General features: G+C 38.8%; 1 protein-coding gene across 7 annotated transcripts; it reads right to left on the bottom strand.

Moving 5' to 3' along the window:
* Positions 1 to 97796: 97796 nt before the first annotated feature.
* Positions 97797 to 543026, bottom strand: PARD3 (par-3 family cell polarity regulator). 7 transcript variants are annotated; one of them, XM_066551580.1, is made up of 25 exons: positions 542869 to 543026; positions 494366 to 494467; positions 393828 to 394008; positions 363578 to 363756; positions 348626 to 348757; positions 316555 to 316646; positions 313516 to 313599; positions 304616 to 304741; positions 302872 to 303251; positions 291856 to 291995; positions 290222 to 290350; positions 286337 to 286375; positions 273570 to 273758; positions 272920 to 273090; positions 262775 to 262925; positions 255995 to 256184; positions 251022 to 251173; positions 249945 to 249989; positions 243511 to 243738; positions 236513 to 236729; positions 214474 to 214584; positions 196263 to 196517; positions 113265 to 113385; positions 103930 to 104057; positions 97797 to 100533 (listed from the first exon to the last, which is right to left on the bottom strand). In XM_066551580.1, the coding sequence occupies exons 1-25, from the start codon at positions 542986 to 542988 to the stop codon at positions 100140 to 100142; spliced, it is 4056 nt and encodes a 1351-aa protein (XP_066407677.1). In that variant the 5' UTR covers positions 542989 to 543026; the 3' UTR covers positions 97797 to 100139. The 7 variants fall into 7 exon arrangements, with proteins under 7 accessions (XP_066407677.1, XP_066407685.1, XP_066407694.1 ...); XM_066551588.1 differs by having other exon boundaries at positions 251025 to 251173; XM_066551597.1 differs by lacking the exon at positions 286337 to 286375.
* Between the last annotated feature and the right edge of the window lie 33690 nt (positions 543027 to 576716).

The following is a 576716-nucleotide window of genomic DNA, read 5'->3' as shown; positions in this document are numbered from 1 at the left end:
TTCAGTCTAAAAACTGATGACCTGATACAATATGTGAACTGTGCTACTCCAAGATGTGCTGCATGCTTTGCTTTAAGTTCATACAAATGTCAGTGGATATTTAACAGATTTAACTTCTTTTTTTTCTCTTTAAACTGAATGAAGGGAACACTTTTCTTCCTTCTCATTTTAAATATGAACATTGAGTGGCATTTCCTCTAATTTGGAAATAAAATATGGCAGTAACATTAGTCAATCTGTGCATGAGAAAATGGATGCCTTGCTCCTGTTACAGAGATAAATGTGGCTGTTGGGCCATCTCAGTAATAAATTATAGAGAATACAACCCTCCTGAAGTAATCTGCTTACCTCTTTCTGGTTTTTCTCCCGTGACCACTGCTACAAGACTGGAAAGTAATGAAACTGGTAGAAATCACTGTTTGTGATTTCTGAACTTGTCTTTAACTTTTGTTATTAGATTGTACAAATCTTAGGGGTTTTTATAACATCAGAAGCATCTTGTTTATAAATGTGTTATAGCCCATGTGAGGTGATTATGCTTTGGACTTCAGAATCTAGGAAGTGCTGCACTAGATCCTACAGTCCTTTCACAGCAGTAGTTTGCCAACAAGTACCCCATCCCAGTACCCACTAAAGGCTAGACCTGTTTTACAAGAGACACTTCAATATTTTACAGTCCAACTGCCTTATTGAAAATGTATGTTGACTCAACTTTTTTTTTTATTAAAAATCTATGTATTTTTCTTCCTCCTAGAAGGGATTATTTGCAGATGTTAACATATTTCTTTTTCCTCAAATCTTCAAAGAGCTAGCTTTGGGGTTTGTATTCATTGTTTTGGACCTGAAGTTCCACGGCTAATTCCACGAATATGATTGCCACAACATGTACTCCAGTTTTAGATGCTTGTTTTCTTTTAACATTTTCATCAATAGAGCATTTCCATCTTATAGAAGTGAAGTGTCCTCCTTAGACCTTTTGTAACCTGAAATGTATCCCATCAGAGAGCACTTCTCCACCCTTTTATGCCTCCTGAAACATGCTGTCCATGTTATAAATATCAATAAAGCTGGAAGGACGTAACATCAAAATCTCCAAGACAACACACAAAGATACAACAAATCAAAGGCAAAATAGTGATGGTTCGATTAGACTTTTAAATAGGATATTAAAATGAGGTTTGTAGTTAAATACAATGTCTCTCTGAATTTGGCAGGAAAATCATTAACTGAATGATGTTAAATTTGCACAGATTGTTGAATAAATGAGTAAGACTTGGTTTAGATGGCAGCAGACCAGCCAAGAAACATACATATAAAGACTTGCTGCCAGTCCACATGAACAAATAAATGTCTTACACGAGGATAAGGGTATTTTTTAAAGGATCAGTAACTGAATAGGTACTATTATCATTAGGTTACTCCATATGGAATAATCCTCTTAGAGTCTGTCAGGGGGAGGAGTTAGTGGGATATGGACACAAGTTCCTGTGTAACAAGATGAGGTTTCTTGCTTGTTTGCAGAAGGGGTGCTGCTAGCTGTGTTGGTATTAATCAAAGTTTGTAGTAATATGTTCAAAATATCTAAAAGTTCTGTAACTTTAAATACTCACCTTGTTATTTTGGTGTATCTTTTGTGTGTGCTTCCTAGGATACATGCAGAGAAATCCAGGTAGCTGGAAGAACAGAGATAAACATTGCAAGGATTTTTCTGAAAAACTGTTTCATTTAACAGAACATTTACAGCTCAATTTATGATTTAGCTTTAGCTACTGCTAGCAATACATTTCCAGAATATATTTATAAACTGTGCTATGATTTCTTCCTCCTAATGAAAAATTTGTTTTCTGAAATCGACCAACTCCTGGATAGTCATCACCTGGAGTAATAGTTTAATGCACAGTAAGTGTGCGTGAAAAAGCCAGAATAAACAACATCAAGGTATAACCTTTCTCCCAAAGGTGAAATGCAATTTTAATTAAGACTTAAAAGTAGGATTATTTGTTACCATGTTTTTATTGGTACTCATTTGATTAACATTTTACTAAAGGCAGGGAAAAAAGGCAGTTCTTCATCAGCAGGTGCAGTCTACAACTGAAATGAGATCCTGGTTCTTATCTCAGCACATCTGGTTGTAACTTACAGGCACATGACAGTTTGTGTAGACAAGGCAGAATTCCTTCCTCCTTGAAGTTGTGGGACCCTTCTGCCTACTGGGAGCCATTACTGTCCCACGCTGTTATCCCAAAGCTCCACTTGCAAGAATGGGGGCTGGTGTGGCAAAAGCAACCTCACAATTAAACAATATCAGCAACTATGGATGCACAATTCCCTGGTATAGGCATGGCTGAAATAGGCAGGAGTGGGAGATGGTGATGACAGATAAGCATCAGTTCAAGTTCAGACCTGAAATAAAGGGCCTTGGTGGATGGACTGATGAACATGTAAACAGTGATCCACGGGGCAACAGTTTTCGTTTGGGAACTAGAAATTCAAAAAAGAAGTGTCAGCTAAAGCTAAAGTTGGCTGAGTGGAGGGAAAGGAGGACAGTCCAAGAGGCTGTAGGCCAGACTTAGCAGTGGGTGGGATATGCAGCACAGAACCACATTTAAAATAACAAGGTAATTCTCAGAAGTTATTTCCCCCAAGTATTTTGAGCAATGAAATAACCACACTGGTCAATGCCTATGATGTGATCTCATCCCCAGAAGTACAGTTCCAGTTTCAAATACCCTTATAAAGTGATTACATCATAGAGATGCTTCCAATTTTACAATTGAAAAAGACTCAAAGTACAACCTCTCTACCAACATAGGCTAATGAAGCATATTGGAGAAAAGACCCTCCCCACTCATTAATAAAACTAACATTATGCCTCTTGAGGAATTAAGGGACTTTGGAGCTATAGTTAGATTTGTGCAATATTGAAAGGCATTGATATTTCCACTCCAAGGACTGCAGCACATCCACTTACAATACATAGGTTCACAAGGCAATTCAATAAACTCCAGTGAGTTCAGTGGAGTTGTGCCAGCTGTGGATTCAGCCTCCTGATTGTAAAATACAGTCTGTGATGGTGTGAATTATATGAAGTTTCAGATCCAAGTAAATATCAGACAACAGCAACTAAACTCCATTTATTTCAGAGTTCACCTGGGGACTTTGCAAGAAGACTTCTTTCTATTTGAACAATACTGGGATAATTGCAATATCTTAATATTAGAAAGAAAGGAGCCAAACAAATTGCTAAATGGTGTGAGAGAGAAAGACAAACCATGCTAGAAAAATTATACAATGGGCCAAATTTATTGAACAATGCATAATAATATGGGAATCTGACATTTATTTTCAGTGTTGAATATGCAGGATACATTTAATATGCTCAAGATGTACTATTCAATCTGCAGCAGCTGTCTTTGTACAGAATATTTCAGAAGAATGAAAAGGAGGAACATACAGTGAAACAACCACACCGAGAACCTTGCTCTGCCCCTGCTAGCTGTCACAACATTCCTTCCTTCTATTCAAATAAAGCATAGTGCTGAGATTTTCCCAAAGAACTGTGTTAAGTGTTTCACAGGAAAGAAAAGACAAACAAAGGAGAGTAACGCATTTGTGTGAAATGATCTGTACCCACCAATATTTCCACATGGAGAAACAACTATTTGTTGTTAAATTACCAGCTCAAAACTATGAAATATCAATGATTCAAACCTAAGTTAGGTAACTTCCCCAAGAAGCTGGATCCTTTTCAGAACTAGATCTGCACTGACACCCTGCTTCTGGAAAGCTTCATTATTCATTTATGTTTTGCCTTCCTGGAACAGGAACGGATGTAAGCCTGAGCTGCTGTGACTTAGAAGAATAAACTATTATCACACAGGCCACAACACGTAGAAAAACGGGAAAAGATGCTATTGCTTTTGGTCATTTGTCACTAAATCTGTTCTTGATTGCAATTGCTGCATCTGAGGACAAACAACATCCTTTCCAGTCCTTTGTTTCTTTTAGTGCTCTCACAATGCTCTATCCATGTGATCCATGTGTATCCATCTATACCATTTGTTCCATTTCTAACTTAATTTTATTCGTTTGACTTTGTCTCCTCTAGTCCCATTGGATGCATATGCCTGTCCATGTTCCTGCCTGTCCCTTTTTAAAGTCAGGAAACACGAACCAATGGTCAGACTACATCTCAGATTTTCCAGGTAGCTTTTTCCTGCTCCTGCCACCCTGCTGTTCTGTTTCACTCTGCTATATTTTATGCTCATCACTGCTAAGGCTGTTGTTAAACTGAAATGCAATGCTTGTTTACAGGGAGACATACAGGAAAATTATGTACAGATTAATCAAAGCAATGCTTGTTTACAGGGAGACATGGGGGAAAATTAGACACAGATTGGCCAAAGCCAAGAGATAAACTTCTGGAGGCAGCCGTGCAGATGCAGCAGCTCCCAATGGCTCCCAGCTGGTGGTCAGAAATAATCATCCTGCCCAAGGAAAATGGGATGTGAAGTCTGTTTAACACATTTAAATGCAGATCAGATGGGTTGTCTCACCTTCAGGAAAATGCCGTCTTTCCCAGAGCATCTGATTTAGTTTGCACAAACCCAAGAGTTTCCAAACCTACTCTGAACTGGAAGATGAAAGATGGGGGCCACGTGTGGGGAGGGGCTGGAGCCTCCCCAAAGACCTGGGTGTGCAGATAGCAGTTGGACCCCTGAAAGGCAATAGATGTTAAGCACCAGGTAACTGATGCTTGTAGCTGAATCAGGCTAACACTGGACCATAGCTGCTGGGATGAACTTATTAACCCCTCCCTTGATGACATGAACTTACCGTGAAGACTTCTCTTGTTCTCCATGGGAACCATGTGTTAATGCATGTCAGGTTTGGGTTTGGTTTTTTTTTCAGAGGGGAGTAAACAGAAGCCTCCTTGCTTCTTTTTGCTCTAAATTGGAAGGAACTTTGCAGAAGAGTAAGGCCCTGCCCTCTGAGGAAACAATAGAGCATAGTGAGGTACAGGAAAAGGGATTTTTCTGTATGCAAGGTGAGCATGAGGGACTCAGCAGAGGCCAAGAGAGCCTGGAGCACTGAGATAAACCTCTGAACAGTGTGAGGAACACAGGGTCAACAGAGATCACAGAAAGAAGGAATTTTGGTGGAGTAACCAAAACAAACTGTAAATTTTGTCACAACCCAGAACAGCCCTGAGTTACTGGTATTCAGAGCAACCCTGTCAGAACGTCCCTGTCTTGCCAGGACAGAGTGCAGGAAAAAGTTCATTTGTAAACTTTCATTTTACTGTATTTCCTTCTAGACTTCCTCCATAATAACTTTATTCCTTTAGCTATTACTCAAATACAACCCAGTTTCCAAGTTTCAAAAGTGTCTTTAGTACTTTGGGCTGCTTGCTGCAAGGGTGTGTTGGCTGCAAAGCTCTGATGAACCTGTGATAGTTTCAACCCTGAGTGACTTTAGATTGAATTTAGAGGTGCACTCAAACATTTTGTCTGGCAGATGAAGAGCAGCAAAGAGCTGAGGGAATGTTCATCTTTTTCTGTCAGACCTGCCTGCGATGTCACTGTGACCTAAATTGCTTTCAACTTCAGTGGGGCCTTCCTCATTCAGCTTGCTGGCTTCCCACTATCCACATGCTCCCAGGAAATTACATTAGTAATGTCACATCTGGTCTAATGTTGAATTTGTGTACCCATGCAATAATTTAGTGTCTAGAATGTTTACTAATCCTCTGGATGTTTTTTTTGTTTTTGTTTTTGTTATGCTGTGGGTTTTTTGTTTTGGTTTGGTTAGTTTTGTTTAATTACTTTGTAGTTTCATTTATTGTGGGCAAAAGCAAAAAACAAGCAAAAGTTTGATTTCTTTTTGTGTATCAATAGACATATTTTAGAAGCAGCAATTTTGTTTTCAGCTCTTTCAGAACCAATATGAATAAAATAATTATTCTGCAGCATTTTCACTGATTTCTAATGAATTTCATCTCGTGCATTTTTATACAGAGCTACAGAAAATGCAGCATCTCATCCTTCATTGGGAGGAAAAAATTGCCAAGCTAATTTAGATTTGCTGAAGCTCTAGCCTTTATGACACATAAATGACTGACACAGTAAAAGGAGACAGCACAAAATTTCACTGAGTTTCGACAGAAAAGCAGATTTGTCCATGGGCATAACTCAAGGAAAGTTAAGAGAAGAGTCTGGCTTGGAGAGTCCCAAGTGGATTTCTACAATTTATGGTTTACAAATCCACTCTAATCCTTGTCCTTCCTATCTGTTATAGGCTACTCGCAGGCAATAAGTATCTGTCACATTGCCAAAGAACAGTTGTTTATCTAGTTTTAAGTGAGTATGGGAGCCCATTTGTTTGTTTTCACAGGAGGTATGATGGATGCAATTACAGGGGCGATAATATGCATGGTTACAGTGTAGCTGCTCTGTGGATCAGACAACAAAAACCATCCATCTTCTGTGCATGCAACCATCACAGCTCCTGCCTTCAGCTGAATGAGAGCTCTCCAAAATGTGCAGAAACTTTTCTTTTCCAAAGTTCAGGGTAAAACCAAATAAAATCATTCCCCCTAGTGCCTGTGGTGTTATCATGGCAGGAAGGGAGACTCAATTTCTACATAACTAGGGCGTGATTTGTGTCTGGGGAACTCTCTGAGCTTCCCCCTTGTCTCTGCTTGGACACAAATGTTATCAATACTGGCTCCCTGACTGGGTGGAAGCTGCTGCTCTCCTCCATCATGATGAGATTCAATATTTGAGCAATCAGAGCTGGTCCTTCTGAATCAAGAAACAAACTGATTTTGCTCTCATTTCTGCACACTCACTGTACACACAGAAGATGAATTTCCCCCGTGCATCTCACTCCCCTCTAAGATGCACTGTACTGGGCCCTCTTTCACTACTAGTGTGCAAATCCTAATTTGTCTTGTCTTCACTGATATATTCTCTCTCCCAGCACTTTTAGGGCTTGCAACCTTTTTTTCTGTCTAGACTCTATAGTTTGATTTATTCGCCAATTTGATTTCATCTCTGATTTAATAGCTCTCTTGCTTGCACCTGCCCTTTTCTTTTGTTGTGGGGGTTTTTTTCTCACTTCTTTACTATATGGTCTTTCCTAGACCTTATTTAAAAGATGTATATTGCCCTTTCTATTGCTATATTTTTCTTTTTGGCCTTTTTCCCCAGCCCCTCTTTGACCTCTTAATTCACTCAGAAGGGGAAGGGATGAATGGAAAGTAAGGGTAAGACAAAGCTGACACTGATTTGGCTCACTAGAGTCTTGAAAAATAGCTGAAATTTGCTTGGACAAAATTTGGGAAGCTATGAGGGACCACAAAATCCTAGGATCTTAGCCTAGGAATATTGCAGTATGCACATTTATAATCACCTTTGCATTCTTCTTATCAACTTCTAAGGGTTTTCTGAGTCACACTATACTACATAATACCATTTATTAAAGACTGGAAACATAAGACTATATGCAGGAAATAGGGCTAGATGTCAGGATTTGACCCACTGTTGAAAAAGAAAGGATTTTTAAAATCAAAAAATAAGCTTCACCCTGAAGACTTCCCACCCCATTTAGGAAATTCCTGTTCCAGTGTCAGCCCTGCTAAGGCAGCAGAGCAGCATGAATGGAGCAGCCTGTCACAGACAAGAACAGCATTGTACACACTCAGAACTGGGAAAAAGTTCTGTTACTGTGATAGATTTGTGCAGTAACAACCAAGGATGATAAATTTTAGAAGTTGGTCAGGGTTAAACTGGTAAATCATGCAATCAGTTATGGGTTAAATATTAACAGAAAATATTCTCCAAAAAAAAGAGACAAAGTTGATTACATTCTTTCAAATGACTCCCAGATGTTAAAAAGTGCCTTCCAATGAAAATAGTTATATAATATACAAACCTGAACACCATGGTAAAGGAATGGTAGTGAAAATTACTGAGTTAACAATTTAGGCCCATGGCCATTTTGTCTCTCTAAAGACACAGAAGAAAACTTCGTATGTACTGAGAGCTGTTGAAGTGAAAAATTCTGAATTTAACGGATTTCATACTTAGTGCATTAACAAGAATCTTTTCACTTCAGGCTAAAATGCAGTCATTTTAGCACTTTTTGTGACACTGATTTATTTGTAAGAAGTATTTCCTTTTTCTATGGCTTGCAGCGGAACTGTGGAGCAGGGTCTCAAAGCCATTTAACTCTGTGACTGTAAATGCCAGTGACAATGAGGAAATACCCTTACCTGCACAGTGCTGTAGAGGAGCTTGTCCCTGTTTAACATTCCCTTCTGGTTCATTACTTTCTGTTTTTCTTCGAAGAGCCCCAAACCATTCAGTTTACCAGTTACTCCTTCATAGTCTAAATATAGCATGTAAACTTTTAGACTAAAAAATAACTGTAGGGCTCCTTTTACTTAGATTCTGTAAGTTAGAATTCTTGAGATGCTACTCCTGGTTTCAGTCTTTTCCTCTTTGCTCTTCTGATTTTTCCAAATTAAAGATGAAATCTAATGTCAAGCTAGGATTTTCAAAAACATATCAAATGAATGGAGCTTTTGAGGGCTGTTATTATCACACCACCCTCAAAATGGAATTAAAATAAACACGCTGTCATTCGATAGCTTCCATATTAAAACTGTGAGAATTGCTGTTTAACTAATTAATAGACACATAGGTAAATGTTTGTTGAACAGTTGTCCCTGATTACTTTTCTTTTTTCTTTTTTTTTTTTCTTCTTGTAACAGTTATATGAACCTCTGAGTTACTTCTCAATAATGAATCTTGCTGGCAAATCTTCTTTTTAATTATTTGTTTGGGGTACACATAAAGATCACGTTTTAGATGAGGGCCCCACTCTGTGGCTGAGCATATGCAAAGCTGTGGTGGGTGCTCAAAAGTGTTATGGGAACAATGAAGGGATTTAGATTCCAAAACCAATTATACATTATTTGCAGAAATTAATGGTCCCATCAGTAGTGGAGACCAGATTTCAAACATCCCTGAGGCAAGAACACCACCAATGATTTTCACCTCTAAAAATATTTCCTAGTGTGTTTTTTGTCTTTGTAGTCATTTTGCCCTTGATGACATTGTTGTAACAGTTTCTAATGCCAAGAATAAGCCAAGAAAAGATAGAGAAATATAAACTGTGATTTTAAAAGGTTAGGTTGCTCTTCTCAGGAATGTAGTTTGCTAAGGGAGCATGAATTGTTTGAATACTTCATACTCACCATGGGGTAGATCATCTAACTTCAAATATCCAAAAGTTAACCATCAAAATCAGTGCCATTGACCTCGTGACATATTTACAGTACAGGACTAAAACAGCCACCATCAGACAACCATGCACTGGACTTGCTTTGGTGTCTGGGATGCCTCAGATCTTTGGGGATTCACAAATTATAGGAGCCTCCCTCTTGAGGTCCTTTGAAAGGCACCTATGATTAATATGGGCAATTTTTATGCTTACATTAGGGAAAAAGACCCAAAATCCCAGCTGTAGCTACAGGGAAGATCTCCATGCATGCCTGGAGTTTCAAAGGCTGTGGGGTTGCCCCGAAGGCTGGGAGTCCCTGCTGCCACTGGAAGGTTACTGGAGAGCTGGTTTCTGAGCAGGGCCTGAGAGCCCCATGGAGAAATTCTTGCTAGCTAAAAATCCCACCAACTTCTCCTTGCAGTGAGGAACAACTCGTGCTCTAACTGGTGCATTCAAATGAACAGATAAATTACTGGCGGTGCTTTTGAAGTAGTATCATCCTCACCCATCTTAAAAATTCTGATAGCTACCTGACAGAACAGCTTATATTTTTCATTAAATGCTGACAAATATATTTTCTAACTGAGATCAAAATGGCATTATTTTCCCTTGAGTGCACTAATGTTTTATTTATATATATTTATTTTTTAAAAATCTCTCTGATATTTACGGAGTTTATGAGTTTTGCTTTGGGTTTGTTTTTTTCTTAGTAAAGGTTTCTTTTAATCAAATGTGAGTATTAACTATTTATTAGCTATGGTCAAAAATAAACTTTCAGATCTGGAGGGCAAACACATTGTAAGGCTCTCACAGTTTAATCCTGGATTATGCAAACACTCAAATACTGGGAAGCTCATTTAAGCGAGAGGAGCAGTCAGCCTGGGAGGGCTTGGGGCAGCGTTCTCTCAGCTCTGTTCCCAGGCACCTGCAAAGCTGGATCTGTGCTTAGGCAATCAGTGCCCAACCTTTTGCAGCTCAAGAGCCAAGAAATAAAACACAAAAAGAGCCTTGGTTCCATCACTGGCACAAGTGCTGGGTCTTTGTGCCAGAGTGAGAAAGCTCTGCCCCAAGTGTTTGCAGTGTTGTCCGTCTTTGTCTTCCATTAAATGCATTCTCTCCCCCAGCTCGGATCCCTCCTCCTTCCTCAGCACCCCACTGCCTCCTGACTCACTCCATACTCTGGATTTTCCAGCTCCAATGGCAAGTTTTGACACTGTGCTCTTACCAAGCAGCCACAAAGATGTCTGGGGACCCAAATTTCTTCACTTCCAGATATAAGTGGTAGATGCCTGTGTTGAGAAACTTGTTGTGCTTCAGAAAAGGAGGCTTCATTAACCAGTCATGCCTTCAGTCTTCACACCTTTGAAAATATCTGAAAAAAGGTACAATTATTTATGGCTCCCAGGATTTTCTATCAAATTAGATGTTTCACCAGCTTATTTTTAAACCAAGTTAGATTTTTTTCTTGCCATAACTTTTAAAGGATCTTAGAGGAGCTGGTGATAAAATTTTTACTTTCAAATGGACACAGCTATTGAAGAATATATTGAAGAATATATATTGTTCATAGTTGCCAAAAGTAATAAAGAAAAACAAAGCAGACTGACATTCTCCTTAAATGCATGCTGAAGTGAAAAATAAACTTTCAGTGATCCAGACTGTAGAAATGCAAGACAAGAAAGTGCCATTGAAAAAAGTGTTTTATTAAATTAAGATGCTACTAGATGTCATTGTGACTCTGTGGGTAGCATGTCTGTCTCACAGCCAACTACTTGTGGGTTCAAGTCCCATACTGGGACTTTGGCTCCCATCCAGTGTGCTGCAGTAATAAGCAGCGTGTGGCACTTTTAGAGGTGTCATCCTTCAGAGGAAATGTTAAACCTACTGTCCTTCTGCCAGCTCTCCAGTTGGAAATTAAAGATCCCAAGTACCCTTTGAATACAGTGAGTAATAACCTTGGGGCCCTGGCCAAGATTCCCTCTCTCAATAAAAGAATTTGTAATTCACAGGGCATATTTCACAAAATAGCAGAAGTCATAGAAACCAATTGAAAAGCCTTATTAAAATTGTCATGGTTCCTTTATGTATTTTTCAACATAGCAAGTCACCTAATTGATGAAGCTTCAATGGCATTTTTAAGGAGCTGCCATAAATTGCCCATACAGGGACGTTCAAAAGAACAAAGAACAACTTCCACTACACATCTTTGAGAAACAGCTAACTCCCAGAGACACCTTTGGAAAACTCAGCCCAGGTTCAGGAAAGGTCCTTGAAAAATGTTTGACAAGACTCCATTTCAGAACAAACCTTTAGTGCAGTGCACTACAGCAACATTCATGGCCTGGTGAGTCTCCCAGCAGCCTCATGTGCTGTTCCACTCTCTATGTGCCAAGAGCTGATACACTCATGTTTCCAAAGGTATTCTTGCACTGGAGACTTAACCTGGCCAGCTGGTGTTTACATGCCATTAATTATGATTTTGAGACATTTTCCACATGGCAGGAATCATAGCAAAGTTATTTAATGGCAGTGGGCAAATATCCTGCTGGTGGCATATATACATATGTGCATAATCGTGGAAGAGATTTCTAGCTTCCTTTGTGTGGGCTGGGTGAAGCAGGACACACATGCTCTGAGCTAAATCCTCTCTCTCCCACTGGCCCTGGGCAGGTAATCTGAAATACTGTTGTTTGCATCTCAGGAAACTTTAAACTATTTTAGAAGAGCTGGAATTGCATTTCATAACCTGCCCACACCTTTTGTCTCCAACCTGGGTGCCCCTTGGCAGCTCCAAGCGTGAAGAAGGGGATTTCTTCAGCTAAGGGATGGAGGACCCCAGTAACACGATTTCCTGTCATGAACCCTTAGGGTAGCCATGAGCTGATCATACAGAAGGGAAGAGCTTTCACCTGCTTCCCCCTCCCATTTACTAAATGCAAAAGGCTCCAGGTCCACACAGCAGCTTGGTGATGCCACTTCTGGTGAGTCATGTGCCCTGGGACGCTAAAATGTAGCAGTCTGTTTTTCAGCCACCTTAAGCTCACTGGCAGCAAACAGGGAGAATGTACATCTAGATAACATTTCACCTCCTGGAGATCTCTCACATAAGAGAGATCAGAGGAATTTTTTTCTCCTGACAGCTGAGGAAATGGGAGTGCCTTGTGCAGATGTGGACCTCAGACAAAGGAATTCAACACTTCCATACCTAAATCCTTCTTATTTCAGGCAAGGGTATCCTGCCTATGCAGTGGGAGGAAGGCTGAGGCTGCCAGAAAACAGCAGCTTGCAATGTGGCAGAGAATGTTCTTTGTGGACTTTAACAATAATATTTTTTTACTACTTTATAAACACAGAATGTACCACAAATTTCCAAAACCTTAGGCATGTTATAGAGAAACCTCTGTAGTGTCAGAATCTTCTGATTTTGTTTTAGTTTTTGTGGCACATATCCCTCATGCAGACAACAGAATGAGCTCCCCTGACAGTGCCCAGGTGCAGTAGCAATCCCACGAGTACCGCTTAGATGTGTGCCAAAGATTTCCCATCACTGCCCACTCCTTTCCATGACTACATTTTTAATGCAGTTTTATAGGATGGGTTGTTGTGGTTTCTTGCTCCTGAATAAGTTTCCCCTCTCTCTGCTCACAAGCCTCTGAAGAAAATAAATGGTAGGAAAAGAAAATGGCTTCTCTCTCTCTTATACCTTTCTCATTTCAGTTCTGTTGTTCGCTTCTCATAGTTCCAATCTCAAGTGCTCTTCTGAACTCCTCACTCCAGTGACCGCCTTTCTTAATTTAATCTGGACAAAGCACTGAGTTCATTTCAAGTCATAAAGCTTGATTTGCTGTGTGCTCTTGGCAAATGTGAATAAGCTCCCTGGCTCCTTTTAATCAGCTATCATAATCATTTCTTTTTTTTTTTTTAAAGCTGCAGCAATTAGGTCACCAAAGCAAGTAGTCTCTTGTGTTCTGTTGAGAATAAATCCGTCCTTCTCTGACTTGCTGCATAATTTAATTATTAAAGCTTGATATCATTTTGGTTTCCATGTAAGGCAACCCCATAAGAGCAATTATATCCTTTCGAAGGCAAGGTTACTGCTCCTAGAGCCAGTGCTCAGAGGGGCTGGGGCTGTGCTCTATATGGTAACATTACTACTTCCTACCACTCACATTGCAACATTTGTCCACCTACCCGGCCAACAGCACTCTGCTGGCTTCCTCCTCATGAATCTGCACTGAGCTAGCATGTGCAGGATCTGGTATCAATTAGTTAATAATTTAGCAATGGTTTGAAGATGTAAAGCAGCTGCTAAAAGCTAAGCCTTATTATTATGCTAACTAAAATTTTTTCTTTCACCTTTTTGTTTTTTTCCTTCAGAAAATATTATTGAATTGTTAACTGTGTTTAGCACTTCCTAGTTCTGACATTTAAATATCTAAAATGTTTTGGTGTAATTACTTTGTTTTGTATCACAATACCTAAGATGTTCACTTCTGTATGAAAATTTGCATAGCTAGATTTTGGTTTAAGAACAGTAACTGTTTCTGTTCACTGCTTTGTAAAAGACAAGAAAATTGCGTGGTATAATATTTTACCTATCTGACTAGAGAAGCCTACCAGATTAAATTATTTATGAAATTTGTAAAAACGTTTTGGCCACTGGGTTGATTTTAATTTTCGAACTCTTTGTTTCCTGGTTCCCTCTCAGTTCCTTTCACCATCCCAGGAGTATCAGACACTTCTGGTGCATTTGGGAGAAATCTCCCCTCAGTCACGTGTTGAGGATCTGATTGGCACTCTAAGGAGGCTGCTGGGCATGAGTAGAAATCCTGTATTTCGAGAAAGACTCGTAGTACCCACATGTAGCTGGAAATCGAAGAGACACAACAGCAGAGTTCAGTAAATGGTGCCAAACATTGTTGGTCAGAAGAACAAAGTCTCTTCACACTCACCTTAACACACTGTGCAAATTGCTCAAACACAAACACATTTTGTGTGACTCATGCAGACAGAACAAGATCCAAATGCAGCATGCTGAGAATAATGGGGCCTTGCCACTGAGTAAGCTTGTGTGGGTGTTGCACTGCACATGATAATCAATAGCAATTATTCTAAAACATGAATTAGAACAACTGTACCGTCTTATTAAAATGATGATTTCCACTTTTTTTGCTGGACTGAATGTTGCAACCAAAACTTTGAACTTGGAGATATTGTCCTACTCCAACTATGGGAAGTTGCTTAAAGGCTAAGATGACATGCAACATGGTTTTCTCTTGAATTTAGTTTAAATTCCAATAAACCTCACTAAAGAAACTTAAAATGATCTGTCTCATAAACTTCACAGCCTTTCTAGGCCGAATATATCAAAATTCTTCTAGTGTTATAAATCATTAAATACCTTCAAGCCTGTCAGAAACACACTATTTATGTAACAACACTTCAGTTCCTTATGGAACAACTAATTAAATGTCCCTTTTACATACTTGCCTTGTCCTGCCTGTAGCTATTAGGACACATCATGCATTTTCAGTCAGTGTGAGGGCACTGGAGTTAGCTTCCTGGAATTCCATCAGGATAAAAATAAAGTTGTTCTTAATATGTGACACATCATTCAGTATGGCTTGTTCCAGACACTCTGGGAGGGGAAAATAATGCATGCTTTGTCACTCGGGGCTATGTTTTGCCATGTGGAACTATTTTAGTGCTCCATGCTTTTGATGGGGACAGCAGCTAATCCCCTTCTCAGGTACCAACACTGGAGGAGCATGACTAAAGTGCAATTCCTACACAAAACCTGTGGGCTAGCTTGTGCAGAAAGTGAAGATCTTCACAAGCCTTGCTGCCACTGTGTGAAAATAGGTGAAGCTGTTCTGCTCTGCCATACCTGGGGGCAGCTGAGCAGGCAAGGCACAGCAGAGCTCTGTGCCTTTGTTCGCAATCCAGGAGGTCCAAGCTGTTCCATCAGGAAGCACCGACTCAGCCTTGAGCTCAAATCCTGGCAAAGGCTGCACTTTCTGCCATGCCTGTCAGTGTGGCAGAGCTGGGCATGCTCTGCAGAAACACCTGGGAGACTTTCTGGGGAGCAAATCTTCTCCTGAGCAATTGGCAGCAATGTCAGAGATGTGCTTTAGCTGGTGGCCAGAAAGAAGTCAGTGGGGAAATGGGCCTTTAGCACAACCCCCAACAAGACAGCATAAGCCAGCATTGTGGTCTTGCAGCAAAGAAAGTCAATGTTATCATGGCTGCATTGGGCAAAGTATGGTCAGCAGGTTGGGAAGGTCATCCTTTTTATTTTTTGAAAACAGCTGAGGTCGCAGCTGGAGTACTGTGTCCAGTTCTGGGCTCCCCAGTGCAAGAGACATGGAGAAAAAGCAGAGGGACTCAGGAAGGAAAAAGAAGGTGAGCTGCCCAGGTTCCTTAAATTGCTAATATGAAACTGAGTAAAATCAGCTAAATTTGTGCACACCAGGGATGTTAATGACCAGATAGATAAAGCTGAATCACAGCAAGACTTATCTCAGTACAATACTATATATAAGCATATATATAGGACAGTATATAATATCCTGTATCCTTTATTGTCTTGTTTGTGTCTGTCTTGGTATTCCCTTTTGGACTTATTCCTTTCCCCAAGGCTTCTTCCAGCTGCCAGGGGCTCTGTACAGTCTCCTCAGGTTCTTTGCAGTCAGTGCCACCACATCCTGCCACAAACCTGCCACTCTCCTTCAGCATCAGCAGCAGGAGCTGCAGCCAGCAGGATTCGAGGGTATTTGACCTCTCATCCAGTCCGTGTATCAATTCTGCTTCAAGCTCATTCTCCAGCCTGTGCTGGGACTTCAAAGCCACAGTCTGATGCACTGCATTGATTTTGCCTCCAGAGACTATGAGAATATTTGCTTTCTCTGGGAATACTTTTTTTTTTTTTTTGCTGTGGCAGAAAATCAGACTTAGACATATATAAACAAAGAGCTTTGAAAGAACATCTGGGACAGCAAGTGTCCAACAGAGACATATCCTGGCCTGTTTCCACTCTTTTGCCACTTGAAACTCATCCCTAGAGCCATAAACAAAGTAAAGAACAAGAGCATCAACGTTTTTCAAGGAACTCTCATCCCGCATCTCAAAGTAATTGCTACGTGCCTTTGCCTGCAACCTTATTTTGTGCAGAACCTTCATTTGCCCTTAGACATCAAACACTCCCCAACTTTGAAGAAGTTTGAATACAGATCTGGTCTTTGCAGTCGAAGCACACCTCTAGCATAATGATGAAAAAAGAAGGAATGTATTGAAGCAGAACACAGACAAACTTCTTCCAGAAGTCACTCTAATCAAGCAGCTGCTTCCAGCATGAGGTCATGTCAAAATGTTCCTCGACATGGTGAATTCAGTTCTGACGTGATTTTTTGAAAAGACTAACTATATTAAGCTCACAACACTACTAGATCCCTACACTGGCCTCTTAAGGCAAGCCTGAGTGTGTTAAGGCACTGGTTTATTCCATAGACACAGTCAGAGGATAATACTGTTATTCAGTTCTGCCTCACCATGGGAAAGCAAATTGTAATGAGTTATATATAGAAGAGGCAGATATAATTTTTTTCCTAGTACAGTAAATCAACTATACACTTTGCATTCCAGTAGTTTCCTAAACCAGTTTTAATATACTGGTTGGTAGATTTTAAAGGAATATATCTGGCACTTGAACCTCAAACATGTAGTAAAAATGTTATTCTCATGGTGTTGTTATCCAGACTTCTTAATCACAGATTAGAAATCCAGTGGTTTAGGCAATGCTACAAATATATAACAAAGATGGGATGACATAAACAGTAATAGAATTCTACAGGAAAATACATGATACAGAGGTGTATGATACACCAGTATTCTTCTCCACTGTGATCTATCAATACTAACCTAGCTTAGTTGTTAAGGCTGAAACATTTGGCTGTAAAAGGTCAGGAGTGTCCTTGAGGTATGGATCTGAAATATATATTGGGGTAAAGCTCAGTGGAAAGAGAAAGGGGACCCTTCTGAGATTGATTTGCACGAGTTCCTTACAACAGGAATTCTTAAGGAGCATCAGATTTTTACCATGTCTGGGGCACAAGGGCAGAAGCAATGGGACTAATTATAATAGCAACTATGATAACAATAAGACGAGAACAATGCAACAAAAAGATAAGCAATTTTTGTTCAGCAAATGGGTTCATTTTGGCAGAAGCTTGTTTAAACTCTTGGGCAATGAGAGAAAGCAATTATTAGAGTACTTGAAATGTTTTCTGTCATGGTATTTTTTCAACAATGCAAAGTTTCTAGCATTATAGGTGAAGAATTATTTAGGGGAAAAAAATTCTGTTATCTAATCCAAGCCTTTACACTTGTCAGGTCTTCTAAAAAGTTCCTCCTTCAGCTGGAGAACTAGATATGGGTTCAAAGTTCAGAGTATTCTCCTCCATGTGCCTGGTGTTTCTCAGATGTAATTTAACTAGTGGTCATTCAGAATTAGTCATGTATCTGTCTGAACAGAGTATACAATTTTGTCCTTCCACCAGTCCCAAAGATATCCTTGTCTATAGCCAGGCGAGGCAGGTAGGTGCTGTAATTATGCTTTCAGAGGACAACACTATCATTTTTACTCTCATCTTTTACTCATCCTTTGATAGCTTTTTATGATTGCTCTCTGGCTTTTGGCTTGCAGCCATTTCCCATCCCATAGGCAATGACAATCACAAATAGAAAGAAAAAAGGAAAAGATGACAGGAAGAAAACAGTAAAGTAAAACAGAAAGAAATTCTGGAAGGTAAGAGTGAAGGTTTAAAAGAAAAATTTAACACATCAGAACAAAATAAAATGCCTAAGACACATTGGTTTGAAGATAAATGCAAAACCTTTCCTTTAGACATTTAACAAGTACAGTGACACAGTAGCAGAGAAAGAAGAAAGGGGAAGGACAGCAATGGAGAAATTGTGTTACAATTGTGTCACAAGCTTTTCTCACAGCACATTCTGAATCCACACTTTAAGGGTGGCTGGTTGTGATTCATAAAATAAATATCAGAAAATATACCCATTTCTGAGTGGAGAGAGTAAGAAAATCTCTCAGCCCAAAGTCTCTTGAGAGACATATCTCAGCCACAGCATGTTTGCTGAAAATATAAACGGGTGCTTGACAGAAATTTTGAAACACATTTTTTTTAATCAATGAAAAAAAGTTAATTTAATTTATTTTTTTTCGTAAAATGCTTATAACCATTAAAAAGTGTGGAGTTTCTGGTGAAGACCAGAAAGTACCATGTTCTCTAAGACAAGCATCTCATAATCTGAAGGAGAATTTGGCCTTTTGTTTATGCCAGGTTGGGATGGGTGAGGAGCTTCTTTCATACCACATTTTAGTAGCCTCTAGGGCCACCTGATCTCAAACAGGAACAGCTTTGAAATCAAGAAAGCTTTTACAAGACATGAAAAATGTTTCCTGTCCAGCTCTACCATGAAGATTCTTATATCACCAACTAAAATGATCTATAATGGCTAAAATAGCTTTGTTAGTTCAGTTTATTGTTGTGTAAATTGCAGAGAAGGCATGGAACTCAAATATGCAAAGGTGGCAATTCCATTACCTACTTTCCAGCACAACATATGTTTTCAATTTAAGCAAATTTTACTCTTTCCCAACTGCAAATTGGATGACATACAACAAAACTGTGTTTTAACAGCTTTAGCATTTTATAGACATTACAGCCAAGCACCAATCCTTTACCTTAGGAAAAATTAAGAATTACAAAGAGTTTGCTATAAAAACACCCAATCACCAGCAACCAGCTGGAAGCTGTATGGCCTACTGCATAGTAAGCTCTACTAAGGCACAGAACACACGAGCTCCTGCCTTGAAAAAGATGCTTTTTCCCTCTTTGTTTCCATGTCTATAAAATGGGGCAATAATACTTATCTGCTATGTAATTGAGTGCTTTAGAGACAAGAGCTTGGTGTTATTTGCAAAAAGGAGGTCACTTGGTATTGCTAATAGCATGCTTAATAATAATGCAACATGGCAAATACAGTAGAAAATATTTAAGCAAGCTTCAATGAATCAACTCAAAACTTCTAGTTTTGGGGATCTATTTCCATTAGATTTTTTTGTTCAAATAAAGCACCACAATAGTCTTCATTAACAGCAAAAATGTTCCAGTAGATTGAGACTTTAGTTACAAAACCAGCTACATCCTCCTTAGCCAGAGTGTTTTCCAAGCTCTGTTAACATAAGGCCTGATGTTTTTATGCACTTTTGGAGCTCATCTCTAGTAAACTGGCAGAATACTAAGTATAATCACAGAACAGATGACGTTGGAAGGAACCACAGTTGGTCTTCTGGTCCAACCTCCCTGGTCAAGCAGGGCCATCCCAGGGAACAGGACTGCGTCCAGATGGTTCTTGAACAAATCCAGTTAGGGAGACTCCACAACTTCCTGGTCACTCACACAGGGAAGGAGTTCTTCCTCACATTCAGGGGTCTCATATCACATTGCCTCCTGTCCTCTTGCTTGGCACTACCAAGCAGAGGCTGGCTCCATCCTCTGACACCCTCCCTGCAGATAGTGATAGACGTGAGGAGGTGCCCTCTCAGTCACCTCTTCTTGAGGCTGAACAGACCCAGCTCTCTGTCTGTCCTTGTAAGAGAGATGCTTCATCCCTTAATAATTTTCATTGCCCTTCACTAGACATTGGCAAAATGCTGCCAATAAAAGAGTGCCAAGATCTTTAACTTTTTTTGTAGCAGTACATAAATAAGCTGCATATTAAAATACTTATTGTGAAAGCCTGAAAAATCACTCCTTTATTCCAGATCGTCTATAAAATCTGGGCTCCACTTCAGTCTGTTGGAGTTTTGCCATTGATTCGGCAGGGTACAGATTTCAGAATGGACTTTGAAACAATTAGATTAGAAACAGCTACTTTCCTGATTTCCCATATTTCACAGTGGAAGCTGAGAAAAGACATTTTGAATATTGAAGTAATTTAAGCCAGCCAAGAAGGATGCAGTCGGTAAACTTGTTACTTTGCTAAAAGATTGACTGTCTGGAAAACGTTACAGAGCTGGACACTTATTATTTTTGCATTAGTTCTCAGAGATCTGAGGCACAATCTATGAAATTAATCAAACATGTGCATGTGCACACTATAGCCAGTGTGGTACCAGTTTTCTGTTTATCACATGCTCATGAACTCTTGTAGCCACATGCTCATACACACTTTGATACAGCAGAGTTCCATATAGCTTAAACTGATTGTATGCTGACAACTGCACAGAAAACATAGAAACTCAAAAAATATATGAGAGTGCTTTCTATACTTACTATCTGGACAATATTCTTCAACACTTTCATTCTTACCTCTATCATATACTCTTCTTAGTACTTTAGACCTCGGGGGTATTTTTGTTTTGGTAGCACTGATGAAACAAATCACTGTTTTTCACTTTTGAATATAAAAGTACAATATAAAAGTATATTCTACTTTTCTGCTTTCATTTTTCCCATGACCAATATAAATACTCTCTTGCCCAAAAGTTCAAATTGGAGTATGGCCAGTTATGTGCCCAAAGGACCTTGTTTCTCTTTTTGCTTTCTCTCCAGACCACAGGGTCAGTATCTTCCTGTTTTTGTTAGGCCACTTTCTGTTCATCTTCTACTTCTGTACTCATATAACTGAAGCAATGTTTATTTCCCATTCAGGAAATCTCCCCTTCTTCTCCTTTAGTCAAGGCCTGCCCCAAGGACAGTGATTTGGACAGTAGCATCTATTGTTTCAGCTGTCTTCTTCCAGGGAGGATCTTAATTGCTTCTCCCACCTGCATGACAGAGTTTGCATGCTCATCACCATGGCCCATGACTGTCCAGGGACCAAAAGTACTTCTGCTGCACTTCAACATATTTTGCTACCCTCCACCATATTACTATTTGACCCTGTGGACTGAGGTCAGCCTCTATGCACACATTCTTTTCTGACAATAGTCAGAAGCTATACTGTCCTACCAAGAGATTATTTCTGAAAGGCCAGCAACTGATACAGAGAATTGCTACTACTTGTATAAGCTCTATCCAGTAAATTGGAAAGACCTCAAAAGACCTACAAAATTTTATTTCATACACAGGCACATGTATACACACTTGTATTTAAGAAAAAAAGATAATGAAAAATATTATAACGATCTTTGCAATCGAATTCTCTCACACAGCTGAGTTTCTCTACAATATCAGCCTCTACTGTGTAAGTACCCTGTTGCATTAAACTTTTTTTTCAAGTGCCCAAAACTGTTTAGAATAATGGTCCACCTGTTCACCCAGTTGTCTTCTTCAGAAAGGCTGATTGGGATAATTGGTTGTGGGGGCTGATGAAGGGGGTGGGAAGATGAGGTCAGTTAATTGCTGCCTGGGGAAGAGGATGTAGGAGGTCTCTTTTGTTCCAGGCCCAGGGCCCACTTGTAATAAATGACATGCAACAGAGATGCTCAGAAGACACTCTTTTAAGATCCTCCCCACAAGGGAATAGCAGATGTTCTCTGTGATTTATGGGTCTGGGTTTTGGGGTCTAATACTGTAAAATGTCTGTGCAATCTGGACTAGGCATCACAAACAAGCACAAACAAATATATCATGACATTATATCTTCCTGTGCATTAACAGAATAAAATGACAAGCACCAGAACTGGGTAAAATACCTTCCAGTTCTCCTTTTACATAACTGAAATGTGTGCAGACCTCACACACTTTGAGAATTTCCACAGCCAATGCCTTCTGGAAGGAAACAGCCCTCGTCCTGAGCGCTGCTGTCCCATGGGTTCCCTGCCTTTAGATTATGGGAGATCTCACATCTGTTCTCAGACTTGCCAACTCTAATAAAATGTATTTATTTCAAGCTTCGTTGATGGTTAGGGAAAAAAACCTTAATAACTATTGAAATGGAAATCAACAACTGTTCCAGGTCACAGTAAATGGATTTGAGGACTTAGTAACCTGGCACCCCTGAAAATGTCTTCTACATAATGCCAGACAAAATGAGCATATTTGTGAACATTTGGTCAGCTCTCATGGATGCATACTCCATTGCTGAACAAATACAATGTATCTTTCTTATTTCTTCCCTTTTCTTAGCCTCTCCAGAGTAATAAAAATACAGGAGCCCTAATACAATATTTTCTATCTTTTCCTCTCCCTCCATCAAGTGTCTTTGATGCAGCTGTGATTTACAGTGTTGAGGATGACAAATCATCCATACTCCACACAGTGTTGCTTCAAGTGAGGACAAGGAGTTTTGGAAAAGCACAGTCCTAAAGCAAATAATGTTGCTCGACAAAGACATGAGCAAAATAACCTGCTATACCTTTGGTATTGAAACATATGCATTTTCTTCTCCAGCCCTTAATGACTGTTTGAAGAAAAAAAAAAAAAATCAAGATTAATTGGCTTTGAAATTTGGCTGGGAGAGTATTTAACACATTTTCACTTATGTTCAGATGCCATGGCTAGAAAATGGTATTTCTGTTGGTATTCATAAGCCATACCTCTCACTTCCCTGCCAAATGTCTTTTATTGTAAAGGGGTTTATGTGGGAAAAATCTCAGTTTATCTAAAACACCAAGAAAGAAATATTTTTAGATCTATTTTCCTCCCTCCCCCACTGCCATTCTCACATGCATAATTAACCAGCAATCAGGTATAATAGCTAGACATGTAAATGCCTTTAGTTTCATGCAGGTGCAAAAACCCAAGGTTATACACAAAATCAAGGCTTACTCTTTCAGTATAGGACACAAAGGCTTTCTTCCCCCTCTCCTCTCAACTGATTCCTCAAATGCAGATACTTCTTTCATGTATAAAATTTAATAATGTAATCACATCCTGACCCCTATAATGTATAATGCAAAAACAATGTTGAGTGAGCATCTATTATGAGTCAGTTTTGGCATCAGTTTTGGCAATCTGAAGATAGCAATACAGTGAAGAGAAAATTAACTCTGTAAGATGAAGCAATTACCAGGAGATCAGCTGAAAAAAATGGAGATATACTTCAAGAAAAACTTGGAAAACAGATTCTTTTCTGACTTAGAGGCACTAAGCTGTTTTTTCAGTTACAAGAAAAGAAAAAGAGAGGGCCTTGGGAATAATGTCTGTGTGTATGAGAAAATACGCAAAATGTGAAATGGGGAGCAATCTGTAGGGATTTCTTGTTTTCCCATAGTTAGTGTACAGGATACTTCCCTTTATCTTCCACTAAAGCTGGATTAGCATTTTGAACTTTAGAGATGAAAATCTTCTCCTAGGCATAGAGGGTTTTCTAAAGGTGGCAAATAATAATTCAGAAACATCTTCCCTCCTAGATCATTTGTCAATATTCAAAACTAAAATCTTGAGTGAGACAAATGGTTCAAGGTACACAATCAGACCTTCCCCAAGGGGTAGTAATATGGCATTTGTTAAAACCCACCTAACTCTGCAGCTGACAGTGTGTAGGGCTGTGGTTTATGAAGAAGAAAAGAGGTTTTTGAGGAGGCTGAATAGCTGGGTTAAAAGGTTTGTCAGCACAAAAAACCAACCCAAAATCATCCTTATCATGGCCATAAAATAAATACAAAATGCAGGCACTGTGAGTAGGTCTGGGTATATGGTCAGAGAGGTCACTATATTTTTCTTCATAGTCACAGGTCATTAATTAGAACTAAGTTTCCTGAGGAGCTGTGGAGTGTCCTCATAATCAAGGAGAGGATCAGTTTTACAGAGGCAAGAAACAAATTAGAGTCGCACAACAAATAATCTTTTCTGCCAGTTTTCAGATTTAAACAGCTGAAATTCTCCCCCTTGTGCAGATGCATTTTTGTGGAGTGGAAGCAAGCTCTAACTTGCTCATCACTAAGCCAAACAAGTGCAGGAAGGCCAGATGCCTGTAAGATCTGGCATGCCTGTATTTAATGATGTGTTTGGACAGCAGCGACTGCAGCCTGTCCTGCTGCTCTCTACTCCAGCCACAGAGCCAGAGCAGTTCCAGAAGCAAAAGGGAGCACTGACTGCCCAACAAGAAAGCAAACATTGAAAACATGCCTTTGCCTGCAGTCTAACCTAACCCAGCTGGTGCTGGGACAGATGAGCAGGCTTTACACAGCACGTTCATCTGCCTCTGCTGGGCTCCCCTTCACAGCAGCAGGGCAGAGCCCCACTCCCAGCCCAGGGAGAGCCTCAGCTCTCTGGGCTTTGGAGAGTTTGCACTGCAGGCTTTAACCTCTCAGGCTGACTCTTTTTTGTCTACAAGAAAAGTCAAACTGTCTCAACATATGAGATTTAGCTCAGCATTAAGCCACAAATCCTAAGCCTAGAAGTGCTTTTCTGTGACAACCTGAAGTTTCTGCCCTGCCATCCCTTATTATGTCAGCTTTTCATGTTGCAGCTCTTTCCTCAGCATTCTTCTAACTTAATTTTCATACTGCTTCTGGAGCAAAGTGCCCTAATGTCATGTGCCAGAGATTACATCCCTCTCTGGGAGACCTAGGCACATCCTGAAGGAGCTTGTAAACTAAAAAATTGTGCAAGAAGCCCCAGAAACTGCACCCTTGAAATGACAGCACATACTGTCACAGACATTTGGTGCCTCTCAGATTATTCTGTGCTCTACATTGAAATACAGTGTTTTTCCCCTTAAGACTGGCAGCTTGGAGGCAGTGCCAGGCCCTTTGGAAGAGCTCTCTGCAAACACCTCTGTAAGTCTCCTCTGCTCCCCCAGCGCTCCTTGCCCTGCCTGCATTGTGTACTTTCCTCCCTCTGCCACTGATGAGGCTCTCCCTTCTTGAGAGCCAAAAAGCCACCCACTGTGGCTTTCTCCATTAGGCCATAAATGCTCTTGAGCTGCTGGAATCTGTTTTGTAAATAGACAATTAAAATGAAGAAGAGAAAAAAATCTCTGCTCACTTTGCATAGTCAGAGCCCAAAGACAGCTGTCTTGAGGGGCTCAATCCTGCACATCATGAGGAGGTTCTGAAGAGTGCTGAGAACCTTCATCTCTAAAGAGCTTAATTGGAGACAGGGGTAGCAAAGCACCTTCAGCACCCCACTGGATGAAGCCACATGTTATTGGGACTCCCACTGATTTCTGTCATCAGAGCAATTGGTTTTGAGGATAAGCAAGGAAAAAATCTCCCACTGACATCAGTGGGAATCCTTGGCACATACGGGGAACAAAACGTTATGGTTGAGATCTCTGGATATGGGAGCAGTCTTTTATTCTGCTTATGCAAATTATTTATACAAATTATGCAAATAATTACCAAGTCATTCTGGTGACTGTATAATAATAACAATAATAATTATTGTAATTACTAATGTTGATGTTTGTCACAATTGTTGTTATTCACATTTATTGTGATCATGCCTTGGGGCCAGCCAAGAGCAATGTCCATTAGGGCTGTACTTAAATGAGCAGTCACTGCCCCAGAGAATTTACAAACTGAAGAAGCCCCATGGATGCAGAAGGGGAGGGAAAAACAGTGGGAGGGGATGATGCAGTCAGTGGATTTAGGATTGGAGATGGGGAAGGAGCAGGGCAGGGAGTCATTGCAGGACCAGTATGAGCAGGCTGTGAGGAAGGGAGACATTTGTGGATTCCCTTTGTGTTTTTTTCCTAGGACCATACAGGTGTTAGCATTATGTCAGTGTGTGAGACAGATACACCCACTCCTCAGATCTGAGTGTGTAAGAGGTCTGTGGGAAGTGTGGGTTCCATGAATTTACATTTTACCTACTCTTGATCAGTACAGAAATCCCTCAGCTGCTGTCCTCCTTCTTGGATATCCTGGGATTCTGAGGTGCTGTTGCTCTGCCCTGAGGTACACAATGTCTGTTTTAGCCTTCCAACCCAGCCCCAAGGAAGCTGAACTGATGATGGGTTTTCTCTTAGTGTGTGTTCACACCCAGAAAGGTGGAGGAAAAAAACCCCAAACCAAGAATTAATGGAAGTGGGACCTGGCCTAACCTAACCTTCTTCATTCCTCATCAGATGTTTTCCAGGTTCTTACTGATATGGAGAAAGAGTTCTTGCCAACCACTGCTCCCTTCCCAAAGTGTCTGCACTTCATTTCCTTCCCATGACCTTGAGTAACTTCACCAACCACTTCTATATAAAACAAGCTGGGGCTGGTTCTCCAAGCTTTGTGCCAGGTGGCAGGAACCACCTAAACCCTCCCAGCTAAACCCTTGTGAAGAAGGGTGACCTTCACCCAGCTGTGTGCCAGGAGCTGGACCCAGCCCACGCTGTACCTGGCAGAGCAGTGGGAAAGGGGCAGGGCTGTCTCCAGCCAGTGCCTGTGCCTAAGCTCTGGCCTTGATCAGTTTATTAATAGAGCAACTTAATGTGTTGTTTTTGCCAGATCCCTGCTGCTGTTTCTCCTTCCTGGCTTCCTTCAGAGTGTTTGTTCATTGTTACATGAGATAAATGAAAGAAAACTCCTACAAATTACTTCTTTCCTGAAAAATGCTAGGAATAGTCTCATTATTCGTGCTGTAGAGATAACCCATCAGCCCTCTTGCATTTTGGAACTAGTATATGTAACATCTCATGGCTCTTCACCAACAAGACTTTCAATTACAAGAACATAAATCCAGTCAAATTTCACTGAAGTCAAGTCTTTTATTCTTGATTTACTCCCTTATAATTTAAAGCACTGTAGCTGTATTGTGCTCGAAAAAATAGAGGAACTTTTTGAATCTCAGAAGTCTGAATTTCTCAAAATGACATATGTGGCTATGATTTCCTGTGTGAAGTACAAATTATCAGGAATGTTTCTGCAGAGCTGAGAGATGCCAGAAACCGCTTTTTTGGTCTACATTTCAACAGTTATTCTTATCCTGTTTTAACTTTTGTGTAAGTAATAAGGATGGATGAACATTCTTCCCTTCATTTTTCAGTCTCTGTATTTTCACTCTTCATTAGGTTTTGTCTCCTCTGTTCTCTCCCCCTTTCCCACAATCTCTTATTAGTGGAATATGAGGTCATTTATTATCAGCCTGTACCAAACTTTCAAAACTACAATGTTCAAGTGGGTCCTACATTAGGCATGAGCTAGGCCTATTCAAAATGTGTAACTTGTCATCATTTTGGTGCCTAATATTATCTTGCATGACAGAAATGTGTAACAGCATTTTTTCTGACAAGGCTTCTTATAATCAGAGGACATCTAATCTATTTATTTCTATTGGGTACGATGTGGGGAGTTCAAAGTTGCACATAGTAACCTGTCATTCACAAAAGTCTGAGACTTTTTTTGGAGGACTGTCTGTCGTGGGAGGGATAAGACAGATGAATGTGAGGAAATAGTTGAAAGGTTCAGCTTCCACTAGAATAAATATGAATAGCCTTGAGATGACAGATGTAAAAGGACAATTGTTTAACAACTTCCTTTCTACCAGGAGACAATATTCCAAGCCCCTGTAAAATACAATGCTCTATACAATATAAACACAATGCAAGTGTGCTTAGCAAATTAAATAGTTGGGGTAAGAATATTTGGATAGCTGGACTTATTTTCTTGATTTCTAATTTTCCAAAAATGTTGGCTAGATCTCGGTTTACAATGTCTTAGTTAATTTAAATTTCCGGTCCTATTATCCCTTTCTGAACCTTCTGGTAAGCTGAGTAGGTTTCATAGCTCCACAGAATAGTTTTGCTTAGTGGAATGGTATTTATCTTGGCCATTTTAAAGTTCTCTGTTCAGCAGAATTTCTCAGATTAAAAAAATTCAAAATGTAAAAGAAAGACTGCAGAAAACAGTCCCTTGAATAAAATCAGCAGAGTTGTTTGCAGATTTTTAGATCCCCACAAAACAGGGAAATACCCACATTTTGTAAATGGGCACACATTTCGGAAATACCCACATTTTGTAAAAGGAAATGCCCTCATTCTGTAAATTTCTGTGGATAAAAGGTACGTTTTACCCATTGTCCTAGGTTTCCTCAATACCTGTTTGTACTCAGTGATAAGGAAAAGAGGCAGAGAAGGTCAATAGTGCTCAATAGCTGCATGATCAAGCTGATCCATCTCCAGCTCTCTCTGTGGTCAGGGAGTGTCTTGGCTGCGTGGCTTGGTGCCATTTTCATCTCCTCTACTACTCCCAGTAGTATTGTTGGGTTGAAACAGAATTATTTTAGGGACAGGATAGGAAGGAGCATCAGCACAGGAAATCCATCGTGATGTTACTTCTATTCTAGTCACACATGCAGAAGGCCAGAGGCAGAGGCACAGCCCTTCCCTTTAGCCCTTGCCTTCAGACCCAGGTTGTTGGGTTTCTGCTGAGGATTGTGTTACAGCAGAAACATGGGCATGAACAACTGCCCTGGGTAAGTTAGAGCAGTCAGTCTGCTGCCACTCCCCAAACATTCACACCCAGTGCTGGCTGCCTCAGGTACTGGCTCTGTTAACACCCCACTGCCTAAGGCAACAAGTTTCTCTGTCCTTGGCCCTTTCTGCACCTCACCAGACCCTGATGAGCTGGTGAAAGAGTCACGTTTACTTCTGCCCCCCTGTTATCAAATAGGACATACAACAGAAATCAAAGAAGTCTCATTTTCCCCCTCAAATGGCTCTATTTCTATAAACCATAAAAAGGAACTGTTTCTATTTATTAAGGCATTGTTCTACTCTTAGGTAAGGAATGTCACAAGCTCATTGTAATTATTAGCTTGGAATACAGCTAATTCTGAAACAGAAAGGAAAAAATTCTCAAAGTACTGATGACTAAATCATTTGTGAAACTTTTGTGATGAGATGCTTTATTGTAAAACTGGCAGGAAAACTGAGAGGGGTACTCACAGGAACTGTGGCATGTAGATGGTAAGTTTTAAGGTCAATTACAAATCACAGTCTATAGATTTGCATACTGTATGGTGGCTGAAAATGAATGTGCTATTGTGAGCATCTATTCAAGATCCCCACGCTCCAACTGGCTCTGCCTGCTCCATTTCAGTATAGTGTCTGGTAATAGAATTATCCTGTGAACAATATACATGCTGAAGAATAATAGGTTGAAATTAATTCCCCCAGTGGTGTTTTCACTGCACCTTCACCTTCTTGGCAACTGTGAATATCTGTAGCTTATCTTAGACACTACACTAGGAACAGACATTTAAATTAATTTTAAGCAGCTTGAATTTAAAAAAAAGTTCTCTATTCTTTTTAAAGTTGCTTTTATTCTACTACTCTCAGCTGTTCTACTTTTTTCAAAAGTACTCACATATACTTGAAACAATATTTTTTTACCCTAAAGCATTTTCTCAAGATTAATAGCATAACCAAACATCATACTATTTTTCTTGGCAACAATCAGGACCTCATTTCATCCCTGAAGTTTATCAGTTCAGTTCAATTCAGCAGGAATTTATTTTTTACAATAAAAAATATACAAAGATTCTCAACTTGTAAAGAGACAGACACCCTCAGGTACCTGTCATAGGTAATCAGAAATCATACTCAGAATGTGTATTTCCCTTGTACATCCATTTGTCAGGAAGTCCAGTCTTGGACGCAGATCACTGCTTTGTAAATGGATCATCTGTTGTCTAAAATGCTGAAGTGGAAATAAATCTTATGACATATCCTGAGCCTTTCTTCTGTTGATTTTTTTTCCTAGACTGGAATAAATTGAGGGATTATACCTTGTATTTCATAGCTAGAGAGCTTAAAGAAAAGGACTTAGATTTGTAATGAATAAAGATACCTCCTGGGAAAGAAACAAAGAAAATAAAGAGTCAATGAATGAAATATTTGCATAGATAAACAGAAAGATCTTCCTGAACCTACAAAGCATGACAAAGAAATGAAACAAAACTCACCAATGGAAATAGTAGCAAAAAATTACTGCATTTTGCTAAATCAAATGCACCACTGTTCAAACTGGATCTGTTCTAAAATAACTAACAGTGAGGAATAGCCATGATCCATTGATTTTTCGCTCCAAACAAACATTCTCTCAGCAGGCAACATGTTTTATCATAGCAGAGGTAAGCTTCGGTAGCCACTCTTATTATCTTCAGGAGTCTTCCATAGCTGATACACCTCAAATGCACATTTGAGTTCAGGTTTATGTCCTGACTTTAGCAACACTTTCAGTTTTAAGTGTCTTCTAGTCTTGGTTTGTTTTTTCTGAGGGAGAAGAAATACTTTGTGTGGTCATACTGGTCACATTATACAGAAAAAAAAAAAAAAGTGACATCAAGAGGAAACACTAGAAAAGCCTGAATTTTAAGCATCACATAAACACCAGCTTAGTTCTTATCTTTCAGGACAGAGAACATCTTTCCAGACAGGTACATTTGACAGTTCTTACTCACTAGCCTTCCCACCCCACTACCAGGAGGTTCAGTTTATGGTCCTGATAAATGCATGGGTGCAATGCCAGCAGCTTTATCAACATGTGAGTGTCTGTGATGAGGATACAACTGACCTTAATTCCACTTTCAGACTCTTACAGTGACTTGCTGTATGACCTTCAGCAAGGAACTTCTCTGCACACTGTTATTCCCAACAGGATAAAGAGATAATGATGTCTATCCACCTGGTAATGAGATTTGAGGGCTGCTGATAAAGTGCAGACCAAATTCTTGGTATTATCAGCACTTATGTGACTTCAGCAGCATCAGTCAGTTAGCCTTTGCAGGGAGCAGGAGCTGGGTTGGGAAGCAGTAATTGGAAGTAAAAGCAATTGATACAGAGGTCTGCTTAATGTGGCATTCTGGACATTGACTGGTGTCATGGTGGGGTTTATATGCACCTTGTGTACCTTGTGTCTCAGAAAAAAAGAGAAGGCTAGCAGCTTACTGCAGAAAAAATGCCTTTTCTTCAAATTTTTGCTTTGCAAGTGAACTTCTGTCCCTGCTTTGATTGGGATGGTGGACCAGACAACTTCCAGAGCTCACTTTTCAACCCAAAATCCTCTTCCATCCCAATTGGCTGCTGTTGCCTGAATTTCCTTCACCCTGCATAGCTGTTTTTCATATGATGCACTATTTTCCTTCAAAATCTTTCATTCTCTCTCTGATCTAGTTCCTGGATATTTTTTAGTTGACCCAACTAGGGGCCAAGAGAAAGTTATAAACATATTTACTTTCGATACTAGGTTAGCCTTGTCAGCAAAATGTACCCCATGCACAGCAGCTAGGCAAAGGTACTGGACGTGCCAGTTAAAGGTCAAAGTCGTTCTGACAGTGCAAATGCCAAGAAAGGAAAGTTCTCTTTCAAGTTTCATTTCTATTTATCCACTGCATATTGTCAGTGGAAACTGAAGAGTATCCCACCTGCTTCCTCATTATTGTCCATAATCACACCAACTGTTTTCTCTTCAAGCACAGATTCCTATCCAAGTTCATAAATTACTTTTTACAAGCTTTGACTTGTTCAGTATAAAAATGCAGAAACACTTTCATGCCAGAAAGGGGGAAGCTCCACCCCACTGCATCTGACCCCAGCATTCAGCTGTCTTAGTAAAGATTTTGAATGCTGGAACTAGATCTGAGGGGGAAAATATTGCTTTGCTTTAAAAGGGTGTAAACGAGTGATTGTAACAGGTGCAATCCTTACTTTTTCATAAATATTGTGATCATTCCAGCAGGAGAGGAGGCCTTTCTTTAGAAGTTGCAAAAATGTTGAACTGGTACAATTTTTTTTACATTATCAGAGAGTTTGCTTATATGGAAAAGAATTCTAAGGAAAATTAATAGGAAATTGCTACAGCAGTCTGCATGGCAGAACTTTTACAACTCTAAGGAAGTCTTTGAAATTTTGCTTTTTTTGTCATTTTTTGATATTTGGAGGGTCTCATGAATACAGATGTTCTCCTTTTGGATAGGAAAATGCGCGCATTGAAATGGATAACAAAACCCAAAATGTTTTTATGTACTTTTTCTATCATTTTTATTGCATGTGACACAATTATTAAAACGTGAAACAGAAGCAGAAAGGAGGATGTTTCACACTAAAGAAATTAGACATTTATTCAGAGAACGTACTGAATTTTTTTCCCCCACCCCTTTTTTTCTAGCACACTTTTAATCCTGCCTAGCCAGAAAGAAGGAAAAGTTGAAAAATGCTGACAGAAGTTTATACAAAGACAAGTTTTCCTGTCAGTATTCCTCATGTCCATGGGAGTATGGAGGATTTTGTGCACTGTTTTACAATTGTCACCATGGCAGTGTGGAGGGACAGGCTGCAGAGCTCATCATAACACTGGCCAAGCAGCTCCAACCAACAGGGATTCCATAAATGCACTGGCATTTGAAAAGCAAACACATCCAATAATTGGAAAGGACATTTGTCATCTTTTTAGAAGTTTAATTAGACTTGAGTCAAATAAAGTCAAATACACCTAGAGATTGGGAATCACAACCAACCATACCTCTTGTAACTGTTTTAATTAAAAGACTCAAAACTCTTCAGTGGGAGGGCAGTGGCCCGTCAGACCGTGGACAGCATACACATTTTATCAACTATAACTGGTAGCAACCAGGTCATTCCCAGGATATTTTGGCAACAGATACAAAAGTTAATGGCTTTACACTCTGTCTCAGTTTTAACATTAGGACACGACTCATTAGGCTTTTTGTTAAATATTGTCCAAATTGAATGTTAACATGGGAAAGCACCAATGTAAAGTGTTAAGCACATACTTCCTGTCAGAATCAGTGACAGCTTTGTGAGTATTTTATCTGAAGAAGGATTTGGCCAAGCTGGGAAGGAAAACTACATTGAAGTTTTGCTAAATTTTATTTTCTGTTTGAATTCTCAGATAGCCTAACACACAGAACAAGTTTTCTTTCCTGCAATATTGCCTGAGTGCATGAGGCCCCACTCAACATATAAAAAGGAAAGCCATGAAGCATAGAGGTGATCAGTGTCAGAGCAGTGATGAGGGAAGCACTAGGGGCTAGCCATGCAGTGCAGAGTGCAGGGATACATGGGGAAGAGAGACAGACCAGTAGAAATCAGCTGGAGTTCTCATCCCTCTGTTCTGTTAGATGCACTGACAGGAGCAGACATGATGATTTATCTGGGAGAAAATAGCCTGGTAGTAGATACAGAACTCAACTTCATTAAGATAGAGATGCATACGATATCCTTGAGGCAGACAATGCAGAATATAAAATGGATCTGGAAGAAGTGCTGTCAAGTCATGTTTAAAGGCATTAAAAAAAAAAAAGATGCAATTGAAAATACTTTGATAGAGCAGAGATTTGATAATGTGACCCTTCAGGCTTAAGGGTATTAAAATATGGTCTAAGATGTATTAGTTCTTTGTGTTAGCAAACCCAAAAGGATTACACTTATTCATTAGATATTCCAGCAGATGTAGTGAATGCAAACTTACTGGGCCCTTTGAAGAAGGATCTGATAGGATGGGTTTTCTTGCTTCCCAAGAAAATCACTCAGAGACAGAAAAACCAAGACTGATGTCTCATCACCCATTGGATAACAGTGCCATTGACCCCAAAGTGGTATCACAAAGGCAAAGCCAGGTAGGGAAGAAAGTAAGAGGAATGAAGTTGAATAAAAATTAACCCATTCTGGAATGTATAATAAGAGTCACAAGGTATTTTAGACTATTGTCTATGCACACCAAGGGTTAACTTCTTTCTGCAGCTACTGGTTGAAAGGAGGAGAATAAAGTTGCTTCTGAAAAGATTGTGACTGATGAGCATTGACCTTTGATGTTTGACTGATTCGATTGTTTCCTGATATTTATTATTTAGCATTTATTGACCAGAAGAGGAAAGGAAAAAATGCCTCATTGCTATCTCAAATTAGTGAACACTGCAAACTTCAGAAGATATAAAATTCTGTAGAAAATTATCAGGCTTCGGGCAATATTAGTAGATTTTCATGTCAAATTTTTTTTTCTTTTTTTTTTTTTTTTTGAAAAGAAGCAGATTAATATGCAGCAGGCATTATGCAGTTTAAAAATAAATTTCCTGTTATTAGAGTAGGTCACTATTACAGGATGTTTGCTATGTAGAATAAACCTTTGGGGATAGCAATCATATTGGACAGAGAGCAGATTGTGACAGCAATAATAAAGTGAACAGCACAACAGTGTGGGAAAGGCAGAAGAAAGAAAAAACTACTGCACTATTCTAAACAGAGATTCACATTGAGATCTAGGCTTAAATAATTATAAGAACTGAAAATGTTTTCTCTTCTTTTACATTTATTTCCCTAGTCTGCTAGAATACAAAAAAGAAAACACACTTTTAGGGATTCATTTCCTTGTACTTTTTTTTCCTGATCCATACAAGGCTCAGAATCCATGTGCAGCAGTGACAAACACTACATGTCATGCTATTGATCAGTGCTAGCATATAAACTCACCAAGTCAACAAACTAAATGCCAAGCCCCTTCTGAGAAAGTCTGAGAGGAAAGCTGAATTGTATGCCAGACCCTGAGAACATCTTGCTTGCTCTTGTTGAACAGAGAAGACAAGACCATGAGCACTCCACACAGCCTGGCTGCCTCCAGCAGCAAAATATGAGCACTTATCTCAACTGGATTTTAATATCACTGCAAAATTTCTAGGCTGAGGCAGTCACAGCAGAGCCGGACTCCATCCATGCAGGACTTTAGAGAGCTATCTCAGCAGCTTGACTTGAGGCCAGATGCAAACAGGAAACCAGTACAGCTGTTTGTGTCTGCGGGTGTACTTATTTTCTTTATCTGGGGTTTTATTTTACGTTCATCACCCCGGTATCAGGGCACTTCTATTCACAGCATTTAAAACAATCATGTGCACCAACTCAGGTTTCCAAAGGGCTCTCAGAGGTATCTTAGGAAAAGCACCATGCAGTAGTCAGGTCTGAGATCTTGCAGAATTGAGACAAAGATTTCCCAGTGTCACAGTTTTTATGTGATAGCTGTAAATGAAAGGGTCCAGCTGCAGTGCCAAAGCCAGCTTCAATACACAACCTTTGGACCTGCTGTGGAACATCCAACATTCCTCCATCATTCAGTGACACACTTGTGAAGTTTAATCACCAACCACCTTCCAGTACAGTGTTGATACCATAACACTTTGGGAAAGTGAATTTGGCCTTTATTCATGAAGACAGGGGTTAGTGTAGTGCAGGACACTGTCTGGATGAAAGTTTTGGGGTGCAGCAATAAAACTTAATCAGGAGGGACTGTGTTTGTCTTCTGTGGTGTGAGTTTCTGTCATGTCAGGCAATGTCTTAAGCAAACAGAGAAGGAAGGCATTGGTCATTACAGAGGTTCAATAAAAAATTATGCAACTCTGTATTTCCTGACTGAGAAGCACTTAATAATTTCATTATCTCCCTTGACATCTTAATTTTGGAGTAGCACTGTTTGGGGAAATGGAGCTCTATATTTGTAAGACTGGATGAAGACTGGTCTATGGACAGGTGTTTAGAGTGAATGACCTTCTAGACCAAACCTGAGCTCCTTGGCTGTGGCCAGATTCAGCTGCATGGATACTACTCATTCCAAGGAGGAGATGGAGGAGCCATGTTCTTCTGATGCTCCAGTGTTGTTATTTCAGAGACCCTGAGCTGAACAAGACAGCCTTAATGACACAACACATCTATTCCAAACCAAGAAAGAGCCTCTGCACACACACTCTGTCATCCCAGGGTTGTCTCCTGTTATTGCCAAACACTTCATTTTGTTTTCCTGACACAGAGTTTAGTGCTTGCACTAATGAAACATAATCCCCCCTTTTCCTGGAAACGTTCTCAGAGCAGCAGGGTGAAACCAGTGCCATTGATCTTGTACTAGGCCAGTAATACCATTTTAAGGGATGAATCCCTTGATGACTGTGACACATCAAAGTGCTGATGCAAGGGCAGGGGTTAGTGGGTTGGATTCTCCAGTCCATCCATGATACTCAGTTATTTTCTAGTACTGCATGAAAGCTGTAAATTGTTTCTTGGCTTCAGTTTCCTCTGTAGGGTCCAGATGCCAACTCCCAGGCTGTCCCTGGGGCATTACCAGAAGGGGGAGGAGTGGTCATGAGCTCCATGCCTTCCTTCTTCCCAGTTGCCTAAGCCAGCTGTGCTAGTAATTTCTCATCACTATAAAAGAGTTTGAAGCATCTTTTGCTTTATGCCAAGGACTGGCATAGGCAGTGCCCAGCGCAGACAGAATAAAACACTGACCTTTGCCATTCTGTTCTCATAACTTGCAAATGAGCATAGCTTAGCTGGTCCAGGACCCTGGCCAGCATGTGACAAAAGAGAATGAGGAGTTAAGTGTTCCCTTCCTCTCCCAACTATCTGAAATTCATTTGGCCACTCCATGGCTGGAAGCCACTGCACCTGTGAGTATATCCCAGGGGGTCACTGCGGCCTGTCTGTCTTAAATGTCAAAAAATTCGGCAGATCCTACAGTGGGAAAATGAAGAATAACAAAGTCTGCACCACTGGATTTTCATTTTGGATAGTAAAACACTATTTATTTTCCTTTAATTATAGAGCAATCATGCTTCTCTGAAATAAGGCTTTCAGATTTCACTATAACTTCTTTCTTAATTGGATGTTTGTGAATGTAAAGGTTTCTACCATGACTTGTGAAATGAAACAAAAACATCATTTCTACATTAATTTAATTCTTATATTTCCAACCATTCTCTCACAATCAGGTTTCCTTGATATGCTTAATCTTTTGCAATGGTTTCCATGGCAACTCCTCTTCATTGTGGTGACACCAAGGACTCCAGTAATCATGAAGCCAAACTTTGCCAAGGGATTGGCTTTTGCTTTTTTCCCGCTGGCTCTGCCATGGCAGCCCTTGCCTGCTTCCTCCTGTGTGCCCCACCTTCCCAACAGGCACACTGACAGGCAGGGGTAGGAAACACACAATGGGATGTTACTAAGGTTTTATGATTAGTTGCTTTATACAGGCAAGGCTCCCTTTTCAATTCCCGTTATACGTTGCTGTTTACTGCTGCATTCCCAGTAAATCCCCGACAGAAAGGTGAGGTTCTCATAGCTGTTCATCCTCAGAAATACAAAATGTTATCCTGGCTGTGGAGTCCAGCCCTACAAAGCAGCACAGCCCTTCTCCAGAGCACAGCATCACAGTGCCTGGTGTTCAGTTACACAAAGCAGCCTCCTCTGTTCAGCACAGTGCCTCAGCTGTGGGGCACAGTGTGAGTTACCCTGCACTGCACTGCCCACATCCACCCCAGCATCACACACACACAGAGGCTAACAACTCCTGCCATACAGCACACACACACTGCCTAACTACTGCCATACAGCACACACAGAGGCTAACAACTCCTGCCATATAGCACACACACACTGCCTAACTCCTGCCATATAGCACACACAGAGGCTAACAACTCCTGCCATACAGCACACACACACTGCCTAACTCCTGCCATATAGCACACACAGAGGCTAACAACTCCTGCCATACAGCACACACACACTGCCTAACTCCTGCCATGCATCACAAACCCACGGCTGCTGTTTGCAGCTGTATGAAAATTGCTGACACCAGACTGAGGTGGTTCCAGCAGTGTTTGGTTATACACTGCAAGAGCTGTACTTTGTTGCTCCAATTTCCTTCCTACAGTTTACCTCCCCCTCCTCCAGACCAACCAGCTCTGAGGAATGGACTATGTGACTGGCAAAACAAACATTATTATTAATCGCTGTAATTACTTTTCTTGGCCCAATTGCAGAGCCTGGGAAGCTAACCACAGTCTCTAGAGTGCAACCTTAACTACAACATGTTTCTGAGCCACCATTACCTCATTGTTAGTCATGTTTAACCAGAGAGAATTATGAAACATTTTTTTTCCCCTGAACCCTCTCAAACCACGTATGCTGCACAGATCAGTGTGAGAATCTCTACATTTATCTCTCTGTGCTTCCATCTAATCACTGACTTTGCCAAAACCCCAAGTGTCTGCTTCAGGCTGAGGGATGGGCAAGTATTCTTTCTTCTCCCAGTCACAAGTGGTGTGAATGGTTCAAAAACAGCAATGATATGATTTTCTGTCTTTGAATGCCCGCAGAAGGAAAAATATCCTCTTCTGAAAGGCATTGGTTATTAATTGATAGGGTAATTAATTGATGACTGTGAGGTCACCAAACAGAAAATGTATTGATAAACACTGTTCCTCTCAGTGCACTCCCTGCTTCTCGTGTCCATCACCAGCTCCTCATGTTCAGTGTGAGAGGCCAGGGCATGGTCCCAGCACTTGGTACTTGTCCCAGGTATTCCTGCCTGACCTGTGCATCATTCTGCACAAGCATGTAACTATCCCAATTTTTTTTCCTAATTTTTTTGAAGGTTTACCTGTCTCTTGACTCAGTAAGTTGATCTCACCTTGCCACTATGCAGGTGCTAGTATCAGCAAGAGGCAAGGAGCAGGAGTAAGTTCAGGTGAGAGTGAGGTGGAGCAGACCTTTTGTTTCAGACCTCATTTTATGCATTGCTTTTCTTACATATTTACTATACTGTGTATTAAAAGTAAATGTACAGCAAAAAGGAAAACTTTTGTGGCTACACCTTCTACCCCTAGGACATCAGAATCTTTTCTTAGATCAGTCTCATTTCCTTTCTGAAGAGACTCACAAAACTATTTTACAGCTAGGAATGCACCTATGTTTTTCTACTGCACAATATGACCTGAGACAGATTAAACACTCAAACCTGCCTTTGGCTTAAGCTAAAATTGTACCTGAGGTTGTCCACATTAAAACAGAAAAATTACAGACATGTGGTAACATCACAGCCCTTCTCAGCCACCCAATCAATGTGGTTGCCATATGGTTATGAAAGTGACTGGCATTTTTCAACCTCTGCTCTTCTGCTAAGAGCTACTTTGCAGCCTGAGTGAAAAGGGTGGATGATTATAGAGCCAGCTGGATGAGGGAGAGGGAGGGAACAGCTTAGACACATTTTAGCCAGAGTTTCTTAGCTATCATCATCATCAAGCAGAAGGAATTCTGGTTCTCATTGTCTTGGTACAAGCAGGGGTAGGCAGGTTAGTGCTAATTGCCAGCTACCTGTGAACACTCAAACCCAGCAGCCACTCTGGGGTTTTTCAGACTTGAGTGAAATGGCAGGAGAATGCTGCAGAGGCAGAGGACTGCTCGCTGTCCATGCGTAAAATCAACTGACAGGAGGGCAGAGAAACACCCTGGCCAAAGCAGCAAGGCAAGAACAGCTTAGTCCTTCCTGTGGCTCTGCCTTGCACCCATGGCCAGCCACCCTGAGGGAAAAGCCTGAGGCTTTACAATTGTTTGAATGGCAGGAGAGCTGCACCTTCAGCTTTAGGGCTAACCTGAAGGAGGAATGCAGCCACCATCACCAAAGAGTTATGAGCAGAAAAGGCACAGGGTTCTGTGCTCAGTACAGGGAACTCATTCATGCACTTGCTAAAGGTGCCTCTGTCGGGGACTCTCAACTCAGTGCAAAAGGTTGTTTCTGTTTCCCCTGTTACAGAGAGCTCTACTGAGCAATCAGATATTCAAAACAACTCCTTCTGCCATGCTTGTGTACTCTGCCAGGCACAAGTGATGCCGTGGTGGCAGGGGATGTATGTAAAAGTGGTGGACAATCACCCCTGCATAAGAAAGATGTATCCAAGCAGAGACAGAGCAGCAGTTGTTCCTGTGCTCATAGGGGACATTGAAAAGATTTGGATTAATCATTGCCAAAGAGCAGGTAAGTGACAATAGTGAGAATTTTCATGACTGCTTAAATGGGACAAGAAAATGTGCTAGTTTGACCTTTTGTAAAAAACAATGTAGACCTGAAAGTCTAGTAAAGGTCCTTCAGGCCCTGACCTTTTGTTCAGAGGTGTAAATATTACTCTTTAGTTTCTAAAACTTGAATTAAAACTTATTGCTATAGGAAAAATGTGTTTGTAATTATTTGCAGGCAGGAAATTTTATATGCAAGAAGAGAACTTAATGATGAAAATCTGGCCCTAGAAAAATTAGTAAGGAATGCTCCAGTCAATATTTCCCAAACATTTCTCTGCTGCAATGTTGGCCAAGCTTTTCTGTTTAAACAGTTGCATTTTGGTCAGGCACACGTAAAAGTACATTTTGCACTAAAATGGAACTTTTGCTAAAGTGCACCAGAAGAAACCAGCTCTGACACTTTTATGACCCCCAAACACAGACAGCCGTTCAGACTACAGATACAGGAGTCATCATTCATATAGTCCTAGCTGCTGTTTTGGTTTGGTTTTCTGCCATGAGTGTAAGGGGACCTTGCTTTAAGCAAGCTCCCCATCTAACAAGATTCCCAACCAATACCTGGCTGGGAGATTGTTTTGTGTTCAGGCACCTCTGATTTGAAGAACCCTGTTGTAAATTCATAGCATCTGATTCTTGAATATTTTTTTTCTGCTCTTCCCAAATCCTGACAGACCTCAGGATATCCTCAGTGAGAGGATATGCCCATACACCTGGTGCACACCTTGAGGAAGCTTTCTGTCAATTTCCCTTGAAATTCCTACTAAGGAAAGTCAGTGGGAAGCAGAGCACACCACCAGAAAAGACTCTTCTTTGTTCTTCCCTCCAGTCATGTTGGCTGTCCTCAATGTCTCCAGTGAAGGCACAGGGGAAGCTGCAGGCACCTTATGCTGCAAGTTCTCCTTTCCTCCAAGGACTGTCACTTTCAGCAGCCCTATGCAAGGAAGGAATACAGCCCATTAACTAATTTATCAACATTTACATTGCAAATATTATCTAATTAAATAACACTGCTCCTTTAGCATTTACTGTGTATCTCTAGCAAGAGTTTACTAGCTGAATAAAATATCTCAAAGGAGCTTAGGAGTTTAGCTTTCCAGTCACTCATTCCATTTGGTGTTATCTATGTTTATTTTTTCCTCCTCCACCTACAGATACACGAAGCAATGAAAACAAGCTGCAAATCCACATACTTGCCTTTGGAGTCTCTGATCCTTAAGACAAATGTACAGTTATTAAAACAGTTATCAGACGCTTACAATCTAAGTGTTGCTAATGGGGTTTTTTTCTCCTTCTCCTTTCCACTCTTCATAATTAATGCAACATTTGTTCACAGAAGTGCAGCTCTGGCTGATGCAGCAGCATAAGGAAACCAACTTACCTGAAGCAAAATAATAATGGATCTTTGGGGAAATCCCACCATGAAAGGAGCCAAGAGTAAGAAAAGCAGAAGTTTAGAAAGCTGGACTGAAATGAATCCAAGGAAAACATGCATACACCAGCTACTTCGTTTCAAAGGAGGCAGGTGGCAGGCTTACATCCTCCTGTTCTTCAGCTCCCCATTTCCTTTTGTGGTCATTTTTCATATGAGTCTCTTCCTTTTCTTGCAAGGAAAAATCTGAATATATTCTTCTGTACTGTGCTTGCAGTTTCCAACTCAGCTTACACATAGAATAATTCAACCGCAGCTTCCTACATTCCAAGTTTATCTTGCTTCTGCAATCACTTTCCTCCCCTCTCCTCTGGATACTTCAGCATCAGGAGGATGTGGGCAAATCAAAGGGAACTGAGAGAAAACAAGCTGAAGGAATTAAGAGACTGAATGAAGGCACATTAAAACCTGGGAAATTTATGACATAGTGAAATGCAATGTCTGTCCAACATTCATGTATTTGGCATGAAACAACAATTGAAAGATTCTATCCTAGACTCTCAGTGTCTTAGCATGCTGTTAGTAGTACAACTCAATCTCAGATGTATTGAGCAATCAGTTCAGGAGAGTTCAGTCAGTCAAGCACACAGAAAAACATTCTGCTTTTCCAGTGCTAGGAAATACATGCCTATCTCTTTATTATTTTTAAAATTCTATCAAGCAGTTCTTCTATGTGGCCTGAGGTGACTAAATTCCAGCTATTTGAGACCATAGGAAAATGAAATGTACTGGCATTTAAATATTGCAAGAATTCAGGAGGGAGAACAAATACTGAAAGTAGTAAGTGAATGTAGGGCTGGGGCTGGACTAAAGAAAAAGAATGTCACATAAGGATAACAGAAACTCAAATCTTAATAATGAGATAATAATCTAGAAAATATGTAATTTGTTGTTAAAATATTTTAAACCTGAATATTTTGAACTGGGAAAACTGGAATTATAAATACAATGCAGGATTTGCTATTACTTTACTATTTTTTCTATTGTTTTTAACAGCACAAAGAAAGGGCAGGGTGGACAAATACTTAGAGTGATTATTCAAATGACTGCTTCATATGCAATAAAAAATAAGGTCCATAATTTGCCAAAGGATAAATTCAATGCTTTAAAAGTTGCTCTTAATTCTAGGTCATTGGCTTTACTATGACTGCGTAATAGCAGGGGCAGAATTGATCAGGCTCTTGTCTTCAGACAGAGCACACATATTTTGGATAGATATGTTCATCTCTGAGGACAAGGAAGCTATAATGTTATTGTAATTATGGGTTATGTAAGCCTTGTTCAGCTTCATGATACACAATATGCACTTATGTAGTTGGATAATAAAAAGTTGTATCTTATTTGTGATAAACAGCTTTTGCTTTAGCCTAGAGAGGTATTCACAAGAACATCCTCTCAGTGCTCTTGCAAGTATTCCTGCTGCATCTCAGTGGATAGCTCCTGCTGCATTAGAGCTTAAGGCAGGGCCATTTCAGCACAGAAATCTCAAGGAAGAAATGAGTCATATCTAAAAAAAGCCAACCAAACCCAAGTGTTCCATGTGTTGCACAGCTAGTGAGGCCTTGCTGTGGTTGGATTTGTATCCTATGTTCTCCTGTATCACCAGTAACTCCACATTTCTTCCTAATCTCACACCTTCATTTCCCTAAATCTTCCCCACAAGTGCAAGCCCAAGCCACCAGTGTGTGGTATCTCCCAGTTCTTCTATGCTGTGTTCCTTCATCAGCTGCAGCTGCCTTCAATGTCCCTGCACCCACTGAGCTCTGGTGCTTCCAGAAGCTTTCCTCATCCTCTCTGCTCTCCATGATGCTGCTCTTTTGCCTCATAAAGTGGGGATTGCCCACTACAACAGCCTGAGACATTTGCTTTTATCACTAAGGGGCCTTTTCCAGACCTTGCACGTAGGCAGGAGATGGAGGGATTGATAGTGCAGGGCTTCAGTCTCACTCACTGTTAGCACCTCTGTGGCCAGAAGCCCAAACAAGCAGCGTGGATCTCTCACTGCTAAAGCTGAGCTGTCAGCAGCCTGACCTGGACTGAGCTGTCTCTTCTGCATAGGATCTTTCTGCATTGGGCAACATCAAATTTGAATACCCTTGATATCTCTGAGACATTTAATCCTTTGTCAAATTTGCTAAACTTTCATCACAACTTCTAAAATTCCTGGGTGAAGACATGAGTAGATAGACAGATGGACACCGACAAACAGCTCTGGTTGCACATCTCATCACATTTCATTAGACAACCAGGATAAGAAACTAAGAAGTTGAAAAAGCAGCACTGCCTCTATCTCACCAAAGCAGCTACTGAAACAATATAGGATTTGTCACCCCTCTTTCTCAGAAAAAAGGCTTACTTAAATAATTAGTTCTATGTTTGCTGGACCAAAGCATGAAATCATATTTTTCTGATCCAACTTATCTGGACATCATTGTCTCCTAATTTTCTTTTTCTAATTTTCTCTACTGAGAGAACTCAGATACACACACACATGCACACCCAAAATGTCTATGTCTCACTTGCTTGGTCAGTAATTTAGCATAGTTATTTAAAACTAATTGGAGATTATTTTCTTTCCTCAGGAAAGCAAAACTATTTTCAACATCATAAAAATTTTAAATAATCCAGGTTGGCAATTTAAAGTTACTACTGGATTCATTAGAGCTTCAATATCCCACCCACTGCTGAGCTGCTGACAGGACAAGATTTAGCTGAAATCAGTGGATCCAATTAGAGCCAGGGGTTCACACATTGAGCACTTACAGAGTACAAATTATTGGTGACATTTCTAAACAGTGATTGACACTGAAGCCAGCACAGGTTTCCTATACTGCAATGGAATATTATGAAAAGGACTGAACTTTATAACCTTTCCATGGTACTGGCAAAAAAAAAAAATCAACTTCCACTTATTTGTTCCTTCATTCTTCAGCATAGACTTTTTTTTTCCAGAACAATTGGACAGTCCAAACATAAGTCAGGATTCTAAGTTGTATTACAATTTATCAAGGCTGTGGTTACAAAGGGCCACCTTCAGACATGGGGATTGTTAGATTTACCTCTGTGCAAGAAAAATCAGCCTACTGCACAGATACTAATAGTTGCTCAAGTCTCCCTTATCAACCACTATTGTGAATAAGAATAGGTGAGATGGTCTGTGTATACTCATTTTCATCTCTCATACAATGATTTCTTTGGAATGTTTTTCTAATCTAATTAAAATTCATTTGTGTATGTCATTTATTAGCCCAACTGATTCCCAATTATATCTCCCTGCAAACCTTGTCTATGTTAGAATATTGTTAGTGCATTCCAAATATAAATAATTAATAAGACAAGCGTGCTTTCTTATCATGGCTTGTGTGTTATCAACAGACTCACAATTCACGTTTGGTGCTGCAATCACTTTGCTTCCAGCAGCCACTCAAGTATCAGTCCTTCTGGCTGCTATTGCAAGGGAAGAGATTTAACCATCTTGGATGTTCTACATGGCAAGATAAGGAGGTATGCATGTGTGAGGAGTCAAGGTCAATTATCTCAGTATGGTTTTCCTGTTATTGGTATAAAAAATTGTCAAAAACGAAGGCCCTGATCCTGTAATTATTTTGTGTGCAAAAATCATACGGATATCAAAGTGAATTAGTTCAGCACAGAGAGGGAGTGCAAGACCAGACATCCAGCAAAATGTTTAATATTTCAAGTGTATCATTCTTCACAATACTGCTCTGTCAAAGTAAATGAAGCAGAGTAATGTACATTGGGAAAAAAAATCAACCAATTCCATTTCTGCTTTCCCCATATAAATAAATACTAAAGATTCCAAGACTTGAAAGAAAGCCCTGAGGAATAAAACCTGATTGGTAAAATTTTGCCTAAGGTGTTGTAATAGACAACACAAAATACATGTTCAGTAACTGAGTTTCCACTACATTCCTCATTATAACTGCAACTGGCTGAATTATTCATTAGAGATAACACCCTGTGAATTTATCATAATATTATTTATACAGTAGAAATTATCACCTAAAGCTGATGGCATTTGTTTCTGTTTTCCACTATATGGCCAAAACTTGATATAGCAGGGGCACATTTCTTATTTGCAAACTGGCCAACAACAGCTACAACAACAACATTAATAATAATAGCAATAATAATACTTTCTGCTCTAATCTGCAAATAAAGTCTCATTCTGTCTGAGTTCATGAAAACATCACTCTTCAAGAGTATAAGCAAAGCAGAAAGTGGTTCTAAGTTGTATCAATTGCTAGTGTATTGCAACAGAAACTCAAGGTAAGATGCCACTACCAAAGACATAATTGAAAACTGTACAGAAAGGGTGAATAAACCTGAACATGCAATGCTGCTGTCAGTTGTTTGCCCCATAGGAAGTTGTCTCCTTCATGTACAACAGAGCTGAGGAATATCTGTCAGTCTTGCATAGGAGTCCCCTTCTTCCCTGTCACTCTGTGTACTACACTACTGTCTGCAGTACTACAAAATAGGTTTCAGAAAATTCCATTGGGCTGCTCCTAAAACACCTGTATTAGTCCTAAAGTATTCTCAAAATATCAGCTCAGCTGTTCTGGATCAGCCAGAGCAATGATCCTGTCAGTGGTACAGCAGTATTGATCAGGGCTCTAAGATGAGGTAGTTGGGTTCCTATTTAGCTAAAGCCCAGGTTCACCATTTTCTTCCCCCTTTTTGTAGCTCAGAGGCTTGATCCCACTCTGGCCTAGTGGGTCTCACAAAATTGTGTGCTCTTCAATATCTCCTCCATAATTCTTTCTATCACAACCTTCAAATATACCAGAGAAAAGACCTTTGGTTTTGTCTTCAAGCTTTTTGCAAATTTCCTATTCTCTTCTTCAACATTGATGTATTTCCTTCCTTATTCCCTTAAAGGCTCTTATGTCCACACATTCCTAGCTTACAGATCCTGGCTACAAAGATCTCTGACATGATAGTTGACTGTAATCTTCTATAGACAAATATCCTGAGAGAAAACAGAGGGGGGCCCCCAGGATCCTATTGCTCAATATCCACTATTCCATCTGGGATGCATAAAATCCCTAAACACTGAGTTTTGTTGCCTAACGATGCTTCCAATCTTCCTAGCTGTAGCTGCACTACTGAACAAACAACTTCTTTACTGCCAAAAAGCCCAGCCAAAAGTAACTGTCCCACAGACTCTTGGTTGAACTTGGACCAAACAGTGGCCTGAGAACTCTACCACAGAACTCTGCAACATCTGACCACGGCTGCAACTTTCAGAGGTTGTGTCTGTTAGATTATATGTTTCCCTTTTCAAATCCCTTTCAGATGCACACATTTAAAAGACATCTCCTTGTTATTACAAACTACCCCTATGCCAGGTTCTGTTACCCTACCACCTACTGCTGCTCAACAATTACTAAGCCCAGAAGAAAGACCTGCCAAGCTGCCAATAGGAAAATAATACTTTTCTTTACAGCTCTTTTCTCATTTTTTGTCACATTAGAGTGGCTGCACAACACAGTCTCACTGCAGAGCTCTGCTGGAGGCAATTTAATTCCTGAACTGACCATCAAGATTGGCTTCAGCAAACTCCTGAAGTGTCTGCCCTTTCGTCTTCCAGGAACCACCTGCATTCAGTTGGACAGGCAGAGGTTTCTCAGGTTTGCTCAGGCTTGCATCTAGAAGACAATAAGGAAAGGGAGAAAATAGCCTTTGCTGGCTCACTTCCTTCCCCTAACACTTTCCAGACCCCACCATATTCATTTCAACAGCTCCTCTTTTCTCCTGATCCAGGCAATGGAAATAGCTGCTGGACCTTTCACATCCCTCTGGAGCCCTCTGCACCAAGCCTTCATGCACAGAAAGAAAATTCCACTCCAAGATAGAAGTCAAGTCCACAGGGCCAAAGAGATGTTCTGCTTGTCCAACTTCTCTACATTCTCAAAACACTTGGCCAGTCTTCATCTCCTAGATTCTCTTTCTCCTTCCAGCATGAGAGTTCATCTTCCCAGGTCACATACAGGAAAGTTCTGCTCACACCACAGAGACATTGTTAGTGCTCCCACGGCTGTGCTCTGTAGTCTTCTGAGAACAGATAGGCGCTCACAGTGTACTCCAAGACAGCAGCTGGGTTTTTTATAGCATAATGTATTTGCTGGGCTTTGGCACGGGACTAGCCACATCCTCAAAGCTTACAATCATTTTGGAGCAAAAGCAGAGTTTGTTCCCACAGACCTGCAGTAGATCTACTGGAAATATCCTTCTGATCTACTCATTCTCCCATGATGTGTTTTCCTCAGTCTGTGTTTTTTTTCTGACAGTTTCATAATTCTTTTGTGGGAAACCTCCCAAGTCCTGAGACTTTGATTCCAGCTCCAGCATTTTTCCCAGATATAGTACAAACTAACGCCACAGTTAATAGGTCTGTGAAAGTCCAAAGACTTTCCTGCACTTCCTTGTTCTAGGAAATACATAAAAAATAAAATCCATTTCTCCCTGGAGCTGCATCAGTGCTTAATGTTTCAGTGGATCTCAGTGACCAGAGCTTCAGAGCTGCACTTCTCTCCCTTTAAAGGAAAGCAGACAATTGACCTGAAAAAATTGTAGTCCTTATTTAAAGTCTGTCACAACCATAATACCTACCCATCCCAAGAATCTGATGTTACTGCACCTTTAATTGTGGTCATGGATAGCCCTCTCCTTTACAGATCTGTTTCCCTTAGCTGTTAATCCAATGGCATTGCACACTGATGTGCTCAGTCCCCTCTCATCTTCATTCCCCCAGGCCTCTTTCTGGACCTCTAAAGGACAGCATTTCCATGGCCCAGAGATTAGAAGACCCTTGCTTAGAGTCCTCTGGTTCAGGAAGAAGGAATTAATTAGGAATTAAACTTTTCCTCCTTGTAATCTCATTATGAGTACAGCCACTTTCCCCTATGAATATTATTTCTAATCATACAATCATAGAATACCTTGAATTGGAAGAGACCCATAAGGATCATCAAAGTCCAACTCCTATACTTTCCTTTTAGGAAGGTACCACTTACATGGCAAATCTTTTATTCAGTGATCCTTGCTAGGTGTGTGATGGAAGAGTCTCTCTAGTCATTGCACACACAAATAAATTCACTGTTCAGACCAGTATGTTAACAGAACTTTCATATTCAGGAGCTCTGGTGGTCAACAGACTCTTGTAAACACTGACATAACTCAATAATTAGAATATTGAGTTAGCCAAAGAAAACCAGCAGTTTTGTGGAGGCTTTGTGAGTTAAATAGTCTCAGTGAAGAGTCCAGAAGTGCCAAAGTTGGTGCAAACTGGAGAAGAAGAAGGGAAGGATGTGCAAGGCACGGGAGGCAGAAGCAGGGAGAACGGGAGAAGGCAGGGAAATAACCTGTCCCTCTTGCAGCAGCAGGAGACAAGTCAGGCAGCTCTGTTGTTTCTTATCTTCCCCTAGAGATGCATTTTCAGTGTGATCACCACCAAGCCTCACTGGCTGAGGCACTGCGATGGGGTATTTGAGGGACACTACTGTTGGTTAAGACAAAAGAAGTGTCCTTATAAACTAGCTGTGAGGTGGACATCCAGCTGCCAAGAAATAGCATTTCAGACTTTGTGATTTCACTGTTCATTAAAGCACTTGAAGAAAATGCCTGCTTCTGAAGTTGTGAGTGAAATTTCCTTCAAACAAGGGGTCTGACTTCACTTAGTTTGGACATGTTGAGGTAGGTGACTGGAGAAATGCATTTGCACCCCCGTTCAGGGAGCTGTAGCTAGGCAGTAATTGTGCCATGGGCTGTGGAGGTGACTGGCCCTCCACCACAAACAGCACACAGATTGCACAGCAGGATATTTCATTTTATTGGAAAAGACTCCTGGGTAACAAATACATTAATGGGATCCAGAATCAGACCTTAACTTGCAAACAAGGCAAAAAAGCTACATTTGCTGGGTAGTTTATTTCCAATAAATAATTTAACCTCTTCCAATAAAAAGTTCTGCATTCTGAAACAGAGAATTGGCTTTGCAGAAATTATTCCTGGTGCAGCATTTGTTCAAAGTCATCTCTACTGGATTCTGGAGGGCAGTATATGTTTCAGGAAAATATTTTGGATGTCCTGCAAAATGTTAGTTGCAAAATCTCAGCTGCAAAATTTCCTCTGCTCTTTGAGCTCAAGCTGTACATAAAATAATGAGAGCTTCAGGCATCTCCTTCTCTCAAAGCTGTAATTTATGTCAATAGATAGGAGGGAATTAGTGCAAAGCATAAATTATCCTTTCACTACACCGCTGCTTTCCAAAATTTATATTTCAACAATCCCAGAGCAGACCTCGGCAATATGAAAGTCTTTAAAATTATATTGATCAACAAGTGATAAAAGAATCCTCTAAAAATAACAACATAAACCCAGTGAGTTTAAAATATTCACAGGAAAGTACAAGCTTTCTGAATATATGCTTACTCTTTCCAAGATTTATTTTTCCTTTGTCCTTAAAGAAATTCAAATTAATTATAAAAATGAGGACATTCCTAATGGGATTTTACTGAAATGTTACAAGGCTTAATTTGTGTGAAAGTACCAACAAGTTTATTCATTTTGTAGGAGTGTGGAATTTGCTTCATGTAATACTCAGGACTTAGCTACAGCTTTGATAGAAATGTTATTTGGTAATTATCTGCTCTTCCCTCGGGGACAAAGTAATTAATTCTGTTCTGCAGTTCACAGCATATTCTGTTCTTACACACATATGAAGGATGAATTTTGGAAGATTATGATCAATAGTTACTTTATTGACAACCAATAACTCATCATCCTGACAGCTCCATGACTTTTAAAGAAAATTCAGGAACACAGAAGTCAAACTTCACTTCTTAACCTTTTTATTTGTATATGGGGGGGAGGGGAGAGAATAAATCTAAAGGAAAATAAAAATTTAAAATTAGGTTTTATGAAAGAATTAGATGACCTTTCATAAACAAAGAAAACAGCCACCCAAAATTTATATTTTTAGTAAATCACAGCTAAGGTAAAGCCCATATGCTTTCCCTTATTTGTTGATTCTTTATTCCTTTCCTTTAGAGTAGAGAATAATTTAAAGTTCAGGTTAAATGCAAGTTTGAACAATAAATTTTAGGTATAGGTGAGGAGCTGAACCTCCCCTAAGGTACAGTTAAAGGCATGTGATTTTTTAGTCCATCACAGAGCAGCTCTGTGTGTTTGGAGTTAAGGTGCTCATCACAGCCCACCCTTAATCAGTGTGGTGGGTTCCATGCTTTGAAAGAACATGCAGAGAAGAAGAACATACCAGCTGCTAAAAATCCAAATACAGAGATCCTGGAAATGCTGTCTTTGTGAAGAGGAAGACAAAAATGTTCCTTTTGGTATTTTGTACTCAAATATTACCTTGTGGAAGGCACTGCTATCAAGAAAAAAATCCTTCCAGTAATTGCTTTTGCAGACATTTTTTGCCTGCAACAAGGGAAGTCCCAGTTCAGCAGGGCTATGGGAGAAAGGGATCCCCTCTAGGGATTCTCACATAAGACCTGACTCATTGCCTAGCCCAGATACCACAGCCTGGGCAAGGTATTTTGGCTAGAGAGTTATGATTTCTTCCATGGATTTTTTATGAACAAAATCTTCTGGTACAGATGCAAACATACAGCATGGAATTCCCCTTTTTCAGTCTAGCCTATCCCTTGACAGATCCAATGAAAAGTTCATCACAAAAAAGACATTCCTGTATAAACAACTGTCCCCTCCAGGAAAGGTGACATCTCCTGCTTGTGATGTATTCTGTAATATAAACAGACTATAGGTTCTGTTTTCCCCATTGAAAATTATTTATAATGATTAGGATAATAGCATTTTCTACCCAATAGGAAAGTTGTGTCAACAAATATATTAAAATTGTCAAAAAACTGAGCTATGGGAACACAAATACTGATACCATAGCAAGGAACTAGGAATTTACTGTTCTTAAGTTTTCACTGTCCAAAACCAGTCAGCTCTGAAACAACTGAAATTCTCATTTATTCCATCAGCAACTAAGGGACTTGGCACCAGCCACTTAATTAGTGCTGGCCTTAGTCAGTTTTAAAAAAACTTGTGCATGTAATCTGCCAATAAGCCAACAATTACATGTTTTACAGGAAACTATTCCATTGACAAAAATTAAGTTTAGGAAGAAGGAGTTGGAGGACTGGAACTGGCTACATTTCACAACAGTGCTGGTAATAAATCTTGACAATAAAAGGGAATGAAATACTTAAGCCAGAAAAGTGAAATCACTAAAAATAAAACTAGAGACAAATTGCATTCATCTCCCAGATCTCATTCAAATATCTGAGTGGAAAAATTTCCTACCATAACAGCTGCAGCATCACAAGAGATCTGCCTCTGCCTTCACCCATGCAACTCTGCCAATCCACAAAACAAATAATGAGTGGTGTTCCTTTCCTCATTATGTGTCCTTCAGCTTGTGGCCAAGATAGAACACTCAATGTGGACAAGAAAGCAGTAGTTATGTCTAGCAAAGGTGCCCCTTGAGGATGCTTTCCAAACTCAGAGTAACATTAGTGAAAGAAAACCAACAAACCAACAAACAAACCAGAAATACCAGACCATCAAAGGTCTGAAAAAACGCTTCCAAGCCCAGACCACAGAACGCCTCCGTTTTTCCGCACACGGCACAGCCTGGCTCTGGCAGTGTGAACACCCACTCTTGTTTCAGACAGCCAGGGACTCAGGATGTGGGTAGTCCTTGTGCTCATGAGCATTAACACCTTTGGGTAAAACAAGCCTGGTTCTTTCATCACAACCAGGAAATAAACATTGTGCCAATCAACAGGAGAAACAGAGCATCAGCCAGCCTCTCTTTCTTTCCCCTGTCTTCTGCCTATCATATCAATACCTCACCCAAGGTCAAAGCACATAACTTGCATTAAGATTGCAGCATGAAAGTGGCCACAGTCTTCCTCTTCCTGCTCTATCACTCCTTCTCCTGAACATGAGGTACCATCAAGTTTCTTCAAGCACAGGCTCTCCTGCAGCATCCTGGCACATGCATTGCCTGGGATACGTACATCCTGCTGTGTGCTGGATCTCACTGTGCTGAGCTCACCCAGTTTCCACCACAGGATCTGATCCCCACAGAGCAGCCCAGCACAAAGTCTTGTCTCACTTGGTTCACACAGGAGCTTCCTCAGGATTAGTTATCCTTGCACTCAGCCTCGTTAACATTCCCTTCCTTGCCACTAAGAAGCAGGCCTAATTACTGAGGATGCAACGCTGGCTGATAAAGCCAAAGTGTCTTGCTGTTCTGGTACTATTTTAGTTGATACCAGTCTGAGATATTATCCACAGCACCCTGAACTGAGTACAGTGAGTGAAATGAGGAATAATGAGGTGGAAAAAAACTCCCTTTTGCCTTTTTTCATACTTCAGCAAAGGTTTGGGTCATACTTGATTTCAATACAGGTTGAAGGTTGGGGTCAAGTTTCACTGGGGACAGCTCAGCTCTTCCTATCCTAATTGCTCAAGCCTACTTTTCATGATTAATTCTCTCATCAGTGCTCCAAGGTCTTCAGGGATTTTGGCAAAGATGACAGTGTTATCAGCTGATCTAATGTGGCTTAGGTGTTCCCATTTATCATGATGCCCTTTCCCTCTCCATTCAAGGTTTTTATAAACTTTTCCAAGCATGAGGTGACTTGTTCCAGTGTGACAATATCTTTTTGTCCATTCTATTCTTTCATTTGATCTCTTCACTTTTCTTGTCAATGCTTAAATGTCACTGCAACACACTGTTCATGTGCTCTGGGATTCTGAGAAATCCTTCTTCTTATTCAGTCTTTCTCATGCTGCCTGTGTCCAGGTTTTTGTGTGTACACCGTTTCCATTACACACCTCATTAGGGGCGTGCACCTGCTCCCATCAAAGCCAATGGCAAAATTCCCACTTACTTCAGTAGAAGCAGGTTTGGACCCAGTGGTATGCCAACTGATAAATTAACTTTCATACAAAACCCAAAGACGGTAGGAAATTTTCCAGGATTATGTTTTGCCATTTGAACAAAGGGAGATTTTTGTAATTGAAGTTGTCAATAACTTTTCTGTATATAAAAGTAGCTCTTTAGACATTACTGAAGACCTGAATGAAAACAGACTCTCTAACAATGTTAATGCATAAAATAAAATAGAGTCCAGTAGCTTTTTCATAAAATGAACTGCATTAATGCAGACACCATTAACACTGTAGACTACAATTGCTTAAGATGGAAAGTGATGCCTGCTTTTTGAAATTAATTGAAGCCCTTTGCCAAACAACCAATACAGGATATTCTCCAAGTAACATCACTGCAGTAAATGGCAACTAAATACAATAAAAGAACATAAGGAGAAAGATAAAATATGATTTTGGTCTATGTGGCAATCATCAAAGAAAGCATGTATTTTTTTTTGAGAGGTTAGGGACATGGAATGAAAAATCAGGGTTGATGTGCTTTTAATATTATTCTACCATGATTACTATTTTTGACATTGTGGAGATGCTTCTTCTATGAGAGATAGAGTGAGATTGTAGCATGCAGCAGTTTAAAATAGAAGATAAGCTTCATCTTCCTTTATAGTCAACATCAGTCTCTCATTTCTGTGACCTAGGGTATCTTTCCCCAAGCATTCAAACAAACCAGGGCATGTTTAAAGTTGGTTTATTAAATAAAATACTTGATTTTCTGCATTCTTTCTAAATTGGAGCTATTGTATTAAATCAAAATTTTCAGTTAATCAGTATCTGATTAGAATTTTCTGAGAGTCAAAAAAATTTTGTACTAGTTCTTGTTTGACCCACAACTGGCTATATTGTCCGGTTTTGATCCCAAACACAAATTTCTACTTTCACTGGCTGCAGAACTGTAATATAGATTAATGTCCAGTAAGCTGTAGTTTGAGATGAAATTAATCTCTCTCATGATGTAAACGAAATTTAAGTCCTAGCCTCCAGAAATTTTTCTGTTAATGAATTTCTTCACTAGTCCTTCATCAGAAATAACAAACCCAGTCTGAAAATCTTTAATCCAATTCCCATGGAACTCATTAAAAAACTGGAAGTTTCTCTAAGTGAACTATAGAATCAAATATATTCTTTGTATCACTGCTACTGCAGTGAGTTTGATCCATCAGCTTGTAGCTCCTTTGTGTTAATGATACCTGTGTGTTGCCCAGAACATTCCATGCACACGCAAAAAAGGCAGCAGAGGCAGAACTGAAGGTTCTGCTTGGTGTTCAGCAGTATCAGATAAAGCAGCGCAATCTCACTCCCTGTCAGCACTGTACAACCCCCAGGCTGCCCTCCACCAGGGAACCTTTCCCTCCAGACTGGGAGGTCAGTTGCCATGACTGCACATCACATACCTTTTCTACTCCATATCATGCTTCATAGTGTTTATCATGGAGTGACTCACATATCAACTGCACCAGGTAAAAAGTCTGAATCCTTGTCTTGATGATTTGAGAGGTAATAGCCATGGAAAGTATGAAACAGACCTTCACCCCCTGCTAGTTATACTTTTCATTAATGACTTGATCAGTGCTCCGGGAGAGTAAAGGCTTTCAGAAGACTACAGCCCAGCTTCCTTAATTTGGTTTTCATAGCAAAAATCACGGAAGCCTCATTGTCTTTTCTAACAGATACTTGTGGGACATTAAAAACATGAAAGCCCCATGGATCCCCTCTGTAATGCTCTCCACTGTAAGGTTATGTTCCATATGAGGTTATTCACTTTGGCTATCAGCTGCACTGACCTTCCTGAACAATGCAGTCAATTTTACCCTGCACTTGACACACAATACACTGATTCCTTGGCTCCTGAGAACAGGCTAATTGAGAGGGTGTGCTGTATTACAGAACATGATTTGCTTAAAAAGATTACCATCTAGCTCATTAATTTTACATTACCATACCATGCTTCTATTGACGTTATCACAATGCTTTCTACAAGTACTTACAGTGATCAGAAAAATGCGCAGAGATCACATAGCCATTAAGGTGATGAAAAGATTTTTAGAGCTACTATTATTTATTTATGTTAGCAATCCCTCCTGGTCTTAGTCCATACTGGGGCTCACTGTGCCAAGCCAGAAAATGTGTTCCCCTTCCTGAAAAACTTGGAGTTGAATTACTCCTGGAAGTAACAAAGATGACACAAACAAATAGGAACAGAGAAAAAAAGTAGTACTTATGACTTGCCTTTAAACAAACCAAATGTTTTCACAACTGGAGCCCTTATGTTCATTTTATAAATATACATTATAGAACAGGAGTGAGCAACAACAGAATGGAAGTGGTTAGCAAGGGGACAACTAAAAGAAGACTGAACTGGTGAGAATTTTCATCCTGAAAGGACAGCCTGGGATGGCATTTGAAGGAAAATAATTCAAATTGATCAGATAGAATCTGATCTCATCAGTGAAGCCAATGCTGCAGTGTTAGCATAATTAGATATAATATTTCTGACCAGTAATGGTAATATTACAATAATTTGTGAAGTGTCTTAGACAAGGAACTAGATTAAATGAGTATGAAACAGTGCATGTGAGCATCAGTATTCTCAGGGTTTTCCTGGGAGAAGCCAAGGAGATTCTATAAGCAGAGAGTTGAAGGAGCCAGAAGAGATCCAGGTCTCTTCAAATGCCAATGTTGACCTGGTCTAAATTAACTGTTTCTATTTTATATAGAATTCTGAAATTCCAAGTAACACAGCCTTTCATTTCAGAATGAAATGTTAAGTAGAAAATGCTGGTGAAAATTAATTGTAATAAGATTCTGCTTGAAAGAATTAAAACATTCCATTGAAAGAAAATTATGGGAAATGCTGCAGCACAACCATATGTACCCAGTACCATCTGAGACACCCACAACAACATTTGGAAGAAGCACAAGCTGTGAGGTACCTGGCATGGCTCTTTTGACTGCAGGAAGTTATAGGAGTGCTGCAATTTACAGCTGAATTCGGAAAACTGCTGCCTGCTCTTCCACAGCAACGGGTATGAAGCCATGAGATGGCTGGCTCAGAGAGGAACCTACAAGGCTGCCAAACACAGTGTTGCAGGAGTGAAAAACAGAGCTGAAGTCCTCAGGGTTTCCAGGCTGAGTGCTGCACAGGCAGGACACTACAGCACCAAGGTTTGCCTTTCCCCAGCTCATCACAGTAATCCTTCACAATGTGCTGGGATCTCCCTGTTATTCCCAGTTTCATCTTTTCCCACTGGTTGTAACAGTATCAAAAGGTCAATGGGCAACACGATAGCTTTGAGCTTGGTTGTTGACTGTCAGGTTAGCATGGGAGAGCAGCACTGATGCAGAGGTGGTGATGCTGTGACTCCTGGGATCCCCAGTTCATGCTGGGAAGCACTGCATGCTGAAGAATCTCAGCTGAAAAGGAAGATGAGTCTAGACTGCAGATCTCACCTGAAAAGCTGATCCAAAGCCCCGTGGTTCATGTGTGCATGGGGGGGGACTCTGCAGACTCACAGGAAATCCAGCCCCAGGGCACCAGCAGGACAGAGTTTGTCAAAATGGCAGATTCTGCACAACACGGTTGCTTTGAAGCCTCTGGAAGCCCATAGAATGAACTGGCAAGAACTCAAGCATGTTGCTATCAGAAATCCACCTGTGTTTCTCTTGTAGTTCATCAGAAACTACATATTTCCAGAACACAATCTGGATTTCATAATACAACTCAGTTGGAAATACCCAATATGCTCAAACAGGAAGGTCAAGCAATGAAGATAGGAGATAAGGAAAAACTAGACCACTTAATCAGCTTTCCCCTGTGGCTAGATATAAGCAATAAAAATACAGTGAAATAACCTGTAAAGGACCAACAGAAAGGAAATACATATATTTAAAACTACTATTCATCCTTAAAGCTTTTTATACTTAAAAAAACCCAACAGCTTTATAGTTCTACCATAAATTCTTCCTGTAGTACAATCTGGGGCATTACACAGCACTAGCTTACCCACAGTACCTTATATTGGGTTTTATTTTCCCCTTGCTAATATGGTTTCTGCTCAGAACTGATGCAGCTGTAGTGATGCTCCTAAAGACATTTGTCCCTCTGTCTCACAGATATAGTTTCAATTAAGTTTAATTACAGCCACTGCAGTCTCAGACCAAAGTCTACTTCACACCATGGGTAGCTTCTGTTGCAGGACAGCTCAAATCAGAAAGCTCTACAAGAACAGAAAATCTGCTGCCACTCCAATAGTATTATTTGCAGTCACAATGGGTGAGTTTCCAAGTCTTTTTTTTTTTTTTAGTACTGTTTGAGGCTTATTCGGGGCTTCACTGCTGCAACCTGTAAGCAAGGAAAAAGATGGAAAGAGTAAAAGATGAAAGCAGGTCTCCTGAGGCAGACTTTTATCATGAATCTCACCATCTCTGATGCTTTTTTGGAAACCCCAGTTCCTGCTGTCAGTTGATTATAAAGACCAGATTCCTTTTTTCTTAAAAAAAAAAAGTTATTATCTCTGACAATTACAGAGAAAAGTCACAAAAAACCATGTCTGAAGTGTTCCTGCAGGGCTCCAAGGAGGATGCAAAGGAAAAGAGTTAAGAAATTATTTCTCTGACAACCATATTCTAAGCAAAACTCAAGGTTTTGGAAGGACTTTGGACTGTAAACAGGCAGCTACCAATAATGAAGCAAAGTGTAACTCTCATGCTTAAAATTTTAAGAGTAGGGAGAGACAATCCTTTAGAGCTGAAAACAGAGGGTGTGACAAAGATGCTGGTACAGTCATGGTTGATTTGTGCATCTCTTAGTGTGCTCCAAGCTTTACTTCTGCACAGTAACCAGCTTGAGGCAAGGCTTGGTACTCTGGGTACTACCAGGTTTTATTCTCACCCCAGAACTTTTTGTTCAGAACCCAGAACCTGCTGAGATGGATTATGTGGATGTTGTGCTCTAACTCTGTGCTCAAACACAGAAAATGGCATGCAAAAATCTGTGAAGGGAATGCAAATCTACCTCCTGAATAGGCCAGACACATGGCACCCTATTAGGAGCTCTATTTCTCAGGCATCAGACAAGTCATTTTTTTAATTTGTTGATGCCATGCACAGGATCCATATAAAGCCAGGCACAGAATCCAAGAACAAACTGAAAAGGAAAAACAAGTAGCATTTGCTCCCAGCAGCGATTGCAGCCACATGGTAATCTTGGCTGCTCTGCAGAAAACATTCATTAGCCTATTTAACCAAAATTAACTATGAAAATGTACTCTGCATTTTCTTCCCTCATGTTGGTAAGGTGTCTTTTAACATAAGTGTTTTCTAACCAATTTAAAGCAATTTTTTTCCTGTAAATGGTATCATTATTATCATTATGTTGGGAAAGGTTAGGTCATGATTTTTCTCAGAGTTCTCAGAATCACATTTTACTTGCTAAAATGCCAGAAAAAACCTCATACTTCAGATTCACTGAGATGCAGTAAATTAACATCAAGAATAATAAAACAGAGAGCATCCTAATGGACAAAAAACCAGAAGCAATAAACTGTAGTTACAGATAAATACTCCCACAAATGCCTTTCTTCTCAGTGAAATCAAATCGATATCCCTGATTCAACAGCAAATATTTCCAATGGCCTGACCTGACCGTGTCTCACAGCATGGCCCTGGCTCCCCCAAAAATAGAAACAAAGGTGTTGTGAGTTGCAATCCTGAGTTTAGGTCACTGAATCAAAGTACCTCTATGCCAGTGTTTGCACACTTCCTCTCCATCTCTAAAATGTGATCAATCAATTCATCTCTCCTTGGGAGAGTCAAAATCTATATGTAAAACTGTATTTACCACCCTGTGTACACTTCAGCTGCAAATATGTATATACTTGAATGATGCTGCTCTGTAAAAAGAGTCCGTGAATGGCATTTGTTTCACAATCCTGAGGAAGAATGTTGAGGTTTTTTGTTCCAACAGAGTTGGGGCTTCATCCTTTCCACCTGGAAACCCTCCTGTGTCATAATAGAATGTAAAACCACTTGTGCAGAACCAGACTGATGGTTCATCTACTCAGCATCTTTTATCTACCAGTGTAACAACAAGGCAAGCACAAAGTGACACTTGCCCAGCAATTTGGAACACACATCTTCCTTAGCAGATGATGTCTTTGAACTTACTAGCCCTCTCACTATATATTTTTGTAGTTGCTTTTTGAACTCAATAAACTTTTATCATCTGCAATATCCTGTGGCAAGAAATTCCACAGCTTATGTACATGCCATGGGGACCTTCTCTTCTTTTATGTTGAACTTTTCAACTACTAACTTGTAGGTATAGGTGCTCTCCTAGTGCTTGTGCTTCAAGAGATCCATGCCCACCTTTTCTATGCCTCTCATAATTTTATACACGTTTGTCAGAGTCAATCTGAAGTGGCTTATTGCCATTCAAAGTCTTACAGGGATTGGATACTTAGTTTAAACCTAAATGGGGGAGCTGAGATTGTACATATTATTCAAGGAGCAGATAAATGAATTTAAACAATAAAGCAATATTTTCAGGGTGTTTTTTACCTTTTTCCTAGGATTTTTTAACACTAGATTTGGTTTTACTACTAATGAACACTGAGCTCATACCCCACAATTTAATTCTTAAATTCCTCAGAGTTTATCATGAAGTTGGATTTTTTTTTTGTCCATCACTTTATATTAACTATATTGAATTCTTGTGCCATTTTTATTATCATTCAGTATCATGAGGTCCTTCTGTGACACTTTGTCCATGTGGGCTGTCATTTCTACTACCCTGAGTAACAGCCCCATCAACAAGCTTTATCACCCCACTCTCCTTCCTCAGTAACTGCTTATTGTTTAATCTCTACTGCTTGCAGTTTCAAGTGGTAAGTGGCATGAGTTGTGCATGATTACAACGCAGCACATCAGAAAGGAAAGATTTAGAAGAATTATTGCACAATATTTCTATTCCTTTTACCACCTTTTCCTCTTTCCCATCTGTCCTACATTCTCCCTGTTTGCAACACTCTGCAGAAAAAAAAATACGTGTTGTTCAAGGAAATTGCATTGGTAACTGTTCTCTGAAAAGAACATTTTGATAATTAAAAGGAAAATTTTTTTTTTCTTCAGCCTTTTCTAACTGAGCTAGATCCAGGGGTATCTCTGAAAAAGAAGTTTGAATGTACATGCAGGGAGAATTATCACTTTCTTCATTTAGTGTGATGTTCTGACGGAATCAACTGCAGTTTTCTTCTTACTGTCTGGGCTGACAAGAAATCTCTCCAAGGCCAGAACAAAGAATGCTCCAGGGATCTGACAGCACACAGGATTTATGTAGCAGCAGACCATCATCCTATTCAGAAGCATTTAGCCAGAGAAGTTTGCCTTACCTCTACATCCAATTTCCATCAGTCAGAAATGTCTAGGGACCAGAAGGATTTAAGAGCAGAGGGTAACCTTTGTTTGTGGGTTGTTTTATTCATTCACGACACACAGGAAGTATGAGTGTGTACTTAAGAAGGCAGAGGAAAACATAAAAAGTTGTTTTCAAATCTGACTTTCAAATCTGAAAACAGATGGTTGAAAGAAGCCTCTTAATTAGAATCTTAAAAATATGATCTTCAGGATTCCCGTTTTCTCTAGGACCAATGACAAAATGTTCCTCTTACATTCTGTCCTCCAAAGTCCTCTTTCTAAGTATGGGATTTTGACTAAATTTTAACCAGATAGAAAATCTGTGGATGCCACAACTAAGACAATTCATGGGACTCATTTTAGCACTCATTAGAGTTTGAAGAAAATGGTGTCTGTCCTTATATAACATGCAAAGATTTAGTTTCTTCTGGATTTTTTGGGTTTGTTTGCAAAGTCTTTGCTATCACTTTAAGCTATTTTTCTTCCAGTGACTCACATGTATTGAATGACTCCAAAGTTTTCTAACAAAGAAACAATCATCTAATTATCCTACATGAATCAAGCCAGGATAAGGTAATTCCTTTCTTATATAAGGGTTGTGTAAGCTTCATGTAAATAAGGCTGTATATGTACATATTATCAAACCAGTTTATATTCTGAATAGTTTGATGTTTTATGTGACCAAAGTCTTTCTATAATTTATGATCTACTGACTAAATTACTCACATTTTCTAAGAACAAGCACTTTCACCTCAGTCACACTCCACCTAACTGGATAATGAATGTTTATGTTATCAAAATTGAGAGAGACAACCCAGGAATTTCATTTGGTTGTGCAGTTTCATCAGCAATTATTCACAGATATTGAGAACCACATGCTTTCCTTGAACATCCATATGAGTACTTACTGTAGCCTACAGATCTCCACTGGAAACAAAGGCTGTGGGTATCAGAGTTGAAAGCCTGAATTTTTTATTCATAAGAAGTTTTTGCAGTCAATGTTGAGCCTGAAAATGATGCTATTTTCCTTGAGAGCAGAAAATAGGAATTTAAGCAAAATCACTGACTGTCATGCACAAAAAAAACAAGTTAGAAATAAATTTGCATGAATAGTCAATGAACTGAAATGAAGATTTCTCTTTTCATGCATTAGACCTTCATGCCTAATGAAGATTATATTGATTCCTTTTTTAAAATTAGGAATAGATGTGCTTCAAAAAATAGTTTTGTTTTATTTCTTTGTCAATAATATTTCTTGACCACAGGATTCAGCAGCTACATTTTTACCATTTCAGCAGTCATCTCATTTAAAAATTATTTTCCATCCAAAAAACGTCACTTGAGGAGTAATTGTCAAAAATATTATTAGATTCACAAAAAGACATCTTGAAGTATGTTTATGGGACTATGTAGAATAAACCCTGAAACTCACCTTTATTTTATGAAATCTCACTGGTTTTTGGAGGTGGACAGACTAGACTTTTTCTTCTCTCCTTTGAGGACAACAAGAAAAAAAATGGCATCTGTACCTAGCACAAGGCATTGCCATCTGTATGCATTAGGGTAAGCCAATTTAATTCTTAGGATAATGGGACTTTCAAGTTTCCAAAGCTACCGGCAAAAAAGAACATATTCCACTTTGTTTTCTCAGATCCTGAACATGATTTTCCCCCAAACTGAAAAGATTGCCTTAATGGTAAGTATTAATAGTTACATATTGATTTTGTGAGCACAAGTTTAGAAACATTATTTGAATAAAAAATTCTGTAAAGGAAATAATGAAAGACAAGTAAGGTCATATGTCACTTTTGAGCTGTAGAAAAACCTATAGTTCTCAGAAAGTCAGCTTCTGTATTAAAAATGTGCACAAGAAAATTAATGACAGAGGGAGAGAGAAAAATCAGGGGGACAGCTACTTTGTGTTTCATTTTGATAGGGAAAAACTGTGTCAACCAAATAAGGTTTTTTGCTGTAACATAATTCAGATGAGTCATAATGTTGATTTTTAAACCAAATGCATCAGAGTCTGTGAGATAGCAAGCTCAAACCCATAATTGAAAGAATTATTTATCAGTCTGAGTTGAATAAGACATCATTCATTTAACAGAAATTAGAAGTAGCTGCCTTGGCAGAGTTTGCCTGTGGAATTTCAAGAGGATGGGCAAGAATTCTTATAAAGCTGAAGAAGTCTGTTTACTGACTTGAGCAGACTTTGAAGGGAGTCTCTTTGCATTCTGCGTGCAGTGCTCTGTGCAGAGTTATCCTTATCTTTAAATGAACAAATGCTGAAAATCTTCTACCCTACCAGTCTGTCTCAGCAGAGCAGGATAAACGTGCTCAGCTGAATGCACAGTTAACTCTCTGCACCAGGGCTTTACATGTGGACCATTATTTTTTGTCTTTATTTTCAATGATTTGTTTTAGTTTGAAATTCTGGTTGCCTTTAGAGGGATCTTAAGTTTTTGTACTCTCCCTTTAGCTTTTTTAATCCAGATTAAAGAATACATCCTTATTAAAAACCTAACCATGCTTTATTCTGTCCAGTGTAAAATTCCCATTTTAAATGGCTGCAATCATAAGTCACTTTTAAAAAATGTAAGACTGAATTTGCATTGTGACTGTTGCTACTTTTATTCCCCATGAAAATGTTATTCAGAAAAGAGCCATATATTCTGGGCAGATAAGCATATAGTTTCATTTTATGGTGTTCATGGCGGCAGAAATTATATTGAAAATTTCAGCCAAGCCTCTAATACAATTCATTGTTTTCCCTCATTCATATTTTTTTGGAAAAAGACCCTGAGGACTTGATAATCTTAATGCCTCCATTAAAACTTTTCCTAAGAAGCATCCTTTCTTCCATTTTGAATGATGCATTTGTTGTTTTAGCTTAAGCTCCTATTAGATAAGCATAGCTTAAGCTACTATTGGATAAGCAATAAAATTATAGCCACTGTACAAAACACTTCTAAATTTGGCATATTATCATTCATAAGTAAAGTAGCTCCTTAAGTCCAAATTGCAGAAAAATGGTTGAAAATAACAAGATGAATTAACAAAAAAACCAAAGCAGATCATGAATGAAGAGTATTAGATAAGGATCAGCATGTCAGTCTTATCAATAACATTAGTTCTAGCACTTATAACACCATAACACCTATTTGTTCTACAAACATGCTTTGGACTCAGGTCAGGAGACAAGATCTTAATGAGGATGCTCCACATCCATTAGGAGTTGGAGTCCATCTGTTTCTGCTGCTATGGCTGTTAATCACTATCTTTATTAATTTCTTCTGCATTTCAAGCCATTGATGTGCCAAAAATGGCAAAACCAATCTTGTAGCCTGTAACTTCATTGTTCCTCACTTGCCTTCTTCCTCCGGTGGCTCACTGTGCGAGTGAAAGAGATGTAACTTACCCAGAGAGAGAGACGAGCCCAGCTACAGGTCAAACATCCCTCCTCTTCCTCTTGGCCCCTTCATCCCCCTGGCATGAGAGCTGGCAGCGATGCCAGCAATGCCCACAGCCGTGGGACAGAAAGGGGACAGCAGGGGCAGAAAATGACTACGAGGAGGAAGTCAGCAAAGAGGGGACAGGAAGGAATAGAGTAGAAAAGTGAGAAAGTGAGAACAAAATGGGCTGTGGTAATTACTCAGGACATAGAAAAAGCTCTCCTGCTAAAATAAAAGGAGAAAAAAAGGAGATGCTGGGTTAACAGGAATGGACATGAGAGTTTCATCTTAATACATACCGAGAGCAGTAGGTTTGTCAAAGCTCTTTATACACTGCAAGGAAATAATGTAGCCTCTCTTTAAGGGTGCTGAAACACAGCTCAAGGCTCAGATTTTGTTTTAAAAAGTAATGTTGTTGGGAGAGAATTACAAGAGGACTAAAAGCAAAAGGAAATACCCATAATGTGTCAACCCCAGCCATAATATTCCACTATTCTCCTTTAATAGGGCTTGAGCTCAGGCTGCAATCTGCTACCACTTATTCAAACAAGGCAGCTATTTCATCAGTGAAGTCAGTAAATGTAAGAAAGAAGCAGCAAGCCAAAACCCAAAATGTCAGACTAAAAATCCTCTTCTCTCTCAGTCACCCAACATTCACTTCCCTGGTCCTTGCAAGGTCAATATATCCCTAGGGTAGCTCCTGGGCAGGCAAGCCAACAAAAAGATCAGATTTTAGGCATTAAATGCAGTTGTGGGGGAAAAAAACCTCAGTGAAAGCAGAACAGGGTCCTTGGGTTTATTTTAACATCAGACATAATTTCTTTATATCTACCAGCCACCTCTTCACTTGTTAAAGAGATCTGATCTTAAGAATTTTTCCCAGTCTTATGTCTCTGTAATTACTGTTCATTTATTCTGACCAAATTATGGATAACTACGAATTATGTTTTGTATGCAGTAACTTTCTCACCTCGGTAATTTTGCTAAAATTATAGGAACTAATGGAACACATGATTCTGAAATAATAAAATTACATTCATATCCTTAAACCAGCTGAATTCTTCACTTCTAGCAAGGGGTCAGTCATCATGTGTGATTTAAACTAAATATGACATTTTTTTTCTATTTAATTTTTTTTTTTTTTATCCAGCACAAAAGACAAATGTTACTTGGCTATAAGCATCTTTCAGAGCAGCCTAAGAAGACAACTTAGATCTTTGCTTCTCATATTTGAATTTTGGTGCAAAAATTGCATATGTTACCAAATTTTTCCAATGTCAGATTGCTGATATTCAGACTGTTCAGCATAATATGGAGAGATTTTAAACAAGTGAATGAACTTTCCTATCAAAAGCAACTTCATTTTTGCAGGCTAATCAAAAGGACATTGTCAAGGTTGTTAAGTATTAAAATTTCCATAAATTGGCAGTTGTTCCATTTGAAAGTACTTACCTTAAAGAGACACTATCAGCCTAAAAAGAGACACATTTAAACTTGATCTGAATGCAGTGTGCTTTTAATCAGCGAGTTTAAAGAGCTGAGGGATAATGTTTTATTTTCCTTTAATTTTTGGGAGGAACTGGAAGGCTTGTTTGCTTTCCTGGCTTTTGTGATATATCATCTTGTAAAGTTTTCAAATGTCTAACTGGCAAGAGTGTAATCCTTTCTAAAGCAACTTCAGACATGTTTTCAAAGGTAATTTTTCACTTGAAGATGCAGATTTCAGTGGCAGTGGAATGGGTGCTTTTTTGAAATGGCAGGAGGTGCTTATCTAAATTTTAGATTTCTAAATACTTCTGCAAATTGGGTCATTGAGTTTATAAGAAACTGTGCCACTGACAGACAGTGGGATTCGTATTCCTGAATTCTTTCTGTGTTTGTAAAGTTTTGTTCTCCTGAAAAATTCTTTTCCCCATCACACTGTTGCAGTAGTGACTAAGACTTGTCTGCTTCTGTGAGCAGTTACATGCTATCTCTATTTCACTTACACTGGAGGTTTTATAAGATCTAAACCTTAGATATTCAATTTTAAAAAAGGGCACACACTAGGCACTGCTACAAACTGGCTCTATCATACACCAGCATACATCAAAATAAAATTTTCCCAACTAAAATATGCCAAAAATATACCAAACTAAAATATGAGCCACATTCCCGAATCCTTTTCCCATGAAAAGTTTAACAAACTGGATACTGGCTTAAAAGTAAAAAGTACATGCTACTCTAAGATAAATGGTCTCTTCAAATTACCTGTGTCTCTATTACACCCCACTGTGTAGGTGCTCACAGAGGAATTTTAGTTTGTGTTGACATTATTTCAAAGGAAGCTGATGCACACTGATGGCCATTGATGACAGGCTTTTATGTGGCCAACAGCACCTGTGAGAATTTTTGACATCTATTAACAATCATGAGATTACAGTAGGTAATTTAGGAGCTGAACGAATGCATCAGTTATTCTTTGCTGCAAGGAGTGGCTGACAATTGTCTACATCTGCCCTTTACCAAGTGATGTTGTAGCTCTGGGAGACATTCTGTAAAAGCCTGAAATTACTTAGGAGGGAGATGAAATTCATACACTATGAACTCCAGCTATATGCTCCTTTTTGATGCCAGCTCTCCCAACAACCCTTCGCAGTTTCTCTTTTAGTCCCCTTTGGTATATTCTGTCCCTTTGTGCAGCTTTGCATTGTTATCAGAGTCATTCCATTGCCTTTAGTGCCTGTGAGCTGCTGTTGGTCAGCAATGTCACCAAGCCCATCCAGAGAAGGCTGCCAGGCAAGCAGTTCTATTTTGCAATAACACAAGTATCCTGTTCGACATGAATACTAGACTCAGGCTACCCAGTATCAATTTTCTGCATATCTCTAGCATACTTTGGAAAGAATCTGTGATTTAGAGGGCTGCCAGCTCAGGACCTCCTATGCATCCTAGTAGTAATGCTGAATTTAACCAGTTGATTGGGTTGTTTATTATGCCATAGTTGGCAACCCCAAGCAAGGCTTAGCATGACAACAAACAGCACTGAGGAAACAGAACTAAAAATTGCTGACTGTCAGCTCATTGTGCTTCATAAAATTGCTGCTGTTTCTGACATGGGTTTTGATGTTTTACTGGGCAGAGTCACACATCTGGTGTTTATCTACCCACTGCAGGAGAAATGTGGGCATATTGAAAGGCTATCTCATTTTCAGGGTAAATCTTTCTCAAAGGACTGTCTAGTAACAATACATCAGGGTTTTAAGCTAGGCAGTTTTTCTGTCTCACACTCATGCTTTAAAATATGTTTTTCACATCAAAAGTGTTACCACACTGTCCTTATTCCTGGTGATATATTATCTCCACTTCTCTCAGAATGAGGGACCTTATAAATGATCAGCATCATCTCATATCTTCTAATAATAATGTATGTTTCATTTGCTACATTGGAACAGAATTACCTCAACCCACTTCATCAAATCTCTTTGGAGAATCTGATTTTTACCTGACATGTTGGGTCCATTAGAGACTGTAATTATTTAGGGTTAATTGTACAGGTGTGGAAGTAGGAAGGATATTTTGAGTTGTGACAGACGGTATCAGGGTCAGACTTGAGGTTAAGAGAAGGAGGGTGTGCGGCATTTCTTCTCCCCTTTATTAGAACAATTAACACTTAGCCCAATCAATCTTCCATTTTTGAATGTTCTGCTGATAGGTCATGCACCATTACATCAGCATGTGAGAGATGGCCAATGCAAATAGGTCACTGGGTACCATCTCAATGGCAGCTTGCTGTAAATCTAATATGGTTTAAAAGCAACAGAAGAGCACCAAGATGAACAATAGAGGAAGACTCACAGATTCAGAAAACTTTATAGCTGAAGAGAATGTTTTCTTAAGCAGGATAAGCAGAACAACATTGACCCCACCACTGATTCTGGGTACTGATATAGCTGGAGGTCTCTAAATCTAATAATAATGGTAGAAATATCTTTAGACACCAAATCTCATTTTGCAGTTCGCTATCCATGGGTTAACAGAGGTTTTTCCCCGTTATTAAAGACCAAAGAGACAGCAAGGCCAGGTTTATTTTTTCAAACATTACTGGGTGGTGAATTTAAAATATGATCCTTTTGCATAGACACAGGCTCTTCACTTCTCCATTCTTTCTGATGGAACAACATGAGAAAAGTCCACCCTTGTGGTTAAGGTGTGACTGTAAAGAACAAGATCTGTTCCCAGTCAGGGCACAGGTATCCTGGCACATGGCTGTACCACTGCTGTGTGAGGAAGGCTGTGGGTCTGCAGTGTACTCAGCACCCAAGAGAAACCCCCTGAGTGCACAATCTTATTTCACAGTGACCTGCTGTGAATGCAAAATGATTTCTCATGTCCTTATCCCACTGTGACTCCCTCAAGGGTGACACTGGTTTCAGTGTTGAGCCTCAACAAGTGTGCGCCTCCAGTCCCCAGTACCTGCAAGATTTTCTGTCATGTGGGTTTTAACATGTTCACCATATGCTTCTTCGATGATTAAACAGCAATGGTTAAATTTCACTGCAAAGTGGGGTTTCTCCACTGTTTCACTCTACCTCAGGGCACACTGTTCTACAGTGGTCCCTCCTGTCTCCATCCATACAGTGCCCACCACGGCCCCACTTCTCATGTGCCACCTCATGTGCCTGAGCAACTCAAGTGCTCTCAGCTGAAAGGCAGCAAGATCACACCTTACCCACTCTGCTCTTAGGTCCTCAATTAAGATGTATGCCCTTAAAATGGGTTTAGGAAAATAAGAAATTCCCAGAAGCTCATAAACAGCCTAACCAACTTAATTTGAAGAGTGCATTATTCGCAGCTCTAAAGTTCAGTTTCAGAACAAGAACACTCAGAACTGCATCTTCTGCTGTAAATTTAGTTTCCTTCATTGCCATCACATGGAGGGACACGTTTGTCAGCTGCATCATTCACAGGAGTATTGCGAAATCTTTTATAGCTGAAATGTTCAAAGCCTAAAATTCCCGTTCTGTATGATTTTTAATTTTTTTTTTTTTTTAGCTAAAACCAAATCCCTACATTTCATCCAGAATGAAATAACAATCTTTAAAATTTTCCAGGGAAATGAAAACCTTGTCTCCTGCCTCCCACATCTTCTCACCATGTTGAAGAAATCATGCTGGAGCATCAAACACTCAGCCTGCCTGGCTCTGAGGTTGCTTGGAGGCTCCCAGCTCAGATTGTCTGTTCAGACAGGTCACTTTAATCTTGAGACTTTCACCTCTCCTCTGCTGTGGGAACATCAGGGTGTCTGGTGCAAGAGCAGGCTGCAATATAGGACCCAGCCTCTGAATTGGGTTTGGGAAGTCAGGGGTTCAAACAACCTCCCAGGGGTCTGACAGACTTCCATGTCATTCTCTTGTTGGGATTTTTCACAAAGTTTTTGGTATTTCAAGTTATCCCTGTTCTTAAGAATTGGGAAGTTTTTAGGGAAATATACTTTTCCCATTTGTCTCTGGAAAAAAAAAGGATGAGCTGCATGTGCAGCTTCCCTTCCTTCGATGTGTCAATCTTGAACTCCACTCAGAGGTTGAATTGGTTCCTCTCTTTTCATTTATTATCATCTTCTGAAGAACACTTTTAATAACAACAGGCTATCTGCAGTGTCTCTGATTTAAGTAGCAACTATTGATTGACTAGTTAGGACTTCCGTGCTTTATGAATTGTTCTCTAGAGGTGACGAAATGGGGAAATCAATGCATCAATTTGCTTTTATATTCCAACCCCTAGTGCAAGTTAAACCTTTTCTAAGCAAACTTCAGAAGGTGAAGGAATATTTTAAAGCACAAGCAGATTTTGTGGGTGCAGAAGGGGAAAGCATATCATCAGACATTCAGTTCATTAAACATGGTAATTGCAACAAAAAAAAAATAGCTTAGGCCAGTGATATAATTTACTCCAACTAGAGTTCTTGAAGAAATAGACCATTTTATTGGATCTAAAGTAATTTTAATTTTTTAAAGGTTCAAAACTGAATAGTTTGAATGGGTGGAGAAATACTCTTATTCCTGTGACTGACCAAAAGTAGCAATGCAAAATTTTCAGTCCCTGATTACTATTATTACCATGGCCATAGTGGTTTACTCTATCAGCCTAAATTTATGCAGGGGGACAAAAGTATGGGTTTAAATAGATTTTCAGTAAAAATACAACGGGAAATCATGATGCAAAGGCATAGAAGCTGCAATTATTTGAGTCACTATAACCTTTTCTGGGAGCCAGAATGGTACCACCTGATAATTCACCTACCTTATCACAGCAGAAAAGCTCTTTACACTGAGAATCAAGTACAGGACAGGTTAATCTTAATGGCTTATATTGATAGATTAAATGCATATGTTTTGCCCATGCATCAGTTCTGAATTCAAAGGAACAGCTACAGGCTATTAATTTTGTACATTTTGTTATAGAGTAGGTTCTACATATGTTCAATACATTAACAAAAATATGCCATACATTGTTTTCTATCAGAAATGAAAACAATGCACTTTGAGGTTTCTACATATTGCCAAGAATGTTTGGAATAAATGGACCTTCAACTTCATGAAATACAGCTTTAGCTAAAATAAGAGATATGTATGAATAATGGCCATATCAGGTAGAAAAAACTTATTATTCTGGTTTTAGAATAGCTATAAAGTAACAATAATTTCCATATTTTTGAAAACAAAATGTCAGAGAGACTGGTAATATGCACACAGGCATTATTTCATCAGATGGGGCATATTATATTCATGGGTCAGATCTTACACTAATGAAAAAAGTGTCTCCATCAGCTTTAAACACCTAGTTCCATGGCTTTTTAAGGCACTGTTTATCCTGAAAGATCAATAATTTAATCAGCTGCTCATTATTTTAATGATTAATATGAAAAACATTTCCAGGTCTTGCTTAAATGAACACACCTTCTATTTAGATCTGTGCTTATTCCAAGGAGTGTAAATGTTGGATATACTAATGAAGGAGCAGGACTCTAAAAATCTTCACCATAAATCAAAAACTTAATAAGCTACCAAAGCAAGAATTAAAATTATAAAATTTAAATGGTACAAGCAAAGAGGGCATTTTAAAAAGCAAAATGAAAAAAAATGCTCACCATGAATTACCTGAGAAGCAATATTGGACAATAAATACTGTGGGTAATAAAAAACCTCAGCATTTCCTCTGCCTATTTTAGCTCAGAACTAATAATTACAATTTCAGCTGCTATCATAAAAAAGTGTCCTTGCTGAAAAACCCAGGATGTTGTATTCATAGCCAAAATTAAATAGCAAATCTGTGGGTTGCTGGATCCATAGGCCAGGACCAAAACTCACCAGATGTAGCTTCAGTTCCTGCCATGTACTTCTGATATAACCTTGAGAGGCTTAGACCCATATGCATAACTCCCTCTCCAAGCACGAATCCCAGGACAGGTAGGGTAGTGAGATGATCTTGTTTCAGAAGGAATATAAAAATAGTGAGATAAATTTCACAAGTTACAATAAGCCTAATTTTCTCATGTGACCTCTCCAGAAATCAGATGTATATTCAAAGAACCATCTGTCCCCACAAGCAACCAGGGAGACTTGTCCTGGCTGTAGGGGGGTGTCAAGTAAGAAACCTAAAGCCAAGAAGAGTTCCCAGCCATATCCATATCCTTAAGAGATTAAAAACACTGTGCTTGTATTGTGCTTAGATTTTTTTTAAGTTGCAGGAAGGCAAGGTGTCAGCTTCTCTTCTATGTGCCAAGAATGTCTAGCCTATGGTTGTTCATGGCTTGATTTTATTTTGCACCTTGGACATTGTGGAAACAAACTGTCATGCTTGGGAGAGCAAACCACTCAAACTGTTCTGAGAAACCACATAATTATTCAAAAGAGTGCAATACAAACCCAGCATGACTGGTTTTTAAGGTCATTCTTATCACATTGCATGGTTGCTTAGGCACAGTGCCTCGCCTCTCCTGCCAGGGTTTCTGACCAGGTGCAGAAGCCTCTGCCTTGGTGCCTGAGGAATCTTTTCTGGCTCCAAAGTATGTAGCTTTAGTGGGCCAGGCACTTTCAGGCTTTATGTAGAATGTTAGAGAGCAGTTTGAATTTTCCCTTAGTATTTCAGCTAAACTGCTCTCACAGATCTGTCTAGCACCTTTGGTGGGTGCCCGCTCTCGGATGCTGCTCTGAAAGGTTATCAGATCTCTCACAGGTGCCACATCTATAGCACTGTCTGATAACATACTGGATGCCTTTGCTTAGCACTGAGCCAATGAAGTGTGATTAAATCTCGATTTAATTGGAATTTAGACATGTGAATGAGAATAATAATTCTCAAACTGTAAGGAGGATTTGAGAATAAGCTCACTAGTTCATCCTCCAAAACTAGAGTGAGACAGTCACAGAAAACAGTTCTCTATTACTTTCACACATTATCTAATGAATCTTCATAGGATCCTGGTTAAACCAGAATTATGATTAATCTATTTTTATCCTCTTATGGTTACTAAGGCAGAAGAGATTAGCCCAACATATATAAATTGGTTGTTAAAAATGTCATCCATTTATTTGTCCTTGCAAACAATATTTTTCGTGTGTCTAATGCTAACATTTTAGATATCTTTGTTAGAAATGTTCAGAGTAAGAAACCTGTTCACAACCACATGGCTGACTGAAATACTGGGTTCTCATGGAATATGCTGACAATCCATGAGGCTGGGCTAGTCACCAGCCTGTGCACTTCTACACTGGTCATCATGATGGTATATGGAGTAAATGCATAAGCAGCTCCTGAAGCTAAGACAGTAAAAAGATGAAAAGACAACACACAAATAGGGGGGGCAAAAGATGCTGAAGTTACACAAACTTCTTCTATGATGTAGGAACATGTCCTTTCTCCAAGGAGCTTATTACCTACGTTTTGATCCCAGTGCTGTTATTACTGAGCCTGGGGAAAAAGGGGATTTGAGAGACTCAGCTAACTACCTCCATTAGAGCTAAACATGTTTTAGGGTGCTTGTTCCTATTACAGAAACAAAAAGAGGGATTGTTTTGTCACATGGGAGGTGTTGAAAGGCAGGTCTGGTCGAACATGCCAAGTTGTATTTATGCCTACATCTGGTCTGATGCTCTGCTGAGGAAGGCAAAGGGAGCTGCAGCAGAGGCAGTGGAGCTGAGCTGTCTGTACAGCTGAGGAAGGCTCCTGAGCAGGTCTCCTGTTTTATTATGATTCAAGCACACAGGTAAGTTTTTTACCTCTCATAGAAGTACTGGGTTTAAGATCATGTGGCAATCAAAGTGTGGTTGTTTCTAGTCAGTGGGGCACTTTTTTTTTTGTTCCACGGGAAAAGAAAAGTATTAATGGAACAAGATTAATTTTCAGGCTCAAGTGTTGCAGAGGCATGAGGCTAGGCACCCCTTTCATATGGTCCTACAGTAGTGACCCCCTGTCAAGCCCAGATGTGCCACTCTCAGGGTACATCTCAGGGCTGGGGGACCCACAGGTTTCACTTTTTGAGGATGGTAGGTGCAGAATCCAACATCTCACAGTAAAATCAGCTGCAGAGGGGTTTATGGCTGACTTTTAGTGCTCCCTTCTTTTTCTATGACCTCCATTACCAGCAGTAGTTTAGTGGTTATGTTCTGTGCTGCTCTCTAACAGCAAGAGATTAATTGCCCACTAAGACACCTGAACAAGGAGCCACAGCCTTCAGTACAAGAAAAACACCTGCAGTGAAAAGCAGATCCTCCCCCATCTCTGTTCTTCCCAGTCTCTTCCCTCCTTCCCACTCTCTGCTACTGTAAGATTTTTCACAGCCAGTAATCTGCACAGCTGCCTCTGCTTTAAAGTACTGAGGGTGGTAGAGCAGAAGGAGGGCAGGCTATCTTTTAGCACATGACTATAGTCCAGCAGTGATAATCATTTCAAACTACCTAGGAAAAATAAGCAATATAATAATGTTAGTCAGGTAGCTTTTTCTACCTTATCAACACCTGCAGACACAAACCTGCACTGACAAATGCTACACCAGGGGGTAGGATAAGTGGAATTAGAAAATATTACCTTCAGGAGCTATTGGGCTCCCAAATGCGATATGCAACAGTAATGTAGATAGCATGGAAAAACAGACAATAAGTACGGCTTTGAATTCAAACATGACCTTCAAAGAGCTTTTTCTTAGAACACAGAGTAAAAGCTCTAAACCTTTGAAAGAGCATTGACCAAACAATAAGCCCCCAACTTTATGAACACCTCTGAGAATTCATTCTCAATAATGGACTCTCAGAAGTACTTTATCAGTATTTTAAAGACTTTATTTATCAAATTTGAAAGATATCTTCTCTTTGCCCCATTTTTATCACAGTCTCAAGGTATCTTATCAATATTCACTCAGCAAGCACAAGCATATTTCTAAGTGACAGTACAGAACAGTATGTGACAAACTGGAACATTTTTGCAGCTCAGACCAATGTGCAAGATAAAAGCATATAGGCTCCTGCAAGAGCAGCAGGGCTTTGGCTGAAATGTCAGAAGCAACTATTTTGTGGGGAATGATTCATTAAGCTGGCACTTCAAAAAGTGGAGGAGCTGTTCTAGTGCTACAAGTTAGGTTTGAAAAACCTAGACTGCCTTGAACTATAGGTTCAAAACTGGCAAAAGACTACTAACCCTATTCTTATGCTTCCAAGTAAGAAAAACTGTGCTTTAGGAAGCCTAGTACATGATGTTTCAGAGGCAAGATCTTCTTCAAAATGGAATTGTGCTTGCAATTCACAGACAACAAAGGCCATTACACTTTCTATTGGGGAAACATATGTTTCCAGACTTTCTTGGTCAAAGCTGAAAAATTATTATTCTCTCTCAACACTGAATTTTGAGAGTGGATGAAGAAAATTCCTGTCTAAATGTAATTTGAGAATTTCCTTAGCATGAAGTCTGCTTAGGAGAGAAAAACAATCATTAAATACATCCTTTATTAAGCAGATAATTCAAGTAAACATATGAAGCTTTTAAAATGAAATAAACTACCCAAAAGATTTTGCAGATATAACTTCAACATAGGAATTGTATAGTTGGTTCAGAAATCTTTACATTTGTTACATTTGTAGTGAAACTTCATTGCCTTGGGCACCTACTGTGTGAATGCATATGAGCCATATAAAACATTTGTAGCCTGCATATGAGACAAATGAAAAAGCTTGGAAGATGACCAAAATAAAAAAAAAAACCAAACCAAAAAACCCCAACCTGTGAATAAGCAATCAAAAAACCATGTTGAAAAGGTGAATTAAACTATGTATGGCCTTGTTAGTGACCAAATATTAAAATCAGCCTGATAATTAATCCCACAGCGAATAAAGTATAGAGGAATAATTCTCTGTTCCCTCTAACTTACTTTACAATAATATTCTACAATGGCTAGACAAACAGCCAATCCAAGAAATGCAATACCAATTGTGAATTCTTCAAAGTGGATGAAGTTTTACCTTGTATTAAAGCAACAGACAGTTCTTTGACTTAAATATTCCTTTTGTTTATCTGTTACATAATAAAGGCAGACTATTAAAAAATTTTCTCTGAGGCACATCATAATTTAGTAAAATGATTATTGCGAATGCTTTTTTTATTACTCTTGCTAAATTACTGTGTGCTTCAAATGATAGAAATCATGTGTATTGACCAAAGAAAACAAGAATTATCCAAAGGCATATTATAGAACCAAAACTTGACTCTGAAATGTATTTAATCCTTTACAATCAAGTGTTAGACAGCGTGTTTAAGCATTTTGTCTATCGTTAATGTGCTGGAAATAGCAGTGGTGTAACTCCTCTTGGCCTCATCAAAGTTAAGGATTAGTCCTAGATCCAATTACATAGTGCTAAACAGCTCCAAGACCCCTGCTGAGATGATATACAATATTTTTCCCTGGTAGTGTGTCTTTTCTAAAGATAATACAAACCATACAGCATTGATGGATCCCAGAATTTGTGGGGCTTTCTTATTCTGAGAGAAACTCCAGCTATCACCTGTGAGCAGAAAAACATGTTTACTGCAAGCCTGTTAAATGCAGGGGTTAACTCCCATTCTTGGGAAACCTGGGGGTGGGAGGAGGTAGCTCACTGGCAGTGGCAGGACTGACCAATCTCTTAAAATCAATTCATGTCATCAGCTTTAGAAAGGTAATCAAGTGTTACATCTACATTCCCCTAACCAGTCCTAATCTACTGGAGGTTTAACTACAGTTGATTTAATGAGGCTGCTCTGAGAACTGGAAGGAAGTTTGGGGATTTTACTTAAGAAACAGTAGATGCAGGGGCAGACACTGGGGATTTGATAAGTGAGGAGGAGAATCCCTTGTTAATCATGTCTTGCTAGAAGTCAATAATTAAAATCTCATTTTTTCCTAAAGGAATTCTTACTTCACTGTGTCTACAAACACAGTCCCTGGCAATTGTCATATGACTTTTGAGTTAAATGTTTTAGTCTCTAGGACAATTATTTAATAGGTCTTTTATTCTTTTGAAGTCTGCCAAATTAATTAATAGAGCTACATGAAGAGGGACATTTACTGCAGAATAAACCTCCTATAAACAGCTAGGACTTTTTCTGTTGGATTTAACACTCTCAGAGTGAAAAAAAAACCCAGAGCTCTGTTCTTGCACACCAACATTTTAGAAAGGGGCAGGAAGAACATCAGAATAGTCCAGGAAGTTTTAGTTTGGGCACTACCTTGGCTCATGGGTTTTGGTGACTTTGTGCAAACTCCTCTTTCAGAGAGCAAAACCCAAAGCACACAAGAAAGAGTGGTATGATGTATAACTTGAGTTTAGTGAGAACATTTCCTGTAGAAATGTTTCCCATGTGAATTTCATCATTCTTAACCTGTTAAATATGTAAACAATATTTTCTGGTGTGAGAGAAAGGAATAAAGGTGACTGAACCATTCAAGCACTGCACATACATGACAATGGTTCACACTGCTTACCAGGACACAACAAATAGTTTAAAGACATTTTTTCTTCTTGCTCTTATCTTAAAATACGTCAGTTGTGGGAAGAAACAACAGGGAATTGTTGAATTATCAGTTTACCCAGCACTCTCTTGAAACTGTCCTGGGTTCTCACTGAAATACAGCTCACCCCTGAGATGATGTCCAGGAACCAATATAATTACAACGTGAAGATTAAAACAAATAAAATAATAAAACAAATAACAAATCAGTTCCCCATGGGGAGCAATACGCAAATGTCTTTGTGCTATTTGAGATTCACTCATCATATCAGTCTGTGATACTGAAGTCTACTTTTGAAAAGTTGCTGGTAATAAAGACAAGTCAAGCCAAATTCCTTTTCTCATAAAGTCTGCTCTAAGCTTTTTTTGGTTATCTGTGCAGGAAATAAAAATGCAATTAAAAATAAAAAAAAAAAACCCAGGAAGGCCAGCCAAAGCAAACACACACATTTTATTTTCCATTTCTTTTCTCACTTGTCATTTATTTCCCTTTATGGAGGCCACCAAGGTTTTTAATGTATTTCAATCTCATACTTAGAGTCCTCCAAGGTCATTAGCCATTGAGGATTCATCTACTTCTTTTCTCATATTGAATATGATAATGCACATGTAGATTTCTGGTACTGTCATTTCAGGCAATTTCCCTTTCAAACACACACCTGAAAACTAAAACATAGAACACCCATCACCCCCATTAGGACAAATATACTAATCCAATAAGTTTACTTCCCACCTGGAGAAAATCTGGGGCACACTGCATTAGATTCTTACACCTTTCACTTCCCAGATGCTTTCTTTTTTCCTTTATATATTTTTTAAATTATTTTTTAATAGTACCTCTGACTTGTATTTAGCTGGGATAGAGTTAACTTCCTAGTACAATGCTGCATTTTTTAGATTTAAAATGAGAACAATGTTGACAAGCACTGATGGTTTAGTTACTGTCAAGCAGTGCTTGCACTACGTCAAGGACTTTTTAGTGTTTCATGCTCTGTCAGCAAAGAGGTGCTCAAGAAGCTGGAAGTCCATAGCCAGGAAAGCTGACCCAAACTATCCAAAAGGACATTCCATACCACAGAAGGTCATACTTTGTATATAAACTATGGGAAGTTGGCAAGGAGATGCCAATTGCTGCTCAAGAACCTGGGCATCAATCAGCAGGCAGTGAAAAACTGTGCCTCGCTTGTCTTCCTTGGGTTTTATCTCCCTTCCCCTCTCTCTCTTTCTTTTCCCCCACCTCCTCTTCACTGAATCCCTTTTCATTACATTATGATTTTATCATCATTAATATAACATTTCAATTATTAAACTGTTCTTATCTCAACCCATGGCTTTTACCTTTTTTCTAATTCTCCTCCCCATCCCTTGGGGGCAAGGGAACAGGGTACTTAGTTGCTAGCTGTGATTAAACCATGACAACTTCCATCAAGAAAATAGCTTATATTGTAAGGATTAATGTCTCCCAATAATAAGAATAGTTAATTTCCCAAAAGAATATTTAATGTATTCACATCAGCACATACTAGTGGGAAGTGTGTGACCAATAAACACATGGGGATAATGCACACTAGTTTTGACGATCTCAAAGCCAGGTATTCAGCTGGTGTTCATTGGAATCCCCTTCCTACTATGAAGCAATAACAAGGTATATCAGTTGAAAAATTGGCCTTTCAGATTCTTTCTTTTACAAAGTCAGGGCAGAAATATCTAGAATCAATTCCTGGTAAACTTTTAATCTCAGTGCTATTAAATTTGATTCCTTATAACCAGATGCTTTATGAATTACAGATACTTAATCTTTGCTAAATAGTTTTTCATCAGTAAATTCAAATGGCTTTGTGAAGCGAGTAAGAAGATGAAAAAAGATGTTCTTGCAAGGAGAAAGATGGGCCTGAAACATCAAATAAATGAATCTCTTATAGTGATTCCTAACTTTTGAATTTTAACAATTAAAATAGGTACATGCCTTCTGTCTGGTCTGAAGGGAGAGAACTACCTTCTACTACACCTCAGAGCTATTCAAAGTGATAGGCCAAAAAGTGGTTTTTCAGTTAAGGCATACTTTGCACAGAATGGCATTTTGGGCACTCACAGCACACTTCAGCTTACTTCTAGAATATTTAGAAGTTTTTTTTTCTTCTAGCTTAGAGAAATTTGATGTGTGTAAGGCAGAGTGAAAATTAATCTTGACTATGAGGTCCTACTTCTATGGAACCTCAAGAAGCAGCTGTTGCAGGCTCCAGTGCTTCACAACATTGAAATACTTGCAGTCAGGAGAAATGGAAACAGTGGCATACAGAAATGCAAAAGACAAAGTAAATGTGTTATTGAGCTATTTTTTTAAAACCCTGGTGGTTTTGAAGAGGATCTCGTAGGTGCTGCTACAACTCTGAAAAAAAAAAAGTCATGGGAAATGATGAAAGAAATGAAAAGTGAGCAGTAACTGCTGGTCCATGTTAGATACCACCTAAGCACAGATGATGTGTCAAAAGCCATTGGAGCCAATAAGAAAGTGGAAAAACGAATTAACAGTGCCATAAAGCTCTGGAATGACCAATTGAAAATAAATCTCAGAGCAGAACCTCATATCACCCTAAAATGTTGAGAAAAAAGGTGATTATGACCTTAGTCTGAATTCTCACAAAGAAAATATTCCCCTATCAATTCTGTATTAACCTGAATTCATGGAAACAACTTAAATTCAACCAAGGTCTGACTTAGAAACCATTAGTTTGCTCCTGAGTTGTCAGCTTGAAAGTAAAATACTTGCTTTTAATGTGTTGCAGTTGGAGAGAGGCTACAAACATAATGAGGGAAAGTGAAGAGAGAAGTTCAAGATTTTCAAGAGAGATCTTATTCAGATTAAAAGGTTTCAGGAATACAAGCAGATTCTGTGTGAATAAGCACAAAAACTACAGAGTGTTTGCAGCCACATCATAGAGGAGCTGGGTACTGTACACAAAATTGCAGTCTTCAAACCAAAATATTTCTTCACATCTGAAGTGTTCACTGACTATTTACAAAGACTTACTCATGAACAAGGGTATGTCATTTACTCTTGCAGATAAATTGACTCATCAGCCACAAAACTGCCCTTTGGCTGTGCTTAGTCATCATTATTGAAGGTACAGACATGGCAGGTGTCACGCATTTCAAGCAAGTACATTTAAGCAACAAGAAAGTGAACTAGTTCTGAATATTGCTACTGAGTTATGCTACAAAACAAAAAAAATTGATTCAAAGGATAAAAGAAATTAGAGAAGATAGTTGGGTGGGTGGATGGGTATAGTACACCAATAATCCATCCTGCTAAAGTAAAAAGATGGGTTTGTCTAAATAGAAGATCTAGATAGAAATTCAATTTCACCTTGAAGAGGACAAAGGCTTTGGAAACCTTATATTTAGCCCCTTCACAGTATAAATATGTCAAAGATAATTTTCTTTAAACACTCTGAATGTTTAACATGTTCCATAAACATGTTGAAAAGATAATGCTTCTTCCCTTTCTCTGAAGTTTTAACTCTTGAGGTCAATGTTCTTCTTCTTGACTTGGAGAGAGAGAATGAGGTACCAGATATTATTCTTCTAAAGACAAAGAGATGGAAATGAGAGAACATAAAACTATTTATTACTAATGCCTGATCAGTTTGTTCAAGTATTATTTAGCTTTTGAATATCTGTTTAATGGGGCAGTTTTTCTGATTATTTGCATGACTAATGATGTTAGCATGACAGTCTCCAACATCCAGAGATGGCACTGACCACACAGACACACTGTTTTGAGCCAGGTTGCTTTTCAAAAGGTTATTTCCTTGGTAAAAAAAATATATTTTCTTTTTTGAAGTGCTCAAATGACTGCAAAATTCATTTAAAATAAAGTTACAAAGGTTCAGGAGAATTTGCAAGATTAAACGTGCCTTTTGTTAAGTACTGAAAGCAGAGCAAACCATGTAAAGATGGGAGAAGCTTATCCAGATCCGCCTTAAGGTATCTTAATAAAGCTTGAACTGCTGCAAATCATTAAGCTAAATTCATGCCAACATTCTAATGGTTCTGCATATTAGCAATGTTACCCACTCACAAGTTTGAGGAGGGATTATTACCTGACATTTTCATGTCCTTCCTGAACTCCAGAGTATGACAGTTTGACTTAAAAGAAAGTTATCTCTGTCAGGAGAGGATGAAATAGAAGTGACAAATACTTAATCAAGCCAGAAGCTGGGATGCTGAATTGGGGCTGAAGGTGATTATAGTCACTGGTGATGGAATGTTATCCACCTATGTGTTACATCAGTGAAAAATAACAAGTTATTAGTTTGAAATTTGTGAAGTGATTCTTTAAGGAATCTCGCATTATGATGACAGAGGAGAGATTTACTGTATTTCTGTTATAAAAAGGCTGAACATCTCTGCTGGGACTTGGGAAAGCATCTTAACAAGAGATAGGAAGAGATAATGAGTTGAGAGGACATTCAAAAGCAGACCCTGGAGTTCAGGTTCAAACTGAATCAGGACCAACATACATATTGCAAAATTTTTGCAAGCCCTTTAAACTCCCTTGGCAAAAATTCTATCAGATGAACTGATCATATGCTTTCTACATCTCTTAATTAGCAGCAATCATATGAAATCAAGGAGTTCTGTAAGGTTTCCTGCATTTAATAAAAAACATCTCAAGAGAATGGCTACTCCACGACATCTGAGCTAGAAAGTAGGTAACTCCTGTTCCTGGATCCAGTTATGAACACAAAAAAGATCTGTAGTTTTTACTGAAGTGCTGGGTATTAGAAAGAAACAAATAAATGCCTTTGTGGATGTCTCCCCCCCCCCCCCCCATTTATTAGTAATTTCTTATAAATCTGCAGAATCTGCAGAATAAGAAATATCTGAGGCATTCTTCCCATGTATTAAAATTCTGTGTTTGGGTGATAAAGATCAAAAATGTTCCTATGTCTGACTAGCTAATGGACACTGAGGCTGGCACAAACAGCATTTGTTTCATGTCTTTTTTTCCCCTCAAATGTGCCCATCAGGATTTTCTAACCTGACTTTTTTCTGTAATCCTGCCAAAAAATGCAACTCCTGTGGCTCACAGGAAATCCTGAGTGGTATATTCTGACACAAAACTCCAGCTGTAGGAAGTGGGAGACCTCTCCCATGTAGCTGGAGTGCTGCTGACCAGATGACTCAAGGAAGAAACACAATGTTGACACAGACATGCAATGCTGTTGAAAAGATTTTGTTTAGCAATTGTTTATTTACTCAGAAACTTGGTACCACATTAGCACCTTTGTTCTGACTTGGGATTCACTGATTATTTCCAGAAACCCTGACTGCTACCAGAGTAACACCCTTAGAAATGCTTAAAAACAAATATGCATTACAGAATCCCATATACAGAATATCCACATACAGCAGGGTTGGCTGCTGGATAATTCTGCCATGCTGTGTTCTTAAAGAGAAAGTGAAGCTGGGAAAAAGTCCAGGAGTTCAAAACATTTGAGCCACGAGGTTTTTATTGTCTTATCCACCAGTAAACACCTTCATCTAAACTTATCTACCGTGTCACTTTGTTGGCTGGAATTTGGCACAAGAGTGTAGGTGCAATAAAGTCCCTGTTCACCAAGTGATAATTTGTGAGTCAGTCACTGAAAGGCTGTGTGTTTTAAGCCATTCAGTTTGTCTTTCTAGTGAGGTGTAGGTGTTCCATGTGTTCTCACAGCATTTGGTAATAAACCATGAGACACAGATGAAGGAAGCTAAAGAGGGAGCCTAGTAGGATATTGTAAATAGAGTGCCTCCCACTCGAGGATGGTTGTATGTGTCACTATGGGAAGAAATATTTCATTGGTATTCTGCAGGCATTGCAGGAGAATGCTACTATGACAAAAGCCTGGATCATAAATATGGAGGGGGAGGGAGAGAAGGGCTTAGTTCTCACTCTAAGTCTAAAGGATGTTTCTAAACAAAACTAGGCAATAAGGAAATACTGGTCTGATTAAAGCCTATTGATGTGAACTGAAAGATTTCCATTTGTGTCAAATGATGTTGCCCCTATTCTTTTGTGATTCTGTGCTGCTGTTTGCAATTTTTTTTTTCTGGAACGCAGCAGCAAAATCATCTTTCCATTTGAAAAGCATTCCTCTCTATAATATTTTAGAAAACATGGGGTTCAAGCCACAGAGGCACAGTATTTCACCTTACCTAGAAGGTGTCCAGGGGAAAATAAAGGCAGAGTGGGCAAGACAAGTAGTAGTAGTAGTTTCTTATCATTGAGTTTTGACTGTCCAGCAAAGCATGAACATTCAATTTATTTATTAATGTGAAATATTGACAAGGAACAAAAACCAGACTGAGTCTTTCTCAGGGGTATGAAATTAACCTATGGAATGATCACATGGCCATTTATGTGCTTGTACAACAAAAATTAATGTGGCACAACATACTTTTTTTCTCTCATGCTTGGCCGAACTTTATTTTCATAGCAAACATCAATTAAATACGAAAGATCAAGCCAATAAACTGTATCTAGCACACTCTGTGATTATTTGTAGAATTCAGTATTTTCCCTATAGCAAACTGTCATAAAAGACACAGCAGAACTCATGGTTTCTCAAAATAAGAAAGTTGCCCACAGAAAATTCTATAGCACTATTACTTCTTTTTGTACATGTAACTTATCTAAGGGAAAGACTTCATATTTCATGCTACATGGGCAAGACTTAAAGCAGTGATACTTATATTTTCTCATACAGTCTAAGTAAAGAAGGTAACACTCCCTGCATTTTTTCCTCCTATCATTTTTTCCATGGCTACATTCTCTTGAGGCTGGCAATGCTATCCTCAACTGGGGCTCTCTTTTTCTACAGAGGCTGCAAGTTAGAGCAAAACTACCCTGTGCCAGGGGCATACTCCAAAGTAAATAACTTGGAAGAGTCAGGCTGATAGCTTTTAAACATGTTATGTTAATTATACCACTGAAAAGGGATAGCATCGGGCAAAGTTAAAGAAGTTTTGTGCACTAAACTCATTGCCATCAATGTGTGCAGTCAAATAATGGAATGAGTGATCAGTGAAATAGAATAAAATGTGGATGGAACAGGTAGGAAATGTACATAGACCTTCTGGTTTTCTTAAGCATTTCTGTTGAGATAAGATTAAACACCAGTTCCCCAAGCATCTTGATGAAAACCCCTCTTCAATTTGTCTACTGAAATCTAGAGATCTAGGTTAAAAGACTGCTAAATATCATAATTACCACTTAAAACTTTAGACACTATGATAAATATCTTCAAATGAGACTTGATGCTATTATGCTGAATTGGATCTGTGTGTGCCAGAAGAAGCCACAGCATGGGCCATCTACTTATGTCAGTTTAAGATGTGCCTGTAAAGCCACAAGCTCATGATAAATTGATTTGCTGAATGTTAAATATAAGCCCATCTACAACCTGCCCCCCTCTAACTGAACTGAATTAAGACAAATTAGTCTGACTTGTGTCTAGTCACAGGCTCTGAACACAAAGGCAACTGTGTATGCAGTGGAGCAACAGCCACCAGTGACCTGGCAGCTTTCTTGGTCTGCTCTGAAGGAGCAGCCACCCTGTTGATTAACCTAGGTACCAAAGTTTTATTAGTGAGGGCTGGGGGAAGAGTCTAATGACAACCAGTGATTTTAACTGATCTACAGTTATTTATTGGAACTTTGAGCTGGATCTTCCTTGAATAATTGTAATGGTTGAATGTCATGTGAAGACTGGGAATGTCTGCAGGACACACTGCCAGCTTCCTTAATAGCCCATTGAATACTTTTTTTAACGATACACCTAAAATTATACAGACAAGAAAAATAGATGGATTTTTGTTTGCTTGCTTTTAAAGGCAAGAATGAGCCTACACAATGCAGAATTAAAATGTTTCCCCGTCTTTAGTGATTACCATAGTCCAATCTATAATTGCAGAGAGAATCAATCCAGGCTCCCTCCAGCAGTACTCCTGAAGGAAGATATCCCTTTCCAAAGCATCTGGATCTACTATATAGCTATAAAGAATTACACAACTTGCCAATAGATATGAGATTTCTATTGGCATGCCTTGTTCTATTAGATGCAAATAGGTTTTCCATTTACAGGGCACAATGAGATGAGATAAGGAGAGATTTGCAGACATTAAATCTCCTCACTGTTGGGAGGTTAAAGCAGATGGTGGGCATTTCAATATAACTTTTTGGAATAAAAGACTTTATTTGATCTTTCTTTTTTAACATGGTTTCCTGCTGGAATTGTGCAATTTCTCTGACTGGGGCTTTATGGTTTGTCAGGCTGGTAGTTATTTATGTTGGTTTTCTATCTCCTCCATAATACATCAGTAGCAAATATGATTAGGAGTAAGCTTTCAATATTCACTTTTTAACCGCTTGTAATTAACAAGCAGGGAGATTTTCATATCTTCCACCTAGGAAGCATTTAACAAACATTAATTACATTTCCAAAGTACCAGAGTTGTGAGTAGATAAAGATCAGGAATTTACAAAAAAAAGCAAAGAGACTTGTATTTTTCTCCCACTGAGCACTAACCAGTGTAGCCCTTGCTAGTGTAACATGAGACATGAGAAAGGTATTCATCTGGATCGGGGCTCTCAGGGACTTTAGTGAGAAAGATATTCTCTTAAAGAGGCATGTAAAGGACACACCCTCCATATTCCCACTGAAATATGAAGTAATCTTGGTTTAAATTTAGGTAGGACAGGATTTTGAGATTAAAAAAGTGGAATTCATCACACCTATCTTCGATACTCTAAAACTGTCAATCATACAGGCTTTCCTTGAGGCTAGGCCAATCTTAGCATCATTTTGAACCCTTTTTTAGGGAAGGCAGAAGTTCTTTGTGTAGGTGGTTCTCCCTCAGCTGACTCAGAAATACATTTATATGAGTAACTTACCTTACACACTTTTGACTAACTCAAGTTGGAAAATGTAAATCCCAGCCTGAGTGGAGTGCCCATGACAGACACACCTCCTAGCAAGCAGCAGGGCTGGGATAGGAATTTATTACTTCCTTTTTCTCAGTCCTACATTCCGTAAAATGTGTTAGGAGGCACTAAATTCTTACACTAAAGATAATAGAGAAACTGAATTATTTTATTCCTTTCCACTCTCTATGAAAAAAAAAAAATCATACTGAACCACCAGAAATGTAAAAGAAAAAAAAAAAAGTCAATGTAATACAAGACCACAGTTTCAATGTTATTTCAGTCAGTGGTTCTTGGTAGCAGCTACAGCTCCGGAGACCCCCAGGCCTCTCTGCTTTGTTTACCCTGCTGAGGCCGGCGGAGCTCCCGGCAGAGCCAGCGCTGAGGGGCGGCAGCCTTGGGAAGGGGCAGCAGCCTTGGGAAGGGGCAGCAGCCTTGGGAAAGGGGCAACAGCTTTGGGAAGGGGCAGCAGCCTTGGGAAGGGGCAGCAGCCTTGGGAAGGGGCAGCAGCCTTGGGAAGGGGGCAACAGCTTTGGGAAGGGGCAGCAGCCTTGGGAAGGGGCAGCAGCCTTGGGAAGGGGCAACAGCTTTGGGAAGGGGCAGCAGCCTTGGGAAGGGGCGGCACCCTTGGGAAAGGGGCAACAGCCTTGGGAAAGGGGCAACAGCTTTGGGAAGGGGCAGCAGCCTTGGGAAGGGGCGGCACCCTTGGGAAAGGGGCAACAGCCTTGGGAAAGGGGCAACAGCTTTGGGAAGGGGCAGCAGCCTTGGGAAGGGGCAGCAGCCTTGGGAAGGGGCAGCAGGGAGGGAGGGGGGCAGGAAGGAGCGGACTCCACCGGCTCTTTGCTGCAAAGCTCCTGTGTCGTGAAGCCACATCCAAGTGCCGCTGGTATTTCCTCAGCCACCAGCTGCTTTTACCTCATAAAGGGCCTTGATTGCTTTGTTCCCGTAGCCCAGCCGATTGCTTGGCACGCCCATTATTTTTAACGAGGATCGTTATTTTCTTTGGAGCCTGAACATCCTTGTTGGCAGCCACTAACACCTTTCAGCCTAACTGTATCGTGCTAACACGTAGCTTTAAGCACACTGGAGGTGTAAGAGGCGAGCGCAATCCTTTCCTCGAAATGTCTGCACCCTCACCGATAAAGGGTACGAAAATCTGCGTGCGGCTCACACCCCGGCTCAGGACGGCGGGAATGAGCACAGAAAGTGCGAGCACATACCCAGCTCCTCCAGTCTCAGGGGTGCCACGGAAAGGCAGGAATTCATGTGTGCTCTGGGCCTCTCGGAAAATGAACATTCAAAGAGACTTGCAGAGGTCAAGCTCCAGGGCAGGCGAGTTCACAGAGATCGCAGAGCGTACATGTGCTGTGTTAGAGAGTGCTTTCTTAACATTTCAAACCTCTCTCACCCCGTGCCAGGGCCAAACCAAAACCAGCCAGAGAGGCTGAGGGACTGAATGTGCAGCCCAGGAGCTGGGTGTTTGTTGCAATACAGTTTAAATGGGGGCCAGAGGAGACAGTGCCCAGCCCAGTCTTGGCCAGACAGTGGTTCCAAGGTTCGGGCACTGCTCCAGCTGAGAGTGGGGACTTGCACTACCACGCTCTTGGAAATGCTGTACGTCCTGGGCTATTGATTATTCTGCAGGCTTTATCCTCACTGTAAAGTTTTCCTTTTGACAGATGGTTTTCTTTATGATGAAAACCTCTCTGTCAAAAAACTCCCCATCAGTTCTTTCAAAGACAATCAGCGACTCAAGTCAAAAGAACTGCGATAACCCCAAACCTTAGGACTGAATTGCCTTAATTATATATTACACTTGATAGAGCAATCAGAGTTGCTTTGATTTCGGTTATGAATAGATAAGATCTGTGTGAAAGATTTAAAAAGTCACTCTATGCCTCTTTTTTCCCCCTTTCTCTCTTTTTTTTTAATTGACATTACCTTGACATCCTCATGTAAAGTATCATATTCTCTCCCTGGCGTGACTGAACTCTGCTGCTCACAGTTTTATCACTGCAATGGCAAATATTCTTCTTAGTTTAGAAAAAAAAACTTGGCAGCCAAGAAAAGGAAAAAATGGATTTGGAGTAGTGGCTCTGGTTTAGGCATTTATCTTGACTTTAATCTTCAAGCTGAAGTTCCTGTTTTCCTTTTTGTCCTCAGTACAAAAAAAATAATTATTAGAATACAAAATATTTATATTTGTTTTCAAATCAAATTTAGGTTTTCAGTTACCAGATACATTGCTTTCTTTGAAAACAGCTTTAGTCAGATCCGCTGATTTGACTACAAAAGGATGAGAATGCCTCTGTTCAACAGGGAAAATAAGATTAAAGCCCTTTATGAGAGGATGGGAGGTTCAAGGTGACAATGCATCATGATTTTATACCAAATAGAAAAAACATTATCTCTAGGTCACAGTACTGACTAGCAGCCTGCAAACCATCTCTTTGATACACAAGCCTGGTTTTAGTTACAGAAACATCAAAAAAAGCCAAAAAAACCCACTAAAAAGAGATGATATTGAAGCATCAAGAAAATGTTCACCTGACAGCAGCCAGTATCTTGAAAGTGTATTTCTTAGTTGTGATATTTACAGGCCAGATTTTCAAAATTGGTTTCTATTTTTGACTGTGTCCAGTTTGCAGCTGGAAATTCAGCAGGCAACATCATCTGGGGTTTGCCTTTCCTCTTTCTCTCCCTCACCTGGGTGCTCATTCCTCCATGATCAGAATTTCTGAGACTCAAGGCTGATGTTTCTCATTTGGAACCCAGGTCTTATTGAGTCATGTTCAGTGTGTAAAATTATGTCTATGCAATTTTGCCTTTAACAGAGCAAACAAAAATCCACAGCAAGATCATTAAAGATGAAGTTAGCAGACTTCAGACTAACAATAACATAAATTTTTATCAGTACAAGCAATTAAAAACTAAGGATATTGCCAAAGGATGTGGTAAATTCTCTGCCCCTTATCATCTTAAATATAAACTGGATGTCTTTCTGAAAGATTTTCTTGATTTCAGCCACAAACTGGGTGTGATGCAGGAAGTATTGAACGACATTCTACAGTTGGTGTTAAAAAGGAAGTTAGGTAATAAACTAGATTATTATAGCAGTCTCTTCTGACCTCAGAATCTCTCCAGAATCTATCTCTACCTTCAGGACTAATTTATTAAAAGCCTGCCTGGCTGTTGCAGGCAATGAAGTATTGCAATACTTCAGGGGTTCTGTGAAAAAGGACTGTTGCCAACATTGCTGACTGCAGTCAGCATTTTCTGAAGATCATAGGAAGTGAAAATACAAAATAAGCATCCTTCTGATTCATGTATATTTTCCCCCAAATGCTTGCTTCCAAGTATTTTTCATTATCCAGCAACTGCACACCTTAAAATTTGAAATAAAATATTAAAAATTAATAACTTTCACTAGCTTATGATGCTTTTTCTCTGTCACATAAACTAGATGTCTAAGAAATATTACTTCTGCACACTAAGTAGGGATGCAACTCTGGCTGTGAAGAACTTGTCTATAAAAGTCTACTTGCAAAGAAACACAGCCTAATCTGAAAATACTAAAAGAATCAGCCAATTAGAAAGCTATCAGTACTAAATTTGAATTTTCATTCAGTTCAAAAATGAAAAAAAGTAACTGAAGTCTCCAGGGCCTGATGCCAAGACACAGTTGGTTAAGTTATTAGACAGCTCTAGGTCTAGTGCCAACACCATACATGGGACAGCCTGCTACTTGCTGCTGGGTTTGGTACCTTGCTCATAGGCTGACTTCTGAAATTTTCACATTTTGCTAATAAATGGGACAAATAACATTTCTCATTTTTGGAGCCTCAGAATGTCTGCTGCAAAAGGTATCACTTTTTATCCTCCTCAGGTAAAATGGTTGGGTAGGTAACCAACTTCACACGTCTGTGAAAGAAAAGGACAAAAATATAAAAGGAATCCCAGATATTTTTTTCTTGAGATGTCCTCTCTAAAAGAGCAGAATATCTATTGTTAAAATAAGTCAGCTCAGTACTTAATCCTTATTAAAACACCTAGAAATCTGGGACAACTATGGAGAAGTTCTTTACTGTAACCTTCTGAAAAAACCTTGAGAGGACTCCTCATAGAAATTTTCCTGCTTTCTAAGCCCAGAGACAAATCAACCATAGAGATATGTGGGGCCTGCCAGGGCACCTGCTCTGGGACCCCTTTTGGTAGCACAGTTATCCTGGAGGTGTGAAATCAGCCCTTCTGTTTTCCCTTACCAACCCACAAAAAGCATATTATGTCTGTGTTGAGTTGTGCTGCTTTTTTGACTCAGTTAAGAGGGAAAAAGGGAAACATACTGTATGGAAAAGCATTTAAAAATAATCTCTCCCTCATTCTTTACAAATACCAGAGTTGGCTCTAAGAAACAGAGTTTAGGTTTAGACTTTGCAACAGGAGAATGTGCCCTTTTGGCACCTCGTATGACTTTTCTGAACTTTGCTGAGCTTTAATCCACTAAGCACATAGTAATGTATTTGGAGGGAAAATAAAAAAAAATTAAAGTATTTTTCAATGGTGACTGCGTGGGACTATATTTAAAGAAAAGTCAGTGGTTCTTTCCATATGTTGAATGACATTCAAGATCCAAATGAGCAGTCATTTTTACCTTAGACATTCATCAGGAATGTGCTGGCAAATATCACAGGCAGAAAAATTGCTGGAAAAACTGGGCAGAGATTTCTATTATTCAATATGCTTTCACTCTGCTGTGCTCTTTAAATTAAATGCTATTTCTTTGGCATCAGGGTGCTCCAATTTTACTAGAAATCATGACACTAAATATGCCATATATACTATAAGGGCACAATCTAAAACGTATTAGCTCAGCGGTTGTATCCTTAAATGTCTACAAGTTACAATGTGTCAGGAAATCTGGGTTAAAAGGGTGCCAGAACTGAAGCCTAGTCAAAAGGAAACAGCAAGAGAGTGCCTGCTCTGACAGGTCACTGGATTTTGATTACGCAGTCAGATATGGTATTCATCCCCTTGATAATGAAAGTTGGGTGGCTGGCTGGAAAGAAAAGGCACGGAAGATGGCTTTTGGTCATTGTCTGAGCTATTTCTGGTAATCCTCCTTACTGTCTAACTCGTGTGTTCAGGGAGGATTTGGGCCCGTGGGGTAAATGGAATTGAAATCTCTCAAGAGGAAAGAACGATAAGGAAACAATGTGTACTTGCCAGCATTTTGAGGAGGAGATGTTTAACAAAAGAAGCAGCCTGTGTTCTGCATTAGGTTACTGCATTGCCAGCTCTACTGCTTTCATTGCTGCCTCAAAATGCCAGCTCAAGACAATAGAAGGGCTCTTGCTGCTCTCTCAGCTCTTTGCTGAAACTGGATCAGCTGGATCTGAATATCACATATCAAATGTCATAATATTGCAAATTACTCACCGTTTAATAAATATACATAGTATTTAGAGGGAGATTAATCCTTAATCACATTTCAATTATAATTTACCGTGGACTGGGACAACACTCATGGTGACACTAGGAGATAAATCAGCTGCTCTGTAACTTTTTTTTTTTTAAATATCTTCAGAGCTACAAGTCAGGTTTCCAGATGCTCCTTCCCAGCCTGAGTCCTGCATCTAAAACTTTGTGCAGCAGAAAACACTACTGTGAAATTCACAACACACCAGTTAATTAAAGAGAAATGTAACAGCTAAGTAAACACTACTGCCAAGGTTTCTTCTGTGGTAATGTCTCCCTAACACACAGAGAGGGCAAGGTAGCTCCCTGCCCTGCTTTCCTCCATCCTGTTTGAAAGAAACGTTGTCAGCTTTTCAGTCAAAGCTTCTAAGAAGGAATTGTGATGGTGCTGTTGGCACAGAGTGGTGGGGCAGAATTTTGTATCCACTCTCAGCAAATTAAGAAAAAAACACAACCCAATTGCCCACCTATGGACAAACACAGCTGAGTTGGGAAATAAAATGGGCCAGCCAAGGTACAAATGGCTCCCTTGTACTCAGAAGGGGCAAATGCGCTTCAGGCTCGTGCTCACCTTGGTTCTGCACCCTCCTCTTTCTCTCACCTCCTTTCCAAAGGGGTGGCACCAGGTTCACAAGGTTGCACTTGTTCTGTGCAGCCAGAGGCATAACTCCAGAATGTACTTCCACCATGGCAGAGTGTGGAGTGCTGTTTGCCATTTGTATTTATCTGCACAAACCTTCCCAACCACTTTTACAGTTTAGCTCCAATCACTGTAGACTGTGACATTTAATATCAAATACTCTTCCAACGTTCCCACATTAATAAACACAAACAGTGAATCCTCTCTCTGTTGTAATCATGATTTCTGGCAGCATTTAGAAGTGCATATTATTATGACAGTATTAAGAATTGGTACAGCTTCATGCAATGCTGGAATATATATCCAAAAACTAATTTACTTGAGTTGTAATGTTAGGATTATCCTTCTGTCTTTCATGACTGATGCTTCATCTGGAGAATGCTTAATGTTTTCTTGTCAATGAGTGTTAACTCAAATGAATTATTCCAATCTGTTTACTTTGTCCCTTTCTAACAAATGCAAATTATAATTAAAAAGGAAAAAGAAAAGGAAAATGCAAACAGCAATGAAAACGTGGCATGACAACACTGTGTAGATTTTTCTACTCTTAAGTCCACATCAATAAGCAATTTAACAATAGAACTCTTAATGGGAGACCAGCAGATGAAATTGTTGTAAAGCAGATCCTTGGATGGAATTTTTTCTTTGCCCACGTAATTGCATGCAGCCATCCTTGTGTGAAATCCCCCATCAGATTACAGAGTTTGTTGTATGTAAATTGAAGACTAAATGCTTGGTAGCACCTTTCAGCTCTGCAATGCTGGAAATGAGTTTTTTAATAGGAAATTAGATTAGTAATATTTTAGTCAACAAAAACGCGGAAAATTTCTGCATAAAGATGAGAAAATTATTCATGTAAACTGACTTAAAAAAAAAGAATGAACAATTGTTAAATTCTGTATGCTACTATTCATAAAAAATGCTGTGCCTTATTTTGTAAAAAAAGAATGAAATATGCAAAGACAAATTATTTCTACTTTACTGGCTATAGTATTGACTGAGCTTTTGACTAGCAACAGGTTGCATAATTTAGTGGTTTCAATTTTTAATATTATTTTATTCAGTTCTCAAAGTGAGGAACAATATGTGGAAAATTGCAATTAACTCAGTCCAGATTATAAACCAGACTTCTGCAAATCATCAACCAGGCACTAAAGCAAGACATTGCCATTTCCAGTCCCTGTTGTGCTGCAGTGGATAGTAGCCTTCAATGAGTTTCAGAAGCCAAAGTGAGAAAAGACTTCTCAGCCTTAAACTTCCTTTGCAAATGCAAAAGTGGTTCCTCACGTGTAAATCTCCCTTCCTTTGTAGCTGATAGTGCAGAAAACAACTGATCATGTAGTAATAAATTGTCATTAATATTATTTATAAACACTTACTAAAATGGTTCATGCAGGTTAGGCTGGACCACAGGGCAGAGCCTGAATGTACCACACACTGAGAAAGCTGAGGGAGATGTGTGTCACCAGCAGGAAACAACAGATGTTTGGTAGAATGAGCAAAACACACATCACCACCATTAGATGCAAAGCTTTAGGCAAAGACATTCCTGTTCCTAAGAACTTACTGGCTTTTAATAGCCTGGCTACATTTGGACTATCACAAGGCTTTGCCTTTGCTCCTAAGGAAGATATAAAATATGAAAAAAAAAAAAAATGACCCCAGAAAGGGGTCTCAGACTTCAGCATATTCTAAGTGGGAATAAGAATTACGTCGGTGGAACAGTGAAAACTAATGTCTTCTCCAGCTTTCTGAAAACAGGTGATAATGGTTCTGGGCTACTGGCTGAAGGCTGCAGCTCCTGAAAATCTCTTAAAATACCTCTTGATAGTTTGCAGTCTTCAAACAGTGACTTCAGGAATGTGTCTCCTGTTTCCACAAGAAATTTCTTTCAATCTCTAAAAACTTTAAAGAAGTGGTGCCTTAGATCAAAAAAGAGACCTGAGAAACTCATTTTAACTGTAGCAAAGAGCCCTGCAATATGTACTTATAAATGAGAATATAATTACAACTAGGAATACATCATGCACTCGCTGCAGAAGTCCATGTATATCAACTTTAAAAAACTCTTTTCACATCAACTCGCCCTCTGCCACCAAATAGTCACCAGCTTTTATTGCCAACAATACTATTCTGTCCTACAGATAAAAAACAAACGCAGCTCCTTGTCCAAAGGACTGACAATCTAAACACACTCCAGGGAAACCCACAGAGGAAATAACAGAGGGACAGAAACGTTGTTCTCCTTGTCGCCCTGTTAATTCACACCTTATGCACTACACAATAGAGTGACTTTCTAGGACAGTGGTGAGTTTTGTGCTGAGCTCACTGCTATCTAGTTTATTCCTTTTTATGCCTTTGGGGCAAAAAGGAGAAGAAAAGGCAACCACATCCCAGCGGCTGCAACAGTGACAAGGGTGTAAGGGAAGTGGAGAACCTTTTTACTCACATTTACAACTCCTCCTCCCTTTTAATTTTTTTCCTTAATTTTCTAAGACAAGGATTACCCCTACAAACAAGCAGATTAAAATCTAATACCTGAAGCTATTATCACCTGTGGCTCTCATCTCTCCCTCCCTGACAGATGTCACTGCACTGAGAGCTCAATTTGTGAATGTAAGCTCATTCCAGACTTCCAGGATGCTGTAAGATGTGCATCTGAAAACAGAATTTTGGGAGCCTATTTGCAAGGGAAGCAGGTCCTGGCATCCTCTGGAATGGTGCAAGTGGCTTCCTCTTCCATCCATCTGCCTTTAAACCACAGTCATGTCAGTTTGAGCTCTGAAACCATCAGTCAGGCAGAGTGACACATACAAGGAATTTTGCTTTTTTTCACAGTAGACAGAACACAGTGGGCATAAATATCTTCCAAACTTCCCCTATTTTTTTTTTCTTCCAAAGATCCCAGGCTCAATGTTTTTCTTCATCTCATTCAGAGAGTATTCTGTCCAGTCCCTCTAAGTGCCTAGGAAGTGTGCACTGCATGCAGAATAGAAATCAAAGCCATATTATTTAGTCTGCTTTTGTGTAATCCCAACTCAAGCTTCCAGTCTCAATTTTTAAAATTGATTAAAGTGTAAATTACAAAAGATAATACTACTCCTAAGGAGAGAAAAATATTACAATAGGTTTACAAATCTAAGAGAGAAAAATCAATCACTGGCAAGAAGTAGCCTAGGATATGAATGAATTGCATGTCATTTTGAGAAACAAATAAATGCAAGAGAATTAATCAGCAGATGTAAAAGAGTGTGATGCTGATACAAATTAGAAGAGATTACAAGGAGGCATGAAACAATGACCATGTGCATCAAATCATAGCTGTTTTCTGCACAGATAGGAAAAACAGTGAAGAAATGCTACAAATTATTTTTTGAAGAGGGACATGAATTAAAGGCAAATTAACCCAGTCTGTGCCTTTCCCATGTACACACATGCACACACACAAACCCTACTTTCACAAAATCAGCCTCCATTGTGGATTTCTGACCCTCACCCTTCCTCTGCCATGCTAAAGTCAAATTTTAAATTGAGTCTGGAAGGCTAGGATCGAATGGCAAAACAGCAGCACAAGAAATAGATGAGGTCTTTTTCTGCATTTGCATTCCTGACAGATTCCTTACAATGCTTATTTTTAACTAGACTGAGGACTTGGGAGAGAAAGATGTAGAAACAGTCAGGCACAGCAAATAGAATTAGGAAATATTTTGAAAACAGTCTTGCAAGCCAGGACATGCAATAGCCAAATTCACTTTAAATCTCAATAACACAAGTTCAAAGGTTTGAATTACTCAAGAATATCCTATGTTTAGCCAACACTGCTAATCTGGCACATCTCTTCCTTGTCTGGCCAAACCCTCCCCTTCTCAAAATACCCAGAAGAGATAAATGCAGTGTTACAGATACTCATTAACAGAGAGAACATGACCGAAACATCAGCACAGCTTTGAAAGGCAGGCCTTATATCTACAGTCATGGTCACATATCTACAGTCATGATGGGCTTAAATTTTGTTTTGTTGTTCTTCCAGCTGTTTGCCAGCAGTAAATGGCAATTGTACTTTCCAGCCATGTTCGGCTGGGCTCTACGCCATTTTTCACTGTTTTTGATGGCAGAGTTCTCAAAGCATGCATTAAACTATCTGGCCTATGCAATAACTCACTAGGGTTGCACTCATGCTTCCAAGGAGGCCCATAAGAAGAGGGGAAATAGGTTTTTTGAGAAAGGCAGCAGTATTCTGCATTAGTAATATTAAACTTTCCCAAGGAATTTCAATAGCATTAACAAATTATTTTGATAAAATGCAGGAGGCTTTGCAGATGGTTTTCTCAGGGTTTCAACAGAGCAAAATGTGCAAGCTGCACACCCACTCCTCGATGTTGTGAGCTCCCTTACAGTCTGTCCTGTGACCATTCTCAAATATACTAATGTTACAGACTTAATCTCATAATGGTAATGCATCCACAAACAGATTACTGCAGTAATGTGGTTAGCTCAATTAACTTTTGAATCTATTCACTAGGCAGAACTAAAGGTCATTTTCTATTAAAATATCTCCCTCCCACTTCCTTATCACCCTTTGCAACTTATGGGAGTTAATATTAGAAATCCTGTCTACACTATGTCAGGAAGAAGACAGGGTGACAAAGCCAGAAAAAGACCTTATTCTTTACTAACATAACACAGACACAGCCCAAAGAGAACATCTGCCTTCTTTCATGAACACATCTAATTATGGTAAATTGTTAACACCTTGAAGAGGAGTTTCATAGAAGAGTAAACTTTAACATATGCCATCCTCACACATAAAACATCCTGTACTTCATACTTTTCCAAACACATGCCCTTTTTCCTACAACAGTTTATCAAAGGTCTTGTTTTGAAAAGGACTTCAACCTGTTTTCTATTCCTGTTGGTGCATTTTTTTAGCGCTTGCAATTATTTGCCAGTGCAAATAAATCTGCAGAAATGACAAACTATGTAATCTGGGAGTGCAGTCAGGAGATGAGACAGCAAGGCCTGCAAAACTGCAAATGCAATTATTTCCCCACGCCCAAATGCATGAGACTACAATTTAAGTCTTTTGGAAAATCCTGCCTTTACTTTATTTGGGCACTGAAAGCTGCCTGTCCACCCTACAGATCCTGTTGTTCTTCCCCTTGAGATCCCACTCTAAAGTCACAGTGAATAATTTGACACTGTTATTGCCATGGCAACACCTTGATGTCATGCATACACAGAATCATGATTGACATTCCTGCAGTAACCAACAAAATGAGAAATGAGGGGAAGAAGGAGAAAACCAGACTCAGCTCTAATACTAATGGGGGAAACAGAGGATTATTGGCACTGTAAATATTGCTTTATTCATAAATCTGCCTTCTGCCATTTTCCACCATGCCAACATTCCTGTGAAGGGCTCCCATCAGACCCCAAAACACAGAAAAAATGCAGAGGGGGTTCCAAACACATGCCTGGATTGGGCCAGATTGCAGTGGGTGTCCTTCTGACAGTGCTGTCCTTGGGCAAAGGACTCCATGCTACAGAAAAGAAGATTTTTGCCACAGAGGTCAGTCTTACAAAAGTGCCTCTTAAATGTCATAGGTATGGCCTAAAATAACACAACACATTAAACAATGTGGGTTTTGCCTCTGAGGACAGCCTTCAGGTGCTCAGATGGGCTGTAAATTTCTTTTCTTTTCTTTTCTTTTCTTTTCTTTTCTTTTCTTTTCTTTTCTTTTCTTTTCTTTTCTTTTCTTTTCTTTTCTTTTCTTTTCTTTTCTTTTCTTTTCTTTTTTTTCTTTCTCTTTTCTTCTCTTCTCTTTTCTTTTCTTCTCTTCATGTTCAGAGGATGACACACACACACAAACCATTAGGAATAGTATAAAACAACATCTGTTGGGAATTTTTTGAACTCAACATCTTCAGCAGCTTTCACAGGGGTCTACAGGCAATAACAAGACAAGGATGGAAACAGCCTTTTATTCTAAATTTCATATGTACAAGGAAAGCCATTTTACACAGTTTTGTAAATTCTGTGTAAAAAAGCTACTGTCATCCAACGTCACTGTGCTTACACTAAGAACTTTTAAACATGGAGTACATTATTAACAACAAAAACTGTTAACAAACAGGCATAAAAGACAGATATGTGTGCTGATATTTCACATACATTCTAGAAATGAGTTGGCGCAAAAATAAAATGTGCCAGTAAAAAAAAATAGGCTTCTTTTTTTTAAACCACGCAATACATGATTTTTTTTCTTGCTTTCTCTCCTTTTTTTACACAATATGCTGAGATCCATTCTCAAGCCTTTTCACATCAGGATTTGCAGGCACTTCAGCAACCCAGCTATATTTTTTTACAATACATGAAGTTCAGACCAACAAACAGAAAAACAGCTGCTGCAAAAGAAATTCTCATATCCCATATGCACATTCAAATATTACTCTCTGCTAGAGCAATCATTTTCTTAGTAATTTTTGGATACTGACATGTTTTCAGGATGATGTGTAACAGCTTGTCTCCATTTATCTCTCATTCATGTACTTAAAGGTTTCTTTTTAATGTAGCATCACGATGTAACAATATGGTATATGGAAGCACAAAGGAAATTGTCCACAAAGATTCACAATGCCTAAAAAGAGGGAATTGTTCTCTTTACAGGTATTTGATCCAAAGAAAAACTTTGATTTCCTCTGCTCTTACTTGGAGCTATCTCCAAAATTTGTCCAAAGACTACTGTGTACCAGATGAGCTGACATGACACCCTCCCTAGTTCTTTTCCTAGATACAAATGTCATATGACCAAATTAATTTAGAAGCAAAGCAAAGCAGAACTCAATTGCATGTGTGTTCATAATTTCCCATCTTTAATAAAATAGTGAAATATACTTATCAAAGGCTTCCCTGTGTCTGTATAAATAATCTCTCTCCAGTTATTTCATTTGTAATGGACTGTGCATTAAGATTATAAGGCAATTGGAACAGGATTCTCAGGATAACTGAAAGCTTAATATTGTTTTCCTCATGAGTCAGGATAAAGGCTTTTTTAATAAGCTCAGAGTGGGGAGAGAGAGAGAAAAAAAAGAGTGCGTATGTGCATAATAGAAGAAGGATAGTTTTTCAGCATATAGACACTTAAATATTGATCAACAAAGACTGGTAATGACTCCACCATAAAACATATCAGAACTCCAACTGCAATTCAGAGTAGAGCTCAGCCTTATCCACTCAAGAGCGATATGTACACCTCCTTCTGACCCAAGAGAAATAATACAGGACATGTCAATGCTTCCTTCAACCTCAAATTCATTAATTTTATGCCACAAAGCTGCATGTTGGTGTAATAAGTCACTGCAAAGTAAAACACATTACAACAAATCCTAGCAAAAAGCCATTGACAGCTACAGGACTGGGCTAGAGAACTGGGAAGGCAGGGACAGTGCTGCTCACTTCCACTATGATTGTCAAATGGTGGAATGCCCTTCCATGGATTCAACACTTGGGACAGAACGGCAAAGACGTAAGGCCCACCATTGCTTTGCCCAGATTTCCAAAGGCACTGAAATAGAAAACGGATATATTCCTTAGTACCATCAGCGTAAAAAGTTTTCAAAATAGAAGTCTTTATATGAAAATGTTCCTTATTGCATGGAAAGTTGATCCTCCTTTTCTTCACCTCAAGAATAGAACGGTCTTCCCTTTTCTGGTGTTTGCAATCTGTTCAGCCTCGCTACCTGAGATGGTGAAGGCGGTACATCTTGTCTGAAAGGACCTTTAGGAGGGGCATAATTAGGGTCCTGAATTTTCTTATATGAGTCATAGTTGCTAGGCCCTTCAGAAGAAGTTTTTTTTTTCAGTTGTTGTTCTTTCCGCCTCTGCTCTTGACGGAGCAGTTCTTGTGTTTCTAGCATCACCCTGGCATTAAAGCCATGTCCCCCCATATAGCCATTCCTTGATCCCTGGTAGCTGGAATATCTGGGATTTTCCTTCGCAGTCTGGAACCCTTCTCCAGGGGAATAACTCTGCTCCCAGGAGTCTTGAGATACAGAACTGGCATTTTTCCTGCTTTGCCTGAAAGAAAAAGGAAAAAGGTTTTTAAGACAAATGTTCTGGTTCACCTTTGACTGTTATTGACAACAATCACTGGAAAGAAAGCAGCTTCTGCCATGCCCAGAGATGGCATTCTCCAGAAGTCACTTTCTAGAGTCACAGTTCTCTTCTGCCCCAAAATGATTTCTTGTCTCTCTTGTTGGGAGAACAATTCCTAGAGAGCTGAACTATATTTCTAGGCCTCTGCAGGAGGAATACACCATGAAAACCCATCCAGCTATAATTCCTCTCATGTTCTCAAGAAAAGTGTTATAATTCAGTTGCAGACTAGGAAAGACCATAGGTGTTTCTGTGCTTCCTAAGAATGCAGGTGACAGCCAACAATTGTAAAGTCACTCATGAAAGATTTGAATCTAGACTGACACTTGATTATTTAATCAAGTGCAACAGGCAGGTCCTTAAAACACCTGTGCCCTAACACTGCACAAGTCAGAAGGTAAAGCCCATTACTGAGAGGTAGTTCCAGTTTCTTCCTCTCATGTCCAGAACTAAGGAATTTTGTGCTATAAGGAGTGTTTCCCAGTCTGCTATAGCTTTCGTAAAAGAAGAGGGAGAGAGAACATTTTTTACTCATTTTTTGGCTCCAGAGAGTAGATAAATAGGCCAAATACACACAGGAATTACAAATTCTTATCTCTTTTCACAATAAATCACCACATTATTTTGAAGACAGATTATGGTTTTGAAATAACTTTAATTTACTATCAAACTGCTAGATGCTTGTATGAATTTAAAATAAGATTGGTGGTGATAAAGTAAAACAATTTTGTGCTGCAGCAAAAGAGATACCCACTTTGAGATTAAAATTAGAGTATGAGAATCAAGCAATAAAATAAAATATATTGCGACATAAATCAATAAGAAAATAATTTAGTTGTTTATATATGGCTTGGTTTTTCATGTCATCACATATGACAGTGTGCCTCATCCAATGAATATGCAGCAGAGGGACAGGAGAACTGGAAAATTTTTCTACCATTACTAAAAGTAAAAAGTCACCTAATGCTTTTGCAATCTTCCTTCTACATGTATAATTTGAAAATTACCATATCTACCTTATTTCATAACTGATTCTGAGGCCTCTGGATGAAAAATATTATGCAAGATGAATGTGAATTATTGCAGAAAAAGTTACAACATAATGTAAATTCTTACAAAATTTTTATAGCTGTTATTTGTAATCTCATATCCAACTTTGCCAAAGCAACAATGCTTCTGAGTCATGTTTTATCACTCCCTGGAACAAGAGCAAATTGAACGAACCTCTGTAGGCTACGAAACTGTCAGGTTCCTGATCTAGAGCAAGATAAATTTTAAGTAATACAAAATTAACATGGAGTCAAACCTTGCTCTTACAGTTTCACATGGGACAAGAGGATGACTAGCTGAACCAATTTAATTTACTGACTGTTTTCTGGTACTTGTTCAAAATTAGTTGGCACACTTTCCCTGTCTTTCTGGGAAGTTCCTTTAAAATTGACTCAAGAGTTTATTTGCCTTCAGTACTAAAGATCTGAATGTGCAAAGGGGAAAAAATAGGAGGCTCTTAGAGAATTCACAGCATGAAAGGCAACAAAGCTCAAGAATGAAGCCAGTGTACAAACTTCAATCCTTACAAAATCATGCTTGCAACACTTAGCTTGGGACCTAGATTTTTCAGAGTAACAGTAGGATTTCTTTAAAGATCAGTCACAGTGTAGGAACAGTTTGTAAAGCTGGAGAACTCAGTGCCCCAGGTTGTTACAGGAGTATTGTGGTATTTACAGTGCTGAACATTAGCCCTGCAGTTCTGTCTGCTCTCAGCACAGCTGAAACACCCAGAGAGCTCAAACTAATCCATTAAATTATCATTAATTACACAGTAACGTGCATTGCTAGATTGCTAGCCATTTCTCATGTTGAAAACCACCTTGAGTAAAGTTCTCAGTAACTCTTTTCAAAACAAGCATTTCTATGAGCTGTTCTATGATCTATTTTTCATATTTCTTGTTGATTAATTTTCTTGTAGATTAAATTTCACCTTAGAGTTTTTAATTTCTGCCACTGAACAGCACTGCAACTGATTCCAACTTTTAAATGCTACCAGCCATTGTGAACAGGGGAAGCAAGTTTTAAGCATCATAGTTTTAAAACGATGAATGAACATGGTTGAGTGGGGCGAGCATAACTGAAAGAGAATTACTTAGGAGAAACACTATGGCATTAATAGGTGTGGTCAGTTCCAAAGGAAGGCAGAGATAAAACAAAGAGGGGATATAAAGATTTTCAAGATGAGAAACTAATGATCTCAGAAAATACAAGAACTTTACATTTCCCTTTCCCACCTTCCAAACTTAACAGAAAAAAATTTACACTGAAAGGTGTTAAAGCATTTGAAAATCTGAAACTGTTTTATTTTCAAAGATACTGCTAAGATAAGAGTTCATGGCTAGATAACTTTGCGATAAGGCTTATATTTGTTTCCAAAAAAAGAGTTATACGTGGTAAAACATATCTTGTCACAACAAATTTTTTTTCCACACCATTTCCACACAAGTCATGAAAAATAATACAGCCTTATTGGAAAGCAATTTGACACCAAGCTCTGGTGTAAATTATTCTCCATTCAACCATTGCTGATATTTCAAAATGCAAAGACTATTTGCATAATGCTTAACTATGAGAGTTAATTTGTAATACAAGCTGGCTAAACTTCTATTAATTCTTAAAATAAATATCAAGTAAAAGCCATTTTGCCCAAACAACTAGTCCTTTAAAACATCTACTATTTTAAAAAAATGTAGTTTTGTTTACACAAAAAATCAATTAATTTTCAGCATTCTATATCTATTAAAAATATATATATATGCAAACTTGAAGACCTTTGGTTTCCTGGTTAATTTTCTCAGTTCCGTGTTTTTTTGTTGAGGTCTTGAAATTTTTTTCCCCTTTTAATTTTTTTTCCATAGTAACATCTCAAAGATAGAATTTCTACCCAGTAAGGAATTAGGCAAGAGAAAAAAAATCATCTGACATATCAAAATGGGACACCTCATGTCATGCTCAGGAGACTTTTGTAATTGCAGAAAATTAAACTGGATGATGTCCCACAAAGAATAGGTTTGTTTTAATATTTCAATTCTATTGGGTGCTGAATGTCATCAAATTCCCCTGAAATCAGCTCTGAAGAAATTCTCTGAAGCAATTCTCAGCTACCACGTGCTCTCACTTAAGAAATTCTATGCTTCTTCCACAGTGAATACATTCCACCTGATATCAATGCTGAACAAAAGTGTCTGCACAAAGTCTGACATTTTCCACCACAAATGAAATTAGCTGCAGGCTCCTAGGCACAAAGAGCTTTGGAAGTTCCCATACCTGGGCAAGGAGCTGTACTGGCGCTGGGCTTGCTGGAAACTCTCCCGTTCCTCCTGCCGCTGCCGCTGCATTTGGACCTCCACTGACACGGAGTGCCTTCCACTCTGTGAGTATGTCTTGGTGTTTGGCTACAAAACAAAATGAAAGTGTCTTAAACAAAGCAGAAAAACACCCACAAAAGAGCTGTCATTTAAGTTGCTATTGTACAAATACAGCCATACTTGTTTTAACACGCAGTTCGAGCAGCTCTTGCACAATAATTAGGCTAAATTCTGACCCGTAACAGTGGCCTGTGCTACAAATTCTGTTTCTGAGATGTATGAGCAAGGAATCATCCAGAATGGGTTATGCTTTTACAACACTGTAATTTAAATTAAGTCAGTGGAACAGATTTTCAGACTGTAAGTTAGCCTAGCCATGCTAATGCTAAGTTCTACACCTCCCTAAGGATTCGAGGGGGGAAGGAACACAGCAGCTCCTTTGAACCCCACCAAAACACTCAAGTGATGCTCTGCCTTACTGGAACCATCCTATTTTTCAGTTGGCCCAAAGACTGGGAAAACATTTTCTGGTTCAATACGATCAAAGAGATAAATTCAGCAAGTCTCTTGTGGACAATGAGGACTCCTGTATCTCTGAGTAGGATCTTGATGAGGTGACAATTTGAAACGCTTAAGCCAATACTAAAAGCAAGTGAAAATGGATGGTCTTTCTGGGAATAGAGAGTATTACAGGTCAAGATCTGACAGAATGGCTGGATTCAAACTTTGGACCATGGAAAAGGTTACTTTTGTAGAGATACCTATCACTTTCTTCAGATTTTGTGATTTCATTTTGCAAAATAAAAATCAAAGAATGCTATGGGCTTTTCTTGTTGTTTTACTAATAAAGTTTTGCCTACAAAGAAACAGAGCATTATTTTTTTTCTCCTTAAAATTACCAGTACTATTCAAAATATGTAAGTTTAAATATGGGGAGGTTAGGGAGCATAAGCACTTGTCTGAGCCTGGGACTGAAACAGCTTGTCTCAGACTTACTTTTAAAAGCACGTTTTGCCTTTTTATCTCTGCTTTTCCTCAAAACAAACATCTCTTGTTTTTTTTCCCATTATAATTTCTGCAGCAGAAAGAGATGGCTCACAAATATATGCAAGAGAAAAAAGATTTCCAAAAGCTTTGCACATAGAAGACAAGTTTTAGAAACTAGAGTTGTCATTTGAGACATGTGTCTCACTATAGTCATGCACCTGCAGGTAGCCAGAAACAACAAGTTTTAAACAGGTGTACAACTTTTAGAAATTTGTTGTCAATGAGAATGCACTTCAGACAGAGCATCAGTCTCAGCTCAGAATTTAACAGATACAATTTTCCCATTATAAGAAGATTCCTGGCTGAAGTAATCAGAATGTGAAAGCACAGACTAGGAATAACAGTGAACTCATTTAAGAGAATCCTGAATGTAACAGTAATGTCTATTTCAGAACAGGTTACTTTTTACTCTGTAAAAACCTCTGTAAAACAGCATTTCTAATGAAAAAATGCTTTAGCAATGGTGAGATGAAGCAACAAATTGAGAAAACAGAATCATGTGTCAGCCTTGTGGGAAATTTTCTTAGAGATGAATAAGCTGTACATATGTATGTCCAAACCAACAACCCCCACAGAGATTTCCTACTATATTAAATAAGGGCTACACATACAGAGCAGCGTTTTAGTTATTGCATATGTCAACATTTCTAACTTTCTTGACTTTATTGAAAGTCTTCTGACATTTGGTACTTTATTGAAGGGCTCAGCTTATGGAAGGGAGTGATTACCTGAAAATCATAGGGTTTATTTGTGAATTCTCTCCTGTGTGGTTATAAGCAGCTTACAGCAAACCAGAGGGAAACTCAGAAGTTCCCATATCAAGTTCCCCATAAAGAATAAAAACATTTAAACTAAGATTTTACAGCCAATCTCCTAATTTCATGGGTTTCACTTCAACAACATTGGAAAGCTTGCAGCTACATTATGTCATATGTGAGAAAGTAGTTATCATAGATAAGACATGAAATCAAAATTGCTTCTCTTTATTTGAAAACAGTTTCAATTTTTTCAGTTGGCTGTAAATATAATGGATTAAAGAACTTGACAGTACAGACTATGGTTAAATCACCAAAAAGGTGGAGATAAGATTGAGCTGCTGCTCAGTTTAGGTTTATACAGGACCATAATATGCATCACCTAGAAAGCAAACACACATGTGTGGAGAGATGAAGTTACCACAAAAGCCCGCAGTAAAGTGACAGAGGCTCTGAAAGTCCTATTGCAGTATGAATGGACTAAGATCAAAATGTAACTTCAGAGATATTTCTTTTCAATGCACAGAGGAACCAATGGCTCAATAGAGGCAGGAGCTGTCACTCCTGTCTGCCTGCTGTAGTGCATGGCCAGAATGACAGGATCTGAGGAGTCAGGTCTGGATTCTCTGCAGTTCAGAAAGAATTTCATCTAATGGACAACATTTATAATTTGATGGGTCTAAAGGCAAATATCTCAAATCCATTATCTGATTTACTGAAGGTATGCCCTGTTAAACTAAGAGGATTTGCAATACTTAGCTAATCTGGAAAGGACATATATTTAGTCTGAATGTTGTTCACATCTAGAATAAGCTGTTCATATAATTGAATCTATTATCTCATTTCCAAAAATATGTCAATGAGACACAAAAATCTTCCCTTTGTATGCGATCATAAATTCCATATCATAACATATATACACACAGACAGGTACATTCAACCATTTTATTAATGAAAAGGCAATTCTTTCAAAACTTTTCATTCAAAACCTCATTGTGAATGCCCTCGATATATGGTTATGATGATATAAAGACTTAATATATTCCATTTTGGACCTTTAACTTGCTCAGTAAAACACAAATCTCCATACAGTGATATAACTTTTCAATGTGCTGTTGATTAAAGTAACTAAACAAAAAATATTTATATAATAAAAAACTGCTCTTCAAAAACGAATTGGTAATTTTGTCTCAGTTCTCATAGTATGCTTTTATACACATATATTTTAATAAAATCCATTCCTAAACACACATCTATATAAATACCCAGTCCATTTATGATAGCATAAAATGGAGAAAATTAAGAATGTTGCGCTATTTTCAGATCTTTCAGATCTGAACAGAGCAAAAAAACGTGTACAGGAACACATGTAACACAGTAATTATAACACTGATATCAACACAAGGCTAAGTACAATTATAACAACCTGAAACCATCCAACAAAGCTGGCAACAGCTCTGTCCTCACAGAATAGATTGATAAGAACTCTGGCTTTGCTTGCAATGAGATGTATGACAAGCACTGACCTTTTAAATTAGGATGTGGTCAAGGCCACAATAACAATCAAGGCTGAGTTATACAAATAAATGTATGTTCATGTCTTCCACAATACATTTAAGTGGCAATGATAGTGCATTCAGCATTGTTAAACAATATTCAGCATATAAAACTGTGCTTTAAGATAGATGAAATTACACAGCTCTCTTCCCAAAGATGCGTTAATTTAAAACCAGGGCTGCAAAGTTTAAAGTTTCTACCTTCTCACTCTATGCAAACAACATTTTTTGTTACATTTTTTGTTACAGAGTAGCTCTGTAACAGAACATGTAACCCTCAGGCCTCAAGTTGCAGTGACCATTATCAGCAGGCTAGAGCAAGATATTTTAGGGACAAATGTCCCTCCTCTCTTTTCCTACCTATCCCAGGGGCTGCCTACACAGCTCCTGTCCCTGTAGTGAAATGCACAGTGGCATTTCTACCCACACAGGGTAGTCCTGTGTGGTGGCAGCAGGGATCCCTCAGGAAGGGCACAGGTCAAAGCTGCCACTGAATTACAGAGAGGAGATCATGGGGCCATCCAGGGCTTTCCAGGGAGACCCAGCCAGTTCAGGGGACAGGAGATCTACCAATGGCAGTGGCATTCCTATCTGACAGCCTAGAGCCACGGGGACAAGCTGGGAGAAGTGCTTACTCAGACTCACAGAACGCTTTGGGTTGATAAAGAAATAGTTAACAAGGAGATTACTAAAGGAGCAAGTCCCTTAGTACTTTCCCAGCTATTAAAAAACCCCACTATTTTATTAAAATAAATGTGCTATTTTTTTTTTTTTCTAGATTAAGCTCTGTGTTTAACCAAGAAGTTTCAAGTTCACCTGGGAACTTGGCAGGTACAAGGCCCCCCAAAAATCTGTGGTTCTCATAGTGCAGCATTAATTAGAAATAGATAAGATTAAATGACCTTGCCTGCTTTATGTGTAAATGTACTTGGCACAAATGACAGACAATCCAGTAACTGTGTATATCAAAATTCAGAATGATAAAAGACATTCAGTGTCTCAGGGAGATGTCCTTGAAAACTATTTTTATTTCCATCTTTGTGTTTATGTTGCTATGGTGAACAGAACATATAGCAGCATGTCTTTTAAAAATTGCCAACAGGTGCATGTATTAACTCAAGCAACATGTAATAAGAAAATCCCATCCCTTTCTGTACCTTTCTGTGGTGTATATGTAGGAAGCTGAGCAGAATGGAACAATGATTTCTGTTCTCTATTAGGAGCAGCAGAAGGAAAATCTTCAGTACGGCAAAAACAAACCACTAAGCCCTGAAATTCTGCTTGAGGTATTTATGCTCACTGTGAGCTATAAATATGTTTTTTTACTAACTAAAATGATTTAATTTCATTTTAAAATCTTATATCTTAGTTTTTAAATTTCAAATGTAACAGTAGATTAAAGCTAGTGGATAAAAAAGTTAAAAATAAAAAAAATGTTAAAGTTAGAGCCTAAACCTTAGCAAAAATTGTTGGTATTTTATTAAATCCTTTGCAGATTTGATATATAAAATGGATATTAACTACACAGGTAAAGAGAAATTACCTGTGGATACACTTTCCTAAAAGTTATTATAATAATAATTTTGGGTTCCTCTCTGAAAGAGATTGTGAGATAGGAGAAACTGCAATTTAGCTTCTAAGGTTTTTGTCTACTGCAATACTCCATTTGATATTGCCTAATATCTTGCATAAAATGTCCGAAAATAGATGCTTGAAATGGACTAATAATAGAAAGAATTATTACAATACTTATCTTTCTCACTAATATGTTGAGTAATTCTACATAATTTACAGACTGATATAAACTTTACAATGTTTGTTTTGAATAAAGTCTGTTATTCATTTTTTCATGTAATATTAATATGCTATGGTCAAAGTTATAGCAATAAAAATGTTTCCTAAAGAATCTTAGACTATTTAAAATTTAGTATGGGTTTGAGAAGGTCAAGGACTTAACTACAGGGATAAGAAATAAGTATATTAAAGAGAAAAAAAAAAAATTTTTTCTATAGAGACAAGACCTACACACCAACAAACAGCAGAAAACAGCCAAGCAGAAAAAAACCCCAGCTCTTCTGAGCCTTTAGTTATCAAGCCATGTATAAATATATTATTAGGACTCCTGGAGTCTTTCCTCTATGAAAATCATGTAATTATTTACTTTTCACAAATTTGTGCATGTAATTAAAGCTATACTCAGCCAAGTCAGGTAGTGTATATATTATGACCTAGTTAGCTGTTATCTTTAGAAAATCAAGCACATTTTTATTTGACTCCTAAATATTTTAAGTACATTTTGCTGAGCTGCTCTCTCAAAACCAGATTTTTCCTGTCATTCAAATAGATCCAGCATGACTGAGATGAATGTATTTGTGAATGGAATTTGCCACCTCCCATTTTCAGCACCAATTATTGTATTGAATATGATGAAATAAAGCACCAACTTTTATCCCTCAAGCATCTTTGTGGGCTTTTTTGGATCACTGGTGTGCTTCCACAAGCAGGACTGGCAAGCAGCTGTAGTGTTTTCCATGGATTTAAAATGCTTTTTTTAAATTGGATTGTTCACTCCCATGGCATTTAGGGCTACAGAGCTGTGGTTTTGTTATTGAAGGGGTGGGTGTGTCTGTTAATCAAGATGTGACTAGGCAAAAATACAAGATGTGGAACAAATTACAACCAAGTCCCCCGAAGTCTGGAACTGGTACAAAGTAAGCCTCAGCAGACCTATCCAGAAAAGCACAGAAAACACAGGCTCAGCTTTGGTACAAAACAGAAAAATCAGCCCCAAAAGAATCCTCATTGGTATAAAAGTGTCATAGCAACATCAAGGGCTTAAATATTAGCAGACACACTGTAATTCCATGCAATTCTGCATGTCCAGATACACATTTCTGCACTTTGACTGGAATTAACACCAGCAGGATTAAAATGGATTAATTAAATTTTATGTTATTTTTATCTTTTTTTCCCATGCAACATCAGGCCTATAGTATTGCCCTTAAAAGCCTCTTGTACCTCACTTTTTGAAATACAAACACATAAAAAGCACCACATAAAAGAAAAAAAAGAAAAGCTATGATGCCTGAGAAAGTCATCCTAAAATAAACAAATGCAAAAATCCCTTCCATAAAGCTCTGGCTCAGGTTACAGAACCAGTGAATTTTAGACACAGCTTGATATTGCAACATTTAGGCAGTTATTTAAACCCTAACAGTGTGTCATTCAAATGGCCTTGGGCAGAAATGTTATGCTGCTTAATAGACAGTGTCATCTCATTCCAGCACTATCACTTTTTGTGTCTGTTCAGCTGCCTGATGCTGTTGAACACTCACAGGCAGTCAAGTACTTTGTTTACTGGCAGGACAAACACAGTGGGGCAAAAAGTCCAGTGCAGTTGCATTGCTCAAGTACAGAGAAATGACCTTCACCTGATGGGCCTCAGCAGGAAGGGATGGGCCAGGCACCCACAGGTACCACTCAGAGCCACTTGTGCTCCATGGAATGAGATCTGCCTCCCACCCAGGGAGGAGACTGAAGGTATCTGCCACAGGTAACTGGACTCCTGTGTCACAGGTCATTAATAATCTGGGAGAAATTGGAGTTGGTGAGGTTTACGGGACTATTTTTATAATATATTAGTGGGTTTCTGAGGCATTGAGCTCCTCTGAATATCCTCAGAGCTGCCAGATTTCCATCAGCATCCATTACTTCCACTGCAAACTCCATGTTCCTTTATACTTCCTTAAAGTAACCAACAGTCCCCCATCACATCAGCACTTCATTCCCTGTCCTCAACCATCCCATCAGCTTGGTAATGAGAAATGCAAACTACTTATCACCTCATAGCACACACTTCTCCAAGGATGGGTTTTTCCTCTCTTTCTATCCTAACCAGGTCAGAGTTGACTGCTGCCTTGTGGCTCAGAGGCTTCTCTGTATGCAAAGCCTTTTGTTTATGTAGGCTGCACAACCCATCTCCCTCAGGTGAAAACTCTCTTTTCAACAATGGCCCACGTACAGTTGCACTTTGCACTGCTGTGGTTTGGAACCAACAGCTCCCAGATGGAGAAGACTGAAAACACACTGATGAATGTATCTAAGTATTTTCCTACACATGTATTTTAAACCAACTCTGCATTTTTTTGGTGTCATCGGTATTTAATAACACATCTGGATCTGTTTTGAGAAGTTGTCTCAAGAAAGTCTATAATTTTAGACTAACATGTTAAAGTAGTACAACACACTCCTTAAAAAAGAAGGTAATGGCTCTTTAAAACTGTGAAGTGCTGAAATGGATGAGATCATTGCTTTATCCTTTCCAAGCATTGTGATCTTGAAAGGCTGGAGTACACGATGGAAAAATAAAATTATAAGTCAAATAGACTCTGGGCAACTTTTTTTTAAAGTACTTATCTAAAATAAAACATTTGGTCACCTTTGTATTTAACAGCAGAGCAGCTCCTACAAAAGCAACAATAAGCTTCAGAACTAATATTAATACATTAAGTTGAATTAGTCACTTTGAGCTCATTTGCATGATCTGTAGAAGGGGAGTAAACAGAGAGATAACATTTGTTTGAATAAGAGAAAATAGAAAGGTCAATGTTCTGACCCAGAATTTAGGAAATTATTCCATTCCTAAGGTAATCAGTCTGTCATCCAAATAATTCCCTTCTCATTCATTACAAGAAAGTATGATAAAAGCCAAGTTGACTGTCTAAAGTTGCTATGGCATTTAGATATACAACAATTTGGCCCATGACCTCCAGTAGTTAAGTTCTCAAGTCTTCAAGAGTGCAAGCTTTTCTCATACACAGTTTTCCCAAGAGTGTTGCTGAAATCTCTCATTTGGAAACCAAACAGTAGCTGATATGGGTAACAGAAGGTATCAACTACACCCACCCCCAACCTACCCCAAATGGCTGAACTCCCTGTGATGAGCTAGCACATTGTCTTCCCCACCTCAAACTGAAAGCATCTGCTCATAAAAATTATTCCATTTCAGAGGAAGTTAGAGATGTTTTCTAATACAAGAAAAGAGAAGCCTATATGCTGATATTGTTGTTCCCAGTGACTTCATACACAGACATGGTGGCTCTTTGGCTATTCTCACCTCAGTCCCGTGTGCATGGCAATGCTGAGCATAACTCGCCACCCTCACTTGCTTCAGAGGAAGCTGTGAGAGTTTCTACTGCTGTCATCACACAGTTCCCACTTTTTTGGGAACACAAACAAGTTGTTCACTGTCTTTATCATGGAATTTTCAACAAAATTACAGGTTTTGCCTCATATTTAAAGGATCCTAATTTAGGATATGCAATTGATTAAAAAGCAGCACTAATTCATTCAATTATGTTAATCAAGATAAGCACGAGTATTTAAATAATTGTATCACATTACTGGATCAGTTTGAACAGGATTTAAAAGATCAATTAGGACATATATCTCAGTATAGAACTGTCTCAGCTAATGTAAGTGTCAGAGTGGTACTACTGTAAAGGAGGCTCCTCTCTCTTTTACTGCGAAAAGACATAGTTCTGCCTTTATGAAAATAACTCAAAACAGTGATATTGCTTCAGAGAAAATAGCATTTACAAGGTTACATCTTCCATTATTTATTGCTAGTATGTATTTTATTCTGGTTTTCCTTGAAAATTTCAGATCAATAGGTACTGCCTTTGATACTAATCCAAGTAGTAACTCCCAGAGTCAAGGGTCTAACCATGGAGCAAATAATGCTGTCTGCACCCATGACAGATGGCTGAAGAAGTTTAGAACTGTAGTAAACATCAATGAGCCTAAAATGAGGATCACAGCAAGGGCAGAAGCGTGGAGGCAGAGCACCCTGCCTCCCTTTTGGTCTGCTCCCAACCCACCCAGGAAGAGCAGGAGTCAGGCAGGTGTCCCAGCTTTGGCAGGCCCTGCACACTCACCCACGGCTGCTCGAAGCTGTACGTGCGTCTCCTGTCCTCCACGTCCTCGTCCTGCTTCGCCTGCTGGAACTCCTGGCGCAGGCGCTGTATCCGGTCGTGGTTGTTGGGGGTGGATCTGTTGCTGAAAGAGAAGGATGGAAATGATCAATATACTTGGGAACTGCCACCTGTGACTGGGACTGCTGCTGCAGTGCAGGACTGCAGACATGAAAATAATTTACAAGCATTTAATCCAAAGATCTTTAGGTTTTTAAAGATTATTAATGCTGTTTGTCTAATAAAGAAGTTTCAGATGTTGCAAGGACAAGACAAATAAGAATATTCCTAAAAATTATCATAAGCTGTTGGCACCTTTTCAGTATATGTCACTCCTAGAGAATGAAGAAGAATAGATATAGTAGTGTCAGACTTAACATAAAGGGAAATTAAAAGTCCTAATGATCTCTGCTACTGAATAAACAAGAAAGATACTTTTCCCCGATCAATAAACTGTAGTACTATCCGATCTTTATTCACATCAAATTAATTACAATGTCTGGAGGCTCTACCTATATAAAATTTGGTTATTTTCCCCAATCAATAAGAGCCTGTCATCCCTTAGTTCTGTTTTTAACAAGTCTTTTAAATTGATCAGTCTGAAAGCATTAAAAGGCTTGGGGGCCAGTAAAAAGCCATCCATTTGACAGGGCCATAGGCAGGAATGGATCTGGGCAGCAGATGAGAGCTGGCTTCACTTGGCCCCACAGACACTGGTGGCTGGGGAGGACTCAGTCCCAGAGGCACTGATACAAACCAGCACACCCAGGACCTTCAATCCTTCAAAACCATCAATTTTTCCACAATACCCCGTAATCCATGCTCCACGGTGCAGGTGTACATGAAACCATGTGCATGTAATGAAATACGCACAGGAATGGCTTATTTCATGGAGAAGGGGGAAAGTGGGTATTTATTAATCTTGTTGACATTTTTCCAGCTGTGCAGCTCCCACCTGACCCTACAACCTCCCTCTTTCAAACATGTTAATGTGGGAGCCACAGAAAGCCTGACAAACAAATATGCTATATCAAGACTAACCAGAAGCATTTTCATCTATTCTTGTGGGCTTCTTGTGCCCTGCATTTCATTGTTTATTTCAAAAGAGCTGATGAGGAATGGACTTCTATTACTTTGTTTCAAAAGAGAAATATGCAGAGAGACAATGGAAAGCAATTCCGTAGATTTCCTTTCTTAGACACAGGGTACAATAAAACACAGTGAATTTATATCCTGTATCTCATTTTGTATGAAAAGAGACAATTCTAGAGCCCATTTGTGACTGTTTTCCATGTCTTTTGGGACTGGTAGGTGCAGGGGATTGGAGGTTGTAGATGTTTGAGACATTACCTCCCACTCTTTTCAGTGCCAATAAATAGAGTTTATCAGTGCTTGGTTGGCCAGACAGAAAAATTAGTATGGTTCTGGCAAAGGCTAATTTTTGAAGTGGTTTGGGTTGATTTATTTTTAAAATTTATTTGAAACCAAAGGAAAAGAAAAGGAAGGAATTTAGAGATGTGTTTTCTTTCGTGCTTTTTTAAAACCCAAATGGGAGCTTTAGGAAATGCTTTATTTGTAGGGTAAGTCAATTTCTATGTGCAAATTACCATTTTGAAAAGTACATTTAAAAGAAAGCTTAATTTAGAACACGTGGAAATGAAATACTGGTATTTTCAAGATTTCCACTTCAATGTAGGTGTGTTGCTAATTTTATTTCCTTAATTCAACTTCATTTTGTGAAACAGCTTATCTCCATTTACAGTTTTATTTTATGTAAATTTATTCCTTATTGTCAAATTCTGCCCAGCTTTACTATACAACCACTTGTTTTTTTCCCATGCATTGCTATACGCTTCACATTTTAAAGGGATTCATCACAATCCAATACAAGACACTTTTAAAAGGTCTGTTGATTTTTAAAACTGTTATTGTTAATCCAACAAACAAGTAGTCCACTGCTTTCGACACAGACAGGTGTTTCCTATATGATAAATTGCACTTAGAAAAGCAAAAAAATAATTTTTGCTTTTTTATATAATATAATAATCATTTATATATTCTAATAATACAATAAGCAAAAAAAAGAGTGAAGTAAATATTGAAATTTTAGGTATAAGAATATGTTTAAAAGAGATAAGTCATTGAATTTCTGTGCAAAAATTACTAGAAAAAATGGCATCCATAGACACCTTGTAGTACTCAAGATGGAACCCATCAGGGTTCCGTAATCAAGATTGTTTCAGATTTTAGAATTGTTTTCAGATTTTTAAATTCTCACAGTGCAGAAGTGACACTGAAGCAGTTTATCCAATGGCAAACAGAAGGTGAGCTCCAGAGTACTGCACTAAACCTTGTGCACTATCCAGGATACACTGCACCAGCCCCAAAATGGGCTACTGGAAGGGTTATTACAGACCTGAGGGCTTCTGCACATTTTGTGATAGTTATTCATTAAAACAACTACCTTATCAGAGGAATAGCAAGAAAATAAATGCTTAGTGTCCATGCCATGAAGCCAAAATGTGTCCTTTCCCAAACAGCAAATGCATGAACTTGACACCCTGCAGACAGTGCAGAGAGGAGTAACAAAGGACAAGGAGGATCCTGGGATTTATGATCAACTTGTCTCCAGACCTAAGGACTTATTTTAATGCCAAAGAAACCCTTACAAAAAATGAAAAGAAAAAAGAAGTCATGCTGATTTAAGAAAAGTTATTCAAACTTATTAAAGGTTTGATAATGGCAGAGAAGATAAATCTTTTAACAACATTTCTATTTTATCTGAAAAGCAAGGGACGTGACTCAGATTTAGAAAACTGCAAAAGAAGTGAATTATAAAAAGAACTATTTCACAGAAGAAAAAAGAGAAAAATTAGAAAAAAGGCATTTCTGTATCTCCTCAAATTTCTTTGAGCTCAAAAAGTCTCTAAGAAACAGAAAGTGAGATCAAGTCAGTGGGTTAATAATAATCAAAAAATTAAATATTTTTATTTAGAAGAGGAAAAGGCAGACAGCTAAGGAGGCACTAAGATATATTTCTTAAAATATTATTTGAGGGCTTAGACTATATCTTCGATTCACCTCCTTTGGTTTCCATTTTCATTTCAACCTTGTTCTAATTCTCTAGGTTAAATTACAGCTGCCTTAATCTTCTCACCACTGAGGGCTTGCATATCTCTGTCCTAGCCTGCCATGCTGTCACCTCTGTTTTTTTGTGATTTTCTTCATCCAGTTACTCTTATCATCAGTGCTTTTTTTGCTGCTTTTTATGTCTCCTACTGCACTCCCTCTGCACTCAGGGAACACTTGGTACACCCACTTGGTATCTCATTTAACTCCCAATTAATACTTCTAGAAGGAGGAAAATGTAAAAATCATAATCATTAGGGAAAACTGTCACCAATAAAATTTGGGAGTCAACAGTGTGAACCTAACTTTATTCCTTTTCAGATCCCAAGATGTTCTGCTTTATTTAAAAATCTTTATGTAAGTCACATCATTATCCCTTGGGGCAGAGCTAAACAAATTATATCCCATGTGAAGTGTCCTTAGCCAGTCTAAAGCAAAATAATTTTTGACTTATTGGATGAATTGACCCAAGAAAGATAGGGTCATATCAATAGACTACTAGGATGCAGGCTGCAGGTGTTCTTGCTGCCTAAATTCCCATTGTGGGTGTATGGGGAAAGTCCTCAAAAGTTCAATTAAATGTACCATGTTTTGTTTGAGTCCTTCATTCAAATGCACTGAAAAATCTGAAGGCAGATCCACCTTAAAGAATTCAGGACTACTAGCAGGAAAGAAGGAGTTTACCTTGAAATACATCCAATGTTTATTGAAGATTTAACCTATACAAGCTTTAAAATTTTTAGCAAAACTGAAATTACAACTCTCTACAGAAACCACAGCTTGCCCAGACAGCCTTCCCTTATGCCTACTTAATAACAGGATGGCTGTGAATTTACAGAAGTCAATTAGCACCTCCTAGCATCAGATACCAGTGATGTTCTTCTATCAAAGTGCTCTCAATGTTAAATGTTCTTAAAATAAATAAAATTCAAGGAAATGCTTTTAGGACCAAAGTTTACTCGGGTTGCAAAGCATCTGTGCTTTCTTGTATCACAGCTCTACTTGGCACTCCATTGCCTTCCATCTGCAGATGGCACATTTCACAATCAGTTGTTTTTTGAGTGCTGCTTCAAAACACACCACCAGCAGCACAGACTAAAAATGCAATGGTAAGCAAGACTCAGATAGGCCAGGGCTGTCATATATTTCCAGGAACAAGCAGTTGCAGCAATGGCCATCAGAGTCTCAGATCATTAAGCAATGTCTCAGTGTGATGTCATGCACTGATGTGCAGAGCTGTATTCCTTTCAAAACAGACAGATTTTCAGTGTGATAAAGTAGATAGAAACATGCCACTGAACAGGGACAACTGAAGCTTTGGAAAAAAATTTATTGGCCTGAAAAAGCATGGAAAAGGGTCCTAACAACACCACCAGGCAGTTGCAACTTGACTAGAATAACCAAAAGGTTAGTAAACAAACAGTGTTCTTTACACCTTGAAATCTTCTATTGAGCTGCCGGGGCCTCGCCAGCCTGAGCGGCTGCTTAGATCTCTGGATAGCAGTAATAAAACACAGATGGGTTCTTATTTGCTTCAAGCTGGCAAATAACTATCCTCCATTTGTATGATATAAATTTCTTTTCATTTGAACAGATTACCTGTGTCATATTAAAAATTAAGGTCTGAATTTGTATCTACTTCTGTTTACACACAGAGAGGAGCAGGGAACAAATTTATTTCCATTATTGAGGATTGGCAACGTGGCCACACCATGGCTGGTGGCACACATCCTCACCAAAGTACAGGACTAACTGAATGCCTACAAAATTGGCCCCTTTCTTCATCACTTGAGCAGGATGAAACAGCCCAACAGAAAGTAGAGTGGTGATAATCTAATATAAAAACTTCTGCTACATTTACTGGAACTCGAGCACCCTCTCTCCACAGTGCTTAACCCCAAGCAGATGGATTTGTCTGTTTCAGATGGCCCTTGAGGGTGAATAAGCAGAAACTGTCAGGTTATTTCAAAAAGTCATGGACATAAAATAAAATGAAAGTGTGCCCTTTACCAGCCTTGAAGTTACCACCACGTCCCAATGCACAGCCTGCTGGTTTGCTCACTTTAAGCAGATTTGTTAATCATCAGTGACACAGATGACTGTGCCCACAGAGCACAGGCAATGAGAGCTGAGCAGCAGCACAGTTTGTACTCTCTCCTTCCTGCCACCAACTTGCCAGAGCAGGTTGGTCTTTTCCTGTTTTGTTCTGTGGTTTATTTTTTGACATCTAAATGCCACTCCTCAGGCTTAAGTTAGTGTAAACAATTTGGCCGGTCCTCTCCTTCCATTGTGCCCTACATATGGTCCTTTCCTGAGACATCAGATTTTCATGAACACATGGATATTAACACACCCAGACATGGTACACAAACAGGAGCAACCATGGACAGTGCCATATAAAAGAGCTGTTACATGATTACAGAATTGCTACAGTCATCTGAGAAAAAAAAATATTAGCTGAGTAAGAGATCAAATTTGTTAGACTACAAATGTGCTGTGCTTGTAACCTGGAAAGAGGCATAAAAAGCCCTATTCCACACTACTTTTTTTTCTTAACTGTCAAAGAATTTACTGGGAATAAGGCATAAAAAGGTAGAGGAGAGGTGTTAAAAACCAAAAAATGTAAGAATTACTAAACTGCAAATAAAAATAGTTTCTCTGCACAAGCTTCATTAAGTTTTATCAGCTAGTATCTTGGGTTTTTACACTCAAACCACAGGTCATAAATTCACAGTAAATCCCCCATATGTTCACCAAACACCTGAATTAAATTTCTCCTCTAGTTGTAAGAAACGAAATGTGCAGCTCAAATTAATTATGCATGCAAAGTTAGTTTCTAACAAGGGCAGCTTCTTGCATGCTGAAGGGTATACATTCTACCAGAAATTTTTTCCCCCAGATCTCTTTCAATTTTGGCTTATTTCTACTGTTCACCCAGTTATAAAACTCATCTTCTTTTGCCATCTTGTATTTGCTAAATGAACACTGAGCATTATATATCCTTTAAAGTCAGGAGGTTTTAAAGACAGCTAAATTCAGGGATTGGCTTAATATGACAGGCAAGATATAGCATGTTACCTTTACACATACCTACACACTTCAGCATAGTAATTCCATCAAAACAGGATTTAAACTTCAGGATTTATGTCAATATGTATGCATGTGAAATCAGTTTATTGGGAATTTTAGTGTCATTCCAGTTTACCTTCACAGTGGAAGTTCATCAACTACAATACCATGAAGTACATAAGTCTCCAATGCACTCACTTTCTTCTTCAGTGAATAAAATTAATTTCCAAATTTTGACATTGTGTTTAGGTGAGCATTTTACACAATTTCAACAGAGAAAATAATTAAAAATTAAAAAGATACACCTCTCTTCTCTAGGTTAAAATGGTAACCTCAAATGCTCGAAATTCGGCACTTGCTTCTGATGTGATGGCCATAAACAACGTGGACAGGTGGGGCTGATGGGGAGGTCACTTCACCATGACAGTCTCTTCAAACTTTCCAGACTAGATTTCACTTTGAGTTCCTCTGTGGCCCTTCTGTAGCAGGGCCATCATTTTACAACCAGTGAAATACGAAGAATGCACCCAAGACCCTTTTTATTGCCACCATCACTCTTCCTTATTAGCCTGTCAGAGCCTGCACACCGGAGACTGAAATCCAGTCTTACTTTTCAGTGGAATTCTTCTACTAAAAGGAAAAGCAGAGATTTTAGGAGCTTGCTATAAACATCTGAAAACAGACACTCAGCTACTGGGTTATCACACAGTCTAAGCCTTTCTTTAGAGCTGTTAGATTTTGCAGATATAAGCCAAGCCAATTTTCAGCCACACACAACTTGTTACAGCTGTTCTCATAGGGTATTGCACTTTCTGAGTTAGGGGAAAAAAAAAAAAGGAAAAGAAAAAAGAGAATGCCAGAAAACCTAAAAGAAAATACAAGACATCTCATTGTGAATTTCTTATGAGAATGAGAAAGAAATAGCAGAAATACACAGGGAAAGATTTAATAAATCATGAAAAAAAGAAAACTAAAAAAATACTAGTGATCAAGCAAGGGAGAAATTTGCAGTTTTGATTCCAAATGAAATACAAAATTACTTCAAAGTCAGGTGGCCAGAAATGGGCTCTGACCTAAGAATCTTCCTGTCCTAATTGGAACAGACAGTGATGGCTCCAGTGCTGCTAGGTCTGATGAACACCCACAATTAGACAGCACAGGCTATTCTGTGCCAATGTGAGAGCTGCCTGGCACAGCAATACAAAGACATTTAACAAAGACCACAGAGAAGAAATCCCCTCCTGGACCTAGCTGCCATTCCTGTGCCAGCAGAAGGGATCATCCAGAAGATCCCTAGCAGGCTCCAGGCTGTGGCAGCCTTTGTTCCCATTTAAGCTAATCCAGCTGCTTTGCTAGGAGCTGTTTAGGGAGAGCTCCCTGTGATCTCTCAGGATGAGGCAGGGGCAGAAGCCTTCAGCAGAGGGGCAGCAGAAGCAGCTAGGGAGCAGCCACTCGTTAAAGCAGGGCAGGATTTGCAAAAAGGAACATCTGTCCATGGCCAGCACCACCTGTGAGGTGTGAATGCAGTGACGCAGGGAGAGCCCAGCCCCCTCCACTCATCTCACCCCACTCAGCTCCTGCTCTGTGCTGACACCGGGCTCTGAAATCTGCTTCAGAGCCCAGCTCTAGCCCACAATGCTGGGTCTAGCAACACCGAAAAATAGAAAAAAAAAAAAAAATCCTGATTGCACCATCTGAAGGACAAACCAAGAGTGATATTCAAATTATTCAAATTATTCAAAATGTTCAAATTTGAAAACAGATTTGGAATAAAAGGTTTATTTAAATAATGCACCATTAAAAATATCATGTAAATGGTGAAATTTAGCTCTGTTTCAATGCAAAACCTCACTTTAAAAGTATTTAGATCTTGCTTAATGCATTGACATAAGTTATACTGGAAACCCAAAAAATAAATTATGTTGTTTATTTCTCTTTAATTAGAGAAAACACTTGTAAATAGGTACCAGGATGTTGCAACTAACAAAACAAAATAGAATGTTTTTGACTCTTGTGAACACTTGCCCTTAATAAAAATTACATCTTGTTTTAAAGTATTCCTTAAACTACAGTATTAAGCCATACATTGCTAGACAAACACTGACCTATGGACTAAGACATCTCTTTAAAAAGCCTGAACATTAAAAAAGATAATGCATTACACCAAGTTCACATGTCTTGCCCTGTCCTTACCAGCCTTTTACATAATTATAGTGTAATTTTTTCTGTACTTTGATAGAGGGGCTATTGCATTATAAATCTTCAAATAATATTTTGATTGATTTTACATTATATCTTACTTTAACTATAGGCTAATTTCAAACTGCAGAATGAGAAATTTTCCATTAAAAACAAACAAACACAAATGACTTGGCCTAAGGATACCAAATGTATGTGAAAGTTGAGGAGACTCCCTTTGATAGGAGTAGATCAGAAACTATACAAAACAGAAAATTGTGGGATCATTGTTTTATTTTTCAAAGTATATAAGTTGCAATCTGTAAATTAAACTTTAAATCAGAAGTTACAGTTAAGCATTTCATCATTCAGTGCCTGTGCACACAATATGAATCAACCAAGAAAAAATAAAATCAAAGCTAAGATTGATTACTTGAATTGATGCCTAAATTCACCCGCCTGTTGCCTTCTTATGAAGTTTATCACTAAGATTTACACTGATTACCATAAAAACTAATTAAGGTTTTTAAATTAATTATATGCATATGGAGAGTAGAAACAAATCTCAGAATTATACCTTGCAAAACAAATGATTTCTGGATAAATCCTTTCAGCATTTTACTTTAAAAATGAAGATTTTAGTAAATAGATGTTTTAATCATGGTTTATCACCACACTGTCTTGATTGACTTTAAAACTATAAATTGCTGTGAAATTACAGTTGTATTAAAAAAAATAATCAACTCCAGATAAGGACAGAAAAAACAGCAATTACCTTTTATTCAAAAACTCACTGGGTTATTTAGTGAGTTAGGTGGAACTCAACTTTTACTACTTGAGATATTTTCAAGTTATTTCACTTATTTTTCCTCTTGGAAATGCTAAATATGCCTTTTCCTCGGGAATTCATTTTCCTATGTATTTTGCAGGATGCCCAGTAATTGATGAGGGTCTTGCTATGCTTTGAAACATTGGATTAGAAATCCTGAATTCTATATTTCCTGCCATTGGGCTGTTTAGCCTTAACCCAAGTGCAGATTTCAGAAACCCAAAAGCGTGTATCTCTCATACTGCAGACAAAATACAACATTTACTTGTAACCTCAATATTTTGCCAAGACAATTAGCCTGATAAAGGTTATGGTAAAGCTAATTTATTTACCAGGAGAAGGTAAGATGCAATTTTTTGCAACCAACTGCAATCATTTAAAAGGCAAGAATGTAATTCAAACTAGTCACCTTGACCCTTTCTCTGGGAAATACAGAGAAATAAGTTATTCCAGAGGGCAATCACAGCACTTGTCTTTGGATGCAATTATTACTCTCAAGAGCTCATTACTTTTTTCATTGACAAAGAAGAGTAGAGGGACAAGCTCAGGATAGTTTTAGACAATTATATTGGGGCAGATGAATCCACTCTAGATGGCTTAATTGTGTCTAAAGTAGGTGGAAAATGAATCATCCTAAGAAATCTGGAACTAGGAATGCCTGGTAGGAGGTGACGGTCAACTGGCACAGCAGTGTAACACTTTAATACTTTGGCAGAAAAACTCATTAGAACAAAATCAAGTTGCTCAGCCTCTCTGTGTTTGCATTCACATAACCACACATGGGTAAAACCCTTTTTTAAAGCCCTGTATATAGTTCATACAATAAATAGATCTCATTTACTTCAGTATAATTTTAAGGATTCTTTACAGAGTACACTATGCTACCATTTGTAATTCTCTTTTATGAAAAAAAAAAAAAGCCTTAAATTTCTTAGTTTCTGCAGCATATAGAAGTGTATAGGCATGCCTGAGATAAGCCAAGGACTGCAACACAACAGTTTGTGGTCAAAGTCTCATCAGTATGACTAATTTTGTATCTCAACTTTTACATTACTTCAGTAAATGCTATGCAAATGTTATAAGATTTCCTTGGGTAACATAATTGCCACATGCTTTTTAGTAAACAGGAAGAAATGAAACATACATACTAAGTAATTCCACTTAGCACATCAAATTTATTTTGCATGATATTGGCAGTACATTACAAAGTTACAATAGTATTATTTCTCGTTGTTATTCTTGTAGTCTTAGGTTGATAACGTTTCATTTTGACATCATAATGGTGTCTCTGGGGATTTTGATGACAATGTGTTTTGACATCCTGTTAAAAATATATCCAAACTGATATCACTTTATTTTGTCATCATTACCTAGCTGGATTTCTAAGATACTGCTTTTTTCTGACATCTTTAATCAGAAAGATTTCAGTCCAAGTGGCAAGTGCCAAAAAAAAAAGTTTTGTAGATATCAAACATGACTGTGTAGCACACACTAATGCTGCTCAAACTTGCCCTGGCCAGACATCCCAAAATGTAACAGACCAGTCACACAGCGCAGGGCCTCAGATCATAAAGCATGAAAATGCCTTTTCTTCTACAGCAGGATAATAAATATAATAAATTGTACTGTAATTCTATTTCAGACACTGGAGGCAGGAGGCCCAGCAGCACAAACGCTGCTGTAAACCAGAACCTTCTGCTGCCGTTGGAGTGTCTGACGTGCACTCGCTTCATGGTCCCGCTATAGAAACCAGAAATATTTCCTGAACGCTATTAAAAAAGTGAGATTTCTAATTCGTGAGCTTTGCTGAAATGGAAATTGCTACATATGTGATTCTAACTAAAGAACAGCAAAGCCAGTTCCTGTACAGAGCTCTAAAATGCATCTCTGGGCTTGAGCTTTAGCTAGTGCAAAACCCATCTAGACCCACTGAATCCAACAGAGCTTTCAGAATTTATGGACATGTGAAGATCTGACCAAGGTTTTGGGGGGAGAAATAAAGAATAATTTTCAGCTCTAAGCTTCTTGTTACCAGTATGAAATTCAGGGATTAATTCTGAAACAATTTGCTATAGAAATTATCTGGTAAGCTATCCCTTGCTGCCAGAAAGATGCACATCATACCAATTGGAACATGTCCACTGATAGCTATATCACTCAGTTTCTTCTTTTTATTATTTACTATTTCTTCATTCTTTCTCTACAATGAATTACAGAGCAACTCCAGGGAAATCAACACATTACATGTACTGAGAAGTATATTTATTCAGCACAGCAGCTCAAGTTCTACTTACTAAAATGATTGCTGATAAAATCTCGAATTTTAAGCATTAATGCATAAGATTTTACTGCCATTCAAATCTGATCAAAGAGATTAAAGAACTTTTTCTTTTCCCTGCACTCTCCTAAACCATAATACTTAACAGAAATTGCTTGTATTATCTTATTTCAGAGAGCAGGCTAGAGCTGAGACAATCCCTTGATCCCAGTTCATGAATAAAGCATTTAATGGACTGCACTTGTCAAAGGACACACTAAGCATTTGATCTATACAGTAAACAAATATCTATGAAAAGCAACCCCCCAAAACAAGACAAAAAAAATTTGCCATTGCAACTCATTATTTAAGATATTTTCCTTCCTTCCTCTCTTATTTCAGGATTAAGACTCTGAAGGCAGTGATGGGATGACACACTTGCAGTGAGATAAAAACAGAGTATTTCAAACAACTGTTGGCAACAATTTATATTCCATGGAAATAGCTAATCAGGCCACCTATAGTTCATATACAACCACTCTCCAATAGAAAGAATTAATTGTTACAACACCAGAAAATGTATAATTAAAGAAGTGACAGAAGGCTACGTTGTACCCTGACATTCCAACACTCTCCACATCTTTTTTAGAGTTTCCTTTGGGTATTTCCAGCAAAGGAGAACTTCTGCCAGCAGAAGAAAATTAGACTACAGAACTGTGAGCCTACATGACTGTGAACTTAACTGACCTGAAGAATTTGACACATACCTACAAAATGCTCTTTTGTGCTCTCAGAAGACAAGATAAAATATTATAAGCAAGTAACTGTAGCTATTACCATAAGGAATACTGCACAGCCAGTTCCATTTAATGCAAATTATAGACTTATTTCCACTGGCTTTGACCATTCTTCACTAGTCAAAATCCTAGTAGGCTGAAATGTCCAAGAGGCACATATACAAGACTATGTCAATTTTAACAAATACATTTATTTTAAAAAGGTATTAAAACTATTTTTTCTACCACATTTTTTTCTACCTCAATTTTAAAACTCAGTGCAGCTTCTTCAATTATCTTAAATAATAAGAATTGCAATTAATTTCTTAAAAATCTTTTTCAATACAATGAGGGTTATTAATGAGCTGTTAAATGACAGACTAACGAAACAACAGCACAAAAATGCACTGGTATTTAAGATTAATCCTGGAAATAAGCTCATAATGTAGTACTGACTTCGTAATTCAAGGGTTATATTGTAACAGGTCACACTTTTTTTTTTACATGTGTGACCGCCACGATCCTGTAAAGAGAGAAGCAGTACCAGACATTGTACATCACTTGTGTAAGCTCCAGCCTTCTTTCCAAATTACTTCTCCCATAAAAATGGTAAAAGAAGCTCCATGAGTATCTATTGGAATTTTCAAAAAGAATTAATGCAAGACACAGCTTCCAGAGAGCAGGTTTTTTTGCTATGCTGCTAGCTCAGATTAAGTTCAGTTCCCACGAATTTTCCTATTTGAGCCACACAGTAATTTGCTTTCCAGGGAAACCAAAACCAGGAATTAGAGTCGATGTAAGGAAAAAATGATAAATATCCTTAGTAAGCAGCACCCACAAAGATCTGACTTTGCTGCACTTTTGCTATTTACTTTTTTTTTTTCCAGATTTCTGCATCATTAAGCATTACTCAAATAGCAGCCCCCCTATCTGCAGCAGACACTGCACAGACTGCCTACAACCAGACCTTAGCCAAAGATTTCACAGTTTAAGAACGGTTTTGCTCTTGCACAATGGAGGCACACACATATTTATGAAATGTTCCTTTTCCCCAGAACAAATGCATGCAGTGAGGGCTCAGCTCAGTGACTGACTGACTGCAAAAGGAGCCAAACTATACAGGACTACCCTGGAGACACCTAAAACCAGATGAATTAGATATTAGAGCAGGCTGCTGAAGTCAGAGTATCTGAATGAGAACTTAGTAATGAGACTTGAAGAAATTCTGTGGGATTTAGGTGTCATCCAAACTAATGGAGAGGGTCACGTCAAAGTTGCTCACTAGGTCAGGAGCTGACTAGCACACAAGATGGTGATGGCATCTACCCTGACTATGAAAAGAGCTGGCAGAAAAAACTGTGAGTGAGCTAACTACAAACTCATTTTTCCTATGTTGAAGTTGTATAGATACTTTTTATTATCCATCATGATTGATAAAAATGAGAATCCTTCACGAGACAGTTCAATCCCTCCCTGTCTTCACAGTAGGCAATACTTACTTCAATAGCAAGGCAATACCTACACCCCTACACAATGGGAAGGGAGGCCAAGGAAGTCACAGCACCTGGGGAATTGACTTCATTTGCATCATTTTTAATGCCACTCTGATTAAGAGACAATGTAGAAGTATAAGCAACTCCCAGAAACATTTTTTGAATCAATTGATACTTCCCTTTGTTGTGTACAGCTAAATGCTTCTTTTCCAGCTGTAAAAGTGGGCACTGAGAGAACAATACAACTCTTCAGCTCATGGTACTTAAAACAAACCAAATGGCATGTCATATTGTAGCTATGGCTCTATTACTAGTGACCAATTCCTGTTGCACTTTTCCAGTTACATCACTCCTAGTAAATTACTTGCACTTGATATAGACCAGGCATAAAATGAGCAGAAAACAAAACTTTGGCCATTTTAATTTAAATTCTCATAATGGCAGGTCAAATTTATGTGAACTCCTTGGTGAATTGGTTCCTTTATTAGTACCCAGTTTAATTCAAATCAGAGTCTTCTACAGAAGATTAATTAAATATTAATCAAAAGTCCAGGGCAGTCTAAGCTTCTGTTCCATTAACCTAAATGTGACTCGACACAGAACCACAATGCCTTTTCTTCCCCATGCTCTATTTTAAAGAAGGCTTTTAGTTTTTCCCCTGCTATGGTGCAATTCCTTGTAAATGCAGACATGCTATTTGCAATGCATATTTAAAGGTCGTGATTCTTTTTCCCTTTTCCAATTAAAGCTGCTCTTAATCACAATTATGCTTTCAAGAAACAATTAACAGAAGTCAAAACTTTTTTCCATCAATATTTTTAAGAGATGTACAGTGTATACCCTCTACTACCACTGGTGTCACTGAGCTAATTATGTGAGGTTAAGGTTCATCTTCTTGGGTGTAAATTTTGGGTTGAGTTGACACTAAAAAGAAACATCAATTTATTAAGAGATAAAACTTGTTCCACAGTAATGGAACAGCTGTGTATATAAATTTATTGCAGCTTAATGTTCTCACACATAAAGCAATTAGAGCTTTCTGACAGACAGACTTGCTAAGTATAGTGTGGAGCATATAGTAATATGCAGTTACAGGCACAACATACTTAAGAGTGATCATGTATATTCTGTAGAGTAATATCAATTTCTCAAGCCTTCCAACCTTAGATGTGTCCTTAATTAACATAAACATATGCTTATAACCATGTGAAATTTTCCTTTTCTGAGGAGGAACCTTTTCATGTCCTATAATTTTACTCATAGACACCTCTTGTGCTTAATTTGGCTTTTCCTTCTGCAGGAATAGATACAGCCTAGGCCTGGTTCCTTTAGGTGGGCTTAATTGTTTCAAGGCAATAATGCTGTCATGAGATTGCTTAAAAAAAGATTCAAAAGTAAAACCATATACATGGTGTTTGGGATAAGTACTTTTATTTCTGGAACCATAAAGGATGAACTCATGGAACAAGCTGTGTTCATCTAGCATCATTTCCTCTCATCATCTGCTCCCAGCTAGCTGTAGTTGCCTTCAAATAGATCCCAGGATATTTTTCCTTCCTATCTTTCCTATAGGACAATTATATTTAACTTAAGCTAAGGATTGTGGTTTTAAGGATATTGATCAGCAAGGGTAGCAATGGAAACTGAGCATTATGGAGCAGTTGTGTTCCCAATGAATGGTATTTGATACATTTTTGTAGCATATTGGAAGGTTGAGAAATATTAGATCTTGGACAAGGATACATAGGTAATTGAGATGATAATCTTCCAGTTGATGGACTAAGTGGTTAGACTAAATGGAGCTTTTCAAAAGACACTCCTAAAAAAAAATCAGAATTTCACTATGTGTAGGAGTACAGACATGTTGGTTTCTACAGGATCAAATTGAGTGACAGGGAGATTATTACTATAAAATAATCACATGATTTTTTTAGGCTAAGATTCTCAAAACTGCCTAAGACAACAGCAGTGTGTCTCACTCTTTCTTTGAACTGATGTTGAAGTTCTGTTCTCTGAGCAGAATGTTCCTGTCCCAACCTTTGAGCCACAAAGCACTCATGAAATTATCCAAATCAAAGAGCTGAATGAAAAATCATGTGGTTTTTTTGTTTTTGTTTTGTTTTGGTTTGGTTTGGTTTTTTTTTTTTTTTTCTTTTCTATTATCTCTTCAAATGGGCTTGCTTTCAGGAAGATCAGTGCCCTGATCCCTCTGTGAGCTCTATCACAGTCAGGGACACATGACATGGGGCAGAGGACAAGGCAGGAGTATGGCTTTTTCAATGGAAATTTGTCCCTAGGGTGTCCTGCACTCACTGTGTAGCAACACAAGAGGCATTTAGATCCTCAGACAGCCTTAAGGAAACCAGGGTAAGGTAGAAGAGGAACCTAAGAAAGTATCTCTGCAATGAGAGTCTGGAAATCCATTTGGTCACATGAGGAAGACAAATCAGTGGTGAGATGCTCAGAGTCCTTCTCAAATTGAGACATTAAGAGCTAAAGCAAAAATTTATGAACAAAGAAGATAGGCAGGCATGTACTTTGCACCCATTTTATAGCTCAAAGGGATGTGGTTATCCTCTGCCAAAACAGCAGCACGAAACCCCCTCTAAAAAGAGGGAAACTGCACAACAATACAGGTGACAACTTGAGCTTCGATGGTGCTGCTATCATTAGGCCATCAGAAATGCGTAAGTGGTGCCAAGACACCCAGCATTTTCATCTCACTGTCTTTTCTGCTTTTGTCTTTGAGATATGACATGGGTCAGTGAATCTGAGCACAGTGCATAAGCCAAGAATTCTTAACTCTTACCACTTTGAAAAAGCTATTCTTAACCTGTATCTGCTGCAGGTGCAGGAAACACTATCTGAAAAATTCAACAATATTTAACTGGAGGACTGATCTAAAGACTAGTGCTACTGGAAGAATCCTGAAGATAAAAAATGCCAACAACCTAACAAACTACTCTCCATTTTGGTATCTTTGCAGCATACTAATTGAAGGTAACCGGCAAGTAAAAAAATGTTATTTTTAGTATTGTTGTTACAAACAAAATTTGAGCTACTACTGAAATTTAAAGAGTCTTATAAAAAGACTCTTCCCAGTAATTAAACATTTCTGCAGTTCCAGACTGTTTTGTTCAGGGAATAATTTATTCTTAACAAACTTTAAAAGAACACCCTATCTCCTATTTCTTTCATGATACACTAAAAAACCTAAATTATGGAGTGGTGGTGGGGTTTTTTGCTGTTTCTGGTTTTTTTGGAAAACCATCACCTATCCACCACACTAAATAGATTCCTTTCCACTGTGCTGACAGCTGTTTCCCAGGTAACCAACCTAGCTAGAAGTTGACTTCAAGCCGTGCAGAGGAAGCAGTACTCACATCCCTTCATTTACATGTTTCGAGGAGCCCTTTTTAACAGCTGCACTGTCCCCAGTGCCCCAGCAGTCAACAGGAGCCGGGAGTATCCAGGAAGTAATTGAATAAAGCTCATCAGCAGTCAAAAAATACCAGCTAAGGGCAATTTTATATACAGAACAGTAAATGCCATTGGCAGTTGGAAATTAAAACTATCCTCAGTGGTAAACCAGCAGGATTAGACTTCACATGAGCTGTCACTTTTCACGGGTTCTGCCTGATTCTTGCCTTCCCCATAAGGGAACGGGGAGAAAAGCGGCAGGCGTTCTGCTGCTTCTTTCTATAATCAGGAGTCATTGTCCCCCCAAACTTCTGAAAGCAACTGTTTAATACACCTTATTTCAGAAATCAGATTTCATCTGCGGTCAGCCAGCATTCTTCTGGATTTTATGGTGATTGAAGTGCATGCAATTCCGGTAATTTTTTGTTCAACTGGACTTTGCTGCTGTGTATTAATTGAAAACTGAATTACTCTGCAAAGCACTGGCTGTATTTGAAAGTATCTGTTACACTTCTCTGTTCTGGTTCAGGCACTTACTTTTTAGATCCATAGCATCCAATGCTGCAGTGTAGAGAGCTGACAGAAAACATTATATATTGAACAATTGAACAATGCACTAAAGGAGCAGGATTTACCCTATAAGCATACAGCTTTGTGGTTTTGGTTTTTTTTTTTCCCCTAAGATAATGAAAAAGCTGTATCTTTGAGAAATTCAGTGCCAGATGTAGGTGGGTAGTATTGCTGATCAGCCAGTTCCTAATAATGCTTGTTAAGGAAGCCCTACTGAGCTCAGGTAAGTTTATTTTTATGAAGAGAGGAATACACTTCTTTCAGTTCCCCCACCCCCCCAGAGACTCCCGTTTTATCATGCTGGAACATGGAGTTACAGATCCTACAAATTGCATGATCTCAACAATTATGTAGGAAATGCACAACGCCATACATGAATGAGCATATGCACACCTGGCCTGTCACATGAAGACAGCTGAAAGTCTTGAACAATTACTGCTCTCTGTTTTAAAATAAAATCAGGCTTTGGTGTGTGGAACACAAAGTTATTTGCTCACATTGTGCTCAACTGTTCAGATATTCAGTCATCCAAGAATTTCCTATTCACAATTTCATTTCAGACACTGCTTTTTTTTCAATATTAACACAATGGTCCCTTACAGTTAGCTGCAATTTTATTTTCTTGTTCTCCTAGTAGTTTGGATTTGACTGCTGTTCAAACAGACCTGCTTTGAAAATTGACATTGTCTTCTCCCTTTAATATTCCATGAAAGACTGACCACTTTGCACAGTAAAACAAATGTCATCACAGCTATTCTAGTTTCATCTAGAAAGACTCAATGGTGCCTCTTATCTAAATAAGCATATCTAGCAAATAATCTGCCATGCTCTCAAATTCCTGCTTTGCCACAAGCTCTGAGGTCAGACCTCCTCAGCCTGGGTCCAAGAAGGAAACAGTGATGAATGGAACCAGCCTGCTTTGTGGTTTCTTAGCGCCTGTGGTGGAAGACACACGAGGACACCCTGAATCTGGTCCATTTCCCTGTGGAACACAGTGAGGCTCTGTGAGAGAGCCACTGCCACCCTGGAGCAGTACAAATAGGAGCAACAAGTGGAAGAGAGTCAGAGAAATTCTTTCTTCTTTATGTCCTCACATGTGCATGGAAGAGGGCAGAATACTATGTATTTCAGTACTGTCCCACAGTTTCTTCATCCAACATCTATTATGTTGGTTTAATAATTTCAGGGAACTTCTTTTGCATAATCTAATCAAGTTTCTTAAAATGACATTGTGTTAACAACAGATCATATTGGGGGTTGCACATACTAATTTCCTAAAGACACTGCTTTTAATGTATTTCCTGCCTCAGAAAAATGCACTGGATTTGTTACTGATTTCCACTGGAAATGTTACTGATTTCTATGACCAGTTAAGAATTGGAATTTCTATGAAGTACAAAATTCAGACGCAGGTGAAAAGCCAAATACTAAATTCTTCCATGAAAGAAGCAGCTTTGGAAAAAGCTAGGATGCAGAAATGGTGGAAAACCTGCTAAAATCATCTACCAAAATGAAATACTTCATTATTCCTTAAATCATAACATTCATTTTAATTCACCTGAACTGTACACGTTCCATTTGGGATCACATGAAGAAACTCCTGTGCTGCTCCCAAATTGCTACAAGCTCTCATGGACTGCAATTGAAGCAGTTTATCCAGTTATTCTCCAATACTGGATTTTTCAGCAAAATTAGGTATTTCATGATGTACACCATGAAAGTTCAAGCAGAAATAAGAATATACTGCCTTATGAGAGATAACATTCAGTAATGAGTTGCCACAGAAGACCATATCCATGTTTCATGGTGGTATCAACATGAAAAAAATTGTGAAACACATTTAAATATTTTATCATAGATTGAATTGCCTGATCTGTAATTATAATATGTTACAATTACACCTTCATAATGAAATATGTTTAATACAGAAAAATTAAAACCTATATTTTAGGAGATTCTAAGCATTTACTAATCTTTGCTCATTAACAAATTTTATTATAAAATAATTAAGTTTTAAATTAAAGAAAAAAATGTGAGAAATAAAAAGAAATCATGTATTTCTTGTTTGTATAACTCTGTGGAAGCCATATAAAAATCAATAGGAAAAGAATCCATTTTCAGTACCACTGGTGAAAAAACCCCAATCCTCTTCAGAAAAAATGGGCAATTTGTGCTTTCTGAAATTAGCTACAACAGCATAATTGCTGGGTGAGGCATACAGCATTTTACAGGCTGAGTTTTTCCTCAGAACAAGATCCTGAGGCTGGTTATAAAGGTGTCATCTTCTGTAATCACTCCTGGTGCTCAAAGCAATTACTTTTCAATGGAAAAGCAAGTAAGAGAACAATGGAATACAAGAATAGAGTTCAGTGGTTTGTAAACCTTGACACCTCATATCATTCATTTATTGACCAAATTGATAAAAGAAGTGTGTTATGATTAAAGGATTACAACCCTCATCTCAGATGGCACGTGGAGCACCATGAAGCTGGTGGCTGCTAAGAGGAATTTAGAGAAGAAGCTTGTTTAAGATCTGATCCCTTCACAAGGACCTTTCCCTCCTCTGTTCAAACAATCAGAGTTTTGTACAAGCATAATGCATGTAAGGGAGATGAGAAACAAGAAAGAAGCACTTCACCTCCTGCTTCATTCTCCACTAGCAAGCAAAGGTTGTCTGAGATGGAGGGGGAATGAGGCAGAGATGATTCGGAGTATTCATGGGAAGTCTGGGACAGGCAGGTGCTGCTGCTGCAACCACAGCGTTTAAAGCCAGGAAAAGAAGCTGCTGAGTAAAAACATATGGCAGTAGACCAAATTTGCTGAATGGAAAGTAAATTTTTCCCCTCCCTACTCTGTCCCAAAGACTTTGGTTTTATGTGTCAGAAGCTTTAAACAATAATAGGCCACTGCAGGAAGCAAATGTTAATGATCATAGTGTGAAAGAGCTGTTTCTGAGTAAAGGGAAAGGATTTCTAGAGGTTTTAGGCTATTACTGCAGGTCAGTACACACATCTGCTCTTCAAGAGTTTAGCTCCATGTTTTTCCTTTCAGGGCATCCAACCACCTGCCTTCTGCAGGAAGAAAGTCAACAGAACTGGGTTGTGAGGATGCTGGGGAGGGGGAAAAGCGAGGAGAGCACAGCAGTGAAAACTGTCTGAGTACTCCTTATTCCAGTTTTAGCTGGCACAAAAGCCAGAAAGAAGACATTATCCCAGACACCTCTGCCTCTCAGCTCTTATTTTCTTCTGCAGATCACCTATTACAGAAATAAAGTGAAAAAGGTTGTGGAGAACTCATATGGGAGAAACCAATTTTTTGAGAAGCAAATTTAAAATAGAGGAGACTTAAGGGAACTTCAGGGAGGGAAGAAGGGGAACAAACATATGTTTATGGAGATACCAGGAGATTTAAAGGTTGATGAAGTACTTATGCATAAATCTGAAGGGGAGATAGAGAATAGCATAATAAAATGTGACAATATTACTGGAGAAGGTACTGGGAAAATATGGAAAAAAGAACGGGGTTCAGGGATTCTATAAAGAAGCTATAAATAATAATGTGAGAATCATCTCACTTAAATTTCAGACATCTAAAGATAAATTTCTGAATGAAAGCTTGTCAGTTTTTACTCTAGGGTGAAAAATCAGTACACAGAGTCTATGAATGATGGGTGCAAATTTTACCTTAGATACCTAAGGGATCCAGAGGACATGATCCCTAGAGAGGTTTCTTTCTACTTGATATAAGAGACTTTGGTAGAAGCCAAACTTCAGAAAAGATTCACAAGTCTGTGAGAATGAGACTAAGAAGGTGAAGACAAATGTTTTAACTGAGTGAGAACCGGACCAAGGTAAGGGAAGGCAGAAGTAGAGAGGGGACAAACCACTGGACAAATCACATAAGTGTGCAGAGGTGGAAAGTTAATGGAGGAAAGAAACACTTGAGGAGAAGAGATCTAATAGAAAGTTGGTTTCATTCAATTTCTGAATGTGCAGTGAAATAAAGTTTCACCTCCGAGATCATATCCTTTATACTTGGAAATACAGTGTTCCTTTGGTTTTAGTGTGAAAACTGTATGTGCAAAAAAGCAGGTTTTCCTTTTCAGAAGATGAACATCTAACAGCATAGGACTGGAAGCTCAGGAAAATCCACCAACCCCTGCACCCTGTAGCCTCAGGCTTAGCAAGACTGTACTCCAGAAAAATCCTCCTTTTCCACCTCCTAGCCAGGAACAGTGTAAAGCCACAAAATACTCTCAGAAAAAAATTAAAACTCTCCATACAAAAGACAGTAAAAGTATATTAAACTCATTGTGCCACAGACAGAGACTACAGGCATCAGCAAGACAGCTACATAAAATGTCTACATGGGTGCTTTGAGAACCACACTTCGCATTACAATGAAAACAAACCTTTCCCTTTCACATAGAGGTCTCCAACAAGAAGACATTAGGAAAATGTGTCTTGACTTCAAACGGGGTGTCCAGGCCATCCTTGATTTTAGTGGGAAGTACCCAAGCAGTGCTTGTCAGTGCAATCATGAGCATCAGCATTTCCCAAGATGTGATTAAACTCTGAAACTTCAGACAAAAGCCCTGTCCCCAAACCACCTGCCTTGAAAAGTCAAAGTAATTCTGGCCTTTTCAGGTGACTAATGGATGACATGAAGCATGGGATTAATTAAATACACCATAAATTCAGAACAACAGATACAAACAACAAACTGTGATCTCGTCTGCTTTCAACTTCCTCTTGGCAATACCAACAAATCAAATACCCAAAGGTTAATATCACATACTTTATTTTCAAGACAACAGCATGGAAAATGGGCAGTCACAGAAAAAGTAAACTAGATATGATTAAAGAAATGTTACGACCTTTGTGAGACTTTGAGGACTGCTGAGCAGCCTGCGAGTTAATGTGACAGATGAGAGAGATTGGTGTTTGTTTACAGCATGTCTAAATGCAATAAAAGAACCTACAGAGGAAGAAAGTAACAAAGAACAATTCTCCCCAGCTGAGTGCCTCTTCCCTGACTCTGCTTCCCTGTTTTCGAGAGAGAAAACGCAATGCATCCATGCTCTGAGCCCCTGAGTCATGTATTTATAATTTATTAAGAGGTCAAAAATGGCATTTGCTGGGTCTCAGTGTTCAAAACTCCTTGAATTGCTCTAAGAACTGAGACTCTGTTTAAATTCAATAACTAGAGCTTATTGAACACATCCATTATGACAGGAAGTTCACCTGCAGCAAAACTACAAATTCCTACCCAGTCTGTGCTGCACATTGTTCAAGACCCAAGATAAGATTCTCCACAAGAAGCTTCAGCATTAGGTATTTCAGTTCAGTCATACCAGGAGACATGGGCTCAGAGAATGCACTTAAATGCTCTTTGATCCAGTTTTCTCTTTTTCTCTCTTTCCTTTTATCCATGTACAGTATTCTAAACAGGCTTTGCCAAAATATGAAGTACTTTGCATATCTTTTGTGTTTGACTGGTCGTCTTAGATTAAAATAAAAGCTTAATGGAAGTTGACAAAGAACAGCCTGTAACATTTTAAAAGATATGTTCAAACATTAAGTGATTCATCCTCACTGGCTCATTAAGAAGAGGAAATTGTGGCAGAATTCAGTGTTAAAACCACTCAAAGAGTAGATGACAGATCCAGGATCAGTTCTTATAAATCACTGTCTCTCACCCTCACTCTCAGCCCCAGCCCTGCAATAAACCTCTCTGGGAAAGTTTCCTGGGCCGGCTCGGAGCCATCACGTCCTCAGAATCGGCTGTCACAAGCTGAGAAATGTGCTCGTCCTTCCTTCTTAGCATTTCACCACAGTCTCAGCCCTTTCAAACACCAGGCTTATGATTTCAATAATCCACCACAGTAAAAGTCATTTGTGGAATTAGATATATTGCTAGCTATTGAAGTATTTTCTATTACCTATTAGTGCACTGTGGAGCACATCAATACAGAGCCCAGATATTACAGCAAGGGACACCCTGGAAATGCCTAAGCAGACTGATCAATTTAATCTCTGTTGCAATACAGTGCATTAGTGGGATGGATAATTTTTTTTTTTTTTCTTTTTCTTGGCACAGCTTAGGGAGCTCAGAATTAGGACAAATATTCTCTTTTCTCCTCAACAAATGCTTAAAAAATGACAAAAGTGACAGCTTTGAAAGATTGATTTTTTAAAAATGAGGTTCTGTATGGTAGCTTATGAAAGCACTTCAATTTAGAATGATTATTAATCAACCATCCGTTCAGATAATTTTCTAATTTAGGGAAAAAAATCTATATTCTGTCTCTTACATCCCCATCAGGTACTAAAGTACGAATGTCTGCACTTATTAACAAATACAAATAAGAGAGCATTATTTGATGCAGAGAGACAGAGTTAATGCTGAGATGTAATACTTCTACCTGACAGAAGATGTTCTGAATTTTAGTACAGAAGAGTCATAATCTGGACTTTAAATATTTTATTATATTGCAGTCATAAATACCATACATGTATGAAATGGCAAACCCATTCTGACAAACTGGGAAATAACTGCATGCTCTGGATGCTCTCTCTGGTTAATTCTACATAGAACAGAGACTTAATTTCCTATTAAAAAAACATGAGATAATAAAATAGCAAGTGCAACTAAGGACAAAAAGATAAGAGTACAATACAAACAGCAGAACCGGAAAATAAAATTTTAAACCTGAAGAATTAAAAGATATTTTGACTGACACATTTATAAGCCTGTCCTTACACTGTTTTATTGTTGTGTGGTCTATCTACTTTGTTTGCCCAGCATGAATACTGTGAAAATTGGAAATATAATGTGAATATTTATCACCACAACATTATTCTGAAACAACCCAAAGCACTCAAGTAGTATGCAAATATCATAAATTAGTTTTCTAAACAAAGTGAATTTAAAACTCAATCCAGAGGAGTTATGTGGCTAAATCGGATGAGGACAGAAAAGTATCAACAAAGTAGGTCCTCAGTTTCCTGGCCAATTTTTCCAACTGCCTGACTGCCAAGGCAAAGAGGAATGTTACCCTTGCTGCAGCCATGCTTAACAGAATAAAACCTGACTTAAAAACAATAGTTGCATTTCTGGGGGACCGTTCTCCCTTGAATTGCATAAGAAGTTCCAGAAGGAAAACCAAAATAAATGTAAATCTCCAACAAAATATTCTTGGAGGTAGACACTTTTAACTTGGAGGCTACATAATTTTTAGGAGTGACTCCTAATCCTTTCTAAATGGACCTTGGAATCATGTCTGGTTCAAAAATCCAAGTTTATTGTGACATACATATGCATGGGCATAATTTATGAAGGAAGACATGCAAACACAATTGTAACACAAAATACGTGGCGAGGGAGTCATTTACTAGTCTTTCATGCAAAATACAAATTTATTACTAAATGTCTAAGCCTAAAACTCAGTATGTAGTACATCATATTTTAAATTATTAACATCTCTGCTGAAGAAGCTTCCTTCATAAAATATTTACACAGCACGTCTCAGGACTCTGTATTTTGCCAGCAGTTACTCAAAGTGTAAGATAAATATAGTTAGCAGGTCATTCTTTCCCTTGATAAGCTTTCCTTTTCAATAAAAAACCCACCCAAATGTTTAAGCTATGCCTCTGCTATGGCCTTTGTTATGAAATACTGCACTCCAATATAATGATATATTTTGACCTCTGAGAGCCATCAGGGTCAGAGGGCATCACTTTTGCTAATGATAGGGCATGGCTGTAAAACACAAGAGGCAGGCATGTTCCAATTACTTTCCCAATTAGCAGCAACGATCAATGCAGCTGCAAAAAGCCTTTAGGAAGCTGGCAAAATGTTGCAAAGTATGGATATGATCCTCCTTTCAGGAACAAGCTCAAGAACAATAAAAGTATTAGTAGTCCCTTGATTATTTTTTCAATACTACAAGAGCACTATTACCCTTTATTTCAAACCAGGCAATCTGGAAGTGTTGCCTTTTCAAAATCCAGAGAGCTCTCCAAAGTAAACAAGAATCACATAACATTCTTTTTTAACCTAGGCAAGAAGAAAGCTTCGTGGTCATTTTGCTAGAGAATGGAAAGAGAATTTATGATGCAAAATGCTGGATTTTTATTTAAAACTAAAAAAATAATTATGCTCTAATATTTCAGAGTGTGAAAATGTCCTGGTCAATGGAAAAAAAAAATTCCAGCATTTCAAACTCTTGGCAAACAGTTGCCTGGGCTACTAAAAATCTTCTGAACACAGTGTGAGAATTTTCTTGGCATTTGTACGTTCAGTTTGTCAATGTCAAAACAAAATTTTAAAGAAGATGTAAGAAACCAGAAGAGCAGAACTTAAGACTCAAATGGATTTTAAAACAAAATAGACCCAACCCAAGACACATGCACTTTGAAATACATAAGATGCTATTGTTACCAAATGTTGGGCAACATAATTTCAAAATGCATTTCAACCACTTCTTTCGTGTTCATAGTTTTCTTTAGGATTTGAATTTACAACTTTTGGACCAGTTTTGTATTAAGGTTAATTGAAATACAGGAAAATCATGATGAAGTAGGATTAATTTTAAACTTCACAATATACAAACATCACTTTTTACTGTGGGCTAAGTATTCCACAATAATATCCTTCACATCCCAAGCTCATGGAAGCACAGAAAAGAGAATTCTGTCATCATTCCATTTCATTTTTGTATTTAATTATGTAAAAGGGACATTTTTTAATGAAAGAAAATTACAGACCATAGAAGAAATGAGAATTATCTTCATGTCCCTTACTACACAGAAATTATTAGCAATAATGAAAAGGAAATTTTTTTTTTATATTCAGGGAGAAAGAATGCTGTCAATTGAATAGCAAATAAGAAGATTATTGAAGAGCAAACGTCTACATGATTTTTTTTCAAATTTGCAGGAGATTACTTGTGGTTTACAATTTCTAAGGGATGGTCTGAGGGTTTTCTCTGGATAAGTACTTTGAAGTGTAATATCTACTGTAATACAGCAGAAAGTCTAAAATCTATAAAAAACACAATGTGTCAACATTTCAAGGAAATAAATGGGATCATCTCAACATGACTTCATTGTAAGGAAAAATGGTGAAAATAGTGTTAAAAGAGGCAATCAGTCGGATTGAGTGGTAGCATGATTAATACCAATCAACACTGTTTAATAGAAAACAGGTCTTCTTGGAAATTTCACACCATTTTGTGATGATATTACAAATTCAGTAGATAAAGATAACTTTTGAAAATACTTGCTCTAATTTCTGTATAAATATCTCTCCCTATTATCTCTCTGATGAAAAAGTAGCACGGCACAAAATCAACATGGCTCATCTATTAAACATGTTAAAGAACACTGAGAATCTAAAAAACAATTTGTAGGTAGGGAATCAACAGCTAATGGGAACATCTTTGGTGACATTGTAAAGACATGCATAATGAAGAACCAACAGGACTGAACAGCAAACTCAAGATATGTATGGAAACCTTCAGAACAAAATTCTGGGCAAAAGTGTAACTAAAAAGATCTTAGCAGTCCTAATAAACAACCAATAGAAAATGGATTCTTACACAGCAACTCTGAGCTTGTGTATTCGGTGGATTCTTGCACCTGGATGTGCAATGTAGGAGCAGAAAAGTCACATATATCTGCATGTGACATTGATAACATTAAAAGAAAGTAATTTGCAATTTCTGTCACCACACTTTGAACTGTCTATTAGAAGAACAGAATATACCATAAGAGTGACAAACCTTTGAAATAATTTACAGTATACGCAGTTGTTTTTTCTCTCATCTGAAACCCTAAATTGGATGGATTAGAAGTACCACACTGAACAAGGAAAAGAGGAACAGATTAAGAAAATTCAGACCAGCAAACCTTTTTTGGCACCGGGAATATATTTGCACAGAGAAAAATATCCTTTCAGTGTTGATAATGCCTTTGTAGTTCACGGGAGATGTGGGGCTAAAATAAATTTTAATGTTCTTGGTAAAATTATTTCAATGCAAAATGTAAGAGAATAAACACATGTTCCTCCTTGTTTACTGATTCTGTCTCCTGCATTTCAATATTATTCATTAGCTCTCTTGTGTTCTAAATGAGACTATTTCAAACTATGGTTCAAACCACCACTGACATTACCAGGGACCAAAGCAGCCTGCAGGCTCAATGAGAGACTGAAACCCAAATTGTAAACAAGATTGTAACAATAGGTACAAGCCTGGATCAGCTCTGTGTAACAGTGAGCAAAGCAATATGTACCTTACACTTTCACCTTCAAAAAATCACCTGGTGCAGACCAGTACCAGAGTTCCCAGCTACAACAGATAAACCCTAATATAAAATTTCTGGAGCCAAAGAGACACTTGACTATGCAAGTACTCACTTTATTTACTTCACAACCACAAGCAGTAGTAAGGTAAGAGTTAATTCATCTTGCTGAAAGATTTGCTAATAGTTATGGAATTTGCATGATAATATCCCCTCATTGCAAAAAGTAATATATGTATTATTTTAGAAGAACAAATGAACTCCAGAAAGGAAGACTTAAAAAAAAAAAGCAATTTTTTGCTTGCTATGTCTTGTAGTTGCTTTCCTCAGTGTGTTTGGCTGTGTATTTGAACACACACAATTAGGTCTGTGCAACTGCAGCAGCACTGCAGAGTTCCCTTTAGAATCAGAACTCTCTAGCTGACATGAGGCAGATCTCTAGCTCTATTCCATTTTCTACTGGACAGCAGTAAACTGAAATTATGTCTAGTGTGGCAGATTCCTCAGCAAGCCAAACTGCTTAGGCTGTCACTCGCCTTGAACTTCCCTCTTCAGGTGAGAATGCTGGGGAGAGGAGAGGAGAGGAGAGGAGGGAGGAAAGCATCCCTAGGTCTTGGCTGACTCAGGGACACAGGATTACAGCTGGTCCCAAGAAAGTCTTATCTGTTTTCTACCAACTGCTATCTTAGAAAAATAAAAAGATGACCCACAGATAGATAGGAACAACTTCAACTTAACCACAGAACTTTCTCAATGACTTTGCTAAAAATCGTGTCTTGCACATGAAGGTGGCATCGTAATTGAGGAACACAAAGAATTAGAGAAGGGTAAAGAATTAGAGAAAGGTCCCTCAGATGCTAAGCAAAAGCTACTTCAGCAAATAAAGCAGAGAGCAGAGTATCCTTCCTTAAAATGATGCACTGTACATTTCCATCTCTTGTGATATCAGTGATATGGTAAGTATATTATCTCCCCCTTTCCACCCACCTCTTTCTGCTCTCATTTCTCATACACAGACCATGCCAGCACAAGCAGAAAGGATGAAAGGTAGATTGAAATATGCTTCCATATGGCAATGCACTGACCTCTGAGACACTGCTCCGGATTCACACTTGCAAATAGGTCTAAAGAATTTCCCCTTTGAAGAGCAGACTGAGCAGCCCCTCTCTGCAAATTACTGAGCTGGGGAAGTGGAGCATTCAAGCACTGCAGTATTTCATGCTTCATGATAGAGGAATTGCTCAAATTTTAAGACCATACTAACAACTATCAGTTTCAAAATAGCAGAAAATGAAAGTTGAAATATTGCAAAAAAACCCCCAAAATCCTAAACATTTTTAAAAAATCGCTTTTATGTGATGACTGAGAATCTTAAAGAGAAATTATGTTCGTCACACATGCCCTAGGTCTGCATTGTGCTTGTGCTTTCCAAAGCTCTTAAATTACCAAACAGAAAACAGGTGTTTAAGTTCTTATGGTACATCTGTCAAATTCATGCCACATTGTTTTTTCCCATTGAATTTAAGCACTAATGTAAATATGATCTCTGTTAGTTCAGTGATAAAGAACACCATAAGATAGTGGTACAGGTGCTTGCAATGGGCTAAGTAATCAATGTTTCTGGCCAACACCCAGTGTATTATAAATAATTTTTTACTGTAACAGTTCACTCTTTTTGTACCTTCTTTTAATAACTTCTCCTTACCAAAAATTAAACCTTCCATGATGTAAACTAAACATTATGATAAATAAGGAGACCTACCCTGTCATTTCACCTACTGCAGGAACAGCAAGTAATGAATGATTCTGTCTCATGGCTCTTGGATTGAGTGAGAAAAGCTGCAGTAGAGTCTGCTTTTAAAGTTTTTCATGGTTTTATACACTGATCTAACTTTATTTTATTTTTAAGGTCAAGGGGTGCTATTAAATCACTTGACAAATGGCATAACATATGTTCAGAGGACAGAAGCAGAAAACCTAGGAAGACATTACAAAGTTGCACATTACTGTAGAAAATACACCAAACAGTAGAAATACCACAAAGTTACCACACAATAGACTTCAGAAAACCTATTAATTAGAACACTGTGGACATGATGATGAAGGGATAAAAAGATAAATTATGCTCTTGTTAGAAAAGCCCCCATGTTTATCCACTACCATGTACAATTAGCATTTAAAATTGCTGATGCAGAAAGTGGTACAATTTTTCATTGCTGCCACTTCTGGGAAAGGTGCAGTTACGTATTTTCAGGCAAAATAACAGGCACAAAGGTGATGTGCTTTCTCAGAGGGGCAAAGCTTGCCACCTGCACAGCTGTTTAGCACCCTAGGCTTGCCAATCAGCACCAACAGTGAGCTCAGAGGAGACTTTCACTTTGAACTCATCAAGAGGATAAAGGTGCTCGCATGGCCAAGTGGGAAGGAAATAAATTTTCTTTAAACCACCTGTAAAGGCTAACTTGGAGCAAAGATTTATTTCCTGACTGACTGGTGCCCCTGAGCATGAATTTTAGATGTTGGTAAAAAAAATAAAAGCTAACTTCCAGCAATTAAATTCACAGAGCTTTCTGTGGTTATAAAATCACCAATATGAAGTGAATAGCAATGCTGGGAGAGAGTAGAGGCTGCTACTCTCCTAATGAAAGTCCCCTGTCTGGGGTTTCCACCTCAGCTTCCATTTAGATGCTGCAGCTTTATCATGCCTATGTAATAGGCAGTTTTGCTTCTTCCTGCCAATAGTCTGCCATGGTAAATAGGAAAAATGTTCTCAAAACTGCACAGCCCGATCACACATTTTATATCTGAGAAATTAGATCAGTTTATGAGCAGAACAGTTCTGTTATCCAAGTCTCACAATTTAATCCTTACTCTTATGACATTTATGTATTTTCCCAAAGTGCCAAGTGATGGAAGTTACACATCCCTTGCATTTTTAATCTAGTTGCCTAAGAAAAGGAAGTGTTTATGATCATGCTGGTCTGTATTTCCAACTATGAATATCTTTCCAACTACAGCCTGATTTAAGATACAATTAGGGATAAAAGTATCAAAAATAATTAAGTTCCTTAAAGTTTTATACAAATCACTGTCTGGGTCAAGGACAGAAACTGAAATTGCTGGCCCCTCTGTTGGGACTGTGGTCATAACTCAGCCCTCCGACAGTGCTGTGGAGCTGCCAGCTGGTTGACCAACATTCTTATCCTGGCTACTCAGCACATGTGTAGCTTTAGACTTGCTGAACTTTGTACAGCTGGTGCCTATTTTTCAGGTGGGAGTGCAATAGGAAGGGAGCTGGTATCTTTCTAGAAAAAAAGAGTTTAGAAAATCTGTAGGACATAAGACTTTCAGTTCTGCTACTGAAAAAAAAAATATTTTCTCCTTTAAAGTAAGACCTGCACATGACTGGTGCAGAAAAGCCTGCAAACACAAGCCACTAAATCTCTAAAGGCTCAAAAATCAATAACATGCATCTAAAGAACAGAAAAATTTTAATCTTAAGACTTCTTTAAGCACCCTCATGATCTTGGAATGGCATGCATTGATAACATGATGTAAGAAGTAACATCAAAAACATGACAGTGCCAAATCCTTGTTTAAAAGTGGAACACATCTGAGATGCAATGCTCAGAGAAATACAGAAGAGGAATTTCTCCATAGAGAATATAAACAAGGAATTGAGAATGGGGTCTGAGTTGCCCCCATTTACTATGCCTTGATTCAGAACAGATGGGACACCGTAAGCATTGCTTACACACAACATTTTGACAGAATTATTTTGTAATTTTCATGAATCTGTGGCTAAGAAGCTTATAGGGCATCTACAGGAAGAATCTACAGGAAGAATCTCCATAGACTGTTCTTTAGAAAAATTCACATCTGCACAGAAGAGCTGAAGCTATTGATAGGTTAACAGAAAGAGGTTAACAGAAAGAAGAGATTAAAACATTACTTCAAAATATTTCATTCCACCTCATTTTAAAGTTTGCATGCTGATATAAAACTGCCATTAACATATTAAATCTGAGCCCTCCACAGCTACTGATACATCATTATAAATAATTGAATATTGGTTGCTGAAGCAGAAAAATAAATCCATGATAGAAACCGACTCTTTTTTTGTCTTATGTATTCTAAAAAAATTAAAAATACCAGATGGTTTTTAATTAAGGCAAAATTATTAAAAGCTCCCAAAGTCACTTCTTCTCCACTAATTCTGATCTTTCCTCTTCTGTTCATCTATTTTCTGCAAGCTTTAATCCAATGGAAAAATAACCTGCCCCCTACATTAACCTGCAATTTAGCTATTACCTACTTAGTAGCATGTCATGAACAACAAGATCCCTCTAAAATGGCAAGAAGTCACTCTGCTCAATGTGCTGAAGTACCAGAGGTGTTTTGGCAGCCCCTCTCTGCCCTCACAGCGACACATTCAGATTATTTACACTCCTGTCCTGAGCCACATGAACCCTTTTTTACTGCCTCGGAATAAGGAGGCCATGATGCAGAAGCACGAACACATTCCTGTTCCTTAGCAGGCTGGTCTCAATGGAGGAGGAAACAGGCTTTTAGGGAAGCAAAATTCTTTCTTTACTGAGTAAACAGCTGAGGAAGACTAACCTCTGTGTAGTATTCAACACTGCAAGTTAAGGATGAAGAATTGCCCCACGTGCTACAGTGAAGCTCTGGTTACCTTTCTAATCAGCATGGGAAGCACACACTTCTATGCACAGCTCACATTTCTGCTGCATAAAAGCTCTCATTTCCAGAATGTAAAATGTCCTGTTTTGTAGCCTGGTTTGACTCTGTCAGAAATACAAGGTGTAAAAATATAAATATGAGGGGCTGCAACCTTTAAGCTTGAATAAAGTAACATGCAAAGCTCTAGTGAAGAGATTTGGGTTTGGTTACTTCCTCTAAAAACCGAGATATAACTGAGGGACACCCCTGCACTAAAATTAGCAACTCTGCTCCTTTCAAAATATCACTTAAACAGTCACAGGAAAACATTACTCAGTAATTTCAGCTATGGACCAGGAAGATCTTCATACAGACACATCAAGTGAACAAAAGACAGGTATGGGAGGAGAACAAATATAAATAACTCAAAATGCAAATATCTGGGGCTCTAAGGTAGCTGATGAACAAACTTCAAAACAATAACATGCACTGGGTTTTCTTGGAAATCCATTACTAAGAGCTTAAAATTAAGAACATGGCTGGGAAATGGTGATGCTCTTTTCTGATACTGATGGTTATGACAAAACATCCTAAAACATCCTTTGCTCAACAGAGATAGTTCCTAAACAGAACTTCGTTTTTAGCATGGCTTGAACTTGGACAAACTCCAGACTATACAGAGTTTCTGTTTTAATTGAAAAGAGTAAATATAATTAATTTCCCAAATCAGCTGTCAATTGTCAAGTGTCAACAAAACACTTGTCTAGCTCATCATTTCCAGAACAGGAGCCATTAAATGTAAAGAAATGGACAGTTAAAGATACCATAAATCTTCTCCTATTCCTACAGCTATCACATGATTTTGGCACAGTTTTGTATTCAGTTACTCTGGTTTTACAACAGTGTAAAAGTGTCAACAGTACACAGAGTACATCAATCTTTCTCTGTGCAGAAAGATCAGACCTATAAAGTCAACTGGCATCTGCAAAAGCAGAGTTGTGCCCAAATTTATCAACAACAAAATTGTTAATAACTCTGCTTAATTACAACCTGTACTATCCAACATAGAATTCCCATGAGTTTTCAAGGAGATTTAATTATTTAGAAAGTTGAAAGATGTGATAAGCTATTTTTGAGACAAAAAAAAAAAAGAGAGAGAGACAAAAGTCAACATTTCAAACTGGTAATTTTTTAATGATCTGTACTCAAAAGCTGTCAGAAAATATTCTCTCTGATACAATGAAGCAAATCCATTCTTCAAGTCAAGGTAATAGTGGGAAAAATAGGCTTGGTAACAAAAGGAACTGTTTTACTGACTGCAGAAGAGCTACTAGTCCATGGAACCATGGCCTGAGCAATAAGAACAAATAAATAATACTTTAGACACTGACCAGTACAGAGGAAGAAGGTCTTAAATCAGAAACAAAAGTTAACTTTGAAAACAGGCCCTACAAAAAATAGGTGGTTTGCACATGACTACAAACATGAAGCACTTATTAAATTTCTCAAATAAATTATTAGTGCAAAGAAGTTCATGGTTTTCTTGCAAAAGGGACTTAATATCCTGGCAGAATTATATATTTAGAAATGCATTCATAATTTCTCCTGTGATTTTCACACCCATATCAGTATTATATGGGAACATACACATACATCATATAGAGTTGCAGACATGCCACAGTGCACATTTCTACCCCTCCATCTTTGTGCCTAGTCAAATGTCTTGAGGGACCATCAAAACCTTCAGCTAAAGTTTCATTTATTTTATCAGTTAGGAAGAGATTTTCTCAGCTTTTCCAAGGCTCACTGGATTCCTTTCCTTCCAAACAGTGTTTCATGTTCTCAGTCCCAGAATACAGCAGAAATATGCCAGCTGGCTTAAATACCAGATTTACAGGGGTTATGCTCAGCAAAGCTGACTAATGTCTGTATGCTGTACAACTCTGGGAGAGATAAGCAAACTTTGGTTAACCAAGAATTTTGGTTAAGTGATGTTCTGTAAAACAGGGGTAGAATGTGCATTGCATGTTTTCCTCAAACAGATGTTGTCCAAGCTGCTTGGATGCTGACATTTCAGCTGAATATTGCTTATTATTAACCTATGCTAATTGCACATTATTTATGAACAGCATACCACGCTCATCTGTTATGAGATTGGTTCATCCTACATCCAGTTAATGAAGGCTTCTGAAACAAGCCATGAGCCTCTGGTCCTGCCCTCCCAAAACACAGTATGAAGGAGCCATCTCTGGCTGTCCTTATACTGCATGATCACCACACAAAGTGGGTTCCTTCCTCCTTTTAAACACCAGCAGACATCAGAGATGTTAACAAAGATCTCAGCATGATCTACTTCAAGATTTCACTGCTCACTGCAAGGGGAGTGGGTTAGATAGCCTTTAAAATGTCCCTCCCAACACAAACAATTCTATGATTTTATGGTTACAAAAGTGGCTGTAAACAATGGAACCCTCCAAACTGTAGCACAACAACACACTGTGAGTAAGCAGAAAACAAAAATAAAAAGTAAAATCCTCAAATGCTAAGTAAGGTGCAAAAGGAAAAAAATGTTCCTGAGAATATATGCAACAATAGAGGATAATAACCATGCCTACAACTAAAGCTGTCAAATAAAACTGCTCTGTTTCTCACAAAAAACCTATACTTCCTATATAAATTATATTCAACATCACCAACTCAGACAGATTTGTATTAAGTACAGATTTATCCTCTAGCTAGTTATCCAACACTAACACGACATAGCTCTTAAATTAAGACAGTTTTATGTGAGCTCAAACCTGAAAGCTTAAGCCTGTGGTGAGCACCTATAAAGACATTATAATTATATTTGCATCATATAACCTGAAAACATAAACTTAATCATTTTTCTCAAGACCTAGCTTTAATGCCCACTTCTGCATATGGTGTTAAATGTATTTGCATTTTTAGTTCAGACTTATTTGTACCCAATGAGCCAAATTAATCAAATTCATTGCAATATGAAAATTCCAGTGTTTTATATGAGTGCATTATCCATGATTTAAAATTAATAAAAAGTACCTATTTTCAAATATGTTTTAAAACAACACTATGGACTCTTGGCTTATAACAACACCTAGTCTGACATTGTTTTCATGCATCTCTAAACCAGCATTCAGATACATAAGAAAACACTCAGTTGGGCAATACAAAATAATTTAGGCTCCTAATCCAGACTTAAATAGATATGAATTCTGTAATAATTCCTAAAAATACTCTTTTTAAAAAATAACAATAGGGTCATGATATAAAAAACACTATAGAATATAGCTGCCTAGCCTCTAGCCTCAAGAAGGATAAAAATTCCTAAAAGCAAAGGCACCCTAACATTCAGCTAAATTTTTTAGGATTAAATTGAGAGTTATCCTTCTGTAGTACACTGGAGATGGAAAGACAGATGTTTTAAATCTGCAGAGCCTCAATATCACTGTGCTCTGAAGACAGCAGGCAACAGAATGGAAGGAAGAAAGCATCTTGATAGAAAAAAATCCCAGGAGTTAACCTGCTTGATCTTTCACACACAGCAACTTGATTTTACAGTGCTTCAACAGTTCCTCTGCAGTCAGAGGTGCTCACTATTGTACTTCTGTGTGTGGCAGCCCTAGCAGCACACCACCATGATCTCCTGTCCTTTGTTCTAGCCTTAGAACTCTTGAAAAATAGACTTTTCTAAATACACTTCCTGAATAGTTCACTTCTGCTGGAAATTGAACTAAATAACCTAAAAGAGATCACCTTTACTATACCCAGTAGACAGACTATCTGGTGTTGCAGATAATCACCTTCAAAAAAAAATTTAGTTAAAACAGCCAGGATAAAAAACTATTGATTTGGCTACATGAACACATCTTCTTCATCTGTTTTCTCATAAGGCAGACGATATAGCACTGCTTCCAATCCCAGGTTTTTAAAAGCTGTTCTTCCAACAGGCTATTGAGCAAAAAATAGAAAAGCCATTAACTGAACTGAAAGGAAAAAAATCTGGTTGATTTGAACCAGGTCAGAATTCTCATTAATAACTTTAGCTACATAGACCAATGCAAAAGTTCAGATTACAGGCATCGTTACAGAGGAAAACAAAAGAGCTGCTATTTCTGCAGAAGGGGAGATAGCACACAGACTCTCACACACCAAACAAGAGCAGCAAGTATGTCTAAAGTCTGACCCTTCTCTTACTCCTATAGAAATGTTGATCTCAGATCAAGCCACTGACAATATTAATTATCCAACTGAAATTAACAAAGGTTTATTCTAATATTCACATTGTTATTGCTTCTGTCTGTCTCATCTGAAACATAATTTAAAGTATGATCATCTGTCACAGGCTCTTAGCAGGAAAATATACACTACCATAGCATTCCTTCTAGGACTTCCTCTGGGAGGTCATTCAGAGCCAGTCATGCTGTCAGATGCAGGAATTTACATCAAGTAAAATATATTTTTACACCCTAAAGCAAACTCACTCCTTCCTTTCTGATTGCCTGGATAACAAATTTACCTGCTACAAGCTATCGAGCAGGCAGATCTCCCAGTAGATCAGACAGTAAATAAGGTACTCAGCATCTAACAGGATAAAATTCAAAAACCCTGCTTCTACAACACTTACATTTGAAGATCAAGGCTCAGAAATGAAGGACATGATGTTTTCCATATGCACAGTACTTAATGACTTAAAAGTAAACATATGTACAAGTGTTTCAGTAATTGGGTCCTCAGACTGTAGTGCAGTCTCTTTATTATTGGCTTCTTTAAAAATCTTACAAGTGCATTACTAACATCCTCCAAGGAATCTTCTTAAGGAATGTTTCCAGCAAAATACAACCCTAAAATCTAAACTTTCCTACTTTGAAGATATATAGCTTTTCTGGTATCCCAAGCAAAAAAAAAAATAAAAAAAAATTCTGTACTATTCCAAAGGGGCAAACGATTCATCTCTTGCAGCTTTATAGAAAGCCATGAGAACTGAGTGAGAACTGAGAAACAATTGTTATAATCTCATTGAATAGCAAACTGGATGTTTATGATTATATGTTCATTGTCCAGTTTGGGAGAAATGCAAGAAATGCAATAAAGAACGGATATATAATCAAACATTAACTTCAGGCCATTTCAAGAACATCAACTCCTGTTATTGTTAGAGGCAGAAACTCTTCCCCTGGAACTTGCAGGGCAACCCACTCAGATCCCAAAGAGCCACCACAAGACTGTCTGCAGGCTGAAGTCTTAGCTCTGTGAATCCACTGGCATGTGATCCATTTGTTCACAAGACTCTTTTCAAGTTTCCCTGTTAGGCCCATGAAGGACATTTGAGAGAAATGTTTGTACTGGTGGTGTTGAAATGCAACATATCATGAACATGAGTGGAATTGTACCTCACTCTTTATTCTAATGATTTTTCATGGCGACAGATGGCTCCATAACCTTACGCCTCAGCCCAAGTGCAAATTACTTTGAAAGGCTGTATTGACATGCTCATGGACACGGCACAAATGCTCCTTCAGACTCACAATAATATTTACAGGCATATTAAAGCACATAAATATAAATATAATGAGAGAGTAATGCATATTTCAGGAATTTAATATTCGCTGCAAATGAATTAATGATTTCACCTTTTGTCCTATAATGTTTCAAACCTCTGTCTAAGTTCTGGCATCACGTTATCATTTCAAATTAACTGTAATTTTCCACTGCTATGCTTGCTATGAATGAGAAAACATCTAAAGAAATTACAAATGTGCTGACACATTCACAAAAAAACCCAACCTAACCAACAAACCCAACCAACTGTTTTCTCATCTGGAAAAAGCTACATTTTAATTTCATTTTGCATATTATTTAATTTCCAATGTTAGAGTTTAATCGTAGTGTTTTCACTATTGAACTGAAAATTTCTAAGACTAAATAACCTGAAACAGAGAATTAGTGTATTTCTGAGGATAGCAAAATACAGTCCAGCAGAAGGATTATATCACAATGGGACAATGTATTAAAAAAAAACCAACTAAAAAAACCCCTCTAAAATGGAATACAGCTCTTCAGATAATTAAAGTGCTTTAGACCACTAGCCAATTGATTTTGTCCTTGTAAAGGTAGTTCAATTGAAATGTTCAGAATAAATCATGTGTTAAAATTATCTTCTAAAGTAAGAGCTGAGTGCACATTGATTAATAATTATTTGCACTAACGGACTGAACTAAAAAAATACCATCAATTACTTCAAAAAACTCTAAGATCAATCATGATGGAATCAATCATTCAAAGATTCCCTACACTTTGCCCAATATTTCGGAAGTGTTCATTGAATTCCTTTCTAGAGATACCTTGGTTTCCTGTTTCTAGAGCTACGGAAACTTCTTTAAAATGCCAATTATCACTAGGTGTTTCAAATGCATAATTCAGCTCTCACCCTTCAGTTGCAGGGGAGTTCTGCAAGAAGAGCAAACATTTTCCACATCAAGTATGAGGCATGAGGGGGCACTTTCACCAGGGAAGTTTAGTTAATATTTCATACTTATGCTCCCAAAGCAAAAGGAAATGCAAACAGCCTAAATTAATGACCAGAAAAGATGATTTACATAGAGCTCCCATCCGAAGATGGGGGATATTCAGTATAAATTAACTCTGTTTTACACACTAATGAGTCCTACTCACTGAATTTGGCCGGGCAGCACAATAAAACTCCAATAATTCTCTAAAAATTGCATTTTAGTTTGCCTCGTTATAAATAGCACAGAGATCGTTAATCCCATACAGCACCACAGGCATTACTCAAGCCTGGTATCTTATTGAAAATCAAGCAGAATTTTCCTTTCTCATGCTGCACAGCCCCATTAGAGTTGGGTGGGGAGTCTGCTGGCTGTAGCACCAGGTTTAATTTAAGCAGGTTTGAATAAAAAAGAAAATTTTCTGTGGTTCTGATTTTCAAGGTTTCTTTTCCACTAGGTTTCAGGTTTATCCACTGCAGAAGCGTTAATTAGAAAGGCAGACAAAAACAGGTCATGAAACCTAGTGGAACTTAGTCCACACTTGGGTGGAAAACATTCACAATTGCAGTGCTGACCTCTTAGTTATTTCCTAGGTTCTTGTTTGTTTGTTTGTTTGTTTTCTTAGGTTGGCTGACACAGGACTAACTCCCATATATAGTAATAGGTCTTCAGAAGGTAACAAAATTTCCATGCACTTCCTCTGTAATGCACAAAAAAGCATTTTATTACCAGAAACAATAACACTTTAAGCTGAAATATTTAAGTTTAAACATTCTTTACATAAATGAGATGCACAGCTCTGTCTGAACAACTTAATTTTATGCATTTTTATACTTCTAAGCAACTTAGTAGTGAGGACTCCTTATTTGCATTCATTTACATACAATTTGCACAAAAAGCTGAAAAAGGGTAGTAAGGAAATCTATCATTTTGACTTTAAATGAAAATATTATTTCTGTAAAAAACACGTTGAGTGCTTATTTTATTTTACTTATAACATCGCTTTTATTATCTTCATAAATATCAAATGGAACCGCTCAGAAATGGTGACTTTTTTTACCTAGTAGGTTTAAGAAAATAATCCAGAACATTTTTGATGTAAAGAGATAAAAAAATGCAACCTTTTTTTCCCCCTTAAGAGAATTTAATTTCTTAGCAAGGTGAATCACCATTCTGATATATTCTGGGTGTTCTCTGAATTTTTATTCTCCTAATTTTCTAAGCCTCAGTCTTTGCCAGGTTCAGGAGGGGAAAAGTACAGATTCCCTAATGAAAAAATGGTGTAACATGCATGTACAAATTTAAGTGATTTTAAGTCCTATACTGTCTGTGGATTATGTCTTAGATGATGTTAAAATGTGTTCAAATAAATTCTCGGTAATTTCACACTTACATTCAGCATATTTTCTTAGCCTTGTAAAGATACCATTTTGATATGCAGCCACAGCCCTTCTGGCTGCCAGCTGTACTCCTAATCAGCTGGTACTAAACTATATCTGTTCTCAGCATTAAGATGGCCAATGGCTTCTCATTCCTTAGAGATTGCACACAGTTTAACTCTTTTAGTTTATTTCTCCATCACATTCAACCTGTGTCCTATTATACCACCATGCCTCTGCAGCACACAAGTAAAGTCAGAAACTGCAGAAAAGGCAAAGAAAGATAAAACCATGGAGCAGATGCTGTCCTACAGCTGAGCTTTCCAAGACAGCACATTAGGAAATTCTGCAGTGCAAAAGTGGTCTCTGGAAATAATCATGGGTCGGATTTGCTAAACATCCCACTGTCAGCCACAGTGACACTTTTATCAGCTTTCACCATGTCCCTGGTGTCAGTAACTCACAGCTCAGTATCAGGGATAACTCAGCCCTCAAGGGCTTCAGCTCAGCTCAAGTGAAGGCAGCAGAAGTGTGTGCTGGGCACACCCTGCAGTGACTCCATTCCAGGGGTGGCCAGGTGAGGGTGACACCCCTGAGGCAGAGCTCAAACCTCTGCAGGGGCCCTTGGGGCACTCCAGCTCTGCAGGGCATGGGCACTGGAGGCAAAACCCAGGGTCACTGCGGACACAATGCCCTAGAAGCAGGGCTGCCTCAAGCTGACAGTAGAAGGGAATATACTTTATACATTCTGCTTCAACTAAACCCAAACACACAAGTGCTAGGAAACAAAATGTGTGTTTTCAGGCTCTCATGATCATTGCTCAGGATTCCTCCCACTATTTTTTCTTATATGTGAGCTTTTCCATATTTCATCCAAGTTCCTGGCTGATTCAAGATATGCATTTCTTAAGTTCAACTTACATGATTTCAACTCCTAAATATTTTTTAAAATAATTTTGTGCCCATTTCCATCAGGTCAGCAACATACTGCTTTTTATTATATTGCCTTAATAACACATTGCACTGGAAGATTTTAAGACTTTGAAACTCACAAGTCTCTACTATATACTTCTAATCTGGTTGAAATGTGAAAAAAAGCAGATTTTACTCATGCAAATTAAAAGATGGTACAAGTATATTAATTTTCAGATTAAAGTGTTGTAATAAAACTTTCAGTGACTCAAGGGAAAGATTGCTTGAGACAGCAAAGTGTAATTAAGCAAAACTAGGGTATCTGTATCATTAAAGAAAATGTTAAAGGTAATTTGAGTCTAGGGATCAGCACTTCATACCTTCCCTAGCCCTATCTTTAACCCACAACCTAACTTGGTGGTGTAAGCACTTTTTGTCAACAGCAGCCCAGAGGCCTCATGAAATTAATTAAGTATCCTATCTCTTTACAATGGAAACAAACCCATCCACATGCTGTTTGCATTTCTGGCATGATCGGCATTCACTCCTGAAGTCACTGGCATCAGCAGCTGGCTAGCACAAGACTGAGCTCTCTTTCACTTCTTTTGTCTTCTCTTATCACTTTTAGATTCACACATTAATTATGGCAGTCCACAGGTGTTGGTCTTACAAAGAAGGTATATCCCCTACTACAAAATTTGTTATTCTGATGGTTCTTAGCACAACAAAAAAAAAAAGCCCCCCAAAATGCTGAAAGAAATCCTTTGTCCTTAAAGTCTTTATACTCTCCCTTAAAAAAAACCCATGTGAGTCACAAGTGGGAGGACTGCAAGGAGGCAAGGATGCATTTGCTTTGCCATCATGTAGCAGCTGTCAACACTTCCATGCCAATGACAGACGTGAAACTGCATGAGAATTTGGAAATCCGATATGGCATCAAAAAAAAGAGATGCCAGGAAAAGGTTAGTCTGTGCTTCCATGCTGATGCAGCCTCCACAAGCAACTGAGGGGACCCATGTGCTCTGTCACTCCATGGAAACAATGGCAAGATGGCAAATAGGTCTGTGGCATCGCCAGGGCCCGTTCTCAGCTTCAGGGCAGATGCTCCAGGCAACCTCCCAGAGATCTGTGGCAGTTGTGCCAATTATCCCATGGATCCTCCAGCTCTACACATTTATCAAACTGCATCAGCAGCCCAACACAAAGACAAGACACCAAAAACCCCACAGAAGCCTTATTATTCACCCAGCGGTCATATGAGCACTGGCCCTTTGATGGCCATCTATATAATCATTATTCTCACTCTAGAGAATGGGGTCCCGAAGTCATAATTTTGTTTGTTTCATAAACAGAAGATTAATTTCCCCCTGCTTGACCATGAGATGCAGGTTTTAAAAGCAGCAGAAGACTCTAAAAGCCCCAGAAGAAAGTTATTGAGAATAGCTCAACCGTTCGCTGTCACGTTTATTCTCTTGTAAATAAACTACATGTGTGTTTGCATTCCCTAAGTTAATATTAAATATATTACCAAAAAGTTGCAATGGTTTCTGATTTTTCAAGGTTCACTTTTGCCTTAAGAGAAGTTGGTTGGCAGTTTTAAAGTGAGACTTTAAAATGGAATAACCAATGGCATTTCGTGGATGGATAAATGATTTTTGACAACTTGTTTACACTCCTGCAGAATCACAACAGAATCCCAGATCTCTGTAATCACCAATATGTTATTTATGTAGGATAATCATGTGATTGACAGTGCACACATCAGTGAGAATAGCTGCAATGCCAAAACACACACATGTAAGATTATTTGCTCTTACCAGACATCACATTGGTAAAAACAAGCTGGCAGGAAGCCATTAACCTACACCTCTGAAATGCTGCTCTTGGACCTTCTCTTCAATTTGAATACACTCTAGCCAAAACAGGAGGAGTTTCAGTTTAATATTTTACATCCACTGATGAAGCAAATACTTCAAATGTCATGCCAGCAATTAAAACGTGTCTAGATTTTTTGGCTACTGTGGTAGTTGAACTTAGGACCTTCACAGTGAGTCACCACAGTCACACCATTACTGAGATATTATATTCTGCGAGTACAAAGATGGGAAATTTTCCAGATTGTCTGCCAAGATTCACTGCACCTAGGATACAGCAAGTGTCATAAATAGAATTTGCCACAGCAAGCCTTGCAATAACTGCCAGAGAAACGCAACAGACCTCCTGTGGTCTGATTTAACATAAACAAGCCAAGACATGGAAAAAGTAAAAACACTGCCCTGCAGTCACTGCTTAATAGCTTTTTCAATTGAGCACGGAGAAGTCTGACGTGTTGAGAATGTCTGTCTATCCAGTGTACGACTGTTCCTTATGCACTGCAGCTTCTGCCACCTCACAGGGAACCTTCCATTCCTCCTTGGAAGACAGCAAATTTATGTTCAGAAAGAGCTGAATTTAGAGTCTGCTGCGCGTGTAGATGTGAATATTTGCTTTTACTGCTTCTCCGCCCTGAAACAGCACAACAAGCCCCATGCATGTTAAAACATATGGCTTGGGAGCAGAACCAGTAAATGCAAAGTGCCTTTATTTCCTCATTGAGTCTCACTTTATAGCTGCTTGTGCAATCCAGATCACACATCCTCCTGAGAACATTTTACAAAAATAAGTTTTCCTCATCAAAACGCAAGAACCCCGAAGTTTTCTTACAGCCTATTACATTTTTATTCATAGAATATTATTTAACTTTTATTCCTAAAATGAATTACCAACAAATAAAAGATTTTTACACTCTTTCATAATACATAGCTCGAAAAACTACTCCTCCTCCCATAGGACATCCTTTAAAGATCAGAATGTTAAAACACAATTAAGAGAATAAATTAGTAAACAATTACTTCAATTGTTATCACCATATTGTAACAAACATTACCAAGGGTATTACTTGCAAGCATTGCAACTGAATAATAGACTGAATAGAACTCTACTTGTAATTTCTACATAATAAGCTTCAGACTGCAGTTATGGTATGTTCCAGAGTACTGGAGGAGTCAACAGAACAAAGGAATAAAGAAATTATATCTTTAACAACTGCATTAAAAAGGTAACACTACCTTTAAAGCAAAACATTGGTCAATTAGTTGGAAAGGGCAAACTCTTATTTTCCTTCCTCTTCATCTTGCCACAAAGAAACACCATCCTGGGAAAGGTCACGGTGCATTATGGAGAAATTAGGGAAATAGATTGCTGTGAACTTAGTCCTACTCTTCTGTGGCAAAGTGCAAAACCCTGCAGTTATAAAAACAGTCTAGAGATAATGGCTTATCAATGAAGAAGTAAGATTGTAAATGACTCCATCATGACAGCTTCAGGCAAAAAGCTAGCATGAACAGCACTGTCATATGTGCAATTCTTCCATGTCTTTAGAACAGCACAAACTTTCCTCTTAAGAAACAATCCAGCTTCAAATGAAAGAAAAATCACTAAAAATTATTTTGATAGAACTTAAAAGTTGTAGGATTTCCTAAATGGAGGTTGAAAATCAAATTGATTGAATAAAATAACTTTTTTTGTACTGTGAAAATGGCACTGGATTTCAAGTCTTACATATAATGAAACGGAGATCTAAGGAGAAATAAAAGGATTTTATTTCAGTTTAAAGCTCTGGTCACATGAAATCAATGAGAAGAAAATGTAAATAATCTCAGGAGTGTTTATTGTAATTATTTAACAAATTATAAATTCATCTTCAAATTAATTTCATAAAATCCAGTGCTTTACTAAAACACTACTTAACTCTTTACAATACATTCCTTTGTGATGCTGAGAGCCCTGATACCATTTGGCAGTTTGTCATCTGGAAAACCTCAAAAAGATTTAATTCCTTTCATACTTATCTAGGAAAACAATGTTAAATATTGGAAAATAATAATTTTATGTGTTTTTTTTTCTTATTACTATATTGGAATGATACCAATGTATCACTTGTAACATGAAAAGAGAAAGTGCATCCACCCTGTGGCACATGTGAGCTATTTATCACACTACTACAGGTACCTCCCATGTAGCTGAAGACACTGTGGCTTCTGGATCTTACCCCAACACAGGAGAACTTAGAAACTATGAAAAATCTGTCACATAAAAACGTGGTCTGTAAGGCTGAACTGGAAATATTCTGCTACTGGATGACAGCTCATCTGACAGCATCTGCAGAGCCATTTCTATCCTTTTCTAATTTGCCTGGGTTTTACACTGCTTTCTGCTGGCTTTTAGTGGCTTGGTATGTCTTTACTCTGTAAGAGTTCATTTTGTAATATCAATACCATCAAAGAGACACAACTCCAGAGCTATAGCAAGGTCTGTTGTCATCTAGGTATTGCAAGTCAACAATCAAAAGATTGATTTTGTCCAAATCTCCTTATTCTTAGCTTGCTTTTCAATCAAAGCAAGAAACAAATGCAACTGTTCTTCACGTAACAGGAGCTCCCTTTCAGTGGGAATCCAACACTTGTTTTTCTAATTTTTTTTGGTGTAAAATGAGCTAAACTACAATCAGTGGCAGTCTGTGATAAAGCTGTGTTGGACCTTAAAAAAAACATGGTTTTTTGATGTCTCCAGACACTGATTTGTGTCACTGCACATCATTTTCCCATAGTTCCTTGTTACTATATGACTATGCTAGACAATGTACAGATGTGCTAGAGAGGGCTCATAGTTAAATACATGTGTGCTACAACTAATTCACTTCCAATACAGTTTTAGCAGCCAAAAAGAGTAGCTACGATGGGTATTATTCATTTGTTCTTTGTTTTAATTCCCAGGGTATGAGCTTATCTACTTTTAAGCTACTACTTTCATGTTTTTCTAGGCTAAAAATATTAGAATTCTTTCTTTACAACTAGAAGCAACTCTGGGGCAAGTCATCATGTTGTACACAGTACTGCAAGCTGAGCCTCTCAAGCAATCAGCAGCACTGGCCCCCTGCACCAGGTGCTGATTTCCCCTATAACAATAGGCACAATTAAGTCAAAGCCAACCCGATTAACTCTGCTCCAGGCTAACCCCTGCATGCTCACTGGTTCCCTTGATTAACTGCACAGGACTGACGGACAGGAAAGTGTCAGGAAAACCCCTGAAGAATTAGCAAGCCTGCAAGGAAACTCTGCAGGAGGGAGAAGGTGCAAGAAAGAAAGAGCAGAAAGGTGGTAGTTTAAAACACTTATTAAAGGAGTTAACAAAATAAAAGGATGTAATTTAAATCATTAAATGACAGAAACCTATTGTGATGAGGCAGTGCAGTGTCTGAAAGTGGATACTCCCCATAAAGATCACACATGTACCTGCACAATAGCATTAGATGAGGATGGAATTATAAACCTCAGTGACATTGGACTTTGTGGGTTCAGCCTCCTTGCAATAATTGGAGTAGTTTTGTATTGATAGTTATAATCTTCAGCAATATAAAGTATTTAGTAGTGCCCACCTGCTGGTAGTACTTTAGTGCCCCATATGCATTGCCAACAAGAACATCAATCAGCAACTCATTAAAATAAAACTCAAAAATATGCCAGTGAAATGCTAAAACATACTTGAAATATGTTCTGTTAGCTTTCCCATATTCCTATATTCATTTATAGCATCAAGGTATGAGCCAATATACAGAAGCTCAGATGTTGTTGTAATTTTAGCATAGGGCAATGTTAATTATAGTGTGTCAAGATATTTAAAAATTAATAAAAGGAGACAATTCCATTTTTTTTGTCACATACCAGTTAGAGCTATTCAGTTCATCACAGCTGACTGCTGTATCTTTTTGGACTTTTATAGCATTGTGCTCTGTGTGGAAGGAGTGCCCTCCCCCACTTAAATGGCAGTAGACTGCTGGGAGATTGTTCAAAGATAAAAATATGTACCACCAAGTCCCTAAAATGTCATGATAAATGAACTCAAATGTCACTATTAAAATATTTCCTTTCATCAGTTTCACAGCACAGATCTCCCATCACAATGCCAGAACTGACACAACTTTGCTCATACTTCTATGGGAATGCTGAATTTCTTTTTGAAGGTTGATTTTAAGACAATGGAAATGTGTGTGGCATAAAACTTAAATAGCCACCTGTAAAGTGACTTAAAAGGTGCCCCCTGGAGAAAACCTCTTCTGCATGACCCTCTTCCAGAGGAAAAAAAATCCAGGTTGAGTTAATCACAAGCAGACCCCTGAAACAATTCTCTACAGGCTTCTTCAAATGTGAAAAGCATCATTTTGCTTCTAACTGATTCTGTTAACAGTCTCTGAGAAAGAAAAAAAGTCACAGAGCATAAGAGAGAACTGCTTATGAAGAAAACAAAACACAAAATGAGAAATTCAAGGGTACCAGCTTTTTTTTCCTTTTTGCTGATGTTATTCAATGCTGTGCTCCTAAACAGCAAGAAAAAAAAAAAGAAAGAATACCTTTAATGTAATACCAGAATCAATATGACCATGAAAGTTTTGTTAGTTTATTATGGGTATTTTCTATAACATTTTCATGCCTTTCTCCCTCACGTCTAAGTATTTTCTATTCAAATATCCAGGTGATGCTTTGGAACTTTTAACAAAGGGCTGATAGGAAATGAAGGCTAACGAACAATGCGTGTTTATAATGAGAACCAAACTGCTACCTGCAGAGAACAATACGGGATGATCTCTCTTTGGAGGGGGGAAAAAACCAACAACATAAACGGAACGCTGTCAAATTTATAAGCAGCAATTTAGACAGCAAATATGTTGCTTGGGTTTCAGCAGTCTTAAACACTGTGAGCGGCTTAACCTTATCTCCCAGTGCCACTGCCTTCCTGGAGTAATTGATGCTCGGAGTCCCCCAATTTCACATAAACCAGGCCACTGTGTTATTGTACACAGCAATCTAACTGCTAGCAGAGACAGGAAACGGCGCTGAACCCAGATCAATAGACATGTCAACAGTAAGCTGCTTAATCTAATTCTGCCTATCTCATCTTGGAGCACAGAGTTTGCAATTTTACTGCTAGGTCCCTCTGGCAGGAAATGGTTTGGAAAGTTTAGTCTTAAGAAGTTTAAGCGATATGCTTATCCTTCAGGCTCTTGAATGTTTATTCAGCAGAATAGCTGCTTTAAATGTTTTATAAATGGTAGCAATGTAAACAAGGCACTCCTGAACTCCTTCCCATATGAAAGCCATAACGGTGATTTCCTCACAGTGGACAGGGAGCTCAACACAACAGCCAATTACACTTAAAGGTAAAATGCACTTGTACAGATGTACCAAACTCAAATAAACTTTGGTGATCAGAATAATTTTCCTAACAGCCCCTCCTTCACTCTGATGATGCTCCCACATGCAAACACTTCTCTTTTAGCAATTATGTTGCTCCCTCCTCCTTCACAGCATTTTCAATGATTTCCCTGCAAAAATACAGACATACATATAGATAGAATTCACAGTTCACTGGTGCCTGTTCCATGTCCCAAAACACTCAGAGTTTTCAATTTCAGCTGAACTATGACAAAGTCATGGTGCGGCCCTGGGGGTCTTGTGGTGCCCGCAATTGAAGAGGCCATGGCCACTGCCAGCAGAGGGGAAATTTAAGCTCCTAGTTAACTTTGGAATCACAGCTGATGTTTTCCAACCATGACAGACCTTTAAACCACTCTGACTGTCTTATTGTCATTGGAAAACAAGTGCAAACTTGTTTAGAGAGGAAAGATGGTGTTTTCCTCAAGGTGCTGGAGAGGGAATTAGACAATACAGGTTCTTTCCTCAACTCTGCTACAAAGTGCCAGTGTGATTGTGCCAGCCAGTTTTTAAGTGCTTCAACTCTCCATCCATAAAATAAAAGTTCCCCAACTGAACTGGAGTGCTGAGATACTCAAAGCATTAGTGTCTGTGAGGTGTACAGACACCACAGTGCTGAGCATTACAGAAAAGTCAATAAATGAACTCCATAAATAAAATGTTACAAAAGCCTGCTCGAGTCTTTCAGCTTGAAATCATGGGACTGCTCCCATGAGTTAGAGCCTTGAAAATAAATTTAGCAAAGGTTCCAGGAACAATACAGCTGAGGCTAAGATTAGGAAATAGCAACGAAACAATTATTATTTAGATATTTGTACATTACTTAACAAATAAGTTTACAGCTAGAAGTCTTACAACACACTGCATATCTCAGATGAGGAAATGAAGTTTTTTTGAGTAAAATTTTAAAAAAATCAACTCAATATCTGTAGGCTTATTTGTGAACAAAACTCTCTTGAACAAAGACTTAAATGGAAAGAGTTTGCATACATGGCCTAAAATCTCTTCAAACCTGCCTTCTTTCAGTTTATAAAAGTTTTGCTCTTGTGCTCTAAAAGCCTAAACTATAGAATATTATTCTGAAGATCAACAGCATACCATGAAATATCAAAGGCAAAGTTGAAGAAATTTTTTTGTCAACAATTCATGGACTCAACAGCCATTTCTAATAAGGAGCAATTTAGTAAAAATAATAAAAATGAGGAGACAGACTATACATTAATGTAAAACCCAGTAATTTAGTTCAATTAGTTCACTTCAAATAGAAACTTATGGTGTGCTGGTCTATTTTGGTTTCAGACTTATCCCACCTCCAGTCCACATTTTCAAAGCTATAGTATATTCCAAATGCTAATTAACTACCATTCCTTTTAAACTCATGAATATCCCTACAAATCTGACAGTGTGGAGGTTTTACATGGAGGTAAGACTAAGAAATTACATTCTCATTAAAATGCAAACAATTCAGAAAAGACCTTACTTTAATCCCTAATACACCATTACCTGTCTCAGCAGAGACCATCATACCCAAGAGCAGCTAAGAACAGGAACATGTTTCTTATCCTAGTGACCCACTCACGGAGAAACCCATCTGTGGATTCCTCAATGTTTGTAAGTTCAGCTTTGTTCTCATGACATCTTCTCCTTCTCTAGATTAAACTGTGGATTTTCATCCCTCACTGTTCACTCAACTTCCCATAAAAAGAATGCCACTGTAGTAGTAAACAGTAATTAGCCAATTAACAATGCCACAAGATGGAAATAAACCATTTTACCAGCTCATATATTTTTAAAAAAGTAACCTGATTCTTTTCAATCATCAGCTTCGGCAACAGTGAAAATTCATCTCCGTGGAGAGGGGACTCTGTTTTCACATGCATTTCTTTCATACCTACAAGTGAAGGCACTGATCATTTCTGCAATGCAAATAAATGACTATTCTCTCTGATCTGTAAGAAAAAAGTGTACAGGGAGTGTACAAAATCTTTCCAACTCTAAGATAAAATTGCAAAACAAAGGCATGCACAGAATCTTGCTGTCAAATGGCAACAAATGTCTACTTGCCAAAAAAGGAGATTACATCTCGCAGTTTTGAGTGGAATAATTAATGTTAAAGGGTTTTAAAGGTTTGGCTTTATGAGAGGAAAGCACACAGAAAATAGATAAATGGGTATTTAAGGCCTTCTGTATAAAAAATTATGGAGAACCTTATAAATAAATAATAATTAAAATATTATAATTGTGGTGCCATATTTATAAGTGTATGCAAAAACTACTCTATAATTCATGATACAGCCCAGGTATCTGGACATTTAAGTGTTGGACCATTTTTATTAAAATTATACTAGATCATAGTAGGTCCCAAAGTTTGGGTTCGCCACCCTGAATCTCAGGAATTCAGTTTTTTACTTAGAAACATTTTCAAGAGTGTGGTGCAAACTGCCTACTACCATGAAGACAGAGAGTTACAAAAACTGGTTTTAAAGTATTGTGCCAAAAATTGAAATACATGAGGCACATTTGCGGCAAAATTTGAAATGTACATGTTCAGGAGATGGAGGCACAACTGTTCAGCTGAGAAGTTATGTATACAAACGCCATATGAATTTTTATGATGTCCTGATCCTTTGTAACAAAAACCAAAACTACACTCATTTTTTAAAACTCCCACATAAGCAACATGAAGATGTCACTTTTTATGTTACCCTGGCTTACATGAGACCAGATAGAGATTCAGACCCTGCAGATCAGTAGGCAAGAAACCCAAACATGGGTGCTTACCTGTTTTTTGAAAGTATGTGAAGCTTTGAATTGGTATCTAATTCCCTCTGAGATCAATAACTTTTAGGTACTTAACCTGCTTAAGCACTTCTGAAAACACTACTGCCTGCTTAGAATCTTGCTTTGGCTAGTCTGAGATACTGATAAGACTGCTCCATTTCCACAGCCACAATCACCATCAGTTCACGACTTTACTGGCTCTGGTGAAATGGCAGGCAGTCCTTCCAAAAGGACTAAGTCAAATTGATGCGTGGGTGTCTTTCTGGCCCTTGAGTTTAACAAATGTATTGGTTGTTTTCTATCCAGACTTAGATAAATGAGTAACAAATTAAAAGAAACGTTGTTATGATTCACTGCAGTAGCTTGCTTTCTGTGCTCTTCTCTTTTCTGATACAAGGTTAAAAGTGACTGGTAAACCTTTTAAGGTTATTGAAACTAAATTATTAACACTGTGTTTCACCTTCCTTTTGTCCTCTTCATGGCATTTTCCCTGATTGCTTACTGCTACTCCACTCCTACAAGTTGTAAATCAAATGAAAAGCCTTTAAAGTACAAAACCATCTGATTAAAATTTTCATCCACAAGGGAACCACAGATATGACAAGATGCCACATTATGCAGTTTTTACATTTAAAACATCTGACAGTCTTTTTTTTTTCATGTGTGTGAAAATTGAGCGCTTTCATCTTTTTAAGCAACAAAAAGGATGATTCTCACTCATAAAACCCATTTGCAACCTTCAAAACATCTTTGATATTCTTCGCCATTGCATAACTGCATTTGGTGCAGTATAGGCAGGCATAAAGTGCCATGACACATGGCCAGTCTGGTCACATCTGAACTTCTCCCAGCTCTAACCTGTACAGTCCACAGGACTGCTGAGATTACCCATCAAACTCAGCACCAGATCCTTCACAGAGAGCCCACACTCTGTGGGCAGCTAGAAATATAAAGGCAGACGTGGTAAACTATGATCAAGGGTCTAATAAAAACCTACAGTGAATACTTCTGAAGGAAAAGACATACCTTCAAGGAATGAACTCTGTCTAGAAGGAATTAAAATCTAATTTACATTTTAGTGCGGTTTCTAATGCAATTCCTATCTTAGATAAGATACGGGTTTATTTGACAGCACACTTCTGAAAAGTTGGCAAACAACAACTTTCTTAATGCTGCTTTTCAGCAGCAGAATATAGGATGATGCATCACCAAGTTTTCAAGATCTGAGCTCCTGATACTCCAAAAGAGAATAAACCAAGCAAATTACTTCATTTCAGTTTTCATTGGATTTCATAGCTGCTACACATTTATGGTCTGCTAGGCTGGCAGGCAGTTACTGCACATATGCCACAGCAGTAAGAGGTTTGTTTGTCCAGCAGTGGAATCCCTGCACTGGAGTTAAAACATCAGCCTGAACCATAAACAGGCTTTGAAGAAAGCCTGTGGTGCTAACAATACACTATTTAACATCTGATATGAATAATATCTGATATCAATGTCTGATAACACATTAATTTTGTAGATATGAAGTTTCAGGGCAGCACTGAGCTCTCAATAAATAGCAGCACTGTCTGCTGGGCCAGCTCTGCATTTATTTCATGGACTCACTATTTAAATGCTACTGCATGAACAAGGTATCCTCTAAGCCAACTGTTCCAAGTCCAAACTGAGTATTTGGTACACTATATTAAAAGTCAAAACCACAGAAATGCACCTGTCTAATCCCAAGGCACGTGATATGTGCATTGCTTTTCTAGGGCACAAGGTCAGTGACAGGACATTGAGAGCTCTGTCAGGAAAGGATGCTGAGCAGGAAAACCTTAATGTGTGGCAAGCTTCAGGAAAGTTTCCCAAGAGCTCCAGGAGAATCATTGAAATAACTACCTGAGATAGCATATTTGGGTGAATAATGCTAATCAACAGAGATTTCTTCATGAGGAGAGATCTCAAAGATGTTTGTTTTCCTTTGTTTAGGATGGAAGGTACCAGCTCCATTTACTGTTTCATACAGAAAATACCATTATTTCAGCAGGAGTGGAAAGCACTGATGGCAAACTTTGCATGGGAAAACCTAGGGTGCTGAGAGGGGCAGACAGGACTAACCTGGGAGCAGTGGCTGGAGACAGTGCCTGGGTCTCTGAGCCAGAAGACAGCAACATGTGGGCATTTGTGCCATATTTGATCTGGCACTCTCGCTTTTCCCTACAGATTAAAATCTGTATTGCCATTTCCTACTGGCAAGATTTTCTCAGGGAAACCTGAGCAAGCTGCATACAGAATGAAGGAGCTCTTAGGGCTTGTATTTATCGAACAACTTGTTTTCTCAGATGTCAGTTTTTCTTCCTTTCCCCCCACCTTTTTCTTCCTGCCTTTGTTTTGGTGTTCAGACACCTAGACTCTCACAATCAATCACAGCAAACTAGCTCCCATAAACCTGCTTAGAGGAAAACAATTTCTTCCTCAGGCCTCCAACCATTCCCTAGAAACCAGCTGTTTCTCTAAACATACAAGGCAACAGCACCTGAAAAACTGAGTATGACATTATGTGACAAGAGAAATCATTTCAGCTCTGCCATCCCCTGGCTTTGTAGAACTGGGATTCATGTAATAAAAGATATAGTTCAAACAATTTGGAGATCCATTTATACGAAATACATTCAAAGAGTCACCAGCCAGAATAAAAAAAAAGGCAAGGGCATAAACAGCTGGGAATCCTCCGCAAGACCTCATACACTTCAGGGAAAGCAGAGCCTTCTGTCCCAGGGAATTTTTTCTGTTCTACAATGGCACAGTTGTGCCAAAGGAAGAAACGAGGCACAAAAAGGTGAAAAACAATTTCCCATCTTTCATTTGCTAAATGCTGCTGTACCCACTCTGGTGTCAGATGATGAGCTTGGCCCCCCTTTGTTTCAGCAGGCACCGCCACACGTTGTGCAAGGCCTCCAGCTGAGTCAGTGCTCGCCCGCTGTGCTCCGCACACAGATGGGAGTGGGCAGGGAAATGTCAGCCTGCCTGGATTAGCTCGGCTGTGGTCACGCACAGAAACAGAGCTCAGGGCACCGAACAATCCCAAATTAAACATGAAGCCTCCTCCCCAGTCCAGGCACCTCATTTTTCACGCATTAGTCATTAAGGAACTTCCAAGCTGGTAGGTCTTGCTGTGGCTTTAAGTGCTTGCTTTCATAGCTCTACATCCTGGCAGTAATGGGACCCTGCCCTGGCAATGAGATAAAGCCATCACATAAGAAATGTGCTATGACGTTTTAAGTTTTTAAATCACTTGGAATGCATGAGTGTAGTTAACTTTTACTGTTATTGTTGCCAATCCCCTTGAGGGAAAAGCAATCTTCCTATTCCCCTCATTCTATGTATGGCATCTTTTTTGTCTGACATATTTCAGTAATTGGGCATGTTTATTCCTCAGCTAGTTCTAACTCAACCAGTAGAGGCTGCATTTTGAATCTATGAGAGCAAGCTGGCAAGTGCCATGGAAAAAAATTAACATTTCCAAAGTACGCAACACATGGATGAATGTTACTCAGCCTGATGGGATGCACAATTTTTAAATCTCATAGAGATATCTGTGTATTATTCCACCACTTCTCTCTGTGAACACTCTGGTTTTGGTTGAAGGCTATTTCCAGTTCAGACTCTTTTTCTTCAGCATTTTCTCCTGTCTTTCCTACCTGCTAAAACACCCATTACTGGCTCTCACTCTCTACAGGGATTTGTTTCACTGCTTTCCTTTCCATTTTCTTTGTACTAATTCTGTCCCCTGGTCTTCTCTCTGACTTCAGGCAAAAAGCAGGTCCAGTTCTTCCTCTGTACACAATAGGAATATGTAGTAAATGAGTGAGATTTTGCCAATTTCACCTTTTGAACAGAGATGAAGCCTTTTGCACTATACTTCTGTTTGTCAATGCTAACCCACAGACCAACTACAAAAGCAGAACTTCTCAACCAGGTATTAAGAGAGTTCCACCACAAATTCTCCTTTTGCAAATTTCCAATTGATTATGAGGGTTGCATCATAGATTAAAGGTGCCACCATGTTTGGAGTGCTCAAACATGAAAAACAGCAGAAAGGGCAGTACTATCACGGCACCATATTTTTTCTTCTTACCACTTTTAGCCCAAACCTTCAGGATCCTCCTTGCTCCTCACCCAGCTGTCACAGGCAAAGGAACATAGGAAACACTCGAACATGGAACAAAATAACTTTAGAGAGCTGCTACCATATTGCTGAACAGCAGTTCATTGTTCCCTTGCCTTGGATAGTTTTAGGCCTTTATTTTACTCAAAGATCTCTTACTTACCAATGCCCTGACCTTGGCATCTGTGCTACTCTCTTAAAGCTAATGTGATCTGCTCACACAAAGCAGACTATTGCCAAGGAGCATAAGCAGCACCAGTGATGTCACGGAACTCATTAAAGATATAGTTGACTTCTTGCCCCTAGAAAACCTAATTATTAAATGTAACCTTAGCTGAAAACAGTAGTGGTTGTTGATAAGCAAAGTAAAACAAAAGGTGTTTTGTTCAAACATAAATATAGTACTTGACCAATAAATAAGAGTTCCTGCTTTATAACTGTGGCAAACTGTAGTTAACCATGAAATTCCTGAGATAATTGATATAAAAAAAGAACAGAGTATTCTGAAATACAATCACGTGCATAGTTTGAAAATCTAATTCCTAATGCAATTCATAACATTAACACCAGGTCTAGAAAACTTAGTGGTTCATTTTAATAAACAACAAATGCTGCACATTCTCACTCTGAGGACCCATTAGGAAGCTAACCCTGATATAAAACTGCTATAATCTATCTTCTGAGAATTATTTTAAAACATACCTTTTATAGCAAATGTAAAACATAATAACTGTGTTGTAAATGTGAGTGCTATATTTATTTGTTGCTATAGCTATGGATTGCAAATTTAGAAGGGAAAAATACATTTCAAATACTATCATAGACAATAAGAGCCTTATGCTTCTGCACAATATTAAACATGCCACCTCCCACTGGTGATACATAAATCACAGCACTGTTAAATCAGCTTCTTTCTTTGAGCAAACTTACTTCCTGAAATTTTTTACATTTTTTGTAAGATAGAATGTTCTTATTTTATCTGGTTTTATCTACCAAAGGGCCAAAAACTACTGAAAATTTACATGTCACTGCAGTCTATCCATAAAATTTACAAAAAACAGCTAAATCAGAGAAACCAATATCCTTGAAATACAAGCAACTAAAGGAACAGTTAAAAAAATGAGATTTAAGTGAATATTCTCAAGGGTCAAGACACTGTCTTAAAACTGGAATATGCCTAGAATATTTACAGACATCTTTCCCTCTCCTCTGTCTTTATAAAATGACTGCAAAACAATTCTCTCTAAACAGGCTACACCGAACAGAATGTACAGGTCTATCCACTGAAGTCACAATAATTTCAGTGGGATTGGTTCAGCACTGCAGGTATTGTGCTGTCTTATAAAATAAGCCAGAAACGTTCATCCTCAAAAAATCAGGTGGTTCACATGCATTTTATTATGCAAAAAAATTCTTAGGATAAGAATGGATATTCCATTATTTGAGGCATTAAATGTTAAGTTGGTTAAAGTTACCCCGGTAATATTGGTATGGAAAACAATGCTGCAGAGACAACATTCATCTGTCACAGAAACTAATACACCCCCTTAATTTCCTTATGGGTACTGCAGTATTGTTTTGTACAATTTTCTCTCCCCCTTGTTGCATGTTTCAGGATTTCATGACAAATTTTTGTGTGAGGTCTGTTCAACCTCCATGTAAAAGCTTCCAGTTAAAGCATCACTCTAGGTTTGAAGACTATCTGCTGAAGGCATTGAGGAATCAGTGTGAAAATATGACTTCTCAGACCAAAATTATTCAAAAAGAAAAGAATATTCATATACATCAGATGTAAAATTTTAGCACACAGGAAAATAACACTAAAATATATGTGGATGGCTTTAAAAAACAGCAGTTAAAATACAAAGTAACCAGGGGAAGTAGTTTTAAGGGAAGTAAAATCACATACACATATGTGAGCTCCAAAATGCCCCTCTCCCCGCTTTTTTGGGGTTTTTTGTTGTTTCTTTTTGGTGGGGACGTGAGAGAGGATATCTGACAGATGTCAAGGTCAAATCACAGAGTCTTCAGAGCTAATACAAACTATTACAGCACTCCACATGTATGTGTCACAAAAAATGCATGTGATTTTAAACTCTTAACCACAGATTACAGGCTGGCTTCCTGTGACTTTTTAAACATATGGCCAGAAGTGAGGATGGAAGAAAGCATTTTTGTGTGATCTGTCATTGATCTGAGAATGTAATCTTTGTTTTATTTAAGTGTCACAGCTTGCTATAGTAATGAGCTGAATAGAATATTTTAAAGGGTTAAGCTTGGAAATGAGCAGATTCAGGAAAGGGCACAGTAACATCTTAACCCCTAACAAGTCAGTAAACACTGCACATACCTGAAGGCCTCACTGTTTAAGGTCTTTCTTAAAAAAAAAAGGTATAAATCTCAAAGCACTAATTTTAATGTCAGATTTGGCATCATTGCTGTATAATTATCTAATGCCTAATACGTCCTTGAACGAACAAAATGTATCACATAATCACACCCCATAATTACAAAATACATATAATCCCTATTTATATACTCATATTTTTCAGTATAAAATATGCTATTATAATCTTCCACTAACTGAACTCTCCTAAAAATTATAACTATCTGATATTTTTCCTTCTCTCTCATTCTGACTTTACTCTTGCTTTTGTCTCACCCTAACTATAAGCAGCAAGGGCTCAAAATTAGTTATTTGCTATACAGTTACACCCAACACAGTGGAGCTTGAAGTACATGGAGCTTCTCCAATATCCATGTTAAATTAAACAGTAGCAAGGTCTAGGCAAAGGCATTCCCAAAAAGGCTCATTCAGGTCTCCTTGAGGATCCCTTGAACACAGGGAAGTCTGTGCCAGGATGTGAAGACCCAGTGTGGCAAATTTACTGCTCAATGTCTCAGCATCTTTTCTTCTGCAGAAGCTCTTCTTACCTGGAGTCAGGTACCCTCACACCTGATACACTATGTCTGACCTTTAAAATGCACTGACATTACATTCATTGCTGCGTTGCAGCACCCCACACAACACCCTGTTCACTACCATACAAGAAATACATTTTATGTTTGCTTTTGCTAATGATACTGCAAGGCAGAGTGCAAATTAACTGAAATAGAAGTACAATTTTATAAGAAATTATTATAATTTTTGAAAAAATGTGTTTTTATAAAGTGGATCATAACCTACTGACTTCAAAATTTAAGGATGCCATGAAAGAGACTAAGAGTTACTTACACTTCTATAGGCAGTGGTTTTTATGTTAATGCAAGGAATGTGCTTATTTTTTCAATGACTAAAGATGAAAAAGAAATCTGTCTAATCCTGTAAAATAAAGGGTTTTAAATGTCAAGACTCTGACCACTGAATTCTTGCCAGGTAACTTAATCCCATTGCTTTCAAATTAAAAATGGAATTTGAACTACTGCTGCTCTGCTCTAAACAATGTTGTTTCAAACAGAGGAGTAAAGGAAACAAAGCAATTACAATAAAAGAATAAAAACATGTCAGCTACTTTCACATTAGTTTTGTGCATTTACACCATAGACATATACATTGCTGAGCAGAAGCCAGGTGTGAAACTAAAAACATCTGCTCTGCCTGAGCAACCCAGGCTCAGGTGTCCAAAATCTTCCTTTTGTATCTCCTGCCATCGGGGTCACTGACATTGCTCGGGCTGCCCTTCTTCATCTGGAGTATCAATAACCTCTTCACCCTTCTCAGAGCTTTCTGCTAGTCATTCTGTCAAAGCTGATCCTCATATTTTCATTTTACTGCGATTGTGCTGTATCAGTAACTTCAAATTTCAGAAGATTTGTGATTAGTTACTACACTATTTCTTACCATGTAATTTCATTTTTTTTTATTTTCATATCATCCACTTTCAGAAATGCTAAGAACACCTTTTGCTCCCCTTGGATAAACATATGTCTGTATGTATTAATCTTGGTCTAGCAATACTTGCACACTATGCAGTCAACATTTTCCATGGATGAGATCTCCTCTTAGGCACCAAATTTAAAATGCAGAAAACTTCAGGTACCTGTTTCAAAATCATAGATAATGATTGAAAATAAGACATAGTGGATTATAGAAAATGTATGTCAGTCCTAATTTAAGTAACTAAACTGAAAAATGTTGTTCTAAAGATGGAGTTCTTAAATTGAAATGGTGAAACAAGCCTTATAAGATGGCTATTTTGTCAATTACAGTAATGACAGAGAGTGAATCACAGACTCACTGAATATTCTCAATTGCAAAGGACCCACAAGGATCACTGAGTCCAACTCTCAAGTGAATGGCCTGCACAAGGATCAAACCCACAAGCCTGGTGTTAGTGGCATCCTGCTCTAACCAACTGAGCTAATCACCCCTACCAAAATCCTACCACAAACCTGCAAAACTCTACAGGATTCAAACAGTATTACTTTGTACTTTAGGGTCAGCTGTGAACATAACAAAGTAAGTACAAATACCATGGAACCATGACAGAAAGAAGCCAGGTCTGACTCCTGACTGTGAAGCTCTTGATATCATTCTAGGTTTGAAGGGGGAAAGGCACAGCACGACACACATCCACCAATGTGCCAATTGACTCAAAATGCCCATTGACAGAAAGGTGATGCCATCCAAGCACACAGAATTATCTGTTTGTGCCCCTTCCATGAGCTTTTCTTCCCTCTCCCACACCCATGCTCATAAACTAACACCATTTTCACCTAAGTCCAGCCCTCGTGATCACCAGGCACTTTGTGACAAGACAAGTGATGACTCAGGCTCAGCAGAAAATTATCCTGGGTGGAAAAGAGAGTTTTCAGTGCAGCCAGTGAGCAGATCTGGCTCAGCAAATGGTTCTGTGATTCCTGACCTGCCACTGGGAGGAGGTCAGACCATCCAAAATGGAGGAAATTGGAAAGGCAACAAAACATTCCTCTTTTTGGTGAGACACCTCAGCAGCCCAGTTGTTTACAGTAGCAAAGCACCAGAGTTCTGGGAAAGGGAAGTGGCTCAGTATGGAAATATTAACATCAGTGGTGACACTCTCATGTTCACTTTGTCAACAACACAATATTTCTGTATACAAAATCATTTAGCAACTTGGAAAAACTGCAAAATCAAGAAAACCTCCAAAACTGCAGCAGTCAAGAAGCTTCATAGGTTAACAAGCCTTGCCAGCAAAGTATCTAAGATTCTGAACTAAAAATTTATTGTTGAAATTTTGTTTTGAGAAGAGAAAATCGCCAGATAAATGGAACGACATGAACAAAACCACTCAGAAATGTAGCTTCTAACCATGTATCTCTAAACCAGAAAAAATTCCCCCTTTCATCTGTTTGGAAGACTTTAAACTGGTAAACTTGTGATCACTCAGCTAAAGCCAAATGAATTCACGGGCACATTTTGCAAAATCAGATACACTACAAGTCTGCACATATGGATGCAACACAAATAATTAAAACTGAAGAAAAAAGCACCCTCGGGTCATAAAAGAGTCTTGAGAGAGAGAAACAGAGTGACACTAAAAACAACAACAATAACAACCACTGCAAGCTAGAATATCTACATCCATAGCCATCTACATATTAAAAGGAATGCATATTCATATTCTCTAAGCAATGTCCCTCTGCTCTTCCAAAGTTAAAGGAACTCTTCTCTAAGCGGATAAAATCTTTCTCACTATGGTTTTCAGCAGCTGTCTTTGCTGGTTTCTAATCAAAGCTCATGATAACTGACTTTGGCAACAGACTGTAGTTTCCCAGATGAGTAAGCAAACAAAGAGTTTATTTTTCCCCCTCTTCCACAGAATTTGAGATGCATTTTTTGTCTTAAGAGGGAATTGATGACTTCCATAATCTGGTCAACACCTCAAATATTTTTAATGAAGGAACATCAGGGGTCTGTGGTATTTGTATACTTCAAAATGTGGACAGCTACAAGACAGAGATAAATGCCAGCCTGGAAAACAAAAATCTGGAATGTAGCAATTTAAAAGAGTAGAAAATGAGGAACCTTTAGACAATAATTTATTTAGATTTGACTGAGAAACAGACATAAGAAGAGAAGGTAAATTGACACATCATAAAAAATCTTCACTTAGGTTATCCTTAAGTATTCTTTAAATTGGAGAGGGGGGGGAGCTCATCACAACAACATTCTCTGAAAGATATTGATTTAGAAGTCACAGCCTGAGGGATGTCAAACCAGAAAATCACTATAATCAACTACAAAGGAAATTCATCATGACAAAAAAGGAAGTGGGTGGATAAGCAAAGCCCATGGAAGAAAAATAACATTGCCTGCTGTTAGATACATGATTAAAAAAAGTGAATGTTAAAATGATTCCTACTCATTTAATATGAGAAATCTAATGGGTAGATACAATACATTAGGGTAGAGGATGTATTGTCTTGAAGAGACATTGCAGAGTTCCATACACAAATGTGTCTTGCCACTGTTGAAAGACAAATTGTAGGTTGAAGATTAAAAATCTGAATGTTTAAAAACATAAAACCTCTATTTATTAGAAAGACTGCATAAAACAGAGAAAATGTATGCTAAACCCACAATTCTAATTTACTTTTCTATAATGAAACAGAAGAGTATTGAATATAGTCCAGCAGAAGCCAACATGTTGATAATTGACGAAGCAGACAACTTCAAACATCTTAGGACAAGAAAGATTAAGTTTAATATGTCTCAAATGTGTGGGTTTAAAATAATTTCATTCAACATTTGTTCTCAGTCTTGAATAGGAGAGAAGGAAGAGGGGAGATTAAGTGGCAGGTGAATTGAATGTTTCTTTTGATGATAATAAAATCTAGAGCACTGATGGAATGTAATTTAATCTAAAGCAGCACAAACCACTTCTGTGTGTGATACAGCCCTGACCCCACAGTGCAATCTGGAAGCAGGAACAGCAACACACCCAGCTCAAAGCTACACTTTGCACATGGGATGTGCTCAGCACTGGGATTCCAAGGCAGCCTTCACACAACAATCTGACAGCAAATTCAGGGAAAAAGATTCAGACGTGGTTGATGGTTTTGAATGCCCTGCTTTTCTCAGGTTTGATTTGAGAACATTTCTCTTGACACAGACAAGTGGTGCAAGCAGTTGAAAATGAGGCTAGAGAAGTTTAATATGAAGCAGTCAGAAAACTGAAGTGAACAATATTTGGCCACAAAAATTTAGTATACAAGCTGCATAATTCATATTTCCCTCCACAGCTCTAAACAGTGCTACACAAAGCAGTAAGTGAGGTAAAAAATAGGAGACATCTTGCAAGTGGTGGTAATTTTTACCACAGCTGCTGAAATTGGTAGCCCCCATAGCCAACGCCAAAGTCCATCTTCATCTTCTACCCCTCATCTTAATTTGTGATTTAATAAAAAGACTCCACTCAAAATCCCCAAGAATAAAACTTGTGTACTTGCATAGTGGCTACATGCAATTCTAGGGCATGAAGTTACCATGAAGTACCATCTGTTTTCTCACCACTGTCAGTCAAGAGCAAATTGTCTCAGACTTAAATGGCAACTTCATAAGTATCTGGAGTCAGACAGAGTGGGATTCACCTAATAAAATGGAGATACCTATATCTGTGTCACTAAGTCAATTAAGATACATAAGACTTTTAGGTTAACAGCTAGACTTGATGATTCCTATCTGCTTCACGAAGTGCCTGCATGTGAATTCCAGAAGTCAGTGAGTCAGTGAACTGTGTATGCAAATGAGTTCACAAAACCATAGACTTCTTATTTATGCCCCTTTTTTGGATTTTTTTTTGGTTGATTGTTTTTTGTTTTTTTACCGAATTATTTTCCACCTTAAAGAAACAAAACCAGTTGGACTAGATCACAGAAAAGGTCCATCTGCTCCATGTCTTGTAACAGCAGATATCCAGAGAGGATATACCAATGTATAAAACAACCTCTCTGATAACACCTCCCATCAATGCAATGTGCATTACTGACTTTAATCCAGCTTTAGCTGCGTTGTTTTGGGTTTTTTTGAGGCAGTGGTAACAACACACAGGGCTCCAATTGTCTGTGCAATGCTCCAGAGCAGCAAAGCACGTTACAAGTGCTAAGTATGACTGTTCAATGTGTTCACTTTTATTAGAGATTTGATGATGAAATGCTCAGATTTAATATGCCTATTACTTGTATGAGCACAAAATAATTCATCCAAAGCCTGAAGACTATTAGCTGCCAACTAGTATACCAATTTACATGATTTTCTGATTAAAAGCACCCTGAAGATCACTGCAGTAGTAATGAGGTGTTTCTTAAAGAAGCCAAAGCAAAATACTTATTTAAAAATATTTATTATAACAGCAGTTTAAACATAGTAGTTGTAGTTTTCTTTTCCAGACACACAAAAAGTAAACATTTGCCTCTGTGGCAAAGATACTTTGGTCCAAATTTTCAAAGCAGTAGCTTTGAACTTCCAAATTCCTATAACATATTGAGCTTATGTTAAGGCAAGGTAATTTTTTCTATTTTGAACTATTTAGCACAAAGGATCATGCTATCACCTCTAACAGTTCTCCTTTTCTTTTCTGCTCCTCTTAGTCCTAGCAAGACATTCTCTCAAACTTCTATGTATATACTACTAGTAAATAACAATCATATTAATAACATTATTATTAATAAAACCTAACAGCATGCCACAAAAATTATTTTACCAGGACAAATATTCCTAAAAAAATCACAAAATCTTACATGACTAACAGAAAAATAATAATGTCCTTACCCCAAAAAGAAGTCAAATCAATAAGTTTACATTGGGGCCTCTATAAAATACCATATAATATACAACAAAAAAAAAATGCTCAGTGAATTCAAATGGTTTTCCCTGGGTGAAAGGGATCTGAAAGTCCTGCTCTCATAAAAATGAGCTTTACCTGGTTATGCCAATCTCACATAACCATAAAGAGTTTTCATGTTGGAGAAATCCACAGTCTTGACAAGTAATCTACTTCCTGTGCTTCATCCTCTTTCTCACCAGACAAAAATATCTTTTTTACTTCCCCTGTAAATCCAGTATTTTTGTCCTAGCCACTGCAAACAGGGAGAATATACCATTTCCTTTTTTTGAGAAACCTATTACATCATATGAGGGGGGCTCTCAGAGTTGGACAGCAGTAAAGTACAGAAAAGATGTGCATCCTTCTGAAAATCATTTATGAAATATCTTTCCATTAATAATTATTGTCCATGAAGTTAAACTGCATCTGTTTGCACACTCTCATGTCAAGTAAGTCCTTTGTTATGCTGGCACTGCCAACATAAAATTTTTAAAATGTTTTACTTATTGAGCCAATTATAATAATCAAGTGAGAAAAATTCCATTACATATATTAAAATAATCTATTATTGCATTTAAGGGATTGACTACATAATGCCATGACTTCTTAAGCAATATTGCAGTTGCTCAGATATCAAAATTCTTATATGCTTTTTCAAATTATTCTTTGAACAATGTCTCCCCCAATCTATCATATACTATATTATCTACATAAAGCAAAAAGTTTTATAGTCTGACAGATTCTCAAAATATGTTACAAAACTGGTTCTTGTCTTGCTTGAGTAAATGGCATTAATGGAACATGTAAAAGTAGATGACTGTATACAATTGCCTTTTTGTCCCTAAAAGGCAAATTCTTCTCTAGCAGCCAAATTAGAGCTATCACATGCAACTGAAATTGCTGAGGAAATGTCTGTAAACAACATTTAGTTTTTAAATTCAACTTCACGTATGTAGAGATTGCACAGGAGAGTTTACTCAAAAGCTACAAATAGACATTATCCAACAATTCAGGCATTAATTTCACTGAAGCATATAAAATTTTATAGTACTAATGGAAACAATACCTTTCTTGAAAACAAAACCCCAGTTATTTATCAATTTGGTTATATCTATGGCTCTGTGATATTTAAATACCCATCAAAAAGAGACAGCTAGTTAGAGATAACAAACATGCATGCATTTAAGTCACGTTACAAGAAGAAAAGCTTTGAAATAGGAAACAGGCAGTGTTTAGTTAACAATATTTGAGTCTCCAAAAGAATACAAGCCCAGAAACATTCTAAAACTGGCCAGATTCAGCAAGCTAAATCTTCACTGCTTTTTGTCTTGCATATAGTCTTGCCCCAGAAAACACTTGATGATCAAAGGAAAGAGATGAAAGTACTTGATTATTATAATATAATAGATTAATTCCTTTACATACAAATATTTAGAATTTACATTTATTTAAATCTTGTAACATTTAAGCACATTAGAGTATTTGAAAGTACACAATAGCTGTCCAGACACTGTCAAGATCAGACATAATACTTTGCCTTTTCATGCTCAGGAATGAGGACAGACACTGATCTAACCAACAGGAAAGGGCAGAAAGGTGGAGAGGCTTTAAGCTTGATCTTGCATGTATATGAATCAGGTTTAAGTTTCCCCCGACTACTGTAATTGTAGCTAAAAGTCATTTGGTGAGTATCATCAACTCAGATGCATAAACATGGAAATCTAAGTGTCATATTAGTGACCCAAAGACTTATTTCCATTGAAATATGAAACAGACCTACAGCAGCTGCAGATCCTTCATGAGTGGCTATAGATCGGATTTATGACCTTTAGAACCTCCAAAGTTGCTCCAAATATTTATATTTAGGCATTGCATCTGCCTTTCATGGGATATTCACACATCTAATTTTCAGTACATGTGTCATGAAAATTGGACGTCCCAGGCATTAGAGAAAGGCATGTTTCTAGAGTGCTTTGATTTTCCCTGTGGAGGTATCTCTATCTATGCACTACATGGATTTCTCTCTCTTAACACCCATACTGAGTGTGAATATCCTCCTCAGTGCCTCCATTTAATGAGAATGTCAAGATTGTAAAGGCAGATGCAAAAGTGATGCTGATTCACCACAACATCAGGATCATAAAACATCATCAGAGCAAACCAGACAATGCCCTGGAGAGCTATGGATGGCCAAGCCTGCACTGAATGGACTTTCATTTGAACCATGCCCAGAGAGGAAGCTTGGTTGGCTCTGGACTTTAGGAGTTCATTTCAACTTGGTAACTAAATGACCTCAGGGCAGGATTAATATGTATGGGTAGGGAGCATTTGCAACTCTGCCTAAAGCTGTCTCACTTGGATGCTCTGAACTGCCCTCCTGAGGATACTAGCTCTCTCCTTTGGCTATATAGATAGCTTGGCTTTCTAATTTAGGCATGAACAAGCTCCTTTTCAAAACTTTGAATTCTTCTTTTGTGGAGCCTATGTAGCTTTGGCTAGGACACATCCCAACAGATTCAGGCCTGATGGAACCACATTAAATCAGAGTATTTCAGAGATATCCATTCATCCTCCAGGAGCTAAGACTAGAATTTAGAAGGAAAAATTTGGGATCTAAACATACCAGTGGCACTTCTTGAAGTTCTCTATATTTTACAAACATTTTCTCTTTAACTCTGTGAATTTTTTTTTAATTTGACAGCTAGATCCATAAACCATCATGACTATCTTAATTCTATCAACACTCTTAAGTGCAGTAGGAAAGCTCAGTTCATTGAACCATCAAAAATTATGACATAAGACCTAGTCCTGTTAATCATCATATATATACACAGAGAGAGAGATCTAGAGAGAGAAGCATATGTAATCCATTGTACATTCAGGCTGTCAAAATGTTTTAATTATTCAGTCAGAACAGTATGACTGCATGAATCATTTCAGTGTTCACCTCAGAGCAAGTTGGAGAAAGGTCCTGATGAAATAACTGCATAGGAATTTTTAAAACTCTTACTTTTAAATAAAATTTGAGGTTTAAGTAAGGAAGGTATAAGCAGGTATAAGTCTAGGACTGCTCAGAAAACATAATTTTTTCTGCCCCCTCTGCTAAGCCCTTTCCAGCTCAGATAATGTTTCCATTCTGCTGCAGGCTTCTCTCAGGAAATTAATTTCTTAGCTTGATGTCACCTGAGGACATCCAAATGAACCACCTACCATCTCTGTAGCCTCCTTTCTTTCTAATGCTGTGCTACCTCTTCACATTTCACATAACAACTGTAAAACAGACAACCTGATCTTAATATAAACCCTACAAAATACTGCACCACGCTCTATGGAATTGAACAAATAAAAGTAGGATAACATCACCCTTGAGGATTTTTCTGTGCTCTAAATGTACTCTTTCACAGGGCAATGTACTGGGCAAAACTGAAGGTTTAGCCAACAGGAAACAAGGCTGGAAGAAGACTGATTTCCTCTCTTTTTCATTCTTTTACAGGATATTCTTTATTTCCTTCCCTTAATAATATTTCCACCTCTAAGGTTGCAGGAGAAAAGGGGATGGGTGTTGTCTAGAGGGGATAACTGCAGGAGATATTTTGCAGAATAGGGTGAGCCACTAAGCTGTTAGACAGGACTCTTTCTTATCTGGTGTGTTTGCAGAGGAATGTATTAAACAGAAGTTCTTTAAGGTACATGAAGCTTGACAGTTGTCTTTCCTCCATTGTGAGTTTGGCACGTGTGACTGCTGTGAGACAAGGATCCAGGCTGCCACTGACTCTCGTTTTAATGCCAGCTCAACCCTGACATTCTCCAGTGCCTAGTGGATTTGTAGTGAGATATTCTGAAGAAGTTTTCCTTTTCCTTCAGTTTTTCAAATTAACTTAATATAGTGTAAAGTGAGAGCTTATGATCCCAGAGAGAGATATACCATACAGACTAGCACAGCATAAAAAGTATCAGGATAGGCTTTGCAGCATCCCCCAGTGTCTCAACTCCGAGCCAAAGGGACTATTTACTAATCAAAAGCCCTCATATTTTTCATTCTCTGTTCCTCTTTGATAACAGAAGGCCCAGACAAACAGAAGCAAATAGAAACTCTATTCTGCTGTTCATGCAAGCCTGTTCACCAAATGCCTCCCATAGGCTGCTTTCCACCAGCCCTGCTATTCATTTAATCCATTCAGTCCTGAAGAAAGATCAACTTAGGCAATTAGACAAGGGATGCGGGCTCTGAGGGATAATTGGATGACTTGCATGCAATAAACTCCTTGCACGGTTTCTTCACTTTTTTCTTTTGGTCTCTTTGCTCAATCCTTTGTTTCTCATCATTAATTTTTTTAATCAAGTTTGCAACACCCTTGCAGTTACAGCACGATAGTAATGTGGCCGAGCAGCAAGAACCTGAACACCTACATTGCAGCTCCTGCTGTTTTATGCCTCTTTAAATTGTTCTGATGTGGTATCAAATGGGATGCAGCAGTCAAGGCTTCATTTTTGTGTCTGCAGCACTGCTGAAGTTGCAGGGTGGGAATAAACGAGCTCAGGTAATTTTTCCTAATCTCAGGTGAATCGTGGAAGAGAGCTCATATGGGGGGAAGAAGTATAACAACAGAATTTAATTGCATTCTGGTGAATTGTGTGTGAATTATATCATGGCCAAGGACCTTACTGACATACATTAAAGATTGCTGGAATGTAATTATTACCTTTCTTTACCCCCTATAGCCATCTTCATCCCACCTTCTTGTCATCTCCAAGTCCAAAGCCTGGGAGTTCTTTTTGCCTTGGGCACACAACCTCATTCTCATCCTTAGTCCTCAGCATGGTGCTTCTAACTTTCATTTCCTCCTGATCTGACATGTTGCTCTCACATCAACACTTCTCTCATGTCATTCTTCCTAATATTGTATTCATTTACTGTATAAAATTGCCTTCCTCTGCTCACATGAGTTTAAACTTCTCTTAATTCCTTTTATTTCCTATACACTAGCACAATTTGTCAGACTGGATACACAGCAATTTAAAATCACATAAAAGTTTCAATATTTCCCTCTAACATTACAATATATAATCTTTTATAATAAATGCCAGTGAAATATTAATGATCATTATACTATCAACCATAAAAACCAATAACAACAAAAAATAAAACTCTGACCTTACACTGCCTAACTTGAATGCTAGATTGTGTACCCAGCTGCTGAATGTGCAGAAGTCCTTTTCAGTGCTCATCTGTAAGGAATAAAATATTGCAGCCACAGCTACCAAGACTTGGCTCAATCTACAGGAATGACAGTTTTCCTTCTGGATGTCCACATTCAGCCTCACATGACAAATAGATACAATGTCCTGCAGACCTCCTCTGAAAATATGCTCAGGTAACACTGACAGGCATAATATGAAATCAGGACAGACTGTGCAGAACCTCTGAAATGCTGTAGGCATCTTACAAATGAAAAACACCCATCAAGAACAAGGTCAAGAGCAGAACAAAATTTATTTCTCCTTCTACTAGAGAGATATGTATTCAAGAGATAGCTACCTTCAGATGAAAATATGGAGGACTTTAAGACAGGATTAATACCAGACTGAGAAAGAAATCCAAAACCACTTTTCAGAGTTCTTGAATGACTAGAGGCAGCTCTGCTCTCAGTATTGCCTCGGTGAAGAGAAGGTTTGAGTAGCTCAGGCAGAATGAGGAAGGATGTGACTGTTGAGTTGCTTGAAATGGCACTCCTGTGTTCCACCCAGAGAATAAAAATTGACTGAAGATGAAATAATGAAATAAGAGGGTAAAATATGAAAAATATGATTAAACTAAGCACACAAAATGAGTGATGTTGCATTTGTCTACGAACAATGAAGGAAAGGAAGATGGTAACACTTTGTGTCTTTCCTGGTGAGATGTGGTGATAGCTGAGCTTGCTTTGTTCAGTTCTCAGCAGCAGTTAACTTGCTGTTTTGTGACTGAGGAACCCAAATATTTATAAAAACATTTTCTTCCTCCTTTCTTAGTATCTCAAGAGACATGGTCAGGTACCATGAATCTCAGGTGGTTTTTGTCTTTCTGTTGTAGACCTTAGTACATTCAAGAGAACATGGAGGCAATAAAATAAAAAAAAAATAGATTAAATATCAGGCAATTGTCTTCTCAAACAAGTGCTATAAGAGAAAGAGCCCACATAATGCTGTTGAACACAGCCCATTTCAATGTGCACTACACAAGTGACAATACACAACAGTAAGAACAAATTTTGTGTACAGAGGAGATCAGACCAAGTGACTAACAAGGTCTTTTCTGTAACTCTGTAGAAAAAGGTTTCTGGAAGAATATCAACAGGCAGTTCTCACCAGCATACAGGTGTTAACCTTGGTGCCCTGGCCATGTTCCAGCCCAGGTAATTACGTTTTACACTTAAATTCTCCTTCCATACTGTCCTGGCTTGTCTCCACTCTCTGGCCCTGATTTATGTGCAATTAAAGAGCAGCAGTGTGTCACTGCACAGGTGTCAGTGCAGGGACTGGGGAGGGGATCAGCTGAGGCCTGAAGGTGTACTTATATTAACTACAAGTCCCATTAAAAGTTATGGAGTTCCTCAGGATCCTTGCAAATATACTCTCTAGATGAAAGATAACCCCACACAGACCATCCTATTCCTCACCTGTGCTTACAAGGAGGGCAGCTGATTTTTCTATTATTTTTTTCCCTGCAGGTGAGGGGATAGCTGGCTCCCCTTTGTCCCAGAGAGCTCAGCAGGCAGCTTCCTCTCCCTGATCTCCATCCTGCAGTGCTCCTGATCTCCACAGGAGAGTTGCTTCATTTCCCCCTCTGTCCTCTGGTGTGGCCCTTCAGCTCCACAGGAGACCCAGTGTCTCCTGAGCCTCCATTCCTGCAATGCACTCACCATCTGCAAATTCTAGCCCAGAATGAACATTGCAAGCAGGACTTTAAGAAATGCTCAGAAGCCTCTGTTTCACTGCCAACACAGTATCATTTCTTTGGGAGTTATGATCTCTTTTTGTCCAGGAAATTGTGCAGATGAGCTGCAGAACCTCAGTGTTAAAAGAGAAACACAGAAAATCCTTTAGCAAAAGAAAGGCTGTCAGAGGCACACGTCCCACACAGCAGCAATCCTGCCCTAGCAGAACTAAGTGTGTATAAGGAGCAATCCAACAACACACACAGCTCTGAGTCATTTTTAAGGGTGCTTTAAGATGCATCATTTTTAGTGGAGCTGAATGCTGTAAGCATAATACAAAACCTGTGAATTAAGGGACAAAAGGCAACTTCCTATGCAGCTTCCTTTATTTAAAGATGAATCAAGAGTTATACTGTGTTCTAAGACTTATTATTCAAGTTTTGAGAGTGCAGTAGAGAAAAAAAATACATGTTTTCAAAATAATTGGGAGAAACAAGACGTAGGTAAGTGCATTCTAAAATATGAAAATACAATAGGTAAAAAAGTCAACATTGACAATCATTCAAGGAGAAGTTCAATGATAACAATTATTTTGTAAGGTAATCCGTATTATTTTAAAATTTCTTTTGATGCCTAAAAAATTTGAATCTCATTTCATATTCAAAGTATTACATTAAGTGACTCATTAATTTTGGTTGGGTTTTTTAGTTTATTTTTTACAGACACACACCAGACTCCTCTCTGAGTTGCACAGCATTAGAATAAAAGAAAATGGACACAAACAGTAGGACAGGAAATTCTGATATAAAAAGCTTTTTCTCTTTGCCTTTGTTTTTCTAGCTAGCATGAAGCTGATCAAATACTAGAACAGGCACCCAGGGAGCTAAATGAAATCTCCATCCTCAGAGATATTCAGGACACAACTGCAGACCTCAGCAACTTGACCTGAGCAAACCCACTCTGAGCAGGGGGTTGGACTAGATGACTTCTGGAGGTCACTTCCTCTGGAGCAGAGGAATTTTTGGAGATTTTCTAAATACAAAAACATACAGACAGACATAAGCACATGCACATAAAAATTCTGTCACAGCTAAACACATCCTTGTATCTGCATTTCATTCTGCCCATGGGCATGAGCTCTACTGAATATGGACACACACATCTGAGCCATAAGAAGGAATAATAAAAAATGTAAGTGTGAGCTCCAATAAAGTAGGATTATTTCTCACACTGAATGGTATGTTGGCTTTGCCTATTTTCCTGCTAAATTCTGACATCCTGAGCTGCAGCAATTTTAACTACAGCAGAATAGTGCAACTAATGAAAGCTAATGAAATTCAGTCTGCATGAACTGTTCAGTGTGGTTTCACAGGACAAACAACTCAGCTCTGGCCATCTAAGCAAGACGTAGAGGACGTTCCTGAAATTCTAATTAGACTGAGTTGAGGAAAATGGTCTCATGGAAGAAAAGAAAAAGATGGCCCTTCTCTAATTCACTCCACAGAATCAGGTGCACCCACCCAGTGTGACACATTTCACAACTGAGATGAGCAAAGGGAAATGAGGACTGTGATGGTTTTCCAGCCACTCACAGAACAGGATGAGGGTACAGCCCACGGCACCTGGACTGCTCCAACCCACTGTGCTGAGCAACCAGCCCTTCTTGTTCTAACAAGGCACCCAAATGGAAAGTTTTCCAGATACTTCTCTGCAGGGAAATCTTCCAAGAAGAAGCAGGTTATGAAGCCCAACTTAAAATAGTAACAGAAGTGCATCTGGGGACTAGAAATTACCAGAGTATGATAATGTAGACAAAACTTAGATGAAGAGCCCTACTAAAGTGAAAGGAGCAATTTCTTTTAATTGTACATCCTTTCATAAAATGCCTTTGCATAAATTCCCATAATTGCTCTTCTCCATGATCCCCCAAAGATTTAGACAAAAAGAAACATTACTTACAGCACTGTTTTAATACCAAGTTAGTTCTAGATGAACTACAAAGGCCTAATGTAGTAACTGCATAATCTTAATAACTCTACCAACTCTTTTAAATTCCCTCTATCATGTCCCTAATATTTTTGCCTCACTTGCCATATATAAAACCATACAAGTCCTACATTTTCAATGTCTGTTTGAGAACTTTTATCAGATGTAGAGACTGAAAAGTACACTAATAAAAGCAAATGCATGGAAACTTGTTTCCACAGAAAAAAAGGCTCTGTCTTAAGTACAGTTTCAAAAAAAGTTGGATCAATTAGCAATCTGTGAATGTTAGAAACATCTTAACAATGTCTCAAACATGAAAGAGCATATCACGAGCATATCATAGAACGAGGAAAGGGGAAAAAATTAAATTATGTCTGCAGTCCTAATGAATCAAAGCCCAGAAGGTGGTCTCCGAATCAGCAGGTTCTGATGAAATATTAAGAAAAATTATTATTGATGAAAAATGAATAAGCTCTTTTTGATTTTAGCAACCTTTAAATCACACTTTGCTAATTAAAATAGCTTCAGCACAAGCCTCAATTTCTTGATGGGCATTTAGAAATCCTAAAAACGGGTGGGTTGACATTTTAGCCAATATGCATAAAGTTTATCTTAAGCTGGCAGACACAGCACAGTTTAAGATGATGTACAAAATAATACACAGTTAAACCTTCTTTTTCTCCTTTTTTCTTTCTTTTTTTTCACACTATATCTACTAACGCAATTACAAAGTAACAACAGGCAACTTCTGCTTGTTTTCTCTGCAGCATAGTAACAGATACTACCACTGTTAATGAGCCATGAACTATGTCTTGGGAAATAAAGACCCATGCTAATATTTTCTGTCTTCTTTGTTTGCCAGGTCACAGCTCTTCCCATCCCAAAGATAAGTGGAAATGAAAAGTCTGAGGGACATTAGTTCTCACATCCTTTGAAGTCTAATTGTTTTTTTTAAATGTTCGGAGTAGAAATTATGTGTTCTCCTTCCATCCCAGTTTGTACTGTGTTTCCTTTTAAATGGAAACCTAGGAATGAGGGGAAGGCTGTATTAAACTATGAATTGTTGCCCACAGAAGACATTTCATTACAGAAAGCAATGTAGCTCAGGCATGCCATGCATTGTTACAAAACTACACACAAAATAAAATGAAGCAAAATCTGCTCCTCTGCTTTTTCTTTCATAAATTAAGTCTTATATGTTATATCACTGTCTAAACTCTGAGTACATGAAATTACCTATCCATTACAAATATGTCATCTATTTACCATAATAACATTTGATATATCCATCATGTAAGAAAGAGTGCTATGAATACATCAAATTGAAAAGCTATTTAAATGCTACTAGTATTTTAAAGAATGAAAAAAAAATTCATGGCAAGTAAGTCTGATTTTAGAAATAAATCTGATGTTTTTCAGAAATACCTAATCATATAAAATAAGTCATGCAAGAAACCTTTCAATGTTTCACATCACAGTGTTTGAGCCTTAAGGAACAAGATTTCAAACACCTTATAAACCAATTCTTTAACAATATATCATGAAGTACAAGGCTGCAGGAATATACACTGTTTTCTGAGTGATGAGTAGAAAAGCACTGTTTTTCAGCTTTCCAACCAAGAACAAACTGAAATGAGATCTTTCAGGAATTTCTCAGTTTCCAGGGCTGCCAGTGTGGTATGTTTCATTCAATGAGTTTACAATATGTTAAAAGGAATTAACCACTTCCCCTTGCCATATGAAGTGATGCTATTTTCCTTCCTGAAGTTCACTGCAGAGGATTCCTCCCCACAATTAGACTCCACCACTTCCTCCAGTGACAAAGTACTTTGACCATAAGCAGGATGATTTGTGGGTCACATAAACAAACAAGGCTGGCCATAAGGATAAACAGTGTAGTTAAATATAGTTTGTCTCATCTGTGAAGGAGGTATCATTCACAAAAATAGCAAAGAAGGAAAACCCTTTCAAATCCTCCAACATTAGAAGAACATTTTACTGTTCATCCATTAAACTACATTAAAGATCTAACTTCAAATTGCATATTTAATTTAAGAAAGTAAAAATCCAAGATTCTGTGAAAATACAGGATTCTCTACAAGCTCTTCCTTTGCACCCCTCTCCCATAGCCAGAAAAATCTAAAATGAAAAATCCCTAGCTCTTCAAATGCTTGGAAAGGAGAAGCCTGAATCCTTCACCAAAGAGGAACAGATGGGTTGACTGGAGGGACATAAAAGACAAAAAGATCATAAATTTGTATTCTATTTAGAAAGGGCCACATTCAACAGCAACAACAAATTAAACTGATTAAATTATGGTGTTCAAGTGAGGCACAACATCAGTTTGCAATCCAAATTTTGGTTAGTAGGACTTGCAAAGAACAGATTTTAGCAGTTTACATCGGTAGGATCAAACCACTTGATTTAATGAATGGAAAGCCTTTGCTTTTTCAGCTTTGAGTACTCAAATATTTCCCATAATTTTCTCAGGATGAAGAAGTTCAAGTTGCATTGATGGCATTAGTGGGAAAAAAAGATGTGCACGTTATGCACACAGCTGGGTTTCTGGACTGCAATCTCAAGCCATACAATAACCATTTGATGCCCGAGACATGGCCTTTTCCAGCTTTTGCATCATGGTTTTTCATACTGGGATATATAATTATAGTTTTCCTTTTTCTTCTTTTTAAAAAAAAATAAGTATTAACTTCTACCATGTGAATAACAAAGTAAATGCTTTTCTCTTTTTTAATCCAAGCAACAAAACACTCAACTGATCTATATCTGTGTGAAAATTGTACTAATATACCAGCAAAAAATACTACGCATAATTCAGTTACAACATATTTAAATTACCAATATATTGTGTTGAAGTGACAGGTTTTGACCCCCCTTTTATAAACAGTCTCTCAACTGCACTTAAAGGAATTGAAAATCCCCCAGCTATGCAGATACTCCCAGCTTCCAGCCCAGGAGCCCATCCGCCGTCTCCCAGAGCAGGGGCACCAAGGGCACGTTTGGGTGGGCCCCTCTTCACCTCCTGGTCCTGTAACCCAGGGAGGGAAGTTCACCTCTCTTATCTCTCTGTGCATTTGCCCACTGCAACCATTTGTAGAGGTACTAACCCCAGCTGCTTTTGTGAAAACAAACAAATAGCTGTCACACTTCAGATTGCATGGCAAGCTGGCCGGAGCAGAGGGGAAGAGAAACCACTGGGGTTTCAGTGAGGCTGTGGTAAATGGAGAGAGATGTGGTTCTCACAACAGTATCAGTGCCTGGGATCTATTCAGAGAGAGACCAGGACTTCCAAGTAATTAAAATGGGAGACCTGAATAGAGTTCACTGTAAGTCGGCCATTTATTCCACCAAAGTGGTAACCCAAACAGGGGAGTGCAGTTGCATACTTTCACAATAGGGAGCCCACATAAATCCTCATGAATTTATATTAAAACTTGTCTTATATTCTATCAAGATGGAAGAACAAAAGAAAACAACCAACCTAAGATAATAAAATGCCAATGCTAATAGTGTCTATTGGGTTCTAAATACACAGGTCTATGAGAGACCAAGCTAATTTTTAGGCAGTCCTGGGGGCAAGGATTACTGGCTTATAGGATGAAGGGTAGAGAAACAAAAAACCCCAATGTGTTAGCGCTAAAGTGAAATTAAACCCCATGAAGAGTCTCACAGAGGCTCTAACTAATCCTTCTCTGGGTTATAACAGACAGAGGAAGAAAAATACCACAATGACTTCCAAGTATTTTTTTCAGTTTTACATGTTAGAGGACTGCAAACAGTTCATTAACCCACTGCTCTCCAGGCAGGTTGCCGTGGAGAGTCTGATTATTGCATAATGGCATATGTGCCACTTCCTAGGCCAGGAAAGTCTTTCCAGAAGTCAGATTCTCACAGGAATGAAGCTTTGTAATGCCACAAAAGAGAGACACTGACTTGAAGGTAAGGATTTAAAACCTGTGACTATTAATTTCTGAAACATTACCAATTACTTATGGTGTTTGCAAAACTAGAAGATCTCTGCAACTTATTCTCAATATTGTCAACACATTCACCTGCATGAATGGTTCCTTCCCCTGTAGCATGGTATCTGCAGGGCTCTGATGGCAGAGGGTGATGAACAGGGAAGAACAAGGGATCCAGGAGATGGAAAAACACTCCCTGATCAGCAAAGAGAAGTAAACAGAGGTAGGAGGGAAGAGCTTACTCAAAATCTTATTCAATATAGGTTGTTAGCCCTCTGCACAGCTCTGAAGGTTTTAAATGTCACTGGATAGATGGTTTTCAGTGTCATGGCCTTTCTCTTCATGAAAGTGCTCTTCAAGTCAACTTCCAGAACCATCAAAAAATCTCTTCTTCTGAGAAACACCCTAGCATTTACAGGATGCATCACCCTAAGTAATAACTCCAATCTCTGTCTCTGGTGGGCCTAGCAGTGAGCTCCAATTCCTAGGCATAAATGATCCCACAGACTTAAGAACACTCCTGTGACTGACACTACTAATAAAGAAGTTTAATATAGCTGCGCAAGAGCCAGCTTTTTTAACAAATATTTATCCAAGCACAGCAATATAGTATTTCATAGCTTTCATGACCCATTCTGCTATTGCTAAGAGTTATTTTATATACACTAGAAAGACAGGGTCTGCTTATTTCACTTTTTACATATTCTTTTATTATATCAGAGTGTTTTTATGCAGTTTCCAGGTTTCATTACTCTCATGCCAATTTACGCACAAAGATATTACTGAGAGAATCAAAGTTAACAACTTAATAAAATGTTCTCCCATTCTTTTTGGAAAAGCAGCAAGGAAAGTATGTGACCCGACCTGAAAAAAACAATCTTGCCTCTTTGCACTGAGCAGATGACAGTTAAAGGAAGTGGGGTTATTTTCAGTTCCCAGATATTCCTTTGACATAACTTGATTCCACTTCTGATAGAAAATAAAGCAGCTCATAAAGGTCTCCCTTCTAAAATGAAGGTTTTTTCTTTTAATGGCAAAATGCGTGCAAAAAGCATATGATTATGGTATTTATGTTTCCATTAAAATGTCCTCAGCAAGCTGGAGGAGTCTAACCTACTATTTTCAAGCTATTTAGATTTACAGCAGCACAGTGCCTATTTTATTTCAGGACAATGCACTCTTGGTGGGAAATGATTAAAGAGTGACAGCCATTAGGAGTTGTCTTTCTGCATCGTGCTCAGCTATGGATGTCAGGTGATTGCCATAAAGCCCCACTGTATGGCATCCTTGTCATCTACATGAAAAGCAGTATTGATCAGTCATTCAGCTTCTCTTCTGTGTAATGCAAAACATACTAGAGACATTTTTCAGCTAAGCTGAAAGCCTTATTCTCAAGAACTATGTTCTTGAGACACCTCTTTCCCAAATGGTAAAATAAACATAGATTATACATTCCACCTCTGCTTCACTCCATCAATGCCTAACATAGAAGTGAAAAACTTCTTAGCAGCCTGTCTCTATTCGCTGTCAGTGCACTGGATGGAGCTGATGTCACAAGGGCAGCCCGTGTATATGGAGTTAGGCTGATCATCAATCTCTCCCAACATATTTATGTATCTGTTTATTTATTTATTGCTAGAGCTTCCTTTCTTCTGAGCAATAAACTCCTCTGTTAAGAAAGACAATCTGCTTTGATTGTCTAGGATAAAGAGCAGAAAATAACTTTTTTAGTGTTATATCCGTAACTGATACAATCACTGAAAAACCAAACCAACCAACCAAGAAACACTTTCCCGTCTAAACCCCACCAAATATCCATAAATGATTGAACTCTGATGCAATACAAATCTGCATTAAAGTAGTTCTAAACCAGTTTCAAATCCTGTAAGAATATATTTGAGTAGCATTTACTATTTACAGGCTGGGTTTTTTTAATAGCCATTGTCAGTAAAATTGGTAAGTCATTGTCACTTACACACATCTAGCTCTGCTTGTCTCCAGTGAGTGAGTTAAAATCTTTTTCTCCTTTGCTGTATTTTGACATTATATGATCTACTTTCTATTTAGAGAAATTGGCAGACAAAGTTTAGGGAATCACCGTGTGCTTCTTAGTGTTTTGTACTATCTGTCTACACTGATGAGCAGTTGACATACTTGTCCTCCACTTTGCTATTCACTATTTGCCATGATACAGTTAAACTTACAATGGTTGGTGGCATGTGTTGATGAAAGTAATAGAGAAGTTGGGGGAATATTAAAGGAAAACAAACCCTGACAAGGCCTCACACACAGCCACAGTAATTCTCTTTCAAGTTACAAAAAAAATTGTCATAAGTATTCAGCAATGGTATGCAAACTATTACGGGGCATTTTGTTATAGACTCCTCGTAACAGACTTTTAAATAACCTTTTGGACATACTTAAATGTCAAATTTTGTTTGGCACTAAGCATCAAACTTCAATAGAAATAACATTTCCCATATAAACAATGCTGCTTTTAATATGAACGTGCTAAAGATTTGAGACAGCCTGGCCATGACCAGCTCCTGGCAGTTCAGCAAAGGGTAACAACTGAGTGATTTCCCTTTCCATCCACAAAGGCTGGAAGCAACTGTCTCTACTTGGGTAACCTCTGAATCATCCAGAAGAAAGGAAAGGATGGGAGGGAGAAGAAGTAAAACACACTGAAAATAACACTCACCATGGGTGAACACTCATGTACACAATATTTTAAGGATGCAGAACTGCAACCAACTATTTGTCATCAAATTTCTTGTAGCTTTCTGAGAATGAATCAGACTGCAGAGAAGAGAGATGGAGAAGAGCCTTGAGCAGAGGCATTTGGATGCTTGATGTCAAAAGGGGCATCAAAGGCAATGCCAAGTGAAAGAGCAAAGTCTCACTGCTGGAAAGGGATAGCAAGAAAGAGATTGCAATGCACAAGGGGTGAGGAAATGGGTATTCTACAGACAAGGAGACAAAAGAATTAAAAGCACCTCAGGTCCACATGGTGATAACTGATTCTTAGAAAAATGCTCAGATGATGCTTTCTTAGTATATCTAAGATAAAGCTGTAAAAGACAGAGCAGCCTTTGGGCAGGTATCTCAGCCATAATCCAGGTTCTCACACTGAACATTACAAAGGTCAAGCTCCCAGACACCCCTCTCACACCTTAAGGACAACTGAAAGCTGCTCCCTCACAGATTTTAAAGGTGGTCTTTAAAATCCTTCCAATCCAAACCATTTGTTACATGATTCTGTGACACACACTCTCAACACTAGGCCCAAAGTGCAGACCCAGCTTCTGGGAGAGGTAACTGTGAGCCTGAGACTGTGCACATCACTGCAACACTCCCAGAAGGTCTCCTGGAACCAGGGGGATTCATCATCTCCACAGCTTGATTGTTGATACAGATGTGAGAGGAGAGAGGAAAGAAAACCCTAATACACCAGACCTTCATGCCTCAAACCCCTGAACAGGCATTTCAGAGTACACTTATAGCAAATAATAGTATTTTTACATCTGAATTAAATATTTCTTTCTGGGTGTTTCTTGTCAAATGTTGTCCCCTTTATCACAGCACTAGGGCTGGTTTTTCATGCCCCATTTCTGGTACCCTACTTGCATTTTATCCCTTTGCTCAGGCCCATTGTGTGTGCTGGGTCTTTCCTTTTGTCACAGCATGATCCAGCAGTGAGAGACAGGACCCTCTGTGCTCCAGGAGCAGCCTGAATGTACAAAACTACTGCACTGCTCTTTAGTCCTACCTACCTGATTAACATCAGATTCCCCTGGTACTCCATTATCTTCCACTTTACTCACTCTCTCCTGGCTCTTTTATCAGCCACCACACAGAGTTAACTGGGTCACACAGGTCTCCTATTTTGCTGTGCCAGGTTTGTATCAAAGAACTTTTTTTTTGTTGATGTGACATTGATGCCATTCAACTCCAGCATGAAACACTGCCTTTGGTCTAACAAAAACAGCCATGAGAGTCACCACGTGGCAGACATATCCAACCAAGCTATCTTGATTTCCAAAGGCACAAAAGTGCTGAAATGTCAGGCACCTGGGCATACCAGTGCCAGCCAATATAAGGCTGAGGAATACAAAATTCCAAGGACACAGATGCTGTCATCTTTTAACATTATTTTGCTTCATTCACTGAAATAACATACATATACCTCAATATATAAATTATTTACTATGAAAAGTAGACCTTTTACACAATGAAAGAGAACAATATGATTGAGAAAATAAAAATTGGCTGTGCAACCAATTTTTAGTAAAAATGAACACATTCCACAATGCAGCTGAGATTTTCTTATTTGTCATATTAGAGGATATATATTTATCAATATTATGTAAAAAAAATTTCCAAAATAGATCAAGTGGAGGGTCAAGTACAATGCTCTCAGTCCTCAAAGAGTTTTAGATATTTAGCTGAAATATAAATTACTCCATTACCACCTAGAACAGAATATGCAAGGTGAATGCCACTGGTCATGTAGAAGCTACACAGATCTCAAACACTGCACCAAAGACATTGCTTTGCTGATTTTACTGAAAATTCAATATTTTTCTGCTGGAAACAATGAGGTAGAAAACAAAATGAATGGCTTGACTATGAACCAAATAAGTAACTTCCAAATGAGTGAACAATACATCCTGCACTAGGATTTTAGTGCTAATTTTTGTAATGCTGAGAAAATGCAGAACTACAAGTTTACAATAGTAAGCCAAGAAAACAGGTGTATTTTCACTGTTAAAGCATTAAAAAACCCCTGTGAATTCTGCCTCTCACTATTTTTACTTTATGTTAGTTTACATTCCTCTTTTAGCTTCAGGTTTTCAAATGAACTCACAACTCCATTAACAGAAACCAGAATTTTGCCCCAGTTTCAGTATAAAAACAAGCAAGACACAGTTCAGATAATGTAACTGCAGGAAGAGTACAAATCATAAGCTACAACCCAACAAGTAACTCAAGAGTGAAGTTTAGAATTTGTTCTCTTGGTCTATACTTAATCAAAAATCTCAGCCTGTTAGACTGAAGTTCAGGACTACAGCAGGACTAGAATCCCCGTAAGCTTTAATCCATTTTTGCTATAACAACAGTAACCTTTTAGAGATTTTGTAATAGCTGTAAATAGATTGGAAATGTTGTATTCCACAAACATATCTGCTAGAGCTTTGACAAATAAACCTGATTACATAAAAAATTTGAATTTAATTCTAACGATACCCAACAGTGATTCCAAGATTCCAAACCATCTGAAGAAAGAGAAGAAATGTAGTTGCTCTGCAGAAAACAACTTTCCTGTTCCACTCTGTAACAGGTTTATTTGAGTGAGTTCAACACTGTGCTACATAAAAGCTTTAAAAAGCCATTAACAACAATGCAGCTCTGCCTTTCCAACTGACGTGGACAACCACCTCCCATGACCACAGCAACACAAGGGCGGGTTTTGAGAGGGTGCATTGATTGATGTGTGGCGCTTACCTGTCCACAGGTGAAGACTTTGAGTTCCGTGGTTTCTTCACCTGGGCGTACAAGGCTTCCACAGTCTGCCCCTCCCTGGGGCTCTGAGGCCGGGCGCTCAGCGTCACTGTGCCGCTGTTTGGGGAGTCGTAGGCAGCGATGCCGGCGTACATCGGATCCGCGTCGCAGCCGAACGCCCGGTTAAAGTCCTGGATCTCCGCGTAGTCACGCTCCCGAGCCTGCCTCTCTCGAAATTCTCGAGTTTTCGCTTGGATTCTGAAAAATTAAGAGAAGGCTGAAACCGATGGGTGTCCCCCCTGAGGCATTTGAAAGCAGCAGTCAGCAGACACTTTAGGTAGCCTATCTCAGTGGAAACCAGTGAAGGTTTACAGTTTCCATTTGCCATGAGGTCTCAAGTTTACCTTGGACATTAAAGCCTAGATTTGAACAATGCTAACAACCAACAATGGTCTTTAAGGAGTACATCTGATTATCCACTGTTTTTTGTTTCATTATTAGCTAAATAATGACTAGCCATAGCTGCTGCTAAACAGAGTTAATCTATTGTTTCATAATTCCTAGGATGCCTGTGCTATTACTTGGCTGGACATCATTCATATTGTATTGTACTCCGTCAAAACTTACCAGATTTAATGGTTCTAATGCATGTACTTAGAGAGGAATTTTAATGCATTTTCTTAGCTTAATACTACAAAGATTTTTTTTTCCAGAATTTAAAAACTGTGTAGGGATAGGATACATGGATATATTTATGTTTGCATGCATGCAGTAAGCAGCAGAAGCAGATTCTTGTATGATTCCTTTGAGATGTGCATGCTTTTTAAAAAATATAAACAGAATCTGGCATCTCTCAAAAGCAGGCTGTATCTTCTCAGAAATGCCTTGTGTTAAAGTTACAAATGAAAGGTGATGCTGGACAGGGTTTATATCTATGTGCACTAATTTAGCTGTATGATAAAAAGTGACAGATAGAAACAGATGACATTTAGGAATCTGACAAGCACAAATCGAGCAGAGGTCATACTTTCAAAAGCACATAAAGCTATTACAAAAATTTGATCTGGGCTTCGAAGTCTCTTTGGTATTTTATGAAATTTGATGTATTGCACACACATATATGCACAGCCAGCTGACCACGCCCCCCTTTACACTGTCGCCCCAGAGCAGTTTAATGCTCTGTCATCATCACAATATGAAGCTGTCTCCTCCCTTCCATTAATAAAATGTGCTCCTTTTTCATCTGATACAGCCATGGCTACAGAGTGACAGCATCCATCCATGCAGACTACAGCTCTGTGCATCTCTGCTGTGTGCCATTTCCAAGGGCATCTTGTTTGCCAACTTTCTACAAGAACAGCCCATTCAAAGCTTCTGTCTCTTTTGAAAGCAAGCCTCGACTCTTCTGAAAATAGAAAAGCCCTAAAGTTAGGTAACTTTGACATTCTTGGGAATTTTAAAATGGCCCCCTCAAGATTAGATTTGCAAAAACAAAAGAGGATACACAAAGGGTGGGATTCAGACTGCAGACAAAGAGATGAAATCCCAGTGCTCACACTAGGTGAGCTCAGAGCAGCCACGTGTGCAGGTTCCCCTTATGGTGGCCAGGAGCTGTTTGCAGCAGACTCCAGTCAGGAACTATCCATGTGTCAGAGAAAGAAAGAAGTCACTCTAGAGACACTCTTGATGCTGCTGCTTAGGTCTTCCTTGGGAGCTTGGATACCCAGCCTTGTTTGAGCTGCTCAAATATAAGCAGCTCTGGCCACCTGACATTCCCAGGTAATCCTAATGGACTTGCAGCTGCTGGGCAAGGACTCCCCCAGGTCATGCTGAAGTCCCAAAGACTGTGACAGCCCAAATGACACAAGTCATCTGTGTTCAAGCATGTGAATCCAGCCCTGAGCTGGTATGTGAAGATGAGAAAGGGCTCTTCGTCAGACGAATCCCAAGGAAACTGTTCCTTTACAAAGATCACCATAAAAAGTAAGGGAATACAGGGATGGATACACAGACATGTTTTCCCCCACAAATTCTGAAAGTATTGATCATAGATAGTGATTTGGGATACAACTGATTAACTGAATTACCTTCAACAAACAGAGCTACCTACATTGGTGGCTCAATGATCCATTTACATGCCCCATGTTCAGTCACAGTGAAAAGAAAAAAAAAATTAAAAGTTCATTTTAAAGTAACATAACTTTTTCATTTTGCAAATATTAAAATTATTTTATTAGTTGCTTTTTATTTTAATAGGGAAAAATGGAAGTGAAAACTATAACACTAGTCAGCTGAGAGAATTTTCCTCTACAGTTCCAGCAACATCAGACTGGAATTGATTTTTGTTTAATTTACAGTGGAGAGGGACTCAAATTCAAATGCAAAACTCATTTCAAACTTAAACAGGGTTTCTGCAGGTCTATTTTAAAATAAAAGCATATATTTTACCTTCCCCAATACCCCAAAACTGTTATTTCAGAAGTGTTACAGCCTTAATCACTTGGAAGGTATCTATGTAGGGGAAATGCCGGTCTGAAAACCACCTGTGCATGTTGATTCCTCTCACTGTAGTTTACCTCCCAATTTGTAGTCCAGTACTATTTACTCTGTGAAGAAATGTATTTATCTACTTATATTTGTCCTCTGAATGGGAGAAGCAAAGGCAATCAGAAATTTCTTAGACATTGGCAGCTTTAATTTTCCTTTAAATGGATAATTTATCATCACATTTGGGAACACTGACACAAATTTGAAGGAAAAAAATCCATGCATTTTAGATAACCAAAATTTCAGTGCATGAAATCAGACAGTGTAACAATAATGTGGCATAGAGTAATTCAATCAGAAGAAAACATTGTTACCTGAAGTGCTTACAAAACAGAATTACCTGGTGGTTACAGGTGATACCTGCCATTGTTACACAAACTACTGTGGGAGAGGGCAGTGACCTTCTGTGCCTTTTGACCATGAAGATCACATCACTCCCCACAGGTGCAGACATGAGTTCCCTGCTTCATGTGAAAAACCTTTTCTCCTGCATCTGCTTATTGGCTTTAATAGTTTGGATGCTGAGCCATTTGCAGCCAGAGCATTCATGTTTTCCCATGCATGGCTCCATGAGGGATACTTATTCCCATTCAAGTGGGAAAGAACTGATTGCTGAAGTATTATGGAAGTAATTATGGCCACATCTACCAGGAAAATTTTTAGAGTATTTTCTACAATTGCTAATAAAATGTATTAATACACATACATAGTATTAAAAATTAGAGTCTAGACACATTCATCTTCCTGTTAATTATAAACAAAGTACCCAGTAACTGTTTGCAATAACATTTAACAAAAGATAACACTAAAATTAAAGGTATAAAGTGTCTGACTATACTGAAACCCAAAATGTTCTGATTTTTTTCTCTTAATTATTCTTTTGTGCTTTACATTTAAGCCAGTGTGAAAATGCTAGCACTTTCACATGACAAAAGTATAGGTATTTCAGTTGCTCAACATATTTTTGAATATTGTTTAAAATATGTTTGGGTTTGCCTTTTCAAGGACATACCACATTTAAACATTATGTCTTTCAGCTTGAAGGAACCAAATGACTAGGGAAAAATATGCAGGCATACTCTTGAAAAGAATAAGAGCTCTCAGCTGAATACTGCACTATCCCTTTTGAATTAGAATAGCTTTTAACTCTGAATATATTTTTTTATAAGGACTTGAACTTAATGTGATGCTGTATTTTATGCTGGCCCCTCTGTGTGCTCATGTGTGTATATGCTTGATGCACCCTAAATCATTTGTTAGCACATAGCATATCAAGTATGGATGTGGGAAATGCCAGTGCAGACTGTTGTGGGGAAGATTATAAATGGTTATGTAAACACACTGTGCAGCACAGATGAGAGCCTAGAACTTGCTCTGTGCTTCAGCCCTAATCAGCAACACCCCCACTAATGAAATCCAGTATCTGGAGAAGTGTTTGACCACAGTGCTTTGGTTTCATAATGTGAATAAGTGTATTAAGCTGTCTTCACTGAATTGTATTCCTTCATGACATGGCACAATAAAAATGCCTATGTCTGAGATTTCAGATCAGCTAATTTTGAGGATTTATGACCGTCCTAAGGATTTTGTGGTGGTTTGATAACAATAATAATAATGCTAATGCTTAATGTTCACATAACTCGTTTCACCGTCAAAGAGTTTTTGCAGAAACTGCTAATCAATTTTTCAGTATTTAAACTGAACTTTTAAAAATACAAAAGCTACCCCAAGAAGTTTCTAAACCCTTCCTGCTGAAGTGTTAACACTGAAAATGTCAACAACACACTGTCATACTTTTGAGACTCAAATTATAATGTTCAGTATAAACTATCCTCATGCATTTGTGTGCCATTCAATTCAAAAGCTAATGATAACTGCCTCAAATGACAATATTGTTAGCTGCAGAACTTCCTATAATTGTTAGAAGAGCTTTTCATTGCAAGCTAATCCAGTAATGATAGACATACCCATTGTACAGCAATTCCTATGCACATGAAATGGTGGTCCCAAAAAGAAGGCAAAAGCTTTTGCAGGGCTGTCCCCAGGAAACAGCAGCTACCTTGTTCCCTTCTTATAAACTGTGAGTGATATTCAGCTTTCAGATGAAGGCATCTACCATTTTAGACACCTAATTTTAGGTATCAAGGTATGTTTTGAACTCCCAGAAGAGCTGGTCAAGATTCAGTCACATCAGGCAGCTGCTGCATGGTCCAGCACACAGTTCAGCTGAACATCTGTAACATGGACATTTTAAGGTGAAGCCAAACTCTTCTCCAGGCTCTATCAACCATGTTGAGTAGCCCTTCCTTGACCATAAAGGGCATTTAGCCATGTAACTCATATGTGGGTACTAAGTAATCTTATTGATTTGGGGTTCAATTCCACCCTGGGCTAAATGTTTACTGCAGTTCTCTGAACTATACTTTAACTTTTTTCAGCAACAGAAAAGTCAAATCCATGGAGCTGGATGAGCTGTTGCTGGTAAAAGTGAATTAGCAAAGCTGTCAAAAGAAATCAGCCTTATTTCATCTAAAGTTGGGAGTAAAATATAAGTATATCCCAAATCCCCCGGGACCTTCAGTCTCCTTTGTTTGGATTTTTTCATATTAGTGATTTAGGTCCTTGCAAAAAAATCACTACTTATCTTAATTGATGAACACAGCATGGGAAGAATATTCATGGCTAGTACATTACATTTGCCACTGCAATGGCAGCAATGTCCTCCCCTAAGAGCAGAAAAAAGTTGGCTGCTGTTTCTGGTGTGCAATTGCTTGGTCAATTCAATTAATCCTCCTGCTGCTGCCAGGATTCAGCTATTGCCCAAGTGATAATCCACACCCTCGTCTTTTCCACCGAGACTCACTCATTTACAAAATCAGTATTGAACGCTTGCAGTCCCACATATGTGAGATGGCTGACAATGTTTATTAAGGATGGAAACAGCATTGTGTAAGGACAGAAGCTTAATGACAAGCCATTCACGGCTGCCAGTTCTCAGTTCTTCTACCATCAGACTGGCATGCACTGGGATGATGGATTGGAAACAGAGAAAAACAACAACACGTTTAGAAAGCCAGGCAGCTTGTTCAAGTTAGTCCAGCGGGATGAACACATTCAGCCCAATTTTTGCCAGATATTGTTTCTAATAAAGAGGTCAGAAAGTGCATTGGCCAGCAGCCAGATCTTGTCAAATCTGTCCCCTCCTTCTTTGCTAGTGAAAAATACCTTGCAGGCACAGCACACCACGTCTCACTGTTCCTCCCCCAACCTTCTCTACTGCCTTCAGGGCTTTAATGGCCCTTTTTCTAATTTTTGGCAATCAAGTCAATATGGGAGTTTGTCCTCTCCTCTATTTTTCTTTGACCTTTGTCTGGAGCCAAGCAGAATTTTTCTGACAACTAGCCTTCTAATGAGGGTACCTTGATTATAGGCATTACTGTGATTTCACTCTGAACCAGCATATGACACTTAGCTTTTCTTGCCATGATTAGAGCTACTCAGTTATCACAGTTATAACCACCCTCAGCAGAGCCATCCAAAGGATCACTGTGCACAATTGATAATCCTGGCCACCAACAGCCACAGCTTCTAAATAAGAAAGACACCTCCTCTTCTTCATTTCCCCCCATTTCATTCAAAATTTAAATGCATTTTTTAAAAAGTCAGAAAATACTGCTATGTAAATATAATTTTTTAATTGAAAGGCTAGAGACCCAACTTTCTCAAGTCATTAAAAAAAATTAGGAGTTCTGCCTTATCTGCTATAGATATACATGTGTGACCGGTTGACTGAAATATGACCATCCTCTGACCTCAGACACATGAGGAAACACATGCAAAATGTAGTCAGTTTGCAGAAGCATACAGGGACAAAATCAGAAAGGCCAAAGCATAATGTGAAATAAAAGTAGCAGGGAGCTTTAAAGATGACAATAAATCATTGAGTAATTGCATTAGCAGTAAAAGGAAGAGCAAAGAAAAGGTTGCTCCCCTGCATGGCAGTGAGGGAAGGATATTGACAGATGATGCTGAGGAGACCTGAGGCTTAATGGTTTTTCCCTTTGCATCTGTCTTCACTGAAATGGTTGACTGCAAGCAGATGACCAGCATAATTGACTACCACCAATAACAAAAATATCTTCAATATACCAGCAAAAAAAGTAGCTAGAAACTGGTTAAGGTAGTTGAAGTTCATCTGACACACACAACAGTCTGAGGCAGCCTCAGGCTTTTTCAGCAACTAGGAGAACTTGTTGAGGACAGCTAAAATACTAAAAAAATAGGAAAAGTCAAACATACCTCAGAGAAGGAGGAGAATTAAAGACTCATGAGTTTAACTTCAATCCCTCCTTAAGTAAACTACTGGTAAGCACAGAGGAGATAATGGGACAAGCAGTAGCCACCATAGAGTTATCAAGAACAGATGTGGTTAAAGTCAGTCAGATTTCCCTTCTAAAACATGGGAAATGGCCTTGTGAACAGAGCAGAAACAGTCCCAGGCTAAGAAAAACAGCTATGGGATGGATACAATAGGTTGAACAAGGCTGCTCCTACAGAGTATCTAGAGAATAGATTCACAGTCACCAGAATGGACAGATTAAGATATTTTCTATGTGGATCACTCTGAATTTACTCAGGGTTTTTCATTATTAATTAGAACACTATTGAATCTGCAGAAAACCCAAATGAAGGAACTTTGGAGGAAAGGATTAAGATTTCAAATGTTCTTGAAATACAGAGTAGGTTACAAAAATAGAATTAACTTAAATAACAGCAACTAGAAGGTAATTAACATAGTTCAAATAAATAAACAATCAATTAAAGGTAGAGAAAAAAACCTGTGAGTTGCTTTTTCAAGAATGGATCTGGAAATTCTACTGGGTAACATATATGAGTCAGCAACATCAAGCTGTTTGGGGAAGAAAAAGACAGAGTGGGGACATAACAGCCATCTGCAAACACCAGAGGAAAAGAATAATGTGTTAGGTATTTAACTGAAGCAAGAATAATTGAGATACTGTGAGCAGGGCAACTTCCAAAAAAAAGGCAGTGGAAAAGACTGCCATAGGAAGCTGCAGAGTTTATTGTAAACTAAGGAAAAGAAAAAAGAAAAACCAAAAAAACCACCAGGATGAAAGAAACATCTTGCAGGAATGGCACACCCTGCAGATACTACCTTGAAAGAGTGATATGGTCTCTCTTAAAGATCTGTAATTCTGCACCTACACAGAAATTTTACATACATGTATTTCCTACGCATTGGTTCTACAACAGCTGAGAAATATAACAAGAACTACATTTTTTTTCATTTAAAAGGCTGCCCATCATCTCTAAATTAAAGAAATGTATCTACATAATCAGACAGTCTTAATTTTCTTTCTCCTTCAACAATCACAGCCTATCTGCCAATTAGAATATGTGATAGTACTTACTGTCTCTCTGAAGATCCCCCCTCCTCAAATCAGAAGAGATGCATGAGAATTTCAAAAACGTTTAATGAGCTACAACCCAGGAGGGCTGCAGTTAAAAAAGAAAAAAAGGTGAAGGATAAAGGTGATAAGGTGATTACTTTAAGTGCCCTAATATATTAAGGAGAGAACATTATGCTCATTTTCATAAGGAGTTATATTAAAGAAGGCTATTAAAGAAGGCAGCAAAATACAAATGAAGACGTAAAGAAATGAAAAAATGCAGGAGAGAAAGTAAATATTATGCATATGAGCAGGTGAAGTGCAAACACCAATTTGAAATCAAGTGACATTGATGAAACTAAAGGAGACATTAAAATTATTTCCTCTAACCTTGTGGAATCTCATATATTTCACCCCCATCCTTCCTTATCACCTGACCTTCTTGATTCACCCTTTGTCTTTACAAAGTGACGACACATCCATGTCAGCAGGTTTGTCAGTATCTCAAACCTGCTTTCTTGGATGTTGCAGTAAACAAGTGAAAATCCTTGCTTACTTTGGGTTAAAAAAATCTGCAAATTATCTTACTTACACTTCAATGGAGCTTTCAGCCTACTTTACAGTTAACAGTCTGCCACATTTTAGGGTGGAGAGTTAGCCTGCTGTGCTTTTTTTAAAGAATACGTATGTTTCAACCAAAGGAGATTGTTGCAGGTACACAGCAGCATAGGTCCTCCTATCTCCAGAACAAACACTACCTTGACTGAAATTTTCTGTCCTTATTTTCATGTCTGATCCAAGGATCAGTGACCCCAGAAGTGAAGGATCACACAAATGAGCAAATGAGACTGGTACCCTGCTGGGTACCATGCTGCATCAAAGAACATCATTGCTGTCTGAAAGTAAAATGGAAATTAGTTTGTCTTTTGCATAACAAAATTGGCCAGAAAGGCTGATATTTACACCTATGACAACAGGTCCTTCATCATTAGATTATCTTAGCTCTAATCTCCTATTTAGCTCTTCTGCTGGACTGAAGTAGAAAGGAAGAGATGATGATATTCAACTATTGCTGAAACACGACATTGCTGAAACACAGGCTCCTGCTTTCCTCCCTCCTCACTTTAAGGGCTCTGCTTTCCTTCATGCAGACTTGCTTGGACCATTTCTTCCTGTACATTTTTTTTCCTCAATTGGAGAATAATTCCAGAGAGCAGCACTGGTGGGTAACATCTGAATTCTGCAGCTAGATGTGTAAGGAGCAGCTGTTCCCATGTGTCCAAGAAGCAAATGGCATAGGCAAACCACATTTCAAATGTATCATACCATGAATCAAATCAGTCATTCCCAGACACTGCAGGCAGCAACTGGAGGTTGAGCTACAATGCTCTTATCAGTCAGTTGAGCTGAGCCTATCCACCAGCCATGCTCCTCTAGCTGAATTCTAGCAACAGAAGTGGGCACAAAATTCACCTATTTCAGGTCCATTGTTCTGTGTTTCTAGAGTACTATGTATAAAATAGCCTAATCTGGAAGATGGAAAATGAAACAGTATGAAGGGACAAAAAATAGCAATGAAAAACCTCACAACAAAGCAAGGATTATGTGAATCTCATACACTGAAGATGAAAGAAAAGGTAAGGAAAAATAAAAAACAAAGCAATAAAGAATATAGCTTATAAGTCAATATCTTAGCTCAGGACCCTCAAATTCACACCTACAACACCTCTGAGGATTCACTTCTAAAACCTCACTGGGTCACAGTAAGGACAGAACAAATCTCTAGCGTGGCCAGAAACAGAGCCAGCTGTCCCATAACTCCTGAAGGGTTTCTTCTAATAACAGGTTACAAAATAAAGTTTGCAGCTGTGCTGTGGAGAGAGGATGGATCTGCCTGTTACAGATGCATCATTAGGTGTCTTTCTGGCTGGTCCAATACTTGCTGCTACATTTAAGAATTATAAAAAGGAGTAGGATTAGTGCCTTGTTTTACTGTCAAACAGAGTCCTGTAGTGTAGTGTGGAAAACCTGACAGGTTTTGAGTTCTGTTCAATTCAGACAGAATAAATTCAGTGAGTTTGTAACTCTGATATAGCTATTTTAATTCTCAAGTAAGTCTTTGCCACAGTAACTCTGCCACTAAAGGAGAATTCATATGACATCAGAGGACATGCTCTTCCTTAGCCTGAAGTTCCTGGCATTCTAAAGTGAAACATTTTAGTGCTCTTACTTTGAACTAGTATGTCTAAGAGAGTACTGAATTTATATGATCCACAAGACACCTTAAACTAATTTATGACACAGAATATTATAAAGACCACTTAAATTATGTTTTTTTCAATATATTGCAATGGACTTAGCTGGGACTTGGCTAGACCTTGCCCAGTGCAATGTGTTGAATCACTATAGAAAAATAATAGAGAAAATATGCTTTTAGCATGATGTCTTAAAATCTCTGTAATTACAATATGTAGCTAGAGAATATGTTTTGTTTGAAAAACTACTCCAAAAAAACTATTGAAAAACTCTTATTCTATAAAGGCTTCAATTTACATAGCTCCCAAAGTCAGTAGTTTTATGAAGTGGAACTGGCCTGAAATATTTTTCCAAAGCTCAAATTCACATGCTTCACTTCTGTGTTCCCTTCCAAAAATTATTGCCATTGATTTTTTTTTCATATCCTGCACCCTTATCCATTATGTAAAAAACCACTGCCAAAAACAATGCTACAAATCTCCATGAAACTGAGACAAGCAGACCCCATCACAAAATAAGTGAGAATGAGAAACATTATGCTCTGATTTTCTGATCACTGAGGAATTTTTCCTCTCCTCTGTTACAGGCTGAAAAGAAGGTGAAAGTTTTAACAGAAAACTTCACTAATTACTTATATTCTGAATGTTTGCAGTAATAATGGTTTTAGAGGTGACAGTTTTTCTGAAAGCTGTTAAGTGGCATCAAAATACAGCAGCAGCGAAAGTAAAGCTGAATCTTTGAGTTATTTCAAAAACACAGATAACTCTTAGACATTGTAAGAAACAAAAATCCTTTCCTTATCACAGTATGTTGTCTTTTTTCCTTAAAGAAAGATGAAACTGCTCGATGAAAATATTTTGCTTAAGGGGGAAAAAGTTCGGGTTTTCCAATAAAAATATTATGGTCTCTCTGGGAAATCTGGAAAGACACCAAGAGTGTCCTGCTGTTCAGCCCCCTACTCCATCTGATACTTTAACAGTTCCAGATGGCCTTTACTACAGGATGACCTTCCCTCTATTCTTTTATTATGACCTTTGGGTCACAAATTATCTATAGGATGCTGCTGTCATTCTGTAAGACACTGCTGTACTCTTTCATCTAAAGAATAAAGATGCTTAACATTAAAACTCATCTTTGTTAGGCTGACCTTCCAATGATGATCAAACCAGACAGTTATTCCAATCAATGTCATTGCTGCAGAAAATATGTTTCATTTTTTGAAACACTGACATTAAGAAACTAAGGCACGGTTTTAAATCAAATCACTTTTGCAATTCTACTTGGCTAGAGAGCATAGCCTGTTATACTCATCTAAAATATCAAAAATATTGCTGCAACAGTTTTGATGAGTTACATTGATTAGAAGGATGTGGTGGGTTTGTTTTTTGTAAATTATTGATGTGGTTTTCATCCCAATGTCATTGATAGGAGGTAATAAAACTCAATGTAGGTTTTATTAATTATTTGTCTTTCTCTATCATCACTAACAGAACACATTGAACTTACACAGGAAAGAATAATAAATAGTCCCAATGTACTAAATAAAGTAATAAGGTTAATTTCTTTCCTGCTGTCAGTAAATTCATGTTAGCAGTCTCTCGTCAGCTTGACATCAATTAATGATTTTAATTCCAGACTCTTGTCACAGTACTCACCACCCTTTCGTCTAATTAAAATGGATGATGCATGATGAAGGGAAAACACAAGACTTCTGTTCTTGTTGTAACATTTCTATTCATTAGTATACTTTTACAACAAAGGCCTTGTGGCTTTAATGGTACTAGAGAAGGATGAAGAGAAGTTTATTACATGTTAGAGATAAAGACCCATATACCCTTAGGAAAATATAATACAGGAAGCATTTTATGGAATAACCAAATCCTTTGGGGAAAAAAAAAAATCAGTCTTATTTTAACTATTAATGAACAGGCAGAATGTTTCCCTCTAAATTTAGGACAAATAACGCGTGAACGACACCCACGCTACTCGCAGCCTTGTTTACATCCGCACAAAAAAGTGCTGTCAGCCTATTGACTGAGCTCCAAAAGTAACAGCAAATCTGCCAGCGCAGGGCACACGCCTGACCCTCCTCCCCGGGCAGCGCCCCGCGGCTCCGCGCTGCTCCCTCCCCGCCGTGCAGAGCCAGCACCGCCTCCTCCGCGGCCGCCCAGAGCATCCCCGGCCGCCCAGAGCATCCCTGGCCGCTCAGAGCATCCCCGGCTGCTCAGAGCATCCCTGACCAGCCAGAGCATCCCCGGCTGCTCAGAGCATCCCCGGCTGCTCAGAGCATCCCTGGCTGCTCAGAGCATCGCGGGCCGTCCAGAGCATCCCCGGCCGTCCAGAGCATCCCTGGCCGTTCAGAGCATCCCTGGCTGTTCAGAGCATCCCTGGCTGCTCAGAGCATCCCTGGCTGCTCAGAGCATCCCTGACCGCCCAGAGCATCCCCGGCTGCTCAGAGCATCCCCGGCCGTCCAGAGCATTCCCGGCTGCTCAGAGCATCGCGGGCCGTCCAGAGCGTCCCCGGCCGCCCAAAGCCATCCCCGGCCGCCCAAAGCCATCCCCGGCCGCCCAGAGCATCCCCGGCTGTCCAAAGCCATCCCCGGGCGCCCAGAGCCATCCCCGCGGCTCAGCACGGCTCTCCCCAGCTGACACCGGCGCCGGGCGGGGCCGCAGGAGCGATCCCGGCGGGGCCGAGCCGGGCCGGGCCGGGCCGGGCCGGCAGCGCCGAGCTCGCAGCTCCCCCTCCCGGCCCCGGCGCTCCCCAGGCACCTCCGGGCCGGGAACTGGCGGCACTTGGGGCACAGCGACGGCAGAATCGTGTACATGTAGCTGCCTTTGTAAGCCAGAGAAACAAAAGGTCATGTTTTCCGGATCAGAAAGGGGGGAAACCAGCACAGCAGGAGGGTTCTGGTGCAGACGGGAGCTATTCCCATGCACGCACCCAGCGCGGCATCGCTCTGCTGTGTTAGCTGTGCTCCAGCACAGCACAGCACAGCACAGGCTGCGATTGTGCAACTGCTGCGACAGAGCAGAGCGAGCCCCCGGCCACACAGGCCCCCATCTGACCGCTCTATCGCCCTGCCAGCGTCTCCGAAGCCTCTGCCATAGCACTTCCACCAGCACAACACTTTAATTCTCTCCCAAAAGGTTTCTCCTTATCTCCTCAAGACTGATCCTCCCAAAATAGGTGTTTAAGCGCTTGATTTTGCATCCGTTTCAGTGGAAGTTGAGGAAGAATACAATACTAAGATTAAAACACTTCTATGGTAACACAGAGATTTACAGCTCTTAAATCAGTGTATTAACCAAACAGAGAAAATATCCTCTAGACTTTGCTTCCAAGAGGAGAAGTGCCTCTAGAGGCAGATTACAGCATAAGCACTGTTTGCCCATAGATGGATCACGAACTCTGAATCATGAGATTACATGAGAATTGCAACTTTCATCTTTTAAGCATTATCCTGCAGTGAAGCATGCTGGACTCAGATGAATTTCTTAAAAACTTCACAAAGAGGTGCACTTAGTTCATTCTTCTGTTATCTACTACTCAGGTACAAAGAGTAAAGTTGTTCAGGTCAGGGAGAACTTTCTTTGCTAAAGGAACTCAGTCCAAGGCTGAAGATCACCGGCACATACGGCCTTGCCATGTGTGCCAAGAACTGCACATGCCTGTGCTAAAGAAGGGAAGACCACAGGCAAAGGTTTTGTATTTGCTGACAATATATTTTGTAATGAACACAAAGTTGAAACGAAAAGAAAAAGAATAAAAAAAAAAAAGAAACTCAAAACATCAAAAAACAAAACTGAAGGAAAAATGCAAGGGTATGGAAGAGGGAGAAATAAAGATATCAGCACCTTCTGTTTGGAGCTATGTCTCTCTCCAGCAAAGACTGTCAATAACAACCAGAAGACAAAAACAGAAGGGTTTTTGAGCAATTCTGTCTTTTTATCTCCTAAGAAAGAGACTACACTAAAGGGCCTTGAAGAATTCAGAAAACATTTCAGGGCAATCAGGTTGCAGGATATCAATGGACACACTGGCTAAATATTGAGCAAACCTACTCTGTGAGGCCCCCAAAGACCAGATGCAGAGGGTTTCTGGATTGGAAAGCTCTGTGGGCTTCCAGAGGTTTAAATGCAGCAGCACAGCACAAGGTGACCATCCATATTAACTGATTCTTCTTGGTCACTGACAAAAGTTTCAAAATCTCCTTTTAAGTCTATCCAACATTGCAATGCCTGTGTAAAACTATAAGCATTTGGAAGCATCTCTAAAAGCTCAAGATATTCCATACATCTCCAGTCTGCAAAATCCAAGAGATCTCAGCAAGATGTGCAAACCATAGGTACCTCAGGAGTCTCTGGAGTTGATAAAAGACCTTCTGTAACAAAACCACAAAGACCCAGGGCTGTTTTCTCAGCCCATCCATGTGAATGTAGCATCTCAGTGGTGCCCAGTTTGAGCAGTCCAGCGATAGGCAGACAAGATGACCACACAGCAAAGAGGGGCTCCAAATTAGCATATGTGTAAAACAGCTGTGATCTGGCACAGGACCAGAGCTAACTGAACTTGGTTCTTATTCAGCTTCCTCAAGACTCTTTCTTAGGACACTCAAGGCCACAGTCAGAAATCCTATTGCCCAGTCTTGCCTCAAAGTTTTTGACTGGTGCCACTGCTGGGGAGAGCCCTTTCTAACAGCACAGCAGAGCCCAGCCAGATTTTAAGATCAGTGCTTGGCAGATACTCAAGGATCATGCAAGCAGACTTGTTTTTGTGCAGTAAACCAGTGTCAAAGCATAGTGACATGGGGCAATGTTCTATGGCCTTGGATGAACTGTTGTTCCAACATTTGGAGGATTTACAAATAGCAAGTATTTTACAGAATTTTTTGTAAGACTAGTGGGTGGTCTCATCAAGTACACCCCTAATTGTTTCAGTATTCCTTGTCATTGAAAGCTGGCTGTATTTTCAACTAGATAACTTCCTTTTTCATTCACAATTACTTTAAGATTCTCAGTTAACACACACCATATACATATATATCCAACACATATAGGATGTAGCTTAAGAGATACACTCCTTAATCAAAGAATCACAAAATCAAGAAATTATTATTAATAATATATTTATGAAAGGCCATTTTATTAATTTGATCATGGTAAACTGAAGAGCATTTTTCTTATTTGTCTCATAATCCATATAAATGCTAGGTTTTAAAGAAAATACTATTGTAAGCAAAATACTATTAAAATTAATAATTCCATAAAATTGTGGGCATGATTGATTTTTTAATGGACTGTTCACTTGTTCTCTGACCCCCCTAAGGATTTTTGCTCCTAGCCTCTCATACATAGTAAATTCATTAAATCCAACCTATTTCCCCAAAGCATTGCATCATTTTAGAGGTACATAGTATCAAATACCAAGTAAAATAGAACAAGTGAATTGCACTGCCAAAAAAATTGAGAAGACAAAAACCCACAGAAAACAAAGTTAAAATAGCAGCCATTATGAGCCAACACTGACAGTAATATTTCACTCTGTCTCCTAGTAAACATTTTGAGGGATTGTTCAGTTAATTTGCAAGAGTACTCTTCATTAACAGCATGTATCTAACATCATTATTTTACAGGATCAAAAGGAAACTCTGCAATCTAACTGCAAAAACATTTAGTCTCTATGGACCAAATCAACATCTGAATTTTTTAGAAACATAAGGAAGCACCTCACACATTGGGTTGCTATTTTATTATCTTTTATTAGTTGTACATGCGACTACCCCAAAGAAGTTGCATTCTCTTATAGACATAACACAAAGGAAAGCAAATACACAGGGAAAGAGAATAATGGGAGGATAAGGACCCATGTTACTGTAACATCAAGCTGTTATGAAGTTCTGGCACATGCATTTTCTGCAGTTTCAGTGAACATATAAAATTGTTTTTATGACACATGAGGAGTGAGATTCCAGGAAAGATTCAAATTGGTTAGCATAACTTGATGGACAGGGATTAGGATTTGCTCCATGCATTGGGGGCTATACAAATAATTTCATAATTCTACCTTGGTACCCAGCGTGACTATTGCAACCTCTCTTACACCATCACATGGACAGTCTATACTCTGACCATTCTTACTGAGAGAGACAGAGAGACACAGAGAGACAGAGAGAGAGAATGAAGAGAGAGAAAACGTTACTAACCCAGGCGTCAAGTCTTTCTTCTTTTTATAAATGTACACGGCTGATTTTCTGGGGACCTCGTGTTCCTAAGAAACCCTAAGGGCCAGCTGGGGCTCAGCAGTGTGTGAAGCCAGGGCACAGAGTGGTGCTTGTCTGGCCAACCATCCCCTGCCCTGAGCTGGGCAGAGCAACCGAGGCAGCTTTCCATGGCTCTGCACCCCTGGCATGAGCTCTGTGGCCGCTCCATCCATGAAAAGGGAAGTTGGCTGCACAAAAACCCTCATCACTTATTTCCTTCAGTTCCAGCCTTCCTCTTTACCATTTAATCTGCAAGCACTTTACTTATAAAAACGGGAACAAATTTAATGACCCTGCCTCACTTTTGTTAAAAAAGAAAAAATAAAAACCAATCAGACTAGAAAAAAACATCCAGGCACTGTAATCCAGCCACCTTCTACAATCAGAATGGATGGACAAAGACAAGAATAAATTTTTACATCAATTTATGATATAAATTTACATCAATTTATATCTACTAAAGAGTAAAAAAATTCCCATTACATAATCTAAACAGATGTTCATAAATGATAACGTTTCTGGAGTTTGACAATAACAAACCAATAAACACACACTCCCACCCCATCTTTACTGCAAATCACTCAACCCTAAAAGAACTGAAAGCAAACCCTTTTAGGGTTTAACTAAGGAGTCTACAGAAGAGCTACAGTGGCTCTCTATTATACAGTGGCTCTAATATTCTCTATTAAGCTGTTAATGATGAAGCCACCATTCATGAACTTCTGTTCTTATTTGCAGAAGACCAAGGTGCATAGAGGTGGTAATTAGAGATCATTATGACTAATGATCTCTAATTAGTGATATCTCCTCTACAAGGACAAGAAAATTTCCCTCCAGAGTTTCTGCATCAATCCTAAATTTATGGTGAGCTATAGCATGATTTTTAGATAAATAATTCTAATGCATAGTTCACTTTCACTGCTAAATGTGTCTGAATCTATTTACCATTCAGCAATCAAACTTTGTAAAGTTTGTCTCCTTTCTGAAGTTATGTCAAAGAGGCTGTCTCTCAACTCATATTTCCCAGTTTAAGTTAACTGGTAACCAACACTTTTCAAGATTTTGATTAAATTGATCTGAGAGACACCAGAGTCTAGGCCCCAAATTGTTCTTGTAGAACTACAAGAGATAGGATGAAAAGTAGACTGGAAATATTGAGAAGAGCATACGACATATATATTATATAGGGTTTTTTTATGTTAAGAGAAGCTGACAAGGAAAAATAGAGGTGCTCACCACTCATTTTTACAATTAGCAGTTTAATATATATATATATATATATATCATTCCATAAACAGATTGCATGGCACATAAATAGACTGAACTCCAGTGACAAATATACTGGTAAGCACATTTTTTATGTTTCTCCTAAATTTATCAATGAAAAATCTAGATATGCAAAACTCTGAAGAAAAATACAAAACATACTTCATTCTATATAAATATTTGTTTTCTGAAAATGTCAATAAAATCAGTTATAGACTATATAGAGAAAGCATTTCATTTTATTACTTCATTCTCCTCAATAAGAAAGGGAGCTCTGCGTCTATAAAAGATGCTTAACACAGCCAAAGGAGCTGTTCATACTAATGTCCAAAATAAGTCCAGCTTTTTCCTGTTATTTAAAGAATATAAACATATCAACATGTGGAAAATTTCATCAGTGGAAATTGAACTTCAGTTATTTAATTTAAAAAACAAACTCTGTCTATCAAGGTTTAAGCAAATACTGAAGTCTACCTCTCCTGTTCTTGCTTCATTCGTATTCTCTCCTCTTCTGAAGTAAGAGCTTCCTGCACTTTTATTTTACCAGTTTTCTCACTCTTGTCATCTTTGCGATGTTTGCCAAACCTGTTAATAACACACAAAAAAAGAATCTAACTTGTGACATGAACAAAACTGTATTTTCCTTCTTCCAAGACAAAGAGAGTTCTCCAAGAAGGACTGCTGGGAAACCAGGAAGGGAAAGTGCAAAGACCTCAGAATCTCATTTTTTAGTATTTTCAGGCTGCTTCCAGGTTGTTGGTTTTTTTACATAAGTTTTTTTAATTTTTATTTTCATTTCACTCCTCTTAAAAGTTTATAGAATTCCTCACTGAAGAACACAACAGACAAAAAAATAATAATTGGACCACATCTCTCCTTTATGCCATGATTTTGGGGCCACTATTCTTAAAGAGACAGTCAAACAATGTTTTAGAACAGCATCTGTGCTCAAGGACACAGCTCAGCTTTGCATTAAGCAAAAGCTTCCCCACTTTGGAGAGGAGAGAGGGAGCTGCAGGTCTGACAGCTCCCAGGGCAGCACCAGCCTCCACATCCCACAAGGGCCATTTCACCCCACAGAGGACACCATCAAAACTGTCAATTTATTCTTTTTCAGCACCAGGGGTTCTTATTTAAACTTCATTACTCATGATTCTTTCCCCAAGGGTGTTCCAGTGTGGGAGGGTGAATGGAGGGATGGAGCTGTCTGGGCTGCCCCAGACAGAGACGGTGGCTGCCAACCCAGGGTTTGCCCGCTTCACATCTCCCCCTCTAAAGGCTACATTTCAAATTTATTAAGTTTCTTCCATATTTGTACATTCCACTGTTTTCTTTAAACTTTCAGGGAGTGAAGAATTTGGCATTTGAGATACTCAGTTGTTATTATTAGGACAAAATAATTCCTATTTCTTAAGATATTTCTGACCTATTCTGGAAGGAATGACTTTCATACAGAGCGAACCAAACAAACACTTTAATATAACCTTTAAATAGATCTAAACTTTAGATGAAAATTTTCTATTTAAGGCAGAAGGGCTAACACGTGTCTGTTAAACAGTATATATACCAATTAAATGTGGCATCATTTATCATACCAAAAGCAGCAGGAATTTTACTTTTTTTATATCAAATGCTGATCTGAGAGCTGACTGACACTGCGGCACTTCACACTCAGGTTCACATCAAAACTGAAATTAAAGCACTGAGACTTGCAACCAAACATGTCTAGCAATAATGCCAACAGGACACCACAAATGCTCATGGACAGTGAAATAAACCACAGAGTTCTTAAAGCTTCCTTCTGACCTGTTAATGTAACATCTTGAAAATATTTTGAGTTCACCGGGGATTTATAATATTTTCCCATTGGTTCCTTTTGATTCTAGGACAAAGCCATTGTGTGTGTTGAAGTCCACCACACAGCAACCCCACAGAATGATTAATTTCTGGCCATTCAATCAAGAGATATTATTTATATTGTGCAATGATGTTTACAGCTCGTAGGGCAGCTCTTTAAAACCAAAACACAAAAATACAGCATAGGAGCATGTAAATAAGCTTTAAACTGTTTGCCCATTCTCCACACAGATTGCTCATTTCCAAAGAAATTCAGGCATCTGAAAACTAAAACTGTTTATTAATAACCACCTGAAAAAGGGATAGGCAGAGGACATGATGGGGTCAAGAAATGCAAAATAGGGTACAGAGTTAAAGTCTCTGACTTCATAACGTTATATGTGAAACTTAAATTCAAAACACCAACATGCATCTTTTAAAACATCCACCTATTTATTAGAGAGTAATCAAAACCATTATACAAAGCATTTACATATCTGACACAAGAGATTCAAATCAAGTTCTGGATGTTGTACACCAGACAGAAGAGATTGTTTAATTTAAAATAGCCCTAAAACCTCTAGACTGGAGAGGAGTTTTGGCAGAAAAGCAGTGGAACTGAGCCACTTTACCCTGACACACAGTGCCTGAGGTGGCAGCAGGGGTCTGACCTACAGAACATGCAGAGCTGTGAGGAGACAAGCAGCATATGTGTCACTCTAGCACAGCATCTCTGGGATGCTCACATTTGCTTCAGTCTACTGTTCTTCCTCAACCCATTTAAAATGTCAGATAAAGCAAAGGAATCAAACTTTGGAGTACCCAGTTTATTCTTGAAAAAAAAAAAAAGTTGTTTAAAAAAAAATGGGGGGAAGAGGGGGGAAGAAAAAAATTGAATTAGTTATTGCCCATTAGGTTTTGGCAGCAAAACAGAATTTCTGCCACCATAAATCAACTCATTGCAAGTGTGAACAGATATATAGTGAAATCAATACCTTATTAAAAAAATAAAGTACACAGGAAATTTCTAATAATCATTGTAAGCAATCTAGTAAATGTCTGGTCAGGCTGCATGATTGTGAGGAGAGCATTTCTAATGCTAACATGTAATGCAAACCCAGCAGAATTCAAAGGTTTGAATTTGCAGATCCAGCCAGGCAGGTCCAGAGCACACAGAGTTCCTGTGCATTCCCACAGAGGCAGAGGTGGCACCACACAGGGAGCACCTGCAGCAGCACCAGGGCTCAGTTTGCTTTCAGTCATGAGCAAGTTGTGGCATCAACCCTTCTTCTCTTTCAGGGTTTTCTTCCAATCATCTGGGAATTAATGTTCCTTCTGCCCCTGAGGACCATCCTGATAAAAGTCTCTGGAAGACAGCTCAGGTTCTTTCCCAGACATTTCAGGGGGTGGCCACACTGTTCCCACTCTGACTGGAGCCTTCCCAGTGCCCATCTCTGGCAAGCTCAGTGGTCATCCCAGCAGTGGACAGCCTGGCAGAGTAGGAACCATGGTGGTCTTGCACAGGTGCCTTCTCTGGATTTGTCACCCGCAGAAGTGATCTATTTGCCACAATCACCACTGCCTGTAACAAGTTCAGCAACGTTAACCACACTGTCCCTACACTGGAGCATGGAAAAACAAACACCATCCTCCCCCCTCCCTGACTGTGGCTTCGTGTTTCTGGCACAAGGCACAGTTGTGTTCATTGTGGTTTAACAGTCACAAAGATTTGAGAAGATGCCAAGCTAGCATCTCAAGAAGATGCTGAGAGAGCCACCAAGCAATTGAGAAAGGTGCTGAAAAGAACTGTGATGGAGAGACATTTGTACTCCCCCACATCCCTCCTTTATTTCTGTAGGGGCAGTCAACACTCCCCACTACAAACATCATTCTACATCTTTGGTAAGATTACTCTTGCTAGCAATAACTGTGTTTGTTATTTACTTCTATTATAAGTGTTTGCTTCATGAGGTATGATTTACAGTCACAACGAAACCCACAGCCCAAATCAGCATCCTCTCCACCAAATTTACAGCAGACATGTATAAATTATTTATTTAACAGTCATAATCAAGCTAAGTTTAACTACAGAAATACAACATCCAGCAATCCTAAGGCACACCATTAAAACTCTCTCAGCTGTACTTGGGTGTGAATACACTGGTGTCAAGCTATTGAAAATCACCTGTCCTAATTTCTTCAGGTAGACATTTCCTACTCATATAAATGATGCTTCATATTCATGAACATTAATCTAAACAGGACACTTAGAAATAAGACTATTCAGACCACTGAAATTCAAGCAACCTATGCAATATCCCTTCAAACCACCAAAAACACATCCCTAAGTTACTGTGCACTGTCTCCACAGCCAGAGGTAAAGCCCTTTCTGTTGCTGTTTGGTGGCCCTTGTTTAGTTTTGTGAGTCAAAAGCCTGGGTCAGGTCCCCAGAATCACTCCTGGTATGTACAACACCCTAAATTGAATGCAGTGGTTCAATGCAAAGATCTGGCTTACCTATGTGACAGTTTCACCTCCTTACAAGGGCAACTCCTCCAGTCCCCGACTTGCCCCATGAACATTTTGTGTTTGACACCTTCCCTGCAAACCACCAAAGCTTTGCACCATTGTGAATCTTCCTCCTTTACTGCTCAGGTACTCAAATGAAGGAGAGATGGAATTAGGATGTATGTACCATACATGACCCAAGGCAAATTTGGAACCTTACTGCTTCCAATACTATTTTTTCCATAATCCATATATTGAAAGACCTGGCACACCCACGTAATAAGCTCTTCCACTGAAGTGACTGGGAACAGCCTAAGACTGAGACTTGCCAAGTGCAATCAAAGATATCTCCCTTGTAAAGCAGAAATCACCACCCATTTGTGCTGTGTCAGACAGACTCCAGACTTGTGCAAGGCCTTGAGGACACCGCCAAGTGCTGTGATCCTGGCCCTCGCTGCTCCCTCCCCAGACACAGGCGCAGGTCTCTGCTGTGTGCAGCTGCTTACAGAGTGCCTCGAGCACTTGTCTGAACCTGAGATGGTCTCATTCTCACTGCTGGGGGCTGGCTGCTGGGATACTTGTTGCAGCTCTTACAAATGTAAATGAAATGACAACTTTCCTTCAGATACAGACATGAGAACTCCATCGCTCAGCATCTGCACAGCAACACTCCTTGCATTACTGAAAAGGAGGACAGTGCTTAAAAACAAAGGTAGAAATTACTGATTTTGTAATTAAAACCCAAAACCATGCAGAAAAGGAGTATCTGTGGCACTGATGTTCAGACAGTGTTGAGAATCTAATCCCAAGCTCTTTTCTTTTGCTGTGTTTGGTGCCAACAATTTGACTACGAGTAATAAAAGCCCAGCCTAAATCACTGCAAAACACACCAATGCACAGACACAAGCCAGTACCTGATGTGCAACCAAATTACACACACAGCTGCCTCACCAAGTCACTAAATTCATGAGGAAAACAGTTCTGTTCTTTGGATATAGCTTGAGCTATACCAGCTACTCCGAAGCATCTGCAGCTACAGAAGCACAACACTGACCTGTGGGCACCACTTGCCTCAATCTCAATTCTTAGAAGCAGAGCACAGATTATTATTACTCAGAGTAGAAAATAAAAGAGAAAAAAAGAAGTGCACATTTTCCTTCAAAACGCAAGTAATAAAAAAATTACCATTCTGTTCAAAAATATCCTTTCACAGATATAGCTTAATACTTCGTTGAGGACACGAATTGCATGGTTATAGAATAATCTCTCCATAATTCTAACAATGTTTACTTCATGTAACAGCTTGTTTATTCAGCAGCTCTCTCATTTAAACCCTGTTAGAAAAAGTATAGCTAAAAAGTAGTTTAATTTTATTTTGTAGCTGCACAAGCAAAGAAAAAACTTCTATGACTAACTGAAATACAGGTTGTAAATTAAAAATACCCTGTCTGTCCAAGAGTGTGAGAAATTGATGAAAGAGAGCAGCTGAAATCTTGTTCACTCTAATTGCCAAGATATTCCAGAGTTCTACTTAATTTATACCTCCTTAATTCTCCTTTTACATTAAGGATTGGAGAAAGTTTCAAGATAAGTGTTAATGCTCAAAGTCCTATTTACAGATCCACAGACTTAATTCTTAAATTCAGCCAACAACGGGAATCACAGTAAGTGAAGAAATTAAAAATTGTAAGAGGACCATCTTCTAAATGTGTGAATTCTAATATGTAACAGCCAGGTCATATTAGAGGAAAGGCCCATCCTCAGACCCCATGATACTGTTTTTTCACATTATTATTAATAAAAAGATGAGAACACAGACCTGTATGCCGTAAGCTTGACCCTCAAATAGGAAATCTCATGAACTTTGGATAATCTAATCAAACTAAAATGAATGTCCAAAGCTCTCTGTCAGCTGGCTCACTTTCAAGCTTACTTACTTGAATGACTGCCACCAACTAGGAGGTGACCTAATCCAAAGTCTATCATGCTGAACAGAGAGGCACTGACTAACAAGTGCCTTCAGTGGCTTTGGGCCAGTGCATCAGAGCAAATGAACAGTATGAGGCTCAACAGAGAAGACAGCTTACCAGAACATTTAAAGAACAGGCTCAAGCTACAATATGATGCAATATATATAAAAAATATGTGAAATGTACATAAAGTACACATGTAGACATAAAGAATATGTAAATGATTTTGCAAAAATAGATAGAAGTACAGATAGGACAAGTGAAGCAAGAAGGATACATGAGTAACCACAGAAATTCCACATTTAGAAGTTATCTCAATTGTAGATTCAGTTTAAAAGAATATATGTCAGCATCCTTGATGCAACAAAAATAATACATGTGTAATCTGCTAAAAGGATTTGACTCTGATGCGTTACTGATGAGATCATTGTCGTCTGCCAAATCATCCACATATTTCATTAGAATAAAGAGCTACAGAAGAAACATGCATTAGTTGATTAATGAAAAAAACACAAAAATTGATTGAGACAACTTCAGCAGCATTATGTTCCTTAATAGAAAAAAGACCATCATTAAAAATTAACAATTGGTGTCTTGAGCTATTTTGTCAGTTTTCTAGCTTCAAGGCATGCTCTTCTTCCCTTAGTAGCAAACAGTATTCACACACACAGACACACACCTAATGTAAACACTGCTTGAATGATTTTGCAATGATTTCTTTTTCACCCTTCTGTATCAGCAAAATCATGAGATTTATATTGCAACACATTATTGGGACACACAAAACTATTCTGTTGCTAAAAAAAAAAACAAAAACAAAAATACAGCACACAAACAAAAGCCACCCTCTTTTGATGATCTAAAGGTTTAGAAGCTTTCCATTCCAAGCAAAATTGCGCAAATGCTATTTTTAAAAACATGTTTTAAAGTGTAAACATTTCTATATTGGCAAATGATTTCTAGAAATAGCCTGTTATCACATGTTAATAATCAAATTAGTAGATGCAATTCTACTTGTTGGGAGCGAGTGGAGTGACTGCTGGAGTGACTCAGCAGCAGCACTGTCCTGAGATGACACAAAAGCACTGATGTGCAGGCACCTTGATGCAGGAGCTTGTGGGCATAATTAAAACAGACATTGATAACTTCATTTTCCATGGATCTGCTTGCAAATGTTAAAACTGATAAAGCAGCAATCCTTCTGGTGCAACATCCAGCAGAGGACCCCTGCCAGGAGGGTTCCTGGAGAACTCTACCGTCACAAATCAAGAAAAGCACATTACTAAAGGTCATAGGTCACTCATGAAAATTAAGAAAACTCTAAAAGGTACACCTGTATCTCTTCAGGCCAGTGATGTTTGCCTTCAAGCAATAAAGAAACTCACATGCTTATCCACAAACACAGAAATTTAAAGCACAAGAACCCAAGAGGCTGTTACTGCAAATTACCAGCCCTTTGAAGTGCCCACCTTGGGCCTGAATACTGTAAAGCATGTGAAGGTCTTCTGTGTTCTATTCACACATTTTCTCCCAGCAGCCTCCATATCACTTTCCAAACATTAAAATACCGTTTTTCAGCCCCATTCAAGGGGGTGTTCTGGTACATCTCACCAAACTAAGTTTACTCAAAAAGAACAGACAGGGTGACCCAGTGCTTCATGTGCAGCAGCACCGGTGATTCCCACACCAACCTCCAGAAAAGAAGTGCAGACAAGAGATGTGATCCATAGCTGCTTCCAGCCAGTGAAATGTAATCTGCCTGGCTTTGGGAACCACTACCCCAACTTCGAAAAAAATGGGTATGAAGCCAAACTAGAGACATGTCATGAGGTTTAATTCAATTATTTTCCTAAACAGTTTTGATAACATTTCCTGAAAGGCATGACATAACAGGCAGAATATTATTCACACCAAGTCGCTCTCTTTTCACAACTTAAACATTTGTAATATTTACTTCCAGCATAAAATGGTGGAACTTTGAAAAACAGATTTCTTTTATGGAAAGACCATCTGTTTGCAAATTTCTAAACAGAAGATAATCTTCTTGCATTGCTACTCGTGATTGCCTGAAGCTAGCTGGAGCCATGGACAGCTCTAATAAATAAATAAATAAAGGAAAAGCAATCAGAAAAAAAGCCCTAACTACTTCAAATCACTGTAGTTGAAAAGCAGGCTGAGAAGTTCAAAGAAACTTTCAAAAATTTGACAATGATACTATTGTAAAGAAGGCAGCAAGAAGCAGAGATGTCCAAATCTACTCAGTAAGCAGCACTACAACATAGTAAAAGTCACCATAAATTATTCATATTCAGACAAAACCTGTAAAACTGGGAATTGTGGTATCCCTGAAGGAGTCAGGAATATAAAAAAATCTTCTGCGTAGGTACAATTGTGTTAACAGTCATCAGTGATGGGAGCAACCACAGAAGTAGTACATGACATTTTAATGGACATTTCATAACAGTCTAAGCATTTTAAAGTTTGTGACCAAAGCTCTTTAATGTAATGTATGCATTCAAAAAAGAGAGTAGTTATTGACCACAGTTACTTGCCCCAAGTTTAAATTTGATACACCGTCTGCTACTTGTCATTGAAGACAGTAGCTCATCCATGTGACCAACTAAGCTAATTCAGTATTTTTGCATAATAGGTATTTTATAAATATATAATCTCAATCAGACACATATCCTTTTATAGTGTGATTTAATGTACTTAGAAATTCTCCTGTCACCCCTCTCAAACAGCATGTGCCCTTCAAGACAGCAGCGCTCCGTTCTAAAATGCAATACTGGGCAGTAAGATACTACACAGTAATTGAAAGACTGTAAATACAAATAGCAAAAAACAAAATAAAGCCTCACATACAGAGCCAAAAGCAGGCTCCTGAAAAAACCTGAGTGAAGGCCTGCAGTATGTTAACTCACAGACTGCATACATAAAAGCATACATACAATATGCAATACATAATAGCATACAGAGGGATAACAAAAAATTCCCAAATGCTCAGCAGCAACCGCTGCTACTATTAACAAGTTCCTGACAATCTAAAGTAAAATGTGCTCATTCTTCTATAACATAAGCAATTTTATTATGAAGTAAAATCCCACATCCCAGTCCTACTGGGGGCCAGGTTCAGCCCCCTATCTCTGGCTCACACTGTGCCAAACAGGTGACACCACCTTACCCCAGCGCTCCCCACCTGCCCACAGCTGCCCTGCAGCCATGCAGCAAGGTAGGCAACATTTGCCACACTCCACAGAGGAGTTTAAAAACTGTGGACCCATTTAGGTGGGAACAATACTACATTGTGTGCCTCTAATTACTGGTGTCCACTCAGGATCCTTAGAGACAGTGTTTCAACCATGGCTACTCAGCAACACGTTCTCTCCACAACTATACTTCTAATTCCTGCTCTGTTCATTTTAATGCATTATTGTTTCCAAATACAATGCTTCAAATTGCAAATTATGTCTGGCTCAAGGGCTGATTATGAGAAACACTAGCACTTCTGCCTCTGTGTGAATAACTCTGATAATAATGAGTGATTGATTGAGCTCCAAGAAGTCCAAATGATGAGAAGGGTCAATTTGAACATTTTTATTAGCTTCTTTTGTTAAATCTAACACTTTTCCAGGCCAGAGACAAATACTGCATCTGGTTACCATGATTTTTTTGCAGCCCTCCCAACAGAAGTACAATTTAGAAAATGGGTACTGGTCTAAAGGCAGACCTTATAAGAAATGCTAATGAAACATAAAAACCCACCCATTTTACTGGCACTCAAGAGATGGCCAAAGAAAAAGAGAATAAAAAGAAAAAGTTGCAAGGGAAATTTGCTTCAAGACTTTCCTGCCAGAAAAGGAAAAAAAAATCCCTCAGTAATACTAAGAGGCATCACAGCTCCACTTTACAATGAAAACGCTTTGCTTAATAGGCCTGCCGTAGGTAAACATGAGCTACAACATGAAAATCACTAAAAATGCTCACTAAGCACATGCAACAGCAGAGAAATTAGGACAAAAATGTAGTAAACAAGCTAGCTAGACCAGGAAATTGCAGTTACATTATTCCGAGAACTTAAGTACTTAAGTCCTGCAGTCATGCAATTAAACTGTATAAAATCAGCAATAGTTAACTTGGACACAAAAAGTTAATCAAACTAGCTGCAGTTCATCCAGAACCTCCCAAAGATTAAATTTTCCCTAGAGATCTCATTACCTAGAAATGTTAATGTGTAAGTCAGCACATCTTCTGTCAGTTACTAGAGATCTTTGTTGATATTTTCCTAGAAAATAACCTCTGCAGTGTAACTTAAGCAATAGGTGATGTCTCTGGATCTTTAGCCTCATTCACATATCTTCACTTACAGAAGGTAGAGAAGCCACAGACAATTTCCAGCAGAAGACCACAGTCAACACTGTAGGACTTGTGGGGTAAGTCTAAACAAAATATTCCTAAAACCAGACAAGTGTGCAGCTGTCACTCTCTTCTCTACAGCACCAAAAATCAATTCCCCTCACTGAGTCATAGCACCCTAGTGCTGATGGCTGTGGGTTACAGTTTAGGGTCTCCTGTCCCATTCTGGGTTTCACAGTGCCACTCAAGTCTCCTTGTGGCTAAAAATAAAGTTTAATTCTATAACCAAATTAATAATGCCAACAGGACACCTTAATAAGGTACCCCAGAACACAATTCATTCAAGTGCTCTTGAAGTCTTCAAGACTAGGATGGATGGGATTTTGAGCAACCTGATCTAGTGGAAGATATTCCCACTCAGTAAGGGTTCTATTGGAACTAGATGGTCCTTAGGTTGCAATTTAAACCATTTTGTGATTCTATGAATCCACATTATCATAGAAAGCAGAGAGCAAAAACTAACAGGCACATTATTTTGAAAGTTTGCTACAAAGATAGGGCTATGGCACAGGGACTTAGCCTGAACCAAGGCTCTGGGTAATAAATATTAATATGTCACTGCTGGCTTCACATACCTCTGTCTCTTCTATCAGCTTATATACCCTGCAGCAGGAAAATTTAGTTTCCACATGCTGTATCTTCTGGGTGGAGAATGAAGAGCAAGGCTTTGCACTGCAGCAGCAGCACTAGAACAAACCATCTCTGGAGCAGATGCAGTAAGACTCAGGTGGATCATTGCTGGGACAGCAGTCTGACAGCAGGTCCCTGCCGCAGCTGCTTCCAGGCCTTGCCCAGAGCTACCTGGAGCCCTGGAGATGCCTGGCATCCTGTAGCTGCCAGCAGTCAGAGCTTGAGCTGTCTTCATGGTAAGAATTTGAAAGCAGTTGAAATAACTATATCAATAGTGATTTACACTGCTGATTATTTTAGGGCCAAGCTGGGACTGAGATTTTTTCAGATTCAAAAGATGTACAAAGCAGGACTTGTTCAGGACTAATTACAGGCAAGAGATGTGGGGTGGTGAGTTGGGGTGGTTTGTTATTTGGTTTGGTTTCATTTCTTTTTCCAACCCATATAAATAAGCCCCTAGCACAGAAAATCTCAGACCTGGACCAGCCCCATACACACTGACATTTTTGTTCTCATTTCTACATGCTCAGGCACTATAAGAAGCAAATGACTAGGCCTGTATTTATTTAGAAACCCAGAGAGATGATGTTTAAAATAAACCCAGACTTGACTTCAAAGATATCTGGCTCTTGAGATGTTCTTGAAATGATAACAGCTCTGCTCAGGCTCAGTGTTGCACACAGTATACAGCAATTATCACTGCCATTTCATTGTTTCTTCTGAATATATAGCCTAAAATAAATCTTGAAAAAAAAACCCAACAATGAAAATGGCACTGATTCTTCACATTTCCTTTAACTTACATCAGCAGCTTTCTTCCTTTGGGATTATAAAAGGCAAATAAAACTAGCAAAGTATTTGGAGCTCTACAGATGATACCAGGAATCCTAATGGTTAGAGATTATAATATTGTAGGTATCATTACCTGCTCAGCAACATCAGAGAAAAGAAATACTTTAATTGTCACACTACATCTAAAACTCCTGCTTGTGCCAGCATATTGTGCTCTGAATTTCAGGATTTTAGCACTATGTGCTAAAGACAATGATAGCATCTATAACAACATTGTGAAATATTTGAGATTTATTTGTGGTGTGCTGCTGTTGAAATGTGTAACAGCAGTTCAGCTTGCATGCTAAACACACCTGGTCTTGAATATGCTAGAGGCACTAGCAATTGGTATAAAAATATACTACTTTTATTACTGTGGTACTGAAAATTGCTGATAAAGATTCTAGATGCATTTTTTGTTTTTTAATCTTCTTTTTCAGATCCTTTAAAACTAATCCATAAACTTTGTCATTGATTAGACATTTTTTACCAAGCACTACTTATAACAGCATAGCATGAAAAAGGAAACTACATTTTCAGTGATTCATCTATCCAACATCCATCCAGCATTCAACCACCCTCAAACTACACTCACCACCAGTATCTGGGAGCTCAAGCATATGTTTTTAGCATACATATATTTCATATTTATACAGTGCAGGAAACATTATATGACATCAAAACCCCTGGAGACACTAGCATGGACAAGGTACTATCCTATTTTTAAAATGAGAAAATAGCTCCTCTTGAAAGTTTAAGCAGCTTGCCAAACTCCTAGAGTTTTTGTACTGCAAGCCCAAAAAACATTAGGACTAACTATGCAGATTTCATTGACAAAGCTAAATTTATGAAGTTAATAATCAGTTAACATTGGCTGAAGTAGTTATTTATAACAGAGAATTTCTCTACCAATATAGCATTTCCAACATACTTTTAACATGAAATACAAACTCTTTAAAAAAACAGCCTATCAGTAGTAGGCTGTTATATTTATTGAAATTAGTCAAGTTGACCAAGCAGTTTCATGAAACTGTATGAATTATGCTTTTATTCCTTTTTGGACTTGGAGCTACAAGACTGATAGCAAAAAAAGTCCTGAAAAAAGTGTTAACATTCATAGAAACTAAGAATTTATCTTCTGCAAAAGCAAACATTTCAAAATTTACTGTTGACCACATCATCAGCAAGACCAAACATACACTGTAAAACTAGTTCTTGAATTCATTCCAGTAGAGTCTATTTTATAAACATCTACAGCCCTTTCTTTCACTTCTGCTTATTGTAAGTTTGCCCAGAAGTGGTAAAATTTAATACATGGTGGAACACTACATTAACTACTGAAATGTTATTGCACATCAAAAAGGTTTACTGCTACTTTGTAAACATGCTTACCTGAGTGCCATAAAATGCTGACATAATGAGCCAGATCTACTGCAGTGCAATGCAATCAGGCCTGGGCACTTGAAATGCAAAAGCAGCTCCTTGATACAAAAGTCATTTACACAATCTCTAAAAGACATTTTTGTATATGGCATACTTCAAATTTTGTAGTATTTTGGAATTAGGTAAATATACCCCAAATGATCAGTAACAGGACAAATTGCCCAGAACAGAATATGTGTACACATTGTATTTTGTACTTGAGCACAAAGGCAGTGTCTCAAGAAACCCCTGAGCTACAGATCCCTGAAGTCTGGAAGACAGCCCTGGGAACACTTGGTCACCCAGTTCTGGTATCCCAGCCTTGGGAGCCACAACTGCTCAGTGACAGAGGCAAAGTACTGGGATACAGGGACTTCCTGGGTATCATTTAACTCTTGTGTGACCAAATTCTTATGCTTTTATACTAAATCCTAAGGAATCAGCCAAACATGAGTGGAATTTCAAAGAGCTCTTTCTACCCCTCCAGAAGTAAAATAAACTTCCTCCTTTTATGACTGGCTGAACTACAAATGCCTGAGGTTTTACTTGATATATGTACTTTGGGATGAAAATGGAAAATATCAGCATTAATGCAACACTAATTTTAGAAATTTAACAAAAAACAGGTGACATTTTCTGGTGTAGCATGGAATAGTAGAAAGAAAGATTCCTGTCAACTGTTTCTTCCTTAGTTCCACAGAAAATAATCACCTTTTCTAGCTCAGTGGATCATATAAGACATTATTACCCCATCAGAGACAATCAGCTCAGTATCTTAATAGTTGCCAGTCCAAGACAATTTGGAATAAGATGCTTGGAAGCACAATGGGAAAAAAAAATCCTCTTATAATAGATAAATTATTCCTTAACATTTAGCATGTAAGGAGTCTCAAATACAGACTCAGGTATGTTACTTCATTTACTCTTGGGGTCCTGTGAGGGCAGCAATCCCTGAGGATAACACTGTATCACAAAGGTCCTTTAAAATGTCAATTTTTTGCATGAAAATCTTATTGTACATCCACATGTTCTTGATTCATGAGAAGCTTAAGTACATGCTGATGGATTCACATTTTTTGTACCAGCAATTATTCAGTGTCTCTCATTCCTATCTTACCAAGGACAAATACTTTTCACCAGGAGAGTGGTTAAGCATTGGAACAGGCTGCTGAAAGAGGCTGCTGACTCTCCATCCTTGGAGATATTTGAAAATAAACTGGCCATGACACTCAGCTGATGAAAAGTTGAAGCTGGGCTGCTGTGAGTAGGAGATGAACCAAGCAGAAAACCTTTCTTGCTCAAATCACTAAAAGTGCAGTACTTTGAATACCTCTTCAGTTCCTTATAATTATTCTTCTTTCCTCTAGAAGTCATCAACAGATTCAAAGTGGCAGAAATAAATACTACTTCTATACCCATTGTCACTGTGTTTCTAGTATTTCTCTCTCTCTTATTCTTTCTACAGAACTTGTGCTCCTCTTAGTTTATCCTGAAGCAACAATTTAAAAGCCTAAATAAGGCCTTTGAAAGCCTTATACCTACTATTTTCCTACTGCATTCAGGGAAACAGGTGCTCACCAACTACTTCTGTGCCAGTGTATTCTATTCCAGAAATTATACACTGCTTTAATCCCATTTTGCCATTTTCACTGAGGGGTTGCATAATTACGTCTTCAATGAATCTTTCTTTGCACAATAGTAGGACAAGTTAACATCTTACCAGGAGGCATCAGCCTGCCAACACAGCACAAATACAAACCATTGCTCCTGGGAACTGAAATGCAGTAGTAAGTTGGAGCTTTGCCTTTTAGAAAAGGATCAACTGTCCTGCAGCTGCCAACTTCAGTACTTTAAGAAAATGTGACTTAACCACCTATGTCATCCCAGATACAAAGCTATATTGAGTTGCATTCATTTTCCTCTAAGTCAACATTCCTATTCCTGTTTTTAAAAGGGATTTTCAAAGATGAGTCTGCTTTAAAAACATAATCTACAGCATCCACAATATATACCAATGTACAGGTGCTATCAATAGTGAATTAAACCTCTAAAGAAGCTTTCCAAGAGATAACAAAACAAATGTTATTAATAGAGCTTTTCACCTAACAAATACTTCATGTCTCAAGACAGTATTTATTCATGATGCTTTGTTATGGACTAGGGCACTGCCTGTTTAGTCTTCAATTATCACATGAGGTGGAAGAAAAAATCCTATTTCTATATGAGCTTAAACTGAAATTGACTTTGAATCTCTTAACTGTCAACAAATTCTTCCCTGAAAAGGCTGGCTTTGCAGAGATTATAAAGAAGGTGTCATCCTTGACACTTGTGTTCTATATTCATCCAGCAGGCCTGGAAGAGAAGTGTGCAGAACGCCGGGCAGGATGGCGGAGGGCTCAGCTGTCACCCTGCCTGCCTCCCTCGCTTGCTTTGCAGGCAAAGACAGTGCTGAAGGTGTCAAAGGTTCTCTATTTAAAGTCGCTGACAAGCAAAGGAAGAACACTGGGAGAATATGTTAGCAGCCACTATGAACTCATCTCTAGTAACAAGTCATCCTGACACTTCTGGATGTTAGAAACAAGAGCCCTGATTCTATTGAAATTTAAAAAAAAAACTACCAAAACAACCAAACCCCCATACACTATATCACCATCAGATTTATAAGTTCAAGATTTACTCTGGGAAAATCCAGAGTAAAGAACACACAGAGCAAAATCCCTGCTTTCTGTCAGAGTGACAAACCAGAAAGCCACATACTATTATGTTAATCTCCCACTTCAAATCTCCCTTGCACTATTGCATACCACTGCTTTCTGTGTTTCGTTTAAAAGTCATAGAGTTTACTAACCACTTAATGAAGCTGCATTCCTTAAATCCCTGACAGATTATGTGAACTTCTTTGGTTCAGAAACATAAATTTGCCATTCCACCACCCCCTGCCCCAATGACATCTTAGTCCAAAGTGGGTGTGCTCGGGACTGCAGGCAATGAAACACACCTCTCCTCAAAGCTGCCTCCATCCAGCAGCAGGCAGAAATGCACAGAGAAAGGAAGGAGCACTGCTTATCTTTGCAAAAAAAGAAAAGTTATTTCCAACCAGGCTTATCTCTTTCAGTCCCTTAGTTAGTTTTAATTGGAAAGAAGTAAGTGAAGAATATGAAAATGCTTTGATAGACCCTTGTAAGAGTCCTGGGTAATCGTCTGCATCAAAGATGACAATTTGCTGCATGGCTGATTTCATTTGAAAGGCTCTTCTAATGCTGTGTGTCCCAATGGCCAGCTGAAACTTTGAAAATGGATTAGGACAAAGTAGCCCAAAGGAGCACAGAAAAGGTGCATCAACAGTATCCAACTTGCAGACAGGATGAGGTTGGTGCTCCTCCTCTAAAGTGAAAGGATATCCTGCTTAGACCCTGCATCCAGGATTACAGTAAGCCATGCATTTTCTAGCTGGTGGCAGAAGGGGGAAGCAGATGTGGCCTTAATGACAGTTGTGCCAGCTGGCTTGTAATAGCAGCAGGCAAAAACCAGAGCACAAATGGCCCCAGATTCCATTTACCTGACCAACGACCCAGCTCAGTGTTTCTGGTGAAAGTCTCAGCACAAGCAGCACAAGCTGTCGGCAGCGTTCTCATATGAGCATTAGCAAACCCAGGCACAACTCAGTGTGCACACAATGAGCTTCCAAGTTTGAAATGATGCAGCTGATGGGTGTTTAAGCACTAACCTCCTCCTCTCTGTTCCAAGGCTCAAGATTTATCGTGTTTTATTCCATGAGCACTCAAGAAAAAAAACACTAACTTTCAGAGCTCATTCCCATGTTTTCTATTAAGTCCATATATCAGTAAGTGTCATTCACCAATACAAAGTCCTATTAGTCAAGCTTCCAAGGAAAATGTCATTATTGCTGCATCTTAAGTTACTGAATGATAGAAATCAGACCACAGATTTTGTTTTATCAAGTTTGAAGTATTTTCCAGTCCTGCTGATTAGGATATAATTCAATAGTATTTTACACAACTCTGACATGTTTTTGTTATTGTGCTCAGTTAAAAGTCTGAAGATTGCTATTAAATGAAAGAGAAAGAAGGTTATTACCAAATCAGTGGTATAACCTTTGTGAGTTGCTTTTCATCTCCTCACAGACATTACAACGAGAAAACTGAAATGAAAACCAGAATAGGCAATACAAGGAAGTCATGTAACAAGCAACAGTAATCCACATAGGTTATTCTCCCAAATGCCTAGTCAGTGGTCTCAGATAGCTCATGTGGTTGAAATGTGTAATTCAGAGCTACAAATAGTATGTTTAGAAATCTGGACATGTCCAGTGCACCTTGGAAACAGCTGTGTGGGGGGAAAAAAACCAGCCAGCAGTATATCTGATTTCAGCTAAACAAGGTTGCAAACTGAATTATCTATTTCCTCTCACAGAACTGGAAGATGCAACACTGCAAGGCTCACAGTAATCATTTTAAATGTAATTAAATCTAATTAGGATTAGATTTTAATGGTAATCTGGGGATATTACATTTGCATTGGTTATTCAGTGCATTGATTTACCCACCTATGTGCTACAACACTTAAAATGGGAATTAAGGATCAGCTACCATATGATATGACTTTACATCTCCATCAATATTATGGGCCAGATCTTAAAATGTGCAACCTCCAAGACAAAAAACATCTATGCATATGATTAATTTTGAGCATACAGTCTTCCTCTGTGAAGCTCAATACACAGTGCTTAGGTTCTCCATTGAAAAGTCAAGTTTATGTGGGACTCAGGTATTAAGTCTTACAGTAAAAAAAATATTTACTTAATATAACATACTTATCCACAGATGCTTCAAATTATATTACATCTATTCCATAAATGACCCCCAAAACTGATGCAGATATTTCTTGCTTAAACCCCAGGTTAAGATACAAGTCATATTCCCCATCTTTTGTTCTCATCATCTGCCCCCCCCCCAAATCTAAATATAGCATATGAATTTTCAAAGCCATTTTTCTCCAATCCTATCAAGGGTTAATTGTTTCAGTAAGTTTGGCATTTTTTATCAGGCAATGACTGTCCCTAGATATTTTCAGCAAGACATGACTAGCTAGCTTGGCCTCCCTACTATTCCCTTTCCTGCCTTTGGAAACCCAGAGCTGCTTCTTTCTCCTCATTATTCTCAATGTCTTGGAGGTTCATTTTCACCTAAAGATGTGATTCCTCAGACACATCCTGTCCTGAGATTGACCACATATTTTACATCATCAGTTCAGTCACCCATATAACAACTGTATCCAAGCTTGCACACTGGGAAGCAAGAATTAAGTAAAGGGACTGTAAGTGATCAGCAGCACCACAGCAGATGTGTCATTTCATCATCATCCAAAACCTTCATATGTAACATCTCAAATCTTCCCCTCTCATATCCTATGGGGATCCATTTTCATAAAAATACTCTGTACACAATCGGAGCAAAAGGAAGAGGAAAAATGCACCATATACCGTTTTTCTCTCTCAGGAGAGGAATGTCAAAGAATTGCACAACACAGAGACCCATTAAATTAATGTAAATTTACCAGCACTAATTACAGGCACACTCTTTGAAACTGTGGAGACTCTTTCTCAAGGCAGCACTATAATAATTTCTTCAACTACTGATTGGCTTTGTCAGGTTAATTTTTATCAACAAATTGTCAGGTTAATTTTATCAACAAATTTGTCTGGTTAATTTTTATCAACAGAATCTCTACTTAAAAATAAAATCAGACTCAAAATGAGTATTTCATATTGCATGTGGAGAAGCATACAGATTTTTATAAACTTCTGATGTCAATACATATATTCACTGAAGGCTTCTCAGCAGTGAGAAAAAAAGCTAGTAGAACTTCATTTCAACTTCCCAAAAGCTATTTGCTCAGCTGGCAGTGGCCATCCAGGCACACTCTAACTGGAGAAGGAGGAACTGCACAGCATTTCACAGGCCACAGGACCTGGCATATGATCCTCCTAAAAGGCTAAGAATGATTCCAATACTCAGATAAAACAAACAGATTCAGGTTTAAGCAAAGCACTGCAGCACCTGCCTCTCCTCCAATAGACCAATGTTTCTGCTCAACACTTTTCTAGGCTAACTTCTGTCCTATTTTCATCTGTAAGAAGACTTCTCAGCCAAATGGCATAATTAAATAATCCATTGTGTCCTGAAGTGTCAGTTTGAAACACACATATGCTCAGGCAGATTTACGTCACAGTAGGAAGGGTGAACTTCCAGCTTGTCCACAGCCCAATGCCAGCAAAGGTCTCTGGAGACACCAGGAGTTGTGTTTGTCAGAGCCACACAGTTTTGCAGTTTGCAGCTCCCCACCAAGGTTCTGTCAATCCTCTTCACTACACTTGACACAAGCAGTAAAACAATGGAGGTGTTTAGAAGATTTATTTATGATTTTAACTTCTTATCTGAATCATCCAGGGATTTCATGGAAATGATGATTAGATGCTGAAGGATAAAGGTAACTTAGGGTTCTCTAGTGAGACTTTCCATCTCACAGTAGAGTTTAATGAAGATTCCAGCAGCAAATGCTAAGATTTTTACTGAACACAAGGAGACTTATTTTTATACATCACACAGACTCTTCTTTATGAGATGCCAGTTTGCATATAGGTAACAAAAATCCCTTTGGCTAAATACAGACATTGGAATAAAGTGTCAGCTAATAGCAACTTCATCACACAAGTGTTTTTGACCATATAACCTAATGAAGAAACAATTTTTTTTAAATTAGAGCACTGAAAAGGAAGAAAAAAGTGAAAAAGGAGAAAAGAAAAAGAATAACAAAGAAATTACAAAGTTGTACAGAACTAAAACACCCAATTATGCTTTGATCCTGGTTTGAATTTTAAATGTTACTGTCATCATTATTTTCTATCACACAACTTCTTTCAGTGATTACTTGATATCTATGATATATGTCAAATGTACAGAAAAACAAAACATGTTATAGGTAGAAGTAGTAGCTTATTTTGCAGACATAACAAAGCCCATCTCTCAAATGTTATTGAGAAGCCTGTCAACAAAGCAAATCAAGCACCAAGTGGAAATGAGACATAATGCTTAATTCTCTCAATCAGCATTTTCTTCCTTGCCAGGAACACCTCTCTTGTGTGGGCTGACAAGGTGGAAGCTAATTTACAGATCCAGGAGGAGTCAGCTATATCCAGATAGCACTGCTCTCACATTAATTAAGAGGAGACTGAAAAGTAAAGTTCACTCAGAAATGGAAGTGAAGGAAAAAAATCTCACGAAAATGTTGACTGTTATGAAGAGCAAACAACAAAGCATTGGATCATCCTATCACTCAAATTAGTGTTGTTTCCAAATTAGAGATTTCAGAAGTGTTGTGTCAAGCACACAGAAAAGGTTACCTTGCCTGGCCCATGGAGCTGCCCAAGCTTTCTAGATGCTGTAAACACTTTCTGACTGAACTCACAAGACAACTCTCAAGGTATCCAAGATGCTACTACTTAGAGCCTATAGGATTTACCATGCATATTGTGCCTCAGGTTTACCTGTCATTTCTGCTGTTTAAAAATGACAGAGTGCAGAAAAGAACCGCTCAGCATTTCACATCTCCTGCCTTCCACACTCTCCCAGAGTGGGGTGCAATGCTCTGCTCCAGGCTTGAACTGAGGCAGGCAAATATCCAGAGGATGAGGGCATCCCCATGGGCTTCACAGGCTGAAGGACTCTTCCTACTTGACATGTGGGACTTACTCCTATAATTCTTCTTCTGTTCTATGGCATACACTGTCTAAGAGCCTGGTATTATTTAGTGTTTTCTAAAGGAGATTTCAAAACCATATTTTCTAATTAACTACTCTTTTTTCCTAATAAACCACTTTTTCAACTTACTACTCTCATGATATCATTGTCAGTCACAGAACAATTCTCAAGAACCTGTGCAGTTACAACACATGTTAAAATAATATTTTACAGGATAAAGAAAGAAATGGGATGAAAGTTAACTGAAACTCCCCTTATATGCTTTCAGAGTAGAATCATTAATAAATAATTAAAATAATACCAGTACCTCACTTTAAAATTAAATAACAAAACAAACACTGCTTTAATATTGTGTTTTCTTTGAAATGTGTTTATTTACTCTAGCTGGCTAAAAGAAGGACTGGTTTTCTTGCTCTCTCACCCCTTTCCACAAGTGATCAAAGATGTTTGTCATGTTACAACATTTACCCACAACAGCAGGGTGTACCTCAGCAGTGTGCTCCTTTCAGATCACTTATGTCTGCTGGAGAGATGACTCCTTTAAAAAGAACTCAGTGTTTGGTAAATCAGGTCTTTCACTGACCCGTTCTCTATGGATTCTCAGAGCACACAACCTTAGATCCTGTCTTCCTTGAGAGAAGCATGCTGTTTCTCAATCTCAAACTGATTAATCTCTTTCACATCCTGCTTCCATGATACCAATAGTCTTAATAGTAAAGCAAGGAAAAACATTCATTTAGCAACACATAAGCTTTGGGTACAGTATTAAAGAAGAAAAATAAAACAAAATCCCCAATGTTTTGAGTTGTCAAAGGATATGTGCATTACTTAGACATCACCAAAGACTCTTTCAAAACCAAGCAGTCTGTGGCTTAAAATTACTTTTTCCTTTGCCTTTCCTTTCCTTTGGCCTGCCAGCCATCTCCTTCTCTTTCATTATGAGCTGCTTCCCTTCTATGATACCATCCATAGATCCAAAAATTGAGAGATCAGCCTATATATATAATGTATGGATTTGCATAGTAAAATATGGCCTCAGCAAGAATTTACAATAATGACTAATTAGAAAAATAAACTTCTTTTTATAATTCATTCTACATTTGATTGCCAAGTACCTACCTGAACATGTCTCCTAAGCCTTTCAGCATTCCTTTCTTCGCCTTAATTTTATCCTTCTCTTTATCTCGATCTTTCTTCTTTTCCTTTCCAGTTTTTTTTCTGTCACTTTTATCTTGGCTTCCATTCATGTGTCTCTCTAATGAGTGGGATGGCTGATCACTTGCTGTGGACACAGATTCTCTCCCAGATCTTGAGCTCTCCTCTGTGTCTTCCTCCACTGAAAGCACATATTAAGAAAGATCAGTGACATAAGAACAAAGAAAAAGGGCAGACTTTTCAGTATATTCCATAACGTATTTTGAAGCAGGATATATGCAAAACCACAATAAACTCTTTTTTTTTAAAATCAGTATCTGCTTACATGGTTTTCCAAGAGTGTTCATTAGAAGTATTAAACTCATAAAAGCAAGGAATTCACCTTTGCAGACCATTCTGCAAAACACAATTTGCACTTTATGGGTACTCTGGATAATGTATGGATTAATAAAGAGAATTAGCAAAGTGATATTAATTGGTCCATTTTGTTTGAGTATCTAAATCAATTGAAGAGAGATTTAGAAACATCTGCAAGAAGCAACAACAGCAGTGCAGCATGCCTTGTCCATAAATTCTTAGTTATATTCTCATAAAAATATGAAAGTCATTAGGGAGTGTTAAACCTCAATGCAAGCCATAATAGACTTTTTTCCTTCTGCAAGTAACATAATAGTTTTGTTATGCTTCTTCATTTCCTGGAGCCATTTAGAACACATCATGCACTGTGATTGTTATTTTTGGTGTTATTCTTGGTTGAGATGGGGCAGCCTGGGAGGTTGAGGTGGGGAGATTTCATCCAGTGGAACAAGTAAAATACTTTAAGGGCAAATAAAATATTCCTTCTCTGTTTCTAACCCAAGACTAGGAGTCCTAAAGCGTACCCAAGGTTAGATTTAACAGCCCACATGTAGTTCAGAAAGTTTGAAAGAAAAATTTCTAAAAGAAGAAAATCCACTGAAAACCTGAAAACTGCTTCAGTAGTTTAGTAAGAAAGAAATAAAACACTTCAAGCTGGTGGGTCAGAACACTGCACTGCATGCCCTGTGGAGCTGGGACTTTCCATGAGCTCTAAAATTTTATATCATCACATTTAAGTAGGGCTCCAACCATCTCCTAGCTTTCCAACAGACTGCACAAAGCAGCAATTAGGATCACAGATGCATACTTAGTATTGCCTCCTGTAGCTCCAATGAATACAAAGGCTCCAAACAACTTTTGACAGTAGAATTTGAAAAAAAACACAGTCTTGCCTTATATATACACAGTCTATGGAAAATAAAAAAAAAATTTGTACTCAATAAGATTTCGAAATGGTCATGGCTTATAGAAAGAAAAAAAAAGTTTTTTAGTTACCTATGTTTACTACTTCTTAATATTATTCTGCTAATATTGCTCAAGATCTCAGCACCTCTTCTATAGCCAACAGAAGAGTGTAATTCTTCAGAAATTTCTCATCTGTAGACTACTGTAGAATATAAACTTGCTTTTCTTAGTCATCATTCATCTTCACCTTGCAAGTAAATCACTGAACCTGAAAAGTCTACAAATCACTGACTGAAAGCCATTCAATATAATGTCTTCTCTCAGAACCTTGCTTGCAAAATACTCTTTATTCCTTAATATTACAATCCATAGATGTGTCCAATAGACTTTGCACTTATTCACCAAATATCAAGTTTTCTATAAATATTCTCCAGCCCTGGATGATCACACAGACATATTTCAAGAAAAAAATACTGTGTCAGGTACATCTCAACATTAGTAACTATTTTTGAATCTTAACTAGCGCTCTGAAGTACAAACCACCAGAGTGGCCAGGCCTTCGCATTTAATTCAGGACTGCTATGAGTAAAGCAGATGATACAGCAGCTTCTCAACTGTAAACACAGTTTTAATATTCATGTTATTGTATTTTAGGAAACTAATAGGTCCTATACATGCCTCTGTACTAGCTGTTCTTTTACTTTTTTTTGTCCCAGCCCTTCTTAATCAGTGTCTGGAATGATATTTAGTTATTATTAAAAGAATTGTGGAAAAACACTTTGGAATAGAAATGTTAATTTTTTACATGTTAATTTATAGCTACAATCTGTTCTAACTAGACATTTAAAAGACTGTACTTGCAAACGAATATAATTAGCAAAAAAAAAAAAACCTGTATGAAATTCCTGACAAATTTTGAGATCAACTGTTTACTTGGAACTTCACAGCTAGAATTTTAAAGATCAATCAGTTTTGACCTATGTTTGTTCATACTCACATAACAATACACTAAATAAATCATAAATATATATATATTGTTTACTGTGCTATGCTGAGTTGCAGAACAACTTGTCATAACAGCGTGTCATGGTTTAGGAAGGGTACTCCCCAGTTTGGTGCTCCTACTCAGACTCTCCAAAACATGTGCCACCCACTCACTCCCCTTCCCTTCCCCTTTGCTCCTGCAGCAGGATGGAGAGGATAGTTGGAGGCACAAAAGGTAAAGATCACAGGTTGAGATAAGCACAATTTACTGGAAACAGCAATGAGATAAGAAAACCAACAGTAACAGCAACACCACAAATGAAAGAGCACACAATGATCGGCACACAAGGAAAGAATGATCGGCACACAAGGAAAGAATGATCGGCACACAACATCATGATCCTGACAACACCTGACTGTTCCATCCACTACTCTGCAGGACCTGGTAGGGACCCCTTCCCCCATCCCTGGGAAATGATGTGAGGTGGTATGGAATAACCTCTGGGTCCTGGCCATGCCCCCTCCTGGCTATGGCAAAAGTCAGTCCTGTCCTGGCTGGAACCAGGACACAAAGCTCCCACTTGCTATTTATTTTGCACGTTCCATGAGAACAATGTCTCCTTTCTGCATTAGTGTTGCAATTAATATTTGTCTATCACACACAGTTTGCTTGCAATTAACTCAATAGCTTAGACTGAGGCCTGTGAACTGGGATGCCTGTTCTCCTGGAGTAAACACTGGTCTCTCTACTGAACTAAATAGATTTCCAGTTTTCTTAAAAGGACCCGACATGAAGAAGCTTGTTTCACTTTTATGCAGTGCAGTCATCCTGCAATTAACATACACATAATTACTAGTGTTTAGAACAAATGCAAATGCTGCTCAATTAAAATTCAAACCCAGGCTACAAATGAAACTTCTAATTTTTGTTATGTTGCAGTAATGACATTAGGTTACTGCAAAACGCAGGATGTATTTGTTTTGGTGCTCTTATTTCCTTTTCTTCCTGCAACCTCCTGCCTCTCCATTCAGGATGCTGAAGCCAAAAAATTAAATTGGAGTATACTTTAAACATCAATTAAACTGAACACTAGTGTCATTTCATGAACCACACTGCAGTATGGAGAACTACACAAACAGGTATTATGAAGCTATTCTCCTAATTAGCCCATAAAATGGAAAAGATGCACATGAGGAATCAAAGCTACTTAATGTGAAACTATTTTGCCACTAAGCTTCTAGGCCTCTTATTGTGATATTTAATACAGCCCTAGATTCCAGCAATTAAGATTCAGCAAAAGATTAGAAAGCTTTGTTGATCTCTCCCAATCAAAATTCCTTGTTCTTCTTCATGACACTAAAGATAAACATTTTGCTTCTAGTCAGCTATTTCAAGTATTAAAGAAAAAAAACAAAACAAAACAAAACAAAAAACCCAACCAAAAAAACTCAAAAAAAAGGAAAAAAACAACAACAAAAAAAAACCAAAATCAGGAAAAATTATCTGTAAAAGCTGAACATCCACACCTTTTTCCACAAATGCTCCTTCTTTACAGCCATCAAAACTCACATATATCTTCTCAAATAATTAAAATGTTACCTCAGAACCAGTCAGTGCCATCTGATTTTAATCCTACATTTAGTAATTTAATAGCACATTGTTGCAAGGACATTTAGAAGAGTGAGCCCCTTTGTCACATATGCTACCTGTGTTCTTTATGGCTTTTGTGTATGGAATGATGAACATGTTAGGAACTCCTCTATACAATACATTGCAGTGCTATTATTTGCTAATCCAAAGTGGGTCACTGTCTGAAAGACAAAGAAACACTTCTAGTACTGAAACACTTGGAGAAAGGCAAAACAATTCAAGCAAGCAAATGGATCCAACCTCAAGGGCATCACCAAACTGACCACCAGCATGTTTGCCTGGGTTTCATAATGAGAGAAAGTCACATTCTAATTTCAAACAATTATGGAATAATTAAATACAATTTCAAAAAAACTTAGGCAACGTTGTTATGGCAGCAGTGAGGCATTAGTTACATTAGATCCAGATTGTTAAACTCCTACATATTCATATGTGCCCAAACTTTGTCCAGCTGAAGACACCATTTGGTAAATTCTCTGGAAGCCTAAGTCCGTATAAAATTTACACAAAGTGAAGCAGACCGCAGTGCTTTTAGGTTTAATGCAGATACAGACATTTTCAGCAAGGCAGGTGACATAGGGCTGGGACAGCTCTTAAGCTTCTTCCATCACCATGAGAAGCAAAAATCCTCAAGGACTGAATTCTGTCCAATCAACTTCTTACATTCTTCTTGCTTTGCTTCTATGAATCTGGCACTTGAAATTTCTGGAATACTTCTTGAATGTTTCATTACCATATGCGGAAGCTATTAGAACACAACAAAATGCATATTTGTACACATACAGCTTGGTCACACTTTGCTCAGGCCTTCTTTACAATGTGGGAGCTGACAAGCCTTGCTCTTGCTCTCTCATGACATGAGATGGCTCTTGGTCCACTGGTGTGAGACAGCTTCATCCAGAGATGAGGGCAAAGACTCACCCCATGACATTTTGATTTCAGCCAGAAGGCTTTGTCTGGTCCCTGCTTTTGCTGGTTTTGGCTAGTAGGGTTATTTTTCTTCACAGTGGCTTTTATGGGGCTGTGTTTTGGATTTGTGCTCAACACAGGGTTGATAATACAGAAATGTTTTTGTTATTGCTGAGCAGGGCTTACACAGAGCCAAGGCCTTTTCTGCTTTTTGTACAGCCACAGTGGTGAGGAAGTTGAGGATGTGTAGGAGGCTGAGAGGACACACAGCCAGGAGAGGTGGCCCCAGCTGACCAAAGAAGGGATATTCCAGACCACATGGCATCATGCTCAGGATATTAAGTTGAGGGTAGAAGGAGGAAGCTGGGGACATTTGGAGTGATGGTGTTTGTCTTCCCAAGTAACAGTAGACATGATGGGGCCCAGTTCTCCTGGGGATGGCTGAGCACTTGTCTGCCCATGGGTAGCAGTGAATTAATTGTTTTGCTTTGCTTGTGTGTGTGGTTTTTGCTTTCCTATGAAGCTGACTATATCTCAATCCACAAGTTTTCCAGCTTTCACTCTTCCAAATCTCTCCCCAGTCCCACTGGTGGGGGAGCGAGCATGCAGCTGCCTGGGGCTTGGCTACTGCAGGAGTTAAGCCACAACACTGCTGCTCCCATGTGAAGGATCCAAAGGGCTCCAAAATACTCCCCTGCTAACTCTCTATGCATTGCATCAACAAGCTTAAAAACCCTTACCAGAATCTCATAAACCTATACTCACCTTGAAAGCGCTTCACAACAACAGTTTCACTATATTTTTGATCAATTGAAGTTAAACCATCTGTAACTTCTGGATAAACCTTGGATACCTGTAGCCTCAAACCAGGATTGCTATCAGTGGGCTCACACAAACAAGGCCGTCTATAAAAACATGGTCTGATGTCCCAAAAGAACACAGGCATGTAGCTTGCAAGAATGAGCAGGATCATTATACATTTTCTCACACCTATTCTTCTACTGGCCAGAAATAGATTGACAGCCAGCAGCACCACACCAATATTTAGCCTCACTACTGTATGAAATTGTTACATGCTGGAAAAGTAAAGCAGAATTAATTCCATCTGTAGCTACCTTTGAGAAAAGTGACTGGCAAAATGATCTCCTTCGTGGCCTCAGAACACTCTTAAAAAGAGGCAGATTAAAAAAAAAAAAAAGCCAAGAGTTTTTTAAATATAAGAGTGGAAGAGTGGTTACAGAAGTAACTTATAAAAGAGTATTAGGGAATGATGCTTATAAAACCAAATTTCTGAAACTAAAAAACTTTTAAAAGAGTGAAAAATTCTTTTTCAAGCCTTCATTAAATTCAGAATAAATACTTTACTACTTCAACCTTCCCACCATCATCTTCATTCATAAACTTCTAACTATCTGCAGGCTGATTAAAAAAAATTCTGCTGGTGTGTGACAAGCTGAAAGTAGTACAACATGAAGGTTAAAAATTCAATGATTTTAATACAACCCCTGATTGAGGTAATTTACCATTCATACTATTTTCATTCAATATGAGTTGTCATTTTACCAGCCCATTCTTACATAGTTCAATAATGATAAGGTTAGCTTTGAAGTGATTCTTTTATGTTAATGACATTTTCCACATGTTGGGTCATACTTCGGGTTAAAGAACTGAAGATGTAAATGAATGCCCATTAGGGTGGGTAATAGCTGATCATTAACTTTATATTTTATTAGATCTGCCAACCTTACTCACTCTAATTAAAGGACAGTGATTTCTTTTTATCCCCTCCCAACACTATAAATGTACTATTTCAAAGTTAGATGCCTATATTTTCGTAACATAAATTTAGTGGGTTTGGCTTTCTACCTATTTTTTTCTAGTTTACATTAGTACATTAATTAGCCATCTTACAGAATATTTTCACAGTAATTTAAGTAAACACATTCCCAATAATCTTATTCTCTTATTTTAGAAAGGAAGAAAGCTGCAGAGTGCAGCGATCTGTTAAAGCAAATCAAGAGAAAAAGCCTAAATATTGATGAAGTTAATTCTAGTCTTTTAAAATTCTAAAATTATGCTCTGCTACTTTAGTCACTTTCTAAAGGAATTAACCTATGCCATTAACACTCATTATGCAAAACAACAGTTTACTTACAAGTTTCCATGCCTTCATCATCATCATCTGCTACAGGTTTATCATATGATTTGTCTATGGCAGCTCGGAAGCTTTCGTTGCAGCCTCGTCCTCGGATAATTCGCGGCCGTGGGCGGTGGAAAGGAATGTCACCGTTCAGTGTCACCTCAGCCACGGCTGTCTGCAGGCTTTCCAATGAGCTGGATTTCTTCAGTCCTAATGAAGGCCCCACATCTCTGGTTGGGGAACCTTAGTGATTTAAAGGGGGAGAAAAAGTAATTAGAATTAGTATTGAGAACGGCATGCTTGATTATGCATATCCATCCTGAAAGTCTTTGGGGACACACTTAACATTATTCACATCATCTCTCAATAATCTGTAGGGAATTCTCCACAGATTTGTTGGTCTCAGAAGCAAATGAGTATGTCAAGTCACAGTCAGTGGAACTGACAATGTTAGCAATGTCTGGCTTTTCAAATCAGTGAAGAGAGACCAACATCCATTACTATTATTTTACACAATTTAAATGATAAAGGGGCTTTAAAAACTTAGCTCATACAAGCAGCACAGATGCATATCTAACAGCATCTAACAAAACAATTAACTATTTTTGGTTTGAGCAGAAAATTTCCTCTGTACTAGCAACTGATGAACAGAGAGCAGATTATGGGCATGACTCCTATCATGTTTAGTGTAAAAAAAAAGTCTTGCAAAGTAGCCTGACCTCTGGCATCAAGGAACATGCTGTTTGTCTGAGTTTAAAGACTTGCATCAAATTGCTAACAACTTCATAATTAAATGCTTCTGAGAAATATCAGATGACTTGCTCCGATTGTGAAATTGCTTAACAATAATCTGTGGAATTATTGACGGGCAATACCAGTTACCCAGCTGGAAAATAAACACACTCCTGGCGGTCACAAGGAGAGACTATTGGGGCAGCACTACTGCAGCTGGGCTGAGGGCAGCTCTTATCACTGATGAGAGGGCAGCATGTCCAGAGATGTGCCAAGGAAGCCTCAGGCAATGTCCTGCAACAGCCTTTCTCCATCCAGATATCAATCCCCAGTTTTGTGGGTTAAATGTACAGCCTTTGTTCTTAGACTACCACCTGCACTGCAAATCACCTCACAACTGCATAATTAAAGTAAAAACTGGGAAGAATCTTTCAGGGGAAAAAAAACAAAAAACACCCCATTTTATTGATTTTATTCAGAAGTGCAAGTACAGTCTTAGCTTATTTTCTATAGGATTTGGGAGTGGAGATCAAGATGAGGTGGGACAACATCATCATGGCTACATTTCCTGAAATTATGAGACCAGAGCCCTCACCTGTAATATGAAATTTGCATTTTTTCTCTACCCAAAGGGAGCACAAAAGAGAACTGTTGTGGCACCACAACAGTCCCAGGTGGCAGGTTGTTACCTAGTTGATATCAGCATCCTTATCTGGCAAAAATAAATTTCACAGCCAGCCACCACTGAGAGACAGAGCCAAGGCAAGAATCTCCAGTATTAACAGTACATTAGTAAGCATAGGTGTGAATAAAGGTGTAAAAAAAGAAAACTACCTCTTTTAAGCATTTATCTCAGAGTAGTACAAAATTCTGAAGATGATCCCTATTCTGGAAGAAATTAGGAGACAGAAGGGAGAGTGCATCTGTCACTGCTCTTCAAGGTATGTGAAGTTACCTTAAATTGGGGAAAACTGCTACTGCTCTACTAAAACTATTCAGTATTCTCTGGGGAGGAAAGGGGCTTGTTTGCCCCCACAGAAGAGATGCTGAACAGCAGCATGGCAAATTTTCTCCACATCATTTGTTACCTTGGTATGAGATGAAGCAAGGCAGTGAATGCTGTCATTTTCTATTCAGCTATTAAAAGTCTGAGCAATTATGTTAAACTGAAATCCCTCAGATCAAATAAATTCAAACAGCAGCTGTCAAAGTATTTCCCTTCAGCTGCCCTGTTAAGACTAACTTGTAAACAGAAACAAACCAAACATCTACCCTCCCAGGTCTACACAACTCTGCAGTTTGGTTCCCCCAGCAGTCTGTGGTCCTGCTGCTTGCACCCTTGGTCAGAAATAAATGCACCCCAACAAATAAGAAATTTTATTTTCATTAATTCCCACCTCCTAGAAGAAGCCACCCTCTCACACACAGCCTGTACTTATTAGAGGGCTGAGGGTTGTGAGGATGGCTGGGGGTAGAGCACAGGGCCAGCTGGGACCAGGGAGGGTTGGTGGCTTCCCAGCTGCGCAAACAAGCTGCAGTCTGGAATTGCCAAACTTCTGAAAATGGCCTGAAGTCTAAGGCGAGGGTTTTACAGAATATTCTCTCTGCCAACTAAAAGCACTCCAATTTAGACAGTGCCCTATAAAACTGTCTAACTTTCTAGTCCATGGTCAAATCTGCTATTCCTCCACTAATGCCTGCAGTACACAAGAAATGAGATTTTATTTTGCTTTTTACTTTTCAAAGTATTTAATTGTATTTTTTTTAATTGTCTATGAGACAGGAAAAAAAAAATGCAACATCTTGGAGGAAAAAAAAAAGAGGAAATGGGACAATCATATAAACCAGCTGTTTGACAGATCCAATTTCATATACAAAAGGAAAGGGTGTCCTCTTACATAGCAACTTACTGTAAACTTCCTTATTCCACAATCTGCTTTGTAACCTTCCAAATGAAATGCTCATATATCTTTTCCTAATTACTGAGTGGCTGTTTTTGTAAACAGTAATTATAACGAAGGCATTTATGTGCCCATTTGTGTTCATAAAGAACACTAAAAGAAGTTCAATTTCCTGACACCCAATACAGACCTTTGTGAGAACTGTATTTATGTAAGCTGTGTTTTCCCAAAGGATATCCCATCTGGGATATGACCTAATGTTGAGTACTGTAAAACTAATAATGAATTACATAAATGATAAGAATATTTATTGAACTTGGGTGGCCATGAACACAAATGTGAACAGGTTGCAGAATCTGAAATGGGGAAATCTCCTCTCACAAGCAATTTTTTCAGTGTGATCATAGAGCTATGTATATTTTAATGTCTTCACTATCTTCTATGGCTACTTCATGGCAAATCAACTATTCTAAAAGTACACAGTTAGGTCCCTGTAAATAGTGTGTTAAGAATTTATTACTAGAATTCACCAGTCAGAAAGTGAGTCGTTTACCCATAATCTGGTAAAACTTTCTTTAAAAAGGATTCTGTTTAAAATTTATGAGTCACATCAAAACACTGTTTTCTAAACACAAATATGTCAGCATTTTCTTCCAGCCTTTACAGCCCTGGTGGTAATCATCAGAAGCGTTATCTGCTCAGAATGAGTCCTACCTCTATTTTGACACCAGAATTTAAAGCAGAAAAAAGGAGAGGAAAAGACACATCTACCTAAAGCATATTTATATGCCTGAGGATGAAAGGGATGCTTTTATCATTTTTAAAATTTGAAGTTTATCAAAATCTCCCTTTCCAACAATTTCCTTAGCAAATATCCTTTGAGGTGGATTCATCCCTCTGTATCCCAGCAGTCCCCCTGCTCTGACTGCCACCATGCATCCTCCTCACAGCTCAGCAGTGCCCACACCCTGTCCATCTCCTGAGGGCTTTGTCACCTGCCAAGCACAGCCCCTGCCCACCACATATGTCCTGCACTCCTCCCTGTGTCCCCAGCTGGCCAGCCCTCGGGGACAGGGGCCAAGCCTTGCCCCCCAGCCCTGCAGCCACCACGCAGGTCACGTGGGACTGTGCAGGTGCCTCTCCATGCACACACACCGAGGGGACACTGAGCACACAGACATCACACCCAGCCTGTGTGCTGCTCCCTACCCCTACCCTTTGTTTCTCCCTTGTGCTGACACTGTTTAACAACTCACTGTGCCTCCCCTCATCTCACCCTAAGGCAATCACTTATACAGTGACACCAATCCGCTCGGGCGATTTGCAAAGGCAAACCCCATGGTGTCAAGGGATAGATGATGTTTTGTCCTGGCTAATTTTAGTCTATAAAGCAAATTTTTCATCAGCACATTCTTTTAAATCATTTTAAATGACTTTTTTTTTTCTTTTTGAAACATTAGTCTTAGGAGCTGTCAAGTCAAATGCTACCTGCAAATGATGCCAAAAACCTCTCTGTATTTCATTAAACCAGTTTTGCAAAGGCATAAAGTCTACTTTCTAAACACCTTCTTGAAGGACATTATCAGTGAGTCTATTTACTTAGTAATATCTGCTCCATTACATTTGATAAATTTTTCCATTTTTAGTTCAACACTTCATCTGGGGAAGGCAGGGGAGGAATAAAGTAAGAAACTGCATCAAAACCAGTTTAATTTTGATTCAGTTTAATAAAAGTTTAATTAAAAAGCATTGTGTAAAAATAAATCCATAAATAATTTAAATAAATGTTATTTGATTTTTTTTCATTTTCATAATATGCACATGGAAAAAGTACCACCTAGAGCTAGTATGTCTGGTACTCTATAAATGAGCCATGCTCAATTGCTACTGAATATACTTCTAACCTCTAGGATGAACTGTAAACACTGCAAGGATTAGGTACTTCAAGTGAACTATAGAAAGAAAAATAATTAAAAAACTATTACAGTAACTGGAGATGGAGAGTTCTGTGCTCTTCTTTTCAGCCAATACTATTAAATCCAACTGTGACAGTAACAGAGTTTGTTTTTATCTTTTCTAAAGTAAATACATGTTGAAGTTTTCTGGCTTTTAGAGTTCATTAAAGCATAGTTCACCACACATTTGAAGCTTTTTTTTTTCTTAGAACCAGACAATTTTTAAGCCAAACCACAGTAAGTGGTTTGTTTAACAGCTACATCCATCTTCAGTAATGGAAGATATCCAGTGTTTATATACAAAACCTGGTTAAAAGCACACAAGATAAATAAAACAAAAGTACAGCAAAAGGTGTTTTCCTTTTTTCCAGCCACTGAAATTTTTTTCCAGCACATTTGCTGTGCACAAAATATGTAACTGCCTAGTCCAGACAGCATGGTCATGCTCTTTCACCCAAGTTGTCCAACTTGTCTCTTTTTATGGAATTTAATCCAGGTGTTACACATAAAGGAAAACTGCACTCAGTTCATACCACCCTCTACTGATACCACCAAGACCACTATGCACTTTTAAAACCTGAGGATTGTATTATACTAAAACACAACAGATTTTACACCATTCTAATCACACCCCAGTCAACTATACAGATTAATAAGAAAATGAAAAATAATTTACAAAAATTTTGAGCTTGGTCTTTAACTTGCTTTTATGTGAATAATGCTCAGAGGTGAAGGCAGTTCCTAAGCATCAATTATTACCACAACCATTAACACAATTCATACATTCACACTCTGATGGCTTTAATCCTCCAAAACATTCATACATTTTGATTTTGTTTACCCATTCTTTTTTTGCAAAGCTGCAAGTCTGTGGCCATATTCTGCAACGTTTTAAAAGCTAGAAGACTTATCTGTTCAAATAAAAATGATAATTTTATTACTTGATTACTTATAGCTTTTCAGTATTCCTACTCATGTTATACAGTCCAGTTAAACAGAGATGCAGTGGTGAATTAGTAAATGTAAATTCTGTATTGAATGCACTACTCGTCAAATCATGATAAAATAAATAATATTTTCAGGTTAAAAAGGTGAATTGTTCCTAATTAGAGCTAAGTAATGTTATGGTGTCCTCTGGATCTAGCCTAATTAAAATAGCATTCTGCAGGTCAAAAGCTAACTTATATTAATAAATCATAAACGTTCATAATTGCAGTTGGTGCATTATTTTAATTAATAATAAAAAAATATGCCTTGAAAGCTATTTCTCATTATCATTTGTGAAACATTACAATGAATGGTATGTGGAAAAGATTCTATTTACATATTCTTTTGTTCTGTTACGATGCTTGGGTTTTAGCTCCAAAAGCAAATCAACTTGCACAAATAATCTTCAACTCAATGCACAACATGTATCTGATGACCACTTAAGGCAAAGGCAGCAGTTTTCTAATTAAAATAATTATTTTCAAGCACTGTGTTAGCACTGTAATAGCCAAACACTCGACTCTTCTAAAAATCATCTCTCTGTGCACTGCAGTTTGCAGCTAGGAGGAGATTTTCCAAGATTCTTTTTTTTTTTTTTGAAAGGACAAAAAGCCCCAAACAACTCTGAATATTGATGAGTTTAAAGTGCAGAAACAGGTGTCTGCCTAAATGACCCGGCTGAATATACTACCCTTGATACTTATCCTACAGAAAAAATTTCTTTTTCTGTACGACTTGATTATTCACAATAGAAAGCAGCCATGCAAGTACTGGAATATTCATGTTTTCATGCAATTTGACTGGCAGTTCTGTAATTGTGGTAAGCTGCTTTGACCAAGGTTTCTATAGCAACAGCCTTACTGTCAATTCTTACCTGTTTTCTGGTCATCCATTGTACTGAGCTTAGTCTCGTCAGCTACTGTTAAAAGGTAAATGCATAACGGTTAGCCCAGTTAGTGTCCATGCCCCACATGCACTCAACATTCCTCCTGCATATTTTCTTTTGAAGTTAGGGGACCTTAGAAATGTCCTACTTCATGCAAATAAACTGCAAGAGTAAGCAAACATTCTGGGGAGAAGTGGGAGCAAACCAGTAACCCTCATGCAGTGTCAGTCGCTCACATCACGGGCAGGTACAATATGTTATTGACACGTTAGCACGCGGCACTCGTCAAGACAAGTCAACACCTCCAACCTGACTGCAGCCTGAGGATGTTTCTGAATTAGGGATTGTAGGCAAGACAACTATTGTTAAGGAGGGAATTGCATTGTATTTTATTATTCTGAGGAGGGAATTCTGTGTGTTTAAGCCATTGAAAGTCACTGTTTGAGGTTACTAGAGTCTGCACTTCAGAATCTAAATGCAATGGCAGAAAAATTGATGGGCTTGTTAGCAATTACTTATTCTCAGTTGGTTTATCAGTTTAAATGATCACTGTGACTGCCTGTCTTAGCCACTGCTACTTTATAGGGCTTCTGATATAAATATTAAAACTTGGGTCTCAAACAGATGTCAGACTAGTCCCATTTTCTAATTCTGAATTCATCTATAAAATGAGAGACCATGAAAGACCTTTAAGGCTAACTGCATTATAATCATGGACTGAGAATAAACCTGGCTACCCAGAACCACAGCATGTACAGTTTTACACAATCATTCTGTATGGATTGGTAAATGCATTTTTCACCTCCATTTTAATAAATACTGTTTACTGTGTTTAGGCATAACCATATATCCAGAGGGCTATGATATTTGAATGTATGGACATTTACAAATAACAAACAACACCCAGGCCACTTGGCCATTCAAGTTAGTACTTTACTACCCACAAGTAGACATTATGTGCAGTACTACTGCACATACACAATCTGTTTGGAATTATAAAATCTATATACTTACAACATGAAAATCAGGTTCAAATAAAAAAAAAATTGAAAAAACATCACTCACTACCTAGATCCATGCTTTTGGATTTTCGTGTTTTAACAAACTCCAACTGACTGGCATCTGAAAATTGCTTTGTACGCTTTTCTGACATGCTCTGGCGTCCAAAACCCTCTCGCTGGAAGGCAAGTACTGGATCAACATCTGGACTAAGAGTGCTGTAGGAAGGGAAAAAAATCATGCGAACATTTATCAAGATCACGCAACCTTTCACTCTTCAGAGAAAATCATTTATTTAGCATGTGACTTCTAGCAACGATTAATCACAGTTTTAAATACACCACTGCAAGTACTCAGTTACACACACAATGGATTTGTTTTACTGCATTAAGCAATTCTAGGTAAAAAGTACCAAGGATTTCACTTACATTTTTAACAAAAGATATACACATCTGGTGCACTATACATAGTCAATCAGAACACAAAGTCCAACACAGGAATAATTTGCAGGAGAATAAAACAGTTCTTTTTTCTCCCTGAGAAACATATTTATTCTATTGATAGAAATTTATCTGGTCTGTCTTTATCAGAAAATATTTTTAGTAAAGCATAAATAGAAACTGTCCTGCCTGAAGCCCACAGAGCTTGAAACTTCTTAATTTAAAAACTTTACATTAAAATTTCTTTCCATATGTGATATTTCTTGTAGATTTTTCATAGCTTCTCCTGCTTTTAGCCTGGCTGTGACAAAAAACCATATATTTACTCATTGCTTCCCCACAGAGCAAGTCCTTGCCACAGTGGATCCACCCCCTAATCAGAAATGGGGGGAACTGTATTTGGTTTTTGTTTCTTCTGCAGGTTTCTAAACTGACCTCAGCTCAGGCAGTCAGGTTTTCAGTGAGCTGCCTCAGAAACATGCTGAAGATAGATTTATTAATGGGTGTTCAAACATTGGCAGAATCATGAGCGCAAGAATGCAGGCAAAATTTGGTGTGCAAGCTAAAAACATTTAAACATTTTTTCAAAAGGCAAGATTGTGTACTGCTAATAAACAACATGAAAGGAAATTCACAAAAAGATCTTCTGGCTCTTAGGAAAGGGCATAGTATATAGATCTCTACTTCAGCTGGCACAAAAAGAAATCAAAAGCATAAAATACTGAAAAAAAAATCATTATTTTGGACCATTGTTATCAATCCTATATATAAATGATCCCTCAAAATCCCCTCTTTGAATATTGTACTTCAAGATTAAAAAAGTTAATATTTTGTCACTGAGATCTCTAAATAGATCTCCACATGCCACTCAAGATATTGTGTTTAGTACCATCTTACTGTTTAATACCATGTTCCTAAAGAATTCTTTTTACTGTAAGGGCTAAGTATAATACACATCTCTTTCCTAGTGAGAAACAGGCAAATAGTGAATTTCTGCAAAAAAAAACTTACACTTTTAAATTCTGTAACATACACTTGTTTATGTATGCCATGTACTCTAATTTACAGAAGTATCTTTAATCAAGAAACACCTGGGTATTAGGCAAAACAAAGAAAAAGAGGTAAGGAAAAGTGTCCAAAGGCATAAAGTACTATAAAGGATGAAAATCACCACCCTCATTACCAGACAGCCAAAAAAAAATTCAGTCTAGTAATGGCAGATTTACAAATAATAAGATATGTGCTTGTGACAGGAATATAATACTTCAATGTGAGCAGGATCAGAGCTTATGTGAATAAAGCCAATGTCAAGTGCCTTTTGACTTTAATGTTTCTGGCTCAGGCTCATAATGTTTTACATTTAATTACTGCAACTATTTCAGAGATGTCTGCACAATTTCGCAATGTTCTCAAGCATATGCTTAAAAGCTCTGATGAATCAGAACCATACTCAAAAATAACTATTTAGTCCTAACACTGACTCCCACAAAACAGGGAAAAAATTATCTCCACATGATAAAAAGATAAAACAGACAAGGCCAATATACACTTCTAGCATTTATAGCAGTGCAATATGTAGCTGAGTAAGAACCACCTAAATCTGAAAACATCCTCCAAAGTGACTCCAACTGAACTTACAGGGTTTCAACACCTTTCATAATCAGGTCATAATTGACTTTACCAAGGCCACACAGAAGTTTCTGGCTCCCTGCTAGTCAGCCCTGTCTCTGAAGGCCAGAAAAATGTGGTTTTACTAAGTGAGAATTTTTTTTCCAGCAACATCTGTTAGCACAGGCTCACGTTTGTTAAAATTACTGGTTTCATCTTGCTGAACAAAATGTATCCTGTGACACTTTCTTCAGGAAAGGTGAACTTATAAAATTATTTGTTTTGGCTCTATGCTTCTTTTCTCATACAAGCTTGCTTTGATCCTCCTACATAAAACTTCTACTAGAGTAAAATATCATTTCCATGTAAACACAGCACACACTTATATACTGAACTTGAAGTCCTAAGAACAGACTAAAACTCCAGTTCAAATATAACTTGAAAAGGACACCACAGGTCCCAGAGAGAGCAGTAGGGTCTGGACATGGCATCAGCAACTGGGAATTTGGGAGGTTGGAATCCAGCATTTCCACTGACACCACTTTTAGAAACTTTCTGCTTCCCTGATCTGGCCTTGTCACACCTCCCTTCCACACATACTTATTAAGGGAATTATTATTACATGTTTCACAGTATCCTGCACCCTAAAGGTGATACTTAGCAGCTTTATTTGAGCCTTACACAGAGGTCTGAATTTTCATGTCCTGTTTTAATTCTATTATTAATGACCCATGAGTGTTTCAGTAATTAAGGAAGGAGTGGATCACAGGAGTCTGAATGCATGTACATTGTCTAAAAGTATTCAAAAGTCCCCAAGAAGAGCAACAACTGCAAAACCAATGAGCGAAGAGGAGGAATTAATGCCCCTAAAAATGTCTCATTTTAATATTTTTCAACTACATCAATAAAAGACAGAGGTGAATTTAGTGCAAGTCATTAAGCAATGCCAAATGCAATTTACGATATTCTAGAATACTTAACAAATAAGATTTCTGGAATGACAGCTGATCCTTAAAAGAATGTAACCGTCTTCTGACCCTCAATGTTATTAAAATTCCATTTATTAATCCTGTCTTATTGGCCCTTTGTTTTCATAACATTTTCATCAAGGATTAGGGAGATATTGTGAGGCTGAAAAAGCTTATATTTTCTTCTGTGATTCAGAACAGCTGCCATTCTTGTTTGGATAACCCTTCATCCATATTCCTAGTTTTACCCTTTGTGCCTTCCAGCAAAATCATACAATGCACCTTCGTTTACAAGTCTTCCTTCATCCATTAGCAACAGGAAATTATAGCAACAATCTAATTCTATTGCCATTTACTTTTTTTTTTACAAATAGAATACATTAGGTACTAAAGCATGACGCTGCTTTAAGTGTCTTAACTCTTTTAAGTGCCATTGTATCTGAAGACCCTTACAGTTTCTCAAACATACACTTAAAACTTTTTAAAGTGTGATCAATTCTACAATACCTAATCCCTGTTTTCTTTACTGCTACTTCATTTACAAAGAAGTGTATAAATAGCAAGAAACACTACAGAAGTCAATGTAAAAGCATCTGCAGTTTTGTTCAAATGTTTTATTTCATAGGATTTTGCTCACATTCAGCTAAAAATACTCCCTCAGAAATAAGCTATTACATGCAGGCTTGAGGACTGTTCTATTTAAATGTCTCAGATTCTCAGCTTTTACAAAAGACAAATGGACTTTTCAGGGACCCAGATTACAGGTATGACTTGTCCATAACAGTAACTGCAACTTCAAAAAAAAGTAAATGAGTATGAAAAAATTAAATTTCCATACAATCATTAAAACAGAACTTAAAATACAGAACTCAATTCCTGGATATAAGATGAAATAAACTAGTTTAAAGCAGAGAAGAAGCTGACAGGTGCATATCAGCCAGCAGGTGCTATTGCTGTTCTATTAAGATATTGCTGACACATTCATAACAGGCTCAAGAGACAAGAAAAATAAGAAAATTCTAGTACTTCACACCATTTGTGGTAATTATCCAGCTTCAAGAAGTAGCAGCGTACAGAGGTGGGCTTTTATTTTGCTATTACTATAGATAATTACTGGACTTGTAAATTAAATCTTAGATCTGTATTAATTGTACTAACTAAGCAATAAACAGTATTTCTTTGCCAGGAACTTAAGCAAGTCAATAATGGAGCTCAATGCATTTCTCATTAAGGCTCTTATGTTAAAATGTGTTAAAGTAATTGGAGAGTCAACCTAAGACTCACAGAAGTTATTTTTACTATGGATTAAACATATAAAGTTACTTTCCATACCTTTAAATGTGGAACTGTTAATTTCTGTATATTTAAATTTAGAGCTATTACAGTACATTGTCTTTGCAAATCATCTAACAATATGAATAGTAGTTCTTCACAAATAATGAAGAAATCTTAACCAGCTCTTTTTGCATGAGCATTAACACAGAGGCAAAACAAAGAGCTTTGACCTCTAAGTAGATTTGAAAGGTTAGTACATTATTAGGAAAAGCAAGGAAGTATACAAAAGTATTGAGATGCTCCTAGATATACAATATCCAATATAAAAATAAAATATCTAATAAAAAATAAAACCTTTGTTTTATAAACTTTGAAATATTCACAGTGATGTTTATAAATTACAATTTCCAATCAGTCTTTCATAAACTCAAGTGTTTAAATTTTGCTAATTTTTTTACAAAAGCTAGGTCAGGTAGTAATTAAATTAAAGTTAGATCATCATCAAAATAACACAGCCATGTACTATCTAAGTAATATTTCCACAAATATGCTTTCACACAGCACAAAACTGAAACCAGAGGTATTTGTATAGACTTCCTCCCTGAAACAAGGGAAATTACCGGTTTGAAAATAGTAAAATCCAAATGTGACCAAAAAAAACATAAAATAGCAGTAGTCAAAATGTAACTAAAGGAAAAGATGCAACTACAGTTCTCTCTTTTTTCCTTCCACTAAACCATGCTCTTACCAGTCTGTTGACTCATTAATTGCAGCTTTAGCCCATCCACCAGTATCAACAGTGCCAAACCCGACATCATCATGGGAACTGGATGATGACTGGTCAGAGAGATGAGGAGGAAGGACTGACAGCCTGTCATCTTCAATAATGACAGTGTCATCCTGGGGCATGTTCACTGTTGGAGACAGCTGATATTTACCTGGACAAAAGGGAGAAAAAAACCCAAAACTAAATTACAGCAGCATGCAGAGAGTGCCTTGAAAAATATTTCATCACAGATGATAAAAGGTTATGTCAAACTACAGTGCCACTGATAAGAGTGACACAATGCAGATAATAAAATTAACTATGTCTCACTTTGTACCCATCTTCCTGTGCAGAGGTCTGAAAATTGATATACACCAGTTGTTTCTGTGGCCTACTGCAAGACCACAAGGTCTTCAAGCTCAACAAAAGGGTTGAGGTTTGGAAGAAACCTCTCTTCTAGTCCAATCCCTTCCACTCAAGCAGAGACACCTACAGCCCTGTAGCCAGGACCCCAAACAAATTGCTTCTGAGTATGGCATATACTTCTGCACCACTTCCCTGAGCACTCTGTGCCAGTGCATGGTCACCCTCACACTGAAAAAGGGTTTCCTGATGTTCAGAAGAACCTCCCATGTTCCTGGCTGTGCCCATAGCCTCAAGGCCTGGCTGAGGAGCTGTCCAAAAGCACCTCTCCCAAAAAAAACATCTCCTCCTGTATCACCTTGTAAGGTAGAAATAAAGAATGTGTTCCACAAGGACTAACAGAGGCCATCACTTTTCCTGATCAATCTGGCCCTCATGAAATGAGAATTTATTCAAGTGGTGCTGGGAAGTGGACACATGCAAAATTTGGAGAAAAAAAATTAACAAATTCTATTATCAACAAATTCAAGTAAGTTTTAACACTTTTGTTAAAACACTTACACAAGAACCATCACATACATGATAGGGACTACATCAAGACTCAGCATGAGTCTGTTCAGTGGCAGACTTCATCAGGTAAATTTGTGAGAGTACAAGTTAAAAGATGGTATGATCTTACTAAAACAATTTGTGAAACTGTCACATCTCATGAGAAGAAACACACTAGCTTAATCAACCATTAATCTGACAACAAACTGAAAATTATACTAAAACTATGATGCACCAGTGTAATGTATCATAAAACTTCTATTTCCATATTTTAAACTGCTTCTATAGACACATCAATTATTTCCACACTTTACTCTCACTGTAGATATGGAAAAAGTGTGAATAATTAGGGGAAAATAAAGTTTTCCTCTTTTCTGTAAAGGTTTCAGTTACTATCACTACCTTTGCACGCAATTGTTAATAAACAAGCAAACAAACAAACAAAACCCTATGTGTAAAGCAGTAGTTAAAATCCTCATTGCACTAGATAATACATATAGTAATCTTTCTAAAGAGGGGAAAACTGGCTTCAAAGGGATCATTAAAGAAGGCTGAAAAAATGGCTGGAAGAAAAAGGTACTGCATGGTGAACACCTCATCACTGTCAAACTGAAATGAATGTATGCAGTTTGCATAACAGCTGATTCTGCCCAGCAATAGCTCCTTTGATGGACAGGTTAATGTTTAGCCTGGTAATGTACTTCTTTCCAAACATAATGCCTACAAGACTGTTAACTCTGTAGTTAATAATGTCTCCAAAGAATTGATTGTGAAAAGGTATAACCTTATGGTACTCGGCAGATTGAACTTCCCATCTGAGAGGCTACAGTAATTCAGTAACACTTTTAACTTTTCACTACCCTTCTTTATATCTGACAAGGGTGAAGACTGACATTTTAATAGTTGCTTTAGAATTAAGGAGAAAACCCATCTGACATGCCTATGCTTTTCATTGCAGATGAAGCTAAAAACAGGTGAAAGGCTTCACCTCCAGCAGATGGTTGGACAAACCTCAGCACCAGACTCAATACATGCTTTGTAGAGAACTCAGCTGAAGTGGATAGAAAATACCCCTGGAGAATTAATTCCACAAGTGTTGTGAGAAACCTTACAAGGAAACATCAAAGAAACTTCAAACCCAGTAATCTTCAGTATATTTGACTGATCTACAAATCTAAGGCATTGCTCAACCTGTCTACAAACCTCTTCAAGAAAATAATTTTCCCTCGGGCTGGAAAAGTGCTATTTAGACTCTGACTACACTTCAAGTCCAGTTTTGCATATATAAATTCAGCTTCAGTGAGGTAATCTGTAATAACATAAAGTATGTTGGACACTGTACTAAGCAAGGTAAAACATTCTCCCTTTCAAATGTTTCTCATCTCAGAACAATGATGCTCAAATTTCTTGGACAAGTTACCAATCTAAAGGAGCACAGCCTGTGGACTACACGAAACTATTGGGTAAGAAGGGTTCCCATCTGTCTGTGCAGAAAAAGAAGGCTCAGAGCTCCAGTACCAAATGGCTGGTCTCCTGGTCTATGAGGATTTTCATCCTACAAAGGAAAAATATGCCAAGCAGCATATTTCAAAAAATATTATACACCTTCAAACCTATTATACACCAGAAAATAATTTGTACCTGAATTAAACCACCAACAGAGATCCCCCTAAAAAAACTCTGATCACACAGAGTACATAGTATGAATAATAGGTTTATTCATGAAGAACTAAACTGCTCCAGGTCCTTTCAAATCTTGAAATTCCCTGAAGTTCAGTTAATATGTTTGCTGGGATAACTTGGCTCCCACACTGACACTGCATTGTCATGGAACTGTTTCTGGCTTGATCCTTTGTGCTTTTGCTATTGCTTTCTCTTTAAAGGATGGTCTACAAAATCTGTTGAACACTCTCACCGTAAGTTCCAAATCCAGCATTACCTTATGAATGACTCATGAGCATGTTGATACTGTGGGACTCAGACCAATAGTACAATGAATGCCTGGAGAATGACTAACAACAAAGATTTCTCTGCTGTATACAGGTCTTGGATTTCAGGAAAGTGCTCAGATCTGTCAACTATTGTAGAAGAGTATCACATTTTGATGAGATTCCTGGCCAAGGAGCTACATTCTGATTGTAAAGGGCTCTTTTCATTTCACACACACTCTACAACTCTAGCTAAATTTTTGTCAGTAGTGCTTCCTCCTGATTCTACCCTTAAGACAGCAATTATTTATGTAGAGAACAGAGTATTTCCTGTTGTGTAGGAACCATCAAACTTCACAAAGTTCTGGGGGATCCCTCAGGATGAAAAGCAGATTCAGTGCAAGTGATTGTTATTCTGTGTACCCCCTGAAAAATATCTTCTGTTTAGTCACCGTTAGCAACAAAACCTGCCACATTCATAAAAAAAAATCAGCAACTAGAAGAAGGAGATGAAAGAGGACTTTGTACTAAGTTGTCTGTTGAATAAGAATAATTTATATAGACAGCAGCCATGTTTTTGTGTACTGTAAAACTCAGGAGCATAATGCATGATATACAAGAATGGCATGTCAGAAGAAGACTTGAATTTTTAATTATAGAGCCAAGCAAACTAGTATAACACAGTTGGTTTACTGAATAACATGCACCCTGGAAATAATAAAACAAATAAATATAAGGGTTTCTTACAGCCATCTAATTCTTAAAAGACCCAATTTATATAAATAAAATATCCCATCTTGTCCAAATCAAAAGTATTCCCTGAATACAGAAAGTTGTATCTCTTCTCCATCAGAAATTTTCAGTGAAATATTATCAAATGAAAAAGCATAAAAAAATCTATAATAGCAATAACCACCTAGAAAAGTAGATCAACATGAGAATCATCAGAAACATGAAAAGATTCACGTAGCCTTATTGCAGTAAGCAAACATTATTTTACATAATTTAAATCACATCCTAAAATTGCTATTTTATTCCCACTCTCACAGCAAGGCTCTGACAGCCAGTTCTTGCTTGTCAGTTATGAAGGAGTAAGGAAATTGTCTTAAATACTTTTCCTGAAATTACATTAATGGTATTTAAAAGAACAAAAACACTCTTGAAACCTTTGTTCCAACTTAAAGCAATGACTAAAACAAGCAGGCATTTTCCAGACTTTAAAATTATTACTTTTGAATACTTTAAATTAGGAAGGAAGAAAACTAAAACCCATCCAAGAGCAAATGCAGCAGGAAGACCTACTCCTTCCATGAAAACAAAATGTCATCTCCTCACTAAGAAGTACTGAGTACTAAAAGTTTACTTAGCTAAATCCATTGAGGGGTAATTCAAAAGACATCAGATGATTCAGAGAGCTCATCAGAGGGGTTCTTGATATGGGGAGAGCACTCAAGGGAAGCAGCACTACATAAAGCACTCCTTTGGGCTTGTTTTCATGGGCAGGACTGGTGTGGGAAGATATAGGACTCCAAAGTTCTTCAGCCAGGTTGTTCTCAGGACTAATCCTCACTTTTAGGCCAATTTTCAAGAGAGGAAGAATCATGTAACACCACATAAACATTCTCAGGAAAATAAAAAAAGCCCTTCTTTTTTTCTCATTACCAACCCTAAAAAGATAGGGATTCCACTGCATAAAAAGTGAATGAGTCTTTAAAATGTTAGCTATTCTGAAACAAGCAACTGTACCTATCTCTCCCAACAGGCAATACCTCTCTGTTGCATGGCACTGAGAGAAAACTTGCATGTGAAAGATTATGAACACTGAAGTTTTAATTTAGTAGAACTGATTAATTCAGTATTAGAAAACTGACCATTCCCCAAAAACTGGGTTTAAACATCACAGGTCTGTGCTTCTGCTATGATTGCAGAAGGGAACAGTCCAGTCCCAGAAAGACCAGTTTTAGTTACACGCCGCTAGATCACATTTACTATGAGGTTCAGGCACAATCTGATTTTCCACTAATGTGCTTCCACTAAAGATTCAGTGAATTAAAGTCACAACCAACCAATTTTTTACATAGTTCCTGGTCCCTGAAAACAATTCAGAAAAAACAATCAAAGGAAATCAAAACATTTACTTCAGTTTATAAGAAACTTAGAAAATGAAGGATAGATTTTATTTTTCTATGTATACAATGCAAAAGTATCTAAGGGTATTAGATGCTAACAGCTTTGGAAACACTTTTTTGTTTTTTGTGGTTAAACATGAATTACTGGCTACTGCTAAAGGGATGATATCAGACTGATGAACAACTAGTTCAATTTGGCATGGCAAGTCTTGTGCTCCTCTGATGTTGAAGCAAACTGCATTGCTGACACAAGTGCACCCAGACTTTCTCAGGGCTCCCTCTCCCAACAAAAATGGACACTGTGTTTAAGTGATAATTTGTTAACACTTACATGAGCTCTGTGTGTAAATCCTCTGCAGCACTGATGGAAAAAGCAGAAGGCAAAGCTTTGCAAATGTTTTATCTAAAGCCTTGACACAACAAGAACTAGCTCTTTCTATGGAAGAATAGTGCTAAAGACTTCAAATTATTTTATCACTCCTTAAATTTGTTGACAAACAAATACAATTTTTTCTAAATTTTTCTCTTTAAGAGCATATGACTTTGGGTGACATGGTTTCACACAGCCTTGATTTTCATGTGCACATTTTTTCTTCCAAGCTGCACAAAATTAAATGCAACAGAACAGAATGGCATGTTTCTAATTACTATTGCCCAAATGAACAAAAAAGGGCAGAAGACTTACTGGAAGAAATACCCTAAATAGCAGACTTGTGGATTTTCAGAGAGTTTAACAGTGGTCCTATTTTGCTACCATAAAGAAAATACAAAATACAAAAATTATTTTTAAAAGAAGACATGGGTGGAAACAAAAACCAAACCCAACCCCAAAAAAAAAAAAATAGGGTGAAAAATATACACAGACTGTTGATTGAAAAAGCCTATGTGGTAGACTAATTTTCTAAGGCTGAAAACTAATCTAAAGTAATTGAAAACTAAGTTATGCCTCACTTCATATGAAGTTTATAGTAGCATCCTCTAACATATTCTGTGTACCTAATATGCTAAAATATAGTCCTAGATTTAATAGCCACGTTTTCACAACTCAAGTGAGCAATCGTCACGTCTTCTGTCAGGTGTTATTTTCATCAAGCTGCTTTTTGTGTTTAAACTTGAAAATCCTTTCAAATTAATCCCATCCTAGTCAGTAAATCTAACCACTCCTGTGGCAAGGCAAGTCTTTATTACCTAGCTCTGTACATCAGAAGTTGAATTGCTGCAAAGCAAGCACTAATAACCTCATTATCCACTGGGACCATGCAGATGGCAAGGCATAGAATCTACACAAGGGATGCTTATAATTACTTATGAGGTTTTAAAATTGGTGTCCTACAAAGCAAACATTCAAATAAATTAATAAGTCCCCTAATAAGCATAAATGGATGCAAGTTTGCCTTATTTATTTTTGTATTTTAGTAGGACTGAAACAGAGGTGAAGGAATATTGAAAAAAAAATTATAAATTCCCATGAGTCACTGATTTTGATGCAACATGGAGCCTAGACTGACCAATAATTTATTATCCCAAACCAGACACTGAAAGACCATGTTAAATGCTACTATTATTCATTCTATGACCTGTCACAGGATGCAAAATTCACTTTAGAATCCCACTTTACCTTCTTCTTCACATTAACTATCCGGAAGGCTTGCATAGAAGAATTTTAAGGCACGTTTTAAGTTGGTCAGTGCAACCTCCATGTTCCCAATTCCCACATAACACATTAACCACCCTTCAATGAATCACAGAGAGAAATAAAACATGCCCTGCATAGCAGAGCTGCTCTGACTCACCCATTATCCTGCCCAGTGCCATGTTCTTTGTGGGTGACTCGCTGAGACCCTCGATCCCGCCGTAGAGGGAGTGGGAAATCCTCCGCTCCCGGTCATCCAGCAGCGTCTCTATGGGCAGCTCTGGCCCAGAGGGGCTCCCAGGTGATTCCAACTGCAAAGAGAGGGGAAAATTAGTGCCTGGGGTCCCCTTAACCACATGGGGGAACTGTAACAAATTGCCTAAGGCCTGGACCTGTCTGAGCACCAAATGAGCTAGAACTTCTCATCCTGGACAGAGATAATTTGCAATGACAGCTCTGCCTAATGACCAACTTTCTAACCCCTTTACACTGCACCCCCCATGGTGCCCTGTCAAATCTCAAATCCTTCAGCAGAAAATTGGTGAAAAAACCCCATTCCATTTTGGTGTCTCTTTGTTGGATAATTTCTTAAACAGACAGTTGGGCTGTTTCCAATACCATCAGCAGACAGCTGGGCCATCTTCTGCACACTGACAGCTGAACACAACAAGCCCCTTGTCAGGAGCATGGAACAGGAACTCTCATATGGAATTGGGCTGCTGCTGCCACAGTGGTGCAACTTACTTTCAAACGAAATCATCACACTCTGAAGTTTTGTAGTTAGGAACAAAAGAAAAAAACACAAAAGTTGTCAGACTTCACTGTAATTTTATTTTCAAATTGAGTTCTTTGCTCTGTCTTTCCTGCTGCAGAGTAAAGAGGTCTTACATGCCTCATTCAGCCTGCAAGCTCCTCTAATCTTTTGCTGCAGCATGCAGGCAGAGACACAAAAGCAGAACTGGCAAGACCTGGGATGCCCTCCACCCCAGCCCTCAAACCCCTGGAACTGACAGGTCCCTGCCCATCACAACTGAGGCCAGACTCTCCAGGGCATCACAAGAGAGATGAAGTATGTGGTGGAAGTGATGGACACAGGCTGTTTGGCCACGTGCACAGGAAAGAGAAAGGCTGCATATACAGCCTCCTGCCCACCCCAGCTGTTCTCCTTCAGAAGATTGCCTGAGTGTCTTCCCAGCCCAGCCTTTGCTTGCAGAAGTGGTCATCCCTTGCTTTCCTACAGTGGCCTCTCAGATTTTTCCAGAGGACAGGAAAAAGTCAAGTTCTCCTTGGTGAGTCCCAGTGAATCAGATTTCAGGGGAACACAGCACCCAAGAGAGGCAAAGAAAATAATTTGTTATCATCTACCTGGATTTAGCAACCCCATCAGTCACAGCTCTGCTGTCAGCACAGCTCCCAGGAAAGAGAAGAATCAGTACCTGTGCTTTCACAGGTCACTGTGGATGCCCAGGGTAGCTCCCTGCAGAGATAAGAGACTCCCCACACCATGGCTCAATCCTCATGCCATCCAGCCTTCCTGCTGCCCCTAAAGCTCTTGGTTCACCTGGGCTCCAGCACCCTGCTGTCCTCTCAGTAATGCTACCAAGGCACTTTGACAAGACCATAAACCAATTCATCTGAACAGCTGAATTCAGCTCTATCAAAAAGTAAACAACTATTAAAAAATAAATGTATTTTGTAGAAAAGTAGTATGAAATCAGATATCAAAGCATTAGTTCTTCTTACCAACACCCCTCTTCATATTGAAGCAAATAGTTAAATCTTAAAAGCAGTGTCCTTACACAAATCCCACAGCATTTATTTTATACATACCCAAATACAGTGGGGACCAGATACTCAAAGATATTGAGCATGCTGCAAACTATTTAAAGCCACTAGAAATGCTTATTCCAAGTACTGACTGATCTCCAAACAAGCACGAGAGGAAGAGTTCATAGTTTCAGGAATTACAAGAACAAAGCAACATGTTGGTTGTTTTTTCTTTTCAAAACAGCTGCCCATTATCAATCACTCCACCCGCACTCCCCAGACGACTAAGAAATGTATGCTATGAAAAAGTTTAAAAAATCTGCTTCAAGGGCTACAAAGCCCTGGGCTTTCTCCCCAGCAGAGGCTTTGAAGTGAGCCCGATGGGCGGATGACTCCTGACACGCGGGTGCTGGCACGACGCCCGGGGCGCGGGGGCGGAGGGCTGCGAAACGCCGCGCTACGGTCAAGGAGACCGCGATCGGGAGGTCTCAGACTCTCTAAAAATTATTATTACTGTTCAAAGCCATCATCTGTTTAATATAAATGAGATATTTAATGAAGTTCCAAACTGTAGACTTATCTCTCCCAGTTTGATAAGCACCGGGGAGATTTACTGCATCGGAGGGTCAACACAATTACAATTGTAGGCACGTCAAGCTGCAGGAGAATAATAAACTTGCAGTGCAAGTGAATTAGACTCAATAAGGTTTAAATTGTGAAATGAGGATTTGTTTTATTAGTTTTTTTAAATTGCAGATTACAACTGACAGCTTTACTGAAAGTAAATTAAACAATATTTGTAGACTCTGTTATAAAGAATCTAAGGCACATTTGAAAAAAATGTTAACTTCTAAACACTTTACAAAAAAAAAGAGCATAACAATATTAGACTGCTTGAGAGCTTAAACTTGCATGATAAAGGTACTAAATTATGAACTACCCTTTATTTCACCGCCTTTAAATAAGGTGTGAAAATATCAAAGTGCTTTGGGATTTATTCTCCCAGTGCTATATTGATGACTTTATGTAACAAGTGTCCAGCTTTTAGTGAGCAATATCACACAGTCCTTCGTGTGACAAGCCATCAACTTTCAGATTCATTTGTAGAAAGATCTCAAGGGATTTTCAGAAAGACACTGACAAGAAGATGGTTCAGAAGCAAAGAAATATATAGAAATTCATTCCTGGTAATACAGTAAAGTCCAGAATAAATAAAAGAAATAGCAGGAGTGTTGCATTTATATGGCCATGTTTTGTAAAGTGAATCATATATTTTATCATTTCCATAAGTAAAACTTGATCAGTTTTTAAATTAGCATCCTAAAAGATGAGTTTAAACAAGGGCATTGTCAGCCGGCTACACAAACATTCTACAGAAGAGAGAATGTCTTTTATAAAACACCAAAAATTAGACAATCAGCCGTCACAAAATCCCCAAAATGCCTTTTCCTTACATTGTTAACAGAAAGTCTGTGCAAGAAAAGAAACATAGAATTTGCAAACTGTTGTTGTGGGCAAGACAAACAGTCCAACAGTCCAAAGCAAGACTGCAGTTCAAACAGACTTGTTCTTCATGATGTGTTTCTAATAAAGAGCTGGAATTACACACTCTAGCTTCTTCTCTTAGCCACTCTCAGTGCTATCTGGTATAATTTGATCTGATGGACTGATAAAGAGTGGGCAACATAAACAAAGCTGTACAAATTCCTAGCTTCATTAAAGGCCTGGCATAAAAAGAATCCATGTGGCAACTGGCCCCCTGTCAACAGCTGCTGGAGCACCCCTTGGTGTGCCAGTTCAGAGTCACAGACCAACTGAGGGTGGATGAAACCACTGGAGATTATCTAATTCAACCTCCTGCCCAAAGCAAGGTCTGCAAGAGCAGGTTGCACAGTGCCCTGCCCAGCTGGGTTTTGAATATCTCCAAGATCAGAGACTCCTTAGCCTCTCAGGGCAAGCTGGGCCAGTGTTGACCTCTAAGAAGGATTTTTTTTTTCTTATGTGTAAAGAAATTTCTTGTATTTTGGTCTGTTGCTTCTTGTCCTGGCACTGGGCAGCCCTGAGAAGAGTCTGGATCAGTATTCTTTATTCTTTATTACTTTCATCAGGTATTTATAGACACTGACTGCTAAAGATCCCCTGATTTTTCTTCTCTCTAGACTGAAAAGAGAGAGTTCCCTCTCGGGATCCTAGCACTGACCTGCACTAAATGATCATATTTGTAAAAATGCAATAAAACCTCCCATGCTACAGATTGCCTGTAGCTCCTTTTCCATCCATTCTCTTAAATTTAAAAAGCCAGATTAAATTTTTTTTTTAATAAAAAAAAAGGCTCTACCCTGACCCTTTATCATTCAGATAAAAAACAGCTGTTTGCTAAAGTACTGTCTGTACCAGCTAGCCCAGCTGCTGCTTAACTAGATGATAAATGGACAAATAATGCAGTCCCTTTTACTTAAACACCACCATCCATCCTATTTGAAGTTATGTACATAAATATGAAAAAGGCTTTTGCATAAGAAGAGTGCCAAAATATTCAAAGCATAAACAAACTTTTTTTTTTAATGAAACAAGAATCAGACTCCATTTTTCCTTCAGAAAATAAATTGTCCAAATATAGGAATGCAAGTGTTATGGGTGTTAAAGAAGTCGGTACACAAATTTACTATATACGACACTGCATCCAGAATGCTGAAGCTCTTCCTGTCACACAGAATTATTCTCCAGGCTTTCTTTTTCCTTCTTATCTGTGTATACTGTGGTTAAGATGTTCAAAATACTACAGCTTCATTTTCCAACATAGATACTTTTAAAATACTATTAACCTATATCAAAGCATCAATATCAAAGGCATTAAAGAAACTAAGTTTTCATAGGACTGGACTAAATTTTCATTTTCTGGGTTGAAAACTGGCTAAAGAATTGGACACAAAGATTGATCTTCAGGATGGAGAAGAGTTGTAGATTCCCCTAGGAATCAGAGCTGGGAATAGCTTAAATTGATAAACAGCTTTATCAATGAGTTGGAGATGGGAATGAACAGGGAAATCACTGTGTTTGGAGGAGATGCTAAAGACTTTTTGACAGTTAAATTCCAAAAGGTCATCACAAGACTAATCTAGTGAGAAAGAAAAAACAAACCTGTCACTTACATTTCAATGTAGCTAACTCGGCAATGCACGCAGGGGAAAATGATGCTGAATATTTTATACTTGCACACATACTGGAAAAGAAAAGATGCTTGCTTGTTTCTCTTATAATGAAACTACTCATTTGCAAACTCTCAGTGATCTATCAGTCAATTTATTTCATGAATGATGAGGTCCTTATACGAACTGGAATCAGGACTCTGCTTCACAGTTTGCTCATTTTCAAAGGGAGAAAAAAATGAACAGACATGCATGAAGAAATCTGGGGATCTGCAAATCATTTGCAAAGCTTCATTTCAGGCAGGTTTGGCAAAATATTCATTCTGTCAAAAAAAAAGGTGGGGGGGAGGTCTAAACAAGAAAAAACCCTTGAAATTTCTCATTTTGAGGAAAATGGTGATGCTCTCTCACTTAATGGCAGACAAGTGCTGCCTGCCTGTGACATGAACAGAGTGCAGACAAGCAATCTGTGTCTCTAAGCTGTCCAGGTTGCAGGACTGAAAAGCACAGGATTCCAAAAGTAACAATTACCTTTATTTTCTTGAATCAGCACATGGAGCACACACCAGCTGCAGGGATGTGCCTGGCAGTTGTGCCCGAGTGCTGAGCACGTTCTGGCGATGCAGCCGCCAGCTGTTTGCCCATAAAGGCTAATCACAACAGCATCACTAATTAACAGAACACAGCACAAGGAACTCCACTGTTTCGCCTTCAATCTGAGCAATTTAAAAAATTTCAAACCTGAGTTAAAGATCTAAAAAGCTGATGGCTGCCTCTTCTGAAAAATGACGTGTTAAAAACTGGCCATATATGAATATCAAGACAATATTATTGTTATTCTCTCCATTTTTCCCCACTGTTTTCACAGCTTTGGAAATGTGTCTTAAAGAATCTCTCCATGCTTATGTAGGAAACTTGATGAGTTCACAAGCAAGGCTGGAAGCTGAAAACACAGAATGTAACAGAATGTTTAACTTTTTTTAAATGGGGGGCAAGGGAACCCTAGATATAGCCAAATCCCAAATTAAATGTTTTTGTTAGACTAATATAACAGTGTCCATCAAATATTCAGTGTGTGTTTTTATCTGGAGTGGGGTAACTGTGTTATTAAACACAGTTTTGCAAGGTTTGTAGTAGTGCAGCTTGCAGAATTCCACATTGCTGTACTCTGTATAGACATAATGCAAACAGGAGAAAAACTCAGATGCACAGCTTTGCCTTAGAGCTCATTCATAACTAACACTCTGTGCTTATATCAATATTTACTACAAGACAATTCACTTGAAAACCTGGATGGATTACACACTATCTTCTGGTGAGTCAATGAAAATTCTTCCTACAGGCAAATCTTCAGCAAAACCACAGCAGCACAAAATCTCTTTTAACCTTCTGGGAAGTTTGTGGTCTCTTTTGACTACAGTTATAGAAGGGCTGATGATATAAATTATCTCTTCCCTGCCTGTCTGAAGTCAAGATAATACTCTTACGGTATTTATGTACATTTACATTGTTGCTACAATTGCTCTGAAGGCTTAGTTTACAACATGAAAACTTGTGAAGCTGTTTGAGAATAATGATGGCATGGGAAAGGAGTATCCGGGGTCACTTCAAGTTTTGAAACAGTTTCATGTTCAAGAAGCCAAAGAAAACTCTCTGACAAAGACAGTGCCTCTGCAGCAGATCAGAAGCAACTGTTCTGCCTCTCTCAACCCAGGACAACAGAGGTTCTGTCACTCGCTTCTAGACAGCGAACAAAACACAAAAAGTACACCAAAATCGTAGTATAAATTGAAATTGAAACATGCAGAAACAACAATCTGCAGAATCATGCCGCAAAATTAATTCTCTCTCCTCAGCAATTGCGAGGGGTGATTATGAAAATTAACATTAAAACCAAAAGAACAGTTTCATACCACTAACTGCCTTAAAAATCCAATTCAAACTCAGTTTTACCAAAGAAAGAAGCAGACTGTGTAGTCTATCTGAAAGGAAGTCAGATTGACTTTGCAAATGCAAAACAATTGCTGGACTTGATGGCAGGGGAAAAAAAGACTTGGGGTTTTTTTGTTCTTTTTGCTGTTATTTTGTTGTGGTATTTTTTTATTATCCAGAGAGCAACTGCTTTTATCATCCAGATGTTCAGCACAATTATTTCTGCATTGGCATTATCACCCCTTGCACAGATTTCCCTTTTGAGACACCTGTGGGTGGCTCCATGGTGTGGCAGAGAATCAGCCAAGACCTGACTTCACAGGACACTGGAACAGAGCAGAGTGAACACTCTTCTTGGTGACACACAAAATGGAATAACACCAAACCAGTTCCACTTAACTGTAGTTCAGACTAACAAGAAACAAAGCTATGTTTTTGTCTACAAAGTGGACACATACGACGCTGAATCAACAAAGGAAACAAATCAGTTGAACAGGATATTTTTTCTGCTGGTTTCTTATGGTGACTCCTTTGAAAAACAAAAAGAGGGAAAAGAGCATAGAAAACACTGGGAAATGCTTTCTCAAAAGTTGAACATTTCTTTTTATATTTAATTAAACCAGTAAACCCCCCTTTCTGAGGAGCTGGGGGCATTTAGCCTGGAGTAAAGAGAAGGCTAAGGAGAGACCTCTTTGCTCTCTACAACTGCCTAAAAGGAGGATTTAGACAGGTGGGGGTTGGTGCTTTCTCCCAGGTAAAAAGTGATAGGACAAGTGGAAACAGTCACCAGTTGTGCCAGGGAAGATTTAGACTGGATATTAAGTAAAATATTTCATGAAAAGCAGAGTCAAGCTTTAGAACAAGATGCCCAGGGAAGTGGCTGCATTCTGCAGGTCTTTAAAACATCTGTAGGTAGATGTGGCACTTGGCATTATGGTTTAGGGGTGGACTTGGCAGTGCTGGGTTAATGGTTGGAGTCAATAGTCTTTAATCTAAATGATTCTGTGCTTCTATGGTGAGAAAAGGTGGGAGCTATTAAGATAAGGGTGTGCCCTTTTTACGCTTTTGCTTCTAATCTGCAAGCTCCTGAATTTGCCACCACTCCAATGTCATTTCTTTTTGTGTTCTAATATTAAAAATCTTTCCTGGTGGTTACTGGAATGTTCCAAGGGGAAAATTTGTATACCAGCATGTCTAAGCAATCTGTGTTGCTAAATTAAGCATAATATAGCCAAGACAAGGCCAGCCACTGCTGTGATGCTGTCTCCAGCCAGTTTTCAGGCCCCACAGCCAGCACTGAGGGACTGAGCTGACTAAAAACTGTACTCATATATGGCATTCCTGCAACATTCAGAAATAACACTATCACAGCTTATCTGTGCCACATCAGCTTAATAATATCTAAAGCTTAAATTGGTCACATTCTTGAAAGAGGATATAGGGTTTAATTGCAAAATACCAAGAAAAAAACCTCTCTTTGCTTTTCATTTCATTGAAGTCTGGGCATTGCAAGACTTCCAGAAAAGTGACTTCTTGCATACTGCTAGCTCAGCAGGTAAACAGCTTTATATCCATGCAAGTCATCCTTTCATCATATTAAAATATGCAAACAGTATTGACATGGTATTTCCTTTGGATAAGTGTGATAAAAGCAATAATTCCTAGGAAAAATTACTTACAAAAATTACTTTGTAGAGATGATTACTACAGCAATAGTGACATATCAATGCTTTCCTAATCGTTATAGCTGATCTTGCCAGCTTCTTAAAGAGTTGGGAAAATGCACAAAAAACCGTAAAGGAGGCCCAGAAAGACAGGGCCTATCCTGCCGTTGTGTAGGTACATTTCAGTGTATCTAAATCTGTTTCCACAATCAGTTCTTTTATCTTGAAGCACATATATTGCAGTCAGCTGTGCTGCTTTTGGCACCTGATTTCTGCAAAATAAATCATACTAAATGTCAAGCAGATATAGGGGACCAAGCTACTCTTGAACGAGTAAAAATTGTGCTGGATTCAAGGAGAAATGTCTTTGTTTCATCACTGCTGGATTACCTCCTTTGTGTTTACAAACACTGTCTGGATTAATTCAATCAAGAAGACTTTCAGTAGGAGAAAAGGAATCATCTTCTACATCCTTTTAGAAAAAAAATCCTAAACACAGAAATAGTGTAAAATATTTCACCCTTTTTATGTAATAATATGTAGTAGCATCTACAAACTGGAAATTGGGTAAAAATAAGGAACAGTCTCCAAAGGACACTCTGAATTAGGCCTAGATAAGGACATCACCACATCCAAAAAGTTCAGAATCCCTTCAACACTAAGCAAGACATGTTTTCAGCAAGATACGTTTGCAGCAATCCAAGCTGGCTTTCTAGCAGTGTGCATATATAAACATGCATGCGTACAAGTAAAACTTTGTATAAGCAGTTAGTCAAGAGGAGCTTAACACTTTTAAAAAGACTGGTGACTTTTTCAGAAATGATTTTATAATAAACTATGGACTGATTTTTTCTGAAGGTTAGATTTATGCATTAAAAAGCAAAGCATTCTTTTTTCCCCTAGGCAGGAGCAGTGATACTAAACCAATTTGTGCACATGATTTTTGAAGCATGATGATCAAGAAATAACATTCCTGATAAGACCTTACTATTTTAGCAAGAATGAAAGAAATGACTTTTAGATTTCTAAAAAAGAGATGCTTTTCTGACACGCCATTCAGCGGTATCCTATTTAACTCAATCCTTTCTTTAATTTGTTCTGAGTCTAATTCAGTTCTCCCCCAACATCAGTCCTTCTCATTATATGTCCATATATTCCTAGTATATAGCATTATTTACATTATTTACATTAAATAGAAGATAAACTATTAGAAATCATGAATATATTTCAAAACATCAACACATTATTATTGCACTAGAGAAGACAAAGTTGCAAATCATCAAAAGAATCACCACTTCACCCTGAATTCAGTAGTTCAACCTCCCCCACAATTAAGGCCAAGACAAAGTTTTGTAGAATCTATACATGAAACTTTTGTTTAGATAAAATATAATAATGAAACATAAGAGCTCTACTCTTATTTAAAAAAAACTGGAAGTGACAAAAAAACAAGTCAGTTAACACAAAGTCTATAAATGAAAGATCTAATAGACCTCCATAAAAAACTCCACTGAACAAAAAATCACGTAAACAGTGAGATCCAATTACAAAATCAATATAGTTTTATTCAGTGTTTCCTGTTTTTCATTGACAAAAATTCTCGAAAGAAAAACTTTATTGATCAGTAATAACGTTAGCATGTCTAACACTGAAATTCAGATAATTCTGTAGTTCTTTCTTTCTTTAGCTTCTCAGATATTATTTTTCAACTCCCAGAGGAAACATGACATCTCCTGTAAACACAAATACCTCAGAAGTGAAAATTGTCAATCCCAATATCAAAAGCTTATTACCTCATTGCATTTACTTATTCGCCTCGCCACAATGAGCTGAATCATTCCTCGTTTGTTCCCCTCAGTGGACATGGACCGCCTTAAGGTTTCCATAGCATCTTGATTTGTTTTGCCCAATAATGATTCTCCATTAACTGCTATTAGTTGATCATTCACTCGAAGCCTGCCATCCTGGAAAAGTAAAAAGTATAGATAGTTACATGAAACACACACAAAGGAAGCTTTGTCTACTGGAGAGAACAAAAAAAAAAAAAAACAAACCACAAATCAAAAGAAAAACATTCAACCAACTATACTTAGTCCGAAGGGTTTATGGGGAAATGAACACTGCAATAATAGCTTCCATTGCAGCCACTATAGGAAATGTCTATTCCAATTACAGATTTGCACTGAAAGCTATTATCATAATCTGTTTGCTCAAACAGCATACTAATGGAACTGTACCAGAGATGGCTCGCTCCTTCCCGAATCTGTTAGGGCTGTTTAAATCCTGGGACGTGCAAACACGTGAGTAGAAATCTAAATGTTACCTCTGATGGTATAATTGGTGAACACTAGAGATCTCACTCCTCTTTGATCTATGGATATTTTCAAAATAACTTATTATGAAAAACCTAGGAAGACCAAAGGACACAGATATTCCCTCTTACCTTGGATGCTGCTCCACCGTTAATGATGGACTTGACGAAGATTCCTAAATCAGCGTGGTTTTCTTTTGACCGGTTACCTTTGACACTCACGCCAAGCCCAGCTGACCCAGAGTCATTCAGTGGAACTTCAAAAGTGAGGAATTCCCTGGTGCCATCAGGTGTGAGGACAAGCTCCTCTTCTTCTGCTTTCTGTTGGGGAGATTAGCATGGGATTATAGAACAGAATTTCTCTGGGAATTCTCTTCCCCCTACAGCTATCAGCATTCAAAACTCTCTGCTTTTTACTACAATGCCACAATATTTTCCACAGTAATTATGTGAAGAAATCTGCAGAAATAGTGTATTTTCAATCACCTCCAGCTGACGCCTAGGTTCAGAAATATCTTAAATATGTGTCTAAGTGCTTCTCTCTCTAGTAAAGTAATTGCATTACATGTCATTACTGAATCTGCCATCAATACTAACTCACATGTAAGCTGCTCTTTCATTAGCCAAAAGAGAGCTTTATCAGAAATATTTTCCTACTTGCAAACCTACAGAATTTTTAAAGGACTATCATCAGCTATGGAGCTTTGCAGTCTTAAGGAGAAACTAAGTGCAAGAAAATTAAATTCAAAAATTACTTGTTCCCCTTGTTTTATTTAAAATTATTTGTGTTAGGAAAAACACAGATAATTTTAAATAAAACGAGCTGAGATCTGCAAAAGCCCATCTCTCTGGTGTTGCCAGGCTAAATCCAGCTCTGAGTGCCAGTTTTCCTGTTTTTCCCAGCTCTGTTCTTCACCTCTGTCCTCTTACCCACCTCTCTGGATCTTTGTTGTCCTCAATACCCAGTTTTAGCCTGGCTGGGAAAATCCCAGGTTTTAAGCACCCTGAATTACAGTCACAGGCCTGCCACAGCTGCCAGCAAGGAGCTGCTCAGTGACACCTTTCCATGCATCCAAAAGCCACACAAGCACAGGTGACTGGCCTCACCCTTCACCTCCTGCCAAATGCAGGGCGGCAACAGACTGGGACCAGAGACCTGGCAGTGTCCCCACAGAGCAGTGACACTCATGGGGGGCAGCAGCATGAGCACAACACCCAGGAATGAAAGTGGCCATGCCCTGAGGAGCAGTGCTCATGTCCAAGAGACTTCTGACAAAGGGAGGAATGGGAGGGACAGGCTGTTCACCAGCCCTATCTCTTACAATAGATGCTGTTCACTTGATTCTGATCCTCTTTCAAATCTAACAAAATGGTTATAACCACTTTTGGTGATAACTTTATCAATGAACAAAAAAAGTCACACCCTTAAAGGCATGATTCTCTGCTTGTGAACCCGACTGTGCCGGGGCTTTTTTCACCCACATGAAGGAGAAAGAACATACAGCAGAAGGTGCACACTAGTGTCCAGCATCAGCAGTTCTTCTCTGGAAGAATTAATCTGGCCAAATTTTCTTAGCAACATGTCACCTCTGTTTCTGACACTGATTTCATACCAACTTTTCCCACATCACTGATCTATTTGCAAAGCTCACTCATATGAGTGAGAACACGTATGAGAAGTTAACGTGCGCCTGCTGAGCTGTCCCTGTTTCTTAAGACTTGAGGAAATGCAAACACAGCCTATGGCAAAGAGAGATGTGAAAGCCATGTGGAGTACAGCAGACTGAGATGATCAATTTGGGCACAAGCATGCTAGTTGTGTCACCATTGACCTAGAAATGCAGTGCAAAAATGTCACATGGGAAGGCAGTCAGACTGCTGAGAGAGCCGTGACAGCTGAGGGAAGAAAAACAGGAGTTTTATCTTTTCCCATTTGTTAAAAGTGTGAACCTTCATGTGTTCACCAGCCCTTCCCTTTGCACTAGATTCCTTTTGCTTCTAACTAAGCACAATGGTTCATCAAAAAACCCAACAACCTCCCCAAAACAATGAAAAAATTAAAATACCCCTATCAACATGCCATTGCTAGGCTGGCTTGCTTGTGAATCCCACTATTCAAACACATCTCTTGGCCACACAAAACAGCATGACCAATGCTAGCTGTGAGGAATGGAAAGGTGAATTGTGACCAGTGAAAAACACTCTACCTACGAGATGTTTCCCAAATTATGGGAAAATTACCACCCTAATTTTCCTGCTTGGCTCACAGAAGCACTAGCTGCAGCATACATTTGAAACCACATTTTGTCAGATGGCTGCAGAATAAAACAATCTGAAACAGATACATGTTATTTTACAGTTTCTGTAACACTGATCACTTTCATATTCCTTAATAAATACTAGTAGGAATAAAGCTTGTAAGCCAAAAGAGAGATAAAGCCAAGGTAGGATGTGTGGCTTATCCAAGAAAGCAGATATGCTTACTGAATTTTTGTTTACTACTGTTAAAATAAATTTAGAATCAATTTCCCTCTTCCTCCAGTATTTTCTAATCTTCAAACAATCCACCAAAACTTCAGGCAGCAAAGCAGTCTCCCAGGCCTGTCAGGTGCATTTCTATATGACAAAGGGTCAATTGGAGTGAGCATCTCACAAGCATCCCCAAAGACTTGGCTAATGGACTCTACCCTACCTCTCTTCAGTGAGACCAAAGAGCTGCATTATCAGTTCAGCACTGCTTTATTGTGAGGCTTATGCTTGCTTGTTTCCTGCAATCTTGAATAAGGAAATAAGGCAATATCAGGCTACAGACACCTGAGTGTGCAGCTGACATGTGAGGCCAAAACCTGTACATGAGTGAGCAGATCATGCTCATGAAAAAATGAGAAACAGCAGCCTCAGCACTGGATCAGAAGTACAGAAAGCATGAGAAAATTGCTCAACTCACGCAATGAAGAAAATTACCACTACAACAGGCTACGGCTAAATTAAATTTCTTTAGGGACCTCGTAGGATATCTACAGTTTTTCCCACCTAAGCACACTTGCTTTTCCACCATATCTGTGTCTGGAATTTTAGGGACATAAGAAGCCTTTTGCCCTCCAGACTCTGTGTGACACCTGTCAGTATGAAACAGCATGCTTGAATGTAAAGTTGAAAAAAAAAAAAAAAGGAGAACATTAAAAATGTGGCTTTCAATAAAAACTGAACTATAAACTTTCAAGAGCTATGGATATGAAAGTAGCAAATTTAACATTTGTGCCACACCACAGTATCAAAGAAGGTTTTACTATGTATGATATATTGAATATAACGTCATAATACAAACCTTGGAGCAGTACCACATAGTGACAAAGAAACTCTAGGCATGCCATAAAGAAGCCAGTCACAGAGAATGGGAAGGAAGATTTTTAGCCTGCTACTACAATATTTTGAATCAAAGTTGTAAAGATGAAAACAAAACAAAAAAGCCCCAGCAAAATCTTGTAATGGCTGAATCCTTTGTTCTCCAAAGCCCTTTAGAGTACAGAAACATTAAATGTACAGCAACTCTCCCCAATCAATATAAAACCAGCTATTATAAAAGAGTAAAATTTGCACTGAAATTGTGTTGAACTTTAAGTATTTAAATCTAACAAATCACAGAAATTCCCTAATACATCCATGAGACAGCATAAAAATGCACAAAAAATCTAAAATGCAGCATTAAACACTTTCTGCTGAGAACACAGTCACTTCTTAATTGCAGTAGCTTCCATTTGATCTTGATACTCTCTAAATTAACAGCTTCACTATGTCAATCAAACACCTCAACACTATTTTCATGATTAGTTGATCTGTAGGAGAAATTTATTCCGTCATATATTTTGACAGGCCAGCAGTAAACATGCAAGCAAAATTATGTACTGTGAACCCTGAACAACAAAATTCAACTCCCTTAAGATTTTTCACACACTATGTCCAAAACAATTAACAGCAGAACAATATTCTGTTCAGACAGAGGCAGCTGAGGAAAAGGTCATCTGAAATGACTTCAGTTGGATGAATGAAGCTGCTCAAGTATGTAATTTATAATAAAAATTTGATTGGTGATAAAATATGTAGGTGACTTTTTTGGCTTCAAAATCATATTTAGCATCAATTTATTCTAAACGACATTTGAGATAAGTTTTTCACTTTTTATATACAACATAAATATATTGTAAATTTAAATATAAACTTCCTGACTAGAGCAAACTTACGGCAGTGTTTTGATGTATACAGAGATTTTAACAAGCCGTAAGATAAACTGGGGGGGGGAAATTGTTTTTCTCTTCCATATAACATTATCCTCTACCTAAGTTCTGATCTGAATCATAAAATCAGATTTAATTTTATAAACAACATTAACATAGACTTCAACAGTTAGAGTGCCATTACTTTTCTCATCATACTAGTAACAGCCTCTAGTCCTCTTGATCCTTTTATCACAGAATTACAGAATATGTTGAGTTGGAAGGGACCCTGAAAGATTGTTGAGTCAAAGTCCTGGGCCTGTACAGGACACCCCAAGAGTCACATCCTGTGCCTGAGAGCATTGTCCAAATGCTTCTGGAACTCTGTCAGGCTGGTGCTGTGCCCACTGCCCTGGGGAGCTGTTCCAGTGCCCAACCACCCTCTGGGTGAAAGACCTTTTCCTAATACCCAGCCTAAACCTCCCCAGACACAACTAAAGGCCATTCCCTAAGGTCCTGTCACAGATCACTAGAGAGAAGAGATCAGTACCTGCCCCTCCTCTTCCCCTCAGGAGGATGTTGAAGATCACAATGAGGTCTCCCCCAGGCTGAACAGACCAAGTGATGTCAGCTGCTCCTCACACAGCTTCCCCTCAAGGCCCTGCACCATCCTCATTGCTCTCCTTTGGACACTCTCTAATAGCTTCAGAACTTTCTTATCCTGTAGTGCCCAAAACTTCACACAATTTCCAAGGTGAGGCCAGACCAGTGAGGAGCAGAGTGGGACAATCGCCTCTCTCAAGCAGCTGGGGGTTCATGTTTTACACACTATTGTTTGGGACTTCCTCCCTCTGCAGGACCTCATCAGGGTTCAGCTGGTGAGTAAGCAGCATGAGATGAGTGAAAACAGAAACTGAACTGCAAAGAAAACCTTCCTCCCACCTAACGGGGGAAGCAATTTTCAGTCAAGCCAGGACAGGTTTCCTAAGTGACTCGCTGCTGCTGCAAGTCTGGCAGCATTCTCTCCAGTGAAGTTCATTCTCTTGCAAGCTTAGACCTGCTGCCTTCTCAGCAGTTATTCAGTCACTGAAACTTGTCTGCACATTACTTTGTGACTATGTGTACAGAAATGTGCTCCTGCTCCCTTTCACAGAGCCATCAGTAAAGCTCTGCATCTGCAGTTATATATATATATAAACACATGTGCATGAAAACTTTCACAAAGCTCTTGAATGCACACATATATGCATGCACACATACCACACACCCTTATAAGTGTATATATATACACCACAACAATGACATTCATATGATTAATTAACTATAGCACAAACACTACCTAACAACTTGAGTGACCCCATTCACTATTCAATTTACCTGTCTCAAGTTCTGTTTGTGCAGCCTTCTAACATTACAGTCCTGTTAGCAACTGTTTAAATACTATTTTGTTCATCTATCAACCTTTTGTCTCACAAACGTGTCTTCTCTCTTTACAATTTACCCAGATGGAAAACCTGAAGTTCTCAAAAGATGAGTTTGGTGGATGTGAGAGCTCTCTAGGAAGTGTAGGTTGTAAAACTACTGGGAATTTCAAAATCCCAAGTTTAGTCATTGGGTTCCAATAACGGGGAATTCTGACCTAACATAACAGCTTTTTCCAAGATATTTTTAGTCTTTAGGAGATTTTAATACAGCATCTATTATTTAATTATTTCTGATAAGATAGCCAAAATACTAAGGAATCATAAGCCCTATAGTTTGGGAAACCAATAAAACTTGTCTCTGTATTATTGTAACAAAATAGAATGCAGCAGGATATATGCAAGAGAGGAGATTTCACTTAGCTGTTGTGCAAAGACATTCTTAACATCAGAGGTGACTCAAACTGTTTTGCCCATCAACTGGGTGACACTACTGTCTTATCAGGCCACCCTCTAAACTGAGGCACACAAAAAATGATGACTCACTCTCATCTTATGCCATCACATACACAAATGCAAAACAGCTTCTTTGGTCAACAACAGTTTTGTGGGGGGGGGACGTTTAGTACTTATAAAAATGTAATGTATTACTGCTGGAGGTACTGAAAACAGAGCAATGCAGGTGGCCTGAAACACACCTCCCCAACAACAGTAGAGGGACCTCCTTGGGAGGAGTAACTGAGAGCTGGTGCATCCCACCATGGGGTGGCATTAAAGAAAAATATAACTAGAGCAATTCCATAAGCAGAGAAAATCCTGCCTAATAATCCAGTAGTGGCATGCACATTCCAACCCAGTTTTCTCCTGAAATATAAGGCCATTTATCTTTTTTTTTGGTTTTTTTTTTTTTTTATCAAACGGTTGTGTTGCATTATAGGTTTTGAGGACCTAAAGTGTCTACTTACCTGGTTAGAAAATTATACAGGGCTTGAGCCAACTAAACAACCAGAATTCTTATGCTTGCTTTCTTTTTCTATATCTTCCTAGACTTAAGAATTTTAATATCTGTCATATGTTAAATAAACACTAATGAATCTTATTTGCTCATATACAGAGACTCATTATTCATATTAGCAAAGTTAATATGTCACATCTGGCAATGATTGCATTCATTCAAATCAAACAGCAGCTGCTAAATATCAAAAACTAGATCTGAATTCTGAGATTTTATGGGAAATGTGCTCTGCTTTAATCTTAATCCCATCAAGGAAGAGTTTTTTGTGTATTAGACGTGGATTAACTTTGGTAAGTATTTATAGGCAAAAAATGCTAGCTCATGAAAGTACTGTAAAACAGCCCCACTGCATTTCCTGTTATGTCCATTTTAAGGATTTAGTTTAATATCAAAAAAGATGTTCCACATGCAAAAATAACTTCAGTTTAAAGGTTTGGATGGATTAAGATATGATTTAGAAAAAAATTAAATGCTTTTCCAAAGCATAAAAATTCAAGCATGTGATTTTCATTTAAAATGGAAATCAAAGCTCTGCAAAAGCCCATGTTTAAGTACATCCACATGTTTGTTACTTCTCCTTATAATAAGTTCATTGCTTGACTTTACTTACATTACTCTCCCTAATGCCAACATCTGATCTGGGCTGTCATAGAAACTGGTTTAATCAAACAAGATTCTACATTTCAAAAATTGATCACACCATTAAAATTAAATTCTGTTGGTTCTTAATCTCAGAACTTCTCACAAGGACCAGTCTGTTGCAGGTACCATAATCACTGTCCTTTATTCAGGCCAACATACTCTGTTCAAAACTGCTGCCCTATTCAAACTTCATGTCCCTGCTGTATGTCCTGAAACAAAAACACGTGATTGTAATGCTAACTCTGTTTCTTTACACTTTGCTTATCCTAGAGAAGTGAAAACCAAGGGATTAGGTACACAGTAGGTGTCTGTTCTGCCAAAGAAGCCTGTAAAGCTACAGCTCTCTGCACTATCCTTTCTTCAAGAAAAACTTCAATGCCCAACACACTAATGACAGAGCTCCCTAAAAATCCTCTCACTGGCCTATAGGATTTAGAAGACCTGAAAGACTAAAGAAAGAGATAAAGTCTGGAAAAGACAGACAGGAAAAACAAGTTGAAAAAGAAATAATGCCTATGTATAAATCCATGGCAGGAAACACATTCCTCATGAAGTAATGCCAGTATGGAGAACCTCAAAGGGATCTGTGTGTCACTCCTATTTCTGCTGCAAACTTTCAGGCAACCATTGCAAACCATTTCACCTCACTATTTTCCCTGCATTTAATATCAAGGGAGAATCAACACCAAGAGTCTAAAGGCAATGATGCAGTAAAACAAGGTTTACTCCAAATAAACAAGTTTGTACACACAGGTGTGGCTTCAGGATGACACTGCAATGGTGGCACTAAGACAACCCTAGCACGGTGCAGGGACATGTATGTTGTCTCCCATGAAACTGGGAATTTTTCAGCAAGTGTCTTCAATGCCAGTGCTCCAAAGGCAGCCACAGCTCCCTATGGTGCTGCACAAAGCCAGTTTCAATGTGCCACACCACATCCCAGGTAAATCACCAGCTGCTAACAGTCAAAACTGAGCCTGAGGGTCAGTTCTAAGTACTGCATTATGCAGAAGTTTATGTTCCTTATCACTGAATGTTCCAGGAAATTCAGACTGGTCAAAAAGCATTCATGATCACAGCCACTTAACTGTTATATTAATTATTCAGTAGGAATTAATGTCTTATCTCGAGTCATAAATGTGCCAGAACATGCATTTAATACTGGAGTATCTCCTATGGTAAAAGATTGAAACCACAACAGTACCCGGCAGAAATCACACATTTACTACCTATTTCTTTCATATGGCCAGTGATCTAAAACTTGATGAAAATTATTAGCTGAAACCACTCAAAATTGCAGTAAAAATGCTTTTAAAACATTGTAATCACCCTTATGCCTCCCACCATTAGAAGATAAAAAGGTACAAAAATATATCTGCAGCATTCCTAAGTACCATGGAGGAAATAACAGCTTAATCATCAGTCAGTCCTTCAATAAAATCATTCTGTACCTATTGATAACAGCACTGCTGGGGGTATAGTCTGACACTAGTCCATCTATGATTTTGGCTCAATGTTCAGACATTTGGATCACCAAGCTGAAGGTCTATATAGGTGCTAAATAGGAAGTGTTGAGAATTTATTACAGCTTTTAAAAAGTATCTCTGGATGCATCCCCAGTGACTAGGTATCTTGAAATAATGCAAACAGCTTCTAAGCAAAAGACAAACACACATGCACTTAGAATACATCCTCTTAAAGCTCAACACTGATTGTGCTATTTTTCCACAATAATTTTCTATCTAATAAACAATACAAATCATGTGTTTCTAGGCATTTACTAATATTGCCTCCCATACAATATGAAAACTTATGAGCAAAAAGCGTACAAAAGTAACTATTCATTAGTTCTTACAAAATGCCTCTGACCAGCATCACCCCTTTCCTACAGGCAATGAATTCTTGCATAAAAAGGGCAGCTAGCTAATTTACTCAGAATCACACACAGAAGAATATGGCAAGAACAGCAATTGGATCTGAAAAAGCAGTGATCAAAATGAAATTTAGGTAATAGCTGGACTATCAAATGTTTGAGTTCAGAAGAAAATAAAAAGCAATCCCATTTGCCATTTCTATCAGTGCTGCTAATCATTTATATATTGTTCCAACACACCAACCACTCTTGTTATGTCACTGTTATGAATCCTGCACTCAAATTCATAACATTCTGCTCACTTACAGCAATTTGACAGAAAAACAAATGAGAACAGAAAACTGAAGCTTTTCCATGCTTCTGAGTGCAACAATCATGAAATGATATTCTGAATTCTAACTCCGAATCTCTTCTTATCAATAAACAACACTCCTTAGAAAATACTTACTCATATGAGAATTATTATTTTTCTAGCATTATGCTTATATGAAAGTTAACTTGCTGGTTCTGAATTCAGAAAACTAACAGTGAATGACAATTGTAAAAGCAAAATATTACTGCAACACTATCAACCTTCAAAGAGTATGAGGAAAAATTAATTGGCAGATGTTTTACATGGCATAATTAACAGTTCATTTCAATGCACTGTAACAGGATTAGGATAATTATGCTTAGAAACAGAAATGTAATAATGATAAATTACTAGTTTTTTCATATTACAGGCCATCTCCTACATTCCAAATAATCACCCTGTTTAGCAATAGGTGCATGTGTTCTATGCTGCCATCAGCTATACAAATGGCACAAACTTGTGGCTGGGTGAAACAACCTTTCAACCAAGATACAGGAGATTCCTCGTTTCACAAAGAAGCAGAGCAATGGCTCTGTTCATAAGCAAAGCAGAAGGTGAAAACATCAGTCCTGTTTTCACCAGGGCACAGTTACTGAATGGAGACTGAAGCTGCATCAACAATTTGCATTTCTTATGTAAAACTGGAGAGCAGAGCTTAAATTGTGTGAGCCTCTCAAATTACAAAATCTTCTTATATGGAAGTTTAAGATTGAGAATCAGTATTCTGTGATGGAGCATAAAAAAACTGAATTCATATGCTTTCTTATATGGGTTGTAAGGAATAACACTGTCAAGGATTTCAGGCCACAAATTAGGAAAAACATTACCTTCAAGATTTTCTTTTATTACCTCTCTGAAGACTAACTACTGCATCCAAGTGCCACAATATTAATGCAAACCATTTCAAAGTAACAGTTACATGAAGGTAACCCCTGAGTAAAAAATGATAAGTTAGGCTTGATATTTTGCTATTTTATTTCAGGCCTTCTACTTTCAAGGGAGTGTTTTTTCATATCTTTTTTTAAAATTTCAAAGCTGCATTTTCCTTCTATTTCTCCACAAAGACATAACAACAACAACAAAAAGAAACCCCACAACCATTTTGCCTTTAAATGAAAAACAGACTTGCGTTCCACCTCTCTCATTTCTGTAGCTTCACTGCCTTCATCATGCTCTTTTGTTGGTTTTGGTTTTTTTGCTTTGCTTTTGACTATCAAGTCCTTGACACTTGGAGACTAAAACCTCACTGCTAATAGCACAAAGATCAGAGCAGGCACAGAAATAGAAATTGCGAGATTAGAAATCTCAAAGACCTGAAAAGTAGACAGAGGAGAAATAAATAGGTATTGAAGCAGAACCAAGGAGAATAAAGGAAAGCAAAGAGAAATACTTTCAAAAATAATTATAAAGAATGTGTGACTGTATTATTAAAGTGCAGCTTAGGAAAACTAGGTCTGTAAAATTGAAGTATCACACTTATCCAAAGCTAAGTAGATTGGAATAAGGGACATAAGTGCAAAAGCACGGTGCATTACAAATACCCACCAAAACCTTGCCCAATTAGTACCTTTTTTTATTCACCTACTGGAGTAGGTAAATATAAAGAGACCTGGTCTTCCTAGTATCAGAATTGTTCTGAGCCTTTAAATAAATAACAAAAAATCCCAATGCATAAAGAATGAAAACCCCAAGACATTAGGCAAATTTTTTCGTATTGATCAGGTTTCTAGCTCATTCCCTCAGTAACCATATGTTACAGTCTTCATATGTTTTCCAATTCACTTCCATATTTTCAAGGCTTGCTAGAGCTTTCTAGCTGTTTTTCTCAGAAATCCCTAGCTACTCATACACTCCCTGTGCCTCCTGTATAATCTCCTGATTAACGAGCATTTTTTACCCCACATCTAAAGAGAACAAATGGAAGATACCTATTTTATTTTGCTCTTTCCTTAGATCTAGTGTTGGTTCCAAGAATGCCAGAGAAGGGGTTTCACCATGGAATTTGCTACAAAACATTAACTTTGCAACAGATGAGCAACTGATTTCTATAAACACCTTGTAGGCAATCTGCTTTATCTTAATGAGCTTTTGAGGTGGAATTTCAACTCCTAAAACCAGGATACTTTTATAAGGCTGCACTCACAAATTATGGTATTCAATTACAGATAGAAATACTATCCTGGGCTTTGATCTTTGCTCTCCTTACGTATCAGCAGTACGTGGTAAGAAACTATCAAGAAAAAAACACATCCTCTAATGAGATGCAGTAAAGAGATACAGCAAGGCATGTCTGAAACAGTGATACACCCACAGTTTTGGAGAGCCCTTAAGCAGATGATTTTCAGAGAGAAGGACATTAAAAGCCAGAAGGATAGAAGTGAATATTGCCAACATTTAACTCAAATTCCCATTTTTACAGTTACATTCCATTGGCCTGAAAAATTAATAGTACCAACCAACATACCCTTGATTACCTCACTGAGTTGGCTCTTACATATCTTTACCTAGTCCTGACTTTCTTTTTATTCCAGACACCATCTTGCCCTTGCTGGTAAGACATTCTGAATTATCTAGACAAGCTCTTTTTGTTTTGCAGCAGCCTAACTCATTTCAAGTCCCAACAGGAATCTTCTCAATTTCTCTAGAACTTAATTTATTATTTAATTTTAAAATAGGTACCTAACTGAATGGAGTTTTTTGAAGCATGTTTTGAACTAAGATCCAGTATATCTTTAAGGTAATATATTATTGTTATATTCTCTGTAGGTATTTCATAAAATACACCATTTATTTCAGACAAATTTGTTAGATGTATTAGTATACTGTATATTGGACTGATCATTTTCCCTTGACTAAAATGGGAAAATTTAAACATTACACAACCTCAATCTAGAGCCTCATTGGAATACCACACACAGACCTGGTGCAGCCCTCAGAAGGTTACACTTAATATTACTTCCATATAGTTTCTTAAAAATAGCTAATAATGGTTTGCTATGAGGATACAATTAAGACTTAAAGCCTAGTTGAATAATTTTTGTGTTTGTATCTCAGATTTCTGTCATATAACCATGATTTAAACAATTAGCTTCAATATGTAACCCAAGCTAAAGTCTACTCTTATCATTTAACTTTCAGCCTTTGGCTGTATAGAAGAGATGTAATTTCAAATAGCACTTGAACATATGCAGTAAGAGAATTGTGTATAATTTTCAAACAGTATTTGAAATTACATTAAAAATGCATTTAAAATGTAAAGCTACAGAGAGTCATCTACAGCATATAAGGTGAAAGAAGGATCTGTACAACTTTGATGGAGAAGTGCCATATCAATTTAAAAACATTTGGGAGTCTTCCAGTATGGAAAAGACAAAGCTCTTACCGTTTCCTTTGGAATTTGTGACTGGCTTTGTTCTGCATTCTAAAGGAAGTAAAAAAAATAAATAAGAACACAACTACATATGACACATACTATCTAACAGCAAGGGGATAAACAAAGAGCTCTAATTCTGAAGTGAAGTGGTACTAAAAAATGAAGGGTGTTCGTCACACCCCTGACTGAAATTTGTCTAAACAACCACTACATGAGAAGTGAACAGAAATAATTCCAGGCTCCTTATGCTACATGCACCTGACTCTCCCTGACTGTGAGGGTGGTGACTGGTGGCCAAGGAAGAACCACAATTGCTTGCACCATTTACTGGCTGGTGGAACATTTTAATTCAGGGAAGCCCCCCTGGCTTTTGCCTTCTACTTTGAAGTTTTCAGAGAGTGACCTCACCAGTCCAGATGAACCTTCCAAATATTTTAAACAAGTACCTATTTTTTAAAAAATCCACTCTCACTAGCAAGGGATTCCCCTTTTGTGCATGTTTGGATGAACTAGAACTGCAGCTCTGCATATCCCAGGACAGGAGGATGCATTCAGTTCACCAGAGAAGGGACCCTCCTGTACTTTCCATTCCTCACCTGTGTCTCAGGGCACATAAGGCAAACACACATCATTGGAAAATGCATCCCATAACAATTCTGGAAACACATATAAGAAACTATGGCTCTTCCAAGCCCACACCCACCTATATTAAAACCCATTTGAGAACTCAGGAGACACCTTAATGCTGGCTGGCTGATCACTTTTGGGCTAACCAGCTATTTCTTTCCATTCTGCTGGGCCCTAATGAAATGCTACTGGACATTTTTGTTTTAGGCTGTTTTGCAGGAGAATCAAATGATAAAGCACAAAAATGTAGTGGCAAAGCAATAACACAAACATCCAGTAAGCTTCAACCTGAAGCCAACAACCAGTAAGAACAAAAAATGAAGACAGCTACAAGAAAAAATGTAAAGGTCCCACATGTACCAATGGGCATAATAATTTTGAGGGTACTGGAGACTAATGCTGCCAGCCAGTATCTGCTGGCACTAAGAATATATAGCTCAAAAGCTAAATAACCTAAGTCAATCCTTCAGAGGAGTCACACAGTCAGTAGCAGCTCTCAGCAAATTCTTCACAAGTTATGTGAGGCAACCACAGAGCTCCAGGAGCTCTCCTTAACCAGAATAATCCTTGGCCCTTTTGTTAAAAGAGGGGGCAGGGAGGGAAGGCTGTTAAGAGATGATGTGGCTCTAGCTCATGTCAGTGTGGACAAGCCCTAATACACTACCCATCTGGCATTAGGTAACTGTGGAAGGACTAAAATGCCCAGTATGCTGGAGAAACATGGTCATTCTTCCAGATCTCACTAATTACAAAAGCTGACTTCTGCCAACTTGATTTTATTCCCTGCTTCCACATTTTCTTCACTTGTATCATGCTCTGCTGCGCTGGATCATCACGCACACATACCTGACCTGATCCACACAAGTTTCAGAGATCCCATACCAACCTAAGCTGGCTCAGTTTAACAATCCCCTACGTTTCAGCTAAAACTACACATTTTCATAATAACAGCAATCTTAAACTCCTTAACTTTCCTAAAGTTTATTATCTTCATTTTGCCTAAAATGAAACCCTAAGATGTGTAATTTTTTTCAAAAGTTATTTAAGCCATAACCCAAAACATAAAACATAAAATGTCAACACCTGTTTTATTGGGGATACTATCTACACAAATGTTGGCAAATATAAAATGGTTTTAATATTGAGTGTTCTCAGTAAGCAACAGCAAGTCCTGCCCTCAATAAGATGGATAACATCAAATAACATGATTTCCTACATATGATTTCTGAGACACATCTCATTCAGTTTATATTTTAAAGCACACAAATGTAGAAAATATGAGAGAAATAGGGAAAGGATGCAAAGACAAATTGTTCCTAAGTGGCCAGAGAAGGTCTGCATGTGAAAAAGATGAATGGACATGATTTCAGCTCATTCTCCTTCCTACTTCAAAATTAATGTTCTTTCTTTTTTTCTTGTCTCTTTTGTTTGGATGGTTGTTTTTTTATTTGTTTTGGTTTTTTTTTTCAATAAGCCAGTAAAAGTCAGTGAGAGGAGCAGGTTGAAAAGACTTGCTTTAATTTTTTTAAGGATTATTTCTTACCAGAGCAGAAAAAACAGCCTTTATGATGACTTTTAGTTCAACACCTTCCCCAGCAATTCTGCTCCTGCTCTTTGACAGCAGCCAGCAGTGCATACCTACGAGTTCCTTACATCAGAATGCAAACAAACAAATCCTTATGCAACAGAGGATCATCACACACATGTACTGTCAGATCCTCACACCACCTTTTGTGCAACTGGAGCTGCAGAAGAACACAGCAGCTCAGATCTGATCTCATTACACAGTGCAAAGCCCACCTGACACAGCCACACCAAGGTCTGGCTTCCCTACACTGGACTTTGCCAAAGTAATTGAGTGTTTCCTGAGCCATAGCAGGGAGGCTGCTGAGCTTGGACTCCTTCAAAGGGGCTGACTTGCTGTTATTTTAAAACTAGATAATGTATTGCTATTAAATCTCCGCATTACTTACACCATATATTTGTTTACAATTATTTAAACAAAATCTCATGTCAAATTATGCATCAAAACTTTCTCATTTTACCACAGAAATAATATACACAAAATTAAGATATTTTCTTACTTCTAAGTTTATTTAGAAATCTCAAAAAGCATTTTCATTCACCTTTATGAAAGATAGCAGTGCCATGAAAATTGTACCACAGGAACTTATAAACAGATTGCTTTCACTGTTACAGTGATAAGGTAGGGTGTAATAGGATTTGAAATTTTTATTTCTCTTCACTTTATGACAGCTTTCACTTCAGCACTTGAAGGCATGTTCCAAGAATTTTAAGGTGAAAGTTGGTTCATTTGCAACCTTCCCTGCCACTTTGACTTCCTAAGGTTTAATGGCAGTTTTGAAAAGTAAAAACTAATGTTTAGTATCTTGAAATGGCTTAACAAAAATTCATTTGCTTTGCGTTCAAAATAACACAAATCCAATAGAAAAATGAAGTTATTAATTCATCATACTTATATTTGTCTATCTTCTCACAATAATGCAGCCAAGTAAGTTATTTTAGAATTGCTTATACTACAATAATACAAATAATAAATAACTTCAGCAGTTTAATTGAGTACAGAACAAAGTGAGACTGCTACCATTCAGAGTCTACCTTTTCATAACAGAAGCTATCTTGAGTAATTATCAGAGAAATATCAATATACACTGTGCAAGTGGAGCAGGTACAGTATGAAACATCATTTTATTCCTATTTAATGTAAATTTCTTAGAAACATCTTCTGAATTGCCCTGCTAAATTAACAACTGCAGGGTTTCCATTCCACAGAGATTGCATTTATATTCAAAAAAGGCTACTACTTCTTATATTTTCCACTTTTTGATAGAAAGGTATTTACATATCCTATTTTGGCATAATACTATATGTTTGAGAACATATTAGTGAGCAGATAGTGGGACAAATGGCAGGCTTTCAAACACAGATTTGTCCTTATGAAAGATATGAAATCTACTTGTCTGCATGCATCCAAATGAAGTCTATGCAATAGCTTCTCCTATAATAAACATTTTCACTCCAAATAAATTTTTCACTTATACATTATCAACAAATACTTAATTCCAATAGCAGATCTTGAAGAAAATAAAAAAACATGCCTGTAAAATGTTCTAAATAAAGCAAAATAGCTTTTTTTTCCTTTTTCTTATATTCAGTGCTGGCCATGCATGTTTACTAACAGGAGACAAGATCAAATCATTTGCTCACACTCATCTAAATCTCTTAGCTGCTCTCTATTTTACGCACCAGTTCCCTTGGATGGAATGTTTCTTCCTGTCGAAAAATCAAAAGGGCAACGGTTCCTCCCATCTTGGTACTTCGCAGCAAGGACACAACTTCTTCTTGAGTTTTGCCTGTTAAATCAACTCCATTTACCTGCAACAAAGGAAATGTTAAACATCAGTAAGACTCCAAAACAGGGAAACCAGCAGACACGTACAGCAAAAAGTCATGTGAATCATATGGGACAGTATTAAAAAAACTCTCACAGGAGCAATCTGCTTATTAGCTCACGTTACAGCTTTCATTTAAGACAACTAATTAAATGGTCAACCTTGCTATACAAATTCAAATAATAAGCCAGACACTTATACTCTCCTCCTTTTCAGCAACAACAGTGTAGTCCAGTACACACTAAAGCCAACTAATTCCATTTACTGGCATTTCTTACAAGAACCTCTGCATAAATATCTTTTAGCAAAATCAACATATGATCCCAAACTGGTCCTGTTCCCACATGTCTTGATGTTATACATACCTTCCAAACATATTTAGCACTAGGAATTGTGACAAAAGTAGAAAGCAATTCTTTCCCTTTATGACCTTGGGGTTGCTACTCTTGCCTCTGTTCAGTGCTCCAATCCCTTGGCCTCCACATGCCACTGATCAGGACAGGCAGGTATGGAATACACGCAGGATTTCCCACTGCATGAGCTAACTTCAGTAAGGGAGAAGCCAGAGAAAGATCAAATAATCTCAGGCTTGCCTGCTCAGAAACATTTTAGAAATGAAGGCAGAACAACTAACAGTGTAAAGCAAGGGAGCATGGTGCTCAGAAGTCTGCAAACCATCTTTTTCCTTCCCCTCACAAGAGAGCACAGCTCACGCAGTTGAGAAACCATGGCTCTCACCTTAAATGCATCTCAGTCCCCTTCTACCCGAGTCATCTGGGTTACCTTGAATTTCAGTGATTACAGGGGGCTATCCTCCAGCAACAATTCAAGCTGACTTAACCAATTTTGCAGTAAAGTGAAGTTAGAGCCCTGAGAGGCAGTTACAGACTCAGCTGTACCTCCGGTGACATTTGGCTTAGGGACAGTAATGAAGAGCTGTGGGTGGTAACGTATCACTCCAGCTAGATTTGCTGAAAGCTCTCTGTGGGGCACCTATCTAAGAGAAATTTAGTTCCCTTGAGGACATCCTTACTTCAGGAGGGAAGTGGCCTTGATTCTCTGTAGGACTCCTCTCCTCTTATGTCTCTTTCTGTTAATTCACTAAATCTTTTCAGGGTATTACCTCCCATCCTTGGCAACATCTTCGATAATTTCTGGTCTCTCACTCCATGCTGATTTAATTCTACTTACTAGGTAACAATCATTTTGCTTCAATATATTCCTGAACAGCCATGCAAGACTATGACACTCTATTCACCTAAGGATATGTAAACTTATGTTTTTGTAGTGTGTCTGGGTTAAGCTCTTCAAACAATTATGTACTGAAAATGCCCAGCACCTTGATCCCTTACCTAAAAATATAAAGCAAAAAAAAGGAAAAAGAGGGAAAAAGTCTCCTGTAACATAAAATACTATAAGCCTCTGGAAGTGATATAGTGTGTGGGCTCATGCTAAAACACAGACAAGGAACATGTAATATTTCCTCACCTCAATTAATCGGTCTCCAGCTTTTAATCTCCCATCTTGAATAGCTGCACCTCTCGGAAGGATGTTTTTCACATAAATTGGAGCAGAGCCACCAATTGGGACATCTCTTGAAGTAATGCTAAATCCCAAGCCTTCTGTACCTGCATAAAGAATGTACATTACTAGTTAAAATGCACATTTTATATTACACCAAGCAGAATGTATGTATACCTCACTGATACAATCCATGAAAATACATATAAGATGGAAGAATTACTTCATGACAAAAAAAGAAAACAAAATATCTACAAGAAAGCTGTAGCTGAAGCACTGAGTCTGGGCACAGGTGGCTCAGCAGGCACTCCCTGCAACTTGCTATTCTGATGACTTCCAAGTCATTGCCATATTTCTGACTTTCTATTTCAGATGAGCTGAGTGACAAGGAATCAGAACAAAGCATATCTGATATCCTATCACTGTCTTCCCCCTTGTCAATCTGGATCTCATCAATGATCCTTCCTTTTTTCCTTTTCAGCTCTTTCAACGGCAACAGTCAGCCGATGCTTCTGGGCATGGGGCCCTGTCAGCTCACTGGTGGACACTGGCAGTGTGCCTCACTGGTGGACACTGGCAGGTGATGGTACTGGAGCTCAGTGGCCTCATTTCTCCTGTTCTGGGGACCTCAGGCTGTTTTCATTCAGCAGCTTCTCTGCTTCACCCAGGCTTCACCTCAGCTCTCGCTGGGTTCCACCCCACTGTCTGTTGTGCAGGCAGGGAGCAAACCCAGGCTGCCACTTCTGAGGTCCTGCTCTACATCCAGGTGACTACACTTGGCCAAGACAGACTGAAGCAAAATAGAGGAACTTAAAATGACCTGGAGAAATCCAGAGCAGGAGTCCAATCAATACAGCAAATGAGATTTGTCTGTATTTCAGAGAAATTAGGCATGCAATCAGTTCTGGGATTCACAAGCTGAGGACAAACAGAAGCCTTCCCTACCACACAGAAAGCTCCTTTGTGATGCTCTCTTAGATACAATCTGTGCAATGTTACCAACAACCCCTGAAACTCTACAAAAACCTGCCACTGCCCCCCTTCAACATTATACATGAAGTCTCTCAGGACACTTAATGCAGCATGAAAATAGCTGGCATCCAGTGGAGAGCCCCTAACACAGTGTCAGCACCCACAGCTTGCATTTGAAATTTTTCAGAGGTTGTCAAAGCACCTTGCTGGGCACACACAGGCCCAATCTACATTTAAGCTGACCTACAATGGCAACTGCAGTTAGGACTCAGCAGCGTCAGGTAGGTCCCTAAAAGCTACACAGCATGCACCTCTGTAAAATGCCATGGGGACAGAAACCAAACTTTTATGAAACAGTTGCCAGCTACAAGCCCTGGGAAGCTTAACACAAACTGTGTTAAAGACACTCAACTACTGAACCATTTGAGGTGCTAATGTATTTCAGATGGAAAAAAAAAACCAAACAAAACTGTGCAACAGCAGCCAGAGAGATGAGAGAGCAAGAGAGCTCTGCACACCCCAAGGTCAGAAGTGCAGAAGAAAAGGGAAGAGGTGCTCCAGCTGCTGGAGCAGAGATTTCCCTGCAGACCACAAAGAAGATGATGGAGAGGCAGCTTTCCCCCTGCAGTCCATGTAGGTCCATGGTGGAGCAGAGATCCACCTGCAGTATGTGGAGGACTCCATACCAGAGCAGGGAGATGCCCAAAGGAGGCTGTTCCCTATGGGAAGCACTGGAGAAGGCTCCTGGCAGGGACCTGTGGCCCCATGGAGAGGAGCCCATGCTGGAGCAGGTTTGCTGGTGGGATCTGTGACCCTGTGGGGGACTGACACTGAAGCAACCCATTCCTGAAGGACTGACCCCATGGAAGGGACCCACACTGAAACAGTTCCTGGAGACCTGCAGCCTGTGGGTAAGGTTCACCTTGGAAGGACTGTCTCCCATAGGAAGGACCCCAATCTGGAGCAACACAGGATTTTGAGGAGACCTCCCTCTGAGGAGAAAGGACTGGCAGAGACAACTGATTGCAGCTCCCATTCCCCATCCCTGTGCACTGCTGGGAGGAGGAGGAGGTAGAGAATTCATGAAGTAAAGATGAGTCCAGGAGGAAGGGAGCAGTCAGGGGAGTATGTTTTGGTTTTATTTCTCATTACCCTACTGTGATTTGATTGAAAAAAATTAAATTAATTTCCCCAAGTCAAGCTGGTTTCACCTGTGACAGTAATTGGTGAGTGATCTCTCCCTGGTCTTATCTCAACCCACAAGCTTTTTGCTGTGTTTTGCTTCCTTTGTCCAGCTGAGGAGGGTGAGTGATAGAGCTGCTTGGTGAGCACCTCATCCAAGGTCAACTCACCACAATGTTACTTAATTTCTGTAAATAATTTCTGTTTCCCATGTTTAATTGCTAAACCTACTTTCCTAAGGAGCAGATTAATAGTCACACATGAAAAGAAAGCAGAAGTCAAATATAGTAACCAGTAACTCAACATACAGATTTCTGAAATCTGCATAATTGCTTTTGATTAAAATGTATTTTGTATTTTATTATATATACAATATATAATAAAATATATATTGTATATACTACTATATATATAGTAGTGTGTATAAATATAGTATATAATTATATATACTACAATATATATATTACATTTTATTATCAAGACAGAAATTATGCTAAGAAGTAAACTGACACAGGTGACATGACTGGGCGTGACACAAGCTTTTAAAGTCTTTATCTTGAACACAACTATGTGCTCCTGTACATAGCAAAGGCATGCAGATCTTATTGTTCAGGAAAAATGGATCAGTTTCTCTAGGCTAATTATTTTGAGACAGCTTCCCTTCCTTCTGCAGCATTCAAGACAGTTGACATTTGAATTTGAAAGTCTTCATCCACTTTCAGGCAAATATAAAATTTATCTGTGCTGTAACATAGAGATAAAAAAATACTAGATCTCATAACATCCATATTTTACTTAGGAGACCTCCCAATTTTAATGATGCTTCAAACATTCATAGAGCTCTTTAATTCCCTGCAATATGTGAAGATGATCTGAATAAGGTTTTTTTAAGTCACATCTCAGCTTTTTATGGAATTTATCTTTTTCTCATTATAAGGATCAGCACTGAATACTTCTCTTTGGGTACAGGTTTTGTCTGCTAAAATTTCTAAAGTAATATCAGAACATGAGTGCACTCCCAGGACAATATTTCATTATTAATAAGCTTAATCCCTATTGCCTGATTACAGCATCATTACAGATGTCTGGTTCACACACAGCACTTCAAACCCCCATGGAAAAAACAGAAGTTGAAATTTTCACATTACAAATGCACACAGGATATAAATTTGGACTGTGACATTTTCTGCTGTCAAACCTCCAGAAAGTCTTTACCAAATCCTGCAGATAGTCACAAATCCACACTGAGCCCAGATATTAGAGGAAGAAAATTCTAATTACTTATTTCTGTAGAAAGAAGGAGCCTCAATGGGCTGTGCTTTACTGTGCTACTCTGTGCAGCTTTGCATGAGGCAGCTTTTGGGTGCAATTTTCCTTCTACCATTTCTCTGCTTCAGTTGGCCGTTCACACCCCATAGCTGCTCTTCCCTGGATGATATGGCTGCATAAACTACTGTGCTTATTATATATAAATTAGATGTTCACAACACTGGGAAATAAATGGATACATCCAACCGAGGACAAAAATAAATACGACTTCTGTGACTGAATTGATTTTAATTTTTTTTTTTCTTTTTTACACACTTAACTGATTTAGTTCTCTCCACTCCATTCATTTCCATTCTCCTGTTGATAGAAATACATATAAGATCTTAATATCTCCCTGCTGGTAAAATGTTTTCAGTTCCTAGGGTGTAAAACTGCATTATAATAATGAGTGAACTGTGCAAACATATTGTAGGCTCTTCTGATTTATGCTAGTAATACAGGAAAGACTGGACACACATACAGGTAGAACCACAATGAATAGAAAACAGAAGAAATTTCCATATTTTAGAAAACAGAGGAGTCATCCTACACAAAGCTAGGAGATTTACTTTGCAATGTTTAGATTTTTTGAGCTATGTTCACCTTAATCTCTTCTAGATTTTAAAAAGGGTAAATTTTTGAAAGGGTGGAAACCATTTTCTTCCTTCTATAGCTGTCATCTCTGACAATGATCAAATTACACCAAGCGATAATAACATTTAAAAATTACCCACTAATTTGTAATTCAAATTCTTAGGCTTCTTCAATAAATCAGCAGCTCTCTCAACAAGTAAGAGTTCTCCTGTTTTCTTGAACGTGATGCTGAACACACCTTCTAAAGTCTCATTACCCTCAAGAACTCAGCCAGCTCTGACCTGAAGACAGAGTTTTAAATGAATAAAAAGGGCAGTTACAATGGTAAAGATCTATTTTGTACAAACAGGAAAGTGACAGATTTGATGTGTCAGTTGCTGTTTTGGAAGAAAAAAGTTCCAATAGCTTTAAGGTAAGAGGGAGAGGAAATCCATTCCTAAAATTTAATTAAACATATTTTCAAAATGAACATCATAATTTCATTTGAAAGCAGTCTGATCATAAACTGACAGAATGTTAAAAATTTTATAAAATTTTACTACTGGTGACTAGACTCTTATCTCCCAGAGAAGAAGTGTTTAATTTCTCACTACTGCTGGGATTACCTTCTTGATTGTAGAATGAATATCTGGCATAACATTCCTGTCTTTCTAAGGCTATCCTTTGCAAAAAGTTGTGGGTTCCTTACTCAGCACCAACTGCAGGTCTAAATTCTCAGCAGAAAAATTTGCTCTTGGATAGAAATACAGACAGGATATGAAACAAAAAGCCAGGATCACCTCTGCAGTATTTTCATCCTCTCAAAACAACACTGGTCCAGGGACCAGTAAAGAATATCTGAAGGACCTACACTGTCAACATCTTGTGATACTTCTCTTACAGCTGTCTTGCCTTTCAGCACTGTAAGCAGTGCTAAAAGTAAATCATGCTCTTCCTTCAAGTCTAATTTAAGAAAATGCATATGAGTTCTCAGGGAGTTCAATACAGATCTCTCTAAATTTAAAAAACAACTACAAACAAGTAAACAACAAGAACAAACAATGCAGAAAACTTCACTCCTAAAACAGTAGAAAACAGCTAAAAACTGACAATTGGGCACCAAATTTTTTTAGTGGTTATCCAAGGAATGTAGAGAACATTTCTGAGCAATCTTAACAAGGACAACTCATGTGGGTCAACAGTCCTCAGACAGATTAAAGGACTGCTAGGAGAAAGTGTAGATTCTTCCTGCAAGACAAAGAACACACTCCCCCTTTCCTGAAAGAATAGGCAAAGTTGGTTGCAGATAGAAAAAGTGTGTTACACAAAATCACAAAAATTACAAAATAAAGCACTGCCGGTTAATGAAAGTAGTAGATTATACTGGGATTGAGAATAAGGAGAGAGAAAACATTATAATAAAACTAAGCAGAAGGGCCAAATGTTCTCTGTTAATAGAGCAGACAGTCCTTCCAAGCACTTCAACCTCCTGTTTTGTTCACAGGAGACTCTTTCTGAAGATCCAGATGCAGATGGATGACTGCTGAACTAATTATCCTAATGTTCCACTTTGGAAACCAGGTTTTTGGGGTTTTTTTTGAAGGACTGAACCTCAAATGTAAGATTTGAACAGCAAATATGTTCTTACTGTAAGGGGCATCACTAAACTAACCAAGATCATTTTACTGCTCCTAGTTTAAGCCCCATATTTTCAGAATTTGTGCACATGTAGTCAGGCTTACTGTACATGCAAATGACTGCTTAGAAGGCTGACTGCTCAGCTGTCTACAAAATTTCTGCAGCCACATACACAATCAAGACTAATTGCATGCCCATTTTTATGTAGTTGAGTGATTTGGAACAAGTGAGGTTTTTTTCTCCAAGTAAAGCTCAGACCACTCAAGAAGATGTTTGATCAACCTAATAGAAATGTTCTTTTCCCCTTATGCTACAGCCTGCTAATGGTGATCAGAAGTGTTTTTAAAAAATAGAAAGATGAAACTGATGCAGTTTATGCTTCTTCAGTGACTAATAATGCTCAAAATTATTTGCTTCACTTTTGAATCTCATTTCTCAAGGTCACTGAAGTAATTTAGGCATCTACACGCTTCATTTCAAAACTGACAAACACTCTGCATCTGAACAGGAATTTCAAGAGAACATATCACTTCAAAAGAAATTTTAAACAAAAATTTAAAATGTCAGTTCAAAGTCTGGCTCAAGAATCTGTGTGGGGAAAACAGGAGAGTATAATGAAAAATGCATATAAATCTGTACACTTCAGCTCCATGATGCAGGATATCTTACAGACAAGTTCAGGGTCCTGTCTTATACACTCTCCTGTATGAATCCAAGCAAAGCAAGTAACTGTCCATAGATGTGCTCCACTCCAGAGCAAATTGATGCCATTTCAAATTAGCATAGTCACAAACTATCTATGCCAACTCATTTGTGTCTCTAAGAGCTTCCTGCAGAAAGGAACTTGGGTGCAGCAGGGCTGGGTGTCACTGTGCCACAGCACTGAATGCCCAGGCCCCTGGTGGCACTTGCAGAGTTTCAGGTCAGCTCTGTATAAAAGATGTAGCATTATTAACCTCAGCAAGGCCAGCAAGGCAAACAGGAACACAAGGAACTCTGAAGAGCAAAGTCTCATAATCCTGCTCACATCTACATTTTAACCATTTTTCTCTCTCCTGCACTGTGCAGAGGGGCCTCCTTTGTTCCAGGACTCACCTTCTAGAACAGAGCTGCTATGTCCTGTTTGTGATGGATGCAGTAACTGCTACAGCTTTCCTGGCAGTTCTGTCACTCATTTCTTTCCCTTACTTTTTCTTGTTTTGCAAGAGAGAGGCCAAAAAGGAAGAGATAATCACAACTCCCATGGTTGGTGGCTAAGTGACACCCTGGAAGTGGGGAGATGTGGACTGAAGTCCTAATTCACTGAATACTTCAGACAAAAAATTAGCAAAATATTTAGTGGAACTAAGACTTAAGAAACATGAGCTCAGTGCTGACATTTTACTTCCTGGATTTTATATTTAATTTAGCTATACAAACATGTAGTTATAGATAGAAATCATATGATGCAATGAGCATTATACTGAAGGGCAAACAAATAAGATTAAGCTAATTTCCAGACCGAGTACTTCAAGCTTGTCTTAGTACAGCAGTAGATATGAAATCTAAGTAGCACAATGTCCAGGAGAAAAGCAGTCTTCTGAATGCTTTAGTATCAGGCTAAATGTTGTGAGTTACTAAGTGCTCAAAGACTGAGCCTTAGAGCCATTTGCTATATAATTGGTTATTTATTATTTAGAAGTGTTGGACTAAATTCCTCTCAGATGCATTGGCTCAAATACTTGCAGCCAAAGAAGGAAAACTCTGGGAGTGTCCTGGTGCATATGAGCTCAAGGTTCATCCTAACACTCTGGGTGTTGTATCAGTGGTCTTATTTTCTTTATTCATTAGCTGTAAAGAACTATTTTTATTTATTTATACTTACTTGCGTATCAGTTTACACCAAAATGTATACAAACACAGACTCTCTGTCATGTCTTGCATTATCTTAATTTGTGTGAGCTATTAAGCTAGACTGCTATACAGCCTTAATGGCATTAGAATATCAGCAATAAACCCTACATCTCTATGCTAAAAGTTCAGGCCTTGACCTTTAAGGCAAGATAAACAGATATCCATTTTCATTTAGAAAAGCCAACAAACATTCCACATTGACTGAAACATATGACTGACCTTCTCTTCTGACTTTATTAAACTGCTAAATCCTATGAAAGTTCAGGTTATTTTAAAATGCCAAATCAGCAATAAATATTAAGAAATCATAATTACAGAGGCACATATTGTAAGATTATTCTATGATTGTCATCCTATATCATAAAGCTTATGCAATATATAAAAATACAGCTGCAATAAAGAAGTTCTGTCTGTACTAAAAGAGTCAATTCTTATATAGTACATCCTTTATCAGAATGTACAGGTTAAATGAAAACTGAATTTCAAGACGACACTTTGCATGCCTTAATGCACCCCACAATGAGTTTTTAAGGTAATGATGCTAACTGGTGAAACAACTGCTGCCTGTCAACTACAAAAAGACCATTTGTTAAATATCTATAAAGCCTGTATTATTAAAACTTCCTTCCTTGGAAATAATCATCAAAAACAATCAACATCCCTACCGAACTCATATTTACAACAAAATACAACAATATTCCCAAGCATATTGCTGCCTTCATTGCTCCATATGTGTGTTCTCAGAGTGATCAAATGTACGTCAAAATGGGAGGCCATGCTGCTTTCTACAGTGGATATTAACAAATGAAAGACAGCAATGATAAAAAGGCATCTTTCCTTATGCCCATTCTCTTTATTTTTACCATGCATAAAACACAGTTTCTACCTTTATCTATAGCCTGAGTTAGGTGCCATTCCACCATAAGTAGTATTCTCAAATAAGCCAACTCTTAGAAACAAATATCTCCTTTAAATTTCTAAAATATATTCTAAATATATTTCAAAGTTCTTACTTTGAAAGTGAGAACTTTGTAAGAGCCATCAGACTCCTCTGGTATGAACTAGATGTTAAAGTGATCTTTGAGATCACTTTTCATCAACAGGTAGCATGCATCTTCTTTACTCCAAACCCACCTAAGATATTAGCACCATCAAAGATAAATTACATTATAGCCTTGGGGGGAGTATTTCTGAAAGAGTATCCTGTGCAAGATAACCAAATATAACATATATCACAGTCAAAAATCCATAAAATGCCAAATTATATTCTTGCATCTTATGAGGAGCTGTAACACCATATTTGTTTCATGCAAAAATATTATGGCCCCAAATTACATATTTATTTGTTAGTGCTTTTAAAATAATATGAAATGTTTATTTCCACTTCTGGCTGAGCATTATTTTATGTACTGTCCAAGTAATACTTCTAAAGACGTCCACAAACACAAAAAACCCGGGTAAAAATCACTGTAGTGACTGAGAGAATGTTAATAAGCAACTGATTCCTTACTCAACCAATAACAGCAAGTTTTTCCAAGTAGGCTGATTTGAGCTGATGGCCTAGAGAAATTCTTGAAGGAGCATCAACAACAGAAGCAAACTGTCAACTCAACCTTATGTCATCCAAGTTTGTAGAGCTTAAAATTCAGCAACCAGAAAGAAGCAATCTGGTGGTTCATGTGAAGTTCATAGAAAGGAAAGCATAATGATAATGTGACAAGTAGCCTGGTACCTGTGCAACTGTAAAATCCCTACCATTCAATGCACTGTTTTCAATGTCCTTCAATAAAAAGGTTAATTAATAAATATCATTAACATTAAGCACATAAGAATATCTTAAGGGGAATGTACCCCAAGTTCATGGAGAATATTGTCATATGGGTAAACTTTCTGCTGTGTAATGTAAATACTGTTCTTGTTGCTAGAGACCAAATTATAGCTAATCTTAAACATGCTCATTTGAATACTAAAAAGCTTACAGCATGTATAATCCTTTAAAAAAATCATTTCACAAGAGCTAAGAATACTGGCATCTAAATGTCATTTTATTATACTTTCAACTATCTGAAAAGCACCTACACATTAACTACAAAAAACCACTAAATTTTCTCACATCATAAAAATTTCATGGATGTACCAATGCATCTACATGTGCACATATAACACAGATGTTGAGATAAGCACACACTACTTTAAATAGTATCTCTCACCCCCATTCAAATTATATTAGCATAAGGGCCAAGACAGGAAATATCACATTACATCTCAACCAAAGGTTTTAACATCTCAGTGGAAAAAATTGAAAGCTTTAGCTGGAAATTAGAATGCCCAATTTACCAACTGGATCCAAAACACTCTTAAAATCCAAAGGCAAAACTCAATTTGAAAAGTCTTAACTGTGAAGTGCAGAACATGGGCCATTTTTGCTTAGTTGTTTACATTAAATAGTTCACCACTCCCTGGGTCTTGGCCACCAGAATTTGAGGCATTTACAGCACTACTTTATTAGCTGAGAAACAGAAAAAAATGTTAAAGCACTCCTCAAAATGGCCTTTTGCAGGCATGCCACACATGCTGAATGCAGGGTGGGTCTCCTGGGCCCATTGTCTCTCAGGGACAACTCAGTGCCTTGGCTGCAAAAATCAACCCATTGTGTCAGAGTGTCGGGATGGACGGAGAGGAGACATCTCTGAAGCCAGGTCATGGAACTTGGGGTTTATTGCAAAGGGCCTGGGTGCAGGGCCCTGCTGGGAGCTGCCAGCCACAGCTCGGAGCAGGCCCAAGAGAAGAGAGGGGGAGAGAGGATGAGAGGGTAAGAGAGTGAGAGGGTAAGAGCCTAAGGGAGTAAAAAAGGCAAGAGTGTAAAAGGGTAAGAGAGTAAAAGGGTAAGAGAGCGAGGCTCCCGTTACAATACAATAAATCTTCTTCTGTGTTGAATATTCTGATTCTCACTAACCAATCCAGTACAATATACATATCCTATAGTATTTACATACAGCCTACAAGAATAATTCCATTACCATACTGTGTTACATTTTAAACCCTAAAAACTCCTCTTTGGACCCCTTCTGCCAAGCTAGTAGGGTCTGCTCTGACCCTTGGACCTGTCTGCAAGTAGAGGGCATTGTTTCATTAAAAAGGGATTACTTTCAGTCTGGCTGCACCATTGTTTTCTAGTTGTTCAGTAACTAAGGTATCTCAAAGCTTGCTTTCATTTCAATCTTGCTTTTGGTTTCTATATTCTCAAAATCTTTTGCTAGACAATCATATTTACAAGGCTTTCCTGTGTCATCTTCCCCAACACATTGCACTCCCCGTGCTCCTGCCAGCCTTCCTGCCCAGGACAGGGGCGCTGGGCACACACACATACCCTACACACACATCTCCTGCTGCACGAGGAGCATGCTGGTGCCTTACCTTTCCTTAGCTGTATACTGAGCCTCTTCCCTATCTTTTTGGTGTTATAGCCACTGTTGGCAGTGGAGGTGAGAACTTTCTGAGGTGACGGTACCAGGCCGGAGGGTGGTTTCCCTGATGAGTTGACACTATGAGGTAGCTGTGAGTAGGAGTCTGTCTGGTCAGAGTGGTTCCCCACTCTAGACATTCTCTGTAAGGTGTGAAGTCCAGAATTGTTCATGCTTTTCCCCTCAGCATACTGGGAGTCGGGGCTGAAGCGGCTGGAGTAGAACACGCTCTCACTCTGGGACAACTGCTCGTACTGCTCCTTATTGGCCGCGGGCACCACGTGGAACCAAATGAACGGCGTACGCATGGCTTGGCGGAACATATGCTGTGCTCTAGGTTTTCAAGTGAACACAAAATCAGCAAATTAGGACTGGGAGACTATGAGATATTATAAGCATAATTACTGATGTTAATTAAGCAACACGAGCTGACAGACACATTGCACTCAAGCATAAACCATAACACTTGAATCTGTTCGCTCGCCTATTTGGTCTGCTTTTCGCTAAGGTTTACTGCTTCAGGGCAACACTATGGTTAAATATGCTTCATGACTAATGTAGCAAATAGTGAATTCAGAAAAGCAAAAATTTTAACCACAGTCATGAAATGCAGACAGTTCTACAGCAGGACTGCAGTGTCCTTTTGTTTTGAACCTTGATAATTGTAATAATTGCGATAACTGTTACCACAGTGACAACAGAATTATTAGAATAAAAATTACTAATTATAAAAGACTATGTATTCCACAATTTTCTGATTATATGGAATCTTGCAACCACTCTAGCTTACAATTCAATTTTTTTCAGCTGGTAGTATATCAAAGTACAACATTAAGAGATGAGAAAAAAATGCTCAATCCCATACAGACAGACACTGGGCTTCAAGGTCACAATCCAAAGTATACAAAAACAACAAGGTCTCTTCACAGTCTTAACAAACTGTGATTCAGAACCTTAGAACAAGCAGAGACAAGCTGCTTTCAACCATATGGTACAGGGTGATGTTTCAATTCAGGTTAGAGTCAAAGAAATTAAAGCCACATTTCAAATATATATTAAGATAATCAGAACAAATGTTATTTGGCCCTCAGTGTGTTACGAATTTCAGAACAATATGATCATCCATGAAATCACTCATTACCTGCATAACTCTTTTCTATTTTTCTTTCTCTTACCTGAGTGTGAACTACAATCCCTCTTAAAAGTCTTTCTGATTCATTTTGAGATTCTACCAAGTCCAGACAACCACTAAGCAAATACTTCTCTCTTGAACTTCTCCAGGAAGTTTCTACATATACAGCACCTTTAGTTCTCACACAATCAAGAAACCACATATTTTTAAAATGTTAAAACCAAAGTCCTCATGTTGTCCATTTATATTGATGCATTTATAATGGTGCATTGGAAATATAAGAGCAAAAGTCATATGGGAATTTCAAGAAAAACAGATTACCAATATAAGAAGGAAAAAAATCTATCATGTATAAAAACAATCAAATGAAAATTGCATATACTCTAATGACAATAATTATCCTGGGGTTTTTTTAGTCTGGATATATAAAAGCCACTAATGTCCCTAAATGGATATTTTCTTTATTAGAAAGGCAAGCTTAGAGGTTACTTTCTTACCTTCCTCAAATTATTCCAAGGTGCTAAAAACCAAATAATGCAATGGAACGTGTGGTAAGAACACTTACTGCTCAAATCTCCTGTTCCGCAGGTCTCCGTCATTAATCCTGACAATACAATCGTTCTCACGGAAAAGGTTTTCCTGTTCAGCTTTTCCACCCTTCTCCAGTCGCTTCACCAGCAGCCCCAGCGTTCTGGAACATTAAGATTACAAATTATTACTATCTGAATAATTTGCAGCATAGAAAATCCTGTTGATTTAGTGTTTTACCATGATCACTACAGAAACTATATTTTAAACCATCTTTACCTTGAAGTAGTATAGCACAGTCTTAAATAACTTCAAGAATTATCTGATTTATTATCCCTTTTCCATAAAACAAAAAGCCTAGGTGTATCAAACACATCTAAAGTAAGAATGAACAGGCTGTGGGATGACAGCACATCCATTCTTGAAAAAGGATAATTTCTGCGTAGTAAAAACTCCAAGAATCACCACACATTTGAGAAAAGATCTCTTTTCTGCTAGTTAACTGAAGCTGAATAGGTTTAACTTAAAATTTGAATTTCTGAATTAGAAGACAATGCCACAGCCTTCACTACTCCTTCTGTGCAAGCGAAATGTGGGGTCATCTCATGTAATAAGCAGCCTGTAATGAGGCATGGATAGAGAATTCAATAATTTCATGAGGGCCAAACAATTCAATTCTTAACATTTTTAATTAAACAAAAAAGATGAAATTAAAAATTTAAATGCTCTTTCTAAATTCAGAATCTTATCTTAAATTAACTGACTGATGAAAATTTCCATTTGATAGCCTCTGTCCAATGAGTTAGTCCCCTCTGTTTCATGCTTACCCACAGCATCATCCTAAGGACATATTTAGAGAGAAAAGGTAGAAAAATATTCAACCTGAAATTATGAAAAAGGATCCTGAAGAAAGGACTTCTGAGGTACTGGCAGGATAGTATGCAAAGTCAGTGATGTTTCTATACCTGAACTCTCTACCTGAAGGACAACTCAATCTCTATGATTATTCTTGCATCGACACTGCATTTGGTTTTTTGTTTTTTTTAAAGAAGGTCAGCTTCACAGTGAAATCCCACAGGTTGTATCAGTGGGTCAAACTCACATCAGCCAAGTCAACAGCATTATTTTTTTCAGAATTCATTTCAAGGCATGGCATGAAAAACACTTGGTCCAAATCAGCAGGAATTGGAAGAGCACAGATGACTTTTAAGCAGAAACCTTTCAGTGGTCACAGCACTTCCATTCACACATAATACCTCAGAGTGAATGAGCAGTCAGTGGTGCTTAAAAGGACTCCTCAAGTGCTCAAAAGTTATGTATGCACTTGAGCACTTCATCAAACAGGTCAAAAAAGCAAAACTAATTTCTTCCACTTTAGACTCTTCATTTACCAATTTATCACCAGCACAAGCAAATAATACACTTTTTTTACAGAATAGTCATACATTTTCTCCCACAGGGTAGATGAAGGAGTAGGAGAAATGATCCTAGTAGTAATTCCATTTTTGAACCACCTAGAGACATTAAGATATTATCTTGAAAGGATCTATAAACATAAATTCTGACAACACAAATCATCAAATGAAGCTTGAGTCAGACATTTCCATGACAAAAAACTCTACAAGTCCACAACAGTGGCACACTAACCTAATGACCATGTTGTACTACAATTATTCATTATTACATTAAGTGGTCACAGGAAGTAAAACAAAACAAACTTTAAAATATTGATTCAATCCCTTTTTTTCCTTCTGTTCACTAAAAAAAAAAATGTTGAAGGCCGTCTCAGATTTTTAAAACTGAGAAATAATTATAAAGAAATTATGGGTGGTTTGATAGTTCCATGAAGAACCAAACTAACAGTTATATTAAGAGTAAAAAGGAAAACTACTCGTATGGCTTCACTATGTTATTTTTATCAGAATTATAGTTTTGACACATAGAAAACTGATGTGTTAGAAAACAAGTTTGTGACTTCTCACTTTGTGAGCTGATGAATTTCTTTTGGGGAGACTGTCTTTGAGCCACAAAGTGAAGCTACTGTAATTGTAAATGGGGAAGAGAAAGGCAAAGGAAAGTATAAAATAGGCAATGCTATATTTAAGAGAAAATCAACGAAATACTTGAGCAGGAAAGAAAGGAGTTGTATCTACTCCTCCTTTTCTTTCACTTGATGCCCAACAGCTCTTTGATGCAGGTGTACTCCTCTGCAATGCCCAAAGACAATTGAGAATTTGCATGTGCATGCAATGCTGGCACAAGAGCATACAAAGAAACAACAACAGGTGTTTGGTTTATACAGTTAACTATAAAAAATACCAAAATATCAAAACAATATCTACACAAAGTACAACAATCTAAGTTAATATAATGACAATATAGAACACAAAATAATGTGGTTATTTCGTCCCAATGTCTCCATGTACTTATGATTACAAAATAATTGCTCTATCAATAGTTTTGACATCGCATTTTTTGAAATGTTGCTTTCTACTGTCTCACATTCTGAATTTATATCAAATTATTATTGCAAGATGCACCTTTATGCATGGTTTGACATTTCTTATATTTATTCCACTTAGGCTTTCAAATCTGTAAAAATTTTACCAATCCTAACCAACAGTAGAATAATGTAACAGATAAATAAACTACCAGTCAAAATTGTAAATAATCTCATTAAACAAAGGCTACAAGTTCTGCTAATGAAAGACTGCTCATCTCTAACATGGCATATGGTGCTCGTGAGGATTTTGCTTTTTAACAAATGTTAGAGCTAGGTTAACCAGGCATATAAAGCTAAAGTCACTGACAGCAAATTCAAGGCTGGATGAACAGACTGAGTGAAACCTAAAACCAGGCCTCTCACAGTGCCTTTTTATTTATTTAATTTTTTATATAAACACATGGCACAAGAGATCATTTTAGACACAATTCCAGAAACAATTTCCCAAATGTGGGTTTGCATGGTAGAAAAAACTAGAACTATGGAAAATGTATGTTCTTCAAAAATTAACAAAAGCCTTCCAGCTTCCTACAGTGTTTCTTCAGCATATTATGGCTAAATGTAAGAATATGACTCTAAAAAAGACTTTCTGGGAATTCATGTTTGTTGTTGCAGCAACTGGAGATAAACAGAGTAGACCTGATATTGCAAATATGCAGTAACCTAAAAACAAATTGGATTTTTTCCCTGCCATATGCCACCATCATTAATCCTGAGAAGTGGAGTTATACTACAGCTTGAATATTATGTTTCCTACATTAGGAAGACATAAATTTTGAAAGCATCTAAAACTCAACTGGTATAAAGTACCAAAGTCAGTATATACATTTTTTTTAAACACAACCATGTAGCGTACCAATGGATGGGTATATTTGAATTTGCTTAATTTTGTCCAGTTAAAGTAAGTCAACACAGTTTCTAATACAAATTCTTCCATTACAAAACTTTTCAATTCCAACCTTTTCAAGAATCAGATTTAATATCACGTGAACCTTTGCAAAACACTCTGCAAGCCTACAATCCTGTTGAAACAATAATAAATAAAAATTTTGTACCTGTGCTCTTTTATACTAACATTAGCTGACACAGAAACAGAAGGGAAACTGCCAAAGCACAGAGCTCAGTCTTTGTATTTATTTTAAGTACCTAATTGGGAATGTAAGCAGCTGAGATTATATTAGCATTTGCACCACTGTATTTCCATGAGGTTCATTACTCTAATTATACTATTAAAATAAACTCAGCTACATGTGTTAACATTTCAGTTCTCAGTATAAATTACAACCAATGATAAAACTAGAAATAAGCCGTGATTTTTTTTATTGACATCTAAATTGCCTGACTTAGTTGGGGTAGTTGGTGAAATGCAAACTCTCCACATGCCATCCAGATGTATGGAAATGATGATAATTTACCTTAATAAAAACTGACAGTGGAAGTAAAAATAAAAACTGACACTGAGCATCTAGAATATGATTCGGCCATCATGGCCCATTGTATGTACACACTGAAGTTATTTATCTATTTACCTGCAAGCTAAATGTAGTGTAATCAAATCAGACAGAATAGAAAATAGCCAATTTAAATGTTTACCTAAAGTCACTAACATGAAAAGGCAAAAACTAGATTAAGGTACAAAAATAAGGATTGATTGAAAAGCTGATGTGCAGTGGTTTCATGCTTAGAAAGATCTTTGAAAAGTTCTACAAGAACATAAACACAGTGTAAAATTCCTAAATTCAGTGGTCAGAGTAGGCAAATTGGCTTGTTTGTTCAAGTTAAATTATTGTGGCAACTCAATGCTAAATTGCACATCAACTCCTTTACCCAATATTGACATCACAGCACTGCTATGGAGGCATTTAAATTTCATGCTTGAAGTCCAGAACCAATTCCCAATCTTTGGTAACCACTCCTCAGTTTTTTAGCTTGACTAATACTTCAAATTATGCTTATAAAACTTTTTAAAGGCTGAGATCAGACAGTTTGAATTCAGATACAAGAGTGAGGGAATGGTACGTTCACTCCACAGAGAATTTGTAAGTCATGGCTACCTTTGAGACTTAAAAGGCTGGAAATGCAGAAGAATAAATGGAGAGGCAGACAGCACAGACCTCCTACTTGATCAAAGAGAATATGATCACTAGAGAGGCATCTTGAAGGCAATATTATGGACTCTCACTATAGACAATGGCAATTAGATATTACTTCAGTTTTCTTGGTACCTTGAGTACAAGGCTAAATTTTTTACAGTGCCACATGAGGTGATTTTATAAACTCTAGAAAGTGAAGATATTTCCAATTAAAAAAAAAGAATAGAAAGTATGAAAAAATTTCAACTTTCTAGATTTCTAGTAAGGGTAGTTAGGGTTTGTCTATGTTTAAACACACACCTCTATTCGAGATTTTTCTTTCTTTTTAACAAAACCTGCTAAATTTGTCATTTAAACTGACAAAAATTCCCTTTTTTCCTCTTTTTTGAGACTTCCTAATATTTTAAGACATTTAGAATATATAACAAAAAACATTTTTAGCTGCAAGTTTTAGATGTACAGTTAATCATGGATTTTGTGGTATACTTCAACAGAAGAAAAGCTGGCAGAACTGTGCATACCTGTCTGTATCAAAGTAACATGTCTGATACTTATTAGTGGATGTTCATTGTGGAGTTTTCAGATGAATATCCAAATCCTTTTCAGTTCTGCTTTACTAAGTAGACTTCAGAGTAGACTTGGGACTATGGGACTCTGATTTCCATATCATTATTCACAGAGATTTCTGATGTTCTCTCATATATTCCTTGTGTCAATTGAATCTCTTTCCAAAGACAGACATGGCAGGATTTCAGAAGAGCAGCCAGGGTATAGAGCTTGAGATTTCAAAAGCAGAAGAGGCCATATAATGGTAAATTAGGCTATAATTACTGTTGAGCTTTCAGAGAACTTGGTGCATCCTCACTTAAACATCAACAGAACATCCCACATCATCAGGCCGCTCAAATGAGATTCTTAAGGGACTGTTTGCTCCTGTCTCTGAGCACCTAATAAGAAGGAAGGATTGGTGGTATGGTAATTTTGCAGTTAGAATTTTCTTTCCTCTCATATTTTTATCTCATTCATTCCCTGTTTTTTCTACTCTTATCTGAACACTTTCCCGCTTGCCTTCTCTTGTTCCTTCATTCTACTTTCATTTTCATGCCTCCTTTTCTGCTCAGCACTGCATCTATGCCATTGCAAAAATGTGCCAGCAGGTTTGCAAACAAAACTTTTATCCTTAAAAAATGCAAAACCATAAGGTAATGAATATGCATACCCTCCTCCCTTTTGATAAGGTGAATAAAATCTGCTAGGAAAATCATATGATCAAATAGCCCAATAAAAGACAGATACATTTCTAGAGGCAAAACCAGAAGGATAACAAGGAAACATACATAGAATAAAGTTTCACCATGTCTTTACAAATCAATAGTACTTTTCCCAGAGAAATACTGGGGTTTTTAATTTTAAAAGGTCTCAGTTTTACTGGAAAGAGAAATAATTTGTAGCACCTATAGAGATGAGGCAGAGACCTTTACAAATTTTGTTCAAGATCAAAAGCCAGTACTCAAAAGATTCTTATTCCAAACTCCCAAGAGATCATGAAAAAGTCAAATATTTTCTTAACAGACGTTAAGAACAGAGTTATGGCATATAATTTTTATAGTTTTGGAGTGTTTCCTTAAAGTGAGATTTTCTGGTAAAAATTTTTGGTAGGAGAAGGCTCCTCTTTATTGCAAAGGGAAAAAAAGGTGAATTGCATAATACTTTTTCAAGCTATTGATTTAATAACCATTGCCTATTGAGTAACATTTTCAAAAGCAAGAGAAAGGAACTACAAGAAAAGTAACTGAAAACACAGCATAACTGGAACTGAACAGCAAGCAAATATAAAACAACAATGGGACAGTGGACTAACTACATAACAAATGAGATCTTGTCTTTTTGGACATCCCTCAAAGTCTTTACTCAGTCCTGTGTTTGGTTTTCTATAATTAGGTTTGTACTAAGCACATCCCCGATCAAGTTATTATAAGCAGGGAGTTCTAGGTTGATTGTAGCAGGGAGAATTATTTTTTTGCAGCCAGGGGCGAAACAAAGAGCAGCCATGTGCTACAGTGAGAAATAAGTAGGAAGCAGAAGATTCCTGTCATGCATCTGCTCTGCCCTGAATCTAGCAAAAGGAGAAACAAGTGTGTCTTAACCAGGAGGGGAAAAAACCTAACCAAATCCCCACCAATTACTTCAAACCTGAAACTGAGTGTGTTCCTTCCCCTGTCCACTCTGGAGGCAGCTGGAGAAAAATGTTTATCCTACCTGAAAGCATGCAGAGACATGGGTATGCAGACAGCAAAGCAGCAGCACAACACAAGCACTTAGAATAAATGCCAAGCAATGAACTCTGCTATTCCTTCATTAGAAGACACAGGGCAAGGCAGAAGACTTTTGGAAATATTCTAGATCCTCCCCACCTCTGCTCCTCTACACTTTTAAGACATGGGACCAAGTGTCTCCCCTCTTCAGCAGATTATTTTGCAGAGGGTCAAAAAAACTCAGCAATTACACATATGGTTCATTTTTCAATGAAGTGAGTTCTAGTAGTACAAAGAGAAAGAGGATTCATTTTAATATAAAAATTATTTCCCTTGTAATAGAATTTGCTTTTCCAGTATGTCCTGATTTAAAATTGGCTTTTCTGCAGTAAAACTTTATCATATAATTTTGCATGACATAGTTAAATTTCTTATTTTAAAAATTGTGTATTTTATTTCTGTGTTTATGGCTCTTTTCCTTAACATGGTCTCATTATGTATGAACAGTTTAAATTTTGCCTCAGACTTGACAATCACAGTCACAGGCTGGAAGCAAATTTTACTCAGGTTAAAATTCTTATTCAAAATGTCAAAACACATATTTTAACATCAGCATTATTAACCAAGTACTTAGTAGGCAGCTGACATTCTTAAACCAGTCTTTTCCTTGGCCTTCACATTGCTGAAATCCCAGATAACTGTGTGAACATTTCAACCGTTCCTAACTCGATGGGATTTACTTCTGAGTTATGTTTGAAGTACTGTTCACTCACAGCCTTCCCATCACCACTCTGAATTTACTGAATTTCAGATTATGAAGAGAAGAATTCACCACTTAACACAAGTTTGCTCTTAATACTTGTAGTCCCTAGAAAAAGTAGCTTTAAAGTAAGACAAATTACATTTTCTCATAATGCATGTCAGTGTATGAACAGTTCCTACTGCTCAGGCTACGAAAGCATTGGGTTTCAAGTAACAAGTGCAAATAAAGCTCTTATACTGTGTTTAAAATCCCATGAAGATATTTGGTATGGAAGGAAAAATACCTAAAATACTCTAGTATTTCTGAATATAGCATGTTAATATTTGAGAAATACACTTGTATAGCAAATTAGTTTTGTTAATTTGTTAGTTTTTAATTATAAAACTGAAATTGCTACTGGGACAACAGACATGAGAACATAACACTCCTTTTCATGTGCAAAGATTACTTTTAAGATACATATATTTGTTCCCCTTTTCCTTTAAGAAAGAAAATACAGTGTGTACTTAGAATATGCAATCACAGTATAAAATTTGCATATATTGCTGAAAAATTACCATTTCTCACGGTACTTAAAAGTTTCAAATCCATCACTAATTATTACAAAAGTTTAGCTTTTTTTTCTGAGATTATTTTCATGACCCTAAACACTAAAACTCTGCATTAGCAAATTAAGCATTAGAGATTATGTATTCTGTTCATTAATAACATCCCCCACATTGTATTTTTTATCCAAACTTCTTTCTTTACCCTTTTTTTTTTTGGTGGGTAAGCAATCAAACTTCAGGAATTTCAGCCTGTAAAACAGGTTCACTTTTCCCCAAACCAGAATGTTTCAACTGGTTTTGCTACTTCATTTTAACCCCAACAGATGGGGCAACATGAAATTTTGAAAGTGTGGCAATTGTTTTCTCTCCTACTCTTAACAAGGAAAAGCGTAGGATGCCTCTGGTTTAGACTCCTGCTGTTATTTGGAAACTTGTGGTTTAAACAGTACACAGGGAAATATTGCACAAATATCCACCTGAATCAGGGCAGAAGTTTATACATTTTAGGAGTCCAAAAGGAAATGTCTTTATCCTTCAATTTACTCTGAGATTACAACACCCAATTCTAACTCCTAAGCAGAGCCTTTGAACCATGGAGTCCATTCAAGCACAGAGCCAGTAAACTTGCATTTCTTCCTTTCCTAATCAGTGAGACTGCCTCTTGAAAAACAGACAATATTCTACAGAGAGCAAAGGCACACAACACAGAAATTACCACAACCAAGATACAGCACAGCAAATTACAATGCAAAGAAAATCCTACACGATACGTTACCTTCCGCCTCGGGCACTGAAAGGCACTACATGGATTCCCAAAGGCCCGCCGTCATTGGAGACCTCGACGAGCTTTACCATATCACTGTGAGACAATGACCAATGAGGAATGTGAACATGGAACCAAAAACCCCACACAAACATACACAGAAAAACAAAACCATTCCAGAAACCAAGTCATGGTGATGAAAGCATTGTTGAACACTACGTACCTGAAGATTAATCTGATGGCATGAAAGGAGATCAATCATCAAAAATACTTCAATTAATAGAACCAAGAAAAATATAGTAATTTTTTTAATTTAGCTGAATACATAAAAATAGGTCTCATCATCATCATCACTGCATGCATATTGCTTTATTTCTTTCTTATTCTAAAGTTAAACTGACCATGAAATACCTTAAATGTCACACACAGTTTTTCCTCAGAAACCTAAAAGCTCATCATGCTTTACTTTTTTATCTTAGAGCAAATTAATTTTTTTACATTAGCTTTCCCATAACTACCTCATAATTGAATGAGAATTATTAAATTTTTAATTGGCTAAATCCTTCCAGTTTAAAAACACATTAATCTGTATAACTGTAATTCCATTTATTTTACTGGAAGATTCCTGCATCTACTTACTAAGTAAAGTTTCTAAAGTAAGTTTTAACTGTAACATTCAAAACCAACCAGACGTCCCCTGAAGCAACCATGCATCTAGTTTTCAATTATAAATTTTGCTGTAGTGAGGAAAAAAGCAGCAGAAGAAAATACAGGTTCAGAAAGAGACATGTAAAAATTGTAGAAATAGATTTAGACCAAATCTATTAATGTGTTTGAAACATGCCCACATCTGGAAAGGTGGAATATAGCCCATGAACCATAAAGAGGTATAAACGCATAAATGAGAAAATAATACACAAAAGCCAAACCTCTCAGTAAAACTGGAAGTGAGAGATCTGAACAGAAGCCACAATCTAAATTTGCAGCTTATGCTTCTCTCTAGCATTACATACTTTTTCCTTATTTCCTGGCACTAGATATATATACAAACAGATCATTGAAAAGCTTGTTCCTCATAAGAACACAAATAAAATTTAATCTCAAAACGGAGCAAAGAGCAAGACAAATTCCCTGTGATAGCAGTAAAACATTTTCTACTTCCTTCAATAAGCTCTTGATCATATGGTGGCCCATCATGAAAGCTTGCAGCTCTTAATCTGTAATTTGAGAATAACCAGACCACATATGGTTGGGAAGTCAACACAAGTCCTGGGTTACAGTTTATTTTACTTTTGCCCTACATTACATTTTCTAAATGCATTTTAAGGTAGCTTTTACATTTGCTGTATGCCTCAATTGGTGTCTGAATTTTTACCTTGATTTTTAAACAACATGAATGGAAGCTATCTTTATTGTCACTGTTAGCTCAATAAAGTAGTGCAACAACAGGAGAGCTGAGAGACTTCAGCCAAAAATGTGTTATTCTTCAGACATGGATCAATGTTTTAAGCCTGAGATCAATACAGCATTTCATACTGTTCCATGTGCAGTTTCTGTATAGGTTGACTTCATTTCCTTCTCACTGTATGTTAAGGCTAAATTGTCATTAATTAGTGGGCAAAGCAGCTCACAGGATTCAAGCAACTCCTCGGATCTCCAAAGGGAACTCTAAAAGACAGTGTTTGCTATTGGTAGGCCTGTGATCGCCTATGATCAGCTGTCTTCTGACTTTGCTATTAGCTTAGAAGAAAATTAAGGGCTAAGAAAGAGAACAAGTGAGAATCTGTGTGATGCACCTGAAACTGCCTAAATGGAAACGGCTTAAATTTTAAAAAAATCCATTTATTTTCCATATCCAGCATACACCATTTAGCTTGTTCTATAGCTTGAGTCAATAATTTTTCATTTGTTCAAAATGCACATTTAACATCCTTGCACTCATTTTTCTTATACTTTTTTTGTTTTAAAAAAATAAAATTCTATCCCAAATTTAAATGTTAAATTTTGTAGAACAGAAAAAAAAAGAGGAAATTATAGTTTCCTAAGAGAAATTCTTTCAATCTGGCTTTCTGATTTTCTCAGAAGTTTGGGCCAACTGCTTCAAACGAACATGCAAAATAATTATGAGATGAAAACAATACATAAATGAAGTAGCATATGATGAAAAGTCAATAAGTTACTTAAAAGCAACACCAGGAAGCATTACATCTGACAGAAGTTCTGCAAATTCTATTTAGGAAACAGCATTTGGAATTTACAATGTAACAGATTTTGTAAATGGACACAAGTAAAATGCACGTTCTACAGCCTAATAGATGTCACCATGATCTTTATCTAACATTTAAAACCTCTGTCCCTAATTCATAATTTAATTCAAAAATAACAGGAGCAGAAGATTTAATTTTATTTAAAATTTAAGTTAATAAATTTAAAAGATTTAATTTAAGGCTAGAAGGGATATTTTCTCATTAACTCCATAACAAGGAATGGATCAGTTCTTTCCAATGAAATGCAAAAGGTCAAGTTTGCAGTATCTTTTGACTACATAAAATATCATTCAGTGATTGTATTTTTAAATTAGGTGGAGCTAACACAACACTAGTTTTGATCCTTTCGAAAGTATGAGGTTTTTGACCACACAACTTGTGACTGTGACACATCTTCCTAGAGACTGTGAACTAGTGATTGGAATTAGGATTTTCCCCTTTGAAATTCTTGCCTGTTGATCTATTTGTACTAGCACTGACCCTACTCCTTTTGTCAAGTTTTCAAAGTTCCATCAAATAAGCATATTCTTTGAGGCAGAAAATCTACTGTAGCATCAGCACTTATAAATGTCAAGTTTCCAATGCTCATCTTTAATACAAGCTTTTTAAACTGTTTAAAATCTGTTTTAAAAAGATCCATTTTTTAAAACCAAAATGACACATGACCTAAAAAAGATTGCCCCACTTTCTTAAGAGTAGTATCACTCATATTATTCTGAGTACTTCACTAGTCTGTGTTCAGTCTTAAGACTTGTTAAAACAATATGTTCTGCCAGTAACTTACTCCAGGGAAAAATTGGTAGCATTCTCCAAACCAGTGTCTGCATGTCCAACAGGCTCAACTCTGCTGTTGTCCTCCTCTGTTCGATCTTCATCCTAGATATTTAAAAAAAATAAACTATTTAAACCTACATTTAATTTTATTAACTGAATTTAGTAATGATTATTGGGGTTACCACATGTGCAGTGGAAATGCTTCCACAACTGTCTGAAGCTGTTCTAAATTTTTTTGTCACTTTAAACATTTTTGCAATGATATTTATAGTTTGGCCAGTGTTATATCATAATTCTACAACACTTAAAAACCATGCTACAGAAGCTATCACAGTCAGCATTTTTTTAGAAGGTTGACAAGCAAAGCACAAAAGGAGCTGACGGTCAGCAGTGTTTGTGGAAACTCCTCCCAGGCTCTCCCTGGGTAGGGGGCTTGACTGAGCACACAAGGCAGATCACTGAGGCTCATTTGCAAAGACTTAAAAATAATATAAGAAAATGTAGCTTCTGTAATTCCATGAAGTACCAAGAGCTGTTTAAACATTTTATCACGGCCTTTATTAATAGCTTGCCAGAGAAGGCTGACATCAAAGAGCTACGTGAGGCTCTAATGCTAACCAATTTATTTTATTTTTAATTTCACTTTCCAAAAAGTACATATGTTATTCACCAAATGTATAACTTTAATGTCAAAGTTGTGAATGCTGTACTTTCAAATTTAGATCAGGGTAATTCAAGGACTTCCAATAAGAAGCTCTAAACCCATTCTTATGTGTATGCTAATTATTGGAAGCTTATACTTTTAAATACCCATGTAATCAAAAAGAAAATATTACAGAGTGTGAACAGTAGGTTTCAAACACAGACAGAGCCACAGCAATCAGGTCAGTGAAATAACACATGATAGGTTATGAGTTTAGCACACAGAGTCAGAGACAACTCATTGAAGTATTGAAGACATTTTAAAGGCAGGCAAAGTCAGTTGGCAATGTCTAATTGAGATTTCTACAGGGAATCTGCAAAAGCAGGAGGCTGGATGCAGCAGGCTTCCATGGGCTATGGACATGCCTTCTGCACCCTGGAAAGCAGCACGCTTTGTGAGGCCAAACTGCTTGGAAGATTGATGACCCTGTATCTCAAGAGGCATTAATATGCACCTCCCTTGTCGTCTCCCTCTGTTAAACACAAGGTAAGTAATACATTTCAAAGGTTAACCAGCATCTTGAACCTGCCCAGAAATGTATATTTACTGATTTCAGTTGAAGTTTTATATGCACCACTGCATTAAGTTTAAAATTAAATAAATATTCAAATCTCCATGCCAATTTGAAAGTCACACGCATAAGGGTTTATAAAGGAAAATCAGAAGATTTAGAGCTGTTTCATACAAAAAAGAGGTATTCCACATCTTGGTTCATACAGCATCTTGCAAATCACTGTCGCCATGGGTTTCCTGGTTTGAAGTTAGGGACACTGCTGGTTGTAGGAAACTATGTATTTTTATTGCAATGAAGCTGTTACAAGATTAAAGAGAACTCTTTTCATGAGAGTTGCTGATGAAACCCAAGTTTGAATCTCAGTTATGACAAAAGGTCATCACAGATGAACATGACTTTGTTAATAATTTGGTTTTTAGCAAATTTTCATGTGTGGTTTTTCCAAGCAAACATGCAAGAAGTATATACACACATACATACATATATATATATACATATATATGTGTGTGTATATATATACACAGACACACATAGAAGAAGAGATTGAAATAACATCCTATCTATTTGTAGATATGCCTCTGCCAAAAAATCAAAGTCTGGCTTTATGCTGTGTCATTTTAGCAGTCATCTCTATATGTACAATGTAAGCATCATTCATTTAGTAACCCTCGGGTCCTACACTTCATCACTTTTTAGCTCCAAAAGCTTTTCTCTTGACTACTTTAATTTTGTAAACAGAACTCCCCTTGCCCCACTCAGTGTTTGCAGCAGTCCTTTGGGCTTGCTCTTGACAGACCTGCCTTCAGTGCCCTCCTGGGACACAGCCCCCTGTGCAACACTTGAGCTAAATCCTTGCATAAATCCTCCTTCCCACCCTTCCCAAACCTAAGAGTGTCTTTGCTCTTGTTCCCACCACTCCTCGGCCTCTCCATTTGCTGGACATTCTGTTTCCTTTCTTTCTGTCCCCCCTGGTGGTCTGGAGGCTTTTCCCGTCAAGGAGAGGAGCATCCCTCTGCCTGACCTCGAGTGCAGCCAGGTCAGAGCAAAGAGCCAACTCAGCTGCCTCCTCTGCACCTTCCAGTCTTGGGGTATAACAAATCAGAAACTGCAAATCAAAAGCTACGTATAACAGATGCTATCTGGCACCATCACATCTACATTTTGTGCCTTTTGTTTCAAGAATCATAAACACAGCAAGTTTTGGAACCACACTGACTGTCAGTTATCCAAGCAATTAAGAAACAGCAGCTCCCACACGCCTCTGTCTGGCTTTTCCTGGACAGCAGACAGATCTGTATCAGAAACATGCATGTGCCCATTAATAGGTGCTTAGAGGAGCAATCAGAATCCTAATGAAAGCACTACTGCCATGATCAACAGATGTATGATGTACCCTTTTAAAAATCTTTAATATTACAGTAATCAGACTCTCTTTTCTTCTCAAAATAACACAGATTTTGATTTATACTGAAGTGAACAGAGAGAAAAATTGGACACCTGCAGAGGGATTTGACTTAAAATTCTGATTTACTATGAAAAGTAACTAACTAGCTGTGAAAATCTTTGCATCAAGCAATTATTTCTTTATTTGGAAAGCAGTTTTCTTCTGAAAGGCAAATTCCACCTGGATGAGGTAAACAAGGAAAAGGACATTTAACAGAGCAGGAAAGTTTCTGTGAACCCACTTGGATATTAATGCAGATATTTCTCATAATTAACTAATTTGAGCAAGCTCCCAAAAGTGGAAGGTTTATTTTCTCTACATAAAACCACTGATATACACTATATCAAAAAATGCAGTTTTTAATGTACAGCTACTAAAGACAAAATGTGTTTTTCTTCCAAAACTGAAATAAGAGTAATTAAAAGAGCTTTTCATCGTTATAGCACAGAGGAAAATTTAAAGCATCTCTTCCAATGTACTTCTCCATATCTTGATGTGCTCAGTGTAAAATTTCCCACTGTTTGAAAAATAAAAAGATATCAGTATTTTTCTAAGCTCTGTAATAAAATTAATGACTCAAAAACTGAAAAATTATATTAACTCCTCAAAATGGACTATTAGTGCTAAAAGTTCTACCTCTAAAAAGGTCCATGTCACAGTTCACCTGCACAGTGTTAATGAAATACATATGAAAAGTTGCAAATTGGGTTTTTATTTCTGAAGACAGTCTCTCTATCACCACTTAGGATTACAAAATCTGCAGAGTTAAGGAATGTCAGCAGTATTCTTGCCAACAGAACCCTATCCAATATATACGAACCCAAACAGTTATTTTAACTACATTTTCTCAGAAAAATTTCTGAATGAAATCTGTCTAGTGTAATTTCCAAAGCCAGCCATGCTTTCCCCTTCTTACTGGAAATTTTAATGTCCATTACCAAAATATCAGCTCCTGCCCCCAATTAATGCACAATTTCATCTTCAAAGTGAAGATGAAGTTCCCACTTCATCTCTGTTCAATACATTCCTCCTTCAAGAATGTGACTGATTTAAACTTCAGATATTATTGAGCTGATGCAATACTGATAAGCTGTGATAATGTTATTTCAGTATCTTGAATTAACACCATATATGAGTGTGGTATTCAGCCAGCTCAGTCCCTCAGTAGTGGCTATGGGGCCTGAGACCTGGGTGGAGACAGCATCACCTCAGTGAGCATCACAGTGAGATTCACCTTCCCAGGGAGCACCAGACACTGGCTTGTTTGTCTTCTACCACTGAATTTTTTTTATTTTAGCACAGTGAATGTAAGTCCTGTAAATCCCAAACTGAAAGGATCCAACACCCAACAGGTGCTTTAGATTTTACTGCAGAGAAGGACAGGTTATCTATAATGACAAGCTCCTGACAATATTTTATTTTCCTCAGCTAAGACACAAATCAAATTAAGCTTTTGCTATTAAAATATGCCCTTCCCTTCATATTTCCCCTTTTAGTCTCCTGCACTTCTCTGTAATGATTATGGAAGAAGAGACATACTCGCTATTAGTCTCCTGGCAGCTGTGCTTCATAAATGTTTGTTTGGTTCTTGCAACATAAAGTAGGTTCTCTCTCTCTGTATGATCACACTTGATGGGAAACAGCTCCTAAGAGACCTCTTTTCCTGTGTCTTAACTAGCACAAATACACCAGCATCAGGCTTTTGTGCTAATGTTCTCACTTTTTGATTAACCGGCCAGATCTCCAGAGAATGGCAATTTTCAATCAAATCTGAAGAGCAGTTACAAAGACAACATGGGGAAAACCCAAAAAATATTGAATACAAAAAATAGGCTATGTTCCCTCTTGAACATACATATACATGCACAAATAATTAGGTGAGAGCTTTGTGTAATTCACAACAGCCCTGTACTTCATGCACTGCCATTATGAGTAATCCAGGGAGAGAGAAACCTTACATTAAATCATCATCCACTTAAACACAAAAAAACCCATGCAAAAATTATTTAATATTTTATTTATATATATATATACACACACAGACATATATACAAGTTAATATTCTCTTTACATCTCAATAATCCCTATGTTACCCACATCCTTCTGCAGGATGGTCACCCTGCAATTGGAAATGACAATATTCACATAGTTTTTATATGCCTCACTACTCTAAAATGAAATTTTCCTTGCTCAATCGAATCAGTGAATAGATATCATATAGACATAGAGGAGTGCAGAATGGAAGGGATTTCTCAGGTCTCTGATGAATATCAAATTCATTCCCTGCTATCACAGGCAATCATCTCTTATTTCCCATTTATTAAACTGATCAAGCTGAGCCTTAAGCCTGGTTGGCTTTACAATGGCACTATTTCTGTTTTGAAGTGCCTTAAAAGGAAATGTTTTTACAGATTTAAAGAGAGATTAATTTGATTTCCTATTGTCCAAAAAGCAGAACACCAGAGAGCCAATGAATATAATGTGATACAACCTTCCTTTGGCAAACGTATGTGACAATTCATTCAATTTTGAAAAATTAGCATTTTTTTCATTCATAATGACTTTTTAAAACACCTATTAAAAACCTAGCAATACTAATAACAGCTGAACAAGTCCTATGATATCCCAGTTATTTTGTAGTGTGTATCAATTTAGAGCTTCACTGAAGTCAGTGGTCTTTAGGGGCTCAACAACCTGTGATGCATCACTGAAATGACACACATATGTTCTGTAATGATTTGGTGGCACACACCAAATGTGTCTCTATCACACAGCAAGCCAGGCTGGTGGCAGGAGGACAACACAAATGCTGCTTGGCCACGTAGCAGAGCTTCCAGTAAAAAAGATTTTTACAAGATTATGCTGCAGTTAATTCTTTTTACAGTAGGCATTGCAGACAGCACCAAAAAGTATGAGAGCCTTTTAAGAGCTTCAGTATGTTAGGCAAAAGGTTTTCCTGCTAGTGAATTTAACTTGGGACATTTTGCTGCTGCTTCTTCTTCACATTCAAGAAAATTCTGGGTCTGTCCCTACAGTGATAGCTTACCAACAAACAGCAAGAAATGCATTAGAAGTCAAAAGGCTTTTGTGTTGTTGATCGAAAGTGCTTCTTAATTCATGCATGTGAATAATCCCTGCCTACCAGCAGAGAAAATAATATTGAAGAAAAGGGAAAAATTATTAGCCAAAAATTGCAAACACTCATGCACCTTGGCAACCCCATACAAGGAAAACAGCACCAAATGGGATCTGACAGAAAAAAAGCCCATCAGTAATGTCTAAAGCACCACTGATTCTCCAGCATTTCACAATGTGCATTGTAATCATATTTCACAGACTATATTTGCTCTTTGCCTGAAAACTACAGGGTTTGTTTTCCCCAGACTGAGGTCAACCCACTCTGGATTGTTTCAATGACTTCTCCAGCACCACTGACAGTCCAGGGTGGGAGGCAGAGGGAGGAGATGTGCTGCAAAGCGATAGCTACCAGAACAAATCCATACATCTAGGTTCCTCTACAGATGGCAAGTATCAAGTAGATAACAAAAATATGTAGCTGTTCCCAGCAGATCATATTTAAAAGACATTTTAGAGAAGACTCAAGTATTACTGGAGCACAAAACTATTTTTGCGTTCATTTTGCAACAGCTCCAAGTCTACATATAATGTGCACCACTACAACACTCATAGCATATTATAAAATAATATAATGTTAACAAAATATTGCCCTTAGTTTCTGTTCACTGGCAAATGGATAAAGTGCTGCCAAATTGAACTTTAAAAACTACCTTGATGATATATTTATTATATTAAAGAGAAACTTAAAATGAAGACAAGATTGGGTCCTTCTAATTTCCTACATTGACTTGCTATATGATAGTGGTAAAAATCACTCAAAAGTGCATTTCCTTATTGACATGTTGGGGATAATATTACATGCTTGCAAAGGCAAATATAAGACTCTTGGATGTGACACTTTGAACACCAGAAATATTAAAATGGATCTCAAATGTCTCAGCAGCAGCTTAGGATGCTAAGCCACAAAATGCTTCTTGCACAAAGACACCAGATGTGCTTCATCTCTTCCTTTTCTTAGCACCTTAGTAACACCTGCACTGCATAACCTATTTTTAAAACATTTTATTAGATGCCGAGTATATGAAGAACTACAAAACTCAAGGCACTTCATCACATAATGAATTTGTCAGACAGTTCACTTACAGAGCAGCTTGTAAGTAAAACCAACCACAGCTAACAAGAATAGCCAGAAAAGATTTGGCAGGACCAGACAAGGCTTCCCAGCACTTATAGTGCTGCCTGTTGGGGAGCCCACTAAAATTAATCTTTAAAACCAAGCACAGTGATAAAGTCAACCAAAAGATTGGATGCAACAATAGAGCACTATCCTCTCATGTGCTACATATTTGAAATATATAAAGCATGGATTGTCACACTTTTAATATTAAGTGAAGCATCCAAAGAGCTTTCTGAAGATCTGATCAATAGTAAATTACAGATGTGCCCATCGTATTACAAAGAGAAGTAACACTCTCACAGACCCATGTACAACTATAACAAATTACCTCAAATTGATTGTTGCCTTAAAAATGGGTTCATTTTGTGTAACTGCCTAGTTACAGTCTTTATTCCATTTTCTGATTTTCCTCAGGATTCAAAAAATATCTGTTTCACAGGTGTAAGTCTGCTCTTTGTTTTAAATAAGGCTTATCTACAAAATATTTCCATGTTCAAATCTCTGAAATTTTATACTCTTTTCATATGATTCACAGACTAACATACAGACCACCACGACCTGCCAGTGTAAAACAAATATTAGGGTTCATATTAAATATAGATTCAAAGTCTTACTTAGATGTCAGAATCATGGGAAGTATCTTTAAAGGAAATAGTTATCAGCTTTACTTGAAACCAGGCTACAATTATAGGTCAATGTATAATCGAATTCCCCTGCAAAGTTCAGCCCAAAGGCCAGGCCTGGTTATCATCTACCTTGCATAATGCAGGAATTACCTCAATTACAGAGACATCCCCACATGGTGAACCAACGTAAGTGTAGCACTTGGCATGTAACAAACACACTCTGGTTGATGTCTTCATATACAATTTATTTTCCCTTTCATTGTGGTAACTGATACACACACTGCTCCTATAGATGAGCCCTTGCCAACTCATGTGATACCTGCACACAGAGGGGAAATTGCCCCTGCTTTGGTAGAAGGTGCTTCACTAGAATTTTTTCACAACAGGGGTGACTTTTACTAAAGGAAGTCTAATTTTCTTTCAGAACTTGAGTTCTTCCTACTCCACAATGCCAGGTAATACAGTTCTGGGATTTCAGGACCAGAAACATTCATTTGATATGGAGAAGTTGATGTTTATGGAGCTAAAAAAATTCCACAATATACTCCTAGCATGGATTGTTACTATGGCATCCAGGAAATAAATATAAACATATGTATAATACAAATATATATTTTTTATATCGATTATATCGATATAGATTAGACATAGATATCTTCTATATACATATAGAAGCTTCTAAATATACATATATATTTAGAAGGCCACAGACACAAAGACATTATTTTGTTCTTAAGGTACGAAAAAACCAGATTACATGGCAGTGCTACAACTACATTATGTTTGTTGTTTTCTGTTGAGTAGTCTAAAGTGGGTCAAGTTAGGCACATCCATTAGTTCTCCTATAAATAGATCCACACTGAATTCACCTGCTTGTAACTAATGTAGAGCAACAGAATTTTAAATACTTTTCCCTTTAATCTGACAAGTTAGTTCATTCTGTATACAGACAGCAGGAAAAAAAAAGTCATTAAGTCCTGTGTGATTTTAAAACGCCAAAAAAAATGACAATGGAAACATGAAATTGGGACACACTTTCCCTGCAGAAAACCAAGTGTACACGCCTTCACCTATAAGTTTAGAGATCTAAAAGACTTCTGCAGAGATGTATTATAGATAAGTCACACAGTTTCCCCTTGATATTGAGACAAAGGAAAGGAGACAACTCTGTATTAATCACTTCACATTTTCCCTGTAACACTCCTGAATATATTATTATTCACCTCACATTTTCAAAGACCGTGATTTTCTTCTGAGGATTTATTTTTTTCAAAGATACAAAAAGCATTTCTTATTTAGCAACTTGAATTTGTCATTAGGCAATTTTCAAACAGGTCTCATAGCTCTTTTATCCTTATTCTTTTTTTTTTTTTTTTTAATCTGAAATGGTCCCTTGTTGCTTGATTTGCAGATCTGTATCAGCATGCAAGGATTTTGCTGGCTTCAGCCAAGTACAGAACAGTTCAATCCCCTGGAGCACTGAACGTAAGAGTCAATTTAGAAGCAAGGTAAAAGTATAGCACTCTCTTCCCTGTCACACAAAACATCATTTTACTCACACAGGCATCTTAATAACAAAATTCAATTCTGGATATTTTTCTCAGCATGGTTCAGGACTGTCCAGAAATTACATCAGAAAGCTCACTGAAGACTTAGCTTTTTAGAAATTTTATTAAAATATCTGCTTTCCAATAAGGCAAAAGTCTCTACATTGGTGGGAGTTTAAAGTTAGCACATATCCTTTGAGTTCTGTCTCCTTTAGAAAATGCAACTTTTAAAGCTTTTGGTTTTGTGTTACTAACAATCCCTCTGTTAGTTTTGCCAAAGAATCATAAAACTCATGGGATGGCTTTGCTTGAAATAGTTCTTGAAGTTCATCTAAAATCCCCTGTCATGGTTTGGAACACCTTTCACTAGATCAGGCTGCTCAGAGCCCCATCCAGCCTGGCCTCGAGCACTTCCAGGGATGGGGCATCCACTTCTCTAGAAGTTCCAGTGCCTCACCACTCTGACAGTAAAGAATTTCCTTCTAGTATCTAACCTAACAGCTTTCAGTTTGAAGCAATTTCCCCTTCTCCCATACTCCATGCCTTTGTAAAAAGTCCCTCTCCAGCTTTGCTGTGAGCCCCCCTTAAGTACTAGGATGTGCTTTAAGGTTTCCCCAGAGCCTTCTCTTCTCCAGGCTAAACAGCCCCCACTCTCTGGGCCTGTCTTCATAGCAGAGGTGCTCCAGCTCTGGTCATCTTCACAGCCTCCTCTGCATCAGGTCTGAATCCTTCTTATGATGTGAGGCCCCAGAGCTGATGCAGTGCTCCAGGTGGGACCTCAGCAGAGCAGAGGGGCAGAATCACTTCCCTCTAACTGCTGCCCACGGTGCTTTGGATGCAACTCAAAACATGTGTGGCCTTCTGGGCTGCAAATGCACATTTTCAAGTCATGTCCAGCTCCTCCTTGACCAACATCCCCAAGTTCTTCTCCTCAGGGCTGCTCTCAAATCACTCTTCATCCAGCCTGCACTTGCCCCTGTTGAACTTTATGGGGTTTGCATGTGCCCACCTTTCAAGCCTGTCCAGTTCCCTCCAGGTGGCATCCCTTCTCTCCAGAGTGTCAACCACACCACATGGCTTGGTGTCATCAGCAAACTTAATGAGGATGCCCTCAATTCCACTGATATTTTAATATCTTATCATCTTGCTTGAGGAAAAATCCACAGGTTTCCTCTCATTTAGACAGTGACTTTGCTCCACTTCTCACTTGCTAGAATTTGCTAACATATAGCTTTGGTTTATGACTTTTTAAATTTATATTCGTATTGATTAAAAGTAAAAATCTCTATACATCTGTTTCAAAAGGTCTTTTGTGTTACACATCAAGCAGATGGACAAACACACCTGAGGTGAAGGAGCCCTAATGTGCACATATCTTAACATTAGGTCTTCCTGTTCCAGCTCTTCCTTCCCCTAAAAGAACAAAACCAGGCAAGGCTCTGGCCCCAAGTCCCAGAGAAAGAAGACCCAGCAGGGAACACCAGCCTGTGATGGTGGTGCAGGACACCTGGCCTTGATGCAGATGGACAAGGCATCCAAGCCTCCTCTCAGCTCCTATGAAATTTTGAGTGATGAGATTTCACCATTTTACAGTTTCATCTTTTACTTGTCTTTTGCTGAATTCACAGTTGCCTTCCACTTTTTTTCCACCTCATTCCACTGAGAAACTCCACTAAAATTGCCTCAATTGAGTTACCCTGTTATGCTGTAAAATTTTCTTTTTTGGTCTTTTGCACAACATGATTTTTACCTTAGGCACCAAACAAATTCACCATTTTAATAACAGAAAATGCTATAGCATTTTTCATTGTCCTTTGCTCAATTTGTTTTGTTGAAATCAACATGAAAAACAATTTCAAACTTCTCAGTAAATGCTTCATTTACAAATGCTCCATTCCAAGTGCCTACAGGGTTACAATCTGGTCTATGACAATTTTATTCATTTTTTAATCAAAAGCATTAAATCAAATTTAAAATAAATACTACTCAGTACTTCTGTAGTGCCCTCCAGCACAGTATGGCAAAAGCAGTTCACGGACAATAATGACTTCAGCTTCACTGCACCCACAGGAAGAAGATCAGAGGTTATTCTCCAAATTATTTATTCAAGGAAACTGAGGCAAAAAAAATTTTTTTTTCCCATTTTTGAGGTTCATCTCCAGCTTTAAATGCTTTCAGTTTTGGATGAGGTCTCTGAGATAGCCAGAGCCTTAGTTTAAGAAAAATGTAAATGTATTTACATGTACTCCTGAACTTCACCAAGAAGGCAGCACCAGGGCCCCATCACCTCTTGGAGGACGGGCTGGACAAGGCTGGGAACGGCTCCCTTAGAGCACTTTGGTCCTGGGCCTGCACCAGCACACCTGCATTGCTCACTGCCATGCAGAACCCATCACAACATGTGATAAAACACAAAACTTCATCATCACCACCTCATTAAGCTATCCAGGGACCACCAAAGACAACCTCTTTGTGTAAAATGTACCAAGGAACAAAGTGTAGGACGTCACACAACTGCTACAACCACAGCTCCAGAGGCTCTTCACAAACTACCTGTAATGAAGAAAGGGCATTTCAAGAAATAACTCATTTATTACCATTTGTAGCAGCAGAAGAGATCCCAGCTCCTCAATAAAATTAGTTCTTTTTACACTTCTTCTCAGAGATCTTATTTCCATTTGCAATTCTTTCCCCTCCTTTTCCACACCAAGTCAGAGCAGTTAGGACTGAAGTCAGTCTGTGTGATGGTGGTACAGTATTTCCAAGCAATTGTATTTCCTTCCTGCAGCCCATAATAACACCTCAGCCTGGCATTTCATTATCCTGCAAGGCCAGCACAAACCACAGATGTGGGCTGTTGAAAGCAGCAGTCTCCTCTTCTCCCCTCCCCAGATGGTCATGTCTGGCACAGGATTCTCTGTCCACCTTCTCCTTTCAGTTTATTCAAGCATTTGCATCATTATACAAAAGATCTAAATTAAAATTAATGTTTAATAAAAACAATTTTAATTGGTTACATTTCCCAGGCTGGTCCAGTTCAGTCTAATTAACAGCCTCATAAAAGCTTAGGGAGGCACAAGGGAGGAAGCAAAGCATGGCCAAGACTGCTTCTTTCAGCAGCAGAGATGACTGAAAATGTCTCTACTGCTGTGGCCTCAGACTGTTTGAAAGGATACTGCTCATCTGCAGTCCTAAAACCAGCTCAAGGCACTCATTTCAGCATTCAGTAACTTGCACTATATCCCTCTCTCTTTCAATATCATCCTTCTTTTATTACCTCCTTCAAAACACTACCTATTTTCAACTAATCTAAATAATTGTGTCTTGTTCACTGAACTCGCTACATCAGCAACTCCCCCTCTTTCAAAATGAGCAGGCTTTCCAGGAATAAATCCCTCTTGCCCTTGCACTCTGCTGACCTATTTTCCATCATTTGTTTTTTCCCTGCAAGTTTCTAATCTGCAGCAGAACTTTATTTGTCACCATATAAGCAGTTACTAAACAACCATATGAATTACTAAAATTCTACCATCTTCCTTAGAGGAGACCAAATTAAGACAGAGGCACAACTATGCTTTTAAATTCTATTTCTTGAAGGTATTAAAAATTAAGATGTATGAATAGAAAGGGAAAAAAACACATGTTGTGGTTGAACTCTTTTCCATCCATCCCACCCCAAAAAAGGTGAAAATAAAGAAGTCATAGATACATTAGAGAAGCATGAGTGCTTCTTATCAGCCATAGCACTTCATGCATAGATGTCTACATGAATACTTTTTAAACAAACAGTAGCATTTGGGGGAGCAAAATTCAGTAAGGAGCCAGAAAGACATTTGTTGAGTAGGCTTAAAAAAGCATAGACAGTGCTAAATCCCAAAAGTATAAACACTGTTAAAACCCCACATTTTAACCTTCTGATTTTGACACAATGGTTTTTTATTTGTCACTTAGTTACAAACTAACTAAAGCCAGGTTGAAGGTTTCAAAATGTACAGGAAAAAAAATTTCCAAAAAAATCTCATTTGAATCCCAGATGAGCTAATCAATGAAGCTAGTCCAGTCTAACACCTCCTGAAAAAAAAATGTTTATTTTAACTCTTCACAGCTATTTTCTGAACCTGGAAAACAAAATACTTTTAGGAAACCAGATGGAAGCAAGTCCTATTACCTTCCCATTCTGAAACTTTTTTCTTCAAACTATGAAAGGAAAGCTTGAAGAACCCTGAAGAACAAGCAAATGCTGGGATTTCAGTACAAAGTCTCTTTAGAAATCAAGCTGCACTGAGAGCTTCTTTCTCTGCATCCCTGGGCAAGATCTTTGGCCATTTCCACCTTCCAGTGTCACAGAACACATCAAGCTTCAAACAATCCAGCTGGGCTAGTCCAGCACCTTGCCATGGCCAGCTCTGGCTCTTGCAGAGGGCAGTGCAAGGACAATACTGATCTACCAGGACTGACTGGATGGGAAACAGAAAATTATCTGCTTTACCATTACAGGACTAGAAGAGTGAATCAGAAAATGGACCTTTGAGACAAGGAAAAGGCCATGTAGTCTTATAAAACTGATTTACTATAAAGGCAAAACCAATTTAGGAAAAAAATCAGAAAATTCTGTGACAAAGGCTCAAAGGCTCCTCACTGAAATTAATAAAGCTCATGGTGTTCTCATAAGATTATATTATTTGAAGAAAAACTGGAGAAACAAAATAGATTAGTTCTAAACCTATGAATTTTCATTTACTATAATCAGCAGGTTACTGACTCTTTTTTTTGTGTTCTATCCTCATCTATTTACAGGCTCAGAATGATTCCCTAGTATTAATATTTAGAATCTTTTTGCAGTTTGATTAAAACAAAAGCAAACAACAAAACTTAAATATCTTGCACACATGTATTCCAAAAAATGGAAGAGTAAGATAAAAACAAAGTGATGAAATTTGCCAATAAAATTTAACTTAGGTTTAAAACAATCTTTTAAAACATGATCAATGAGTTTTGTGAGGCTTCACTATATTACACTGGTGGACTGAGAATCCTGGTGACTGAGGAAATTGAAACACAAATAAATGCAAGATAAAGAATTCTGAGAAATGCAATCTAGCCTAAGCTTCAAAGGGAAGAATCTTGAAAAAAGTAGCACCTCTCAAAAACAAAAACCAATAAACCACCAAAAAAACAGCAAAAATTACCATACATTAAATAAATAGTCTGTGATAATACTGAGGTATATTTAATATATCTGGTTTTAACTGCAGCATGAAATAATTCTGCATCAAATTTAGCTCTAAAAGTATTTTCAAATAGCAATTCCCTTTAGTCTTTTGCCCTCTTGGGGTAGTATGTATGAATATTAATGTAATAAGTACTTCTTTATACTGTAGATGAATAAAACAGAAGAAAATGGGCAACAGTATGGCATCAAATATTAATGAAGAAAATTAGTCAAAAAGCATTAAGTAGCAGTGAAAACAACAGATTACTGGAAAGATTACATTACTTCTCTGTCTTATTTACCAACTCCACAACAACACTGGAGAAAGCAGACATGGAGTGGGCCAATGATGCAATATATAGGCAGCTAACCTACAGTACTATTGTTTGGAAAAGTACTATATTTTATTTGTTTTAAACTAATTTCTGGCCTGCCTGACCTACACATAGCACAGAGTCTGAAATGCCTGAAGTGGAGAAGACAACTGCATTTCCACTTGTATGTCTCTTTGGACATGACTAGAAAATATTTCTCTTCATGGTGGAAAATCCATGTAGGAAGGTGGTTTGGAAACCCAGCAAAAGAGTGTGAAGTGTGCAGCCTTCAGATGTGGAGGAGAACAGAGATACCAATGCTCATCCACTGTTAGCCTGGCTATACAAGAAGGACAGAGAGGGGACTTTACTGACTTGTAGCAAGTATGAAGGAACATCCCTCCACCTTTATGAAAAAAAACCAAAACTGCATCTTGCCACTCACCAGAGACCACTGTGAACATCAGGCAGAGCAAGGCACAGATGCACACACAAGAACCACCCATCCACTGGTGCATATGCTGCAGCAAACAGAGTTAATCACGGGAAAGCTGGAAGCTTTTTGTCTATGGGGCTCAGGTAATCTAAATAGTAGCTGAGTACAAGGGAGTTTCCTGCCAAAATGAGGTAGTAAAGAAGAACAAAGGATTTATTTAAAAACCTGCCTTTCTCTATGAGAAATACACAAATATCGAGCTGCTATATTCTACACAGGTAAGAAAAGAAGGATTAGATGCTGGATAGGGGAAAAGATAAGAACAGAACTTCCATGTGGTACAAATCCATGTAGCTGGAAGAAAGAGGGTAAAATGAGGCTAAATATCAGGAAAAAATCCTTAATGGAGTGATAGATCAGATTTTGAAAGTCTCCCAAGGGAAGAAGCAGAATCCCCACTGCTCAACACATGTAAAAGCAGCATGGACAAAGAACTACAAGATAGGCTACAGGGAATAACTCAATACATAGCAAGAGGATGGCTCAGATGACCTAATAATATAACAGGATTTAAAATGAGTAGATAATTCTATTATCATTAACCACATTCACAGTAGTACAAGCTAAAACACTGTTGCTATGGCAATCAATCCTTATGCATGGTTGCAGAAAATGACTGAGATACAAGGGATGGAAATGAATTGAACCAGCCCTTCCCATTCTCAATTAATTCAACACACCAGTCAGCTGGGAAACCACCTAAGACTAAAGTTTACATCGAGCTTCCCACAAGCCTTTTAAAATATACACTAAAGTACAGCTGAGTGTCTGGCATTCAAATGTAGGTTATCCTTAGATTTACACAGTTAGTTAAAATTCAAGGTAAGAGCAAGGCTCCAGTTCAGAGGGGATGCTGCTGGAAACAGATGGATTGCTCTCATCATTACATTTGGAATACTTAATACTACTTGAATTCTCTCAGCCCAAAGTAAACTGACACTATGGAAAGACCAATGCATGCATGGTTTTGCTCTCATGGTATTACAGCTCCATCTCATGAGACTATGAGACAACTTGCTTTCCATGTAAAGGCAAGAAAAAAAGACACCAGAGGTGACTGGCACTTTCTAACAGACCATAGTACTGAAAGCATCCTGCTTCTTATTCTTACTTTATACTCACAACTGAAAACACAAATTTTTAAGAGTCAAACCACAGGATAACAAATAATCAGCAGTCTCTTGATTACATATTATCAACTCTAAATCAACTCCAAGTTTTTACAGAGTAATAAAAACATGCACATATCTCTCAGTACACTGGGAAATTGATACCACTATTGCTCACTCAGCTTTTCTCTTTACTTACAGTAACAGAATATTTGTCAGGAAGACGGGAATTTAAACTTGATAAAAATAAAATAATAATAAAATCCTTAGAGCTGGGGAAAATTTTGGAATTCAAATTTGCAAACATGTAATTTAAGTAATTTCTGGTACCACTCAAATACAGTTTGAATCTCTACTAGTAAATGTGGAAAACACCACTAAGTTTTTTAATCACAACTGATAATTAAAAACAAGCACTAACAGTCCTCTTCCTCTAAAACAAAAGAAAAAGTTTACAGCGAGACACAACAAGAATTGAGTAGAAATGAAAGCTCAAATCCCTAGAGGGAAAACCACCATGCCCTTCCAGTTCTGGAACACAGTAAAAGGTGGTTGCAGTGTTTTTAGGAAAAGCTAGAGGCATATACAGACAGAAGAGAAGTGATCCAATTCTGCTCCTTGTAAATTCACAGCAACACTTCCTTTCAAAAAAAAAGTTTCTCAGGTGAACAAAGTATTACTTTTTCTGGTCTTATGATAATCTACAGTATTTGTAATAATGCAAAGCAGCCCACACAAAGAGGGGGCACTACAGATTACAGGAGCCACGTATTCAAAAAGGAACATGTTTTTACCTGCTAGTGCCGGTATTTTAATGTAATCCTTACTCGGTGTTTTGTGCAGCACTACACAAAATATTCATTCGAAACCAAGAAGGGGGGAAAGATCAAAAGGGAAGCAAGTCCATATTCTGGTCTGAAAATCAACTAAGACCAAGCAAGTACACCAGGAGGTAAATACAAACTCTAAAATCCTCAATTACAAATATTTGAAAGAGGCTAAAAAGCAACTAGCGTGCTTTTAAAAAGCCACTAAATTTGACGTTAAGGAATGTATTATATTTTAAATGAGAGGCAAAATATGTAAGTCCAGAAAAAGATCAGAGCAGCAGTGGAGCTTTCAATACTCTCAAATGCATACAGAAGCAAAACATTTGATAAATGTCCTATACAACTACCCTTGTACATTAAATATTTATTTACACAATGTAATCTTTTGTTAAAAAATTATCAGGGATAATCAGAGAAAATGACTCAAGTACTATCAGAACATTCTTGAAATGCTAGAACATGCCTGACTTCGTGGGACATTTATTCAATTGATGAAGATACATCATTTTGATTGAAAACAGCCCATGACACACTGCTTGTATAGTTTGTTTCTATTTTAATGTATTTCATTAGTATTTTTCTTGGAATTTAAACAAAAACCTTCCCGCTCGTGTGAGCTTCAAGTCATTACTGCGAGAACTTCAGCCAATGTTTCATGAGAAAATTACTGAATTATGTCTGTTTATGATTATAACACAGATTTCTCAAGAAAATTGTTCCCTCCTGGGCATTAAAAACTAAATGAGTATGAAAGACTAGAATGTGTTGAATGTGATCAAGCTAGCTTTTCCCGCCAAAATGCTTCAATTTAATCCAAAAGTAATTTTTTGAAACTTAAACAAAGTCTAATAAGTCTATTTCACTTCCAAAAATGACATGCATTTACTAGGAGACTCAATATAAAGAGATCATTAAAAAAAATCAAAATGTCAAGGCCAAGAATTTTATTATGCAACTGCTGTAAATAATTTCTTTTTTTTTTTAATATAAGTTCATGGATGACTCAAAAAGAGCATGTGTGAGAAAGAGAAAGCAATCCCAGTGCAACTGAGAAATTAAACTGAAAAATTAAAGCAAGGAGCCAAAAAACAGACACACAGATGGTAAAAACTGGCAAAAATTAAACGTAAAAATCATGCTCTTAAGTACCAACAGATGCAGTGACTTTAAAATATTACTCCTTGAGGATACACAAAGACAATAAGCCCAGATTGTGATTCCTGGGCCAGTCTACTGCTGTGCTACAGTCCCAAAGTACACTGTACTGTATGGAGAAAAAATGATGTGTCAGGGACGGTGATATCTGCTCTGCCAGTCTACTAAAACAGAAGGGAAGCAAGTTAAACTATCCCACACTGTGAAATTAATGTCTTCAGGGGGGGGAGAAAAAATTAACTTTGTCACTGAGATTAGAGAGGTGACTTGCAGAATCCATTTACAGATTTATAATACTATAGAACTGAGCATGAACTGGTTATTTGAGCATTTCTGAAACATTCCTTCTTGAAATGATATTCAAGCTTCTTGCTCCAGATGCAAGCAGGACTGGGCTTCCTAGATTCCAGTTGTTAAACACTGCCACACTAACAGCTTTGCTGACCCCCAATCTTATTCAGGGTCTCCTAGATTTTAATCACCACAATTACCTAAAAGCTATCCCAGTTTAGACTACCAGCATTAAAACAGGGAAACAAAATTAATCCAGGATTTGAAAATCAAGAAATTGATGGGTAAGAACTATATGTTTGAAATTCAGCCTTTCCTGAAAGATTTCCTTAGAAACTACAATTGAATAATTATTATTATTATTATTTTAAAAACACATGATTTTTTCCAGATCACCAACTTTCCAAAAACACCAATTTTCCAGATTGTTAAATGAATTCAGTTGATGATGGTCTGTATGACTGAACAAACCCAGCATCTTATGCCATCACTGTCATTTCAGGCTAGCTGTAGAAAAAACCATAAAGACCACTGCTTTTTGCAAGGCTAAAAAACAGAGTCTAATTTTAATAAAAATTTATATTTATTTACTACCTCTTCCAGTATGCAGAAGTTTACACTGGCCACTTTGTTATCTAAAACAATTACTGATGCTATCAAGATAAGCACAAAATATAAGGAAAACTACTGAGAACTCAGCAACATGAATGCTTAAAAAAAATTACATTAAAAAGCTTTGTCTAAAAGTTTTAGAAGCTATATACAGACACATGTTAACACAGAGATACTCATATATGTGTATGTATATGCATGTCATCAGTGACAACACTTTAAAATAGTGTTCCTAAAAATGAGCAGTTAATGAATTGCTCTGTATTTCTAGTATGCAAACAAGTATGGACCCGTACTTCATTTAACTCCAGTCTTTATATTGATGAGCAATAACAAAACTGAACTATAAAAATGAACATGAAGGTTTGCTGTGTTCTAACTGGCAAACAAGGATAGCATCACAAATCACATGAACTTTATCTCTGTAGAGTCTCCTGGCTGAGATGACCCAGAGAGGTTCCACTTCTCAGCAGAACACCCAGCTAGAGCGAGCCCCAGCAGCTGCATTTGCTCTGCTGAAACGGCCCCAGGGTGGTTTCGAAGCAACTCCCACCACCCAGAACAGTCCCAGCTGCACTCAGCAGAGGCAAGAACTGCTCTGGTTTCACCCAAGCTTTCTGAGGTTTGGCTTTGGAGTAAGACGAGTCAAAGCGTGTCTGACACCAACATGCTCAAAGCCCCAGGGGCCACCATGGGAGGGCACAGCTCTTCAACTGCGCCTCCTTTTATTTGACATGCACAAAGTGCCTCAAACATGAGAAACCATAAAATTAAACAGTCATTAAGGCACTGTGCTGCAATGGTGTAGGTAGATATGTGGGTTCACAGTGACTATAATATATCAACTTTTTTTTTCCCCTACGTATTTCCCAGCCTACATCCCAGTATTTTCTGCTGTCCTCTGACATACCAGTATGGAGCTGAAGTGCCTCCTACCCAATCTTCAGTTTTTAAGACTGACATTTAATAATTTAGAGGAAAAAAAAAAACCTGTCAGAGTCCTTGAGCTACAATTAATTTCCATAATGCCACAATACCCACTATCCTACTGAAATATAATATTATGCCTCTTGCATGGAGAACAGTTTTAAAGACCTTTAAGTCACCAGAAAAGTTCGTCAGTTCTGATGAGAGGATGAGTTAAAAGAGTCTTCATGAAGAGAAAGCTATTTATAGTGGTAAAGTGTAACTACAAGGAAGAACTACTGATGGGCTTGCTTTATGAAGTCTGTACTTTGTTGTAATAATTATTGCCTAGAAAACCAAGATAAATAAAAATGTCATGATGGAATAGTCAATGTAACTTGCAATAATTTTAAACAGAGATGCTCACAGATATGGCCACTTTCTTTTGGGACATTTAATTTAGTCAGTGCTTTGGATAAATGAGTGGAAATTATAAGCAATTATGAGTTCCCACACATTGGGAAAGTAAAGATTTTTGAAGACAAATGAGGGTACCGCAAAAGGAAGAGGAAATTAAGATTTGAAACAAAATGACTGAACACTGGCCTCCTGCCTAGTATTTTGAAGAAATAGTAAGAGAACCAGAGGCTTTGATCATACTGGGTACCTCACTCCACACATGTTTTTTGCATAGTCTGTAAAAATGCCTGCAGTACACAAACCAAAAGATAATTTTTTCCCCACTCATTTTAGCAATAATTTTATATGTATACTGCCCTGATTTTTAAATTGCAAAAACAAGCAATATTTTCAAAGGCAAATTAAAAAAATAGCCAACTGATTTTTCTCAAATTCATAAATAGTCAACTCTTGGCTAGAAAAAGCAGCATAAAAAATTTCAATCCAAATGAAGTTGAAGGAACCACATGCAGATGGCATGAAATTAATATCTTAATATGGAATCTGGGCAACAATTCTTATTCTTAAAATATCACATTCAGGAGATCAAAATTACAAGTAGTATGTTCTTGAAAAGTAAAATCTTCACAACAGTTTATTACAGAAACTCTTTTGTTCATCCAATTGATTGCTTCTTCATGGAAACATTAGTGCTGGTTTTGCTTTAATTCTGTGTATTCTGAGTATGGAATCTCCCTCATCCAGAGTAACTGCATCGGTTTCACATTGATGTTCTTTCTTTGGCACAGGGATTCAGCAAAAAACCTCACCAGTGCCACAGGGCAGCTGGCATTTAATGCTTGGGGCTTTTGAAAAGATTTTTAATTATTTATTAAATCAGATCAAATAAAAGTATTTACAAAACATAGGGGTATTTTTGTTTTTTCTGTGACATATATAGAAGTAAATAACTTCTTCCTATAGCCCCATTTCCTTATCAACCTAGTTCCTTTTGTCCCCGCTCAACCCTTCCCTGGCCCTGGATAGGAAGTTGACCATTCCATATGCAACTCCAAGTAGTTTCAAGATCAATTTAGAATGGACTTATTTTCAAATGAACCATTGAATGAACTGGTGGGGCTGGCCTATTATCTCCTTTTCTCACCCAGTTATACTGAGGAAATAAATTAAGATCTTACGGTATCTCACATCAATCAGGTCATATTACGTAATTGCATTCACTCAGTTGCTGCACTCTCTAAATCACGCTGTGTCGCTTCATGAGAATCATGACATTTCTCAAAGTATCCTATAAATTACAGTAACCACTTAATACAGCCAGAGAGTACTACATTCAATAATGAAATGCTCATACTTAAGCAATAAAATCAAGATTAAATTTAAAACCCAAAATAAAACAAAAACCCAGACAAATTACTTCCACATAACTCAATTATTAACTCTAAGTTACACAGTATCATTCCCATTTACAGCAAAGTGCAACCATGTCATTAAAATGACCTGTCCACACAGGATTTTAAGGAGTAAGCACCTTTCCTATTTCCATTAATGGAAGATAAAATAACTATCATTTCCACAACAGAAAGGATAAACTTGGCCCTTTTCTGAAAGCACCTTCCTCACAATTAGTGAAAAAAAAATCACAGAAAGAAAAAATATGAAAATCATCCTGTTATTACTCATAAATTTGGTAAATATGTGTTTCCCATTCATATAAAATCCTTCTTTTTCCCTTGCCCAAAATAACCACTTTGTCTTTATTTCTGTTCTGCTTGGAGTTAACTGACTGGCCGGTCTCAGCAGTGATTTACCTGAACCTCCTCAAAAAACTCTAAGGAGAAGCCAAGAGCTCTCACATCCACGTTTCCAGTCCAGAAAAGTCTATTTTAGGGCAGGAAGTACTTTTATTTTAGTGTAGGAAGGACTAAAACTTCCATTACAAATTAATAATATAAATATTACTTTAAAATAAGTAACATAAGCCATTTAGAAGAAAAATTGTATCGGCAAGGAAATCAGAGCATTAAAAAAAAATGGCACTTATTTTTCTATTTAAGGTCAAGAAAATTCTACAGCATGAATTAGGTTAACTAAAAATTAGGCTAATGTGAAGTTTAAGCTAAGACCAGTCTGGGTTATAATGCAGATTTATAAAAGCTTGCTTTGACAACAAACCCAAGGAAATTGTGGACCTTGGGTTTTCTTATAAATTGAAAGGAACAAGAAAATAATTCATTGAAGGTGACAGAGCACTGGAAAAGGCTGCCCAGAGGGTTTGTGAAGTTTCCTTCCTCAGAGATATTCAAAACCTGCCTGGATATGATTGTGTGCAGCCTGCTCTAGCTGAACCTGCTTTAGCAGGTGCTTGGACTACATGGTCTACAGAGGTCCCTTCCAAGCCAAATCATTCTGTGGTTCAGGGAAAAAAACCCAAAACTACAGCATCTGGGATAGCCTTCTGATTTTGAATGGTGTCTTTCTGATAGAACATAGGAAAAAAAAACAGCATCAATACTGTACAAAATAAAACAGGAAACAGATTTGGGGAATGGAGTGTAGAGATGGCACCTCTTTCCTTCCAAGGAATTGGCTCCTCCCCCATAACAACTTGTATTACAAACTATTAATAAGCACATACATAGGAAGAAGAGAAAGGTAGAGCAGAGAAAATAAGAATACAAAAGGAAAGGGGGAAAAAAGGTAAAATACCAACACCATGTACTGCCAGTACCACCTTCTGAAACAAAAATGCATGATTTCTTTTTAAGCCTTGAAGACGCAAGCAATCACATATTTACACTTTGGTTAAAAGGCTGGAATGCAGAACGAGCATAATGTGAATTTTAAATTAAGAATACTTTACCAGGAAGGGCAAGGGACAATCCTCTATAGACACAATTAACAGAATTGCTTTAATACACTTAAAAGTTTTAACCTTTGTGGTCTTTGAAGTGAACAGTGGAACTGCATCTATTTCAGGTTTCCACCAAAGGGCTGTACTGCCCTGAAAAGTTTTACAGTGCCGTAAACTAATGAAATAAATTATCTTAATTTGGTTAGATCTATTTTCATTAACTGTATTACCCACTGAGGGAATGAGGACAAATTTTAATTTTACTAATGTATTTCAGTTGTGCACTACTGTGGCACTCTGTAATTGAGGCTCCTGCTCAGTGCTGCTCACTCGGGGCCACGTCTCCCCTCTTTGCCAGGCAGGGAGGGCTGTGCAGGGGGGAAGTTGTGACCATCACCATCCCAAGCTGGCCTGAACAGGACAACTCCTGCCACATTCCCATCAGGACTGCTGCAGACACAGCACAGTAGCACCAACAAGCACATTATGAAAACAGAAAACATTTTTGTTATAAACAAGTCATGGGGATATATTATATACACCCAGAGTAGAAAGTAAACATATGAGCAGACAGACCTTTTTCACAGCATGAAGAAAGAAAACCAAGAAGAAAAAAAACACTGGACACATTCTTTGACAAAAATCTTTTCCAGGGCCATTAATGGATTTTCAGATGTCATTATCTGACCTGCTGCCATGGACAGACAGAAGTCTAAAAAGAATGAGATAATATTGTTCCACAAAATATTTAGGTAACAGTCAAAAAACTAACAGTAATAATTAATAGAAAGCTTCCTACAGGATCTCTCTCCAATTTTAGAGAGTATTATTTATACTGCTGATATGGTATGTTCATTACCATAAATTACCCTAACAACAGGATTATTTAAACAGCTTGGTCCAAAAGGGCAGAAAAATAGCAGTCTGTGGTTACTAGCAAGTCAGAAAACACTTTTCATGTGTGACAACACTTTCCAAAAAGTTTCTGCAAAACAGACAGTAGCAGAGACAGAGTTGTGCTATCTCACTCCTTTCAATGTTTGTCAGGCTGCACCTGCAGAACTGTGTCGAGTTCTGGCTGCCACAGTCCATGAAAGACAAGGATGCACTGGAAAAGGTTCAGAGGAGGCCCATGAAGATGATTAAAGGGTTGGAAAGCATGCACTGTGAAGAAGGACTGAGGAAGTTAAGCCTTTTTTCCCTGGAGAAGGCCCAGGGGGACCTCACCACGTTATTTGAGTACTTAAATGGTGGCTACAGAGAGGACAGAGGCTTTCTGTTCACAAAGAGAACACACAAAGAGAAGACAAGGGGCTACAGATACGAGTTGCTTCAGGCAAGATTTCATCTTAATACCAGAAAGATTTGGTGGTGGTGGTTTTTTTTGGTTTGGTTTAATTCAAGATTGTCGGGGATTTTGTTATAGTCAGAACAATCCATTACTGGATGAACCTCCCTAAGAACACAATACATTCCCCATCACTGGACAGGGTACCAGACACTCTCACCTAGGCTCTCCTTCCCATAAAAGGTAGGAGCAGGTCACCAGGTATCTTCCAATGTAGGCTGCTGATTCTTTAAATTTCTGACCAGTCCATCATCTGCCTATACTTAAACATCTTAGAGTGAGACTGTTTGAGTGTGAGGATATACACACCTAAACATGATGCATGTCTTTTTTCTATGATAATTAAAAACTATGAGTATTTTTGTTAAATTGCCATTTCTGCCTTTGGTTTGGCTTTTTTTTTAATTTTTTAAATGTGGACACATATGGAGTTACATTCTGCCACTGAATTCATATCTACACAGCAGCATATAACTGAAAGCAGACTGTAGCCCCCAACTGCCTCACCTATTTAATACACAGTATGAAATGACATATTATTTTTGAAGGGAGAACAAGATAGATGCCAGCATGAAACAGTGTTTATGAAAGCATCACCACTACAGCTGTCCCCAAGCAATAAAGCTGTTTATTCCAACCTCCTACCTCATATAAACTGAAATCCTCAGCACTGAAAAACAACTTCAAATCTGTTCATGACTCCAAGACAAATAAGAAAAGACTTTTCTCTCCAAAGTATACAATTATGGTCATGTCCAGAAATGGCCATTTTCTATGAAACTGCACGGACTTATAAATTCCACATTAATATTTTCTTGACACTAATGCATACTGCATTGGTTGTATCTTGAAATTTGATTCTATCTCTGTACATACTGATGCATTCAGCATAAAAATAAGTCTTTTCTTTAAGGCTTCTCTGTTTCTGTGGTTATACACAAACATTCAGAGAATATTTAATAAATATCTGTATTAACATATTCACATCTAAGGTTTATACAGGAAACCACAGATATTCGTTTGAATTCAGGAGACATAAAAACTCTTCCATGGGTGTAGGAATACAAAAAAAAATTAGAAAAAATATCAAGACAGGACTTAAAAATCAAATTTAATTGAAATGCATAGCATTTTCTCCTATCTAATAAATGCAACAGAGGGAGAACACTGAAACTAATCTAGAGAATTATTACTAAATTGTGGTCCCATACACATCAGTGATACCCCAATACCACAATAGTCTTATGGGAAGTCAAATGCTATTAGAAATTGCATACAAATTTTGACCATATTACATATACAAAATATTCCATAGGGGTGATTGGTCAAAGAAAAAAGGAGGGAAAAAAATAAGGAAAACGCTTATTATAAAACGCTCCTTTAGTAACAGCTCCAAGATGTCAGGGTGCTATTCTGGCAGCCAGACAGGGCATTTGGCTGCCTCAGACCACTGCCCTTACTGAGTTGTAGTGGTCCCTCTTCATGCTGAGTGCAGGCTGAGAAGCCAGCACTTGATAGCTTACATTTCATCCAAACATTTGAGCTCCTATGCTGAAATAGTTCACATCTTGCCAATATAAAGAAATAAAGGGAGCACTCCATACCTAATTACCTGTAGCAGCAGCAGCTAAGAGAAAATACTCTTTGGCCAAAACAAGATTTCCATCATCTTCACAGTACAAAATCCAGAAGAAACAACTGCTGCAGCTGTCAGGGTGTTGACAGCCCTATCAGAGTGAAGCCAGTGTGATCACAGGCCCAAGAACCCATCTCAAGTAGGAAAAAAAACTTTATTTGCAAGTGGATATGGGACTGAGGATACTTTGAACTCCTGCAGAGGCACCTTGAGGTCTTCCAACCAACTCTTTATTAACACATACTTTAAGTAAATCCTCCACCAGTGCACTGGTCACTTCAACCTGCCCCTGGTTACAACTATGCACAATTACTGAATATTAAATCATGTGCCAAGCCAGAAACAAACAAACACATGCCATTTGGTTACATTTGCTCCTCCCATGATCAGCCTCAGCGTTCTTGCCTAGTTTCACAAATGCTGGGCAGCCTCATGGTTACACACACATATATTCCCTGCATTTCACATGGGACTTCCACTGACAACCTCCCAAAAAGACAGCTCTCTGCACTATGCCTAGAGCTCTGAACACTTGCATTTCTCTATTTTTGTGAGAGATATCCTTTATAGGGAGTATGATAAGCTTTAAAACTATCTTTGTGTTTTACAATGTATATGCTGCCATGGTTCCATGTTCATTAAGGTTGTTATCACAAGAGACTACTTATGAAGTGCATGGTCCTTGGAGAGAGAGGAAAGCAATAGAATCTATCCTGGCATTTTACAGAGTAATGGATAACCAGTTAAAAATGATCCCTCTAACTGAAGCCTAACTATTCCTTTTTCCAAATTTTAAAGCCCAACTCGTTATAATGACAATAATTTTCACTGCAGTTTTCAATCTCCACATGTGAGGAGTTTGAGATAAGATCCTCCACTCCTGAGCCTCCCCATCTTCAGGCCATGAAACAGAATTCACAGACCCTTCCACTGCAGTTACAGTCACAATAAAAGAAAAAACCTAGAGAAAAAAAAAGCCAAAACACACCTGTCAGACAAGGAGAAGCACAAAAGAGGTACACTAGTGAAAACAAAAACATATACATTAGCCATAACACTATGAAACATTTAGAAATAAGCAAAATAAACGAGCAGCATTACTGCCTTCTTTCTTAAAGCATGACATAGAAACAGATTTTTCATTGTTACATGAAAATTTGACAAATCCACATTAAATTAGTGGTTTAAATTCACCAACCTATCTCTGAAGCTTTGATTTTATTTTTTTTTTAACTGACAGTGCTGAAACGCATTAATTTATAGTATCCAAATGTTTGAAGAGAGCATATTCAATCATATTAAAAGCAGGCCTTATTTTGCTGAAAATACAAGCTGAAGGCAGGTACTCTACAGCTGGAGATACAAGACCCATATGCTACTGCCACGTCTGATCCTGCTGCAACAGGAACCAGAGAACCAGAACCAGATTACTGATTCCTGCTGCCAACAGGAACCAGAGAAACTGAACCAGATTACTATGGACAGATGTCATGAACAAAAATAACTGAGGGAAGTGTTCCACACAGCACATTTCTGCTCAAGAAGAGAGCAGTAGTAACCAGCTTCTCTTGCCATTTAGAACCAGCTTCTCTTGCATTTGAGTTGCTCTAGTCTGGCTTTTGCTGGATACCAGAAAGCTACAGGGCACTTAGGGATCAGACACGTTCTTCAGTAATAACTATGAAATTGTACTCCATCTCCTACTTTGTTTTCATGCACCAATAAATACAGATATACACCAAATACATGAATGTATAAAATATATATACTTGTATGTATATAGCACTACATATAGTTTTAACTGCACTAAACTTGTATTTGCAAATCTGATCAACTGCTTCATATTTAAGTGAGGCTGTTTTATGATTTCCTCTCCTGCTGTCCCCGCACCCATTCCCAACCAGCTGAGCATGGAATGTTTCAATTCATGGTGTCTTGTTTGTTATCAGTTCCAATATTTGACTAGTAAAACAAAAATGACCATGTGAGAGAAAGTTTCTGTGTACCTAAACTTAAGGAACTGATGAAAACTTTAACTCTTTCACACATTCCCTTTCATGTCTCCCTGGTATGAAACAGCATGAGGCCAGATTTGATCAGGGCCCAAGCAAGTCTTGAGGTGAACTGAGGGAAGAAAGAGTTCTCAAATAAAAGTGACATTACCACATATATGAATAAATTTCAGAGAAAATAAGATTTTTCAACTATTCTTTAAAGTTTGGTTGCTGTGGGGAAAAGGAAGGTGTTGTGGAGGTCAAGGCAAAGAATAAAAACCAACTTTTTCTTTTTTAATGTATTTCAAAATCAAATTAAAGATTGCACTTTTTTTTTTTCCCTAGTACTTGACAATCTGTAAAAAAGAATTAATTGAGTGAAAGAGGAAAAAATACAATGATAGAATCACAGAATGGTTTGGGCTGGAAAGTACCTTAAAGATTACCTCTAGCTCCAACCTCTCTGCCATGGACAGGGACACCTGCCACTAGACCAGGTTGCTCAGAGCCCCATCTAACCTGGCCTTGATGGGATGGGGCATCCACAACTTCTTAGAGCAACTAGTTTCAGTGCCTCACTGCCCTCCTAATGAAAAGTTTATTTTTTATATCTAATCTAAATCTATTCTCTGTCAGTTTAAAGCCATACCCCCCCCCTTTGTCCTATCACTACATGCCCTTGTAAAAGTCCCTTAAAAATCCTTACCTTTCTAAAAGCATTCTGAAACTGAATTTGCATTTTTGGCTCCATAGTGGTGAAATTAGTCTTTGGTACAGAGTTTCACATAATTTATCTCATGGGCTTGAGAAATACCAGAAGTTACTGAGAAACACATGGATCATTTGCCCTGTGGACAACCAGAGGGCTCTGGAACTGAGAACAATTTCTAGGCAGATATAGCTAACCAGCACATACAAGCATAACACCTTAAAGGACTTGTAAACCAGACAATCTTTTCCATTTATTTGATGTATCACTCTAATTTACTCGAGCCCAAGTAAAACTCCACAAATACAAGCAAAAGCATTACTGCCAGACATTTTAACAGGCTTCATACATTCCTCCATTTTTAGGCACAAAAACCCAGAAAAGTCTACAGAACTATTTCTCTAACACCTACTTGAACATATCTAATTCTATGCCCTTATTAATCCCTGCTACAGTGGTTTATAATGGTTTCCCAGAAACAATGTCTCTTGTTCCATCTTCAGAATGAGCTATGATGCTACAGAATTACAGTTTGCTCCCTACTGCTGTTTATAGGAAATGAGGTGTTGTCCACACAAAAAATAACTGTACTTCTTTGGCACATCACACTTTCAAAAAGTAATTCCAGTGAATATTCCTTTATGCTAGAAGGTGACAAAGATCATCCTGCAATTCTTTCTTGCCTCATATTCAAAAGAAAGAGATGAGGCCAGCTTTGAGAGAAGTAATTGAAGCCCAGACAGAAGAACCTTCATCCAACAAAAAGTCTCTGGAGTCTGCAAGATGAACTCACTGTTTTCCACTCAGCACTCTTCTCTGAAGAGCCATAAAGGCATGTTAGAGCAGGATATTAATACCCCTGGTATCTGGGGGTAATGGGCTCTGCCCTACAGGTTTCTTGGCACTGTTGCTGCCTTACCCTTGGTGCCAGACCTGCTGTCTGCTACTCTTTATGCACGTCCTGGCAGGGTGCACAGAGCACTCCAGCCTCTCCACAGCTCTGCCAAGCACACAACAACACAACTGGAAGTTGCTAAATTAATTGATTATGCCAGATTGCAACCTTGTTGCTTGAGCTTGCTCTTCTCAGAAGTGAAGGTTTAACCAGTGGGAAATAACATCCCACAGTGGATACTGAAGGTATTAAAATGCCAAAAGGTGTGGAAGAATATCTCTGTCTGCAGCTACTCCATCCCCTACCAGGCCCTTCCCTTCTTCCCTATAGTGCATCCCACTCTCCCAACAGACTTTGTTCTCCTGTATGTGTCCTGCTAAAAAGATTTCAGTCTAACCAATTATCCTGCTAGATGAAATTGCAAAAGGATCCTGATCTTCCAGGTACATGCAGAATCATTAATATATTCAAAGAATAAACCATCTTTCTTAATAAAAAACACCACTACAAACAAAAACAAAAAGCAGAGAACTTGCTCTAAAGAAACATCGTATTTACAATTTCAAACTGTGAACAGTTGACTCTGCTAACAAATATGCTTCCAGTCCACCATTACTGGCAAATTATTTACCTAATTGGTGAACAAATGGAACTAGTTAAGCTGTTCAGAGACTAAAATCAACACAAAGCTTAATATGAAACATCATATATTAAAATTTCATGTACCCAACATTTTACAAGATGATCACTATTAAGATTTCTAATCTAACTTCTTTTGCTGAGACAACAGTTTCATTAAGTGCCACAGTGCGAATCTAACGATGAATGGAAATCTGCCTCAACAACATCAAACAAGCAGAACTGACACAGGAGGTGCCTTCAAATCTGGGCACTGACTTTGCCTTTCAACAAAGGCTGACACAGAGACAGCAACTCACTTCATCCAACCTAACACTGTATCTTCTTGGAGGAAAACAGCAATGGAAGGAACGCTGGCATTAAATGTGCAGAGGAAAGAACAGAAAGACCAAAGACAGAATTTTTCTCATAGAACATATAATCAATTTGCTGATAATTACAAGGCATAAAAATAGTTAATACTCACACTTGGGAGGAGGTTGAGGGGGTTTTTAATACTCTGTGATATTATTTAAGTTCTGTTTAAACTAAGAATGGGTTTGAATAAAGAATGTTTGGAGTATGCTATGATTTGGCAATGCTGAACTTGAAATATCAGTAAGGGATTTATGGGTGCAGATCAGTCCCAGGATACCAGGGATTGGATTATAAACCTTCCCCTCAATTCACACAGTACAGTGTAACAAACCCTGGGCTGTTTCAAACAGCAAATTTCATTTTGAAGCTCTTCTGTATAAAGCAAATTCTGAGTTTATGTCCTATTGCTGTAAAATAGAAATATTGTACATTTTTGTTCAATGCAAAAATTCAGTATTTTCATGGCATATTTCATAAAGAAAAAAAATGAGGTAATAATGCTACATATGCACTACCCAACATGTGAGCTTGCTGCTGTATTCCCAATTTCCATATTAAAGATGCATTTATGCATTTTCTGTATACATCTGAAGACACTTTGAAAATTTCAGGCATATACAAAGACATTAAGTGACTGCCAGGTAATGTGAAGCTTATTAATAAATTGAATTATAAAGAAAGAAATTAATTAATTAAAAACAACCACAAACTGGAACAACTAAGTGTCTCAAAAAAGACTAAGATAAAAATCAATATAAATATACACTAAACAAATACAATACTGCCTTAAAATTTATAATTAATGTTTTATGGTGTTAAAAATAACAAGCATTTAAAAGTGCAGTGCCAAAACTGACCCACATTTGGCTACTATGTAGTATCATTGTTGGATTTCAATGGCAGCGTGTTTAACATAATAATACTAATTAAAATAACCCTTCTGGTATCAGCTGTGAAGAACAGCAGCACTCCATATACTGTAGGAATGTATTTATGAACTCAAAAATGAAATTATTTTCAGGTGTCCGTTTCAGTCTTAATGCAGGTTTTTTTGAAGCAGAAGGTATCCCATACAAATGTAGACAGCATGCTGCTGGTGCTTCTATCATGCTTAAAGAGCCTATGTCAGGTAAGAATACACTTCTCTGTAATAGCTTGGAGTAGCATAAAGATTAGATTGATAAAGTAATATATATATATACACATATATATTACCTGTTCTTGCCTCTCCAGCCACTTGTCCACCATGGGATGACTGGCACTTAACGATGAACGAGCATTGTCTCTCTGAAACTGGTTAGACCAGCTACTAGTATCTCGTGGTAGGCTTCTGTAGTTTTCATCTTTCTAGTTTAAAAGAAACAAAAAAGGGTCTTATAAAAAACAACCAGTCCTTGCACATTAACAATGCAGCTGGTTATTAAATGAATACAAGAGGAAGACTGGACCCAAGGACAGTGCGATGGCTCGGCCACTCAAGGGCAAGAGCTCCTGTTCCTTAATGCCAGGGACACCCAAATAAAGCCTAGGTGGAGTTGTAGATCTTCCACCCACTCATGCTTCCCTTCCTCTTTTTCCAGCCTCAAACCTCCAGTGCACAGATTCTCAAGTACATACTCAGCAAGGCTTTCAGAGCATCATTCTCCTCAGTTCATTCTCACTGAGAGCAAATGCACCAAATGAGTGCACTCAGTGACCGCTACGGCCACTACATCATTTTCCCAAGTCTCTGTATGTAATCAATTTTACAATCAAAGCAGTCTCACTGCTCCAGGTACTGTCCTTAAAACCAGAATAGTATGCTGTAGAGTTCAAAACTTGAATTTATTATTTCACATAATAATGCTTTGCCTGGTTTGCCTGAAGGTACAAGTACAGTCACATTTGTAGAACAGCAGCAGATGGAGATTGTGCTGACAGAGATACACTGATCCTACTGAGACTGATAATTTTTCTCTTTCTTTTTAATTGATGAATTTGTCTGCACATCTTTCCTACAAGCTGTACAAATTCTTCAGCTTCTAAAGGTTATTAGTCCTTACCCAGTCTGATCACTAAAAGCCAACAAAAGCACAGAGGCATATTCTTAATGATGGGAGCTACCTTTAGCCTGAAGTCAGTGTTACTGATAGCTTACATAGCTTAGTTCCTTCCAACTGAAATAATACATGGAGCTAAAATTCTGCTTAGCTTTTCAAAAGAGAATTATAAATATACTATAATGTATATAAGTATACTTCCTTCAGAAGCAGAATATTTTTTCCAGTCAATGTTTGTCTATCTTCATGTCAAATCAGATAATTCAGAGAATCTATTTTTAAAACAGGACTGTAGTCCTAGATATTTTGCAATATTACCACTTTGAGCAATCTCAAAACCCTCTAAAATAATAAACAAACAGGAATGCACATTTGCAGCTAAAAGTTATTATTTTCTTTATTTATAAAGGACACAGCAGATTTTTGACCCCCTCTTAAATCAATACTTCATTCCATCCGCATATTTCCTTTCCCTATTTGCCACACTGATATTTCTTTGGCTTGGAACAATACTAGTCCAATATTCTAGATGCAGCATCTTACAATTGTCCTTCACAACTTGACAATTCCCTTGCAATTGTCCCTCAGAACTTTATTTCTTGTATATATATGACAGGCTTTGCTAAGAAATTCAGGTCTTGGTATAACTGTGAAATAGAGCAGTTCTCAAAAGCTTCCCATGCCAGACCAAGCTTTTCCCAGGCACATCAAACCTAAGCCTTCTTAAGTGATGAGAACTTCTTTTCTTGAAAGATCTTGTAGTATAAGAGAAAGTCTTTGATTCCAAGACATTGACACTTCAATTCATCCAACACAAGATAACCTTGTAAAAATAGGTTTGCACAAGTAACCAGCCTAACAAATAACCACCACTAATTACTTTACTCTGCCACAAATGAGCAAAAGCTTTGTGCCTTTCAACAACTGAAAACAATCTAGTATTCCAGTTCTGGTTAACCACACAGCAAACTAGAACTTTGCTCTGTGTCTTGCTTAAAAAGGGAAAGTCAGCTTTGTACAGCAAATGCCATAAAAGCCAAGGAATGGTGTACACAAATTGATTTTGTCCTGTTGCTTCTCCTGTTCAATTCTTCTCTTCAGGTGACAGGGGTGGCACAGCTCCTATAAGCCAAAACAACAATTTCTCTTGTGCAAAGTGGTGGGCAGGTATAACAAGAAAATCAGAATCTGACAAAGAAATAAGGAAAAATCATTTTATGCACAAAACTGCCCATACAGTTTGTGCGTGCATTATTGTCACCTAACAATAACCCACTACCTGACAGACATCACCTAGTCTGAATGAACAGAAATTTCTTCCTATGAAACAAGATGTTTTCTGTATTTCTGTACTTTATAGAGAATTCCATTTTTTATTGATTCCTGCTTACAATGTTCAATAGAAACTTTTTTAAAAAACATTTTTATTTATAAAACACAAAGCCCTCTCTCCCCACAGCATCCTTTATGCCTGCACAGGAGCATTTCACAAGAGTAAGAGAGAAGACAAGACGCTCATCTAGGGATGTGTTGTTCTTCAATTATTTAATCACTAGGTCTCAGGATCACAATGAACAGTCACATTGCACAAAGTTTATATTGGAAATTTGTGCTGCAAAAAGTCTCAAGTATCACAACACTCAGTGTAAGTGAAATTACCTAAGCTAAGAGAGTTAAATTATTCCTCTGTCTTCTGTAGCTATACTAGCGTCAAGAATTTTGCCAAGAGTTTAAATCTAATATTATCTGTGCTGACAGAAGAGTACATTCATCCCACCTACCAAAATATTTCTGCTTGTAGCCCACTTCTGTAGAAGATTGCCTTTCTCCTGCAAAGACTTAAATCAGCTTATTTTACACAGAAGACATCCAAGCCACTCAGCAATTTTTTGTGACAGCAGAAATAAAAGCCAGAATGGTAGAGAGATGTGGTTTCTGTAACTCTTTTTGTTTCTAAGCACTTTCACCTCTCTTCAGAGGCTCAAAATAGTGCTATTACCAGATTGGAATAAAACACCAGTGCTGCAATCACAGACACAGTCATGTTGGTGTTAGCCAAATAGAGAAGTATTAGAAGATCCACCAGGCACAGACCAGCCCTCCACTCCTTTCTCTGTCACTGCCTTCTGGCAAACAGCTCTCCCTGCACCCATGAGTGCAGCACTGGGACAAGCATCAAGCTAGAGGAGGAGCAGAGGGATCAGCACCCAGCACTGCCACACACCATCCCTCTCACAGACACCTCCACCACACAGCCTTAAGGTGCTCCTGGCTACCTGTAACCCCATTTTTGCAGGGGTTTCCATTACTGCCAGAGCTAATTCAAAGATAGCTGTGCTGACAAACTACAGAGGAACAGGTGAAAAACATCACTGCAGCTTAGACATTGGGATTTACTGAGCCAGCTGTGATGCTGCTATTTAAAATATATATTGTTTGGGGAATTTTTTGTGTAAAATGTTCAACTGCTAATCCAGAAAGATGTGCTTGTCTTCAGCATGTTCCAGCTTTAGCACACATGCACCCAACATCCAGCTGAAAAAGGTATGTGTCACTTTTAGCTACAATACCATAAAGGAGAAGATTTCATGGTACAGAAGCCATCAGGGTCACTCAGGGAATTCCCATTTCTTCTGGAAATGCAGCTGTAAGCCCTCCTGGGACCAGGGCTGACATGCATCATCAGTTACAATTAAATGCCCTAATTTTTTAAAAAGAAGTTTCTTTCCCAAACATCTTTGGGGACCATGGGCCATGTCAGCTTTATCATGTTTGAAATGGAAATTGATCAATAAAATACTAAAACTGCCAAGTCATAATACCACCAGTACACTTAACTGCAGCATTGTGGAGTAATTTTAATGAGGACACATAATCTAACACTTTAAGATTTAGTTCAGCATGGTGTCCCTGTGGGGTTTTGCTAGAGGATTGGGTGAAAGGGGGCAGGAAAAATGAAGCAGTTTTGCTATACTTTTAATTTCAGATGAATTGCAATATATAACAAGAGTCTCATCAAAGATTCTGTAGCTGGTAGATGAAATTATGCATTAGAATGGTCTGTGTACTTCAATTACTAGCTGTCATTGCATGAACTCACTTGTGATTTTAACTAGCAGTTATACCTCTGCAAACTCCCAGCATCATAACCCAACCAGAACATTCTCCACCTGGTGTGGTGACAGTTCCACATCTGTTAAATCATTTGCTACTTCTTAAATAGTGAAAAAATGGGTTCTCACTTTGTTTCACCTCTTGAATGGCTAAAGTGTGGCAAATTTTGATTGCTTATTTAAAACAAAACTATACTAGACAGCATTACAACAGGGGTAAAATAAACTGAAAACATCTTCAAAGTCATTTTCTGAAAGACAATTCAAAAATGCAAACCAAGTTTTCACTTAAATTATTTCTACAGTAACAGAAATATGTCCCATGTGTCCTTTAGGGCAGTCACTAAGAGAGATCAATTTGGACACTGATTTTTTTTTGCTATCCAGTCTTTTTCCTTGTATCCTATGCACTTTGGAAAAGGCTGCTTGTTTGTTTGACTCCAGTTCCTTGTGATGGCCTCAGACTGAGATAGGATTTGGGATGAGAGATGAAGAAAAAAAACTTTATTTAGTCTTTTGAGTTTGTAATTCCACCTGAAAGACTTTGGCCAAATTCATGTTAATGTTGTTGAATCACTATACAGGTTATAAAGGTTGTTCTTCTTTTAATGCTCCACTATGACCATGTTAGACCCTGAACAATTTGGTGTCACTCTCAGACAGGATGCTAAAAGCTGTAATTAATTACCAAAACATTCACACAGTTTATGTAAGTAACTCTGTCTGATGAAAACATCTGTTTGCAAATGAAATAATATACACACAGATCCATTTTCCATGCTGTCTGATGGTCTAGCAAATAGATTCCTGGAGTTTTAGATTTGGATGAGGTTTCACGGCTGCTTTTGAACTGGATTTTAGACAAATATGGAATAAGACCAAATTGATCCTCATTTCTAAAAAATAACAAAACCAAAGAACAAAGAAGGCTGCACAAATAATGTCTATTTTACATGGAAAATACATTACATATATAAAATTAATTAACCCAGAAGATGCATTGCATGAAGAGAAATTCCATTTTTAAAAAAAACCCTACTTACATAGATGTCAGATTTGAACTGTTCTCTCTATTAACATAGCATTTTGTAACAAGAATTTCTCCCAAATGTCAGTAATTTACCCCCAAACTAATTGTGCCAGTCACTTCCTATAACTATCCAAGTACCTCAGGAAACTGACACTACTGCTTGGGTGAGTTTCCTTTTATTCCCAGTAGATTCATTTTCCAAGGTTGCTCTTTTCCTGATGTATACTGGAGAACATGACCCCAGAAGCTGCAATAATGCAGATACAGCCCAGCCATTTAGTGTAGAGAAGAAGGAATGAGTTACAGCCATCCAATATCAGAAACCTTTGATCTGAGGCCACTCTGCAAGGAGGAAAGTAAAAGAGGACTCCCACATTAAAGAATTACCACAGCTTCATCCCTTCTATCAGCTCTGACCCGGAACATGGGTCATTTCCAACTAGTAAAAACTGATTTGCAGAAGATACAAATATAATAGTCTAATAAAGAACTTGCATGCCCTATTTATGGTGAAAATAGATGAGAAGAATGACCACTCCACATTTATTTGGATATTTTCAGAAAGACCTTTCTCAGAAACAACCCTCTGTATAGCTCCATGAAAGGAATTAGTGTGTTATGCTTCTAGAAGAGTTCATTAGAGGACAAAAAGGAAAAAAGCAATTGAAAAGCCAGTGTTCTGTTTAAGTTCTATCACCTTAAGTTCAGAAATTTCCAGAGCTGTGCTACTCCAATTTATATATTCCATACTTTTTGACTGACTAGCAAGGACTGACCTTAAAAAAAAGGAGTAACTATGGGCCATGATAATCAGACAGTTCTCTGTGCAAGTGATATTATATGTAAACATTCAGTGACAAAGAATATTGGCTCAATTAAGAGTAAATTAAAAAACCTGATACTGCCCATCCAAAATATTCTGTTGATGTCTCTTGTTTACAACACAAAAATTAAAAATGTCATGATCTCTGCACATTCACATGCAAAGCCAGAAGTTTCCAAATAGTGTTATTTCTCAGATGGAGGGACAGGAAAGAAGCTGCTTCTTCCTTTCACTCTACCTATTAATCGCCTAATAAAACCCCACAAGGGATAATGCAAAACAACTCAAATAACACACAGCAGTTTATATTCAGTAATTATAATTCAGAAACTGTAACTAAAAAGACATGGCTTTCCACTGCTCTATTTTAGAGAAAAATAAATGAACCAGTTAAGTTAAAGTGTCATGAAGCTACAGTTCTGATTTCTCTACACATTATACTTAGAAAACCATTTCCCCTTCCACTATTTTTCATTCAAGTGAATATTCTCTTTTTCTGTGCCACTTTAAAGGCATCTAAAGAGTTCTTATGCATAGCCACCTGTACATGAATCTCTATGGGTATCTGATTAAATGCAATAATATAATTATGCACAGTCCTGCCATTTTCACCAGATATTTGCTTTTGTACCCAGATTTATACATTTTATGCCAATTTGGATTTAGAGAAAATATAATTTGTAAGGTTGTTTGTTTATTTCAAGTGTTGATATAATGCATTTGATTCCTTGGGAGAGCCAAGAAATTTAAAAAAAGAAAAAAGCTGCTAATTACTTAATTTCAAAGCATCCTCTGAAAATTTGATTTAACAAATAGAATGCAAATATTAAATACATTCGAGAAGCTAAGAGAAACAGGAAATAAGGGGATATAGGAAACTTCACAAAGACCTTATATTTAGATCTTGAAATTAAGAGTATCTTATAAACTACCAGCACCAGCCTTTTAAATGCCAAGTAGATGCTTTTAGTTGGCCATACCACTGAAATGCTGCAACTGACTGTCTGTATGTTTAGAAACTTGCATCTGATGCTCTGAAATGAAGAAAGGAGGCTGGGATAGGAGGTAACCAGTCTTTCTTCTCTAACTAATGGAACTGATTTTCCCCTTTTTTCATTACATTGGCCTGCATGGTGAAGAGCAGGTTTTTAAGGTCAGAACACAAAGGTGAAGTCCCAAATCCATGGTACCTCTTTCCCAGCAGCACTCACATAGCACTGGCCTCCTCTGTAAGGAATGATATGGAGCAGGAGCTCCATTGGGCTCCCAGCAAAGCATCCATCACCTCACCCAACCTGCCAATTCACTTCAGAGCTCAGCCAGAATTCCTCCCAGGGTCTGTGGAGGAAGGCCCAGAGAGGAACCAGGGCAGGGCCTTGTAGCAGTGTTTCTCTTTTATCTGAGTTTACAGCAGTTCACACACCCTCAGCTCCTTGCAGTCCCACTGGGTTTCCTCACACTGAACAGCTTCCCATCTTCCTTCACCTTATTGCTTTAGCTTTTGTCCATGTTTCGTTTACTTCACAGGCTCAGCAGGCAGTGCTCTTTAGCTGGGCATCTGGACACAAGAGCTCATTTATAGAGACAACAAAATTGGATGGTAGCACACAATGATCATCCCATCAGGCTGTGAAACAAAACCAGGCTAAGTGACCTCTGTTTCAGCCTCAAAATCAGTCATAACAGAAGTAAGTGCAAAAGGTGAGTAGGAATTCCTGTATTGACTGGAGCTGATTTTCCCCACTAACTAAAGCTTAACATTTCCTCCCCAGCCTTACTACTTCTTTGCACTGATTAGTTCCACACATAAGTGAATTTTAATCTGATACTGCTTGGTTGTCTTGTCTTTATTCATTGCTAGATGAGATAAGTGAATTTTAAAATGCAAAAAATTTAGCAAAAAGTGATTAAATATTCACTGTTTAAAATTTGCAGGTTGATCTTTGTACACTGTTGGGAAGCATAGCCTGCAACCTGACTTGTACTTGAAACTTCTTTTTCTTGCTAGCTATACATTCAGCCAAAGTCCAAATGTGTTTTGCACCAATACATAACCTTAATAATCAGAAAGCAAGACAGACAAATATTTTAATCTGCAAAAGCTCTTCAAGAACAAGTGTATACGTTTACATGGTTGTAGGTTGCAACTAAATAGATGAAAGCAGATCAAAACACAGATCCATTTCTACTACCAAGAAAAATATATGTGCTTCTAACCTTTGGAAATAAAAAAAAAAATCACTAAATCTGAACATCTAACTGTCAGGGGTTTTTTTTAAACTTACTCAATCTTTTATCAACCTACTCTTTCAGGACCAGCCTTTCACCCTCAAACCAAGGAAGAGCTGCAAAAACATAAAAAATTAAAACCAATAGAGACAAACACTTAAACATGGGAATTTACAAAGTACACCCTCACTTAGAAAAATGGCAGAGGAAAAGTCTTCAATTATCCTATACCACATACTTCAGAGCTTTCTGTTTTCACTATAGCTTTCAGTGGCTCTCAGAGAGGTGCTGCACACTGCATTTACTCAAGTGGAAAGACAAACAACCTGTGCACATTCCAGCACTCCCTTATCACAAGTAGGAGACTCTCTCACCCTGACCCTCCTTGGCACTCCCAGCTCATGATGCAGCACCGAGTCCCCTCAGCTGTGGAGCAGGCATTGCTCACCCAGACACTGCTCACCCATCACCTGCAGTGAGACTGGGACACAAACACACATCCTTCCTACATCACTGATGAAAAACAAAGGCAATGTGCTTAACAGACTTGCTCAGCCTGAGAGCAGAAGTGGGAAACACTCACCAGCTCTCAGATCTTGCACCGATATCTTTAGAGGGGCAGAGAGGAGATTTGACAGATGGGCATCCACAAATGGATGACTTGGAGCAAAAGGAGTTAAAACAACAAAGGAGATGGAGAAAATTATACCTTCACTTAGGATGTATTAGTTTTGTTGTTGGCTTTTTGCCTGCTTAGCATGTGGTCATGACTGACTCTTGAATGCCAACAGCTGAATTCTGTCCATGTACACAGCTCTCAGCTAATGGAACAGCATAGCATCAAATGATGCACACTGGCTGTTACCTCTGTGCAACAGGCAAGGATTTTTCACTTTGTGTCTATTATTACCAACCTGCTGGTGATGGTAAGAAATATTATATTTGTTTTCACATTTTGAAAGTCAGGAATTTTGAGCTCTTCCATAGAGTTTGCATTGCATTAAAATATCACCAGCAACGGTACTAAAGACAGACAATTCTTCATGGTATTCATGAAAGCACCTGAGGCAGAGGGAACATGAAGAAACACAAATTATTCCATCAAAACATAAGAACACAACTTTCTTATTCTGAAAATGATTCAACACTGGAAGAGGTTGCCCAGAAAGGTGGTGCAGGCTCCATCCTTGGAGATGTATATTCTCAAAACCTGGCTGGAGCCAGACCTGAGTAACCTGCCCTAGCTGCCCCTGCTTTGACCAGGCAGGCTGAACCCAACAACCTCCAGAGGTCCTTCCAACCTCAGCTGAACTGTGATTCTGTGAAAGTCATGAATTTTACACAACACCCAGGACAAAAATAACACATTCTGTGGTGATTTCATAGTGCACTCTCTTTGAGTACAATTCCTCTTAACTACTTAATCACCATGCCACAAGCTGCCAGCAACAAGTTACTATTACAAAGGAAGAAAACTGATGCATACAATGCCTGTTTTCTTGACTTTCCATTAATCTCTCTCCTGTAACATTGTACATATTAAAACACTTTATTTCACCACCTGTGGATAACCCATGCTCATTCTCCTTTCCTCTCAGTCTATGCAAAACCACATCTGAAATTACAAAGTTCATGACCATCTCATTGAAAAGGAAAAAAAACACTGCTCAAATATACCTGGATGAAGAAATATTCATGGCTATTAAATCCCTCAAAACTTCTGTTTAAAACATTGCATTTTTAGGTTAAAAGCAGGAAGCTGTATCCATCATGTGGGGGTTTAAAGCCTCTCATGACAGAGATGCCAGGCTCTTTGCAGATATCCTGAACTTCTCCTCAGTGGATTCACCTGTATTACAACACTTCACCAATACTGCTCACCAAGCACCCAGTACCTCCCTTGTGAAGGAGTCAAAACCAGAGACTGAGGTTCCCAAGAAACATCAACCACACTTTGGTCTCAGGCTCCCAGAATGATGCCCAGTCTTTTAGTCCACAACCTTCCCCAGTTAATTTAATAGATTTACACTCTGACATTTAGACTTCCTGGCTACAAAATGACACCAACACACAATTTTAATACTGAGCCCTTCAATCCTCTGAATTATACTTAAATTCTAGTGAAATACCACGTCTTTGGTGACAGTGACAAAACAATTGTCACTAAACTGTGTTTAAAAGGACTTCAAGGTAAATGAAACTAATTTTCACTTTAAATTTGATTTTGAAACTGAAATATCATTGCTGTGGAAGCTTTTCAAAATACGTATGCATGGTTTTCTCCTATCTAAACATGTTTCATTAGAGAAATTATTTTTTTTCACTCTTTTTACAAAGAGGATTAGAAAGGACTGCATCTTTTACATGAATATAAATCCCTGCAACCCAGCAATCTGAAAATTTGTACTCATCAGTCTCAGCCCACAGGAACAGCAAAACTACCTGCAATAGGAGATGTGGGAAACACAATCTGTTTTGCAGGTAAGGTCATTGATGCTGGATGAGACTTAGAGCACTCATGGGAAGTCTCAAATTATTTCTCTGTGGTTTACAGAGCCAAAAAAAATTAGCTTTCCAAGTAGGAAGAAAACATATCCTAGAAAGAATTATTATTCCTACAAGACACAGTGATATTCCACCTCAAAACACGTATATGGACAAACCCATTTAACAACAAATAGGCAAAAAATTTGGCTGCTGACTAAACAGCAAAGACAAAAAGCAAAGGAAAAAAGCAATTACAAAATGATGTGCCAAGTACACTGAGTTAGGTGCTTGCTGTTGCTGATCCACCCCACAGAGCACATTGTGTGCCATTTGCTTTGCTGCAGGTGGGTGAACCCAGCAGCCAGAGGCACAGAGGCACATGCACAAACATTTTTCTCTCTCTTGAGCTCTCCTTTTTAACCTACATTTTCAATTCTTTCTGCTGTACCAATGTTGTTATCTCTGACGGGGCAACATATGAATCAAAATCAGAAAAGTCACAGTGGGAAGTTTGTCATAAGCCTGTTATCCACAGTGTATCCCTGCATTAAGCAAGGCAGGTTAACTAGATAAGCCTTCAGTCTTTCAGAGAAGCAGGATCAAGACAGGTAACTAATTTGTAATGATAAATCATTTCTCACCATAAATGGAATTGTAAATTTAAAAAACCACACTGAAAATATATGGGATAATCAATTCACAGTCATTATAAAATGCAGCATAACTGGTTGTTGCATTTACACTCTTCCAATGCTGTAACACAACATCTAAGGGGAAAGAAACATGATTTTTATCAATGCAGCTCACTTCTATTAAGGACAGCTAGTTGACCCAATAGGCTTTGGTACTGAGTTATTAACAATGTGATTCACATCAACAGTTATTCAGAAAACAACAATACCAAAACAGATTTTACTGCAGTGGAAAAAAGCACGTATGATATGCTTCAGCTGGGTACAATCTGTTCACCTGTACAGTTCAATACAGTTCAAACAAAATTACACCTTGCAAATCAGGTATTACTCCAGGCCTCAGAGAAGAGAGTTCTACTTAGAGATTTCTTCTTTTTTCATTAGAATGGCTCAAGGAAGCAAGAGACAGGATTAAGTCAAGCTATGAGTCACTAGGTAATACAGACATGTCTCTCTCACAAAAGAATCTGAAAATGGTTTTAACATTCAATTTCAAAAAAATTAATCCCAAGAAGCAAATTTACCAACTAGAGGTGATCAGGAGCCAATTTTATGACTATTTCACAGATGGGAAGATCTATTCATTTGGTTGAAACCATTCATAGGAAGGATTAGGTCAGGAATTACCTAGCTAAGTAGAGTTAGCAGCACTACAATAACTTGTAAATAATCGATAATTCTGCAAATAAATGAGTACCTTGGAACAAAAAACACTTGGGTGCCAGTTGCTCTTACAGATGAAAAACATAGAAAGTAGAAATTATGTGAGATTCCAATTCTAAGGATAGAGAATGTATTACAATATCCTGATAATAAAAATATGTTTCTTTACAAGATGATTTGAAAAATGGATGAGAATGCAGGCTCAGTTTAGGGAAAGGATTTCATATCACAACATCCTACTTATTGTAACAGAAATGCATCTCAAGTTCAACACACATCCAAATCTTTGCAAGACCAACTCAGGCCCCTCCAAAGCACACTCCTGTCTCTCTCTGGTCATTCTCTTCTTAGAGACACAGGAGATCTGGTGTCTCATTCCATTTATCCCAGTAACTACGGGCAGCACTACAGTACAGTAGGATCCTTCCACCAGCCTGTATTTTTACTCTTGCCCAGCACCCTTTTCCTTTTCTGTTTGCCCAGAACTACTGGCATATGTCCTGGCTCCTCACAGCCTTCTGTGCATGGCAGCACTCTCACCCCTTCATTTCATCTCAGCTTGGGCATCTGCCCATTCTCCTGCCATTCCAAATTCTTCATACCCAAAATGAAACAAACACCAGTAAGACGTCCTCTCTCACTTGTCCCTGAGAAATAAATCCTTTCTGCCAGACACATGCAGCTTCCCCTGTGCTAATTCCTCCAAAAATTGGACAGGGTTTCTACCTGTCAATTATTTCTCTTTAGAGGTGACGGGCTGAAAGTAATGTCACTTCTTGGAGTCAGTAGGTGGATGAAGCTTTTGGCAACTCTCCCAGAAACCCTTTTCATGTTTCTGCAAGATACTGCTGGGGCAAAGTTGCTAATCTACAACTGTGCTGCAAATCTCAGCCCAAGAACATATGTTCTTGTGCTGTCAAGAAAGAGAACTGCAGTGAAAACATTACATAGTGCCAACCACTCACAAAAGATATATGGGTGCTCAGGCCCAATGCGCTGAGCAGAAAATTAAGACTGTTCTCATTGCTTTTCTCAAAATGTATGTGTCATCTATAATCAATGAAACAGTCTGGAACAAAGCACAGCCATCTCTTTGTTATCCGAGTAGCTGAAGAAAACAACCTAACATAAGAAAAGAGGACTTGTTATAGCTCAACTAACACAAATACATTTGTAAAAATTCATTGTTAGTACTTGGGTAAGAGACTGGTGACAGGGACTTCAAAAATGCCACCATTTAGAATAATAATACAAATGAAATTGTTGCTAATACTGTGGAAGGAAATAAGAATTCTTAATGTCCATTCCTAAGATAAATAGGATTGGCTACAAAATCTTGACTCACATGAAGAAATCAAAACACTGAAAACAGGAAAAAAAACTCAGTCTAGCATAAACGAACTCAGGATTAATTCATAATACACATTGCATAAGCAATTATTTAATTCCATGTGTTTACTGCAATTTACCTATTAAAAATAGTGATCTGCTCTGTTCAAATGATCAGTATATAGAATGTCCAAAAATGATAAAAGAAGTTACCAGCATCTATTTACTGACTAATGTAACTTCAGTTCTTTCCAATCTTCTTGATTTAATGTTCTCTGGTGCCTTGCTTCCCATCCCTACATGAGATCATATACATTCCTTTCCAGTTTGGTCACCATGCTCCAATAGACATTAAATATTTTCATAGAAACCAACAGTAAGTACATGCTGAACAACTAATGATGAGACTAGTGTGAAAGATTAGCTGCTGTTCAATTCTCTCCAATTTCTGCTAACTTCAGACACTCAAAGAAATCTGATTATGCTGTGTATAACCCTTCATATCTATGCTTGTGGAGTAAAAAGTGTTATCTCATTATCATTTCACAAAAATTAACTGAAAATGTTAATACTTCAAATGGATTAGATTATCATTTTTCTTCTCTGAATCAGAGTAGTACAAAACACATATTTACAAAAGGGTACACACTTCTGTGCCATAGCAGTGCAAGTGACAGAAAACATACTATTACCTGCCTGAAATCCTGATTAAGCAGAAACTTAATGACACCAAGTTAGACTGACACCTCTGCAGAACAGGGACCTCAATGCCTATGAGCACTGAGCTTTTAGAGATTCTTTAGAAATGACCAAAGGCCCACTGAAAATAGTTTGGTTCATTAGCAGTGTATAAAGACTTCTTTATTTGGGGTGTGTGAATCCTGACTGCTGAGACTTAGTTTGCATTTATACTACACAGAGTTAACAAGAATGAGGGGAAAAAAATAAAAGCTATATTAAGCTGCATATTTTCCAAGAGGACTTTGTCCTGCATAGTCAGAATGGCAACCAAAAGTGCAACATACTTTTAAAATTACTCATTTCTATTAGAAAATACACATTTTTTCCTTTTGAGTTTTTCTGCAAGTTACCATCACAATTATGGGCAATGTGGGATCTGTATAAAAGGCCATGATTCTTGCAATTTTTTTAATTTCACACTGAGAAGAGTGCTTCTTGCTGACTTCTCTAGCAAATAATGCAATTCATGGAGAGATACAGAAATCATATTGAAAAAATGAAGGAAAAAATACTCACACTACATCTCACTGTTTTATTTTTAAGACTGTTATCAAGGAGAGAAATTATTTGAAATTTGTGTTTTGTATTACTTCATTAGAGCCTCAGAAAGTACAAATTAGCAATGTTGGGTTAGCAAGACAAACCAGACCAGCTGTGGGCATGCAGATTTTCCACTGACATTAGGCCTTCTACAGAGATCAGTAAAAATTATTACAGACATGGCCTACCAGCATTAAAAAAAAGTTGAAAAATAAAAACTCTACAGAATAGTGAATAATCATAGATTCAACTACAGCTAAGGGCAAAAATCAAGTTTTTAGGGTCACTGCTGTGGTTATCACCGAGAGTCTGGGAAGGGCAGGACAAGTGTGACTCAAACACTTCACTGCTGCTGAAAGGGTTGGGTGGACAAGGTCAGAAAACACAAGTTTAAACCAGGAGCAGATAAGAGAAGCAGAAAACAATTCAAGATTGATGCACATTTGTAATTTATTTACTAAAGAGGATGAAAGAAGCATACCTTTCTGTCATGAGCACTGGGCACACCAGGGGTGTTCTGCTTGAGGAAGCCTGCTGTTGTGGACCACCTGGTAGGGTTCTTGCGAGAAGGCTCCTCTGCAGGAAAATTTGTGTCACTCACAGAGGTGGAGAGGCCAATCAGTGCAGGGTCACTACTGCGTCGGACATGGAGGGGCATATCTGAAGAATAGAACAGACAGTAAATAAACATTGACTAGATTTCAAATGTTTCTGACAAAGGAAAAATATTTTTTCAAGCTCTGGAAGGGTGGCTGCGACCAAATGTGGTTTCACAGAGTAAGGAGTTATTGACCTCAGCACAGCTCCTCAAGGACAAGGTCTGTTCCCTCAAACCACAGCCTTGCTGCTTGGCTGCACAAGGAGAAAAGGAAGGGAAAACCAACCCCTCTGAACCAAGCACAGCTCAGTAGCTTTCCAAGTACAAAGCTATCTGTTGGGTGGCATGCAAAATAAAAAAAAAATGCAACATGAACTTGAACAACCAGGAGGTTAAGGTGAGATACAGGTATTTGGAAGAGCAGGCAGGCAAAGCCTGGTGGCAAAGCAAGGGGTGGACTTGGACAATGTGTCCCCACCCCACTGCCAGGGCTGCAGCCTGGGCACTGCTAGCACAACATGCTGCCAGGAAGCTGCAGGCCAGCCAAGGCAGCCTCCTGACCTTCTAAAATATACTCTGCATTTCCCTCTCAAAACTTATGGAAGAGACTGTTTTCTCCTCTGCATTCTTCCTTTGCCTCTTCCTGACAGCTCAAGCAAGATCTGTGCTGATTAACCCTAATTCCCTCAGCCTTGCAGCTGGCGTGGCTGACAGGAGAAAAATATTTCATTAGTAAAAAATGATGCAGCAGGAAGGTAGATTGATTGGAAAGAGATAAGGTTTTCTTAATATATGTAGAGGTCACATCCATTCTGGAAACTTTAATGGCACATTAAAGTTAGTTTCTTTTGAAATAGAACTTAATTTTTTCCAATTTCATTTATTATCCTACAGCAAATACCCACACATCTGTCCTCTTCTTGCCCAAACAGAAGTTTCACTGCCTGAATTTGTGACCTCTTAGTACTCTCCCACTCAGCATCAGAATAGAGAGGCTGTGATTTATCAGTTTTATTCCTCTTTATTGCAGCACTGAGAACTCTGAATGCAAAGTGCAAAGGAAAAAGGTGAAAGCGATGGCACCTAAGCAGTTGAGTCAGTGGGAAAGGCACAATGGGCAACAGCTGAGAATAAAAACCAGGACTAGGTTTTAATGCTTCAATGAAACAGTTCCCAAGGAAACTGAGGGTGCATGTCTGGCAATACTAACAGGAAAACACAGTGACAGGAGCTGTTTGTTAAATGACTTGTCTCAATCTCAACAATAGCTTCATGTTGATGTTACATTTAATAATATTAACGAATCTTATTTTGCCGGGCAGTATGAATACACTGAAAATACAGTCAGTCATGCCACACAATGAAAACGTGAGTTTTTTTAATCTACAAGGACTCCTGCTGCTGAGATATAAACAAGTGTTACATGACCGAACACTAAAACAGTCAATCTATTTCATGCTCATTCTGGTAAACAAGAAAAACAAAGAATTAATTTTTTTTCCCTATTTCTCTTTGCTTTTAATTTTTTTTAATTTTCATAACAAAAGGTAATTTCCAGCAAATAAAACACTTCCTTTTCTAAATATGTATACACTTACTTTTAAATATACACATAAGTGCATAATGGAACTAGAATTAATTAAAGGAATATTTCATGAAAGATTACTAATTATGAAGGAAAGTATTAATGGGCAGAGTTAAGCCTACTAAGAATTTGATTTCTCAGTATATACTCATAGACTTTATAATAGAGGGTCTTTCTTTGATTGCCTTGCTTTCAACTACTTCAGCTTTCATGAAGCAGCTGAAGGCAAAGCATCTCCTTTCCCCCGATGACAAACACACAAACAGTGCCCTATGAAACCCCAGGAGCTCCCTGAGCAGAGGTGGCTCAGCTGCAGCCCCAGCACTGGATGAAGTGACCCCTTCCCAGCAGTGCTGTGCTGCTGGCACAGCCCCCAACACACTTTCTCCTTTATTAGATCAGCCTGAGCCAAAAGGGGCTCTCTAGTATGTAGTGCCACTTAAGAAAAATACCAATCTATATTTGTTCCAAGCAGCAGCCCATGCATATTATCATGTTTGCCTTCACTACCCACCCCACAACAGAGAATTACAATTTTCAAACATGACTTCACTTGCTCCTTATGCTTGTACGTCTATATATAAGCACGGGGATAGCAAAATGTTCTTGTATTTTTACACTTCTTTTTCAAATTGCTTGACAAAACAAAAGTTCAGCTGGGTGAACTTCTGTAAGAAGAGAAGCCAAACTGCCAACAAAGAAAGAAAGGAAATCAAACCAGCATTTCTGGAGAGGAGCAAGCCATTATCTTTGCCTTGGTTTCTGCTTTGTAGTCAAAACCTGACAGTTTGCACAATGGTGAGTATAGACTCTTCAAAATACAGGTAGTCAATTCTACAATAGAATTGCCAAATATTACTAGGCTCTGGAGAGGACATTGACATGAGAAGCTTCTCTACAAAATCTACTCACAGATGAGCCACCTTTAGTATGACTAGTTTCATTTCAATAAGTTTAGCTATTGAGATATTATCAGATGTTTACTGAACATTTCATCAAATCTTTTTAATAAATGGTATTCTGTCAATATGAAGATATAAATTATCTCTTCTAGTCTCTTCTTATGGAAATGGTTCCATACATAAGGAGAAATTATTTGTGTTACAAAGCAAACTTTGCAATAAAGTGAATTTAGAAGACAAAAAAAATGTGTTTGTTGCATCTATGTATTTCCCAAGCTAACAAGAAACTTAAACACCTGGCATTACTTTTTTTTATTACTGGAAGGGGACAGACACACAGAACTGGCTCTAACACATGCTGCTTGGTAATGGTCAATAGGTCTTAATCTAAGAAGTAAATCTTGTTCACACTATGTTAACCACAAGCTAGAAACATCATCTCCTGCATTCTCTTCAATTGTTTCCTCTCCATTAAGACAACAACATAAAAGAATATACTGAACAGATTTTTTTTAAACCAATATATTGTTGGTTAAAATCCTCTAGTTTACAGAATTTGACTAGAATTTATAGATTTGAAGAGGATATACTTTGAAATATTAAAAGGAAAATCAAAGGAAAAGATCTTAATAATTAAACCACAAGATAAAGTACGCATGGGACCGATGCAATGTCACTGATTCCAGGATGATGGCTGATACTGTTTGAAGTCTGTGGTTTCTTTGAAGAGTGGATAAAACAGCAATGAACTCTAATCACAAGGCTTCAAATTCTCTGTGGCACTAATGCACTGTAAATATTGATTTGCTTCTGCAGCTAAGGTGCCTTTTAAATAAGCACTTGAAATGGTAAATCTAATAATGAATTACAGGAAGTTTTAAAAGTCTAAGGAATAAAGAAAAATTAAATTAAAAATCCTGAAAGTTACCACTAGCACAGCACTTGAGTCACATTCAAGGACTTGAAGTATTCAACCAAGAGTCAACTTCAGAAAGAATTATGTTGACAGAGAATCCCATTAAGTTATGTATATAGCCAGAATTCTGCTAGAAGATGGTTATTTGTAGGATAGATCCAAGCTGTATAACAAAATGCTCACATTCATAATCATGAAATTCTGACTGGAAGTCTCATTTTATTAAAAGCAACAGCAGTTTCACTATAAATTATAAAAACAGCCAATACACATTTTATAACCATCTTTAAATGTAAAGAACACAGAGTTGTACCTTCCCTTCCTGCCAGCAATTCCATTTTTATTTTAAAAGGGTCATCACCTTCTCTGATTTTCAAATATGCTCACGAGCAAAAGTATTTGAGGATCTGGCAAATTTCATCCATAAAGCTGAGTACGTTACCCTGTGTGCAGGCACTCAGCACAATGGATGGTGGTCCCCCTGAGCAGAGCTAATAGATACCTTCCCATCCCAATTTCCTCTTGGATGTCAGCTTGGAGGGCATGACTAGAAAAATACATAGTTATATTTATATAGCATGGCAAACATAATTTTACTCTGTGAAGGTTTCAGCTCCCTAGTGCCACCACAGTTTGTGCAATTTGGTGTGCAGTGGATTTAAGGCACAGGAAAGAAAAAATGATCTCAGAGTCATTCTGGCCATCTCACACAGACCATCAGGTTAATGACAGATGAGCAGAGCGGAAGAGGATTTTTTTTTTCTCTCCACACTCTAGGAGACATCTCTGGGAAAATGATAAATCAGTGAAACCAAAAAAAAACCCTGTGGGAAAGAGTAGCTTTTAACCAAAAAGTTGCTCAGGTTAGACAGAGTTCCTGAAAGCAATCCCATAGACAGGTATGTGTATCAGGGTGCATTGTATACACAAGACACACACAGATCCTACATCGGCATCAAAAAAACCACTCTGGGGATGGGAGACAGAAATTGAACAGTTTTGCTGTCTCCACCACCCATCCAGCTCATCATTCTGCTCAAATCCTCATCTGGAGCCCAAGAGAAAGGATGAATCAGGGTCATTCTGAGGCTGAGGAAAGAAGGACTGCTTCTTTCAACTTGAACTACTTGGTACTACAATTTAAGGCTTTGCCTATTTTTAATTGAAATATCTCTTTAAAAATATTTAGAGTAGCCTTGAGTTTCACACTCTAACACAGCTCCTGGAGCTCTGGTTCCAATTTCAGTAGGTTTAGTTCATCTCCTTGTTCCACTCAGTTGGACACAGCAAGAGCCAAACACCCCCTATGACATTCAAAAGCTCAAATCTCCATATCTGTTCAACTTTGATATTTGCAAACCTCTAAAAACAAGGTGATGGTAACTTCCAAAGACCACCAAGGCTGCTGTAGACATGACTATGGATAGAAGAAAAAAGAGTTGGAGGCAAAAACCAGCTGACTGTGAACTTATCTACAAACTACATTAAACCCTAGCAGCAGCTAACATAAGCCAGCACTTCTCTACAAGATTAACAAAACAGTGCAAATCAAATGTAGATATCTTGAATTAGAAATGAAAGGAAAAAAACACCCTTAAGCCATTCCAAGAGGTGAAGAACCACTGCTGGGAAGACAACACCATCTGTCCTGCAGAAGAAAACAGGCACACTACAGGGAGATGGCAGCTGGGATGGATACAAAACAGGGGCACTGCAAAGCTACCACCAGTTGTAGGTGCTTTCAGAAACATACTTTTGAACGTCCCAGCAAAGGAGGAGGATATACATATACTTATTTATTTATACATACACCACCAACTTTCTCCTCATGGCCCAGAACAGTATTTTTCTCCCTCCTGGAATCCACTCAAAAAAAACAACTTTCAGCACTTCTGAATGCCAAAATCTCCAGAATTTGTTTATTTGTATTATTCTCCCCAAGTTTATCCTCCTGTCACTAGTTACCCCCACCCTTTTAAAAAAACTCTCTTTTCATATGTCACAGACCTCTCAAATCTCCCCTAAACAGTGCTACACAGCACATAACCTTTGCCTCTTTTAAGTCACTATTGCTGTTCATTTTTGTAAATATTATTCCAGTCTTAACTTCTTCAGAAGGCACCCTGAATAGTGCATTTCTTTTATGAAATACCCTCAGTGCTGTTAAAATCATCCCTGTAATTTTTTGAACTTTGATGCTAATACACAGTCAGCAGTAATCATATTTGGGTATTTTATTGTCATGGTATCAACCCAGAACATCCAAAGAAACCCTGAAATGTCTTCTGTAGTCTTGCTTCAGCATCTGTCTTGATATTTAAAGTATAAGTTCAGCTTAGATCAATGTTCTTATACATTATCTTCTATTTAGTCAAGCTGAATCAAACTGTATTCAGTTGTGTAGTACATATCTGTTGGCTTATATATATCTTTCCTTCATTCATGCTATTCTATTTTCCCAGTCTATTAACATCTAGAAATTTAATTAACATACTCTTTACAGTACTGATTCTTTGAGATTTAAAGATGTTAAATAAAACCAAGAGTGACAGGAAGCCTCACAAAACCCTATTGGACAACAATCTCTAGACTAAGACTGCCTCCAACTTTTAAGATTTCTATGCTGATTTTTAATCCATGAAGTGTTTATGGTCACATTTCAAGACACTTAAATTTCTATCAAATGCTTCAACATTTGCAAATACTACATGAATTACCCAATATTCACCTGCAAATGCCAAGTATTTTGTATTCATGGCTTTGCCTTTCAGAATTACAAGAAAGGTGACATAGTTTAGATAATTAGCATTTCTCTACTTGAAAATATGATTATGCATAAAAAGATCAACTTCTAAAATTAAATTTTCTACATTCAGAATTCTTGGTTAAACAACAAGCTCTTACAGAGAAAAAAAATCATTGTTTCACACAACTCTAGATATTTATAACTACTTCATGTAGAAACCAACTGTTTTTAGTTGTTTTTCTAGCAATTCATTGTCAAACAACAGCTTATGTACTTCTCACAGACATATTTTCAATGTTATCAAATATTCTCTGTTTTCTTGTATCTTTAGTTTTAAAATGGCACATTTATAATCATTTGCACATTAAACCATGACAAGTCACCATTAGCCTGTTTTCCTCCCACCAGTGCCCCACACAGTTGGAGCTCTGGCAGGCAGCCACACCAGAGGCTGGGCCACAGCGCTGAAAACACAGCAAGGTCTGGCAGATGGCAGAAGAATGCAGCAAGTTCTGTCCCCAGCCATCACATAAATGCGGAGAAAAGACACTTGGCTATGTAAAACACACCAACAGGAGCCCACTGCATGTTAGCACACCTTTAAGAAACATAGTACACTATGTTAGCATGCCTATGATCAAAACTGGAAGAATGGATAACAGAGAAAAGAACACAAGCAAGCCACCAAAAAGAAATCTTGTTACAAAGCAGAAGAAAGAAGAAAAGTCTTCACTTTCCTGGTATAATTTTCAGTTTCTTTTAATAGAACCTAGGTTTCTCATTTCCTCAACCACGAGTGCTCAATGACTTTGAAATTCAGAAATAAAAAAACAACCTGCCACAGTAATATTTTAATAATGAGGTAATGTTAAATCCTTATCTTGAAAGGCCTTTAAAATAAGAATCTTCCTTCTCTTTTTCTAATACTCTTTCTTCTTACTTTTGAATACTAGGATCCAGGAAGAAAATGATGATTGCACCCTGAAACTCAATTTACTTAGACACTGACTTTTAAAGCTAATTAGAGAAAGATCTTTAAAACTGAAGTTAAAATTTAATTACCTTCACCCTCTCTGTCTCTTTTCTCTGGGCTCTTTACTAAAATGCAAATATCTTTATATGCCAAAAGAAAAGACAAAAATGTCAGATTTTACAAATGTTCTACTCATCTCTGTCAAAAAATTGTGTTTCAGTATATTTTAATGAGCTACAGTCCCTAGGTTTTGGGTACATTCTTCATTATTTCCTTAAAACATGCTGGATTACCTCTTTATCTATTTTCATGCTACTGCTACATACATAAGAAAAATTCACTTCTGGTCCCCCAGATGCCAAAATTTTTGCAAAACATTTACGTCTTACTTTCTTAAATAGTTTGTGTGACAGTAGGCAACATCATCAACTTTGCTGCTGTTGAAGTTATTTTGCTTTCATTAGAGATCATACTTTGCTAATAATACTGTGATTGGTATTTAGCTATGTTTTAATGAAGACACTGTATTACACATCTTCATTCATTCTACAGTGCAAGCCAGAGTTTATAGTGACAGGAACAAATTCCTGGCTGCTTTGAGTTGATTAAACTTCAGCACTCTGAGACACAGGAAGGAAGCTGGCAGATATTTTTCTTACCACAACTTTGAAACATCCCCTGAAACTTAATGGAAAAATTCCTCCTGTTACTAAACATAATGCAGTAGTGCTATGAAAACTGTTGATTGGTTATGGTCTAAATGCTTTGGGTACGCTCAGAAAAGAAAGAAGATGTTTGCAATGTTTTCCTGGATAGAAGAGAAAAAATACAGATGCAACAATAGGATTTACATTGTAACTTGAAGAGCTCAGTTGGGAAGAACAAGAAATGTTTAAATGTGTATAATACACAGTACAGTTCTTTCATCAGAGAGTTTCAGTCAGAGAAAGCCTGCTGTGGTTGCCAATGCCATGACCCCCTTCTGGTCCCCACTGTGCTTTTATATGAGGAGGAGAAGGGGTGGGAGGAAGAGCAGTACCCTGCAGCACCAGTATCAGGGGTTCAGTACTACTTTGTGAGTCTGTGTCCATTTCTGACTTATCAGAGAATAAAGTTTCTTTCAACATCAGTGGCCAACACAGCCTCATATATCACTGCATGACCTCATGTGTGAAGTGAGAATTCCTATGTGGATCAACTGCAGATGCCAAAGAGTTAAACATGCTTAATTGCAATTCAGCAGCTATGTATGTAATTAGCAAGAGATTTGTCACTAACACAAGTCCTTACAAAGCCAGTACTGGAATCTCCCTCCTTTCCTACTCTCCATCAAAAACAGGAGACTAATGCCTCATCCACTGGCTCATGAATGACATCACAAAGTGACAGAGAAGTAAAGGCCTGCACTGCCCAGAGGGCTTCAGAACCTGGGGGCTGCCCATCAGCATCCCTCTGTGGGAACTGCCCAGAGGAGGAAATCCTACACACCAGCCACTCCCTGGGAAGGAAATGAAAACTTGCAGCATTTCTGCCATGGTTCAGAATGGGAAAAAACCCCAAAACTTCTGAATTAGTAAGATATCACCATGACACCATCACTAAACAGTCTGGTGGTACACAGGGTATGGTAAAGGTAAATTAAGGGCGGAAGCTGGGATCCTACTGGGGTCCTAATTACGGGAACTACGAACAAGTTACATGGGATGGTTATTTACTCAGTTATTTTTGAAGCAGTAATGGAAGAAGTATTTCTTTGCCAATCATCAGATGAATGCTCAATCTTTGGAGTTGTCTGGCTGTTAATCTGCTACTTGTCCATGCTTGTGTGGAACAGTTCCTTGCCACTGAGCAGGCACTTGGCAACCCTCCTTTTCAGGCTGGGGTTGAGCATGGCTGGCTCCAGCCTTGCTCCACTGCAGAGAAGTTCAGGAGACATCAAGAATTGAGCTGTGGGGTACTTTGAGATATAAAAGCAATCCTGTATATCACAGGCCACTGTCAAGCTGTACAAGTCAACAATTTGGGGATATCAGTGCCTGGAGGTGGATCTGAAGCTGAGTTACACAAAATCCAGATAGCTTCATTTCAGAAATCATTTAGACATATTTTTAACAGAAGCATAATAATTATGACAACCAAGTAAACTTCACCACAATCATTTAAAAGGTTAGGGATTTTGGACAGAAATTATATGTGCATAGCTACATGCACAAAACACAAAAAAAAAACCCAGAACACATGGGAAGGAATTGCCTCTATGCACACTACTGAGTTTCCAACACAGCAAACAACATTTACAACTAATGTCTATAATAAGACAGAGTCCTGAACTTCTATTAAAAATTACCAACAGCTTCTGCAATTTTAATGGCACTTGCTCTTGTTTCCATGACAGAAACATTTACTAGGATTATTAGAAGCATGTTGGTACATTCATGAAGCATGCTGTCATTATCAAACGCTCTCATTATCAAATATCTGTGAGTTAAAGTTGCACTCAACTCCTATCTGCTGCCGATGACCAAGAAGAGCAAAAGATCTCAAGCAGAAGTACGAAAAGGCCACGTCATGCCACCCCATGTGCCCATAAACAAGATTTAGCAGAAGGCTCTTCTGCACGCAGGGACTAATACAGCTCAAAGGCAAAGCACAGAGCATAAAGATCTCAAGAATATTATTTTCTGTCATTCAGTTGCAAGTATCAAGCTCAATCCCCACAGACAAATGAAACATTTGCGTGTTTAAGTAATGAGATGAAATGTCACCAACCCTCCTGATCCACAGGGGACACGTGACAGCAGAGCTGCCATGACTGCGACATGGGAGGGCAGATAGTGCTGCTCCCTGCCAGTGTATGAGATGTTGTGCCTGACCTTTCATTGGAGTAGGTCAGAGAACAATCTGGAAGCTGCAAAGTTTGGTGACTACACAAAACTAATGGTGACTAAACAAGGTCTTTTCAACCACAGAGAGGGGAATAAGAAGCTCCAACTTCAACACAAAATGCTAAAATCTTCTTTAATCATTAACATTAAAGATCACCTTCTGCAGAAAACTCTGGTGTTCCCAGTAGCCAAACAGTAAGGCAATCCAGCCTACACTGGAAGCTGTTGTCAGATTGTTCAGATAATACCCACAATGGGACAATAACACATAATGCCTGCTCTTCTCCATGGGGTGACAGACCAGCAGACATCCTCAATTCTTTTCTAGATAGCCCCCTACTGTTTAAAACCATGCCTAGTGAACAGCAGGAAACTAGTGATGCTTGAAGCATGTGCAAAGTTGAGCATCTTTACATGTACTTTTCAAAGCCCCCTAAAACAACAGGGAGCATAAATTGTTCTGGATTGGAAATGAAGAACATTTTCTACACCTTAGAAAAACTGTGGCATTGTCTTTCCTTTTTCTCTTCCTTTTTTTTTAATTTCCCCTCTGGTTCCCCCCCCCCCCCCATTCCTCTCCTTCTACAGCCCTGGAAACATGCAGTTACACTGCATGCTTAATTATATGCCTCTCACTCCATTTTTTAATTTCACATTGCCAAATCTGAAGAGAGTAAAAAATTATTCCTCTAAGTTCAAAACCAAAAATAAGCCAGTAGAAAGAGCTTCAACTGAGGTTCAAAAATCTTGCTACATGAAAGACAGTTCGTGAATTTTTGGATCAATGACTTTTCATGCTTGCAGTTGCCAAATTTCATTAGAATTTGTGATTGGTTCTAGCCCAGAGATGAAGATCATCTTTCTTAGTGGAGAAACAGCTTTAGCCAGAACTAACAGAAGATATTTACTGAAATACTATGGTATATACTTTGTGCCAGAATTTGTCAGATTCCCAGCAGCTAACTTTTCCAAGCTGTTTCCTCACTACAAGGCTCCCTCCTTGTCTCATCCTAGAATGTGCTACAATAATTTCAAGTATCTGCATGCAGAGAGGGCACACGAGGTGGACAAATTTTATTTTACGAAATCTGTAAATATTTATTTGTATTACTTATTATTATTATTCATTTTATGTTATTAAGAAACTCTCACTTTCTTTCATTCTTCAAAGGAGATTAATAAGGCAGTTATTTTTCTGCAGCCCAAAATATATTGATACACTGAAAGGAGAAAAAGAATAGACTACCAGTATATTTTACTTGGTCTTCTTCCATTAGCACGAGTAATTGGAGGTTGTTGCTTAAAAATGAGGAATGTCAACAGATTCCAAAAAAAAAATCAATAGCCCAGGATAGGTTATTCTGGAAATGCCCTGCAAGTAGTCAGCTGGACAAGAGTACTCTGCAAAACCCCTCACACTCTGCACTCTACACCAAGCAGGAGAAAACATGTTGTTCCAACTGGTCTGGCAAATGAATGGCTTCTTCTGCACCTGAACCCAGACAAGCACCTCCTGCACTTGGGCACCTCGCTCTCTCCCAAGACCTCCCTGCAGAAAGATTGTAAGGTAACAAAATCGCTGCTGAGGATGGACAGGAGGAAAACCAGGAAAACAAAGGAACTACAGTTGGTCTGATTCCCATGAGCCCATGGCCAGGGTTGCTTTCCTCATGGACAGAGTGCTCACTTCCCTGAATGCCACACACCAGACACAGCCCCGCAGTGTCAAGGCTAAGACTTCAGTCCATGGCAAAATGGATCCAGGAGCAAAGCAGGAATATGGAAGGGTCACTCTCCATCCAACTGCCAAGATGAAGATGCAAAGGAAGAGCTACTTTTCTAGCTAAGTGCCCCAGCTGCATGGGATACCAGCCAGGATGTAAAGGAGAGCTGTAAGAGCACTACAGCATCCTGTCCTCAGCATCCGTGGGCTTCCCCTACCCACCCTCTACCTGCAAAACCATAACATGCTCCTGTTATAACCAAAATTAAATTCATTGTAACAATACTTTTAGCTTAAGTTAATTCTTCACAAAGGCTCTGTGGAACGCAATTCCTCAAAATTTTCCACTCCTCAAAAGGAAATTACTTTGCATAACCAGTAAAAAAAAGCCACAGAGAAAAGAGAGCCATCTCCTGTACTGATGGAGCTATTTCTTTAACCTACCTAAGAGAAAATGGTTTTAGGGAACAAGTCTTATTATCATTTTATATTATATTAGCATTTAGAACACTTGCTAGTAGTAAGACCTTCCTATCATATTGATTTTAATCCATGCATCCATACATGGCTTGTGCAAAACACCTTTCCATTCACAGAGTAAACACAAGGAAGATGCACAAACAACTGAGTGGGAGAACACCCACAGGCTCTCACAGATCATCAATTTCTCTGCAGCATGCACCACACAGTCAATGTGCTCCCAGCAGGAAACACCTCTGTTTTTTGAAGTGCCTAGTTAAAAATCTGAAAATTAACTCAAAATGTTCTCATTCGACACCATTTTTACATTAAATATGGTGCGTCTGACTAAAACCACTTTACTGGTTAATAAAAGTAGCTATCTTGTCTTTTATATAAAGTAAGAAATAAGAAAAATAGGTTAATATTGTTTAGCTACCTATGTTTATATAATCTCTGAAGGCAGAGTATTTTTATAACTATATGAGAGCTAGTGTATTTAATATTTCATATGAGACATCAAAAATCTACTGCATTAAATAACATCTAAGAGACTTTCATAACTACAAACACAAAGGCTACCTAAAACAGTTACCCCAGCAGATGTTTTTTGAAGTCATTACAGAAAAGTAAACTTGTATTCCTACAGATAGGAATAGTTGGGATTTTGTCTCTAGAAAAACTGAAACCTTATCTTTTATATCATTCACATAATCACAAAAAATGCTCCTTAAACGTTTATGAAACTAAATAGTTTTCTGAGGACAAGTTCATTACTTGGTGTTCTTCTCTGGAATTCTTAGAACTATTTTAAAAGTTATTAATTCATGACAGAGTTCACTTTTCTTTTTGTCAGATGAGATTTTGATTAATGTATTTTTCAAGCTTTTGAAAATACTTCCAAAGGATGTTTAACATTTTCATTCTCAAGCTCAAACCTAGGAGAGAAAACTTACCCAATGCTCATGCAACATATACAAAATGCAAACCTTCTCAACTATTTTAAAAAGGAAGCCAAGACTTTGCATATGTGGGAAATGAAGCCTGAATCTTAATAATGGAGGGTTCATCCCCTCCACTACAGAACATTTCCAGTGAAAGTGGGGGTTTTTATCATGCAAAAGCCAACAAGACCACTCATGGAGGAACAACTCCTGGCTGCAGGAATTACAAAACCTCAAGATGGGGACAAATTGAGCTGTACCTTGTTCCATGCCCAGCATCAAGCAGGCTTCACTAACCTCCCTCAGTTTTTATCACCTCTTGGAATACAGCCATCATCATACCTTTTTGTGTGATTCCTACGGCAATTCTAATCTAGGGAAGATAAAAACAAACCAAACAGCCATATGTGCTTTTTTTGAGATGACCAAAACCATTTGTGCAAAGGAAGGCTGCTGCCATGTTCCTCAGAAACAGCTGGGTTATCTCAAATACCAGTGCTGGACTAAAACCACCTGTAAAACGTAAAGAGTTTTTTGCTGTTTCCACACAGCTGCTGAGGAGAAAAGCAGTTAAACATCTTGGACAGGTCTATTACTCCTCTTCAGCTGTAACACCTCAGCAGGGCTGGAATTGGGAAAACGACCCAAGCCCACACACATTCAGATGTCCACATTCCTCACTCCTGGTTGGCACAGGGACAGCACTGGGATGCTGCCCCCTTGGCCTGCTAACTCCAGCAGAAAGGAAAAGGCAGAGATCACAAGACTGAGAGATGATTATGCTCAGCACATCCAAAACCTGCAGGCAGGTACACAATAGCTCCAGCAGGTCACTGGATCACGCTGTGACACATCACCATAAAACAGTCCCCTTTCTGACCACAGACATTCTGCACTTCTTGTCCCTGTGCACACTTCGTGCTTTAGGAAGTCCTTTGACACAGACTGAGAGGACAGAGTGCCACCTTTTCAGTAAATGGCACTTGCCAACCCCCTTCCTGAGGGGTTTTTAACTATTTTGTTTCCATTTTCACACCACAGGAGAGGAAAAGGAAAGAAGTGGACATCACACGCTTTGAATTGCATTCCGGTGGGATTCACCTAGAGAAGGATAACAAGCTTAATCCACAAAAATATAATATTAAGTTCTTTAACAAAATACACTTTAGCAGATTTGCTATCAAAGAAAACCAACCTCTCTGTTCCCAAACTGAAGGATGAAAGCCTTTGCATGAACAAAACAAACACAGAAAATCTTGGATCAAAATTCACTCAGCAGCATGAGGCTGAAAAAAACTTCCTGCTGATTTACTGCATGGTACTTTGCTTGTCTAGCCTTTCTAAACAGCAATCTAACATCAGTGTGAGGACAGCAAGAGGGAAAATTGCTGCCTAAGTGGCAGGTTTGTTATTGTTTGACAATTCTAAAGAGTTCACTAGAAACTTCTAAAAAGAGCATCTTTAATTCCGTGAAATTACTGATAATCGGGCAAGTGAATGGAGAACAATTATGAGGAAAATTGAATGCTTCCAAATGCCAATTTGCTGTATATCCTGAATTAATATTGCATAAGCATATCTAGTCCCTTGCTGTAAAAGCAAAGGACTAAAATCCTAGGCCCACAGGCAGTCTTGCATGGCTCTCCTCATACATTTCTGTATCATCATTTTTGCATTTTATAATCATACTTAGCCCTTAGATGGTGACTTACATATTTAACCTATTTTTCTCTCCAACATCCCTCCACAATCTGTCAGGTAAACTGTCTTCTGCATTAAACGTTCAACAATAAGCAGTCACACAACAGCACGATGCCACTAATACAGCCAGAGATATAAGCTGGTTTTTCCTACTAATCAAGTCAGACCACACTTGAAGCCATTGTTGCAAAATACAGTCTTTGGGATTTTTTGTAATACAGCTATGCCAGCAGTTGGCCATGAAGTACAGTGAAGAGAATAAATACTCTAGGAAGAAAAGGGCTCAAAACATCAATTTTTTTAGCTGAGCCAAAACAGATGAGTTTCTGTTGAAGGGCCAAAAAAGTATTAAAAGTTAATCCAGAATTTTTGTCAGCCTCAGTTTCCTGGGTAGGAGCTGATTCGCTAGCCAGTCCTCCAGGAGAACATGAACAGCCCAAGCCATGGTGACTCAGCCAGATGCTGTCTATCCTCCTTAGTCTGCACTTCCTCTGCACCAAGGAGGAGTTGAACCAAAAAACAAATAAAAAAAACCTTTAAAGTTAATTTTAAAGCAAAGCAACACAAAGCAAACCTAACCAACACACTCCACCTACAAACAAAATGTGGGGTATGGACAAATGGGAAACCTGGCTGCTGGAAGGTTTCCAGGAGCAAAGGGTATTGGAACAGTATATACTCTGTGGCAGACAGGATGGGAAGACTACAGAATTGGCTGGAATGGACATTGTAAACAACAAGAAAGGGGGAAAAGCTGCACCACAAAAAGTAAGATGTTAATAAAACAAATACAGAAGAATCCTAAAATGAGAAAAGCATAGGTCCAAGTATGCAAAGAATCATTCACTACATGCATTGCAGCACTGCTGTGAGACTCCAAACAAGACTCATAACTCAAATCCTGAAGACACCTTGTGATCATCCTGTCAAACACCTATATAAGCCCAGGTACACCGTGCAATAATGTCTGCATTTAGTCTTTTAACTTCTGTTGGAAATACAGAAAAATATTGACTTTAATTTCAAGACTTCAGAAGACAGAGAATCCATCACAGCCCCAGGACTGTCATTTTTAAAGCTCTGCAATTCAGTGAATGTCTTCTATGTCAGACAATCCAGTTTGTGTTTCAGGAAAGGTAATTCAAAATGTCATCATGCACTTACACAAATCTAACATTACACACTACCATTTTTCATTTTGTGATTAACACTTGAGAAATAACAAAAGTGTATTCATGTGGGATTATCCCTCCTTTTCATGTCTTGAACTTTTTTTTTGGTTGTTTTTTTCTTCAGTTTCTGGCATGGACCAGGTCTCAGGTTCTACAGAGAGCTTTGCAAAGAGAAAGGGTGAGCAGGAGGGCAGCAGCAACCTATTCACTTTCTCTCTCCTAGTCATACATCATTTACATGGGTCCTAGGGTAACTGTTTATACAGCACAGTAACATCAAGGAAACAGTTATGTATTTTTATTTGTCCCCAGGGAGGTAAACATTCCCTGCCACTAGCTCCTCTTCCTGCCCTCCCCCTTCCCTTTTCTGATCCATGCATCTTGGTTCTTTAATTCTTCATGCTTTCCCTTTTCCCTTCCCCTTCTGTTTCTGATCACAAGCTGATACAAAGTGGTTGTCTCCTTTCTAAAATTTCCATGAGGCATCAAGTTAACCCAGATGCACTGGGTTCTCAATTTGGAAGTCAGCAAATGGAAGCAGAAGGAAGGAGCATCAAGTCACCAGCTAACCTTCTCTGGGTAAAAGCCTCATCCCATCACACATGCTGAGCATCTCACATTCCACAGCTTGATGACTACAGACAGAAAGCACTGAGCACACAAAGACCCTTCAGCAGCAGCCCTACCTTTGACATTTCCTCACTTTTCATTGTTAAAAATGACCCTTCGGGTATCTTACAAGCAAATGACAGGAAAAATAGTGAGGGGGAAAAAAATCAAGGAAGGAAACACAGAGCAAACAGTTTACATTGCAGTGAAAGTAATAAAATAGTTATGACTAAAGTCAAACAAATGTATTTAATTTGGCTGGTCAAGAGGAAAATAAAACTGAATTACCACATGTATCTATGGGTGAAAATCATCATCCCTCTAGTTAAACTATGACTTTAAGAAACTTTTCCAAGGAAAGAGAAATGAAACACTGTATTTGGTTAAAATGTTACATATACAAGGATTCTAAAAAAAAAAAAGTTAAGAAAGAGAAAAAATGCAAAAAAGGTCTCAAAAATACAGCTTTCCTTACAAAAGTCATCTCTTTTGATACAGCATAAGACGAATTATTTGATTTAATTACTTACTGAACTCACTAAATGCTGTAAAAACATGTGGTCAATGAAATGCCTTCCTCCCACAGACATCTAAACTGATCCTTTCTGAGGAAATTCTAACTATGTACCAATCTTATCTGCTTTCATACAGAAAACACTGAAAACCTGCTATCCTAAAACTCAAGACATCTGCCAGATCTGGGAGGCATAAAGTAGAGAAAAATACAACACTGATTCACAAGGACTCAGTGCCTGTTAAACACAATTGGATTTGCAGAAAAACCTTGAAAGCATATGTACTGAGAAGATATTTAAAACATCTGGCAAAACCTGGATGAGGGGAGGGTGGAACACAAGCCCATAACACAAGAGCAAATTAAAATACTTCATTAAAAATATTTTTCACCCTTAGTAAAACATTCTGACTTTGAAAAAGAAAAATGGAAACAAATGGAGCAAAATCCCAGCCCTGGGAAAACCGAGAAACTGAACCTGGGATATGGTTCATACAGCATAGCACAAATTGCTCAGGATGAGTGAAGCTGATGTAGTGCCTTCAGGGTTTGAGGAGTAATTTAATATTCAATTCATCCCATAATAGGAATCCCATGCAAAAAATTCACATGCACAAAACCATTCTGGTAAAACACAGAATGAAGACTCCTAGAACCTGGCTTAATACACCAGCAGCCACCCAGGCAAACAGCACATAAACAGCTGCATTACCACCTACCCTGAAGGGACAGCCACTGGAACTAGATGGAACTTCCATATAGCAGTGGAATCACACACACACACACAGGCACAGCTCTGCTCCCGGAGCTCATTCTGCTGGGCACGTACCCGGCACTGGAGCTGCAGCAGGGACACCGCGGGGTCTGAGCCCGGCCAAAGGGCCCCGAGCCCGGCCACGGGCCCCCGAGCCCGGCCAAAGGGCCCCGAGCCCGGCCAAAGGGCCCCAGCCCGGCCAAAGGGCCCCCAGCCCGGCCAAAGGGCCCCCCAGCCCGGCCAAAGGGCCCCCCAGCCCGGCCAAAGGGCCCCCCAGCCCGGCCAAAGGGCCCCCCAGCCCGGCCAAAGGGCCCCCCAGCCCGGCCAAAGGGCCCCCCAGCCCGGCCAAAGGGCCCCCCAGCCCGGCCAAAGGGCCCCCCAGCCCGGCCAAAGGGCCCCCCAGCCCGGCCAAAGGGCCCCCCAGCCCGGCCAAAGGGCCCCCCAGCCCGGCCAAAGGGCCCCCCAGCCCGGCCAAAGGGCCCCCCAGCCCGGCCAAAGGGCCCCCCAGCCCGGCCACAGGCCTCCAGCCCGGCCACGGGCCCCCAGCCCGGCCAAAGGGCCCCCCAGCCCGGCCACGGGCCCCCAGCCCGGCCAAAGGGCCCCCAGCCCGGCCACACCCCCCCGAGCCCGGCCAAAGGGCCCCCAGCCCGGCCAAAGGGCCCCCCAGCCCGGCCAAAGGGCCCCCCAGCCCGGCCAAAGGGCCCCCCAGCCCGGCCAAAGGGCCCCGAGCCTGGCCACAGGCCTCCAGCCCGGCCACAGGCCTCCAGCCCGGCCACAGGGCCCCCCAGCCCGGCCAAAGGGTCCCCGAGCCCGGCCACAGGCCTCCAGCCCGGCCAAAGGGCCCCCGAGCCCGGCCACAGGCCCCCGAGCCCGGCCACAGGCCCCCCAGCCCGGCCAAAGGGCCCCGAGCCCGGCCAAAGGGCCCCGAGCCCGGCCACACCCCCCCGAGCCCGGCCAAAGGGCCCCGAGCCCGGCCAAAGGGCCCCCGAGCCCGGCAAAGCAGGGACTACCCTGGGCACTGCTTCCCTGCCTGTGGCACACTCTGGGCACAGATGACGCACAGCAAACCCAGAGGCTGCACCCTCACAGGGCAGCTGCTCACTCCCAGCGCCACTGAGGACATGGCTCGAGCATGCACTGCTCGGTACCCCATTTTCTGTGCGTTCTCTGCATGTGCTGCCACCACAACAACTACTGCACAGCAGCTGCCAAGACACACAGTTTGGGATCAACTCTTCAACTAGCAGAAGAAATACACAGAGCAAGCTGCAGTAAACAAATGTCTGTGAGTATTCCCAGCTGCAGTTTCGTGGAAGGTTTTTCACCCTTCACTTTTTGGGTGATAGGTTTTTAAACAGTCCAGTTTTGTCTTCCTTCCCCCCACTGCTGCTTGCACATGGCTTCTCCTCCTGGAGCTCCTGGAGCAGGACCCTGGCAGTGACCTCTCCCCAAGCCTTCAGCTGTACATCCTGCTCCCCCAGTCACTGCTGAAGCACAAACCAGAAATAATATCTCGGTACCAGCACTAACTGCAAACAGATTTTTCCCCTACCCTTTATGGGTGGAAGAACTGAAAATACTTATTACACTGTAATGTTATGTTTTAAGCAACATAACAAAGAGCTATGGGAAAGCAGGATTACAGGAAGACTTTGCCCACTTGTGTTTTATTATTTTAAAGGTGAACTTAAAACGGAGGTAGAAGTAAATCATCTACATGTACAATACTCACAGAAATATTGCCTACTATGTCAGACTAGAGCAGTAACTTTACTCACTCACTTAATGGATATTTCCCATGGATAAATGTCATGTATTTCATTTGACAGAGCAGTTTCATGTTTTTTTCACTGCAGTAAGACCTTCATTTTTATTTATTTTTCCGTGAGTCAAGAATCCAACTAAAATTTTAAATAAAACATGAAGAGACTACACTATGTAAGACCCTTCAGATGGAAATCATTGTGAAAGTCAGGCAGTGTTTGACCTACAATCTCTCTGTCATCTAATGAAAGTCTTAAACATCAGAGCTCAAAATGGATTGGAATAGAAGAAGCTAACATCATTTTTATATTTGGTGGAGAATGCTTTCATAGGCAGAAAACCTCCAAAAAGCCTAAAAGCAGAGAGTTCAAGTCAGGACTTACCAAAAACACTGAAAGACTTATTTGTGTACTATATAAGGCTGGTTAACAAGGCACATGTGTCCATTTTCCAACTTGTTAGAAACTGGTGAACAGAATTTCGTTCTTTTATAATCTACTAAAAAAAACTGCTAGTATTGCTTCAAATGTTAATTCATTTGAAACAGTTTCAGCAGTTGTTGCCCATCATTATTCTGTCTGTAAACTTGCAAATGCATTTACTTTAATAGCCTGTATTTAAGGGATGCTCCTTTACACAGCCACCCATTCCAGAGGCTGAGCATGTATAGAGAGAACTTTGCCAAGTCCACGGGGAGCCAGGATACCCTGAACAGCAGGAGAGGCAGGATGGCTGTAACAGCCTGCACAGTGTGTGAGAGAATGGGGTACAGAGACACCCAACTGCACAGAGCACTGAAAGCAACTCACATGCTTCAGAACCCATTAACTCCTCATCATGTTTATTCCTCCAGATTTGGTCTGGCTGTCAGGGTCACATGGCACCTCTGATGCTTCAACATCTGAGAACACACAGCAAGGAAAAGCACAGCCACCCCCCTTTGCAGAGGTTTGGGACCAGCACCACAAAGTGACCAGATACCAGTGTCAGACCCAAGGCAGATGGCACTGTTGGTTTAACCACGAAATTACATCAAAGTGTCTCAAACCCAGTAAATCTCTTACTCTGAAAAAAAAACTGAACATGGGACTTTCTGCAATAATGACATACTGTCCACAACCCAAATATACCTCCCAAGCATAAGTAGGGCTGTATAGGAACTTACTAGGGCCATGCAAAATTGCTCAGTAAGTAAAACTGAATAGCTGTTTACTTGTAAAATGCCACTTATCCCTTGTCTTCCAAATTTGCAAATGAAGTTTTTTAAGGCAAAAAAGGTAACTTCCTACTTAAAGATTTTTTTTTTTAAATCTTTCATGTAAGAATTTATTGTCATGGTGGGAGTTAAATCACAGGCAGAACAGGATTTGCAGAGATGTATTTTGGAACTGGTCAACTCCACTTCTCTACAACAAGAGAGATTAGCCAGTGCACCTAGTGAAGCCAATGGCCCATTTCACTCTGAAATAAGCAGTAAAACAGGTCAGATGAACACACCCTAAAGGTATCCAAGAATGAGAAACTGGGTTCCCCTCAGCATTTAGCTCTGATGCAGAATCTGAAATCTGTTGGTATCAATGTCATCCATCACGTCTGCTTTGAATCCCCAGTTGCCCAGCAATTGCCAAAAGAGTCCAATTTTACTTTAAGTTGTGAATATGAACAGTGCTGTACAGAGAACTGAATCAAATCCAATGCCTCAGGATAAGTTTTTAATGGCTGATCACAGTTTGCTTTGAGAAGCCTTGTTTCTGAGTCACATGCACAATATTTGGAAGCTGATGCAAGATTGCTCTTGCTGTCTTTGTACACCCCTTTACTGTATGCATACAAGCACTAGTAACATTTTTCTTAACCCAAAGTGCCACTGTTTGCTTTTGTTTGTAAACCCACATGGTCCCAAACTCCCTGTCTACAGATACAATCATTTCTACTTTCTGTCAATCCAAAACTATTGATAGAGCCAGTTGCCTAAATTCATATGAGAGGCCAGAAACCCAGGCCTGGAACACAGCCTGAGTTCACATTCACTCCAACCCCAAACAGCCCAGCTCTGGCATCAGCCCAGGCAGTAAAAGCAAGGTGACAGCTGTGTCACACAGGGGGATCCTGTCTGTCCTTGCAGTGTCACAGAAGGGGAGCTGAGCTGAGGGTCCCTGGCTGCAGAGTACTGGGGACACTGAGCTACAGGGAGCCAGGCCAAGCTGTGACAGCAGGAGAGCAGGTGCTGGGCTTGTGCCTCATTCCCAGCTCACAACAGCTCCATGGGCTGAAGCCAAGCTAGTCACCTCCACAGCATCCAGTGCCAGGGGTCAAAAAGAGAAAAGTTCTTCTAAATACATACTCTTTATTCTCACCCTGAATGCCTCTTCTGCCCCTAACATGAACCCACAACATTCTGAAGCTGGCACTCATCTTAATTACATAATTCATTTAAAATTTATAGCAAGAGATGGATAGGAAAAGCAAAAAATTTTATCTCTGTTTCAAGTATGAAATAAAGCAATAAATTAATGGAAAGTTATTTCTCACCCACTCCTTTATTTCAGTATCATGTTTCAGTCCTTTTCAGGGCATGAGAGTAAATAAAAAACAACCCTATTCAACTAGTAGCCATCTGTCTCTCTCTCATCCTCCTCAAAGGAACATATCCAAAGACACAAAATTTAAAGCAACTTTTTTCCAGTAATCACCCAATGAGATGGACTATCTCCAAAACACATCCCCATCTAAAAGAGTATGTTAATATGCTGCAAATGTTATAAGGAAGGGAGCGAGAAGATCTCTAGTGAATAATGAACAAAAGCAAGCAACACTGCAGTAATAGTTTAGCATAATAAAGGATATATTTTAAATGTAATATCTTAATACACTGGGCTTGTGATCAAAAATACCCACATGTTTTTCTGGGGAGGGGGACATGTACTAGCTGATGCATTGAACACAGGGTAGCACCACAGACAGTGTGGCACACAGACACACACACCTCTCTTCATTAGCCCTAAAACATCAATCCCACTAGATCAGCCTGCTTAAGACCAAGTGAGTAATTAAGTACATTTGATAAACTTTGCATCCTCTCCTGTTGAAAGATTTTTGGTCAGTAATTAATGTAAGTTGCCCACCCCCCCCATACCCCTTCAAAGGCGCATTCCTGTTGTCTCAAAGCAAAGCAAAACAAGACTGGGATGCCACTTACTGTTGCAGACTAGTGGCTCTGGATCTTAAGGATGCCTTGAAGCATACTGTTTTATCACATTTCAGAACAAGTATCTATAAATACTGCATAAGGTTTTTAGAAACTGTTGGGAAAAAATGTAATATGTACATATGTCTTCATAGAGTAAAAAACTTCACAGGATGGTTGTCTGTATTGTGAGAAAGCATTCCCTACTCAGTTCAGATTCATATTCCTTTGCCTTCACTGTACTCATTATTTGCTTATAATGCAATTACAAGAAACAGAGAAGCAATCAAGAAAGCATCTATTTTAAGAGTTATGACACTTATGGATATAATACTTATTGATATGTGTGATGATAAACTCTTTAAATAAACATATAGTTTTATCTCAATGGTATTAAACCTATAATCACTAAACCAAAATATGACAGAATTGAGCAGCTACACGGCCACATTTGATTGGATGAAATGGTGTAATATTTTTGCATACATAAACCACACATCCATTAAGGAAAGAATTGCCTTTCATTTAAAGAAAGGGAAAATAAAACCCAACAACCACCACTTGAGTGTTGAAATATTCTGAGAATAGAGCTCTGATTTTCATAATAGCTTGTTGTTCAAGTGATCATTAAATCTATTTAAGATTTAATGATCAAATTTAGATTAATATTCAAACCTGACTTCTTAAAACTGTTCAAATTCAATACCTAACATCTTCATAACCTTTCCTTATTATCCCTCTTGTACTATATTCTCTAGCTACCTGATACCTCTAACCAGGTATCAGATACAATACTGTATTTTTATTACTTCTTTTTATTAGTACTTGTAGATAGAAGTCCTCACCATATGGAATAATATCTTGAAATGCACCACAATTACTCAGGTTTCCTCCAGAGAATCAGTAAGTTCTAATTTTTTTTTACTTTATTGGTTTCAGGGATTTTTTTTAATCCTACTAGGAGCAACAGTATTTTGCTTGCTGGTATACCAAGAAGATTGAAGATATTAAAGGTTAATTTAGAAACTTAAGCAGTTTAAAATCCATTTGTTTTTACAAACGTGTCACAATCTCATCAAAAACACATGGTTTTTAAACTGCTCAACAATCCCAAATTAACAGCAGAGCACTATGCTTGGAGAAAACACCAACTGGAGATCACTCAAGTCAGAACTGTGCTGTACAAAGATCAAATTTAGCCTCATGGAAGAAAGCAGCACCTGGTACTGATTTTTGATTCAATAACTCTGGCTTTTAAACAATCATATCCCTCACAGAGCTTTAGGGATAAAATGTGATAAGAATTCCTGAACAGCAAGAGCACCAGAAGGTGAGGAAACAGACTCTGCTAAATCTTCCCAAACCCCAATTCATGAGAAACCTTCCTTATTCAGATGCTAACAACTGAGGTGCAAGCCTCAGTTCAGGGTTCTTTTTGTATTATCCAGACAGTAAAAGAAACCTAGGAGAACCTGACAAGGGAGTAACAGTGCGAATGATGGTTTGGAAATCCTTTGTATTTCATTGCTGGAACTTCACTGGAACGACAGGCATCTGAACATCAATGAAGGTGACCAAGGAGATAGACCAGGGAAAGCTGAGTTGATCCAAAACTCGACACAGAGTAGAAAACCTCCCCCTGACTTCAGCAAGCACTGTCTATAAAGTCTTAATCTTTCATAATAAATGTGGATGATTTTCTCTCTATATTTTGTATTCAGCTATTTAATCCTCAAGATAACTTGATCTGATAAAGCTCCTAACATCTGGGTTTTGATGAACTCATCTTTCTCTTCCTCCATTTCTAATCTCTCAATTCTTTAGTTCTTCAACATTTGAAAATATCTTTATTCCATACATAAAGATGACTCAGAGTTGAATTACGAGTCAAGGAGACATAAACAAGAATGAAAAAGTTTCTAGTGGCCATATGTGAGAAAGAGTGCTGAAATGATGATCATTTTTGAGACCAGAACAAATATGAACACACCTCTGCCAACACACTGACATGGAGTGCTCCAAATCACAAAAGCAAAGCCCTTACCTTATAAATATTTCCATAATAATTCTCAGAATACACATTTGGGACTCTAGATAAATCCTCATATCAAATCAGTGAAGTGACATATTTAAAGCAATTTTAAAATACTTGAAATTCACACATTTATGCACTCCCATCTTTAAATGGTTTGCTTAGCACTGGATCTTTTGAACACAAATCCTAGATGCAAAGACATAGACATTGTTACAACAGACACGAGAAATGGCTCACCTGGGGTCACCAAACAACCCATTGGCTTAGCCAGGAACAGGACAGATTGTCCCCAGCAGCCCTCCTGCCTCAGAGCACAGCAAGGACAGTGCCCAGCAGCACGCAGAACCTGCCTCTGAACCATTCCCACAAATACTGCCTTGCTAAATGAGGTGTAAACATGTTTTTTATCCCTATGGGTTACAAAAAAAGACTTTTGCCCAGGAAATGCCAACTCTACTTCTCTTATCAGACATGAAGAATGAGAAAAACATCAACACATTTGAAGTCTTGGATCCTACCAGTTTTTGTCTTTCCTTAACTAAATAAACCACTCCTACCAATTCCTCATAGTCTCCCCAAAGCAACTCTTTCTTGTTGCTCTCTTTTGACTGCAGCTCATTTAGAATTCCCCCACGGCTGGCACCGCTCCACAACTGGTCACTCCAGTGGAAATCTTCCTGCTCACAACAGCGAGCCCACAGCAGCATTTGCTTTTGGTCTTTTGATGGAAGAGCATAAAGCCTGGTTGAATTATAATAGTGACCATACTGCCAGGATCCTTCTAACAGTATTGTGGACTTTGCTGTTCATTAGTACTACCTCGCAAATGACCTTTTCCTTCTTAGATACATTGGCTGTGCTCATCTCACTGATTTTAAAACAGTTAATAAACGTATCAAAAGTCAATGCTCAACTGAAACATTGTGCCTGAAACTCCATCTTAGCTTTTTATGCAGTACTTTACATTCCAGGTCGGATTTATTAAAATACTAAACAGTCCTTAAACTAAGAGAGCCCTCAGGGACTATACTTGATATGTCCTACTAATTTATCAGTGAACAACTGAAAACTACTCAGAGAGCAGAGAAAGAGACACAAATTCAAAGGCAAGCAAGGTCAGGAACTTTATTATAGCAATGAATTCCCAGTCAAAGTCTGCATGCATGCTCTTACCTGTGAGGAATAAAGTTGTGCTGATTGCAGGGTAAGAGCACACTTGCACACAGGGAACCTTAAAGCAACAGCCACGCTGCTGGGTAAACAATGATGTGAAGCTGTAGTAATTTCTTTGCTTCTCTGCACTTCTTGCACATCTTCAGAGCCAGCTGTGCACTCACTTCAAAATATTCTCATCTAACCTTTTTTTTTCATGGTCTGGTTCTGTGACCAGAATACAAAATTGATGCTGAGAGTCCTGCTAAAATATATGATACAGACCACCTGAGCACATAATTCACTGGAGTGCACCAATTCCAGCCAGCTCTTAGCAATTTTTTAGGCTCTCTGGCCAGTGTTCTGGGAGATACCCACCCTCCAGCTTTTAGGAGAACCTTACAATTATCCCACATCTCCTTTTTAAGGAACTCAAGCACCTACAAGACATCCTGAAAACAAAAGCAGCAGTCTTCTAAAATGCACAGGCAGCTGCTTTGTGTCACACTGGCACAAAGCAGTACCACACAAACCCAGGTGGGAAGCTCTACAGGCACAATATGCTTGTACACCTGTCTGCTAAATATGTCACTGTGGACATCATTCACTTTTACAAGCAATAGCTTCGAGAAGCAAACAGTTTAATTTTATTAATTATATTTGTAAACACAGAGTTACAAAGGTTGGATCTCTGGGGGCTATTTGGTTTAATCAGTCCAAAGAAAGGACCGGGTGGACCAGGCTGTTCAGGGCCATGTTCAGTCAAGTTCTGTCCATCTCCAAGCACGTGAGATGCCACAATTTCTCTGAGAAACTTGTTTGGCTCTCCAGGTGTGAATGGTTTTCCTTATTTCTAACTGGCATTTTCCTTGGCAAAACTTGTGCTTGCTGTCTCCAGCAATAATGTGTCTATGTGAGAAGAATCTGGCTTCATATTCTCAATATCTTCCATTAACAGCTGAAGAAAAAAGAGACTCTCCAAGCCCCTTTATTCCCCTTAAGGGAAAAAAAAAATCAGCTCTCCAAACCCCTCTACCTCTCTTATAATGTTTTCCAAATAATGTTATGGATGGAAACTGTTTATTCACTGTAACTGCTGAAATATTCAGAGACTTGTTACACATAATCACCCCAAGACAAATAACCAAGGGCGGTCTTAGTTCTTGAACAAGCTAAATAATTCTAAAGGAAAACAAGACAAAGAGATGACCCTTTTCACAGTATCTCATGAAGCTGAAAGGGATTTTATTTACAATATTTAAATGCAGTACTGTGAAACAAACAACTTGGTTCACAGGCAGTGCACTCGCTGCTGAACTGTCACTGCCTGACATCCTGTCTTATCTGCCAAATTGCTCATTAGGTTTGGCAATTTTCACCTGCGCCTCCAGTTTATATTTCAGCAGGGAATAAACATCAGTCTGCTTTAACAGTCTTCTGCAGTGAGCTTCCAACCTCTTCCCAGAAAACACGCAGGCACAACACAAAAAACGCCTTGTGTACTGTATGCTTAGAAAAAGAATGCAGCTGAAGTGATGAAATACAATAAGAAGTTTAACTTGGGTAACAGAAAAGCAGTACAAAAGAAAGAGCTAGATAAAAAACATAAATAAATCAACTGCTTATATCAATGAATTATGTTTTCACAGTGCAAAACAACACGGGGGTATGGGCCAGCCTCATTTTTGTTTCCATGTTTATATGGGAAGATGAAATTTGACACACACACCCCCCCTCCCCAACATGCAAAGTACAGGCTGTGTTTGTGCATGGGAAAAGAGGGACTCCAGATGAATATTACTTTTCCAGCTGGACCTGATCTAGCTAACCTTTCCCTTGCTGGGAGAGGAGCGATGGTGTGATCTATAAACAAACAGAAGGGGTAGCATGGCAACCAGAACAAAGAGAGGAGAATCTCAGCAGGCTTTGAGCCCCAGCCCAATGCAGGGAGCTGCTGCCTGGGAGCAGAGGGTGCAGGTGAGCAGCAGCACAGGGCACAGAACCGCGCGGAACGGCCGCGGAGCAGAGCCCACGCACCAGCAAAAAGCACCCGAGATGCAAAACAAAACGACTCAAATGCTATAAACCTATTTCAGCTGGAATACTGTTTTTCATTTGTTAGAAGTAAAATATTCACCGCCAACCCTGCAATTAGCTGGAAAATTACAATAATTACAGCAATTTTGTATCCCATCTCCAATCCAATTAATAGATATATGACCTTGTCAACATGTAATAATCAGGATCTGCATCTACCGCAAAACTGGATGGATTTTATTTGCTGAATAGAACTTACATAGTAAGAAGATAATTATTTGAAATACTGAGAATACCATTTGTATGCTATGCTTCACTTCACAAGTTATAAAGGAACAACAATAAGGATAGTATTTCCATTTTCAATGTATATTTAAATGAAATTCCTGAAATAGGTATGTTTAATATGGGATAATATTACTGCACTGGGATTCCAAGCCCGTGGTTTGGAACATTTAAAACCAAAACATATCTGTCAACATTTAAAAAAAGGAATTAGATAGATAGGAGAACATTTCTGATAGCATATTTATTACAAATTGTTTCACACACTTTTTTTGTGCATGCTTCGACAAAAAGTGTCAAAGAGCTATAATCCTTACCAACAGTTTTAGAAGTCTTCGGTATTTCTAAAGACCTTTCTACTAAAGGGTCTCAAATCCCTTTTTGGTCATCTTAGCAATCAGTGAACTAGCCAAGTGCTCCATGTATTTTCCAGAATGACACCAATGATAAGTGAGCTGTCCAGTATATCACTGAGTTTTATCTGTACTATATGATTTTGATGCACTAAAATTCATGTATTGTATAATATACCAGATAATCACACTAAGGAGAAAATGTGTATGCATTTGCCTGCTCTAACCCCTGCTAAGTTGAGAACCAAGGAGGACAGTTTTTTGGCTTATGCATGGAAATGAGATGTGCATTTAGCAGTGACATACTCTAGTGACAGCAAAATGGAAGGGTCCTGAAATTCCAGGATACTTCTTTATTCTGCCATTAATCCTTCCCTAATTTAATTCTGTGTTGCAATGGAGCATAGTTATAGCTTGAAAAGACACACATTCAGCTCTATGTAAGCTAATTTTTAAAAGCTATTCCCTCAATTGTACAGAAAACATTCTGGCACAAAACCCCTTAAATTTAATAGAGTGGTCACTTTGAAATTTGCATTTTACCTGACCGTTCAAACAAAGATTTTATCTATTAATAAAACACCTACATAAAATCAGTCTCTTGGAAATTACACATGGTTGTTTTAAACAATCTATCTGTAAAATATCAAAAGACTGATAAGACTAACTTCTGCTAAGAATCTTCTGGAGTGGAGTCCCTATTTCAAAAGTTCAAAATTACAGACATTACACATAAAAGGACACAATGCCTTATCCACATTGTCTTGTTTGCATGCTACTTTTGATAACAATGAAAATTACAAAGTAAATTACATTCCATAATTTTTCTTCTTAATAAGATCAAATATTCAAAGAACCTGCCTGAGCAAGAAATGCAAAAAGTAATTCCTGCTATGTGGTTTTCCAACAAATGTTCATCACATTGAAATAAAATAAAGGGATGTTTCTGGATGTAGTTTCTGCTTTTCAAAGTGTCTTTTTGCAACACAGTAAATGCATATATTTTAGCAGGTGTTTTTATGGAAAGGTGACAGCATAACCTAGCAACATTGACAGGTTAAGTAGAAAATGCTCCTATCTTTAGTTTCTTTTTACCATTTTGTTCATTAAATGGAACAAAACTAGCAAACCGAAAATTACACCATGCAGCAACTACATTTGGAGATATTGCTGTGATTTTCAGTGTGAGGATAATTTTAAACTGGCAGCCTAAAAGAAGCTTATGGCTCCTAAAGGCAATTTATAAATAATTTATTAAAACAGAACAGGTTTGTTTACTTGCATGCAAGAAGCATTTACGCAGTTTCTCAGTTCTGATCAGCTTTCGATAAGGACAGATAATGAATCATTTTTCCCAGCAGCATCGATGGGTAACAGCACTTGGCATCTTTGTAAATTTAGACAAAACATATGGAGATACTGAGAGCATTTACTCACTTGCACGAAGGACTGAGGGCGTGACCTCAATTTCACTTGTTGCTTGGTAAGGCTGGAAGGCCGATGCCGCGTTGGAGCCAAGCTCGCTGCCAAAAATCTCCGGGCTCTGCGTGCCTGTTGAGCTGGCACTGGTGCCATCACCCCCATGGTGTGGATCTTGTTCATCAAACACAGCCACAAGCTGAAAATGACAATTTAATCTACTGTTAAAAAAAGACCTCAACACCATCAAAATGCCATTGCAGATCAGTATTTCAACGTTTCTTCCCACCAAAGAGCAAGAAGTGTCTGTCAGCAGAGACTCCGATCAATGCCTAGATCACAACATCATCAGCCCAGAAAGGCAGCCATTAACTGGATCCTACAAGGGGTCAACAGCTCTGATGGGACACAAAACTCATCACTGTGAACTACAGAAAGAATGGGACCAAGGCAGGAAAGCAAGGGTTGCACCTTCCCAAGGAAACCACTTCATCTTACCCAGAAATGCAGAAAACTACCTGAGTGTGGATTGATGCCTGTGCACTGGAATTGAGTATTTTAGATCCCTCTATACACATCATTACAACAGAGTCAAATCATGAGCAAAACCACAGCTTTACAGAATAAAAACATCCAAGAAGAAGTCATGTTTACAAACACTGAAAGCTACAGACAAAATGGAAAGCCAACGAAGTGTTATAATCACAACCAATCATCACTTATTAATCGGCCATCTATTATCATGACTTCAGTTGTGGGCTTCTCTTCCAAAATTTCTTTAGTCAGATTTACGGAAATACTCGGTATCTGTTAGCCATCAACTTCTCCAAGACAAGTTTGAAATCTCAAGTCCCATTTAGAACTTTGCCATGTCACTAATCTAATAAATATTTACTAAGTCTGTGTTCACCACTGCAAAAAAAATAGGAAAACATCACGGTGATTTTTGATAAACCTGAGATATTTTTTCCACTGTAAATGATTTTGTGCACTTATTTGAAACAAATAATTTATCCCAATTTATCTTTCATAACATACTGAAAGAGATAACGCCAGCTCTTACACACATTTCATTTTAAAACTTAATTTTCAAGACAGAGAAAAAAGTGTTACGGATAGCAGCAGTCTGCAGCCTGAAATTAATCTATAATATAATATTTGAAAGACATTTCCAAGAAAGCATTACATTCTTCTGTCCAAACTGCAAGGGTAAATGGAGCAAATCAACTTAAACCTATGCTGGTCTCTGCAAATTGTTTATTCTGTTAGCAACACAGCTACAACTTTATGCAACCAAAAGGCATCAGAGGTCATTTTCTCTTTTTTTTTTTTAAGTGATTTCAACATCATCCTAGCCAAAAGATTTTAATAATAGTCCCTTTACCCAAATTTAACTTACATAAGCATCAATAAAAAAATTTTAAAATGCAACTCTAATGCCAAGTGGAAACCATTTGGGAATTCAGCTTTTGAAAGTACTCTCAGGCATTTACTCTTTTTCACCAGTCATTTTGAAACTACAGAGAGTAGCAAACTTCTGCCAATAATTCCATATCTAATGCAAAATTTAGGCTCAGGCACGCAAAAAACAGAAAGAATAAACTGGTAATGGATAAAGGATCCATGCTCTCCTTCAGTGCTAGTTGAAAGGCAGGTAGCAGCAGGAAAACCAGACTGCAGCTGCAGACAGCTAGAACATGTTTTTACCATAAAAGTCATTATTTTTTGCTTGAGAAATCTACAAACAAAAGAGACGTGACAACACCAAAATGTCAGTAGCTCAAGAGTATTGGAAATTTAATTTTCTAACACAATGTGAAATATCAATGCTTACAAAAATATGCTTCTAAAACTTTACTCATAACTCTCTTACTGTTTTATAGCAAGCTAATTACCAATCTCCAGCAACTAAAAATAAATTAATCCACAAGTGAAGGTCTGTAAGATATTCCAAAAAAAGACAAACAAAGCATTTAAGAATCCTATGAAACACCAAATCTTTTTGTCCTTCACATGTCATGTATCAAGATAAATTCCCCAATTACATTCTGTTCCTTTGAGGCTGATTGAAAAATATTACTCAATGTATGCAGCTGCAAGTATTTTATAGATATTATATATATGCAAAAAGGTAGGTGCATGTTAATCTTTATATACGTTATCTCCTACTCTAAGTTGCCTCCAGCTTTTTGCCTATTCCAGACAGTCTACAACCTATAACTTCAGAACATCTAAAAATGAATGTTTCTTATTTCAAGCTTAGCTTTTGATCTTATCAGGTTTTTTTCAGGTATTCACAGTTTTGACAGCATCAAACCTTCAAAAGGCTTCAGTTCCATTAAAAGGCGTACCAAGTTGTAACATTTTTTCTAGCGTGAAGAAACACAAGCCATGTTAGTCTTATCCAAATCTAATTAGCATGAGGAACACAGGTTAGGAAGTACATTGTGAAGCAGCACTACAATGGTACAGTAGCCATCTGGACTACAATAGCTCAGTCCTCATAATAAGCCAAAAAGTCTTTGGAACTGGAAGATTTATTGCAAATAAACACTCTTGAATCTTGATTTCCAGACCCTGGTATGCCATTCTGCAAGATTATGAGTTCATGGGAAACAAGGACAGCCAAAACATCTTCCGCTGTATTATGATATCAAGCATTTATCTCTGATTTCTTCAGAGACCCTTTATTTTACATGACCCTTCAAACACCCTTTCTTTAAATTAAAAGAGATTATTTAAGGAGAGGAATTGTACTGCTGGAGGCCCAGAGATCAAATCTTGACTTCCATCCTTGCAAGAACAAGAAACAAAACAATTCCCAGAGAAACCTTATGCAACGTGGAAGGAACCACAGGAGTAGGGCATTGGAGCTATGAAGAATCCTTTGCTGCACGAATCCACAGCCATAAACACTGCTCTGTGCCAGGGAAAAGGTCTCTTGATGAGTCATGTTTAAAGAACACAGAGATGTTTTTAATTTGACAAAGAATGGAGCACACCATTACTAGAGCAGCTTCAATCAGCCTTAAAGTCAACAGTAAGCTATGGTATTTTGCTGGGCTTTAGACATCAGATTTACAACAAGAGCAGAAAATGAAGATGACTACCTTTTCTGGACACATCATCTTTACTGTCAGGAGACTGCTTCCATGTGGATCTTTTTCTTCTTTAACAAGAAATAAAGTTAGCCTGATCTTTTGAGAATCACCCTATTATTTCCAATACCTGAGATGAGCTGTGCTGCCTGTTCTCTGTCCTTCAGTTTTAGATCTGCTCACCTGCAGTGACCTGAGAAACTCATCATAATATCCACTCTTATGCAGAAATGAACAGGAGAAGGACTGAACAAACCATAGTAATGCATTAATAAAGAAAATAGCTTAGCTGATCAATTTTAGACCACTATCAGCTCTTTAAAAGAGCTTCAACCAAAATTCAGTGTGTACTGCTGCCATTTAGTTTAATTTTATTTTTCTTTGTGAAGACAAGCCCACACCAAAGACAAAATATCATATGAACAACTAACTAATAATGATAATATATTTTATCCACCCCATATTCCATGAGACAGCAACTTGAAAGCATCAAAGACATGAGAATATGGTTTAATAGGTTACAGTAGTTTTAAGCACCTGAGACAACAAGACTCTGCATTTCTCAATCACTGAACTAAAAATCTGCAAATAGGAAATAAAATCAAGTAAAAACAAAGCACCTTGTCATCTCGAAACAAATTTAATTAATGATAGGCTTAATTTAGATTGGCATGCTTACATTTCTTATTGTAATATGGCAAAAGCAACAGAAAAGTGAGAGGCTTTACTATCACCATTTATCATGGTAAAACAGCATAGGAAGTGACACCAGTTTGAACAATGTAAGATTTTGGTCCCCAATGTATGTGTATGTAACTTTTCAAGAAAAAATAAGTTTCAAATGTTCATTAACACATTCAGATATAAAACCAGCAGTTTTGTCTGGATCATAACTTATGGAATGTTAATCCCATTGCAGCAATGGAATTACACTAAGTCTTCAAATGGTCAACTGCATAAGCTAAAATACTTTTTAAAGGCCACAGGAACAAATACAAGCAATTTTGTGTAAATTAGCAACAAAAAATACAATTATTTTAAAAAGCAATAGTATTCAGTGTTTGACCAACAGCTTTTCTCTTTTCAGAAATACAAAACTGCAGTAAAACTCAACAACTACCCCAGATGTAAAAAGCACACTTCTGATCACTAGTATATTTCAGGAGGTGTAAGGGAATTTTTTATTGCCATTCTTACCCTCTGAAGACAAAAAAATATAGGAGTACAGTTTAAAACCAGTGACTTGATGCTCTTCTCTTGTGACTGATAGAAGAGTCTTTCCACAGCAGACAGACAATGAAGGGAGAGTAACATAATTTTCTCTTTGGCTAAATATGTGAGCTTCATCAAGCAAATGCCTTATGAAGAAATTATTTCATAGCCTGAGATAGCAAAACAATGTTTTACTGAGGCACCTTTGGGTCTGGAGTAAGAGGAAGGCATTCCAGCCTATTACTGTATTCAGCCCTCTATAACACCAGGTTTTACCGAATTAATTACAATCCAACATCTTGTTCTTTCTAAAAGAGAGGATGAGCATCTCTATTGCTCTGTCTGGGACTCAACACATGATGCTAACCAGGTTATATTTACTTAAATAAATAAAAGGCAAGAAGATTGATTTATTTTAATATTGACACAGCAGCAGCAGTCTGCATTCCAACATTAATTATTACAATTTCCGTCTATTCTAAAGTAATTAAAAATTAGTAAACACAAATGCAGTCTTAATTAATAGGCTAGATTAAGCACTTGAATGTTAATTAACTGGATTAAAAAACTATTTCCACCAGCAATGGCTGTTTACATTTTCATTAAGTATTACTATCATATAAACCAATTCATTACTATCAAATGGTCTGATCAGGTCATCTCTCTTCAGCACCAAATAACAAAACCAGAAATCCTCTACTCCAAAGAAATACATAAAGCTAGAAACTTCTGCTGTATTCTTCCACCACTGTGACAAGGTTGTCCAAAGAATCCCTTGAATTTTGCATATTTCTAGGTACCTGTCCAAAATTTGCTAATTCTTCAGTGATATTTAATCTGATACTGGCTCATGTGTAGGCATCAGCAATGATTTCAGATTTATTTTAGTATCAGTGGGGATTACAGCTCCATTCTCCTGCTACAAAGACAGCAACTGATCCTCTGGTTATCATACCCTCTGGGTTTCACAGAGGCTCCACACTTCTTATCCACTCTTTTTAACCCTGAGTGAAACTGAAATCACTCACCTCTTTAGATTATTAGGAGCCATTTTAAATATCTGGTTTCTTCTCACCAGGACACTTAGGAGATACATGCCTAAAAGAACATGCCCAATTTGTTCTGGCTGTTCAGTGGCCAGTTGTTCAGTAGTTACTCTGCTGAGCAACCTAAAATGTCTGGATTCCCCTGGCTGAACCCTGTACTTCCTCTCCTGGACTCTACAACTTCCAGATGCTCCCTTCCACAGCTGCTATGGTCTTCTGGCATTTATGCTGCACAGCTTCTCCTGCAGGGTGGCCATCCATGGGCAGAAGTGCCTTCCACACCAGATGTCATTTTTCTGGCCCCAGGAGAACCAAGAACACAGACCTTGTGAGACAGCTCCAAGTGATGGAGCAGCTCAGCCACACACCTCTGGTGAGGCACCAATGCTGTCAAGGATTCTGGCTCTCAGTTCACGCTTAATAACTGAACCTTTTCTCAGGGGACTTATGGTCCTTGAAAATATATTTTGATGGTTCAAATAAAACTCCAAAATCTAAATTAGCCTTGTGGAAATATCAGTAGCTACTTCAAACATTTCCTTTAACCTTCAAAGGCAGAGGGTTAAGCCCAGCCCTGTCCTGTGTAGGTCTCTGCACTCACTGTGACAGCCATGGGCTGCTGATAAGGGAGATGTAACCTCTCTCACAGCACAGCCATAAGCTTTCAGACATGTGCAGCAAGTGCCTGGGAAAAGGACATGGAGAAGGCTGGCAAAAAATTTAAACATGCACCTCACTGGCATCCTTTCCTCAGCAAAAAGCATTTCCAGTCTCAAGCAAGACAGTACAGTGAACCAGGCAAGGCACCAACAGAACTGACTGCACACATCCTATGCAACCAGCACAGCTGAGGGAGATTGTAAGAGAACACAAGCACAGTTCTCAAGCAGCTCCTGAGGGCTGGCAAAAACCACTTTTACCCAAAGCAGTCTATGTATTACTCAGTCCATGTTACAATGCAGAACTAAGGGGTAGTTGTTTAATAAGGTCCTGCAGTAAATCAAATTTCAGCTAATGGCACCTCAGACTCCATAACATCCCAAAACACAAGTTGCTTGTGAATGAACAGATGAGTGTAAGGGAAAAAAAATAAATTCAGGAAAATCTCTAGCAAGGGAGTAGCCAATTATTATTTAGAAATGAAAGAAACTAAATACAAAATCAATTCGTAGGTTTTCTGATGACTGAACTCACTTTAATAGCCCCATGGCAGACCCAAATTCTTATTATTCCTTGAGCTTCACTTTTCTACATGGCTCATTGAAAACCCATTTAAATATAACTACTGTTTCAATGAGCTAGGAAGAGAAAATACAGAATAGATACTTCCACAATAATACCCTACTGCCCACAGATATATTAAAAAAAATCAATTAGCAAAATAGCAGCATCTAAGAGTCATTCTGTGCTGGATGTGATGTGCAACCTGAGCAACCCCTCCACAGACTTAGACATCACCCAGCATTCTAAAAGGAGAAAAAGGGAAAGCACTGTTTCAATTTAGGATAAGCTGTAGCACAAACAACAAACCTCTATAATTTCAAGAAAATCATTACCTGTCCTAATTAATCACTTCAGCCATGAAACCAGAACTAGCTTTTCATAAAACTTTTCCAAGTAAAGTAGCTGGAAAGGAGCCAAACAAAGAACTTTTCACAATAACTTTACTGCATTATAGCTTTTGGAACAATAAGGACATTTAAAGGGTCACATTCCACCATCATATTAGTACCTTGTATTCCGTTTTCAGTGAATTATACAGAAGTGTAAGCTCATACAGAATTATAGTATGAGTGTATATATATATATATATATATACTATAGTATAGTAAAACCTGAACTGGAAAAGACCTCTGGAGATCAACTACTCCAAGCATGGCCTTGTTCAAACCAGGGTCAGTGAGAGGAGGCTGCTCAGAGCCACATCCAGTTGCATTTTCTAATAATCTGAAGTATGGACAGTCCACAACCTCTCTAGGCTCACTCCCAGCATTTGGCCCTCTTGGTCCTTTTCCCAGTATGGAGTTGAAGCTTCCCTTGTTACAACGTGTCTCTTGTCCCTCACACTGCTCCTGTGCACCTCAGAGCAAAGCCCAGTTCCCTCTCCACCATCCCTGACAGAGAGCAGACACATCAAGGCTGTTGTCCCTTAGGGAGCACCCCTAGAGGTCTCTTTGCCCTGTGACAGCTTCCAGCCCACTAATTCACTCTGACAGACTCTGGCTGGGCCATCACTGCTATGTCTTCCTTGTATTCAGAAGCCCAAAATATTCCACAAGCAGAGAGAAATAATCACAGAAGCATTTGGGTTAAGAGGGACCTTGGAGATCATCCAGTTCCAACCCCCCTGACATGGGTAGGGGCATCCTTCACTACAGCTCCATCCATCCTGGCCTTGAACACTCCCAGGGATGGGGCATTCACAACTTTCTGAACAACCTTCTCCAGTGCCTGACCACCCTCAAAGTAAAGAATTTTTTCCTAATATGTAATCTAAACCTACTCTCAGTTGGAATCCATCCCCCCTTGCCCTGTGACTGCATGTCCTTGCAAAAATCCTTCTCTCTCTTTTTGTGGGTTGCCTTCAGGTATTGGAAGGCTGCAATTAGGCCACCCTGAAGCCTTCTCTTCTCCAGGCTGAACAATCCCAATTCTCTCAGCCTTTGCTCATAGCAGAAGTGCTCCATCATCCTGGTGATGTCAGTCCAACAGGTCAATGCCCTTTCTGTGCTGGGACCCCAGAGCTGGATGCAGCACTGCAGACCAGTCTCACCAGAGCAGAGGGGCAGAATCCCATCCTTCCCCTGCTGCCCACAGGGCTTTGGATGCAGCCCAGGATACAATTGGCTTTCTGAGCTGTCAGTGCACATTGCCACCTCAGGCCCAGCCTCAACACCTCCCTGAACCTGCTGGCTGCAGACCTGCTCATATAGCCCAGGGTGGAGCTGGTCATCCTTACCACAAGGGCACTGCTGACCCACGCTCACCATCGGGTTCTCCACCAGGTCGGTCCCTACAGGAAGCAGCCTCCCAGCCCACACTGCTGAGAGGGGTTATTCCAGCCCACATTCCAGGACTCTGCATTTACCAAAAACACATGAGATAAAATAACCAGTGCTGGAAAATACATCACAGGTCTCACTGAAAGTCATTCCCAAATCTGCTGACTAAGTAAGCACCCCTCGCTTTCAAAGCTCAACAGAACACACCAAGTTAAATCATATCTGCAAAATCAAAACTCATCTACTGATTTGAAGGACACTTTAATTTTACAGGTGGTTTTAACATCTTCTGCTTTCGTGATTCTTTACATTTAAGAAATTATTCTGAAGTAAATATACAAGCTTTTTATTAAAACATCGCTTTAGATTATTCATTTCCCACGGCACTTTGATCTGAGAAATTCTAGAATCAATATTAAATTGCAATCTAATCCTCTCCCAGTAGAATTAAATGCAGTTTTAGGTACTATCCTGTAAGTTCCCATGCTACTAAAAATATTTCAAATATATTTAAAATGTTAAAATATTTAAAATACTAATTTCATATAATGCATATTTAAAAGATTTTTTTCTCTTCTCCCCCTTCCTGCTGAGCAATAGTCTAAATGCAAGTGTGATTTTGGCACCCTGGAAAAGTCATTTGTGTATATTCTGTCTGAATTGCTCTTGACCTGACTTAGGTGGTGTAAATCAGGCTGAGGCTTAGACAAAGAAATAAAACAATAACTGAACAGAGTTAGAATTATTACAAGGACTATTAGCAGTAGCTGACACTGAGCTGCCTTGCTTGCTTGGCTGGATTTGGTTCTCCACAACCTCACCCCCTGACTGTACCAGACACCATTTCTACATACAATGCACTGTCTGAGAGCTGAACCACCAGCACACACGTACACACTGACAGACAGACACAAGGACAGACAGAGCACACACAGATTATCCTACAAAACCCTTCTGACGTGCTCACCTGGCTAAACCTACTGCATGGACACAGCAAGCCCAATACCAGGGCTGGATCTTGGCCTTCATGAGCAGCTAGCATGCAAAGATATCCACACTGGTCAGCTCTTACAGACAGACAACCCAGAAACGCAGAAACACCCCACACTTCACGAGGCTGACAGAACAGGCAGGAGGAGATGAGTTTCTCTTCAGCAGGGCATGCTCACCTGGCCAGGAACAGCTCTAGAAGCTGCAGTTTGTTACTTTAAATCATGCTTTGAATGCTGCATTTCTGCTGTTAACTGGAACCATGCTAAGGAACGCTGCACAAGCTCCTGCAATCAGCCACTGATCCCAGCCTTCCAGTGAACACATCCACCAGCACTGGCACCCACAGCTGCCAGGCCAAACCCTGCTGAAAGGGCTGCAGGGCCATCACTGCATCCTGATCCAGCCAAGGATGGAGTCAGCCATGGGAGCCCAAACACGGGAAATGCTGCACACACATCTCACTGGTTTGGTTCAGATCACGGAGCAAAGACACTTCCCAGCTTCCAACTAAAAGTACAACTATGGTTAAGAGTGCAAGAAGAGAGAACATCATCCCAATTTCTTTTAAACATTTTTGGGGTTTTTTTATGCTTCTCAGCAAAAATTAAGATATTCTGCTTAGAGAGCATAATATGCTATGTTTGCTTCCCACAATTGTTACAAGCCCTCCATATGACAGGTACAAAAATGCTTAAATCCAGGCTTGTCTGGGCTATGAGAACAGCAGGAAAAAATATCTTTGTCCTAAATAGGACAGTTTTTCTATCACAAAGTTTTTATCGTGGTATTTTTTTAATGGATTGTTTCTTCACAAACTCTTCCTTTGAAAGCATATATAATACTTTTCTGTATATGCTGCCCTGTTATTTTCTTAAATTCTCAATTTATACAGAAAAGATTTCTTCCCAAATCCTTTTGTACCAATAGTCCTCTTGTTCATGGCTAAGGACATACTCTGCAAAATTATCACAATATGTGATTTAACACAGTATCTCCTTAGCTCATTTTGAAAAGAAACTGAAAAAAATTATCTCCATCCTGGCTTTAAAGTGGTGCATGAAGAAAACATGGTTTCAGAAGAGAGAGTGCTGTGCTTGGAAAGTAGCTGGGGCACATCTGAACATGTGAGTAAGCCAATTTCATCTCCTCCATTTTTGACTCCTCAGCACAAATGAGCACATGCAAACCACACTGAGGACAATGATGTTAGTATTACTTTCAAGACAATTTTACACTTTTAGAGCACACTATAAAAGTCTGCCTTTTTACAGAATAAGGCTCTAGAGGATACCCTGACTGTACTTCACGCAGCTGAGATTGTGGTATGGGATGACTCTGCAGGTCTGCAGATTTCCAAGTCAAAAGCTCAGACCGTGCAGGAGTTCAGTATTTTATTCCTGCCACAGAGGTCAGCAGTTAAGCAGTGACGCTATGCAGTAAGTAATCCAGACACTGGGTTATTAGAGGGGCTGGTGTCACACAGCAAGATATATTGCTGAAATAAAAATGTATTAAATCTTAACAGTTGTCTCATCTGTCATTGGGAGCTGCAGTCATTGAGTACCAAGAAAGAAATGGTTTCAAAAACCTCCAAATAAAAGGGCCAGACTTTCCATTCCTCTGCTACAGGATCAAAACAGCAGCATTAAATTCTAAGATTTTAATTTCAGCTGAGGTACAAAAAGGTAACTAGTTAGTTAAAGCATAGGACAATCTTTGCAAGCTTATTAAACTTCAAGAAAATAGATTTTGCAAAATACAGCTCTTCATTTTATATAGTGTGTGCTGTTCAGTGTAATTTGCATGCAAAAGCCAGGAGAATGTGATTAAAAATACCCATCTAGAGACACAGATGAAAAACTTCAAACATTTTCTGATTCCCTTCTGTTCCACTCATTATTTCAATACCTCACTACAACAAAGGAATAGATAACACTTGTCCTTGACACTAGCCTAAATTATCTTCAGCGTGCAATACAATACCGATTAAATCAGGCTTATTTTAAATAAACGTCAAGGTCTGTTCAAAAGGTAAAACTGTGTGCCTTTTGCCTTTTGTATAACACATCCCCTCCCCACCCCCCAAACTTTTCAGAGGTCTGAAAAACAATGAGATATGGTGCTTTTTTTAACTAACTTCATTATGTAGATTTAAAAAAAAAATCAGAGAGAAGCATTTAACTCTGACATTTAAGACAACAATAACTGTATTCTTCATTTTGTGTATAATGACAAAATAACCAGCACATTAGACAATAGTTCTTCTTTAAATAAGGTTCTAAAATATCCTAAATGCAAATGACTCCTTGTTCCCTCATGACTAATAGTTTTTATTATTTTAACATGCAACAATAGTGAAAACACTGCAACTTAACTTACATTAGAGCTATCCTTCCAAAATTATGAAGGTAGCTGTCCAACAGCACTGGGCTGATTGTAAATGACACAGGCCAGGAGATCCATGGAGGTTGTCCCACCCTGTGGCAATCCCCAGACATTGGATCTTGACTCACCACAGTTATGATGTGAACCTCTGCCAAATACAGAGCTCAGCTCTTAACCAAAACACACTGCCTTAGATAACATTTGGTAGTCAAGAAAAGAAGAGAATCTTCCTAAACACTTTTAGGTTTTCTACTACTAAGAAGATTACAGTGATCTCTGTATGAATTTCAAAATGCCTGGTTCATCCATATCCGGGTGGATTTCCATCTACCACACACTAGTTTATTTCTCACAAAATACCAGGTTTAATGACTTAGTAGCACAGCCCCAGGGACATTCACTAAAACATGGGCTCCCAATGCCAAAACCATTTTCAAAATGATCTAGAGCCACTTTTTCAACAATACTCTGGCAGATAAAGTTGTGGAAGGGCATCCCATGTATTTTCTCCCCATAAAAATGCTAGAAATCAGATGCCCAGGTATTTCTGAAACTCTGCTTTTAAAAACCACCTGGTAACTTCTAAAATCTGTCCTCTTAAGTCCTTATGAATACAAACAGGAAAAAAAAAACACAGGAAGAAATAAGAGAATAAGAAGGTAGAACCTCAGAAGGAAACTAGCAGGTTAATATCATCACATCCATCTTGAAAACATACTCACTGGTGGTCAAGTGCTTTTCCCTCTTTGAAATGCAGGAATGACCAGTAAAGGACATCTCTGATATTACCTTAACAATAATTTTGCCTCAGTTTGTGATTCTTGACTACTTGTAGCAGAAGCCTCCACCTTGCACTGCTCCTTCTCTAAATAGGGATGTAGTGCATTGTAACCAAAGAAACAGGAACATAAATAGAGACTTTTGACAGAATTATACTCCTAAATCATTTTTTGTGAAAGCTTCAAAGACTACAGACTTATTTTCAGGACTAATTTTGAAAATTAATTCCCTAGATCACTGTGCAACTGGGAATAATGCAACTACATCGCCTGGATGAATACAAAAAACTTGTTAAAAAAAAATACCCAAAAGAGAAATTACAGTTGTATGCACAATCATTTCAAGCTACCAAACTTGGGACCAGACTATGATGCTTACATTTTACCTTGACTCACCCCATATCCATAAAATGCATTTTTCAACACATAATAAAAGTGTAGTGCAGCCTAGGGAAGGAGACACAAGCATTGCCAAAACCCATCAGCTTCAACTTGTGGACAAGGACTGCTCTGGAAATCTCAAACCAGATCGCTTCCATTCTGTACGTCCCCTAATGTTTCCCCATCTCCTCAGGGCTCATCTAGCCTATATTTCTCCTTTTTTCTCTCCCGGAAAAATTAAGGTTATAAAAGTAGCTGACACCTCATACCAGGCCAGCAGGCCCATCCCTGGCTGAAGTGTCTATATTTCATAGTGACTTCAAATATTGCTGTAAGGTTATTAAAATCATTCATGATTTTATCTGTGCCAAATGGATCATTACACTGTCAACACTCATCTTTATTATGCAAAAATATGCAGAATTTAACATCTTTTGTCGAGCTGGCAAAACAGTATATTCAGTAGTAACTCTGTTTTTCATTAAATTTTGCACAAGGTTAAAGTGTGTGGAATCTGATTGCCGAAGTCTCCATTCAAAAACATCACACAAAACAAGCTGTTTGACTTACATAGCAAAAGATTATTTACTTAGAGCCTACAGACAAATAAATTCTTCTGATGAATTTATACTGTCCTTTAATTTTTAGAATTATAAGTTAAATATTGCCTTTTTGTGGGGGGGGGGGGGGGAGGCAAGAGCTTTTTTTCATGTCTCACTTTTTTTTTTTCATGTTCTTCTGCGTGCACCTAACAATCCTGCTTGATAGAAACTGTCCATAAGCTCCAAGGCTGCCTCCAATCCTGCCTCCTACCTTCCACTGCTCTCTAAATGTCCTTCAGCAGAAACAGAAGTGAATGCAATCTGGTTACCTCTCGCAAAAGAATAATTTCTTGGGAAGCTCCAGCCATCTTGAAATAGCTTTTCTGAATGTCTCATTAAATCTTCATTTAATTCTTCTTTCTTTGTATTTCTCCTGCCACATCTAATCTTCACAATTGTATGAATTTTTTAGAAAGCCTTTTTGGGGTGCAGTTTGTACTTTGGTGCCACACAAAGCAGATACATTGCATAAGGGTAACACAGGTAGCTGGGTAAATTATGCTGTCAAAAGTGATTAACATTTAAAAAGACTAAACAGAGGAAGCAGATAATACCTCCCAGACCCGCTTTTAATTAAAACATCTTAGCAATTATTATTAAAAGGCAAAGACTGAAAATGAGAGACAGCATAGCTTCTAAAGAGAATAGTTTTTATACTTTTTATTAGGGGTCACCTTTTCTCATGTGCAAGACCACTTGTACATTACCTGCCTCATTGGAGGCCATTCACTTATTAAAAGAACTTGGCCCACACTAAAACAAAAAAATAGACATTTAATCAGAAACATTTATGCATTTGTTACTGTTTCAGATGTCCTTGCTTTAGGATAATGTTGCCCCTCACTGAAAGCAAAGCGTATTTAAGTCTCTGTGCCTAATTGTTGTATCCCAGGTGATTTCTCTACTTTCCAAAATAATTACCAAACATTATATCACCTATGCTAAAACATTAAAAGGGTATCACCAATGAACCCCAGAGTAGGTGAAATGAATAGCACATACCAGGAAAGCGTAACACGTGTAGCCTCTGCACATAAATCAAACTGTGTTACGCATTCTGACAGCTCCATCTAGCCACAGCTACACAAAAGTAACCTTATCCCAGGCACAATGAATTAATTTACATTCAGCACATACCAGCAATTGCACAAACTCTTGTGGTCAAAAGTGTCCTTTCCAAAACAACTGTATTGTTTAACAATGAGATTAACACTTTCATGATCGTATCTGTGCTTCAGGTTACTGGTTTTCAGAGAAAAACAGAATTAGAAAAGTCATGTTTTTCAAGGCCCCAAAATTAGAGCATCTGGATAATGTCAGGAACAGATGCTGAGATCAGAACTTGGCAGGAATTCCTGAGATGGGAACCTCAAACGTCTTGGGGAAAACGTAGAGCAAAATGGGATATAATGCAAAAATGCAGAGTGTGAGAGAGGCAGCGTGCAGGCTATGCACATCTGATGGAGCAGATGAGCAAGAAAAACAGCAGAATGGTTGGCTGCCAGAAGTGGGGGGAGGAGGAGGGAAGTCTCCTCCTTGTCGTGATGCTCCAGCACTACCAGTGTACAAACTGGCAGCTCATGGACCAGCCTCTGGAAAAGGAGCTAACCTCTGTAGGTATCCTGCTCTGTGTGTATATGCAAGTTGAAATAATTTGAGGAAAAGAACTGTCATTTCCTTTTATGTTCTTATTTTCTACAATGCCAACCATTCTTGACCTGACTGGTATAAAGATCAGGCAAGACACTTGAAAGTGATCCAACTTGCAGACACAAAGAATGGCTGTAAACATTTTCCTCAGAGATCACCGTGAGGTACTGAAATACGCTTTGGTTAGACCTAATTTTAGGCACACATATTTGAAAGCACTGGCTTGAGACTGTACAATGAACAGAGACAATGCATTTCCTTATCATATCCATAATCATTATCGTTATCAAATTCCTTATGAGAAGTGGCAAATAGCTGGAAAAGAATTTTTTTTAGCATTTTGAGTTGTAGCCAGTACAATTTACAGATCACTGATAAGGCATTTTGTCCTTAAGCTGATATAAATTAAAATTTTAAATTATGTTAGTTTATCAAGAGTACTTGAGCTGTGCTAAGTCCCTTAAAACTCCAAGTGATAAACCCTCACATTTCAAATATGTAATATTTCCATATTACATTTAATTCCAAAATAACTAATGCAGAAGAAAAGGAGATTAGCCCCAGAGGTGGACTAGTGCAGCTGTCGAAAAAAGCAAACAAATTTAAATTTGTCAGACCACTGTGCTGGTACCAGGACATGCAGACGCATTTGCCCCAGCTAAGGTGTGAGAAGCTCAATCCAAACTGAAATTTGAAATTCCCTTAGAAATCACACAGAAAGAAAATGCACTTCCACTACATGCCAATTCCCAGAAATGCTCCCTCAGCCTGGCAGTGAGCAAAGTAAAATCAAAAGGCAAAGAGCAGAGGGGCTGCACATCCCCCAGCCCAGTTCACCCACATGCACTACCAAGCACAAACATATTTCAAAACTAACCTCAATAACAACAACATCAACAAAAATCTTACAATGCCATTATTACATTGAGCTCTAAAGATAGACTCACTTCTAATGCCCACTAAGCATGTACTTTGGATGTTCTACTACAGATATTTCTGAGATGGGAAAGGCAAACACTGCCTGGACTATCTCCACCATCCTTTCACATTCAGACATCATGGAGAGATGGGAGGAAAAGAGAAGGAAAAATAGCAAGCAACAAACTAGAAAGGAAAGAGAAGTTACACTGTACTGGAACATGTATTTTTTATTTTCTCACTGGCAGTATAGCACTGTCCAATACAGGTATTTTATGATCTCAGATGCCTTAACACTTCTCGGAGGTGAGTGGAGAACAAACATTTGTGCATTTATGTACGGGAAGAATCATGTAAGCATTTGTAAAAAACACAGCTGTACCATAGCTCCCTGCACCAGCCAGTGGACAGGTATGCATTTTTTTCTCTGGAAATGTGTATTGGCAGCATTAAATGTAACAAGGGCCTGCAGGTGGGAGCAGGAGGCAGCAGCCCAGGCAGCGATGCCAAGACAAAGGGAAGACTCCGGTGCAGGAGTGGAGGTTTCAGGACCAGCTCAGAAGGAATGCACAGTGGATGCAGTGCTGGAATTAAAGCACATGATTCACATATGCTACCAGCAGAGAACAGATAACAGGGATGTATCTCAGAGCCAGCACATACAAAGCAGCCTCCCCCACCCCTTCATGGTGGGATCCAGCAGTCATCAATTGATAGCAGAAATTCAGGAGGTAAATTGAGCTGAGGAGCAGACATGACAGTTGCTTCTTCTGAGGCCACTTAATTCTACCCCCAGCAGCACAACAGTGCCTAATCTCCCCTCACTCTCCCATCACTGCCAGAAAGCTGCAATCTTTATACATATTTCTGTTCATTCTTTATCTGTTGCCTTGAATGAATAAAGTTTAGTTTATGAGTTTATTTTGGGCCTGTTACCAGCTATATTCCTTCAGTTCTAATTTAGCAAATTGTATCCTGAAAATGTCAGAAGGATCCAATCAAGGCTTTGGTATGTGAAGTATCCTTTGAGAAAACAACTGAGCATCGTCATTTTGGTTTTCCAACAATCCTTCCCACAAGTAAACTTTAGCTCCACTTGGAACTATTTACATGCTCATTTCCCTTGACTCCCATCCCTAAAACTCATGACGTAAAGGAACTTTCTTAAGTATCTGAATACCTACAGTCATGGACCAGCAGATGAACCTACTCCTAACATGGAGAAGAACCTGTGGCCCTGGTGTCAATCACAGCAGTGCTGAATCATGAGGTGTCCAAGAGAAGAAGTGTTTCTAAGAACTCAATTCAGGGTTCTGCACTGCTCTTTCAAGCAAGAATACTGTCCATGTTCTGTCTTCTGGATGCACATTCTGGATTCACACAATGCACCTTGACACTCCATGCTTCCCAAAACAGGGACCATGGTACGTGGCCAGCCCAGAAGGGCATGGATAAGCTTTGTATAAAGAGGTTTCTCCCCCTCAGCTGACTGCACAAAAGTGGAAAACCACAGGGAAAGGTGGGTGAAGAAATGCAAAGCACGCTCAGCTTTCAAAAGCACAGAACAGCTCGGATCACTCAGCCCCTCCAAAAAAACCCAAAAAACTTTTCAGAGTTCTGAGCAAAAGCAATGAACAGTTCAACATAGGCTACTCTGAATATTGCATTGGAAGTACATTGGAATCTAATTTACACTTTGCTGATCCAATGTACTTTTCAATTCACCTTCCAGCAAACACTTCCTATGAGAAAGCCCTGAACTGGAACTGTTAGAATGTTTTTTAAATCCTGTAAAATAAAACTATACTGATTTAACAGCATGCTTCTCTTTCCACCATGTCCACTTTGATCCTAGAAATCCAGTAATACAGAAGAATGAAAAAAAAAATCCAAAACCAAAAACCAACAAAAAACCCTGTGCCTACATAACTTGAAAAAATCACTCAGCTAAGGCACTCAAGCTGTGATTAATTCTCATCAGAAACACACATTCAACCCAATTTTTTTACTTTATAACATCAAGCCTAGGAATGAGGTTTGTTTTTCTAAGAGGTTCATTCAAAGTCCAGTATATCTTGCATACAAGTCAGTCAGGTAGAAAGAGTTCAAACTGAGCTGACAGAGACCAGCTTCCTAAATTCCTCCTGCAAGGTTTCCCTTTCAGAGCACACTCAGACAAGGAAACAGGACAAGTTTCAGTGTTGGCAAAAGGCATTTGGTGGTGAAATCTGAAGGGATGATTCTACTTCCTCCTTCCTCTAAACCCTAAATAACTCTTTGGAAAGCTTAGGACATCTGTCATTTTCTGACATCTTTGGTAGAAAAATTAATTTAAGATCAGTGACCAAATTTGGAATGAAAAATTTTAGATCAACATATCATCTCTCTGTTTTGCTCCCCAAAACCTGGGAATTGGTAGCTTAACTGCAACTCCTTCCACCATAAGCCATGAAGCTGAGGATGGGGCAACTCTCCTGGAGAAGGGCCATGCAACATGAACCAGTGGGCAGTATAGAGCCTTCCAGGTAACTTTTGGTGGGAGAAAATATGCACACAAACAGGCCACAGCTGTTGGCTTGGTCTTAGCCAGACAGAAGCTTCCTGACTGCCCAGAGAAGGGCAGGACACACACACAATTCCACTGTGCAGTGATTTGTGCACTGATTCCAGAAGCAAGTGCACCCTTCCAAACCAGTGTAAGAGTAGTCAGCCAACACCAGCAGAGGCACCACAGGTGGAGAAAGAGGAGGGCTACCTGTTACAACCATGGGCCAACTCTTGGCTACAGAGAGCCTTTGTATGCTCCTCCTCACACGTCTCCGTCAAAGTCTAATTCATCAAGTAAGAAAACTGAGACTACACATAAATTCTATGCTCTGTGTTAAGTAATTTACCTGAAGTAGGCACCAATATTGGTGGTTACAAACTAGAAGATGCTTTAAAGATAAAAGTTGTAACTATATTCAAGCTGTACTGCTTCACCGAGGCAGCCCAGTCACCGATGCCAGCTAAACCCCTCGTACTGACTTTGCACATAAATTCTGGAGGATGTTCTTCTGATACCCCAAAGTCTGGGATTTTGCAGGACTGTTAGCAGAACAGCTACCAGCAAGGAGCACCAAGTATTGCTTGGCACCTATTCAGCAGCCAGACACACTTCCTACAACCTGGGCACCAAACAGTCTCCTACACACTCAGCTCATTCTATTTAGACCCTGTCATCCAGCAGATTTAATTTTGCAAATTGACCTTAACATTAAACCATAAAAAAATTTACTTCAGTAACATTTCTTCCTGGAGAAGCATTGCATAATTTCAGACATCAACCTCAGATTCTTGTTTTGAGAAACCAGTTTCTGCATACCAGCAGGAATTCAGTGTGCCTGATGCTAAAGGGCTCTCTGGAGGGTTAGCTATCTTCCACTAGCAGTGAAGACATGAGGATACCAGTTTAACTTTAGCACAATTCTGATGCCTAAAATTAAGAAACATCTGTGTTACTCAATTGCAAAGTTATATGAGAGTGGAGGGAAGAAAATATTAACTTAAAAAAAGAACATAGTATAATTCTACTTAAGAGTTGTACTTCCAATTATTAAACTATTAGATGTTAAAAAATATGGGAACTAACACCAAATATAATTTAGAACAGTTATGGATAAACCTACAGAATCTTTGTTCAAAGAGGAACAACTACAGGAGTATTGCATGCTGTGCATCATCTTAATCACGTGGCTTAAATCAAGGAACAATTGACTAAAAGGCTACAAAAAAGGAGTTTATGAGACTGACATGGCTGTTAATACAGTGCTCACCAGCTGCTTTCCAGGCCAAGGCTGACGTTTTAAGCCTAATCTGAGAGCAAGAAACAAAAGGTTACAATGTGCTCACCACCCATTCCATGATCTGATTTTTATTTTAAAGGAGTAATTCAAATTGCATTGAAATTACATGATAGGTCATTTTCACATCTTGGACTCAGCAAGCTAATAAGAGTTGACTGTGCTCAAGTAAAAAAATGCATCAGTTAGAGACAAAAATTTGTATGGTCAGACATCTTTACTCCTGTATATATGGAAAGATCTTAGATTATTCTGACAAGTGTCCAGCTGAATTAGTCAGACAGCCAATCCGTCAAGTGTCTACTGGTGTCACACAGAGGACTGTGGAAAGCTACAGCATCATTTTAATTAAAATACTGAAAGCAAGTTAGAAAAAAACTCCCATTAAAGGTACTCATAATCCCCAAAACCATCTAGGTGACATATGTAACCATAATCACTGAGTGCCTGCAGGTCCTAGTGTGGTCCACTAGGCAGTGTGTCAGGAATGACACAGTCTAGACAAGAGCTGAAAATAATAAGGGGCTGCCTGCCCCAGTTTCCCTGAAATTGTCCACAAGCAAAAAATAAATTGATGATTTGATTTTTAGCCACTGAGCCCTGTGTGACTCTTGGCTGAAACTGCCCCTCACAGGCACTTACAAAGAACACAGCCCAGTTTTTGTTTGCAGGTCATTGTAGATATGACCCAGTAATGCAACCAAGTATAACTCTGCCTTCCTCAGTGGAATACCCCACCCACTTACACTCCAACAATCAACCAGGAAAGAATTTCTCATCTTAACTAGGGCAGAGCTGCCACCACAGCAGCTTTGGGAGACATAAGGGACTGCAAAAGCAGGTGTCTCTTCAGATTTAGGATTCCAGATTTGTCTGTCCATTATTCATGATCCACCTACTGTGTTCTTGTGAAATATGAATCCTTTCATGTGCTTTAAAATCACATGCATTGGCTATTTTACATTAAAGACTTCCACGCTACAGTATTACACTAATTGTGTGACTGAGGTGGAGAACAGACTCAGGCAGCTGGGACTGACAAAGAAGAAAAGCAATATATATATGGGCAGCAGTTCCTTTCCTCATACCACTGCCACCAGGAAAGAAATCAGGAACATATTCTGACTTTCAGCAACTGGACAACAAGCAAACAAAATTAAAATTAGAGCAAGCAAACAAACACAGATTGTATTCTCCATGTGCCACAACCCAGCAAGTGCAGAGAAAGACAAATCTGCCCTACTGCTGGAGTGCTGTGAACATGATGGAGATGTAGCCACATCCCTTGAAAGAGAGCTCCTTGAGTCAGTTTTGGTACATCAGAAGTCCCAGAAGCGTTTCCCTATTAAAGGCTATATTTCACTGCAGACTTTTCAACAGTTTGAATCTCCTATGACACAGATAAGAAAAGGTTCAAACCTCAAAGTACAGGAAACAGGGCAGCATCTCAAAGTGATGGCACCTCCAGAACAAGTGGGTGCCTGTGCTCACAAAGAAACATGGCTGTGTTTGTTTTGGTTTGTTTTATAGAAACACCAAGAAATTACCCATGTCCATCTAACCAAGACCTCACAATGTACCACTGAAAATATATATATTGCTTTTATTTTCCCCAAAATCAACTTAACTAGCTCTCAATTCTTCTCATATTATTTTAGACAGTCAATGTATTTTCCTCCCACTGGACAGAGAATGAACACATTATCTTTCCATCTTACAGGGCCCCTGACAGCCAAATAAAACATGGTTATTACTGTCAGAACTCAAATGAAATATTCTGAACATGGCAAGAAGTTATTAGCCTGATGTTCAGAAGACAAGCTAGAAATGGAAATGGGAAGGAAAAATATTTCCCCTATTTTATAGGTTTTTGTGGGAAAATTACCTTATCTTCTTTTTGAAATAGGTTTGAGTTGGATTTTGTTTTTGCTGTGTTGAAATATCCTAATTATTCCATTAGAAAGATGCAGGATATTAATTTTTATTAATCAAAATACTGATAAATGAGAGAGCAATTATTGAAAAACATGAATATTACTTTAATATCTTAAATTATACACACTAAATCAACCAGGTAATGTCATTTTAGTGCACAGTAAATTCACAGTAAGATTTGTGATATGACAGATAAAGCCAGAAGCACTAAATAAGAGCATTCACCTCTCAAACCTCTTTCCTGCTGCACTTCAAAAACAAGCCAACAACAAACACTGTGGCTGAAATGTTCCTTATATAGGAGATTGCCTTCTTTAACTAGGCTCACCTATAATTAGACAGCACAATCTACTCTGCATAATAATTGAGAAATATAGAACAATGGAACAACAGTGAAGAAAAGGGAGATTATTTATCCTGCACACTCGAGTGGTGGTAGAAACCGCAAAGTGAAAATCACTGAGATGTCATCTCTCCCAGCACAGCAGTGAGAGGAGAATTGAGCTGAAAATTGTACTTATTACAATTTTAAAGACACATCCAGTCTGGTTTGAGGCCAATCTCAGCACAAGTGGCTCCCAGGGAGGAGCCAGGCAGCCCCCAGCACTGCTCTCAGCAGCTGCCAAAGGGACACTTGTCTCCAGCGGGTTCCTCTGCGCATCCTTACTGCCTGGAGCCATCCAGAGGGATCCATACTGTTTGATCATCAAATCACATCCCTTGATAGCTTGCACCTAAAAATGCCATTAAAGCAAATTAACTGTGCACTAGCATTTATCAGCAGGCCATTTTGACACTTGAGCAGTCAAGTCCACTGATACCTTCTATATTTATTAAAGACAGCTCCATGTGGAAAAGCAATTCTCAAACATTTCTAGAAAATCAGGCATGGACTCAGTAAGTTTTTAAAACCCCACAGCACACGCACAAAACAAACCAAACACCCACCAAACACACAGATGTCCTGGATCCACCCATCCCAGTATTCTTCTTCTAACAACCTTCAACAGCAGATGCCATAAGAACAGGGCAAAAACATTTCCTGCCTCTTCTCTCATGACCTGCAGCTCAAGGACATCCTAAATCACACTTACAGTCTTTCTGCTTAGGCTCTTTAAGCCAAAATTAAATATAGATTTATAATACAAATATTTTATACAAATATTTTGAAAATTATCTAAATCCAGGCCCTGGGATTTAGTGCTATTTATGCCACTTGTTCAGAGCTGATCAGATCTGTTCTTTTCAAGCAGTGCATTTCAACCCAAAACTTCCAAATTATAAAATGAAGACGTTTTTCACTATTTTTTTTTCCTGCTACAATTTGTATCAAGTTGATCTGCACAAACTTCAAAATGTTTCAAATGACCCTGAACATCCAGCATGTGTGATATCCTTGGGAATAACTCTAAAAGTCCTATTTACCTCTAAAGACTTACTGTATTTTCAAATTTAAAGACTATTTACTAATACCAACAAAGTAATTTTTGCACTGCTTCCTTTTCTGAGTTACAAAAATTCTGAAAGGGCCCTGGATAACAGCATCTCACAGTGTGTGTCACCCATCAGCCACTGTCACCTAAAGGATCAAAGTTGCCAATATTCACATTTTAATAGTCGGTTCTGGTTCCGTAGGAGTGCCAGACTCAATGTTCACCCGCATTCTCTCACACTGCAGACCAACCACAGAGGTTTCCTTCAGAGCTGTGGTTACCTCCAGCCCACAGATCTCTGCAATGAGCTCATCTCACTCCTCCTGGAAAACTCTCTTGGCCTTTCTGCAAAGTCCCAGTGAGCAGTGCAAACACTGGCTAAAATAATAAAGAGCTGCTCTGAACTTTGATGGGTTTCTCTGCACTTCAAGGCACATTCAGCAGAAGGGACACAGTTCCCTCTGTGAAAATAAGTTTTGCACTCACAAAATGGTAGAATCATGAAGTATTTTCTCCTCATCTGCAAAGGATAAATAGTTTTTTAGCCCTTAACTGTTCAGAGTAAAATAAAACAACAGGACCACAACACTATTATGTTCTGTTTTCTAAGTAATTCTGGTTTTCATTATTCTAAATCATATTACATTGTACTTTATGCCCCTTTCTGGGAAAAAAAAGATAACTAAATAAGATTTCAAAACAATTTAAAAATATCAAAGTACTTTGCAAATAAGGTTTACATGCTCACTTTCTATGACATGGTTAGGAATCTTTCTATAAAAGCCAGAAGTTCTGGGCCTGTAATTGTATAATGCCTTTCAAACCAGGTACTTCATCTTACATATTAAGAATTCATACTTTTATAAGCCTACATTGCCACAAAAAGGAGGTGGGAGGGATAGGAATCAAATAAGAACCACTAACTCCAAACTTGGGGTTATTTTAAGTGAAAAACGTACAAAGACCCTGCTTGAAAAGTAACTGAAGGGGCTGAAGGAGCAACAAAAGAAAAAAAAAAATCAGGTCTAGAACAGGTCTAGAACTCGAATTGGCTTTTATGAAGTTTTTTTAATAATGAAGTAAAATATCACTCCTTGTTCCATTAAGTTTGTTTTCCTTTCACAAAAATTAACACTTTCCACTGAAGCCTACTTGTGTACACATTTTCATTACAATACCTGCATTTTTATTTTTTTTTACAATTTCCAACACTCTGAAACTAAATTTTAAGAGAAAAAAACCTGAATTATAAAATATATATGCAGTAGTTATTTCTATGGTCCTTGTCAGAGGTCATGGCTTCTACTAAAGCCATCTTGGATGAGAATCCATAGGGTTCATATAACCTTATTTTAGGAAACCCAAGCATACTATTTAACCAGCATCTTACAAACCTATTCAAAACTGAGTTCTCTGAGTTACTTAAGCAATTCAACCATTGATATAATTAATTTTGATGTAAATCTCTCTCAGGGGCTTTAATGAGCCAAGTCAGGAAAATTCAAATTAAATTATCCAAATTAAATTAAAGAAATGTACACTAGACCTCAGAAGCTCATAAGTAATGATGTTAAAAATATTTCCCTAACACTACCTAGAAATAGCATATTAATAATAATGTTTAAGATGCAATTAGAAACATGGATGTTACTCAAGAAGCCCTAGAAATATTTTTGAAATATTTAGTTCAAGTCAGGATTCTAGGACAATCAGACCTGATAGGTTTGCTTCTGCATTATGCACCCACCTGTTCTACTGTTCAGGAATCAGCACTCAACAGTGTTGGGTACTAAAGTTCTGGAGGGGGAAAGGAAGACACTTCTTTCCAGACCTCCTTGACTCACCAGATGAAGTCAAACACTTCTCACATGGGGCCAGCACACTCACGGCTACACCAGCCTCCCCCACTGCAGATTTGAAAGGAACAGGAAAGAGGGACAGCTTGAGAACCCAGCAAAGCAACACCCAGCCCAAACAACAGCTGCCATTACAAACAGAACCTCTGCATGAAAGCAAACTGAAGGAAAGCAGAGCAAAAGGTAGAACTGAGTGCAAAGACACCATAATCAGTTTTCACAATCAGTTCCAATTGCTGTTTTTTCCCCAAACCTTAAAAACAAAAAATAAAAAAGCAAGATGAGTAAGGCATCACTGGTCCAGTCTATAATCAGGGTGACATCACACACACAAATGTACAATTCATACACTGAATTGTTTTAAATCTATCTCATATTTATAAAGACTGCTCATTCCACCCAAGCAGAGTCTCCACATGACCAAGAACAGGGTCTAGAAAACTACACCATGTTTCACAAGACAGGCCAGACACAGGAACATTAAAAACTCGATAATTCTATTTTAGCAGAACAGCATGATAGATGGCATTTTTATGCTGTAGCCTAATAAAATATCATCTTTTGTCTCTCCTACTAGAAGAATATTATACTTCAAACTAGATCTCTTTAAAAATAGCAGGGGATGAGGTTTGTATCAAAGACTAGCCTGTGCAGATGGTGATCCCACACAACACCAGACTGCACCTAGAGCTGAGTAGAGGTCCCCATGCCTGGCAGCTTCCCACTCGTGCTCTCAGGACAGGAGGTGATTAATGGACTCTGCCTAATGGCAAAGTAAATCAATCAGCACCACTAAGCTCCTCATCTGAAACACCACGAAGTCTGGTTTCAAAGAGGTGTCCAGGCTTCAGAAAGCTGTGCAAGGAACGATGCCAAGAGCATTTCTCACACACCCTCAGCGCCTGGGCAGCCCTTTGGGAACAGGGCCCTGTGTGCCCTGCCAGGCTCTGCCTGCAAGAGCAGCGTGCAGACCCTGCCTGGAGAGGGTTGGAGCACACACTGAGCCAGCCCACACAGCTGCCATGGGGGCAGGGAGGCTGCAGGGGCACTGGGAGCTCTGGTCAGAGAACCCCACCAGAGACTGGGAGCTACTTCAGAGCAACATCAGCACCGCACTGACAACAAGAAATGAGATCTGCAGGGGAGGAACTGAGAGCCCTGCACACTCCCTGCAGCAACAGCTCCCTCCTGCAGCTCCCAGGAGGAGGGGATTCAAAAGGCACCTGGCATAGGAGACCCCAGGCAAGGCTCCTCACCAGCCACCTGCAGGACACAAACATGTAGGATTCCTCTGTGAGGAACCAAAGGTTCAGCCTGAGCTCAAAGTCTGATTTTCTGAGTAACATGCCTCTTATGTAGTCTTTCCTTACTGAAATGCTAAGGAAAATATTCCTCAAATAGACAGAGAAATAAAAGCCAGAGAGCTAAATACTATGTACTTATCCTTTCAGGAAATACCTAACTTGTGCAGATGTTAGGTAAACCAGATGTCTGTAAACCAGACTATGAAAGTCCACATGTTAAGCAGTTTTGAAAACTTGAACTGAAAAGAACCCTTGAAATCCTCAAAAATGAAGATTCAGTAGTAAAATAATCCTGGCTAGCTTTGCTGTAAAATAGTCTCCATAAAAACAACAGTCACACTGAAAGCCATGTAGCAAGTAGAAATCTATGTCTGTTCAGGGCAAACATTACTACAGGTCTGAACAGAAAGGCCTTAATTAATTTCTTACATTTACAGGATGGGATTTTCAACACAGGTGAGTAACATGAGGGTAAATCTTAACAGTAATCTATTTCTACCTTGCAATTCCCCAAAATAGTTCCATTAAGGTAGTAGCCTGGAAAAAAACATTGTGTTCTCTTTCTTTGGTTCCTGTCTCTCTCTACTGGCACAAGAGACACAGATGTGGTAAACAGTGACCTCCAAGGATTTCAATGCTTTCCTTGTCACTGCTTATCTTCCAAGCATGGGGAATGAGCACAGGTCAGCTGTGCTCAACAAGTGTTCAACTCCACCATCCCCCAAAACCCCCTTGCTATTTTTTTCTGCAAGTTGAGATACAAGTAGTCTTAGTCCCTACAATCTACTTATTTCCAACCCTGCAAGTAGCAACATGTACCATGCTGCAGATTTTGCCAATGCTAGTAGAAACTGTGACACTGAGCAGGAGTGACAATCAAAGCAAAAAAAACCAGTCATTCTAATTTTTTTTCCACATTTCTGTGACACTTGAAAAATACTTCTTGCATATATCGTTTTATCATTAGTTTCTATCACATGCAGTGTGTGAGGTTGCTTCTTTATTACAGGAAATACTTTCAAATGAGAGAGAAAGGATAGAAAAAGGCAAAGGAGAAATTATAAAATGTAAAAATATGGTTATAAATTACAACAAAGTCTGCTCAATTTGTAGCAAATAATTCTTCAGATAAGCAAAAAAATATCCTGAGAACAAATCCACTGTGTATTTCATACCCTAGAATCTCTTGGTTTGGAGCATGCAATTTCTGCCCTCCCTCTCCCCAACAGAACAATTTGATATTCCAGTCCTCAAGTCATAATACATACAAACAGCTTCATTTACTCAGAGAAACTCATGAGCCTTCAGCTACAGTCAAGCTCTTTAGTGCTTGGATTTGACACAGGAGTCTCCTTAAAGCTCAACAGGAGTTTGTGAATGGCTCTTGGTGTGACACACTAGCTCTAGAAAAATCACTTGCTTGTGGTTTTATTCTACTGTTTCCACTTCATGGGTGAAGTTAGCAATAATCTAAGCAGCCATCCTGTCCCAGAACAAACATGTCTAAAGGTAAGAAATAAGCAGGAATACCTGCATGCATGGAGAAGGCCCCTGCACATTTACAAGGGAAATGTCAAAAAAAAATTCAGCTCTTTCTGAAAGAATATGGATTTTCTTCAGTTGTTACACTATCTTTCACTGAACTGACCATTTTAACACAGTCCACTTCTTTTCACAGGTGTTTTTTTGGTCTTTAAAAAGGGTAAGACTACTGAAAAACAAGGAACTTCTTCAAATCTCCTATTGTTCTAGGTATACTACCCTGTTGTCACAGATAAGCAGAGTCAGGAATCTCAAAAAAATGTTGAAAAATATTTCAAAGCAAGCCAAACTGAAATCCCATTGATGCACAGTAGTCAAATAGTCCATCTGTATATACCCACCCTTCCAAGTTGAATTATTTCAACTGTCAGATAAAATGGTATGAATAAACAGTCTGAAACAGAAATTTGATGTATTGATTGTGATACAGTATCAAAGATAAGCAATGTTTTTATGAGAGACAACTTTCATAAATTATTAATACATTTTGCCTCTCCTTTTTATTACTCCCTCTTACCAGAAATAATAAGTCCAGTCATTTTGCTTAAAAAAAAAATTCATTTCATAATTCACAGATAGTCCTGTATCTGCTGAAATGTTATTTGCCAATTACCAACACCCCTACTCATCACTGACTGTGATATTACCAGGCATTTTTAATACAGTAAACAGAAACTACTTTTTCTCTTAAAATATGGGCTGCATTAAAATACATAATAAGTGTTACCTAAATATAACTTTCAGTTAAAAAAGAGATTTTAATCTCAGTGTAGTGATTTAAAAACAGAAAATTGCCAAGAAATCAAGGGTGAAAGCCGTATTTTATACAAAAGGCAAATGAAAAGAAGATGAATGAAAGATAACCATGAAATGTCTGAAAGACCAAAGAAAAAAATACTTTTTTTTTTTTCCAAGGATTGTTGCCTTTAATTTAGATATAATTTGACACACTGAACTCTGTGTGTCTAAAAAAACAAAACAGGAAACAACCACATCCCACTCGATACACTTGAATGAGTCTTATTAAGTTGAATGATGTTTGCTTGAGGCCATAAACAGCAATACAATATTCATCAAAGCTCACCAGATTAAACTTTTCTCCCACTTGCTTATCTCTGGCCCAGCCGATTTCCCCTAAAAGTAAATCAATTTTGCACTGACAAACATAAGAGTTGATACAAAGGCTGACAAACCAGACCAAAGAAACCAGGAAAAGCCACTCCATAGCATGAGAGTATTCAATTCATGTAAATTTATAGAAACAACTGTTATAGAGAAAAGTAAACTACTTATAAGTTAATACAAGTATGCTTAGAAAAGACAGACTTCTGGACACATCAATCCTTCCCTCATCACTCTTGCACTAACATAAATGTCTATTTTAATTTTCATGAGTTGTATAAATATTAGACCTCTGGAAGTAACACATTAGCACAGGCTCTTATCTATCTCTTCACTCTGCTCAGCAAAACAAAACTAAAATGTCTCCTGCAGCTACTGGATTAGCCAGTGCTGCCTCATCTCAGGGTCCTACAGGGATGACACCTGAAGCAGCAAACGGGCTGCACACATCCACAAATGATCACAATGTTCATGCTGTGAAGAACAGGGAGAGAAGTCAGAAAAGTGCAATTGTTTCCAAACTCAAACTTCAAACCACTCAGCAGCAGGGACAGGCTGCAATACATGGCAGGTGGGAAAATGGTCCAGACACCTTCCAATGGTGGTGCAAAATCATGGCCTCCAGAATTCAGTAATGCCTGGAGGCCTTATGTGAGCAATGGCTTCAGCCACCCACAGAAAAAGTTTTTCTCTCAAGTTTGTAAATCTGTTGGTCTACTTTTATAGAAAATATGTAACTATGGCAATTTCAAAGCAAGATTTTTAGTGTTCAAATCCTTGGCAGAAGCCAAGTGTCTTTGTATGTACCATTGCCTGGTATTGCTTGACACTTCTAATGGAGTGAGCAGTAACAGGAACAATGCAGCAATAAAAACCCCACAGGTTAATGTTTTATTTCAGGTTAGCACAAGGGGGAGAAGCACATGATTGCTGCTCATTCTATAGTACAAACTGTATAGTACCAACCATTGCTATGAAAGAAAAGGGCCAAACAAATAAATGATACAGTCTCCCAAAAAACTTAAAGGGTACCTTTTACCATAAGGATGTGTTTCCTACAGCACCTAACAGAAGAACTGTACTATAATTTCAATTATTTTTCTATACTTTAATAGACTTTCTTACCCATCCACCAAAAACATGCAGATAAGCAATTTTTTAAAAAAAATTCTCCCAGAACAGCAATAAGATTTGACCTTGCTCACTTACTGTAACTCAAAGTACACAACATGAACAACAAAAAAGCACTTCTGAAGTAAGTGTTGCTAGCAGAAAAACACAACAGATGCAGATACCATTTAGAAATGTTCCATATGATCCACAATGTGATTTTCTATATTAAAGTACAGTTTTATACCAATTTTGCAGAGAAGTATGGTTTGTAATAGCAGTAATTTTTTTTTTCAGTCTGCTCATATTTCAAAATGTTCTGCTAAAAATCACAGCTCCTCAGTTTATCTTTATGGTTGACTGAGGCTGACAAATTCAGGGGGGGTTATGTATCATTAATATCACAATAAAAGGACACACATTAGTGTGTATAATTATTGAAAATGCTTTTATTAAACCAATGGGGTTTTGGTTTCTCTACAAATAAAAAAAATATGCTGAGGGCTGTAAAACAAAGGCTGAAATCCACAATTACTAGACAAAAAACATACCATGAGGTGCAAGGGTAATGGGAAGCATCCAGAGCCTTCACATCCATAGAAAAGCAGCAAGCAATTATCCTTAGCCTATCCAAGATGATGGAATATAACTGACACAGTGCTTCCCCAAGCTGTATCAACCCACTGCTCAGGAGACCTTCAAAAGATCTTTAGAGCTTAGGTTAAAACTGAAACCAGCAAGGAGAACCCAACATGATGAGGGGTCCACACAGCCTGCTAACCACCCAGAGGGTTTGCCTTCTAGCCAGTTAAAGCTAGCAAACATTGACTTGAGGGGCATTCAAGGAAATAAATAGTTCAGAATATGTTACATGTAAAGCATTATACATGATACTTTTGACTTGCTCTTCCATTATCATTCTCCCTACTGGCTATTTATTAGCCTGATCATTTTCCTGGAATAAATGTTGAAATAAAAAGCCTTTAGTTACTCCATTTCTGATATCACTTTCATGTAAAACATGCACCTTTTTGAGGTGCCAAGAAGAAAAAAATAGGATTGGATTACCTACTTCCAACATTGTACTAGGCAAATTCAATCCTAATGCCAGACTTACTCTCTTAGACAAAAACTGAAGGAAAACAAACATCAAACACTGGCATACATTAATGAAAAATATTATTTTTCCATCAGTAAAAGAAAATTATTTTTCCATCAATAAATTCCATTCTATGTTCTCTGTAAATAATGTACAAAATGAAAGTCAAAAGAATAAAACATCTTTGAGAACAGGACTTTGTGTGTGTGGCATAAGACTAGCTTCCTCCTGTACCTCTGAAAGTCCTCATGGATTTGGCTTCCTCCCATAAGGCATCTTTCAGAGTTCATTTTAAGTCCACCTTTTCTAATAATAAATCCAGTACTTGGAAGTCTGCAGCAATACAATTTGGCATGAGAACATGATTACCTACATGTTTGCACACTGCTGTATTATGACCTTTTCAATACTGCAGTTATCAAACACTTTTTAAAATCCTTGGAGACTTGGCATACATGTGTATGCTGATCACCTCATGAAAACATACTAAGACGGAACGTTATTTTTTCTCCTTTCATGTACTCCAGTTTCCCTACAGCAAAATTACAGATATTTTTGGCTTTAGCAAAACCATAGAAACACTGAAGTGCTCAAGAAAAAACATTAAAACAACAGGATTTCACCTCCAGGTCTGGAACAGCTGGTGGTCTGGGAACCACTCCTTAGCCTGCAAAAACAAATTCTGAAAATCAAAAAGCGTTAATGTGCCAGGAAGTGTTCACTGCCAGGAAGTCTGTATTTTCACTAGCACACTCCAAAGGTCTCTGCAAACCAAAGAAAGTGAAAAAAAATTCTAAAAGGCTATGACAAAATGCTTGCATAGAAAGGCCTTGCAACTTGGTGTTAGCATCACCATGTTTAAAAGAAAAAGGTTGTCTAGTTTTCTACTTTCCAATGAATAACCTAACCTGGCAAATCCTGGCAGAGCCCACTGCAGCTTGGCTTAGAAATTAAGACACCACAAACACAAAGTTCCAATAACTGGAACTGCTGTCACACCAGGGTAATGCCACAACTTCACCTCAGTACTAATGGGACACAGACATGGATTGCTATAGACAGAACCCTAGGGGAGAGACTGAAACTACCAAGGTACCTGTTCCATCTACTCTCTTGGACAGGTAAGCTTTAATATAAAATTATTTCACAGTATGTTTGCATCTCCACATAAATGTCCAAATTATATTAATTAGCATTCCAAGGCAAGCCAATGTTTCATAGTGCCTGTAACACTATTATTAAGTCAGGTTAAGGTTATTAAGAGACTAAATGTCTATGCAAGTGACTTCAGAAATCTGTAAAACATAGAACAGAAACCTACATTCTTCAATTGTAGTCCTACATTTTATTCAGCAAGGACATCACCTTTCACATTGCTAAAACCACAATTTGAAAAACACTACTTGCCCCAGTATGTCAGAAATTTGGTCCCTGCATTCCTTATCCTGTGCAACTATTTCTATCTTCAAGCTGCTCGCAATTCTTGCAGAATTCACATTTTATAAGATACATACAAAATACATCCCGAAAAAAGCACAGAAGAATTTGAGTCATTATCTCCAAATCAATATATTTTATTCCCTGCTGATCTTCAGCTATGAATCCTTTAAGAAGGTTAACTAAAAGGTATTTGATAAAAAATTATGAGGCCTCTATTAAGACCTCTGAGGAAACTTAGGACATGTTAACCAGAAGAAAGCAAAACACATCTCCAAGACAGTTCTTCAGAGTCCACATCCACATGAGGGATTTTACAGAGAGATGAAACATTTCCTAACATCATCATCACAATATGAACATCATATGAACAGGGGAAATAAAAATCCAAGATTTTTCTCAGAAATTGCAGTAATATAGTTGAAGAAAGTATTTACCACCAGAGCTGATATGAGTATAAAATAAATTTAACTGATGAGAAACTTTAAAGAAGAGTCTGCTGAAAATGAATACAGAATGTTTTTTACTTATAATGTTATAATTAGCTGTTCAAAAATAATTCCTCACAAGATGCTGTTTCATACTTGGCATTACAGTGAAGCCCACAGTCTGCATAAATGATGTCATAGGCACAAGCAAACCCAAAGAAACTCTAATTTGGGCCTCAAGAAGACTTCCTAGGTCAGAATCAGCAAGCTGCAGTAACAGCTAAGCTGTTTTTCAGAAATAAACTGTTCTGTTTGCCATATGTATGCAAAGATGGTTTTTATACATAAGATACAGTTACTGTGTGCTGTAGATAACAGAGCCACCAGCTCCAGTCTGCACTGGGGACACGTTGCACTCCTGGGACACTCTCAGTAAGGGTCTGAAGCATTTTGGAAACAGGCTGATCCAGAATGGTGGTAGTTTTTGTCAGTTGGAATGTATTGCTTTGGTTTCTCTTCAGACACAAATAAGTGAGGCATTTGTCTCAACAAGAACTGTACCACAGAGATGAAGACTGACTGAAGGACAGAGTTATCCCAGATTGTAGCACTTGGCCTGAAAAATAAAAACCACTTTTTCTAGTAATATGCTCTCACATAACTCCAAAATGAATACAAGACAAAAAGCAAGGGGACAAGTTTGGCAAAGACTGGCATCTCCCAAAGACCATAACTGATTTGGAAAGACTATACATCATTTTTCAGCAAAATCACCAGTGAATGGCAGCTAAAACAACTGCCTTCCTGTTGCCGTCAGACACGAGACTTGGCTCATGTCTAGTTTGCCCTAACAAGCATCACATGTTTTACTTGAGCTGGCTGGTTTCCATATTTGAATGCCAAGAAAACAATGACCCAACATCTCCCAGTTAAATCCCATGTAAAGCTGAGACAAGAATATTTATAGATAGCAGCTAATGCCAACATCAGGGCATATAGCCCAACAGCTCATGGATTGAGCCAATTTTTTATTTTACTTCATAGAATCATAAAGACTGGAAAAGACTTCCAAGATGAATGAGTCCAAACTTTGACTGAACACCATCTTGTCAACTAAACTAGCTTTAAATGTCACATCCAGTCCTTTCTTGAACATTCCCAGAGATGATGACTCCACTCCCCTGGGCAGCCCATTCCAATTCTTTCTGTGAAAAAATTCACCCTAAGGTCCAACCTGAACATTTCCTATCACTGCTTGAAGCCATTTCCTCTTGTCCTGTCACTGGTTGCCTGGGAGAAGAGCCCAAGCCCCACCAGGCTACAACCTCCTTTCAGGGAATTACAGAGTGATAAGGTCACCACTGAGCTTCCTTTTCTCCAGGCTAAACACCTCCAGCTTCCTCACTGTTCCTATATGACTCTCCACAGCCTTCACCAGCTTGGTTGCCCTTCTCCAGACATGTTCCAGCACCCCAATGTCCTTCTTTAGTGCAGGGCCCAAAGCTGGACACAGGACTCACACAGGGTGGGACCTCACCAGTGCTGAGCACAGAGGGACAATCACTGGCCTGTTCCTGCTGGTCACACCATTTTTAGACAAGCCAGAATGCCACTGGCCTTTCTGGCCACACTGCTGGCTCATGTTCAGCCAACTGCTGGCGAGCACCCCAGGCCCTTTTCCACCAGGCAGCTTTCCAGCCACTCTTCCCCAAGCCTGCAGCGGTGCATGGGGAGGGCTGTTGTGAGCAAGCGCAGGACTCAGCCCTTACATTGCCATGGTCCAGAGAGAATGCAGAAGGGCTGGCTGAACACTCTTGCTACTTTGAGTCTGATTTTTCTTCAATAGCTAAGTCTGAAAAATGTCCCTCAAACTCCTTATAACAGATTATGATCTTATAAATTTTGAGACAGGACATTAACCCCATATACCAACAGATGTGTGAGTTTCAGCATTACTAGTTCCTTACTCTCAGAACCTCCATAGAGAGAAAATGTCATTAAGATTAAAAGTAAACTACTGCAATTTAAAGAGGCAACAAACTTATTAATATGTCAAGAAATACAAGTCCAGTATTCTCAGTAATGTTTAGGAGAAATAAAAACTGCAGGTGAGAAAAAATAAATCCAAGAAAAAACATACCGAGCAGAATTCCTTGCTGTTTCTCCTGACTCATTCCAGCTCTCCATCTGCAGCTCAAAACCTCTCCCCTTTCACACTGACAGAGACAAATACGAACCCACATCCTCCACAGGCTGCCCTTGCCGGCCAGGCACCACCCTTGTACCTCAGAGATGGCAAGAGCTGGACTCCTCATGGCATTTCCTTCTCAGAGATATGGGCAACAAGGGTCTGCAAAGTTAACTTCAAAAAACCAGAATGCTTTTATTGGGAAAATGCAGCCATATTATTTCTTGCCTTCAGTTATCAAGGCAAAGTGTTAAAAGAGCTTCTAGATAACAAAGCCCATCACTGCTGTAAGCAGCAGCAAGCTACACAAGACATGTCTTTCATAGTTCAATTTGGTGGGAATATTAGCTTTTCAGAACCCAAGGTTCAGCTCAAAATCTGTAATAACTCCCTCTTGAGAAGACTCACCCATACACATTGTGATTCACACAAGAGAGTAAGCACAAACTTCCAGTCTATGGAAGGAGAATTTTCCACGCCCAGAAAATTCACCCAAGTTCAATAGGACACCTGGCAGAGGTAGCTCCTGGCATGCAAAAAAGGTCAGCAGAGCTGGGGCCTGTGCTTCATATGGGACAGCAACACATCAATCAGATTATAAGGTTATTTTTCCTATATGTCTTTCATGTAACATCTGTGTGGAAGTATTTCCTCCACAGAGCTACATTATCTGTGCAAAGTGCATGTGGAGGAGGAAGACATCCATGGGAATCCTGCTTAGGAGGGCATGTTCTGTTCACCAGAAGACAGCAAAGCAGGTTACAAATCTCAAAGCTACCAGAGCATAAGCAAACCTGTACCATTCACAGTGGCTCATGTAGCTGTATGGAAAGCACAGGCTCCCATATTGTCAATATTGATGGCACTGGTCAAAAGATACTGATGGTCAAAAGAAAAAAAATCTCTTGGTTATAAATTAAAATGGCTTATTTCTCCTTTTTTTTAGTGAATATGGGAACTGTATGTCCTTAAAGAACAGGAGGTTGCATTTATTATGAAAAATACTTAAAACAGATCTTAATCTCATTTTTAAGACAGAAAGGGCATATCTTCATAGGTTAAGCAAGGGACAAAAATTTAGGTGCATTTTTTTAGAAGAATGATCATACAACAGCAACCATGTGGAAGTATGTTGTTTTCTGCATTCATTTTTGGGACCCTTAAGTTAGAAAAAAAAAGAAAACTGAAGAAATATCACAAAATGTTCACAAAATTCAAGGCCTTAGTTAATCTTTCTGAGATGATAGTTCTGCTGATTCCTCTTCTTAATCTGCTTGGAAATGCTAATTTGTTTCCACACAGAATAGAACAAAACTTCTCAAAAGATCTCAACTTCATGAAGTAAGGCGTGGTGGCTTTTGTTTGGTTTTTTAATCTTTTTCCAATACAAAAGGTTTTCAGTCAGACTGCCTGATCACTCATCGAGCTTCCCTCAGCCAGCAATTTCCACTAATCCAGATGAACAAAACCTTCCAAGTCTGAACTGTGTCAGATGTGCACCAAAGCCCAAAGAGAAATGCATCAGCATTTGGCAGCCACGGCATGCACACGTATGGTATCCATCAAGCGCTGCTAGAATGAAGGTAAACACCACCAAAATTCACAAGGAGAAGCCTTTGCTTTTTGATCTTCTCCCCAGGCTCTCTGCATTATTTTAATAAAGAAACAGGGCTACAGATACCCTCCCTGTGTGCTCACTGAACTGAAGGTCACATCCTCCAAAGCAACACAGAAGCTCTGAGATAGCTGGACCACCACTTACTTGTCTCTCAAAGAAAGAGTGGCATATTTTTATCTTGATTGCTCATCTACAGATGAGAAGTCGCTTTCTTCTGCTAACTTCAAAGAGATGGAAATTTTTCATATTTTTCCTTTAAGAATAACTCAGAGAACCTACACTAAGGTAGGAAAAACCAAGAGGAATACAAAACTGCTAGTGTGTAAGATGCAAGCCATTTATTTCTGTCATATTGGCACACTGGTACTGGGATAGCACCAGTAGATATATATATATATACACACATATATGTATCACCATATTCTTATCCAATCTCAAAACATTCCTGAAACTAGTTGTAAATTGTCCCTTACAGTACTTTTAGCATGAATCACTATCCTGACCAGTTTTTAAAATTCAGAACTGTCCTTGTTATTTAACAGAAGCAGAAACATTCAACCTAAAAACATATTATTCTTCCTGATTTATTAAAATATTTCCAGCTATAGAGCAACATGTCTGCATTGCACTGATACAGTTAACTTCTCTGTACATGGCACTGGTAGCACTGGTGCCTACTTGGGGATGAGGAAGGGAGAAAAAGCTGGAAGCTAAAGATCTTGCAGACAGCAAATCTCAGAGCTTTTAACATGCATAAATCAACGAGGTTAATGAGATCCTATTAGCATTCATTTCACTTTATTTGCAATGGCTTTGGATCAATATAGAAACTGCAACCCACCTAACTAAATCTATACAGTGCTTCCCAAACAGGCCATGAATGTATCCCTACTCCCTGAAACTGATTCCCTACACACTCACACACCCACACAGCACAAAGTCAGGATACCTCAGAATTTGAATTGTATATATAGAACACAAACCATGCCTGCATTACACACTGCCAGCTTCTCACCTACTTGAAAGAGTGCATTTAATTCCTTTAAGTGACTAAGCTGTCTTTGCCACTCAAGACACCTCTTCTCTTTCAGCATTTTTCTCTACCATTAAGTGGAATTTTCTGACAAGGCTTTTGGGAGAGGCCTGCAGACTGACCTCCCATGAAGCACCTACTCCAACTCAATAATTAAAAATTTAAATAACATGTTTTTACATCCACTTCCAACTTAGCCTAATTTACACTTTAAGGTAGTTATCAAATGGACAAACATCATGATCCAATTACACAGCAACAGAAAAAGAAAAGGCTGAACAATTGTTATTATTCCCAGCAGCCTCATCTGGGCAGTAACCTCACAGTATTTAACAGATAAGCCTTGGTACAATATACTTGACATTTACATTTTCAAATGTATGTTCTATCCAACTGCCCTCAAAATATTGGTTTAATTAAGATATAGGACATTAATGTTCAGAATCACTTCACTAAAAAGGCATATGTTGAATAGTCCAATATCCAGTATAATATAATTGAGCTCTGTCACCTGGAAAACCATTGCTTAACTAGAAGAAAAATCAATATTCTCTTTTCTCACAATGTTTTCCATTTCACTCTGAAATCAAAGCTGCACCAGAAATGCATACTGAACACAGTCAGCAGTTCCAGAGGAACATAAAGAATACACTCAGATTTATGCATGATTTTATAGCAGAGGGTTTATTAAGAATAATTCAACATCTAACATGGCATTTAATCAAGATTTAAACTATTTATCTCTCCCAGTGAACAAAGACAGAAGTTACTGAAAGCTATTATCAATATGAAGAAAAAGCAACACTGATGCCCATTAAGCATAAAGAAAAGCAAACATGACAAAAATGAAGAGAAACTAAAGGTCAACCTTATAGGATGGAAATCAAAATGCAAAACATGCATTCCAATAATTCCTGCTGCTTTAGGTGCTAAAACAACACTCTGCAAAAAGTGGCTCAATTCACAGGGTCATATTACAACCATAAATCTTTTCTTATAATGAAAAATGCATACAGGAGAAGAATGTGCAAGTTACTATTCCTTTATGTATGTCAAGGAAATTTCAGCAAATTTTATAGGTTTAGCCCTGTCCTAAACAAGTAGGATAAAAAAAAATTCACTCTAACTTTGAAAAAAACAGCAACAAAGCATTGTTTGAGAAAAACAATTCTTTTTCCTCCAAAAAATAAGAGTAAAATGTCACAAAACACAAAGTGAATTAAATAACACTTTGGCAATAAAGGATGCATATGTTTTGCATAGAGGCAGAGGTCTTCATTTTAATAAAAGCTCCCACATATCAGCAAAACACAAGCCACATTCAATTGATATATTGACTGATAATGACACCAAATTAGCTCAGTTAAACAAGCTCAATTTGTGAACTAACTTCTGCATTAGAGAAAATGAAAAAAAAAGATAGTCTTACTGTGCATGTGATAATGGAGATTCCCTAGCACAAACACAAGACTCGGGGGGCTCAAGACAATGACTCTCTCTGCCTAACAAAGTACAGCCACTTCAATTTAAACATTATAATGCTGCCTTCCAGTTTTAAAATTTGTTTAAGACCTTACAATCGTTCCACCATACATATGGGTTCCCTTGACTTCTACCCTTGACCAAGAGAGAGAAAGAGTTTCTGTACACCCATTTCCTACTGCAGTGTGCTTGAGCTCTCGCCAATTGATCCTTCTCCTCATTCCTGAACCACAGACACAGAACTCTCCTCCATGTACTATCTACTACCCACCTTCCAGAGGAACTCACAGAAATGATGACACTAAAAATTCCTACCCTCTCATTTTAGTACAAGGAAAAGCCCCCTATCTTTACTAAACACATTGAGAAGGCAGCGTTAGAATTAAATTTTGCCTCTGCTATGTGTGAGCATTCTAGTCATGAGAAGCTACAAATACACATACACAACCAAGTATTAACTTCTTGAAACTAAGACCAAGAAGAACCAAATGGAAAACAAAATCTTGTTCAAGTATATTAAAAATACTCCTGCAACTTCACTATCACCCACTGTCATACCAAAAACTGAATTCTTTGCCTGGTATTCAGCATCTTAGAGGGATTGTTTGTTTATTTGATTTTGCTTAAGTTTTTTAGTCGCTGTTGCTTTTTTGCTGGGGTGTTTCTGGGGGTTTTGAGAGTCAGCAGTAAGGGAGCTCAAAAGAGAGGAAAAAGATACCTATGAACCTAGAGCTATGAAATATTATTTCAAATAATCATTAGGTAAGTAAAGGGAGGTGAGAAGAGCAGCCATCATTCCCTCTGCAGCTTTACCTGCATCTTCACTAACAAACAAACAGGAAGAGTCTGTAGTAATAGCCAAGTCCATTTTCATCAATACAGCAGGTCAATCCCACCCTTCCCCTACCACCCAAACAATCTACCTGCAATACTGGACCTCATAATCGCGTGTCAAATGCTCTAAAATGATGCTAACAACTCATAGCAAACACTACAAAAACACTCTCACTGCAGCCTGAAGGCAGCAGGCAGAGGCTTGGGCACACTTGCTCTTACAAATTACTGGTGGCTCCTGCAGTAGGGAAATGGCAGGACTCACCACAAAGCCAGGAGAAAGAAAAACTCAGAAGAAAATGAGAGCATATTGAACTTGCTTCCCCTCTCAATTTTACTCTTGAGAATATTTTTGTCTCTGCTTCCTCATACCTCTGCCTTAGCCGATCTACAGACTCTCCCCTGAGAATTCCTCTTATTAATACGCGTAGGAGGTTTTGTATTTTCTGCTGGGATCTCATTGTAGTGAAGTTGTATTAGCAACTACTGACATGGATGGTTTTAACTCTGGATTGTTTTCATACACAGTCTGAACAACCTGAAAAGTGTAATGAAGAATGCACATTTTACTTTGCCACAGTAATAGATTCATCCATACTAACACATGAGTGCACCTCCCCTGCTCTCCTGAAACCTCATCTCCACGGTGTTACTTTCAGGAAAGATCTGGCTCCTCACCATTGCCAAGTTACCTGGCTGACTTGATAGTGTTCTGACTTTGCAGCATTATAAGCACGTATTTTTTAAATATTATTTCCTAATAAGAAACTACAGGACTGAAAATTGCCCAGATATCTGCACATCTCATCCGTAGCTGTGTTCAAACATAGAGCCACCTGCTGCAACAGAAAGGCAGGAAACCAACTGCACAGACTAGGAAATCAATGCAGAGTCAAATTAAAAAGAATATAACCAAGTTATACAATGCAAAGTAGTGCTCAACACAAAAATATAAAAGGGATTGTGATAGTACAATGTGGGGAAATAACAGATGTGTAAAAAGACAAAGACCATAGTTCTGGGTTCTTGTTTTGTTGTGGCCCACACCCGATCTAAAGAGAAGCTACAGGAGACAATGGTGGCTTATAAAGTACTAGAGATATTTCCTCCTTAAAACTGTACTATGTTCATAATGAATTAAAGAAAAGAAAGTTTGCCAAATATTTTCCTGTAACTCCAAAGGATGTATGTCATAATAAATTGCTGTTTTGTTTTGGGGGTTGTATTGGGTCTATTACTAGAGTGTACCTATTATAGGAAAAGTCAGACTCAATTATCTTTAAGCATACAAAAAATTCAGACAAGGAGGCAGCTCAAAAATAAGTCTATGGGCTTCAGAATAATTCAATTATTAGCAACACATAACATGCTCTAATAAATTACAGAACTTCATTCTGATTTTTATTAAAATCTTAGTGAAAACTGAACTGAGAATTAAATTATTTCCTGCTTATTCACACTTGCCATTTCATTGGTTTGTTACTACATTAGCACTACTATAGTTATACTATTAATTTTCTGTTGTGTTACTGTATGAACTACCCAGAAGAATTGTATAGCTTTACAGAAGCACTGTTGTACAACTCTTAACCTGATTTCTTGTTCTTGAGACTTAGAGAGAATCAGTTCATCATAAAGTAAGGAAAACAAAGCTGGGTCCTATGTCAACAACCTCCCCATACAACAGCTTGTGTGTTAAAGAGAAAGGTAGGAGCTCAGTGATGCAAAAATTTTAAGTCCCTTGAAAATACACTAAAGTCTATTCCAGACTCACAGGAGGAAATATATGCATTTTCAGCATATTTAATAAGTGAAATAATTGAAATGCTTAGAAGTTAGAGTGATTAAAAGCTACATTTATCTTTTCCAGCACATTAGTGTACAATTACAGCTGGTCTAAAAATAGGCAAAGTTACTCATAGCTGAAAAGATCAAAAATTGTATAACTTGAGTGACTTGGTTTATTTTTAGTCCAGTCTTAAAAAGATCAAGAGTTCCACTAGATTAGGGAAAAATGTAATTGCTGTTGGTAGTCAAGCAGACATATTTTCTTGAACTGAAGACTAAAGCTGGGAACTTAGAAAAAAATGTTATAAATAGATCATGAAATCTCCAATTTATGCAACTTGTCAATAAAAGACAAGTTGATTAACTCAGCCAAGAATAGTAACACTTTCTTTTTGGAAGTCATGCAGGCAAATTAGAACTGTCATACTTGGAAATGACTGTTTTTAAAAAAGTCGATAGTTTTTCTCACTATATCTAATAAAACAAAATGTCTGTTTATCTATATTTAAGCATACTACAGATGAAACAAACTCGCAATGAATTAACATAATCTGCAGAAAAACTCAATTTTCTGCCCTGCATGTGCAGGTGAACACACACAACAGATTGATATCTCCCATTGCGAGTGTGGCTCAGTGTTTCTAAGCAACCTTGCTCCATCATCTTCTGTGACAAAAACAAGTGAAGAGTTTGAACTGCAGTCTGATAGAGCTGTGAATACTAATGACTAGCCAAAAAAAAAAAAATCTCATCTCTCATTGAATTCTGAATGGAACAAAAAGAAGCCACAATTACAAAAATACTTATTAAACTGAAAATTCAAACAATTAAATATAATTGTGTCTTCAGTAATTATCTAAGAAATGAGAATTCAGATTTCAAACAACCAAATCAGGTAATTATTTCTTTCATATGCAGCACATAATATCCATGAACATACACATTCTCATAATCTGCAAGCACACAACTAGAGATGGCAACATTTCCTGGCCACAGAATTTATTTTAATCCTGTTACCACGTCTGAAAAGCCAACCCATATCAGCAGGAAATTAGTTGCTCTGACCCCACCAGCGAGGTTCATCATGCACCATCATACAACAGTATTGAAAATGCAAATGCTGAAAGTAGCATACTGCTGTTGTGCCCCAAAAAGTAGCTTGAAGTTATGTATTTGTTACTTGTTTTCAGAAACTGCATTCTGAGAGACTCACAGGAACTACAAGATAGAGTAAATAGGTCAGAAACTTGCCTACTATTCCTTGTTCACCCACTCTGAATTTCATCTAATACATAAGAAATATGTAAGGCGGAGGAAAACCCCATGTGTCTTTTACAGTCATTGGGGGGATGGGAGGAAAATGCACATACCAATTCTCAGTAAAATTAGGCAATTAGCAATTCAACAAAACAAACCCTATTCTTTAGAAGAGCAGTAATTATACTGCTTAAGGCACTAAAAATGCCTCACAAGAAAATGAACGTTTTTCCAGAAAATAAAGCAAGCTTTGACAGTTTCCTGCTTACTAGAAATCAGAAGAAAAATCTGACTACTGTCATACTCCCTTGGCCTAAAAAAGATGTATCAATTACTAATATTTTATCTTTAAAGGACAAAATCTTTGTTTGACTTTACCGAAGTTACAGGCTCCACTCTACTACTGCAATTTGTCCGGGACAAAATGAAAACAAGCTACACACCATCAGTAGTTTCAGCACTTTCTGAAAAGGAACTTGAAGTCTTACTGCCAAATACAGAAAGCAAGAAGAGCAGGAGGAAAATATAACAATTAGAGACATGTAGGTTAATTTTCATTCCTATGCCAGAACACCATGTGTTGTTGTGATTCAATTATTGAGAGATGCCTTTGCCTACGTTATGGTTCAAACAAGATCAAAAGCCACAGTCAAAAGCTTCTATTTAACAGTAAATGTGAGGCAGAGAGACAGAAAGGAATAGCAAAGTGAGGAGAAGGGGGCAAAGGGGGTGCCAGAAGGGGAGAAAAATAAAGGAGAGCAAGAGAGATAGATGAAGCAGAAAGATACCCCCACCCATCATGGATCCAGCAGCATCCAGCTGCTCCTTCTTTCACCTTGGGCCTCTGGCAGGTGGCAGTCCCAGAGCTGTTCTTCCAGGGTACCACCTTTACACAGTCCAAGTTCCAGGTACCCACAGAGCGTCGATGCCACTCCCATTACTTGGAGTGATGGGTGTATAAGCAGTTGCTTCCTCTCCAATTTGCCAGAGTGGGGAATTTTTGTCCAGATGCATTAACCAGGATGCAAACCAAGCATCATCTCTTGTCAGGCTTGGAATCAGCTCCTTTCTGTTGCAAATTCCTCTCTTCTGCATTTATCTCACACTCCTGATGTGGTGGCTTATCTCACAGCAAGCTCCCTCTTGAGGCCTTTACAGTGTTGGAGGCAATTGTGATCTTGAACTCTCTGACCAGTGTCCACAGGGTTGACCAGAGCTGACAAGGTGCAAGCACTACTCAGGGAATCCATGCTATACCTTCCCCTACAAGGACTGGACAGCTGCTTGCAGTTCTTAAGTTTTTCACAAAATACTCTGAGTTGGGACTCACAAGGAATGTCAAGCTTATTGTACATTTAACTATTTACACTGGCTGACCTCAAGAAGAGGGGAGAAGGGGAGATCTATAGGAAGGTACTTAGCTATAAAATGCTAATAACAATTATTACAAATTAAATACTTTTTTCCCCTCAATCTCCCTTAATTCTTTTCTGTTTAACATATCCTTGATGATGTGTCTCCATGTTAACCTTGCAGACCGAGCCTTGAGCCTGGCTGCATCTCAGGCAATGCACCAAACACAAGAAGCAGGAGATTTGCTGAAATCACAGATGTTGTGCTACAGCTTTTTTAGAGGCTTTGCTTCTACTCAACTGACATTTTAAGAGACAGGATTTAGGAACAGGCACAAAGTAGCTAAAAATGGATTTTGCATACACAAGATTTGCCCATGGCCTGAAAATTCAGTCTACTGTATTATACAGACATACAAGATAGACAGTCCTAATACTGTCAAGATGCTTTTTTGGAACAACTAATAGATTTTTGCCAGGTAGGAGAGATTTTCAGTATATTTTCTACAACAATATGTAAGACAACAAAGCAGTCTGCTGATGCAACATAATTTCAAATGTATGGTAAATTGAAAATGGGAAGTTCTTGAAGAAACATTATATATATATTTTTTTTTTTCACTTGCACTAACAAAATTACATATCAAAGACTTACATTAAAAAAAATCTTCCTTCCACCACAATATCACTAAAACGCATATCAAAATACTGTAAAAATGCTTTAAAAGAGCACAAGGCATAAAAATCAGCAATTTATGAAAAAAGTTCCTTTGCGGTTATTAGTTTTATGCAACATTACCTAGAGATTGATATGTAAGTTATCATATTGATCTGCTCTCCAAAATTGAAAGCAACACAGACTAGAGAGAGGATGTAAAATGAATTCATAAATATGAAATTGCAATCTCATTACCATTTTGCTTTTCCCATACTACATAGGATTGTTCTGATAGCAACAGGGACTCTAGCCAAGGAGCCACAAACCTGGCACTAAGGGTGCAGTCAGGTTTTCTGGGATATAAATGAAAGAAACTAGTAGCTGACTTTTAAAACACTTCTTTTCCCATAAAACATCTAATGAAGCTGTCTAGAAGAGAAAACTTTGCTAATAAAATTATAAATCACCCTTTTGGCTCCAACAGAGGTCACTTGAAAGGTTCTCCACATCTCTCAGAAGAGACTTACTTCTACAGAAACTGTTATCTTTGACAAAGTGCTGTTAAGATGCATCAATAAAACAAGTTAGTCAGGATTTGAAGTGATAGATAACTTTTATTAAACTACCCCGTTGTTAATAATAACAACAATAATAATAATGACACTTGAGTGCAGATAAATCCTTCCTCAAGTGTGAAGCAAAACCCAGCTTTTAATAGAATATAGAAAATCGCATAAGTACAAATAATCCTCACTTCTCATTTTTAATTTCTGTGTAGAATAAAGTAAGGATTTTTTCCATTAGGTAAATTTCATTTTGTAACACTTCATTAGTCCAAATAATGAACAGATCATGCAAGAGTACACAAGAAAGCTTAAAAAATACACAGAAACTTTTCCACAAGGTTTTTTTTACTTTTTCACACTGAGTTCAAGAAGCATTTGGACAATACTCTTGGGCACATGGGGATGGGGCTCTGCAGGGCCAGGAGCTCGACTCTGGGATCCTCCAGAGTCCCTTCCAACCCAGCGTCTTCTGTGACTCTGTGAATACAACCTGGGATCCCTCCTGATGCCACAGAACCTTACACTGAGGAAGGAATTCATTCTCCACCCCAACCATTTCACATCTCTTTGCTGAGGTAAAACTGTCCTTCCCTCCACAATCTGCAGAGCTCTTGGCCATAATTACACCTCCTAGGAAAAACAAACCACATGGCAGTCCTCTCTCCTGCCTGCTGGGACTCACTAGAGATGGCAAGCAAGATAGGATTAACCAAAGAGGCTCAACTGTGTCTTGCAGTTAGGAGATAATCACCAATTACTGCTTCAGACAAATCTGATTTAGCTTTACTGAAGAAGAAGAATCATATGAGGGGGACAGAAAGGGGGAAAGAGACCCTAGGATTTTGATAAAGCAAACTGATTTTCCACTAGGAAAATCAAATTTTATACTTGAAGTGTTCTCTCCTGATTAATACCACTGTATTTTCTAAAGAAATTCTCAACTAAATTGAGTTATTGATCAATTCAGGGTTTTATTTAATTCACTACTGGCACCCATTTCTCTTTATCTAAGAATTTATATAATAAAAATAATAATAAATGGTCATCACCATGAAAGCTGAGTGCTTTACAAATTCTAAGAGGTATGTAATAAATGACTTCCTTGTTTCATTGAAAGTCTTGTCTAAAGCAAGTTTCTCTATAATTCAATGTATAGACAATAAATAAGAAATACACACGGATTTGCACTGTTTGATAAGAAATACCTTGTTTAAAAGTATAGCTTATTTCTATCAAAAAATCACTACACTATTGACTTAAATTTTACTTAAATTGGGCATTAACTTTTACTGTATATCTTCACATTATAAAGAACAAAAGGAAAAGCAAGCAATATTTGGGGTTTTCTAACATCTATTCTTCATAAGATTTAAATTAAAGCAAATGTTTAAGGGAAGAATTTATAGATCACTATTATAAGCCAGTTGTTCCAGGTAACTTCCTAGAGATATCATACTAATTTTCAGGCAAGTTATGAATACCTCATCTTTGGGGCAACAGAAAAGTTGTGGATGCTCCATTCCTGAAAGTGTTCTGTGTCAGGTTTAATGGGGCTTTGAGCAACCTGGTCTAGTGAAAGATGTCCCTGTCCATGGCTGGATTAGATGACCTTTGAAGGTTCCTTCCAGCCCAAATCATTCTATGATTCTATGATTTTGTTTTTTATAAAAAGATATTTTCAATTCCTACAACAGCAAGAGCCTTTCAAAACCACTGTTTGTTGACAGAGACTGTAGAGCCCACTAACTCCACGATGACAGAAAGAGCAGCCCAATACTGGCCACCAGCACTGTAGGGTGGAAATTTGGGTCAGCAAAGAAAAATAACAGCACATGCCAAATCTTTAATGAAAACATATAAAACTTCCACTGTCCACAAAGATACTCACATCATCTTCTCCATGTTTACTAAGATCATCCAATGGTGGGCTTGGCTATGCAAAAATAATCCTCCCAGGCATAACCAGTAAATTCATTCATCACCAATCAAGCTCTGGGCAAAAATTTCCTCAGCAATCATAAACAGTATTACAGTCTTAACTGTCTCCTCAAAAACAAGCAAAAAATAATAAGAAAAGCATATCACAGAAAACAAGATTCCACAGGTACACCTTTAATTTTATAATGTTCTGACACAGCACATATTTATCAAATTAGAGGAGGATGAGTAAACAGCAGCAGATGCACTGACTGAATGAGATGGGAAGATCTATATGTGGGCAAAATCATCTTCCAATTCTAAAACAGACTTTAATATACTACTGAATGTACTAATATACATACAAGGTACAAAAACCCATTATCATTTTCACCAGACACATAATTCCTATTTATGATACACAATGTTGTGTATCATCTGTAATCACCAATTTAGATTATGAAAACCCTCAAGCAGTGGAACCAATAAATCATAGAATAGGTTAGAGCTATTAGAAAACATTAATTCTATTCTCAAAGCTAAACTACATTTTGCAATTTCTATCAATGGGTTTGAATGGAACCTTGAAATGATTAATGTTTTATCAGAGATAGCCTGGGCAGCGTACACAGAAGCTGCCATTTAGAATTTAATGCTGGTGATGTGTTACTGACCTAGTAAAAACTGATAGACTTATCACCAGTCCCAGCACTGCTGAGCAGAACAGATTGCAGAAGTAAACCATGGATTTGTAATTAAGTCTGCAAGCTAGAAGGCTCAATATCTGGTGGCTGACGTGAGGTACTGCCAGCCACAACTCCATAACAGTCCCAATACCCTTGTGCCAGGGAAAAATTCCCTTGTAATTGGTATCAGCTTAATTGAAATGTATGCATGGAATTCAGGTGTGTGAATCAAGGCTCCCTCTGCTGTCAGATGAACTTTGGGGAACAGGAGCTCGGAGCCCACCTCAAGAGTGCTCTCCATTTACTGTCTGCTCATCTCCTCACGCTCCCCAATAAGAATAAAAACTGTTAAATCACATTGCACAACTATTCCTGTTAGACTCCCCTAGCCAAGAGGACAGTTGCACAGAAGAAAATATCACACTTTTCTGCCCAAGCACCGACAAGAAGGTAAAGAAGCAATACTTTAATACAGGAAAAGTGAGGTATCAGTAGCCCAGGTTAGTGGACAACTACATTTATTGTAAATGACTTAAAAAGGCAGTAAAATAAAGATCGGGGCAGTATCTACATCTTCTGATCTTGAGTATCTACAATGGATCTTTCCTACAAGTTGTATTGAAATAGAGCAGCCAAGCTGCACTGTGGATAGCAGTATGACCAACATAAAGAGAGAACGAAAAATAGTCAGATGTCACAAGCAGTGGAGTATACTTGGAAGGAAAGGACAAAATTTTAACAGGTAAAAATAAGAAGATAAGTAATCCTATATCACAGCATTAAAAATAAATTGAAGTCTATAACCTCTAAAGTAAGCCACCTGAAGAGGAACAAGACATCTCCAAAGAGCTAAGCAACATTTATTACAAGCCTCAATAAAGCATCCAATAATGATTCAAGCCATGGTTCTTTTGCAACCTTTAGAATACACTGTGAAGGATTCCTTACTACTAATTGGTGGTCTGCTTGGATCATTTAAGGCCAATACAGACTAATGTATATACATAGAGTATGTAAAGAGAGAAGCATGGTGTTCTGGTAAAGCCATTGATGGATAAGATTATTGTTAAGAATAAAGAAAAGTGTATTTTGCTTAAATTAACAATGCTTTCTTCCTTTTCTACATCAAAAACAAAACAATTTTCTGTAATGATTTATTATGTATTATCCCAAAATCATCTGTCAATCTTCTTCCTAAAGAAAAAGAAACAAAATCACATCTAGAAGATTTTTATCGATTTCTCACATACAAGCAACTTGTGTCTATATTACCAATGTATAAATATGTCTTTAAAACCAGTGGTAAATTTTAACATTCATTTTCTCTCCCACCAGAAGAACTTCTTTACATGAAAGTACAGAATGGGCTTTGTTTTGTTTTGTGTTTGCCTGAAACTGGCATATTTTTAGTTGTTTAGTGTTTTCAGTAAAATTTCTATTAATTCTCTCTCTCCTCAATAGAAGTGGAGATTAAATCTTGTCACTTCTCTAAAGCAAAAAGCAAATTGTTCTCAAGCAAAGGACTTGACATATAATGCAAAAGACCCTGTTAGGAAAAAAACCAAAGCAATAAGAAGAGGGAATCATCATGGAAAACATCTTCCTCTTAAGCACAACACGACAGCTGAGTTGATCTTGCTACTTCCAAAATTCCTTCTCCAAAGAAATATTTAAGAAAGCTTATGGGAAATGGTAGCAATAAAGTTTGACTGTGGTCATTACAGAAAGTTTGATTAATTGCTATCACAAGCTAGTGAGAAAAGTTCGATTTTCATTTCCTTGCACTTTCTAATCTGAAGACAGATATGGGTGAAATGCTTTAATCAGTTGGGACTTACATTTTAACCAAATAAGTGCTACTGTTTTGCTACAAGACACTTTTCAAAAAAGTTAGACCTCTACTAAGCATGGAAAGAAACATGTCTTTTGCCCTAGTCAAGTGCCAGCATTACAGGCCACAACTCAAAAAAAAAAAAAAAATCACAAGATAAACCACAGTTCAAAAGTGAGGATGTGTGGATTCCTCCTGCATACCATGCCCTCCCAGAACAAGGAGTCTGTGTCTGAAATACTTTTGATTCAACTACATAACTCTGTTCAATCAGACCTCTGTCAAAAATGTACCTATATAAGGATTATTAGTAAAAACAATTCTTAGAACGTCACTGCTTCTTTCATCTACTCCTAGGCTAACAGCCATCCCCACAAAAATTGTTTAGACAGGAAAGAAGTTTACCCATTTTTTTTTTTATGTAGAGGGCTTAAAAGCTCTGCAGTAGCAGGAATCTGATAGTTTGTTTTCCATTACAGAAAAATTAATAGGTGAGCCAAAGATTATTAAATTATCATTTCCATCAAAATCTGCTACTTTGAATAAGGTTATTACCCTAAATGAGAACAGGGAGGAGAAAAAAAATAACACTTCTGACTAACAAAGGTTTTTATTAAATCATTGCTGCTTTTTCTCACAGTTCTGTGAGAAAGACAAGATTAACTTCTTTTATTTTTTTTATTACTGTTTATTTCCACTGCTCCCTTCCCTCAAGTCTTTTTTCTTCTTTCATTACCTGGTTTCCTCCACTAGTCAAACATACACCCAGACAGGCAGCACCTTCCTTCCCACCCCTGTTCCAGGCTATCTGTTGTTGTAAAGCAGCTCAGTAGAAATAACTGAGTCTGTGTAATTCAGCCCCCACCAGCCCTTGCAGTGCCCACTGTCCCCAGCTCATGTCCTGCTCTGCTCAAACTGGCCAGGCTGCCTCCAGCTGAAATAAACATCTGCACAACAGACCTGACCTCCTCCAACCCCCTTGGATAGGCTGTTACACTGAAACTCCAACTCCAAATGTTTAAGCCCAATTTAATGAGAACAACTCCCAAAAGCATTTTTACTGTGAAAACCGTAATTTTTTATCCTAACATGTAATTATATGGATGTTGTCTCTTTTTTTTTTAAATCTTATAAGATTAAAGAGCTTATTGCAGTTTAACTCCTTGAACTTGCAAAGTTACCAGAAGGACTGATAGCAAGTTGCAGAGAATCTCTGAGGGGGACACAGAAAAAAAAAATCAAATCCCAGCTGAAAGAGACCCCCTGTCAGATCATACACCAATTTTCCTAAATAAGTGGTAAGCATCTCTGAAGACCAGAACATCTCTTCTGTTCATAAAAATCAAAGCCTAACCAAAAGAAAACACAGACTTTTGGTGGTTTCAGCAGTATGATTACTTGTGTAAAATGCCTTGTTGCCACTTGCTCCAGTACATTTCATCAAAGTATTAAACAGCTGCACTATACTTGGCATACTAAGCCTATCTGACTTACACTAGTCACATTAATTTAAAAGTAATAAACCCAAGCAGACAAAGTCACATTTCTTTTGTTCAGGAAATAAAAGTGCCTTCAGCAATAGTCAATCCATATAGATTACTTAGTGGAAATCTAACCATAATCTCATTTTACTGTATCTCCTAGAGAAGTTTCAACTTTAAAAGAAAATCAGCTTCCAGGGAACAAGTCAGCCAACAGCTCATGTAAGAATTTAAGCGACAATAGCCTAAGTTAGAACACACACGGGTGTGAGTGTGTATCTGTACTAATTATATATGCACATGTCATATAGACACTATTGTCACTTAAAGATCAAGGGGAAAACTGTGGAACATATCTAGGAACACAATTACACAAAAGAGGTTTCATTGTACACATTTGTTTAGCTCAGTTAAAACTGTTATTGAAACTAAAAGGAAATCCTTGTTATTACAAAACCCAAGAAAGGAAACAGCTCAAATATAAGGGAAAATTAACAATTAAAAAAATCATAAAACATATTTAAAGATAAGGAATAAGGAAATTATAATTTCTTTTCCATCAAGTTTCATTAAAAGGAAGCAGAATTGAGACATTTGCAATGCAAAAGAGTCAAATAGATGTATGAAAAACATCAGTAACACAAAGGTCAAAACAGGATGATGGAAAATAATGAGGTCTTTCTTTTCTTTACCCCCACAATTAAAAATTTAGCAAGTGCTTGGTCAAATTTTTATTTTGACTTGGTAATACCATAACTTCCTGGCAATCCAAAGTTTCCATAAGGTAGAGCTAAGAAGAGTTGGAGACTTAACTAACTGGTCTCCCTCAGTGAGGAGAAAATGGGAAAAAAAAAGAAGCAGCATTTTATCTTGTCAAGTGATTTCACTCCCCCTTTTTTCAAAATCCTCAAAGACTAACCACAGACAACATTAGCAACACCTCTACAAGCCTGGAAGCCTGGGAAAGTGCCAAGAAGGATCCATTTCCTATTGCAACCATTTCATCCCAATCAAAACCAGACTCCACAAAGCATTTAATACTCAAGGTTAAATTTCAGTTGAAATAGTTGCAATTAAATGAATGTAACTGTTCCTTGTTCAAGTTCTACAGTGAACTGTGTCTACAGGGAGGAAATCGCATATTTTATGTATACAGAAATACATGGAAGTCCTCTTTAAAAGAAAGATTACAGTAGGAGTAGGCACAAGTATGCTGTCATCTTATTACAAAAGTTCCATACCTTCTTGATGATTTTTCATGGGCAGCTCCTCACAGCAATGACTCCATCTTCACAGGACAGCCAACAAACTCCAACTCTCTCCTCACCCAGCTAACCCACTCTTTTGGAGCACTCTTCTTCTTATTGGACACAGCTGTGGCCTGTTAAGGGCAAGCCTGTTCCTAATCTCTGGTAATTGGTACAGCTGCAACTCCTCAGGGGTGAGATGACCTTCGCACTGTCTTTATTTTCTTACATTCTATTCCCCCACACAAGTACAGAAACTACCCATCGTTTCAGGGTACCCTCCAAATGCCTCCACCATTACATGGAATAGAAGGCATAAAAGGACCTAGATGTCAATAGTGTGTCAATACTCAGCTGTGGTTATGAAGTTCACAGTCTCATGAATTTGGGCAGAACTATGGCTGCTGAGGCTTGATGGCATGCTTTAATTCTATTCAGTTGGGAAATTAAATTGCCTCATTTACTATGATTAGATAAATAATACTCATTGCACATCTGCTTAGAAAAGACAAATTTCTGATAGTGTGCAGTTATACAGGTTGAATAAAGGATGGTTTTAATCACAGCAATGCTTTCTTGTTTCCATCCTGTAGTGCAACCTCTCTCAGCTGTGTGACCCACACCTCTGACCCACTCAGCAGCTCAGAAATGGGGGGAGAAATCGTCCCTCTTCAGAGCCCTGCTACTTACACTGCAGCGTTTGAGGCACAAGCAATTTAGAGCGACTCATCTTCAAAGTCAGCCATGAAACAAGACAGTTTTGATCATTTTCAGAGGTCGCATAAAGCTACTCACTCCCAAGGAGAAGAGCTGGGACATGTGGCAGGTTCAGTAGTATCTGACACACAGCATGATATTCACATTTTCATAGAGACACCAAATAAATAAAGGCAACCCACTTTAGAAGTGTCTCTTATGTTTCCAGCTCTGAGAAAGGAAAAATATACTGTCTTTCCTGATATGATTCTTTAAAAAAAAAACCCCATATGCTTTGTGCTTTTTAATTAAGATTATGCTTTTATATAAAACAGTAATTTTTTCTGACATAACTTATTTAGGAAATGTGATTTCATTGCCTAGACTTAAATGACAGAGTAACAGGGATGTCCTGTAGCCTGTCTGAGGCTGCAAACAGGGTGTTCTCTGAAGGCCCTGGGAGACACCCAGCATCCAAAGATCAGCGCTGCCTGCTAGGGCGGCCACATCACAAGGACTGTTGGGAATGAGGCTCAAAAATATTTCCTCCAAGCAGAAGAGTGCCCCACCCAAGTGTTTGTGTACAGGTCACTCCATTAAAGCCTGCCCAGTGAATAATACAGGCCTGGACACCACAGAGCAGGACCCGATCCTGGAGACCACACATAAGGCAGCGCACCTACAACAGCCCGGCCAGCCTGTAGGGATGGGCAAAGATCCCTGACATTGCAAGAGCTTGCCTGCTTTTATCCACTTATTTGCCTGACTCAATAATACCTGAGAACACATTTGAATTTCATTTCCTTTGGTTTAAACTCTAACATCTTCTAAAAGAAAATCACAGTTAGAAAAAGCCCACTGTAGCTGGTGCTCACAGATAAAATCTCGGATAAGCACACAAGACGGCGCTGCTCACGACACCATGGCTTCCCCCCAGCAAGCATCAGTACAATCTCCCTGCAAGTGTTTGATACCCTCCCAACCCCAGCATGGCTCTCAACAAACCCATGCAAGGTCAGTAAATAACCTTCTCCAGGTAATATCCTGCCTGAGCAGGAAGCCACGGGGAGGCAGAGCCTTGGACAGCAGAGAACAGACGCAGCCAGCATATTGACATTGCATGTACTCCATCATGTATGTACCATTGGGAAGCATATGCACTCCATTATCACTGAGTGTCACCAGCAAGGAACAGACACCCAGCAAAGCAGTACCTAATAAAAGCAATGGTCAAGAGTTGGAAACAGTAGCAGCAGAGGGAAAAGTCACCCAAAAGAACATTCTGTATGTACATGGGCAGAAATCCACTTGCATGCTAAAATATTTTTTTTATTCTTCCATATGATTGCCTAGGATGCACTCCTTTTTCCTCATGGAAAGAAGACATATTTAAGCTTATTACATTTCTAGCTGTCAGAATACAAAACAATGTTCAGAAACATAGATTTAGGCCCCTACAAAAAACAACCTGAGCATACATAGCCCAAAATGTTTTGGTTCATTAGGCCTCAAAGAACAGCATTTGTACAATCCATTCGAGATAAAAACAGTAAGATACTATATGAAAGTCAAGTTAAGACCTGCCAGCTAATGCTGAGAATGCTGAAACAGAGGCAATTCTCTTATTATATGCTGTATTAAATATTTTCTTCTTCTGAGTTGTCAAGACCTGTCAAAGCATTTTTTTCTCAGCAATACCCCACTATAAATTATCTATCACATATTTAAAACAAATATATATACACATAAGTGAGGCTTTCCATACATCTCTACTGTTCCAGATTTTTCAGTTTTAACGTCTCACATAACAGACAGATGTACTAACCATTTTTCTTTTGTTGTACAACCTCAAATATAATAAGTCTTTATGGCCTGAAATAGGAGCTTTTAACAACATCTGTGCAGTTAGAAAATACAACTCAGCTTCCTAATCACTGTATGGAGAAAGAGTCTTTTCAAAAGTACTACCTATTGTAAATACATATTAGTGGCACAATGTTAAAATGATTATATTTTTATTTAATTACAATCCACTCTACATGACAGCCCAGGTAGCCTAGATCACAATTAATCTTGATTAGTGAAACCTGCAGCATTGTACTGCTCAGAGTAATCAGGATGATTACACAACATATGATCTTTATGTTTCTGTTTTGTCTCCACAGTGGTTATCAGATACTTATCAATTTTCTAGCCCGGAAGAAAGGTTAGACAGGATGGCAACACAGGAACCAGCTAACCTGAATACATTTCACTTGGGGTGCAGAAAAGCCATAAAACCAAACAGATCGAATATGCAGGCCTTCAAATGTTTATGTTTTTAAAATCTGACAGAACCTATAGAAACTGATTCTTTAGAAATAACAGCAAGTTTTAGCACACTGTTTAATTTAGATTATAATTTGCTGTAAGTATCATCAGTTGCTGGGGCACGTTGATTTTATTTCCCTCTCATGCCAAGTACAGCAGACACTTTTACTAATGATGGAATCAAATTGATACAAGAGGAAAACTGATAAAATAAAGAAATCTTTTCAAAGGTGAGAAAGTGAGGAAGAGACTAAAAATAATAATAAAATCTCCTGAGTAAGAATGAAGAACTGAAACTACACAGATAAAGGAGCCAAGACAAGAGCAAGGCAAGACGGAAGAGGCTAGAAGGGAACAAATGCAATATATGTAATTCAGTAGAAAGGGGTAGAAAAATCTTTACCAACCAACACTTGAGCTCTTCTGGTCAATAACTGAAAATATTCCTCTTGTGTACAGCACTGGTTAAACATGAGGATTATTTCCTGCTTGCCTGCATGCAAAGTGAGATTCAAGGAAATACTCAACTTCTATGTGTCACAGCATTAGCAGAGCTTTGGGCAGCAGAACTAAGCTCTCCACATTCAGCTAAAGCCAAATGTGGTTTCCAGTTTGCATTTTCCAGCCACAAGAAATTACACTCAAAAAGGAAAAATCTTGAAAACTACTGTGTGGAAGCTTAAAATGTACATAAAAAGCTTTAATTCTAAAGCTTTTTATGTACATTTTGCATCATGGAGGTGCTTCATTTGGTTACATAATTATTTTTAGTCATCTTTTGTGATTATTATCATTCTACCTACTAGTACTTAGGGATTATTTACACATAAAGGTAGAAACATTTGTGTGTAGGAGGCAAACAAACAAGAAAGTCAATAGTGAAAGGCCTATTTTGCCACAGTCTGATGTTTTTAGGTAGATATATACATGTATACCTATGTGTCATGTATTATGAAATACAAACACAAATACCACTTCTTTAAATTAGAGAATAAACACTGAATGTCTATATTCTTTCGTGCCTATATTCCAAATTACTTTTGCAAGCATCATTTTTCCCAAGAACAATTTATATCATAGATGTGAAATGCATCAATAAAAATCTGTATTATTTTTGAACATGGCCTGACATAAAAACAGCATTAAAAGCCTCTTCTTTCCTGCCCTTAGCTGAACCTCGGAACTTCCAGTAGGACATTTCTGCATTTATGATCTAATCAGCAGGGTCAACAAGAGCCACTGACCATGAAATGGGAAGAAGCATTTCAGTGGTTATATAATGACACCTTAACATGCTTCTCCTTAACCAATTACTGCCATTAGCAAGCCTCTGAAGAAGGAAGAACTGCAATGACTCTGCAATTAGGCAGCTAACTACAACTGTCACTATGAAACAAGAAATCAAAAACACAAAACACAAAAAAACAACCAAACAAACCAAAAACCAACCATCTAAGGAAATAGGGAAAGAATTAAAAATCACAGAGAAGCAATTACTCCACAGATGTTCGAGTCCCAAGCAGCCTGGTAACTTACAGCTATGTAACTGTGTTAGCAATTTTAAGTTCCTTGAGAAAATGCTGTAGTGGTGTCACTGCAAGTAATATAAAGCAGATGTTAAATATTTTACCAATATATGCATTATATATTATGTACATTCCCTGAAATGTATTTTTTTTTAAATTTATCCAATCACAGTATGTAATTTAGTTTTGCTTTAATTTTAGAACATTTCTTTTACTTCCATCCTACCAGGGACAACAGTTTTATCCATATAGGAAATGTAGTGTGTAAATTCTTGTAGTGAAACAACTGTTCCATGAGATGGTATAGTCCAAGTCTGTGCAAACACAAGAAAAGCACAATATATAGGAGTTTAATAGGTTTTTTCCACTTTTTATCATTTTGCTAATCCTCATTCATCTGCAAGCTAATAAATTAACTCATGTTAATTACATAATTAGAATGAAAACTCCTCTGACCAGGAACTTCATTTCTGTAAAGCACTGATCTCATTGACTGTGCCCTATAAATGATAATGACAAAGCTTGACTACAAACAGTGACATTAGAACATCAGAATATTGAGCTCTTCTAGGAACACAGATATCACAGTTAATATATCATAAATATGGCAATAAATACATCCTCCAGAAAGCAGCCAATTTCTACAAACCTCAGTGACCTCTGCAATAACACAGAAGGTTTCTTCATCCTAGCAGTCAAGGCACCATTTCTCTGCTGCAATTACCAGGATTTCCCACTAGCAACAACCTACACCATTTCTATATCATTTCATAATCAATAAACTGGAAACCAAGGTAAAAATTACAGTTACGTACGTGTTATTGTCAGAGACATCACGACAGGAGTTCTCCCTACTATGTCTAAGCAGATACACAGAAACACACTCAGGCACTTACTACTACTCTCACCACAGCCCTCAGTACAACAGATGTTTTGAAACAAGTTTTCTTCACATCAACCTTGAATTCAAAACCTGCAAACACCTGCAGACAAGACTTGTCTTCCGTGCTTTGTAAAAGAGTGCAGCCAAACAAACTTTGCAACAGAAGCACTAACTCTAATATTAATCTGACCCAAAAAGCCACACTGCTCCAGAACACAGTATGCAAGACTACTGCTCATCTTCCTCTTATGCTGCTCTCCTCATCACTCTCCTGCTGCTGCCCATTCCATTGCAAGCTACGTTTTAGTTCCTACTGAGTTTCAGCAAATTATCCCTTGGGATCCTCCATCTGCCACAGTAGATCTGTGACAAATGCAAGTATTTGAATTGCTTAATGGCACAAATCAGTGCACCCTCTGATCAAGACTAAAACTCTCTGATCCTTCATAACTGAATAATCTATTGGATTTGGTTTATTCATAAAATATGAAAAGAGGAAGCTATTCCCATACATGTTGTTATTACACCTCCTCAGCAATGAATGATTTTTCAATTTAAACTATTGTATTCAACTAATTTTTCATGGTGATGTCATGGCTCCTGAAGAAGGGTAGTAAAGATGAAAAGTGAATTTTAGAAAAGCAGAAACATCATTCAGTACCAACTACAAAACTCCCTGTTAATATACATAAGGAATACCCAAAATGTCCCAAATCCTTGGTAAGGAAAAGCTGATATTGCCCACAAGTAGTAGCACTTTTCTGTATATCTTCCCATGTGTTGCCTTTGTTCTGTGTTAATGAAAGATCCCATGCAATGATAACAATTTTCACCCCGGTACCTGAAGGAAAAACCTGCTGCTTTTCTCACATTCTTAAAAGAACACCTAACGTTCTCCCCAAGGGGAGAATTTTGCTGCTCCGTTATTTTTGCCAACTTCTGAATTGAAAGATGTTCCCTCTTGTTCGTGTGGCTGGGTGGGAAAGGCACACAGCCAACAGAAATGAAAATATATCCACACCCTGCACAAAATAAAAAGCCATGACATGGATAAAAAGAAGAAGGAAAAAAAGACATCCAGAAAACTACTATTTTTTTTTTATTAAATGAAAATTCTGTTAAACTCAGTTCACTATTTTCTATTACTGGAAGCAATAAATATAAAGTCATTAATAAATCTTACAGTTGAAAAAGAAGATGGCCCAACACTTAGGAAGCTACATTGACATTGAAGAGAGCATTAAGGTGAGGAGTTCTGGGGTGTGATTTGCAGACCCCATCCTTGCACCCAGGTTAGTTCAAACACCCTTGCTCAGCACTGAAGCAGCTAAGGCCTGACATGATTTCTTCTGCTGGCCAGGGAATTAACAGAGACTGTAATTTCCAAAAGAACAGCAATAACACAAATGAAAGGACTGTCTACAGTGATCAGCTGACCTTTCATTAGCACTCCAGCTGCAGACCTGTAGCAAAAATATTTCACTACCCAATTGGGTTTTTATTAAAGTACACATCACAAAAGACCAGATGACACCTAAATAAGGGTACTAAAGGAATTAAAAGTGCACAGATCCGTAAGAATAGGAAGAAGTATGCAAGTACTTAATGTTCAGCCTCTCAGGTGATTGATAAATCTTAGTATTAAGCCATCTGCCCAGCTCTCTTCTCCACTAATTCAGTCTTCATGTCAAATTATGCTCCCTAGTTATTTTTGTAAACAAGGAACCAAAATTTTGTCCAAAAGGTTGTAGCACTCCTGGTGTATGTGCTTCCCAGCCTGGAAGAAATGCCATTGGACATGTGGTTACTGCTGTGGCTCAGAGGAATCAGAGGAGGAACATGAATCTCCACCTTCTGGTGAAGCTTCACAGACATGTCCACCAAGGCTGGGGCAGACTCTATTGCATTAAGGAAACTGATGGCTTCAAGACCCTGCAAGTCACAGGAAATGCAGCAAACTCATTCCTGTCAAAAAGTTTTTGATGCTAAACAGTCATACTTAGGATGCTCGATTGCAGGAGGACAAATAAATTTGGCTGCAAATATGCTAGCTGGTTTAAAAGCAAATGTATTTAGCACTGCCAAACACACCGAGAGTATGCACATATTGTAGAGTGGCAGACACTTCCAGAATTGTTCAGCCTTCTCAGAGAAAGCAGTTCTTTGTCAAAGAGAATTTTTTGGGGTTTTTTAGAGATTGCTGCCATAGTATACTATTATAGGCCAGGCCAGACTTAATGCTGAGCTGTTTAGTATCTTAATTTGCACATTAATCACTAATATCAGCCAGTTTTCCTTAGAGCTTTTTTGTTTTCCTTTGTAGGTTTTCAGAAGAAGCTCCAGTTTTCTGATTGTTTTGAAAGCTTAAGAATGCATGTAGTAAGGCAACAAACCTCAAGAGAGAAAATGAGAGAAAAGAAAGAAAGCCTTTACCTTCTCCACTGAGAAAATTAATTTCAGCAGATCAAGCCTGTGTTCCACACAAAGACATTCTTCCTTTTCCCAGTTTAGCTGATTCCAAATTTTCCCAATGACCTTGCCTAGATTAAATTTACAGTCAAACAATCTTATCTTTTAAATCAGCAAATTGGATGAGTGATACTCTGAGCTGGGAAGCAGTTTTCACATGTCTACCAAATTTGGACCAAAAAACATTTCCAAATTCTATTCAATTTAGCTAACTACTTGCAACATCCACTTTCAGAAGACTATTTCAGAAAAGATCATAATTAGCTAAAAAACCCAAACTGAGACATCGTTTCAGAACTGCTACAAAATCCTTATACATACACAGATAAATAAACAAAGATACTTCCAAAACAGCAGCAAAGAAAGTGATGCTTGGTTGTGAAAGGAGACTGTGTAATTGCTTGGAAGGTTCAGTATCTACATTTGAAAAGGTGTAGAAAGCACTCAGCACTATCACCAAGTGGAACTTAACCTACAAAGAACTAAAACCAACCCAAGCCCAGAGGAGCTGCAGTTCTATTTCTTCTTATAACTGGTCCATATTTCTTCTTATGCAAGGTTATTGCTGGGAAGAATATGAAAGGTTTGCATAATTTTGAATTCCCTAGCCTTTTGCATATTAAATATTAATATGTGGAGGATCACAAGGAGACAAAGTGTCAATAACTAATCAAAGTAGAGATAAAATGAAAGATAGTTTTCATTGCTCATCACCATTTTAATACTTTGCATATCAAAGGACACTAAATACTCTATTTTGAAAGAAACAAAGTTTGGTAGGGAAGGAGATTTAAGGAAGCAAGCATGCAGACTAAGCCTCCTTTTTCAGGAAGTTGCTCCATCACTTTTCTCAAATGCCCTCCAGCTGAATCCTGGGCAGCAGCTGGTCACCAAATAATGGGATGGTGAGGTTCTTATTTTTATCTTTCATAATTACTTTATAAACAAATAAGAACAAATAAATAACAATAATTAATTACTCCCTACATGGATATGGAGAGGAGAAGAATGGGATTAGGAACAGTATTTCTTGTTGAAGTGCAAACAGCAGCAGCTGGAAGTCACTGCAAGGCCATGTCTGTGTAAAGAGATGTGAGACTCTGAAGATGCTCTCTGCCTTACCTTTGTTAAAAGTTTGTAACAACATGGCTGAGGTTGGGAAGAGGATTCACCTATTTGAATTGAACCATATTATGCTTTGAAGCACACAACTACTGCTGAATTTCAAAGTTTTTCCTTCATTGTTACTTATATATTTGCCTTAGAACTATGGATGTTCACTGAAAAGACTGCAGAATCACACCACAGCACTAATAGTTATAAAAATACATTTCAATAAGATAGTTACAAGCTGGTTTTATATAAAACTTATTCATATCTTGGATCTGTCATACACACACCATAGGTACTAGTTCTAACAAGCAGAATGCTTTTGACCACTAGTGCCATGCATGAAACATTTTCTATATGTTTGTAATAGCAGTGTTAAAATTATATTCCTGTCACAATGTTCTTCTCCACACCTTATCATGAATAAGCTGTCTATGATTTTTCATCCATCTTATTCAGAAAAGCCCAACATCATGTCCATTTTCCATAAAGACAGCACAAGTGAAGGGGTTCTATTTTGTTTACTCAATTTGGGAATGGGACCAGAAAACTGATGCACGTTTTATCACGAAGAAGATGAGTTGGCAATTTCTGTTTTAATATTTCAAAATGTTCTGATTACTGACAAAAGCTGAACAATAATGACTGAAAGGATCACCCTCTCTGAGACCCCGATGCCATGCAGGCAAGCATTGCTCAGATCCTATGATGAGTTGCTGCCTGTTTCCAATCCTTATGTCCTCCTACCTAAAGTTTAAAAAAATCATAAAAAATAAAAATAATAATAATTATAATAAAACTCACAACAACAATAAAAACAACACAAAAACAGCAAGCTGGTCAGGCCAAAATCTTTCCATTCTGAAGACACCAAGACTCCAGTATTAAGTTCTCAAACAGGAAAAAAGCCATAAACTGTAAATTTTGTCATGTCACTATGAGGAAGATCAGCTGTTTGCACCTGCTTAGTCACAGTTACTTACTTCAGAAATACCTGTGCCAGGAATTCCAGCTGCACCTGCACAGCAACATCTGAACCATTACAAGCTGAGGAATACTTCAGCACAGGCTTGCCACAGAATGATGCTCTGTGGGTAGACTAACCTGTTGTGGACAAAAAACCTTTGTCTTTAATCAATGCTTTGCATAAAGCCTTCCTCTGTCCATGCAGACATCTCCAAAAATGCATTGCCTCTTTCCCCCCATCTTTACAGAAACAATCATGAATATTTCAAGAAGACAAATCAAAAAGGATATTTTGTATCTTAGTCAAAGGAAAATTTGTGATAGGGTGTGGTCTAACAGTAAACTACTGATCTTACTGAGGTACAGCCAGTTACTATCTTAATGTTATCTTAATTAGTACAGTTCATCTTCAGAAGACCCAGCTGGAAAGCACCATGCAATGTTCAGATGGGACAAAACAATATATAGACAGAATTGCAGAGAAGAAACACTGGTGGGCGAGGGGGGAACTGACACTTTTAGGCAATTTTATTTTTCAAATTCTGGCCACAAATTTTACATGCCCATTTAAGCCAGCACTCCTATTGCACTTTGTGTTAGTTGACTTGGTCTCATTATGCTGCAGAGAAGGAACAAAGAGAACATCACACCAACAATGCTGTTTTCAGTCCACCCATTTGGAAGCATCAGAACATTTGCTCTGATCACAGCTGTACACACCTGCCCTGTGGCACCTCTTTCACTCAAAAGGGATGGAGACTTCATATTCCACCTCCAACTTGCTGGCTCCTACCCACCACAGGGGCTCTGCCCAAGGAGGGTGCCTGTAACTACAGATTGTGTCTGAGTTTGAGTCCTTGCCAAAGCTGGACCCACAATTCTTCATCCTGTGGGGGACAGATCAACCCCTTTGCCACCCATCTTTGCCCCAGATGCTTCTTTGAGAATGAGGCATACTCAGAAAACTTCACTACAGAGAGCAGGAGGAACACACAAATGCCACTGACCACTACATGTCCTTCCACCCTCAGGACACTCTTTGAGGTCTTTTGGTATTCAAATTATGGTACTATGAGTAAACTGGAGTAGAACTGAAAAGCCACAAAGTTACAGAAGCTTGTACCTAATGATACAGTTCCCACTTCTGGCAACCACCAAAACTGGTTGTTTCCTAAGTCACAAATAGAGGCAGGATTCACTGAAAGGCTCACCATGCTGAGTTTCCAGTTAACTTCTCCTCAGGGCAATGACAAAAAATAAAACTGATAAAGGATCAACATAAAATGAGAATACAGATGTTCAGACAAGGCTCTGTTTGCTGATCTAACAAAAGACTCCCAGTGTAAATTCCACAAACATCATTTCTTCTGCAACATCCATGCTCAAATGAACTCTTCCTTCCTGTATTTTCTTGAATGGAATCAGAGCTCCTTGTTCCATGCAAACACATAGCAACAATCTAACTCCACCTGCTTTTCTCTGCTATCAGCTTCTGGAGCCTCCCATGCCTTTACAGTGATGGAGCTGCAGCGGATGCAGAATTGTGAACATCTGTTGGCACTATTTCCATAATAAGATTATACAAGCCCTTGAAGAAATAAGATCAAGTGAAAAATCCAGAAGACTTGAAAGCCTCATTAGCTTCTGGTTAATCAGAATCGGAAACTGTCTTTAGAAGAAGGGGGACTCTTGAGATTTCTCCAAGGACTGTTTTCACAGCTGTAATTATCAAATGGTAGCAGGAGAACAAAAAGCTTGAAACCAGCACTTTTCAGAAGCTCTAAGGGTGGTTTAGTTTGTTTGTAACTTGAAAACATTCTCCAACAGCAGATGAGAACTACTGCTCCCCCCATGGCAATGGCAGAGTAGAGGTACACAGTCGAGGGGGAAAACAGCAGCAAAAGGTTATTTTGCTGCCATAAACTTAAAAAGCTTATTGTGATGATGAAGGGAACAAGACCAAATGTACACAGTTGGGAAAATAGATGGAACTCACAGCTGATTTCAATGCTGCCTTCAGTAAGTCAACAAAGAAACAGGAAAAGCAGAGTCCTTTCTGTCTTCATCTTGGTGCTTTTCTGTGCAGGGAAATTGAGCTTCAGGAAGGTGTAAAACATTTGTGCAAGGGTCAGACACACCTGGCTCTTGGGCAACTGGAGAAGCAACACATTTTAGAAGAAAGAGGAGGAGGAAGAGAGACTTCCACAGAAGTGATCATTTGGATAAATATTGATAAGTAATACTAAAGATGATTAAATTCTGGACACATGCCACATTTCTTAAGGCTATTCAGGTTTCTTTGAACTCTTACAATCACCTCCACGTTCTACTTTCACAAATAAGATCTTTCTTAAAATTCACACAGTTTCATTTCAAAGCTAATGCAGGCACAAGAATTTCCTAGTCATAATATTAATATTTTCAGTACTACATTTTGATAAGTTGCACTAAAATGTCTCAAGCACAAACTCACAGTGACCTCTGCTGAACAGTTAGTGCATCTTCCACACAGAAAATGGAGCTGCTACACTGCCAATCCCAGCACATGCAAATCTGTCACACAAGCAGCACTTTGAAAGGAATGTCACTGCTTAAGCTACAAAACCCACAGCTCTGTTTGATATGGAACAGATAAAATTTTATGCAGAATATCAAGAGGAATCTTGTGATAAGCCAAAACAAAAAGATTAGCTTTCCCCAAAGCCCTACATGTCACTTTGTGAGCTATCTAATGCTATTGGCTACATCCAGTAATTTCAATTATTCACTAAGGGATTACACTTATTTCAGTAAATTAAACAACAGCAGGCTGCTTATGCTTCCAGGGCCTAAATAATGACTCTGGTGAGAGCAGCACTGGCTGCTGTACACTAAGAACATTTTGATTTTATAAATGAGAAAATTCAGAAATCTCGGTCTGACAGGGTTTTAAGACTATTGCAAATATTTCTATTTCTCAAAATCCTCTTCCTAGGCTAGATGCAGTTGTTCAAACCAGCCTTGCCAACACTGGACACTGCTTCTCTCCAGCTGTGAGCCCCAGCAGAGCAGCATAAGCAGAGAGCTGCCCTGGGCATCTGACATCAGCCTGGGCTCCACAGTGCACAGCAGGGACAATGGGATGGGATTTCCTCTCCCACCTTCTCCCTGGGCAGTCTCCCACACTGCCTGGTATATGGGAGAAACCCAACTGCTACTCCAAGCCACAGCTGTGTCTATCCAGGAGCAAAAAAAAAAAAAAAAAAAAAAAAAAAAAAAAAAAAAAAAAAAAAAAAAAAAAAAAAAAAAAAATCAAGCTCAGCAAAAATTTAAGAACTCCTTCTGCTCCTTCTGGACTCTGTTTCCAAGGCTGGCAGGAGTAATATCACTTCAGGTCCATTTCCCTCCATAGCTCTCATTTTCTTCCTGTCTTGAGGCACAGCAACCATGTTCTGCTGGTGGACCCCTTTGTTCTATTCAGATTTAAGTAATCTTGATTTTTTTTTTTTTTTTTCCTGGTAGAAAGTAAATAGTTGAGTCTCAGGCTAAATCAACAATACCCCAGAGCATTTACTCGAGGACCCAGAAATAATAGGAGAGGGGTCTCAGGGCACTTATCCCACACAGGGGTACAGAAAAAGCCTTTCAGATGAATAAACAGTTACTTTGCAACTACATCATCTTTTTTTATGAAATAAAGAGAAAAAAATCCTGTATGCAGAGACATGGTACATTTCATTCAAAGCCAGACAAACTAAATGCATTAAAAATATTCTCCTAGCATAAATAAATTTTGCTAGGAGAAGAGGTCCCTACTTACTACTTTTTTTTACTTCATAGCAGGTGACTGCACTTCTGAATATAGAATGGGAGAAAATAGCTCATTTACTTGTTTCTGCCATCAGAAAACCATATACATTTCAGACCTACCAGTGTTTACAAAAGTCATTATCCCTACTTACAAGAGCCATTTAATCCACTTGTGCACCTCCATATGCAAACTTGCTTTTATTTAAACAATATCCAGTCAAATAAGCCATATTAAACTGTGAGACCAACATAAATAGCTTAATATTTAAGTCTCTATATTGCTTTTAAGTTATTAGGCAGAAAACTGGACTAGTTAAAACTGCATCTCAAATTGCATTACACACCATGTTGCCAAGCACATGATTTGCATATTATGCCATCAACACCAATACTTCCCTGAGAGCCTTTCAAATGACTGTTCATTTAGACACAACAGCTCCCAAGGCCATGCTCCTGTATCAGAGCTACCAGACAGCACCTCTGCAGTGCCCCACAGCTCTAAACCATGAACACTTGTGGGATTCCAGATTTTATTACCCTGACATGGCCTAACCAAGTTTCTGTTTAGGATGAGGACAAGACTTTTTATTTTAATCCTAAATACCAAAATAATTGTGAGATAAGAAAAGCTACGACAGCTGGAGCATCCCTAGGTTAAAAGTCACAGACTGACCATTTCATAACAGTATGGAAAGAAAAGATACACATCAAATCTGAGCTGAACCAGGATTCATTCAAGTCCTAACTAAAATTTCAGGATTACCAGTCCTTAATATTTCATCAGACTCTCGTGATTCTAATCCAGGATTTCAAAACATAGATTTTAGCTTAAACACTGAATGCTTCTTCATGTTATGAAGACACATTATCATCATAAGAATTATATTCTCATTATGAACTTACAACAAATTCCAAGGATTTCTAAAATGTAACCTCTTGAATTTTTACTCAAATCGTGATCTTTGTACATTACAGGAGAACAGAACTGAAGTTTCCATGATCTAGCACAGAATTAAGGACAGATTTCACTTTCATATCTCTAAGCAGAACTAAAGCTTTAAGTTAACAGACAGCAAGTTGTTCACATTATTTCTGCACAGATCCATGTCAAGCTTTGTGATTCTGACACTTCCAGATCTGACATTAAATGCAAGATCATGGCTGCAAACCAACCCTTAATGTATTCTATGGAGCCCATTTAACAGTATTTGTATAAAATGATATCATGTACAATTAGAATGTGTATCATATGCAACTCTTCAGCTGCTGACTCAACAGAAGATGGTAACTTAGAAATATTTTATGGTATTTTACAGTAACTATAAAACCACAATATGATTTCCTTATTTTTACGATTCTAAATAAAACTCAGATTTGTTTTAAGCAAATGAAAGTGATGCTCCCATAGGAAAATCCATCCTTAGTTTTTACAGCATTCCATAAAACACAAGATGTACAGAGGGTTTATTTAGCTTCAGAGACATATTTTGACATCATAAAAATTCCCATCTTTGGCAGTTCTGAGTGACTGGAATTAACTTATTTACTCTGAATTAACATAATAACTTAACCAGATGGTACAAGAGTTACAGTTGATTAGATCAATGACAATAATGTCACCAAGTCTGAGCATCTGACCTTGGCAAAACAAATACTGCAATATTTACAGTTAAAGAGGCAGACAAATCTGTATAGAATGGCTGTTGGTAAATTATATGAACACAGAGCTCTCCTCATTAAGAGAATATGCTACCAGAGAAACTGAATGTTATCTTGTCACCTATTCTGTGAAGCTTCCTCTGCTATGAAAAATATTTTTAATATGCATTCCAAGCAGTATCCATTTACATATATGTACTAATTCTCTCTTTTATTGGTTCATTTCTAGATTTAACAGACATGTAGATAATTGAAATTTTATATAGCACACTAAACAGAATATAAGCCATGCACTGATTTTAACATTTTTATAAACCAAAATTACAATCAGGTAATACACATGCATCTTTTATTTATTGCAAATAGTTAAAAAACTTACTTCATTAATGTATTTTTACCCTAAAGCTTTTCGGAATGTCCAAATAATTTCCCAATTGCATCTCAAAATTAAACCCTTTAGTTTTCATCTCTATACCCCAGGGCTTTACTGCACAACACAACATATTTTAATATGGTTAAATGCTACTGATGTTGCAAAATGTTATTCCTTATTGAAAATGGTCATTAATATCACTTCATACCTCAGAGAGTATGGTAGTAATTTGGCAATAAAACACACTATTATCATCATCTTCTAATAACCTGAAAGTGTTGTAATCCTAGGGCCCTAAATGTGTTATGGAATATTATTAGAACAAGCACATTCTGGTCATTATTTAGATGGGAACATTTCCCATGTCTCTCATACCTCATTCAGTAATTGCACACTCCTGCTATAATTAAATCTGCCCGTTTTAAATTGTCCATAATATTCTGAGGTTCATTTTCTGGTCCTGTGGGACACATCATTGACTCCATTTTGGGAACAACATACTTTTTAATGATGTATTTTAAATTGTTTATTTTTATTTAAGTGACTGTCTAGAATAATAACTTGAAACAAGCTGAATTACATAAAACAGTTGAAAGTGAGGCAAATGAAAAAACCAGTAGCAGCTTCCTAAATATATAAAACAAGAGTGAAATACTTCTTCCTCCTTGAAATGACTTTACCTACTTGCCCAGCACTAAATGTACTGTCTTCCAGGGGAAAATATTGCTTTGGGATGAGCAGCATTCACTGGAGAGCCAGGTCCACAGGAACATAAATGCTGTGTCCAAGGCTTGGCCAGGAGCCCCCCTACCAGAGCCACGTGCCCATAGCAGCCACACGTTACAGTGCCTTCAATTCACACTGAGACACCCAATACAGCAAAAACAACCTGAGGGAAGGGCTTAAATTGAGAAAAGCCCAAGGCTGCAATGCAGTGCATTTAAACAAACAACTAACCACACCCAAGGCTAAACTGTTCATTTTGAACAAATTTTGAAAATGTGCATGTTGGAAAATGGGTATGTTGCAAAACTGGTGTCATTTATCAGACTTCAGAGCAGCAGCTGCATGATCTGGTCTGCCCATGAGGCATCTCCATCCTGCCCTGGCAGAGCTTGGACAAGAGCATCAAAGGAAAGCTCACTGCTTCCACATCTCAGCTGAAAGCAAGCCTTAAGCCACTTCCCCCTCATCTAAATAAACCTTCACACACAAATCTCAGAAGGGATCTCCACTGGATTTTGTGCACAAATAAACTGCAAAACTTGTGCACACAAGGCAAATTGTGGGGAGCCCATAAGCAAAGTGTATCCAGAGAAAGCTAACAAGTGAGGCAGCCCATCCATCAGCACCCTCAGCTGAGTGGATACTGGGCCAGGGATACACCACACCAGAAAATCAAAACTCCTCAAAAACTGCACCTGGGTTCACTGTCTGCTGTGATAACATAAGGGGGAAAAAACTGTGTTTATATTTTGAAAAATAATAACACTTAAAGCACATTCCAAGGCCATGTGAAATATATACAAACCTGCACAGTGATATATATCTGTGTCACATATAAAATGCTGTAAGAAATAAAGAACTAGAAAGCAGACCCCATAATCAAGAAGTACTGTGCTTAATGGAACAGTTTACTGAATTGGGAAACAAACTCATGCTTATGGCTCTCTACAAGCAACTCTGGTGTTCTAAAATGCACAGAAAGATCCAGCAGAAATATCTTGTACTACATTCCTGCTACACTGTAGGTAACAGAAACATTTCAGGGCTCAAATAAACTAGAAGGAGAATGAAAAATCATCTTCAGCTACCTGTCAGTAACAAGAAAGCAAAAGCATCCCAGGGCAAAAATTTAAGGATTAACAGGGGATCAAATTATTGACAGGGACAGCTTTAAACATCTGAGAAGTTAACCTCAAACATAAACAGGAACTGTTGGGTTTAAACCATACTAAATCATCACAGAGGAGACTGCAGTCAAGCACTCAAAAATCCCTAGACTTGTAATATTCTCCATACATTGTTAATATTTTGCATTCTCATTTACAGCTGGTACTAGATATCCACTGAAAGAAACTCAGTTCCACAGTTCCAGAGAGCCTATCTTCATGTTTACACACATATGGATGTACAAAAGTTGGACAGAAGACCCCAAATCCAGAATATTTCACTTCTTCTCTTATATGCTACTCTGCAGTTGCAGGAAGTTCCCTGTCACACCACCATGCTCTCAGCTATTTATTTAGACAGTTGTGCAAATCTGCAGCTCTACTGGTTTGGATCAAGTACAGTGTTGGAACTCAAGTAATAAACTTCCACTTGACACCAGTCATGCTCTGGTACCTTGCTGTTCTGCTGTCAAATAATATAGAAATAAAGCAGTATTTTTAGTTTTTAAGCTGTCTGATTAAGAAGATAAACACATTATGAAATTACTTTTGCTATTATACTGTTATCACCCCAAATGAGAATTAGTCATCTTTGTCCTCCAAAAATTATAAAAATTCTCATTTTCTTTCTTAATTTCAGATTCAAAATAGTTTCATATATCTGATATGTCTCCAATAGCTGGAATAAGTTGGAATAAGAAATAGAAAAAAGCAATTGAGAAATTAATAAAGGAAAATGTCTAGGAGTCAACAAATTAAGAAGGGCAAAGAACTGTAGGCTGTAACAACATCCTCCTGAAAAGAGAACTCTGAACTTTCAAGCAATGACATGAATTTGATAGCTTAGATCATACTATAATATGTTATAAAAGCTGTAGCGTTATCTGCTCCTTTTACAGAAGCTAATCATGTTTGAATCCTTTAAGAAAAAACAGATACACTAGTACGACAAATTAGCTGGCCAAATTTCCCATAAACAGTTTTTAAATATAACAAAGATTTCCCAAACACCTAGGAAAAAAAATGATCCAATAGTCACAGTCATTTGTTGGCATTTGCAATACCCTTTTTGTTGTCTATTGAACAAACACTAAAAAATGAATGTCATAAAACTGCACCTATGGTTATTTTATCCATCTTCATTTATAGTGACCTACATGTCTCTGAAGAAGTTACAGATTTTGTAACATTTTAATAGAAAGTTTAAAAAAAACAGCTTTGTAAATTCCTATCTTTGATATCTTTAGCATATACTGATTTTCATCAATGCAAAATGAAGAACAGCTCTTCCATAAATAGTCTTCAAAAAAGTATGTATCTCACAGGTAGAAATAATGCCTCATCTACCTCTCTGCATAAGAGCAAAAACACTACATGACTATTTTTAATATTTCTGAAAATTATTTGAAATCTTAATAAAAGCTACTGATTGCCCAGCCTGTTGTGGGGAAGGGAAAGGGAAAAAAATTAAAAAGCCCCTGAGTGTAATTAAGCAGATTGAACACAAGAGGTAGCTCGTGTCTCCATGTTCTTCATTCGACTAAGAAACAGGAAAGCAAATGGAACAGCAAATACAGCTATCACAATGAAAGATGTTTTTAAAAGCTAGACGGACAAAGGGATTTTTTTGTGGGCTCAAAGAATTCCTGGAGGGCGATGAGTGGGTTATTCTGGGTGTACCTCTGTGGAAAGCACCCTGTTCACTCTGAGTCATTTCACAGCAAAGCCCTGAGTCCACAGAGAAGAGTTCGTTTTCATCCAGGCTGCTTCTTCCTTTCTCCACTGAAAAGGAATGCCATCTGCTTCACATATAACCCCAGTATTTTCTTGAGGATCATTATAACTTACCCTAATTCTAGACCCTTTTTGTATGGTAGACACCTTTTTGAAAACACAATTATATTAATACTGAAGATGCAATTATAAATGCACAAGTTCTCATACCTGTTTTCAAATATGTCAACTAAATTATGTCACAGCTGCAGGGAAAAATTGGCTAAAAGGAGTGTGATGTGTATAATATTATCAAGTAGACTACAATTATTACCTTTTCCTGATAAATATGCTTAGAAAATTAATGCTTCATCACTGCATATCTAATCACTTGAATCATCTTTTATTACAATGGACAAATCCATCAAAATCTACACAGACTCTTCACTGTTAGGTTTCTAAAAGTGCACACCAGCAACTTCCAAATGCTTCCTAATGCCAATAATTAGGCAGCTGGCCACAATGCCCTGTACCTGTCTGCGGGTCACTCTCAAATAGTTTCTCCTATTAATTACACACATGCAGAGAATCAAAAGCGAATATTGATGGTGGACAACTCCAGGATGCAGCAGCCTATAGCAGGCAGAGTAGCTCCCCATCCCTGACTGCTGCCCCTCCCTGGCAGGGGCACAGCCAGGTGTCAAACCAGGGGCTGCAGAGCAGCTCTGAGAGCACCAAGCTTATGCTCACCTGCCCATACTAAATATGCTGTGAAAAAGAGACTTTTACAAAGATCTTTAAGGCTTGCCTAAAAATACAGATCATCCCAATTTTCATGCAAATTGTACACGTTACCTATTATTTAAATCCCAAGGGATCCAAAAATAACACACAGGACCTTTCTAAAGTCTTTTGCAAAAGAATAAAAAAAGCCTGTATGTAAATGCTACAGGTACAGCTCCTTACTCAACCAAGATACAGTTGCAGGTGAATTTTAATCAAGTAACCTCTCACAACCACTAGTAGGATTGAAGCTGTCTCTACTCAAGTTAGAAGCAACATTCCCCTGTGTGTGTACACAATCAAGCAAACCTAACTGAATTTCAGATTAGGATCTGTTCTTCAGTACAACACCCTTAGGGCAGAAATGCCCCTGCAATGGTAGAATCTCAGTTTTGGCCAATGTTCTTCAAATATATGAACGCACTCAACATGAAAAATGCAATTAGGACCTACCAGTTAACCTTTACCACAAAACAGTGCAAAGAACCATGCAGAGCTTTTTATTTTGAATAAAAGCTGTTCTTATCAACAAGAGATTTCCTGTGGGATAAATGGAGTGAGGGAAATTTTGCCAATTGCTACAGTAATGTGCAATATTCTGTGCCATAACAAATCACATCTTACTGTCATCTCAGTACCCAGTTCCCATTCAAAATCTTTATGTAACAGATCTCAAAGCACTTAATGTTTTATGCTGAAAAGCTAACAATCTATACAAAAACATTTAATGCATGGTATGCAGTGAACTGCACATATGATCTCTACAGTATAAAATTTACCAAATGCTTATAAAAACCTAAGAAACCACAAATATAGAGATACAGAATATACAGATGTATAATGCACATTCCCTTAAATGGGCAAATTCTAAAACACAGAGGGAAAAAAATACACTGAGTGTATATTTGAGATTAAATCCCCATACCACTTAACTCTGTACCATGTTTTTGAGAAACATATAAATGCAGCTAAAAACTATACTAGTTCCCAATGTCTACTGAAAACAAATGAGGATACTTTGACCTTAGTTTAAATACTGATTTACTTTCAGGGCTCATTAACATCACATAAAAATATGCCATTATTAAAATTTTAAAGGGGAAAGACTATTATAAACTAATATCCATTTCATAAATTGTAAATCTATTATAGTCTACATTTCTTTTTTCATGTACCCACTTCAAGTGCTGCTGAAAACACCTGAAACAATGATTCATTCAAAAAAAAAATTTTATTTAAATAACTTAAGTAGACTTAGTGAAACCTAAGCAGCTCGACACATTTAAGTTTCAACACAGCTGTAGCCACTCAATGGAAAATACAAATTTCCCAGTTTAATTGAGTGTACAGTACCTGTGACAATGCTGGCACTACCTGTATGAACTGCCAGACTGCTAACAGGGAGAAGCAGGTAATTCACCTAATGCTCTTACCCACCTAACATCCTTAAATGCTGATGTTTATTTGACAAGACAAACCAGAGGAATCCAATCCTGGAACACACAGAGGCTGAAGCACCAAAGGAGATTAAATATCAACTAGGTCAGCTGGATGCCATTTCATTTTGGCCTGAGCTCAAGTAAAACAGAACACAGGTAACCTGACTGGAAAGCCAACAGAGAAGGCCCAGAGCAACAGGAGCCCTTAGCCAGGACCTGCATCACCCCCCAGTTAATTGCATGCTGTTAATGAAAACTGCTTTATTGCATCCCCAATTTTAAACAGACTCCTGGGGTTCCTTTGCCAACAGGGACAAAGGGGAGCAAGAGGAGTCACTGCGACGGCCAAGGCCAGGCTTGCTACCAGAGAGGGGTGGGAGAGAGAACCAGACTCAGACAACAAGCATGCCCCTATAATTTAATCATTTCTGACAAACAACTTATCAGCACTGGGTAAGGTGCCTGGAGTCTGTCCAAGTCAAGGGATTTAGGCACCCAAGACACTTCTTTAAATTGGAGCTCTGACAGCATCTGGACACACAGCTTTTGCAGAAGCTGACTTGAGCTCCACTCGCTCATCTGCTTACGCTCCCTTGGTGGCCCATACCCAGAGAGGCTCCACCAAACACAGCTCAGGGGAGCCAAAGCACAGCTGCTTCTCCAGCAGGATCCAGAGACAAACCTGTCACACAAAAAGGGAGTGTCACACAGAGAGGAGCCTCACACTAGTCAGAGTTAAATTTCAGGGAGGGACATCACACACTGATGTGTTGCCATCACATTTGTGAGCATCTGATCAAGGCAAACATATCTGAAAAGGTTTTAATATAATTTGTTTAATTTCTAATATTAAGAATTGTTTTGAATACTACAAATTAGGCATATTCCAAATCACAAAATCACAGAATGTTAAGGAGTTTGAATGGATCTTAAAGATCATCTAATCCCAACTCACCCTGCCATGTGCAGAGGCACTTCTCACTAGGTCAGACTGCTCGAGGCATTACCCAACCTGGCTTTAAAAACTGCCAGGGTTAGGGCAAATATACTGGGTTTTAAATGGACTGGGAGGACAGGGAGGTACTTCTTATTGGGTCACAAACACATTTACTCCAATATAATTGCCTAGACTATTTCAGATCTTTCTCAGTTTCAAAAACAGGAAACTGAATTACTGTAGTCTTTTATTATTCACTTAGACCTCCATATAAATAGTCTAGATGAAGAAGTATTCTATCACATTATGGACAGAACACAAACAAATGCTCATACTTACACTTAGTGAATCCATTTCCATACTGCTACATCACTAGATGGGACAAACATCTCTCCATCATATCAATAACAATTACAATGTAGTAAAAGTAGGGAAAAAAGCATAAAAATAGCTATAAAAGAATCCACACCACTGGATCAACAAACATCATATAAAATTTAAAGTATTTTATAAACTAGACACTTAATGAAAGCATAATGAATATCATTCTATACTGTAATTCCACAGACAAATAACATCTCAACATCTTTATTTGAGGATGCAAAATACCTAGCTATAGCCAGATCAGCACAACAATCTTAGAAAAGTAGAAAGATTTATGTTTCTTAAAAACAAAATTATAATTTACAGATTCATCTACTGATGCCAATACAGAAAGCTAAATATAGCTGAAGTATGATAAACAAATATTTTTTTCTACAGATAACTTTTACAAAGAAGTTACCATTACAAATCATTACATTTTGTGATATAAAAAGAAAAAAAAAATTACTCGACCCTCTGCTACAGATCACAGAGATATTTTTGTTAAGTTAGAAACTGTAAGCACAAGATCTCTGTCCTTAGTTCCAACAGCTATCTCAAAGCTCATTACTTTGGATATAAACTTGAAAAGGGGAGAAATAACCCCCTAAAACCCCACAACCTTTAACTGAACTCATTTCATCTATCAATGTAATGCCCATCACACAGTGATCAGTCTTCTGATCACCAGACATGAAAGACTGTGACAGATGCCTTCCCTACTACTCCAAATAGTTTGGGATCATCCCTCAGTGTTGGCATCTTTTCCTTCCCTCTACAGCTCATTTATAGTTCTGTCTAAGAGCCAAGTCTCAGTCACCTCAAAAAAAAAATGCTGGTGACTTTCTATTGTTGACAATAAAACCTTGATATTCACCCTTCCACTTTATTTCCCACTTTTTTTTTTTTTCCCTGTTAGCTATAGACAAACTTCTCCCTTATTCCATAGCTGTTAAGTCTTTAGAGCTTTTGGGGACAGAGCTTGTCAAACATCTTTCAGAAATCCAAGTGAGAAATACTATATGGATCACCCAAATTCCACCAGAGTAACCCAAACAGATGTATCAAATATGACTTATACTAACAAACACTTGAGACAGAAAATACATCCACCCTCCCCACAAGATCAGATTCATGAAAACATCAGGATGTAAGAGGAGCAAACAATTGCAAAGTCTTCCTTTGTGTTTGTTCCTTTGTCAACTCAGACTCTGCTCCTGCTTGCAAGCAGTTGGATTGTATAACAAAATCCGAGCTGGCTGTGCCACATTCCTTCTCCTCATTACCAAGGTGTACCATAACAACAATTTCTCCAAAACAGACTTGCCCAAAGTCATGCAGGATGTTTGTGACAGAGTCAAAACACAGCCAGCTACAGAAGGAGTGGAAAATCAGTTCTTCCCCTGAGGTCCTCCAGTTGTTCTGCTGACTCCCAGAAGAGAAATATGTGCATCCTCTCTCCTTCCACAGTTACATCACTGGGATTTCTGTTTATTCTGCTTATATGCTGTACTGGAATGCTCTTCTTTAAAATCTGGAGACTTCCTACTTTCTTTCACCATCATCTAAAAAGTTTTCACTTTTAAAAAATATATATAGGTCCTGTCTTAATTCCATCTACACTGAAGTTCACTGTCATGTCACTAATTTACTCCTTCCAAACTTTTTCTATTAAATTAATTCACTGTGTTACAGATGTTCCTATTGATTTATCTACTGAACTAAACACATAATGAAGCAGAAAGTAAAACCAACAAAAAAAAATATTGCTTTTTTCCCTCTTATTAATTTTGTCATGGCTCCAAGAATAATTCCCTCCACAGCAACAAAAAACCATATGCTTTTCCACTTCAGTCTCTCTGTAAAACCAGCTTTCTAGCAGTAGAATTAAGAAAATATGTAGCGATGAAAAGAAACTTGAAAACAAACAGAAAGGACAAGTTACTTAAAAATGCAGGCTGCATTTTAGAAATTAATATAACTAGAATTTTTTTTAAGGGACAATTTTCTTCAGATTATGATTTCTATGGTACAATTTTAGGATTATAACAGAGAAACTTGAATCAAAATCAGTAAGCCTAAAGGTAATTTTTTTGTTTGATCAAAGCATGAGATACAGCTGCTCCATTTTTTGAGTCCAACACAAATGCTGATCTAAACAGTATGAGCAAAGACAAGCTGGGTTCAAATTTGCAACAGGTTTTCAATTTCAGTATACGAGAATCATTAAGTGTTTACTAAAATGCAGCAGAAGATTAATGTATTAATCTCTGCAAGTTACCAAAACATAAATCCACTGAATGCATCAATAAGTACCTATCAACTTTTGGAGTGATTTAAAAGGAGCCTATTTGAGCTCCATATCACCAAGCTGTTACATTTGGAAACGATTAAGAACAGGTAAGAGCAGTTCCAAGTATTTGTTTAACCTGGATTCAATATCCATACAGTAACTAGAAGGTCCTATGGAAATCTGAAGGAAACACTGCCCTTTCCATAAGATAGATGGATGCAATACATTCAGAGGGGCTAAACAAGCACTTCACTTCCCAATAAAAGTGAAGTGAGTGTACACATAACAGCTCTTTTTTTTTATTTTGGCAAATAAAAACACAGTTGCTTTTTGGAAGCCATAAAAAAGAAGGGAGTGGGGAAGGGAATGAACAGGTATATCAAGATGGTTATCCTGATCTCTGCACCAGCAGGCACCACACACCAGCTCTGTAACACCTTTACAGAACAAACCTTCACGTTACTAGCAAATACTCTTTTGCATTTGATGGCCACTCAGAAGACTGAGAATGGGAATTAAGAGAAGAGAGCCAAGATGCAGAGAGCTAGACAGAAATGCCCTGAAGACCTACCCTGCTCAGGTTGGACCCTGCTGCCTACAGCCACAAACCTTTAACTTGCAAGCTAGTTAAGCAAGGAAGGCTCCATATCCAAAGATTTAAATAGTTTATTACAGAGTTTATTTGCTTACTAAACACCACTTTATCACTTGGAAGGACTAAAGTCTTACATTTTTACTAAGTAGTAGATGTCAGCTATTATTCTTTTAAGATGTATAACAGGGGGGAACAAAGTTTATTTCCCTGTTCTGTAATCCACACGTAGCTGTTCAGATGCCTAAATGCCAACTCAAAGACATCAAGCCAAAGGCAATGCTCAAGTTATTTAGTTCATTTGCATCTGAGTTAAGTGTCTGTATTCATTCCATCTGACTTCTGATGGAGCATGGAAGGAGGAAGAAAAATGAATTCATTATATTTCAGTAACTCAACATATTTTTACATGTACAGAACTGAAGTTCAGTGCATTGTTTTGTAGCAGCAAGCATCAACATTGGGAATAATTCAGGACATGATTGTCATCCTAAGAAGACAAACTATTACACCACTGTCTGCATCTGTTTCCCCCAATGCAGATCTGCCCATGTCTGTGAGCAAGCACCAGTGCCAATGCTCCATCACTTGTCTGTGGAGCAAACAGGTGCAGGAGCTGATAGGGAAGAGTTGGGAGTCTCAGTCTGCATCTGCAGCACTGGTATTGTGCCTCAACAATGTCATGAAGTGAAAAAACCACTGCCCGCTGTCATTCATCAAAGCATTGTGATGGTGTCAAGAAAAGAAATATGTTCTCTGCTGTCAACTTGTTTTAATGAAAATGCATTGCAATATTTTAAAAGTTTGCAAAGCTGACTTCTATTTCTGACAGCTGACAGATTTATGAAAGTTATTTTTGATGAAAAATGAGCAACAAGATTAACAATATTCAAAACAAAGAAATCAATGTAGTCTGCCTGAACATGCCAAAGTACTAACAGAGGAAGAGAAAGTAACTCAGTAAAGTGAGGTCTGTAGAGGAGAACCTAAGGCAGTTTAACAGCAATGTTTAAAGTTCACAATATTTTAAATATTGGAACAGCCCTTAATGAACAAATTGACCCCAAATGTGACAGACTGTGGAACACTGTGGCTCTCTCAAGCACGAACACTTCATGTTTGATCTTGCTCTCAATAAAACCAGAATGAAAGCAATGAAAGACAAATGGTAGAGTTATTGCCACCTCAATTTTCTGGGGTTTTCTTTTCAGGAAACGATTCTGTGCAATTTCTTTGGTTTTGTGAGGCTTCTCTTTAGTGAGTGGGTTTTTTGGTTTGGGGGTTTGTTTTTTTTTTTTTAATCCAAGGAATTAGCAAATTAAATAGAAAACTACATTATAAAAATTTTCCATCACTCATTTTAAACATGATCAGCACAGGAACAACTAAAGCATTTTTAAGTTTATAGTAACCTTCCCAACCATCTCTTTAATATGTATAGCACACAGCAGATCTAAGTTCAAGAAGCTGTGTAAATTTTTTTCCTGACCAGGAGGAATAACTGTAACCATCATCCTGTTCTGCACTACCTCTTTACAACTTTTGGTCATGAATTCTATTCTATGCTTCAGCAACCATGCAAGGAAAGATTTGAAACCATTTCCATTCCTACAAAAGTTATGGCTCTATTTGAATATAAAAAACAAGAGGAGATAAAAGCCATTGGTGCAGGAGAAAGCTGCCATATTTGCCATCATGGGAACATAACACACAACTACAAGGGTTGAACATAAACTCTTTAGAAGGGACAGAGAGGAAGGAGAAGTTGGGTAGCCCTGTATATGTTAGGAACAGTTTTGATTGCTTAGAGCTAAATCATGGTGATGCTAGAGCTGAGTGTTTATGGGAAAGAATCAGGGAGAAGGCAAACCAGGTGGATATCCTGGTGGGAATCTGTCACAGACCACCCAACCAGAATCAAGTTGCAGAGGAAATACTTTATAAGCAGCTGACAGAAGACTCACAGTTGCTGGCCCTCGTTCTCATGGAAGACTTCAACTTAGCAGATGTCTTCTGGAAATACAGCAGAGAACTAGTCCAGGAGGTACCTGCAGATTATGGAAGGTGACCTTCCTGACACAGCTGGTGAGGAAGTCACCTAGAGAGGGTGCCTGTTGGTCCTGTTATCTGTAAACAGAGAAGGACTAATGGGTGATGTGATGGTTGGAGGCAGTCTTGGGCACTGAGTTCACGAAATAACTTTTGATTCTTGAAATATGAAAGAGGCAGAACTGCCACAGGCAGCAGAACTGTGACCCTGGAATTCCAGAGGGCCAACTTTGGCATGTTGAGGAAGCTGGGTGACAAGATTCCCTTGGGAAGTACTGAAGGACAAAGGAGCCCAGGAAGGCTGGACATTTTTTAAGAAAGAAACTGCAAAGGCATGGGAGCAGGATGGCCCCCCATGCTGAAAGACAAGTCATTGGGGAGCAAGATGGGCCTGACTGGAACTCCAGGGGAAAGAAGGAGAGCTTATGACCTTTGGAAGAAGAGACAGGTCACAAAGGGAGACTACAAGGATGTTGTGAGGTTATGCAGCGAGAAAATTTGAAGGACCAAAGCCAAACTGGCTCTGGAACTTAAATCTGGCTATTGACATGAAAGACAAGAAAAACATTTCTATAAAATTTCTATAAAAACATTAGCAACAAAGTGAAAGCTAAGGAGTGTCTCCATTCCTTACTGTATGCAGAGGGAAGCACAGTGACAATGGATGAGGAAATGGCCAATGAACTGAATGCCTTCTTTGCCACAATCTTATATTAAAGAGCAGTTCTACACGTACCTAGTCCCTGAGCTGGAAAACAGGGATGAGGAGGAGAATGAAACCACCACAACCCAAAGGAATCAACCTGCTACACCACTTGGACACACTCAAGTCTATGGAGCCAGATGGGATCCACCCAAGAGTACCAAGGGAGCTGGGGGAAATGCTCAGAGAGCCCCTTTCCATCATTCATTAGCAGCCATGGCTAACCAGGGAGGTCCCAGAAGATCCAGGAAACTAGAGGCCTGTCAGCCTGACCTCAGATTGGGGTAAGGTCATGGGGCAGGTGATCTTGAATGCCACAACCCAGCACATCCAGGACAACCAGGGAATCAGGCTCAGCCAGCACTGGTTGATAAAAAGCAGGTCCTGCTTGACCAACCTGATCTCATCCTATGACAAGGTGACCTATGACAAGTGGATGAGGGAAAGGCTGTGGATGTGTCTGCCTAGACTTTACCAAAGCCTTTGACACCATTTCCCACAGCATCTCCTGGAGAAACTGGCTGTTCATGGCTTGGATAGGCATGCTCTTTGTTGGGTAAAAGACTGGCTGAGCAAGGCCCAGACCCAGTGGTGGTAAATGGAGCTACACCCAGCTGGCAGCCAGTCACCAATGCTGCTCCCCAGGGCTCAGTGTCTCTGTTATCTGTTTAATATTGTTATCAATGATCTGGATGAGGAGATGGATGGCACCTTCAATCAGTTTGCAGGGAACACAAAGCTGGGCAAGAGTGTTGATCAGCTGGAGGGCAGAAGGGCTCTGCAGAGGGATCTGGACAGGCTGGATCAGTGAACTGAGGCCAACAGCGGTCAGAGGTTCAACAAGGCAAAGTGCAGGATGCTGCACTTGGGTCACAACAACCCCTGCAGCACCCCAGGCTGGAGGAAGAGTGGCTGGAGAGCTGCCAGGAGGAAAGGGACCTGGGGGGGCTGAACATGACCCAGCCTGTGCCCAAGTGGCCCAGAAGGCCAGTGACATGCTGACTTGGATCAGCAATAGCGTGGCCAGCAGGACCAGGGCAGTGATTGTTCCCTGAACTCAGCATTGGTGACTCTTGAGTCCTGTTTCCAGTTCTGGGCCCTTCACCACAAGAACGACACTGACGTGCTGAAGTGTGTCCAGAAAAAAGGAACAGAACTGGTGAAGGGTCTGGAGCAGAAGTCTTGGGAAGAGAAGATGAGGAAGCTGGGGGTGGTGTTTAGCCTGGACAAAAGGAGGCTCAGGGGAGACCTCATCGCTCACTGCAACCAAGGAGGTTGTAGCAAAGTGGGGGTCCGTCTCTTCTCCCACTAACAAGTGCTAGAACAGAAGGAAATGGCCTCAAGGTAGGCCAGAGGAGCTTTAGATTGGATCTTAGGAAAGATTTCTTTACAGAAAGGGTTATCAAGCATGAGAAGAGGCTGCCCAGAGGAGTGATTGTGTCACCATCCCTGGAGGTATTTAAAAGTGTGTATGTGGCACTTAGGGACACAGTTTTGTGGTGGCTTTGGGTCATCCTGGGTTAACAGTTGGACTGATGATCTTAGAGGCTTTTTTCAACCTATTCTTTGATTCTATGATTCTAAATCTATAATGCACTATTTTTGCTATTTTTTTTATTTTTCATTTCTTGACTACATCTAATTCATCTGAAATGTAATTTTCCTAAGATTGACAAGGACACTAAGATCTTGACTTTTCAGTTTTAAACTTAGACCACATGAGACATCTCTCTATTACTGACCCTACTGAAAACTACAGTAATAAAGCCTGTGGGAGAAAAGAGAAAATTAAAACAACATCAATTTTCCACAAAGAAAGTACCCTAGAAGAAAAGCTGTCAGTCACAGGTGACAAGAAGCCAGTTACAGCAGAAGCGTGAAATGTGAGCATCACTCTCTCGCTACTTTCTGTTTATTTTAAATAACAGATGAACAGTCATTAATATTTACTGTATTTCAAATTAGTCAGATAACACAATATTCAGCCTGAAGTCAGATTAAGCAGCAGCTGGTTAGATGGATGTCATCTGTCAGGGGCTGTTCTTCTAAAAGCCACTAATACTGTCAGTGAAAATTACAGTCTACAAATCAAAAGAATGTTAAGTGTTTGAACTGAAACATGTATGAAATCAGACAGTTCCCACTGGATTTTCCCCATGTGCTATTACCTCCATGATCAATTCACACTTCAAGTGACAGAAATTGCTGAGAAAGCAAAACATTGCTTGCTTTCTATCTGAGAAGTATACTTTGAGCCAGGGGACATATTTTTAGACAATTAAAAATAATTTTCTTTCATTTTCGTCAAGAAATATTAAAGTCAAGCTGCTGTAAAGCAAAATGCTCACTCTTGTACAGGACAACAGGGGGCAAAACTTTGTTGCTATTACAAAAGTGACATCATCTTAGCTGGAAATGAGATAAAATCGTTTTCCATTAGGAAATTCTGTAACATTAAAACATAACTTCATCTTATAGTATTAAAATGAAAACAAAGACCATTCGCTCAGAACTTCAGCAACTGTTCAAAATACATGTCAAAATACTGCTTATACAGCAAAAAAACTCACACAATTTTTGTACCATGCAAGGATCACCATTCCACAAAAACAGTGGCATAGCACTTAAAACATACTTCTAAGTACAAGTACTAAAGGGGACTAAAGGGTACTAAAACACTAATTTTCTGTTAGTTAACTAATTGTTTCTGCTAAAGTCCTGAGAATGTGAACATTTTGAAATGGAGTGTTATGATACATATATCCAGAAATCATTCTTTTTTTTTTTTTTTGCCCCATCTAGTTGTATTTGGCAGGCTTTTCCCTCCTTAACTGGAACAAAATGGCTAAACCTAGAAAGTATTATTGCAGGTAACAGTTTCTTTTGAAATGCACTATCCCCATAATGCTGCACAAGAAGCAGCAAAAAAAAAAAAAGCATGCATGCTGCTTCTTGCTAATCAGGGAATGCCACCAAGAATTTTAAATTAATAATCAGTGTGCAGCAGTACTGGCTGGGTGCCAGCAGGATGCTGAGTTTGCACAGAAGGGTGGGCAGATCCCTACTGGGCAGCACTGGGAAGGCCAGGCAGGAGTGTACCCCCTTGGCAGCTCCTGCAGAGCAGGCTGGGACAGCAGCAGTAGCTGCAACATCCTGTCACAGCCACCAGCACAGTGGAGGCTGGACCACAGGATCTGCAAGGAGATGCCAAGAAAGCTGGGCTTAATCAGTTTAAAGAGGAAGCTAAAAGAAGATTGTTGCTGTCATCTGTGACCTAATGGGTGGGAAGAAAGAAAACAGAGCTGGGATCTTCTGAGAGGTGACCCAGAAATGGGAGGAGATGCAATAGTCACACTAATTGCAACACCAGGAAGTCAGATGAGGCTTTGGAAACCATTTTTCACCTTGTCAGCAAACACTGAAACAGGTGCACAGAGAGGCTGTGCAATCCGCAGCCTTGGAGATGCTCAGATCCAGACCACACAGGACCTGTTTGCAGCAAGGGGTTGGACTTGACTCCTCCAGAGGTCCCTTCAACCACTGTAGCTCTGACTCTGTTTTGTTTCTTACTCTCCTCAGTGCCTACATTGCAACAGCAGATCAAAAGCATTCAGCCAAGGTAGGGTGAGCATTTGCAGCTGGGAGAAGTTTGGTGAATACACCCAGAACCCAGCAGCTCAGCACACTGCACTTGGCCAAACTTAACCCAGTACTCAGTGGGACACCACCAGCCCTCTGTGGGCACAAGCAAGAACAAGGACCTGCCTTCCCTGGCACCTCCTGTCTCAGCATGGGTAACATCCTGCACTGCCAAATGGAATGGCCACTTGGCCATTGTGCTCCCTTGGCTAGCAGGGCTGGAGCCCTGAATGCCTTTTTCACCCAGCTTTGCTCAGGGACACTCATTCTCTCCTGAAATGTCCAGAGCTCTGCTGACAGAAAAGCTGCCCCCAGCATCAGACTGCTCCTTGCACCAGAGGCCATTCTATTTCCCCTTCTCCTATGACCTGTCCTTTTTTTTTCTGGCAGAGTTATCAGCACACAGACTCCATTTGTCACAACCAACAATTCCCAGGGCTGAAGCCAGGGAGAGGTGGGAAGCACAGCCATGGCCAGGGAAGGTGGGAGGTCACACTCATCTGCAGCACCACCACTGTCTTAGATCAGCTAAAATCTGCCACAAAGCCACACTTTCAGGAACCAAAAAGCATGGTGAAGCATGTTAGCTTTTACATGACATATAACAACAATTACTCAAACAGAATTAAAAATAATCGCTCAATTGAGATCAGATGAACCTCTAAATTGTCAAAATAAAGTCTAGTATTTTGCTTGCATTAAAGAAATCACCAACTAAATTTGAAAACCTCCTGGCAACATGGTGTTATTCGAAGACCACAACAAAATAAGTCTTGAGATGGTATGCAATACCATAATAATTTCCAGGACAAGGCACCAAGAGAAGGAATCCATGACTCTGGAAGAGGACAGCTTCTCTCAGTGCACTGGAAATCAGCAGCAAGGAGAGCACTAACCAACACCACCACAGCAAATGCCATCAAGGCCCAATGATTTACACTGCTGTAGGGAGCACTCCAACACACACATCTACCACAATCTCCATGAACAAGCCTCAGTAAGAAAAGGAAAACATGACTTCAAGACTGACCATGGCCAAAACTCTCACTATCATTCCACTCTGCTTTGATTTTCCTCTGTTTAACTGAAGGTCAGCCTACTCCAGCAGCTACAACCCACCTGACCTGCTGCAACCACAGCTTCAATAACAACAGCCAATCACTATGGTTAACAGCTTGCCAGGCTCCACAGGGAAGGAGTTTTGCTAGACCAACTTCCTACTAACAATGCAGCTGCCAGAGGAACCTACACACTCTTACCTCCCAGTGCTCTGTTACACATATCACATGCTTTTCCTCTTTACACGCTTGTCTGGTTTCATTCAAAATAAAAAAATAGGATCATATTTTTCACAACAAATCCTCAGGCTCACACTTAAAGCTGATTTCCCTCTCCCCAAAGAAGGCATTCAAGATTCCCCAGAGAATTCAAAACAAACTCTTGCAAAAGATAGGAAGAAAATCACTAGATGAAAAGTAATCATAGATCATGATTTTCAAAAAAAAATCTTAAAATGAAATGAGATTAATTGATTTTTCTTTACTGCTTAGTGATTACATCATCTTTAGTGATTACCATTTGCTGGTAGCTGGTGCTATGGCTTTTTTGCTCACCAGACCTGCCCCACACCAATAGTCCTGGTCCTGGCACATCTACTACATATTGATGTGAAAAATCATTACCCTTTTGGGCAACCCTCTTCCCTCACATCACCAACCCTCCCAGTGCCATTTTCCACTCAGTGTTTCTTTCTAATAAGACAGCAGAAAGTGTAACTCCTAGGCCTCTGCCTGCTCTCAGATGCTCATAACAAGGCATCTGGAACACTTCTGTTAATTGAGTCATATTTAAACACAGGGACTGGAAGATTTTCTAAAAACACCCTCTTTGTATGCATTGCCTTGCATCTGGGATAGCAGGCAGTGAACCCCACATGGTTCAAGAATTATAGAGCTTAAAAGAAAAGGAAAAAAAAGTTTGTCATCTCAATTCTGTAGCATTCCATGGAAGAAAAACAAGAATATTAGTGAATAAACCACAAATCTGCAATCTATGCAAGCCTTGTATGAGCATGGAACTTTGCCAGGTTCCAAAATGCTGTGTGCAACACATAAGTAGTTATCAGGAAAATTTCAGATCTTAATTAATCCGCTGAGGCTCCAGCCCATGTCCCAGTAATCAGTCAGCTGGTGATGAAAAGAGAAATAAGACTTGAGAGGCTCTCACAAAACAGCTAAAAATAAAACTGGATCTATTTTTTATGGTCTCCTGCACATATGGATTTTGATGTCAAATTTTTACTTATTTACAGTTTATACATCATGCAACTGACTTTGTTCTTCATTCAAAACACAACAAGAGACAATCACTTCTCTCAAAGCTATCAAATATTTTATACATTATGTTGCATAATACTTGTACACCTAAGAAGATCAGCCTACATATTTCTGGAATGTGATTTCTATCCAGATCAACCAATATGACAATACCAGCAGCCAGTGAATGTAATTACCAGATTTTCTACCTCAGAACAGATAAGCCTAGAGAAAACAATAGAATAAAAAAGTGGTCTGTACTAATAAATAATTTGATGGGAAGATTATCTTGAAAGAGGTTCATTGCTACATAGGATATTTGATATTGTTGGGTTTGAACACTTCATGATTTTCCATTTCTAGTAAGTTAGCTAAGCTAACAAAAAAACGCACAGAACAGCAAGAGATGCACAGCAATTGGCCTTAGCATTTTCTTTCATCACTGTAATTCAGAAAATGAAAAAAATGTTTCTTTAAAAATGTTCTGAGATTCTTATTACTATTTTACCAGTAATTTAATAGTTTTCATTAGGGGAGAGATAAAAATGAAATTTTACCATAAAAAAGTAAAGTAAGAAATTAAACTGCAAAAAAGGGAGGCCAAGGAAGCAGAAAAAGCTTTTGCAACATGCTGTGATTTTGAGAGACTTTGATTGATATCAATCTACCAAAACATTTAAAGAATAATTTTGGCTTGCCTGCCTGTATAAGCAGAAGCAAAGTATTGTTCCTCCAGGGAACCACCCAAGTAAAACCACATACATTGTGAGCAGCAAAGTCTCCTATTGTCTCCTAAAACAGCAAAGACCAAAGCACAGTTTTAAATATTCTCAGATGTCAAGCATCTATTAGAAAATTTTTTAAAAAAAAAACTAGAAAGAAACTCAATCAACAAAGAAAAGCATTTTTTAGTAACTTTTCTCCCGGTGCTGTAAGTGAATTTCTGCTCACTCAGTAACCCAGGCCTGGAAGGAGCCTGTGTGCCCACCAGTGACACTGAGCACAGGTAGGGCTGGCTGCTCAAAAACTGATCAGATTCTGCTAACTTCAAACCCATCATTTTTAAAGTCCAACAGTAACAAATGCAGTTGTGCTTTGTGTTCAAGAGCATTTCCAATACACACAGAAGTGGCTGCCCCTGTGGGAAGGGGGGAGGGCAGGGAGGAGGTAAGAATGGTTCTGTCTCAATTATAATGATCTGAAGATGGAAACAAGACCAAGCCTGTAGGAAAAATTAACTGTTCTTACAGTTACTGGAGCATTTAGAAGGGGAAAAAATACATTCTTGAGTAAGAAAAGCCCTTATTTAGATCTTTCCAATACACAAAAGTTATCAGAATGGACCTTTGTCTAGAGTGCTTCATTTCAGATGTATCACCCACTAACACACTGTAACCAAGCCAAAGTAGTAAAAGTCTCTTAAAAGTACGCCCATAATTCTGCATCTATGAGTACTGGAGTTCAGACACACATCCCTCTGAATAAGAATTTTTAACAAAGCACTTTTTCTGGAAGTGACACCATAAAAGATGTAGCTAAAGCAGATGATACACTTTTATTTTCCATAAAAATAGAATTTAGAAGATTAAATAATTAAACCAACAAGAACACACATTGAGAACTTGTTCAAGCAACAGCCTGAATTCAGTAATTGAGCATATTTTTCATTAACCACTAGAGGTCACACAGTAACCATGGCAGACATCCAAAAAATGAGTGGACTCAAGAACCATATGGTCTGTTAAATCAAAATACATGGGTACTCACTGATTTGCAACCACAAATAAAATTCTGAAATTGATGTGAGTAGCCTAGTTGCCCAAAAGATTCAATGAACTTGAACGTTCACAGATGTCATTGAGTATTTAACATTTTCATAAAATTGAGATTTATTATTTTTACTTCTAAAAAACGCATCAAATAATGGGTAGGAGCGCAGCAGGATTGTCAGAGCTTGCAGAACTTTTGAAGGTTTTTCTGATTTCTTCAAGTATTTCCTCATTTGAACTTCTGGAACTTCAATTCAAGAAAAACAGCTTCAGCTATGCCTATAATTAACACTAAAGAACCCCCATAAGCTGGAATATTCTAGTATTTTACTAGTGAATTTCTTGTTATGTAAATAGACATTTTAACATTCCAAGAACAAGAGAAATAGTAATAAAACCAAATATTGTCCCACACATATAAAATACATTGTTTTTTTAATCTTATACCAAAGTTTGAAGAAACACTATTTGCAAAATGTTAAAGCACTTGATGTTGTACACAGCTAATGAAAAATTCCCTGTAAAAAGTTCATTTAAACCCTTCAAGAAGGTGCACACAAGTGAGAGATGGATCAGAGTCAGTGATCCTGTACTCCTTCCATATTAGATGAAATTTTAGGGATCGGTACACAAAGATATTTAATGAACTGACTCACTTTTTATTCCATTTACAATAGTTCACAGTGCCTCTTCTCGTTGGAGAAATTTCATTTCATTAGATCCCAGCAACAAAATATAAAGAAAGACCTGTGCATGAAAGTCTTTTACTACAGCAGAGCAGCACTGCCAAGGCATTAAACTGCCCTCTAACCCAAGAACTGGTCCCACCAGAACAGGTGCTTCTGTTGACTTGCATTACCTGTTCTGGAATAAGTAAGATATTTCACTCCCTAAAGCTCTCAGTCTGGTACATTTCAACATTAAAAAAAAATAATAACAATAAAGAGCAGTGGAACAGCTGTAATCTGAAGAATAATTTCAAAAGTTTCAGCACCCATCATGTTTTTCAGCACAACAAACAACACTACCAAAGCTCACAGGACACTTAGAGCACTACAGGACCAATTCCTTGAGACAAAACAGGAACCATAAATCACGTCTTAAAAGCAAAAAAGATGCAGACTTTTCTCAGCATAAAATTAACATCAAAAATCTACCTAGCTCTTAAGAAATATTACAGGAAAAAATCCAGCTTTAGTTGCACACAAGCTTGTATGCTCACACATACCTAGAGACACACAGATTGCAAGTCAGCAGACATTGCTTACCACTTCATAGTAACACAGCAAGATTTACAAACTCCACAAAAAGTTAGAAGGCAATAATTTTTTCTGAGGAATATCCAAATACAAACCTGCTTCTTCTGTGCCTGCCTTTTCTGAGCACCCAATGTAGCAGACTTAAAGCTGAGAGACTTGGACTGTCTCCTAACTTTCACTGAATCTCTCCGGCGATCATATGAAAAAGACGATGACTTCTTTGTAATTTTCCTCTTAGGTGTGTCTGCCATTTCATCCAAAGTATGGTTACCTTCAAGTAAACAGCATCCCAAGAAAGTAAAAACTCAGTATCATCAAGCTCCCACCAAGCTTCTATGAAACAGTCTTCAATCTACAGGAAAATCTAGCAGCCTGTAAAGAATGGAGCCCACTGAAGAACAGTTTCAGTACTTCCAACAGGTTGCAAAAAATGAAAGAATCCAATGGTCTTGCAATGCTGAATGTCACTGAAGAGCAGACAGAACTCCTTCTTGCTGTTTAAACTCAGACAGGCTTCAGCAGTGATGCTAATCTGAAAACGTAGTGACTATCCTGCTGAGCACGCTAAAGGTGAACGGGAGGTAGCTCCCTGCACACCAACTGGGTGTGGAAGTACACCAACAGGGTGTGGGGATGAAGCAGAAGACTTTGGGTTCAAAGCATCTTCTTAACTCCTTCCTCTCTGGGCTACTGTTGTGAAGTCAACTGAAAAGTCAGATCGGTGAAAGCTCCCCAGAAAAAGAGAGCATTATTTTCCTCTCTTTGGATCCAAGGCCCTTTCTGAAGAAACCTTCAGCATGCAGTAACCACCCCATTAAATGCTCTAGGGGCCCTATTTTAATCTAATTTAAATATTCTGTGCTCTCTCCTACTCAGTAAGACTACTCACACTACAAACCTAGGAGATACTTCAACTTCTAACTCAACTAGAAAATAAAGTACCTGACTCTGAACCTTACTGTCCTTCCTTGGAAATAACTACAGTTACCAGTCTCTTCAAGCCTGTTGGTATCAATGGATAAGAGGGTAATGGATTCTCATCCCAGGGACAGTGTGGGAATCTTATCAGACAGCTGAGACTGCAGCTTTTGTACAGGACTGTGTTTAGGCAGCAATGTTTCTCTCACATAAGGTGTTAGTCAAGGAACTCTACAAGGGTGTAGAGCCCCGAGAGTTGCTGCTACTGATTTCCATTAAACAAAACACATCCAAAGAGCCAAGCTCTACAAAACATTTCATCCATGTTGAAAGACAAGGAGGAAAACTACCTTTTGACAAACTTAGGCATTAACCAGGGTCTTTTTCCAGAAACTTTTCCCTATTTTATTCAGGATGCTACTTGGCGTACAAAACAACTATGAATAATTTATAGTTGCAGGATTATCCATTACTATAATTAAGCTCTAATATGGGTCAGTCCTCTGGTGTATGAGTCTCACTACCTCTGTTAGGAAATATCTGTGAAGCTGGAAGAGCATTTCTTCTAAGACCTGCTGATATCAAGGAGTAAGAGAGTAGTATTAATGAATCCCCATAACCAACCTTTGCTGCAACTTCTTCCTTTGTTGTAGGATGAATAATCTACCTCTAGGACACAGTGATGTTGCTAAAATTAACCAAAAGCTATCAGAATGTTAAGTATTTATTAGCCATAATGGCCTAATTCTAGATTCACTGCACATTTTTGTGGAGAATCACACTGTGAAGGATTAGAAAGCACAGCTTTATATTACCTACAACTATATCTAACCAGTGACTCTGTAATTATTACAAGATATAGAAAAAATCCATTATTAAATATTTTTAGTACTAAGTCTCTCTTAATTGTGATGTGTTTATAATACTGTAGCAGTCATTATCTGTAGCCACATACTGACCCTTCAATGTTAATAATATTTGACACTGAGACCATCATCACTTCAACAGTCTGTGGTTTTCACCAAAGTCTAGATTAAAGAAACTTTTTCTCACAAACTGAAATCCTATTTAAACTACCAGTTTCCATGATTTACAAGCATCACCTTTTCGAAGGCTTAAAATAAGCAGAAAATTCAGTATTATGTGCTTGCAAATGACATCTCAAGAAAAAAACATAACCTCCAAAACTTTGTTAAGTATCTATGACATTTGATAAACATCACAGACATTCTGATGAAAATTAGGGTCAAGAAAAGTTGGAAAACATTTGCAGACAGCTACTCTTATGACAGTTTCACTTGACACCCCAGAGCTTGCACTGAAAAAACAAAGAACCACTTCTCAATATCACCTCTGATTCTACAGCCATCTACAGTTTGCTTCTGACAACATCTTTTCAAGACTGAGATCCTGGTCCATTTAGATACTGCTGGTGGAGGATGTTAATCTGTACCTGGAGTCAGTGTTGGCATTTGCTCTGTGCTTTTTGCTATCTCTACAAAATCATTTTTGGTTGCTTGGTTTGGTGCTGGAGGAAGCAGAGGGCTCACCAGCAGCACACACAGCAGAGAGATCCCACCACACCTTGCTGCACCACAGACCACTCCAGCAGCTCCATAGGCACCACTGAAAAGCAAGGTCTCAGCCCAGTCATGTTCCCACTCTTCCTCTTGTTCCTTCATACCTCAACCACTCCCAGCTGCAAAGTCCTCTCCCTTTGCTCCTCAGCTTGCCAGGTCCATTGGTGAACTTAAAATATTCATGAAATAGCAGAAAAATACTCAGTTTGTTTTGCAAGGAAGAGTCTTCTGCCCCTTGAGTGAACAAATCTACCAGAGCCCTCATGAGCCAAGCAGCAGCACCGGGATGAAAATACTGGGGAGAGGCAGAGACAGGGCAAACTGCTGGAAGCCTTCTGAGACCTGGTTATGTGCCTTGCACATAAGCCACTGTGTCCAGAGGTCTATTGCAAAATCAGAAACATTCTCCCAAACATATGAGCAAGCTCAGAACTCATTAGTTTGCGTATTCAGTTAAAGCAGTCTCTCTCCTCAAGCACATCACCTTTGCCAAAATGATCCAGCATGTTATTGCCTACTCCCTGAATGCTTCTGCAACTCTTCATGAGCAGCATCCACCATCCATGTGCGTTTTCTCACACGATAATGGAATTTGTCACTCCAGTACTCAAATCTTCCTTCTCTTCTTTCAGAACAATTGCAAATATATTGAACAATACATGGTCTATTTTCCAACTTCAAACCAATTACACATCCATAAAACCCTTCCTCTTATTCCATGCCAGGTCTGTGGAGCTTTTTGACTGTGCTAATCCAGTCACTGTTGCTCAGGTCTGTCCTTCTGCTGAGAATACAGGCATGATATTGTGAGATATTACTTTCTTGACAATACTGTCACAATCTTCCCCAGTATATCATATTCATGCATGAGCCTGCTACTCCTCAGAGGACAGTTTTTACCAAAATATTCAATTTTCAGAAATCAGATTTACCTGCAGCTCTTCAGATCTCCCTGGAAACTGATTTATGGATTTACAAATGTCAGTCCTCTCCTACATGAGAGTTCTTAGTGCAAAAATACAACTGTTTCAGCATTACAGGAAAGGAATTGCAATTTATCTCAAAAATCCACAGCAAATCATGAATGAAAATGCTGTCACCACATAGCTAGAAAAAACTAAGTGATCATGAGATTAACAATTTGAAGAACAGTGCTGAGGTGAAAAACTAAGTACTACAGTTAGGAGACAACATTTAATTACATCTAATATCTTAGGGATTGAAAAATGCATGTTCCAATATTCATGTATTATGACCTTTACTTCCTCACTTCCATGGATATATAATTATTTATTAGTCTCATCCACAAACACTGAAATTAAAATTTAGTTTACTATTAAAATACTACAAGCATTTAAATTCCATTCTTTGACTGCAGATAATATTTATCTTTTGAGTATGCTATTTTAAATACATTTTCATTAAACAGCAACTGAAAATAAAGGCTGTGCAAATACTTTGTTTTCTACTTTAGATTCATCAGCAAGACAGACCTAAAAAGCATCATGTAGCCATCCCAGCATTGAGTCAATAGTGTTAATGCAAAAACACCTGGTTTAAATGGACACATTCTGGTCTTACCAATTTTTCAGAATTGCAGTAATACAAAATGTCAATCTCTAAAAGCATAATTAAAATAAAAACCACCGCCAAACAGTAGATGCTATCAAGAGCCCATTGTTCAAAAACTGAAGGTTTTTAACAGAAAATAATCATGGGGTTGCTATATGATGGGTTTCTTTCCCAGTATCAATACTTTCCCAAGCTTGGTGGCTCAAACAGTTATTTTAAGCTGTTACAAGAAAAGAATGCCTTATGCTCAAAATGTGTTTTGCCAAGTCACTTGTGAGTAACAACAAAATGTTTCAAGGTCATCTGTTTTCCTGGGATACTGGGAATGAAGGCACAGAACAAGAAGAGAGAAACTGCACAGTGTGGCAGAAGATAATCATGGAAGTTGAAAAGTTAGTTGATAAGTTGAAAATTAATTTGATAGAAAGGTTTTGAGGGGAAAAAGGGTATACCCATCATGGTATAGTAAATACTGCAAATCAGATTTCTGAGTAATTTTTTGGGGCATTTTAAGGTTTTGCTGTCAGATATGCTGCATGAGACCTGGAAAAGATGCTTCTTCATTCACTCCAGGGTGTTAATCGGTTAATGGCAGAAACAAGAAGCACAAAAAGTTGTTATTCTCTACTCTTAAGGTTTAATTCTTAACTTGCAGAAACAAAAAGAAATCACATGTAAATTCGGCTGCACGTTTGCTTAAATGAGGCAGAGACACCCAAAACTTAGAATAAACAACACTACTTTGAGTATTCTGATGATGTAATGATGGAAATCTAAAGATAACAACTTTATCTGCACAGCTTTCATTGACTTCAAAAGCTCTTGAAGATTTTTGAGTGAATGAACAGGCACAGTGTTAGCAGAATCTCATTCTTTCTAACAGCATCCTGCTGTCACTGGCCTACCCTGAATTTACTACAAAAGTGGGGTCTTGCATAACTGGCCCAAAAAATAAGAGTGAGAAAGCAAGTATCAATAGCAGCAGGATCCTGTAATCACAGCCCTTCAGTCCCTAGCTAGCCTTTAACCTTAACATTAGAATGCATTTGCTCAAAATAGCCTTATTTCTGTGTAGGCATCCAGTTAACTTTTGTTACAAACAAAATACAGTCATCCTTTCCAAACCACATTTTGTGTATCACATGCCTCTCTAACTCAACAGAGCTTTCCAAGAGGAAGTAAACAAAACAACAGTATTATTTAGAATTGACCATCTGTTTTAACACAAAACCCAAAAGTTCATTTCCTTTCCACTACACTGGGAAAAGGTCATAATATGCCTTCACATTATGTGAAGAAGCTGCTCAATGACTTTCTCACTAGAAATCTTCATACTTCAAGCAAGCAGGCACTACCTTCATAATAATATTAATAGAATCTCTGTAGGTCTCTTAAAAGCAGATGCAAATGAAGCACAATTGATTTCACTGAATTTCAGCTGCAGTCTGCTTACTTAACACAGTTAACTCTAGTTCATGCATGTTTACAAATCCCATTTCAACACAGATCCATGAAATTAATCTCCATCCCATTCTCACCAGAAGTATTCCACTCAAACCAACAGCTTCTTGTGTGTCTTTCTGGGAGGTTCAAAGTTCATCTAAGCAGCACTAAGCACCAACATCACCTTGAACTTCCAGTGACCTGGGCCAGACAGAGCAGCACACACACAAACACTGTGGGAAGCAGGAGACTCCACTCCAGACCAAACCATATTGCTCTGGTTTTTATCACTGCACTCAGTGGATGTAAGCAGGAATTGTGCAGGGTGAAGAGCTGACTGAACATTTGAAAATGTTAAGTCAAGTAAAGAAGGTCCATGCCTGCCTTAGTTTAGAGAAATAAAGCCAGGCTGTAAATCTAAGCATATACCAAATTACTGTGGTTATTTTTAAGAACCAGTGTTGAATTTAGCAATGATAAAGGAATTTATAAGATGCTAAGGCTTTTAGGATGTACATGCTGTTAATCCCAAATTAACTTGGCAAAAGTAAGTACATTGGAACAAACAAATTTAGGAATAATTGACATTAGGTTCACACCTACATTGTTTCAAAGTAGCTCTATTTGCCAAGCTGATCATCACAACCTGTGGCTGTTAATAGCAGATCCTTCTTCTCTCAGGAAGAAAAACTCTGATTTTCAGCAATATAGCTACACCAAACACAGACATCTTGATCTCTAAAGCTTCCCACTGAGCAACAGTCTGAGCATTTCTATTAATTAAAAAATTACATATAATTGCAAACAATTTTTTTTCAAGTTTTTCAAAATATAAATTACTATTTCACTGAGAATTCAAATGGGAGCAAGTTATATTCATACACATACTTGGGGTTTATTCGTTGCTCATTTTTTTTTAAATGAGATTACACCACAGTTTTCTCAACATTTTTTCATGGATAAATGAGGGTCTATGAAATCTTTGAATAAGCACTTCCATATTGCATCCAAAGTATGAGAATTACCAAAGTGTCTACGTGCCTCAGTCTAGCTGAAGAAAACACAGTTAAAAACAGCTGGGTTCTGGTTTTTTTTCCTGCAGTTGGGTTTGTTGGGTTTTTTTGCTGCTGAGAATGTCTGCCTACTAAAAACTGAACTGAGGTCATCATGTATGCTATCATCAAGTTGGAAACTTATCAAGATGACATATGTTTTTTGAGAGTCTTCATGGAGAGGGCTCCTTTTGCAAGTTACAGAAATGCAAACAAAACAGGTTATTAACCTATCCTTAAAATATTGGTTTAATCACTACACACAGAAGAAACCTGTATTTTTAAAATAATCAAAGTAGGTTACACAGCTGACTAAATGCTAGCTGAAAATGGGATCTTGTTTCCTGTAGCCGAATATTTTTCAAAAACAGTAACAATTCAGCCCATTTGTATTCAGGTATACACAGAGATATATAAATGTAAAAAACATTTCTGTGTTTCCATATTTGAAAACTACCCATATTTCCATAGTAAAACCTGAAAAAAGTACATTTCAATAGATATTAAAAAGTTTTCTAAAAAAACTTATTCAAATAAGCATTTTTTTTTTTATTATAAGGTTATTACCTTTAACTGCATTAACCAAGCAACTTAACACACAGTGATAAGTGCAAAATAAATGCCCACATCTTATGCTGGCTAAGTTAGAGTCATTTATGCACTTTCTCAATGAAATAAGTTAAAGGGCTTAAGTAAAGCTGTTTCAGAAACAACCAAAGGAACAAACAGCTTAGCAAAAACAGTTTTTCCATGTAGTTTGTTTCATGTTTTACTCTTTTTTTTTTTAAGGAGGAACAACACTGAGCATCACAAATTATTCCAGAAAGCGACTGAAAGGGCTAACCCTTACTCATCCATTCTGCTTTAGTAAGTGACAAGAGAATTACAAAACATAGGGACAGAAGAAGCTTAACAAAGTCAACCTAGTATGCTACATTTTAATGTGAAGGACACCATCAAAGATACTTCTCTCATTCCATTCAGAACAGCTGCTCTAAGGGTCTTTGTATTTGTTATAGGACAAAACATTTTCTCCATGGAGACAGTGGAATAGGAGTAAATATATTCCTCACATCACTTAAGTGTTTTATTTTACTATGGCAGTTGACTACACAGAGCAATAAATCCATCAAGAGGACAAGTGGTCCTTAGCTGCTCTGCATTCTGTATTGTGCTGATATGACACTGCACAATTATAGCATAAAAGCAGCACCAAAGACAAAAATTACATTCATCACTGATCCTTAAGTCTAAAGAACCATGGTAAGAGCAAACTGATTTTCAAAAATTCAGATGCCAGGTAGTAAGTAACACAACAAACTTCTCTTCAAGAATGTAAGGAAGTTCCTCGTGAAAATGAACACTAAAACATTAAGTGTTCCATTTTCCAATATCCTAGACATTTTTGTCCCAATTTTAAAAAAGAGAGATAAAGGCAAATGTTTGATTTTAAGCACAGCTAATCCTACAGACTTCAGTAATCATTTAATTACATGTTTAGACACCATCTGTTTAAATGCCTTTTTATAAGGTATGCTTAAGTGTACAGATAAGATACAAAATATCCCTAACTGGAAATATATTGCAAACCTGGCATTAATGAGGTGTGTATTAGGTTCTAACAACACAAAACCAGTTGATACACTTGCTATGGAGGCAAAGTAACAACACAAAACTTAAGGGAGCCAGGAAGGTCTGCTCTAAAACACACTACAGGAAACTAAAAACCCATGACTAATGACCAAAACACCTGAAAAGGCCCAAACATGAAGGTCAAGTGAGAATGACTAATTCAAGGATATAAACCAGGATAGCACAGTGCATGTTCATATTGCACCTTCCTAATCAATGCTGCAAGGTCCTTTAAAAAAAGGAAATTTAACTCATAGGTGCCATCAGTAGAGATGAGCTTGGCAAATGCAGAGATAAATATTATTAATTGCTAAGTATCTTGTCCATCTATACACAAAACCAATACTGTAATAATGACTTTGCTTGCTTCAATTGCAGTCAGAGTTTTTCAGCTATTAGTCATGCACATAAAAACACCCACAGAGTTTCACTGTGAGGAATTACCCCACTTGAAGGCAGCAAGGCAAGGTAACAGCCAAAGAATAAGGTCTTGAAGTCACCAGAATTCAAACTTCTGAGGGGAAAAACACATGAGGAGCTAACAAGTGCATTATTCAAATAAGTCTCTGTGTGTGTGTGTATATATATAAATATTTATATTTAGTGACAACTTGCACCAGCCTCCCCAAGGCCTGTAAGCAAAAGCTAAACTAATCACACAGCTGAGCACTTGAATATGAGATAACCAACTAGAGGTTTTAATTAGCTTTTCATGAAATCTTATCTGGGCACTATTTTTATGGAAGAAATTCCTGAAAACTCAGCACTGTTACTCTATACAGCTTGAGCAATCCCAACATTTCAGACAGTGAGGAGTCTTCATGTCCCAAGACTCCTCACATAATTTTTCTTTATAAAGTCCTGGTTCAAATAACCATGTCAATTAAGTTTTGTCACAAGAAATAACTACAGGCAAAGTAGGTATTTCTGAAAAATTAGCCTAAGAGTCATCATTTGGCCAGTTTTCAAGGAGCCTCGACAGTTCCAACAGAGGCAATTAAAGATACTGTCTGTGAAGGAGTGTGGTCCTGAAACATGTTTCCAGACTGAAGTCTGTACCAGGCTCAGATGCTTTCAAGAGCTTCAGCTTTCTAGAGAAAAGTCGCATATTTACATGACTTTGCAGTTTGCCACAGTGTTTCTTACTCACATTTTTTTGAACAAGTAATTCAAAGATACTTGTATCTATAACTTCAACAAATAGCCAATAAAGAAAAGGCCTCTTAGTTGACTGTGATCTAAGTCACTACTTAAAAAAGAATAAAAGCACTCAAGGCTCAGCAGTGTATAATTATTGTCTCAAGTTCTGTGTAACTAGCAATTCCTCCAAAAACAATTTTTGGAGGGAAAAAAAAAGCCAACACTCAATAGTTTAAAACCAGCAGGGTTTTTTGCACATATTTAACTGGTAACACACAGCTACAATATCAACTTACTTTTTGCACATTTATTTTCCACTGTTTGAGGTATTTTCACCCCTGCAACCTCCTTTTCCTATCTGAACTGTTAAAGAACCAGAAAGGATGAAAAACCCATGATTTCAATTGAAAGAAAAACCCTGATAGTAACCAATTTCTCACATCTGTCAGGCAAACTACATAAAAAAATGTTTAAAACCTCTGTGTTGGCTCCCACTTTGGGACACGTAGAGGAAACACACACCACTGATGGGCTGACATCAGTTTGTGCCCATGCTGCTTTCGTAGCCATGTGTACTTACACGGTCTTTGTCATCAGCTACATCACAAAGAATGTCATCAAGATCCAAGATCCCACCGTCCCCGTGCTCCAGTCGATGGACTTGTATCCAGTAGTTTGGATCCTGCACAAAAGAAGAAGAAAATAGTATCAGATTATCATATGCCAACAGGAAAATGTTATTCCATCATATAGTCAGCATCACAGCCCTACAAATTCTTGACATCAAACATCTACTTAGGTCATATATCTGTAAATAAATGTAAATTGAGATGTAAAGCCCACGTTCTTTTTTTAAATTGCTTTAGACTAGATATGTAGTCTTCCCTCTTCTATCAGATCTGCATGAGTCACAATCCCATCACTGACACATAGGACTCCAACATATTCCAAATATTACTGCACATTACATTCCCAATATTCCTTCCATAAAAGGAAGAAAAATACATTGTCCACATAATAAAGCATGCCAGGTAGTGGTCAACAGGCACAAAAGGTTACAGACAGCTGTAAAAGATGTGAGGGTTTTACAGAACAGTTATAAAAGGCATAAACCAACATTTAAACACCACCAAAATGCTTTCTATGTGTCCTTCACTAGAGGTGGTAAATGGAATATCTAAAACCTGTACTAAGAGCATTTTCCATATTTGAAAATAAAAATTATATATACACACACACATATATGCATACAAATGTGTGCATGTGGCTTTGTGCTTATACAGGTATCTAGCAGTAACTGGGAGGACTGGCTTTACAGTCTTTACTACTACTTTTGATAGCAAAGGAAGCCATAGGGAGCAAGGCTGTGCCACAAAGTGTCTCCAGCATATGACCCAAGTGCTGGTTAGTACTTGACATGCTATTCTTAAAGGATTTGTTTCCTAATGGGGGAAAGTTGCCCTGTAACCACCTGGCCTGATCATGCTACATAATCCTGCTTCTCAATACACCCCCCAACGCCCTGGGCTGTTGTTCAGTGTCTCATAGTAAAAGAGCTCCCTTGCTTTTCACTGAGAAGTCATGGCTGCACAAAGTTTCTGCTAGGAGGATCACCAAAATTGCATCCACTTGCAAAGTTCCCGACTTCCTAAAAATAGCAATTAGCGTGAGCCTTTTTATGTATGATGTCTAGAAGTGACAAAACAAACCAAAATAATAAAAACATCACACCAAAGCCAAACCTGAACAAAAACCCACCCACACTAAAAATAGAAGTCATGAATAAATAAATAACCTCCACCCTAAAAGGCTTGAAAATATTTTGATTTCTCAAAGGTGGAACAGGACAAGAAATGGGACTACCAGAATTCCTTTAAATCCATATACGTATTTAAATCCTGACAGAACATGCTGCACAAAAGAACAAGCAGATATTCATCTTGGCTTTAATATCCTAGAACTCTCTGTATTTGCATATGATATATATGCATAGGTCAAATAATTTGGAGATATCTGGGACTATGAAACTTACTTCACTGTTTGTATAAGTACACCCTCCTTAAATACTGCTGTAAGTCATCATCATTAGATGATCAGATTTCAGAACTTCATTTTACAGTAATTAGGCTAGTTATTCCAAAAGTTAAATTACAGACTTTTTTCTCTGATTTCTCTAAGTATTAAATATCATTACCTTCCATTTCTTCTAAGCAAGCACTTATTATACAATTAATTGGATTTCTAGTATGTGGGTTTTCTCTAAACTGATTTACTGTTGTAGCATATTACAGGAGATAACTTAGCATACATTTTTTAAAAGTAAAGATTTGGGAATAATTAAAAATAGTATTACATTATTCACACTGTCATGCATATAGAGGTGCCTACATAGCTAGTTAATACACAAACCTGCTCTGTAAAAAAGGTACATAATGGAAACACTAGGATAAACTTGTAAGTTTGAATACTCCACTGCACTAACACAGACAGGGCTGGACAAAGTCACCTGTGCACACCAGAAATCTTTCAAGATTTCTTAAGAAACATGTTAGAAGGGAAGTCTTTACAAACTCTGCTCTCAGATTAAAAGGAAAAACGATTTTTGGTCATCCTCCAGCCCATTATAAAATCTCTGCCTCTCATATCTACCAAAGACTGAAACACATTTGCAAAGACCAAGATTTAGAAGACACAATCAGACAAGCTGTGAAGCACCTTGCACTCCTGAAGGACTCAACTCAGGTTTCCTCTGCTGAGATTCTCCATCTCAAAGCCAAGTTAGAATTGAACCATAAGCCAGCCTTCACTGCAAAATCACAGACAGAAAACTTACTTTGGGCTTTAAGAGAGCCTGATCCCTCATACGTCACCCAATTTACCATTTTTGTTTGCAACAATTAATCTTCTTAATGAAGAATGGAAACATTAAAAACAGGTAACTGCAATACTGGCTCAGTGACCTGACTACGTCCATCAAAACTAACAGCACCCAAGCTGAAACTACAACTTCAATATCCACGTACGCTCGTGTTTTTGCTTCCTACCACAACTGTTTCCTACCTCCAAGGCAAATGTAAAAAAACATTCACAACTACAGAATCAATAGCAGAAACACCCATTTCTGAATAACTATTGTGCTATTTCAGCATGCACAATCTACTTAAAAATAGCTTTGATATATAAGCTGCTTCTACTAATTACTTCCTTTAAAAGTTTCTCAATATTGCATAAGAAGTTTTAGATAGACTTCATTTTTACTGCATCACCTATTAGTACTGCCATAGCCTGAACTGCTCTGGTCGCTTTTCCTGTCAGACAAGGTCCTGATACAAAACAATATGTGAGCAAGACCAGACAAGAAATATAGAAAACTAGTTTGGCAAGAACTTACTCTGGCGGGATTTGGTAAGTAAATATGAAATAACAATGCAACTTGTCATTAAAGCCCTCTCCAAACATCAGAACAAACTTCTCTTGAGGCCCTTTTACTCCATTAAAGGTTTTGCATAAATCAAGGATTTGGTGGGGGAGAACTGGGATGGAAGAGAGGTCTAGGAGGGAAAGGAGTACTCACATTGTACAGAGATTAGTTACACTATACTAGGGGGAAAAAGAAACTAAAAAAAAAAGAAAAACACTGAAACTAGTGATTTTACCAAAATGAAAATCCATAGCCATTTATGGTTCCCAGTTTTAGCAATTATTTCTGTATATTATTCAACCAAACAACATGAAAAAACCAAACTGCATATATGTTCACATTTAAATTCCTGTTCTGTGATCTGTCTAAAAGGAACATAATGTTGTACTAGAGTCAGCTCATGTGCACTGTCTGCTAAATAGGAAAGAAACTGAACCAGACTTGACACAGATTGGAATTCAAGTACTCCTAAATGGATGTTACACGTGCATCTGTATTCATGGCTTAGTCCAGCTGCATTTCTCAGTCTCAGCCAGTAAACAGATATTCACAGCTCCCTATGCAATAGCAGTAGTACAGTCCTCAAACATTTTCTGAAGCAGTCAAATAGACTGTTTTGCTCAGACCAGTTCCTAAAATGAAAATTGGCTATTTCCAGAGTTTACTGGAGTTGACATAACTTTGTGGAGCAAAGTGGTCCAGCCACTCCTTCAGGACACCTGAACACCTTTGGGATCCCCCTCTCTGGGTGGCAGTGAGGGGCTCTCATCTCCTTGAGATGTCAAAAACGAGGGACTGTCACCAATACTTATCCACAGCAATCTGCTCAGGGCATGTGCAACAGAGTGCTAACACAAGAAAATGTCTTCTAGTTATTAAACAGAAAAAAAAAAAGTGCTAAGTAGATCAAGTTGATAAAAGTCAAGTTTGTGTAAAAAAAATAGGAAAAAAACTATGAAAGAAAATTTTTGACACCTCCCACAAGTTTTTCAGGAAACCTGCTTCAGAGTTACCATTTAGACATGATGCTGCCGTTTCAAAATCCAAATTTGTATAGTAGAACCAGATTTTTGTATTTTGTCAATAAAACACAGCTACATTTATATTCTTTCACTGCTATGATTGTGTAAAACAATGCACCCTCCAAATCTGCAATGCATTTAGACAGAAAAACAAGTGGTGATGAGAACTCATTAGCTTCACTGCTCCACCAGTGTGTAAGTTAGCAAAGTACAATTATTTTGAAAAAGCTGCATAGATGCCTTTGTCACTAGTTCATGTAGAAGAACCAGCAAGTTCAGTTCATTGAATGAATACAAGGATAGAAGTAACGCAAAACCTGATTTATAATATCTTCATTTAAATATTGCATCACTCAGCTCAAGTCTAAGCAAGTCAGATCTCCTGTTTCCTGTCTACACCCATTTAACTCTTCAACTTGATGATGATTATAAAGGTACTCATAATTTAAGCTCATGAGCACCACATTTTCTAATCCTCAGCAATGGAAGTTAAATATTTGCTAAGTGAACACCAGCACTGAGCCTGGAAGCAAGAGCACATTACAAAGGCAGCAAGAATGCAGCCATTCCCATTCCATTTATTACATAAAATGACTTCTAAAAAGCACAAAGGAAAAACTGAGAAAACCATTAGTTTAAGTAGTATCATTCAGCATTCTGTAGCTAACAATTTCATGTTCCCACATAATGGAAACAAGGACCATATGTGGAAAACAATATCTAGAAATCAGAATGCAAACAGCAATGTGTTCTTATTAAAGGCATAGGAAGATTTCTTATTCCTTTACATCTAAATATGTGTCTTGGTTTTCACAAATTTACCCTTTCCAAAAATATATTGAAATATTTAACATTAAAAGTAACAGTAAAAAAGATTATTCTTGAAAATACTTTGTCCCTATCTTACAAGACAGCACCACAAACCTCTGACAAGTAGCAATCTAACAGAAAGCAGAAAATCAGGCTCCTAAACGCCTGATGAACAATGCTTAGTGTTTACTAATTGTGCCCACTACTGTGATTTGATCTCACCTGTCACCAGCAGGATGTCCTGAAGCATCAGAAAAACGACATTAATTTACCTGCTACGATTACATACTTGGAGCTGGCATGGCAGAGCAGTGTGTGTGTCACTTCTTGTGTGCTGCTTGAAGCCCATGCAGAGAACACTACTGAGGGAGGACACCGAGCTCTCCCCAAGAGGTCTCTGTACTTCTTAACTTGGCCCACATTTCCCAACTGCATTTCCCTTGAACTGAGTGCAGACCAGTTGCCACTACAAATTTTTACACATCTGGAAATCAAGTAAGACAAGTATTTTTCCCCTCTACACTCCTATATTTTCTGATCTGTTCTTGTCCAAAGAGGAAGTGTATTTTTTACCACACAACACTCTTGGGAAACAGATTGGCTTTGCCATGATGAGCTCCTAGAGGCTCTCCATTGCCTATCAAGGCCAACTGAAATTATTTAAATTTAGATATCATTTATAGGTTTTTGCTTTAACACAGATCCTTATATGATTCTTAAAAACCACTATCAGCTGGACAGTTGTGAACAGGTACTTCAGTGTAACTCTCAAAGGAAAACAGACTCGCCCAACAGGACGAAGGACAGAGAAGAAGCATAACCAAGTACGTACATATAACTTCTCATTATAAATCAGGATATAAAGGGAAATAAGTATATATTATTCATTTCTGTTTAAAACCATCTGGAATTCAAGATTATAAGGCCATGTGTGTGGCTATCTTCACTGGATTGAGTTTTTTGAGAACAGATAAAGCCTTTGTGGCAACAATACACACAGATAAAAACCAACTAAATCACCAGGATAGGGTGTGTACTGGACTTGTCTGTTCAGCAGCATATGGCACTTGGGCGTGTTAATGCTGTCTGAAAGGAAACTATGGTTAATAAAAAACTAATATAACTGAAAATTTGCCAGTGAATTCATTCATTTCCCTGTCTAGCCCTGTGCTGCAGGCGGGAACCATCCAAACAAGCAGTCAGGTGCCAAAAGACAGCCATGAAGGCTTGCAACGTCAGCTGGCTCCCAGTTACCTTCCACAGCCTGAGAAACCAGCAAGAACAAGTCCCTGGGTCTAAACTGCATCTCTATCCCATCATCTGTCTCCTCGAATTTCAGGCCCACAATCTGCTGCATATCACACACAAGCAGCAGTGGGAAAAGCAGCTCCAAAGCCAACTGTGCTCTCTAAAAGACGTTGATGCTGCAGCACAGACAGTGGCAATACTGGTACAACATAAGTGCATTCACTGTCTTGGCAAGGGCACAAGCCACAAAAACACTTAACATAAATGAAAGCAGCCCTTCTAAAGGCTCAGAAATCAACTGACACCTGTAGCAACTCTTAAGTTACCAGGTGATGAGTTCAAGGGACAGTTATCTTTTCCATTTCTGACCTCACTCCACCTGCAATCAATCACTCCCCTCACATGAATTTTAGAGCACATTCACATAGACTTGCCCAGTATCCCATGAAGAAAAAAAAGGTCTACAGACTACAACAGAACACAGCTGAATGCTGTACAGCAGAAAATAAACCTTATCCCTTTCATCCTATTGATCCTTAACCTGTAAAACTGCTCTTTGTTCTGAAGATGCACCACACTACAGCTAATTTCTTGCTATTCTGTTTTACTGAGAAAGAGGAATACACATACAGGAAGGTTACACTTCATGCTGTAACAAAAGGGTTTGGTCTAGGATTTGACTTTTTTCAAACACACCAGATTACACATAATGCCTTCAACCAAGGGATGCACACTGATTTGATATGAACCAGCTATGAAAAAGAGAGAAGCAGAGAAGCCTGATCACTGAAGCATCTTGTTCCACTTTTGCACTCACCAGTGCTTTCCCAGCCTTGCTAAAAGGGCTGTAGCTTACCAGAAATCCATCCAAGACAGAATTTGAACATATGGCAAATATCACTTTTCCTGACACTGAAATGTTACACAGGGTGTTTATGAAGCAAAAAAAAAAAAGTAATATTGGGCTTTGCATGCAGCCTGTATGCCCAGTTTCAACAACCATTCACTTAAAAATTAATCAATGCCAGTCCTCAGTACAGAAGCCTGTGAGCCAAAAAATGAGACCGATAGTCATCCACTTTAGCAATTAAATGTCTCCTAAAACCCATTAATTGAACTGGGTTTGGTCAGTAAAATGCTGGAACACTACTACATATTGAGTTGTGCTGAATTACTACTGGAGTACAAAAAATCATCAAGGAACTACTTAATCTTGCTTCAAGTGCCAAAAGGTTGGTATTAAAAATGGTAAATTTGGCTGTTAGCCACTCCACAGTTTACATAAACTTTCGAATACATATATTAAATCCTTGCTTTTCTGAAATGAAGTGGTAATTTCCCCTTCTGTAAGGAAAGTAGTCCAAGGTCTGCTGTAGCAGTAAACTTCCTGTCTTCCTACCCTACAAGGATATTCAAGTTCTTTCTATTAATACATTACCCTCATGCATCAGGAAAGGCTGGAATTTTTATTTAACTCATCCACTTGACTTAGAAGCAATCTATACCAGTCCATGAGAAATCATATCACTAATTGCTTTAAATCAACTTTCCTATGTACCGCATAATTTCATTACTTATTAAATAGAACAGAACCTCTATATGCCCAATAGCTTAATGTCAAAGAATAATTCAGATTGGAAGGGACCTGAGGACATCCCAGAACTGGACAGGGACCATGCTGTGCAGAGGGGGATGGTCCCTTCCTCTGTCTCCTGGATATGCCCTGCTGCCAGTGTGCAGGGCTGGCTTCTGCCCACTCACTGTCCCCAGCCCAGCCTGTGGCACTGCATGGGACTCCTTCTCTGTCAATGCAGGACTAGGCACAATCTCAGAATTGCTTAGGTTGGAAAAAGATCTGATCTCTGAGATCATCAGTTCAGCTGTTACCCCAGTACTGCCAAGCTGACCACAAAGCCACGTCCCTCAGTGATACATCTACTCATCTTTTAAATACCTCCAGGGATGCTGACTCAGTCACTCCTCTGGGCAGCCTCTTTTCATGCTTGATAACTCCTTCTGTGAAGAAACCTTTCCTCAGATCCAATTTAAAGCTCCTCTGGTCAAATTTGAGGACATTTCTTCTCATCCCACCATTTGTTAGCTGGGAGAAAAGACAGGCTCCCACTTTGCTACAACCTCCTTTAGGTAGTTGTAGAGAGCAATAAGGTCTCTGCTGAACCTCCTTTTCTGCAGGCCAAGCAACCCTCAGCTGCTCCCCCTAGGACTTGTGCTCCAGACCCTTCACCAGCTCTGCTCCCTTTCTCTGGACATGCTCCAGCCCCTCATGGTCTCTCTTGTAGTGAGGGGCCCAAAGCAGGACACAGGCAAGGTGTGGCCTCACCAGTGTCATTACAGGGGGACAATCAGTGCCCTGGTCCTGCTAGCCCTGTCTCACTATTGCTGACACAGGCCAGGATGTCACTGGCCTTCTGGGCCACCTGGCCACACACTGGCTCATAGTCAGCCCAGCTGCTGATGAACAGCCCCAGGTCCTGGGCTTCTGGCTATATTTCCCATGTCTCCTGGCAGTCTATTCCAAAAATATCGTACTGAAAACATTGTTCACTGTCAAACCTAATGACACGATGACATTTCTTCACAGCACACAGCCATGTAACCACTAGGAGGTGCCACCACCAAAGGGCAGGTCCAGGTCAGCACCTGGACTCTGATACTAGCACCAAGTCAGGCACCTGCAAAAAAGGAAAAGTTACTTTGTGCTGCCACTAGAACGCATGTGGCAGCCAAATTTGATAATCATTAAATGAAGAATAAAGCTTTACCTTTGGCTTTGAAAGAATAACACACTTTTCACCACAATTACTGATAGTTTACACTGTGAGCAACAATGTTCTGTTTGCTAAGGGGAAGAAGTAAAATGACACTGCATCTCTAAACTCCATTATTCCCATGCTGTTAGCACCAAATAACAGTGTCCTGCCCAAACTGCAAAAAAAAACTTTAACACGGGATTTATTTCAATCCCATGTAAAAAAAATTCAAGACATCTATTGAAGCACTGCCACAAACTCCAATTGTGGCAAATCCACAAGTAAGGAAACATAAATGTGCCCTTTTTAGCCTATTTTGCCATAACACAGAGCTTACTTCATAATCTGCATCTATACACAACAAATAATGCAACAAAACTATTTCTTGATTACAATTTTTAATTATTAGTATTAATTCCAGGTGACAGATATGACTTGGAGTAATCAAATCCATAGCTCATGAACATGCAGTGAAATGTACTGTCTATAATGGTGCACAATCTTGTATGCAGGGATTTAGAATTTGGGCAACAATGCTGAAGAAATGCAGAACATCCTAGGATTGCAGCTTGACAATTGAACCATAAGTGAGTCTGATGAAAGAAGTGCTTTCTCTTTCTTCCACGAGTTGATTTACCTCCACCCATCACTGCAGCATTACTTGGATTCAAGCAGTTGATTGGTTTTTTTCAGCCACCACAATAGCTCTTCAAATGCACTACTAGATTTAGACCAGAATGATGGGTTTTACTGGAATAACCAACCACATTTACATGTCTGCACATACAGATCTGTATGTTGTAGACCAACATCTGATAGATGTTAATTAAATGAAACAAAACAAAAAAAAAGTGACTCCGGTAAAATGTTTCAAGAGAAAATTTAGGAGGGTAGAGTTGTCTACCCAAGTGACAACCAGCTTAAGAGGAAGAGCCTAATTTATTTCAGAAATGTACTTGAAATAAGATTTTCATTTGGGGGCCATTAATCTTAAGTACCATGAAAGATAGAAACAACCACTTCTGATAAATGTTCCCAAATGGGCACAGTCAATTAATCATGCAGTATCTGAACTCCAAACAATTATTAACACAGAGAACTGCAAAATCATTCTTACATACACTGCCTCGCACATCCATCACACGGTAAATATAAAGTTAAGACAAAATATTAAATACCATTCTCTGTCCTCATGGCTGTATTATTCCTCAGGGAACTTCAAATTCAAGGGTTGGTGGGTAGGACTTAGCAATGTAAACAGCTTTGCTGAACCATATGGAAGGAATGTACAAGTTAGGTGAATCACAGAAAGATTAATCTCAATTTAGGTCAGCTATGATATTGCATGTTTTTGATAGGATTTAGAGCTTTTGCATCCCTAGTGCTTGACACCCTGTCAGCCATGCACAGGGGTCCCCTGCCCTTCTGCAGCTGCTGCAAGCAGGGTGGGAGGGGATGCCCCGCAGCACACACAGCAGCAGCACGGTGCTGGGGCACTGCCTGCACAGCGATTCCCTCTCTGCTCTAGAGGAGGAGCAACACGCCTCCAATGGCTGCTGGATCAAGCCGGTAAACAGAACAAGTAAAGTGGCAAACTAACATATGCTGAAAAACACCTACAGATCAACACCAGAGGAGATACATGGAGCATTTCTACTGGTGTCCCTGTTGTAGGAAAACCCTGCTAATAGTGAAAGCTTTAGCTGTTTGCCTTGTGTTCTACAAAACCATTCTCAAGACTATAACTATATTCCCCATCTTTGTCCTCCTCTCCTGTGTGCACTTCCCAGCTCATGGACAGAGCTCTCTACACTGCCTAAGGAGGCTGACACGAGGCCAGGACCCCCAGACCCCACCATTCCACCATCTCATCTCTAAAGGACACCCATGGAACAGAATTTGTCTTTAGCACACTCCTGGACACATGAGCAGGTACCTCCAGGTCAAACCCACCAAGGAAAACTGGTTTCCAGTAAATATCTGCAAAAGCAATGTGGAAATAATCATGGTATCCTGTTAATTTATCTCTTAAATAGTTTTCAAGATACTTTAACCAAAGCAGGCCTTATTTTCATCTCCAGGGAACAATTTGTAGCAATAATATTTAGCTATTACTTTTCCAAATTGCTCAATCTTTTTTGAAGGAGTGTAATTTCAATTCCTTCTAGCGGCACTGATTTAAGTATGTAGTCACTCTCTTCTAAACATGCCTAATGCTTTTCTGAAACTTCAAGAACAATCACTATATAAATTCAACTACTATAATCATGCTTATTTTATAAGGTTAAATAAAACAGATCTGCAATTCTCTTTGAATTCAAGGTTCTGATTGCTGCTAACCCACGGCACAAACTGCAATGCAGCATTTTATGTTAGTGTGAAGGAGAGGAAGTACCTTAAAATTAAACTTCTATAAACAATACTCTCAAGGATTATATATTCTGTTTTCAAGTGTATTCATTACTTCTGAAGGTATTTTTTTTTAATTGACACTAAGGTTTACTATGGCTGTAGTGCTACATGCTACTGACTGAGCATGCTGTAGGGTATTCCCATGTTTAAGATGAAAAAATATTAGCACCATATCTGGCTGGAGACCTCACCAGGAAATCAAGGCAGAACTAATGCTAACTGGTACCAGCTCCACATTTTATCTTTCCTGCCATTTTAATTCACATCCATGTTTTGATCAGAGATCAACAGTAACAGTTCCTCCTCACAAATCAACAGTAATCCTCTTTTTCAAATCAGTAACTAAGCTCAGGTCTAAGCTTGAGGCTAGCCCCAGCATAATCAGAATCTCACTGCCACACTCCTGAGTAGTCAAGAGAGCCCATAACAGAAAAACTCTAATGCAGGAACCTTACTTATGACTTAATGAGGACTCTTTTCATTTTCAATCTCCTCCCTCAATCTCACTTCCAGTTCCAGAATTTGGTATAAATACAAAAAAAATCACCTGCCAGCTGCACCACAACCTCCCCTCTCACTCTGGCTTCTCAAAATCCACTCTGCTCCTCCATCATCTACATCTGCTTATTACACACCAACACTTCCATACCTGGCCAGAAGCAGAAAATAGAAGGCATTCCAAGAGGTTAAAGCAAATAGAGATGACAGCTCTTGGAACACACTTATTTAAAAGCACACCCCTTCCATTTACCACAGCAGCATTTCTTCCAACCAGACACTGCAATCCCCTCCCAGAGCCAACTGCACCAGCACCCACTAACATAAGCAAAGTTCACCACACTAAGCCCTGAGAATGGATCCATTAATGCACTAAAACCTCCTTTTACTTCCTTAGTTCTCTTGTCCCTTGTCACCCCCAGTGACAGGGAGCAGCTAACAGCACTACACTGAACTCTCACCCATTACACGGCTTCCAAAATCACTTCAATCTCTAACAGCGTGTCTGCACTCGTCCCAATTCAAACAGGAGATTTTATTAAGAGAGAAGCAAAACCAGCTAGTCTTCTTGACCAGAAAAGAAAGCATTAAAAAAATAACTATTAAATCAGTGAGGCAATGCCAAGTCCTATTTTGAACAAGAAGTAAACCTTCAAGTCTTTTCAGCTAAGTTGTGAGTCTATCACGTGAAAAATGGTAACAACTATTTAATTTTCTCAGCTCAGAGCTGAGAAAATTTGCATCTCCAGAAGTTTTGATTAATATAAGAATGATATAACAGGGATGTTTTCAGTCATAACTTATACTGTGGCCTAAATTAGAAATTCCCATCTTCATAACAAAGTAAATTTTGGCAGAAGGTACAGAGAAATTACTACAATTGCAAACACAGGGACAATGTGACAATGTTAGAAATATACTCAAGCACATCATAATATTCCACCTAGAATTATACCTTCAAGTCCAGTAAAACCCAAGTAATTATCTTTCCTCTCTTCTGCTAGACAAATTAGAGAGTATCCCCTACTTAATCAAACCAGAGTTGGAAAACTCCAGTTTCTAGTTCTTTATGAGCTTTCAGAGCCTTATTGAAAATGTTTTCAATGTAACAGCCTAATTATATTGTATACATACAGAGAATCTAAGAATTATTCATAACATGGCAAAAATAGGTTTCACACAGGACTGATTAAAACCTAAATAAAATAGAAAAAAATGTGTGTCACGTGTTTATTTAGGTGCAGCTCACATATGTCCACAGAAAAGCAGTATTTTTTAAAATACTTCAACTTCTGTCTTCTGCAATTAACTCCTATAAAACACATACAGTGTGCTTGAGACTAAGAAGAATAAGCAACAAACCAGTCTAATAAGGTGTAGAGAAAAAAAAAGGCTCTTAGAAACTGCACAACTTTTCTTTCAGAAAATCTGCTGATTTTAAGTACCTGGGATCTCTCCAATGGGTTTCCTACCCAAATGCAGATAGAAGGTGGCTGTACTATCTCTGGCTCGTTTTGAATGATCAGAGCACAACCAAGGCTACAGGCAGGTACACAGAGATAGTGTCTTAAACCCCATTACAGAGAAAAATCTGCATGATGTTCTGTAGCATAGCAGAGAAAAAAAGAAAATACTTGGATGAATAGAAAGAGACTAAAATATGGCATCTTTTTTTGACTGGTTTAGCATATGGTTTAGATAGCATACACTAACAATTCCCCAGCCAGGGCTGCAACAAACCAACCAAAGTTTTAAATCATTTCATCTAAACACAAGGCTCCATCCATGTATTTTTGTTAAACACTTGAAATAAACTAATTTTACTTTGTCAATTTTCCTGTAGCAACCAACAGGCTTTTGGTTTTATCTCTCCTATATTAATAGCAACTGCACTGTTAAAAATACAATGGAGGTTTCAATAACTTAAATGATTTTTTTTATAAGTCCCTCATACTTTTTTAAATATCAAGATGTCTGGACTGATAGAAGCTTGCAAGCATCAAAAGAGCAACCTTGTGTGTATGCCTACATATTATATATAAATATATATATACACACACACACACTTTTGTATATGAAACCTGCTCTCCTGTTCTTGAAGCCAAAAATACTGTTCTTGAAGAAGTCCACCTCAAAATCTTTCTATTTTGATTCTCAGACTGTTCATGTACTCTGTGTACTCTATTTTGACTCAGAAGAATAATTATGTACACTTACACAATTGAAAATATTCCATTAAAGAACATCATTTTTATTTTCCAGGAACAGGGGGCTTTGCTTTCCAGAGGAGAAATCCTCAGCTTGGCAGAGAGTCTTAGAGCTGCTTTCACAGGCTTTTTCCTAGAGAAACTCCCAGCCATGTACAGATTAAAGCCCCAGCACACACCAGTGGGACAAACAACTGCACACACAAATGGGTTACACACAGCACCTGCACCTGGGCACTGAGCTGCTCCAGGGCTGCAGCAGACAGGCTGCCAGGAGAATTCCCAGGCAAGATCCTGGTCTATATATAGTGAGCTGCTCAGAGGTCATGAACTTTCATTGCTTAAGACACAGAGCAAGATGCACCAGCTGCAAGAGACCGATAAAGCTAGACAGGACCTTTGCTGTCCTCCCAACAGGCAGCATTTCCAATACACAGACCCCAGCTCCTCTAAAACTAAACCAAAGCTTTGCTGCTTTTTCATGCATTAGTGATGAAGAAAAGGGAGAGGCAAGAAACAGAGTCATGTAGGCCTCAATGTAAAAACCAGACTGTTTATAGGAGTGGATGTAATAAATCCCATGACTCTAAGGTAGGTGATGGGACACAAACACAGAGAATACAGGAAGGGATTAGACTCTCCCAGCTGTTGGAAATCAGACACTGACTCACAGAAACACCCTCAGCTAGGCCAAAACTCTGTTCCAAGTCCATATGCCTGGACTTCATCAGGAGGTTTGCATCATACAGTAAAATTTAGCCTTAATAACCTTTTATTTCACTGGATGACTCACACACCTTCTACTCTTCTGATTTTGTAAAAGACTGATGTCATTTCACTCTGGTCTTCTACACACATTGCACGTTGTTACATTAGAATGCAGTTCCCTTTCATCAAGAAAGACAAAGTAAAACGTAAAAATTAGCAATGAAGTAAAATTTTGGCATTTGAAAAAAGAAATATTTTAGCCAACTTAGAGATGCTGGGAATCCTCCTCACCCTGAGGAGAAAGCTTTCTTAAATGCCAGCTTTGTGCAAACCAAGCTTGAAGTAAAAATGTCAGCTTACTCAAAGCTTTTCTTTGATCCAAAGCTTTTCTAGAAAAGACTTCAATGTGAGTGATTAAGACATCCAACATGTATTGAAAAAGCTGCAGGTTTATGGGAAACTCTGCAGAGTACGACCTTGCTGCCAGTCCTCTCCCTCCTCCCAGCTGAGCATCCCTGTCCCATGGAGACTTGCTCTCTCTGAAACAGCCCTCCCAAGCATTTTGGGAAGTATTTTTCACAAAAGCTATCCCTTTCATTTGTATGTTGGGGGGAAAAAAAAAAACCTTACTTTTACACAACAAAAAATGTGTTCACTAGCTAGTTCTATTACTTGGAACCGTGGCTGTTTCAAAATCCATTTAGCTTTAGGAAAAAAAATATTAAACTGCCTTGGATTGAAAAACTTCTAGAATCATAAAGCTTGTATAAAACATTATTTTTGGACTATCTACATCAGATGAGATCAAATAGAATACTGTAATAGCCAAACATGCTCCTAAAATAAAGACAGGGAAAAAAAAAACCACACATCCTCTAGAACTCTGGAGTTTTTCATCCTTCCTATGAGAAGTACAATCACGGTGCACAACACAACAGAACATATTCAAGCTGTTCTCTGCACTGGTCTGTAAAGTAAAAGGAGACCAGTAAAATTTATCTGATAATTCAGATCAATGTGAATTGACCTGAATTATCAGATGAAATAATTAGATAATTAGAAGACATCTTCTAAATTAAATCAATTTGAATTTAGCACACTGATGTTTTAGAGCGGTAATTTACAACCTCATATGATAACTCTAACAACATTTCTTCAACTTTAAATTTTACATGAGTCTTTTCTGAATAAACTGTATTAATTAAAAATTAAATTTCCTTGAAATTTTTAATAGTTTAGCACTTGTCTTTTGATAAGCTACAAGCCACCTTCAAGATTCACAGGAAAAAGGTCATGTTTTCAAAACAGCTACTCTTCCAAACACCAAACAAACAAACAAGATTGTGCTTAAGCTTTCATTCTCACTCATGTTCAGAAGACAAATGTTCCACTGAAACAACTAAGTCAATGTACAAATGAGAGGTATCAGAAATGGTTCCATAAATAATTACAACTGCATATATCACTCTGCACAGAGATTTTTCAGGATGAAAAATCTGGACCTTGGTCACAACCAAAAATATGTGTGTATTTTTATTCAGACCACCATGACAATCCAATAGGGTAAAAGACAAAAGTTCTATTTTCTTTAGGATTTTCAGATCTCAAATACTAGACATGTAGATGCAAGGCTTTATTTTGAGCTCACCTTTTCTGTGAGTATCCAAGCCAGGTGAGGCTATAGGTACTTATTGAAAAACGTGAAGAGAAGCAGAGCTGGGTGGGGTGCGCAGAGCACGCCCAGAACTGCAGGGCAGCAGCGCGTGGCTGATGCGGTGACGCACAGGGAAGCTCCCTGCCACCTCCTCCTCTACCCCACCTTATTTCTGACAGTAACACAGAAGCCAGAGATTTCAGCAGGAACCAGAATCCTGCCAGAGATGGGCCATCTGCTTCAGAAAACTTACAGCTCATAGTTGATCCAATTGAAATTTTACTGATGTACTTCCTTGGATTTCCTAAAATTCATTTTATTTCCAGAGAGAAGTGTGGACAGGGGTGTTCCACAAGTAGGAGGTAACCATAAGCTGTCAGTGCTAATTTAGTTATTTATAATTCTGGAACACCCAGCCTATTTTGGTGCGAGTTCAATGAAATGAGAAGCACTTTCCACTTCTCTGACAGGAGTGAAGTACAGCATTCATGCCTGTTACACTGCTTGTGTCGCATGGCAGAAGGGCTCCTCTGTTTTGCCTCTCTCTGCCTGGTTGCTTCTGTAGCCAAAAAGAAAGAACATAAAAGGGGGCTTCAGACCAGAAATAAACTTTAATATACTCTAACCAGCAGCAAAACAATCTTTGGGAAAATTACACAAATCCCTTAGAGACTCTGGGGCTTTGTCCCACACCCAGGCTTAAGAGTCTAAATTATATGGATGAAGCATGGGTTAGCTATGGCAAGCAGGGGGGAAGGCACAGGATCAGTTCAGTGATGGTCATCCATCTTCTGAAGATAAGCAGAAGAAGCTCTAAGCACAGCACAGAAATGTTACAGGAAAAAGATATAAAAGGAGGGATTGAGGAGAACTCAGAATTTGTCATTTCTAACAGATCTCTCTCTATCCTCTAAAAGAAAAGCTCATTATCATTTTGGCCAAACTCTGTAAAATACAGTTTGTCTTTTGACTACAACTTGCAGTTCAAACTTTCACAAGGCAGCCCAGAAACAGTGGAATAATAAGGATTTTGTGCAATTACTTTGTATTTAGCTTTAGATTGTTCCTGCCTACATAAGTCTCTCTTGTTTCAGTCTTATAGGCAAAAGGAAAAGGTTATTTGAGACTTCTGTTTCTGACATTCTCTTTTGATTACAGACTAAATCCAAAAGAGACTATCCTGAAAGGCCAAGACAAACGTGCAACCACATAATTGGTCTGGCTCAAATGGCACTGAAATCAGGAGAAAGCGTCCCCAACTCCAGAGAGATTCAGTCTGTGCTGAAAGCCACATTAAACTTTGTTTACTGTTTGTCTGAAAAGCCATATACATATGCTACAGGAATGTTTTGCCAAGCTTGAGCTGTGATGGTAGATAGGCTATAAAAAGCCCCAGTCTTCTGCCAAGATGTGTATACCACATCTGCATTATTTTTCTTGCTCACTCTCAAGAAAACATTTTAACTTGGCATAGAGCATCACATTTTATTCTAGTGAAATTCTTGTAAGAAGCACTTGGGAAGCAAAGCCAATAAATGAATTTCAGAAATACACTTGGTTTCCCTAACCCATGAAATGTGCAAAGAGGAAAATTGTCATTTTGCTATAAAGCAGGCACTGGGCTATGACACAGGGCAGTTGGCACATATGCATAAATAGTGAAAGTGTGTCATAATATGAAAGATGTCTATACAAGAGCCAGCTCATTAGTTTATATGACCCCTCCTACAGCAGATGAGAGCAGATTTGGTTTATACCAGAGAACAACTAAAAGAGAACTCTCAAACATATCGCCCATGACTTCAAGGAAAGAAAGGCTAAATAAAGGAATTTTATTAATAGTGTAATATTATTACTAGAAGTTTTGCTCAGCTACAACATGCAGGACAGAAACAACTGGAGGTCATATATTGTACTCCCCAGCACAACAGTACTTCCTGTCCCTGAAAAAACACCACTGCCAAGACCTAAGCCACCCATCCATTAAGGTATTTTTATATACATTTTTGTTGCTAATTCTGTTCCTGTTTAGGTTGATAAAAGTATTTTATTTACTGTAGTTAAATTAATATGGGTAAATGCTTCATTTTCAAAAAACTAAAATCTAGACTAAAATTATTTTGTAATTCAAGATACAGATTTTTTTTTCAGCTGCTTTTGGAAAGGAGAATGAAGAACCAAGGCTTAATAATCTAGTACTTATCTAATAGGTCTTCAAACAAAATTCAAATGCTGGCATACGTGGGGCAATCCCTTCATGCCCCACCACCACCTGCAGAAGCCTGGCCTTCAGCAGCATGGGTGACAGCAGGAATGGGGTAGAGGAACAGGACTGCCCCAAACCAGAGGTGGGGCAGAGGTGCCTGATAGGATGGAATAGGAATCTCATTCCCCTTGGGACAGCATGGCATCAGCAAGGCACAAAACACCAGCCAGAGCCTGATGGAACACAGCTCTCCACCCACCTGATGCTGACCCACAGGCACTGTGACTTATCCAAGGCTGCTGTGACCAGTGGCCCCTGGAAATTAAGCACCTTAAGCAAGCTCATGTCCCCAAGCTCTCCCCTACACCCCTCAGTACAGCCTAGGTTTTTTGGGTTTTTTTGCTGTTTCATTTCTCCTTAACTGGCTTTCACAAGGTCTGCATTTGCTCCCAAATGCTGTCTCTGCAGCAATGCAAAGCACAGCAGGGAAAACAGGGTGGGGAAAGAAATACCAGCACTGGCTCACATTGGCTTCAGCTGCTATAAAGAGCCTCAAATTCAACTCACAGGCATTTTGGCCAGCAGTACCAACAGCCCTTGGTCTGCTGGACAGCAACTGCTTCTCCTCCCACCAGGGCCAGCACCTGGCACCTCAGGTGAGCAAAACCAATGAGACAAAGAGGCTCCTCCATTCCACCAAGGACTGTCACTGAAGATACAGGGGAGGATGGGAGGCTCACTAGGCAAATGCACTGCAGGTTGGCAAAGGATAACAAGATCCTTCCCAGCTTCCTCACCTTTCCTACTGGGGGGAAAAAATAAAAAGAAAAAAGTCTAAATTATGTAGGTTTTCCAAGCCCTCTGCCAAGCAAGGTTTACAACCACACAGACCAAGGAAAAGATACCATAGCAGAAATCACAGATGCATACTATCTATCTCTGGGGGAGGAGAAAGGCCATGTCAACCAGCCACCATAAACCAGGAAACCACAGATAACCAGGCCACAAACAGTCTTCAACATCCTCACAAATATACTGCCCAAACACTAAGCTGCCACTGAGCAGCCATTTCTGTACATTAAATCCCCACTGTTTCTATGAGAGAACAAGAGGAATTATTCCCAGCATAATGCACTGTTGAAGCTTGTAGCATGGACCAGCTCCTTACAAATCATTACTGGAAGGCAAGAAATGCAGAGGGGAAGGCAGTCCCCCTGTGGCTTAATGAATTCACTCTGCAGTCATGTGCACCCCGTTATTTCAATGATCCTTAAGACAAAGCATCCCCCAAGCACCGAGTTCCCAATTTCCCTCTCCTGCCAACACCACCACCCAAACCATTCACACCTGCAACAGTCCCTTGGCTGTTCACACATACACACCAAAGGGTTCCAGCACCAGTGTCACACCAAGCCCTTCACATACTCTGACCAGCTCCTGTGAAGCCTTGACCATTTGGCAAACAGGCATTACACAAAAAAAAAAAAAACTATACATTTCGCAAGATTTCTTGCAGGAGAACACTAAGTTTCTCTGATAACTTACTCATTTTGTGGATATTGAATCTTCTTAAATAATAAGGAAAATGAAAATGCACAAAATCATAAATAGCAGCCACTTCTACAAAATGATTCATCTGTCCTCCAAGAAACATAGGAATTTTTTGTTTGTTTTGGTTTGGGTTTGTTTTGGTTTTTTTTATCATTGCTTATGTTTGTTTGGGGCTCTTTGGTAAAGGTACTAGAAAGCAAGAGAATCAACTGTCAAATGACAAGGATGGGAAGTGACTCTGTGGGCAAAGCAAGTAAAATATTTTGTCTGCTTTGCTTCAACTTTTAAGAGTATTACTAACATGGCTTTCCCTATATACACAAGTTATAAAGCTAATTACACAAAATGCTTAGCAAAAAGAATTTGATTTATTGCAGCCTTTAAAACAGGAAACATTAGCTGGAGAAATAGCTATTGGTGCTATTAAAATGTAGGTACTGCTGCACAGTGTAGATGGCCACTCCATACCCAAGAATTTAGCTGCTACATCGTGTTGTACAGAAACCAAAACAAATATAAACCAGTTCCTTTGATTAACTGAGTTCACTGCTAAAACAAGTCCTATTCTATTGAAAATGATTTTGCATTCAACTGTATTTCAGATTGCACCCCAGGTCAGTCACTCAAAACCAACAAAAAACCCAGCAGGGCCAAGAGGGCCAAGGCACTGTTCCCCCCCTCGAGAAGCATTCATGAGATCCAATCTGCACTTGGGCTCTTGGCACTATGGATGTCTGGTTTTCTGGTCTTAAAACTTTCTGCAGACTTTTTTTTCTTAATATAACCATCCTGCATATCTCATTTTGTTTGTAACACCCAGAGTTGCTGGACTGTGAATACAAATATACCTCACTGCAAATGCAGACTGGAGTATGGCAGCAAAGATGGGCAAAGAAAATTTAAACATGGGTGATAGTAAGTTATTCTGTTCTTCCAATTCCCTTCTGTTCCCCCAGATGCTTTCTTTAGGATAAAATTATTCCTTTGATTAAAAATCTGGTGCATCCATATATCATAGTTACATTTATAAGGCTTCCAGTACATCCTGACTCAGGTTTGCTTTCACTAGCTTCACTTTTAAACAAGCTCAGCTGTTTTGTTTTTTTAAAGCTTATGATTAAGCAGTTCTTCTTGCAGGAATCAATGCTGTGCATTACACTTAAGTGGGCTAAAGGTTTCCCTTCCTGATGTCCCTCAGTGTACATTTATACTTTGCAGAGTATTATTTCCAGTGAGAGCTTTAGGAAAGGAAGCTCACTCTGAAACACAGACAGACTGTGCTCAGAATTGGTGCCAGAAGCCTTCAACAACGCACTCAAAAAGGACTCTGCAACAGCCACATACATTCTGCTCTCTCCCCCATTTTCTGCATATTCCTGCCCCCATTAAAAAACACATCATGCACTTCCTAACTTGCTAAAGTACATGAAACAATTTGCTTTCTCAGTATTTTTTTTTCATTTATTTAGACTGAAAGAAGCTCATACTTCTAAAAGAAAAATTATGGGCAAGCCTCAGCCATCTTGTCTGGAAAGAAAATGGTTCCTTCATTTGAGAGGGAAAATAAGAGTACAGTGGAAATAGAGGGAGAGGAAGAGGGTATGGGCAATACATGTTGGGGAGGGGCTGCTGGGGTTTCTTTGGGGTGCTTTTTTTTTTGTTAGTGGTTTTCTTTAATCTGCTGTTGTTGTTATGTTGGAAAGGTTCTTTAACTTCACAGCTACCCTCAAGTATCAGAAGATTTAGCAGCAAAACAGATTTTCTCTGCAAGAACAGTACTTGAACAGTAGACTTGGGAATACCTGCTTTTCATTTCAAAGAACATTTAGCATAATGCTGTATTAATATAGCAAGAATTGCCTCTCAAGAACTCTAGAGAGCTCTGTTCTAACAAAATGGGCAGGATGCTTAGTGCCTTCTGTAGTTACAGAAGGGTGTGTTGGGAATACCACTGCTGGAAAATTTAGAGCAAGACTCTGACTTTTACAACCTCAAGTGAGAATTTTGCAATATAAGCAACATATCACAAAGCAATTTTTCATTAAATACTGTGCCTTCAATAAGCTTACAAAAGCTTCCATTCTTAGAGATAGTGTTTATCTTCTCTGTTAATGACATGGGCATGGTTATTAAACAGATACAGTACCAGTGCAGAAGCAGAAATGAGGCTCACAACACATTATAAACTTAAAAAGGACACCAATGCCACCTGCCACAAATACCAACACTCTTCAGTGTTGTGGTGGCTCCCAGCAGCACAGCCCAGTCAGCAGCTGCTCTGGGCACCAAACATATCTGCAAATGCAGGTGGCAACATTTTGAATAGTCCCAACACTCAGCTCAGGATGCTGCAGGGAGATGGGAAATGAGGTGCAGTCCAGTACAGGGTGAAGGGCAAGGGAGCACTGCTGGGACTGCCCAACACGCTGTGCCCAGGGAAGCTGGAGGGGCCACAGCCACAACTGGACCTACTGCAGGTGCACAGGACCGCAGGGAACACAAGGTACCACTCAGCAAGCCCTGCCAGTGAACCTCAGCCTCTGTAAGCCATCTATGCTGCAAAACAGTTCTTTGTCAGTCACCAAGTGCAGTGGGATCACCGGCACAGGACTCTCCAACAAAGCAGCGAAGCACACACAAGGGTAACCTTCACACCTTCATTACCTGCCCCCAAGGACCTCAAATGAGCTTCTGTAATTACCTGTATATCCTGACATACAGTAAAACTTCTGGTAAAACAAACCATACTACTCCATGGAAAGGATTTATCAATTTTTGGATTCTCCTGAATAAAAAGAAGTCAATATAGAAAATTGTCTCAAAGTTTTTCAGTGGTTGAAAGAGCAATCTCCTCCCAGCCTAAGGTAACTACAGATTTCACTGAGAAAAAAAGTCACATCACTTTTTATAACAGTTAATTTTATACTAAAATATTTTAGTATCAAGATCTTGAAACTTTTCATGAATAGCAGAAACCCCTGCAAGTAACTATGCAAATAGTGAGACTGCCTCGAAGAAATGAACAGTGAAACTGAATGCAATTATTTACACTTAAATGCCTCTGACAATAAATAAAAGAATAAATCATGTTAACAAACACCTGAGCATTTATTAATTGAGAGGAAGGCAAAGCATCCCAGTTGCAGGCAGGATGGGGAGAGGCCCCACCTTTCAGATGCTGTGTGTGCATTTCAGTGGGACCAGGCAATGAAACCCCATCTCCCCGCTTTGAGAGGGGCAGTCACACTACCATGCACTGCTGAGAGATGGGCACCACCCACCTGGAAAACAGCAGATTTTTACATCATAGCAGACCTATTTACAGATCCAGCAATTACACATTTTGGTATCATTTGCTGAGTTTGACAAGGAGCAGCATAAATAGTGGAAGAGAGATTTCTGCAGCTGCATATCCTCTGCACTGTCCCTTCAGTACTTCTTCTGTTTTCAGCTGTATCATTCAGGTAACCTAATACCTGTAGCAAAATGAAACATTTTGTCTCTGTCCTTCATGATTTTATTTTTAAATCAATTTACAAAGCAAGAAGAAGGGAAAATGGAAGCTAAGTCAAAGCAGCAATGCAAAAGCAATGAGATATTCACCTCAGGGAAATTGCTTTCTACTGAAACAAGACACAAGCATCGTTTTGTTGTCATCAAAGAATTAACTAGAGAACATGCCAATAATTTATAAGGAGGTAGACATGTGCATAAATGATGGGAGGAGGGGAAGATCTACTAGCTTCTGTGCTGCAGAAAGGCAGAACACAGTGGTAGACAAAAACCACAAATTTTTACTCCAATGTTTCTTAAAAGAATTATAGATGGGTAACAAAGCTCAGACTTGGAAAAACCTTTATATATTCCTCCTGTGGATTTCACTGGAGCCTGTAGGTGCACAGTATTTGAAGTAAGAGTCTCAGCATTCTGCTGCCCCAGTTTTTCCTTTGTGCAGAAAGAGGAATGTGAATATCAAGCATTCTTATTAACTAGGGGAGGGGAAATAAGTGTGCAAGTGTTTAAATATAGAAAAATGTTGTCAGCATGCATTAGGTGTTACTAATGCCCTCACTACTAAAATATTAATCAAATGAAACCAAGAGGTGCCTTCAGAGAAGGACAGTGGTAGTTTCTGGGTCACAAATTTTTTTTGAGTTACCCAAAGCAGTACCAGCATGGTAACCCCTTCAAAAGCTCAAGGAGGACTTGAATTGACTGCATGTTGCCTTCAACTACAAGTTTATCTTGGTGTATACACTCAGGCAACTTCTGCGGTCCTCCAGCTCTCCCATGATTACAAACAAACTTGCCATTTTCAACCATTTCCCTTCCTGGTTCCTATCTCTTCTTTCATACATAACACAAATGCTTCTTCAATCCCACTCCTTGCAGACAGACTGCTCTCCTTTCCCCCTCACCAGTGAACTCTTAAGCAAAAGGAAAAAAAAATACTTTCACAACTATTTTTTCACTAATTTTGTCCAAAGGCTACAGAAGTTTCTGGTCCACTTCAAAGTGTTGCTGGCAGGGCCATAACTGAACCTTCTTCCCTCTTCAGTACAGGCATTACCAGAAGGATGATTATCCTTGGCCTTATTATTCCTTGCCTCTGGCTACCCTTCTCCATTTGGGAGCTAACCTACTTGCTCATCAGGTTCTTCCCCATTCTTGCCACTGCTGCCATTTTCCAAAGCTTCTCCTAGAGCGACCACTTGCTTGCCTCACCCAAAAAGTTCCATTTTGGCTCCAACACATTCTCAGCAGAAGGCTTTTCCCTCCCACAGCCCTGGGGGCAGTCATGCACAAGCTCCCTCCCTATGCCCATTAAGGAGGGAAGCGCTGCTGCTTCTACAGGAGTCAACACCTCAACTTGCAATAGCCCCCAATCACAAGTGAAAAGTTAACACATATCTTGTTTCAGGATCAAAAAAGATGTTTAGGATGACAAATGCATACAGCCTAAAACTGCTATTGATTTCACCATCAGTGATGGTGAAAAACAAAAAAGAAAAAAAAAAAAAAAACAAACCAGCCTAAAACTTAGAATCTCTCACACTCCAGCTACCTACTGGTTCTGCAAGTTCACTCCATTTTACAAAGCAGTGGCAGTTTCTAGAGCACTATTCAAAAGCCTGGCTATAGGACTGAGAATATCATTACAAATAAAGAGGAATGGTAGGAATAACAAATACAATCTTATGGTCATTACAGGTAATTGTATGCTAACCTCCCTGATGAGGTGTGCAATTACTCCTAACAGTTTTTTCAGTCTTCTCATGTTGTTTTTTCCCAAAAAAATCTTTTAAGTTGCAGTAGAATAAATAACACCTGAAAGCAATGTGATTTAAAGAGATATTACATTTTCCTTGGAAGAATTCCTTCTTCTGACCAGTGCTGATACTGGTATATATTTTTACAACGCTAGATAGCCCTACTTCTTTCACTCAGATACCAACATCTAATGAGCACAGATATCCTAAATAATTCACAGTAAAATTCTATGTTGAACATCCACCATGCAGAACATGAAAGATTTTAGAGCAGTCTAGTTTAAGGCTGGGAGTTGTTAATTTGAATACCCCATTTCAAACCACTATTAACGTCAAGGTGTTCAAAGCCCACTTGTATCAGCCTGACAATGTTGGCACAGCAAGACTTTCAAGAACCTCAAATTTGTGCAAATGTCTAAAGTGAATATTCTGACAAATTAAAAACTTCAAGGAAGTAAGTAATAAACTTGAAATTTTAGGATTTACCTGGTGTGAACTCTCATGCTAGCAAGGCCTGACCAGGCAAGCTTTGTGCACTGAAAAGGTGCTTGGTTTTTTGTCCTGAACACCCAGTGCACCAACCCAACTGCTTCACAGGTCTCTGCAGATAGCAAAGCATCTTCTGCCTTTCAACAGAATTTGGCTGAACCAATGGATTCTCTGCTCCTTCATCACTAACTCACCACGTCCTGATTTACTGTTTCATGGGAACTGCTATTCATAATATTTTGTATTTGTTCACACTAGGCAGAGATAAAATTCTCTAGGGTGAGAATTCCCACCTGGATTCACAGAAACAAGATTTCCCAGCTGGGAAGCATCTTTTCAAAGTACAAGAGCAGCTACAAATTAAAAAACTAATGGTGTCCTCACCACATAAGCAGCTCCTCTGGCTTCACACCATGTTAACAATACTATACCTGAATTTCAGTACATCCAAATATAAGTATCAGTGTTCACCAGGAAACGTTGGGAAAATGCCACATGGAAACTGAGGAAGAACTGGCAAAGCTCACAGGGCTCTGCACTGAGAAGCAGATTTGCTTTACTGGGCACTCTCCTCCCAAGTGCCCAGTGCCCACGAGCACCTGCCCTTCATCTGCCAACTCAACAAACAGCCAAATACTGCAGGGAAAAACACTGGGTAAGACCCACACTGGGAAAAACAGTAATAATAGCAATAATAAACCAGTCACACAGCAGGGAGTTACTAAGGATTACAGTGAGAAGCAGTGCAGACACAAAAAGAAGGCTCCCTGATAAGACACCAGTAGCCAGTCCTGAGAAAGAAGCTGGATCTTCTGAAAGTTTCCTCCTTTTTTTAAAAACATTTTAAAAAATAAAAAAAATCTCTAAACAGATTTTGCAATCACTAGCCTAAGAAACACTAAGTTTGGAGAAGGGCTTTTCATTGTTCACATAAACAAAGACATGACCTGCAAAACAACCAAGAGAAATGTATTTGCATATTCCATATGAATATTCCATATTCCTCTAACTTGAGCACAAAACAGCTCTGGCAGTTAAAACTGTTTCAGCAGAAGAGCTAGGTTTGTAGCCTTGAAACAACTCTTAGTGTTGTGCTAAGCAATGGCAGGCAATAAATAGTATAATAATAGGGATTACAAAAATCTCAGTTCAAGAACAACAGAAGTGGTACAAAGCCCCTGATGCCTGCCCATCCTGAACTAGAAACATTGCCCTTCAAGACTGCAAATGAGCATTTCACCTCTCAGTACATCTTCTGAGAGGTGAAAAAAATCCAACATATTGAGACAACCTGTTTGTGTGTGATAGTGTTTATGCTACGAAATGAACTGGAAAAAGTTTTACTGCCAAATTTACCAACATCAGCAAGCTGTTAACATCAACATTACTCCAAAACAGTGCAAGTAACTGCCTGCAAATTCTAGACCTCCTTATCTTTGTAACAGGCTGGCTGTAGATGAAGCTTACCCGACACTGACTACCTCCATAAGGGCATTCCACTACAAACTTCATTTTTTAAATTACATTAAATTGCCTAACAATACACTTTGGTTGCCCCAACACACTATATAACAATTCCCTACTTGCAGGAACAACTGTTTTCTGCTTATACTTTTTAATCAGAGTTACAAAATGTTTACAGTAGAAGTAACAATGGCTCTGATTTCTTTTCAAACAGCTTCTAGATGTGCTGCAACATGCCTGTGAACCTGATTGACACCACTTTTCACTACACAGAAGTGGCAATACAACCCTGGTACTTCTCTTGCACTTTTTCCAAGGTTCCTAATATTTATACCTCACATCTCATCTGTAAGAGTAAGGCATGTGGAAAACCTATCTGCGTCTATGTGATCACCACTTAGCTGTCTGCTTTCAAAGTTGTACAAAGAGCGGGGATCTTGAAACAATTATTTGGTTGAAATAACCAATTTTAAATTATGTACTGTAACATGTAAAAAGTGTGAAGTTTTAAACAACTAGGAAGCAGTAACACGGAAAAAATTAGATGATAGCTACGAACAGGGTCTTATGTTCCTTTTCTTTAAATCTGTGGGTTTGGAAAGTTTATCTGAGCTTGTTTAGAAAAATACAGGTATGATTTTTTGAAATAATTTTAAGTTGCTGACCTTAAAAAAAAACCATTAAATTATTGATGGAATTGGAGTAAGTGGCTTAAGTGGGAGAAGCTGGAGTGCACCAATTCCTCCTCCCAAGAACAGATACAAAGAAGCCTTTCTCAACATGGCTCAGCTCCATGGAGTTAAATAGTCCCCAGAGTAGAGGGAAGTCTGTTCTTCAGAAATTAATAAATATGCACAATCTCAATCTCACAGACATTGTCTAGCCCTCACAGCATCCTGCAAGGCATCAACATTTCTATCCCATGTAAAGACAGTGTAACCCACCTATGGCCACACAATGAGCTATTAGCAATTTTCAGGGAGGTAGCTGTGTTTTTTCCATGCATATATTTACTTAGACACACAGCAGCCACTCAGCAAGATCACACCCTAGTGTAAAAGTGGCCTGTGACAAAGGGACACATGGATTGACTGAGACCCACCTGAGCCACCTGGACTGGAAATGTGTGTGCCAAAGTGATTGCAGCATGCTGCAGCCAGCTGCTGCACTCTAAAACTGAGCTACTGCACATGGCTACTTCAGGACACATCTTAAACACATTTATTTCTCTGCACTGCCTCTAAACAGAGTTTATGCAGACTCCAATCTTGTAGATTAACAGTTAGGCTACATAAACACCGCCCTACACATCAAACTTAACCAAGGTGAAGGAGATGAAGACAGACTAAGTATGAGGATTTGAACTTGTAGTATCAATAAGAGCTTTTCTAGTATCAAATAGAGATTTGTGCATAGTCTCTGTGTAAACCAGCAGCATTTAATAGAAGAAATTGTGCAACAAGAGTGTCTTAAGTCATGGACAAGAAGCTGACAGTTACACAGAACAACCCCTGTAAGTCTCTCAAAGTGGGTTTTAATTCTCAGTATAGAATATGAAACAAAACCAAGAGTAAGAGTTTTGGAGATAGCAGCATTCACATCTAGAAGCAACAATTCACACAAATCCAAGTGCCAAACACTTTCTGTGGATAAATCCTGACAAGCACAAGCCTTTTCAATGAAAACTTCAACATCTTTATTCTCCTTGTTCATGCAAATGTGACCTTTGTGTTCTTCCTCACAGACACCTTGGTACACACCCCCACTCCATTGTGAATATCTAAGTTCAACACATTCTCTCAATGCACACCTGAAGCTTCAACACAGCCTTGCTGCGCTCAGAGTCCAGGCACACACATGAGCAGGGTGGCTGCCTGACTCAGCTGTCATCCCAGCTGATTCACCATTCCTTTTATTGCTCCTCTCAACTGCAAAAAGACACAACCAGCAGTGCATAGAAAAGATCATAAGGTAAGATACTACTTGATTACTCTAAATTATATGAAAACTTATTCTATTACATTTTTTAGCTTGTGAATGATAAAAATGCATCATTTCTTGTGCGAAAAATGATGATTAAACAAAAAAAAAATCATGCTCAGATCTTCTGGGATTTTTTTTGCCCCCAAAAATAGCTATCTGAATCACCAACACCATTCACCAGTGAATGGGCTACTCTCAAAGAGTTTTGATATTTGTAAGGCCTAAGCCACAAAGGCAAAGACACTTCAGAATGCACATGCACATTGCTCAGGAGTATGAACAGGGTTCAGCAGAACTGCAGAAAACAAAACTCTAAAGATAAGTTACTGGTTTACATCATTGTGGGTTTTTTTGCTAGAAAGGAATCCAGCAGATCCTTGGACTCATGCAATTTATCAGCAGCTGAAGAGCAGCCCCCTCACTTGGGAACCACATTGCCCAGACTGCCAGACAGCTCAAATCTCAATATTTGCCCATGAGGAGAAGCAGTCTACCTACAGCAACTGATGTCAGCTCACTCCAAAAGGAAACTTCATGCTCTTCCCAAACTACTGCAGTGGCACAGAGGGGCTTCTGAATGACTGAGTGCTTCCATACACCCCCAACCAAAGAGAAATGCCACCCATGCAGAGGTCTCTGTCACAGGAGGGCATTTCAGAGGGCCACTCCAAACACATTCTGGAAACTTTGGGGGTTTTTGAGGACAAAACTCAAATTCTTTCTTGATAAAACAGCAACTAAACTCTACTTCAGAACAATCTTGGTGTGTGTAAGAGAGATAATAAAAGAAATATCAAAATAAATACAAACCCATAACAATTCCACCTCTGAACAAAAATTAAGCTAACTTAAGTAACTCCTCAAAATGTCAGTAACCTGACTCTGAGGATACACACTTAACTCCTTAATTATGGACTCTGTTCCTGTAACTGAAATCCAATGAAATTCAATCCTGTGGTTATCCAGAAGATAAACCATTGCAAGATCAAATGTAGTCTCTTACTACTTTACCCTTTTTCTCCTCAGTTTTCCATATCAATTATTTTTTAGTTAAAAATATTTACCCAGAACAGGATGGATGATTGTCATCACAGAGCCTGCCATTATCCAGAGGTAAAGAAAAATGTTATTCATGGGGATCTCCAAGGCTACCAGAAAAATTCAAAGATAATCTACTCCTGAAAACCAAAGACCCATAACATCAGTGTCAACATACAAGGCCAAATAGTCATGTCCTGTATTCAAACTGAGACTACAGTGCAAATCCTCAATAGCAGAAGAATCACTCAGCTGGATATTTACCTTGAAATGCATTGGCTGCAGCCTCACTTGAGGTCCTTCAAAGGCCAGCAGGGCCAACCCTGGGAACCTCTTTGACAGGTGTCCAGGAGAGGCTGTCACTCACTCATGGCAACTTTGGGAAGGGTAATGACACAGGATAACCCAGCAGCTCCCTGTGTCCCTGAGTGTCACAATCCCCCATGAAGCAATTCCCTCCACAAGTGCTACTGCAGAGTGACCCAAGCAAGTGACACCAGTGACACTGACCTCATCCAAAGAGCAGGCTTACAGACATCAACTGCCCAACACAAATAAACCCTTTGGCCTTCTCTCCTTCCCACCACCATTCCCTGCTGTAATCCCCAGTGATCCAATCATACCAAAGCACCAGCCTTGATCAGAGCTGGGAACTGCACAGGTCACTCCTGGGAACAAGGCCACCCCTGCTCATGGTGGGGAGCTGCACTGCACAGATTTCATGACACCACATATATCCCACTGCAGGGCTGCTACCTGAAGAAACTGCAAATCACAAAGTGCCAAATGGGCATCATTAAGATTTTAGCTCCAGAAGTTTACAGGCAGCTGTATTGGCAGATCCCTTTGCCTGGCACAGTTCTGCTGATTTCAGGGTACTTCTACCCAGTTTCTAACCAAACCTGATCCCCTAACACACCACAACAAAACAACCATTACCCTGAGCAGCCTGGTACCATATATGCTCATTCCAAGACTCCAAAGTATATTTACTAAGCATGGCATTCTCACAGAGTACAGCAAAAGAAGGGTTGAGATGGTTTGCTTTTTCAAATGCTCTACCTTCCAGATTTCATAGGTAAATATCAAATTCCAGACACACAGCAGACTATTTTCTCCATTGATTCATACAGCACAAACTACAAGATGCTGGCAAAGTTTTTATGCTTTGTAGATGAGATACAGGGAAAAACACGAATAAGCTTTTTAATAATTACAGAAAAGCAGATAAGGTATTTCAGTGGCCAGTAGAGCTGGGATAACTCCTGTTTATTCTTTTGTGCAAATACAGCTGAATGTTAACAGCCATGCTCATGCACTGCAAAAGTGAAATAAAAAGGAGGTACCATAAAAAAAGAGACTGAACAGTTTGCCCTGGACTGACAAAGCAGCAAGCAAATATCACAATTGTATGGAAGCATGCTTGGTTTGTGAAAACACAGTGCCCACTGCTACAATCAATTCCAGATGAGGGGGGAAAAAACAATAAAAAAGAGAGGATGGAGAAAAAATGAGAACATTTTGCTTTCTGCCTGGAAACAAGATTCAAAAAAGAAGTGCCCATCAGGGTTTCTGACCCTCAGGATATGCTGGTTTCTCCTGGGAAAGGAGTTCCATTGACTCAGATCACAGTCATGTTTGAGCAACCTGTAAATCAATGAATATACCTGATTTTATAGGCTTTGTACTTCAGTGAAAAGTATATAGATATATAGTACAATTATCAATTTCCATTTTTAACTAAATTATTTCCTCTATTTCACATTGCTCAGTTCAGAGGTTTTTTTTCTAATATTGATTCTATATCCAGCTTGCTTGGTAATAAGCTCATCCAAAGCATTTTCTGTGGATGAAATGCTGACTATACACCCTCTTAACATTAAGTAAAAGCGTTCACATGAAAAAATGTATCACTAGCTCTTAAATAAATATTTTAAAGTTATTTAATGGTGTACAAATTCAATATAAATGCAACCTGGGATAGAACAGAAACAGAAATAGCCTTTTAAGTCATTATCAGAACAATCTTCGTTTGGAAACACATCCCACTTACAAACTCCAGGGTAAAGAAAAATATCAACATCTGAATTTGCAGAGCCCTACCACCATACATCCATTCATCACCACTCACTGCAATTCAATTGCTTTCAATAAAACTCAACTATTTTGTTAAAAGCCCTGACTCAGCAGCATTTGCAGGACTCCCATGACAGTATTGCTGGTAGCTTAAAAATCTTTCACTGTGAATCCTCAACAGGTGAGCCCAGGAGAGAGTCTGGAGCAAAAGCTTGCTGTTGTGACCATTCCTGCCCAGCAGCCACCCCTTCTGTTTGCTACTACATGCCTTAAGGAACAACTCATCTAATCAGTTAATCAGCAAGATTAATAGGACAGCACAGAATCCTTTGATTACTGTTCTGGTATAGGGAATAGCCTGAGTTTAAAACAGCTAAAAACAAGCTCCAAGAAAGGCTGAAAGACAGCTAGTGGGCAGCCTAAAAATAAAATAAAACAAATACCGTACTAGTTTGCAAAGTATCATTATTTCTTTCCATAGCATCATTATACAACTCAGAAATGCAGGAGGATGAGGAAACCTTCTAAACTAGAATCTTTGATGTACAAGCAGCACATTCGAAAAACAGGGGGGGACACGGCTGTGCAAAAATCATTTGCAAGAATCAGAAACAACAGCAGAAGAAAACAATAAGGCTAGAATGTAGTAGAACAGAACAAACTTTTCTGAAAAAGCCAGGAACAGAGATGCCCTTGAACAGGTCAGGAACAGCTGTTTCCACAGGCAGCAAAGGAAGCAAAGCATCAGCACTGTTACCCTCAGGACTGTTAAATCTAAATACAAGCAGCTTTTCTTTTCTCAGGAGCTTTCTACTGGAGAAAGCTGTCTAAAATAAGAGGGATATGTCAAAATAACAAGAAACACAAAATAATTCATGTAAATTGTTAAGAAATATATTCTACAAGCTTTCATGGAAATCTCTCAGGCTCTCCATGCCTAGTAACAGCATGTTTATCAAAGCTGTGCAGAGTCACTTGAAAATACAGGTTCTAGAGGAAAAAGATGAAAACCAGTTATAATATCATCTAAAATTATTTCATAAATTCCCCCAGCTGCATAGTCCACCAGCCACATTTTTGCAGAATGCTGGAGATAACACAATGACTATTACAGCAGTTAATAAAACCTGAAGGCTTCAACAAAAGCAGTATTAATAAATGGCAGTTATGCTGTAGAATGCTTTTAAAATACAAAAGCTAAACCATTTGATAAATTCAAATGAATCATTCTGAAAGAACTGGTTTATTATGATTTGAAAAACGCCAATTTTCAGGGTTTAATACTATTATTACTTAATTTGTACTACAGCAAGCACTTGCCTGTTTGCCGTCTCTAGTCCTACTGCAGCCCTGCACATTTCCTCATTCACAATATAGAGATCCATCCTAATATGACATTATAATATAGAGACCCTAATATGACAGCTTGCACCTAACAAAGGGAAAACACCTTTTTTCAGCACTGTATGCAGAAGGGATTAAAACGTTTTGGTAGATTGAGTTCCTTATAAATCAGCATCTGTAGCACAGTAGTCTACAAGCTAGAGAGTTCAGACCAAGGCAATTAACCCCACAATCTAAAAAATTGCATAACCATGAACACAGCTCGCTCTTACCTGCAGCTGAACACTATTAGAGCACTTACCCACTACCCAGATTTCTTGGCCATGTCCACCTTTATTTACAACACTTCTGTATTAAGAGAGTATTACAGAACTTGAATGGGGAAAAAAATGAAATGCTGACTTAAATTCTACTATAATGGATTAATATTCTCCCTTCTCCAATTTTCTCATATTTAAAGCAAATTCATCACTGACAGACCTCGTCTGGCTTCAGTGTGTCACTTAAACAAAAATCACTACTTATAAATCCCTTTAGATAGCTATACTAAAGTCAAACAAAAGCATTTCCTTTATTTACATTCTAAGTTATAAACATCTAAACAACACTGGTATCAACATCCTACACTGTCAAGGACTAATCTTATATGGAAGTTTCAACGCAAGTTGGAAAAAATTACATAAGCAACAGAAATTATTAAGTAGTTTAACATGATGGACTCCACACTTTTCTAAAACTAAGAGACTTTCTTTCCAACAGCCAATTACCACAAGCTACTCTCTTTTCAGCCTGGGAAGCTTGGAGTGTCTTTTCATACAGTGTCTGAGCTACAGGACAGAAGGCCTGAGTACAGCAATATTTTACCACATCCATACTAGGGAGGAAAGACAGTCTTGCAATGAAGGAGTCAGCAGGTCAGCACTTTATTTCCAGCTTGGATCCAAACTGTTTGTGTGGTCCTGGATCAGCCAGTGACCTCCTGTGCCTGCTTTCTCTATGCACTCTGCAGGGATAAATCCATACGTGCCCATCTCCTGCTATGACATTTGCTTGCCGATTTTGTTTTTGAAGGGAAAGGTGGCAAAGCAAAGAAGAAAACTGCCCTCCTAAGAGGAGCGGGTGCTGAAGAGCCACCTCCTTGCAGATAGTTTGGGTGTTGCATGCTGTTACTACTGATGGGCGCATCACAGCTTTGCTGCAGCACAAGCAATAAGTACAGCAAAGTACATTTCTGTTTCCTAAGGTCAAAGAAAGATGAAGAGCAAACCACAGAAGGACTTAATGCCAGTACTCGCTGCAATTAACATCGTGCTGTTGTGAAATGCATGTGTTAATGAGGTCCTTGCAGAGAATGAGCCACAGGAATACACAATGCTGCTCCCGGGTGAGCAATCCCGTACTCCATCATCTGTGTTTGGAATAAACCTACACAGCTTCCCAGTTAATGCAGGCCTGTCTTGGTAAGCAGTGATAGAAAGGAGCCCACTCCTACTCTGTGCCCTCTTTCACAGCTGAAGAAGCAGGGCACTGATACATGCATTTCCCTTCTCAAAGCACAGCATCAGGAAAGCAAAACTAACCAGCTATTTCCTGCATCTTCACCACAAGATTCAGCCAATGTTTCTGAAAAGAACCAAAAGACACTGTAACTGTTCCTTAAACCTGAACCACAGCACTTTTAGTCTCTCCTGTTCACTCCCACATATATCTCTCTATAACTCAGGCTCCTGTGCAGCAGGAAAATGGAGTAAGCAATAGTTTTCACAAAAAAGTACCACTCACTTTTTTACTGTATATTACTGAAGCCACATTAAACTTCTCTGAAGATGCTCTGACTTCTGAATTAGAGCTGAGTTAGTGAATCTTTTAACTGTGTAGGGACATAAAATGTTCAGTCTTTTCTAACAACTTGCACAACCTGTACACATAACCCTACCTCCATGTTAAAAATTAGGCAATTTGAAGTAGTTCATCCTATAATAAAAATAAGTTATGAAAACTATTCATCTATTAGTGAGGAATATACCATGGCAGCCCAACCACACAGCGAATCAGAGCCTCTGCTCACCTTGCAGTAACAGAGCTGGTGCCTGCAATGGGACACAGCAAGTACAACCCAGCACCAGCGAGTCTGGATACATATGTGGAAATTCAACACCCTGGCAATGACCAGAGCAACAGTGTAAGTCACAACACAAAGGGGAAAGTTTTATTTGTGGAGTTCTATACCAAGCATAATATGTATTGAAATCCATGATTTAAAAAAAACCAAAACAACAAAGTGGCAGATTTCATTAGTTCACTTTATCCTTCTGCATATTTACTTAAAATTTTTTCAAAATTACTCCATTATTTTTTTTCTCCCTTGTCCATTTACCAACATTCCCAAACCAGTAGAGCCTGTCAAAGCTAAAAGCCTTGTCCTGCTGCTGGTGTATATCACCAACATATGCTAGGAGCACTTAAATTGCAAGGCTGCAATCTGCTCTCTGAAGGAGGCTGGTAGCAGGTGTGACAGTCTGATCAGCAGAATGAACTATATATAAAGATGCAAGCAGTGGGGGGGAGGACTCCACAGCTTTGCTTTTACATACCATGCTGTATTTGTAGTCCTACTTATTCAGAAAGAGGGAGAGGGGAGCCACAAAGTTAAAATAGACAGACTTTGGCATCTTTGAGCTCAGTGTTTGATCTCACAGCCCTTTTCTCTCGGCAAAGCAAGTGAGCAGCACCAGGCTGTCTCTGAATTGCTGTTCATGCTGACAAATGCACAATTTGCAATTGCAAAGAACCGACCCTCTTATTTATTGCATCTAGACACAATGTACAAACCCAAAGCCATGTGGTCTTCCCCAAAGGCTGGCTTCCCTAACAGCCCATCAGGTGAAAGGCAGGCTGCAAAGGGCTGAGTTCAGATCTCTGCTTCCTATCTCAGCTTCTACCTTACACTGAAGAGTAACACAAAACACAAAGTGAATTATCACACTCCACACTTAAGCTCAGGAGGAACAGCTCACTTTTTTCAAAAAGTGACAGGAAAATTTTGAATGATAACACAGCATGTTTCTAAAACACTAATTAATTACAGAAAAGCTATTATTTTTTACTTCAGTATCACACACAACTTTAATCCCCAAGAGTGACCAAGACAAAAATGTGGACTCATTGTGTCTTAATTCTCTCTATTCACCATGTCTCTGGCATCCACCAGCCTTTGGAAACAAAGTCTTTCAGAAGGCAACAAAACACTGGCTCAATGAATCAGAAGCAGCTTGTGAAGGCTGCTAGAGTTAAAGCAGTCTTTACACTATCTAATCACAGACATAATACATGGTCTTATAAAGGGTAACACAGACCACGCATAAAACCCATAAAATCTGCAACTTCTCTGCTGTCCTGGAGGTGTTCAAGGCCAGGTTGGATCAGGCTTTGAGTAACCTGGTCTAATGGAAGGTGTCCTTGCCTATGACAAGGGGATTGGAAGCAGGTGATTTTAAGGTCCCTTCCAACCCAAACCACTCTATGCATCTATGAAAACAAGACAGACAGCTTACAGAATTAGCTATTATGATTTAAAGATTGCAAATAGTTTAATAACTTTCACATAGAGCAAATTTTAAAGCCTTTTTATTTTGTTCTGATATGAGACCAAGCAAGTACTGAACTATGAAATTAAAGCAATTTAGAATAAAGACCATTTCATACTAATTGGACTCAAGTACAGTGGATGGCTATGGTAAATATTGGGATTTTAATTGAGAAGAGCAATGTGCATGCATAAGCGTTTACAGGCCCACCTTGACAGCATTTTTATAAAGGGAACAACTATGTAGATCTATCTCATCAAACTGAACAGCCCACAGCACAACACTAGAGCACTGCCCAAACCTTTCCTCAGCCATTTACACCGGCCACTGGGAAAATACCACCACAAAAAGCAGATTTAATCAAGTCTGAAATACACAGTTAAAAAGAAGTATTTTGGAAGCAGATTTAGGACACAGTTCCCTTCAGCCAATTGTTTAGACTTTTCCAGGTGCTAAAAGGTAAACAGCAGTACATTCGAGCTAACGACCACATATTCAAATATCACAAGAATATTTAACTCAGCACAAATTAGCCTTTCATACAAGCTAGCTCCCCTTCACTGCTGCTTCCATTCCTCAGCTAGGCAATTCCACCAGCAAAAGAAACTTCTTACCTCCACAGAGACAGGGTAAGGCTTTTTGAGCTAAATATTTCATAAACACCAAAAGATACAACGCAGGATGTTCATTACCTGTGGCTTCCAATTTAGCAGGGGCTTCAAGCTAACAACAGCTATTTTATGGCAACACCAAAGCAACAAAAGGGTCATCAGGAATTTACTTCAAACAGCTCTACTAATAAAGGAGAGACTTATAAGACACTGATTACATTTCACACACATTAACATCTGGGTTTAGTTTACCAAAGAATTGCATTCCTGAATGATCACTGGGTACACGGTGAAGAGACTAATCCATTGCCTAACACAACCACAAGTTAAATATGCTGTTTTACATACAGAGCAAAACATTTTCTTTCAGATGAGATTAGTTAAGTCAAGAAAATATAGGTTTTCTCTTCAAATGGAAGTTCTTAAACATATACATATTTTGCATACAGTTATAGTCATTTAAAGTCACATTCATTGGCCTTTTTACAAAGAGAGCCTATGTTAACACAGTATCCTGAATTTAAAAGTGCTACTTTATTTCAGCCAGTCCACTTTTTCTTGATATTTCTTTGTTCAAACTTCAAATTTTCCAGCATTATTACAGACAGCATTTATGTTGTTTTTCATTTGTAAAAGAACTAGAAAGAACAACTAAAGCTTTAAAATACTCAATGAGACCAAAAACCATCAAACCTATCTTCGAAAATCAGTATTCTTAATGACATTAAAAAACGTTCAATAGAGGATTTGGCAACAATGCTCTGAACTTGCACCATGTCCAGAAGACAGGGCTCAGTCTGACTGAGGGTGGACAAGTCCCTTGTGCTGGGTCTTGTCCTTTCCCCCACCCCAGGTACCTCATTCCTACAATGCCACAAGAGAAGCTTTGGCAGTGTTTTGGGGTTAACCCAGGGCACACGCTCACCCTGAAGCAAACCTGACCTGCTGCCTCACTGAGCCCCACACACACAGCCCTCACAGGAGCCCTGCAAAGCTGGCTACCCCACTCCAGGAAAGCCACAGCCATTGCTGGGCTACCTCCCCTCATCTCCCTGCAAAAGCAGCAGCATTTCTTCTCTTAACCAGCATTCATCTCTACAACAAAAACCAGAAACACCCAGCAGAACAATTGAGGTGTACAGAGAAGACTACTCTCCTACTATTGTAATACTCTCCAAATTGCTATAATTGCACAATACTTTTCAACTTTTAGCAAAGCCTAACACTTCAGGCTAGCAGTCTCCAGCAGCCTGCTACTGCCAGAGACAAATTCAAGCTGAGTAAAATCCCTTCCCTCCTCAGGCTGCACACAGTGCTGAGGCCAGAGCTCATTCACCAGGAATGGATGGCCACCACAGCCTTGCTACCTAAATTCTTCTTCTTTTGGTACCTGGCTGCTTTCCTGGTGCTCACAGCTGCAGGCACAGAGTCTTCATAAGAAGGCAGAGGGGCAAACTGACAGCACAAACAAATACACACTTAAAACAACACAAATAATATATGGTCCAACAGGTTCTTGAAGAGGTCAAATTAAATCAAGCTTTGTTATTTCACTTAGCAGCTTATTAAAGAAGCAAAAGGCTCTAAAGCTTCCAATTTATTGGGGTTTTCCAACTGTCATTTAAGTTGTTATAGCAACAAAACTTTCAGCTGTGTGGTCTCAGAGACACTCCAGCAAGCCCAGAAGTAATTTTTCCAATATTTGCTGAATTCAGCTCCTTCCTGTTCGGGTCCTTAAGAACTTGGAACAAAGTTGTTCATTATATGCACAAGGATGTGTATTGCTGCAAGGTTCTCACAAGTAAGATATTGCTTCTGACATTTAACAAAGGAGAAAAAAACATTATGTGGCCTTTGCCTAGGGGGAAGATAGAGTAACTCCACAACTTTGAAAGCACATGCAAAAAACATGGGGTAAGGTGAAACTACTTTTCCATTTACTAAATGTGGCTACATTTCTTCAAACAAATGAAAACACCTAAGTGGGTGCACACACAAACATACAGGCACTCCCAGAAGTTCTATCACCATTTAAAATACTTTATACCCACGTAACTATTTTTTTTCTAGCAATACACATCAACACCAGAAACATTTTAAATTGCTATTCTGAGTCTGTAAAGACATGCACACCCGGAAAAAAAAAAAAATCCTATAAATGTTGCCACTTAAAAAGAAAACTGCTAACAATATACCAGCTTGCTCCTCCTGCAACAAATTCGTAATTTCACTGCATCAGCAGCAGGCTGAGTATGAGCAAATGGGGAGAGTACGGCCAAAAACGTGACACTGCTTTTCCAAAACAGAGTCTATTTTCCCCACCAAATCAGGGATACACTACTTTCACTATGCTTATTGCCCAGAAAGAAAAGCTTCCTATAATAAATTCCACAGGTTGATTTTTTAAAAAAAGCCTTTGGGTGACATCTGTTGCACCACTGAGGTCAATTTTTCATCCTCTTGCTAAATGGACTGCTAGCCTCCAGGACACCAAGTTAACCCATTTCTTCCCATCTTTCCACTTTCTGTTTGTCTGTACCTCATGTACTGCACTGGTGTCTAGCTTCCATGCAAACTCCCATTTCCCACTCAGGTGAAAAGAAAAAGCAATGGGAGCCATATCCATCTATCCTTCAAAAGCATTTCTGTTATCATTATATTGCAAAGGTTTCACATTGTTGTCTCCTTATTCCCAGAGTTTCATACCTCCTTGATGTTTCTCGTAGGCCGCTCCTCTAGGCACTGACTCTTCCTTCTTCTTACAGCAGCCAACTGAGCCCAGCTCCCCCCAGCCACCCAATCCACTCTTTTATAACACTCTCCTGATTGGCTACAGCTGCAGCCCGTTCAAGTCAGGCCTGTTCCCAATCTCTAATGATTGGCTCAGCTGCAACTCCTTAAGGGGTAAGATTACTTTCTATACTACCTCTATTGTCTTATAGTGTATCCCCCTACACATTTCCTTTCACCAAACTCTAAGGACACCCCATCCTTTTTTTCAACCCTACAGAAAATCATCCTTCTCCCCACAGTCATTTCCCTTCTGCCAGCTCTATTTCTGTCACCACAGACATCCTGACAAGCTGGAGGCAACACCAGCCAACTTGCCAACTTGTCCAGCACCAAGCCATGGTCTCTGGCAGGAACACAGCAGCACCCCAGGGCCCAGCTCCAGGGGATGCTCATCTGTGCTCCTGGACAGCAAAGATCATCTCCTTGCACAGAAACCCTCTTGGTCTTCACTCCTCCTCTCCTGCACCAGAGACCCTAGCCTTGAGATGCAGAGCGTGGGATGCAGTCCAACAGTTTTAGTATGAAAGTAGGAATGCATTTCTCCTTTTGTTTGGGACTAAATAGGTGATTAACGTGCATCACTGTGCCACAGGGAATTGAAGTAGAAAATAAGTTACCAACAAGTTACCTAATTAAAAAAAAAAAAGAGAATAAAAAAATACTGCCACAAAATAGTTATTAAAATTATTTCAAATTTAACAAATACCTGGGACCAACTTGAGAAAATAACTAAGAATACCCATAAGAAAAAAAAAAACCTAACACTGCAACTAATGTGATTCTCTCAAAAAACAAAAAGGCCTTAATATTTGCTGTTAATTTAAAATTATTTTCCCCAACTTAAAATTTGACTCACTTCTCTTTCACTAGCAATATTAGTCATTTTGACAAGTATTATGTATGACTGTGCTGCTGTTTTTCTTTTTACTTTCTTGGTTTTTTAAACAGCCCCACTGGATTATGTAACTTAGCTCAAAGGCAGTTTGGTTTTTGGTGGTTTTTTATCCATTTTCCAGTACCAGACTTGCTGAGCATTACATCAAAATGACCTCAAAGAAACAAAGAAAGTATATAATGTATATTAAAAAGGAGGGGAAAAAAAATAAAGCACAGATGCCCTAAAGTATCTTCCAGAATTTTTTAATACTTTTTGCTTCACTTTTTATTTTCTTACTGCTCAGAAAATATTTCTGAGTGAGAACATCTGTGCTATTTTCTGGATTGATGTTAGAAGAATTCCACTTTATTTTCAATATACATAAGCACTGGTTCAGCATTGTTGCATGTTTTATCCATTCAATTTATATTTGGATGAAACAGTTTGTTTTCCTTTGAAGAACCAGGAAATTGTTTTAAAGCTACATGAACCATATTCTGTATAACTAAGATCACCAGCATTTCTCCCCCATTTACTCCATCTTCTTTTACCAGATTAAATGTGCCACGACCAAAAGATGTCATAGTCTGGTGCAACTGAGAAAGTGTTACTTCCAGTGGTGTTTTTGTAACAGAGCTAAAACATCTGTGACTGTTATAAGTGAAGTTAAAGTGTAAAAAGCTATGAGAATCAGATGGCTTTCCAGTGGTGGAAGGCTATATTGCGCAGGAGAAGAAAGGCTGGCAACTCCCTAAACCCCAGATTGCCTGCAGGAACCGTTCCCCAAATGCACTGAGCATTTGCACAGTCTCCCCCACAGTGCTCTCCTCAGAGCTACAGGAATTGCTCAGCAGCTGAATGGTGCTTTGCTCAAAGGGAAATCACTCTCCAGCCACTCTTCCACCAACACACACTTCACTTTGATCTCTGTAAGTAACAGTGAAACACTGAGAAACCACATCATGCCAAACTGAAATCCATGGTGCATCCCATCCAGGCAGAGATAGGTGCTGCTCACACCAGCCAGCCCCAGCAGTACCACACATCCTTCGCTGAAAGCACCTTCAAAGCTGAAGGGCTTACAGGGTATCCACTTCTCAAGACCCTCTTTTTCAACACTACAGAATTCAGTCTTCTTTATTAGCTTTGAATAATCCCAAGTGTCTGCTTGCTCAAATCACAGGGGTACAGCCCCAGCATGGCGCTCAGGCCCTTTTAAGACGAGCCTCCTCCCTTGCAGCACGGATGGCACAGAACAAAGGCAAGAGCTGGCAGAGAGGGCATGGCAGGGCTTGTGCAGCTCCCTGCCTTGCAAGCCCCAGGTCCCTCGGGCACAGCGCTGCTGTACAGCCAAGTCCCCATGCCAGGGACCTCCGCAGCCACTGCCACATTCACCCCAAAGGTTCATTTCTACCTTCACCCTGCAACTTCTCTAGCCATGGGCAAGAGCCACCTGTATTTACAGATGAGCCAATAACAGGAAAACATTGATTTGGCTGAAAACACAGACAGAATTGGAGAAAAGAGGTTAAAACAAAGTTTTCCATTATGAGCAGAGGGACTTTATCACTGTAGCCTTGCATTTCCAGCACCAAACCTGCAGGATCACACAGCAGCTTTCTAAATGTGAAGCAATCATGACCCATTTCAGTACTGATCTTCCTTAAATTAGCATCTCTCCAGTGCTGCTCACCAAGCCCCAGCAAAATGACCTTCCTATCAGCTGGGTTTCACTGCACTGTTGGGAGCCCAGCGTCAGTGAAGAGGTCAAGAGCCAGCTGGAGAAAACTGCCCAGAGCCCCACGGAATCCTGGCTGACCTCAGGTAAATGACTGAAATACTCTCCAGCCAATACTGAATGCAGAGCCCAGACACATCATCCTGGGGTGTCAGCCAGAACTAAACTGATAGCCAGCTGAGCAGCAGGGGTGACAAGGATTCTTTTGGCATTTTGGTTCCTTTTTGGGATTGAGAGGATTCCTGTGTATTCTGTATTCTGGAAATCGCCTGTAAGGTTTCTTTCTACTTAAAAAAGGTTTGAGATTTGCACATATAGAAAAATTAAATCCAAATCTAAAAAAAAAAAAAAAAGAAGAAAAAAGAAAAAAAAACCACACACACAATCAAAAAGAACTTGAAATCTTTTTTATGCTAAATTTAGCCACTGCTGCCCTTGAGTATTGCCAAAGGGGTCACTGAATGGGCATCGTGGCAGATCCATTTAAGCCTGTGGCAAAAACCTAGTGGTCAGGCTCAAGGAGAGAATGTGCCAAGAACAACACAAAGCCCAAGTAAAATCAGCAGATTTTCATACCAACCCAGCCATGTGTCAGGCTCTACAAACGATGCCCCAGTGACACAGTCATGAGGAACTGTGCAACTGTTTGCTCTACAGAACATAACTTGCATCAAAGCTGCCGTTGTGTACCTGACAGAGAACCAGCTGTCTGAGAACTGACTTTTAAGCAAATAATCCCCATTAGCTGGCACTGGGGGGGGGGGGGGGGGGGGGGGGTTTAAAATCAAAAACAGAAAAAAAAAGCAAGCTTCACAGACACCATCACTCAGGCTTCAACCTTCCTCCCTCACAACTCCCTGCTGATGAATGTCAGACCTACCAAAGAGATGGAGCTTTAAGCTTTGGGTGGCCTAAGCCCCCAGTGTACAAATTACACGAGAATATGGTCATCTGACACCTGTTACCTTTGCTTACACTGCCAACTCTCCTGGAGTTCTGGTCTCTTATCAGCAACAGCCTCTAACACTATCAAAGAGCAGATTACAATTTCTTTTCACAAATATTACTGCACTGCAGTTTTCAAATTAACAATTGAAGTATTGTTCCATGCAACATCAAAACCCCCACAAAACTTCATCTCCTACAGCATTTGGCATAGGAAAGGGAAAAGGTGTCTCAAGACTTCTATTAAATTCATTTTGATTCAGCAGAAAAACTGTTAATTTACTTATTTTAACTGGAAAATTAGGGTTATATATGACATCTAGGAACACCACTGCAAGCTCATGATATGCAGGGCATCAGCCTGAACTATCATGGAAACCAAACAATTCCTCTAGGGACTCAACATGACACTGAACAATTCCAGCAAATCTACAATTTCCTATTTCATATTCTTGCTTACCATGCTCATTTACATCACATGATTTTTTTTTAATTATATCTACCCATTGCTTATGCATACCTATTTTTACTTGCAAGAAAAAGAAGATAAAATTTAAAATGCTTACAATATCCTCTGCAAAAATCAAAGCACAAGAGATTATGCCAACTGTGAAAAGTCAACAAAAAAAGTCAGAAACATCTCTGGCAACATCTAGATCAAACCAAAATTACAAGATGCACAATTACTTTCTTTCAATAGTTGCTCGATATATCATTTTTATATAATTTTCCACCTTTTAACAGTGGTTCAATATTTGATAAGAATGTTTCATCTCAACTGCCTGTCTGCTTTCTCCTTTTTAGTGCAGGCCATCATCTCTTGCCATCAACATTAAACCATTCAGATGTGGCTGACCTCCCCTCTTAAATCACCCTTACCTTCTTGCAATTTTTAACCATTAAATTAACTGCTAGGACTACACTACTCTAAATCTCCACAACCCTTGACCAGCAGGGTCTGGAAAATGCAACTACCATTCCTCAGGCTAGCTGTCCCCTGCCCAAGTTGTACTCCTTTAAGGCTCAGGCAGAGATTGTGCCAGAGGCTGCATCACCCCATCCAGCCACACCAAAGTGCACCATTAGCGTGCCCCCATGAAAACTGGGTTTCATTTAACATGATCGATTTTGCTGACTCCACTTGCCCTGAACAAGGTGGACATTTCAAACATCTTTTATCATTTGCTTGTTCATTTCCCACAAACACAACCTGCAGAAAGAATGCATCATGTTTCAGACACAAAGCTTCTCTTGGAATAAGAGCAAAAGAACAGAAAAATTTATACACGCTACATAGACCAGCCTTTAAACATAGCCTGTCATATTAATAACTAATTTCATACACAAAGACTTAGCACTGACAGCAGTGTTAATCCATAATAAATTTTTGAATAAATTTGAGGATTCACTCAGAATCCTCATCAAAGACATAGCACCCAGAACTAACTGCAGTTATCTGCAGTTCTGCTATCTGTATGTTTTGAACTCCTAAAATTTTACAGAGAGGAGAACTGTACTATTATGTGGATTGTTCTCCATAAGTACTTTTTCCATTCTCAACATGTCTCTTCAACCTAAATAATACCAAGCCAGAACACTGAGGTCAAATTTTGAAGTTATTCACTGCTGGCACTCGTCAAGCATGGTTTTGGGCTGCCTCACTACAACTGCACAGGGACATCATAAGTGCACTGTGCAGATCACCTACTGCTAATCACAACTGGGAAACCGTGACAAAGCAGGGGGAAATTTGGGAAGGGCTGACAACTCAGTTCTCAAGGAGTTCTCCTGAAAGAACTGCTGCACATTGTAGACACACACATTCTTGCAGGATGAGAAATGCTGCTTTTCCTGTAAGTATGAAAACCAAAAACTTCATTCAAATATTTTGAATAATCTTCCACCAGATATGCTTCTTTCCATACGAGCATAGTGGTGGTGCTGTAGATTTCAGTGTCAGCTTGATACCAGCTGCCAGACTGTAAGTTCATATGAGCACATATACTTTGATCCTCTCAGTTAGGAATTACTTTGTCCCCTTTCCTGTCTCCTTATGAACTGAAGATTTGCTCATCTGCTACACTAGCACAGAAAGGAACCATCTAACTGCTATGAAAATACAGTCATCTGTGGAATTCCAGCATCCAAACCATACAATTACTATGTTACACTACTGCAAGCACAGCAAACAGTATTATACACCTACTTACAAAACTGACTTACTGTAACATCCAGTTTCCTCCCACCTAAACATCACCACAGAAAATGTTCAGCAAATTGAAGTTAGAAGTAAGGTTTGACAGTGACCATATAAAACACTCAGAGAAAGTCCATGGACACTGCTACTGTTTCCAACCACAGAATTTCCATCTAATAGAAACAATCTTGGTAATTGCAGCTACCTCAAGTCCATACCAGTGGCATTTAGCATAACCACCATATAAATACTAATAAATAAAACCACTGTGTCATTTTAACCCAAGATGCAGAGCTTTTGATACCAGTCAAAGTCTGGCTGCCCCTCTGCAGACTGTCTCTTTAATTACATGGCCATATTCAGAGTTACTTTTTTTTCCCCTCCCAGGCTTCCACAGGTGGGCCACTTTTGTTCCGAAATGAAATTTGCAATGATGTAACCTTTTCCTCGTGACTGTCGTGTGTCTCCCCTGTGCTTATAACTTCAATCCCTCCCGGGTTTAACATTATGCTGCAGAAGGCAACTGCTACCCCTTAATGTAACTAAATACTTGGAAGCCAGGATGCAGCCCATTGCCACAGGAGTTATATGGGCCAGTTTTGGAACAAAACACAACAAAATAATTACTTTTATTAATGCTGTAATACCGAAGATCAAATGCTGCAAATACTTCTCATCTGAATGGCCCAATGAGGCATTCGGTGTTCCACAGTCTCACTTGAGTGTTCACTGCTTTCCCTAACCAGAGAGGTACTCTCAGCCACAGCCTCCTATATGCAAGTAGACTGCCATCTGCATTAACTGCTGTATATGAATGACAGCTGGTATGCAGCCACAGCCGTATCCTCGAGAATCATTTTACTTTTTCCAGGTAGAATCAGAATATGCTTGTGGTCTTCAAAACCATGCTCTTTAAGAATCAGGTGGGGAGGTGATGGGAAACTCAGTTACTTTTCTTCTTCCAGCATTTGGAATTCTCTATGAAAAAACTGATTTTAAAAATTTTCTCGCCAATCACTTCGAAGCAATCAATGAACCCCTCATAATATTCCTTCCACTGCATGTTTCAGGACAACCTGGCAGTCTGCATTTGCCAAAGTAAAACTTCCAGGATCAGAAGTGTAAATTGTCTCACAAGGGATGAGGGGGAGAAGCACAACTAAAACTTGGATCGATAAGGCAGAGGAAAGGGGAAAGGCATTGCCGAAGTTCTCAGCCAACGATGGTTACACTGCCCAACAAACCAGTTGATTAAAAAGAAGTTTGCAGCAGCAAGAAAGTACGGGAGGGGGGAGGGGGGGGAAAGGGAGGAGGAGAGGAAAGAGAGAAAGAAAAATTAAAAAAAAAAAAAAAAAAAAAAAAAGGAAGGGAAGAAACTCAAAGCCCAACAAGTTGCCCATGGAGGGAAAGCCAAGTCTGCAACTGCCTGCACACGCACAGCCCGGGATTTCAACATGGGGCTGCGGGAGGCCGGCGCGGGCGGCTGTCGGGCTGCGCCGCGGCCCGGGCCGGCGCCCCCCGCACCCCGGGGCCCCGCGGAGCGTCCCGCAGCGCGCAGCCTCCCCCGCGGCCCGGCGGGCGCGGAGGTGCCGCGGGCGGCCGCGCTGCTGGGGGCCCTCGGAGCCTCGCCCGGCGCGGAGGGCGGCCCGCGGGGCGCCGCCGGACGCCCCTGCGGCGGGGTCCCCTCGCACCGCCCTCAGCGCCGGGCCTGGAGGGCCGGGAAGCCTGGAGCTGGAGTTCCAGCCCTCCGCCGCGACTCCCGCCCGGCCCGCTGCGCCTCGGCCCCGCCGCCCGCCCCGGGGCAAACCCGGCACCGCCGGCCCCCGCGCTGCTCTGCCGGCCGGGTTCGGGCGGCTCCCGCACCGACACCCCCGGGGGCCGCCGGGCACCGGCGAACAAAGGGCCGAGGCCCGCCAGGCGCCCGCGGGGAGCCGCGGAGGGGCCGCGCTGGCCGCTGCGGAGGGGCCGAGCCCCCCCCGCCCCCCGCTCCCTGCGGTGGCGCCGGGCACTCGCTCCCCGCGGGCTCCGCCGCCGCCGCCGGCCGCCCCCGGCCCCGCTCCCGCCGCTCCCCCCGGCGGGGCAGCCCGGACTTTCCCCCTCTCTTCCCTCCCCACTCCGGGAAGCGCCATATTGATCGCGGGCGCCGCTCCCCGCGCCCCTCACCTTGGCGATCGCCTTCTTGTACCGGGTCACCGCTTGCTGGATCAAGCTGAAAACTTTCATGTTCCCGTCCCCGCAGGGCACGACCACCCGCGTCCTCCCGAAGCACACCGTGACTTTCATCCTGTGCGGCCGGGGGGCTCCCGCGACCCTCCGGCCCCGCGCAGCCTTCCTCCTCCTCCTCCTCCTCCTCCTCCTCCTCCTCCTCCTCCTCCTCTTCCCCTCCGCCCTCCGCCACGGCCGCCCCCCGGCGGGGCGCGGCGCTCAGCCCCCGGCCGCCGCCGGGCTGCCGCTGCGGGCGCCCTGCCTCCGCCCCGGCGTCGCGGCCGGCCCGGCGAGGCGCGGGGAAGGGAGGGCAGCGCAGGACGGGGGCCGGTGCTGCCTTCCCGAGGGCCGGGGGCCGCTCACATGCCGCAGCGCTGCCCGCGGCCACCTGCTCGGCTCCTGCCCCGGCGCGCAGCGGCGGCGGGCGGGGCGGCGGCGCTGGCTCCCGCTCCGGAGGCGTGGGGCGGTGCGGCGGGGCGGGGGCAGCCGGCCGGCTCCGCGGGGCGCCGGCAGCGCGGACGGGGCGGGGGAGCCGGCGGGCCCCGCACACGGTCGGGGAGAGTGCCCCGACCGAGCCTGAGGGGCTGCGGCTGCCCTCGGCTCGCTCTGCCCCGCCGGGTACCGGGGATGCGGAGCCGGGGTCGCACCGGCACAAGGAGCCCCGCGAAATCCCGGTCTCTCGGCCCCGGTGGTGCACTGGGCGGAGCGGGCACCGCTGCTGCTCCTTCTGCCGCCGCCCTGCCTCAGGTACGCGGCTCCGGGAAAGCGAGGCACGGCCCCGCAGAGAAGGGGCTCGGCAGGGCAGCACGGCGGGCTGCTGTACCTCCCGGGGTCCGGGGCCACGGCCACCGCTCACGGCCGAAACCCGATGGCCTCCCTGGTCTTTGGGGCGTCTGTTAACGCAACAGGACCTACACTGTGCAAAACCTCCTGCATCATCAGTAACACCGGCATCAATGGAACCGCTGAGCAATCTCCTCCGCAAAGCCGTCAGAAGTCATAGGGGTTTATAGGTATCGTGCACTTTTTTCCACGGATTTCATTGAGGACAATGGAATTGCACAGTTCATTGGTCATTCAGTGTGCCTGACAATATATATCTTTTGAGTGAAAGCAGAGTTTGGAAGACAGGAAAGCAGCTAAAAAAACTTTCTCCTTTTTTTTTATTTTTTTTTCATGAACTTATACACAGCACTAAAGATGTGAAATTCAAGCAATCTTTGTAGCACATAATGTCAACATCCTTCTACAACATCGGACAACTCAGCACGTGTCCTCTGGTGCTCCCTGCCCAGCAGCTGTCCCAGCTGGCAGAATGCTCTTGTTCCCTTAGCAACAGTATTAGTAAATTTAAGAACTTCAAACCTGGTACAAATGGCAAAGCTGTCTGCGGTTTAGTAGGTACAGAGGTAAGGAGCAGGATTAATGATGTTTTTAAAACATCAAAGGTAGAATTATTGCCCTGTTAAGTCAAGGGTGAGAATGGCATCCCTAACCCTTTGCATTCTAGTTAAGAGTTTCCAGTATGGAAAATGGAGGAGTCAGTTTATATTAATTTGGTTCCATGCATATTGTTCAATTTCATTGAAATCCATAGAACCTTTTCTATTAATTTCAGTTTTGGAAAGCTTTGGGACACTAACAAAATCAAAGAATTAATTTCCTGACCTACAGATAATTTTTAGCTTAGATGCCATTTTTATTACTGTTACCCACCTGAGTTATCTGGACTAATATATCTGAATTTAATATGAGATCTAGTCTGTCTTTTAAAGCAGGAAACAAGCACACCTGCCATGTTACATTTTGTCATATCCCCAGTGTTCACTTGTGTGGAATCAAGACAGCATGCAGGAGTTCAGAAAGGCAGAAATAAAATAAATCCAGTGTAAACAGTTTAGAACTCATGACTGAGACAACTGGGTACACTCTGCAGCTTTATGACCATAGCTCATCAAGTTTATTATTGGAAAAAGATGAAAATGTCCTCTAACCTGCTGCTTCTGTACTTTCTAGATGATCATAAGAGCTGCTGGGAAAGGATGAAAGAGCTATAAATCCTTGGTTTAATATACATCACCTAAGAAACTTGCAGAAAGGACTATGAAAATGTGAAGTCAGTAGAGCCTCTTCCCAGGCTGTTTTTAACAAGAATTTACAATGTCATAGACTTTGTAATATTCCACATTATACTTTGGTTGTCATTTGCATTTATCTGCTAAAACATAATGTTGCATATTAGAAGCTTTCACACACTACTCTAAAACTTGATATTTATAAAGCTTAATACTGTTGCTGGTCAACAGTAACTATTTCACTGTTCAGACACAGCTACAGGTTTTTCATGTTTTTCTGTGATTTAATTCCTGCTCCTACTGTATTTAACAAGTTACTTGGCAGTTTTCCCAGCTGTTCTAACACTCTCCTGGAAAAAAACTCCAACAGTTTAGAAAGAAATATTGATAGTTTTTCCATTAAATGTGTGAAACGGGAAAAATCAGTAATGAAGTACAAGAAATCAAGTCTATCCTGGGATCTGATTGAGGCCAAAACTTAAAGACTTGCACATGAATAGTGATAGACCTAACAGGAATGAGAACCTCCAAGATTTGAGTTTCTTCCCCACTAGATACACACACAAGTTATACATACACCCTTCTGAAAACATTTTTAATAAAATGTACCACATATAGTTTTTGTTTTCTTCTTCCTTAAAAGCAAGAATGAACTTTAAAAAACAAATCTAACAAGGCTGTGAGATTGTATGAGGTCTAATTATGCAAGATAAATGAAGTATAAAACATTATTATAAGAGATTATGAGAAAAGGATTATACTAATCAGGAGAAGAATTGGCAAGAGTTGCTGGTTTACAAAAATTACCACTACTATCCACGCTGCAATATGGGTGGCACATATATAGCTCTGGATGTTGAACTTTTTTGAGCTGACATTCCACAGAACCTGACAATTCATTTATTAACAGTACGTTGCTGGAGGATTTCCATGAGGACATCATCTGTCTCACGGGAAGGTGGTGGAGCAAGGGATGGAGGGAATCAGAGCTTGCAACTACTAATAATCACTAGTCACGTTTTGTTCAAAACAGCCAACCAGTTGAAAGCCCCTGAGTAGACACTGCAAACATGCAAGGAGTGAGAATCTTGCAATTAAATGCAGATTATAAAAAGCCTTTTTTATGTGAATATTAAAATATTCGGACAGTGGAATGATGCTGATTTCCAGAGCTGTCTCACAGTTTATCCCACCTTTATACTCTACAGTAGAGAATTTTTATGAAATAATTCTGGATGTGTTCAGGTTTAGTAGTTTTTTCATGGCCTACAGATATTCCCTGGTTTCACAATAAAATACCAACTCCAGGTACAGTATGTTTTAAGTTCACTCTATTCTAAATAAAGATATTTCCTTAAGCCAATTAAAGTTCATTCAGTACTGTAGAATGATCAATGTCAAACTGAACAGCAAGAGTATTCCTTGAAGAATTACATTTTTTTTTAAAAAGTGCCATTTGTGAAAAAGCTTTAGGGATATTCCAAACAGTACTACTTTTAATGATTTAAGATAGCTACCTGCTGTAACACTTCTGAGCTATTAGGTAAAGCCTTAACTTCTTCAAAATTCTGAATTTAGAGTTGGAATCATTTACATTTTACTCTGAAATTTAACCAAAGTAAACATGTCTGTGACTGAGATCTTTCCATGGATAATCTTTCAGCTATAGCAGTGGGTTGATTTCTCAGCTGTTATATTTTGTGACTTTTTTCCTGCCATACAGATGGTTCTTCCACAAATGAGTGAGGGATTTTTTTTTATGAATTAGAAAATCATTAAAGCTTATTAAATAATTGTGCCTAGCCTTGATCTGAAAAAAAGAAATGAAACTGACTAAAAACTTATTTTCTAGAACTTCTCAAAAGAGTCCAGGATTTCAGGACTGAAAAGCCCTCAAATCAGTAAAAGGTAGTCACAGAATCGTGCATGTATTAATGTTAGACTTAGGGGATGCAGACACACGAATTTGGGGAGACAAGGACTTTATTCATGGTATAATAGAAGAAGGAAATTGTAGCAAAGAACAATGTATGATTTTCAAGAAAAGCCACAAGACTGTTACCCTTTCCAGGGGCTCCAACCTGTGTCTCAAGCAACTTCAGGTAGTGGGAAGGTGTTTAGGGCTAAAGAATGTGTATAGGTAAATTCACTACTCTCTTTTTCCGTATCTATGCTGGTCTTATGCTGTTTTTAAAAGAATTATGTTCAAGGATTTTGAATAGTTTTCTTGATAATGCTTCTTGATAATGCTCTGGTGGTTTTCAGTCATCATGGTACTGTTTAAATGGAATTGCTTTCTCTAACTTTTATCAATAATAGCTTATTGAGCAGAGATCTGGGAAGGCTTGAACTAAAATGTATTAAGTTACTTTTTGATGTGGGCCCTTAAAGGCAACCCACGGGTAAGGAGGCAGAATCATTAGAATCATTCAGCAATCTTTACAGAGGAAAGGAAAAGGGAGAACAGGAACGCTGAATGTCAGCAGCTGAGACCAGAAAATCCATGCATAATTTCACAGGACAAAGAAGAAGCACTTATACAGATTTGGAATTTTATCCCTGACCAATTTGAAAGGACAGCTCCAGGCATTCAGCCATCAAAGCTTCCCAAAACCTAAAAAATAAAAAACTAAACACAATATTTCCCACCATGGAAAATACTAGATAATATAAGTAGAGGGGTAATTGCTGCCTAGCCCTACAATATTGAACACAAACATAAACATATCATCAGTAAAATTAAATTTGTGCAACTTATCAATTACCAGCAACTATTAAAAATCGTAAAAATAAAGCTGTTAAAAATATCAGAATTGAAGAGATTTAAAAGCAGCATCAGAAATCTAGGCGAATGTGTTTAAATACAGTAGACTGAACTAAAGGGTACTTATAGAATATATGATTTTGAGACTCTCAAATGTCCATTTGAGTTTTGTCCTAAAGCTTTTAGAAGCCTGGTACTTCCTTGAAAATGTCAGAAGTTACTTCACTTTTAAGCCTCACCTATAAAAGCTACTTGGAGACATTTTGTTTCTGATGAGAATTTATTGGATATTTTCCTTCTCCTTCTTTTTCGTTCTGCCTGTTCAGAAGTTTGCTCTTTGCATTTCTTCCAGCCTTTCAGTTATTGATGAAGTTTTTGGCACAGATTTCCAAGCTCTGAAACACAGAATACAGAATTCCAGTGACTAAAAAAGGTTTGTGGAGTCTTTTCACTGACTTCTGTGGGCTTTGGATCAAGCCCTCAGGCCTTATCTGCTCTACCCAAATAACGAATAAACAATATCAACACAGAGCTACACTACTGGGCTCATTTGTCAAGTACTTGCCAGAGGTGGAACAAATTCAGATACTGCCAGAGGAACCCATTTGCTGAAGAGAAGCTATGCCAAGTTATTTGCCACTATCAGGTTTTATCTATTGATGAGCATTCCTGAAAAAATACCTTCCTGTGACATGAAGAGGAACACCCACGGGATATGTTAGTCAAAAGGCCTATCAAAACATGATAGAACATATATTCTGCCTCACAAATTATTCATGTGGTTTATAAACATATTAAGAATATATTTCTCAGCTGGTGTTCCTCTTTGGGAATCTCTGTTTAATTTCACACCCTGTTCTCATCCTCACTGGACTGAAAGTGAATGGGAAAGTGTCATGGCTTTCAAAAACATGTTATCTTGATGTTTGCAGGAAAACATTGATAAAGCTTTAAGGGAAATAGATCCCTTGCTCAGCTTGTGCTTGTGTTGATGGTAATAGGGAGGACTGCATGGGGTAAGGATATTACAGCAGAGACTTTCCAATTTGCACAGGAATTTAGAGGGATAAGAATACGGGCATGCACTTGGAACACCTTCATCTCTGTTCCACATGGAGTTAAATACACTCCTGCTGCAAACACATGCTATCACTCCTGCATAAATATTTGCTCCCGAGCAAAGTCCCATGGCACCTGCAGAAAGCCTTTTCTAGGGCACAGGCCAGCAGTCAAGTGTCAAAGCATGAAGGACCAGCAAGGAATGTGTTACACGTTTCCTTGCAGGGAGTGTGACCAGGATATACACAGTCACCTTCACTGCTGCAGCAGAGCTACTCACTGAGAACTTCCAAAAATTTCCAAATACATGCTATGACCAGAATCATGTACTTGAAAGAGGAATGGGGCAAAAGCAAACAGCTGGAATTTGAACACTGCTTTTAAGATAGTTCTTGACTTAAAGGAGACAAACATAAGAAAAAATTAATCAGAAAGAGGTGACACATGATCTTTTTCATTCTGATTTCTCTTATTTTCCTTTCATTAGCCTCAAAATCTTCTTTCTTCCCCTCCTCTCTATTTTATTCTCTTTTCCATACTCAGTCCCACTTCTCTTTCCACCTCACATCCTTTTATTGCCTTCCCTTCTTGTTGTCTTGCTTAAAAGTATTTGCAGCTGCTGAAATCAGTAAAAAGGAAGACTTGCATGAAATAGGAGAACCCCCAAGAGCTAAAATACATGACAGATTGTGACATGCCACCAGTAATCTATTTAATTCAAGACTGAAAAGATTATGACAGTAAATGTGTAGGTTTTCCAAAATTCAGTACAGTGTTATACAGCATAAGGATGTTTTGATTCCTCACAGAAGCCCAACAGCTTAAATTGATCTGCAAAGATTCAAAATCTGTAATCAAAGCCAAGCTGTCTTCTCCAATACAAAGTCAACTAACTAGTCCTGGCAGAGGTAGGATATCAGGCCCATCAAGGTGCAGCAGGTGAGTAGAGCTAAAAGCAATGACAACAAAATCACTTGATAAGGCCATCTTTTGGGTTTTAATCTGTTGTTATGATAACACATGGACTAGAGCACGCTGCAGGAGTGTGTCTGTGGAGAGCAGCAGTACAACAGCTTGAGAGCCACTGCTCAGTGCCAAAATGAAGTCTTCACTCAGGTCTGATCTTGTTTCACTGGGCAAAAAGGCCCCTCAGCAACTGACATTCCAGGGCTCAAGGAAACACTTAGGAGCGTCTCTAAAAACCAACATTTCCCACACATTATAATTACAGAATGGTCTTCAGGACCACACCTGAGCACAGGTCCTGCTACTGTCAGCAAGGGCTGTGTATTCAGATTTGAGAGAAGAATTTAAAGCAGATTAATTCATACATCCAAACCAAAACAGATAGATCAGATGGACAAGATTAGCTCTACCAATCTTCCTGCAGCCGGAATTAGCAACTCAAGAGCCTTCTAATTTGCCAAAGTTCACACTGTGGCTCCACACTAATCCAGCTGACACTGCACCTTCATTTATCATGTCACCTGTTCTAGGATTTCAGTTTATTCTAGATTTAAAAACTCTTCCTTCATATAGAATGTGTGCATTATATATATATATATATATATATGTATGTACATATATACATATTATATTACCTCAGTAAGTTATCTAAAGTTTATATTCTCTTTTGGAAAAAAAAGTCATTAAAAATAAATTACTAAGAACTTAAATTATGTCTCAGATTGATGAGTTGAAGTATAGAGTCACTAGTACACGATACTGCTTCATGCAAAAAGGCAGTGGAAATAAAACACTGATTCTGGTATGGAAATGTATTATACCCAAAGAAGCTATGATTGCTCTCAAGGACTCAAAAATTGTCTTTCTCACACCACAGAAAGTACAACTTCACCTGTTTCCAGCACAAATCCAAAACATAGCCCCATACCAGCTACTATGAAGAAAATTAACTCTACCCCATCCAAAACCAGCACACAGGGAAGCCAACAGAGTTCAATTACATAAAGGTTCTTGCAAGAGTTCAACCATTTAAATTTGCTGGGGTGAAACAATTATTTTCTATCAGGGAAAGCAATTTCTTCTTAAGCTGTTGAAATGGTACCATGGTAGGCAAATTGTTTGATGTAGGGTTTTGCAAATGTGTTTTTTTTCCCCACAAGATTTATCAATACACTGCTAAAGTTTTTCAACTTTTTTCCTGCAGAATCCAACACTTACCCAGCTCACAGCTCGAAATAAGAATGCAATGAGTGCTGTTTTCTCTATGTTTTTCCCACCTGCAACAGATTTCAAAGTCTAAAGCTCCTGAGCAGGGATGTGGAGGGAGCTCATGTCTTTCAGTTCTTACTGTCACAAAGTGCAGCTGCGATGGACACAGGTACCTTAAAGTTGGAGAGGAACAGTTTATCCTGCCTGGGGATTTCTCCCCCTCTCTCCTGCAGGTCACTGACCTGACAGCCAGCTGACACACTCTGAATCACAGCAGTGTCACTCACAGTGTCCCAAGGCACTGAAACAGCCAGGGCACGGTAAAATCCCAGCGACTCAACTGGAGCAGCTCAAGAGCTGCTTTTTGTGCTGCTGACTTTTCCTTGTCCCTGGCAGGACACAGAGCAGACACTGGTTACAGCTTTGGGCTGCCTGCTCCATGAGGGTGTCCCTTCTGTGAGGGTACCTGGTTTTGTCTTCCAAGATTAATAGCTCTGATATTTCACCCTGCTTCTTTCAGCACGGTGGGGAGCCATTACAGACAGGCACCCTGTCCAGGACAGAACCTTTCACACCCTTTGAATTGCATGGTTCAGACATGGGGAAGGTGGTAGTAATGCTTGAGGGTCATCTATGCAAGTCTATTGATCAAAATTTTCTGAAACACTAAATATCCACCACTTAGCATCTGTAGATCTCAACCTGGTTTAGATCTAGAAGGAATTTTTAGCATATTTAGTGTGTACTTGACTTCCACTTTCACGTGTTCTCTTAGGTTTGCTTTAATTTTTTCTCAACTGTAAGCAACGTATGTGAATATTTCTTTTTTTCCTATTAGCAATGCTGTAAAAATGTCTTATTTTTTTTACAGTGTATTAACTCTGGAAATTAACTGTCTCTACATATTTTTGTACACTTGTATCTCTACATGTGCTTAGATTGCATAGAAAATTGAAAAAATTATTATACAAATTTATCTTATAATTTGATGGTTTTTAGCTCAGTCACATAAGCACTGAAATTCACTGTAAAATGGCTGATTTGAATGCCATGTACATGGGCAAATTGGTAAAGGTAAGGTGGTAGTCAATGTGGCTGCTCATACATTACATGACTTAGGTCAGTACTTAAACTCCTAATATTTGCATAGGATTACACTTCTGCCACAAGGCCCACTGGTTAAATAACAGCCTCATCAGAGAGCTGGATGCATGGAGTGATTTCTCCCTGAGAAATTTTTGGTTTGATCACACCCTCTCCTTCCTCAGTCAGATCCTTCTATTCATGCATCTGTTCAAGATTAGGGTTTTTTTCAGACAAGAAACATCTACTAGGTGTAGATCTCTTTCTTTTTGCATACTGCCTGGCACCCTGTTTTTCATATAGCAATTACCTGAACTTGTTCTTCACTTGTGATGGCTGCGAATTTGGATTCATGCTGTTCATCATGAAAATATTTTATATATTTTGCCCACTTTTACAGGACAGCTTTGTTTTCACAGCATCTTCTTGCAGTTCTAATTACTATGCACCGAATATACTCTCTTGTCTCTTTTAATACATAATATTACATACTCTCTTGTATATATTTATATATAATATTATATACTCTCATCTCAAGCTTTTCAGATATGATACTTTTTCTAGTTGCATATTTCTCTGTTTCATCAGATCATAACTTCACCTATTCCCTTTGACATTTTTTCAGCTTTTTCGTACTGCTTATGCAATATTGATATTCCTTCTTCTATTTTTGTTTTCTCTTTATGTATACTGATCCAAGATATATTCAATAATTCACAGCTGCTTACTAATAAAATCTTTTCATCCCTAATGCAAACACAAACACACACCCAGCTGAGGGATGTGAGAGCTGTGTATATAAAGCCCTTGCAGGAGCTTCTTTTTGCTAACATTGCAGCTCTGGTCTCCCATCAGTACCATGATTTCTCTTTCTGTTCATCTTTTTAAATGCAGCCTTCTTCTTCTCCTTTGGCAGTTTTTTCCTCTCCTCTCTAAATATTTCTTGCAGCTAATCACCAGAGCTGAGAAATAGCCATCCCTGCAGCAAGCCACAGTCCTCTGTGGTCTCAAATTTCTTCAGCTACTAAAGAAAAGGTAAAGCTCCCCTTTAATCACAGTGCCCACAGAAGGGACATAAAACCAAATATCCAGACACATGGGCTGAGTGAGGCCTTTCCCTGAGGCTGCCCAAGTGGAACAGGAAGGATCCAACCTTTCTCTGCAAATACAGAAGGATAAACTCTGCTGTAGCTGCTGGCATCGTGGGGAGACTCTTCTCACTGGCACTTGTGGAACTAATTGTAAAGCCCTGTTTTAGTGCGTGGGAGGCTGGAGATAATTTTAGTGATGGTGAAAAGTGCCAGACTTATCAGACATGGGAGATGCTGCTCTAGATTTCACTTGTGTAGTGCCTTATGTCTACTCTAACTCAGGGGAACAAAACATTACTGGTTTGACTGGAGGGGGGTTGATTTAATCATTGTTAGCACACTTGTTTTGAGCACTAATGAGTAGGCAAAGTTTTCTGTTCACAGAACCAGTACTGTATAGGCAGAAGGATCAAGAGCATCATTCTTCTGGTGTCTGCCTATTCTGCTGTGGAGTTAGCACTTCCATGCACACAAAATTATTCAATATATCTTTGGTACCACAGCTAAGGAAATTAATAAGCTTTCTTATACATCAAAACAGGGAAGCCTTAAACTTCTTATTGGAGGGCACAAACTCAGCTTTGAATAGTCTTCTGTTGTACTTTCTTGGACACAAATATGCTTTTTTAGTATTTACAAACTCTGGAAAGCCTTGAGGAAAAGTGCATATTGTGTTACCCTACTCACGAGAGGCAGGATACTTATTTGAAACATAATTTATTTCTTGGCTTTCCCCAGAGTGTTCTGATAATTGTAGTGAAAACTTTAAACAAACAGATGAAATGCAGTATATTTTTGTATCATTGAACTATGGGGATTTTATTGAAGGGCAGAAGAAGAATATATTAGTTTTTGCACTGGACCTTCCACTGGTCAAAGAATAGCATCCAGCCATTGGAACTGACAGTCAAAGCTTTTCTGATGTGAAATAAAAGACACATCAGAGCTACCAGTTTCATCAGCCACAGCAGAGAGTGTTGGTGGTCATTTTCAGTAAAGGTGTCCCCATGCCAAAGCCTTCAGTCCAGCACCCTTCACTTATAAGAGAGCACATTTCCAAATGATCTTTAGCATTCACAGTGGAGCGGAAGGGATCCATCCTGCGTCTGATTGCCTTCTCACTGCAGGAAAATCTGGCTCACTGTCATGGGGCTGAGGCTCATATTCATATTTGAATATCTGCTCTGAGGATTACACTGCCTCCCCTGGAGTAACTCACACATCCAGGTAGTCCTGCCCTCCCTGGGGGCAGATGTTCCTCTGGACTCCTGAGCTTTGTTCCACAAGCTGCCTAATCCAGTTTACTCTTCCAGCAGTGCAGATGTCCTCAGCACTCATTTTATAGAAGCATTTCACCTGATGGTGAAAGACACCTGGTAAGGCACCACTGCCCTGGAGAAAATACAGCTAAACACCTCCCTGCCCAAAACCCCAATCTATTATCTCAAGCATCTGCTTTTTCTCCTGCAACCCAGGGAACAATAAGAATCTGAGGCTGACAGGACCAGTTTTCTTCTTCCTCTTGACACCTTTCTCTCTGGCCAAAGTCTTCTCTTGCCAAAAGCAACTTGGACACAGGCACTGTCTGCCCTACCTGCCTGCTCTCACTTCTCCCTAGAAATGCAAGGATTTCCCATCTGACCGTGTTAATATCTGCAATCAAGCGGGCTGACTAGGAAGAGGAGCTGCAACTCTGCTTTATGACACACAGCTTCCATTCCATGTATCACCACCCAAAATAGAGACACATGTAAAAGGACTAGTTTCTTTAGTATTGTTTTGCAATGTTAGATGAAGAGGAGTTGGAAGTCCATGAAGCTGAGAGAGCAAGCAATAGAAGCATATAAGAATATATGGACCTGAGAATAGGCTTGAGTGAGCCTGAAATAGGATTTAGATCTGAAAAACTGTTGCTGCTTAAGATCTACCCTATAGTAGTGGAAAACAAGGCTTTGATTATAAATAAACAGGACTGTGCCACAGACACACCTTATTTCATCACCAGTTTCTCATCAGACTGTGAAATAACCCACAGCACTGAACTTGACTGTTCATGTCAACCAGAAGAGTCCAGCATGTTTAAAAGATAGATAACTGCAAATAGTGAAGATCTCTAGCAGTAACCTGAATTCAGACAGTTTTAGTTACTACTTCACTCAGCCTGTTTTTGGATCTGAGCAGAGCTGGCAGAAGAGAAAAATACCTCAGCTCTGGAAGCCAAGGGCAAAGAAACAATGTGGAGAACAAAATGAAAGTTACCTCGTGAATGGCAAGTTTTGGCTTGCTTCTAACTGCAGTAATAAGGCAGCAAAGTGATTCATCTGGCAGAGTTTTCCAGCTTGAGGAGCTTGAAGCAAGACAACCGCCCACCACAACCTGCTGCCTGTGAGCGAGCTCAGGGAGGGGGCCAAGGGCAGCACGAGAGTATTGGGGTGATATGAGAAAAGTAGGAATGGAAAGCTCACCTTCCATTAGAGAAGTAGAGATAAATGGGGAAGGAGGGAAGAGAGTAGTAGCAATGGCATTGCATTCTTGTAAAAATAAAATTGAGTTATGTGAAAGAAAAACTGTTCTGCTCTTTCACAGAGGTCAGGAGATGAATGTTCGTGTGTGCCACGTGGCACTGCACCTTGGAGGAATTGCCAGGTCACCCTATGAGGTCTTCATTTTGTCTTCCTTCATTGAAGGAAGATATATATATATATATATATATATATAGATATATATATAGATATATATATATTAGAGGTGGGTAGGAAGGGTGGCATGACCTACCTGTGGCAGGCTAGTCACAGAGTGAAAAAGAAACCAAAATAAAGCCAATATTGATTTTCTGCCTGAGAGTGGTTAATATTTATCTAGATGTTCAAACTGGATCAGGCTGCAACTTATAAAAACTTGGCCAATCGCAGCAAGATTTTCCAACAAACCTGTTAACATTTTTCAAGTACAGACATGCTGATACAACTTAAAAGAAAGGTACAGAATTGCAAGTCTCATTACTGTCACTTAAATAAAACCTCCAAGACAATTAATTATGTGTGTATACTTCTAACTTTGTCAAAATGTATGCAATAGGTAATAAATTTTATTTTCTTAACCTATATTTAGGTGGGCACAGCAAAGGTTTTTTTATTATTACTTCCAAATCACTTATCACCAAAATCATACTTTGGCCCCAGGCATTTTCCTCATTTCTTTCTATTCTGTAATTCAGTGACCACAAAATTACACGAGGTTAACTACAGAAAGATTAATTTTAGGCTGTAACCATTTCATCTTGCTTGGGCGTTTCTCTCTGTGGGCCATCTGTGCTTGATAGCTCGATACCCACAGTCCATTGGCCTTTCTTTAGGGAACTTATGTTTAGTGGCTTCAGTCCTGTTCAGTGAGTAGACCCCAAACAACTAACAATGGGTCTTTTGATGCTTCCATTAAAATTTAGAGCCTATTGACAGTAAATGGGGAGTTTTTTACCTGCTGCTTCTTACTGGTAGCACCTCAGAGTCCATGGGCCACAAACCTAAAGTTACTGAGAGCCTCTGTGAGTTGCACAGAGTTACTCCACCTGTTCTGCAAAAGGAGCCTGGGTTTAACCTGATTAATGAACAACAGTAAAGTTGTGGGCCATGTATGAACTGCATGGGATGTGAAATGCATCAGCCATTTGAAATATGAAGTATACAGGCTCTTGTATAATACAGGTATGAAGAAATGTCAAGGTCATATCCAAAACTCATGTTTCTAGTTCCTTCCTTCCTGTACATCTGTAGGAAGAGCTGCCTATATTTGGGCCTAAGAGTTCATTGAGAACCATTTTACAGCCTGGGTGTGTGAAACTTCACTGCAGCATGGTAGGACAAGCTCATTGAAGAGAGCCCTCCTCCTCCTCCTGCAGCCTGCCTAACCCTCTGGCCCTGAACAAGGGTTTTCCCCAAGGGCTGTTTGAGCCCCAGGAAGAGAGAACTCAGAATGAGATAATGGATAATTGAATGAGCACAGCCTCATTAAAAAAAAAAAAAAAAAAAAAGGCTTGAAAGACTCATGCTTTGAAAGGTCCTGGTCACTGGCATGGAAGTTGTTCTCCTCTGATCATGTTCCTCTCTGATTTGTTTTTATAAGTTTAGGCAGCTCTCTGCTGGTACAGCTCCTGCCGGAGCCCTGCCAGAGGAGCCATAATTTCTTAATAGCCTCCACCAATGAGCTGTCCTGTTAACAAAACAGAAGAGAAAACACAGTTGTAGAGCAGGCAGGTGTAACCTCAGGCTAAGGAGGCAGGCGCTCGTAGCACCTTCTCTAACGTGGCCCCAGAGGAAACCTGGAACTGGTGCACCCAGGAGCAGGTGGGATGTGACCCTCCCTCCTGAAACCAGCAGGTTTCTGTCCACCTACTTAGACATGCAAAGCCAAGCTTCAGCTGTGCACCGAGGCAGGCAAACAAACCCAGGAGATTCCACGTGTCCCACTCGCTTCTGAAGAGGGGCCTGGCAGTAACACATTGACAAGCCAGGCCCTCAGCTATTCAAGATGATCAAGAGCAGTGACATTTCCACATTTTCAGAGCTCTCAACAAACATAGCTAATTAAGTCTTGCATCATCTCCGCAGTTAAACACAAGTACTTATTCATCTCCCCTTCTGACAGAGGAGGAAGCTGAAGTCTGGGGGGTATTTAGGGCCGTGGAGTGAGTCACTGGCAGAGCCAGAGATATTTTAGGAGCTGTAAGCTCCATGATCACTGCCTTTTCATTTAAGTTATTAGACTCAAAAATGCCTCTTTCTCCATGTGAATTATAAGGAAGATATTCTCCCATTATCAGTAAGAACTGGATGACCTCTGGCTCAGTGTGACACCAATCCTGGAAATATTGTGACTTATTTGCAGTACACAGAATATTTCTCATTGCATGTACTATTCAGGTAGTGAAAACAACAAGAGGGGTCTCCTAGGCATGGCTGGCATACAAGACAGGGAGGGGTCATAAAGTGCCCTATTTTCCTGCCAGCCCCTTCTCTGGCTGCCTCCTGCCCTGCAGACTGTAGTATCTGTGGCTCAAGATGAGCAGCTGCACTGGGTGCATTTCAAAGTCTATAGAAATAATTCCTGCCACGTAAGTGTTACAAGAAGACACAACAGGTGGATGAAAGAGAGAACTGTAGAAGTTATCAGTGAAATCAGCCTCTCTCAGGCTTTTTTTTCAACTTAAAAAAAAAACCAAGCCCATTTCCAAATATAACATGGACACACAATTTCATTCAAATTTACTAAATGTATGTCATAATTAGGATTCAGAGTAATCTAATGCACATATAATTATTTATGGACAAAGCAGTAGGTGTGTGCATGGGCATCTGAAGGCAATGACTTCTCAAAGCAAGTGTTGCCTAAACTAACCTGCCCCAACTTGCAACCACGCTTTTCCAAAGCAGAGCACTGGGCCAGCAGCTGGGTGTAGCACAACAGGAGACTGCAAGTCAGAGATTGGAAAGGTGACATGAGGATCACTTTTCTAACACTCTAATCCTGAGATAATTTTCTGAATCTCCTTTTTCCTTTGGCTCTGGGAATGTCTCAGTGCTATAAACCCAAAAGGTGTTCAGGAGCAGCATCCTGGGAAGGCATCTCCCTGAGCAGTTTTGAGCATCTCTGCTCCGTTTGCCTGACTCCGTTGGAGCAGCAGGTAACAAACAATCAACAGTACTCAGGACCAAAATTCCTACAGGACATCCTTCCCAAAGAAGAGCCTTTCCAGGAGCAAATAAATCAACTTTGTGGAGAAATACAACAGTTATATTGTATTAGATTGCATGGTTTAATGTGAGTTGAGTGATACCGCTTTAGACAAATTTTGCCCTCCTTTATTTCCTGGGGAAATAAAAAGTACACAGGAAATTCTGAAAAACTAGTCAGCACACTTGCTAGCAAGCCATAACATCAGTTGACATTTTTACTTTAATGAAGTACTATAAACTTTTGGAACTACTAAATATTACAGATAAATGCATGTGCTGACAGTTATGTTTCTGTTTTTAGAATACTTATCTAAGCTGGGCATCTTTCTCATCAGCTGAATTTCATCAATGGCTGTGATCTGGTATGTTACTAGTTCTAAGTTTGCCAATTCAAAAGTAACTCTGGATTACTTTATTCTGCTCCCAGCAGCACCATCTCTATATCTGTATTGCAATCAGAATCCTCGTTTACCAGGTTAATACCAGGAGTACAAGCAGAGTGTGGCCCAGGCTACAAGAACACAAACTACATGATTCTATAAATACACCTAGATTCCAATACAATAAACAGTCAAATAATATTTCTCAGTCAAAATACACCTTTGACTACCAAGTTATATTCATTAATGTGTTGCACACATCCTTTCTGTTAACACTTAAATAGAAATTTTAAACTGTCTCTAAATTTTAATGGAAGCATCAAAAAGACCCATTGATTCTCATCCTCCAATCCACACATTTTGCTCCCTCCTCCTTTGTTAACTCATAAGCACTTTGGAAATGCACCACTGCCACAAGCCAGACTAAGCCACCACATGTATAAGGACATAAAACCTGCCACACTGTGCCAAGAACCCTGATCCATCTAGCTCACTACTGTAACCTCAGAGCTAGGAGCAGATGTTTTTGGGAACACTACAGAAGACAGAGTATTTCTAGTGTGAATCTCCACATGGCATTTCTTCACAGCTTCCAGCACCACACTAAATATTTATATGACTGATTAATATTACATATTTCCATGTTTTCAGATCCCCTGGTGCTAGAGGATAAAAAAAAAGCTTCTAGTGCAGACTTAAAGCCTCCAGGCTAATCAGAATTAACCCATCTACAGTAATTGTCATCACCAAACTCTGCACTGTCACACTCATTTTCTTTAGTCCATTAAAACCATTTGATTAAGAGATTGGCTAAGTGTCCATGGAACACTGGGAAAACCATAGTAAAGAGGGCAGAGTCACAGTCACTGCATTATTTATACATACAAACCTCCCAGCACACAGACATCTCTTTCCAAGTATCAGCCCAGTGACCTTCTGCTCAAGGGCCCTAGAGGTGAAATCCTTGGCTGTTTTATTATTCAGCCCTTAGTTAAAGTTCATGTTTCTGTCTCAGGGCACTGAAGTTTAGCCTGTGGGCATGAGGCTGTCTTGCATCCAAGAAAATACTGTTGACCCCATGGAGGAAAACAAAGGAATTGGGCCAGTGTATAACCATGTGTTTGTTTAAAATGGCACACTTTTAGGAATGTGCTGGCTTACTGCAGCACATCCCAAACCCCAGTAATTAAAAGAGCTACAGTGAAGGGGAATTGCAAATCACATTTTGCAAGCCCCCTGGTTTCTCTCTGGGAGCAATGCTTTCAGCTCCCCGCAGCAGCAAAGTGCAAGCACATGACACCGTGACAACCTCGCTGCCACCAGATGCTGGGACAAAAGCTTGGTGCTCCCAGAACAGCTCAGCTCCCCCAGGGTGAGGGGACACCCCACCTCTTCCTATGCCATAGAAACAGATACTGAAATGATCTCCTAAAGAAATGAAAGCATGAAATGAAGCAGCTCCTGTCTTCTGAGCTGTCTAAAATTTTCTAGCATTGCCCATTACTTTATAAAACCTCTGATAGACCCTGGTTGAACATCAGTGATTTCTTGTATATAAAGTTTTACAAGTTTTAAAATCAGACTGAAACAAATACTTTTCTGAAACTAATGGCAAGTCCTACCTTTCTGTGGGGATTTGCCTCTAAAATAGGATGCCATGTGCACCCTTTTCTTGGTACAGATGGTCTGGTGGTTTCTTTTCCCAGCTGGGTTTTCTTTCCTACTGTTTCTCATGTATCACCACCCCCTCTACTGCCTGTCTTCCATTTCAGCAAATAGGCTTTCTTTAAAAGGTTTTCTGCTTTGCAGGTTTAGTTACCAGGAAAAGATTTCCATCATGCTTCTAATATCCCATCTCACCTTGAGATTTTCTAAAACATAATTTTCCCCTTCTGTCTCATACAGCAGGACCTAATGCCATACTTTTTGCCATAAATCACATTCTGATGAATTTGAAGAAACACAAAAATATTCCCTCATCTCTAGATTTTCTGTGCTCCCACTTTTTATTATTAATTTTTTACTTTTCCTGCAAAGTTGCATGTTTTGCTGTTCAGCCCTGCACTCCTAAGGCAGACCAGGACACATCAATTCCCCAGGCACACAGCAAGGAGCTCCTGCTGGCACACAAACACATGGCAAGGGCCCCAGGGGTGATGAATGACAACCTTGGGCTGCTTTCCCACCAAAACCTCCTTTGAATTGGACAGGATTGTGCCTTTATAATATTCTCATGTAGTCAGAACCAGTAGCAATAGCAGACTCTGGGAGGAATCTGGAGTGGACTAACAAACCCCAGCAACTTTCCACTGCTGGAAAAGCAGCAGGAGCAGCTTGGGTGGCGGCCCAAGGCCAGGCCAGTGCCCAGGAGCTGCTGCCCAGCCCCACTCTGCCCAGGGCTGACTGGGAACACTGGGAGCAGAGAAGATGAAGGACCCAGCACAGGAAGGTTGGGAATGCACAGGTTCCATGTACTCTCAGCTGCATCTGTCCTGCCAAGCACAGAGTATCTGATGATCATCAATCAAAACATTTCTCAAGAACTTCTTGAAAAAAATTACAGCTTATGTTAATACTGTGAAGATCTAAAAACACCTGACAGAAGCAGAATATGGACATTCCAGTAGTCTTCTTTCAGAATAACAAGAAATATTAGTAAGTTCCTTTTAGGAACAAACTAGCCAAAATGAGAAAAACTACTGCATCAGGCAGTTGTTGCAGTGTTTGGAAATTTAACAATGTAGGTGGTGGTGAGGAACACTGTAGCAAGGAGATGAAGTTTATGGCTTTGTGGGAATGCTCTGGGAAAAGCAAAAAAGGCAGCAAAAAGGTCAAAATGAAACAAGATCGAAGCTCTTTACTTAAAACTTAAAAAAGGCAACAAAAGTCCATATTGACCAGAGGGCTGGGAGGACAAATACTGAGATACTGAGGCTGTGAAAAGGAACTACCTCCTCTTGTTTTATCCCTACTATCTTCCAGATAACAGAATTTTAGATATTATTTCCATGAACATAAAATTGTATCACAAATTTATGTAGCATGTTTTACTTTCCAATAAAAGTAATAAGACTAAGTAAGTATGGAATATATATATAGCATATATATAAAACTTATGGAAATACATAGAAATTAATATATATAAAATATAAATATGAAAAATAAAACAAAAGTAATAAAACTGAGGACCTGGATATTGCTATGCACTTCATGGGCTGCTAAAGAAATTAGGCTGATCTCCCCCTCATCCACTGGAAATAAACCCCAAATTCCATACAGCAGTAAAAATATCACCAATCAATACAATCTGAAACAAAATTCTTGATTTCAGGCAGGTTTGCAGCCAGACTGTGAGCACAGCAACATTAGTGTTTATCTGGAGAACCCCATTAGAACAGGCAGATTTCTCAGTTTGACATCTCCAACGCCCTGGTGGTTATTGTATGTTGGATTTGGGGTGGGTTTTGCCCATAAAGCAGCAGCAGAGATAAATGAATCCCCCAGGCCCTTTTTCATGGGTAAAAGCTACCCTTCAAAGAGCTTGCATTATTCTCAGAATGCTGCACTGTCCTTTTCCCATGCCCAGCTCCTACAGAAGCCTGACCCTGCCCATCCCTGGCTGCTGGTGAAACCCCGTCCCCATCCACTCCCTCTGTACATCACCACCAGATGATACATTTACATACATCATGTAAAAAACAAACAATGACACAGACAAACAATTCTGCTTCTAAGATTTCATGCTTTCACTGAGCTCAACTGAGCAATAATTTGTAGTCTTATGGTTTCATCTTTTATTTATTTCCATTAACTTGAACTTATTTCAACTCCAAACCAAAGTGTCTATATTTCCTTCTTTAATATCTCTTTTCTGATGAAGGAGCATTAAGTAATTTCACAGTGTCTGGGGACAGCCCATTGAGTGCATATGCTATATTAGGTATAACTGGTAGCTGCAGAGTGATAAATTTGTAGACAGCAAGTCCATGAACTTCACAAGTAGGAAATTTATTTTGACTTTCCCAAATAATGAATCTGCTTGAAAAGTCCTAAAATACATCATTACAAATTATATGGTTTATATGCACTGCTTTAGGTTTTTTCTCAAAGTTACTTGACCAGCCCTTGTAGATTGGGATGGAAGTGCTCACAGGGGCAGCATGAATTAACCACTGTAAGAACCACAGGAGTCTGCTCTCAGAGAAATCCCTTGGGATTTGATACTGGAATCAAATCAATAACAGATACAGTAAGCACTAATTTTGTCTGTTGGTTGGGATTTTTGGGGGGTTTTTTTGTGCATCTGTGCAACCTCACAGTTTTGCACTGAGCTGCTCAGCTCTTGGCAAACATTTGCTCTGAAAAGCTTCCTCTGTAGGACAGGTCTTCAAATGTGATTGGCAGCTCACTATGGTTTACAAAAAAAAGCTTGCATAGATGTGCCCAGAACCCACTTTTAAAAAACATAAAATAATTCAATGCCAAGTAATTATTGTGCTGCATCACCTCCATGCTATGTCCTCGCTACAAAGAACTTGTGCTTTCCTGCCAAGCTGCCCCTGCTGTTATAAACACCAATGCAGACCCAAAGTGTCTGCATCATTCCAGTGAGCACTTCCAGGTGCCCCAGCTGCACTGAGCATCTCTTGTGGCTTCTACCCCAAGCCTGGTATCTCACTATGAAGAACACCTGGTCTGAAGGACACAGCTGAAGGACGGACAGAGGCTGATCTGATGCTGCTGCCAAGTGAACTCCACGTCACCCTTCCATGGCAGGATACTCAGTACTGACCCTCATGTATCTCAGATATAATCCTTTTAATTAATCTCAGAGGACAGTTCATTATTTGGTTAAAATAAACATGCAAAACCTACAGGAATTTGGCATTAAGACAATTTTCTATATGGATGCAAATATTTTTCCTAAATATTTCTTTCTACAGGAAACATCACAGTCACCTATGGAGTCTTTGAAACAAAACTTCTGCATGAAATTTGCTTTTCACTGCTACTCCCTTGCCAATAAATTTTACAGGGACCTCAGCAAGAACCAGCTGCTCCCTTCAACTATGTCACAAATGTACTCTCCAGTGGTGAATGAGCACCTCATCCTGCATTCCAGAAACAGAGCCCATGGCATGACCCTGGGGAGCACAGCAACAGCAGGAAAAGAACTCACCAGGCTGAGTTCTGCTGCTTTGACAGGCCAGCTGCTGCTTGGAGGGCAGCACAAGAACCCCCTCTGAGTTTAAAAATACAAGAAATAACTTCTAAATGCCTGTGTAGACTTTGGTGAGATGCTAAAGCAAACTGCTGGGTAATTTCTTACATGATCCTCATGTCTTGATCAAACAAGAGTTGTTCTGCTTTGCCATTAAAATAAAATAAAATTGAGATAAAATAAAATAACATAAAATAAAATAACAATTTTAAAAAATAAATAAAATAAGTAAAATAAATAAAATAACATAACATAAAATAAAATTTTAAAAAATGAAGTGAAGTAAAATAAAATAAAATAAAATAAAATAAAGTAAAATGGATGTAGATCTATCAAAAGAGCTTTCCTGCCTCTAGCAACTGTGATCCCAGGAGCTGTGTCCCAGGATCCTGGTGGAGCCAGGACAGCTGCACCACCTGTCCTGTGAGACAGGTGCTGCTCCAGCCATCACTTTACAGAGAATTCAGCCAAGCACAGGCAGGGGAAGTGGAGCATGGCAGTTGACTGAGACAGAGAAGCAGATCAATTATTTAGTGATTCTCTCCTGAAAGGCTTCACTCAGCCCAAAACACCACGTGGCATTGGCAGGAATTCTGCCTCAATCTCTGTAAGGTTTGACTGTGGGAGCACTACGTGTCCACTTCTTTAGTAACCAACAAGTCAGAGAAAAGAAAATGTCCACAATGTGGCAAAATATGGAAATGCTGATTTTAAATACATATATTAAAATACAAACTAGGGACACTGCCAAAAAACTACTAGAAAACTTAATTAATAAATATTTTTAATTATTAATAGCAACATCTTGTGCTACTATTAATGGGACTACTAACTATAATTGCTATTAATGCTAACATCTTGTAACTAAAGTACTAAAGACAATTTTTAATCTTGAGATATTTACAGTATATGTCTAAATTCTTTAGGTTTTGCATTTTATTTTACTTAGCAATTAAAAGTAACTCACTTTTGAATTTGGTCTACTCTTACCAAGCCAGTTTCATTGTCTGAATTCAGCAGCAGAAATAGAAATACATCTCAGAGTAGTGTCTGAGATGAAAGTTTAGATTTAAAAATCTTTTGCTAAAGCTTCACCAAAAAACATCAAAGAAACCTTCTTACTGTGCAGTCAGTGAAATTCTCCCCAACATAAATCCACCAGCATTATTAGCAAAGTATATGGAAGGAAACACAGACTGTCAATTCTAGCTTACAAGAAGCAAACTAAGAAAAGAGCATCACACACAACAGTGCTGAATCAGAATGTCTCCCTCTCAAGCCTGTAATTCCTCATCTTGTATGTACTTGATATTCCCTCCTTCTAACTTGCTATTTCCTGAAATTTGAAAACTACAGAGAGACAATCATATTTGCTATTTTTGCTACATGCTTTAAGAAGGCATAAGGATTGAATCTAGTTAGCTTTCTTTCATATGTTTTTCATAACAATACATGTGTTTCTTCCTGCTTTACCATTCTTTAACCACTTGCTTGAGCTGCTAGGGCTTTCTTTCATGCTGAAGACACACTTTTACTTGCAATATGCATCCCATATTAATAGATTCTACTTAAGGAAGTTAAAAAACCCCTTTGGAAAGATACCCATGCCACATTTAACACAGTGACCTTGTGTGCACTATGATTATTATGTCCAATTGTTTCTCTTGGTTTTGCTCAGGTTGAGATGAGGGGGTCCTTGTCCCAAAGCAGACCCAGCACAGAGATGTGGCCATGGGGGACAGGGATGGGCAGCCAGGGCTAGGCTGGAATTTTTAGTGGAGCTTTTAATGCAGACAGGGCTGGAACTCTGTACATAAGTGCTGGGAGACAGCATTTTAGAAAAACAAAATTATCTTCATAAAATTAAGGAAACCATGAAGGCAGAAAGTTTTATAGACAAGGGGAGAGCTGGGGATGACATAAAGCTCAAGGGGGTGAAGAGGAATTAGGAAGGGCTCCCACCACTAGGCACAACAGCATAAAACCACTACAAAAACTTTTCTTTCTGCAGTGAACAAAGATTTTTCCTTCTAATCCTTCAGGCTCCCAGTCAGATGTGGTGACAGCTGCTCATGCTATGATGCAGGGTCAAAAGAATTCTAAATATTTCTTTTTTTTAACTCCGAAAAAAGCTCCTGCTCTTGAAGGAGCTTTCCTTTCTGGACACCTGAAACATTTGGTTACTGCACAATTTGCACAGCTGTGAGGGTCTCAATTTTAGACACATTTAAGATAACCACCCACTCTGAGGGGGCAGAAATAGAGGAAGCAAAGAATTTTGAAGAAAACAAATGATGACAAACTTCAGCTTCTACTTGTCACATCTTCTTACACCAGTAAGAAAATACCCAAATATCTAAATATCCCAAACCTGATAGGCATAAATGTTACTTTCATGTCAGAGCATGAGAAATATAAGAAGTAATTGGGCTCATTCTCTAGCAAACACCACATACAGTAAGAAAACTCCCATTAACAAGACACTTCTGTTTGTCACATATTGCCTCAAACTGGCAGCCACATGGAGGAGAAATACAGCCTATTAGGGAAGAAAGGTCTGTCAAGGATGCTTTTCTCCAGAATCCAATCTCAGAGATTTCAAGAAAACACTCCATCTTTCAGACTCTAAAATAAAAAAAAAAAAAGGAAAGGATCAGAGGACTGAATACAACCACACCTTGCCAGAATCAGAAATGCAAAGCTGCCAGCCTGCCCCCAAAGGTCTACAAGAAATGCTCCTAATTCCTCAGCCATCAGACTGTACAGCAGCCTGTGATGGATGCACAGTGTGCAGTGTGCCAGAGCTCCTTGGAGAGCATGCAGGGGGAAACCTGTCAACCCCTACATGCCAAAACAAACTCAAGTGAATTATAAATAAAAAGCAGAGTTATCGTTTACCCCTCCCCAAGAGATATCACAAAACAGTATCTCCTTCTCACATCTGACTCTGAAGAGAGACTTACAAAACATTGAGGCTCAAATATGACTATAATACGATGCAGTATTGAATAGAGAATAAATAGGGACATAAAGTTTATGTTCATTGCAATTCTCTCAGTGTCTCATCTCTGTTTCCTTGTTTCTGTGCTGCAAATGCTTTTTCTTCATTTCAATCTGTCAGCTCTCCTGGTACTGAAACTCACTGGTAAAATCACTTCTCCCACAAACAGACTAATTCATTAACATAATTACAGATTACTTTTTCTTTTGTTTGGTTACTTCAAAATGACTTGCAGGACTTCACTGGCTTTACAGCATAGTCCTTTTCTGAGGGAACAGTCAATGCAGGGATGGGGGAGGAGTGAGAAGCTCTAGAAGGGTGAAGGACTCCTAGATCAGTTTTGCTGCTCCAACAGATATATCAGCAGCCTGGGAATAATGGTTTTCCAGAGATATCTGCATCAGACTTGCTGAAATGCATGCAGACTGGAAAGCTTGACCACATTTTATATCAGCTGATCTAATCACACATATTTCTCGCACTTACAAACCTTCCTTCTTTTACAAGCCTAACCATCAGAGTTACAACACAAGTGGTATAAAATAGTGAAAAATAAAAAGCACATTGCACAGGCCCCAGACAATAAATAGTGGGCTCCATTGGTGGGGTGTCAGGGAGAAGAGAGCAGAGAGCCCCAGCTGGGCAGCTGCCTGCTGGAACTCTATTCCTGCCTTGTTCAGGGAAAGAAGCTGATGGATATTCTCAAATATTTGACCCCACACACACTCAATTACCCACTGAAAGTCATACAAAAGACTCCTGCTGCTAGCTAGTGCACACTGCAGTACATGGGATATACAAAGGACAGCCATGGAATTTACTCAGCCTATTGAGGTGACCCAGTCCCTGCCCAGAAGACCTGACAGCCTCAGAGATGAGCACTATCAATGGAAACTTCCATACTTCACCTTCTGCCCATACTTCTGCTGCTGTGCCCCTCATGAAGGCCACATCAAATGTGAATTTACTGAATCCTGTCCATCTTTCCTTTTGTATCTGTACTTTTTTTCAGAATTCTTGACAAAATTATTTTCAAAATTTTTGACAACCACCCATGCTCTGCTCTGTGATACACACTGAAAAATGTATTTTATATAACAAGTAATGGAACAAGGCATCAATGAGGGGTTTCTTTAACAACCACCACCTCTCCTAAATAAGAAGCTGAAGATACTCTCCAGAGCATTGCCAACAAAGGCCACATTGTGAGGAGGGTGACAGCTGGAATTCCTGTGGCAGTTCTATTTTGAAAACTTGTCTGATGGGAACACCTCCACTGCTGCCAGCACAGGCTGCTGCTTAGGTTAGGCAAAAAAAAAAAAACCAAACCAAAAACCAATAAAATGCAAAACAATTTTTCAGAAAAGCCAAACATTAAAAACACTTTTGATTATTTTCTGTTTTCAAGCACTGAAGACAGGTGTCAATTTATTTGACTTTCTTGATTTATATTTGTTGTTATGAAATATTTCTGCTTGGGTACAAGCAATAGAGTAAGGTCCCTGCTGTGTAATGGGCCCGAAAAATACATGCAATACACAATCCCTGTTGCACAAAATTGACTCTTTGAGATAAGAGATTTGAGGAGAGTGACTGAGTATTTAAACTAAATAATCATTACTCTCCTTACCCATCTAAACCATAAAAAGTAGCTTAATTCATTTGTCCTACATTATGGTTATTAATTATTTTCATACAAATATGCATATTTTGGGGGGAGGGTTTTCATCTTGCTGATGAGCTGGGGAAGGGATCTTTGCACATACAGGCAAAAATGAAACAAATGTGTGTGCATATACATGCATACACATGTCTCTGTATTAAAAAAAAAAGGCAAGGGTGGACCATGAAGGTATCGTTGATAAAATGAAGGTTATGGGGTAGGGCAGGAGAAGATAACAGAGAGGAGCAGAACTCTGAAGGCATTTGAGGAGAAGACAAGAAGCTTAAACTTTGTCTGCTGAAACGAGAAAGAAACATTGAGAAGGAACGTGCCCAAAGTGACAGGCAAGGAGACAACCTTGGAAACTGCACACCATGAGGACTGTGCAGGGCCTCCATCAGGCAGTGGAGGCTGAAGGTAAAGCCCAAAGCAGAGCTCTGGCTGGGCTCATAATCCTCAGCCTGAAAACATTCTTCCACTTTGCACATTCTCATTCCTTGCTGCTGCCCCTGCTTTGCCTTGGCTCCAGGGCTTGCTGGACCCCATGGTCAGAATATTCAACGCCCTAAAGAGGCAGAAAGCCAATCCAGCAACAAGCAGTAAAGAGCTTTCTGCCAGGCTGAACCGAGGCTCTGGCAGGGGGCAGAATGGGTCAAGGAAAGGGAAGGAATCAGGGTGGGAGCAGGCAGGAGGAAAACTTCCCCATTTTGGTACTGGAGAGATGTACTTAGCAGTCAGACATAAACCCCATCCTGGGTGGAGAAAGGTTACAGGACTTTAGACAAGTGCTCAGATAAAGATTTTGGTAGTTTGGGCACAAAGAACAGAAGGAAATTTGTAGATATCCACCAAATTAATTGATGATTGATTGATTGATGTGTACCTTCAAGAACAGCAAGAAAACAAAGATCACACCTAGTTTTAGACTCCTGAAACAAAGTTGACAGCAGAGATACCAACAGCAGCAGCTTAGTTTTGACTCTCAAATTTCAGTAATAGTAAGAGATTATGAAGAGAAGCCAGAGGGACAACTTGGGGTGACTGATAAAAGGATGATTAGTGAAAGTCTGATTAGCATAGGGAAAAGAAAGATGATAATGAGGCAATCAGGAACTGGTTTTTCTGACTGCTTTTACATTGTCTGTTGTTCCAACACCTCAGCTGGAAACCAGAGGAGAGCTGAAACCACTACGGACAAGATTCCTACTTCCATGGGTTGCAGCACCACACTGAAGTGGGTGGATTTTAAAAATATGAACCATGTATATATCAACTGAAGGTATTGCAATAACTGTAGGTAATTTGGAGCAAAGGAGGTGTGCACCTGGATATTTGTTCACTACTGGTTCTGAGGTGTGAGTGCCCCAGTGTATTATTACCAGAATTATTAACTCTGTTACCCTTGATCAACCAGAGCAGGCTGTGCTGAGCTCAAGCCCCCAGCCACCTGCAGCAACACCTTGCTGCTGTTTGCTCTTGTCCTGCCAGGCAGCACCAAGCACCCAATGCTGGGTGGCCCTTGGATTTAAACAGAAAACTTCAGCTACCAAGTGTAGCTCCAAGAGTCTCCCCTAGAGAAGTCCAGTTCCAAAAGCCTTCCCTTGATTTATACCCTGCACACAGCAACTGGTGAACCCCAGGTCTCAGGTACCCTCACACAGGCAGACCTGGAACAAATGACAGTCTAGAGAGAGAATGATACAAAGTACATGAAAATAAATGATCTGGCTGACAAAATGCTTACCTCCAAACTAATCACATATCTATATTTGAATATTTGGAATGAATGTTTTCAGCATATCAGGATCATCAGATGAGCTGAATAGCAGCTTCAGGGTCTCTGCTGAGGAATCCCAGACTATCTGATGGAGCATGACTGCAGGGGCAGCAGGTGAATTACAGCACCCTCTGCTTTCCATTTGTATTTGGTAGATCTTTTTATGACTTCTGAACTGACACTGAGACTTCAGTGTTGCATAAGCAAAATGACACCAGCAGAGAGAATTCAAAAACCAAATATTTTTGAGTAATCACTGAACCCGTACTGCCTAACTGCAGACAGGTTTTATGGTTTATTTGTTTGTGTGACTCTATCCAAAAGGTCTCATCTCCCACGAGAAGGTTGCCCTACTACACCTTATCTGCTGTAAGTTTTTCTTGTTTGCTTACTGTAGTGCTTTCAGGGGTTGTTTTGGTGGTTTTCTTGTTTTTCGAACACAGAGAACATCTTGATTTGCCTTTGAATACAGTTCACTTTCCTTTGCACAAAACCAGACAACATTGACCTTTCCCAAGGAATGGAATATCACACACTGCTAATCTGAATTCCCTCTGAAGGGTCAGTCCCAGATGCTCCTGGTGCCAACCTTGTGCTGGTGAGGAGTCTGTGCTTCCCTGGCAGTGAGCAGGATGCACTCCAGATAGAAATACTTCTGACAGCAAGATATGGATCTGAGAGCCAATGTTCTCCACCAGATTGCATCACTTCAGCCTAAAGTAAAACCCCATAGCTCAGTGACAATCCTACTGAGATTGTGGGGGCCTGCTTAAGCAGGTTTGTGAGCACTTTTAGCAATGTCCAACCCATGTTTTTTGGTTTTTTGTTTTTTCTTCTTAATTATTTGGACTAAGCATGAGCCTCAGCCTGTGGCTGTGCAGCAAAACAAGAAAATAAGGCAAAGAGTAGCAGGTGGATGGTGAGGAGGAATTAAAGCAATGGTTCAGTGGACTGAGCAATCTCATTTCTTGGCCTTAAATCTGTTTTTGTTATGTCAACTTGTCTGATATAATTGTATGAAGAATAACAAAGTCTGTGAGAAAGTAAGAGCTCTGCAGGGTACACAAAAGTCTCACAAGGTGATTGATCATGGCATCTGTTCAATCTCTGGCAGCAAGTCCATGTGCTTTCCATGAGCCTCAGAGGAGAAGAGTATGGAGTGGAGACTGTACTATACATGGCATCCACAACAGTCTCGCTGATTGCTACTTCAAAACCAGGAAAAACAGCAGTCCAAAAACTATGAAGATGAATAGAAATTTTTACCATATTGATTCAAACTGCTGTTACTAGAGAATCAATTTGAAAAAAAAGGGTAATTTTCTTACTCATCTTCAAAAATTTGGAATAATTCTAATCCTTTCAGTAATACATTCAGCTGACTTGAAAACTATGCATCATGTCTATTTTTGACAGCCAAAAAGACAAGCCAGACCTTTTCAAAAGTTATTTTCAGGAATTTATAGTTAACTGGCCCAGTACTCCCAAACTAAATAAAGTGCAAGGGCAAATAACACAAATGGGAGCCTCGAACACAGAGATTTGAAGTTCAATCTGCATGAATGTCTCACCCTGCAGCACCAGGGGGTTTGCATTCCTGCAGGGAGGACACAGGAGGAGCAGCAGTGCTGGGAGCAGCTCCTGCATCTCACAGCAGCACAGCACTGCAGGGACCAACCTCGATTTTCACCCTGGCTTTCTGCTCTCACACCAAAGGCATTTCCCTCTGGAGATTGGTCAGCTCACCCTACACATTCCCTGCTCATTTTGGCATCCACTGACCAGGCAGAAAGAGCTCTCCACCAGGAAAAGGAGAAATGAACATTTGCTTTCCAGGACAGTAGTTGGTCTTTACTTCTCCTTGTCTGATTTCCAGAGTGAGTAAAGTAACACTGCCCGTGGGAGGGAGTGCTGAGGGTGCCAGCAGCTTGTGACAACAGCTCAGGGCACACACTCTGCTGGAGCCTTCCTCACACAGCTCAGGGCACACACTGTGCCAGAGCCTTCCTCACACAGCTCAGGGCACACACTGTGCCGGAGCCTTCCTCACACAGCTCAGGGCACACACTCTGCCGGAGCCTTCCTCACACAGCTCAGGGCACACACTGTGCTGGAGCCTTCCTCACACAGCTCAGGGCACACACTGTGCTGGAGCCTTCCTCAGGGCACACACTGTGCCAGAGCCTTCCTCACACAGCTCAGGGCACACACTGTGCTGGGGCCTTCCTCACACAGCTCAGGGCACACACTGTGCCAGAGCCTTCCTCACACAGCTCAGGGCACACACTGTGCCAGAGCCTTCCTCACACAGCTCAGGGCACACACTGTGCCAGAGCCTTCCTCACACAGCTCAGGGCACACACTGTGCTGGGGCCTTCCTCACACAGCTCAGGGCACACACTGTGCTGGGGCCTTCCTCACACAGCTCAGGGCACACACTCTGCTGGAGCCTTCCTCAGGGCACACACTCTGCTGGAGCCTTCCTCACACAGCTCAGGGCACACACTCTGCTGGAGCCTTCCTCACACAGCTCAGGGCACACACTGTGCTGGGGCCTTCCTCACACAGCTCAGGGCACACACTGTGCTGGGGCCTTCCTCACACAGCTCAGGGCACACACTGTGCCGGGGCCTTCCTCACACAGCTCAGGGCACACACTCTGCTGGAGCCTTCCTCACACAGCTCAGGGCACGCACTGTGCTGGAGCCTTCCTCACACAGCTCAGGGCACACACTGTGCTGGGGCCTTCCTCACACAGCTCAGGGTACACACTGTGCCAGAGCCTTCCTCACACAGCTCAGGGCACACACTGTGCCGGGGCCTTCCTCACACAGCTCAGGGCACACACTCTGCTGGAGCCTTCCTCACACAGCTCAGGGCACGCACTGTGCTGGAGCCTTCCTCACACAGGGCCATTTTTCCAGGTATCAGTCACCACTTGTATGTTATTACCTGCTGCCACCAAGGACAAAAGCTCACTGCACTCTTTGAGGATAGCTTTTAATTCATGACAAATCTGGGTTTGGTTTGGCTTCTTGTGGTTTATTTCTTTCTGGCTTGGGTGTACTCACACTGCCTGTGCATTTATCCAGCTCCCCTTACTGCTAAAATCAATTCCTTTCCATTTCAGCAGTATGAGCACCATCACTCCCATAAGAGTGTCATTTTCAATCCCTGAAGGCCTCACTGAGAAAAGCCCTCTGTGTCTCCTTGCCCATGGGAAGGACAGTGCCTTTCTCAAGACACCATGTCCAAATGCCTGTACAATGTTCCTTACTGAAAGGCGGCAGAGGGAATAAAATGTAACTGTGCTGTCACAAAAAAAGGACAAATGCAGGTAGAACTGAGACTGACAACCACATGGTGATCTTGTCACAGGACTCCTGAGGCAGGAAATGCTGATTATCTCACTCAAGAGACATTCACTGCAGAGTCCCAAGCCCTCCATACACTGCATTAGGTGCCTTTGCACCAGGCATGGTATTAGCCAATCATTTATAAAAACTTAGTGAATATTGGCTTTTCTTCTCAATCACCCTGAGCTGAGCAGATAACATTTCCCATTTCTCAGTGAGTCTGTGAAGCAGAGGATGACAAAGGCCAAAACTGCTGAGAATAAGCCAATTCTTGGATTCCCAACCAGAAATTCAAAGAGCTCAATGCCAGTGAATTTTGCACTTTGTAGAGGATTTGCCCATCCAAAACAGACATCCCAGGGACTGCAGTGCTTTGTGTGAGTACCCAGCATCTCTTTTACAAGGTTTCAAACCGGAACATTCAGAAACAGCCTCATTTTGAGACAATTGCCTGGGATTTTACAACTGTAGTTGCATAACAACAATTACACACCATATTCAAAATATTAAAAACAGATCTTCCAACGCAGCTCTTCCCACCATGCAAACAGATTAATGATACAGATTTGACAGATTCTCCCCTCATCCTGGGCACTGTGCTGTAGCCATGCTATCAGCCCTCCCTTCCCATGAATTTATGTCCATCTCTGCACTCTCCCACCCTGTTTTCCCCATGGAGATGGCAGTAGGAGCCCCAGCAGGCAGGACAGAAAGCTGAAGGCTGTCAATGCACACATTGCTTTGTAACAATAATGTAAACAGCTCTTTGTAGCTTATTTTGGAAAACAAGATGAAAGTCTGACCTCAGCGAGTTAAATTTACTTTTGCATCTTCTAAAGTACAAAAACAGATCTCCCAGAAGTGCTTTGGCATGAATAAGTTTTTTTTAATGAGTTTTGTTCCCCTGAGATGAATATCTCATTTTAAAAATAAATATAAGTAAAGCCAGCAAAACAAATAATTATTATAACATGACAGGAAAAGAAAATATGGCTCTATGGGATAAAGCACATGCAAAGTTGCTCTGGAAAAAAAGTTACCAACTTAAATGATTTTCTGAAGGTGAGAGAACACTTAAGAGTGGTTGCACAAGCCAGCACCAAGGTCCATCTATAACCCAGTACCTTCACTTCTTAAGCACCAGCCCAGATGGGAGTGTGAGAATTTGTACTTCTGCCAGTATTGGCCCTGTCTCCAGGCCTTTTCAGGGATTTCTTGGCTAGATGTGCTTCTTGGGTATTAGTAGCCCTTCACAGAGTTCCATAAACTTGTCCAGTCTCCTCCTGAGCCACAAGAACTTTCAGCAGTCCCAACATCCTTTAGGCAAAGTGTCTAACCACTCAATTACCCATCCTATGAAAATCCACTTTATTATCTATTGCTTTTAGCCTGGCTCCTGCTAGCTTCATTTGGTGTCCCATAGCTTTTGTTGAAAAGACCTTAATCCCTGCCCATCATTTCCACACCATTCACAGCCATGACCTTTGTGAAGCTCTCCTCTGCTCCCACCTCTTCCCTCATTCCTGTCCCCAGATCTGTCCTTGCCAGCCCAGCTGCACCATGGTGTCCCTCTGGCACAGCAAGGCCTGGTCAGGCAGGTTCTGTACCTGGCATGGCAGGGGCTTCTCTTGGGCTTCTTTTCATTACCAACCAGCCCTTTAAAGGATAAGGGTTTATGAGCAGTGCCTTGTCCTAATTGCATTATTCCATTAGCTCAAAGAGCAGAGCTTTATCTCCCAGTAATGGAGGAGCAGCAGCAGCCTGAGCTTCATGAGGGATTACTGCCTTGAGCCCTGGGAGGAGCAGGCTCAGTCTGTCAGCTCAGTCCTCTTCTCCATGTCCAACCCCCACAACCAAAGCCAATCACAATAAGCCCCCTCTTCTAACAGCATCCTGATAATTGATTTCCCACAGCTGCTCGTGGGTCTTGTTCCGTCCTTAAACATTCCCAAATGCTCAGAGAAATTGCAAGGTCCTTTCCAGGTTTTGGGCCCAGCCTTGTTTTTGCCCTCACAGCATTCCCATGGCCAAGCTTCCAGCACATAAATGTAGGTGTCTGTGAGTAACCCATTCATCCAGCACTCCTCTCACCATGGGAGACATCCACTCAGGAGCATCTCCAGAGCATTTATGCTCTGAAAGGAGCCAGAACAGCTCAGAGGAAACCACAAAGTACCTAGTTTTTCCTATTGACTATACAAGAATAGAGGATGAGTAACTCAGGTGCAAACCTTTACACTCCAGACATCTGAAGTTAGACACCTCTTGACATCAAAAAAAGGATTATACATGCTGCTAAAATAATGGATTCTTTTTTCTAGATAAAAGGTTATATTAATTCAACAAACACAAATTTTAACAATTCCTACACATTGAGTTTCAAAGTTTGTTGTTAAATGCAAAACTGCTGATGATTATAAACTGTCTAC

This window comes from Molothrus aeneus, chromosome 1, assembly GCF_037042795.1.
Source record: "Molothrus aeneus isolate 106 chromosome 1, BPBGC_Maene_1.0, whole genome shotgun sequence".
Taxonomy (NCBI): Eukaryota; Metazoa; Chordata; class Aves; order Passeriformes; family Icteridae; genus Molothrus; species Molothrus aeneus.
The sequence above is the reverse complement of the archived record's forward strand: the minus strand, read 5'-3'. Positions and strand labels throughout refer to the sequence as shown.

Bases quoted from the DNA above. Each gene is read 5' to 3' on its own strand.
- PARD3 (XM_066551580.1), bottom strand. From the start codon at position 542,988: ATGAAAGTCACGGTGTGCTTCGGGAGGACGCGGGTGGTCGTGCCCTGC. The intron at 290,351-291,855 runs GTGAGGAAATAT...CCTTTGTTGCAG, and splicing joins CTGGAGACCGATTAATTGAG to GTAAATGGAGTTGATTTAAC. The intron at 262,926-272,919 runs GTAATAAGCTTT...CTCTCTTTGCAG, and splicing joins GAATAAGTAAATGCAATGAG to TTGGAATCACCTGGGAGCCC.